The sequence below is a fragment of the Clarias gariepinus genome, chromosome 4, assembly GCF_024256425.1.
Source record: "Clarias gariepinus isolate MV-2021 ecotype Netherlands chromosome 4, CGAR_prim_01v2, whole genome shotgun sequence".
NCBI lineage: Eukaryota > Metazoa > Chordata > Actinopteri > Siluriformes > Clariidae > Clarias > Clarias gariepinus.
Window position 1 is genome coordinate 15,064,824 of NC_071103.1, and position 539,052 is coordinate 15,603,875.

General features: G+C 38.9%; 22 protein-coding genes and 1 long non-coding RNA gene across 39 annotated transcripts; 7 read left to right on the forward strand and 16 right to left on the reverse strand.

Annotated features, from left to right (window-relative positions):
- Positions 1-20,588: 20,588 nt before the first annotated feature.
- On the reverse strand, positions 20,589-56,560 carry ankib1b (ankyrin repeat and IBR domain containing 1b). Of its 2 annotated transcripts, XM_053494182.1 has the most exons (21): positions 56,388-56,560; positions 45,058-45,323; positions 40,285-40,585; positions 39,587-39,769; positions 39,306-39,423; positions 37,187-37,395; positions 34,642-34,730; positions 34,298-34,442; positions 33,260-33,426; positions 32,434-32,522; positions 31,924-32,054; positions 30,696-30,830; positions 30,447-30,533; positions 30,301-30,367; positions 30,055-30,200; positions 27,897-28,075; positions 27,390-27,441; positions 26,462-26,536; positions 24,604-24,715; positions 24,277-24,320; positions 20,589-24,189 (listed from the first exon to the last, which is right to left on the reverse strand). In XM_053494182.1, the coding sequence occupies exons 2-21, from the start codon at positions 45,243-45,245 to the stop codon at positions 23,410-23,412; spliced, it is 3,297 nt and encodes a 1,098-aa protein (XP_053350157.1). In that variant the 5' UTR covers positions 45,246-45,323; positions 56,388-56,560; the 3' UTR covers positions 20,589-23,409. The 2 variants fall into 2 exon arrangements, with proteins under 2 accessions (XP_053350157.1, XP_053350158.1); XM_053494183.1 differs by lacking the exon at positions 26,462-26,536.
- Positions 56,561-68,166: 11,606 nt separating this feature from the next.
- Positions 68,167-69,456, reverse strand: fabp4b (fatty acid binding protein 4b). The gene is made up of 4 exons (XM_053494543.1): positions 69,256-69,456; positions 68,867-69,042; positions 68,600-68,701; positions 68,167-68,504 (listed from the first exon to the last, which is right to left on the reverse strand). The coding sequence occupies exons 1-4, from the start codon at positions 69,323-69,325 to the stop codon at positions 68,451-68,453; spliced, it is 402 nt and encodes a 133-aa protein (XP_053350518.1). The 5' UTR covers positions 69,326-69,456; the 3' UTR covers positions 68,167-68,450.
- Positions 69,457-82,019: 12,563 nt separating this feature from the next.
- stmn2a (stathmin 2a) lies at positions 82,020-87,569 on the reverse strand. Of its 2 annotated transcripts, none has more exons than XM_053494341.1 (5): positions 87,428-87,569; positions 85,273-85,368; positions 84,695-84,894; positions 84,229-84,420; positions 82,020-83,226 (listed from the first exon to the last, which is right to left on the reverse strand). In XM_053494341.1, the coding sequence occupies exons 1-5, from the start codon at positions 87,444-87,446 to the stop codon at positions 83,167-83,169; spliced, it is 567 nt and encodes a 188-aa protein (XP_053350316.1). In that variant the 5' UTR covers positions 87,447-87,569; the 3' UTR covers positions 82,020-83,166. The 2 variants fall into 2 exon arrangements, with proteins under 2 accessions (XP_053350316.1, XP_053350317.1); XM_053494342.1 differs by having other exon boundaries at positions 84,695-84,870; positions 87,428-87,567.
- A 3,343-nt stretch (positions 87,570-90,912) lies between these two features.
- Positions 90,913-94,163, forward strand: mrps2 (mitochondrial ribosomal protein S2). Its single transcript, XM_053494340.1, has 4 exons — positions 90,913-90,984; positions 91,457-91,567; positions 92,950-93,079; positions 93,250-94,163. The coding sequence occupies exons 1-4, from the start codon at positions 90,960-90,962 to the stop codon at positions 93,761-93,763; spliced, it is 780 nt and encodes a 259-aa protein (XP_053350315.1). The 5' UTR covers positions 90,913-90,959; the 3' UTR covers positions 93,764-94,163.
- Positions 94,164-95,481: 1,318 nt separating this feature from the next.
- On the reverse strand, positions 95,482-99,803 carry upp1 (uridine phosphorylase 1). Of its 2 annotated transcripts, XM_053494339.1 has the most exons (9): positions 99,646-99,790; positions 99,420-99,488; positions 99,233-99,291; positions 98,321-98,432; positions 98,005-98,163; positions 97,748-97,862; positions 97,322-97,531; positions 97,085-97,231; positions 95,482-95,875 (listed from the first exon to the last, which is right to left on the reverse strand). In XM_053494339.1, exons 3-9 carry the CDS (start codon positions 99,241-99,243, stop codon positions 95,727-95,729), a joined length of 903 nt encoding a protein of 300 aa, XP_053350314.1. In that variant the 5' UTR covers positions 99,244-99,291; positions 99,420-99,488; positions 99,646-99,790; the 3' UTR covers positions 95,482-95,726. The 2 variants fall into 2 exon arrangements, with proteins under 2 accessions (XP_053350314.1, XP_053350312.1); XM_053494337.1 differs by lacking the exon at positions 99,233-99,291 and having other exon boundaries at positions 99,646-99,803.
- Positions 99,804-103,893: 4,090 nt separating this feature from the next.
- On the reverse strand, positions 103,894-110,964 carry gra (granulito). 4 transcript variants are annotated; one of them, XM_053495099.1, is made up of 7 exons: positions 110,813-110,964; positions 108,181-108,257; positions 108,021-108,085; positions 107,839-107,908; positions 107,056-107,162; positions 106,352-106,416; positions 103,894-104,005 (listed from the first exon to the last, which is right to left on the reverse strand). In XM_053495099.1, exons 2-7 carry the CDS (start codon positions 108,254-108,256, stop codon positions 103,993-103,995), a joined length of 396 nt encoding a protein of 131 aa, XP_053351074.1. In that variant the 5' UTR covers position 108,257; positions 110,813-110,964; the 3' UTR covers positions 103,894-103,992. The 4 variants fall into 4 exon arrangements, with proteins under 4 accessions (XP_053351074.1, XP_053351077.1, XP_053351075.1 ...); XM_053495102.1 differs by having other exon boundaries at positions 106,336-106,416; positions 110,813-110,960; XM_053495100.1 differs by lacking the exon at positions 110,813-110,964 and adding an exon at positions 110,261-110,473.
- Positions 110,965-112,151: 1,187 nt separating this feature from the next.
- Positions 112,152-119,021, reverse strand: rbm12bb (RNA binding motif protein 12Bb). 3 transcript variants are annotated; one of them, XR_008357932.1, is made up of 2 exons: positions 118,215-118,672; positions 112,152-112,622 (listed from the first exon to the last, which is right to left on the reverse strand). XR_008357932.1 is itself a non-coding variant. In XM_053494616.1 (2 exons), exon 2 carries the CDS (start codon positions 115,602-115,604, stop codon positions 113,754-113,756), a length of 1,851 nt encoding a protein of 616 aa, XP_053350591.1. In that variant the 5' UTR covers positions 115,605-115,624; positions 118,680-119,021; the 3' UTR covers positions 113,398-113,753. The 3 variants fall into 3 exon arrangements, 2 of the variants coding, with proteins under 2 accessions (XP_053350591.1, XP_053350590.1); XM_053494616.1 differs by lacking the exons at positions 112,152-112,622; positions 118,215-118,672 and adding exons at positions 113,398-115,624; positions 118,680-119,021; XM_053494615.1 differs by lacking the exon at positions 112,152-112,622 and adding an exon at positions 113,398-115,624 and having other exon boundaries at positions 118,215-118,663.
- A 948-nt stretch (positions 119,022-119,969) lies between these two features.
- On the reverse strand, positions 119,970-125,898 carry LOC128519966 (tubulin delta chain-like). Its single transcript, XM_053493963.1, has 10 exons — positions 125,505-125,898; positions 124,766-124,861; positions 124,631-124,692; positions 124,017-124,154; positions 123,687-123,828; positions 123,422-123,613; positions 122,415-122,507; positions 122,204-122,279; positions 121,375-121,510; positions 119,970-121,233 (listed from the first exon to the last, which is right to left on the reverse strand). The coding sequence occupies exons 1-10, from the start codon at positions 125,600-125,602 to the stop codon at positions 121,007-121,009; spliced, it is 1,260 nt and encodes a 419-aa protein (XP_053349938.1). The 5' UTR covers positions 125,603-125,898; the 3' UTR covers positions 119,970-121,006.
- A 111-nt stretch (positions 125,899-126,009) lies between these two features.
- setd2 (SET domain containing 2, histone lysine methyltransferase) lies at positions 126,010-151,682 on the forward strand. Of its 2 annotated transcripts, XM_053493961.1 has the most exons (23): positions 126,010-126,406; positions 127,803-127,925; positions 132,259-132,315; positions 133,571-133,592; positions 133,728-137,794; positions 139,819-139,950; positions 140,059-140,187; positions 140,264-140,387; positions 140,485-140,562; positions 140,735-140,832; positions 140,958-141,102; positions 141,560-141,694; positions 141,802-141,930; positions 143,009-144,163; positions 144,289-144,337; positions 144,469-144,700; positions 144,792-145,575; positions 145,759-145,884; positions 146,206-146,342; positions 147,603-147,714; positions 148,980-149,054; positions 149,135-149,236; positions 149,948-151,682. In XM_053493961.1, exons 2-23 carry the CDS (start codon positions 127,897-127,899, stop codon positions 150,107-150,109), a joined length of 8,079 nt encoding a protein of 2,692 aa, XP_053349936.1. In that variant the 5' UTR covers positions 126,010-126,406; positions 127,803-127,896; the 3' UTR covers positions 150,110-151,682. The 2 variants fall into 2 exon arrangements, with proteins under 2 accessions (XP_053349936.1, XP_053349937.1); XM_053493962.1 differs by lacking the exon at positions 132,259-132,315 and having other exon boundaries at positions 126,011-126,406.
- Positions 151,683-155,659: 3,977 nt separating this feature from the next.
- On the reverse strand, positions 155,660-165,604 carry nradd (neurotrophin receptor associated death domain). Its single transcript, XM_053493917.1, has 6 exons — positions 165,358-165,604; positions 160,452-160,584; positions 159,257-159,625; positions 157,196-157,412; positions 156,876-157,018; positions 155,660-156,783 (listed from the first exon to the last, which is right to left on the reverse strand). Exons 1-6 carry the CDS (start codon positions 165,409-165,411, stop codon positions 156,473-156,475), a joined length of 1,227 nt encoding a protein of 408 aa, XP_053349892.1. The 5' UTR covers positions 165,412-165,604; the 3' UTR covers positions 155,660-156,472.
- A 4,645-nt stretch (positions 165,605-170,249) lies between these two features.
- Positions 170,250-218,805, reverse strand: nbeal2 (neurobeachin-like 2). 3 transcript variants are annotated; one of them, XM_053494237.1, is made up of 52 exons: positions 218,722-218,805; positions 218,273-218,385; positions 217,928-218,010; positions 216,948-217,033; positions 216,533-216,839; positions 213,715-213,821; positions 212,957-213,043; positions 209,939-210,022; positions 209,371-209,469; positions 208,592-209,226; positions 208,230-208,362; positions 208,022-208,141; positions 207,595-207,919; positions 207,161-207,243; positions 206,377-206,469; positions 206,076-206,247; positions 205,716-205,849; positions 203,712-203,871; positions 203,397-203,499; positions 203,137-203,290; positions 199,150-199,296; positions 198,888-199,047; positions 198,701-198,789; positions 196,519-197,220; positions 195,944-196,119; positions 193,267-193,423; positions 192,783-192,926; positions 190,801-191,130; positions 189,759-189,908; positions 189,444-189,601; positions 189,041-189,165; positions 187,566-187,686; positions 187,276-187,436; positions 185,800-185,933; positions 185,577-185,684; positions 184,674-184,769; positions 184,436-184,560; positions 183,462-183,602; positions 182,103-182,233; positions 181,388-181,497; positions 181,034-181,151; positions 179,706-179,803; positions 179,127-179,240; positions 178,945-179,031; positions 178,593-178,702; positions 176,596-176,768; positions 176,162-176,256; positions 175,147-175,263; positions 174,873-175,034; positions 174,634-174,782; positions 174,230-174,365; positions 170,250-172,562 (listed from the first exon to the last, which is right to left on the reverse strand). In XM_053494237.1, exons 1-52 carry the CDS (start codon positions 218,797-218,799, stop codon positions 172,455-172,457), a joined length of 8,088 nt encoding a protein of 2,695 aa, XP_053350212.1. In that variant the 5' UTR covers positions 218,800-218,805; the 3' UTR covers positions 170,250-172,454. The 3 variants fall into 3 exon arrangements, with proteins under 3 accessions (XP_053350212.1, XP_053350211.1, XP_053350214.1); XM_053494236.1 differs by having other exon boundaries at positions 195,944-196,122; XM_053494239.1 differs by lacking the exon at positions 212,957-213,043 and having other exon boundaries at positions 195,944-196,122.
- Positions 218,806-219,061: 256 nt separating this feature from the next.
- Positions 219,062-222,882, reverse strand: LOC128520059 (neurobeachin-like protein 2). The gene is made up of 4 exons (XM_053494076.1): positions 222,657-222,882; positions 219,940-220,022; positions 219,183-219,344; positions 219,062-219,092 (listed from the first exon to the last, which is right to left on the reverse strand). The coding sequence occupies exons 1-4, from the start codon at positions 222,684-222,686 to the stop codon at positions 219,062-219,064; spliced, it is 306 nt and encodes a 101-aa protein (XP_053350051.1). The 5' UTR covers positions 222,687-222,882.
- Positions 222,883-241,765: 18,883 nt separating this feature from the next.
- ccdc12 (coiled-coil domain containing 12) lies at positions 241,766-259,243 on the forward strand. Its single transcript, XM_053495526.1, has 7 exons — positions 241,766-241,894; positions 253,354-253,424; positions 256,524-256,603; positions 256,840-256,901; positions 257,924-257,958; positions 258,044-258,120; positions 258,922-259,243. Exons 1-7 carry the CDS (start codon positions 241,808-241,810, stop codon positions 258,999-259,001), a joined length of 492 nt encoding a protein of 163 aa, XP_053351501.1. The 5' UTR covers positions 241,766-241,807; the 3' UTR covers positions 259,002-259,243.
- A 216-nt stretch (positions 259,244-259,459) lies between these two features.
- On the reverse strand, positions 259,460-280,953 carry si:ch211-257p13.3 (kinesin-like protein KIFC3). The gene is made up of 20 exons (XM_053493699.1): positions 280,474-280,953; positions 280,044-280,225; positions 279,521-279,617; positions 278,981-279,147; positions 278,521-278,773; positions 275,426-275,577; positions 275,080-275,145; positions 274,829-274,966; positions 274,315-274,512; positions 272,854-273,027; positions 272,617-272,764; positions 272,388-272,518; positions 270,865-270,976; positions 270,579-270,760; positions 269,151-269,255; positions 268,747-268,877; positions 268,145-268,265; positions 267,924-268,053; positions 265,189-265,418; positions 259,460-261,054 (listed from the first exon to the last, which is right to left on the reverse strand). The coding sequence occupies exons 2-20, from the start codon at positions 280,140-280,142 to the stop codon at positions 260,929-260,931; spliced, it is 2,760 nt and encodes a 919-aa protein (XP_053349674.1). The 5' UTR covers positions 280,143-280,225; positions 280,474-280,953; the 3' UTR covers positions 259,460-260,928.
- A 1,470-nt stretch (positions 280,954-282,423) lies between these two features.
- Positions 282,424-287,069, reverse strand: LOC128520540 (uncharacterized). Its single transcript, XR_008357944.1, has 3 exons — positions 286,931-287,069; positions 284,921-285,014; positions 282,424-284,316 (listed from the first exon to the last, which is right to left on the reverse strand). It is a non-coding gene; the product is annotated as an uncharacterized LOC128520540 (long non-coding RNA).
- A 1,985-nt stretch (positions 287,070-289,054) lies between these two features.
- On the reverse strand, positions 289,055-297,031 carry LOC128520708 (steroid 21-hydroxylase). Its single transcript, XM_053495065.1, has 12 exons — positions 296,869-297,031; positions 294,514-294,690; positions 294,314-294,403; positions 294,050-294,204; positions 293,116-293,211; positions 292,897-293,007; positions 292,718-292,804; positions 292,543-292,626; positions 291,476-291,589; positions 291,214-291,380; positions 289,584-289,687; positions 289,055-289,490 (listed from the first exon to the last, which is right to left on the reverse strand). Exons 1-12 carry the CDS (start codon positions 296,996-296,998, stop codon positions 289,249-289,251), a joined length of 1,557 nt encoding a protein of 518 aa, XP_053351040.1. The 5' UTR covers positions 296,999-297,031; the 3' UTR covers positions 289,055-289,248.
- A 1,620-nt stretch (positions 297,032-298,651) lies between these two features.
- On the reverse strand, positions 298,652-310,839 carry tnxba (tenascin XBa). The gene is made up of 15 exons (XM_053494949.1): positions 310,757-310,839; positions 309,408-310,026; positions 308,841-308,951; positions 306,704-308,761; positions 306,128-306,250; positions 305,885-306,028; positions 304,665-304,784; positions 304,410-304,565; positions 304,038-304,162; positions 303,538-303,676; positions 303,287-303,438; positions 303,078-303,174; positions 302,845-303,006; positions 302,601-302,764; positions 298,652-299,092 (listed from the first exon to the last, which is right to left on the reverse strand). The coding sequence occupies exons 2-15, from the start codon at positions 309,895-309,897 to the stop codon at positions 298,985-298,987; spliced, it is 4,149 nt and encodes a 1,382-aa protein (XP_053350924.1). The 5' UTR covers positions 309,898-310,026; positions 310,757-310,839; the 3' UTR covers positions 298,652-298,984.
- Positions 310,840-312,695: 1,856 nt separating this feature from the next.
- Positions 312,696-337,880, reverse strand: c4b (complement 4B (Chido blood group)). The gene is made up of 41 exons (XM_053494209.1): positions 337,745-337,880; positions 334,683-334,872; positions 333,161-333,335; positions 332,954-333,024; positions 332,743-332,831; positions 332,543-332,625; positions 332,026-332,113; positions 331,252-331,372; positions 331,035-331,170; positions 330,336-330,448; positions 330,100-330,261; positions 329,754-329,918; positions 329,066-329,248; positions 328,753-328,920; positions 327,884-328,013; positions 327,679-327,750; positions 326,639-326,842; positions 325,286-325,397; positions 325,133-325,203; positions 324,876-325,015; positions 323,694-323,909; positions 323,566-323,617; positions 323,265-323,351; positions 322,963-323,169; positions 319,382-319,457; positions 319,040-319,220; positions 318,814-318,915; positions 318,420-318,582; positions 318,120-318,334; positions 317,841-317,999; positions 317,573-317,632; positions 317,390-317,480; positions 317,049-317,217; positions 316,840-316,930; positions 316,653-316,727; positions 316,470-316,572; positions 315,952-316,041; positions 315,258-315,353; positions 314,407-314,490; positions 314,176-314,308; positions 312,696-314,065 (listed from the first exon to the last, which is right to left on the reverse strand). Exons 1-41 carry the CDS (start codon positions 337,807-337,809, stop codon positions 313,924-313,926), a joined length of 5,130 nt encoding a protein of 1,709 aa, XP_053350184.1. The 5' UTR covers positions 337,810-337,880; the 3' UTR covers positions 312,696-313,923.
- Positions 337,881-346,345: 8,465 nt separating this feature from the next.
- On the forward strand, positions 346,346-357,492 carry rxrbb (retinoid x receptor, beta b). Of its 3 annotated transcripts, none has more exons than XM_053494372.1 (11): positions 346,346-346,524; positions 347,459-347,654; positions 347,822-347,963; positions 348,216-348,395; positions 349,200-349,357; positions 351,205-351,334; positions 351,616-351,712; positions 353,253-353,294; positions 353,421-353,512; positions 354,412-354,517; positions 355,599-357,492. In XM_053494372.1, exons 2-11 carry the CDS (start codon positions 347,508-347,510, stop codon positions 355,735-355,737), a joined length of 1,233 nt encoding a protein of 410 aa, XP_053350347.1. In that variant the 5' UTR covers positions 346,346-346,524; positions 347,459-347,507; the 3' UTR covers positions 355,738-357,492. The 3 variants fall into 3 exon arrangements, with proteins under 3 accessions (XP_053350347.1, XP_053350348.1, XP_053350349.1); XM_053494373.1 differs by having other exon boundaries at positions 347,462-347,654; XM_053494374.1 differs by lacking the exon at positions 346,346-346,524 and adding an exon at positions 346,579-346,780.
- Positions 357,493-375,436: 17,944 nt separating this feature from the next.
- fhod3b (formin homology 2 domain containing 3b) lies at positions 375,437-499,449 on the reverse strand. Of its 4 annotated transcripts, XM_053494384.1 has the most exons (29): positions 498,932-499,449; positions 487,985-488,091; positions 481,765-481,829; positions 422,113-422,180; positions 419,584-419,689; positions 402,880-402,974; positions 400,155-400,266; positions 399,798-399,892; positions 399,489-399,632; positions 399,057-399,298; positions 396,399-396,470; positions 395,818-396,225; positions 394,607-394,678; positions 393,686-393,805; positions 393,358-393,492; positions 392,535-392,585; positions 391,227-391,411; positions 389,069-389,566; positions 388,071-388,957; positions 386,539-386,697; positions 384,938-385,120; positions 384,684-384,803; positions 383,916-384,077; positions 382,571-382,761; positions 381,817-382,009; positions 380,911-380,931; positions 380,028-380,208; positions 379,215-379,376; positions 375,437-377,359 (listed from the first exon to the last, which is right to left on the reverse strand). In XM_053494384.1, exons 1-29 carry the CDS (start codon positions 499,094-499,096, stop codon positions 377,277-377,279), a joined length of 5,082 nt encoding a protein of 1,693 aa, XP_053350359.1. In that variant the 5' UTR covers positions 499,097-499,449; the 3' UTR covers positions 375,437-377,276. The 4 variants fall into 4 exon arrangements, with proteins under 4 accessions (XP_053350359.1, XP_053350360.1, XP_053350361.1 ...); XM_053494385.1 differs by lacking the exon at positions 395,818-396,225 and having other exon boundaries at positions 375,439-377,359; XM_053494386.1 differs by lacking the exons at positions 395,818-396,225; positions 396,399-396,470 and having other exon boundaries at positions 375,439-377,359.
- Positions 499,450-508,214: 8,765 nt separating this feature from the next.
- slc6a19b (solute carrier family 6 member 19b) lies at positions 508,215-518,439 on the forward strand. Its single transcript, XM_053495326.1, has 12 exons — positions 508,215-508,583; positions 512,058-512,198; positions 512,333-512,470; positions 512,692-512,873; positions 513,656-513,766; positions 513,912-514,024; positions 514,120-514,248; positions 514,340-514,496; positions 514,591-514,795; positions 514,908-515,067; positions 515,293-515,455; positions 515,727-518,439. The coding sequence occupies exons 1-12, from the start codon at positions 508,385-508,387 to the stop codon at positions 515,871-515,873; spliced, it is 1,845 nt and encodes a 614-aa protein (XP_053351301.1). The 5' UTR covers positions 508,215-508,384; the 3' UTR covers positions 515,874-518,439.
- Positions 518,440-518,915: 476 nt separating this feature from the next.
- LOC128520697 (sodium-dependent neutral amino acid transporter B(0)AT3-like) lies at positions 518,916-527,489 on the forward strand. Its single transcript, XM_053495053.1, has 12 exons — positions 518,916-519,214; positions 520,844-520,984; positions 521,171-521,308; positions 522,414-522,595; positions 522,686-522,796; positions 523,193-523,305; positions 523,595-523,723; positions 523,811-523,967; positions 525,852-526,056; positions 526,197-526,356; positions 526,695-526,857; positions 527,055-527,489. The coding sequence occupies exons 1-12, from the start codon at positions 519,034-519,036 to the stop codon at positions 527,247-527,249; spliced, it is 1,875 nt and encodes a 624-aa protein (XP_053351028.1). The 5' UTR covers positions 518,916-519,033; the 3' UTR covers positions 527,250-527,489.
- Positions 527,490-529,569: 2,080 nt separating this feature from the next.
- si:ch211-254p10.2 (solute carrier family 40 member 1) lies at positions 529,570-536,063 on the forward strand. Its single transcript, XM_053494080.1, has 9 exons — positions 529,570-529,578; positions 530,444-530,528; positions 531,165-531,232; positions 531,334-531,493; positions 532,604-532,719; positions 532,863-532,989; positions 533,459-533,713; positions 533,898-534,563; positions 535,804-536,063. Exons 1-9 carry the CDS (start codon positions 529,570-529,572, stop codon positions 536,061-536,063), a joined length of 1,746 nt encoding a protein of 581 aa, XP_053350055.1.
- Positions 536,064-539,052: the final 2,989 nt, after the last annotated feature.

Genomic DNA, 539,052 nt, shown 5'->3' on the forward strand with positions numbered 1-539,052 from the left:
CAAACAATTCATGCATATTATTTAGGTATCCTTCTTAACTGGAATGCTAACATTCTTAAAATAAAAACCTGATATCAGAATTCAAATTTTCCACATTAAGGTAAGCAGTCCTCAGAAATGATTAGATCATGTCTTTGCTTTTTGGGATTATGCATTACATGTTAAGTCTAAGAAGCCCCAGCTGAGTTCGTACACACACTGAAGATTCAATATTCCAGATATGTTTGGGAAAAGTCAAATGGTACCAATGCAATCATCAGTTTCTTCAAACCATATGTTTATTTAAGCTTTGCCTTTCCTGGCCACCATTTTTTTAAAGATGTCATTGGATTACACTCTATGATGTTCCTCTGGGTAAGAGTTTGTCATTGTTATGAAAACTTTGAATTATTTTGTTTGTTTTGACATGACTAATGACAAAGCCTGAGGATCAGGAGGTGACACAACCAGTGTGTTAACAATTTGGAACTGTTCTTCATTGATTTTAATAAATTATTATTAGTTATAAGTTAGAATGTGTTAAATGTAAGAAAAAATTGCACATTTAAGTGCCTCGCATAAATTGTTTACAAATTACTCCTGGAAGATTTTAGAGATTTTACATTGATTTAAGCCTACATATAATAGTTCATGATAAATTTGAGATAAATCTGTGTTATCTAATATAGCAAGTGCAGTTTTTCTTTTACTGTCACATGAACTTCACTCTCGTTGTTGCTTAGCAAAGAAAATCGTGTCTATGATTAAATGTGACACTTACGCAACGATTTTCTTCCTTTCGTTCCAGAATGTTTAGCCAAACCAACCACAATGGCATCTTAGTAAAGATCCCCTAAGGGTTATTGTTTTCCCTCAGTTTGATCACTTGTTAATGTTCTGATCTATTAGTCCACAGAAAGTGCAGAGTCAGAGAGCTTGACAATAACATGATGTAAGGTCATTCTTACACCCTGATAATATTCCCAAGCTGTGGAGTTCCTAGCTGTCCAATCCAAGCTTTCTCTCTCCTTGTTTTTTCTCCACTCCTTATCACCTGTATCACATCAACCATAACACAGTAACATCAACATTTCTCGTTGATTTTGCAACATTTAATCATATCATTAACTTCCTAGGACAGAACGCCTGCTGCTTTGATTTCAATATGGATAGGATGCAGAACAGCACATTTGGCATTCAGCACAATTCTGTCAGAAAGCGTGTGTCAGGTGAAGGCCTAGATCCTCAGAGCAAACTCTAGTACACAGTCAGAACATGGACTGAGCAAGCACAACAACTCGTACAGCAGTCAAAAGTCAAAAGTTTGTACACACCTTCTAATTTTATTCATTTATTTTATTATAATTTTTTTTTTTTTTTTTTGCTTTGTGATTTATTTTTGTACATTCTAGAACAAAGCCGGAGATGCCAAAGCTGTGAAATAGCACATATGGAATTAGGTCATATGAAACAACAGCAACAGTCAAGTACTTCTGTCTTGTCAGAATTAAGCAGAAAGAAATTCATTTGCATCTAGTGTGTAATGCCTTTTCGACATTCTTCCACTTTATTCAGCTGGTGTTTCCTATCTCCCTTGCTAAGCCATATAACTGTGAGTCATCAGCATAACACTGGAAACTAATTCTATGCTTACAAATTATGTTGACCAGGGGAAGCATGTAAAGAGAAAATAGCAGTGGACCTAAAACCGAACCTTGTGGAACACAAACCTTCACTTTATTGCACATTGAACATCTAAAAATTGAAAACAAGTAGTCAAATAAGACCTGAGCCAAGAGAGGACTGTTCCCTTAACGTCTACAACATTTTCTAATCTTTTTCACATTATTCAAACTCATTTCCATATTTTTTATTGTTCTGTAAATCTGGCTATTGTTAAAAGCGCTACATAAATCAAACTGAATAAAAAAAGAGTCAGCTGTTCTGAAATTGTTCTTGCAAGAACAGCATTGTCAAGTTTATTTCCAAAACCCAGCAAGCACTATGATGAAACTGGCTCTCATGAAGACCTAAGTTTTTAGAAGTCTAAAACTTATCTTTGCTGCAGGGAAGAAGTTCATTTAGACTTACCAACCTCAAAAATCACTGATTAACAGCACCTCAGATTAAAGCCATATACTGTACACATATATTAGGCAGTAAAGCAGGTCTAGGTGGCCCAGTGTTTAGAAACACGTCTGTTGTGAAACTGAAATTCATATTATGAGATCAGTGCCGTGATGAAAGCCTGGGCTGAGGATACTAAAAAGAGGGACATGATGTCTTACATCTAAACCAAACAACTGTTTTATTATGGACTGATCATGCTGTGCGTTCACAACCCAAGAATTAAAACAAAACATTGCAACAGCCAGTGATTTTTATGAAATTTATTGTTTTCCTTTTTTTCTGAAGTTCTGGTTATTGTGTTCATAGAGAGGTTAATAATAAGTCATATTGTAATTCCAATATCTTCCTGTCTTTGGACAATATTATGACGCAGTAAAAAGATTCTATAAGAGCACTATCATGAGACTGAGCTAAAAAACTTCAAATATTTGTTGTTTGTTTATTTATTTGTTTATACCTTCATGGACGAGGACATAGAATAAGTAACCTTTATTTATCATATATACATTACAGTACAGTATCATTCTTTTTGCGTATCCCAGCTTGTTAGGAAATTGGTATCAGAGTGAAGAGTTTATGCATGATGCAGCAGCCCTTGAGCAGAGAGGATGCCCAACAGAGGAAGCTTAGTATTGGTGGAGCTTAAACCCCCAAACTTTTGATTAAAACAAATTGTAGTTTCTCTGTATCATTTATATTTGTCAGAAGAAATATTCCAAGGAATTTCCATTCGGTCCCAAGTTTCCCAAAGATAGAATATAATAAGCCCAAACTATTTATATTCCTTAGTACTTGACCGGATTCATCATTCATTGTGAAACCTGCAGACAGAATATGGATACATTATTAGAGATGAACACCTACCACCTGGCCAAAAAAAGAAAAGTTGCACACTCTAATATTTCATTTGACTTCCTTTAACTTGATGACAGCGTACAATGTGGTGGCCAAGGCATGTGTAAAAATGATTCCTCATGTTCCCTCTTTCACAGTTTGAATCCTGGAATATGCCGTGCCATCAGAAAAGAAAGAAATACATAAATATGATACCCAGACCTGACCAACTGAGGCAGCCCCAAATCATAATACTGCCTTGAAAAGCATGTACAGTGGCCGCATGGTCAGCATGTCGGGGCACATCGTTTCACATGCTTCACACACCTTTGGCATAGAGAAAATAAGGACTTATCAGACCTAGTGTTTCCAGGGGCATAGCAATCATATTTGGATTTTACAAAATAATAATTGATTATTTACTTAGTATAGATTTTTCAGTTATATGTCACGGTCTCCTCAGTTATAATTCCATATACCAATACATGGTTATGGATGTTTTTTTTGGTTTGTTTTTTTTAATCACAGAATAAATATACACACACTGGTCAGGATCCAGTTACAGATCCACTCTTTGCATACACTTCTATTTCTGATATACTGGAGCAAAATAATAATAATAATAATTTGTTTTTTAAAGTTTACAATTTTCTCTCTAAATCAGTTATAACTAGAAATTCTTTGAGATAATTGAATAACATGGAATTCAAACGTCAGCTCTGGATGAGACCAGATTAGAACAGAGGGAGGCCCTCATTTGTAATAATTCTACAAAAACTCCTCACCAGTAGGTTAATTAGCTGGAAGGTGCATAAGATGGATAAAGACATGCTGTTGCCCAGGCAGAAATAGCAGTTTATGATAAGTCAGGTCCTGGAAAGGGAGGAGACTTAATGAACTTGTCCACATGGTTTGGAGAGAGCAAAACATTGCCAGCAGCCATTAAACTCACAGTCCAAGTGTATACCTGGTGTTTTATCTACAGCCAAGGAAGAAATATAATACAGATACTACAGTATGTCTGTGCAGCCCCTTAGTCTAAACAACACTAAAATATTTCACAGTGTAAAATGCCTAATGTGCCTAGCATAATACTATGTGGCTTAGTGACAAGGAGGAGAGAGTAATTGGTATCTTGGGTATATTGTTTTGTAATGAGTAGGATGATTGTTGTGACTGTTGTGAATTCTTTGGGTTATTTTTTTCTCAGTAAATAGAGGGCATGTTTTGGGTTTCACCCTTTTTTTAGTTTTTCAAAGCAAATAAGAGTCACTAACATAGGGTAGCACAAAGTGCGCTATCATTGCAGGCACAAATTTTAAACCCTCTTTTATAATAATAATAAGAAAAAGAAATATTATTATTATTATTATTATTATTATTATAGCATGGTGATGTAGGGGTTAGCACTGTGGTCTCGCACCTGCAGGGTCAGGATTTGAGTCCAGCATTTCCAAATTGAGTATGAGTGTGTGTGTTTGTGTGCCCTGCAATTGGCACCCCATCCAGGGTGAACCCCGCCTCTTGCCTGAGTCCATTGGGATAGGCCTTAGGCCTCCTGCGGCCATGTACGAGATAAGCAGTGTAAAGTTTGGGTGGAAAATAATAATTGATCCATCCATTTAACCTCTGTAATAGGAAACAAGGAGGCCAAGGGTGACCTTTGGATTTATTGCCATGTTTACAACTTTGGTAGGACCTCAGTTCAACAATCACACACGCATTCACCCACTACAGGCAACTTAGGAACGCCATTTAGCCTATTCTGAATGTCTTTGGACTGTGGAAGAAAAACCGGAGTACCCAGCGGAAACCCACCAAGCACAGGAAGAACATGCAAACTCCATGCATACAGACCCTGAGGTGGGAATCGACCCGGACCCTGAAGGTGCAAGGCAACAGTGCTTACCACTAAGCCACCGTGCTGACATAATAATAATAATAATAATAATAATAATAATAATATAGATAATTTAAATAACCTTGATCACATCCTAGTAAACTGGTCTTATTAAAGGCATGTGGCGCTAATAGTTCATGTTTGATTCATGTATGTTCTGACCCCTGTCCACTGCAGGGATGAAATTGGCAAAAACCTCATGATGAGTTTTTTTTTTTCCCTAGGAATCTTGATGGGCAATCCACCCATAGAGCTGGAATTACAATTAAATGTCGAGAAGCAAAGAAATAAGAGAGGATTTATGGTGTGCACAGTTTCCATACCCCAGACATACGTGAAATGAATGAATATGAATATAGAACTGTACCTATGGAATGCGCCAAGGTCTAGCTTTTTTAAAAACACTAGGAATGGATCTTATACTGCAGGGATCTAGCTTCCAAGGATTAGAGGATAATCTGAAGATAAATTACTATTGGAGTTTGGGGAATTACAGTTCCTCAGTCCCTCCTACAGTATAAGTTATTTTCCTAACTTAAAGTACCTTCAGAACAATAGTTTTAGTCAAATTGACTATACAAACATAAACTAGTACTTGGATCATTGATTTTAGTCATGTAACATGTATTATGTGGTATTAAACCTAAATAGTATTAAAATTAAAATAAAAAGACCATAAAATGACTTCATGTTGAATGTGTCCCCTGTGACTTTTAAAATGTCTTATCCATTTTTATTGAATCAACATATATATAGAAAGAACAATTCATTGCATATTTCTTAATGTAAATAAGGTCCAAGAACAACATGTATGCAATGAATCACATATTTGCTTTTCCTACAATTTTAAAAGGATGTTTTTAAAACAATAGGCAAGACCTCTGCCAAATCTGGTTTTAAAAGAAAATATAAGAGAATAATGTAAATATAAAAGCTTCCAAATGGGTACTTCTAGAAAAAAAAAATTGTAAAAAAGAAAAAATGAATTTTTAAAAAACGGAAGTGAAATTGCAAACCAAGCTGTCTTTTTGAGCAGGTGATGATTTTCAGTCTTCATTTATCTTGTATTAAAATAATATTACAGTACATTTGGGCTTATGAGGAGATATCCTTTTTATTGACATGCGGCTTTGGCTGAATTTGGAGAATGAAATCGTCATCATCCGTCTCTCTCTGTCTCTCTCTGTCTCTCTCTTGTTGAATTGCAGCCTGACAGCTTATCCTTGGGTGTTGTAAAAAAATATATATATATTAATCATTTTTTTGAACAGCTGCTAAATACACTTTCTATTTTAGTCTATATATATATATATATATATATATAATATCATCTAATCTTGGTTTTACCCGTAACTAATTTTAGTAGTTTGGGGGCTTGAATGTATTCCACTATTCTATCTGCAATATCTTTATATCTAATGCCTGATTTATTTATATATGTGTTTTATTTGCTGACATTTTGCTTCTATAGCCAACCTGCAATTCGGTGTCTCTCCATTCAATATTTCAAACCAAACAAACAACAAGAATACTAGGGATTTATTCTGGCACACTCTTGTACTAGGTGTCTTTTGTCACTACAACAGTGAAATATTATACAAGGTTCTGCATACAGAGAGGGTTTATTGTGGTCTTTGTTTTTATGCCCAGTTTGTCATTTGATCAGTAAAACTGGACTCTTAGGGAACCAGACAGTGTAATGGGTCCGGCTAAACTCAGCCCTTTTTGTAAGCAGTCAGATTTTTCTGCAGTGGAAGGAGGTCCAATGGGAGCACTTGCCGGCCCTTTTCCAAGTCTCTGACACTGATCAAGCTTGGAGAACTGTAAGATGCAAAGCTTTTAGGATGGAGAAAGACAAGATATTGACCCAAATCTTATTATATTAAAGGAACGTTCAAACGAACGCTGCTGATTTATTCCTGGATAAATAATCCGCTGGATAATCCGCGTTCATTAAGTTGTCCTTTTCCAAAAAAATCTAATTATTGAATCATTTTCAAAACCAATAAAATCATCAAGAAACAATGTACAGAATACTCACAGCCTGGATTTTTACATTTAAGAATTATATATAATTAATATGTATGATGATGTTCAGTTTATTTGATCCATTAGAGCTGTGTTTACTAAGCTTTCCCATTATCCAGACACACTTGAAACACTTTTCATTTGTTTGCTTTATTCTGAGAAATTGCCAATTTTCATATTGGCACATTGCAGAGCATCATTTTACCATCAAGGAAAGCCTTGATCTCCAAAAGCCTTGTATTATAATGCAAAATTTTGGTTTTTTTGATTATTTATTTAAAACAAACAACATTACATTCAGGAACTGCATGACAACATGCTCAGCAACCTACTGTATGTTACATTAAACAGCTCCCCCCCTAACATTTCATCACCTTGTTTCACAACTTTTCAGACAAAAGTGCCGGAGAAATAATTACACTGACAAATAAGTTGTGTAAGCCTCAAAATTGGTTAGAAACAAACCATCATCCAAAACAAGAGAAAACACTTGGGTTTTAGAACAGTCAAGTTAAAAAATGAAAAAAAAAAATGGAACAAACCCATGTTGAGCAACTAGGAAACACATACACAGCAACACCCATGAGTACACCCACTCTTCTACGCAGAAAACGCACAAAATTGCACTTTTACACACACCCTCATAAGTGTGCAGCGTTTCCAAAACAACGGTCGCGTTCCACTTTTACAAACACTGAACAGCATCAGAGGAATAGGAGTACTTAGTTCCTGAAATGGATCAGCCCATGAGCCGAATTCCTGCCAGAAAAATGTCATTTCGTTCTGACCACCTACCAATGGTTTCTCTCCCACAAGATGGGTTGTAGTTGGGATTGATGGGGGTTGCACATTTTTTTAAGTTTCCTGGAAGCTCATCCCTTTTCATGCACAAGAACAAGAACAATTCAGCTGGCACACCAGAAGATGAACTTATTTCATTTCAAGCTTTACAAATTAATAAATACCAAATTAAATCCAGGCTCTGATTTTGACTTTGACACAAACAAGAAATGCCTGCACTACCTTCCCCTCTTGAGTGCTGAATCTTCCCCGAATGACATACTGTATGATCTTATAACCAAATACTGATAATACACTAACAAACAGCATGTACACTTTTTTTTTTTTGAAAACTTCAGCATTATATCTACAATTTTGCATAGTTATTTATATTTAAACCACCAGTAGCATGCTTTGTTGTTGTTTCGGTGGTACACCATTTTAGACACCAGCTAAGCATGCAATTCTGGATCCTGTTAGGGCCTTAATTAATGAGTGCTCAGCAGTCCTACTGGTTAGCCGCACAACTTAATTTTAATGTCTGCTGACATGTTAGTACTTTCAAATTGGATCAAGAACATTTTGAACATTTTTTTAATTTCACATTGCTCGTTAGTTGAGGAGCCTGAGTTTTACCCACAGCGGAGAGCGACCAGCTTGTGGTTTTTGGCAGTGGAGGTTAGTGGCAGTACTTTTAGGTGTTACACAATCCAGGCCCTTTTAGAAAAGGAAAATCTCTAGTAAGATCTGTGTTCACAGTAATGACGCTAGAAAGAAAGAACATTCGATCAAACATCTCAGTACTTTCTTTATTTCCAAGGATATTTGTCCAAAAAATCTTTTTGTCCAAATCTACAAATATTTATCCCCAAAATATTTTACATATGTAAAACTATATGTATATATATATATTACTATATACAGTATGACCATTTTATGTGGATACCGGTTGTGTTACAGTTTCTTTGTGCTGTTAATTCCTGTGTGCTGGGGGTATGATGCAAGAATAATGTCTGGTTCTGTTTAGTGCCCCAACTATTCATGTCTGTACATGAATTTTAACTTGAAGCAGGAATGTCCTAAACCGGAACAATTGTTGTTGTTTAAATAATACAATCTGTCAATATTTCATCAATGCATTTTATTTGGTCTTATCTAAAGATGCGGTTTATGGAAATCCTGTGCATGTGCATGCCTGTGATATTTTTAGTTGGTTCTATTCTTTAAAAATGTAAACCATGTAACAGCCCTGTGACCCGGCAGTCATTACGTAAAGACATATAAACACTTTTGTCCTCTTGCCCTGTGTAATTTATTCATATCTACATTGTATTCCTTTAGCACACATTAAAAGCCACTAATGTATTTATATTTGGTTACATCAATAGTGTGTACTGACCTTGAGCATGATCTTATCCTAATTAGCAGGTACATAATATGGCCCAAAGTATGTGGACACCTGAACATCACACCCATATATGTATGCCCTACTGAAACTGTTGTCATAAATTTGGAAGTACACATCACTGATGGGAAAAGAGTTTGTAGAAATAGGTTGATTAGCTTTAATGTAATGGTGCGGATATTTATTTACAGTGAGCAAGTAGTTTATTGAAAGCTTTTTTAAGTTGATTAAATTGATTCCAGCAAATAACTGTTCATAACTTTACTCAATATTTTAATTTTATTTATAGTGCAGGTTAAATGTCAGGCAAATACTAAAGCCAGTCTTGTGTGATGCCGTGACAAGGTCTGGCTGGACAGACAAACAGGCAGAAACTTTTCTGAGACTCGTTTGAGGTATGTAAGGAAGATAAAGGTATCATTGAAAGAGGTAGTTCTGACCAATGTACAGACAAAAGTTTTTTTATTTATATAGGATGTCTTTGTTGGCTGTAGCATTACAATTACCTTCAACTGGAACCAAGAGGCCCTGAAGACATGAAGACATGGGTTAAAAGGGAGTGGAAGAACTCGAGTGGCCTGAACAACCTACCTGAACACCTTTGGCATGAACCGGACCCCAACAGTGGTCGTGGTCTCCTCAGCTGACATTAGCGCTCACCTCACTAATGCACTTATGGTTTAAGGAGAAAAATCTACATCGGGACTGGGATGTCCAGTAAGCACATACAGTATAAGAGATAATGTCGTTTATTCAACTAAAATTAATGACATTTTTTTTTCCTTACATGATAATGGCCTGTCTAGCAGTTTAAGCATGTTAAAGTGGTTACCTTACGCATTCAAAGCAATATTCAAATTTGTTAAATCATACAGTAAGTTATTAGTTATTATCATGATCTTCAGCCTGGTATGATTACACCAGCATCCTCCAGTCCAATCCAATGTCAAATGTCAAAGTCTAATTCATTCCCACTTATATACCATGTGCAACATTCATGATGAATGTATCAGCTCGTATTGACTACCTTTACAGACATATGAAATAAGGAGTCATGTTTCAGTTTAAAACTAATGCCACTAAAGCTGATAATTTACTAATAATTAACACAAAAATATATATATAGCTTAAACTGTCTTTAAACATGTCCTGACAGCACTTCCAACTATACTAGTTATTATGGGACTTTTAAAGATTAGTGACATTATTAAAATAATATCAACCATAACACAATACAATATCAACTCCAAAAAAAAGTTTATTGTATCATTATTATTATTATTATTATTATTATTATTTAACAAATGTCTCTTTATAGTCTAATGTCAAAGAATAAACATTGTCTTCTCCACTTAAAAGGTGAAAATGTTTGTTTTTAGCACCCTGGTCGTATCTGCTTTTCAGAGGGAGGTCAGATAGAGGACAGTAGGATCTATTACTCTAACCTTGTCTCTTTAACTCTGCCTAAGCAGTGTGTTTATGAGCTTTGGAATCCCGTTCACATCCACAGTCTCACTGCGTAAAGGATCACATCTCGTACAGTATATCATAGCTCAGAGAAAACCACAGTTTGGATAACTGGAATCCCCTGAGCCTGACTCTTAGAGATGAAAAGATCTACTCGGTACAGTGGCTCAATTATTTAGACTGACTGAAATGATTAACCACAGAGTTTACATCACTCTCGCCTTGGAATTCTACTAGATAATTCGAGACAACGTGAATGACAGAATGCTTTTCATTATTATTTTACTGAAGCAGCGTAAAAGAGTGAGTCAGCAACCGTGTGTGAGCCTGCAGAGAATCCGCTGATGGATGGGAATGAATGGAACTGAAGGAAGCTGTGCATCAATGATCAAAGCACACATGCCTAGAAGGTGATATTAGTCATGAATAATAAAGGAAGTGTTTATCATCACTTTTAAACACGCCTGGTGTTTGTCATTCCATCCCTATCTTTAACTATGTCTGGGAATGGGAAAAGAAAACAGATACATTGGGCTTCAAAAAGTCTAAGACCATGTTGAAATTGTGTGGGTTTAAATTTTATGTTTTTCTTTTTTCTTTATCTTAACTTGAAATAAAGTTCAAGATTCTGCATGAGTTTTGGTCACTGTATAAATGTAAGCAAATTTGTGACATTTGTGACTCCTTTGTGAAAAAGGACAGAAATCCTTTGAGATTTATCCCTTCAACTGAAAAACATGTCCAGACAACACTCCCAATGGCTTTGATGTTAATGGGAGTCATCAGTTTGTAGACAAACTTCGAGTCCATGCCAGACCAAGTACAAAAAAAAAAGAGACATACCAAATATTTTTTTAATTCATGTCAATTTTACTTTGCATTCCGTTTATTACTGATATTAACATTTCAACATTACGTTTGTAAATCACTCTAAATAAGAAATATATATTTCTACCCTCCGGACCTGTCGGGCTCATGTGGTCTGCTTGGGATGCGTGTGGTAACTGGGGACCATGAAGACATTCCTGGCCTTGGCTGATGCAGACAGGTGTCCTTTGATGACTTGTGACTGCAGTCGCTCAATAATTCTGGACTGGAATTTCCTACGGTCAACCTGAACCTCTAATAGCAAACTGGACTTAATATTAATTTAAACACATCTCCTGGTATATTAAAGTTCCAGCTGCCTAACACACAGTATAACTGCAAAGCAATCCCTGCTGTCCATGATCACATAAGACGAACAAGACTCTAAAGGGAATCCATGCTCATTTAAGGTTTCTTCCTATTGAGTTTTCAGGGAGTTTTTCCTTGCCACCATTGCCCTCGGCTCGCTCATCAGGGACATTTTGATTGATACATATCTTTTCACACATTTCACCCTGATTTCCTTCATTTTCTATTGGTTCTGTAAAGTTGCTTTGTGACAATGCTATGCAACATTTTGTTGAATTGACATTTTCTTTAGTGGTTTTAGACTTTTGGATAGCATTGCACACCCTGAGACTACAAGGACCTAGTGGTGGCAGAGGTGAAACCTTACAATAACTTTTAAGACAGGATAAAGACAAGGAGCATTTGTCAAAGCAAAGCCACAAGTTTGCTATTCTGAATCCCTGTGTGTGAGGAACCCCCTCAGGTGTCAGGTATGATTAAATGATGATTCACAGATTATTTACTTTCACACAAGACTGTAACGCCTACAACTCTGCTGAGTCATACGTGGGAAAAAGTGCATTGATTGCTTTAACATGCTTTAAATGTAAATTGCATGAGGCCGATCAGTAGTTATAATTATGTAACATTTATGCAAATTTAGATTTTATTAAATGGTAAAATTGGTCATATTTAATTGTCTAATAATTTTTACCCAGTTGTACTGCAGGCTAAGTGCTTAATCTTACATGCTTTGATGAAGGTTCAAACAAGTTGTCAAGCCAACCTTCCTACCAACCTTCACCTAAATACATACTTCATTAATTATATGCCTTCACATTTTTTCTTCAAAGTTTTTAGTATGTCAAAGATTAGTCACAGTCACCACACAGTTTATTAAAAGCATTATACTAATACCAGGTAGAGCCCCTTGGCATGAATTCCACAAGATGCTGGAAACCTTCCCTTCGAATTCCGGTCCATGTTGTTATGATTGCATCATGCGATTCCTGCAAATTTTTCAGGTACACTTTCATGGCATAATATCATAACCACCAACAGGTAAACATTATCTTGCTACATCGGAAGCTGTCAGGAGGGGAACATTTACTTGACCAAGATGACAGGAAAATGGGGAAAAAAATGAAAGGGAAAGTATAAGTATCCGAGAGAATTTCACAAGAGCGAAATTCTGATGTTCATATGACTGGTTCAAAGTATCGCCAAAATGCCAGCTCATGTGGGGTGTGGCTGATAGGCAAAGGTGAGCTCCTATTAAATGTCGGTCCACAGAGGACAGCTATAAACCGACAGAGGAGGCAGTCTTTCCAAGGCTCTGGTACAGGACCATTGCAAATGTAACCAGGATAAAACACTAACTCAATATAAACAAATATAAGATGTGGCAAACAAGTTTAAAAGACTGCATAGACCATGTGGAAATCATCTCCATCTCACCTGATACAGGATGTATAAATCAAACTTCATTCAGTCATGCTGAGCTTGTGATTTCAGAAAAATTAAAATGAAAAGTCAGATATTAATGACAACTGTGTCAAAAGCTTTGAAGAGATCAAAAGGATAAGGATCAGTCAATCTGATCGAGCATGAGCAGTTGGAGTTTATGCAAGGCTTTTTGGCATCCAAGAGCTATTTCGCAGTAGAAATATTGTTTAGAAGCTGCTATCGTCAGACTGGTTCAGTGTAGTAATATCGTTTGGGGAGCGAAAGAGGAGAGGCACTGTGAATAATCTGGTGGATTTAAAAAGACACACACACACTTAACTTGAACCTTTTCTTCGAACAGGGTGGCAGAAATTAGATGGTATGTGTGTGTGTGTCCCAACGCTTATGTCCAAAAGGCATTTGAGCCCAAAACAATGGTTTAAATCAGGGTTTGATCATTTTGTTCAAAGATTTGTTTTGAAGTTTAATATAATAAAATTTCACAGTTTTCATGCACGGACTGGCTGTGATGCAGTCTATCCCATCAGAGCCTTCCTTGCAACTTGCTAAGAACGTTACAATAGAGCACACAAGTGGAAGTTTAGCTGTTTTACAGTTGTTTATCCAGCTGTTAGTATCACGTGGCAAAACTTCCCCAGACAAAGTGTTTGTCTCTGGCAGGGGTAACCTGTCCTCCTAGACCAATCATTTTTTTTGGCACTATCAATGATCAAACAGGGTTTCTTCATGGGTTATGTGCAGTTATGATATATTCATCTTTACCAGGAAATTTATATTTACTGAAATTAGCTACACAACTCTCAAACTCATGTTTAACACTACTTTGCCCAGATGGACACTACAGTACTCCTTTTAGCATTGGTCCAACTTGATGCTTCTTGCTGGCTTCAAGCTCTCGATGAAGGGGGGCTTACAGAGTCCTTATTGTCCACATTGTGTGTCAGAGCAGTGCCTGTGAGAACCCTCTGACGGAAGCTGGAAGCAGAGCATGTTCGGTAAGCGACATTGAACAGAAAATCATGTCCCCCAGCTGTTTGGAAAGCCACAGTCAAACAGCACACCCAGGGAGTCATCTTTCCTTGAAAGGGCTCAGCAAACTAAAGTGAATTTCAATTCTGTGAATACATGGCTGACTCATACATCGACATACAGATGTTTGCAAATGTTTTGGTGATTTGTTCCGAAGGTTCATTCCAGCACGCAGATGAAAATGTTGTGGAGAGAAAGAATAGTTCTCATTTCTGTGCATGCAGAATGAAGGGAGCTGTGATGGAGCTGCTTGAAACAAGCTGTAGTCAGACTGAAGGGGGAACACAACAGATATCATCTGCTGTAACAAAAGATGATTAAAGGATGTTACAGGGTAGTCCAGAAACCACACAAGAGTATTAAGAAAAGAATGGGGGGGGGGGGGGGGGATGACATCTACATTGCATTCAACACTGAACCACTGTACTGTACATCATGAGATGCACTCCGTCTTCTAATCAGACATGGCATGTAATAGAAATTGAATGAAAGGTATAGCCTATTCCAAACACAGCACATCATTATGTCCAGCTGGAAAACATGGATTACATCGTGCATGGCCAGTACATACTTAAATCATTTAGCAGTACAACATGGTACACCAGTGCCAGTCTGATAGTGAGCATTGCCAATGTATGCAATCTTAGTGCAGTTATTTCTTTGTGAAGAAACATAGGACATTAATTTATGCTCATGCACAAGCTGGAAGCTCTGACTTTGCATTCCGATTAAATCTGACATTCGACCAATGCTCTACAAGGCCAACAACCACAGTACGAGAGGGGGGAAAGAGATTTTATCAACCATAACCAAATTCTCAGGAACTCTTATAAAAGCATACAATCTTAATCTAATGTACGTGGTTCTCCTACATATTGCCATAAACCTGTGCACGGATTCCTTTTTGTTCCTCATCACTGCATGTGGTCGTCAGTAAGACTGCCCTACTTTCGCCAACCAACAGTGTGTCTCTGTAGTAAGCGCTGTGAGAAAGCATGGAGAGAAGCTATCACTGTGCCTTTATCACAACCACATGGGCTTGTAGCTGCCCCATATGGCCAGAGTTAAGGAGCAAAGGGGAAGACTCCCAGCTAGTTTACATACACTATTTAGCTTCTCCCTGCAAAGAATGATCTACTGGTAGCAGTAGATGGATCCCAGGGGAATTTATTCCGGTGATAAGCCAGTATCCTTTGAAATGGGACCGTTTCCGAATTGAAATCCCTCTATTTTCGTGAAAAGTGTAGGAGAGAACCAATTAAGATCTACATCTTGGGGAGACAGGAAAAAGTTCCAAGCACTGGAAGAAGACGGGTGAAGTCTGTTCTTCACCACAGCTAGGTATCACGTTGTAATGGTGCCCGGTGTTCATTACATACAAGGCGTTTGAGCTACTGTGCCCAAGCACGTTCTTTGTGTGGTAATCGTGTTGTCACTGTGCAACTGTAATCCAACACTTGCCCTCATCCAGGCCGGCATCTGAGGCTACCTCTCGAGGGGTTCAGTATTACCTGCGGGCCTCTCAGTTTGTGTCTAAGAGGAGCGCACTGTTTGTTCCCACAAACTCTATTACTTATTACTTCTATTACTTTTTTGTACCAGGGGAAATTTAAGAGCCAGGGAACCAAAGTGGCATTTAAGCACCAGGGAAGGGGGCAGGCGGGGCAGTGGCGGGGGCTCACTGAAGTCCTCATAAACCATTCACTTCAGTTAAGACAAGGTGAACCTACAGGTGGGGATAATGAATTGCAGACAGAAGGACTTCCTGATGAGGATTTGGAAAATATTACGGAATCTGACCTACTGATTTCGAGAAAATGAAGCAACTTAACAAATCTCTCTTAAAACTTGCTTCATTCATAGCACAAGCAAACAAGTTTAATAGCATGTTGTGTTAATTACACACATAAAAATGAACACCTATTCAGCAGTTTCAATATTTGCCTTGCATAGTGCATAGTTAAAGGTACTTAGATACTTGGGACCCTTTATAAAAGAGAAACATAGTAACTTTCTCATATTCATTTCCCCAACTGTACATCACTTTTATTTTATTTGTAACTGTTTGAGAATGAACACATTGCCTCACATACAAGGTGGTATTAAGAGAGGTTTTGTAACACAGAAAGAGATGGCAACACAATGCTGCATGCACAGTCACAGGGATCACCAACCTTCATAAGCCAGTTTGCCAAAAGAACATCATGTGTACATCAGGAGCTGTGCAACAAGTGCTATCCTGACCATGTGTGTTACCACATCACGTCGCTGTTTCATCCTGGACAGCAAGTTAGAACAAAGAGTGATAGTACAATTCCATATGAAACCAATCAAATCTGCCAGAGAGACATTTGACATGATGTGGCAAGTTTATGGTGATGCCGCTATGAGTTATTTGAGGTGCTCTCATGGCACGCATGCTTCAAGAGCGGAAGAACATCACCAGAAGATGATGAGAGATCAATGATCTTCAACGAGCTCAACCTATTTAGCAACTTGTGCATGATGATCGTCAGAGAACAATCCACAACATTGCCGCCAGTATCATACGGAACAGTCCAGGCAATCCTCACGTGTGATTTGAACGTGCGCCGTGTTGCTGCCAAGTTCGTCCCCAGGCTGCTGACTCAGGAGCAGAAGGAACATCTTGTCAAAGTCTGCCAAGAACTCAGTCAACGTTCCTGGATGACCCGTCCTTCATGCCGAGGATCATTACTGGTGACGAAACTTGGGTGTACGGGTAGGACTCTGAGACAAAACAAAGCCACAGTGGAAGAGCCCATCATCTCCATGACCGAGAAAGGCGCGGCAGGTTCACAGGTCGACCTAGTGCATGTTCATCGTCTTTTTTCGAGATGTGTAGAACTGTCCAGCATTGTGCAGCATTGTGCATTGAGAATTCTTTCTCAGGAGCCAGATCGTCAATAGTGAATTCTACCATCATGTCTTAAAGCATCTGAGGGAGGACATGAGGCGAAAAAAATGCTTGTAAACAAAGCTAATTTCGAAACTTTTTGATACCCCCTCATATAATCCATATACTACATTTGACAGAAAAAATGGAATAGCCAGTATTTAATTCCAGTTTTAAAGGGAAAATGGTGGCATTTATTCTGAAGCATGTTATGCCTTTTTACAATACATTTAGCACCACATTTTCATTATTTAAGAAGATTTATCCGGTCAGACCTCACATAAAAGCTAATTCAGCACAAACTGGCGAAAAAAAGTCAACAGCAGCCACAACAGAAAGGAAACAAAATACTCAGTACACCACAGTTGGCTGCGGCTTAGAAGGCAAGGAGGTCAATGTTGTTGACCCAGCCTCCAGATTCTCCAGATCCCAATCCGATCATGTGTTCATGGGACGCACCAGACAAACCAGTCTGATCGATGGAGGCCCCACCTCGCAGCTCCAAGCACCCAAAGGATCCCCCGCTAACATCCCAGTGCCAGACGCTACAGCACGCGCCTAGAGGTTCTGTGGAGCCATGCCCCAAGGCTTAACTAATATCTGTTTAGTTGCTGTCCAAAGTTCACATGAAGGCGAATGAGGTTCTGTGTGCTACAAAGAAAAACATCTAATTAGGAGTGGCTGTAAAACCACACAGGCCAATTTAAAGCAATAAGGAAAGTAAACTAATGACCAAAATCCTGGTATTAGAATGAAAACCACCCATGTGTATGTGTGTGGCAGCAAAGGACTGCCAGAGAGCTCGAACACGGAGTTTTACATCAACATCATACAGAGTGAGAAGATCTCTTCCAAACTATGCAGACACTTCAGAATTAAGCAAGGAATCATGTTTTTTTTTCCTTTTTCTGAAATCGGATGTAAAGCTCGAGGTGATGTGGTGTTTATTATAAATAAAGCTATAGCAGACCCAAAGGGCCTTGTTCACACAGAAGGAAGTCTTGGCAAACGCATACTGTATGTGTGGTTTGTAACGGCAGTTACAAATGCACACAATTCAGCAAATTGGGAATGTAATTACAGGATATGGGCCTAAGTGTGCTGTTCAGATGTCAGAGTGAATTCAACTGGCCTAGACTAACCCCATTCAAGACAAGTAGATTTTAAAGAAATCTCAACATATACAGGTACAAAGGGATGAAATATTGTACCTTAAGGAAGAAGATGGGACACAAAAAAGGACTAAAGTGATTATGGTACATAAGAACACAGAACAAAAAGTTGGAACCCACCAACCTGCTATTAATACCACTTATCCGCTTTAGGCCTGAAGCCTACCTAAGGAACTCGGGGCATAAAACAAGATGGGTTTCCTTCAGCCTGCACTGAATGTCTTTGGATGATTAGAGTACAAGGGGAAACCCACCCACAAACCATGGGAAGAACATGGAAACCCCATGCACAGAGAGCAGAGGCGAAATTCGCACCTCTAACCCTGGAGCTGCAAGACGACAGTGCTAAGCCTTAACAACAACAACCAATGCCCTTTTAAACCATCCTTTTTGTTCCCAACACTGAAGGATACCTTCTATTCATTTCATTTTCTATACTTATTACTTCTCATTAGATTGTTTTCTAATTGTTCTCCTAAAACAACTGCCTTAAATGTGTAACCTTACATACAGTTCTGTGCAAACATCTCAGTCAGCCTTTTTTAATTATTATATATGCTTTATTTATGACATCTGGATTGCTAAGGAAGTGGCATTGTGGTAAGCACTCAGACCTCCAGGGTCAAGGGTTCAAGTCCCACCTTTAAGTCTGTGTGCTTGGTGGGACATAGGTAAAGACTAGATGTAATATGTCTAATGTAGATTAGGTTAACTGGTGTTTCCGAAAGGCCCACAAAAGTGCGAGTATACTGTATGTGTTCTTGTCCCCTGCAATGAATTGGCACCCCATCCAGGGTGTACCCCGCCTCATACCCAAAGTCCCCTGGGATAGGCTCCAGGTTTCTCATGAATGTTTGGGATAACAGTACTCAAGTACTACACTGAGTAAGTAAGTAAATAAATTACCAGGTCAACAAATAACATTCTAGAACATTCAGATTCCCCTGGGCTTAGAAAATGCTCATTAAAACCGAAAAAAATAAATAAATAAATACAAAGTCTACCTGAGACTGCTGATACACTTTTAAACCTAAACGGTTATATCACCGAATATGGACTTTGCTTCATTAATTTTTAAAGAAAACACACATTTGAGGACTTTTGCACAGTACTGTACATTCTACTGTAACAAAACCCACTATTGTGCCCCGCTGGAAAAATAACCAAATAAATTTTGTACAGTATCTCGTAGGAACTTGTGATAGATAGACTGTGGGAATATTGAGCCGGATGTCGACATACTTTAATGATCACCAGAGGAACCTTTTGGTTCTTCCTCTCCAAATCACGTATGGGGAGGAGCATGCCAGGAGGGTCTGCCAGCAACACACACACACACACACACAGCTGCCAGAATAAGTAGCGGAATAGATAGACTCATTCTGTGGGAGCTTAGTACACTCTACTGGAATCTTAAGAGTATAACAGCCATCTGCTCTCATTTTCACACACACTTAAGTTGTGAAAATCTGGAGATGAAGTCATTATTAGTTATAGGCTGTTTTCGGGCATAAATGTATACTTAATGTTTTTATTTATATATATATATATTTTTTTATCAAACCAAACCCAGTTGCAAGATTGCTGTTCTTCGATTGCACAAGCTACAGGTTTCATCTAGTGTTTAAGAATAAGCAATCCTTAACAAGCCTGATAAGAATCTTTACTTCTTCTAGTAAGTGAATAATGGTTTCCATCCTTGGTGCTGCATGACCTCTGCTCCACCACCCCCATGCTGACGTGCTGGACCACCATATAAAAGTTTCTCTGTACCGTCATTTAATCTGACATTTAACCTTAATAAGCTCCCTTCCTAATCCCTCCTGAGTTTCAAAGACTATTACACTCATGCTTTGACCCACGTTTCTGTTGGCGCTGTGGGACTGTCAAGACAGCATTTTAATCACGTTGACCAAGGTCCGCCATGTTTAATATCTTAAAATCAACTCCGCTGCTAAACCGTAAATCCCTGACCCCCAACAAATGAGAAGGATTTAGCACAACCTCATAAATTTTCCAGCTAACGATGCAAAATGAAACATGCTTGAGCTCTGGCAGCGCAACGCCTGGAAAGCATCATACTCGCAATCATCTATGGAGACATAATAAAGTAGGGTAGCATTTCTTTTGTTTTATACACAAACATTTGGATGTGTTCAACTGAACTCCCTGTTTGCATTATAATGGTTTCAAGCTGAAATGTAAAAGCCAAACATAAAAAATGTGATACAGTTAAGTTAATGCTAGCTTTGTGATTAAGGGTGTAATGATCTGATGATTTTGGATCAATGCATAACAGTTAAAAGTAATTAAGGGAAAAATCATAAATTGTTTATTATCCATTATAATTTAATATAAAAGTTAAAATTTGTTAAACTAGTTTCTAACAAGATGACACAACAGTCGCGATAGTGACTTACAATAGTCTCTTAACATTATGGTTGTTTATTTATCAATTAACAGCAAGCCCACATTAGATTCTGAATGAATTGGCTTGGAAGAAAGCTTCCAATCCCATCACGCACAAGCAAACTGAAAACATATTGCATCATGTACAAGTCTGAGGTGTACACCTCTACTTGCTGTCACATACTACACATCAGGAAATGTATATTCCACACCATTATCACCACATTTTTTAAGGGTTTTCCATGTTCCACTGCTCCACAGGAAACCTGTGCAAATCAGATGATAGAAAGTATTACCAAAAACACAATGCACCCAGTGCTTGGACTGAGGACTACACTTATTTATAGATGGTACAATAATTTCAAGTGGAAAGCACAGATTTTTTTTGGAGGGGGGGAGGGGGGTGTAATAACTTTATTGAGTTTCATACTCAGTTCAGTCAAATGTATTGGCCAAACATCAACCATTTATATAATTTATTTTCCATATAAACTGGGAATGTATCAAGTATAGACTATGAAAGTGCAAATAACATTTCAAGGATTAGTCACTTAACAATATAAATTTTTTAATGGGTTACAAAATGTGCTTGCCTTTTTTTTCTCCCCAATTGCCACTCAGATAATATTTTTGCTCCAAGAAAATAAAACGTGTGTTTTGATTTAATGCACAGCATACTGTCATGTAAAGTATGTGTCACTTCACATCTAAACATGTGGGGAAAAGAAGGAAAGGAAAAAAAAAAAAAAAAAAACTTACTGAGTGCTTTACTATGTTAGCTTCATCACTTTGGCAACATACATTACTGCTGACTGAAGAAATACTGCAGGTTCCTTAATCGATTCTATATTTAGGTATGAAAAGACAATAAAAACCCTTTAAAGCATTTTATACTATATGCGTGTACAAACTACATAAGACGATGTCACGTGTACAGACGTACAGTATTTCAGTTATTCTTCTATCACTACTTAGGACAGGTTTGAGTTTTTTTTTTCCCCCCGACTATGGACTTAAATTTTGATTGACATTACAGCAATACAGCAATGTTTCTTCAGCATTAATCTGCATTAATATATACCTTTACAAATTGGGGTTTCCTTCCTTTTTTTCTTTTTTTTTTTTTATTATTTAAGTGCAAAAAAAAAAAAAACACAAACTCTGTCATTCAGGATGAATAAATCAGCAGTTAAGATAAAGATTTTGGCCAGGAGAGGGTTAAATAGAAATATATACCCATACCAAAATATCTTGCTTTTTTGTTTGTCGAAAAGAAAAGAAACTAAAGAAATCACCTCAGTAGTAACAATTAATTAGTTTAAAGCGCAATATTTAAAAGTGGCACTGTAAAAGGACCTTGTTTTTGTTTAGTTTTTTGACACATGGATAAACATTGGCTTTCATTTATTTTTTGAACATTATCTGTTATTTCTTTTTTTTTATGAAAGACATTAAATTTCAAATAAATAGAAAATCAATTTCGCAATATATTAGGTCTGGCGCTTTACAGTATGGATTAAGCACAATGGCGTCATGTACTATACACACATCATCTCGAACTCATTTTACCACCACTAAAACTGGTTTGGATAAGAGATACAAAAAAAAAAGAAATTCAGTGATCCCACACAAGCCTGCGTTGTTAACGGTTTTATAAAAAGCTCTGGAAAAGCAGCCCAGAGACTAACTAAAGAGTGATCGAGGATATAGAAAAATGTTAATACAAATGCTAAATCTGGTGAATTGTTACTCCCAGTGCTGTTGAAAATTAGAGCGACGCGCAGTTTTAGGTAGCGCATGTCGTCCGGTGAGCACTCGAGAGATGTGGCAATAAATAAGAGGGAAGGTTCAGGGACAAGGCACTGTAATAAGTTGTGTAGTGTAACCATTGCAGTGTTCCTGCACAGGACAAACTCAACCGTTTTTTTTTTTTTTTTTTTAAATACCAGTAGCATATATTACAGTGATCAGGTTTGACCAAAGAAATGAAGAGTTAACCACAACAACTGCGCTTTCCTTCACCATGATCACCACCCCAGAGTTGCCCAGCTCTTCGAAGGAAGCTGCTAGAGTTAATTTCTCCAATACTATACACTGGATTTAAAGGAAGGGTTGTGTTTAGAAAGGGGCTCTTCAGCCCCCAGCAGCAGGCACAGTCAACACACCGTCCACTGCGTGCGTGAACTCTGCATGTGCTGACCCGTGTTTATGGCACCTACAGTAACACCTAGCACTAAGATGGCAGGTCTTTCTAAAAAAAGAGAAAAAAAAAACAAAACAACACAACCTGCTCAGGTTGCATAGGACATTCACACAAACCAGACCGAGTAGTCCTGTTCCTTACAGTAGACCTTTTTCTGTGAAAGAGATCTGACAGGTCTATAATGAAGCTCACTACTCTAATTATTCCCTGCCACAGACTACAGACGGGCGTATTTTGTTCTCCTCGCGGTTTCTGGTTCGACTGCTTTCCTTTTCATAATTGTTCACTTCTTCAAGACTGTGAAACTCTGCTTTTTGTCTGCTTCTAATTAGAAAATTACACATCATGTCCTCAAAGCACAAAACACAGGCCTGCAGCAAGAGACACCAGACACATTTCAAGACAATTTCAGTGTTCTTAAAATAGGGTTTCGGCTGATTTCGAATCACGTCAGTATACGAATGAATCTCTTCTCACGATTGATGTCTTCGTCAGCTCGTTCACATCAAAAGTGGTTATGAAGGAGGAGGCTTGATTTCATACAAGGTGCACTTGACCCTCCCACTCAGAAGAGCTGCTGCTCGGCTGTTCAGGGTCCGAGTCACATTTCAGAGTGTCACCGTGGTGGCTTGGTTGAGAGGCGCCAACGGTTTCGCTCATCTGGGGCACAAGAGTGGCTGCAGACGGCACATCTACGCTCACCAGGTCCAGCTGAGTGGGTCGAACGGGCTCCCTCTCTAGCGTGCTGCTGTACTCACAATCCTCTTGCTCGCTCTCTGCTGTCCACTGCTGAAAGGGTTTTTCCGTCATCTGCTCGGAGCCGAGCTGCGCTCCAAACTCTGGGTCTAAAGGTGTGGCCGAAGGAACCAGACTGATGTTTTGAGGGTTCATGTCATGGAACCAAGCCATGATGTTGCCCAGAAGATTAGCATTGTCAGCTGAGTCCAATTCACTAGAGTCCGCATGTCCGGAGTGAGGTGGAAAAGGGCCTCCAGTAGGCTCATGGCTGGGATTGCCCACAATGTTAAAGCGCGGTGGAACGTTCTGCCCACTCATGTTACCCAGCTTCTTTAGACTGTCTCCGAGCTCCAGAAGTTCAGAACTGCTCAGAGCAGCACGGGGAACATCCACGCCATGGAGCAACGGGTCCAGTCTGGAGGGAAGAGAAGTGCCGATGGCCCCCAGAGATGCCTCGTGAGCCAGCAGTTCCTGGGTGTCTACAGCACCTACGTCCCCCATGGCCATCCCAGACTCCTGCAGAGAAAGCTGGATGGCTAGCAGGATGTTGGGATCGTCTTCATCCATGGAACTGTGGGGCTGCAGTATTAAAGAAAAGGAGGAATTACTACATTTTTTTTTTCTTTTCTTTACGGAAGGTATGATTTAAAAAGTAGCAAAACTTACCATAGGTAATCCTTGCCTCTGACTACAACCAACTTGTTCTGAGTCTAAGAGATTGGGCAGGGGGAAGGGAAAAAAAAAAACATTAAACATCAACTTACGAAAAACATTTTTCTCTTCTTAATCGAAGCATAATTCCTAACACTATTAAGCTTTTATTTACAATTACAGCACAGCCATATAGAGTAACATGAGTAACACTAAAGCACCTTATCCTGGTAAGGGATTTGCGCTATCACAAGTCGTTTCCTGTAAGTCAGCAGAAGCTAGGCTGAGCATTACAAAAAAAAAAGGATTACCGCAGTGTTCTGGGTCTGGAAGTTACAGTACCTAAATTGCTGGGGTTGGGCTCCTCGGAGTCCGGGGTGTTGCTGCGCAGACTAGTCATGTCTCCACGCCTCCGCTGTCTGTGTCTGCGTCTATACTGGAACTCTGCATACTCCTACAATGGAACACAACAAGACACAAGGCACTCAACCACTTCAGAGGAGCTGTTGAGCCCATGCACAGAAGACTCCCCCCCTACCCTGCTGAAGAAGAGCCTGTTAAAAACATGTTCATGGGAAACCTCAAAGCAACCTCGACAAAACTGAGACACAAATCCAGACCTGTATGACCACAGCACATCTAGCAGGCTAGTCAAAAAGAATAGAAATAAATAAATACATACATAAATAAATAAATAAATAAATAAATAAATAAACTGTACTGTGGCTTTCCAAGACTGGACTTGTGGAAAGTGTTTAGTATGTAGTAATTAACTGTTTTGTAAAGCCATCAAAAACAAGGGTATTAACTTATAGCAATCAGATAACAGTAGTTGTTTCAATTATAGAAGTAGGACGAGCAACTTGCATAAAGAAAAGTTACCTTTAAAATATAATAATAACAGAAAAATAACCAAGATTTTGACAAACTGCTAAAAATCTATTTTAGCCATCATTTGTCATTTGAACACAATATTTACTAGATGAAACTAGATTAAAACTGAATGCACTCAAAGCTGCATGCAAAAGAAAGGTCTAGGCTTAAAGAATTATTCTAAAGAAAACATACTACATTGCGTGAATCATGATTAGGAAGTAGTCCTTTCTTCTATCTTGCTTTTATCTCATTCTTACTAAGTGTATATAGCTTTAGGTGCTGGAAATATTAGCAGTGTAACGGTACGCAAAATTCATGGCTCGGTACAGACTTTGGTTTGGAAGTTACAGTTCGATACGTTTACAGTAAAGCGCAATTACATTAAAAAATTACAATTCATTTTCATTCATGAACATTAACTTAACAGAACACAGCTTTGTACTAACTGGTGAACATTGCCAGACTGGCCATAATTTCCTAAAAACATATTCAATGGACATAAAAATGTACATGGTTATTTTTTACTTTTTTTTTTAAACACTATTAAAAAAAAAAGGAGGTTATTAAAAAAAACTAACCTGGCATTAAGGCTTATGGGTAAAGTGAATACAAGTAGGTTGTGTTTTAAATTATTTAATTCACTTACATATGAAGACTCAATCCAAACCTCCATTTATTCGGTGAAAAAACAGAAGCAGACAGATGTCATGCTCAGCTAAACAGTTATGAAAACTTCAGAAATACATGTTTTCAGAAGGAAAAAAAAATGCTTTGTTGCATTTTCATTTGTATTAGTTAGCTAACATTCCCTTTATTCGCTGTTTTAGTCGACTCTCCATCAGAGATAAACAGTTAAAAACCCAGAACCGAGCTTCCTGTACCGAACGCGTACCGTTACACCCATACAAAACATAAAAAGCAAAACACCCCAGGTATTACACCACAGTTTCAATCTTACCATGTCATACTCTGGGAGCCACAATATTCTAAAATAAAGTATGTACATGGCTGTTTCATGTACATGCTTGCAAGGGAATGGAGCAGGTTTTCAACAATACCAAACCAAAGCTGGTTTTCTTTTTTAAGGGGCTCCCTAAGAGATGCAACTCCACAACAAACAAAAAGTAATATTCTCTCAGGCATGAGATAGTTTTTAAGTCAACTGCAGAGAACACAACCGAAAAAAAAGAAAAGGAGCATGCTGCCAAATAAAAGAGCGAACAATGAAAAGACTGATGGAGTGCAGATGACAGGTGCCATTCCGTTGCTGATGCTGCCATCCCTAAAATGGAAGAATATTGGGGGGAATGGGGTTCAGTAATACCTGCCGCTGGCCTCCTGCATTTTGAATGTGGACTCTCGGATCAATTCCTCCGAGAATTGCCTGACTCTCCTGGATCTTTGGATTGGAACAGAATAGCAGTGGAATACCATTCAGCTGTGCATGAACATAACTCAGACATCCAAATAGTGTTGAACCTCAAATCTCAGCATGCTTGGTTTGATCTACAGTCCGTTATGTACTAGTAAAACTTTATGCAAGCAAATACAAGTAAACAATATAACTCAATTATTTCTGATATAGAAGCTACTTCATTACCTAGCACTCTGAAAGGTTAACAGTACCCTAAATCAATTATCCACAACCAAAAGCAGGTTTTGCACAAATAATACACAAAGGGAAGTATTATTCTAAATACTTTATGGCAGACATCTTTAGCACGCCCTCCCACATTCTGGCAAGATAAAAGATTCTCTTTAAAGAATATCTTGCAAAAAGCCTGTAGTTTTATTAAATATACTAAATCCAAGCTTTGAATATAAATCAAATAGATAAATAGTAATAAAATGCATACATAAAATGTACTTCAGCATCATTTATATATTGCTTTGAATATTGCTATAAGAGAAATGTTTCCAAAACTATTATATATATAACTTTTATAACTAAAGCTACTTTTACTACTCCAAGTCTACTCAAAACTGGTTTAGGACTGTTGAACAACTAAGTGAGGTATTAGTACATCATCATTATCAGAATAATCAGAATAAGCATACTAATTATAATAATGATGCACTGCTATTATGATACAAAATAGAGAATGCAAATTTAACAACATAATTAAACCAGATGTTATTCTGGTAGTTAAGAAAGAAATAAAACATTTCCCTTTAAGTGTATTATTTTCACTAGGCCAACGTGCAAATACCATTTATTTAACATGATTCAACAACAACAAAAAATATATTACCTCTGGAGATGCAAATCCCAGGTACTCCCAGTCCCAAGTGCCCCCAGCAAAACTGTGAAAATGGAAGAAATGATTAACATGCAATACTACAATCTACATGACCACATGTCAGTTTCCACATTTAAGACCTATACAACAGTTTGTTTTTTTTTCTTCCTGGAAAGCAATTAACTTATGGTTCATCTCTAAGCTGAAACAGATCATCATATGTAACAGTGAAACATCAGAAGATTGTCAGAAAAATCTATCTATATAATAAATAGACTGCTTGCCAATACCAGAATATAGGGCAGAAGGAACTGAAGTCACATCTGAAACGTCTCAGATACAGATGTGGATAATGTTACATATTAATTAGGATCCTTATACCACATCTTCTTAAAGCTTATTGTTAAACTGCTGACTGAAAACTGCTGCATTTCCTAAGCTAACCTACATGGGAAAAATCTAGGTGACATACATAAATCTGTGCAGCGGAGATAAAATAAGAAAGAGAGGTTTTCAAACCTGCGTCGTGGGGCTTCTGGGGAGTCGTTTGGTGCCACGCCTCGAGCCACAGAGGCCAGGAACTCCTGCCTCTTCTGTTGCACCAGGCAGGCGGCACGGATTATCTTATGGCGAGGGGTACGGAGGTAGGGCCTGTTCACTTTTTGGGCAAGGTCCTCCGTTACCATCTCTAAATCAGTCTGAGGAGCGCAACAAGACTGTATTCATAAAGACTGCACTTTTCTACCCTGCTGTCCAGCACAATGACTAAATAGTAGAAGGACTTATTACACGAAATTCACTTTTTAGTATTTTTTTTTTTTTAGTATTTTTTAACATTCATATTGGTCTCCACTGTGTTAACTCTCTAATTTTAGCCATTTTATAATTCTGTGCTTCCAAGGGCATAAACAAGGCAATTTTAATTTTCCTCCTATTGTGACCTCATATAAGAAGTACCTCTCGCCCAGCTTGTTGATCAGCTCATTTGGTGGAGTGAAATAAAGGGATTTAGACGTATACAAATCTGAGGTGCTTTAACAGAGACATGCATACTGTAGGGTTGAAACCAGATTTTGGTGCCACACTTTGGTGCCTACCATCGGTAAAGGGTTTTGGTGCCACTTAAATGCCTGAGCGATCGATTGAAATACTAGTTGCTAAACAGCTGTTAGGAAATAATTTTTTACGGGTGGTGAGTGAAAAAATACGTGAAATACGTGAAAAGCTCTAATAATACAAATCCAGCTACTGTTTGTAGTAACTTGAGAGTCCATGTTGTTTTCAGAATTGCAACTTAAAAGCACAACTCAGGAAATTAGACTATCCTTAATAGCTTGCGGACATTAGCTGGCAGGGTGGGCGTCCCCGGCCCAAAGTAAGGAGTGTCGTATTTTGCCAGATAAGATGCTCTGGCAAAATAAAGGTCATATTTCTGCAAAGGGTTTGCTGAAATTTGAAGCTGGTTTGTAGCACATCAAGTATACTAACCATGTCGTTGCAACTGGTGTTAAATTACACTCACCTAAAGGATTATTAGGAACACCTGTTCAATTTCTCATTAATGCAATAATCAACCAATCACATGGCAGTTGCTTCAATGCATTTAGGGGTGTGGTCCTGGTCAAGACAATCTCCTGAACTCCAAACTGAATGACAGAATGGGTTAGAAAGGTGATTTACACAATTTTGAGCGTGGCATGGTTGTTGGTGCCAGACGGGCCGGTCTGAGTATTTTACAATCTGCTCAGTTACTGGGATTTTCATGCACAACCATTTCTAGGGTTTACAAAGAATGGTGTGAAAAGGGTCAAACATCCAGTATGCGGCAGTCCTGTGGGCGAAAATGCCTTGTTGGTGCTAGAGGTCAGAGGAGATGTTTTCTTGGCACACTTTAGGCTCCTTAGTGCCAATTGGGCATCGTTTAAATGCCACGGGCTACCTAAGCATTGTTTCTGACCATGTCCATCCCTTTATGACCACCATGTACCCATCCTCTGATGGCTACTTCCAGTAGGATAATGCACCATGTCACAAAGCTCGAATCATTTCAAATTGGTTTCTTGAACATGACAATGAGTTCACTGTACTAAAATGGCCCCCACAGTCACCAGATCTCAACCCAATAGAGCATCTTTGGGATGTGGTGGAACGGGAGCTTCGTGCCCTGGATGTGCATCCCACAAATCTCCATCAACTGCAAGATGCTATCCTATCAATATGGGCCAACATATCTAAAGAATGCCTTCAGCACCTTGTTAAATCAATGGCACGTAGAATTAAGACAGTTCTCAAGGCGAAAGGGGGTCAAACACCGTATTAGTATGGTGTTCCTAATAATCCTTTAGGTAAGTGTATTGTAGTTATTTTAGGGAGTCTGTAAATTGGTTATGTTTTGTATTCACTTATATTAATAATTACTTAAAACTTTTAATATATTGTTTATGTTTTATTTAGTTTTTTTAAATAAAAAGATGTTCTTTAATCCTATCCACCATTTGTTGTGGAATGGCACCATTTAAGCACTGGTACCGTTTCAAAAGTATCGATTTGGCACCGTAAAAACCCAAACAATGCACAACCTTACACACACACACACTGAGAGGGACTCCAAGTCCTGTGCTAACGAAATAGTAAAATATGGGACCTTTAAGACAAGTGGAAATGGATGGGGCCTTACCTGCATAAGTTCAAAGATCTCTTTCTTAGTGCTTTTGGGCTCCAAAAAGAAACCATAAGGGTAAGAGCACTTGAGGATACGACGAGTCTTAAGAAGTTCATGGACTGCATCTTCAATGAAAGTAGTGTCTGGAGCACCTCCTTCCCCTGCAAGAGCAAGGTAAAGTGTTTCATTCTGTCTCTCTAATGCTCAGAGACCTACCGCTCAGACCAGAGGCAATTGTGTGAAACAAATACACAGCCTTACTTCCACTCAGGACTTTGCTCAACTGCTCCATCTTGTCTTTGGCCGTTTTCAGGAGACGCTCTTCCAGCTAAATGAAATGGTTAGAGGGAACATTAGGACCGTGTGAACCCTACTACAGTGAAAAACTGTATAAAGCAATCCCTTACCTGGTAGCTGTGCTCATGATTTTTGAAGCGTGTATAGTAGTGCATAAAGCGATCAAGTTCCTGGTAGCTCTTGTGCTTCTTCTCGGCCTGCATATTTAAATAAAATCAGACAAACTTTTACAATAATCAGAGCAGATAACTGAGATAAAGAAAGGTTTTGATTAATATTCTTTCCTTAGACTAAAATGAATAATTCACACATTCTATAGCTATACACAAAATGTGTATGAAGAATAGAAATGCATCTACCTCCACAGTCATTTCTTTAGACTGTTCTTCCACCTGCTGGATAACTTCATAGCGAGTGCAGCGGTAATATCCTCCTGTGGATGAGCTGTGCTTCTTCCACTCCTCCAAACAGATCCAGCAAAAATCATACTTACACTGTGAAGACACAAGGGCAGCATATGATCGCTTTGGACTATACACTATGACAATGCTTATTAAAATGTATAAAAAGCCTACTGTGATAAATTAATAAATCATTTAGCTCCGTTTAATGCATTTTGCCATGAAACAACTGGCACCAAATATTCCTTCAAAAATGTGAAATAAATGTCTACTTACAGAATTCACATCATCAACCATTTTCCTTTGCTTAAATTAATTTGTTTTTCCATACATCATTACCGTTAGATTATGTAGCTTAATAACAATATAATTTATGAAGATGTGTGCCAATTCACGTATTATCACATCGACTCCAAAAAACTCCTGTTTCTAAATGATTTATTACATGAACAATCAAGATCCACTTGGTGGTCAACAAGTGGCCAGAATCTTCTGGTTTTCAGTTTGATCAGCCATGACCGATCAGCCTTGGCTATATCCGTTTATGTGCAGAGTGCACAAGCTTCTTAGGGGTGCAACAGAAACGCATTTTAATGTCATTACTTTATGAAAGGTTTTTTGTGTTAAAAAGCCTCCAATGGGCCTGAAACCCAGACATTGCACACATTTAAACCAATCTCAAAACATCCAGTACAAAATATTTTCGGAACACACACGCACCCACATGCTCACAATACACAGACTTTGGAGGCATTTGAAGAAGAAAAAAAACAGTTTCTTTATAATCCTAAAGGTAGCAGACTCTGAACTATTCCCATATGGCAACCTGCGTAGTAGGAGTGAATTATTTTCCATGTTTGTAAATTATTTGCTAAGAAATAACTATTGTAGCAAAGACATAACAGACATGTGCTGCAGCAAAATGTAGCTTTTTGTTTCCGTTAGTTTAACTCTTATATTTAAAATTTGTTTGTATTGTTTAAATCAGGATATTTATAAAATTGTGATTTTATATATATTTATTAGTTTATGTCCAACATCAGAATACACAATGCAGATATAAATAAGCACAGCTCATATTATCATTTTAGCCTTGCAGAGAGAAAAGGAGGGGGGGTGGTATTAAGGTCATGAGTATGGTTTGATATTTATGCCCTGGCACCTCAGAGCAAAAACTAAAGAGCACCTTGGCACACTGCATGTGGTTGCAGCCTTCATTCTTCTGAATGGGAGACTTGCAGTTGGCGCAGGGTTTGGAGTTGGTGAGTAACCACAGACAGTTGGCAGCATCCTCATACGCCTCACTTACACCTGCCACTGCAGGGGAAAGAGACAAAAATAGATATTTGTCTTGTTTCAAGCACAGACAACAAAAAAGCTAACTTATTTACAATAATATATAATTAGAAACAATTTTTTTTGTGCGTGTGTTTCATGAGACATTGTTGGCACAAATTTCAATCCAATTCAAGAAAATTCCAGTTGTTAATCCAATATGGGAGAAAAACACTAAAAAGATTAAACATTATATCTTGCTATCTGACAAACTTCTGTTCTACAGTTCTGATATACAGAATCCAAGCATGAAGGCAAATGTGTGGCAATACATTAAAACAGCTCCAATACTGCACATTAAAACTCCGGTTAGTACCCGTTACGCACTTGTTGTTCATATGTACCGCGTAGCCATACTCACATTCTTCTGGCTTCATGTCAGTGACTTTCTGCAGCCACATTTTCCATGTTTGGCAGTCACAGGGTTCATGAGCCTCCCCCTGGCACTCCCTGCAGAGTCAAACGCAAAAACACTGAGACTGCAAAACGGGGTGAAGGATGTGCATAGTGGAGCAGTTAAAAAAAATAAAAATAAAAAAAAGGCACTCATCATTATTTAACTTGTCACAGACTGTCAAAAAAGGCCATATAACTGAAATAACCATCTAAGTTTGGAATCCCACCACAAGTACAATAATTATTCTGAACTGGTATACTAGTGAGAACATCTGAGAATGTACTGATGCCAAAAGCCGAGATCTTTAACTGAAGAGTGGTAATTAATTGTTTGTGAGAGGGACTGTTAAGAAAATGAAGTAATATGAGAGACAGCAGAGCTATGTTCCTGTCATACTTACTGTAGATAAACAGAGCTATGAGCGAATGTCCACATGCCATATGGTGGAATGGAGACAAAAGTGCACTGAGGTAAGTGTAATGAAACCTGGCACAATCAGTACTAGACGCATAACTGAAGACTGTGCATGTGTGCAGTTGGAACAGAAGGGATAAAGCCACAAGAGATGATCAGTGATTTGTAATGCCATGAAAGCAAATTATATACCACACATCATAAGATGCAGATGCATGTAAACATAGTTTTTAAAAAGGCACAAATCTGTAACACTTAAGTCAATAATTTTTTTGTCAAAAGCCATAAAGAAGTAACTTGTAACTCTGCTCTTAGTGTAGCAGTGTGGTAGTTTTAGGACTCTAATTTTGGCACTGTGGCAGGAATCAGCACTGACCAGCAGAAAAGATGGCCTTTGCCGCAGTCCACAGCCGGGGCCTGGAGCAGAGGAAAGCTGAGCGGGTCGGAGGCGCTGGCACCAGGCCCCTGCCTCGCTAAGCGTACCGCTCTCTCACAGCCTGCCCGCGGACACCACCGGATGGCAGGGTTGTTCTCCACAAAGGCCTGGCACAGAACATATGATGGGGGGGAGAGAGAAAGAGAGGAAGACAGGAAGAAAGAAAAGAGAGAAGGACATAAATAAATATTGACCAAGTAAACCCAGCACTCTTATTATTATTTTCATAAGCAGCATAAAAAAAAACAAATCCTATTTTTACATTAGCTTAGCAACTGTGTTTTACAATGTGTAGTAACGCGTCACCTAATCATAATTAATACGTAAACTGCGAATTATTGGATAGCACAATGTAAATAATCTTTATTATACATAATATTATTATTGTCCACAATTATTCTTTATTATAATACAGTTGTGCTTAGAATTAAAGTAAAGATGGGGTTAATTTTATACTAGCAGTTCAAGACAGTCATCGTGTCCGTTAGTAACCTCTACCCTGACCAGCATTACGGCAGAACTAAAGCATCCCAGGAAAAGATTCAGAGTTGTTATGGCAACATAATGAATAGTTATTGGGTACACAGCATGAGACGCATCATTCCAAGACATGTTCAGATTGCAGGGGCAGTGGATCATTACTGTGGTTTTCTCCCTATAGCTCACATTTAGGGTTAATGCTAGCTGTCTTAGCCAAATGTCACATTACGCATCGAAGTTCCTTTAGGAGAACGTAACGGGAATGTTACTGAGCAGTGACAAATTAACAGCTAGCGATTAAATTAAAAATGTCAGTGGTGGAGCAACAGATGATTCATTTCATATCTCGAGGACAAATTTAGATTGAAACAAAACATCAAGTGCAAATAAGTCTTAGGCTTAGTCTTGCAAGGTGTCATATTGCATTCTCAAAGGACAAACAACCGATTATAAAATGTAGCATACAATATATTATTGTCTCCCATAGTAAGGTTTTACCTTAATGTCAAACTGCAGGTACCGCTTGTCCATCTCCCTGGACACGACACTTTCTATGACCTCCACAGGAACCAGCTGGAAGCAGTCATAGGCTGGGCAGAAGATGTTATGAGCCTCTCCCTCCTGGATCTTCAAATTCAAAAAGCTGCCAAGTATGACACTTTACTAAACAAATGAGTCTAGACTTCACTGGACATGTTGGTCCAAGTGGTGGAGGATAATAGAACAGCTGTCACAAGGTAGCATATGGTACGCATCGTGCATCTAATTAGGTTTAAAAGCCCAATTTAATTTTAGTAGTGACTGAGGACCTGTGGAACAACAGGGATAAAAACAACTCTCACCTTTCCCAGCATGATCTGCAGAACACGTGTCCACAAGGAATATCGACAGGCTCTTCGAACATGGAGGAGGCACACATGCATATACCGCACTGAAAGAATAAACACAAGGCAACAATCAAAGTGAGAGGCTTTCAGGATGTTTTGAGGTGAAACACTTTCATACCAGGACCAGGTCAAGTGGGGGAGGAGGAGCAGGAGGGGCGGAATAAGGAAAAATAAAAAAAATCTAAAAAGTGCTGCAGATATGAATAGACACAATATTTATGTCTGAAGTGTCAGAGCATCTGAAACATCACACACGATTCCTTAATTTCATAGCCACAGATTCCCGACTGAACAGAGTAAGGACAACTCGCTGCACAGTCCCGCGTGCTTCAGTGACAAGAGTTTCTCAGTCTGCAAGTTGTCACACAAGTTGTCACATATTTTCGAACATTTGATGATCCTGAACACAATTTGTGCAGTGTGAATACCAATAAGTTTGACAGGGAAAATGAATTCATCTAAAGCACAATAACATGATGTCATTATTTAAAAACACAGACAAGCAGACAATGAGCCATTTAAAAAAATAAAAATAAAAAATAAATTAAAAGGTTTTACCCTACTATACTCCTGGTTCTCTGTGAAGAACACACAGGTTTCACTGCTTGTGTCCAACAAACCAAACATTCCTCCACATATTTCTCTTTATGTTTTCCATGAAAATAAATAAATAAATAAATAAAAAGCTCAGAACCATCAAAGCCCAAGTCACAGGATACATAGCTTTTGTGGTTATTTTTTTTAAGAAAGCACAATATACTTCGTTAAGGATCTCTGAGTGAAGATCTGTGTTTTAATCACATTATCACATTGCGATTATTTTGACACATTGTGATTACGATTTTAACTGCGATATGTAACTATTAATGAAACCATTTTTAATATTCAAAAGTATTTATTTAGGCTAACAGCAAACAATTAGACAAATGATCTTATATCTCAGAGGATGTTTGCCAATAATTACTTATCACGTAAGAAGTATTAAAAAAAAAAAACAATTACTTAAATTATAGACAAACTATTTAAATTTTCAACTACAGTATGTGTATATTACCTGTAAAAAATTGCAGCCTTTTGCGATTACATAATTGCACTGGTCCACATTGTGTTTTTTATTTATTTTATTTATTTATACAGAATATTATTTTTATTAATTGATTTGATTAATTGTACAACACTATTTGTAGAAGAACCTTGCTTACAATAGCGTGAGTAGTGTGCACACTGCTATATTTAAGAAAAAAACTGATTTAAACCATATAGCGTGAGCGGTTCTAAGTTTCTGAGACAGCTCAGCTTTTCTCAGCTTTATGTGACTTAACACTTGAAGGAAACAGCATATTTGACATGTCAAACATTATTTTATCCATTCCGTCATCGACTAAAAATCTCCTCCATCTTCAAGACTGGTGGTTTTACAGTAGACTCTGGCAGCTGTGAAAAGGCCATTGTTTGACTACAGTGTGCGCATTGACACATTCACAGACTGACTGTGTTCAAGTTACTGTCCCTCTTATAGAAAAGGCTCATTTGAAGGCTCAAGTTATAAAGTGCTAACTGAGGACGCTGTTGTCTATAAAGCTGATCAGGTTTATTTAAAAAAATAGAGACAAACACTTAATCCAAAAGGACAAATTCGAAAATTGTTTATCTGCTAAATCTGTGCATATAAACGGACCTAAAGTGTATAACAGGCCTCACTGTGACAGAGTTAAAACAGCAGTACAGTGATGTAGACTATAGTGGGCTGTAAAATATAAAATATAATTCTTGAATTGAGATCACAATTCTCTTACACAATTATCATTTGTTTCAACAACATTCAAACATTTATTGCATTCAAGTAAAAAAAAAGGGCTGAAAAAGTGCTTTACACAGGAAATTCAACTTTAGAAACAAAAAAAAATGACTTTTTCTTATTGTAGAAACCTTAAAATGATTAAGCTTTTGAACATAAACAGGGTTATAACAGTTGTTAAATAAAACAACTATTAATCATCACCTTTCGCATGCGTTAATTTATGTTATTATTTTTATCAGCATAATGTAAATGTCGTGGGGTTTGTTAATAAATACAGATTTTGTATTTTCGTATTAAGTGTTAATTAACTGGTACAGTAAGTTATATTCCAATTAGAGCTGCGCATGCCGGTCTCTGATCAGACTGTATATATTTGTGTTTTTAATCTGTGAGTGACATTTTACTTATTCTGATAAAAATAAAACTAACACATTTGACGAGCAAGTAATAATACGTATACTTGCTGCTAAAAACATGAACAGAAGAAAACTTTGACATCAAATGGAGCCAATCAGAAACCGGTCGTCGGAATGTACCCCCTTCCAGATTCAGGGAAATACACGCGAATCACCATTATTCAGAACTGATCTGAATGTAGCCTTAATGAAGACTTCCACACAAAAAATTATTTATGTATACTTATGAATACATAAATACATTATTTAACATATATTTATGTATAAGTTTCTGTATTCTTACCAGGGAGCGGTCGTCGTCTGCGGGGGAAAGACTGATTTCGTCGGGTGATGTGATGGAGGAGCGAGTGGTGCGTGGCGTACGGGGTGAGGGTAGAGTATCCCAGGCGTTGTAGCCTTTGGGTGGAGGAGTGGGCATCAGAACCCCAGACCGTTGGCAGCAGTCCTCAGCATTAGACATCCATGCCTCTAGAAGCTTCTCTCGGTCCCAGTCTGTGTAGAAGTAGAAGAGTGTGTAACAAACAAGTATATCATATCACTGCAATGTATGATAAGTCAATATACAGTATGATGATAATACAAGACTTCGATTCAGAATTCAATTTAAGCACCGAGTCATGTTATTTTATTTTATGTGTAAAGAATACTGTCCTAGGAAACCTTTAGTTTCGGATGAACTTACAAATATAATTTGACATCAAATACTTGGACATCTCTGGTGCACAGAATATTCAAACAAAAGTGTTTTTATATGGCCCATACTAGTAAACTAAAGCAGGTCACACACACACATCACAAGGAACAATGAGGATCTGCTTAATGCACATGATTTAACTGGGGAAGCACAAAGTCCAGTCATCTAACTTTGTGACCGTGCTGTTATGCAAAACCTGCTCATTCATCCTCGTCAAGCTGAACAACTAACACAGCGCTGTAGTGTACTCGAGTCCGTACTCTCACATCACTTTCCCATGAGGGAATCCCCACAGCTAACATAAGGCCTGAGCCAAAACATCTAAACCAAAGTGGTGCATGCTGTTAGCTGAAGCACTAAGTAAGAGACTCACACAGACTGCAGGTACAGTGCAGCCTCAGTAGTCTTTAATAATTGGATGATGACCGTCCTGATGATAATACCACTAACAAAATTACAACTCAGGTTTAAAATTTAAGAGTAAGAAGAGGAAAGGTAGGGAGACGCTACATTTATCTCTTGTCATTATATTTTCCTAGTTACTCGTTTACTAACAAAGTTACTTATTATAAAGCAGGCTGATCTTAAATAAATAACATATTAAAACTAATATAAATCACTGACATCCAAACCTCAGAAACCACTAAAAAGAAAAATACTGTTTCAGCACACACACAGACAGACCCACGGACATGCGCACGGACACCAACCCAACACACATATACACACACACACACGCAGACAGACCCGCAGACAGACCCGCAGACAGACCCGCAGACAGACCCGCAGACAGACCCGCAGACAGACCCGCAGACAGACCCGCAGACAGACCCGCAGACAGACCCGCAGACAGACCCGCAGACACCCACGCACATACACAGGCACTCCTTCTCTTGTTCTCACACACACAGTGCAACAACTAATCACTTGGTAATCTGTCCAAAGCAAACATACATAATCAGAATTTACATTAGAAAATGTTAATGATAAGTTTCATGGAATTTCAGCCATGGAATATTATATATAGTTTATGCTATATAACATAAATATTACAGTAATGATAAATCATGTTAAATCAAAAATATTTGGAAGTTTGACAAAACAAATAAAGACAAATGAATTATCAGATTTTTTTTTTGCAAAATAACCTGTAATTACTAACTAACACTGTCGTCACTTTGAAGTTAATTTTTGTTTTCGTTCCTAGTTTAAATAAACAAATTTTAAGGAGGAGAGGCCCCATATTTTAGCCTGCGCTAGCAAAATCCAAAGAGGACAAACTTGTAATAATAGCAAGCATGGTGAAACAGAAGTCTGCCAGTTTTCCCCATGGGTGCAACTCATCTAGAACTAGGCCTGCCAAAGGCCTGAACACATAATTGGAGATAATTAAAGCAAGCAAGAAAGCATAAATTTAACTGTGAGTGTAGCAACAGGGAGCGTTTATCTTGTAGCCATTAATTCCATTTGTTACAACATGCAATAGCGAATGCAGGAGATGGACCAGTCCTTCATGCACATCACATGTCAAAGAAATTCAAGAAGATTTCATGGAAAATCAAGGTTCAAATTTTATTAGTGTGATTATTAGAATAGGCAGATTTAACATGTTCAATATTATTGTGTTTAAACAATTAATATTTTTTTAACTTTGCCAAATAAAGAAGGTCCGAACAGAGATATATTAGTGTGAGTATGGCCGGCGTACCGTGTGCCCTGAGGAGAGCCTCTGCAGTGAAGAGAGGCGCCTGCAGCATGTCTGCTGTCTCCACGATCAACATGTCCTTTAGCCTTCTTAGGTCTTGGACCCGCAAGCCCTCGTAAAACTGAGACACAATGAGAGAGAGAGAGAAATTCATTCATCCGCGTATTCTGCATCCTAAATGAACACCCCCACTAAACACAGCCTTCTAATCAAAAGTGTGGTAAGTATGATTTTAAAACTACAACAGCTGGACATCATTTCACAAAGGCTATTATGCTGCTCACCTCCCTGCGGTCAAGGGCAGCATACTCGGCTTCGATGTCCTCAGCATTGGGGTCTGTTGAAAAGACCATCTGAGACTCCAGACTTAGTGCCAGCTCTTTATGATGCTGCTTCTCTGCACAGTCGCATGGTGTCTCCTTATTGTCGTTCTCAGCGAACAGGTCAGCATCACGCTTTACCAGGAACTGTGTGGAGCAAAAATTGACAGAACACAAACACACTGAGGGTTAGTTACACACTCGCTTATCGTCTATACCACTTTATCCTGTATAGAAGGGTCGCGTGGGGCCTGAAGCCCATCCCAGGAGACTTGGGGCACGAGGCGGGGTACAGCCTTAACAGGGAGCCAAACCATCATAGGGCACTTACACATACACACATACTCAAGTAATTTGGGAAGGGCCGTTAGCCTTATCTGCAGGTCTTTGTACTGTGGGCGGTAACCGGAGCACACAAAGGAAATCCATCAAGCAAACATGCAAATTCCATGCACATAGACCCCGAGGCAGGATTCGAACCTGGACACTGGAGGTGCAAGGCAACAGTGCTAACCACTAAGCCACCATGCTGCCCCATATAAGTGTTAGTACAGGTATATTCACATTACAACTCACGTCGTTCAATTCCGATTTTTTGATCAGATCAGATTTAGAAAGTAAAATAGCTGAAACTGTAAAAGTTCACTGAAAAGCCTGCCCACCTCCACACACGTCTTCATCCCTGAGGCAGCGGCATAGTGCAGTGGCGTGTTTTTCTTGTTGTCAGTGGCACTGACGTCAGCACTCTCGTACTCGCCGCGGTCCAGCTTGGCACCGGTCCACTTGAGGATCATCTGGAGGCAGTCGGCACGCCGCCGCTCATCCTCGTAGGGCCGTGCCAGGCGCGGCTGCAACGTCCCCTCTGCCAGCAAGATGTGCGGTCCCATGCACAGCACGTGCAGCGCCGTCTCGTTGTGCACGTTGCGCTTGTTGGGGTTGCCATCCTTGCTGAAAAGGAAGGACCTGAGTGGAAAAGAACAGAGGGGAAAAAAAGAGAAAAAAAGAGCCCAGTTACATTTTAGGTAAAATAAACATGAATAAAGTTAAACTTTATTTTGTGTTAACATGATTACCCATTAAAAATGTACATGATCATACCAATAAAATCTTGTCCCAATTTTCAAACAGACTAGTGAAGAACATGTGTTCTCCATGTCAGATTATACGATGAAGCTCCTCTAAATATAGGACCGTGATTAAAGAAAATAACTATGCTCTGCTTACTGAATCAACCAGAATGATTTCCGGGTTTGTGCAGAAAATGAGGTCACATAAACAGATGCATTTTTTAAACCGAGCTTTTAAAAAATGCTGCCCACAGAAGTCAAGACACGAACACAACTCCACTAATTTGGTCACTGGGGGGTATGTCACAGTACGTGGTCTAAAACCACTGATCTCAACTGACAAGCAAAAAAACTCAACGGCGTGCATTTTGTTTTTTGCGCCACTGAAACAGGTTAGAAAATCCTAACAAACAGCCAGTTTATTGTTTTATAGACCGTTTAAATAACATTTATAAATAAAAACATGCTAAGAAAATAAATAAAGGACAACTCTCCTTAAAATTTAAAAAAGAAAATAAAAAAGAAAGAAAGAATACACTTGTACAAATCAGGATATGGACAGTCAAATCTGTTAAAGTAAAGTTTTGAGCAACAACATGAATGTATACTTACCACTCAAAAAAAAAAAAAACACAAAAAAAATCATCACACTAACATTTCATTTAACTGTGGCCAATTCATGTGTAAAAATAAATCCCCATGTTTCAGAATGTCCCTCTTAGATTTTGAGTCTTGGAATACGTCTGCGCCTTTAGGAGAGAAAAACTCAGCTGATGTGATAACCTGGTCAATAAGTACATCCAAATCATTACTTTATTGCCACCTAACGCTGCTGAGCCTAGACCTGACCATCCCCACATCATAGCACCTTCAGAGACTTGTACAGTGCATGACGGGTGAAATGCTCCATGTGCTTCCCTTCTGACCCTGATGCACCCATCACTCTGGAAGAGGGTCAGTCTGAACTGCCCTTTGTTGTAAGGGCTGATTATCTTTCCAATGTCATTCTGTCAATCATGTGGTTGCTAAATGCTAGGAAAACAGGTTTCTGAGGCATAGTTTTATCCGTGTGTTCTATTTTAACCCACACATAAATCTGGAAGACACACCATTTGCGCAGACGCACAGAATCCTTTTTCCATCCCTTTGTCTAAATGTTTTTCATTTGCACATATTGGTGAAGGCTAAACTCTACTGGACCATCAAATCACACTCCCACTCTTGGTAAAATATATTGAAATCAGTTTTCAAATGCTATGACTACAGGTTGTCCTTTAGATCATTGCTGCTCATAATACTGGGGTCTGTTTACTATTCCACTGTAATTACAGCTTGTTCAACTGTGTCGTTTTTCTTCACGGGACAAACAGTACCAAACGCCACCGCTTCGTGAAATGGACAAAAGGTCGTTTTCACTAAGTTTGCTTACAGGGCACATCCTGTGTGAATTTGTTTTATGAGGTTTATTTTAATTTCACGCAGCACACAAATATAATTCAAGTGAAACGTCCCAGATCTTCACCGAGAGACAGAATAAGCTCAGGGTACCTTTACAGTGAAGGAAAAAAATTTGAGATGAAATACAAAACAATGTAATAAATATATTCTTTATCAAAGAGTCACAAACTGGACTTGAACACAAGCATCAGATATCAACAGATTTCAGATGCACCAATACAGTACTGTCCAACTCCTAACACTTAACAAAAGAAACAGAGGGCTTCTTGGAATAAAACTTCATTTCAATATTTCAGAAGGCTTCCTATGTGACCATTTTAGGTGAAAACATTTGGACAAGCGATTATCCTGTTGAAGGGGCAGAGTTGCATATTTCGCATTGCAAAAACATCCTGTGACACACAGACATGGACGTATCTCCCCTGCGGATGATCAGTCAGGCTTGCACTACGCTCATCATTACATCCTGCTACTTGGGCCGCCCGAGGCAGATGGTCAGTCGAGAACTCTCCACTTTTCCCCTCTAGGCTGATGAGGTCATGGCCAAAAATAATGTAAGGAATTTGTTAGTGAAAAGAAACAGACATTTCCTTATTTTATTTTTTTAAGCCCCATTCTCACTGATGAGACATAAACTAAGCTTTACAGGCGGGCAAGAGCACTGTGAATCCCCAAACTTTACCGCTAAGTAGGTCTGTAACTAACTGCTATTTTGATAATTGACTCATCTAACAATTATTGAATTAATTCATCGATTAATCAGATAACAAATGGCGCATTCACTCAATAGCTCTTATTTAGCAATGAGCTTTTACATTTAGCCTGTTTTGTGCATGTGGTAACTAACATTCAAGATAAAGATGAAAACATGTAAAAAAAAAAAAAAAAAAAAAAAGGTTAATGTTTTTTATTGAACTTTCCTGATGAAACAAACTCTGAAACAAAAACAAAAAAGCAGCTACAGTAAAATATAACTATTGATTAAAGCTTAAAGATGGAAATTGTGGGAGTTTATTTGAAATGGTTAAAATAAAGAACTGAGTTTAAGTGTGTGGTGAAGAGCTTGAGAGTAAGGTAAGTGGGAAAAGGGGACACACACATTAAAAGAATATGGCTAATTAGCACACAAGAATTAAAGAATTTCACTGTGAAGTACTGTATGTATACAGTGAGGCAAAAATGTATTTTGTTAGCCACCAATTGTGCAAGTTCTCCCACTAAAAAAGATAAGAGAGGCCTGTAATTTTTATCATATGTATACCTCAACTATGAGAGACAAAATAAGAAAAAAAGAAAGAAAAAAAAAAATCAGAAAAGCACATTGTAGGATTTTTTATTAAATTATTTGCAAATTATGGTGGAAAATAAGTATTTGGTCAATAACAAAATTACATCTTAATACTTATTATTGTTATATACCCTATGTTGTGTCTTTACAAGGATTTCACACACTGCTGCTGGTATTTTTTGACCCATTCCTCCATGTAGATCTCCTCTAGAGCAGTGATGTTTTAGAGCTGTCGCTGGGCAACACGTACTTTCAATTCCCTCCAAAGATTTTCTCTGGGGTTGAGATCTGGAGACTGGCTAGGCCACTCCAGGACCTTGAAATGCTTCTGTTTGGGATCATTGCCATGCAACGTTTCATTTTCAATGCCCTAGCTGATAAAAGGAGGTTTTCAGACAAAATCTCATGATACATGACCCCATTCATTCTTCTCTTTACATGGATCAGTCGTCCTGGTCCCTTTGCAGATAAACAGCCCCAAAGCATGATGTTTCCACCCCCATGCTTCACAGTAGGTATGGTGTTCTTTGGAAGCAACTCAGCATTTTTTCTCCTCCAAACACGAAGTTCTATTTTGGTTTCATCTGACCATTCTCTCAATCCTCTTGTGGATCATCCAAAAGCTCTCTAGCAAACTTTAGATAGTACTGGCTTAAGCAGGGGGACATCTCGGCACTGCAGGATTTGACTCCCCGGTGGCGCAGTGCATTACTGATGGTAGCCTTTGTTACTTTGGTCTCAGCTCTCTGCAGGTCATTCACAGAAGTCACAGATTTTCTGGATTTTTTTCTTATTTTGTCTCTCATAGTTGAGGTATACCTATGATGAAAATTACAGGCCTCTCTCATCTTTTTAAGTGGGAGAACTTGCACAACTGGTGGCTGACTAAATACTTCTTTGCCTCACTGTATATGATGCTGTACTTAAATGCAATTAGCTATAAACTAGCCATAAGCTAAAGCTATATTCAAACAATAATTATGGTTTAAGTCACCAGCACCCAAAAGTGGGCAAAGTACACAAATCCTGTAGTTGAATAAAATATTTTTCCTAGAGATTCCCTGGGGCAAACATTACAAAAATAGAGCCATTTACTTGGGTACTTACGTAAAAGTATACAAGTACTCAACTTCAGATTTACTTAAGTATCAAACTTACAAAATAATTCCCGCTTCAAATATTACACATCACTGTCGTTGGGTAACATGACACCATGGAAAAATAAAGTTAAGTAAACATACAGATATTTGCTGTACTTTAGAATCAAGTAAAAGGAAAAAGTATCCTTTAACAAAACTACTCAAGTAGAGTACAGACAAATATTACTCAAGTAAAAGTCACCCAAATCCATGTGTACCTGTGTAAAAATACAAAAGTAATCAACTTTAGATTAATTTAAACTAGACTAACTTAAACTTTAGATTAATTTAAATCAAAACTATACTTTTAATCGCTTAAACATTTACATTGTGACGCATACTGTAGCCAAGCATCTAAAAGTACTCACGTGAGCCTGTACATTTTAATACTTCTCATATACGCACAAATATTCCTGCCCAAAAGCATTACTGTCACCATTAAGTACTAGCATCTAACCTTGAGGCGAAGCGATATTGTTTTACCTGAGTATCCGTGTCATTGCATGCCTAGCAGCATAGTGGAGCGGGGTGTTATGTTGATAAGGCTCCCCATATGAGGTGTTGGGATCCAGTGACTCTTTAAACTGCGGGTTGCCCTCGTAGAGCTGGTAGGCGAGCACCTCATCTCCGTTAATCAGTGCCTTTCGAAACTTGGTCGCTATATTCCCCATCGTTGAGCTCCCAGCTCCTGGCTCTTAGCTCTCTCCACTCAGCACTACTTAGGCTGTAGATCTGGCATTGCGTGTCTCCTGGCAACATCAGAAAGACAAAAATGATCCTGTTATTCAATTCAGTTCAGTTCGTTTTCATTCATAGGGCACTTTTACAATGGATATTGACACAAAGCAGCCTAAGGGAAAAATACAAATTCCAGATATAAATATTTTCCCGAAAAGAGAATGGGGCAAAGAGAACTTCCTTGAGGCGACACGAGGACGAGAGGAACCAGAATCAAAAGGGAACCAGGCTTCATCTGCATGACATGGTGCATGTGATTAAAAATAATTCTTTTTCTATAACTGTGTGCTACAGGCCAGCTTTACATTATACACATTTCAAGAGGGCAAACAACAGCAACAGTCTAGTGTCCGTTTTTTTTTTTTTTTAACCTAGCCTCCACTTTCAAGCTCTTACAAAATGGTCATCAGCCAAATGCTTACCAGAGAAGGAGGAGTCTAATCTGAATCAAGGTTTCCTTTTTAGTTTCTCATGAACTATATTCCAGCGAACTATCTGAGCAAACAAGGCTTAATGTGTCCACGCAGACATTGCTTCTATTCTCTGCTACAGAATGAAGAGTTAGTTCTCCCCACCGGGGCCCAGCAGTATTCACAAAAACAAAAGTCACATGCTCGGCCTCACGAGGGGCCTGACAGGAGCAGATGCTGAGCATGTCCTACTTGATGCATTTTTCTCAACTCACAGGACAGGAGTGACTTTAACATTTAACACACCAGGATCCTTTTTATTATGCTGATCTGCACTTTCAGATCATTACATTCGCCATGTGTTTTAATACCAGTTGTTTTGTGTGAACATCAAAATAATCGACTCGCATGACAGCATGCTAGCACCCCACTGACAAAGCAGGATGCCAAAGGAACAAAGTACAAAGCATATGGACATGATTCAGTCAAGTAACCGGTTTTCCCTGCTGTGATCTACAGTTAACTGTTTGTAACAATTAGGGAGGCAACTGTGTGCTAAGAATGAAAATTGATGGATAAACAAGGCTTCAGAGGATTAGACATGGAAAAAAAATATTTGTCTTTGCAAACCAGCATGCCGTACTAGTGCTGTTTAATAGTCTTGTGAAGATCGTATAATGTAACATAATGAAGGAAATCTGGTTCTACTGCTATAGTGATAACATTCTGTGAATAGAGTTGCATAGTGCCTCACAAAGACTAGTGACACAATGCATGACTTCAGCCCCGGAGTCCAACTAATTTAACAACTCACTCTCCCACAAAGAGTGCTCATGCAGAGAGGCTTTCTGGAGTCTGTCAGCGATTCCAGAGGCTCATGTTTTCAAGCTTGTTTGATTCTCTAGACAATGAAGACTGATGTGTCTAGTAGCCTGAAAAATAGCACTAAGTTCAAAAAAAAAATTAATAAATAAAAATGAAAAAAAGAGAGAGCGAGAGAGATAATAAGAGCCCAAGAGAACCTCAACTCAATTCATCTACTGGGACCATAAAGACCAAATATAAGCATAATAAAGAGTTGTGGATTGGTCATGTTATACCCGAATGATTGTTGGGAACAGCTTAACAATAAATAATAAAAACCTAGGGTTGCGACCTAAACCATAGTTAACAATCAATAATAACTTATTCTCTACAACATTTATTTTGTACAGTGTCACAGGAGGTGTGAAACCTAACGCAAGAGGCTTGGGGCGGTAGACGGGATACACCCTGGATAGGGTGCCAGTTCATCACAGGGCGCACACACACACACTATATGTATATACAATGTAGGAAGTGCTAATAAGCCTAATTTGCATGTTTTCTGATTGTGGGAGGAAACCAAAGTATCCCACCAAAGTCCTAGGAGAACATGCAAACTCAACACAGAGACTTGAAATCAGTATTTAAACCCTGGACCCTGAAGGAGCCAGACCACAGTGCTAACCACTACGCCACCGTGCCGCCCTATTAATAATCAATTAATCATTAATAATTAATGATCAACCAGATGCACATTTCCCTCTCAGGTTAAGTTCTAGCTGCACAATCCAGTGTCTCCCTCATATTGACTTATGATGGCTTTCCACAGTACCAACATTGACCTCCACATATTATTTCATTAATTTTGGTACTATTTAAAAATGGATAAAATCATATTTAACCATGCATATTGAACCAGACATTGCGTTGATTCGCGATGTCTGTAAATAGCCCTGTTCCTCTCTGCGCACACATTGGCTTGGCATCGTAATCATATGACAGTTGTGCTGTTAAACAGTTGAAAATAGTAGTGATGTGAAACGAAATGTATTGGTTAATAAATTTGTAATTAGTTAAAGTCCTTTTGACAATTAATAATTAATCATTAACATCTCTAAAACAAACATGAATCCTGGTGACGTACAGTATAACGAAAAGGTTCGACAGGTACTCGTGGCAATCCTTACTGCCTGTTTTCTCCACTTTTATTCTTTCTCCATGTCTTCTCTTACACATGTTACACAGCTTTTGCATGAATGCATGATTTAGGATTCAGACACACTTCGTTTAGAATTTCTCCATTTAAAAGATTATGTATTATGGACGCTTCTAAATCAACCGATCATCAAAACTTCTTGTTGCGCGAGTCCTGTAGTGCTGTGTGCGTGTTTGGCTTAAACCAATTAAAAATGAAGGATAGCGATTTAAGACCCCATGCTTCAGCGGCAAAAGGTAGTGCCACCTCCACTGGCCCTCTGAATCCTGCATCACAGGAGCCAATGAGACGAGACACACTTTTCCTTCAGGAGCTCCAGGGGCTTCCGGCTCCCTCTGCCAACTGCCTTCAACCTACTGGGAGCAGGTTCTGTTAGACGGGCAGGATTCAGCACAACTATAGTTATACCCCTACTCTACCATCTGTCCACACAGGCACCCGAAGTGACCAGTCAGCTGATGCTCTGGTTTGCTTTTAGCCCGAGAAGTTACACTGTACACACACACACATATATACACACACACACACACACACACACACACACACACACACACACACACACACACACACACACACGACCAACCAATACCATTTTTGGACACATATAAAGTCTGTGTTTCCTAGCTGCTATTTGCAAAAAGGAAATTCCAGATTCATGCACTCGTAAAAGTGGAACTAAATAACTTACAAATTGCACTGATTAAGCGTGTAGTAAAATCATTTCGCTTGTATTTTCTGTAAGCCTCAAAGGAACACAGACACAAAAACACATGCTTTCCCTTCGCAGGAATCGCAGCAAATTAAATCCCATTTGAAATTAATGTTGTGAGAGAAAACATGCTTTCAAAAAGCTAAGAAGTTTAGACTGGAAATCAGGAAGATTAACATACACATTTTAAATGCAGCTTGTCTTAACTGAAGACGTATGTTTTTAAATATTTTTCTTTTACCAAATAAGCAAAAAAGCTTTATGCCTGTGAGCACAGTACAAACTCCTTCATCAATATAAACTGATAAACAAGGCAAATATAGAAGTGTTAAATTATTGTGCTGCATCTCGCAAATAAAACAACCGATAAGATTTTAAATTCCTGGAACTGGTTTAAGAATCCTTCAACACATGATCAAAACCTGGAAGAGTGGTGCTAAACTGTCAAAGTTGAGAAAAAAATGTGGTTGGAAAAAAAGATTTTCCTTTAAACACTTGATGTTGCATGGTGAAATAAAATCAACAGCAAAAAATTATAGCCCTGTATAATAGTGAAAGTAAAAGAATTTTCATACACCCACAATGTGATGAGAAGTCAGCGGACTGGGACCAAACAGCTGTGTGGCCATAAGAAAACCACTTGTTAATGAAGGACATCAGGGGGGGAAAAGGCTTCAATTTGAGCATAAAGATTTGGAGCATTGGAAAAAGGTGATGTGATCTGATGAGTCCAAACTCCCACTAATCCAGAGTTAAGAGTGAGTCCAATCATGCATAGTGTCCACTGTTCAAGCTTTGGAGGCAGTGTTATGGTCTGTGGTTGGTCAGGTCTAGGCTCAGGGAAAAAAAAAACAAAAAAAAAACAGGGGGTTCAACTGATGACCTGAATGTAATTGAATGACCAGGTTATGACATCAATGGAGTTTTTCTTCCCTGACTGCACAGGTATGATCCAGGATTCAAATTGTGAAAGAGTGGTTCTAAAAGCATGAGGAATCATTTTTACACATGAACTGGACACCACATTGTGTGCTGTAATCAAAGCAAAACTTTTTTTTTGGCCAGACAGTGTATTTCCTCACTAATATAACTTATTAACGGTATTTTTAATAATATCAATGGGTCATGATTTTAACTTTGCTGCAAAAGTTTACTACTTATTAGTATTGGCCACAAGATCTACAACCTGACAGTGTATTTATTTTGTATCACAAATAGCATTAGTACTTTAAAAACCTTCATAAATTTTACTCTACGGGGAAGCAGAGAGGAATGTGCTGACTGAAACGCCAGACTCTATTTTACTTATGTTTATAATTCATTTATTAACAACGTTTAGATTAAACATTACGCGAAGAAACAACAGTTAAAAGATCCTAAGCCAACCTCTCGGAAAAGTGAGTACCACCGGGCAGAGATAATTTAAATGATGAATAAAGTCACACTAATATGAAAGAAGTGCATCAGGCTCAGGAGAGCCGCTGGGGTTTTTAGGCACTTACACTTACTGGCTGCTTTATTGCACATTAATGGTAGAGAAACAGTTAGAGACTGTAAATCAATGGGTGTGTTTGTGACTACTTTTGCCCAGTGAACTTTTTTTTTGCCAGCAGTAGAACTTGGGTTTAAGGTTTTAAAACCTTAACAAAGGCCCTTCCTGACACACCCACGTACATCTCATCAGGCCAATGACATTGTCAGTGCTGTACTGAAAATGGTCACAAACCTAAATAACATTTGGGGCATCAGTAAGGTTGCACATTTAAATAAATAAGTAAATAAAAACAGTCTAACTGGTGATTATTAAACATAGGGCAATAAATAGAAAATTAATCAAAACAGACCCTCAGAACTTCTAATCGATAAAATCCCACCCACGCCAATTATACGTTTTTTATTATTTGTTTATTCTGTTAATTTTTTCTCTATTGTGTGTGTGTGTTCATGTACTGTCCGTTTAAAAACATGCCACCACGTGTGTAGTCACATGACTCCACCCAGTCCAGTCTACAGCATGGGAGTAGCATGGATAAGTCTTTCCCAGCTACTACATTTGAGCATATTTACAGTACAAAACCTTATCAGTGAACTATGAAGGCAATAAATATATATAAATGAATAAAACATTTGCTCATCAATCATATTCAACTGTTTGGTTAATCATGATTGTTGATTTGAGATTATGTCGCCCAGCACGAGTTGACCAGTGATCCATTAGATCTCTCTTCGCTGTTTGGTACTTTGCATCTGAACCATAGAAATTGCAAAGTTTTATTATCATAGCTTGAAATACAGTTTTGCTGCTGCTGTATATTATTATATTAAACCTCTGTTGTTCTGCATTCACACAAGTTCTATTTTTTCACGCGGTCAAACTCTTGTGCATGCACGCTCACCTGCCCTGTGCTCATCTGGGTTGCAAGATAAAAAAAAAACATTTAAATTAAATAATTAGCTCAAAAATAACAAGACCTCATAATGTAGCTCAACTTTTTAGCCCCATACACATTATTTCACTAAAAAATGCTTAATCTTAATTACCAGCCGAGCCTCAATGCTGCTATTGTCTCTGTCCTCATTTAAAATTGAGGCTGCTTAAAAAAAATACAAATGTCAAACATTGATTAATGTAAAACATTGAGCAAGCAAACACTACTCAAGTGCAGTTATTGTGTGTGTGTGTGTGAGAGAGAGAGAGAGAGAGAGAGCTACAGAGCATTATTACGCCAAACATTAGAGATTTAGAAAGGGTCCAGTTTAATGTTTATCTTTTTTTACACTGCAATCTGAGGTACTACACAACTGTCGCGAAGCAACAATCATGGGATAACTATAACAACCTTAACAACGTATAGCTAAAGGAAACATACGCGTTTCCTTGCTTATCTAAAGCCACTCCAGGCATAGAGGTGTCAGACAAACAGTGATGCAATTATAACTGATCAGACCCAGTGCAAATCAAGGCGAGCAACAACTCTCTCTCCCACTCACACAACCGGATTGTGTGTCGGCCACAAGTGATCACTGTGAGAAAGAGAAACGCTGCTAAATATGAGGACTGGAGTGTTTCTGGTAATCCAGGGTGTTACAGTACTGTAAAGATACAATCTTCGTCAGCTAGCAACAATCCCAAGTAACTAACACACACATACAACCCAAGCTGTCACGATGTCATGACTAGTCATAGTGTACGTTTACATAGGTGACCTCAAGGCTGATTTTTTTTTTTTGAAACACTGATAAAATGAAACTGCATTCCTGTTTACTTATCGCATCCGTCATGTGTCCTGCTGTGACCCCTGAAAAACTTCCCGTAAATCAGACTCAAGTGAACTCATTTTTTTCCCCAGGGAGGATGCAGAATATACAATGTAATCACCTACTGTCTGAAGCATGCTGCGTTGGTACATGTTGTTGCGGTATTAGCATGTCTGTAAGTCATGCTAGTATCTCACACACCTATATAGGAGAATGTGATACCGCTGACCAGAACTAGCTATTATCGGGTTAAACAGCACTGCCATGCTAGCTAGATGTGCTTTTTCAGGGACTCAGAGCTCCAACATTCCTCACAGCCAATCCCTTTTTCAGCTTACTACAACAAGATTACAAATACTGAGTAGAAGTGACTTCCAGAGAAAAAGTCTTCTCAGAAATATCATTTTTGTGTCATGTTTAGACTAGGTTACTACAGTATAAAAAGCAGCCCTTTAGAAAATGCATGCTTGGTCTGACCAGATATCATCAGCCAAAACACACACTGAGTTGGTCAAGCTGATAGCGTATTACTGCCAGCTAAACACAGGGCGTTCCAGAAGTCTCCATTCACAGGTGTGATTAACACTTTTAAGCAAAAAATTATTCGAGAAATTTTATTTTATTATTACATTCTACAACCTGTAGATTAACACATTTCTGATATTTTCTAATATTTGAGATTTTTATTATCTCTGTTATATTCTTTACAAAACAAATGATTAAGATGTTGCGTTTTTGTCATATGTAATTTAGAAACAGCCTTCTCCGTTAATCAGCTTGGCCTGTGTTTAGGCAGCTGGTGGCTGGATTTTTGCTCAGCGTTCCCTGCGCATACAGTCGTGGTCAGAAGTTTACATACGCTCATCATGAACATGAAGGTCATGCTGAGATTGGGCTTGAAGTTACAATTTTTAACTGGTCTTTTTCTGCACCAAAAATATTGTGAATGTGAAGCACAAGTTTAAATTTATTTGGGGATTTCAGAAATTAAAACAAGTTCACAAACATACATACAGCACACTTAATATTCAGTTCATATAATTAATTTAAAAAATAAAAATAAACTGGTTTAGTGATGTATCGTAATTCTTTTGTGTGGCAATTCATGTATCGCCACACTTACTTCAAGAAAATGTATATAGATGTTTGCATTTGAGGTGGTAAATTGTGAAGCTCCTTTGTATTCCTGTAGGTGCACTCTAAACTATTCACACCATGGCAGTCATATATTAGGCAAAATTATTTAATAAGTTTGTTTAAAAAAAATATAAAAATCATCGCAAATCAGTATATGAATAAAATTCTGATACTTATAGAATCGCAATACAGATCAAATAAGCACCTAGGTATCAAGATATCAGATTTGCTTGTCCCTGGTGCTTCCCGTCTATTATATTTAGTGAATGACATTTACCAAGTCTGACCTTTAACAGCCGTTTTGGAAGCCATGAACAAGCTTCAGGAAGAATTCTAGTTGGATATTTGTCCACTGTTGCTGAGAGAACTGAAAGGGCTCAATCAGATCTGTTCAATCCTGCCCACAGATTTTCTAATAGGGTTGAGCCTCCAAAAGCTTAAAGTTTGCCTGCTTTTTCCCAATCAGTTTAAAGGTTGTTGGAACACTCATTTTGTTTGAAATAAAACTTTCAACAGTCCAGTTGATGATTTAAGGTTATGTTCAAGAATTCTATGGGTGTTTCTTCTTTTTCTTCATTATTCCATGCACTTTCTGCAGTGTTCTTAGGGTTGAATGCATCACCTTGCAAGCACATCTTTGGGAAAAAACATTCCCCCTGAAGACTTCTATGTGGTCATGGAGCCAAGGCTGCAAATTTCAGTCAAACATGAAGGTGCTGATTTTCTTTGTGTTACCCGGCTGTGTGCAATAAAGGCACGTTTAATGTGGATAATATAATGATATAATGCTCAAGCTACATTCAAGGGGAACTATTTTTTACAAAAATACATTAAATGTTGTTGGTTTTTCAGCTGCTACCGGCAAGGGGTCGCCACAGCAAAATACCCAGTCCGCACTACAATTTTTTTTTTTATCCTTCCTGACACAACCCTCACACACTGCATCCAGTGGCTAGGGTTTGGGCACTGGCTGGGAATCGAACCCGGGCCTTCCGCATGACAGGCGAAACACCTACCACTGAGCCACTATATTACTGGATATCAGTAAGTAACCATAACTACCCCTGTGTAACAGCACATCTAATCGATGACAAATGGCAACAGCACTCATTCTCTTTGAGTGTGTTCAAAACAGAAGTAAGACATTTTGCAGAAGCATGTGCTAGTCAAGTTGAAAAGGAGATAGCAGACATGGTCAACACTATAGGAACAGACAGGGCTCACAATATGATTGCTGCTGCAAGTTGTTCACCTTGAATCAAAATCTACCATTTGGGAGATTTTAATTCATTATTTGTTAAATGTAAATGTACAAGATATAACTTTATAACTGCATAATGCTTCCTCTAACCAGTTTGTCATGTGATTCATAAGTCCAACGTTACACGTAAAATTGTGATTAAGCTCACTTAATAACTGTAACTAATTAACTAGATTAACTTTCCTAATCGAGTGACAGCACTTTACACTCTCCTATACAGCAGGTGGCAGTATGCACCTACTCAGTGTTCTGTATGCTATGCTGATCTTATGCTTTAGTAGGCATAGCTGATATTATTGATATTTCAGAAAAAAATTAACTGAGCAATAAAAATGCGAAAGAGCAACTCTTTTGTGTGCCTTTCCACTTCATCAGCTATGACTGCGTAGGTCAGAGGATGAGATTGGCATGTGCTACGTGCATGTGCACGAGATCCGTGCCTGAGTACACTGTGTCGGTCTTGAGACCACCTTTTCCAGCAAACAGAGGCACGGTTCCCAGACCTAAAATGACTGTGTTCACACTGATCACAAAAATGACCAATGCGTTTGGGTCGAGTGTTCTCATTCCAGGGGCCTAATGTGAAAACACTTTCTGGTGTTGCAACAGGTTTCAGGTAATGACAGCCTGTACAGCCTGATGGTTACAGTGTTGTTTCAAAACCTTTTTTTTTTTTTTTTTTTTTTAAGAATGGCATTTTGGGTCTTCTTCCAGATCTTGGGAAAGTGCCTACACCTCCCAATAACTTTTTTCCTGTACTGATCTTTGGAATCTTCAGCTGTTTAGAAATCGTCCCCAAGAGACATTCCTTATTTCTGTCAATCTACCATCCTCTTTTACAGATCTGCACTGAGCTCCTTGGACGTTCCCATCTCAGGTCAATAAGCACTTATAAACAAACCAGGTTTGTTAAATGTCAGCAGAGAGAAGCGACCATCTGGAGTCAATCATATATACTAATTTGAGGTTGGATTTGACAAATCCATAGACATTTTGTCACTTTTAGCACCACTTGAAAATAATCAGGGTGGTTGTGTGAATATTTTTTAACGGACATCATTATGACACTGTTGAGATCTGAAAACTATTGGGGCTTTTTGTTTGTTTGTTTAAGCTGCATGTTGTATGATCATCCTGAGCCGGAAAAAGACAATCCCACTTGTATGCAAATTTCTGACCACAACTGTAACTAACAGTAATGCAAATCATTTACATCCAATAATGATGATATTTTTAATAGAGAGATCTGCAGCTAAGTAAGATGTAGAATGAAGGCCATGTAGTTCTCCACCTCTGTTTAGAAATAACCTGGATTAAATTTCCTAGAAGAGTCATGGCTGTGTGTGTGTGTGTGTGTGTCAGTCAGTGTGTACATGCTCTGCTTTCTAACAGAGACATGCCAGGGAAGAATACCTTGTTGAGCAACCACACCTTATTCCCAACACACACACACAACCGAGCTTCACTATACACACACACACACACGTAGCATTATCCTCCAGAGCACAAGACTAATGTGACATCCATCCATTTTTTGTAAAAAAAAAAAAAAAAAAAAGAAGAAAGAAAGAAAAGCAGTGACAGACTTTTCGTGTTATTTCTCTATTTGGCTCTACCCACAGTAGCAATGCCTCGTCGTGTAACTTGTATTTAGCTATGTTCACTTTATCCTCACACAGCTCCAGCTGCATAGTAACCTATATTACACTTAACCTATCTGTCTGTCTAACTTACCGAGCGAACAAACACGAAGATGTAATCTGGCAGACGCAGGAAGACAGCTAGTTAAGGCGCCCTGACACCGGCCTATGTGTCGGTACAGCAGCTAGCTAGCGTTACTAAGCAAAACAAACACTAACTTGCTCCAGACATTTTCTCCGCTTTATATAACGGAGCCAGGCTCGTATATCTGTCGGGCCAATAAACCAACCCTGTCGTTACTCTTACTTCACAGCGGTGACATATCTATCTAGTAAAGCAAAAATAAATAATATTAATAATAATAATACAATAATGAGGTTAGCTTGTGATAACGAGCAGTTCGGTTGGACGTTACACCTGGCTATGCTAGCACGCCGCGGTGTTAGCTAGCAAGGCGGCTTGTTTACTAACATTACCGAGTGTTACTGGAAGTAGCGCTCGTTTGGGTTGTCTCTCTCTCTCTCTCACACACACACACACTATCTTTGTCGTTTTATTAGAAACCCACACGTACGGAACTCATAAGCGTAAGACAACCGGTCATGAGTCTAACTTAAGGAGAAGGAGAAACCTGTTTACCCGATGATCAGGAACAATCGCTGTGCCTCCGCTCGTCCTGCCGAAAACTGGGCAAACTCGGGTAATGTTTCAGTCATCAACCCGATCTGAGCTACTTTCACTCCACAGATCGCCTCCCTTCTCTGCCTCTTTGTTGTAAACGAGCTCAAACGAGCGTGAAGCAAAAAACAAGCAGCCAGCTCCTCTCTCTCACTGTTTAACCTTCCACCAAAATACAAGTCCCTGCAGAGCTCTACACACACTCCCTCTCTCTCTCTCTCTCTGCCCTGATTCCTTGTTTTGCACATTTAGTATTTTAGTTTTCGAACATGGTTAATATTCTCTGTCAAGTTTGCATGTTGCCCATGCTTGGTGGGTTTCCTCCGGGTACTCCGGTTCCTCCCACAGACATGCACATTAGGTTTATTGTTTTTGTGTGTGTGCCGTGCAATGGATTGGCACCCTGTCCAGGGTGAACCCCACTTCGTGCCTAAGGTTTCCTGGGATAGGCTCCAGGCTTCCTTTAACCCTGTGTAAGGTTAGCAATAGAGTAACTCCTCAACATTTGAACAAGTTCCATTACAAGAGCTTATCTGTAAGTCCAATTTGTTCATAAATCCAACAAACATTGTCTTGGTATTACAATACTAACATAATTGGCTATACACAGTATAAAACGAACATATTCCATGATCTGGTCCTTGTTCTTGTTCAAATGTTGCACGTTTATCATGTCTGCCCTTAAACATTTCCAAATATAACTTAAAGATGAATAAATAAATAACGTTACAGAATATTTGCATGCCTGTAATTAAAGCAACATATTACATAACAGACCGGTTTTAAGAAAAAAAAAAACAATACTAATGTAGGCTTTCTGGATTTTGTATAAAAATAGAAAGAAGCAAATATAACAAAGTTACCAGAGGAACCCTAGCACATTCTCTGTAATACCTAACAGCTGTTCTACTTATAAAATCTGTATCTAACACTACTGATTATTTTTAGGCAAAGAGTGTTCACACCAGATATTGTCTGTGTTTATTTTATTACTCTTTATAAAAGTTTCTTCTATGTAGAAATGTTTTCAAATGCTTCTTTGCTTATGACATGTGCCAAAAAGTTCTGCACAGTACTGTAAGTACTGTTGTTAGAGAGCATGCTAGAGAATATGATAACTTTGCCACACTTGGTCCTTTCTGATTTCATGCAAAACTCAGGTTCTATTATATATGATAAACATATACAACAACATTTGCACTAAAGATACCACCCACCTAATTCAAAACTGCGATGCCCTGTCTTCTGACACTTTTCTATCATAACAAGCATTAACATTTTCAGCAATTTAAGCTACAGTCACTCTTCAGTTGAATTAGACTACACGGGCCAGCCTTCGATCCCCACATGCATCAATGAGCCATGACACTCATTGACAATGTCACTGACTCGACAGTTTTCCTTTCTTGGACCACTTTTGTTAGGCTTTGAACATCTTACAAGAGCTGCAGGTTTGAAGGAAAGTTTTGAGGAAGCCATTCTTCACTAAAAGGCACATGACAGACTTCTGGGAGTTTACAAAAAGCCCCTTATGGACTCTCAGACCATGAGAAACAAAATCCTTTAGCCTGATGACATGCTTATTGGAATCAGGAAATACACTGCATTACAGCATTGGGCTTTAACCAAGTACTAAGTGATGGGTCTCAGTGCTTATATAAATGGATATTTCTTTTTCTTTTTTTTTTTTCCAAATAAATAAATCACTCAAAACATTTATACCCCCACCCCTTGAAAGGTGTCATTATATCAGGATAATTACTTTTATTTATGTCACATGCACTGGTATTAAATGACATAGCTCATTGGAGTCGTTGAACTTGGGGTAGATGAAACATTTGTCCAATCCTTGTTAACAAAATTAGCACTTCTGTGTACTGATGCTGCTTGTGAATAAGTGCACTGACGCTGGTTTTTTTTTATACTTATTTGTTTGGTTAGCTGGATATGGATATATTTGGTTAGCTCTAAACTACTTGTCTATTTTCATTTCAATTACTGGACTGATTATTCCAGACAACTTTGACTCCAGTTGATGTTTGGTGACATCAGAAGCCTGGTCTTTCACTTAATTTTTTTACCATCACTTTGTATGGTTAATGGCTGTTCAATAAGGACATAAAAGATCATCACTTTATTTTTTATCTTAGAAAGATTGTGTTTATTTATGTCTGTAACTTTGTTGGAAATTAGATCAATTTTTCAGGACAGAAATCCAAGAAATTGCAAATTGTTCAAATAGCGTAAAATGGACTTCATCACTCTACAAACAATATTTTATAATGACTTGTTTTGTAAAAACAAGACTTTTGTCAATTTATATAAAAGAAAGCCTGAATATACCATATATAAACAAACACTTTGTTGTGACACTTACAGTTGAACTCTGGTGCATCTTTTTCCTCCCAGTTGTCTTTGGAATGTGGCTGAAAATTGATTGGAGTCCGTCTGTGTCTAATTCAATTCACCGGACATTATTCAAAAAGGTACAAACCTGTTTATATAAAGTATCACCAAAAAAGATTCATGGCAAAGTGACATGAAGGTATGAAAAGGTCAAAAGAAATATCTGTAGAACTGCAAAGGCACAAGGCACAGATCTGGCGAGGATACAAGAAAATGTCAGCGGCATTGAAAGTGCCTAAAAGCCTCCACCATTATAAAATGGAAAGGATTTGGAACAGCCAATATTCTTCCAAGATTTGGCCACCAAGCCAGACTGCGTAATCGGGGACAAAGGGCCTTCATTAGATAGTTAATCAAGAACCAAAGGGTCACTACAAAGGAGATACTGAGTCAAGACGTACAGAAGGACAACCATCATTGCAGACTGACAAAAAGCAAATATATATATATATATATATATATATATATAGTATTCAGTACTTTTAATTTTAAAATGGCAAAGCCTTTGCAATAATTGTAAAAATCAAGTGTATGATGTGTTCGTGCGCAAAGTGCACACCAGGTGGCAGTATTGTGATGTTTAAAACCAATTCCTAACCCATTCATTTCATCAGCGAGCCCACTGCCAAAAAAGGAAGCTGCTGATGTACTGTAAAGCAAATTCCTTTCAAAAAGAATATTTATATCAGCACATTCAAAGTTAAAGTCGTGTCTATATTTGCAGGACATTGTGCTCACTACAGTGTTTATAAAGGTCACTGGCTCTTGCTAACATTTTCTGCTATTTGTTGAAAACTGAAACAGTAATGTTAGATGGTACAAGGTTGATAAGTGAATTAGGATGTTTATGTGGAAACAATCAATGCACACAGACATTATAGATACACTTGGCAGTTCAGTTCATTACTTTTAAATGGATTGTTTCTAGGGATTTCACAACACTAATGCTTTTTTTTTTTTTTTTTGCTTATGTTTCTCTGTTAAATTGATTGTCATTTGGTGGTACAGTATGGAGGTATAATGGTTAGCACTGTGGGCTCCAGGGTCAAGGGTTTGGGACCCAGGCCTCCTACGGCCCTGTAAAGGATATAGAGTACGAGTGAGTGAGTGATAACACTGCACAACAATTTTTTTTGTGAAAAAAAAGTTTTGCTTCCTGATTGTGATAGGCACCTTATGGCTAAACACAAATATATATATGTATATATATATATATAGTTTTGGTTTGGCTGCATCATGTATAGATTTTGAAAAATAGACAGTTATTAGTTTATTGGCAAATAATGTATTCAATCGTATTTATGTTTCTCATATGACAACGATGAAACATACTGACCAAAGTCCTGTAAAAAGTCTACAGCCTCTAGCATACTTGCTGCATAGGTACTGAGACAATGCTATATTTAAAAACAATATGTGCACACTATAACGCCTACGTTATCACAATGAATAGCATACATGTACGCAAGGCCAGACATGACCAGACTGCAAACAACCAGTAAACAGCAAGCCAACCTGCCCTCATTCTGAAGCTGGGCACGCCCAGGGTGCAAATAACATTGTTGATAGGGTTATCACAGAAACTGTAGTAAAATGTAAGTAAAAATTGCTGTAGTAAGATGATAGGAGGGAGGGGGCTACTGTGTAGAGCAACTCTCTCCCTTCCTCCCTTCTTCCCGCCCCTGGGGCTACTTTGTAGAACATCTATTACACGCAACAACGGAAACACTACTCTGGTGGAATACTCTTTAACAAGGAACCTCTCTGACACTCAGAATAACGGAATCACTGCTTTCTGACAGAGAGAGACTCTGGATCCTTATAAAGGAACCTCTCTAATGACACTTGCTTTTGCTTTATACTCGCACGCACACATGGTCACAATGTTATAATAAACATGTGCACGGATGTTGACTATACGAGTGACACTGTGTGAAGGAGACAATTACCCATAATCCTGCAGCACGCGAGAGAGAAGAAAGGTTGGCTCAGTTGTGATCACGTGACGGCAGACAAAGTGTATGAGTACTACTCATATATCAAGCCCTTGCTCATTTATAAAGTTCAAAATTTGTCTTGTTTTACAAAGTAATGGCTGTCATGATTTATGCCCTGTCTGCCTCGTATTCCTTTTTTTCTCCACGCTGTCACCTTACCCACGTGCCCATGTTTTCCCCCAGCCTGTCATGCATTCTTTCCCACGCCCCCGTTTCCGCCCCGTCCACACACCTGTTTCTCATCTCCTCCGCTGATTATCCCAGTGATTTAAGCACGCGCTGCGCGCTGCTCAGATCGCTGGATTATTGTGTGTTTATACCTCGATTCTCTCGTGTTTTCTTTCATCGTCTTTCACGTTACGACCTCGCTTTGTTTTCTCTCGGTTTTGATTTTTTTGCCTGCCGATTTTGATTGTTCGCCTGCCTTTTGCTCTCCCGGTTTCGACTCACGCTTCCCCCTTTGATTTACGGCTCCTGTCTCTCGTCCTTTTGGTTTCGCTTTGCCTCGCTGCTTGTCTTCCCGGTTTTGACCTCGCGCTTTCCTTTTGACTACGGCTCTCGCTTTGTGTTTTGTTTTTGACGCTTCGCTGACGGACTCACGGCATTCGACCCTCGCTCACGCCTCCGACCACGCCCCCCCACATCTCGATACAGTCATTATCCGCGCTTGGATTCATATCGTTCTGCCATTTCCTGCGTGACAGAATAATCCAGCCAGCTATGGATCCAGCGGCTTCTGACCGTATGAGAGCGGCATTGGAGAGTCAAGGTGCTTTGCTTGGAACTCATCAACAGGAACTGCTCAGCACAAAGCAGACTCTCGCTGACGTCACGTCCCAGCTCCAGAGGCTCCAACTCTCCCTACCGCAAGGAGCCAACCCCCACGTGCAGCAGGAGCCACGCCTCCCCGCCCCGCCCACCTACGAGGGAGATCCAGGCACCTGCCGCTCCTTTCTATCTCAGTGTTCCCTGATCTTCAAACTCCAAGCCTCCGCCTTCTCAACCGAACGATCCAAGGTGGCCTACGTCATCACGCTCCTGTCAGGACGTGCCCGGGAATGGAGCACCGCGCTTTGGGATGCCCACGACCCCTGCTGCTCCAATTACGAGGACTTCACCAGAGAAATGAAGAGGGTGTTCGACCGCTCATGCCACGGCAGAGAGGCAGGCCGAAGACTGCTGAAACTCCGCCAAGGCTCGCGCTCGGCCTATGATTATGCCATTGAGTTCCAGACCCTGGCCCTCTCCAGCGGCTGGAACAACCGAGCGCTATGTGACGTATTTATGGAGGGGCTGACAGAGAAGCTCCAAGATGAGCTAATATCACGAGAGCTCCCCTCGTCTCTCCAAGAGCTTATGGATCTGGCCGGCCGAGTAGATGCACGCCTCCGTCTTCGTAGGCCGGTCCGGTTTTCTCCACCCAGGACTCTGCCGCGACCTCCACCTTTACGAGTTGAACCCCAGGAGGAACCCATGCAACTGGGCAGAACCCGCATCACCCAAGAAGAGCGTCTCCGCCGCCGAGTGGAAGGGGCCTGCTTTTACTGTGGGAAACCAGGACACCTACTCAGGAACTGTCCAGCAAAAGGGGGCGCCCTCTAGTTCAGCTGGGAGCACTAGAGGGCGGGACTCCAAGGAGACTCCCAGAGCAACGTCACCTGCTTCCCATCCTTCTCATCCATGAGCGACAGACCCACCTTGTGCAGGCCCTGGTTGACTCAGGTTCAGATCGTAACCTGCTGAATGCGGCTTCAGCCAAAACCCTGGGTATTCCCGCGCTGCCCTTGGAGAACCATCTCAAGGTCCAGGCCCTCGACGGGAGTTCGCTCCCATCTATCACCCACAGAACCCCTCTCATTGGTCTAAGGGTCTCTGGCAACCACTTGGAACAGACGTCGCTGTTCATCATGGAGGGGTCACATGCCACGGTCGTCCTAGGCCTCCCCTGGTTAACCCAACACAACCCGCACATTGATTGGGTCAGGAACTCGATCGTAGCCTGGAACCCATCTTGTTCCACGTCATGTTTACGCGCCGCCACCACGCCATGCCTCGACCCTGTTCCCACAGAGGAGTCACCGGACCTCACCCGTGTCCCCCCAGAATACCATGACCTCAGGATCGTGTTTAGCAAATCTCGTGCTGTCTCTCTTCCCCCTCACCGACCATACGACTGCGCCATTGACCTTCTCCCAGGCACCACCCCCCCCAAGGGCCGTCTTTACTCTCTGTCACCCAAAGAGCGCCAAGCCATGGATCAGTACATCACGGAATCCCTCGCTGCAGGAATCATCCGCCCTTCTTCTTCTCCGGCAGGAGCCGGATTCTTCTTCGTAGGCAAGAAAGATGGTTCCCTTCGCCCGTGCATTGATTATAGGGGTCTCAACGACATCACAATAAAGAACCGGTACCCCCTTCCTCTAATGTCTACTGCCTTCGAACTCCTCCAAGGGGCCAGCATCTTCACCAAGCTCGATCTGCGCAACGCCTATCACCTTGTCCGCATTCGGGAAGGGGATGAATGGAAAACAGCCTTCAATACACCAACTGGACATTATGAATATCTGGTGGTCCCCTTTGGACTTACTAATGCCCCTGGAGTTTTTCAGGCCTTAATCAATGACGTTCTCAGAGATTTTCTCAATTCTTTTGTATTCGTCTATCTGGATGATATCCTGATCTTCTCTCAGAACCCAGAAGAACACCAACATCACATCAGGCAGGTGCTGCAGAGGCTGCTGGAGAACAACTTGTTCATCAAGGCTGAGAAGTGCGAGTTTCACACCACGTCTACCACGTTCCTCGGGTTCACCATCGGCCCCAAAGGCATCGAGATGGAACCTGCTAAGGTCCAAGCTGTCACTAGGTGGCCCACCCCTACCTCACGGCAAGAACTTCAGAGGTTCTTAGGCTTCGCTAACTTTTATCGACGGTTTATCCGAGGCTACAGCTCCATCGCCGCCCCTCTAACAGCCCTCACGTCTACTAAGACCCATTTCTGCTGGAACCCGGAATCTGAGAAAGCCTTCAGCGAACTTAAGAAGCGGTTCACCTCCGCCCCGATCCTCACCATCCCAGACCCGTCACGTCAGTTTATCGTGGAGGTCGACGCCTCCAGCACTGGAGTAGGAGGAATCCTCTCACAAAGATCCAACCTGGATAATAAACTGCACCCATGCTCCTTCTTCTCCCACCGCCTAACTCCTGCTGAAAGTAATTACGGCATCGGAGACCGTGAACTCTTAGCCATCAAGTTAGCCCTGGAGGAATGGAGACACTGGCTAAAGGGAACAGAGGTCCCATTCCTAGTTTGGACCGACCACAGGAACCTCGAGTACCTACGGAGCGCCAAGAGGCTCAATTCTCACCAGGCCCGTTGGTCCCTCTTCTTCGCAAGGTTCAACTTTTCCCTCTCCCACCGACCAGGGTCTAAGAACACCAAGCCGGACGCCCTTTCGAGACTATTTACGACCACCCAAGACCCTGCCACAGGTAAAACTATTTTGCCACCCCCCTGCCTACTCGCCGTGGCCGAGCTCGACATCGAAACCAGTGTCAAGCAAGCCCTATCTCATGAACCAAGCCCAAGCAACGTGCCCCCTAACTGTCTCTTCGTTCCCCTTGCTCTGCGCTCTCAAGTCCTGGAGTGGGCCCACAGCTCTAAACTCTCGTGCCACCCAGGCTCCGCCAGAACCCTGGCACTAGCCCAGCAGCGGTTTTGGTGGCCCACCCTCAAGCAGGACGTCTCTAGCTTTGTTTCGGCGTGCAATATCTGCATAAGATCCAAGCATGTCAACACGGCCCCAGCTGGCTTCCTCAGACCTCTGCCCATCCCTCATCGCCCCTGGTCCAACATTGCCCTGGACTTCGTCACTGGGCTACCCCCCTCCGCCGGCCACACCTGCATTATGACCGTGGTTGATCGGTTCTCTAAAGCTGCTCACTTTATCCCCCTACCAAAACTTCCGTCCGCCAAGGAGACTGCTGAGCTCATGATTAGCCACGTGTTCAAGCTCCACGGTCTGCCTATGGACATTGTCTCAGATCGGGGCCCACAGTTCACCTCTCGATTCTGGAAAGCGTTCTGTAAGCTGATTGGGGCCACTCCCAGCTTGTCCTCTGGTTTCCACCCCCAATCTAACGGCCAGACGGAGAGAAAGAACCAGTCCCTCGAAATTGCCCTGAGGTGTATGGCTGCTCGAGATGTTACCTCCTGGAGCCGTTTCCTACCTTGGGTTGAGTACGCCCATAACTCCCAACCCTCATCATCCACCGGTCTGTCTCCCTTCCAGTGCTGCCTGGGCTATCAACCGCCACTATTCCCGTCTCAGGAGGAGGAGGTCAGCGTCCCATCTGCCCAAGCTTTTGTCAGGCGCTGCAAAAAGACCTGGCTGCAAGCGAGGAGAACGCTGTTACGGGTCGGCAAGAGATACAAGACACAGGCCGACCGCAGACGCTCTCAGGCTCCCAAGTACAGGGTGGGACAGAGAGTCATGCTCGCTGCCAGAGATATCCCCCTAAAGACCACCTGCCGCAAGCTCTCCCCTCGTTACCTCGGCCCCTTCACCATCACCAAGATAGTCAACCCCTGCGCTGTTAAACTCTTGCTCCCCTCAACTATGCGGCGAATTAATCCTACATTCCACGTGTCCCAGCTGCGCCGTCTCGCCTCATGCCCATGCCCAATTCAGTGTTTCACTGTACAATAATTACAGAAGATGATTTTTTAAACGGTGAGAAAAATGTGGTCAAGATCAGAAACAAGTCGGGGTTTCAGTGAACAGTGTCAGCAGGGGCAAAGATGAAAAAAAAATCAGAGAAACAAATTAACAATAATTAAAACCTTAAGATTAACCTAGGATAAAAAGACTCAGTATTGTCACTATGAGCAAGACTGTGCAAAGACTGAGTGTGCAGTGAACATGAGGATAGGGGTTGGTCATGTGCCAGCAGACCTTAAGGCTCATGAAAGTTGAAGTTGAACAAGAAATTCTTTTGCTGTGGAAGATTTTGTGCAATGGAGTTACCCATGGAAACATATAAAGACATGACAAGTACTCTGAGTCTCTAGTTTTCGTTAATCTATGGTACTAGTCAAATGTTTGGACACACCTTCTAATTGCATGGGCTTTGCTGATTTATATATATATATTTACATTGTAAAACAATGCTGATGGTGTAAAAATATGCAATAATCTCCTTCGATATTGAGATGTTGTTAAAGTAACAATTGACTGTTGTTGTGGTTGTTATGTAATTACCTAATGCAATGTGTGTTGCTGCCATACAGTATGTGTTACTTAATTACCTAATGCCATACTGTATGTGTTATTTCATAGTTTTCTAAAAAAAAAAATAAAAATAAAAAGTGGCTAAAGTGGAAGTAAACACAAACAGTATTGAAAACTTGAAAAAAACTTAGAAAAAAAAAAAGTTTTAGAAACTTTTAGAAACTTTTTAGAAAGTTAATAAAATGACTGCAAGAAAGATAGTATGTACATCCTTGAGAGAAGAAATCTACAAAGCATTCCCTGTTGCCTATTCTTAACTGGGTCAAATCAATATTAATCCACGGGTATTAAGGATTTTTAATTTAATGAGCCATTCAGAAAAAGTCTGCTAAAGATTAAGACATCACATGCCTAGATGGGAAAGGGTACTTATTGGTCAGATGACTTTTTTTTGATGAGGAAACCACAAAAATTTTGCCCCTGAAAGTTCTCGGCCTCAAAATAAAAGTTTAGTGAAATGTAGATCGGCAAAACACATTTGTAGCAATCAGAAATTAAGATACTATATAATAAATGAGTATCTATAAGTAAACCGTATAATCAATGTTCAGTAATAAGCAGATTTAGTAATATTAACCTACATATAACAGGTAATTTTTTATTGTTTTATATTTATACTACAGAACTGTTGAATTATCGAACCTGATTGGTCAGAAGATTGATTATATTTGTTATTGTTTTTTGTAACAGCTGTCAATGGCTTTGACTGTATGTCAAATCATAGTTTTAAATAAATGTGCATGTTCTCATGTGTTATCATTTCTATGGCAACAGCTTGTTCAGATGGACTTTTATAAAAGGAGCTCTGCTGAAGTGACATGTTGTCATTTAATAAAGAAAAGTGTGTAATCATTAAGGGACAAAGGATCTGGTGCATTCTGCTTACTCACAAACATGACAAGCTGCATTTATTGTTATTGACTTTAGGGGAAAGATAAGTAAGTCAGAACAGAACTAGCTTGTCTTGTGGATGTTCCACCAGATCACTGTAACTAAACAGGGTTAAAGAGAAGATTTAGTTTGGTATTCATAAAATCTACAGTAACTTGTAATACTTGCAAACATAATTTATATAAAACACATTACGGGGAAAAACACATTGGGACATGATGTTCTTTCAAATACAACTTTTATAGATTTTAATGGTGCTTTATTCTTTGCATATGCAAGGGATATACTAAAAGTAATGCACAAAGGGAAGGAACCTTTTTAATAACAAACATAGGTACCGTGATTGAAATTGCAAATGTTGGTAGAGTAATTTTTCATCTGTACAAAAGTACTACTCAACATAGTCTTCATCGCAAGTGATGCATTTGTGCCATCATTGAACCTAACTCTATATTCCCCTTTGAAAATCCCCTTGGTTGCAGGTCATGGTCGCCCTGTGCGCTTTACGGAGGTGACAAGAAATCTGCACAGATGGATGAAGTATAAAGATTGAGAAGCCAACACCAAAGTCAAACCATGCAGTTTCTTAAAAGAGGATACAAGAGTTGGTGCAAATGATCCAACATGTGCAATTTAAACAACCTATGTCAGTTAATAAAACATTATGCCCACTGGTTTTTTTATGTTTGTTTGTTTGTTTTTTTGCAGCACTTTTGGTATAGCCCTCATACTCTACTACAGTTTAGTCATTATAGTGTTAATATTTGCCCTGTGTAGTGATGTGCATTTCCATTTAAGCCTCATTGTTTTAATGGTTTGTTCTTTGTATTGTTCAATGAAGACCTTTCTAAGGTTGGCTTCATGCTGTCCCGTTCTTCTCAAAACAAGTCATTGGTCTCCTGCCCTTACCCCTACAGTTTCTATATGAAGACCTACTCATATATATGTTTCTCTCCCTGTATCATGGATTGCTGATCATTGCTAATACTCCCAATCCAGGTTGCTGCAAAGTATAAAAAAGTGATATATAATTTACGTCTGTACTAAAGTGATGAGAACGTTTCACTTTCATTTGACCTTATATGAACTTTATTATTATTTTTTTTTTAATTATGCGCAGAAACAGTTTCAATGTGCACTTTAAACAAACAAAGGTTTCTGGAAATCTTTTATTCGAATATAATCAAACAACATGCTCACTTTTTACATTTTTTATTGAGACCTTTCATGCTTTTATATCACTGAGATCACTGTTGTGATTGAAAAAATATAAAACAAGTTCTTAACAGTGTAGCTGACTTTTTTCACTGATCCCAGTTGGCTCCCTCCTGGACCTTGAGTGTTTGGTATGGAGTCATTATATCACACTCGCATTTGTTTGGATTATGCAGCCATTTAAGATCCAGCTTTTGTCCTTTCAGCAGGCTTGTAAAGGCGCGTCATTCATCTCTTTCATACGTCCTCATAGACACCACATCATCCATGATGCATTTCTTTAGAAAAGACACACACACACTTCTGTATTATTTTGGTAAAAGGGGGCATGTGACAGAAAAGGAAGTATCGACCTTACATCCGCCCTACTCACCAGTATCAACTTGCCACCCTGTACTTCTCTTTCAAGCGTTGTGCTTTTGCCTTCCCAGGTCTGTGTTTGAATGAGTTTCCCATCCACCAGTCTTATAAGAGTCTGAAACAAGATGTGTATCAGGGAAGATACATTAATAACTGTAGTTTCAAGATGCATGTATTGATAGATATGTCAAATCAGTTCTATAACTCACTCTGAATAAGCAATTGCCACAAATATAATTGTTTTAAAAAAAAGTTTTCAAAAGTGTTTTATCGAATCTACCTTGGCCTGCCTGTCATCTGGAGTGAGCTCGTCAAATTCCTCATCCAACCGGAAATGTATTTCCGCTGTCTTGAATGTGGTTATGGATTTCATTGATATGACCCCCTGATCATCAGTGCTGAACACCAAGTTTGGCTTGGCCAAATTAGCGATCTGCCTGGATGCAAAACCAATTCCTGCAAATCCAAAAAAGTTATTATGGCGAAGGTGCAGGCGTTGCAGTAGAAGATCTACCAGTGCAAGCCAAAAAAAGAAGAAAAAAAATCCAAAACCTGGACAATACAGACAAGTGCTAACCTGCTTATACGGATTTGTGATCATAGTAGAAAATGTGCTGAACATCCAGCTGTGTTTAATTAAGTATGTAGTCATTTAAAGGAAAAACTTACCTACAGCCTTCATGTATTCGTCAAAATTCTCGCTTGCAGTTAATTTCCATTTACCCATGAACTGTTCCATTTTCACAGTGCTTTATAAATATGAGTAAAACACTTCCTTCCGTGTAGTGTAGTCTAAAAGTCTAATACTGATTTGAACACTGGGGAGTCTATATGAGAGGATTCAAAGAGAGAGACGCAGAAGCAGGCCAATACACAGAGGTAGAACATTTTCATTGGGTAAAGGTTTTTAAGAAGGGTTGGGTAGCATTGTGTGTGTGTGTGTGTGTGTGTGTGTGTGTGGTGTGTGTGTGTGTGTGTGTGTGTGTGTGTGCGTGTGGTGTGTGTGTATGTGTGTGTGTGTGTGTACAGTATGTGCGTGTGTGTGTTTGTGTGTGTGCATGTGCGTGCATGTGCATAAACGGAACTGTGCAAAAGTATTGAGCAACCCCTCATTTCTTCATATTTTGCTTTCAAAGAGTTTTTTTATTTTTTTTTTATGTAGTCTTGGATAATCATTTTCCAGGGTTCCCGAAGGACTTTTTTGACCTCATTTTCAGTCAAGTCCCTGTACCTGGTCAGTTTAAGTGGAATATTTTTGTTGGTTAAGCATTGCATTCAAAATCCACCTAACTTTAGGCATGAACCAGTGAGAAACAGATGCAGATGATGACAGATGATTGTCCGGATGATGATTAGTGTACTGGTGATGCCGAATGCTGAGTGCTTGGAACAGACGAGAGGGGAAATGAGGTTGCCGCTGATGTTGTTACATAAACAACCATTTTTTTAAATTGCATCATCAGGAACTTTGCAGCATGTCACAGTAAAGCTTTTGTTCCTCTTTTTTCATTTAATCTACATCATTTAATGTAATATGAAGAAACGAAGATTGGCGCAACACTCAACAGTATTTTAGAGTACTGAAAAAATAGAGTTGAGTTGGCATACAGTTAAATGCATGTACTCACACTTCTCTTAGCTAATCTGCATCTTTATCGGTGGGAGGAAGACAATATAACCTGGAAGAAACTCACATGTGAAAACATGCATAGAAATTCCATGACCTGGAGTTAGTGTTTTATTGGTGTCTTATTACATTTCCCCTAGATGGTGTTCAAATTTCCAGGCTTCCCTCCCGCTTCCTTACTTTTTATATGGCAATACCTGTGGTTCATCTGTCACCTGATGTCTGTAACTGATATCCACAATTTCCCTGGATTTCACTAGCTTATTTTAAGAGGTTTACATCACCCCTATCTTATCCACACTGCATTGGCTCCCTGTGAAATTTTACATCCATTTTCCATACAAATGTTTCAATTTTAAAATACTACTTTTGAAGTATAAAGCATTAAATGGTCTCGCGCAGATCTTTACTTCACCCTACTTCCATCAAAGGATGCAGGCTGCTTGTCAGTACCAAGTATTATGAAAAATACAGCTGGGGGCGGAGCTTTTTCTTACAAAGCGCCAAAGTTATGGAATAGTCTTCCAAATAGTGTTCGGGACTCAGACACAGTCTCAGTGTTTAAGTCCAGGCTAAAAGCCTATTTTTTTAGCCAAGCATTTTTATAAATAGATTTGCCTTGGGTAAAGGAGCAGATCTGGGGGACTCATGGACGTAGAGTATTACGGTGAACGTCGGTATGTTTGGATGCTGTCTTCCTCACTCTCACTGATCACTGAGGCTTGTTGACGGTGAAGTGATTGATCGCTTTACATCTCAGGAAGCCCTCATGTTTGTGTTTTCTTCTGGCTCTCTCTTTTAGTTATGCTGTCATAGTTAGTCCTGATGGACTTCTTGCTTGCACTCTGCACTAAATATACATTCACATTATACATTGTGTGACTGTAACCATATCTAACTGTTATCTCTCTTACACTTCTGCTCTCTCCTCTTTTGTCTCTTCTCCTCTCTTCTCTCTCTCTCTCTCTCTCTCTCTCCCTCTCTCTTTTCCTCTCCCTGTCTCTCTGTCGAGCTATACATATTGCTCCTGAGCTGCCAGTGATCCAGACCACCTCTGCTCTCTAGACCTGTCTGACTCATCCTGGTGTCCTGCTTCTGGTTGGAGATCTCGTCGCATGGATGCCCCGTGTGTTCTGCCTGGGATTCGTGTGGTGACTGGGGACGGTTTTGCTTTACCATGAAGACGGGCCTATCCTCGACTGATGCAAACAGCTGTTCTATGAGGACTTGTGACTGCAGTCACTCGATACAGTAGATCAGGACTAAACTTTTCTACAGTCTACCTGAGCCTCCAATGATGAACTTGGCCAAAATATGCAATGATCTTCTCTGAACAGTGATATTGATATTATGATGTGTCTGCTGCTCATGCTCAATAAAGCCTATCTGAGGTTGGTTTTTCTGCAGCAGTTTTGGTCTTGCCTTCCTATAGGATGGTCTTTGTGAGAGCCAGTTTCATCATGGTTCTTGATGGGTTTTGCAAATGAACTTGACAATACTGTTCATGCCTTTGTGTCTTAAAATATTGACCGACTGTTGTTGTTGTTGTTATTGTTGTTGTTACTTAATGACCTAATTCCATACAGATTTGTATGTGTCATATTAATAGTTTTGACAAAAAAATTGCATTATTGTTCTAGAATGTAGAAAATAAATCACTAAACAAAAAAACATTGAATTATAAGGTGTGTTCCATCTTTTGATTGGTACTGGAACATTAAAGGCTGATTGTTAAAACACGGAGGCACAGAAGTAGTGACACACACCGCACAGCTGTCATGCTTTGAGCCAGCTCTAATCTTGATTAGAGGAGGTTTATTAAGCATGCCGGATAAATATTTCAGACTGAAAACCTCGCTTTTATAAGATTAATACATTTAATAAAACTGCATTTTTCCCATATGGACAAAAGAATTATTGATAATATTTTGGCGCAAGACATACACACATATATGCAAATGAGGCTTTAGAGATTAAACCTTTGTACCTACAATATAATGGTCAAAGATCTTGTATTCCAAATGGATTGTTAATAATGCTGAAGTGCTGTTATATATGATTAGAGTGGTTGGGAAGAGGGGGATGTGATTATCTGACTGTTGCAACTGTGAACAGAGACAGAGACAGCAATTGTTCATACTGTGATTGCTGTACCAGTGTACTGAAATAGCACACTGGGGTGTTAAGTGGATAGCCTGCGGACATACTTCTAGGCCAACTAGACACAAGAGCTTTTATTCCAGTTAGTTCATTATTTAGATATCTTAAAGCAATTCGTCTTCATGCAAATTCTCCCTATTGTTAACATTGGAACCACTGTAGTCTGTACTTTTTTCCTGTTCTATTTATTGCTATTATTTATAACTGTTAATATCAATCGTTTTAGTTCCATTCATTTTGGGCTTGCTTATATTTTCTAGGGTTTTTTTTTTCAATATAATTTAATTGGATTACATTGGATATTTGTGTAGTGTAGGATGTGTAGTGTGTGTGTGTGTGTGTGTGTGTGTGTGTGTGTGTGTGTGTGTGTGTGTGTGTGTGTCTTTTTAAAGGTCTTAGCGTGCTCTAAAGGCACACGGATTGTGTGGTGCACCCGGGTGGTGAAAGCTTTCTGGAGGTTTTAACATCTTGAACTTGAACTTGAACATGCTGGCAAAGGCACAAGTGCTTGGGCCCGCTCATCAGGGCTCCCTTGCCAGGAGCAGCTGAAAGACCAACAACAACATTCGGTATTTTGGATTTTTCAGGTAAGGTTAAAAAAAAAGTAAGCATTTCATTGTGTGGACCCATTGCTCATATGACAATACATTTCCTTTAATTAGTTCTTGATACTATAGGATAATTTTTTACTACATGCAGACTTGCCAATAATGCTACTATGAAAATGCTAATAAACTGAATTAAATTGTAATTAAATTGTTTATGTATTTGCAATAATGATAAATGTACAATATGGCTGGACGTAGAGTAGTTATAAATTTTACTATGTAGCCAAAACGCAAGAAAAATAATTGAGGGTTGAATCATAAAAAGAATAATATGGAACGCTAGTGCACTATATAGGGTGTAGAATCCCTTGTTCCACACATCAAGTAGTGCCCTTTTTCAGGGGTTTAAGAGGTAATTGGGGTTCAGCTTTGTTTTAGAAACTAATTATCTTTGTAAGGTAGGCCATGAACCTGTCAGTGCACTGGTGTAATGTCACAATAACTTGCCATGAAAAAATATCGAAACACAACACAGACCATTCAGACGGAATTCAGAACAACTTATAAATAATTACTAAGGAGACAAGGTGTTGTTTAAGACAACAGACTGTGTTTTCTTGCTAAAAGTGCTCCTGTGACTGGTTTTAACAGGTAGCTGCTCTCTCTTCTCTTTCCAGTAGCACATTTTAGTGAGTCGTACTGGATCAAACCGTCCTACTTTCACACATGGGTATGCCTAGAACCTCTGATGAGTACTTGGATTTTGTCCTGGATAAACATATCATTAAGAAAAAAATTGAAAATCAGCTTAGATATTTGCACATCCTGTGTATTTCAGGTATGACTTATTTCATGGGATATGCATGTGTTTACAAAAACAAAACACCACATGATATATTGTATTTGCCCAGAAAGACATTGTACTAATCACGACTTTCTCCCTTAGTTTATGTGATATAAGTGATATGAAAGCCACCAGAAGATTTCACACAATGTAAAAATGATGCATAAAGTAGATGTGTGGGTTTGTGTGAAAGAATAGGAACACTGCCCTGCTATGTGAGCGCCTACAAACAAAGAAATGTTTTTTTTTTTTTATTGGTCAAATATACTGCCTTACTCAATAAATGTTGTATTATTTCACTAGATTATTTTTAGCTTTCATTACAGCATGAATTTAATGGGGCAGAGTTGAACCACTCCACTTTTTTTCCAGCACGAGTACTTTAAATATGTATTAAATATGTATTAAATATGTAATAGGATTCCGCTCTGTGTGCATGGAGGTTGCATGTTCATGGTTGGTGGGTTTCCTCTGGGTACTCTGGTTTCCTCCCATGGTCCAAAGACATTCCCAAATTGCCTGTAGTCTATGAATGAGCATGTGAGTGTGTGTGTGTGCCCTGTGGTGGATTGGCAATCCGTCAAGGGTGTACCCCGCCTCATGCCCTACTGTAAGTCTCCTGGAATAGGCTCCAGGCTCCCCCACGAGAGTGCGAGTGAGAACATAAATGTGATTACTACTGGTATGATCTTACAATGAAACTTCACCGAGTGTTGATATGTAATCTCTAACTAGAGTCATTCATGTTTCCTCTGACCATGACTTCTGCCACAAAATTAACAGTTCAGCAATACTGTATCGTTTTAATAATGTGTTTAATAGTTTCCAACCCAATTTAAACAGGGTTGGCAAGCTCCTTAGTTGTTTTCCCTGCTGGCTACAGGCCAATATTTTGACCCTTTAGAAAGACAGTAACATATTTTTTTACGATTATGGGATGCATTTTCCAATACGATTATGAGAAGCTACTCACTGCATCAATTATCCAATCAACGACTCTTAAGTAGCTTATTCAAATGCAAATACAGTAGTGATTTTTTTGCCTAGGAGTGTATGATTAATAGTAAAAAGTCATCCCAAAACACTGGGTTCAAAGCAGGAGATATCACCCCCGATGGGTCTCCACTTGCATATTTTTGGACAGTGGGAGTAAACTACAGGATGCAGAGGAAGCTCCGGATTTAATCATGGACTCACGGAACTGTCAGTCACCCTACCCCCAATATACATTTATTACTTTTAATAGGCAGACTCTCAGCCCACTACTTATTTCAGGCTGTAAATTGGTCTACTGAATCAATAGCACCAAGTTAAAGTTATGGATCTCCATGAGTCAAACACATCTGCACAGGACAAATCAGCAAAAAATCTAGAACAGTGTGTCTTATTAAATCCTCCAGCATCTAAATATTAGACTTTTAAAATTTTATTTAAAATTTGTTTTTTTTTAAAACAAATACATACTGTATGTACTGTATTCTGTGATTTGTGACAACTAAATGCTAAATTGCTGTGTGTCCAGCAGGGGGCACCACTCCTACACAACAGATATCCTTTCCCCTCCTCTATGAGCACATTTAGCCTTTATTTATCACACATACATTACTGCACAGTGAAATTCTTTATTCTTTGCATATTCCAGCTTTTTGTTAGTAGCCTGGAGTAAGAGTGTAGAGTCAGCCATTATACAGCACCTGGAGTAGACAGGGTTAAGGGCTTTGCTCAACAGCAGCAACCTGACAGAGGTGGGGCTCAAACCGCTGACCTTCCACCAGTAACTCCTCCCTTTACTCTGACTGTAACACACCTGACCAGATCAAGATTGTTCTGGCTTGAGGAAACACTTTTTTGTGGTCTGATAAAAAAAAATGCTGACGGCCGTAGGACTTAAAACTCCCCCATTACCCACATGTTAGCATTAGTAAATAGTGCACGGCATTATGAATTTTCTATCAGTTTATATATACTGTATATAAACCATAAATCATTTGTATATGATTTATGGTTTATGCTTCATTGCACCTGATACTATACATGTGCTTCATGTTGTTAATCCACGTGCTGGATTAAAAAAGGTGGTGGATTAAGTTGTACATCACACACACACACTGATCCATATGCTGAAGCACATAGTGAGCTGAGTTGTACAGGTGATGGGCCGTGAATGATTGATGATGTCAGCAGGATCAGCTGAAGCTTCAAAAATGATTTCCAGTGGTCTTGCACTTCCATTTCTTCTTACAGGGAGAACACGATTCACCTGCTTGATGACTTCAACCTTATAATATTCTTGCAAGGTTCTAGATTAAAGCCCCCAGGTTATGCGTGGTTATAGGAAAATAGTCAGCATGGTGCTTTGATGTTCCTTTTATTACCCTGGAGTTGATTATTTTTTTAATAACTGGACACCCCAGAGTCCTTTATTGTAGAAAATTGCCAGGATAATCCAGAGTGGAAAGCGTGCACCTCGCTCTCTCTCTCTCTCTCTCTCTCTCTCTCTCTCTGATTTACAGCAGTTTCAGGGCAGTGCTTTGCACACAGGCAGGTATGAGTATTGTACATACTGTATGCTTCCTGTTGTATAAAGTGAAGTAAAGAGCTGAGCACCATCAGGCTGGCAGAAACATTACAACACTGAGTGGACTGATTAAGTGGATCACTCAAACATTTCAACCTAATTAATAATGCAAGGTACTGTACAGTAGTTTAATGGTACAACTCTACAATCCATCCTCAGGATGTGAGTAGAATTAGCGATTAATATTTGATGATAAACAAAAGGCTAGACGATATTTTATGAGGCTCTGTATTTATAGGTATGCAGCCTTTTAAATGTGCCTGAGATTCTGGGTATGTGCATGTACTGTATATGAGACTTGTGCATGTGCAGATGGTAGGCTTCATGCCAAAAATCTTGGTAGCACTTCTCATACAGCAGCAGTCTGATGAAATGTTGAGACTGGGGTGAAATATGAATAATAAGCTAGTGAACCACATGGAATGGGAAAATAACCAAATTTATTAACTGGTATTCGAGATTGCAGATGAATATTTCAGTTCCGGATCAGCTAACGATAATTACATATTTCATTCCTAGAAAAATACTGATCGATTCATGACATTAAATTTTTTTATTTATTGATAGATAGAGTCTAACATTGTGGTGATATACAGTTTTTTTTTATAGTGATAAACCATTTTACAACTGAAAATCCAGAACATAATCTGGATAAAAAATATTATCACCACAGTTAAATTTGTATTGCAAAAGTATTGGCACCCTTTTAAGCCTACAAATACCCAAGTGTGAGTGTCAGACATATTTAAATGTAAAACAAGTTACAGTAGATGTGTGTTAATGAAGAATTCCTTGATTTATCTTTTTTTATAATTTATCACAGTACAACCTCGACAACTCATTTTACTGCTAACGATATGGAATTAGATACGTATCATTTTAATTATTAGCTTATGGTCCATGAAGCTTTGTTCTCTATTCAACCTGAGTCTCCCTTTTGTACTAACTGGTCTATTTGATTACAAAACTTCTTTTTTTTTTCTTGTTTATGAAAAAACATCTATACTTAGTCTGTCTCGATCTCACAACTACACATTCATCTTCTGGCCTTCACATTAATGGCACTGATATAGTTCCCAAATATTTGTGAAGCATGAATCACAAGCTCGTACGAGGCTCTTTTGGAGACATCTGCAGAAGTGTAAATTGTAGATTGGATTCACTTTTTTTCATGCTTCCGTTAACAAGCACCGAAAATCCCGCTAGGGTTTTTAGGGAGAATAATTGCTTTGTCCAGGAGGATAAAAAATGAACCATTATCTACACAACACACCTGCAGACACGTCACCACCCCCATCCCAAACACACACACACATACTGTACACACACACACACACACACACACACACCCTTACATACACATAAGCAGATTAAACCTGGAGTGAATTCTATTACACAAATACACACACATATGTTGAGTGACATGCATGGAATATGAGCGTAAGAGGGATAGAGAGATGTCTTAGCCTTGGGTACTATCCTAAACTGATCCGATCATTTAGCATACACACACTCATAAACACACACAATATGTGACTGTTGGATACGAAAATAGAAGAAATGCCTGAAGAAATGTTGAGATCTTAAACCAAAGTCCTGTCTTGCATGATGCAGTATTTGGAACAAACACTGTCATCGTGCAGCCATCTGTTCCTGGAACCATCTCATTGAGCGGGCGATGGTTCCAAATGAAAAGAAACCCTGGCGGTTATCCAGCACTCATAGACCTACTGTTGCTTGTGTCCTCCGTATCTCAGCACACACTCCTAACTGCCAGGAATGCTATAATGCACCTGAATAATGTATGCAAAATATTTCATGTGAAACGGGACATTTAGGTTCATTAAGTCTACCCAGAAAGGTTGCACTCACACTACTGTACTCCATTGTACAGTATAGAACATGGAAAAGGAACTACACACAGCCCAGGTGTCTTAGAGTGCAAATCAGGGGCGATTCTGGGATCACACCTTTAGGGTGGCTCAGCCCCTAATTAAAATGTACAGTACATCCCTCTCAGGCTCATATTCCATGCATGCGACTCAACATATGTGTGTGTTTGTGTAATAGAATTCACTCTAGATTGCTGTATGGAATTTATTTTAGTCTGCTTATATGTATATAAGGATGTGTCTGTGTGTGTTTGTGTGTGTGTCACTTTTAAACCATGGAAAAGTGATCATTTTAGACTTATCTTTACCTTTACCTTTTGACTTTCATACCACTACTATTTGATTAACTGAATAGAAAGGCGGCAAAAAATCTGAGAAAACTTTAATACTGATCCACCAAGTTAATAAGCTATGCAAGTTACTGGTTGCAACTTGGTTAGTTGCAAACCAGACAGCGCTATTACACAAAATATAAAACGCTATGTAGCAATTTAATGTTAAAAATTTTAAAGATTACTAAGCTTGTATGCTAAATTAACATTTAATCAGTGCCGATCATTATCAAACCTTGCATACACCGGAACAAGAGTGGTAGAATATACTCTCACCAGCTCTAAAATACGCCATTCATTATATATGCTAAAACTAACTATGCTGCCACCTATTAATCAATGTGTAATGTGACTCCATCAGCACTACTGACAATACTTTAACTTATCCTGCAATTGTTAGTCATGTCTCCAATCAGATTAATTTGCAACGGTAGAGTTCCTAAAATATTTTATAAAATGTTACTGCATTATTATTAGAATTCTCTTTAGGGTTGCTACGAATAAATTTAGGGGTGCTTGAGCATCCCTAAAAAACTATGGTGCAAAAGCTGTACTAGGAGAAGGCCCACTAGGAGAAGATGTGCCGATTCAGTGTTTAGGCCATGATGATGTCTAGGAACTCCCAGTGTAGTTCATTGTGGCAGATAAACAGTAGGTCTGACAATTGAACGTCCCACCATCCAATCTGAATAGTGCCAAAGGGTGCATACCTTAAGCTTTAAGCTTTTAAAAAGCCTTTAACACTCTTTTACTGCAAAGACTGATTGAGTTAATATGAGAGTTCCATATTTATGAAAATATCCTCATCCTCATGGACATGCTTTCCGTGTCTAAAGTCTAAAGCCTGAATCATGATTATAATAATGGGGTGTCATGGGGATCTCTCATGCCCCATCTACGATCCTGGGTACAAGGCTTTATTTATTTAAGGCTCAATCGAAGCCAGTGGAACTTTGGGGTATCTAGCTTATTTGCCAGGGTGTGGTGATTTCAGGGTGCCACATGGTCAGCCCGTCTGGCTGTGATGGTTTTTAATTTATGTAACAATTGCCCTTATCTTTCTGCTATCCAAGCACAGGCCCAAAGATTCACTCTGTTGCATAGGGTAGGCTACGCAGTGATTTAGATGGTAGGGATTAGTTGGGTCAGAGACATAACACATACACAGCTAATGCACTCAACTTGAGATCATAACTTGTAATGCCCAAGCACTGAGCAGGAAAAGCCATAGAAAATGCTCCATCGAATTGAAAACTTCTATTCATAAACGGACAGCATTGTCTTAACTAGGAGTTCCTACCAGTTCAGGAAGCGATGTCAAATCAAAATGGGTGCACATAGCAACAGAAGTAAATAAAGTAGCACATACCTTTACTTTCTAGATTATTTCAACATGTGTGAATGTACATTTGATAAATCTATAATATTTATTATACAGTTCATTGTTTAAGGAGGAAAATCTACTCATTCTAGTTATCTGGCTAGCTCGTTGCTAAACAAAAGAAGGTATAGAGATGCCCAAGGTATAAACAGTTTGCCTTAAGTGGTTATCTGATGATATCACATTGCACATTGTGTGTATGAGGCCGGGGAAAGAAAGTAAACATTGGCTATGTGACAATCATTTTTATGTCACATACAACCTCAGATGATTACTTGGGTAATTTATTGTCAGTCTACTGACAAGTATCTTGTTGTTGAGAGCACCAGTTGTTCCACCTTCCCTCATGATCAAAATTTCCTTTGCATCACACGTCACATTGAGCATTAAAAGAGCCAGTACCAAAGACATGAAAACTACATCAGAATTTTCTTTAATTAATTACATCATCAGGAGTATTTAAGATGGTTTGCAAAAGAACAAACTGCATTTACATTCTGTTCTTTACGTTTTCTTCCTTTTTCCCATCATTTAAATAATAAGATAATTACATGATATGACAATGAAAATTAGAACATGTCTCATTATTCTGGTAGAGACATGTGCAACGGTTTAATAATTACATGTCTAATAAACATGTTTAGTTTGATGACCACATGTATAACATTTTAAAACTTTACTTAAAAAAATCATTATAAAATGGTTTAGAACTGTTTTACTCTACGATTATTACCTTTATGCCATGGTATATTTTACATGAAGTCTGTATTATAGGAACAGAGCTCTGCTTCTTGCTTATATTAATCAAAGGTCGGGGAGCTGCACCTTTAAGTAAATGTCACGAGTCTGTTCATTTATTCATTAACACACACACATGTTGCTAATTACATATGAACAATGTCTGGAAAGTATGTTAGGTCTTTTTGGTAAGTTAAATCACAGTCAGCTTAGTACCAGGTTCAGGTGCCATGAACTGAAAATACTCTTGTATCACGAATGTGGATTATTAGGCATGCCTGTATAGCTATAAGTACGGTATTAGGGGATTAAGCCTTAAATGTCTCGTGACCATAGTAGCACTGTCTCTGCCACCAGAATGCAGCTGTGACACAGGCATCAGTGCAAGCTGATGTAAATAGGTGATTGGTTCATTATCCATCACAGCAGGCAGATTGCATGCCATGGCTCTGGTAAACTGAAGTCTACTAAGTAGAAGTGAAGAGAGTAAATCTTTTAGGTATTCTTATTTGTCTTAATCTGTCATAAAGGACTGGATATATAAATTTACAGACATGCAGAAGACTAAGATTGAGATTTTTTTAAATGTATTTTTGCTTTTTTTTATTTGTTTGCCTGAGTGGCTGGCCTTGTGATAAAATTTCTTATGAAAGAGGATGTACTGTAAAACTGATTATCATTTAAGAAAGACTTCAAACACAGAGATAGCTGCAGCAAAACATCTGAATGATGCAAACATTTTGCAGAAGGCCATACTTCTGTAAATGATAACCCCGGCCGGGGTGGATCAAAGCCCCTGTGTCGTTCCCGTGAACATTCAGCGAATGGAACACCTAATCCTTGAAAAACTGATGGATAGCTTGTCACCAACATGTGGAAGAGTACACAATCCTTCACCAACACCAGTTTTGCTTGCTACAGGAACTTGCCTGGGAGTCTGATCATAGCGCTCGGATAAATGCAATAGTGTAGCAGGTGATTATAGAGAAATACAGGTAGTGGTTACTCTTATAACTGTGTATATATGTAGATATATATCACTAACATCTGTAGCCATTATGTACAATACCACAGTGCCAGTGTGTGCTATAGTGGTGTTTGCAATCCCTCTTGGCATGTTCCAGTACTTTATTATCTTTAAAAAAAAGGGTGTAAGATGCCTCAGTGGGTGCAAGGAGCAATGGGTTAATGGTTTTATGTGACTCTGTTACAGTACATGCAGGCTACATACAGTAACAGCTGATATTTTGACTGCATAAAGACTATGTAACTTATTTACTTGTTTTCCTTTAAAAAAAAAACTACCCACAAAAATGACACCCACAGTAATATGTTCACAGAATCCCAAATCTTTATTCACCAAATTATGCACACAGAGAAATGAGGGAAAAACACAGTTTACGCAGCAGAAGATGCAGGCAGGCATATTTCGAGAGGAAACCATGAAAATAAATTAAGTTAAAAAAGAGAGAGAGAGAGAGAGAAAAAAAAACATTCAATGCATATTCTGTTTCCATCTCATACATTTCTTCCAAAGAGAACGGTCACAGAAGCTTAGCCACCGTACCATCAACACACACACACACACACACACACATACACGCACACACAAACAAACACTCATTCGGATTCACACAACCAATTAGCCATTCCTCCTCAATGGCCGAAGTTAGGAGGATGAGATTTGACCAGACAAAGGTTTTAACATTAGTGAATAGCAGAATATATGGCGGAACAATGGCGGCATTTGAGATGATGAAGTGTACTGTCGGAAAATTCGTTCAGAAAATGGTAGCCTGTGCCAACATTAGTTAAAGTCAAAGCGAGCGAGAAAAAACATGCTCTGATGAGGAATATAAAAAGGGCACGACTACAGATTTAACTCCAGAGGTTGGCTCAGAGTGTCAATGTGCTGCTGAAGAATGTGTTAAGCTTGAACAAGATGGTTTCATTCAGTAGATGGAAGAAGTGCAATGTCATGATTATATTGTATATAAGCATAAATACACTGTAAGGTTTGTCGTATATCTGTGTGTGTGTGTGTGTGTGTGTGTGTGTGTGTGTGTGTGTGTGTATGTGTGTGTGTGTATGCTGGGAGTGTCCCAGCGTTCCATTCCTCACAATGACATTTTTATTCCAGAACCTTGCAAACAAATAAATAAACACATGATAACTCTAATCCAAAAAAACAATTAGAGTTAAAAAAAAAAAAGAATCAGATACATAAATTAATAGCGATACTGTGTCGTGATAAGTTTGATACATTTGACTTGTGTTGTTGCTTAATCTAAAAGTTTCTATGATATATTTACAAAATAATCTGTCATAATCTATGAAATCAAGCAAGACCATTTAAACGGTATAGGAGAGTGTTACTTGCTAGATAAGTATTGACTGTGTGCGTGTTTGTGTGTGTGTGTGTGTGTAAGAGGAGGATAAGTGAGCTGATGAGCAGTGTGAGGAAAATTGAAAATTGGTCTTTATGCTGTGAGCTCCTCTCTCAGCTCCTTGTTTCTGCGGACCACAGCAGCATGTTCATCCTGGAAGAAACACAACAAAATGACAAGTCACGTAACGCCAGCAATAATAATAAAAAAAAAACCCTTCTTACATTATCTATATCTATATAATATTTATATCTGTATCTGTATTATGATTTAAACATGAAGTGGGCGTGTCCACCAGCAAAGATTGTTTTATTCTTATTAAATAGAGCAATTTATGGGACGGCTCATGTGATTATTATTTTGCACCTACCTATGACATTTATTTACATATGACAAATTAAGTTTGGTATAACATATAAACCTGCTAATAATTCCAATCACCTCTACTCTGACTAATGAGAACTGAATGCTCTAAAGCGTTATTATTTAAATTGAACAGGATCTTTTTCTTTTTTTTTCTTTGGCCGCTATTAGAAAACCTCAGCTTGACTTTTTATTTGCATTCTTTGGCACGCCAGTCCTTGTGCACACCTCTAGTCTCAACCAGATGGCATTTGATAAATTTTACTGGCAAGCTTCCTTAAAAGTGTGTGTCTGCTTCAATCACATTCTCTGTTCATTCCAAATAATCTATCCGTGTGCATGTGATCCAAAAGAGACAGACTTAATTAATGTCCTTGGCATTTGCAGGATTCCATGGATGACTAAGAGCTTTCTACCTGTACACTCTCTTTTACACCTTGAGGCAATTTACAGTCACGCTGAAGACTTTAAAATATAGCTATACTTAGATTCTGAGAATACTGTATTGCGGCATTAAACCAACTCAACTCTAAGGAGTGATTACGACCTGATGTAGATTTTACGGTACATATTGCTATAATGTCCATGCAGGCTGCAATAAATCGACATACTGTATGGCTATATAACATGAAACTACCATTAATTAAATATTTACTTTTATTGATCTTGAATAATTTACTCAAATTAAAATTAGACCCCCAACACTTTAATTGTGTTGCACTATGAATTATTTGTTTCAACATACAAAACATCTAAGAATATCTAAGCAAAACCTAGGATATCAGGTTCTACCTTCTCATGCAGGCGCTCCAACATGGCCGCCAGGTAAGCCCTGCGGTTCTCCGTGTTTTGCTCCATTTTCAAAATAAGCTTTTCTTCAGCCATCCTGCTGAAGTTGTTGTTCTCCTCCATGGCTTTAAACAGCACCTCCCGCTCGTGCTCCCGTTTCTGAGCCAGAGCTTTCAGTACCTGGGCCTCTTGAGACTGTAGAAAGTGAGATGCCAACTAGAATCAAGCATGCTATTACCAGGGCAAATAAATGATAAGCCATTGAGCGCTTGATGTTAATAAATAGCAAATGGTTTGGCAAATTCATGACACTTCTTTCTAATCCAAATGTATTTGCCTACAGCGAGAAAGCAATTTGGGTTCTGATTCCACACCAGAATGCAATGCGTAAACTCATCTCTTCATCAATAGTCATGTCAATAAGCGAATGCTACCATGTTAGTGTTGACACCGAGTAGCAGACACTCACTTTCCTGCGGTCTTCAGCAGCCTCGAGTTTCTTCTGAATGTCATCCAGAGAGATGTCCCTTTTCTTGGCGAGGGATCCGATACTTTGTGCCACATCTGACACTGGAGTGGGGGGCTTCAGGATCACCTCAAACGCCTGACCCGAGGCCCGTTTGTTTATGGGCTTTACTTCCATGTCTGCATGACAATCACGGGACATGACTGAAAAGAAGCATTCTCTGCAGTTTAAAGTCTTAATTGTGTCTTAATTGGTTCGCATAATTAATAATAATAATAATAATAATAATAATAATAATGCAAACTGAATAAGTTACCTTATGATGTCAAGTTAAAATTATATTAACTATGAATGATCATGAATTATCTCATTCAAGTCAAGTTAATTACTGTAATTAATCTTAAGCCAGTCTAAGATGTCCTGTATAGGAAGTATGTTAGTAATTTGTAATAAGGATTTGTAATTGTATTGTGTTGATGTGGTTATTTGCGAACATGCAGATGTAAATGTACAAGATGTAGCAAATGTACCAAGGCAAAGAAATTTCACTTGAACTGAATCTTGAATCTTAAGTATCTTACACTCTTTCTTGGCGTCCAGGTTTTTCTGTGCCCGTGGGTTAAAACAGGAGCATATGAATGAGAGCACGGGCAGCTCCTTCATCTTTTCTTTGTATGCTGTTTGAAAAAAGAGCAATTAAATATACATCCATAAGTGCAAAGTGTCACATTCAAATACTTTATCAAATGAGTGTTTTAATTGTGTATATTTCATTATTGCATTATTAAATGACAATCATGTACAGTATATCAGTGAGCTCATTTGTTATGGGGTGGTAATCATTACAACCATAATTCGTACATTACGATCCACAATTCTGAAGTACAGGCCCTTAGTTTTATAGTGCAGTATTTCAGCGATGTTCCCGCACACCACCCGATACATTCCAGTTGGTCTAGTTAATTCAATTAATTTCAAAAGGAAATATGAAGCTTTGACCAAGCGCAAAGTGCATGTTCCTTTGCCGAGTGCACATTTCAATCTTTGCAAGGCCGTAAAGCACAGGTGGCTCAGCTACGAACGGATTATGAACATTTTGAGGCTGGAGCTCACAGTCTCATGAAATATGCAGGAGAGACTAATGATGCTGGTCATTTCCTGTCATCTGTAGAGTTTTACAGATTGCAGGCACATCCTCCAAAATCCATTATCCAGGGGGAACAGAACAAAGCTAAAACATTTCACACAGCAATAAGACTTGAGGCAAGAACAAACTGGAGATAGTCTGTGGTTTCTGATCTGACATCAGCTGTCCCACCCCAAAGCTGGTCTTTTCTTTTAATGATCAATCCCAGCACACACCCCGAACAAGACAAAGGAGCAGACGCACGGTCCCCTGTGCACTAGTGGATGTCCACTAGTGTCCACCGAGCGTAGATAATGATTTGCATGGAGCAGCAAAGGCCACCATGTGCAGTGCCCCGTTGCTGCAGGGCTGGCCAGCCTCCCAATCTGTGGCTCCTTTCGGCCTGCTGTTACTCCTCAGCAATTCTCCTCAATGTACAATACAGGAAAAAAAAATAAAATCACGCCCAAGCCTTTATAAGTACATGTAGTGAATGAGATCGTTATCCATATTAAATACGGAGATATAACAGCATGTTTATCAGTGATGTTGAGGGCTCGTGCTGCTGCTGTCTGGGTCGTAAAACAGTCACACCCATCGGTTTCTAGCCAAGCTTTCAGTAAAACCTGATGCTCAACCCATTGATGAAATAGAATAATGTTAGTGTTTTAAAATGATTATTTATGGGAATGGTGTTCTTTTGCAGTTGTCAAATTGAAGAATTATAAATGTAACTGGTTTGATTCATCAATATGTATTAATCACAGGACATAAACAGTACACAAACCCATTCTCCAATTCTACTGCATTTCAGTAAATCTTCTGTCTAATTCATGAATCGATACATCTCAAAGGAAAAAATCTTTCTTCGAACCTTTGATCTTGACAGGGCGTATGATCTGATTAACAGCCATCGCCAAATATCTAAGAGATGAAAGCTATGAAAGGCCATGGAGCGCACACAATGCCAGGCGCACACAATCTGTCAGTACGCATTATGAAAAGCCTAGAAAGCTCACGTCGGCGGTGAAAATGCTCTTAAAACGTCTGTGGATGGATGATTAAGCTAAATCTGTGTGTGTGTGTGTGTGTGTGTGTGTGTGTGTTTTGTGCAGGATTGTGTGCAGTGGATGGAGAGGAGAAGATGCCGGGTGACTTGGGTGGGGTCTTTCTGCATTATGCTGGGGAAGGAGCTGAAGCAGGTGCGCCATTCCTCACGCAGAAAAGGAGAAAAATCTATATTCAGATTAGTTTTATCATTAGTGCACCAATCCGGATTAAATCCTATTTCCAAATATATATATTTTTTTTCATGTTTGTGGATGATGGGAGACGCTATTTAATCCTACACAGTGCCGTGGAGTAAGAAATCGAATTTACGCAGTGAAAATGATCTAAATGACAATCCGTGTTCTTCTTATTTCTGTCTATCTTTTTTTTTTTTTTTTTTTTTAATGATTTGGATTTGGATTTATCTGCGTTGCCGTGAATAATCAGTCATCTCGATCAGCGTCGAAAAAAATGCAACCCGTATAATATCTTAACTCTAAACAGATTATGATTTAAAAATATATATATATGATGTTAAAATAATAAGGGAGAGGACTTACCGACGGCGATCTTGTCCATTGTGGTGATTGGGGTGAAGGGTTCAGGCGGTGCGGTTTGTGCCGGTGGCGTTGAGGAGCGATGCGTAAGGCACTGAATCAGCAGAGCACAATGCGATCCGGCAGACAGGGAGCACTAATAAGCACTAGGAGCGGTTCAGTGATCAGCATCTCCACACGAGAGCAGATTGGCCATCGCTGCTTTACGTAAAGAGAAGGCAGGGGTTTAAGCGAATAGCTTACAAAGCTCGAAGAAATTATCTTACAGATGTTTTCTTCCAGCTGTTGCCACCAACCAGTGTAAACCAGCATGCCAGGAATGGAAGGCTGACTCAATGCCTACATGATCTTTATCATTTTTGGGTTTTTTTTATTAGTAATATTATTTTACCTTTATCATTTTTTAATAAACAGGCCTTTGAAATCAATGTGTATCTGATAGATATGATAGAATGATTGATAAATAACTTATAATTTAGGCATTTATTCGATTTATTGATTCATTCATTCCTTTACTCATATTCAGTATGCTATAACAGCATTATATGAGACTAAAGTCACCAAAACCTAACCTATGCACACACAGTGCACAAAGGACACACCCTGAAATTAACGCCGGTCTATCTCAGAGAAGGGGCAGGAGTGGCTTGGTGGTTAAAGTGATGGGCTGCTGATCAGGAGGTTCGCGGTTCGAGCCCAGACACCGCCATGATCCCGCTGTTGGACCCTTGTGGTCCAAGTTCCTTCACCCCCCAAGTGCTCAGATACAATCAAGATGGCAACTCGACCTTGTGAGTACCAGTCACAGTACCAATCACAGATAGATATCCTCAGGGTGGGGAGTATCCATCGCCGGATGGCACGTGGACAGATACGATTCCCTTTCTCTATCTCAGAGAACCATGCACACACATTCACACCCTAAGCGACAATCATATTGTCATGTCTTCAATCATATTTGCAATATTCCAGTGTAGCTGCAGGTTGTCACTCCCACCAGGCACTTGGTCTCATTTGTTCAGATCCAGGAACCAGTATGAACAACGGAGCTTTGCAGTACAGTCAATAACATGTTGAAAGGAAACCATAGAACATGGAGAAAAACACAGTAAATTTTTGGAGGACATGAGAAATTTCACATAGATAATCAGAGAGCTTCACCCAAAATAAGGATCCAGTCAATGACCCTGGATATGTGTATATATTGCACCACCATGCTACCCTTATTTACTCTAACTCACTTGTAGTAACTGTGTGTCCTGGTCAGGCCTGCAGGGCAACCAACAATTTAAGAGTAAGGTAACCCCCAATCGGACACCATTCGTTAGATAAATTAGATGGCAAATCTAACAAACCCACTTTTCAGTGTGTGTGCTTACAGACATATGAAATCAGATGCTCTCTAATGTAGTTGATAAATCTCCCTCCCGTTAGTGATGTTGCATCATGGAGTGAGTCATCTATATGTCATGATCAGTTTGCCAGTAACCAGTAAACAGGCCAACTAAAATTGTCTTCATACACAGATACATAATCATATTTACACTTTGGATTATAAATCATATTACTGTGTAGTATGATCTATGAATAGAAAATAAAATAAAGTAGAAACTATACTGCTGTGTCATGGTACAGATATAGTGAAGCAGTAAAGGATTGCTCATGAAGAGAGTAATACAGCTGCTTTAAGATTAATTCTATTTTGACCTATTTTATTTTATTCAGTGCAGTATATATAGATCTATATCTATCTATCTATCTATCTATCTATCTCTCTCTCTCTCTCTCTCTCTCTCTCTATATATATATATATATATATATATATATATATATATATATATATATATATATATATATATAATGATTAGAACTTACTGCAATAATCACCCATTTGGTGGATCTTGATGCACTGACTCCAGCCTCACTCAACTCCTTGTGAAGCTCTCCCAAGTTCTAACATTAACTTTGGTCGTCTTGTCAGCAGTCCTCCTGATTATTGTAATGATTTACTTAAGCCCAAAATGAAATATTTTATTATTTTGAGATACTGGATTTTCATGAGCTATAAGCCGTAATCATCAAAATTAAAACAAAAAACGACTTGAGAGACTTGGAGATTCACTTTATGAATTCAATTACTTTAGTTTAATTAATAAATTACTAAATATTTTGTTTTTAAATGCACTATATATTATATTTTACTTTATTCTTTACTAATATTTTCTCTTCTATTCTGTACCAATCCCTTCCCTGCTCTTCTCTTATCTTTTTATTCTATTCTACTCTATTCTACTCTTTTTCTGTTTAGTTTTATTCTAGTATAATTTTATGTAATCTCATCTCTTTTATCCCTATTTATTCTACTCAGTTTTATTTTATTCCATTTAATTGTAATTCCATTTTTTATTCTACTTTATCCCATTCTTCTATGTTCAATTGTACTCTATTCTATTCTAGTATATTCTCTCTCACTCATTATCTATACCGCTTATCTGAGGCCTCAGGGAACTCCCAGGGGCCAATCCATCACAGGGCACATACTTTCGCACACACAGAGTACTTTTAGGAAACCCACCATGCATGAGGAGAACATGCAAAGTCCACACACACAGTATCAAGACAGGAATTAAACCCTTGACCCTAGAGGTGCGAGACCATAGTGCTAACCTTTATGCAACTGTGCCGCCCTAATATGTTCTGTTATATTATATTCTTTTTTGTTTTATTTTATTTCGTTCTAATTCTATTTTTCTGTTTTATTACATTGTATTCTATTATATTCTACTTTTGTCTTTCATTTGTTCAACTTCTACACCACTTTGTCCTGTGAGGCATGGCACATTCTGGACAAGGTGCCAAGGTGCCAATCCATTGCAAAATATACACACACAAAACAGGTAATTTGTGAACATAAATTAACCAATTGCAGGTCCTTGGAGTATGTGAGAAGTGCCTAGAGGAAACTCTCCAAGCACGGGGGGAACATGCAAACTGCACGTTTGCAAACATGCAAACTGCACGTTTTTTTGAAAAATAAAAAAAAAAAAATATATATATATATATATATACGTATATATATATATATATATATATATATATATATATATATTTTTTTTTTTTTTTTTTTAATTATTCCTTTGTATTATATTCGGTCCAAACCTCATCTGTTTTATTTTGTTTTAATTATGTTAAATTCTGTTCTAATTCTATATCTATTATTATTTTTTATGTATATATTTGTTGTTTTGCTTCTATCTCTTCTGATTTCATGCAATCTAGTCTATTCTATTTCATTCTAGTCTTAGTTTCTTATACTACACTCATCTCCTTTCTTATATCCTCCTGTATTCTGCCTTCAAGTAGACTACACTATTATTCATTTCCGCCAGCACACTTCTGGTGCAGTGGGCTCTGGGAATATTCCTGAAGATGTGTTGTGTATGCATTCCTTGTAGTCCAAAATGACATCATTACCCAGAATCCCACTCGGTTGACCTTCCTTCGGTAGGAGGAGTCACGGGGGGAAACCGTCAGCATGGCAGCGGGGATGCTAACCAAAGGTGAAACGTTAAGTCAAATTTATGTCTTATGTCTTAGAGATATATAATCTGAAAATGAGCCGGCAAATGAGTTTTGGAAAAATTATGTATGCATATTGATGTTTAAAATGTGTAAAAATTTATATTCTCGCTAGAGTAATGTATCCTAGCTAATGACCGGCTAGCGGCTAGGTGTGCTAACTGATTGCTAGTCAGAGACTCAGCACAGTAACACATGAGTGAATGGATATACGAGGAACTTCATTAGGGGACAGTAGGGACAGGGACTGAATCTGTCATTCAGTAGCACAGCTTTTAGCCCATATGTCTCATTTCCATAAGTTCCATATATTCCTTATTCAGTGTGTTGAGTCCTGTATATTATAATACATGTTACTGATGATCACATGGTAGTTTATGTTGCTTGCTTCCTTCCTTCCTTCATACATGTTATTTTGACCTGCTCTGTCCTCGTTGTGTTGTGTGTGCCCAGTGGTCCACGGGGTGAGGAGTGCTCGGCTGGTGGGAGCTGTGTTTTCCTGCAGCAGCCGCACCTTCAGCACTGCTGCCAGACCCACACCTGCGGTTCACCACCAGGATGCTGGTATGGAGCTCAATCCATGTGTATTACATCATTTCTGGTCAATACCAAGACAAAAAATGCGATCAGTAAGGAAGATGACATAAATGGGCGTGGTGGTGTAGGATAATCTACTCAGTGTTTTGTGTGTTGACACACTACCACCCCATCTTTAATCACTTATCTGAACAAATCTGGGGAAGTTTACAGAAAACTTTCTGCTGCTTTGAAGGTCCCAATGAGCACAGTGGCCTCCATCATCCGTAAGAGGAAGAAGTTCAAAACCACCAGGACTCTTCCTAGACCTGGCCGGCCTGCTCTAAACTGAGCGATCAGGGGAGAAGGGCCTTAGTCAGGGAGGTGACCAAGAACCCGAAGGTCACTCTGTCAGAGATCCAGAGGTCCTCTGTGAGGAGAGGAGAACCTTCCAGAAGGACAACCATCTCTGCAGCAATCCACCAATCAGGCCTATATGATAGAGTGGCCAGGCGGAAGCCCCTCCTTAGTAAAAAGCACATGGCAGCCCGTCTGGAGTTTGCCAAAAAGGCATCTGAAGGACTCTCAGACCATAAGAAACAAAATTCTCAGATCTGATGAGACTCTCTGGCCACTCTACCATATTGGCCTGATTGGTGAAGAGATGGTTGTCCTTCTGGTTCTCCGCTCTCCACAGAGGACCTCTGGAGATCTGACAGAGTGACCATCGGGTTCTTGGTCACCTCACTGACTAAGACGCTTCTCCCTCGATCGCTCAGTTTAGATGGCTGGCCAGCTCTAGGAAGAGTCCTGGTGGTTTCTAAACTTCTTCCACTTACGGAGGCCACTATGGAGGCCACTGTGCTCTTTGGGACCTTCAAAGCAGCTGAAATTTTTATGTAACCTTCCCCAGTTTTGTGCCTCAAGACAATCCTGTCTTAGAGGTCTACAGACAATTCCTTGGACTTCATGCTTGGTTTATGCTCTGACATGAACTGTCAACCGTGGGACCTTATATAGACAGGTGTGTGCCTTTCCAAGTCATGTCCAAGCAACTGCATTTACCACAGGTGGACTTCAATTAAGCTGCAGAAACATCTCAAGGATGATCAGGGGAAACAGGATGCGCTGTGAACACTGTGAATACTTATGTACATGTGCTTTCTCAATTTTTTTATTTTTAATAAATTTGCAAAAATCTCAAGTAAACGTTTTTCATGTTGTCATTATGGGGTGTTGTGTGTAGAATAAATAAAAAAGGAAAAAAATGAATTTAATCCATTTTAGAATAAGGCTGTGACATAACAAAATGTTGAAAAAGTGATGCGCTGTGAATACTTTCCGGATACACTGTATGTATTAATACAAGAATGTCAGGCAGTTATTGTTTTGTTTATATGCTTACCCTTGTCCATGATTTATTCTCGCAGATGTAAACGATAAGATTGTGAACTTTCCTCTGACCCAGCCGGACTTTTTCAGCGTGTCTGAGCTCTTTACTATAAAGGACCTGTTTGAGGCACGAATCCACCTTGGCCACAAAAAAGGCTGCAGGCACCGGTAGAGCAACATTCTTCATATTATATAATCATTTTAATTAAGTTTAATAACATCCACTACATAGCTGTTCTTGTCAGCTAACTCACCATGCACACACCACCACCTATGTCATACTCTTTGCATCTCCATCTGTTCCTTATTAAATCGTCTCTTTCTGTTCCTCTTTGAAGACTCATGGAGCCATATCTGTTTGGTACACGCCTGGACATGGACATCATTGACCTGGAGCAGACGGCATCCCACCTTCAGAAGGCTCTGAACTTCACAGCACACGTGGCATACCGCGGCGGTATCGTGCTCTTTGTAAGCCGCCGGCGCCAGTTCGCGCACCTGATCGAAACAACGGCGCAACAATGTGGCGAATACGCTCATGCGCGCTACTGGCAAGGAGGTGTTCTTACCAATGCCAGTACCACAGGAGTGCGCCTACCAGACCTCATCGTCTTCCTCTGTACACAAAACAGCGTTTTCCAGGCGCACACGGGCATACGGGATGCCGCCAAGGTCAACATTCCTACAGTGGGCATCATCGATTCGGACTGCGACCCGAGCCTCATCACGTATCCAGTGCCAGGCAACGATGACACACCAGCCGCCGTGGAGCTCTACTGTCGTCTGTTCAGGGTGGCGATCAACAGGGCAAAGGACAAGAGAAGGCAAATGGAGCTACTCAAGGGGATATAAACAAAAAAAAGGGGGAGAGAGTTCCAGTCTAGAGACACACGTATGATCATATTACTGCAAGTTCTATATGTCTGTTGTTGTTTTTTTTGTTACACTGTGATTATAATTCAGAACTAGTTGTTCATCTTCTAGTTCTTGGTCCTTGTTGATATTTTTTGTCCCCTCATCCTCAAACAAGCCAGTAATCAATACTGTAAGGTAATTATTAAACCAAACACCATCTCTGGGTGTGGCCATGCATGGATTCAGTAAAATGTGGAGTGTATAGTGCTTTCGGATTTGGGTTGAAAATCCACTCTATCAACAGATTGAGTAGTCAAGGATACTAAAAGCCTCTAAGATGTTTGTGTATCATGTGGAGATTTGCTGACCCTAACCCTATTAAACATTTGGGTTTAAATATGGTTTCTGTGTAAATTGTAGGTCAAAAGTTCTCAAAATTGCTCCTTTAAGATGACTTAAGATGCCACTTAGGTAATATGGAAGAGGATAAGACAACCATAAAAGTTTATTTGAGTTGTCATGTATTTCCAGCTCAAACACACCCTTTCCAGTGCAGGAAGGAATAAGGTGTGTCAGAAGCCTGCAACCTGCGTATAACACAATAATGTGCTCACTTAATGGCTTTGCGCTTCTCAGGGTCACTGTAGACCCAGAGTGGGAACACTGGACACAAGGTGCGAGACGGCAACTCCAGTTCAACACAAGGCACTCTTCACTCACTCGCACACACAGACATACTTTCACACACTCCTTTCTTGCATCTAAGAGATTGGAAAACCTGGTGGATTCACCTAAACCTCCAATAACCTGAGCTCTCCTTCATCCTTCAACATATAATACAACGATTGAGATTGGTATTGTACAAGCATATTAAAGACAACTAACTTGTACTACTGACACTAAAGGCTTTATCCATGGCCTCCATAATTTCAGAGCAATATCCAGTAAAAAAAAAATTTAACCGGATTTAAAGTTTTTAGTCAGATCCAGCAGGGGTCACTATTAGACCTGGTGAACCATTTTAAACTATGCGTTAAAGAGTAAATTTGGGCGGCACGGTGGTGTAGTGGTTAGCACTGTCGCCTTGCACCTCCTGGGTCCGGGTTGGATTTCTGGCCAGGTTCGATTCCTGTCTCTGTGTGCATGGAGAGTTTGTATGTTCTCCCCGTGCTTGGTGGGTTTCCTCCTGGTAATCAGTTTCCTCCCACAGTCCAGAGACGTGCAGATTAGGCTAATTGGTGTTCCCAAATTGCCCATGGTGTGTGAATAAATGTATAAGTGTATTTATGTTCCCTGCAATGGATTGGAATCGGCACCCTGTCCAGGGTGTACCCTGCCTTGTGCCCTAAGTCTCCTGGGATAGGCTCCAGGCTCCCATGGCCCTGACTAACTAATAAAGCGCCATAGACAATGGGTGATTGAGAGTAAACTTACTCGAATCCACTGGCACCACTCACAAAGCAGTGACCAGAATGACAAACCCAAGCATGAGACATGAAGAGAATAAACATGCATTCATGGGCAGTTTTCAGAGAATAACAACAATAGTTGGTCGGCACACTGAGCATTGGTATGGATGTTTGCCGATGTCTGCCAAATGCCTAAATGAATGTGTTTGAGCCACGCAGAGGATTATTCCCACTGGGTGCTGTGGAATATTTATCACTGTATTGGCATCTGTGTGCAAAAATGTAACTCATTAAACAACCAAATGGTTTAATCTTTATATTACTGTGGTGCATTTTATTATATAAATTCTCTTAAACAGCAGATAGCAACAAGCAAATAAAACATGTCATAAAACTATAAAGTACTTAAATATATTCGCTTGCATAAGCAGTGTTAGGTTGTGACTACTAACAAAAATAAGTCTGAAATTTCTATAAAATGAAACCGAGTGCACAGAGATAAAATGTCTATAAAACTTGTTTTTTTAATCTGGTGCTCTAAATGTAAAAGCTCAATTTCTCTTCAAGGCATCAAGCTTCTTTTTGATGTAATAGCCAACAAGGGTCTGTGGCCTTTGTTGGTAGCTGTGCAGGATGTCATGGGAACTGGTCAGCTGGTCGCCTTTCTGCCGGTCCAAGAGCGTCACGCACACCACAGCCGCTGGGAAAGAAGTGGAAATGAGATTTTTACATCTATGCAACATTGTGTCTTTGAAATAATCAAAGGTTCCTAGGCTACTGTCACACCCAGAGCATTTCAATATTAGGCTCATTATTAAAATATGTACAGTACTGTTTTTTTGTTTGTTTGTTTTTGTTTTTAGCATACTGGACCATTCTTACTCCTTTCCACTGTGATTTATTTTTTTACATTCTGCAAAAATACTGAATTTTTTTCAAAACTATGAAATAACATGGCGGCACAGTGGTGCAGTGGTTAGAACTGTCGCCTTGCACCTCCAGGGTCCAGGTTTGATTCCCGTCTCTGTGTGGATGGAGTTTGCATGTTCTCCCTGTACTTGGTGGGTTTCCTTCCACAGTCCAAAGATATGCAGGTTAAGCTAATTGGCGTTCCCAAATTGCCCGTAGTGTGTGCCCTGTGATGGATTGGCACCCTATTCAGGGTGTACCTTGCCTCATTTGTTAATGTGTGTTATGTCCTGTAACCCACTTTATGAACCACTGTTTTAAACAACAAAAAAAACAGAATGTGTTAAAAATAAAGCTTCTAACTGTTTAAACAGCTGCAGCTGGAACCACAGAACCACCTCAAAGGATCCTTATAGACCCAGATTTATAGAGCGTTTTTGTTCATTCAGATTTCATTGTTTTTTCATTTCTCTTTTTCCACATTTTTCTATCATCTTCTAAATTTAAAATTACTTTCAGCCACAGCAAGAATGATTCCTTTTAGCTGACATTCCCATCAGAGCGAAGCAATCTAGGGGACCTGTTATGCAAAAATCACTTTAGTCAATTTCCTGTGTGTGTGTGTGTGTGTACAAAACCTTTTTTCATTTTTGGATCAGCTAGAGCTTAAACAAGCTAATTATACCCTCATACCCCCCCAACCCCTGTTGTGACCATTCATATAAGAAGACACCTTCCTCCAGCTTGTTGCTCAGCTCCACTATTCTCTGGTGAGGTGTGGCTCAGCAGTAGCTTATTTAAATAGAAACTGAAACAGCACATGTGGAGGAGGAGTAAAATAAAAAAATAAAAGGAGATTTAGGCCTAAACAAATGGATTATTTGAGGAGTATTTCAGCTGGACAAATTAACAAACCCACTTAGAACTTAAGAATTCTGAGGCCTGAGTCAACTTGTTAAATATCCAGTAAAACAAGGGACCTTTAATAGAAATGCTGTACCTCGTATGTTACTGAGTTTGCACATGGCAGCAAAAACAGAAGATTCCATCTCAATGTTGCGGACTCCTGCTGCGTACGCCTCGGACAGGTAGTTTTGTTTCTCCTCTTCAGTGTATGAACAGAAAGCGCCGTCCAAACGAGCCTGACCTGCATCAACACCAGCAATGCAGGGTGTAAAACTAACATAATGAATGCATATGTTGCTCACTACTGCATCTGCAGAACGCACAAAGTTACCTTCATAAAAGTCCAGAGTGCACATGGTGTTCCCGCTAACTGTCTGAAACTCTGCCAGCTCTTTGCCGCACTGTAGCAGCTCCTCCGCCAGCTCAACGTCCAGTTCTGTGTTCCTCACTACAGTCTTTCCCAGGACCAGCTGCTCAAAACGAGGCAGGAACAAGGAATCCACTGACTGCCTGGTGACCACCACTGTGCCTGGCTGCAGACCTGAAAACAAGAAAACATCATGAAGGACAGATTCTACTATATTCATTATCACTCACCCTAGATTTAAAGCCCTGCTGGTTCCTTTAATGTTACATACTGTAAGTTAGTAATAATGTTACTCTTAATGCATAAATCTAGTATTAGTAAAGTATAATACATGAAAATTACAGGAGATTTTGATCAGAGTAGAAGAGCTGATGTGTTATAAAAGTGTACCTATTCCACCAGAGGTCCCAATGCGCATGATAGTGACATCAGTGCAGCGGGCATGATGGAGCAGTTTGATTAGCTCGTGCAACATTATTGAGATCGAGGGAATGCCCATGCCATGCTAAAACACAGAGACATTAAACTCTACAATGGAGGACAAATTAGATTGCATTGATATTAGAAAACACACACACACACAGTATAGTGTTAAAACAACTCAACAAGCATAAAATGTTTTTCTCCTTTGACATTCGATGACTTACACTAACAGACAGCACAGGTCCGACTTTATACATGGCATAACGATCTGTTCCCTCACAGATGTTTGGGTACTCTCCATTGGGATCTGCCATGCCCAGTTCCTTAGCAATGTACTCAGTAAAGGCCTTCATTCGCCATGGACTGCCCCCAACACACACAAACTGCAAGAGAAGAAAATGCAGTTTGGTTATGATGAAATACCTTGATTAAGTAATTTCAGTTTTTAAAAAATAAAAAAGGAAGGTTAAACCTGGGTCACGTCCTGAACAATAAAGCAATACTACAGCATATTGCAATACAATCTGATTATTAACTTACTTTAACATCCCCAAACTCTTTAGGCAAGTCGTGAGACGATGTATCCAAGTTGAGATGGTACAGTATGTCTTCTTTCATGGAGTCCAAATAAGGATTGTTAACACATATGGACCTAATAATACATTATTAAATAAATATATAAATAAATGGAAATTCATTAAGTAAATAGGCAATGTAACTGCATTAAAGGAAAAATAATCCACCCTGAAGCACATGAAATCTGTTTTTGTTGAAATATTTGTGACTCAACTCTTGGTGGTTGTATCTCATGCTGATATCACACGGGTTGTCTCATTAGCTATGAGCTCGACCTGCCCCACCCGGTTGTGCATCTGTTACAATGCCTGTGACACGCTCACAGTACGATTTAAAGGCTGATGTTGACGCTGAGTATTGTTACAGTCAGCAAGGAACGCGCGTATGTGACACATCTACAACGGAACGCCGACCGCCCACCGCTTTCATCGTCAATGCCGCTACCTACGAGGATGCTGCCTACCATTAAGCGAGGAACAATGCGGTGTTCTGTGTCCACAGTGTGACAAAATGGACCTGTGATACATTTGTGACGTACCTACCTGCGCAAACCCACAATCATGATTTCAGTTTTTTACATCTATATAAAACGTAAAAATGTTAAACAGCATTTCGGTTTTATTCAGCTCTGAGCAATGTAGTGAATCACATTAGGATATGATGTCACAATAGGGGGAAAACCTGATTTGCTTATTTAAGCTTCTGCTAATATTACAGCAGGAAATATTGTCCTCACACAAACTAGTGACCCATTTGAAATGTCTAAAAAATATATATATAAAAAGTGTATTTTGCATAATAGCTTCCCTTTAAAGATGTATAATCATTCTGCTTCAGAGAGAAAAAAAAGTTTTTTTTTATGAGGCCCATTATTACCATAATGCCATTGGTGTTAATGATGAGTGTGTGTGCAACCTGTAAGCAGCTACACATTTCTAAAAAAAAAAAAAAAAAAAAAAAATTATATATATATACTGTATATATAAGAATTAACCAGTTATGAGTTTTTTCTTATTGAAACAGAATAAGAAGTGTTAGAATAGTGTGTGACATGAGTGCTTACCTTTTGCACTGCTCTGCGTTTCTCTGGTCACCAAAACCAAAAGGCATTTTGCGGTTTGCGGTTTGTCCTCTAAAAAGCCACACAAGGACAGAAGGGGGGCAGGGGGACAATCAACAGTGCGGTCAATTTAGGAGCAATTAAATGATTCCTCACACCATCTCTCTCTCTCTCTCTCTCTCTCTTTTAATAAACTGGTGAATAAATGGATATCACCTTAAACCCGTACCTTTGTCAATATGACAGCTGGAATAGTGTCTCAGGCTGGACGCGAGTTCCTTCACAAATGATGCTCTTGTCCTCTCGGAGTGTCTCTGTCCTCCCACACACCGGTCAGCATGAATATGAGACGCGCTTTCGGTTTTTTCCGATGTTACACCTATAGTTTGGAGCTGGTTCCTACACGCCTCCTTATTGTACAAGTAGTGCGCTAGATAGGGTGCAGGAATGAATTGTTTGATACGCTGTGCAGTAGACGTGTACAGGGTGGAGTGTGATGATGTAGATCGAGCCCATTAACATCCGCCTGTAATAAGTGGTCTACGTGACTTTACGCTTCGGCCTACAGTGACGAAATGTTGTGCTCAAAACGCCACTCGACACGCAGCGGCGGACTAGTGACATTGCAGCCAGACACCGATAAAATGAAAACGAATGTTAACGAGCTTTGCAGTTAGACAGAAAAGCACTCAGACAAATTCTTTCTATTATGATTTGTCAATTTATTACTATACAAGTGTTGAGTCATACAGTAACAATAGCTATACATTTACAAAACGTCCTGAAAAAAGGTGGAGTTTGGCATTTGCGTGGGTGCCAACATTTTTAAGCGGCACACCTTCCCACTACTGTATGGCTTGTTACTGCCTGACTAAAAGCCTGACATAGTTCATGTGTCGAAAATGATTGCTCGCAGAATGAATGCTGTTTCCCAATTAGAGTCCTGGAATAAGCCTATTTCATCAGGGAAGAAAAACTCCTTAGATGTGAAACTCTGGTCATTCAGTACATTCAAGTACTTGTTTTATTTTATTGCCTCATAACGTTGCTAAGCCTAGACTTGAGCAACTGAATCTCCAGAGGCGTGTACAGTGCACTCTATGTATGATGGGTGCATCTGCTCTTACCCTGACAGACCCATCACTCTGTCTGGTCTGACAGTCTCTCATCAGACCAGATGGCCTTTTTTTATTGCTACAAATTTTTTTATAGCTGTTTTCTGATTACATTTACTAACAAATGGTCTTCTTATAGCCACCCTTACTTTTACTATTAAACATACTGTAGCTATGGGTTTTAGTGTTGATTTTTTTACCATGCAACTTCAAGTAATCTCCATTCTAGTGATGTGAGGGTTGGATAATTTTAGTGACTCGGTTTTTTGAGTCTCGTTCATTAACTCATCATCTTTTTTTAAATCATTTAGTTCATTTTGGATTTTTTCCCGATTTTCTCCCTAATTTAGTCATATCCAATTCCTCCCCGTCACTGGGGGGCTCCCACATTAAGGCTACTACTACTACAACTCGGTCAGGAGGGCTGAAGAATATCACATGTTCCCTCTGAACCACGTGACGCCAGCCAACCGCATCTTTTCGAACTGCTCGGTCACGCACCGTTGGGGGCGGCGTAACACACTCGGAGGACAGCGCTATCCGCTCGTTCCGCTTACGTGAGCTCACAGACGCCCCTGATTGGCTGTAGAGCCGTGATTAATGTAGAAGCATAAAGTACCTCTCATCCCTTCCCTCTTGAGAGCTCGGCCAATCAGGTCTTTCTAGATTACAACATCACCCGGGACTTGATCAGACTCTTTTGTTCAGAAATATTTATTTTTTTATTTTTTTAAAAAACAGACCCCCAAAATGTCTACATACAAAAATTTTGGCTATACATAATTCCAGTAATAAAAATATTACTATGCAGCTTAGGACATTATAATAAACAGAATGAGCAGCTCTCATATCTTCTGGTCTGAATGGGTCGTTCTTTTGTCACGTGACACTTATAGACTCTGGAAGTCACGTGACAAAAAACCAAAAGAGCTGATCCACTCATTTTGCGATGCTTTGCACTTTCAGTAGAAAATAAACGAATCACTCTCTGAGACTCATCGTTCTTGTGAGTCACATTCAAGACTCGTTCAAAAACAACGAAACGTTCATGAACGACCCATCGGTACTTTATTCTTTTTTTTTTTTTCAGAACAATTTTTTTTCACAAATATTTCAGATTTTGATCATGTGTTAAAGGGTTCTTAACCTAGGTCCAGCAATTTCAAATCTCATTAGTTCCTTTCTCTGCTTGATGCAGCCCAATAATTTGATCCTTCTCAAATGATAATGGCACGGTGGCTTGGTGGTTAGCACAGTCACCTTGCACCTCCAGGGTTCGGTCAATTTCAGCCTCTGTGTGCTTGGTGGGTTTTCTCTGGGTATTCTGGTTTCCTTCGACACTCTAAAGACTGATTAGGCTAATTGGTGTTCCTAAATTGACAATAGTGTGTGAGTGAGTGTGTATATGTACGTGTGCCCTGTGATAGATTGGCATCGTGTACAGGGTGTACCCTGCCTCGAGCCCTCAACTCTCAGGGATAGGCTCCAGGGCCCCGCAACGCTGCATACTGGATAAAGCAGTATAGACGATGATAACGGGGACAAGCTTGACATAAAGCTGAAAAACACAGCGAGTCAAAGAAAGGTCTGATCACTCTGTCCTATACTTATGGACAAAGGAAACACTGCACATCTACATTTCTAACAAAATGTAATTCTGTCTAACAGATAAGAATGGTAAATGGTACGGAGAGCATCCCTAGTGTGCTTAATTGTATTTATTTTAGACTCAATGTAGTGCCATGCCAATGGTTCTCCTACCTCCTTGGCTTTGTAAAAAAACCCAAAGTAAGTTATTTAAAAAAAAAAAAGAAGGTTAAAGACATATGTTATTTATTATAGTATTTGCAACGAACTTACAGAAATGTGGTTGGTATGACAATGCTAGCAGCTGCAAAAAATCTGTTATTTTGCAATAGTTCCAAGTTAAAGCATTAGTTTTTATATTTCAAAATAATACAAACTGACAAACTGAAGAAAAAAAAACACACTTTATTAGAAACTTAAATTTAAATATGATCCAGATATACATTATAGGGCCAAAGGCTAGTAGAGATGATCACACTCATATATGCTTGTTAAACAGATCATTCCAGATGAACAGATCATCCTCCCCAAAACTGTTTTATACAGCAAGCAGCACTAACACACTCAAGGTTACACTGTTATACAGAATAGCAACATAGCTGTGATGCTTTCAGCACAAGGCCACATCGCTATCGCATCAATGTTCAATTCAATACCGCTCCCTCTCGGGTAGCATTGCTTAACTAATAATGTCCATTCTTCTGAGAAGGTTTTACATTACCCTGTAAAGCGTCACTGCGTGCAAATCTGGACTCGGGCAACCACAAGAGAATTTAACATCTTTCACTCCAACCTCAGCACACAATGTCTTCATGAAGCTTGCTTTGTGCACAGGGCGCCATCATGCTTAACAGGTCTGGTCCTCTTAGTTCCAGAGAAATCTTAATGTTTCCTTGTTTGTTAGTTTTTTTAATAAAAACTTTGTTATACATTTTTTCCGACTTCATTTTTAAGTGAACACAACATTTCTGATTTGCAAACTTTTAATTTTAGGGGAAAATAACTTTATTTACATATTATGTAAAAGGTCACTTTTCAGGGAGGAAAAAATGCATGGGAAAAAAAAGAAACAGCTGTGACAAAGTATCCTCAGAAGGACTATGGCTACATATGACTATAATTTCCCTATAAAACTGCACAAATTGTACCCAAGACTATATTTAAATCAAATGGTCATCATCCCAATTATTGACTTTGTTTCATTACTGCTTTTTATTAAATTTTATGAATTTAAAATTAACAGCAGTTATTGCATATGCCTAAGACTTTTGCACAGTACTATACATTCTGCACTGAATAATGTGCATTTCTAACTTGGGTTTGGGGAAGAACCATATATATAGGTTGGGTGTGCACAAACATTTGGCCAAAGAATGTATTAATCAAACAAGAAAGGTATTTTCTGTTCCTGAAAGGGTTTAAGAATAAATTTTTCACTTTTATAAAATGGATATTTCCTTGACCAAAGGCAAAACAGCTTTTAACTATGGTAAATTAAAATCATGACTAAGGGTGCATGCCTCACCGAGGGACTCACTGTAGGAAGTGCTAGGTTTCACGATTTAGAATAAGGATCTTGAATGAAACCTTTATTTAACCCCAGACCTCCCTCCTCCTCCCTGACATGTCAGCTATATTTATTTTTCTTTCTAACAGGAAACAACTGAATAATTTCACAACTAAAAGCTTTCTTGCATAAGACTTAAAGTATATATTTTTCAGGATTATAATAAAGTTGTGGAATCAATTTCAACAAAACACACAAAAGCAGTTGCTAATGACCAATATTTACAGATTTATTATTTTTAGATATCACTTCTAAACAAAAAGTAAAACAAAGTAAAACACGAATCAGTTGAAACTCCACACTCGCATTATGCAGGAACCCTAGAAAAAAGACAAACAAATTTATCAGCTTATTTTTTTGTCTCTGTGCTAATTCTTGACAAAAGAGAGACAAAAACAATTTATGAATAAATATCAATTGCCATTAAAATCAATAAATTAATCAATAAAAAAACAACAAACAAAAAAGATTTTGAATGGTATAATAGGGAGTCAAACCTCTCACAGCCTTTTTTTTAGAAAATTGTAAAATGTAAAAAAAAAAAAAAAATTGGAATGTAATCCAACTATTCTAAATACACAGCAACCATTTTTACTTGTTAGAGCTAATGAGCTTTCATTCCTAAATTTTACATTGACAGATATAACAAAAGCTAAGCGAATATTATTTCATGTTTTTAATTAAACAATTATTGTTTTAAAATAAAAAAATATATATATTTTTATAAGACAAGACTATAATGAGACAAGACAAAGGCAGCATTTAAATGTAATCAACTAGTAACTATAAGCTAAGAGCTCAAGAATAAATCTGACAGTGGGTTGTCCTTTTTGAAAAAAAAAGAAAAAGAAACAAACAAACAAAAAAAGCAACTACCAGAAAGAGAACCTGTGCTGTATCTGATCTAGCTGATCAAAATAGCTGCAAATGAGGAGCTAAATTTTTTATGAGAAAATTTACATCAAGGCTGGCATGAAATGTAGTGCTCCAGGCCTGAGAATGTCTGTTCCGAAATAAATCCTAACACTATAGTATATAATATATTACAGTTTTAAAGAAGAGAAATAATTTAAATTGCATTAACCAGTGTCACTATGATGAGGATATGTTTCTGTTTGAGTCAGGGAGTTTTTATTTGACTCCTCTTGCCTCTGGCTGGCTCAGTAGGCATACAGTTATATCTTTTTTTTTTTTTTTTAAGTTGCTTGAAGACACTGTCCATCAATAAATGAGTTCTACAAATAATATTGAATTGAATTAAAGTTTCAGGTATGAAGGGCCATGACAACTCTTTCCCCAGCATCACAAAAGTGGGGACAGTAACATGACAGAGTGAAAGAATTAGCAGTTACTGTTAGACAGGGTCTCTGAACACAACCACTTCACAAATTATACTGAACTCTAGGCCCCAAGTCCAAGGGAAAAAAACTTACAGGACAACTAAGTAAGGAAAACAACAGCATATTTATAGTTTCTCACTTGTTTTACAAAAGAGACAAACACCATAAAGTACATTTCAGCATTAGAGACAGATGCTGAAATGAAATAAGGCATCATGGAGGAACTTTAAAGACTCTGATGAACCATCTTAGTTTCTAATGCAGCTTTTAAAACAATTATTATGCCATTTAATAGTAATAGTCTTCAAAAAATAGGTTAGAATGTTTATTCTTGAGTAAGGTTTTTTGGGGGGGGATTTTGAATATCATACCTGATCAATATGTTTATAAATGCACTAATACAATCATGCAGCTATTGACCACAACTTTAGGCATTAGGTCATTAGGTTTCTGCACTCTTGATGTAAAGACCTGGATGTCGGCGAAGCTCTTTTGTAGCTGAGCAAAAACAAAGAAATTATCCGCAGAAAACTTTTTTTCAAACTTTGCAACCTTTTAACTTAGAGCTCTCATATAAACCTGCCTCTACCTGTTTTATCAGAAGTCTTGCTTTTTTTTTTTTTTTAGCTCAGAAACATCTCATAAATTAAACACAAGAAAAACTACTCATGCTTTAATTTCCCAGAGGCTAGATTTCTGCAATCCTCTTTTCTTAGATATCTTAAGTTCAAATTGGACTTGCTTATTGAAATGAATTTTCTCTTAACGTCTCAGCAGCAGAGTCACTCGTTTATTCATTAATTACCTTCCTTTAATAATTCACCTAAATAAGTAATCTATTTTTGTGTCTATGCTTATTTTCTATTTAGTACATGTTTGATTTTATTTATTCCAGTGGGCTTATTTATTTATATACTGTTTGTGCATAGTGATTAACAGTGTTATATAGGAGACATATGTGGGTTTATTTTAATAAGTAGTATTAATAATACTGTGTTGCTGTAAGTGGGAAGTTTGAGAATTCCTGCAGTGTTTGGATTTACATTCACTCATTCATTAACCTTCAATAAGCAGTTCAGGATGGAAGACCAGTCCATCATAGCCCACCAGGCACTAATACAGGCACACCTAAGGGCTAATCAATACATCTACCAGCAGATTTTTGGGAGGTAACACATAAACTGAGGAGTCCAGAGAAAGCCCACATGGACCAGTGGCGAATGTGAAAACTCCATATAAATAGTAACCCAAGCGCTTGGGATTGAACCAGAGACCCCATAGCTAGAGAAAGCATATACATGCTTACTTACATGTGTTTATACATACATGTCCATGTCCGCTCTCTTCTTATTGTGGTCGCTGTCAAACATAATGTCCGTGTTTAGTTCCCTCTGTGAACAAATGAAATGGCAAACAATGGAATTCAAAGACACTCCATACAGTAATATCCCTAGAGTGACCGAAATCTGTATGTGTGTACACTACAGATGTGCAATTACATCGATTTTTCAATTTAATTGATGTTTGATTAGTCAACTTCATTATTTGGATCAATGCACCAGCGTTTGATTCAAAATCTATTTACATTTTTTTGTAATTACTTAGATAAACTTCAATGTCTTAAAAAATACAGCTTTGCTTTAGCACAAAATGCAAACCATACACCCATATTTTGTGTGAATATTTTCCATTTGTTTTTCTTTTGAGTTTATAGCCAGTTGGTGTATTACCGCCACCTACTGTACTAAAATGTGAAGCAACAGATTGGCAGGAAAAAAAATGTAATGCTTTGTATGAGACATGACAATCAATGAATAAGGTGAGTTACACAACATTTTAGTGTTTATTAAAAAATTTGGTAGTTTTTAATACTTCAAAACCTGTATGATATATAGCTGCCTGAAAGGAATTAAACAATGTGAGCACTATTAAAAACAAATCGAAAATCGAAATGCCCAGATATGGGCATTGCATACATGCTCTAACGTACATAGGTACATACACATTATAAGTCATAAAAATCAACCTACCCCCTTTTCCAGAACTATAGGGTGAATGGGCAAGAAGTCAGGTTTTCTTTTGGCTAGCGGAGAATTGGCCAGCTCCATCAACATTTCCCGGCTGTAAGAAATTCTTTCTATCGAGAACAAAAAAGTTTAGCTTTACTCTCAACACAAGTATCACATTGCCATTCTGACACTATGCTGAATGTTATTCAGTGTTAAAATACAAACCAAGCTAAGGTCACTCACCTGTCACAGTTGGACAACCTTATGTTATACAGTACTTCCATTGTCCTTATACCTTGAATTTCATTATACCACAGCGCTGCTTAATTCTCCAAACTGATTGTTCAGAAGTTGTTTGTTAACTTTCTATAACAGCAGCTCTAACTATAGCAAATGGTTTTATTAATGTATTGATTGAACAAGCTAATTCTGTAATAGATTGGGACTTGTCTTAATCGAGAAGTCTCGGATATTAGTCTGTCTTAACAGGATGTTTTTCCTGTCATCATGTTTAAGATCGAGGACTTTGTGCCTGAGCTGTTTTTTCTGGTCTTATTGACCTCAAAGTCTAGTGAGAAGACGACTGTTTAAAGTTGCTATAACATAGCAAGTCTCACAGAACATTCCAGAATTATAGAAGTATAGAAAATACAAGTTCATTGATAAATAAAAAATTGTTAGCATTTGTATATCACTGTGGTATAAAAACATTAAAACACACTTGTACTCCACTTCAGTGTAGCTTATTCTTTGATAACAGCTTGTCCTGTGTTTTAATAACATAAGAATGACTAAGACTCCTGCCTTTTTTTTCAGGTCTGTGACTGTGCAGCTTGAGAATTTCGTAAACTTGCTGTACTGTTATCACACTTATCTGAAACAAAAGGAACGGGTTCTGTGTTGTTAGGCATCCCATATGCAAATGTGAAGAAAACAATCGACTTCATGAGCTTTTTACAGTGCGATATAGAAAAACACAGGCTTACTTCTGCTGGCTTCTTGTCGGGCTCAGCCACCACACCTGTCTGGACCACTGCACCTGTCTGGACCACTACACGTAAACAATACACATATTGGAATAAAGGCATACAAATAAAAAAAAAATTAATAAAAAAGTCCAAATCAATAAAAATACTCAGTTGTTACCCGGATCTTTATTTAGCCTGCGCAGTGGCCTTGCAGGCTCCAAATTCCTCATTCTCCTCATTGAGACCTCCATCATTCTGATGAAAGAAAATATTCTCTTTAGGAAGAGCATGATTTAAGATTTGTATCCTTTCTTTCTCATGTCTAAAAGTGTGATCATTTAACAATATTATTAATTTGAATAACTTAATTCATCAAGTCAAACTGAACTGCTATGGTATTGTTTTTTACGTAAAGAAGAAAACATGCATTTTGTAGCATCATAATCCACAAAAGTGTGGCGTGATGCGGCCTAGGAGCACATATTCCTTTTGTTTCCTTACCAATGACATCATCCTTTACTGTCGATTTATAGTAATCTTTTATATTATAAAAAGTTTTCATTATGGCAAAAAACCTAAAGACTATAGCTATGTGCTTCTTGCGACATAGAAAATTGCATTTTTATTAAGAAAAAAAAATCTAAGTAATAATTAAAAGTTATTTTGCAAGCATCTCTCCACATCATAAGGTAACTATAAACTGATTAATCCTTTTTGCTGTCTTATTAGTGGCATTTAAATCAAACCAGGACTTTTGATTTATCAAAATAAAAGAAAACAGTTAAACTTTATTTCTCAATAGGATCTCCTGCTACAATAATGCATTTATCTCAGCATTTCACTAGTGCTTGAATACCTTCATGATAGAAAGTTTTCTCATTACACTGGAGCCATGATATCTGTTGATTTTCAAAATATCAGGCATTGCTGAACATTAATGAGGATGACTGCATTGGGCTCTGAGCTACCTCGGCCGGGATTGTCGTTGAAGGATGTGGTCTTGTTTTTAAAACATTGCACCACTCAAATGTTTTACTGCGGCTAAAAGTCTCATCACAGTACTGTGCTTGAAGTGTTCTGTAAATCGGTTTCACACTTTCGTACACATAAAAAATAAATAAGTTAGATTGACTTGGAACAATTTTAGTAGGAAAGCCCAGTTACACAAACATGGAATTCTATGTCGCAGATTAATAGCATTCTGTTTCCACTTAGAAACACAGGTGTAAGTGTAACTGTTTTACATTAAATTTGGCTATGTTTAGAAAAATCAGTCCATGTCCATTTCTATATGTTGGCACTTGAGATGGTAAAACATTGCTCTTCCTCGATGGTCCTGCAGGTGGTGCAGTGTAAACAAGTTACACATTGACAGGCAGCTCAGCATCCCTTGTAGCAGGAGTAAATTATTTGCTAAGTTTGTTTAGAATTGTAATGAAAATATGGGGGGAAAATAATATTGAAGTGGGATATTTATACTAATATTTGCTATCCAGAATGAATATGAACCTAATTATCGTCATAATATTGTATCATTTCCCTCCCTACTGTACGCAATCCCTCCCTAAAATCTAAAAGTTCTAAGCACACATCTCGCTTATCTTGTACAGGGGGACTTGAGGCACTATGCGGGGTACACCCTAGACAGGGTGCCAATCCATCGCAGCACACTCAGTGTCTCACACAATGTGCAAACTGGAAATGCTAATAACCCGCATGTCTGCAGGACTGTGGTAGGAAACTGGAATACCCAGAGGAAACTATACACACACAGACCTAAGGTAGGAATCAAACCCTCAATCCTGGAGGTCCGAGGCCACAGTGCTGTCCACTACACCAGCGTCCCACCCTCTCATACAACAGTATACAGTTTCCCTTTACTGGAACTAAGACAGTCATAGTTTTAGGAAGTGTGTCCCTGTCCACAAAGCTAGCATCATGAGGATGTGGCTCATAATGCAGTAGAAGAACTCTAGCTCACTAAAGATTTACAGGTGGTGGTGATGCAACCTACTGGTAATGTAACCTACTGGAGTCCAACCACCTTTAAACGACAAAGAAGAAGAAGGAGAGAGAGAGAGATGGCCAAGCACCTTGGCCTTGTCCAGTGCGTTAAGAATAAGGAGAAAAAGTGTGAGAGAGACGGAGGGATTAAGAAATGTACCTTACCCGACCTCTTTGGTGTAGTTTTGTTAGTTTGTTTAATGAAAATACCGAGACCTGGCAACCTTGGTCAGAAATCAAATTAGGGTGCAAACCTTTGCTGGTCTGAACAGGTACTGTAGATGACGAACGTTGCACTTTTGCCCCGAACAATTGTTTGTCAAAGACACAATACTGCAATAATTAATCAATATACAATTAAATAACTGTGAACGCAAGCTTTAAAAAGTTACTTTAAATAAAAAATCATTTGTCTGGGGATTTTTTCCACACCGTCATGAAAGAAATACTAAGCAACTAGATGCTGACTAACGGCCACTTCTGTCCCCGGATGCAGGCGGTTGGACGCTCGGGACATCACTGACTGATAGGAGCTTCTCACAACTGCCATTTTAAAAATCTATACACATATTCATTCTTAAAAAATGTACTTTATGCAGAGATTAAAACCAAAAAACACTCGTGGGAGAGATAAAAAACAAAGCAGAAACCATACCTGTGCCCAATGATAACACAGTGATACAGATAACTTACCAGCAGTGCGTGTTGGACCAACCGGCTAGCATTCAAAATTAGTGTTAACAAAGTTTTTATTAATTTTGCATTTTAATTATCTTTACTTTTCTTAGTTATCAAACAATACTTACTGTAAAAAGTTGAGCTAAATGAACTGGTACCGCTGTCTTGCGTGATGCTTCTCAAACGCCAGAAAGAATCAGTGCTCTTTACTACCGTACTACACACTACCGTTCTACATAGTATATTTATTCAAGCAGTATGATACACACCCGTCCTGTATTTCTAACACCCTATGTAGTACGGTAGTGCGCCACTCTGGGATAATCAGCTCTAGGTTTGGCGTTTTAGTGCACTACGAAGGGTGTTCTGCCAATCATTCGAACACACTACCTAGGGAGAAGGGGTGCTATTTAGGATATAGCCCCGAAAAAAAAAAAAACATGAGCTCTGACCACATAAATCCCTCAACATATCAATAATGCTTAATAATAACAATAATAATAATAATAATAATAATATATTTTTTATGCTTTAATAAAAAAAATTATCTTTTATGCAAAGCGTGCGTCAAAACACAACTATTTGCTTCACCGCTACTGCATATATTTTCACACATAACTATAGGCTTAGTTGTCCGTAATATTTCGTTGTGTGTGTTTGTGTGTGTGTGTGTTTTTTTTTATTGGATTTAGGGTACTCCTACGAATAAATACGTTTAAAACCACAGGATTAGTTGCAACAGCTAAATAGTAATCCCCAAATATTCCATGCTCCCTACACAAGCGCACAATCACTAAGGACTCCGGAACATGACGTCATCACCCAGTCGTGTGGGAATGATCCGCCATTTTGGGTAATAAGCAGTCTGGTCAGATAGCAATCCAAACTAGCAGACCTGTTTACATATGGAGTGTGTGTCATTGTGGCAGAAGCACATACAACTGTGTTTAAAAATTATATATATATATATATATATATATAGCCTATATATATATGATCAAATGAGCTTATATACACACTTATTTAAACTGTCAATAGCACAATATAGCAAACGGTCTGGAAAACTGGAGTGTTATGTTAGCTGCACATTGGTTCATTCCCATGTGTTTTAACAAGAGCTCTAAGAGACTTTATTTTTAATTTGTCAAAATAATTGGGATTTAGTGCATTGGTGGGTTTAAAGGCCGGTTTAAGACCCAATGCCCAAAGCCCAGCCCCTGGATGCAGTGTCAGTCCCAAGCACAGACAAAATGGAAGTGTTACGTGAGGAAGGGCATCCTTGTGTATGCCACGTTGTGTGCAGATTGGCATGGCCTGCTGTGGTGACTCCTCATTGAGAGCAGCCAAAAGACTAACATCATCAAAAGTATTGACAATATGCTACACACTGAATATAAAACATTGTCTGGAAATATAATTAACATACTGATCATCAAAAAGATCATATTTACCCATTCTATTTTAATTATTTGCACACAAACACTTCATGCATTTTAATAACACTGAGCTTTGGTAATAAGAACGGTAGTATTATTGTTGTAAAACATTGTTGATCGTTGTCATCTATTAATTTCAATAAAAATGAACATAAAAAAAGATTTGTGTCAACCACAGCAAAAGAGGGCGTTAACAACATTAGGAATTCAATAGACCAAAGAAGTTCTCCATTTTTCTCATGTTAAATTAAAATGTAACTTGATCCATTATAACAAATGCATATATAAAAGTCATGCATATTGTGTAAAAATAATATTTTAAAAAAACATATCTTATAGACACCATTGCTTAACGCCTTTTTTCTGTAGCAGGGCCTGATGAAGCTGCCAGGTCACATCATCATCTGGTGGAATTCAGGACATCCCAGGTACTCAGGATGGGTAGCTGTCGTTTGGGTGAAACCTCATACAGTCTGGAAACATGTTGTATGCTTCTGTGAGTCTGAGCAAAGTTGAAAAACCAATAAAAGGACAACGCATAAAATCATACAGGTCAAGAGCTTCTGTTAAAGGTCAAATCAAATAATTGGGTAGGGGGTTGTTTATTGCAGAAAAATCTCCTGGGATTTTTTATGCACCATGGCGCACCAAACTGGGTGGAGAATAAATGAAAAAGCATAACCTGGTCTTTTCCTAATTCTCAACTCTCTAGTTTCAGTGAAACTGTGTCGACGATAGCCTCAGATTCCTGGAAATGCTTTTCTGCTCACCATGGTTTCAGAATGCTTATTAGATTTAAAGTGTGTCAGATAGAGCTTTGTAACATTCCAGTCAAATCAAACTAGTCTTGTCATCCTTTTTTGACCTCTCTCACCACAACATTTTCATCTGCAGAACTGAAACTCTCTGGATGCGTCTTTGCACAATTCTGAGTAAACTCATGCGATTGTTGTGTGTGAAAATCCCACAAAGATGATCAGTTTCTGAAACACTCGATTAAATTCGGGTGTTCACATCAGTTAGTGATGTGAGCATTAACTGATGCGCTTGTAACAAAAATTTTATCTGTTGCATCACTACCAGATGACTTGCACTGCATGTCCATTGAAGTATGATATTAAGAATATTAAACCTTGATGAGTAGGGTCAGTGAATTTCACTGAACAGCTGAACATTTTGATTTTTCCTCCAAACTTCACAGAAGTTAAGAGAGGTACATTTTGTTTCATTACACCTTGTGTTGTACAAGACTTCAAATAAATTTACCATCTCCAGCATAATGAACACAAGCTTTTATGTCAGTATATACTGTAGCATAAAAATCAGGTGATTACAAAAGGTAGCATGTAGACATCCTTCCCAAATCAATAATACAGTGACTTCAAAATCAGCACTATTACCACACATTTACTTGAGAACAAGAAGGAAAGCAAATAGATTTTAAACACAGATTATTGTAGAATAGTAACATATTATAACATTACAACAAGAAAAAAAAATGTACATCACAAAAGAACAATTAAAATTAATAAAGATCAATTAATCTTTCATGCATTCTTCTTTATGAGGCAGGAAAAAAGGGGTCAAGTCATAATAAAGAGATGTCTACAGAAATGCCCAAAAGTCTCTTACTCTACACAAACACAACATTAATTTTCCTCGTACCAATGGGTCTTCCATTTAATTCCTGGACAGCAGTGAATGCCTCACTGTGGCTTTCAAACACAACAGTTGCGGTGCCTGTAGGTGCTCCACTTCTACTGTACTGCAATGAGACTGATCCAGGAATTACTCTGTACCCATAACAGAAGTCATAGATTTCATCAACCATTATCTTAGAGGGCAAATTGAGCAACCTGACGCACGTCGGACGATTAAAATGTTGGTCAGATGGTCCACACTGACGAGACTGCGGTCCACTTGGTCCCTGTCCATAACCATCAGGGTTTTCAAACTGATCCAATGGACCGCTGTTTCCAGAACCATAACGAGAAGCATCTGGAATTGAGTCAAATTTTTCCTGATACATCCTGTCATTAAGGAAATTTGGCGAGTTCCTTTGAAGGTTCCTCTCAGGCATGCTGCTCCTGTCAATACCAAATTCTTGCATCTGAGCCCAGGTGATGCATTTAAGCATGACCTCGGATCCAAGAAATCTTTGCCCGTTCAGAGACTGTGCCATCATTGCCTCTTTTTCTGTCTGAAAAACCACTAAAGCCTCACCAAGCCCAGCTCCTCTGTCATCATGGAGCAGGATTATCCTGTCCTCTGAAAGCTGGAATCCATGGAAGAAGTCCATGATCTCTACTTTACGCACATCAAAAGGCAGGTTGCGAACATATATGCACTGTTTCTCCGAGTCCAAAGCACTCTTCTGCGAACGTTCAGACGATCTGCTGGATCGTCCATGGTCTTCTCTTAGGTTACAAGCAGATTCTAGTATAGTGGCGATCTTTTCTTTGGAGACTGGAGACACATAAACAATGCTGTGCAGAAATGTTTCTTTGTGGTGAGCCAGGCCAGAACAATAGTCCTTTAGATTTCTGAACACCACAATAGCGGATTTGCTCCTGCCACTATTGTCATCAAGAAAAATACTGATCTGGTCGTCTGTCACGGACACCGGATAGAGTAAAGCTTTTATGTCTCGCTTTTCAACTGAATACGGAAGGTTTTCATACAACACACCAAACTCTTCATTGGAAGGAGAACGCGACCGTTGGCGAATGGGAGAGCGAGATCTTCTCTGACTTGCACCTTCTGGTTGAACCAAACCCCCCGACTTGCTCCACTGATGCTCAGAGGCTGGCATTACTCTGATGTAACGTGGCCCAATGTATTTTCGATCTCTCCTCAGACCTTGAGTGGCATCCTCTCTGGTTCTAAATTTAACCAAACCACATCCACTGAACATTCCAAATTTGTTTCGCATGAAAATTAGGTCATCAATTTGTATTCCCTCAAAAAAGACACGGACATCCTCTTTCGTTGCTGAGAATGGCATTCCGGACAAATACACATAAAGGCAATCATTAACCCCGGATTTATTCTGAGCTCTTGAGTCATTAGAAGAAGCTACAGGTGGTCTGTTTCCCATGTTCTGATTATCTCCTCTTCGGATATCTACTTTCATGCCCTCTAACAGTGACGTAGGTCTCCCTTCAACTACTGTTTTTTTGACAACCTCCTTGTAATGCCTCCTGTTCACCGCTTCTGGTTTCCTTGTGCTTTCCTCAAGAACCTTCTGCATCTCTGACTTGCTACTCAAAAGCAAGTTGACTGGAGCGCCTTTAATGCATCCTCCTGAGCGAGTGATTGCTCGTCTAGCATCTTCATCGGACGCGAAAATTATGAATGCTTCCTCAAGCTCTCCGCCAATTATATGAACCCCACCATCGGGTATTCTGAGGCCAGTGAAGAACCTGCGAATGTCCTCAGAACCAGCTGTGATTCTAAGTCCCTGTAAGCGGATGACCACCGCCATGATTGCGCACACAACAGCACCTGCAGACAAAAGTACACATTATAGTGTTATCTCCATCTTGGACAATGCTCCACCATGTCACAATATTCAAAGTCTTCCATTTTCCAAAACCAATGCTTAATAATGGACCGCAAAGCACTTATCATAAATACAGAAGATAATTATGAGACGCCATCCGCATGTAACTCAACAACTGATTTCCTGTTTTCAGTAACACGGTTATTTGATCCTCTGTCTTGTCCTCCACAATAACAGCACTCCAGGTCTCAAGAACAAAATAAAAAAACAAACATGCATCATGAGCAATCCAACATTCGTTCCGTACAATTTTCTCATGATCGAAGCGTGACCTGTTATCTCTGACGATGCGGAAATTGAAAGACTGTTCATTTAACACAACCAGGATAAACAAATCCACTTGAATGACAGTTCGCATCACAATAAGATCAACAAAAAAATGGATTCACAGACTGAGTAACCTGACCAGTTCCATCATGTCTGAGACTTCATCCAAAATCACTTTTCTGTTTCAAAGCACATCGACGTTCAATTCCGATTGAAGAATTAGCCCGTCTGGAACCCTATCACTGGATGACCGTTGTAATATAGTAGTTGTTACGACACTGTGATGACATTCACAGTCGGGAAAACATTGTTTTTGAAAGGTAAAATGACATTGATGAAATGACGTTGAACAACCTTTATATAGAGCATCTATGCTGATTGAAGTGCATTTGCACAATGACTGTTAACATCCATGGTCCCTTAAGTTACTAACAGGATTTAGACTCCACAGGTGTCTCACGTCATGCATCTCTCGATATTCCAGTGTTAGCTTTCTGTTTATTCTTCTGGGAAATCTTATCCCCAAATCTTATTGCTCCCAAATTACTGCACTGTAATACCAAGCAAACAGCACTCCCATTACCATGCTCAGAGTTTGAGTCACGCATAAAACAACATTTTGGTGTTAATTTGGTTTTAAAGTTGTTTTTGCTACATTGTGTGTTAGAGGCATTTGTTTTTCCATCATCATGTAGTCAACATTGTTCCCACATCATTTCATCAAAGTAAAACTAACTTTCAAAATGAACCTGTTGAACAATGTTGCCGTTGCTCTGATGCTTTGCCAAATTACCATTGGGTTAATTTAGTTTTGACAACTAAAAACAAAAAACCCTACTGGAAAGTCACAAAACTATTTTAGTCAGACTTAACTTTGAATTTAAAACAGCTTAATACTCTACTTTTCATTTTACATAAGCATGCAATCCCATGGCCTGAGACATCATCTGGTGCAATATGAACAGCTGCTTTTGTAACAGCCAAAAAGGTCATTTTTTGGCACGTCCTTATGAGAGACACACAAAGACAACAACTTTATCCTGGTCAGAGCTGAGGTGAATCCGGAGTAACAAAGATGAAGCTGTAATACAGCATGGATGGAACACTTGTCCATGGCAAGGGCGTTACGTACACATACACACATATAAGGGCAGATTAGTGAAGCCAATCCATATACTAGCATGCTTTCAGGAGGTAGGAAGTAACCAGAGATCCGGAGGAAACCAGTATGGACATGTGACACTCTGCATGAACAGCAACGCAAGCCGGTAGAAACCCAGGGAAGAAAAAAATGGGAAGTATTCAAGCATGGAATTGAAAACCATCCAGGTCAACAAACATGATGCTTAATTTTCCCAGTCCACAAATTTCCACAGAACACAGTCACCACTGCGACCAAACCAGCTTCCACATACACCCACACCAAAACCTACCTGAAGGACCAAAAGGATGAATTTTGCTTATCTTATTTTACTCCTTTCTTTTTACTTTTCTTTTTTACCTCATACCAGTAAACATATAATTATGTAATGGGTTTAACTAAATGGATTATAGTTATAGAATATTTTTTATAACATGAGAAATCTTGAAGCATTAGCCATGACTATTCAATAATAATAATAATAATAATAATGTCTTAACACCTTTATTTTGGAAGAATTCATAATATTATAGATATTATTAGTAGTAGTAGTATGCATTATTAAGAAATAATGTCTTTCTGTTATTATTTTTCGGACACGCAAATCTTAACGAAATAGCCACGACTATCCGACAGGGCGGCGCTATTAGTTAAATCCTATCCATGCGTTCTCGAAGCGGCAGTTTGAAAAGTGCCATCACGTGATTGAACTCGCATAGCACATGTTTGCATAAACTAATATTCGGCAACACTTCCGCTTTCGTTCAATGCGCATTTTAAAACAAACAAACAAACAAACAAAAAGAATTAGACTACAGAGTCCCGAGAGCGTATCGTGCCGTATCGTATACACGTGAAAATCTTAAAATAATAGAAAAAATATTCCATAAGATAAGCCAAATACATCTTTAAAAAGTCAGGAAAAGTAGTTTCGTGGTGGAAAAGAGAACACCGCGACAGGACACGGTGGAAAACAGGAAGATAAACCCAAACACCTGGAAAACCACAAACACAGAGCAGTGTCGTGTGCTAAGCCGGACCGCGCGCGCTACAGCCGCCATGATGACGCACTTCACAAATCAAGACGTAGATGAGTAACGTTAGCGCAAGACCGGATCACTTACACAAGCTGCCCCGGACCGGCACCTTGTCTAGCTTATAACCCTCTGCTCTGCTTGTTTACCAGCAGGTCGCTGAGTTTCTGCTGTTATTTGGTCTTCTTTTAACAAGAAAACGTGTCGGTAAATCGTCCGGCCCTGCAGAGAGCCAGCTGGAGCGCCCGAGTTCTCTTATTCTGCGCTGGTTACAAACACAGAGCTGCAGCTCACACCGCCATCTACAGCACTGAGGGCAATTACACATGGTGGCGGGAGAGTGAAGACACATAAGGCGTTTACCTCAAAGAACCACAACAAATGTTCATGCATTTATCTTCTATACTGCTTTATCCTGTGTAAAAAAGACGCGGTGGAGTGTATCCCAGGGGGCTTAGAGCACAAGGCGAGGTACACCCTGGACTGGGTGCATTTGGCTGAACCTGCATGTTTTTGGATCGTGGGAGGAAACCTTAGTACCCAGAGGAAACTCACCAAACACAGGGAGAGCATGCAAACTCTATTCACACAGACCCGAGGCTGGAATCGAACCCAAACCCCAGAGGTGCAATCCACAGTGATAACCAGTATGCCACTGTGCCGCCCCAAATGATTAAAAAATTATTTAAGGAAAAAAAACTTGTATACTATAACCGCCATGCCAGAATACATAAGGACTTTGTTTTAATATGCAAATTTTACTCGTCCTCAGAACATTTGCAAAAGGCGTACTTGGTCATGTGACAAGGGATCGTGATGATATACAGTATGAGCAAAACATTGTTGACAGAGTTGAAATAAAAACCCTAACAAGATATGATAAATCTCATTTAAATGATTGTACAAATATTATCCAGTCAAATATATATTTTTAAAGATTTATAAAGAGAATATTAACACCAGTTGCTCTTTCTGTAACTCTGCTCTTCAAACCATCGAGCATTTGTCTTAGACCTGAGATTTTACAGAAAGATTTTGTTAGATATTCATATTTTTATCCAAAGGTTTTTTTTCCCTGTCTTTTTTTAAAGACTATTTTTTGTTTCTTTAAAAAGAAGGAAGAGGACAAATGTTCTATAATACATTTACTATAATTCTATAATACACAAGTTTTTTTATTCATGAGTGTAAATTTAATAAAAAGGACACCCCTCTTGTTAGGAAGTTGTTACAAAGTTGTTAGAATTTTACATTTATGTGAGTTATATGAAATGGATTTTTAGTTTCTACTTTTGATACTCCATTACAGTTTTTCTTAATCTGAATACATTGTTGAGAAAATATGCAGGTGAAGTGCTACAGGTGCTGTCAGATTAAAATATATATATATATAATAAATGAATAGGGCAAAATGTATTTACGTCTCTTGGGTTACTAACACTCACAAAATCACTGTCCATAATCAGCTGATTCTCAAAACTATTTAACATTTCAGACTAATAATACATTTGTCCTAAGTGTTTAATAAATTGCATGTGAAAAACCTATATAGTTTACAGGATGTTACTCACGTTAGCTGCATTTTGTTGTTCTAATGTTAAACTTATGCAATAACATTTATCCAGCATTTATGAATGAAAATAACAACTGCAATTGGCAGCAACCTGCATTGAAACGTACCCTATCTTTTAAAAACTGCAGCAAGCATCACTATAAATGGCATTTGTTTTTACACCATTAAAACGCATTTCTTCATGAACAGAAGCCTCATACACAATGTCAAGCATAAACAGTGCTTGCTGTCAGAACAATACTGTAAACAAAAAGCATGGTTAAATTTTCACATAAAGTTGTATTTGGTTTATTGTAACACAATGCATATAAATGGAAGAACTTTTATACAGTAGCTTTACCATGCAAAGTACCAGTGTTTTTTCTGTGTATTCATCCACAAGCCATATTGTATAGTATTTTTATACATTCTTTTATTTTAGGTTTTTATTAAAGAAGAAATTTTTTTTTTTAATTACTAGTTTGTCCTTTTGGGATCAGATAGTGTTTATGACAAGGTAAGGGTGTAGATTTGCAGTTCTGTTAACAGCTCTACATACAGTATGTATCAATAATACTAGGACTAATAATCAGATTTTAAAATGGATCGTTGTTTGACAGTCATTCTTATAGTTGTTGTGGGGAAGTTGTGGAAGAAATCACAGCTGTAGGTACTCTTGGTCACGGTATGGCTTTCTGATTTCTTCCAGAAAAAGAACAGAAAGCATTTGTATGTGCAAGAGAGCGAGAAAGTGTGTGTGTGTGTGTGTGTGTGTGAGAGAGTGGGAGAGAGAGGTTGATTAGGGGCTGTTTAGGGAATGACTGTTTATTGCAGCTATAACATATAACTGACAACAGGAGATAACCTGACTCTTAGACAAAGTTTTTGTGGGGGTGGAAGGTTTGAAGTTGTTTTGTAGCATTTCACCCCCACCTCATGCCACATTAAACCCCACCATATAATCCCTGAACCCCCACCACGCTTCCTACATTTTTCTCCACTTCAAGCTTTTATAACTTCATTCATTCTGGCAAAACATCAACTTAGACACAAAGTTCTGTATTTTGTTTGTTTGTTTAGTTAAAATTGTGTTTTACGAATGGTTTAAAACAACAGGAGATAAATTTCATTTATTAGCAAATTTCACAGTAGATTTTTCCCCTGGAGTAGACGTAGCAATAGATAAATATTTTAAGCCTTTGACCTTTGAAAATGCTGCATGAAGAGTTTTTAAAATGCCAAGTACAAAACTAGGAATCAAAAAACCATCCACGTTTATATTTATAGATATCACATGAATGCATTCATGACTGTCTAACACTTCTACGCATTACTGAGACTCATACTCCTCGATAATACTGGACAGCGTATTGATTCCCTGTTGAAACTCTTCTGTTTCGACACCATAACGTTCGTACCAGTGTAGATATGCTCGTGCGCTTAACATCTCAGTGGCACGTTGAGTTACGTGGCCTATCAGTCTTGTGACACTGCTGTGGTTGGAACACACAGTGAGCGTGCGGACCGACGAGGAGACGCTAGCTTCATTTCGGGGATCTGGAAAAGAAGAAAAAAGATGTTACGCATGTTAAGCATGGCTCTGCACCATTTCACATACTAGCATTCTACCAAAAAAAAAAAGTGTCATAGGATTCCTTTATGCAAAACTGAGCAAACGATGTGGAAAATGGAACTCACCCGTCCAGTGGTCAACAGGAAAAGGATTCCAGTCGACACACCTATGTGCTTGCCGCAACTTCTGCAGGACATTCGAAGCGATGAACGAGTTGTCCTGGTCGCCACGTGCAACCGCTAGCACTGCACGACTAGAATACTGCATTCAGCTTTAAGGAGTAACCAGGATGTATTTATGTAAAAGTGTCATTTTAGACAGTAACCCTGCAACATCTGGAACAGGAATTTCAACTGCAGTTCTGGTTAGAGAATACTGAATTTAAAAAATATATTTTAAAAAAGTGTGATGAGAAAGGAGGTGACAACACTTTTGTGTATCAGCAGGGCATATAGTAAGAGCTAAAATAACAAGACAAGCTTGTGCTGAGAGGTTGTGATTTGATGTACGACAATAAAATGATTTTATTCCTGTAACACTGATTTTTTAATACTTCTGCCACACCCCTAACTGCATACTACCATGTAAAATAATATGTCACTACATTAAAGGGTTAATTATTAATAATTACATATAATCTTTTCTTATGCACAGTCTTAAGTTCCACTGAAATCACTGATGCACATAAACAAAAGCACAGCACAATTTACAAAAAAAAAAAAAAAGAAAAAAATTCTGTAAGTAGCTTAAACTGTTTTAAATTCTCACAGCGTTAAAAATTTTTATCAAATTCTTTTTATGGTCTATCTGTAACACTTAAGTACTGTACTGTAAGGAAGTCTCTACGATCTAGAATACATTTTTATGAGTACTACATGAGGCTTGAAACTAAGCTCTGCGACTTCACCAAACATGCAAATTATCCTTATTTACATAGTGCTTATTTAAGGATACAGGTTTTACATCAGGTGAAAGCTGGGGTAGATTCCTAAGTGTTTCACTCACTAAAGTGTCCCAGTGTGACACTGCACTAGAGACAAACATTAAAAGTTATTAGCAGGGTACAAATGAACTATCCATTAATATGCATCAGTAAAATATATGAAGTCACAAAAAGAAATAAAATATATTAACACTTTTTCAGCAACTTTTGATTGCAACTTACCTAGCAGACGCCTGAGTGGTGTAGAGTAGTTTGGCTGTAGGAACTGGGCACACAGATCTCATCAACTCCCATGGTTCAGCTCCCAAACTGAAACTTTATAGAAATCATTAATTACACAAAAAACATGAGATGAATAAACGAACACCAGACCATTACAGCTATAGTGCGTGTTGAACAACATCTCAGATTTTGCCCCTGCTTTGCTATTATTATAACTTCCACTCTTCTACAAAGGCTTTCTACTAAATTAGGGTGTCATCCGGACCCTGATGCTTTTCTGATCAATGAGAATAATTAATAAACCAGTAATCTAGCAAAGATGAATATACAGATCAACACATATTTAATCTTCCTCCGGGAAGTTTAAAAGAAGTTTGTCTTCTGCAGTCTGAAACCGTTTAAGACGAAAACTCGTCTTAAAGGAAATTTAATGACCGGACCTTAAATTTGAATTTAGAACCCCTGCACATGGTTGTGAAGCGTGCCTGTGGTGATTTTGCCCTTCAGCCATAAGATCATTAGTGAGGTCAGCCTCTGTTGTCGGGTGAGGTGGCCTGGAGTGCAGTCATTGTTCTGGTTCATCTCAAAAGCATGTAGTGGGGTTGAGGTCAGGGCTCTGTGTCACCACTAGAGGTCTTCCACTTCAAACTTGTCAAACAATATCTTCACAGAACTTACTTTGTGCGCAGTGACATTGTCATGCTAGAACAGGTTTGGGCCTCTTATTTCCAGTGAAAGAAAACTGTAATGCTGCAGCACACAAATAGATTCTATAAAGCTGAGTGCTTTTGGTAAGTAAAAAATGTTTGTATTGTGGTTAGATTTGTGCGATGGTTATATTTTTGGCTATATGTTGTATTAATAAACACTATGAAAAATACTGAATTAAAAAAAATAAAGCATCATCTCATAGGCCTAAAATGAAGTAATATTAAAAGTTAGTTTAAAAATATTACATTAATAAAGTCACACTCAAGAGCAAAGTTTTTACACAGAATCAAATTTACCTTCTTGTAGTAAGGGTGTTCACAGGCAGCAGGAGTCCAGCCATGCATGAGGTTATATGTGCATTCATTGCAGAGAGAGTGCTTTGTGAAAAACCACAGGAGACAGCTTCATGCCCTGTGTGGGATTTCTGCTGAAATCCAGCGCGACTTAATACATGGTCATTATGAAACAGGAGTATGCCGTCAGCTGACCTGCGAGGGAGAACTTGGTCACACAGAGCTGTGGAAAATACTTTGTATACAGATCAAGGTATTATTTGTGAACCTGTGCAGTGCTGCTAGACTTAGTAAAGTGTTGTAGTGCTGGAGTGGGCTCTCTCCGCTTTGATGAGGGACCACGGACACGGTCAGGATATGACCCGCGGGAAACGCCTCACGAATTTCCTCACATAGTCGTGAACCAAGACCTGCTCGCCCATAAAAGTGAAAACAAACACAAAGTATCAAAGTAAAAAAAAAAGGGATTAAATAATTTTATCTTCTATTTTTTGTCTTCTTTACTGGATTAATGTCCTTTCCACATTGAAGGCTCCGAGTTCACGTTTTTGATGGAGTAATTAAATATTGACATTGACTGCAGGGTCATAGTGCTCACCAGAGCCTGTGCCTCCACTCAGACTGTGTAGGGCAACAATTCCACCATAGTAATCTTGTCTCTCCGCCTCTCGACGCAACGCCTCCATTGTACGCTGGAGTAAGCCATTTTCAGCCTCACCTTGGCCTCCATGGTAACCTGTTTTACAGCAGCTCCGGTTACATTGGTTTGCAGAACCACAATGAAAATACCACAACAAATATTGCAGCATTGCACCATGCAGTCATAAACATTGTTTTACTTGAGCAAATGACTGACCTCATATGTCTGTTACAGTTAATTGTTATTGTCTTTAAAAACATTGCTTGTATGTATCTTGCGTAAAATACTGAGTCATTTATGTATTCTTGTTGTTTCTTAAACATTAAGAAAAAAAAGCAACTTAAATTTAATCGTCAGATATTTGTATGTTTTATTATTTTGTAACAACTGTAAGCTAACTTTTTTAAGTACAATTGAAGTATACATAGGGCTTACATCATGTATATTTAATATTTTTATGGTCACCAAGTAGATGTAGTTGTTAGCACTTTGGCCTCCCACTATCTATCTGTTTATCTATCCATAGTATCTATGGTATCTATCTAATCATTAATCATGCCTGTGGTACTGACCATATGCCCAGTTTCCTCCACGTCCTCCTTTCCCCTCAATAATGTTGGATGGATGGATTTCCCTGGATGACAGAAATAAAACTGAAATTTCTTAAATGATAAGTGGGATTATTGGGATAATTTTTTTGGACTTACTTGGTTTTGACAAACTCATGCGCTTTTCTTAGGACTTTGGGCTCAGTGTCAACACATACTGCTGCTAGGTGACCATTTCTGGAGCTAAATGGACACCTAAAAATGAACAAAAGTGGATGATTTTATATATATATATATATATATATATATATATATATATATATATAAAAAATCACATTATATGGACAAAAGTATTTGGCCAAACCTGCAATGACATTTCATCCAAATACATATACTTCAATATGGAGTTGGTCCCCCTGTGGCAGCTATTACAGCTTCCACGCTTCTTGGCTGTCTACTAGATTTTGAAGTGTTTTTGTGGGAATTCGTGCCCGTTCATTGGATCAGGCAGTGATGTTAGACGAGAAGGCCTGGCTCAGAATCTCTGTTCCAGTTCATCCCAAAGGTGCTCAATGGAGTTGAGGTCAGAGCTCTGTGAGGGCCAAGTTCTTCCACAACGAGCTCATTAAACCATGTCTTTATAGTCCTTGTTTTGGGCACAGCGGAGCACAGTCATGCTGGAATAGAAAGAGCCTTTCCCAAACTGTTGCCACAAAGTTGGAAGCAAACTATGATCCAAGATGTCTTGGTATGCTAAAGCATTAAGATTGCAATTCACTGGGGATAAGGGCACTGATGAACACATATGCCAAATACTTTTGCCCTTATAGTGTGCGTCTATATAAAGTTGAATAATTTTTGCTTGGTTTAATAGTAAGTAAGTATAAAGGTAAGTTACCTTTTCTTTTGCTGTTTTGACTTTTTAGTTAAGAGCTTCCACCAGTCCAGGCCCAGCTGATTTCCACACTGTCCAACTTGCAGCACTACAGCAGACATGTTTTTAAGACTGCAGGGAAACTTTACATTGTTATTTCACGCCGAATCAATGACGTAATGTTCGATATTCTAAACGGAAAAAAAAACTAAACTACAAACAATGGTAACAGCTACATAGCTGCCATCCTAATCCCGAGTCCTAAATAGTGCCCAAGTGCTGTGAGCTCTCAGAGCAATACCGTGCAACAAACGCACGAATAGTCGACAACTCCGACACTAACATGTAGTAGCCGTATCGACCTGGCCTAGTTTGCGCGGTTATAAGCGGTATTGGGGAGCTCATTGCACGCCGAAGTTTGCTTATCAGTGTCGTCTTCGCTTTGAACGCTGTTGAAGAGGAGGAGGAGGAGGAGGAGGAGTCGAAACCGGTGCATTGTATCGAGTCAGGATAGCGCGAGCCTGCTCTCTCCGGCCGTCTTCACCAGACCATGAAGCAGAAAGGAGGCTGCTTTCCACGACATGCGCTACGACGGTGCTGAGAGTGCACCAAACAAACCCCGGCACTATTCCATGGACTCCACTGGATTAACCCGCACCTACATTTAATTTATTAAAACTATTTAACTCTAAACGCGACCCACCTCATACCGAGGCACGACTTGTTTTTGAGGGCAGTTAGCCAGCCAGCTAGCTAGTTAGCTAGCTATCTAGCTAGCTGCGCGAGCGCTCAGCGAAGGTTAGCTGGCTCTCCTCTCCCGGGTGGAATTGACGTTTCTCGGTGGATGTTTTATCAAACACCCGAAGGAGATTGCTACTCTTGGTGTCGACGATGGAGGATTTACTTGAACTAGACCAGAATCCGAAGTGAGTATAAATATATTTATTTTGCCGTGTTTACATTGTTGTTTTTTTAAACAATTTAGTTAACTTATGCACAGAACACAAACATCCACTCGAAATGTTGTCTTGCTAGCTTACAGGCTAATGAGCTAACTAGTTCTCGTTATCCGGCTGGTTTATCACGATGAATATGTATCCAAGCTCATGAAACCCTCTTGACTAGGACATGGCACTTTTCCACACTTCATCTTAGACCAAATTATTATTACTAATAGTAAGATAGAAAGTAAAACAAACAGCTAGCTCCCAGGTGTGAACTAGCCTAGTTTTGCTTCTTTTTTTTAGCATACGTTAACCTCAGGTGTATGGTCTGGTTAATCGCACTGTATTTACTTAACCAAGTATGTAAGACAAACCTCTTTCAGATCACCTTATTGACACAGGACAACACCACTAAGGATTTAAACGTCACCACGGATCAGACATAGCATCGCTAACACCGCCGGACGGATAGAGAGGGAGAGATAGACAGGCAGGCCTAGCCGTTAGGCCTCTGGTCCGCGGTGTAGATTTCACAACCCCCATATCTCCTTCCTGTGTTTCTGTTTATTGGGGTTATTCTAATGCACACCCTAGTTTTAAATCAAGCACTTGTCTTGCTCTTTGTACCTCGTTGTCCTGCTCTCAACACCCCATCAAAAAACACAGCAGCCTAGCACGAGTTAAATGTCAATTATTTACCCTCTTGGGATGGTGTTTATGCATTGGATTTCTGTAAATTCACTAGGGATCAAAACCGTGCATGCATCCGTGACATGCATGAGCAAGAGCACATTTTGTTCGCATCGATCAAGTGTGAATAGTGTTGAAGGTCTGCCATGGTTTTCTGCAAGGCTTTTGCTCTCTGAAACAAAAGGTAGCCTCTGTGACCAAGGACAGTTAAAATACTGATTGCACGGATATGCATCCCAGCTTGTGTGGTGCTCGAAACCTTTCCAGATGTCCACACTAACATTTCCCTCCAGACCCAATCTTATTGTCATGTCAAAGATGATATGTGCATATTAGTTTGCTGAGAGATTTTCCTCCAGCGTCACATTGCTTTACATCTTTCTATTAACTCTTAACAGCTTCATCCCCCCCCCCCCCCTTTTTAAGTGTCACAGTTGTTCTCCTCATGACCCCGGTATATGACGCACGGTCTAGATAAGCTAACTTTTGCCACAGGTTAATTACACCAACAGCGGGACTCACTGGCGTGAGAAAGAACTTTTCTGTGTGAACGTACATTTTTGTAAACACAAAGATGTAACGCAAACAAATAAGTTTTTGCCGTTTAAGCAAGACAAGGTGACGTCGGTGTAGGAATGAAAAAGGCATATGAGAAAGTCATATCTGTGTTGTCTGTGATCATCTTCAGGTTTTGCATTACATCAGAGAGCGTGCTCGTCTGAGCTGCTTTATCCCAGTGAGGGAGCTTCCATCAAGGTGCTCCTCGCTCGGCCTGCCTCAAAATGGATGCACTGCTGAATCCTGAACTCAGGTAAGTGCCACACGTGTCACTAAGCAACTACGAACAAGGATGGAGTTAAACGTCGCTTCTGACCAGAAGCGTTTTTATTCTGTATAATAATCTTTTTGATAATACAGAGCCATTCCTATTACATTTCCTCACTGTAGGTCATAATAATAAAACAATGATGAACAGGTTATCATTATCACAGGCTTGTCCTAATATAGTGGTTCTAATGGCCCCGGGATTGTTTCTGAGAACGCTTGACCCCAAAGTCTGCTTCATTTTAATTAAAGAAATTGTTCTGCGTTTGGGAACCGTTCTGGAGTCCGCTAGATAAGGTGGTCTCGAGAACGATACAGCGTACCCGGGCATGGATTTAATCAGATATGGAAGTGAATCGTAACTGATTACGGAGTAGATCGCTATTTAGATGCAGCGTCATCCGTGCCGTTGGTCTTCTTCAAAATCTCAGTGTGCGTGTAGCCTATGCCAGTCCCGTCCTTTAACATACACAGCCACAAGTGATAAAGGAGGATGCGCACATTTTCAACAATTAGCCCGGGATATAAAAATATTAGGCATAGCTGGAAGGTAAACATTCTTGTTCTCTTTTTCTCTTGCGGCTCACAAACCAAGCAGGTGCATACTGCGGCGATCAAAAAAAGGTGTGAAGGCGTCTTGATTATCAGGCTGTGCTAGAAGGTAGTTATAATCTTGGTCCTGGTCAGTTCTTTAGGAGAGTATGATGCCTGGACAGTTGAGGGTAAATAATGTAATACTAAACCACATTGTTTTGTACTGTCAGCTTACTTTCAGCCTTAACAAATATATTTTTTGGAAGGGAATGTCACCAGTTTTCAGAAGCAAAGTAATTCTTAGGAGGATTTTGTTCCAATGTCATGCTGCCATTTTTTGATATTTAATTTCTTTTTTTTTTTACACACAACTTCAAAGGAAGTCTGGTTTTGTTGTCTCTTTCAAAGATTTATTGTTGATTCATTGTTTTGATAATAGGCTTTATATATTCTTATGCTGACACACCTCTCTGTTCTACATTTCCCTTTTGTACTGGTTCCAGTTTGAGTCACGCATTAATCCCAGTGTTACTTGATATACTTTGATGCACAACCATCACAGATGCATACAACAAGTAGTTGTGTTTTTGGAGCTGTGACTTCTGCACCTCTGAGGGCTTCATTTATAAATGTAACTCCTTTTTTATGACCATGCAAAATTACATTATGGTATAAATAGAGTATAATTTGTAAATATAACCCTTAATGGTGCTTTTGAATATGAGGTCTTTAAATCATTGTGAATTAATTTGCTTTCAGTATACGGTTTAGAGTTAAAATACTGCGATTGGATTTGGCTCACGCTTTTAATAATTGAATTGTATGTGGTAACAAATTGACATCACAGTAATGTATGTTCATTTGTATTGACTTTGTTTTCTGCACTAGGCTTGTGTGATTCAACATTACCAGTCCTGTACAAGATTACGTTGCAATAAGACGACGTTTATCAAAGATATAATAGAATATATTAGATTACAAGATCTGCTAACTGAGCTCAACAAACCCACAGGCGTACACTTATATTAGTTTTCACTCAAAACTACTTTAAAAGAGAGTTATTTCTCTTCCAAATGCAATGGAAGATGAGCCAATGAATGAGGAAATCTGGAGTGATTTGTGTAGGTGTGAACTGGCACTTACTGTAAGCACACTTTCCCTCAATCCCAAAATCTCTTTACTCACATCGCGTCCTTGCGTCATATATCTTTAACATCAGTTTATGTTCATTATATTATTATCAAAATTGCACTTTTTTTATACACCTGATAGAGGAACAAAATTGGGTTTTATCCCCAAAAGATTAAAATCTATTTGACAAATCAGATTACAAATAATAGTAATGGTGATACTGTTGCAATAATTCACTGGTAGGTTTTTGTGGTTGTTAGGTTTTTTATTGTCAGTAGGTTCTCTCTTTTGCATAATTTTGACTAGCATAAACAATGAAAATGTCAGACATGAGGACATTAAACAACCTGTTTGTTTAAGGCTTATGTGCTATTTATGTGTGTTTTATATATACACACCAGTCAACAGTGTGGAAGCACCTTCTAATTCATTATTTTCAGATTTTGTAAAACAGTGCCAGAGGCATCCAAAATATGCAACAATCTAAAAACAGTTGATATGGAGATGTATCTGCTACTCATGATCTGTAAAGCCTTCCTAGCGGCTCTAATCTGAGGTGATGTTAATCTGTGTTTTTTGAGGCTGGTAACTCAGTTTTGGTCTTGCTTCTCTGCGATGGTCTTCATGAGAACCAGTTTCATCATGGTAATTGATAGGTTTTGTAAATGCACTTGACAATACTGTTCTTGCAGGAACGGTTTAAAGAACAGCTTTGTGTCTTAAAATAACAACTGACTGTTGTATGTTACCTAATTTTCTAATGCCATAGGTGTAATCTCTAGTTTTGTTCTAGAATGTATAGCAAAAAAAATAAATCGTGTGTGTAGTGCTGCCTGTCGAAATTGCAATATGAACCCGTGCAAGTATCTAATTGCACAGAGGTGCACTTTATTGTTTGTGTGTTGTAATAAATAATTTGCAGTTTTTTAAATATTAATATAAATAATTAATATGAAGCTCGCCAAATAAGAAAACATTACACACGAGAAATGTGGGGTTAAATGTACAGGTGCTGAAACAAATTACTTGGCCATGTTGTAAAAGAGGGATTTCAGAAATATAATTTCACGCCTTCATGCAACTACTTCTAGTGCCACTATTTGTCTATATAATTATGTTTAAATACTAAATGTTACATTTAATAGTTAAATATTCATTTGTAAATTGTGTATTTTTTTGTGTATACCGCCTATGTCATTTATATAAAACATTACATTTCTGCACAATCAAGTCTGCTTATCAGCTGCAGACTGCACATCTGGTAATATTATGACATTTTTCTTCTTCTTCTTCTTCTTCTTCTTCTTTTTTCCAAACTAATAGTTTTAAACAATTAAATAGCAATTAGCGAAAAGTATAAACCTCCATGTTTAATCCCTGTCCTATAGAACATGTGAACACTGGACCTTCCCAAATGTTTCTGAGGTTTGTGTACTGCACTACAGTGGCGAACTGTAAAGCGTGGGTGGCTCATGTATTATACTGTTATAAAGTGTTTATTTATAAGGAAAACATTGAAAGTACTTTTGCAACTGTCATTGTGAAGGTCACAGGAAAAAAAAAATCTCAGAGGATCATGTAACCTAGTTTTTGCCTTAGATCCTTATTTAGTTCCTAATGAGAAGCGATATTCTTTTTTTTTTTTTTTTTTTTTTTTGTCAGGTTGAAACGTACATGTGTGTGTATTAACCAGAGCGTTGGACAAGAGGAATGTTTTCCACGGATCTAAAGGGGGTGGGGGGTTGGCTCTATTGGCTGTTGGGGTTAGTTCAAGTCCAAGCATGTTTTATATTTTAGATTGATATTTTATGCCGGGATGTGAAAACGAATAAATTAGCTAGCTCCAATGGGTGTGATGTTTCAGTTGCTTGGCAACCTACAGGATGAAATAATTTAATTCCAGTATACGATGAGCTGGTTATGTCAGGTCAACCTATTAATGCAAACTGATACATTGCTAGGCTGTGGGTGCATTTCCCATCACAACTGTAAGAAATTTTCATCATGATTTCTTCATTTAAATTAGGACTAGACCTTATATATATATATATATATATATATAACCTAAAGGATTATTAGGAACACCATACTACTATGGTGTTTGACCCCCTTTCGCCTTTAGAACTGCCTTAATTCTACGTGGCATTGATTTAACAAGGTGCTGAAGGCATTCTTTAGAAATGTTGGCCCATATTGATAGGATAGCATCTTGCAGTTGATGGAGATTTGTGGGATGCACATCCAGGGCACGAAGCTCCCGTTCCACCACATCCCAAAGATGCTCTATTGGTTTGAGGTCTGGTGACTGTGGGGGCCATTTTAGTACAGTGAACTCATTGTCATGTTCAAGAAACCAATTTGAAATGATTCAAGCTTTGTGACATGGTCCATTGTTCTGCTGGAGGTAGCCATCGAGAGGATGGGTACATGGTGGTCATAAAGGGATGGACATGGTCAGAAACAATGCTCAGGTAGCCCGTGGCATTTAAACGATGCCCAATTGGCACTAAGGGGCCTAAAGTGTACCAAGTAAACATCCCCCACACCATTACACCACCACCACCAGCCTGCACAGTGGTAACAAAGCATGATGTATTCATGTTCTCATTCTGTTTACGCCAAATTCTGACTCTACCATTTGAATGTCTCAACAGAAATCGAGACTCATCAGACCAGGCAACTTTTTTCCAGTCTTCAACAGTCCAATTTTGGTGAGCTTGTGCAAATTGTAGCCTCTTTTTCCTATTTGTAGTGGAGATGAGTGGTACTTGGTGGGGTTTTCTGCTGTTGTAGCCCATCCGCCTCAAGGTTGTGCGTGTTGTGGCTTCACAAATGCTTTGCTGCATACCTCGCTTGTAACGAGTGGTTATTTTAGTCAAAGTTGCTCTTCTATCAGTTTGAATCAGTCGGCCCATTCTCCTCTGACCTCTAGCACTAACAAGGCATTTTCGCCCACAGGACTGCCGCATACTGGATGTTTTTACATTTTCACACCATTCTTTGTAAACCCTAGAAATGGTTGTGTGTGAAAATCCCAGTAACTGAGCAGATTGTGAAATACTCAGGCCGGACCGTCGGGCACCAACATCCATGCCACGCTCAAAATTGCTTAAATCACCTTTCTTTTCCATTCTGACATTCAGTTTGGAGTTCAGGAGATTGTCTTGACCAGGACCACACCCCTAAATGCATTGAAGCAACTGCCATGTGATTGGTTGATTAGATAATTACGATAATGAGAAATTGAACAGGTGTTCCTAATAATCCTTTAGGTGAGTGTTCTTTTGATATTTGTCACAAAACGATATAAAGAGGCTATCGGGCATTGCTGTAGCTATAGATGTATATTATAAAAACAACTTATCAATACGAATTGCTGTTATTTATCAATAACATTCTGTTTAAAAACTATTTAGGTGTAAACATCGGTTTGGTAGAATAGTTGACTTGGTCATTTTATAAGCAACATCATTTCAGAAGTCTGTCCTCTGGGGTATTTTTTAGGTATTTGCTGGACTTTGCTTTGTGCTCTGCCATCGTCAGAAATGAGCAGAAAATAAGAGTTGATTGCGAATGCATTACATTTCTGGTTGTTTCTGTATAATATAACCTTAGTAGTTAGCAATCAAACTTGTATTTAGTAATTAACATCCGGTCTTCCTCTTTTTCGACCCCAATACCTACCTGACTTCATGTCACTGCCTGATTGACAATGACACCTGTTCGGTTTTATGAGTATAATATATATATATAATTTTTTAATCTTAAACAAATTACATTTAAACAGTTGTTTATAGGCCAGGTACAAAAAATATCACCCATGTGTAGAATCATTGATTATTGTTCTACTAGTTTTGCCTTTTTAATAATTTCACATTGGTTTTAGTCTCTTTTATTTCGCTGCAAAATATTAATTTAAAATTTCCCTTTTTTTTTTCTTTACTTGCTGCTGCTGATTAACTTCAGGGAAAAGACGCTCGATGGTTCGGTATGCAAGCTTCTTTCCTAATTTTTTATTCCTATGATCACTGTTTATTGCATTGAAGTTTGGCTAAATATGATGACTAAATGTTTTCCTGATCACAGAATACATTTACATTCCTTTTATTTTCTTTCCATCCAGATCAAGGTTGAAAACACAGCAAAACAAGTCATATTTAAGGGCCTTGCTCCCAGAGTTGTTTTAACAAACCATCTCTTGGCTAAAGGACCAAAGACTAAAGTGAACCTTGAGGAACAGGGTCGACCGAAGGTCTCTTTCAGCTTCACGTCTAAAAATCCTCGCCCGAGAAAACCCGCGGTTTTTGTTCCACCCTGTCCGGAGAAAGCTGCAAGCGAAGTTCCTCCTGCAGTGCAGTCTACATGTTTGCCCTCCGCAGACCTGACTGGGCAGAAAACTGAAAGCAAAAATGAGCAAGTTTGTACCTCTATTGTGGCCATGGTTGTGGCAGAGTCCCAAGGAACACCGGCCCCGGTACCCCTCACCTCCAAGTTGAAACACGACAAGATGCATTTTAAAAAACAGATTTTGAGTGCGTCTGTTGTTGAACATCCCACTGTCAGTACTGTTTTAAATGATACCACCGCAGAGGCCGAGGTTTTAATTAGATCTTCAGCAAGAATAGAAAGTGAATCCTCTGCGGCTCTATTCCAACACAAGTCTGTCACTGACTGTTCTGAAAAAGGTAGCAGTGAGGAAAGCACTCAGGAGAAATCGGAAACTCGCCTTAAAGGACCAACGGATTACTCCCATATTGGGAAAGAGAGTGAGGATAGTATTTCTGAGCCTGAACACAGCAAAAGTGTCCAGAAGACGGAGAATACTCTGCCTGGCTCCGACTGTGATGGTGAGTCTGTCCGGGTAGCTTCTAACCAAAAGTCTAGTGACTCCAAGAATATGGCAAAGTGTGATAGTCAGAATGCTGTTGTTAAGAAGTCATTAAGCTCCAAAAGTGAAGTCTCAGACAAACCCAGATCTGATAAGAGAGAGGAGAAGGATGAAAAAGGGTCTAGTCGAAGCAAATCAGAAAGAGATAGTAGATATGCATCCTCACGATCTTCTCGTTCTGACCGAAGGAGGACCAAGAGTCGGTCACGGTCTAGATCGCGAAGTTCTCGAACAAGTTCTTCCTACGCCAGATCAGATAGATCAAGAAATGAAAGACAGTCGAGATCAGATCGGTCACACTACCACGATTCTGAAAGGAGATTGCACAGAAGTTCACATGAACGGAGGAGGTCCCGCTCCCGAGGTGACGGCAGATCTCGGGACAGCTCAGACTCCGAAGATGACCTCAGGAAGCCCAGGACTCGAGGCAGCGATTCGAGCCGATCCTCCACATATTCTAGCTCGCAAAGAGATTCAAAAACGTCCTCTCATTCGAAATCCTACAGAGACTCAAAATCTGACTCAAAATCTTCTCCTCATTCGTCAGAATCAGACAAAAGAACACAATACTCAAGAACAGAGAGGTTTGTTAGAACTAGCGGCTCTGAAAGTAGTAAAAGGAACTCTCCAGAGACCGAAGCTAGTCATAAAAAGTCCAGTTCCTATTCAAAATCAGAGGTACATAGTAAAACCTCAAATTCGAATAGCAGTTCAAGATCTGAAAAAAAGGTCCAAAAAAACAGTGGGAGTTCTGACTCTGACGACGAGCACAAAGCAAAAACTCGAATTCAAGGCTCAGACCGGTCTACTAGGTCGTCTGTTAAAAAATCTAATAATCCAGAGACAAAATCAAATAGTACTACTGGAACAGATGGACACTTAGAAGCAAAAGTAAATATTAATTCTAAACTTCCTCATTTGGGTTCTGACAAAGTCAGGTCTCACGGAGAATTCACCAAGCTGGCTGTTTGTTCCGAACATGAAGAAAGCATGCAGTCTAAACTAACAGATACTTCTTCCCAACAAAAGCAGCAAGTTATCCTAAACGACAATTTAAAAAATTACATCGAAGATCAAGTTGTAAGCAAAGAATCTGCTGTTACAGAAACGTGTCTGAACGTCAGTGAATTGCATATTAATAAATGTCACATTACTCTGAATGACATTTCTTTAGAGGACGATCCGCTAGGAAGACCGACAGACATTCTAATTCAAAATAAATTACAAATCTTGAAAGAGGCGCAGGATAATTTAGCAAATGTTGGTACCCTTTTAAAAATGAACGATTCTTCTATCTTGAATGAGCCGCCCTACCTAGGCTACACCGCCAGTCAGGATTCATTAGGTTCATTAGCAGACACTCTTTCTGTGAAAGAATTACCACCTGGAGAATGCTTGAAACCTAACACTAAATTTGTTTCCCAGGCTCTTCTCAGTAACGACGTCGGTAGCCTATCTGTGAATATCGAAACCCCTCAAAATGTTACTGAGCAGTCAGACCTGAAACCTGAAGAGACTAATGCTGCAGTTATAAAACAAAAGGCACATGCTAAAAGGTCACGGTGGGACATTGTTGGTCAGGACACTTCAGAAAATCTGACCCCACAAAAACCGGTAACTATTGACACAACTTCTGTGAAAAAAGTAATTTCAGTTAAGAAAATAGAATTAAACAGTGAAGAAAAATGCTCAAAGAAAGAGGAATCTATGGTGTGTTTACTTCAGCCTGAGAAGGACATGCAGACAGACAAGGCAACAACAGATTCCGAGAAAGCAATCAAGCAAGATCCTAAACAGCAGTTTCCTGCTGAGGCACAGAAAAGCAATGTTGAATGTAGTGATCTTAAAGCTGACAAGTCCCTCGCGACCGAAGTTCATCTGAAACCTAATTGCACTCCCGATGCTGTTATTCATATCGATCAGAAATATGCAAACCCTGAAAAATCGAACATTTACAAGCCTTCGATTCAAGAGTCTGTGCCGTTTAACTGTGACGGTAAAAGCCACAGTGAGGAAAGTGAATCGGACGACTCTGACTCCGATTCAGATGATGGACGAGTCTCCTTGAAGAGGCTTCACTCTGTGGTGGTTGTGCCAAAGAATTCTACTATTATCCTCGAGACAACTGAACTGCCAGCCCCACCAGCAAGCCCATCGGTTCCCAGTGCGCAGCTAACGTATCAGGCAGAAGAATCGAGTCTAAGCATTAACAGTGAAATTCTTAATAATCTCAATGCTCCAATGATACCTGTGAAAAGTTCACCAGAAGGTGGCGAACACGATCTCTTGGCAGTTGGTGAGAATAAATGTATGCCTTCTGTACGAACGCCCTACCAGTCCCAGAGCGACTTGGTTGATAGCACTAGCCAGTCTGAGGCAACCACAACACTGGCTCACGCAGACCAGAACTGCACTGTCAAAGAACGGCTGAAGACTCGTGGCTCTAATGAACAAGTTTCTACCTATGCTCAGAGGGAGGCTGAATCAGGTTGTTATCAATATCATGACAATCCAGACAGCTGGTTCGGAAGAAAGGGAGAAAGAAAGGAATTCGGGGAATTTAGTTGCCCGGATAATCTCAGACCACAGAACAGTTTGAACCGGGTTTGTGAAGTCACCGAAACAGAGCAGCCCAGCAGCACATTTCAGCAGCCAGACAGCAGTCACAGCACTCAACGGCCATTCCAGGTAGAACGACCATTTCCCAGGCAAGATATTGGCTACTGGACTCAGACGACAGTCTCTGATGAGAGCATGCCAGTCAATACACCTGTGCCTTCTCTTTGTCACGAGTCAGTGTACCAGATTCACCCCGACTCTTTAACTAATGACCATGAAGAATATTATGAGGGAAAAGCATACGAAAGGCATGCCGGTGAGATTCTGCCATTTAGGAAACCTCCAGCATCATCTGCATTCGTCCAAACAAATGAGATAAGCAGCAATTGCAGCCTTGTAACTGCCACTACTGAGAGTCATATCATCTTCGAGCCTCCAAGGGAAAGCAGCCAAAAGCCTCATAGAGGAAGAGGTCCACCCAAGAAAAGACGTCCAGAGCTCGAGTCAGAATCAGACAACGAGGCAGAGGCTGGCCTTGCTTGTAAGCGAGAATGCATAGAGGAGCGTGAGCGGTGCAAAGACGCGAAAGAAACTAAGATATCTTCACAGCAAGACGAACAACGCTTGCCACTGCTTAGTCTGAAAGACTTCGTTGACCCTGCTGTCTGGAGGGAAAAATCTAAGCATAAGAAAATGCCTCCTTATTTTGATCTTATTGAGGAAAACCTCTACTTGACAGAACGGTCAGTATCTTTTCTTTTGCTAATGTATAACATTTGTTAAACGTTCTTTACACCCATCTTAGCACATACACTGGGAAATCAGAAAATAACAAAATGTTATTTTATAACAATTATCATTCGTTACATCAAGCTATGTTTTGCAAACAGACTAGTTACAGTACATAGCTTTATGTTATGTCTAAAATCATGAGTGGAATGATCAGTTTTCCTTTTCTCTCATCCTTTTAAAAAAATATTTAAATTGTAAAATCTGAAGGTATTATTTGTGAATGTATTTACTATCCTTTCAATGCATGTAAGCAAAAGTGGGTCACACTAAATAATCTTTTATATTTGTATTTGCGAGGGTAAGTCAAAAATTATTCGCACTCTGGCTGTGGAATTGGCTGTTTAAATTCACTTTTAGAAAAGACAAGTGCATAATTTTTCTTCTTGCTTTTCAATACACTTTGTCCACCTGTCAAGAAGCTTTTGTATTCCTCACCCTATCGTCCAAGCACTTGCCCTATCATCCGGAGATCACGAGTTCGATTCCCGAGTGATGCTGTAATCTCGCGCAGCCGGAGGCCTAGAGAGAGCTGATTGGCCGAGCTCTCTCAGATGGGAGGGATGAGAGGTACTTTGTGCTCCCACATTAATCACGGCTCTACAGCCAATCAGGGGCGTCTGTGAGCTCACGCAAGCAGAAGGACCGGATAGCGCTGTCCTCAAAGTGTTACTCCGCCCCAACGGTGTGTGAGCGAGTAGTTCTAAAAAGATGTAGTCGGCTGACATCACGTGGTTCAAAGGAAACACGTGATGGTTTTCGGCCCTCCCGACTGAGTGGTAGTAGTATCCTTAATGTGGAAGCCCCCTAGTGATGGGGAGGAATTGCACACGATTAAATTAGGGGGAAAATCGGGAAAAAAATAAATAATAATAATGTTTTCGGCACAACTGCAAGTCACAAATGCACCGCTGTCTTCACTTCTTCATCAGAAGTGGATCTCGTAGATCCTTGTAGGGCTGCTTTCAGGGGACCAAAACAGGCAATGGTTGATTAAGCAAGATCAGGACTACAGGAAAGATACTTAAACATCTCAAAACAAAGTTTTGTCAACGGTAGAAATGGAAAACACCTGTCATTTCCCGATATAACACGATCACGTTTCTTGTGTGCCGATATGATTCGAATCTATGAATATTTTTATATTACATTTTTTTAATATCCTGATTCGTTATTACATTTTCACCTGATTTTATTAAAATTTTAAACATTTACTAATTAATTAAACATAGACCGTTCTTTAGAACATCAGTTTTTTCACTGAGAGCAGCATTTAAACAAAAACTAAATCAAATACAAGATTTTAACATTTAATTGTGCAGTCTCTACTAGAAACCTAATAGGTTTTAAAAAATTGATTTTGTCATCATTATGAACACAAAAGAATCCCCCTCCCCCCATCTCTAGTCAACATTGTTGGCACCAATGTGCAGACGTGCAAGTGATGATGTTTCCATCACTTACTCTGCTGTTTACTCTCGGCCTTGTGGTAATGAATCCATGTCTCGTCACTAGTAATGATTCTCTCTAAGAAACTTTAACCTCTGGCCCCAAATTTGTTTGCAGATATCTAAATGCCTCTGTTTATGCTCATCCGTGAGTTGTTTTGGCGCCAGATACACCCTCAGACCACAAAAACCTAACCACTGCTCGCTGCTCTGTATTTTGTGCAAATCACAAGTGGGACATCTATGTTTCCTTGCACCACAGTTACAAATAAATGTGTGTAGTATAACCGGAGTGCGGATAATTTTTGACGTGTGTGCGTACCAATTTTTTGCACGCTTGCATTTGAATGGGAAAATAATTTTGGTAATTATTTATTGTTGTTTTACTAGCTTGTTCAAGAAATGTTCCTATATTCCTAAAATACAGCATTTGGTATCAAATATGTGAAGCAATCAATGTCTTTTAAAAAAATTTCCAGTGTTTTAAAGATAGTAAATGACTGACAACCCAATCAATCTTTTAAAAACAGTAAGAAGAATAAGTCTCATCGGGATATTAAGCGAATGCAGTGCGAGTGTGCTGTGCTTTCGAGAGAGGAGCGGGCACGGGGCGTTATGGCTTGTGGAGAAGATTGTTTGAACCGCCTGCTGATGATTGAATGGTATGTAACCTCATACTGTTTTGGTTATGTGATGTACATCCTTGTTTTATTACTCACTGAAATGTATGTGGGGGAAAAATATTGAGGAGTGTTTGTTTTTCTCATAAGCTCGTCGCGGTGCTTAAATGGCGTCTACTGCTCAAATCGGCGCTTTCAAATGAAGCAGCATGCAGATTTTGAAGTAATCCTCACTGAGAGCAAAGGCTGGGGTTTGCGGGCTGCGAAAGACTTACAGCCGTAAGTACCGAGTGCAAAAGAGAATGACATATCGTAAAATTTGATGCAGAATGTAATTTAAGTCAATTTAATCCAGGAACACGTTTGTTTTGGAGTATTGCGGTGAGGTTCTGGATCACAGGGAGTTCAAGTCGCGGGTGAAAGAGTATGCTCGCAGCAAGAATGTCCACTACTACTTCATGGCCTTAAAGAATAACGAGGTGAACAACAGATTTGCTATTACTCACACTTGCTTTTAGCATTTCCTCTTCTTTTATTTATAACTTGTACTGGATATCTGTCGTTTCATCCTTACAGATCATTGATGCTACACTGAAAGGCAACTGCTCACGATTTATGAACCACAGCTGTGAGCCCAACTGTGAAACTCAGAAGGTCAGTGCTGTACTTGTTTTAAAATAGTTTAAAAGTCAAATTTATTTCTTAGCGGCCGTGTAAAGTCTTTCATTCAGCCATGTGGCCTTAGGTTGAATTTCTATGGCGTCTGGAAGATTTAGCTTTTTAGACAAGACCTAGTTTAATCAGTTTAATCTGCTGTCTTGCACAGTGGACGGTGAACGGTCAGCTAAGAGTTGGCTTCTTTACAACCAAAGCTGTGAAAGCGGGGACAGAGCTCACATTTGATTACCAGTTCCAAAGATACGGGTAACTTTGTTTCATTTTTATCGCTTCTATAAGTTCAGAAAAGCTGCTAAACTATTCAGATAATTTGTAAATTAAAACAGGCTTAATTTTATATCATCTTAAAATTTTCTGTCTTTCTCCCACAGGAAAGAGGCACAAAAGTGTTACTGTGGAGCACCGAGTTGCCGGGGCTTCCTGGGCGGAGAGAATCGTGTCAGCGTACGGGCAGCAGTGGGCAAGAAGCAAAGGGAGCGCCCTCGAAAGAAAGACGCTGTCAGCGCCTTGACTACAGTAAGTGGGTTTAAATAGCGTACAGCCTATTAAGGAGAAGTAAAAAGGTAAACCAGACAGATCAACATCATGGCAGGGGTAGAGCTCTGTTTGGTGTAGCACGATCAAATCAAAATACTAATTTGTCTGGGTAATTGCCACACTGATCTGAGGAAACGATACTGGCCTGATTTGGGTCAAATGTGACCCATGGAACATGTTAATTGCTCTGAGACTACAAGTGCCTCTTTTGTTCCATAAATACTGTTCCTGAAATTACTGGAGAAACGCATGAATCTCACCGCTATGGTGAAAGTTAGATCTTTGGTTCGACATTTGGGTTCTTCTATTTTTACAAAATGCTGTTGCTTATGTAACACCTTTAAAAAAATTACCTTAGATCAAAGCTGCTTTTAATGGCATTTTATTGTGTTGGCCCTTAGTACTCATGTTTTATGTGTTAATCTCAATATCACAGGTGGATGAAGAGCTGGAGGCTCTGCTAGAAAACGGGGAAGGTCTGAGTGATGAGAAACAAGTTATTTCACTCTGCAGATTAATGGTGCGTGTGGAGACGATGGAGCAGAGACTCACTTGTTTGAAACTTATCCAGGTGACCAAAATATTGACTGGTTGTGATACCTACAAGTTGATGATGATGATGATGATGATAAGTAATTGTTTAATTTCTTTCTGATTTTCTATGTTTCGTATGTGTAGAATACTCCAAATCCTTCATGCCTCAAGCAGTTTTTGGATCATCACGGCCTCTCGTTGTTGTGGATATTCATGGTTGATCTCTCTGAAGCCAAAAGCAACTCTGTTAATAACATCAAACTACAGATGGAGGTAAATGTGCATTGAGGACTCAAACTTTTCCAAAATTATTTTCTTTTTCCGTTATATTGATTTGATTTGTAATGGGTGTGTTTGTTTTTTTGTTGTTTTTTTTTTGGTGCATAATATCTCAAACTTGGACAAGAGAAATACCGCACTTTGCATATATCCTAAGACAGATAATCCACTACTTAGGAACATTGAAGCTACGAATTTCTGCAGATATAAACGGACCGGAGTTCCAGTTCAATCACAGAAGTAGCTCACGTGATATTGTTAAAAAATATATATATAAATAAATAGACAGTGCAGTGCACCGCATATCAAAATGAACAATTATATGTTTGTAAGTGAATGTATAAAATGTCTAATGTCCGGTATAGTGTCTGGTATATGTTTGTGTTAGGGTGAGGAAGAAATAAGTCGGCCTCACTGGCTTTAATAAATCAGTCTGGAAGCACTATGATGATAAATGGCTGTCCTGATGGTGAATAATCCTAATTCTATAAAATCCTCAAAAAAAAAGTGTTCATAGTCCAATACAGTTGAAAACAGCTTTAGACAAAATGGCATCTGGGATTCCCCTAGCAATGTAAAGGCCCACAGACAACACTTCTTTTCGGTTACAGATTTAGTCAAGCGGACTGGTATGCTTTACATTGTATATAAGTGTCAAAGGTCAGACTTGAAAACAGAAAAGGTGCGTTTAGTGTATGATGTTTGTGTAGTGTTCTGCTTTGTGTACCGCATATGCAAAACCTGAAATCCAGCTGGAGAACCTGGAAATGGCATAGACAAGAAAACAATAATTAATAGCAAAACTGAGCTTTTTACAAATCACTGTTCAAAGTTTTGATGCCTTTCCAATATTCGAACCGTTCATATTGGGAGGGGGAACATTTTAAAAATAAATATATACAGATTTTATATCTAAGCATGTCTTATAATAAAAAATAAAAAAAAAATCAATATTCAGTACAGGAACACAAGATTTTACTCTGTCTACAACTACAACACTCCTTTATGTTTATTTTTTTTTCCCCTGAAGAAACACTAAAACGTTTCTTTTGTGCCGTCATGCTCTGCACAGATAATGAAGGCATTGGCAGTTCTGCCCATTTCTACTAAGAATATGCTGGAAGAGAGCCGTGTGCTGCAGTACATCCAGCGCTGGGCACAGAGCCATCCACTTGGCCAGCCTACAGAGCAAGACGGTTACTCCAGCGAGAGCACCTCCCGAGCCCACACACCTCTCAACACACCAGACGGTCCCCCTGCCAAAATGGCCCCAGAGCTGGATGGAGACACACCAAAACGTGCAGTCTACCGCAGGCTGAAGATCATCAGTGAGAACAGCCTGGATAGTGCCCTCTCAGACGGAAGCAAAGTCTCTGACGGTAAAGAGGAAGAAGACGAAGAAGAGGAGGAGGTGGAGGTTGAGCCCCCGCAGGAGGTCACAGTGGAAATGGCAGAGAAAAGTGAGACCAGTGAGGAAATCAGTGTGACCCCAGAGACAGTAGTAAAACAAGAGGCTTCAGACGCTATGGAGAGTAGTCAGGAAAAAGAGGAGGTAAAGGAGGGGGACGTTGAACAGGAGAAAACAGTAGCACAGGAAACTGATGAGAAGCCAACAAGCAAGACCGATGAGAACATTCCTGCTGTCATGGAGGAGAGCTGTCAGTCTGAGCCTGCAGAAATAGAAAATCAAATGCAGACACCTGCTGTAGATCAACCTGATAATGCTCCCAGTGTCAAAGCTGACGAAGACGCTAATCCTCCTGTGTATCCCACCGAGGAGAGCACTCCCAGTTCAGAGTCTTCTTCAGAGAATGACCACGCAGAGTCTTCAATCACAAACGTCACTGGTCCTACCGCCATCAGCGGTACGCCTGCAGAATCCCTAGATGTCAATGTGTCTTCAGAGTCTGCAATAAACCCAGAAGCTTCACCTCTCAACTTGGACAGCATTCCAGCTAGTTCTGCTACCAGCTCTTCAGAGAAAACATCAGCTGAAGTCAGTGCTGTTACTGTGGAGAGCAACGCTTCGGCTTCAGCTGTCAGCACAGCAGAGGTGCTGCCGCTGGGGGTAGTTCCGACAGAGGGCACAGTGGTAGGCACACCTTCACAGGATGAGGAGGAGGCTGTGTCTGATGTGGAAAGTGAGAGAAGCCAAGAACCTCAGATTGGAGCAGCTGATATCAGTGAGATGGCTGCCCGCCTACTCGACAGCTGGAAAGACTTGAAGGCAAGATTGAAAATAATAGCAGTTAACTAGTAAATTTCTTTTAATGGTAATCTTTAGTGTTTTAGGTGTTGGAAAGAGAATGGCGCACATTTTTGCGATTGTAATTATGTTCATCAATTAAACAGGAGGTGTACAGGATCCCAAAGAAGAGCCAGGTAGAAAAAGAGTCAAATGGTAGGTCTGAAATTCTTTAAGGGCTTAACTGTATAATAAAATTATTATATCAGTTGTTTTGTATGCTGTGTTCATAATTTAACTTCTAATTTAATTTGTAATTTAAATTGCTCTTGTTTTTTGAAAATCAGACCGCAGTCGAGACAGGGAGGCAATGCTGACACCCCGCACATCCTCCAGCAGCCGTGAGAGAGAGCGAGAGAGGGAAAGAGAGCGGGACTGGGACCGAGAACGAGACTGGGACAGGGAGAAAGACTCTGACAGGTCGTTGCTACGTAGCGCCGAAAGGCGGCGTAGGCGAGGCTCCGCCTCTCCCCCGTACCCATCTCCCTATGAAAGGAGCAGCCGTAGGAATGAAGACCGGTGAGGCGCTTCGTAAAAACTTTAACGCTCTGTCTTAATACCGTCTTGTTCCTTGTAACCTGTGACCGTTTATGTGTGGCTTTTTCCTTAGCTATGATTCCGCCAGCAGTAGTAAGAAACCTCGAACCAAGGAGGTTCGTACCAAGCTTTCTACAGAGGAGCGACGGAAGCTCTTTGAGCAGGAGGTGGCTCAGCGAGAAGCCCAGAAACAACAACAGCAGCAGCAGCAGCAACAACAACAACAACAACAGCAACAACAGCAGCAACAGCAACAACAGCAGCAGCAGCTACAGAGACTAGCGTTCAATCCTCTTGTGTATCCCTCAAGCCCTAGTTTTATGGCCTATCCACCTGGGTACCCTATTCAGACATATGTGGACCCAACTAACCCCAATGCGGGCAAGGTGCTATTACCTACGCCGCCCATCGATCCTATGTGTGTGACTCAAGCCAGCACGGTTCCCTTTGATCAGACTACTCAGCAGCCACTCATTTCTGACCTGACTTTGGCAGCTCAGTCCCCCAACAACACTCAGGCCAGCTCAGCCACAAGTCTGGCACATGTGCCTGCTACACTGGAGCTGACAGCTTCTGCTCAGCCGCAGCAGTTTGTCCAGCCAGCCGCGCCAGCTCAGGACGCTGGCGTCACTGTCCTGTCGGTTCCTGCTCAGACGGCTGGTGCCCAAGTGCAGGGTCAGCAGGGTTATGCAACACTTTGGGATCCCAATACACAACAGGCAGTAACAGTGCAGCCTGCTCAGCAGTACACAAACACAGCCCAGCCTCAGACTGCCATCTATTACCAAGGCCAGCCATGCCAGACAATCTACAGCATTCCCACAGGTTATCCTCAGACCAACACTCCCGTCATTCAGGTAGGAGACTTGACACACAACCAACACGCAACTTATTGATCCAGGAACTCCTGGCATGCAAAGTATAAATAGAATTTGCCCTTGCGAAATTGAATAAAAACTGATAACTACTGTACCAGAGTGCAAAGTAAAATATCTTACTACTTCTGCTGCTTCCTGTCTTGTGTGTGTGTGTTAATGCAGACATACACTGAGCCAGCTGCTGGCTATCTACATGGGCAGCAGGTCTATGCTGGTCACCAGCAGGGAGTCGTGGTCCAGCAAGGTGGCACAGTAACCACCATAGTCACATCTCAAACTGTCCAGCAGGTAAACAATAAAGATGAATGGAGAGGGCGCCACAAGAGGGCGCTGTTGAGCCTCTGCCTACTTATTTGTCTATCCAGACGACAAAAACAGATCAAATTCTGGAACCCAGAACGTGATTATTTCTTAAAAAATTTGTGTGTAGATGTAGTGTAAGCAATGTACTGTTCCTTAGCTAACTTTGTTCTAGGAAATTTTCATCATACTGGAACATGCAAATATATTGATGGTAATATTTTAAGTAGAATTTGCAGTTAAGGAACTTAAAATTCTGAGATTTCAGATTATTTATTTTAACTTCACTTCTAACCCCCTTATGTGCAGGAAATGATTGTGCCCAACAGTATCATGGACCTGCCGCCTCCTTCACCTCCAAAACCTAAAACCATTGTCCTGCCCCCTGGCTGGAAGGTAGCACGCGATCCTGAGGGCAAGATCTACTACTATCATATAGTCACCAGGTATAAAATTCCACCACTGAGGTGTACAGATCATTCAGATCCTGTCTGAGTTGGTCTTACCCATGTAAAATAGTATTTTTTATTTTTTTGGGTTGTTTAGTTTTTTAGTCAAGCTTTCTGAAGAGTCAGCATATTTTCCCTGACTTCACGCAGCAAAGAAATTGTACTCCTAGGCTGAATGCCTTGCAACATGGCTTATTTTATTAGTTAGTAGGCACTCATATGTCCACTACCTAATTTAATCATTTGAACTGATTTAATAATAATTATTAAATAATAATTGCCCATTCGGAAAAAAATGCCCTAAGGGGCAATAACAGACTGTGTTTTTTGTAGTTTTGTAGTACTGTCATTGTTTTTCATTATTCAAAATGTGCAAATCTAGTAGAATGAATAGGGTTACCTTAACCTCATGTTTTAAGTTTTTAATAGTGTTGGGGGACGTTACTTTTTAAAGTAACTAATTGCATTACAAAAGTACCGTCATTAAAATGTTATCAGTTCCTTAGAGCGTTACTAGAAGGTGAGATATGGGTATAACAGCAGGAATAACGGGGTGGGTGATCGGGGTGGGGCTTGTAGGATGAATTTCTCACACACACACAAACACACACACACACACAATAACGGATTGGGAGTGACTGCCATCTGGCTCACGGATTGCATAAATTGTCTGAATAACGGATTAAATTTTCGTAGCTAAATAACTGAGTACTTAAATGGCGGACCTAACGCGTTAGATTACTCGTTACATCAAAAAGGTAATCCAAGTACTCTAACGCGTTACTTTGTAACCTGTTACACCCAACACTGTTTATTAAAGAGAAAATAAGCAACTCTTGAAGTTTCAAAATTTCTAAATAGTTGATCTGCAGGTCACTGTGATGATTCCATAAAGGTTCTGCAAGCATTCAGCTACTACTTCTTAAGATACCATAATCAGAATTAATTAAAGATTTTCACATGTTTACCAGTTTAAATGTCATTTACTAATGCTTAAAGTCTGGCTTGTGAGTCGATGCCTTGAGTAGACCACACATTTTCCAATGTAATTTTTTTTTCCCCCTTGAATGTATAAATATTATGAAAATTCAAGCAGTATTTGTTCTCAAAATTTACATCATGATAAAATTACAAGTGGTATTGTTTTAATAGTGGTAATCATGGTCATTTAAATAGTGAGCTTTCTGTAATAGTTCATATGCACTATCTATTTTTCCACTGCATATCCACTGAATGTTTCTTTAATGTGTGTCTCAGGCAAACCCAGTGGGATCCTCCTAGCTGGGACGGAGTTGGGGAAGAGGCCAGTGTAGAGCACGAGGCTGAAATGGACTTGGGAACACCAACTTATGATGAAAATCCCTCTAAGGTATTTATTATGAGAGGAGCCCTACTTATGACCATTATTGCAATTTTTTGCAATATTGCAATGGTTTACTATTGTCTTTTTTAAGGAATCGGACTCACAGTTTTCCCAAAATGCCCATTATTCAAATTTAGGACTGGGCAGCTGTATCTTCCTCATGTGGCAACCATCCCCCCCCCAAACACACACACACAACTGTGAGTCATTTGGACCTGTGCCACTTCCCTTTTGCTTTTCTGGGTCCTAGCTTCTTCTTTTTGTGGTTTGATCAGAGTATGAGACATGTCCCTTCTACCACTTTTCAAACTGAAATGTTAATTCAAAATAAATAGCCCTTTTTAATCCGTGCTTAAAATTCCATTGAAATCTCTATTGGAAATGGTTGTGATTTTAAAAACTACATCTGTCCCCTCTCACTCATTCTCCCTCAATTTTGCACGTACCCCACAAAACCCAAATAACAACCTTAGGGCAGGTCTTCTGACACTTTTCCCTTTCAAATGCAAAAGATCAGATTACATTTGACTCTGTGCAAGTCAGCCATGCAGTGAGAACTGTTGCTAAGACAACCTTGCCAAACCACCCCGCCCCTCGATTTTCATCATCACACGTGCACTCAGAAATGGTGAATGGCCAGATCTCAGGAACCCTTTGGAATAGAAAGAAGCCTTTTTCACAGTTTTCACAGAAATGTTAATGCAACCACAATTTCTCCAGGAATTGATATCTAAAAATCTTAAATCTTGTGCTTCTCGTAGGGTATATGTTTTTATTTAAGTCCTTTATTTCTAAATAGTAAAATTTTAAAAAAGGTTCAGGGTTTGAGGTTTGCCTGGGCTCTCTGCTAAATTGAAGATACAGCACAACATAATGGACAGCAGCTGGGACTTGTGTTAGAAGGACATGTGTGTTTTAAATGCTCTACTTTGCCCCAAGCTTAAAGGAAGGCACTGGTTTTGCTTTACACTGTACATCTTTTGTTAGCATTCATAAACCCTTTTAGGAGTTATTTCTGAAGGGCACTGGGGGTTGTCGTACCACATCTATCATAACCCTGTCCTTATTCGACTGCCGTGCAGTGAAGATGAAACTTGTTTGCTCCTTCTGGCTCTACTTATTGTATTAGATCTTCTTCCCAGAAAAGCTTTATTTTAGTTGTTTGAAACTTGATTTAAATAGAAACCGGCCTCATTTGACTCCAGTTTTTAAGTGTTTGCCATGAAGAAAATAATCCGTCATAAATATAACGCCTCAATATATGTTCGTAGTTCTCCACCAAGACAGCTGAGGCAGACACCTCCAGTGAGCTTGCGAAGAAAAGCAAAGAGGTCTTCCGCAAAGAGGTATACCACTTACTCAGGCTTACTGTAGTAGGTTGTAGGTGTTGTTTTTCCCTGTCCTAAACTTTTTCTTGTATATGTAGATGTCACAGTTTATTGTACAATGCCTTAATCCATACCGAAAGCCTGACTGCAAACTGGGTCGCATTAGCAACACTGAAGATTTCAAACACCTCGCCAGGAAGGTAAGCCTTGTCATGTTTTATAATTTTTTTTCTCCATATTTTCTTGATCACATTCTACATTTAGCAGTTGTGCGGATGTCTATCAAAACACATTATGACCACTTCATTCCAACTGATAGCTAAAGATACTTGTCATTTTCGTCTTAATGTGATGTTATGCTGTTTTGTTTGTTTTTCCTAAGCATATTTATCAACACTGCTACTTAAGAAATCCTGATTTTAACTAGACAGACATCTGTTTCCCCTTTGGTGACATTGTTTTCTTACACAAGAAGACTTCTTTTTTTTTTTCACACAATAATATTGGTTGTAATTAGAAAGTCATAGGAAACATAGACCTTTGATCAGTAAAATGTTTATTTTATTTAACAGTCCAGTCATGTTTTTGAACACGCACTACTGAAAAAGCTACAAGTGGAATATGTTGAATGAGGAACTCTTATTATTCATAACCAGGTGTTTTGGGTGTGCACGTTGAGGCCATGTATAATTATACACACTGGCCTAAGCAATAATTTTAATAAATTCTATATTTTGCATTAAAAAGTTTATAGAGACTGGCTATTAATGAGGTGGTGCACATGGTTGTAAGATTACACTATTGTCTATAGCCGTTTAACATTTAGATTCTAACTGTTTCTACATTGTTTGTTTTGAAAACTTGGTTTCATGAGCAGACCTGTTTGTGTGTGTCTGTGTGTGTGTTTACAGTTGACTCACGGAGTGATGAACAAAGAGCTTAAATCCTGCAAAAACCCAGAGGACCTGGAGTGCAACGAGAACGTTAAACACAAGACAAAGGAATACATTAAGAAATACATGCAGAAGTTCGGAGCTGTTTACCGGCCCAAAGAGGACACCGAGATAGACTAGTAGCCTCCTTCCTCTTAGTACCGCAGGTAGCGGGCAGCAAAACTACCCAGCGAATCTCCGGGGGCCTCTCAGTCTATCTGTTTTTTTTTTTTTGTTTTTTTTTTTATACTGACTCTTTGACCACGTCCTTACTGCTGCTCTGAACGTCCCGGCCCTGCACGGAGAGACAAGATAATCATGTGAAAAAGAAAGGAAGAAAAAAACCTTGCAGCCAGCAAGCAGAGAAATCGTGCAGAAAAAACGCACAAATAGGGTGCTACTCAGACTTTTCCACCCAAGTATCGTTCATGCTTTTAGCCTTTTCCACCATGACCCCTCTGCACTACGGTCTGAGCATCACGTTCCCTCACAGTACCCGACCCGCCTGCGGCTCATTCATCAGATGCCTGGTGAGAACATGGAAACTGGGAGCTCATTCCATTTCCTGTGTTATCAGCTCACATGCATTACCAGTTGCACTAGTTCCTTTTCTGAATTGTCTCGGACAGTGGCGGCTTCTCTAAGCGGTCCTTATTGAAGGAGACGGGTGTTTCCTTACCAGCCGATAATCAAGACAACCAGACGAAGTAGAAGCCTAGCCTGTCACGCTGAGACAAATTTTTTTCTTTTTTCTTTTTTTTCCGGATTTTATTATTTGGTCTTTTTCCCGGGATCAATTGCAGTCTCAGGCTCTCCGAGGTTTTTGCCGCCCATGTTCACTTAAAGCATCAAGCTTCAAAGCTCAACTCACCAGTCCCCCGCAGCACATAAAAGGATCTTGGGACATTCCGTTTAGCTGCATTTTTAATAACTTTTAATTAATGAATTGAAGTGTGAAGGATGTTCGTTAATGTCCCTATTCACTCTAAGCCACTCTTGGCCACTTTTACTCTTCTCACAGCAGAGGCGTGTAGCATTTGTTGTTTTATCAACTTGTTCCTCGCTGTTTTACATTAATTCCCATTTAATGATTTGCTCTTTTTACTAAGCTTCAGAAAGGTAAATGTGAAGCCCTTCAAGGCATCTTGCAATTTTTTTTGTTCTTTTTTTTTTTTTCCCCACCATCAGGGTTCTTGTACAATAATGACATCCTAAACTTGTCCCATGTCGTTTTAAGTTGCATTAATCCCACCCCTCTCACAAAAACATGTATTATATTGCTTTATATGTGAATATATTGAGAGATAGTTTTTTGAAATCCTTTAAATAAGCAGAGACGTTGTAAACGGACTGTGGAGATTATGTGGTTTATTGTGTAAATATGTGAATACCAAACTAACAGATAAGGTCAGTCCTCAGTCCAGCCAGCAGCTCTAGTGCTCCCATAGCAACCAGGATTTTTTCCCACAGCTATATGTTGGGTTTCAGGGGGTGTGTGGGTGGTGTATTGCTTTTTTTCCCCCTCTCTCTCTCTCGGTTGTTGTTGTTGTCATTTATCCCCCCCCCCCCTTTTTATTTTATTTTTTTCTTTCTCTATTGAAAGACATTTTTTTATGTATAAAATGGAGTCCCACTCCACTGTAAGTACTGTGCAAGCACATTGTCATACTGAGTGTAAAGAACATTTTAAAATAAACCGTTTTTGTAAAAACAAGTCACATGTGCTTGTGGTCTTCAGCTTTAGAGTTGCTTTGAACGTGCTTCACGTGTCATGCCATTACTGTCCTTTGGGTTTAATACAAACGTTTAGAGCAGTACCGCATTGCTGAGAAACATCAGAGCACTTTGAAGCCTGTGCTGTTACTCGCTTCCTAAAGCAGCGTTCTAGGGTGAGCGACAGGAACACATCAGCTTGCAGGAACACAGCAGATGTCTGGCTCCAGTAATAGCAGAATCAAAGTGATTCACTGTTTTCATCAACGACTCTATGAGGCTAGGTTCGAATATAGCTCAGAATTTACTTTGGTGCCTTCATAGCAGCAAACTACGCCCCCCAACACACACACACACACACACACACACACACATACAAACCACCACCCTTTTCTTTCCTCTTCGTTTCTCCTTTTTCTCCTCCAGTGCCGGGCATTCCAGCAGCACTGCTCCAGACCGCAGTTAAGCAGCTCCATCTGGAAAATGTGTAGGCATGCGAAGGCGCCCAGAGCTCAAGCACTTCTCACATCCTGCTTAACAGAGCAGTCTAAGAAATCATTAACAGATTTGAGAAGGAGAAAAGGTGCTAGGATCTAAAATACTGCAAAAAAGTACCAGCTTCTCAGCACCAGCTGGGCCTGCAGCTCTCACGCTCTGTCTTTTAGGGAGCGGGTTTTTCATTTTGTGTATGCACGATAGTGTGCATACAATGTAGTGTGTATACAACCTGTTGAACACTGGTAGAGCATATTACAGTAATACAAAAATAATGACAAAAGTCATATGCAGGGTTAAAGAAGCATGATTACCAATGTCGTTGGTCAGGACTTGTCCTGTTGCATGAGTGGTGGACGGTGCTATCTTGTATTGTCTTACTGATTCGCACAATAAAAAAAAAAAAAATGCAAATTCAAACAAAATGGAGAATTCACAAAAGGTTAACACATTATGAAATACAGTGGATATAAAAACCAATATAAAATTCCCAAGATAAGGAAACCGTGGTAAAATCTTCATAAGATTTTATTTTATTTTTTTTACTTTCAGGATTGTGTAATTTTTCTTTATCTTCAGTTATCGGAGGTCTGCAGATTTTGTGCCAAAATGCATTATGCTGCATGATTCCATGATTCCCTAGATCTTGACTAAAGTATTAGTACCAGCTGATGAGACACAGCCCAATAGCATAATGCTGCTAGTTAGATTAGTGTGATTTAAAATCACTTATTTTTTCACCAAGCCGAGATTTAAGACTTATGTCGAAAAGGTTCTACTTTGGTTCCCTTAAAACTCATTTTGCTGTGTGCTTTGGGGCGACCTAAGCCCTTTTCACATATGCATGCACACCTTTCCATAAATTTTACTGAAATATTTAACAGGTCTGCTTCCTGTCTGAATGTGCTTCAACAGTGGCAGTTCATGTGTGTGTGTGGGGGGGGGGGGCGCCCTAGGTGAAAACCCCCTCCTAATTAAACATTAAGGTTTATGTTTTGTAGCCTAAGCAAGCAGTACAGGTTAACAAACATGCGTGTTACCCTAGCCTATAATATTATAGTCATGAAGTGATGACATTGCTGCATACAAGGCTTTTTTTTATTTTTTCTGATTTTCTAAATAGTCAATAGTTTAAAGTGCTCCACCTGCAGGATTATAGAGGAACTGCAACATTTTTCTACCTCAAATCTTCTATTGTGATTTTATTACGTATAATCTGTAAAGTTGGCGTCAGATCTATTTGCGTAAAATCATTGGGGGGGGGGGGGGACGTAAGATGAGTAATAGAACACATTAAGATGGTTTTGGGAATATTTGTCTGTCCGTCTGTGAAATCAAGTACAAACTACAGAACAAATTGTAATGGGTGTATTTGCCCCAGCTTGAGGTAACGCATAGGCTTTGTTTCATCGCTAGCGGCTCACAGGAGGAGATGCAAATTTTAAAATTTAAATAAAAAACAGTCTTTAGACAGATGTTGTTTTACATTTTTTTTTTTTAGTTTCGTTTGAAATCTCACACCCTTATTCCGCGCACTTTACATTAACACATTTAGTTAATTCCGAAATTCAACAGATTTAAAATTTAAATTTGTTTTTGAAAATCTATTTCAGAGTCACTGGGCTTCACAATTTATTCAGAACATTTTTGAAATCCTTTAGTACTGATTGAGACCCCAAAGCTTTGGAGATCAGATCCATCTTCTATTATATTAGAAGAATATTTGGGTGCAAAATCTTTGCTGGTAAAGTTTGCCTGACTGTGGACCCCATGGGCATCACCACATGCTGCGTTTTCCACCTTTTGCCAGGCCTTTACTGCAGCTTCCATTAGTGGCTGTTTGCTCGTGGGTGTTTCTGCCTTCTGTTTTCTCTTCAGTACGTCAAAGGCTCGGTGGGGTTGAACCGACTCAACCCTTTAAGAACATTATATGTTGCTTTTTGAAGACCTTGTGTTGCTTTTTCGGTGTACAGTATTTTATGTCATTAATTATGCATACGATAATGAAGTGCTGCACTACTGATTATATAGCATTTGACTGAACCTGAGCAGTAAGTAGAGCTTTAAAGACTTTGGTATTTCTTATGCTATTTCTATCAGCAGTCTAATCATCATCAATACTGATCACCAATGAGAAACTCCATTGGCAGCTACACATGTCCATGTTATAACCCTGCCTCCAACATGTGACAGACGATGTGGTTCATGATATATGGAACATGAGTCCTTCCTTTCCTTCTACATATTCTTTTCACGTGATCATTCTGGTTATTCTTTAAGAATTTTTTTTAGTAGAGTCTCGCCCTCTTGATTTTAGACTTGCTGTGATTGTTCACACCTTCATGGACGGAATTCTGAAAACATTCACTTTAATTGTCTTCTAAGCTCTTTTGAATGTTGCTGACCCCACATTTCTTTTTTTTAAACTGTACAAAATTGTTGATTGTATGATTTCTCATAGGGCTTTTTAAAAAAAATTTATACAGCCTAATGATTACCTCCACTTGCACCTCTAGGGTCGAGGCTTTGATTCCTGTCTGTGTGTCTGGAGTTTGCATGTTCTCCCCGTGCTTGGTGGGTTTCCTCCCACAGTCCAAGGACATTCAGATTAGACTAATTGGTGTTCCCAAGTTGCCTGTAGTGTGTGAATGAGTGTGTGGTGTGCACCATGTGTCTGAAGTTTCCTGGGGTTGGCTCCAGACTTCCTGCGACCAAGTATGGGATAAGCAGAATAGAAGATGAATAAATGATTTGCATTTATTGAATTGCATTGGCACCCATATTCTCTCTGTGACAGAGAGGTTCCATAAACAGCTGAAAAAAGCTTGCTTTTGAACCTGTGAAAATTAAAGGACTTTGTAATAAATAGCTTAATTTTCTAATCCTTTGTTAAACTCCTTAAACTTGCTTCATGTTGGTTTAATTGTGTGATGTAACGAAGCAAATCTATTAAAAATACTCGTGAACTTTTAGGTGGTTTAGTGGTTGTCGCCTTGCACCTCCAGGGTCTGGGTTTGATTCCCGGCCAGGCTTGATTCCCATCTCTGCGTGCATGGAGTTTGATGTTCTCCCCGTGCTTGGTGGGATTCCTCCTCGTACACTGGTTTCCTCCCACAGTCCAAAAACATGTAGGTTAGGTTGATTGGCGTTTCCAAATTGCCTGTAATGTGTGAGTGTGTGTGCCCTGCGATGGATTGGCACCCTGTCCAGGGTGTATCCTGCTTTGTGCCCTAAGCCTCCTGTGATAGGCTCGACCCATCCCCCCCCCCATTACCCTGAATACCCTGATAAAGACCCTGATAAAGCGGTATAGAAGATGAGTGAGTGAGACGTCCTTGTCCAAATACTTATGGAGATGTGCTTATAACTGTAATAAGACCATCCTGCCTGAGGAACTCTTAGGTTTTCACAATCGATTTATTAAAAATGCTCACACAGGTTGTTATTATTATTATTTTTTTTATTAAAAGACAAAGAAGACACAAATGTATTTCATAACTAACGGGACAAACATGGTCACATGGTGCTGCTCCCTATCACTGATACTCTTCTAGTTGTATAATTTGATTAATTGTTCACACGCACATAAGGAAACAGTGCTTCATGATTGATTGCGCTTTAGCATTTGCTAAACATACACCAAATAGTTTGCCCATAAAACAGGCATTGCTTCCTTTTTTTCATTTACAGCATGTGTGTAGTTTTGTGTCTGTTTTGGGGAAAACACTGAAGGCTGTGCTCGGGTTCAAAGAGTCCAAATGTTTGCATCAGTACGACAAAGCATTTTTTTCGCATGGATAATAACTCATCCAGAAGAAGACGACCCTCCTCCTCCTGCACGAGTGTGAGTGCGGAAAACAGCACCGAAACATGTCCTCTGGCTTTTGATGCAACCTGCAAGACGGTAACCAAATCCTTCTGAACCACTCAGAAGACAACATTTATTATAATGCATTATGAAGAACAAAGGGCTAGGATTTTTTCTTATTACAAAGCCAGTATTATGTTTTGCTCTGGCTTGTCAAGACTCTGAAAAGGAAGTCTGTCCTCTTCGCATAAATACTGAAACAGTCTTGAACGGATGACTGGAATGGAGCATCCGTTCTCGATGGAAAGCGCTGCAAAAACGAGCAAAAAGGCACTTAAGATTGATACGAAACAAAAGCAGGATTACAGTTCTTTTCCTCACGTTTGGAGTAGAAAGTCTCTTCCCTGTCATGCAGAAACGAGTGCTGTGCTCTTTCCCTCTTTAGGATCCATTGTTTTCCATCTTTCAGGCCACTGAAGGGACCGGATTCAGACCATGGTAATACCTTGATTGGGAGAACCGAGTGCTTTGGCTACATCGTGTCGCTCGATGTTGCTCAGTGCGGTGGACAGGAGCTCGACCGTCGAGCTGTCTTGCTGCGCCCAGTCGGTCAGCAGCGTGTGGACGGGGTCTTCGCCACGGCCAAACATGTCCACTCGGTCCTGCTCGTAACCCAAGACGGTGGCCAGCTGCCTCCAGCTCCGACTTCCACCCTCGGCCAAAAGCTTCTCCACCTCCTCCTGCCTGTGAGGGGGCAGCGTAAGGTAGCGAGAGTCCTGCTTGGTGTCCTGCTTAATGCCTGCAAAAAAAGGGTTGGCTCAGTGTTTCGTATCCTGCCTGGACATATCAGTGGTAACAGTGTAATGCAGGAAGTAGTGATCTGACTTTTACCTTTACCCGTGTGACCCTCCTGCAGGCTGTGAGAGTCGAGGAACACGCCGCTGTCGCTGTGCAGCTTCTCGCCCTCTACCACGTTGTTCAATTCTGCAGCCCGAGCTTTTCCCAGCGCCGCCTTCTGCTGGAATGATTTCCAGCTAAAACACGCAGACATATTTAATTACTTATTACACACTCAGCCAGTTGGGTTCAGATAAAACGACTGCCTGTGAATAAATCAACAGCCACTGGCTGCTTCTCTATAAATGTAATCATGCTATTAGCTTTACTTCTCATCTTCAATGTTAATCCACGTGTTATTTTTGAGTCCTCACCACTTGTAGGCGACGTAGATCAGGAGTCCCAGCACCACGGCTGCCAGCACAGACACATAGATCAGGATGTTGTTGCCTCCCTGACTGTCCTGAGAGCTAAGGTCCGGAGCTTCGGACCCATGCACCATTCTATTCTTCTTCTCGCGCTCCTCTTCAGAAGGGATGAGTCGGCGCGGAAACTCGGTACCATTCCTCGAAAAGATGTGCAGGTCTCGATCTGCACAAAGAAGTTATTTCCAACACAGGAATTCATAACGAGTAAAATTTCTACCCCTCTGTCAGGATTAGTGTCATGGCAAATAAATCTGTTTTTTGTTTATCGTTTTTTCACGAATGTCACGACTTGTTGGTTTTCTTTCTATCCCGAAAAAAAAATAAAGAAATCATCACAGCATGCCGCTGTTTTAAAAGCTTAATAAGATGTTTATTAATAGTGATGGGAACAACATCTGGTCTCAAGCAAGGATGGAAGATATAAAGAACTCCAACAGCCACATTGAGGCGAAACAAGCTGACACTTTTGTCACACACACACACACACACACCAGATAGGAATCTGAGCAACACATGGCCAGAGACCGCCTGCGTGCCAGGCAAGACTGGAGTACCAGGTCGTAAGCTGAAATGCAAGGAGGGAACAGGCACGCAAATATCAATCAGCAAGACTTCATAGCTCCGCCATAGCGGAAAAACCCTCCACCAAAAAAAAAGAATACTTCTCACACACACACACACACTCTTTGTGGGCTAACTCAATGCAGATCAAACATAGTTAAGTTGCATGTCTTGTCCCATGCTGTGCCTCAGGTTGTGTGTTTGTGTGTGTGTGAGATAAGTGCAGCCCTTCAGCACTTAACATGGGTCATGACCCACTATCCAGCTGCCTCAAAACCTGTTCATCAACTTAACACACCTCACACGTTTCACACTGGAGCAGTTGGTGTCAATGTCAGCTCTGAGGCACAAACTAGTTCGGATGAACATGAAGATGAAGTTACTGCATCAAGGTGACAGTTTTATTAACTCTGTGAGAAACCTTCACACGCAAACCCTGCTGTTGTGCATGACTACAGCTATCTCAGTCTCTTCATCGTAACTTAATTTACGTTAAGTAATCGTAGCTTGAGTGATACGAGGCCGCTAATGAAAAGTGCTGCAAAAGAGCATAAAATGTATAACAAATGTTGGTAGACTAACTCGCCCTCTGTACAACGTTACTACTCAACACTGGGGTATTTGCGCCGCTGTTGAAGCCAACTTTCGAATCCTCTTCGCAGTTGATGGTCTCCCACTGCATAGAGAATGTTTATGGAGACGACACGACTGACAAATGCAATGTGCACAGATGGGTGAAGAAGTTTAAAGAAAGGGAAGCCAGCATTAAAGCTGCACCATCAGCTGAGACGAAGGGGATTTCAAACTGGATCCGACAGCTGGGTTCAGTGGCGGAGCAAATGCATGGCTTGTGGTGGAGAATATGTTGAGGAGAACCTTAACTCCACCAACATGTGCAATTTGAACCACCTAAAAAATATGTATATATATATTAATGTTATGCCCACTTGCGCATTACTTTCGATATGCCATACATCTTTTTCATTTACGTTTCGTGTTTTATTTACAGCCCGTGTAGCTGACTCCACATGTGAATGGGTGTGTTCTTTGGAATCAAAACAATGAAAAAATGTTTAAAAAAACAAACAAACTGGACATAAAAATGGAATGGTTGGTTATTCTATAAAGTTATTTTATAAAGCTTGATTTATCCACAAAACCACATGTGTGGACCAGACAGAGATCCATGCTGCTGTCGTTTAATTAACGATACATATTTTGTTCATATCTTATGTAATATGCATTTGGTGTGCTAAAAAATAAAACATATAAGCGGCAAAACTGACGGAAATGGAAAAAGAATTTGCTGCGGATTGGCTGTGAATGCCTTGTGTCATGCTCACAGATTACTTTTGCTATATTATATTGTTTTGCATTGTTATTCTAATCTTTATTAAAAACAGTGCAATAAAAATTAAAATTGAAGTCTCAAAACCATGTACACACCCATGCAGAGTGTGTCCGACTTGGGCTGGCAGGGCCGGATCTCGACCTCGTCCTTGCTGCACTGGGAGCACGGCGTACAGGTCTGGCTGGAGCTTTTTTCCTCTGAAAAGGTGCCCGGGCCGCATGGTTGGCACACGGTGTTTCCCGTAGGCCCACACGCCCGAACTACGCCCTCCCCCCTGTTGCACATAGCACACGGGGCACAGACGGCGTCGGTTTCGTTCGGCCGCTTCCACAGGAAGTAGCCTTTGCCACAGTCGCAGAGGGTGTCCTGGGTGATGGTGCAGTGCGCCAGCTGGGGGACTCCAAAAGGGCATCGTGAACACGGCTGGCACCTGGACAATCCCTCAGATCCTGAGAACGTCACACCTGTGGTGAGGGAGAAGGAATTTTCTGCTATTATAGACGCATTCATGACATAGGTGGGGCGTTCAAGTCAAACCGGGATTTGTGGTGAAAATGAAGGTGGAAACAGATCGAAGCCCAGTACCATGATCAGACTCTTAGCCGCGGTAAAACATTTATGAATGGTGCAAACGGTTAAAAAACAAGGCTGTACATCCGTGAATAAACCACTCGTTCCCGTGAACACTTAGTAAGTGGAACAAGTATTTGTCTCTGGGAACTGTACACACGATCATTCACAAACACCGCTTGCACATTTCAGGAACTCGTCTTTTAAGTTATTGCCACGTCCCCCGTACTGCCCTGATCTCGCTCCGGGAGGAGTTCCTGGGAGGCCAGAGTTTCAGCCGTGAAGCAGACCAGTCCAATCTTGTCTTCTGCATCCTGAGAAAAGCTTGGATAGTTTCCACAGACTAGACAAACACTGGGAGACGTGAATCAGTGTAGCGGGGGATTATATCGAGAAATAAAGATCATGAATGCATTCTGTTATTCTGCACGATCAAAAGTCCCGGTTTACCTCGAACGCCCCTAGTTTAAAGAACGTCTTAAACACTCACGCACACTAGATTAATGTGTTGTGAGAGTTCAGAATAAATGCTTAAATATTCATAATGTATAGGTGTATTAGGCATGTCAGAACACACTTCAAGCTGATATGTATTCAAAGGCAACTCAAATAGTTTTAGGCTGAAAGAATGAAAGGAAGAAAGAAAGAAAGATGAATGTCTGGGAAAACCCTGTGGCTGAATTTTAGCAAACCCTATTTCAGATCGGTATCAACACTCACCGTCTTGGCACGGCTGACATTTGGTGTCGTCTTGTTCACAACTGGATGCCACTCCTGTGCCCGCAGGACACAGACTGCAACACTCACCCGACGACGTGAACTTCCCGCTAGCGCACACATCACCTGCCACCACCTGCACATATGAAAAACATACACACACAACTACAGGTCAATGAGCAATCCTATGTGTTTTAATACTACACGAGACAGCTAACAACAGCTCTACACACAGACATACTCATCTAAGTAGTTTAGGAGGGTGCTAATATAATAAAAATGTTTCTCTCCCTCTCTGGCACAAGCATATCAAAGGGTTTGAGGGGTTAAAGGGGCCATGTTGAGAACAATCAGCCATTAGCAATGCAAACGAGCGGCTCAATGGCCTCTTCTGAAGACAGATGAAGACGACACTAGAGATCAGATAACCTTTTGGTTTCACCAGAACTTCTTCGCATTCTTCACACTCATCTGTCATACTGGGAGTCGTGTAGCTGGATGTAAATCAGCTCACACTCTAAATACACTTCACTGTCAGAACATAGAAAACCCAAAGCACATAATACAAGCTCAGTAACACTTCATAGAGAGAAAGAGAGAGAGAGAGAGAGAGAGAGAGAGAGAGAGAGCTGTGTTAGCCATCAGACTTCCAGACAACCAATAAAAAGCCTTCGAGCATCGGCATCAGGCTTCATCGGCCCAGGTTACTGCCTGTAAGCCACTTCGGATAAAAGTATCTGTCGAGTGTCTAACTGTAAATATAAATGCACTGTATCTAATCCTGCCTAAGTGTCGGCCCCGGTCTTTAGCGACTGGCGACAGAACCCGTGTCTGCGCGGTCCTGAACCCTCTGGTATGTCTCCAGTATGTCTTACTGTCTAACAGCTGTGACTGGCTTTAATCAAACCCAGCCACACACAATGGAAAGAAGATATTAAAACAGCAGAGAGGGGGAGACAGGGAGGTATGAAGAGAGTTTCTCAGAGGAGGGTAAGGCCGCCCTGGAACTCGGGGACATTACACACGCACGCGTGGGCGCAGATGCGAAAAGCGACGAAAGGTCCTGAGAGAGCCGTCCAGTCTCAAATCCCAGGAAAACGGCAAGACAAGGATGAGTGCGCAGGCCGTGGGTATGAAGCCGAAATACCACAGCTGTCCACGCATGTGCTCCGAGGGAAGGAGCGACCGAGGGGTGGGGACGTAGTTGCAGTCCCGAGGACAGGGTGCGGACAGATGCATGTGAATGTATGCGCAGACCTTTGATGTGTCCCCGTTGCAGCTTTGCAGATGTGTGAGAAAAGGTCAGCGTGGCGGTGTTCGAAACGTGTACCGGGTTTAAGGTAGGCTGGCCCTTTTCCCCTCCAGGGAGCTGACAAGAGCAAACAGATGTCTAACAACCAACCTCCTGCAAAGCGGGGGAAAAGTAAAACCTCAACAACCTCTCTGATGTCTTTCTCTCTGATCTCTGGGCAGCGTGTGCTGACCTGTCGTGAGCGAACACACACTCACAGCGCTGTACCCGCAGGCTAAAACATGTTCTAGTCGACTGGTTTGGCCGCACATTCCACAATCATCATGGCAGACTTTAATAAGCTGGTGTTACGCTTAGAAATGATGCGGTCCTGATTAAACGTGGTTTAGGGAATGAGCACAATAAGAACAGGATCTGGACCGGGTATGATCTAGACGTGCTCTTAGAATAAATACTTAAACCTCTGTTTCGCGCTGTTTAAACACAATATCAAAAACAGAAATATATATTTAGGCATACTTATATTGATATACTTTATATTTAGGTACACACGCTGCACACTCCTTAACTTGATCTAAAACTAAAGCATGTGAGAGAAGTGTAAGAAAAACACATCATGCTGTTTAAGGTCACTCTGAATGCCATATTTGGGAATTAGGTACATTTCCCCTTTTTAATTTCCTAATATGGGACCAAACGTTGCCTACACTATAAACTATGCTGGCACTAACACTCTTTTAAACACTGCAAACTTAAATCAAACACCAGACGGTTAAACATCATCGGAATGACCGCAGGGCCTGCGAGTGGACTCGGCCAGGCGGAGACGACGCATGCGAAACAAGTCAGTTAGCATGAAACAGCCTCGTGCCTTTGATCCTAAGGTCTCTCAACAAAGATTTTATCCTGTGGTCTGAGGCACTGAGGTTCGGGTCCCCTAGGGAAGGCACAGTTGTTCAGCACTAGCTAAAGAGGTTCCTGTTTCCAACAGTTTGCCAGCAAAGGACCACCAATGTTTAGCGAGGGATTCAAAGAGGAGCTCCGGTTTACGGCTGTCCTGGTCACTCACACGCTCACACACACACATGCTGCTGACTGAACTTGATGTATGAGCGCATGTGGAGTGCGTAAGGGGTTCACAATGGGCCTGAAAGTCATACACATGAAAGACCACATGAGGCTGGAGCTCATGAGTCAGGAGACAACCTCACACCCGGTTGCCTGTCGCGAACCATCAACTGCAGATCAGCAGCAGGAAGAAAGTGGGCAGGTTGCCATTTTTTTTATAGCTTATAATACATTGTGGAACAATTACCAATACCTGGAACTTGAGGAGTTTCTGTATATATATATATATATAGTGATCAAATAACTTTAGTATTTTAACAGGTATATGTTAGTTTACATGCTTTAAACAAAATCATTTCTCATTGTGTAGAGCTTAGCATTAAAAAAAATACATTCCGCATCACAGAGAACTGGACAATGTATTTTTTTTTATGTAAATGTAATGACTACATTTTAAAGATCGTATTTTCACAATCAGACATGTGTAGCGTGCCAATTAAGGGAATGCATGACTGCTATTTCCAAAAGCATTTCTTACAATTCTTGCAAAGATCCCTTTAATTGGGGGCATTAAACAGCTTGCTAATCAATCTCTCCCTCTCTTCTCAATCAACCCACCCACCCACCCACGCACACACACACACACACACACATACCAAAACCATGCAGCAAAACGGAAAGTCAAATTACTGAACTGCAAAGTCTCCCCCCTCGCCGTCCGCAGACCAGGAGAAAATGAGGATAATTACTACACTCTGCATACACACGGCCCCAGCGATACTTAAGCTGTGGTTGCCTTTTCACCGAGAGCCGACATGAGGGACAGATGTGGCATTCTCCTCATCCTTCCACACTCTTTCCATGCACTGAATGACCCGTATCTGCCTTGCACTGATTTTCTACACAAAAGCTAGCATGAGCACAAAGAGAGAAAAAAAAGACTTCGTTTGAAGATAGAGAGCATAACAACCCGATTAGATCATAGCTTTTTGGGTTTTTTTTCCTAAGGTCTGCAGAATGCCATGTTTTGATACAGAGAATAAAGAGAGTGTTTTTTGTGGGAATGATTTGTTTAAGACGAGTGCTGGGACATCTGGCTTGTCCAAGCCTTAGCAAAACTCATGAACTCTTATTATGACATGAATCTCTAGAGGATATCAGCACTTTAGAAGAGATTAGATGTGTGAAAGGAACAAAGACAAGAGTAAAGGCACTTTTTAACTCAATATAAACAGTTTGTATTAGTTCCCTAGCCAAAATTAGGATCTTTGGGCATGTATGTTTCCCCTTTTTTATGGTTTAAGAAAGTAACATTTGAAATGTTGGGGCTGTGCATGTCCTGTGTTGACTCAAAGGTTAGGTCCCATGAGCATTTTTTCCTTATAAAAACTTATAATTGATCTTTTTAATTTAAGACTTAATATAAGATGTAACAGAACCACACCTATCACACATTGGCTTCTGTCGTTGGACAGATCTGAAGTCAAAAGTTAATCGGCCCGGAACAATCGCTGCACTAAAGAAGAAAATCATTGAACATTAGGTCTAAATAGATACATTTTAAATCCAAACATGTAAAAGTAATTATTGGATTCTATAGTTTCAAACATTTGGGCCACTAAAAAAATGAAAAAGGGGTCATACACAAATCTATTAAATACAGTCACACACACATATACACACTGATTTGTTTTACAAATGAATAAAAAAAAATGTGTACAGGTTTTTTTTCATACATGTGCTTTTTATTGCTGTGACAAAAATGTTAAAAAAAAAAAAGAAAGGAATATCTCCTGTTTTTTTTTTACAAAAACTTTGAGAAACTTCGACACTTTTCGTAAACACAAGACAAGATCAAAACAAAGCCGTGTAACGAAAAAAGAAAAAATATTCAGGGTGTGAGATCAGGAATTTATAAATGTACTTTAAAGTGCAATACTCAGTAAAATCCAGTTTCACTAAAGTTTATTATGATTATTTTATTATATATTAATATTACTACAGATTACTATGATCAGTCTTTTTTAATCATTGTGTCATCATACTGTTCTTTAACATCAGCATCATCATCACCTTTATCCTTAACATTATAAATCCTGATCTCAAGCCCTGATTATTCTGCTTGTCAGTTACAACTACATACTGATCTCTCTTTCGAGTGATAAAATAGTGTAAAATGTTCTCAAGTTTCTTTAAAAACACCCAGAATTTCTCTTTACTTTTAAAACATTTTTGTTCCAACAAGGAGAAAAACATTTTTGAAAATGGATATAGATCTGTTTTTTTATTGTAGTTTTATTACTTTTATAATGTACACATTTGTTAAGTAAATTCGTAATGAAATTATTCTTTTTTTAACAGAGTTACGGTTTAACGGTTAAATACGTGTTACGGTTAAATCCCTGACTTTAAAAAAAAAAAAAAAAAAAAAAGTTTACAGAGATCAGATATCTTCTAACAGAACACATATTTATAATCATCAACTGAAAAGTGATAGGGAGTAAATTTTAGAGAAGATAAAGAATATGAGAGACATGTTTAAGGCGTTTAGAAAGCTCGTGCAGGTCCCGCGCGCGCGGCTGAACTCACCTTGAGGGCGGTGATGTGGAGGCAGAGCGCGAGCACCGCGGCCGCGCACTTCATCTCTCACTGCTGCAGCTTCACCCAGCGACTTACAAAGCTACTGGCACACCACCGAGTGTCAAGACTATTTCTAAAAACACTCTGCTCTATAAACACGGATATGCGAATAAGATGTAATCCTAGTTTCGTTTCCTGTTGCCGGGATTTAATTTGTTTCCGTGACACACACACAACTTAAATCCGCTCCGCTGCTCGCGCGCTCCCATCACAACACTGAAATCTGTCGCGCGCCGCTTATGAACCTCTTCTGCCTGCCGGCGTGACGTCACTGCTTCCCTTGTCCGTGATTGGGCAGGGGGAAGAAGATGGGAAGAGCAACGATGCACATGTCTTAGGGAGCGTGAAAGGAGATGGATCGATGGATAGATGGATAAAGAAATGAAGAAATAGATACATTGGGAAAGATGGATCAGTAGCTTAACTGAGAAGAGGATGGATGGAGGAAAGTATGGAGGCATGGAAAGATAGATAAACTGGAAAGGATGGATTACTGGCTGAATGCAGAAAAGGATAGAAGGATCAACAGACAGATAGTGGTGGATGGATGGAAAAATAGATGGTTGAACGAACTGGTGGAAAAATAGGTGGACGGACGGATGGAAAAAATAGCAGATGTATAAAAAGATAAAGGATGCATGGAGAAACTGGATGGATGAACTGAAATTAGTGTGTCTCTGTATAAGTGATATTGATGAAAAATAGTTGGAGAAATAATTAGTTCTTCTTTCTATTATTATTATTATTCATATATTCATTAATTCATGTATATAATCAAGTCACATGACATCACCACACCTCACTTGTGATTTTTCACACATGATACAGAAAGATATTTTTTCCTTCCTTCCTTAGTATATAGGGTGAATAGTGGTAAACTGGGACAATGGGTAAAGTTGGGGGACAGTTAAGCTTAATAATTTATATCTTTGCATGGATATGTTTTTATTACTAAAAATTAACAATGAGTTCATCATTAGCAAGTATGTGATAAAAATTGTTTTTTAAAAAATCGGTGGCTATGACATCACTTCCGGGGTGTGGCACATCATATTTAACAACCATTTTCAGAAAGTGTCCCACTTTACCACTATTCACCCTATATATATTTTTTATTTGGTTTTCTCACTTGAAAAAGTTATTTCTTCATATATATATGCCATTTTGTTCACACATGCTTATTTAAGACATTATTTTCACACTAATTTCTTTCAAAATGCTTATGTTTACCTGTAAAATGTGTGACCTTTCCATAAATGAGGCTGTGGTGAATCTGGAGCTGAACCTAAGAAACCCTGGATATGAGGTGGGACTACATCCTAGATTGGATGTCAGTCTTTCACAGCGTTTATGACTATTAAAGTCAAAGTCATCATATTCATTATAGTGTAAAAACCTGTCCACACCTGCATGCTCTTCTTTTCTTGAGATGGATAGTCCAGACTTTTTTTTTTTTTTTAATCAGAGGGACTGAAGGTCTTCTAGATAAACAAGTGATCAGTGGCAGCAGTCGTAAAGCCACAGGGATGCACCGCATGAGGTCTGGATACTTCAGAGGACAACAAATGGAGACAGCCCCCAAAATACAATGAGAGGAGAGCTTCAAAGAGACACAGAAGACAAGTATGCAACTACTGAGGAAAAGAGAAGAGTATAAAACAGATATGTGTCTCAGCATCCGCTGAGAGTCAGACTCAGTTAAGTAAAGCACAGCTGATGCTTTACAAGCGCTCTATATCAGGCCGCACAGTATGAACCTTAAGACAAGTCTGATTTGTGTGGATTTACACACACATAAGAAAAATGCCTTTCTAACTAAATTTTTTTATTTTACATTCGTGTTTATAAGTATTCCTTTCATTGTATCAGCATTAAAATATTTTAATAAATACAATTTTAGAAATAAGGTTTTTTGACACAACTGTGTGTAATTGATGTTTGTGTTATATACGTATTTATGCCCACATTGTAAGAAGAAAATAGAGATTTGCCTACATTTATGATTATTTCATAAAATGTAAACATTAACAGTTTTTTTTAAATGTATTAAGCAATTACCCATTTAACCACCTATGATTCAATCTTTTTATTGATTTTTTCCCCTTTATGCTCTGTTTAATATTAAATTTAATATTACATTTAAAATAGCTGGATATGTGTGAACATCATTGCTTTTTGTGGATTGATTTTTGTGTCATGAGGCTGTCCTTTTAATTTTTTTATTTTGTTATTGTTGATCTTCACCATAAGATATGTTTCTCATTATCAGCAAATCATAATACATTTGCATTGATTCATTTGAATGAAGGTGATCAGATAGCAGCACTTCCCAGAGCCTGTTTTCATCAGGGCCAAATCAACAACCAGACTACACTGCCCTATTGTCAGGGTAACGGTCTGCTTTTTCAGTTAAAACCCAGCCGTCGATGTGTATTTGGTTTGTCAAAGTTGTCTTGCTGTTTGCCCAGTGTCATCTATGCTGACTGAAAATAAGCAGGACAAACCTTATCTTGAGGTGACTGGTTAGGGGGAAAAAACATGAAAACTATAATGGCTTGGAGTTAATAATGGAGTAATATAATAGAAGTAATACTATGAAGTCATGACTGTTTTAATTGATTGTAAATTGAGAAAATGTCTCCATGGGTGTACAGAAAGTACATTTCTACAATTCATCAGGATATGTAAAAATTAAACCAGCCTCCTGGATTTACTGTAACATTGATATAAGTGCAAATGATTTAGTAAAAGACGAAGTTTATGTGAAAAAAAAAACAATATTTCTCGTTTACATTCCGCTGATGTAGGCTGTACATTGACATTGTACTATATCTTATTTAATTTATTTAGATTTCAATTTCTTAATTCCAAACCATTTCCTTTACAATACCGTCAGTGATTGCAGCATTACGGCATTTACATTGCAAGTCCAAACCCATAATCAGATACACAGGGATTGTCATACTGGGGTAAGAAGATAGTGACCACTAAGAAGAAAGCTGCAATAAAAAACAGAGGCAGTTCATCCTGTAGATCTCCAGAGGCTAACAACTAGGTGGTCAGCAGTGAATCTGGGAGGGGTGGAGAGGATTTGCGGTTGTTCACAAGTGCTTGTGGTTCTAACAGTAAGCACTCAGACAACAAGTAATTGTCAGGGGCTTTCCATTTCTCTTCCTCCTTCCCCCTGCCTCAGGACTGGGAAGGAGATACCTGCTTTTATGGAGAGCGAGGTGTCGAGCCCTCCTCCCATTGTCAGCCTGGCAGATCAGAGACGGAATAGTGACCATAATAGTGGTGTCCCCACTACACCCCCCCCCCCCTTGTTCCTCTCTCATTCTGTCTCTCTCTGAGCGTGCTCTGGCTTGGTCTCCCTCCAACCCCCCCGGCTCTATTGTCCCCCTTGGGGTGTTTATGAGTTGAACTACAGGATGTTCGGCCTACAAGCGCATCAAAGGATTCCTCTGCCAGATAAACGTAGGGTAACTGTGACCTTTTCAACCCTGATTGGGTTGACACGTCAGGACAGGAGGAGGGAGGCACGGAGTGGTATGTTTCCAAAGAGAGAGAGAGAGAGAGAGAGAGCTGTTTTGAGACGAGATGTTGGGCCTTGAGTTAGAGGAAGTTTAAAATCAACCATTAAAGAGAAATCGTTCAAGCATGGCCCTGACTCTAAACGAGGTTGTACATTATTGTTTGCATGTTCAATATAGTTACAGGTAACATTTTAGGTCATGAGGTTGAATAGTAAATATTTGCAGACATACAGTGGTTATTTGTAATTATTAGTGTTTTAATTTTTTTAAGATTCTAAATTATAAATGCTACCTGCTTCTAAATTTAAAATACTTGCCAGTTATCATCATCTACAGTAACTGCTTTCTTTTAGTAAGGAATGTACTGACTTAGAGGTCCATCCTAAAGAAATTCTATACCGATCGTAGAGCATTTTAAACAATCTTGCATTAAAAAAAAAAATTCACTTAAATAAACTTGTTTACATCAAATCTGCTTGACATTTTGGCAATGTGTTATACAAAGATGTTCAAGTCAAAACGGGACTTTTTTTTCGCCGCAGAATAAGTTTATTTTTCAATATAATCCCCTGCTACACTAATGCACTTATCTGTGCATGGATAACATCAAGATAGAAAGTTTTCTCAGAATGCCTGCTTCTAAAATACTGGCCTCCCAAGAATTCCTTTAATGGCCCAAACATGTGGAAATGGCTTAGAGCAAAGTCAGGACTGTACTAGGGATGTGGCGATAACTCCCAGCTTAGTTCCTGTATTATGCAAATCGTGTTTGTGAATGACGGTGAAAAGTCATTCATTGATTTTCAAGGATCGGGCGTTGTTCCACTTGCTGAGTGTTTATCTGAATGACTACAGTGGGATCTAAACCACCTCGGCTGGGATCATCATTCACAGATGTACAGCCTTCTTCAGATGTTTAACTGCAGCTAGGAGTCTCATCACTGTACTGTGCTTGTGTATAGATCAATCAGTTTTACTTGTTTATTCAGAAGACATTTTATCACAAGTGCTGCTTTGACTTGAACGCCCCTCATATTAAGAGTCTCTTTGTACTTAACTACCCTGTATATTAGAGTTGGGAGTAGTCATTAATTGACATTAAAGACTTTAATCGACAACTAAAGCAAATTCTTTTACAAATCATTAATTAGGTTTTTAATTTACAGAAACAGTGCATATTAATCTAAAACACAGAACAATATAAAATAAAAATCTTACAAGCTGCTTACATAGACTTATTAAGTATCATAAAGTGTTGATGTACTGCATTTCGTGAACTAAAAATGAATAAACGACAGAAGCTCACAATTCTAAAGTGGAAAGTTGTATTTCTTTTTGGTTACATTCTGTGGAGAAAGAATTCATCTTCCAGACTAATAAACAATGCCCTTGGACCTGGTGCCTTAGTCTGGTACACAAATTGCATGTTTATAAACATCATCACATAAAATCAAAACAAAAGTGCTGCACAACTTTAAACCTGTCAATAGAAGGCTTGCACTTCATCCCACCCTGGGGAAATTAGGATACTGAATATTATAGGAGCAGAATAAACCATAAACCCAAACCTTATCCCCAGGTATTATTCCTTCTTTTACTACATATCATTGTCTAAAACGAGATCTTTAGTTCAAGTTCAATACAAAATGAGGCAACAGGACAATTAAGGAAACATTATGTATTTTATCTCAATACACACCCACTTATATACATACCAAAAAAAAAAAAGAACAAATTCAAAGAGACAGACTGTAATGTGTCCCTGGACTACGGTTCGGAAGATCCCAGGTTCAAACCCCACAACCACCAAGTTGCCGCTGTTTCTGGATAAGAGCGTCTGCCAAATGCCTAAATGTAAATGTAAATGTGTGTGGTGGTTAATAAACACCAGCCAGCTACAAGACTGATCTCAGCAATATGAATTGGTGTAAAGACAAATCTCCCAACAGCGTGCGTGCCAGAGCCCACCGCAGGGCATCTCCTCACATCACTTATTCCCAACGTGTTTATGCGGAGTGCAGGGCATGAATAGAAGACAGGCAGTGGTGCAAACATGAAAAGACTCATTCACTCTGCACAGCAGTGTTGACTTGAAAGACAAACTAGAGGACATTGCTTCAGCGTGATGAGCAAATTGTAGTACGCTGGAATAGGAAAAGTGTATGCATGTGTGCTGAGGTGTGTACAATCAAACAAAACAGCATTCGTGAGCGTTTAAAAGGCACCAAATATCGATCATGTGACGTGAACAGCAGTAGAAAAAGTGAGCTGGGAAAGCTGGGTGGTAAAGAGTCTACATGGCTGGGGCGTGGAGGAGAGGGGCGGGGGGGTTTGATATTGCAGCTTGAGCCCAGCATGGCTGCATTCCCATGTGTTCCACAGACACCCAACACTCTTCAAAGGATTCAGTGTTTCACCAAAAAAAAAAAAAAGAAAAAAGAAAAACATACCAGTGCAGGCGACTCGAAATGGCTGGCATTCTGCCTAACGCCAAGACTTGTGTAAAAGTCCATATGACCAGTGTAAAAGCCATTTCATGTATTGCTAAGGCTCATACGGTTTGAATGATTTTAGGTGTCGAGGCACTTTAAGAGAAATCAGTGCAGGAACAAAGAGAAGAGAAAAGACAGAAGGAGGGCTGACTCATAAGAATTAAAGAAAGTATACATTCAGAAAGGCACTTTCATATGACAGGAAATAGAAAAAAAAACTGGAACCAGTGCACAAGACCTCTATTTAAAAAAAAAAAAAAAACACACACACAAGCAACCATCATGAGTGAAACATAAAAATGTGATTACAAATATAGAATTGTGTAACAGTGTCGTACAATATAAACACTAGACAGAATTTTTAAGGCACACGTTTTTAAAAACTCCAGAGTGCATTAAGAGCATAACATCAAGCAAAAGTAAAAGGACTAAACATAATCTGTGCATTGATTATTGCTTTAAGCAACAGTGTGTAAGCACAGGATATTCACACGCACTCGTTCAAAAACATAAATGAATGCTCTTTCTTCCTCTCTCTCGGTCTCTCCCACACTGACAAGTGGTGTTGATAACATATCAGCTTGCAGGAATGTCCGAATTAAAGTTTTGCACAGTCGCAGGAGCGATTGTCACAGATGATACACTCCGGTCATGTCCAGCAGTTTGAGTGCGTGCGTGTGTGTGTCCTCAGCTTTGTGCCCAGAGTAAAAAGCGTCTGTTATTCCAGAATCTCCAGCTCTGAGATTGACTCGACTCTCACATCCCAGTTCATGTGATTCTAAGTCTCTCTCTGACTTTCAATCTTTGGAATGACTTGCTAAAAAAAAAAATGCAAGACAATAAAATAGAAATGTTTCTTTGTTTTCTAAAGTGCAGCTATGGACAACTCTGCTTTATTCCAAAAAACCAGAGCAGCAGCCCCAAGTATGTAGACCTGTGCTGAGGGTCAGCATCTTAGGGATGTGGGTGTGTGTGTGTGACAAAAAGCCTATTGAAGGCTGGTCTGAAGGGGACATGATGCTCATTTCCCAGCATTCTCAGTAGGGTTGTACTCAGTCTCTCCTGCAGACACCTGAGAGATTCTGCGTGTATATCCGAAGATCCGCCGAGATAAATGACTTGAACGCACCTGAATGAACACACACGCAGAGAACATGTTGCTTTATGATTCTGAAAATAAGAAATATACATATGCATGTAGATACAAAAACACTTGGTTAAGGAAACTGTACTGTTAGATCTCTCTGTGTGGCGATCTGGAAAAAAATCTACTACTCTATAAAGTTTTGAAGATTACAAGCTTTCGCAAACTAAAATGTTGTAAAATGGTGCATACTGACCAGATTTAATCAAAGTGGCAACTTTTGCTTTGTGACATGGTGCATAATTATGTTGGAAATACACTATATGAACAAAAGTATTTGGCCAAATCTGTTAATTATTGAATTTATGTATTTCAATAATCGCCAGTGAAGGACAATCTTAATGCCCTAGCATACCATCTTGGATGATGCTATGCTTTAAACTTTGTGGCAACAATTTGGAAAAACCCCTTTTCTATTCCAAAATGACCAGTGCACAAAGCAAGGACTATAAAGACATGAGTTTGGTGTGACTGGCCCGCACAGAGCCCTAACCTCAACCCTATCAAGCCGCTTTGGGATGAACTAGAACGGAGATTGCAAGCCAGGCCTTCTCAATGAACATCAGTGCCTGACCTTATAAATGCTCTACAGAATGAGATTGGGCATGAATTCCCACAGAAACTCTCAAAAATCTTGTATGTATGTGTATGTATTTGGATTAAATGTCATTGCAGGTTTGGCCAAATACTTTCGTCCATATAGTGTATTAGAAGTTATAATGTAAATTGTTGGAAGTCAATGTTCCCTACACCATTACAGCACCTCCACCAGCTTGGACTGTTAACACAAGGTAGGTTGGGTCCATGGATTTATGCTGTTGGTGCCAAAATCTGACCCTACCATCTATGTGCCTTGGCAGAAATGGACATTTATCAGCCCAGGCTACATTTTCCCAATCTTCACCAGCTCATTTTGGTGAGCCTGTGCAACCTCAGCTTTCTGCTCCTCACTGAGAGATGTGGAACCCAACATGGCTTTCTCTTGTTGTAGCAGCCTTAAGGTTCAACATGTTGCGCATACTGTGATTCTCTTCTACTCACTAGTATTGTACAGAGTGGTTCTCTGAAGCACTTCCTGTCAGCTTGAAGCAATCTGGCTGTGTTCTATGTTAACCTCCTTCATCAACAAGGAGATTCCGTTGACAGAACTTTACTCACTGGATGTTTTATCTTTATTGCACCATTCTGGGTAAGCGCTACAGACGGTTTCACACTTTGTGTAAAAAATCCCAGGAGATCAGCAGTTATAAATGTACTCAAACCAGGCCTTCTGGCACCAGCGATCATGCCACGGGAAATATCACAAAGATAATATTTGTTTCTCATTTTGAGGTTGATGTGAACAATACTGAAAGCTAATGGTTGACAACTGAGTGAGGATACAATCAAGAAGGAGGTTTAAATCCCTATTGCTGAGATTTGAACTCACAACATTCTGCTCAGTGTCTCATGACACATTCATGACATTACTGAGTCAGTACTTGCTTTGATTGGTGCATCATTAGTGAAATCAAGGGAAAATCTCCATGGTGACGCAACACCATTGGTGACGCAACACCATTGGTGACCAAGTCTAATTATTAAAGTGGTATAAAGGCACCACTCTAAAGTTATAATAAAAGTATAAATAAATTTTAAAAACACCCAGTTACCTCCTCTGGTTTCCCCGCTCCCACAACGATGAGTTTGCCATCCTCTAATCCCACCAGAATGTGACTGCTCTCCTTGGTGACTGATACACTGCAAATAGGGAGCTTCAGTGCCAAGGGTTTAGCAGCCTGCTCCATGCTGCAACACACACACACACATACACACACAAAATAGTCAATAAGAATATATTCAGTTGAATTTAAATATTTCAATTGAATATTCAATATACGAGTCTTATATTTTTCGTGTTTTGCAGAAACATGTGAAGTCCATAGTTCTCACTCAAGTTATTGCTGATAAAACAGTCAGTCATTAAAAGGTGTGTTAATTTTAAAAAAGAAAGGCAAATAGAAGCAATAATGGTCACAGATTTCTGGATGATACTGTAGGGACAGAGACTCATTACCTAAACAGGTCTTTAATGTGCAGGTTGCCCTGTAGTGTGCCCAGTATGAGGTAGTCAGAAACCAAACAGAGTGCTGACACTGGTTCCTCCAGCACCGCAGACGCCATCAGCGTGCCGTTCACAGAGTACACATACAGTCCGCACTTCTCCTAGAAGACAATGTGCACAAATCAATAAATATACAAACTGCATACAAATAAAAAATAAAGCAGGACGGAAAACTAAATGAGATGACTTGCCTTCCCTGCAGCACAGCCCTCCAGGATGGTCTGTACCACCATGTGGCCCTCCATTCCCACCTGCAGCTGGTTAACCCGGACCGAAATGCAGCTCTCATAGGGAGGATGCAGCGTGCGTAGATACTGACCTCGTCGGATGCTGTGCACGATCACGGTCCCGTCCTAAGAGAGACATAGAAAGTGAAAACACTCAATGTTTTGTGGCAACAAGGGTAACAAAATACTGACTACTTTGTTGGTAACAAAATACTGACTAGCTTTAAGGATGACTAACCTTTGATCCTGAAACAGCCATGTCCAGCTCAGTGCTGATGGCGACACAGGTGACCTCTGCATCATGACCACACAGCACCTGCACTGGTCGTGGAGACAGACCACAGGAGAAACCACCCTACATAAGCGAGAGAGAGACAGAAGGAGATATAAAAGGACAGTTATGAAAAATAAATGCTTGTTTTCTAAGGTTCCTTAAGTTCATAAGCTTATTATTTCATAACTGCATGTAAACTGCCTCGTCCAAAAAAGATGCCAAAACCATCAACTTTATAAAAGAAATGTGGTAAAAATTGGGACGCTTAATCACTTGGTGAAGTTGTGTTGCAAAAAAATTTTGAGATCACGAATCACAGATCTGTTTAACATGTAAAGTGAGAGCATTTCCACATGCACACAATGTGACAAAAACTGACAGGATTGGGACTAAACAGCTGTGTAGTCATAACAAAATCACTACAAAACATATATATTCATTTGATGGAAGTGGCTTAGCCATTGCTTGGTGGGTTTCCTCCAGGTACTCCGGTTTCCTCCCACAGTCCAAAGACATGTAGATTAGGCTTATTGGCGTTCCCAAATTCCTGGTACTATATGTATTTGTGTGAGTATATGTGTGTGTGTGCCCCGCAATAGATTGACACCCTGTCCAGGGTGTACCCTGCCTCATGCCCTAAATCTCCTGGTATAGTTTATATACCCGTGACCCTGTATACAGGATAAAGCGGCATAAACAAAGATCTATTTGCTGGTAACAGCTCATTTACAGGAACACTAGTTTTCTAACATGGGGAAGACTTCAGGTCAAAGTTTCCGCTTGTTTTTTTTTGTCACATGACAAGTTTCATTTTTGCTTTATTGACTTCCGGAGAGGAAACAGTAGATGCTGGTTGGTAATGCTTGTTTACAGATTTTCCACAGCATTAAACGTGACTATAAATAACTACAAAACTGACATGATGTTCACTACTATATGAAATCCTCATAAAGTATGAGATTATTAAATGTGTTCGGACCTGCTGGAGAACCTGCCACACCATGCAGGTGGTGTCACGAGAGCCTGAGATGAGGTAGATACCGCACAGGTCCAAAGCCAGACACGTCACCACGTCTAAAACACACAGTGTCAGAACAAAACGTAATAATCACTTGAGATTAAGAAACCTATTAGTGTATTATTATTAAATTCTAAGCAAGACCAGTTAAACAATGTCCTGGCCTGTTAACAATTAATTATATTCAGGATTAATTGTATTTATATATGCCTAAATTCGGATTCAGAATAAGAAATATTTTTAAGGTCTTGTGGTTTAACAGCCAAACATTCATGTCCATTTAGTGAGACATTCTCTTTGCCACCATTCATCTATAATTCAGCTAAATTAATATTTCAAGGGACATTTATCACTGATTGTATATCTAAATGTCAGGTTGGGTTATCATGTCTTACCTACGTGACGGCAGATTCTGCCCACTAGTTTGGCCTTGGTCAGTGTGGTGACACGTAGGCTGCAGTCCCAGTGTCCCCCGCTGAACAGCAGGCGGGCGTCACTAGACACCACCAGCACCTGGGCCCCAATGTCCACCCCTGGGGAGAACGGACCACTCAGGAACCGGTGTGTTCTAAAGGTCACACACATAAATTGTTAAACATTACTGAAACAAATCCAGAAATATTGGCACCCAGCAAGACAATAAGCAGTGGCAAAATAAGAAAAACGAAAACTTTTTAGCATTTTATATTCCTCTGTTAAAAACCTCACTGAAACCCTGTGGCATACATAATAACGGAAGTTCATATGCATAAAAATAAGAATATAAAGAAAATTGAAATATTCTGCCTATTGAAGAGGCCCAAGATCACTCTGCATAAAGCCCTCATATTTTCGTATTTTGCTTCCCAAGAGCCAGACTTCTATTTCTTCTATTGTATGTTTTAATTTAGTCTTGAGAAATAGTTCTTCAGGCCTCCTTAACCACTTTATCGCCTCTCATTTTGTATGTTTTTGGCCCTCATTTTTGGTCCAGTCCCTGTACCTGACCCATTTCACTGGAATGCTTTTTTGTTGGTTAAGCCACACAGTGTGCTATAAATAAATCAATCATAAAATCATCTAACTTGATTTTATGACTTTAGACATAAATCAGTGAGAAACAGATACAGATGATGACAGATGATCAGGCTGGTGATAAGTATACCGATGATGCTGAATGCTGAGTGCTTGGAACAGACGAGGGGAGAAATGAGGTTGCTCCTGAGGTTGTTACATAAACAATCCACTTTATAAAATAACCCTGTGGGCACTTTGCTGCCTGTCACAGTAAAATATGTGTTCTTCAATTTAAACTGCATGATTTAATTTAATTTAATATGAAGATATGAAGACGATTGGTGCACAAAACTGAATTAACTTAAATTTGGTACTGTAGATACGCAATAAGTCCAAAAATATGTGTACACTTAACCTTGTGAAACTGTTGCCACGAAGTCTGGAGCAAACAACTATAAAGTAATTTATTTGTTTACTGTAACATCAAGAACTTCCCTTAACCAGAAATAAGCATTCCAAACATGTCTCAGCATAGCAATGTCCTGTCCACAAAGCTACTTTAGGTCCATAGAAACATGGTTTGACAAGTCATCAAGTGACCTGACTTCACTAATGTTCCTATGGTTTAATGAGCTCAAATCCCGGAAGCCATTCTCCAAACTAAGCCTTTTAAGAAGAGTAGATGTTATAGCAGGTCTGTAATGGGATGTACAACAAGAACATACGAATCTAATGATTAGACATCCACATACTTTTGGACATACTGTATAATGTATAATGTCTATGCTGTTTTTAAAAAATATATATTTCTTATTAGTGACTAGCATTAGTACCCGTCGTCGGGAAAAGAGTTTGTAGAAATATTGAAAAGGTTAAAACTAAAAATAAGCTGATCAGCTTTAATGTAATCAGTGATATTATCACTTCAGCCAAATACACTCCCTCATTGGTAATCGGAGAGTGAATCACAAATGAGAAATCAAAAAAGTAGATCGGAAAAAGATGAAGTTTTGTCTTAAAACGACTCCAGAGTGTCAAAATTCACTTATACCACTTGAGCGCTGTTATTTCAGCAGTGTAAATATTACGTAATGGTGCAGGTGTTTATTTACATTGAACAGGTAGAATATTGGTAAATTATTTTAACGTGAATTATTAAATCCTGCATATAACTGCTAATAACATTACTTTTACTCAACATTTTGTTTTCACTTATGGTCCAGGTAAATTAAATTCTATCCAGCCAGTTTTTCTGTTATGAAACATAAAGATATAATTTAAAGAGCGAGTTCTGACCAATGTACATACCAAACCTCTCTTTTATTTATATAGATTACTGGAGCATGTCAAATTTGCTTCTGTGTGTGTGTGTGTGTGTGTGTGTGTGCACGCTTACTTTGGATTGCTCATTGTAGGATCCTTAGTAAAGGTAAAATAATTGGCGATGTTCTTGTCATAGGGCAGCCAGCTGTGTGTTCCTATCTGTCCTTTAGCACTCACAGTCACCTGGTTCAACAAAGACATAAGACAGACTTTCAGAATGGAAACACCACTTATGTATATATATATATATATATTGGGATATGATTGAAGGATCTAAATCAGTTAGTTAAGAAAAAAAAAGGTCAAACCTATTTTGCGTCATTTCTAGATAATTATATTATATGATTGCATTTAACTGTCGTTAAGGTCCAGGCCTGGATCTGTGTATGTGTGCTCGTAAGTGTAACAAGATTCTCATGTCTCACCAGGACATCAGACCCAGGGATAATGAAGGAGCGGGTCTGATTTCTTGGCACCATCGCCTGCACTAGTGGCACACCATCGTGCACCGCCTGCAGACACACAGTAACAGACAAACACACATTTTTATTTATATAATGAGAGAAGCCCAGTGTTTGAAGTGTCTCCACTATAAGTGAGGCCTGACCTCGACGAATGGTCTCAGTTTGTCCAGGTGCTCGAAGATGTTGAGAGGCAGTGTGTCGAAACGTGCCTGACGTCTGGACGTGTTCTCTGCTGACATACGGGGAGGATGGGGCTCCTGAAGAACAACCATAGTTAACAGAGATAAGTTAGAAAAAAAACTCGATTCAGTTACGAATGATGACTATTTTGTGTGGCCATTTTTATAACGCTACAATGACTCCAAAATCCATTTTTAAAATATTATTTAATGTACGTATATATGTTTGCCTTTGAGGTGTAAAATATGTTGTAGTTCTGCTATGAGTCTACAGGTGGCAGACTCTAAAAAAAAATCTAACATTGGCAGGTAGCATAGCATTGTGTATGGTAGGAGCAAATTATTTGGCAAGTTTGTTTAGAATTGTAACAAAACATTTCTAAACAGTTAAGTAACATACTCTAGACTACTGTATTAAAACTTGCAATAGAAATAGGGTATTATATTTCATGCACACAGACGACAGAAGTCAAATAGAACATTTCTATGCAAGTTTCATGAACTAATGCTGATGCGGTGCTTGATATGTTTTTAAGGTTCTACCTTGAGAAGCTGACATGGTGTTTGCCCAAAGTTGCTGATGATGCCCTCCAGAGCCTTGCGTTCAGTCTCGTTGGCTATGGCGTCCAGATCCACAGCACCTGAAAAGCCATAACACACCATCCTTCACTGTATTTTTGTTTTAAATTCCTTATATGGTGGTTCTATACTTGTTAGTTCTATACAAACTAGCTACTCGGGCAGCTAGTTTGTCAGATTTGCTTTGTGTTGTTTTTTGTGAAAGTTGTTTATTATTCCTGTTGAATGAGCACGTGAAGATCCATCCTATCCCAAACCAACATTCACTGTAACATGCATATTTTTGTCTTTTTTTTTATGTCATCTTTAAAAAGCTCCTACGGTTTTATGATGATGTTTCAGAATCATAAGTCAGCCATATACACACAAACGACAAAAAAAACAAAACAAAATGGTGTCTATTCCCAAGTCTGGTATATGAAACAGATCCAACTGATGAAATACAGTAAAAAAAAAAATGCATAAAATCTACATAAACTCAAACAAATAAAATGCTCAAGCTCATTCAACCTCTGACTGTGGCTACAACTTTTTAAGTTTCTTGAAAAAATAAGTCAAAGTTAAAAAAACGTTTATACCAAAATGCTTCTGAATTCTTGAATCTGATTGGTCAAAATGGTAAAATTTTGTTTGGGTTTAGGTAATTTTAGTAATATAGTATAACAGTAATTTGAATAAAATTTTTACTACTGCAGTCATTCTGATATGTTACCATGATCATACCTAAATCATGCTGCTGTTTTACAGAGAAAATATAAACTTTTTTTGTAAGGATTTTTCTTTCAGGGTTATCAAAGGAGCCTCCAGTGTCAGCACTTTGTAACAGTTTTCACCACAGAAAGGGGAGGACCTTGTCCTTTGCAGTTCCTTATTACCATGACATGTACAGGGTCACAGGAGGCCTGAAAACTTGGGGCACAGGACCGGGTACACCCTGCATTAGGTCTCAATACATCACAGAGTTCACAAGCATGCACTCACACCCTATGGGAAATGTGCAAATGTCAGTTAGCGTACACTGCATACCCTTGGACTGCAGGACGCAACCAGAGCACCTGGAGGAAACCCAGCAAGCATGGGGAAAACACGACCCTGGACGCAGTTCTAAACACTACGCCACCGTGCTGCTCTAAGTAGTTCATCCTTTCACTAATTAGACTGCTTATACCAAACAGCTGTGATAAGACTTTCATCTTCATATTTAAATACTGAAAAAAGATTATGATGAAAAAAAATGTGAGTGAACACTGGTGAGTGATGCAAACTGCAGCTAGGGAGCCTGAGTGTCTTACCTTCATACGTGCAGTAGTAGAACACATTGAGCGCCTCCACAGCAGCGGGCCCACGCTGTTTATAGCCAAATATCAGATCAATCCACTCATGCAGGTGGGCAGACACATGCTCACTCTCCTGCAAACACAACCACAATGCAAGATGTGTGAGTGCGTGCATATGTGTGCGTGCATGTGTGTGTGTGTGTGTGTAAATATACAGACAAGGTACACATGTGTGAATGCTACTTAAGTGCCAGACATTGTGGTTTCTGTTTGTATTTGTGTGATCTCATGCTGATGTGCTTGATTGTGTGTGTGTATGTGTATATATGTGTGTGTGTGTATATATACAAGTCAGCATGTGCAAATTACCAGCGCCTGGCGATGTTTTCTGATGAAATCTTCTCTGGAAGAGGCCCAGCGCGGCAGTACAACATCATTGACATGGTCCTGATTTACTTGAAGACAGCCCAAATTAAAAGCTGTAGGATGGAATAGAGAATATAAGTTAAAAATGTATATTACAGTACAATGGAGATGTTTTTTCTGACAAAGCTTACAGTGGTTTATAGCGAGGAAAGACAAAATTCTCGTTTTTTAGTACAATGAAAGTACTGACACCTTGTGTTGCTTTTCTTTGCCATCAAAATTAAACTAATTGTCTCGACTTAATAGGAACCCAAAGTAAACCAATACTGACCAAAAAAAAAAAAAAAAACATTATGGCATTGGACAGAAGTCAAATCCAGTGATAATAAATGCAAACTTTAAATAGAATGATAAGTAGATATGAGCAAGAGTTGCACGATATACAGTACAGTGCAAAGGTTTTGACCTTTCATTCATGGGTCACAGTGTGGCTTAACAAGCATAAAAGCCAAAGTCTCATCAAAAATGTCCTTCAGGAAGCCTGGAGAACTATTCCTCAAGTATACATTCAAATACAAGAAAGTCTGGCTCTTTGGAAGGAAAATATGAATGATGATGGCTCAAGACTTTTACACAGTACTGTAAGTCAGAAGAAACCAATTGTCCAGAGGAACGTTTATTATAGATTAAAGAGATATCTGATATTGCTGATATTTACTATTCATGTTCTGCAGGAATTCTGGGAAGTAGAAGAACTCAGGGATGAGCTCTTTCACATCAGCGGGGCTCTCCATCCGAGCCTGCCATGCTGCTGCTACTGAGTGGAACTGTCTGTCTGCACAGTCAAACCTGCAAATACACCACAAACACACGCAGACACAGAACTAAATGCATCAGAAGGTTTTTCATCCATTCATAGGCATACCTAGCCACAAATACAGCTTAGTATGAACATTAAATCGACATTAAATTTATTGTAAACAATGTGATTAAAGATATACTGTGACAAACATTATCATGCTAATGAAAAATGAACTGTTAGTTTTTATTAGCTCTTTCAACACATCATGAAACAAATCCAAGTCTAGGCAATGCACTAGGAGAAAGCAACCTGCTCATGTGCAATACTGCCATCTAGTGGCCATACCATATTAATAGTAAAGCTCCTCGGCTTTAAAGCAAGAATTTTATGTTTTAAAAAAGCAGTGAACAGTGAACATGTTTTCTTATCTTTCATTATATCATGTAATGAAGCATAAAAACTGTAGCAAACTTACAGCTGTGATTACAGCTGGTTGCAGCAACCAGAAAATTAATTAAGCAATTTTTGACAAAAACCTTTTTTTTTTTAAAAAAAAAAAGAAAAAAAAAAGAAAAAAAAAGTAGTCACAGGATCGCAGTTTAGGTAACTTAAATGAACATTTTTAAGTATTGAGATTATATTAATCCTAGTCCTAGATTTTATTACTTCTATTCTTTCAAATAATTCTGATTTATATTTTATAGATATTGTACTCTTTTTCTTAGGTCTGGTATCATTTAAAGAGCGAAAATTCCAGAGATGATCTGATACCCAGGTTTAGTATCAGGTCAATACTGGCAAAAAAAAAAAAAAAAAAAAAGTGCATTGGATATTGGAAGAAAAAATAGCAAATAAGATCCAATCACGTGATTTGTAAATACAAATTTTTTCGTGGTCTTGATTTTATTATGTGAGGGTTGTTCAAGTCAAACCGGGACATGTGACATTTACAGAAGACTTTAAGCACAGTACTGTAATTACTGTATATTTAAGTTTAACTAGATAGAAAAGCTGCTTTTCTTAAGGTGTGGTTTTAACATCCTTGCATTTTTCCATAACATTTAGAGAAATTATAATCATTTAAAGCTTTGCCGTTTCAAAGCAAAGTAAAGATTGGATGGGTAACAGTTTGACTGATACTCGGGGTTTCAGTATCAGGCAAGAAGAAACTGTGATGCCATTCGAATGCATACAGCAATGTACTGTATACGGTCATCCATGATTTATATCTCTGTTAGGTGTTAGGTGTGCCGTCAGTGTGATGTGCGTCCCTACTTGCCGCTCTGCAGCTGAATGTGCAGACTGGTGAAAGGCTCCATGCGGATCATGTAGTGCATGACGCCTGCTGCGTTGGAGTAGTGTGTGCCGTAGTGAAACTTATCAACGGTTCCTGCGGGGTCTTCAAAGCTCTCATACCTGCACACACACATAGACACACACTTTACATGCAGTTAAACTAACTCCCAGCAGCAATCACAATGTGCAGACTTACATTCTTTTATAAGTGCATACCTTTTCGTGATAGGTTCACTGCTATTACCGAATATGTCATTAGTTATAAAATAACATGCCTTTGGGTAAATTACTGAATAATGAGCTAAGACTTATCAGTTTAATCCATGTTAAACAAATCGGTCTGCGTTATACAGAATTAGATTTTTTTTTTTCTGTGCTCAAGTGGATCAAATATCAGCAAAACTTGAGTGGCTTGCTAAATAAGCTGTGGTGACCAAAAGTATTTAGACAAACGTGAAAATCAATATTTTAATGACAGTCTTAAGTTGTTTGTATAATGACAAACAAGATAATATAGTATAATAATGATAATTAGTAATTTTATGGAATGAACAATAATTAATTTTTATACTGCATCTGGACCTGCTGGATCCGGCTAGGCATGAAGTCAAAATGACGCCTGGAGTACTCTGGTGTCACTCAGTCTATGCCGGCTAAATTGCTTTCTAAACATCATGTACACCAGATGGTTTCTTAACTGCAGCTGCTTTCTTTATCATCGTTCAACTGTTTTCTATTGGGTTTAGGTCTGGAGATGACACAGGCTGTGGCTCCAAAAGCTGAATACCATTCTCACATACCCAGTTTTTTACTAGTTTATCAGTTAATTTAACAAGATAGACTTAAAATAAATACTGAAATTATCTTTTTCGGACAAAGAGAACTATAATACATGGCATTTGTTGTCTTAATACTTTTGACCACCACTGTACAATAACAATAAGCTAGCTCACTTCTCTCGGACATCTTGGGCATGGCGAGGGTTCACCACTCCGATGGGCTTAGACAGATCTCTGAATACAGCCGGATCTTCTAAGTCTAGTACACTAGATGTGTAGTCACACAGCACCCAAGGGAACTAAAACATACACACACACAGTGGTTCTGCATGAAGTAAAGCAAATTCAATGAAACCCATGTTAAAGGTTAAAAAAACATTTGAAAGGGAGTTTTGATGAAACAGAGTTTTACCACAGGGTACTGCGACAGATCGTTGTAGGTGCGACCGGCAATAGTGTTGAGCTGCATGAGATACTCAAAGTTTGAGATCTCTCTGCACACCCATTTCTGCAGGACACAAACACAATAGACAGCTGTATAAAAGCACAATAACAAAAAGTTTGCCTTCTTTGCTTTAAAAAAAAACATCTGCACAAAGAATACACATTACATTTTAAAAACATAAATATTTTACCATCATATTAATGGAATTCAGAATATTACACCGATCAGGCAAAAAAACATCAGAACCTGCAAATAGGTAAAAGCCTTCCATGGATAATTACTGCCCTGTTTAATACAGTATGGTTCAGCTGCAACTACTTATTTAACCCTAACTGATGCAGTGAGTGGCTTTTCAATTCTTAAACAACCATTTCAGAAGTCATATCCTGTGGTCCTGGCAAAGATCGTACTCCGTTTCAAAAAGGCCAAATTATTTACCTGTATCAAGCAAAGAAAACAACTAATGAGATCGCTGAAATCCAATGTTTAAAAACAACAACAGATGGTGGTGCCAGGATTCATCAGGGCTCAAACTGTTGTTAAGAAGCACGAGTCATTATTTATACACATATGGATTGGCCAGACTCATCGAGAACCTTTGAGATGTTACCTAGCGGTCTGACCCTTCCATCATCAATACAAAATCTTGAAGAGAAATGAATGCGCCTCGGGATGGAAATAAATGTTGTGTCATAGCAAATGCTTATCAAAACAATGTCATTGCAAACGAGTGCTATAATCAAAGCAAAAAGCGGTCCAATAAAATATATTAGAGAGTGTGACTTTTTTTTGGCCGGTCAGTATAGTTTGCATTTCATGTGTCTAAAAAAGATAAACGCAAAATGTTTACAACTAAGGTAAGAATCATACCTGAGTGAGATTGGAGGCTTTGAGGAGTTCCTGAGGGGAGCGGGAACCAAAGTAAAAGAGGTTCGGTGGTCGAAGGCCGAGAATCCTGGAATAGACTTTGTTCCGCACCTGTGGTGGTCAGAAAGAGCATCCGAGCATACACATGATCAGACGAGTGTACATGATTCATTCAGGAATACCCTGCATGCTGGGTGTAAAATGATTACTAACAGATTGAGATCACCTTTTTCCTGAAGTTGATGAAATAGTGAGATTGGTCGATAAAGAAAAGCTCAAGAGCTGATCGGCGCAGGTTATAGCGCCTCAGATGGACCTCTCTCAGCTGACTCAGTGGCCGCTTGAAATCGAAGCCTATCCCTGGACCAAAACACATCAACATTTAACTCTAACAGACACACTCTGTTTGATAGCATGTTTGTGTTGTCTGTATATGGTCAATTCAACAAAGCAGGGTGTAAAATTCAAGTAAAAGTTTGATTGAAAACAAAAATCAACATGGTGTTTATAGTTTAATTCTTGTTGCTTTTTATATGATAATATAACACATGGCAATAAGATAATGCAAGCAACACCTCAAGTTCTTCAGACAGAAAAACCCTTCTTGACTCCTCCGCTGCATTTTGAGCACAAACTGTGTAAAAAATTTATTTAAAAAAAACTATTTCTGACTCACTTTATTAAAGTGTTACTCTATCTGTAAATATTTTTCATTTTATTTGGAATTTTATAACACAACAACGATGAGGGGCCTAGGGGGAAAACATTAAGAAAATTGCAAATAAAAACTCAAGTGTTAGCAAACAAAATTGTTAGCAAACCCCTGTGTAAGGTTAAGAAATCCCGCCTTCTGCGTTACTATTGGTTGAAAGAATTCAGCCTCTTCTATGATTAGTTAAAACGTAAAGCATGAAGTCAGGACTCACATTTATGCAAAATGAGAAGATTTAAACCTAATAATGATGATTAATAAAATAATTAAAGAAAAAAGCTTTAACAAACTTAAATTATGTTTTCAAGTGCAGTTTAAAAGATTTTTAAGTATTTGAAAAGTCATTAGTCACAAGTTTTTTCTTACATGTCCCTTTAAGGGTTCCCTGAATTATTTACTCAAGTAATAGTACAGTATACTTGATCTTCTTTTATAATAAAAGTTATCTAAAAATTTTGTAAAGTTCCAGTGGAAAACTTGAACTAAAATATAAATTGAATGATAATTGTTATTGACAGTCAATAAATGCTGCTTTCAGCAAAGAACATTAAAATGTGAGAAAATAATATTTGCTAAGGCTACCTGAACCCATTGAACCATTGAATCTCATTAACATTAGCTAGCATGCTAACAACTTAAACTAGCTGTATGCTAGTGTTTCAGGTGTACATGTCAGTGTTCAGCCCTGCAGTGCTAAGCAACTGGTTAGATTTTATATTTCTTAGTAATTTAGATGCTTTTAACTAAAACTATGTAAATGCCATATTAAAATAATGACAGCATAACTTTCCTTGAGGAAATGTGAACAAAAAGCTATGAAGTAATTTAAATAAAGGTGTTACTGCCTAGCTAACTGAAAGACACCCCGCTAGCTTACTACACTGGTATATAATATACATGGCATATTCCTCAGAGGAAAAGAGCTCTGTTTTTCTTAAACACATATATAGTATACATATATGTAAGTAAATATTACAGTCCCATCCACACCTTCCTCAGTCTCCTCCTTCTCACTGCTGGCATCATAAAAGTAGATGTGATGTGTGGTGACCTCGAGGCGACCCGTTACAACAGCCACTATGGTGATGAGCTCACAGTCCTCAGAAAGCACAAGCTTCTCCTGTTGGCTCTCTTCCTCCACCTCCTCCGCCCTGACACGCACAAACACACACACACAGTCACATTAGACATCTCCGACACTTACACCCACAGTTGTTATCTAATTATTTTGCACTTTTACTTTGCATAAGTGTATAGTATGTGATAGTAGGGCTGCATACTGGCTGTTGATGAAGCAAAGGTCTTCTTCCTCCAGCTGATCGTCTTCCATGTCACTCACTTTTGCTTCCTTAGCCACAGCTAATGGTAGAGTCTCCGCGGAACTGCGAGGGCTCTCGGCTCCTACAATGCAGAGAGAATGGATTCATATACTGATCCCATGCACACAGGTGACATTATTACAAAGAGCTCAAAACATCATGACTGTTCACCACTGGGTCAACATTCGAGTTTAAAATATTGTACAATGAAATAAAAACATTGATTAAGCTTCCACTATAAGCATAGAGAACACTGACACAACTCACACTCACAACACTCAAGAGCATAAACTTAAGGGAAATCTCATAAGCTTTGTACGGCATCTGTAAGTAACTACAATATATATGATATTATAATTTAAAACATTTAGGCATGTAAGCAATGTGAGCATAAGCAGAGTTATTCAGAAATTAGAAATACCTTCATAATGCACTTTATTAGTAACACCTATGTACCTGCTCCTTCATGCAATTATTTCACGATACAATCATACGGCAAACAATTACACAGAAATATAATAAGAGCTTTAATTAATGTTCATATCAAATATCAAAAAAGCAAAAAGTGGCTAATTTAAAAAACTGCACATTTCCCAAGATTTTCATATACAATAGTCTGAAGAATAGAATGAAATGAAACAAAAAAAACTTTTCTCCCACTTTAATGTGATCATCAACTAAAGCTCTTGCATGATTTTTGCATTGTTATGTAATTGGCTGACTGAATAAAAGCTTGATCAATCCTTAAAAGAAGCAGGCATCGTAAACATCATTAATTTTACTCCTTCTTATTTCCAAGAACCCTCACCTGCAGGAGCCCTTCTTATAATTCTTAAGCACCTTTTTTTTTTTCATTTTACACAAAGCTAATTGTTTACCTATATGATTATTATTTTGCTGTATATAAATGTATTGAATTCACAGTATCATATTCAATACTGTGCAAAAGTCTTAAAGACCCTGTGTTGTTGTTGTTTTGGAACTATTATACATGCTCATTTTATGACTTAAATGTTAAATAAATACAAAAACATTTCTGATTTTCAAACATTACTATTCCAGCAAAAACGTTTAATCTTATGGTAAAATATCTGTAGGCCATAAAAAATACCAGCAAGTTATGTAAAAGACTACTTTTCAGACAAAAACAGGAAAAAGAAGGAAATGTTGCTGTTTCTGCAAAATGTTCAGTAAAATTAAGAAGTTAATTTCCTTCTAAAACTGCACAAATTATACCTGAGATTATGTTTAAGCATGTTCTTTCACTAATTATTGTTTTATAATATTATTTAGAATTTAGAAACGTTTTTGAAGACATTCTTGCTCTACAGCAGTTTCCCCAATGTGCCCAAGACCTTTGCACAGTACTGCATAACACTACTACAATTGAGCTACATCATTATTAAAGAAAAATATACTTGGAATATAAGACACACCCATGTTATCCCGGAGTGCACTGGCCTCGCAGTGGGAATCAAAGTTGTAGTTGGGCACAAGCTTCAAACGCATCTTGGAGTATGTCTCCGCACTAGACAGCTTCCACTTCACTTTTGTCTGATCTCTAAAATATAAACACATCAAAGGTAATTAAACCTGCCCTTTGAAAGATCTTTCTTCTTCACTCTAGAATATAAATTTGATAAAGATGATGATGATTATTATTATTATTATTATTACTACTACTGTCCCTACACATTACTGAAGCACTTGTTCAAAATTGAGTTTTCCTTAATCCCATGAATCAGGCAACCCAACAATCTTATACCTTGTACCCAATAATCAGGCACAGTGAGAATGAATGTAGAATACTTTAAGAATATAACATACACACAGACAGACCTGTTTGCCCAAGTTCCTCTCTCACTGGTGAGCAGCCTGCGCAGGGATCTCCAGTGCTTCCACACCAGTTCTTGCTGGCTGTTATTCAGCTTTTGTGCACTAAAATAGCGACTGTTCTCAATGCGTACACGCTTCAGGTATGGGTCTACAATCGACTCCTGAACACACACACACACACACACACACACACACAATTATCATTAATGAAGAGGAGTTCGTACAGGATGGTACTTCAACCTGTGTTTTCTTTATTAACACAAGGCACATGATTTAGTGACTCATTTGACTCCAGACAGGAAAGGACTGAACAGAGACCTGGAACTTGGCTTTGAAATCTGCTTTGTCCTTGTGCTTCTTATCAGCGGTGCTCATTAGGTCATCAAAACACGAGTTCCAAAAGTTGGACAATAAGTCATGACTTTTCCCAAAAGTGTCTACCTCATATTGTTGCATGGTGGGTCGGACCTAAAAAAAAAGAGAGAAATTTTATATATATATATGTAGTTCATTTAAATCATTTACGCATAGAACATTGTAAATATAACCATACACTGTGTACATGCAAAGAGTTGAACAGTGCAATATATTTGATCATTAGCTACACAAAGCAGAATACACCCTACCCCAAACCACAGACACACACACATATGGAATGCTAATATAATGTGTGATTTGTATATACAAACAGAGTGGATTAATGACCGTGTTGTCATATTCTGCTCCATAAAGCCTTGACTAGAGCCAGTGAGCTAGACATCTGTTTAATCTAAATCCAAGATTTATTTTCCAGCTGGGAGATGCTGCAAATAAATCACGCTTTTTTTCAGTCTTGCTTTGGCAGCGCAGACTGCTTTTATCCTGAGCTGGTCTAAATATTGGCTCTGTTCCTACAGCACTCATGCACATGCAGGATCCTCATCTTAAAACCATTCCCCTGCTTAACTTATTTGCCCAGGTAAATCAGGCAGAGCTTCTTATTACGTTAAAAACTGTAAAAATGAGTAAAGATTAACTTCTTCTTCGTGAACTGAAGATAATTTAGGACTGACGCTAACTCTTAAACAAACATGAAAATAATATATGAATCTTTACAAAACAAAAAAGTGTAATTAAAATGTATTAAACTTACAGCTTTTTGTTCCCTAATTTGTTAGTTAGTCACAGTTCAATTCCAATAATATATTGTATACCTAATTAGACCAACTCTAAAATCTGAATAATCAAATAATAGTTAAATCGTATTTATGAGCACATGGTGGATGATCCTGTCTAAGCCTAACACTAAATGAATTACTAAATGCTCTGTTATTTAACTAGGGTTAAATAAGTTTTCTAACACATTTGAACTTGTGCTTACATGGTTGCAGTAGAAAAGCTGCCACTCAGCGGTATTACAGTAGGTCAGCAGGTCCTGGGCGAAGGTGGCGCTGCCATTGGTGGGAGGAAGGCTGGGCAGAAGCTGCTGCAGCTTGGTGGGGTCGGCGTGCTGGTCCAGGAGTGTGCGCACCACTGGCACCAGGGGCCTCAACACTGCCTCTATGCCCGCTGTACCAATTGTCAGAGACATGCCTTCTTCAGGCCACAGAGTTGATCCGAGACGGCCCAACAGGAAACACACCTCCTCCCATGACAGACATAAAACAGTCTGGAGCAGACTGTGCAGCTTCACACATGCCATCTCACACACCTGTACACACAAACAGAATAAACATTCAGATTACATAAAAAACATACCCAGTCACATATAGGCAAGGCAAGTTTATTTGTAAAGCGTAATCTAACTCTTTAGACCCTCGGCCAAAACAGTCACACAGAACTAGTGTGATTATATTTTTATATGTTATACATATAATACAGAAAATGTGTGCGCCAAAGAAGCTATTCTGAAGCTATGTAACATGGATGTGACCAATCTTGCTGCCCCAAAAACTTCAAATTGTTACCTTAAGTCATTTGGAGTGATGATTTTATATGTGCCACAAAAATGAATTTTTTTTAGCATTATACTGTCTTGCTTCAAACAATAATAATTAAAAAGGAAAATTATTTATATTTCTTTATGAGTATTCATAATAAAATCGGTGTAAGCTTTTAAAAGTATATAACCTGTAAAAATTGTTGCTTAAATTGGTTTTTAGAAAAAGCTTAAAAAGCTAAAAATCTGTAGTGTCCATAACCACGTTAAATTCAAGTTGCAATATCTTAACAGTTTATCATTTTTACAATAATACACTTTTTCAGGTTTATGTCTTTTAATGTGAAATCTAAATTGGCCAAGTTTTATCTAAAAGACAATTAAGATCATTAGAAGATTTGAATTCAAAAACGTTACGGACACTACATAAAAGAGCATGAAATCGTATTTAGCAAATGCGTTTCTGATGAAAATATAGATGTTTATGCATATTTAAAAAAAACAAAGCATGGATTGGGAGATAAGAAGCAATAAGTATTATGTAACATTTACTTTTTTTTTTTTCCCTAAGTTAAAAAAATTTTAAAAAAAATTCCCATAAGTATTATGATAAATAGTGTAAAAATCTTTTTTTTACCTAGATGAGACACATTTTAGCACTAATACCATGTTTTGCCCGACTATATGTCCAAAGGATTATGGACTCACGATCATTATGTTTGCACGTAGTTCCTTTCCAAATTGTTGCCATAAAGTTGGAAGGATGTTATACATGTCCCAGTGCTTGTGGAATGCCTGTTGTCCAATCAGATTACTCGGTTGGAAGTAATAATATTAAATAGCATTCGAATAATCACTATGTAGTATTAACTTTGATAAATGGTAATGCATGCCTAATTATAATCATTCCTCAAGACTGTTTTTTTTAATAGAACATAGCTAGTCAGTGAAGGAGTGAGTAATAATGGGAGTAGCATATAAAACCAAATATGGCTATTCACTACTTGAATAAGCTAAACTATTTTCATTTTTGGGAAACAACTGGAAAGACTGCGTTAAATGCAATTACAGGAAATAGCTGACTTTGACATAAGGTCATTCTGTACTTGTGACTAAAGTGTGTATATACGAACAGTATGAAATTCTCTGAAAAGGCTTAAAGTATGCCATGAGAATGAAAGGTTGGCAAAGATGGTAGTTATTAAAGACAAAAAGGCTGATGGCTTTGTGATAACACAGAGGGGCAGAATGATGACATTAACATTTGTTTGGCACAGCTTTTAGTTTGGCTAATGGCTCTCCACTCATCCTGCAAAAACAATCTTCTTCCCAAAGGTCAAATATGAACAGCTTTTTCAGGCCGTCTGAGAAACTTCACAGTGATTAAGGGCTTGAGTGCATGAGTCTGTGTAGTCATCGAGTACCTGCGAGTTCTGCTGCTGTATGTATCCAGTAATGATCCACAGGCCGATCTGTGCCATGCGTTTGAGCTCTGTAGCTCCTGCTGTTGCAGAAGTGGTGTGCCACGCCTGCAGCCTGTCGAGCAGATTCACCACTCCTTCAAAGATCTAAAAACACATAAACAAGCATGCACACACCACAATGAGAACACATACAGACCGAGGTGACACGTTACTCATTAACAGTTCATGACTGTGGAAATGTGCTCTACAGTCTGCAACAACAGGAAATAACAGCTTTCTGTCAGTGTCTGCACCATGACATCCATAATATATATAACGCTAAGTGTGTGTGCATGTATAAAACTGTACAATAACAGCTTGCAGCTATGAAGATAGAGTATTGCTCTTGTGCTGACACTTTCTGACAGGGACAAATTCTGAATATGTAGCATTTATATGGAAACTCCTTATTCCTTAAGGGAACACGAATACTTGTATCCTGTACCTTTTCGCTCCACAGTGATTGATTGTCAGTGCCCTCGGCAAACAGAAAATCCTGAAGCAGTCTGAGGAGGCGAAGCAAGGAGGGAATATGAGGCAATGACATGCCCTGAGAGTCCCGCAGGTCTGAAAGAGATGACTCCAGCATCATCTCCAAAAGACTGGAACACAAACATATAAATAGAGCACATAAGCAAAAGTAATTTATTTTCTATAACAACAGCTCTGACATTAGTCGTGTAAGTACAGTTTATGATATGTATCATGGAAAAGTTAACTTGTATATATTGTGGAAAAGAATATTGTGGAAAAGTTATGTATTTTTCATAATTTAGCTCTCATTTATTCTAGATTCATAACACTTAATGTGAAATATTTCAAGCCTTTTTGTTTTTATATTGATTATAGCTCATACCTAAAAAATCTAGGATCTCAAAATATTAGAATATTTCATTCTGCGTTTGAGTAAATTACTACTTTTACTGTAGAAAATACAGTGTATCTCTCAGTCTAGTAAGTACACACAACCACAATCATGAGGAAGACTGCTGACTTGACAGTTCTTCAGAAGACGATCATCAACACCCTGCACAAGGAGGGAAAGCCACAGAATATTATCGCTGAAAGGGATGACTGTGCTGTATTGAAGCATATTCAGAGAAGATCTTCTGGAGGGAAAAGGTGCACAAGCAACAGGGATAAACACATGCTTAAGAAGACTGTCAAGCAAAGTTGATCCAATACTTTGGGATAGGAGTGGAGTGAGGCTGGAGTCAGTGCATCCAGAGCCACTATGAACAGAAGTCTTCAAGAAATGGGCTACAAGTGTTGCGTCCTTGGTATTAAGCCACTCCTAAAGCCGAGACAATGCCAGAAGTGTTTAATCTTGGTTAAGGAGAAAAAGAACTGGAGCGTTGCTTAGTGGACCAAAGTCCTCTTTTCAAATGAAACTAAATTTAGCATTTCATTAGGAAATCAAGGTCCCAGAGTCTGGAGGAAAAGTGGAGAAGAACAGAATCCAAGTTGTCTTAAGTGCAGCGTTAAGTTTCCACATTCCGAGCAGATCTGAGTGACTCATGGATGTAGACTCATGTTGCACGTCAGTATGTTTAGATGCTGTCTTCCCCACTCTTACTGATCACTTAGACTTGCTAACGGTAAAGTGATTGGTTGCACACATGGATGCCCCGTGTGTTCTGCCTGGGATGCGTGTGGTGACTGGGTACGGTTCCACTTTTCCACAAAGACAGTCCTGTCCTCGGCTGATGCAGTCAGCTGTTCTCTGAGGACTTGTGTCTTCAGTCGCTCGATAGTTCTGGACTCGAGTTTTCTACAGTCTACCTGAGTACTCCTACTGGACTTTATATTTAACACATCTCCTGTCATACTTAATTTCCAGTCTCACACAGTATGATGCAGATCAATCCCTGCTATCAGTTATTACCCAAATGAGGGTAAGTTCCCTGTTGAGTCTGGTTCCTCTCAAGGTTTCTTCCTATTACCATCTTAGGGAGTTTTTCCTTGCCACTGTCACCATCATTCTCGGCTTGCTCATCAAGGGACAGTCTTATCATTTTGATTCATAAACATTTACATTTCATACAAACTTAAATAATTGGCTTAATAAATAAACTGCTTGGCAACAATGTCAATTGTTAAAACGCTATAGAAATAAAATTGAATTGAATTGAATTCAATTTGGGGTGCTATGTTATTTGCTGGTGTTGGTCCACTGTGTTTTATCAAGTCCAAAGTCAACACAGCCATCCACCAGGATATTTTAAAGCACTTCATCCATCCGTCTGATGACAAGATTTATGAAGATGCTGATTTCCTTTTCCAGATGGATTTGGCACCAGTCCATAGTGCCAAAATGAAAACTAAATGGTTTGATAATAATGATATAAATGTGCTTGGCCAGCTAACTTGCCTGACCTCAACCCCACAGAGAATCTATGCGAAATTGTCAAGAGTAAGATGAGGAACCCTTGAACCAATAATACAGAAGCGCTGAAGGCTGCTATCAAAGCAACCTGGTCTTCAACAACACCTCAAGAGTGCCACAGTCTGATCGCAGTCATTTGTGCTAAAGGAACCAATTATTGAATGCGTAAAACAACATGCTTTTACATCTATGTCTTTTTTTAACTGATCTGAGGAAATATTTTGATATTTTGAAAAACTGGATATTTTTTATAAGTTGTAAGTGGATTCTTTAAAATAAAAAAGGCTTGATTTATTTCACGTTTGTGTAATTTATCTAGAATAAGTAGAGAGTTTAACTTTTTTACATTAGATTACAAAAAAAAACATGATTGTCCAATTATTTGAGATTCACTGTATCAAATTGCTTGTTCTAATATGGTTTCATCTTACACACAGTCTTCTGTGGTAGATGCACAACATAAACAGATATAAACAGATTTAGGTTTTCATGGGGATCCATTACATTTGACCTTGAGAACTTATTGCCTTTTTTAACCTTCCAGCTGCAACAGTTGATGTGTATGACTAGTTACAGAACAAGGACCAAGCAACAGATGTTTCTTATCCATCTGGGCTGTGAGATACCCTGTGGTTGGTATTTCTTATCTTTTTTGAGTATTTTAGGCATTGCACACAGGACACACCCCAGTGGTGTGCTAGTAGTTTGACATAGATGAAATAAATGCGTTTCTCACTTGCGCTTGATATCATCTGGGGGGCGCACAAGCTGCCAGGAGGAGCCGAGTTTGGTGAGAGCAGAGAAAACCTGCCCTCTCTCTCGCCACACTGCATCTTCCGTGCCCTCTGTGCCGGTCCACAGCACTCGGAACACAATGTTAGTCAGCAAGTTGCACAACTCCTCATCTGGGGGCTGCTGAAAAGAGAAAAAGAGAAAAAAAAGAGAATAAAAAAAAAAGTTTAGTGCTTAACGATTAAATATAAAGTCTAGTTTGTTTACTCAGATATACAGGTATGTTTCAATTGTTTTTAAACTGATGTAACATAAAAACGTATATCATGGATATAGTTGGTGTGTGCATGACCAAAAAACAAGTTACTGGTAAAGGTTTTAGATATAAGATTTTATTTTAAACTGACAAGCATGGACCAATAAAATGGACTTTCTTTAGACTATGAGATGTATTGTGATAACAGGAGCATCTATATGTGAAAAAAAAATCATTCTATAATAAGCAAAATTGGTTCAGGTTACATGTGTTGCTGTTTTGTAAAATAAACAAAAAAAATCTGTATTCTTGTCTTGCAGTACCTGTGGGTTGGAGTTGTTAGAAACGGTGTCGGCTGTTGGAGGCTCAGTGCAGTAGCTGGTGTCATCCAATACATTAGACAAGCTGGAGCTCTTGCGCACCCTGAGCCCAATAAAGGGCTTGTTAGGTTCTAGAGGAGATGGTGTTTCTGGAGTCTGTAATCCTCTGTGCACTCCCAGCTCCGGGTCAAGAGGCGACGTACCAAAGGGTGAGTTCAGCTGATAGGGACTTGTTTCATCTTCCTCCGGGAGCTGCGATGTGGATGGCACCTCCACCGTGTTGGACAGGGATGACGAACGGCTGCCCTGTTCCACCGAATCCACCGAGTCGAAAGACTTAAAGTTCATCGTGTCACCGAAGCTCTTCAGCGGACCTCCTGGAGGAGGAGAATGAGACAGTTCAATATAACTCTCGGGAATATCCTGAGACGGTTCTTCCACTTCATCATCCTCGTCCTCTGCTCCCTCAAGCCGGGAAGTGTAGGGGATGAAGACGTCAGAGCGAGGGCCATCCAGCATGCTGTCATCCCTTCGGAGGAGGGGCCTGGAGGGAATAGGCTCCAGTGAGGGGTGAGGGCTGGATAGGCTGGTAGTACGAGACTCATAGGACTCTTTGACGTAGAGTTTAGTGAGAATGTCCTGCCACCCAGGCTGCCGGGCCAGCTGCTTTATGTAGTCCTCGTTGGAGTAGATCAGGTAGAAAAGCTGCAAGCGGATTCAGATGGGCAGAAAAACATCACATCGCATCTTTATTACGTATTTATTTAGTGTACACTGTACTCTCATTTCATTACTTTTACAAGAATTCTCCAGCACTTTATAATGAAATCTCTATTTAATGCATTCTTGAATTTATGATTACCATGGACATTCTCATAAATTTCCCTCCACTAAGAAAGGAATGGCAAACATGTTTCTTTGACACTTAGGTATAAGGGCATTTTTGGTGATTCTTGGGAAAACATTAATGCAAAATTCATAATATTACATAATTCCTAAATCCGAAGATGAGACTGCTTTATCTTAGGGAAGAGTATGCAGTTATATCTTACTGTAGCAAAATAAATCCAGTAATCGCTGTCAATGTTCCAAGCAAGGGTAGAACAACAAACAGACAATCTTAAACATGGTAAATCCTTAGTCACTAAAGCATGGCAATACTTAGACAACGTAAAACAGAAAAAGTGCAGTTTAAACAAACTATGAGGGATGTTAAAGACAAACCAGGATATGTGATAAAATGTCCCAGGAATGAAGGTGTAAAATTGATTGACATTTACAGAAGATTTAAAGCATTATGGTAAGGAGACTCTTAGCTGCAGTAAACATTTAAATAGGACAAACATTTTAAACGAGGCTGACGATCGCAGATGTGGTGGCTCAGAGCCCACTGCAGTCGTTCCTGTTAACATTCCGCGAGTGAAGCACCTGATCACCTAAATTTAACTGGTTGCCAACTTGCAGAAGAGAAGCGTCTGTCTTTGAGAACTGTACACACAATAATTCGCGAAAACCACCTGCACGTTACAGGAACTCATCTGGAGGTTATTGCCACATCCCCTGTCGCTCCAAGCCATTTCCTCATGTTTTGGACATTAAAGGAATTCCTGTGTAATGAGAAAACTTTCTACCTTGAGGGTACCCAGGCACTAGTGAAACTCTAGGATAGTTACATTAGTGCAGGATGAGATTATATACAGAAAAAAAGTTAGTTTTTACTTTCAGAACTGTGTTCTGTTATTCTGAGAAATTACAAGTCCTGGTTTGACTTGAACAAAAACAAATGTCATGGTCTCAAAACACAACATGAAGTGTTTCTCAAGGCTGCACCAAGTGCGGAGAGGTGCTGCTTCTTTGTTCAGCTTACACCCAATAGATGACTGATTTGTCTAAACAGGTTTTTCATTCTTTTTTCATCACAGGGATCCATGTCAAAATACTTATTCTTGGGAACCACCCACACACACCAGGTAAAGATGATAAGGTTGATAACATGATGTATTTCCTTTTGGGTTTTTTTTTAAAGCTAATTTTATATAGTTAAACTATATAATGACCCTTAGTACTGGCAGAAAAAAAGCATGCTATAGTAAATCAATGACTGTGGATTTTCCTTAAGCATCGTAATCCATAACTCAAGCAGGACTGATATTTGTACTTTGGACCGAAGTGAAAGAAATGTTACCTTGCGGCATATATCCAGTCGGACAGTGAGATCTGCCCTGTGGGACAGGTACACAACTGCCAAAAGGTCTCTGAAGCTGGGTGAGGGATCTGTAACACACACACACACACACACACACACAGACCCATATGAAAATCAGTTCTTAATCATGTCCAACTGTCTGGAGTCCCACTGCTGAGGTGTTTACCTGTTGCCAGCACCTGCTCATACAGGCAGCGGATTATTGTCATTGAGACTGGGAACTCCTCCAGGAAGCAGACCAGGCCCATATAGGTGGGCTCTCGCAGCTTGACCCGATGTTTGTTGCGCTCGGTGACTCGCTCACTCTTCAGCAGTTTGTACATGATCTGCAGAACAGCATGCAGGACACATCAGTATGCAGTTGTGGATATGGACTATAGACTGGCTATAAAGGCACACAGAAAAATAACAGGGCTGGATGGGCTCACCCTGAACACTCTTTCATGTACTTCATCATTGAAGTTGGGCTTCAGCAGCAGACAGAAGAGCTGCTCCACCCCCCACTCCAGCAGCACAGACAGAGCCTGGGGACTGTTCCTTAGCACAGCGTACAAAACATCCAGCAGCATGATCGCCTGCAGATAGGCGGAGAGAGAAAGAGAGAGATTATAATTAAACAAACAGTATGTCTTGTGGCTAAACAAAACGGAAGTGGTTTAGTGTGTGTGTGTGTGTGTGTGTGTGAGAGATAGAGAAAGAGAAAGACAGAGAAAGAGCGGGAGAGATCTAATAAATAAATAAACTCTTTATGGCTATTTATTTGCATCATGTACTGTAGCTTCCAAGAACAAAGTGATTAAAACCCAAGTGACACAAATCTGTGCCGGTAACACAGCATAGGCCAATAATGATAAAAAAATATATGAGCTCACAAGGAAGCCTTGCCCGTGTGTGTTAACAGGGAGGCTTTAGATATCAAACTGTGGGTTTTTCGGATATGTCAGGTAGAACAAAAGTCATCATTACTTTAATGACATGTACATTTTACTACTTCCAGAATATGGGAATCGGGTCGCAAAAATGTAGAAATTAGCATTATTGGAAATTAGCATTATTATTATCTTTTTTTGGGGGGCATAGAAACAATCAAAAACAATCAGAAAAACACATGATCATGTGTATCTGTGTTATTTCTTTGCTTATGTGAGCCGTTTTTTTTTTTTTTTTTTCATTGGTTAAAATGAAATAAAAGTCAGTTCATCGTATTGCCTAGTTTGTGCTAAAAAGGGTTTGTCTCTCTGTACTGCACATTCCTGAGCCCTATACTGTATATGTTTATTAAAAAACAGCCAAACAAAAAATGGCTTAAATGCTTTAGAGCATTTTTAAGGCCTAGTTTTGAAGCTATGATATATAAATGTCATTAAAGGAGAATGCATTATAATATAAAATGTATTTACGCAGATCTACTCCAGTATGAAACTATAACATCTTTAAAGTGGCTAATATCAAACAAATCGAACCATTTTTATATACTTGGGTATACGAAAATAGAAAATGGTAGAATTAAACAGAATAGATAGAAATGAGTGGATAAGAGTAGAACAGTATAGTAGAATAAACGACTAGACGGAACTGTAGAATGAAACACAGTAAGTCCTCAACTTAAAAACGAGTTCCGTTCCAGGAGAGCGTTTGTATGTCAGATTTGTTCGTAAATTTGAAAAAAATTTGGAGTCTTATACACCTTTGACACAAATACTGTATACAATGTAAAGCTTAAAAAAATTAAACACACAGGTTTGTTGTTTTGGTTCCGCATTATACTTTCGTGAGACTGCCCCTTAAATCGCGAGGGGAAGACAACGCTACATGGTGTTTATTTCGCACATGAACAGGTGCCATTTTGTTTTAGAGATGTTTTGGACTATGAACTCTTTCTTGTTGAGGATTTTTTTTTTTATTACCATTATTCACCATCGGTAGAGCTTTACAGCACAGCCTGATAAGGCAGACTAATTTCATTGGTACCCTCACATGACACACATTACATTCACTTACACACTGGATATATTGTATATAATTGTAAATACTGGTATCTGGTGCACTGCAGTGTCTATTTTTTGTACAAAACACATTAATCATGGCTCTACGCCATTCGGGGCATCGGTGAGCTCATGCACGCGGAGGGAGCGGATAGCACTGTCCTCCGAGTGTGTTACGCTGCCCCCAACGATGCGTGAGCAAGCAGTTCGAAAAAAAGAGGTTGGCTGGTGTCACGTGGTTCGGAGGAAACATGGGGCTAAAAAAAGCCCCCCAAAAAAACATTTAACACAAGAACAAAAACTAAATGAAGTAGAAAATAAGAGAATCCGACGGAATAGACTAGGGTAAACCAGCATAGAATAGAATAGAATAAAATACTATAGTGTGTCCCAAAAGAGTCCATATTTGTGAAGAAGAAACGCTACTCTCACTACTCTACATTCAGCTACACTCGACTCATTACTTTTCTAATTATTTATTCTACTTTAGATATTCTTAGTTTTTGCCAGGGGAATGCAGCCGATGGATCTACCAGTTGACTGTTTCACCAATCAGATGTAACAACAATAATCACACGACTCCCGTTGACCGATCAGCCGCAAAACCAATAACCGCATGGAGTCAAATGACCACACAGAAGGGGGTCGGGGGAGGGGTGTCTTTAGAAATGGTAGACAGTGAAGCAAACATGTCATGGTTAGTTTAGTTGTTTTATCTAACGTTGGAATCTTAACATATATAATTAGCAAATATACTAGAGGCTAAAAAATATAAGTTTCTTACATTTGTTCTGCTGGATACAGTTTATGGTCAAGTGAGACCTCTTGTACACATGTTCGAATTTTGTCTAAATCTTCTGAGTCATTTGCAGGACAACTGAATATACAGTATATCTTACACCAGGAATACTTTACACTGTTTAAACATACATATGTTACCTACAGTAGGTGTTTATTTCAAACGCTTTATATTGTGAAAATAGAGAGATTAGGAAATTTGTGTTTCTCGTTTGCTATTTTGTAAAGATATTTAATTTTATTAATTTATTTTATTCCATTAATTTCATTTACTTTATTATTTGAAAATGTCACAATTTGTACATTATTTTATAATTTTGTCTGACTGTTTACATAATTTCTAAAAAAACAAAAAACAAATCAGACATTATGATGAAACAGTTACTCAGTAATTGAGTATCTTTTCAACCAATACTTTTTACTCTTACTTGTGTAATATTTTGGATGACTACTTTTTACTTCTACTTGAGAAATATTATTTTGAAGTACAGCTACTCTTAAGTACATTTTTTGGCTACTCTACCCAACTGGGGGGCAATTAATTACTCTTAGCTGTCACGGATGTTGTGGGGTTGCAGGCGAGGCATAAGTTGAGGTTAAGATTTCAAATAGTATTTTAATAATATAAACTAAACCAACTTTTAATCAAGATCAAACTAAACCATGAACCAAACCAAATGTCAACACAGGAGTATAACAAAACAGATGCAAGACAAAGTCAACTCAAAATCCCGGCTTCTTATAGCCACACTAATTAGTCACCTCAGTTCAGGTGAGTGCTCCCATCACCTGATGGAGGTGCACTCTGGGACATGGAGTCCAAAAAAAGAGTCTTAGGGCGCAAGGCGCCCTCTAGGGGTTAACCCTGACATTAGCGAAATGTATTTCAGAATATTTTATATGTAGTTTATATCATACAGCACTGTGCAAAAGCCTTGAGCCACCCATCATCAAAGAGCCGCTCATCAAAGAGAAAAGTACTTTTAAGGAATAGTCCTAAGGGGATCATGAAGGACGTTTTTGAATCTTATTTCTTGTTCAGTCCCTGTACCTGACCCATTTTAGATGAATGGTTTTTGTTTTGTTAAGCCACACAGTGACCTATAAATCATTTAAGCATTAAAAATATTTAACTTAAGGCATAAACCAGTGAGAAACAGGTGCAGATGATGACAGATGATCAGGCCGGTGATTAGTACTGTATACTGGTGATGCTTGATTTTGGGGGTTTAAGACTTTTTGCACAGAACTGTATATTTATTTCAGATAGCCTTTAGGAATGCTATTGACAAAACATTCTGAAATAGTTTTAAAGGCTCATGACAAAGATCATAAAGGAACGCATTTGAAGTGCAACTACAATCATAACACCAGAAGCGCTGACACGTGTTCATTAGGAGTGTGTGGGATGACTATGTGTGTTAGCAAAGAAATAGCAATCACACAGGCAATCATGGTAATTGCAGTTATGCTAAAGATGGTTACTTCCTCTTTGTACGCAGAAGAGAACAGAATGTAACAGAAAAGAGGACAGCGGCAGATGTTCTCATTTCAGGACTTTTCTGAAGTCTAAACATTATGACTTGAGAGACTTCCAAGGAAATGCAGAGAGCTGAGGAAGCGGTGTGTTACCTGCTGCTGGTCCTGCACTACTGCAGTGTAAGCCAGAACACTGTGCAGCTCCTTTGTAGTGGAAGACTTCAACAGGAAATCTTTCAGTAGATCAAAGAGAGACGTCTGCACTGTCTTCCTCTCATCTGACAAAGCACTGCCATCCTTCTCCACACTGTACACAGACACACACACACACACACACACACACATACAGTTTGTAAGTCCTCTTTTAGTAAACAGCTTGTGTAACGGGGCTGTCTTGAGTTTGCTGTTATTACCTGTAGTGTGAGCGAATGGAGTCCAGGATGTACTGAACACCATACTTCTTGCGTGTTTTCTGTTTGCCCTCTTTCAATACAGAGGACAGATACTGCATGTGACCTGCACATACACACACACACAAACACTTTATGGCTCATGGCCCTCCCCTTAACATTTAAACTAATTTTTTTGAGGTTTTACACTCAGAACCTGAAACAGTGCATTTTACAGTGCAGTCTACAAGAGCATTTTACTTAAAGTCCAACGAGACTTTATAGAAGAATATTAATATGAAAGTCATTAATGCAATGGGCTGGATCGGGAGCATTTACCGAGGCAGACTGCAAAGTGGCAGTGGCTCCAGATACGGAAATCAAACAGGAGATGCTGGTAGAGCTGAGACAGCAGAGTGCTGTTGCCATCACTGGAGACCTGCTCCAGCAGCAGCTGGCATGCCATCAACACACTCATATCCATCATCGTGCTGGGCACCTGACAGAGAGAAAGTGAGAGTGAGACAGAAACAAAGCAAAGGTAATGCACATGAGTCTGGCAGAAAATGAAACCTGTTTGTTGTGGCATGGTTACGGAAATGGAAGCTTTTAAGACATCAATGAAGATGAGGTGTATTCAAGCCACAGACCTTAACACCATCCGATCCACAGTATTTGTCACTGGATGTGAGTACGCAAACAAGTAGGGGTGTGTGCAGTCCTAGATGCACCTTATTACCATGTACGGTGCACTGGTGGGCTTGGACAGCATGGCAGGGTGATATCATTAATAAATACATTTTTCGTTCATTTTTGGTTTGTCAAGAAATATTTGAGATGGCATTATTTTATTAAAAAACTCCAATATGTATGAGAGGCATTCAAGAGAAAAAGAGAGATTTTGATTGTTAAAAAGGCTACTGTGAGCTAATAAAAGCCTTTGATACTTAAGTAAATTCAAATTTACAAAAGGAAGTACTTTTGTGCTTTAACTTACTTGCTGTAAGTAAAAATATAAATGAAAAGCTTCTCCTTTTACTTGAGTAATATTTGCCCAAGCGAGTCTCTGCTTTTACTTAAGTACAAGATTTGTATAATCTGTCCATCTCTGGTTTACGTTCGGGCCATTAAAAGAGTTTGTACTGGCTTCGGCATACAGAAAACCTTTGATGGTATCCAAGCGCTGGTGAAACACTGGGATAAGTGCATAGGTTTTTTCTTCTTCTGCACAATCAAAAGTCCCGGTCTAAATTGAATACCTCCTTGTATTATATTTAAACGTTTAAACTGTTAACAATAACAGTGTCAACCATTTTTTGCTCTAATGTGGTTGAATCCTTCAAATCCACGTGCCTTTGTAAATGTACGAGAATCCAAAAGTGAGCGGTTAGTACTTTTCCGAGAGTTACAGACAATTAAGTTTCCTTATAAAATTGCTTTTCTGTATTATGGACTACATTGTAATGATAAAACATGTTCGAACAGTTTACTCTGCAATCTGTGTGTCTGGTGTCATAAGGTTTAAAAACATATACTTTATTACTAAAACTTACACAAAAACATGGTAGAATCCTCAAATTCAAGTGGTCAGAGGATTGGTAATTCTCATTTAATGTATGGCTTAGACAGAAATTCTAAGTGGTATCATAAATTATTGGTTTACATGAATACACCCATTCACAAGTTGTACGGTCGACCCTTTACATAACGTAAGCCTAATCCTAAACAGGTTAACCAAAAAAATAGACATATACTAGGTCATGTTGTGAAGTTGTTGTTTTTTTTAGACATTTATGTAACATCTCTAGTGTCAGAGAGTCTTGCAAATGCAAAGTGCTTTGTATGGTTTCCTTGCAGATTATGCAAATGTCTTACAGCATGGTCTAAGAAAGGCATTCTTAAACCTTAACATGAAGTACAGTATAGACGCAAAGTTCTAATTTGTACTTTCAGTTATGAGTCTAAAGAGAAGTTGTGGTTATCAACTACCAAACCTTCTCAACATACTGCAGTATCAAAGGCTATAGGTATACATAGTGCAGGATCATAGTGCATTTTATTGTAACAGTATGTTGTTTATATCTTTATATGTTTATATCTTTCTGCTCATATATAAAATAATAATCTATTACAGACAACATTACTGTCATCGTAGTGCTGTTAAAGAAAATTACTAAAATAACTTTTTCTTCTATTTAGGATATAATTGAGAATTTATCAGTGCTGTGGTAGAAATAACTGCACATGTACACTAAGAAAATGTTTTTTACCTGCTGTGGTAATATATTTATCTATATTGTAATATATTTATAATAAATAATATATTTCGCCAGTGTGTGTTACCTTGCCGAGCATGGCTCCTATGATGGCTGGTCCATGGCACTGAAGGATACTCTCTTGATTGACTGGATGATTACGCAGCATGTTCCTAACCATGAGGAGAAATGCAGCTACGCTGTTCCTTTCCAAGCGGCCCTCTGATGAAAAAAAACATTTAGAGTTGGAAGAATACTCCATCTAAATTTAACATCATATCAGTTTATAAAAAAATACTTTAGGCATGAATATCATGCATTTATGAAGTGCTAGTTTTACATAAGTAACATGATGTTAGAATTATGACCTTGCGGGTAACTGATTTGCACACTGTTTAGTCATTCATCAGTGTGTCCAGAATTTGGCGTCTGGACTATTCTTACTAACCACAGGATTTTCCCAGGGGGAGCAGCATCCCTGCAGGACTCCTGGGGGAGGGGAGATCTGCTCCCAGTAGGTCAGAGGTGTCCTGCGCCGCGGTCTCACCCTGCTCCAGCACGCAAACCTGCTCAAGCAGGGGCAGCAGAGCCCCCATTCCACCCACACAGTTCAGTACGTCCTACACAGACAAACACAACCAGGGGCAGGGTTAGAGAAATGAGAGATAATGATGCACTTCATCATGTTTTGCTTAATGTTGACAAATTATTACACAGCCCCTGGTAAATTAACGGTAAAGCATTCGGACCTTGACATCCCAGTTGGCAACCCTGTGTCCGGTTAGTCTGCCGTCATACATGTGGTTGGGAGACAGATCCAGACAGATCTGGTTTTTAAACGCCTGGAGGAGACAAAACAGAGAGACTCATTTCATAGTCAATCACAGGTTCGCTGGATTTTCTTTATTTAACTGGTCACAAGATGTTGATTAATTATCTTTAACAGATTTTTCCCCCGATTTTCTCCCTAATTTAGTCGTGTTCAATTCCTCCCCGATTCTGATTGGCTGTAGAGCCGTGATTAATTTGGGAGCACTAAGTACAGTACTTCTCACCCCTCCCCTCTGAGAGAGCTCAGCAAATCAGCTTCACAGCATCACCCGGGAATCAGACTAGCGATCTCCGGATGATAGGATGAGCACTTTACCAGGTTAGGTAAGTTTTTCACATTTTGGGAAACTCTCCATGCCTATTTTTCAGGATCATGTCAAGCTTTGCTTATTAAATAAAGAGAGACAAAAGCATGTCTGGTGTTGTAGCTGTTCTAAAAAAAGTGATAGAAGGGGCTAACTTGCTTTCTGGATGTTGCACAACAGAAAATATTACTATAAACTGATAAATAGTATCAAAATCATTTTCTAAGTCATAATTATTATAGTATAAGACGAATAAACCAGTTTAGGATGTAATCCATTTATTATAACCGTATAATATAATAGGTGCTATATGCATGCACAAGCTGTGACTACGCTGTGAGACAATCTTTTGCTGTTAGGAAAGAGGACAGAGGTTGAGAAATGAAACCGTTCCAACCTGAGGTGTGTAGTACAACAGGAGTTTACTGCAGAGCTCAGAGAGTTCTCCATCTGCTTTAAATAGTGACACGCAATTGGGACCTGCAGTCAGAAAAACAGAGAGCTGATTCATACACCACTGAACTTAAATCAGTTTATTGAATCTGGTGCATTAAGTTCCACATTTATATGGTTTATCTTGTTTATAATGTAGTGTGCTGTGGTGGTGCCATTTGTTTCAGTCTAATTTGCATTGTATTGAGCAATGAATATGTGTATGCACAGTATGTATATGTGTGTACTGTAAGAATGTCATGTTTATGTGAATGTGTGGGTGTGTCATATCATTTCCTTACAAGAAATGTTTTGCATGTGTGCTAAGCACTTTATTACATCGCTGTTGTTCACAGGTGTGGAAATTTGTGTGTGTGTGTGTACGTGTGTGACTCTCACCAGCCTTATAGAGTGCAAGTGTCTGTGTAGGTTGCAGTGCTTCGTGGCAAATGAAGGCGGTGCCCAGCAGGCCATCCAGCGATGATGGTGAGCCCCACTCTGTGTCTTGTAGTCCTGCGGGAATGGTGTAGACTGGGACCTCCCTGCCCATACCCCAGCGTCCTCCCCCGCCTGCAGAAAACGAGGCTGGGAAAGACTGAGAGCGTATGAGAGCTGGAGGACCGAAGGACAGCTCGGATGAGTGGACTGGGGAAGACAGAGTCGGGGAGGTGGTGGTAGTGGTGGTGCGGTGACCCGCCGAACCAATACAGCAGGATGTAAAAGGCTAGAAGATGGAGTTAGATCTTAGTTTTGCATCAGGTTTAAGACAATTCATTAACTAGTATGCTCCTGGATTCTACACCCTACTGAATTTCGTCCTGCTTACCTCACTGAGTGTAGGGAAACGCAGCTGTGCTGTCTTACATGGGTTTCCATCGATATAGATAGTGACCAGGTTTTGTCCGAACGGCCTTCGACCTGCGACGTGCACTATAGCTAGGGAGTGCTGAGGAAAAAAGGGATAGCATATTTATAGCTCTGCATTAGTCATTCATATTCGCGCGTGTGTATGTAGTCTTGTGTGTTTCACCTACCCAGACACCATCGTTGAGGGGAATCTCAGGCAGTGAAACAGCCATGTACTCTTTCTTGGTGCACACAGCCACCACCAGCACTCCCTCCATGGTAAAGAAAGCCTCTAACCCTGTCCCACTCGCCGTGAAGAAGCTAGAGGAGTTCATTAGAAATTGTCTAAGGATCATTACATGTACAGACAAGAGACTCTGGCTTAGCAAGATATTGATAAATATTCAAAAAATAAATTAGTATTCGGAAATAAAAAGTAATATCCAGCAGGTAAAAATGTACCTAAGCATACGACAGTTCATCACAGATAGGATTAAAGACATAACAATAATTGTTAAGGTAAGATATTTACACGCAACAACAAACCGACCTGTAGAGCTGTTTGCGACGAGGGCCCTTGGTCATGCGGAGTGTATTGTCAGGGGCGGTGACATGAGACTCAGAATGATGTTGCTGCACTGGTGGAGGGAAGTTGGTGTTAAGGCACAGCCAGGCATGAAAGGCAAAGCCGTTACCTGGCCAACGGTGGATAGCGGGCACCATGATGCCAGCCATGGGTGGACTGAGGTCAAAGTACTGCAGAGCACTACTGCCTGTGTGGGCGTGGGCGGCCATTGCAGCTAGTGCCCGTACGGTGCAAGTGCAGTAAGGGTGAGGTGGTGAGCCCGGGTTTGTGCGAAGCAGGCTCAGGAGGGTCTTCAGATGATGAGGACGTAGCGAGAGAGAGCCAAGCTCCTGCACCAGGCCCAGTAGAGCTTCGGCACACTGACGTTCAAGCCGCTCGGGACCCTGCTTCAGCACATCCAGCACGGCGTCCACCAAGCCAGCTTCTACAGCCACGGAGCGACACGCCAAAGAACCACGACACACGGCCAACAACCATTCGCACACCAGCAGCTGCAGAGAGCGAGAACCTAGCTCGGGAAGCCACTGCAGAAGCAGGAGCAGGGGCTGCTCGTTACTGATTCCCAGCGGGACAGCCTGGCAGTGCTCTCCTTCTACTGCCTGCAGATGTGCATTGCGGACAAGAGAGAAGGAGATATGGACAGACAATGTGAGAAGAAAAAAAGGATGTGAGACAACTTGTGTTCATATTCATAGCAAGGTCACATTCGAAATTTTGTCTGAACTACATGGGAGCTCATGTACCATGTTCATGAGTTCCTGGAGGAGCCTTTTGGTCGGCTGCCCTTGACTTTTTAAAACATCAAAGAGCTGGGAGTATCCAATGCGCTCCTTAAAGACCTCCTGCAAAGTAAATCCAATAGAAAAAAACACACTTACGTATAACTTTAAGTTATAACTTACATAACTTCTTCATAACACATAATACAGGGATACTGTGATTTTTCAAAAGCGCTCATGTACATGTATGCATCTGTTTAATTTAACTTCACTACACTTCACAAATATAACACTAATACTGGTAAAAAGTGCACTCGAAAGTGATTACAAGTGTAATAGATAAAGATAAAAAAAATACTTCATGGGGTCACTGCGGTTTTATATCAGGCGTTTAAACAAAGTACATAAGATAAACTAAAGCCATTTCTCCTCTGTATGTTAACTAAGCTTTCAAAACCACAAAAATATCAGCACGAACAGTCAGCGAGCTAAATGACTAGAAGGGTTACACAACTTCAAAGGCAAGAAAAGGTGGATGTAGGCATGAAGATGCATGCTAGTGTGTGTATGTAAAACTCATGAGCACACATACCTTGGCAGATGGTGAGCTGCTCATGATGGCGGTAAGGACTCCAATAGCATGTACTGTAATACCGTCAGACCCTTTTTCCCAAACCTACAAACACACAGATGAGCAACTTATAACCAAATTACTACCATCTCCTTGTCACCACTCAGTGTTATACTCTCCCCTGATGGACACCCTGGTACATTTATGATGCATGTATGTTCATCTAGCACTGCAACTGTAACTACATTGTATATGTACAACACTAGTTTTTTTCCCACTAGGTAGTTTCTACTAATACTAATACTAATACTACTACTACTACTACTAATAATAATAACTTGAGACAATTCCTGGAGAAACTGTAAAGTAGAGGCATGCTCAGGGTCAGTGGTAGCTCAGTGGTTAGGGCATTGGACTACAGTTCGGAAGGTCCCAGGACCACCTGTTGGGCCCTTGAGTAAGGCCCTTAACCCTCAACTGCTCGTCTGCAAAAGGGCATCCAAATGATTAAATGTAAACGCATTTGAATGCATCAGTATCTTGAACAAAATGGTGAAAACTGTTTGTTTGTGGCTAATACTGGTCCTTCGCTGATCCTGAGTGTGTGAGGGGGTGTGGTTTAAACCATTAGTCTTAGCAAAGACCATTGGGTCACAGCTGACTGACACACTGACAAGTTTTTTGATCACTAGAAAGTGTCTGTGCTCATTTTTTCGCTGTATATCTTGTGAACCGTTAGTCCTAGGGCATTTATTCCTTTTTCCAAATTGGAGGCTTTGCAGGATAAGTTGTGTGCATCTTTTAAAAACTAGGGTCAGAATGGTAGTTTTTCTCAAGTGGTTTAGCAGGTGTTTTTTGTGTGAGTGTAAAATGAATGGATTCCTTCGGGAAAGTCTTTTTTTTGTTGTTGTTGTCAGGTACCAAAGAACCCATCATAACTCCCAAACGGTTTGACCAATGTTCTCCATTTAAAATTTGAACAAGTCTTAAAGATTTGTTGCTTTCTACAAAATACATGCAGAAGCAGGGCGGAGATTTTACAGTGGTAGATTTTAGCTTATTCACTACCTTTCCATTGTAGAATGCAAATTCATTCCCTATGAGCAAGGTTGGAGCAAGTTAGAGGCCATATTTAAATAAAAATTATCTTTGATTGACGTGATAAAAAAAAAATAGTACACATATTTGAGTGTTTGACTTGACATGTCTCGTTTTATGATTTAACAAAAAAACGAGCGAGCTAGTGGTTACAGGAACAAAGAGGCCCAACCTAATCTACATGCCAATGTTTTTTGTTTCAAAAAAAGTGAAATGATTTCACTCATTTATCAATCTTTGTGTTAACTAGCATGTAAATGTTTTAATAGCCCTAACCGAAGTACAATTTTTACATTCTGATGATAATTCTGATTATGTTTCTTTTTCATGTTAATAAAACATAAAGAAGCGCATTCATACAGTAACACATCAGATTTGAATTTAGTAACGTCTACAGACATTATAAAAGGGAAAGCTTACAGAGAGCTGAAGACAACCGAATGACAAATAAAATGTTAAAGAGCAGCTACAGCAATGCAGCTGCTGTGCATCAACTCTGTTTTTCTGACTAATAGATGAGTCTACTTTGTATCAGTTCACACCGCTCAGCATTTCTTGTCATCTCTGATACTTTTGCCACTCTTAGTCCACAATTTCCAACTGATCCGATGTATATCATGTTATGCAATTGCACATTATGATTATTAACGTACGGCCATTAAAGAAATTAATTTATTATTAAGTTATTGTTTATCACCCAAATGAGGCTGGTTTCTCCCAAGGTTTCTTTCTCACGTAATCTCAGTGTGTTTTCCTTGCTACTCTATCCTCCGGATCATTTATCAGCGATAAATCTATAAAGGTGGAATGTCGGGTTTCAAGTGTGCTTCTCAAAAATTGAGCATAAGATGGGAGTTTTTCCGAAGTGGTCCAAAACGTGTAAAATGAATGGATTCTCAAGACAAAGTCTGTTTTTTTTTTTGGCAAGTCCTAAACAATGTTTCATAATAGTTTGGCCAATCGATGGTTAGCAAACATGGCAGGAGTTTTGTGTGGGTGTGTGGTGAGGGCGCCCTACTAATAAAACCTTGTTTAATTAAATTAATTATTAACCGATCTCTATCCATGTCATGTAGAACATTTCCTACTTTATTTACTTAGCTGTATTATATGTCTTTTATTTCTTCGTTCTATTTTATGTTGCTTCTTTCTTTGTAAAGCACCTTGATCTGCCGGTGTATAAAATGTCTTATATAAATAAACCTGCCTCTCCTCAGCATGCCTTTACTTTATGTTTTGAAGCTAGTTAATCAAGGCTCTTGTGGCAATTCTATACTAACTAGATTTTCAGGACTCATATCCGGTTTCACAAATGAAGCCTGGTGTCAAACTTATCATATATTCCTTTTAACATTGCGATTCTGTTCCCCATTTAGAGCTAAACACATGAACATACATGCATGCACACACACATAGACATAAAAAAAAAAATATGTCCAAATAATTCACTTGCCAAAACCTTATGCATATCTATCAAAATAAAATCACCAATGCATGATTACCCAGAACTCCAAAAGTAACCAGCCATCACCAAACTCTACGTGAAACTCTCTATGTGAAACCCATTACATAAGACAGCACATGCAACAAACCCATGACCCATTACAGAAAAACATGAAGGTTGACACAACAACACAAAAATCTCTAGCTAACACATACACAGACACGTTCACGCCAAATGTAAACCCCCATGCACCCAAGCACACGAAACGCTCGCCAACAACAAACTCTCCCTCCATATCAGTATAAGGGCTGAAAACAAGACTCCATTTCTTGTTTTTCTTGTGTGCATGTTTGCAGGTCTCTGTGTGCAGCAGGACTGCACGCACACAGATATTTGTTGATAAGAAAAAAATAAGTGTGTGTGTGTGTGTCTGATTCCGTGTGTGTATATAAGGAGGAGGGTGAGTTTCCTGTGGACGGGTGCTCAGGGGAAAGTACCTGCTCCACTTCGGCTTCTGTGAGCAAACGCATGGTGAGGTCACACTGAGCCTCATACTCTGATCTACCCCTGCTGCTTTGATAGAGCTGCAGTGAGCGTACATACAAACACACAGACACACATAAACACATACAGATATGAAAAACACGCGATAACTATAGACAGTCAGAAAATGTTCAGCAGTTTCTTTTAATGAATCGAAGAAAACAGCAGGGTCCAAATGAGAGAAAAGAAGAAAAGCACATATAAGAATAGAACATAAATTCTTCCTAAACCTGAGCTTACAGTCTTACCACACGACTACCAAAGTTTCAAAAGCATACTGTCGAAATACTTAACCGAACCTACAACATACTCGCTTTCAATCCAACACCTCACTACAGTACTTGGCTATATTTTAATTCTTATATACATGGACATTTAATCCATCTGTACATATTGTATAAGACACACAGGTCTCTGTCAAATCTCATTTACTTTCTGGCCTGTATTTTGTTCTAGTGGCAGACAAACCTTTGCTCTTGACTAGAAACAGACAGATAGACAGACAGACCAACAGACAGACGACGGTTTGATACAAGCAGATGTACCTAATGTATTGGCAACTTGGTGAAGTCATATAAATTTTCCAATCTTATTTCACTATGGTGGATTTTTGTTCTAGTCCCAGATCACGTGATCGGACACGAGTGCCGAGCACATGGCAGAGACTCCTTACTCACAGCGAGCACATCGGAGTATGATTGCGTACACTGACCTTGCTGTTTTGGATGAGCCGGAGAATGTGCTCGAAACAGTTATTGTTCAGAAAAATGGCCTGCAGGACGGGCCGGTCAGGACACTGCAGGATCTCCGGGATGGCATCTAAAGAAGAACACATTTACGTTTTAATCTTTAGGGTCATGCACTACAATGATCTTGCACTAAAGATCACTGAGTGAGCAATTTTGGTTAGAATGTTAGCTAAGGCTTTCTGTTTTGAAACTCATTAAAATGTAACCAAATACAGCCCTTCCTTTCAAGGTTCACTGCAAGGTCTCCAAAACACAAATCTTTGTCTAGACACAACGGTGAGACAGAAAGCTTTCCAGAAAACACTTATGATCCTGATGGGGTCTACACACTCTCCTTTAAATATTGTAGGTTATAAATCCTTTCAGATCTTTTTCCACCTTTAATGTGATATAACAACTGATAAGAATTCAAGTGAAGAAAAACTTTAGAAATGACTTTATAGTGAGGCATGTGACTCACCAATCACATTCAAACCCCAATTTAAAATGAGCTGCTTTTATAAGAACATCTCCACATCTTCTAAAGTTCATCTGATTGTTGAGGTCATGGTCCATAAAGAGCTTGCAAAAGTATTGATCAGTATTGATATTTTTTCCAAAACATGACGTGTAATATGAAACACAATGAAGGCATAACCAAGGACAGAACGTCACTCCAAAATAGACAAAAGGACAAAAGGATAACTTATCAGGGAGGCTGCCAAGAGACACAAGGCAACATTACAGGAGCAGCAGGAATAGCTGGAAAGTGCTGGTTATTTCCTGTATGTGACAACATCTTATATTAGTCACATGTCAGGTGATAGAAAGAACTTTCTCACACACAAAAAAAAAAAAAATTATTATTAATATACCCATAATAAGGTATGCTTATAATAATTATTATATAATTATTATAAGCATACCTTAATTAAGCTGAACCACTTGATAAATTGTATATTGGTACAATATATCTTGGGCACAAAAAACAACATCACAAGCTTGAGGTGATAAAAAAAAAACCATAAGGTGGTTCCCCCAAAGACCACCATATGAACTATGGTGGTGACAAGCATGGTGGTGACAACATCATGCTATGGGGCATGACCTCCTGTCAGCTGGGACTGGGGTTCTAGCAAGGGCAATGTCTGGTTCTGTGAAATAAGCCCAAGTGCCAAAATATGCAGTTCCTCAAATGACCACTAGACTCCAAAAATGAGTCAGCCCACTTTGACCAACTTTACTGTACAACAAAAATGAACATGTTTGCAGCCTGGTCCAAAAAAAAAAAAAAATTGTTCTCCATAGCTAGATTCATGACAACTGTTTAGAGTAATTCTTCATTAAACTCATCAGTTAAAATTACATTAAGCCATAAAATTATGTATAATTATGGGCATGTCCGATCTGAGTGACAGCTGCAGGGCAGGTGTCAAACGGAATAGCTGTCTGCTATGCATCACCTTAGCTGGATGATGGATGAGTTCAATCAAATGCAAAATAACGTTGGAATGTAAATTAATGTTAGCCACCTTAGCATTTTAGTTAAGCCAAAGCTAACCTAGCTAGCTTGTGGTAACTGTAGGTAGGCAGGTTCCAACAAGCGTCCAGGCTCCATTTATGGATTAATCAGGGTTTCTGCAGCTCCTGCCGAGATGGTGATGACAAGAGCCCCCACAGTTAAGCTTCAAAACCGCTCTTTAGAAAACTTATTGGTGACTTCACATAGGTTTGTCCGGGTCTTTTTATACAGTCTATTGGCACTAGTCGCGATTAATGCAGTGATGGATAGATTCCAATTCATTTTGCCACAAAGCATGAAGGCCTCTGTTAGAGAATTATAGATGAAGAGAAGCCTTCCCATTTCAGCACGATAACAACCCAAAGCATTAACACATGTCAAGAAAGGAATGGCTTCAAAAGAAGAAGCTTAATGTTTTTTTTTTGTTTTTTTTTCTTTAATGGCCCAATCACAGCCCAGATCGAAATCCTAGCAAAAACCAACAACTGTGGAATGACTTTAACTGGATTGTGCACTGGAGATCCCGTTGCAGTTTGATAAATCTAACAAAGGTCTGCATTTGCTAAATCCAGATGTGATCTGATGGCAGCCTCCAATCCAAAAAGAATGAGTGCTGTATTGCAAGCAAAAAGTGCTCTAACAATGTATTAGTTACGATGGTACCGCTTACACAACCAAGTCATTATAATTATTTTCTTTATATTTGTTTTCACTTGAATATTGCTGGCTGGCATATCACACGAAAGGCAATTTAATTTCAAATAAATCAAAAATAATAATGAAAAAATTTATATAGGTTTTTATTTCACAAAAACCTGCAATTTCAACAGTGGTGTGTAGACTTTATTTTGTAATTTTAGAAATGAGAACAGTGATAATATTAAAATCCCTTCAAATCTGTTCTTACATTATGTCACTGTACAGTGATAAACAGGAAATAACGTGTAGTGCCGCTAGAGAAGTGATCAGATTCAAAGGCGGACAAAAGAACATATCTGTATAAAGTCACTTCTCTGTTTCTCCACATAAAGAAGCTGACCATGAATTACAGCACAAGAGGATCAGTGGATCACTACGTGGTTGCGTTTTTAGTCGAGGCAGTTTTGAAGTGAGTCAGCAGGGTGGGACAACCCTGAACAGAGTGAAAAATTTGACCATGCAAATGGTTCTCTCACACCCACACACAAATCCTGTATTACACTGAGGTTAAGGATGAAACTGACAGTATAATTATAATGCAAGATGAATGGATAAGCTCTGACATGAGATGCATCTCTTACTGAGCATGTGTGTCTGCAGGGTGATGATGCTTTCCTCCCAGACGAGGCCATCTCCCTGCTCGTTCACTGGTGGTCTGCTCCAGTTGAGCAGCTGGAAATAGTTGTTGAGCACGGTCTTAATCTCCACCTGCCTTTCGGCAGGACTGCTGCCGTGCAGCAGATGGATCATGGCCGTCAGGCAGCGCAGAGTAACCCGCAACACTTGTGGGTCTTTGGTCTCATCTTGCGCAGGACGGAGGCACCACGAGCGCAGCACAGACATAAGATCCTCCACTGCATAGGGGGTGATGGAGAGCAGGCCATTCTTCTACACTCACACATACACACAGAAACACACAGTATCATGCACAATCACTGATTTCACTCAAACATAAAGCCGTCTGACAAAGGAAGTATGTATAGCGTAGTGATTTACCTTGCACCCGCTGATGATCGCACCCTGTAGATGCACCAGCCGAATGAGTAGAGGTTCGGGAATCCGCTCACTCTCCTGCAGACAGTCTGCACACACAGCCAAGGCAGAATATGCACACAATGTAAAATGATAGCAAAAGTTTTTTTAGGATTTAAATATAATGGCTGACTCATATTCTTTCCAGTAGCAACCTTTTACTTTTATGACAACTTTGCAAACTCTTCCCATTCTCTCTGTCACCCTAATGAGGTAGTGACCATGAAGGCCTGACTCATGCAGTCTCCTCTGAACAGTGGGTGTTGAAATATGTCTGCTGTTTGAAATCAGAGAAGCATTCACGTGTGCTCCAATCTGTCCATTCTAATAAACATATCCTCTGCAGCAGAGGTAGCTCTCGGTATTTTTTTTTTTGGGACATTTCTCATGAAAGCCAGTTTCATCATAGCGTTTAATGGTTTTAAGGGACTGCACTTGGGGATATATTTCCAAATTTCCTGAGATTTTTTGGTATGGATTTGTACGGTAATTTTAGTAGCAATAATAGGGCTGCTGACTCTGTACCCACCCTCCATCTGCACAAGACACAAGTACAAGCACATCAAGAAGGCAATAAATGTCATAGATATACTCTTGACAAGACACACCTGTGAACTGAAAACCCTTTTATGTGACTAGCTCATGAATCTGATGAGAGATGTGTCAAGCTGTCTTCAAAGCTACAATATCAAACATATTCTTAATAATTGCTTACTACATAATTCCATACATATTCTACATTCAATGTCTTTAGCGTTAATGTACAATATAAAAAAAAAACACTGAAAGAGAAGGTGTGTCCAAACCTTAAACTAGTAGTAAATAATAAATAACAAATATATACAGTAGGTGATGATCACGGAGATGTGGTATCGTGACTATAGGGAATGTGTGTGTGTGTGTGTTTAAACATTGACAGAAATAAGTAGGGCCGCTTAGTGTACCATGAAAGAATGCAGGTAGCTCCTCTGGCAGGGTGAGAGAGGAGAATTTATATTTGCTCCTTTCCAGCATGCTGACCTCCTCCCTGCAACAGACACAATAATGTGATTTACACACCCATCCACATACTGTATCAAGTGTATATTTACATGTGTTGTTGGACATCTCGTGAGCATAGTGGCAGCATGCACATGGATCTGGGTGATGATGCATGTGTATGTGGGTGTGTGTTTAATATAAGAGTCTCACGAAGGGGTGTCTTCATCTCCCCCACATTCCTGACATTGGCTAAAACCCTGCCCCTTTCACACACGCGCACACACACACACATGCTCAAACACACTCACCCTGCCTGCCGTCTTCGCCATGTCTGATAAGGGTCAAAGAGGTTTTCACAGAGCAGCAGGCAGTGCTGTACCACTGATTGCAGAGTGCTTTGCTCCTCAGGCTTCTTCTTTATCTGGAACACACCCAAACACACCACACCCACATTCCATGCCTTTTAAACACAGATTTACATGAGTTTTGTAAATGGCTTGAGTGTCACAAAAATAGCAAGCACAAAGCTGTAAAGGATTAACTCATTTTTTACTTTTGTTCACAAAGTAAAAAAAGGAAAAGAAGGAATTGAGTGCGTTTTTATATTAACATATGCTGATTTATTTTGTTAAACACAAGCTTAATGCACACACAAACATATACAGTATATACTGTATATGAATAAAATGTGTGTGTGTGAATGCATAAAAGAATATCAATCAATATCAATATCAATTTTAATATCATAAATGCACACCTGATTCAGACAGTAGTTCAAGAGCTTGATGGTTTCTAGCACAAAGCCAGGAGTTTTATCAGGGTCGATATTCTCCATGTTCCTGCAAGTTCATTCACAGTTAGTTCAAAGACAAATACACTGCTCCCACCCACTGTTGACACTATGCTTGTTAAACTAGTTTGAAGAACAAAGCACAAGCCAGCACAAGATAATTCAGCAGCAAGTAAAACATAAAAAAAAACTACAAAAGCATTCAAGGGAATGTCACTATTGTGTCACTATTGTGTCACTATTGTCTAAATTTCACATTTGGTGCTGCATTTAACTTAACATTTAAGTGTGACTCATCGAACATTGATTAAAGGAACCGGTGTCTGCGTAATTCTGAACTAGACAAAAAAAAGGTCAATCACTAGAGGAACAATGAAGTCCAGGAGAAACAGCAAAAAGCAGTAAATGTAATCCTAGTGAGTTCTTGCCTGCAGGTGATGATGAAGAACTTGATGAGGAGCAGTGGGTGAGGCGTGCTGTTGCTTTGCGCCTGACCGGACAGGTGCAGGACGCTGTGCCATAGCTGCGTTCCCAGGAAGACGAGAAAATCTCGCGGCACGACAGGCACCTCAGCATTCCACTCCTCCAGACTGCAGACATACAGTATGGACAGGTGTTACGGTATGAGCTAAGATATATAACATATGTAACATAATAAGAAAAGTAGAAATGAAGATATATGAGGAGCGTTCAAGTCGAACAGGGATTTGTGATTCAAGTTCTTAAGAATGAAGATATAAAACTTTTATTTTATTTATAGACTTCCAAAAAAGTATGGTGATGAGATTCTTAGTTGCAGGAAACGATTTGAATGGGGTAAACATTTTAAATAAGGCCTATGTCTGTGAACGATGATCCTGGTGCCCACTGCAGTCGCACAGTTTTTTGTGGTCACTAACAGGACTAGCATGAAACAGTATTAACAAAGGCAGAAAGTTACATAATGGAAGAGCTCTCTATCTGGGTAGGAGATTTTATGTAAAACACCAAAGATCGACGCCCAGCAAAGTTTTCCATGAGAGTTGCTAAAGTTTCTTGGTACAACTCTTTTAAAACACTTAATTAAAAAGACAAATCTGGTTGTCTTTCCGGTTGCATCTGGCACATATTCCATTGAGAATCTAACAATGGTTGTTTACAAGGTCTTGTACGAGCTTTCTATTTGTCACTGTGTGACTGTCTCACCGGCGTGGCTCCAGGGACTGTACATCGATGATCTTCTCAAAGGACGCCACAAAAGCTTCCAGACATGGCTGCAGGTCTTTCTGCTGAACACAGGAAGAAAGAATTGACACAAATTACCATAATATCATTTTGACTGTGATTACAATATCAAGTACTACAGTGCCAGATAACAGATTATTTCAACAGCCGAAGAAAGTACTTTTCTTTTTGGACTCTTGACATCTTAGCAGTTCAAAATTTTGAGAATGACAAAAATATTAATTTTCCAAAGTCTGCTGCTCCAGTGTCTTTAGATCTTTTCGTCAGATGTTACTATGGTATACTGAAGAATAATTAGAAGTATTGTAATTAAGTGTCAAAGGCTTTTATTGACAATGATATTAAGTTTATGCAACGAGTTAATGTTTACAGTGTCGACCCTTATTTTGCAAGACCTCTGCAATTCGCTCTGCCATGTTGTTAATCAACGTCTGGGCCACATTCTAACTGATTGCAGTCCATTCTTGCGAAATCAATGTTTATCAGAATTTAAGGGCTTTTGTTTGTCCACCCGCCTCTTGAGAATTGACCACAAGTTCTCAGTGGAATTAAGATCTGGGGCTATGGACCCCAAATTTTCATGTTTTGTTCGCTGAGCCACTTTAACCTCATGGCAAGGTGCGCCATCGTGCGCCATCATGCTGGAAAAAGCATTGTTTATTGGCCAACTGTTTTTGGATGGTTGGGAGAAGTTGCTCACAAAGGATGTACTATTCTCTATTCATGGCTGTGTTCCCACTCTCAAGAAGCAATGGGCATAACACAGGACTGATGGTGGTGCTCACCTTCATACAATTTAAGTAGGGCAGCAAAAAAGACACTTTTTTTCGGGAAAAATATCAGATACAGACTAATATTCTGCAAAAAACAAACAAACAAAAAAAAAAAAAAAAAACTGAGATTGGACTGCTAAAGACTGGGGTAGAGTAATTTTCTCTGACTAATCTCCATTCCAATTGTTTGGGGCATCTGGAAAAAAAGGTTGTCCGGAGAACAAAGATGAAAGCTACCATCAGTTCTGTCTCTGTAAATTTTGGCAGACAATTTTGCCAAATTTGACAATCTTTCAATAAATAAATTGCTAAAAAAATGATCCTTTTTTTCTTTTTTGCAGTGTACCGTGTAAGACATCATGTAAAATTGGGTTGCATGAAAATGAGGAAGTGTCAGGAATCCCCCTTTATCAGTGTACAATGAGTGCAGTTTACTGATATTTTGTTTCAAATTCTAAGCTGTTACTCGTTAATCAGCCTGATGTATTCACCTGCTCTTTCTATCGTCTTTGATTAGGTTCTCTACGTGTACTGAAACACACAACCAAACTAGAACACAAATCTAGAATGCTGATAGTTTTTTTTGGTGGGGGGGCTCTTCAATGTTTCTGAACACAACAACGGTTCCAGAAGGAACTACTTCAAGAAGCGAAGGGCACAAGAATCCACATAACCATTCTGATGATCATTTAAGTGCAGTGTTACTTAAAAAGTAAAGAATTAGAACTTTGCCACACAGCACTAAACCCTTAACACATTAGTGTAACATTAGTAATGTAAAGACAAAAAGTGCTAAAAGTGTGGGTGAAGACATTCTTCACATAAGATAGGATCTTCCCTGACCTTTTTTTCTTACAAGAGCAGCGTGGATGTTTGTGTAGTAAGTTGTGAAGCCACAATGTGTGGTGTTTCACACTGTATGTTATCGCCCGTTTGCTACTGCTGTTTGCTGGCGAAACAGGATGTTGCAGTGGGTGCTTCCGTGTGATGTCACTGGGAGAATATTGCAAGACACAAACCACATGTTTGATTGGTTCTGCCCAACGTGAGAACCTAGATTTCTCTTAAATGGTTCAGGACAACGGTCAAGCCTTTACACCATCACCCGCTTGCACAACTTACAAACTTGTGCAAAAGCATCACAGAGGGAAGTTTAATAGTCTCGGTGAAAGAGATGAAGATGTGATGTGCGATTACATGTGACGAAGTTCAGAGTTCATTATTATCCTTATGTTATTAAATAACAGAGTAAGAGAAAGAGCATATTACCACAAGATTTAATAACAACAACACAACCAGACTTCTAAGTTCATGGTCATCTAATGTTGTTTACCTGTTAGCTCCAATATGAAACCCACAAAAAGTAATCCACAGGTTTGAATTATCTTATGTTTCCATGCCAATTTACAGCATTCCTTATAAAATGATGACTCAAAAACCATTTTGCATGCAGTATCTTATCTCCTTCTTAAATACAGACTGTAATCAAATCCATTACTAATTGTAGTAATTCACAATATCCAAAGGTATTTATTTTTGCTTTTGCCAAACTAGAAGCCACCAGCACCATTCATCTCTGGAGATGGCAAGATGTCAACAGCCTACTCAAAATCTTCCTCCAAAGTGTAGAACTGAGTCATAGCACAAGAACACCCTGTAAAAAGCCTCTAATGTGTATGATGCGTGCTGGAAAACTAGCTATGCGTAAACCCTGTGATAGACTGATAGAGCTTGATCAGTGTATAGAGGAAGTTGGCTCATCATGAACCTCACCACAAACAAGCCATGCACTTGAGATACACAAGACGCTACAAGCCTTTTGAAAAGCAAGATGCTGCGCTATGTTAAAAACACTCGGTCGTGGCTATTTTGCATGCTTAGGAAAAGCAGATGGTTGAGGTTTACCGGTTGGCGTTCTGTTAGGGTCCAGTCCATGTCTCATGGCAGTTGAGGGAAGATGAAGCGGGGCACTGGAACCCCAGTCTCTTCAGAGGCACCACGGCTACAACTCTCAGGAACATTTACTCTTACTCATGTCTTCCGGCACATACTTCTGTTCCACCTCACACAAACTTACACTCCCTCACTCTCTCTCTCGCTCTCTTGCTCAATCCCTCTGTCGCTCTCTGACTTTTTGTCTTGTCTCTCCGCAACCAGGAAATGCCAAGTCACTTTAAGCGAAGCACATTTCCTCTCATCACTGCTTCCGTTTCTGCCACTGTCGCTGTCTTATTTCTTATTGGTTGACTTCCAGCAGCTTCTGCGCTTCTCCCTCAATAGGTTATTTTATAGGAGCGCAAGACAGAAAAGTGCAAAGAAGAATAACTTTAGACATTCTAACTTTAACTCAAAGAATGACTAGCTTATTTATAACATTTCATTGCATTATTAAGCAACTAAAGATAACACTACAACTTTATAAGGATGCTTTTCACAAGTCCCATCCTTCCTGCCAGACACAGGAGCAGTTAAATGTTCTCTCCAGGCTCTTCTTCTTTCCACATGAATCAATTAGTGTGTAAGGGAAAAGCTTGAGCAGCAATATAAGGCAGAACTAACTAAGAGGTGTAAATGGACATGCAGTGATTGGTGACAAGTAACTCTTCCTCCACCATAATTACTTCCCCAAGAGAGGCAGACTGCTGAGCGAGAACACATGTATGTGCGCCAGAACTTTTTAATGTCAGTCCCATGCGGAACGGTGAAGCTCCATGGGCTTAGCAGGTGCAAGTGAGAGAAATCAACCTTAATGAATTTTCCATTTTAACAAAGCCACTTCTATATAAAGCTGAGTCAGCTGGTTTATATGAACACTGCCTTCTAGATTGCTGACAGGACAGCACACATACAACGAGGCGGCAAGTATTCTGGGTCACTAGACCTTCAAATACTGCACTAACCAAAACTGAAGGCACGAAATATCTTTGTCACAATGCTTAAGCAAAGTGGAGCATGTCAATCTATGATGTAAACCCACTGAATGCAGAAGTCGTCCCGAATTTCCCCAAATCCAAACTAGCTGCCACGGTGTAGGAAAGCACAAACTCGACAATAGTAGGAAATGAAAATGTCATATTCATTTATCAGAAGTGAAACCCAAAGAAATAACGGTACCTTCCATTGTAAACATCGATTTATTTATTCTCACTGGCACCTGCTGATAGGGGAAACTAAAATTGCAAAACAAACTGAGCAGTGACATACTGACAGTGACTGCCTCGAGAGCACAACCGTTTGAAATTCGAATGAAATGCAGAAGCAATGATTTTTTGTGTAATGGCAGACTTTGAGTCTAGATAGAAATATGGCTGAATAAGCAGCTGTCCTCTGTGTTTGGCATTCTGAGCGACTCCGACTCCAGCAACAGCTGAGCAGACACAAAGACTGTTTCTCTAAGGATCCCAGGGCATCTTTCTGGGAGCAAACACACAGCCGGAGCGTGGCCACTTAAAACCGTATTAGGAGCGAGTATTCACAGAGGATTAGAGATTATCGTATACAGTAGTGTGTGTGTGGTTTGAGCATTGGAAAATATACATCAATACAAATACATTTATTTATTTTAAGCATATTATTCAGTAATTACAATAAAACACTGAGGAACTACAATGAAATTAATAAGAAATTAGAATGTTGATAGCAGATCGAGAAATGTTTGAGTAAGAACACTTAGAACACTCTTCTCTCACTGGGGAGTTTATAGGGTCGGATGCTGAAACTAGAACATTCATTCTATGTAAGTTTTGTAGGTCAGCAGCTTAAAAGGTTAGGGGAAGGTTGGTTGAAGAGCATTTTTGAGATTTAGGTGAAGTAGGATCAAAAAATATACTTCTATCATTCACTTACATAACACATGATACAGTTTGTCAACATATAAGCCAATTTTATGAACAAAAAGAAATAGAATATAAAAACAAAGGCTTGCAGAGAGCTGATTTCATTTAAAAACTTATGATGCTCATGACCAGAAAAGCATACAAAAGATAACAGTTGTCTTTCAATCCATCTGTTGGGGATAAAACTGTAAAAGATATACTGTATATTAATGATCAAACCAACTTGAATTAAACTGCATCATGTAAACATCTCACCTGGAACAGCCCAGATCCGATTCAGCTATGAAAGGGGTGGTATAAACCATAGATAAACTTTGATAGTCTATTCAATAAGTAAATGTTAGCCATTTAGCATAGTCTCTCTCTTGTGGGAGTAAATATATTCTTTCTAGACATGTTTGCCTAACATGGGAGTAACATAAAATAAGTTTCGTCAGGAGGAATTTTTACTTTCTCTCTGAGAAAACTCTCTAAAACTGTCTAGAACAACTCTCTCACCAGTCTTTATTTTGAACTATTATGAACTGGATGCAGGGGGGCAGCACAGTAACTTAGTGGTTAGCACTGTCGCCTTGCACCTCTAGGGTCTGGGTTTGATTCCTGCCTCAGGGTCATTTCCTTCAGGTACTTGGGTATATTCCCAAAGTCCAAAGACATTTAGGTTAGGCTAAATGGCACTCCTAAATTGTCTGAAGTGTGGGATTGTGTATGCACAATGCAATGGATTGGCACCCCATCCTGGGTGTACCCAGCCTTGTTCCCTTAGTCTCCTAGGACAGGCTCCAGGCCACCCGCAACCCTGTATACAGGATAAAGCGGTATAGACAATGAGTGAGAGACAAACTGGATGGCCTTGCACTAACCTGTCATGGATAAGATTGATGTTTCGTAACCATAACACATAACGGGGCGTTAATCGGGAAAGATGTGGAACCTGAAATACTTTTTATTAATATTATGTCAAAAACGTTTCTGATTAAATGCCTTAATCATGCAAGCATTATGCACATCTTATTACTACTGATAAGAATGATTTTAGTCAAATTGAAGAAATATTATCCATGTAAATGTAACTACAGTGACTGGGAATCTAGGCCTACAGATGAGTTCCTACTGGACTCAGTTTCCACCCCAATCCAATTTATATCTGCTCTGGTTGAATGGTTTAGTTCATCAGCTTTGTAAGATTGGGAATGAAACCAAACAGTGATTACTACTTTAAACCCTTAAACTCAAGCGGCACAGATCTGTGCCGGCAACACAGCACAGGTCAATGACAATTAAAAAAAAAGTGCTTATATGGAAGCCTCATACAAAAGACAGCACTTCAGGTCTATATGTATCCCAGGCAGCATGTTGGATAGTGCAAGCATAATGCCTCAGCAACATTAAGGGAACAGAGTGCTAGCTTAGAATTTTTGCAACAGGGAGCTGCTATGTCTTTAACTTGATTATCCTTCACAGAGCTAATTGTCTGGAATAATTAAAGCAGCTTCCTCAGCTGCAGTCTCTGCTGCCAAACCACAGTTGCTTTTGCTAAAATAACTTCCTTTTAAATTAAAAAAAAAAAAAGATTAGCCAGCAATGCTAACAATGATATCTGATACAGTATGTGATGAACTAAAACCACATACTCATGTGTTTAACACTAAAATAAGTTGGCAAGAAAAATAAGGTCACAGAAATGAATGCAGATTAACATTGCTTTAGGGGAAACAGAGGATAATTAGCTGCAAACAATCGATAGAGCCATTTAGATTCATTTTAGTGCATCATACTGTATGTTAAGCAGCCAAACATCTGATAATAAACACAGATGAAGCAGAGATCACAGATTGTGGCACTACAATAAACATCTACAGTTTAGCCTTGCTTAGGAGAACAAAAAACAGTGATACTAAACGGGTTAAAGAGAGCTAAATATAGCTAAATCATAGTCTCAAGAGGGAGGCGGAAAGTACTGGAGCTGATCAGCAGCAGCAGGCCTGAGCACGTCCCTCTGAAACTGATTTAACAGTCCTTCTTGGTGGAAATGTCCCTGAAAAACATGTGGATTTCCCTGCTATTTAAAACTTACCCTTTGCTATGGTGTGCACTGCGTATAGGCCATCATTTAAATCTGAGTATAGGCCATAATTTTATAATTTCATAAATTTCACTTCATAATTTAAATAATTTTAGCTCTTATACTGGTCCTCTGAAGCAGGTAACAAAGTCAGGCAATAGATCACAAACGACACTTAATGGCTACTGTAATGATTTCTATTTCTAAAAGCTTTCCAAAGGACGTTCTGTGTTATTGAATACTTTCACAGGCAGGTGCAGACATGTAAACCAATTGGTACATGAAACCCTTGCACAACAGAAACACGTAAACACAAGTCAAGTTCTTACTATCCAGATGCTTTAAAGATACCAAGATGGGAGTCAAGCCCAGGTGCCCTCTAGGTAAGAGAGGTACCATAAAGTTATGGTTTGTGCAAAACCTAAAAGGGCTGTACTACAAGACTGCATGTACATTTAGGAAGCTAAGGCTATGTTCACATTGCTCAATTCTGTTTATTATTCAGACTGGATTTGTGTGTCATGATGGTTCACATTCATAATTATAAAGTGATCGATACGTCTTTGCTCTCGTCACATGTTACAGTACCGTGCAAAAGTATTCATACAGGAAGCAGTCCAGGAGAAGGAAGAGCCAGACCCCTCACTTTAGCTGTTTTATTAGCTATTCCTAGCATTGCTTTGAAATCCCTGTGCTGCTGGTGCTAACTAGTGACATCAGTGCCCTACACATGTTCAGAGGCAAAAAGTCACATGAAATCCGATCTGCCTGTTCTAATTCAAGTCACATGACCACATATCGGACATGTATCCAATCTAGGACAACATACGAAAGTGAAAAAGATCAGATTTGTGCGCTCAGACAGTCCTGAAGAAAAACAGGTCTGTGCCACATTAGGGTAATAAATTTTAGTCCCTTCGGGCTGGTAATGTAAACCTAGCCTGTAGCTATAATGTGACAATTCAAAAATGTTTAAAACTTTTCACATATCACATCAGCACATTGTACAATATGAGGGTAACGCACCATAACGTGCCAGTGCAAATAATTATCAATAGAGCAATATGGTATTAACAAGTTCCAGAATCCTTTAACATGTAATTATCTGGTTCTTTTGTATATGGGCCAAAAGCATACAGGTTAACAAAAATTCCTCAAAAAAGAATACATCAGCAGCAGTTACAGACTGTACAAACTCTCTTGTTAAATGATAAGTCGCTGTGTTGGTATATGTAAATAAATTCAGGAACAACATTATGTCTGATTCAGCTGTACACAAGAATCTGAATTTAACAGAAGTGATTATTAGATTGTAGATTTAAGTCCACTACTTATGTTACCTAATCAGCCATAAGAATAAAACCACATGCCTAATCTTGTGTAGTTTACCCATTAGAAACCCCATAGCTGCAATCATCACTCCATCATGTTCCCCAAACCATTTCTAAACAATATTTGCACATTCGTTTGTATTATAACCAGTATGCAGCAAAGCAGCTCCAGATAGAGATTGGGATGCACTATGTATTGTGACACATTTATATTATAACCAGCAGTAAGTTTTTCAGCAGTTTTGGTTACAGTATCTTTTTTATGGGATCGAGTCGGCAGGCCAGCGTTCGCTCACCACACTCGCTGCTTCACCAATTGTCTTTCCTTGGACTACTTTTGGTAGGTACTAACCACTGTTGCATACTGGGAACACCCCATTCCTTTTATTTTGGAGAAACTGTGAACCACTTGTCTAGTCATCACAATTTGGGCCTAATTAAAGTCTGATGCATTGTACGAAGATAATCAATGTTAATCACTTCACCTGTCAGTGGTTATAATGCTATCCCTGATTGGTGCATGTGAAGCAAGAGGAAATAAGAAAGTGCATGTTTAAACTGGTCTGTTTTTGAACATTCATTATATCATCATTAAACATTCATATATATTCAGTATATTCAGTATATCATATTCTATTCCTGTACAGGGTCACTTATCCCAAGAGACGTCAGTCCATCGCAACACACACACTATGGGAAATTTTAGAACACCAATTAGCCAAATCCGCAAGGGTTTGACCTGCGGTAGGAAACCCACCAAGCATGGGGAGAACATGCAAACTCCACACGCACAGACCCTAGGCAGGAATCAAACCCTCAACCCTGGAGTGCTAACCACTATACCACAATGCAGCTCTATTTTTAAGCTTTATATATATATATAAAATTGTCAGAGGATTGTAAGCTTAAAACCTGATGATGCTAAAGCCCTATGTGGTGAAGAACAAAATAGTCTGTGCTGTCTTGGAGGAAACATATTTTAGCTTCCACCCTACCTGGTTGTTGATGAAGGAGGGCTGGCTGTTTCCTACATAACTGACATCTCTTTAACTGCTTATCTTTCGAGAAAGTGGCAAAATAAGATATACTCTGTGCTTACTGGTGGATGGTCAGCTATTCATCAAATCTCCATATAACCCAAATACACAAATCCATACATCAGACCTCTCCAGGAAGTTCAGGGACTCTTGCCTATAATGGCAATGAAACAACCCCAGGTTTGCTTTTTTCGCTTATGATTGGTTTAAATAACTGTAATAGATATGTTGAAATGTGTTAAACCTTGTCATTTTCTCATTAATTGAACTAACAGGCTAGTTGCTGCTCTTTATTGAGGCCCTATGTGATGACATCAAACTTCCTGTATACTTAAAATAATCTTATCTAGTGTAATTTAAAGTAATCTAATCTAAGATAATATAATAATATTTTATATAATATAATCATAATATAACAGCTTGTTTTTCATGTTACATGTTCATGCACACGCCTTGTGCTTTTATTTCTTTTAGGAACCAGGAAAAATATTAGGGCAGACAATCACAAGGTAACAGGGGAACTGCAACAAGCGCTAATAAGGGATCATTGGAGCAGGAAACTATATATATATATATATATACATTTTTTATTGTGATATTGTTATATCGTTATATATATTGTTAGGCTAACACCAAATAATGGCGCTAATGATCTCATCAAGAGGATGATTGCTAATAATTATTTAGCACCTCAAAAGTGTTAAAAGAATACTAAAATTATTGACAAACTCTACATAAATTCAAGTATATTTTTATTTAACATGTAACAAATTGCAGGCTTTTGCGATTAAATGATTGCACATGTCCATACTGTGATTTAGATATTTATGCAATTAATTATGCAGCACTTCTAGAGAAGGATCTCTGGACTTTCCCCTAAAATGCCAGCTGCAACTCCTGGCCACAATTAACCACTTTCCCCAGTGCAAAACCAAAATTTAAACCCTCCACAAACATCATTTTTGTGCCAACATGCCATTTAGGGCATTCTGAACCGAACACTGAAATAAATGAATCTTTGGGCAGCTTCCTCAGCACTTTATTAATCTTGCATTTTATGGAGACTGCAGTGAAACCAATGCCAGAGGTGCTTTACTTGATATATTTAGGTTTCATTTTAACATTTTTGACTCAAAGTAAAAATTCTATGCAAATCGCTCTGAGTATGATTATGACTATAATGATGATGATGATGATTATTTCCCACCACCGATTCCCTCCCACCAGCCAGTTCTCCCCATCACATTACAGCCACCAACTTGGAAGAAAAGTCAAATTAACCAATTAAGACAAATTAAGTCAGCCAACTGGCCACAGATGGTTGTGGCATCATTGCTATTTAAATAACTTTCAAACTATAGCAAACATTTCTGCTGCGCCACTCAGCAGCCCCAAACAATTACACTTTTTATTTATTAACCAATGATACACAGTCCTTTTCTCCTGAAACTGAGAATGTCCTGAAGTCCTACCCCATTAAAAAGGAAGAGCATTTCATTAATGCAATAAAACTAGCTGTTATTTGGAAAATACATAAAATACATCTCATTAAATAAATATGTTGTTAAATAAATATCTCACTGCAGAAAGGAATGTATATGTGTTTTTGTTGTTAGGCTTAAAATTTGTGTGTGAGTTCTTACTACTGTATAGAAACACTTACATGTGTTTTACACTACATTACTTGTATTACTAAGAACAAGTGCATTAACAAGTGCACATTAATTCCTTCAAACCAGTGTGTGCAACATGGTGGCACAGTGGTTAGCACTGTGGCCTCACACCTCCCGGGTCGAGGGTTCGAGTCCTGCCTCAGGTCTGTTTGCGTGGAGTTTGCATGTTCTCCCTGTGCTTGGCGTATATTGGACAAGTGGTACAGAAGATGAATGAAGAATTATATTTAATTCAAAATTAGTAATGATAATTTACAAGATATTTAATTTACCTAAAATTCTTATTTATAAATTTAACTTATTTTTGTCTCCCACCTCCGTAGGCAAATCTCAAGTTTTTTTTAAAAATTTTTATTAATGAATTAACTTTTTCTTTATCTCATGTTCATTTCGTGCACAGACTAAACCTCAATTAATGGATGCCAGTAAGCAACCAGCGCAAAACCAGGATTTAAACACTCCACAAACATCATTTAGGGCATTCTGAACTGAACTCTGAAATCAATTCATCTTATTTTTGTCTCCCAGCTCTGTAGGCAAATCTCAAGGTTTTTTTTATTATTATTATTATTATTAATGAAGTAACTTTTTCTTTATCTCATGTTCATTTCACAGACTAAACCTCAATTAATGGATGCCAGTAAGCAACCAGCACACAAAACATCCCACAAATACAGTCAAATAAAGACAAAATTTTCTGCTGAATGGAATGTTCAGTTTGACTCTAAAGAGAAGTCAAAACTAGAGGCCCAGTTTGCATTTGTGTAGGTGGAATGTAAAAATCAAGACATCATTAAAATGCCACTCAAAAGAAAGATATGTTGACTGACACACTCTGAACTGCTGAAATGGAAATAAAACAATGACAGCCAGTGTTACAATGCTGTAATAACACCAAGCTGCTCTTATGGGAAATTAATTGACACCTTCTGAACAGGTTTCTAAATTAATCAGCACTGTGGTATAATGCATTATGAAAGTTTGATTGGGATATAAGTGTAAACAAATGCTTAGTGTCTTACAAATAAAATTGCAAAGCTAAAGTATGGGGAGAATCGATTGAGTTACATACTGTGATTTTTTTTTATGTGTGGGCGATTTAGAAATCCAGACTTACTCCAAAATGTATTATCTTTTATACACTTTTAATTTCTTTGTAATCATATAGGCAGAACACTCTAAACAATTTACATCGCCAGGCAGTACAGCATCCTGTGTGGTAGAAGCGAATTATTTTATAAGTTTGTTTAGAAGTGCATCAGAATGTTAAAAAAATTATTTCATTTTATATTGAATCATGTGTTTGATATAAGTATATTCTGTGTAAATATATTGTATATTTATAAAATCTTACTAACAAATCGAATCAGCACCTGGGTATTGCGATAGTATCGTATTGGCTAGTCCATGATGATTCTTATCCCTAATAAGAAAGCTAACTTCAACACATAATGAATACTGTATGTGTATTAAAAACCTGACATGACTAACAGGTGTATTCTGAATAACCTGAATTCCTAGTTAACTTGGAATGCCAAAAACAGGATAATTAACACTGTAGCTGGAAGATGTCACAAAGGTCTCCTTGAAAACATGGCCAATTTAGCTCCCTAGGACTCCTGACAATCATAAATAGGTTTAATATACTGATAATAAAGGAAAGCTAATTTTTTATTACATAAAACTTGCACTACACTTCCTATTCTCCTCCTGGAAATAATCTTCATCTTTTTGTTAGCAGCTGTTAAGAACAAATGGGAAAAACACACAATAGCTGCTAGAAGACAATAAAATGAGTTTAAAATGTTACACTGCTTTGATGTCTAATATTCAATCTGATCTTTGCTAATCTATGAATATCTTTATATGAAGCTTTATTACTGTGCAAAACAACATTTAACATATATATATAAAATCATCTGCTTTGTGTGTATGTTTCTTAGTTATCCACAGAAATGTATTCCCAAACAATACATTTAGCAACAACTTTACCATACAACAGGCCCTCCCTCATTTGTTCCAGTCCTAAATTTTTAAACACATTCTGACATGCCTTTGACACTCACGCAGTAACAGGTCGTTTTGAGAGGTTACCAATGATAGCAGACATGACAGGAAGTGGGTTTTATCACATCACAGAAGTCCTCACTGCAGCACAGGCAGGAGGAAGTGGTCTGACAGAGGCATCTCTCTGCTGTTACAGGTTCGAGACATTCTGGCACAGAAAAAGCTCAGTCTATGGGTTACCTCGGAGACATGCCGTACTTAGCCATGCATGCCGATTCTAATTATAGTGGCACAGTATAGAAAAACTTTCATCTGTATATAGGATAAATTCATAAAACATCTATAGTGTCTATTCAGTTGAACTAGCTCAAATTAGTATCACAATTGTGCTCCTAATAATACCCTTAATAATAATATCCTGCTTTCTTCCTGACAGTGAGACAACTCGTAGTTACAAAGGGCTTGAAAATACTAATGTTTTCTCTGGTTGTGCCTTATATCATGGGGTTAGGGCTCATTTAACTGAGACTAATATGCTGATACTAGAGAAGTATTACAAAAGGAAAAGAGAGATAAAGTGGTGAAAATGTATTAAGCATTTATTATATACAGATGGCATTAAACCATTGTCAATACTTACAATTTTTTACAGTCTAAAGTAATAACGCAGAAGACGGACAATTGCAGGCCAGGCATTTTTTTTTTTTTGGCATCTGTGACATTTAATACTTTAGGAATGTTCAAACACAAAATACCAGCCAACTGATACAAACAAAGAAAGTGTTTAGTGTTCAAGAGCTTATACATACATTGTACACTCAAGCATGCATTCAAAGAAAGACAAAGGGCTTGAATGATATGATGATTTCTTGGTATGATACAGCCAACCCTGCTCGTCCCAGAAAACCTAATGCATCTTCTCCCAACATTATTTTCTAACAGGATGTGAATAAACGACATTAAATCAGATTTGTTATAAGGCTCTTTCTTATCTTGTTTTTGTCTGTCAGTTATTTATCAAAACAAAATAGCACAGTTCTCAGTGATTTAATTTGCCATGCACGTACACACACACAGGACACACACAGACACACACAGAAATTAATTAACTCATCTTCAGTAATAGCTTTGTCCTGTTTGAGATCATGGTGGATCCGGAGAACACTAGGTGCATGGTGATAGATTTCACCAGGCCATTATGTTCACACTGACTCACACCTAGAGGCAATTTAATGTCGCATAGCAATGTCTTGGGAAGGTGAATGGAAACCACACAGACATGTGGAGAACATGCAAAACTCCACATACAGTAGTGTAGGGTATTAGACAGTAACCCAAGTTTAAGATCAAACTGTTGACCCAGAAGCTGTAAAGTGGCATTGACATTGCACCACAGGGCTTATTTATCGACTATACTCACTCACTCATCGTCTATACCGCCTTATCCTGTATACATGGTCGCTGAGGGCCCAGTGTATCGCAGGAGACTTAGGGCACGAGGAAGGGCACACACGTACACACTTATTTACACACTATGGGCAATTTGGAAATGCCAATTAGTCTAATCTGCATGTCTTTGGACTGTGGGAGGAGACTTATCAAGCATATGAGAAGAACATGTAAACTCCATCCACACTGAGCTGACACGGGAATCAAACCTAGAGGTGCAAAGCGACAGCGCTAACCACTAAGCCACCGTTACGCCCTCATATTTTTTTTTAAAAACACTGCTACGTGGCATGGTATTGGAACCAAAAGCTAGTGAGCAATGCATATAATCCAGAAAAGCATATTAAATTAAGCTTTATGCGTGACAAATAAAAAAGTAGCAAAGTATAGACAGAATTAAGAGGGGGCAAAAAACTTGACCATGAGAGATTACTTGTTCCTAATCAGTGAATTCTGCTGACATTGTGTACTGTATATGTACTTTTGCTTAACCACACACATTAGCAGCATTAGCAATATCATTAGAAACCTCAGTATTAGCAGCAGGCGCTAGTGCGTGAATGCTAGCTAGCATCCTGCACCTGCTCGCTCTCTCTCCGTTTCTATGGCAACCATTCATATCGAGCGTTCACTGAAGCACACAGATCAGATTACACTAAACAGGAAACACACGTCAAATAAATAGCTTTACCCAATGATACTTAAAAATATATATAATTTGAACACTTTTATATACTACAGTTTTTGTTTAATTATTATTATTATTATTATTATATGCTTTGAATAATTATACGTGTCACATGAACATGGACCACTAGAGGGGGTGCCACAGGGAAACCACCAATCAGCGCGCCTTTTTATTTAGCAGCGTTTCCCAAGAAGTATAACTTAGTCATAAAAAAATAAATAAATACAGATTAGTTAAATATAGTGTTAGGCGGTGTTTATTAAAAGAAATGGTTTCTGGGATTTTTTTAAATTGACGCAGCACCAAACTGTGAGCACTCAAATAATTCAGAACTCAGATATTTAATATTAAACAAAAAGAAAGAAAGAAAGAAAATAGTTATAACTGCAAACACATTATAGTGAAATAAATACAATTATACTATATACTAAATTATAAATAGTAGCAAAGAGTGTTTAAATATACATTAATGAAACAATGTAACCTTGCTGTTAAGTTAAAGAATGTTTTTTTTTTTTTTACATACATATGTTCCATTTGTTACACACATATGTTTCTGGCTTTGTTTGTCCTTTTAACTCTTTTATTGGCGGTTATCGGGTTACATTGAGCAATGAAGGAAGGAATAAGGAAGTAGATAGACTGACCACAGCCTACCTGACTCTCAGGTAACAACACTGTGACAGATCTGGCTGCTTTAAACCGTAAAAAATACTGTGTAGTTCTATAGTTCTACTTTAATATGACAAGACGTTGCGTTAAATGATTTGACACCAAGCAGATCTCGCTAGTCCAAATATTTGGACAAACACTCCGATGCTGTCCAGACTGACAGTTAACAGGGTCCGTGTACACTTCCTGATTCTGCTGTTGTTTTGGTTACGGGTGCAAAACTAGAACGCGATTCATAACGCAAGAACAACAACAACAACAAATGATTGCTGTTGTTCTTGTTGTTGTTATTTGCGACTATACAATTATGCTGCATTCTCCTTAACACTGTGGCTGCTTTCGAGCCAAACTCCAAGCCAACAACAGGTGCCGTGCTGTGTGTGTGTGTGTGTGTGTGTGTTAGTGCCGCTCACCTTGGTATATAACATCCAGAGCTCACTCGAAGCCATTCTCCTGCCGCCCTGCTGCTCCGGCTTCCTCAGGACGACATTAAACCATTGAACTTTTTCCGCGCCTTGTCGTTACATGCGAAGTGTGCGCTACGGTCTCGCATGCTCCTCTGCTCAGCGGGAGGCTACCTGCTCGGCAAGCTCTCCCAAAGTTACGCGGCTTTCATCGCGCATGCCTTGGTGTGAGAAAGCCCATACCCAGCCGGCCAGAGCGCGAGATCTCAGCGGAGAACCAGACGAGGAAAAGCGCTAGTGTGAACACGCATCCCGATCCGGAAGATCCGTGCAAACTTCTTCCAGCAAACCGCAAGGTTGACTTTCCGCCCAAGACGCACTCACTCACACACACACACACGCACACACACCTCCAAAATGTGTCACCTTCTCCAGCATGACAGTAGAGAGCGCTAGTGATGGGTTTGAGTCATTTCAAACGAATCGCTTTATGTGAATCGAATTATTATTTCATATTATTATTCCTCAGAACCCACATTGACTCTTTCCTCTAATGTTTCACACTGTTGCGTGGACTATACAAAAAACCTTTAAAGCTTGTCGATGTGACGTCAGACACGACATGACAAACGATTTTTTTTTAATCTGCAAAACAATAATGATGTTTTACAATGCCGAAACAAAAAAAATATGGAATTTTTGGTCTTCATAAATGTGAGGATAATCCTGTTCAAAGATGAGTGACTGTCAGTCATTGGCACATGTGCGGTGACCATTTTTATCCCAGGTAATATCATTATATATCATAATTCAGGGGGGGAGTTTAGGGCACGAGCCAGGGTACCAGTCTTTCGCAGGGCACACACAAACACACTACATGCAATTTGGCAATGCCAGTTAACCTGACCTGCATGTCTTTGGATTGTGGGAGGAAACCAGTGTACCCAGAAGAAACCCAAAAAACCTAAGGCGGGAATCGAACCTTCAACTCTATAGGCGCAAGGCCACTATGCCATCATGTCACCTCCTGTAAATTTAACATAATAATTATTTAATAAACATGATGGACTTACTTCTGGCATTACTTTTGCGAATTTGGAAGACATGCAGGGATTCAATTTTAAAAGCGTTATTAAGCCTCATCATTCGTTATATTTTTTATCCAAAATAATTGTTTCCTTATAGCTTAAATTTATTAGGTTTTTAATGGTGCCACTTTTATTGTTTGTTTCAAATGGCTAAGTACACCTGTGCTACAGTAGCTCTCTCACACACACACACATACACAGACCTCATTCACTTGAGAGACAGTACAGATAGCAGAGCGACAGGTGCATGTGGAAACAAATAGGTCAGAAACTGACATGTTTAATAATAAAATATAAACTTATTGCTAATAATCTGCTATAATGTATTTCGGTTTAACTAAATGGTAGTTTAACATTAAAATTTTAAACCTGATAAGATATCAATTTTCTCCATTTGATGTCTACCTTTTTCTTTTTTTGTGTTGTGCTGTTTTGTCTTGTCATTTGTTTTGTTCTGGAAGCTCTACTTGACAATAAAACTCTTTCTGATTCTGATTCTGATATCAGTACAGTGTCCTTAAAAGTGTTTGATGGAATAGATGAAGCTTGATAATATTCAATGACTTACATTTTTTCACTTACAGTACCAATTAAACATTTAGACACACCTAATTCAATGTCTTTTGTTTAGTGATTTATTGTCTACATTATAGAACAATGCTGAAGATTTCAAAACTATGAAGTAACAAAAATGGCATTGGGTTATTAGGTAAGCAACAACAACAAGAGCAACAGTCAGTTGTTATTTTAAGAAATGAAGGTCAGCGCTTCTCTACAGTTCTTGTAAGAACAGTATTGTCAAGGGCATTTGCAAAACTCATCAAGCACCATGATGAAACTGGCTCTCTTGATGACTATCACAGGAAAGCAAGTCCAAAACTTGCCTCTGCTGCAGAGGAAAAGTTTATTTAGAGTTACCAGCCTCAAAAATCACCAATTAACAGCACCCCAGGTTAGAGCTGTTATCAAGGCTTTACAAATAAGAGTAGCAGATACATCTCAATATCAACTGTTTAAAGGAGATTATTGTATATTTGGAATGCCTTCAGCATCGTTTTACAGTGTAGAAAGAATTAAAACCAGACCATAGAATTAAAAAGTGTGTCCAAACCTTTAATTCGAACTGTACACCATTGTACACCTGTTGTCTTATAATGTCTTCAGTAACTTCCCTGCGGCAGACATGATTGACAGCCAGAATAGGGAATATTTTGATTGGGGATCACATGACTGCAATTAGCACAAACAATAATTAGCCTATAGTGGCCTCAATTATTATTGGCACCCCTTGCAAAGCTTAATCTAAAAACTCCCAAGTGAAGTAGCTTCATCTACTAGAAAAACCCAACCTTTAATTAAAATGAATTTAATCCAAGAAAAACAAATTTCTCATTTTTCCAAACAAACATGTGCCATGATTGTTGCCATTTTATACTGTACTTTGCACAAAACCCCTTTCCAATGAAACACTGAGTCTTTTCCCATAACATTTAGGGCAGTGGTGGCTCAGTCGGTTAAGGCTGTGGGTTACTGGGTTACTGATCGGAAGGTCGGGGGTTCAAACCCCAGCATCGCCACTGTTGAGCCCTTGAGCAAGGCCCTTAACCCTATGTGCTCCAGGGGCGCTGTAAAACTGGCTGACCCTGCGCTCTGACCCCAGTTTCCTAATTGGGATATGTGAAAATTGAGCAATTTCCCTCTGGGATTAATAAAGTTCTAATTATTATTATTAATTATTTATAATGTTTATCCAGCATCTAACATCCTCACTTGTGCACTCTTCTCTTCAGCCAGCCTACAGCACCTATGGTACATAAGTTTTTTCACTTCCAGGCAATTTTAAATTTGTGTTGTGCGTGATGTGCTGGCTGTGTTTTCTGATATAGGGTATCTCAACCATGCAAAACCTTCAAATTTTAGCTAATGTAAAGGATCATCTCAAGTACATACAGTAGTTAATTGTGTTTTCATAATATTGTGTTGCTATACTCAGCCCAGTTATTTAATCTCTCCTCCCTGAGCGAAAAGTGTAGCCTATGTGCCAGTGCAGGTAAAAACATGTACATGTTTACCACAAGTGCACTGAGTAATGCATTTTAGGTTCACTGAATTCATGGCACTGATTTGCTCTATCAAACCATTTAAAAGACTTAAAAAGGGCTGGTCAAATCATCACACAGCCACATTACAAACAAGCCCATCCTTAGAAGGTCATGGTAATATAAACATCTACTGGAAAACCATTCCTCTAAGCAGTGTAAACATGTTTATGTACATTTTTTAAAAGTGTAATTATAACTTAGTTATTACAATGCATTTTGACTCTTATTTGTATTTAAATAATAAGTTAGTACCCTGCTGTCACTCTCTGTCATACTATACCATAACGCAGGTATAGACTACCTGATAGTCAGCATATTTATGTATAGACTGCATTTCATTGGCATTGACATTTTTAAGCTCGCGGCAAATTTTGCATGTAAATTACATTCCGCTTTCACAACCAACCACTGAGATGTGTTAATGCTTTTTAGTCTATGCAAACAAAATGCAAATGAAAAGTGACAGAGCTGAACTCAATGATGTCACTTGAAAAAGCTTCTGCTGATTCAGCATTTCAAGAAATGTAACCATAAAAACAATTTATCCGAAATAGACATTGCATACTTTATTTTTTTTCATAGCCAAGTGCAGAGACTAGAATGGATTTGCTATAGACTGCTTGCATTAATATTTTTTATTGTCTATGTCCTTTTGCACTTCATTTCTATCTGATTGACATACATTATGACTGTTTTCTGGGTAGCCTACTTGTCTGCATTATTACCAATTCTGTTAATCAATTCCGCATTATTATAAATAATGTTGAAACAAATATAATCCCTGATGGGCAAAAAAACCTTCACATTAATTAAAAACTTTTAGATGTGTTTAACTATCTAAATAACACATGATTTATGCACTCTTTAAACTGCTGTTTCCCCATGAAACAAAAAATTTTGTACCAGATCTGAATGGCACATGCTGCCTATGACCCTGAGTATCTCTTCCATGTTGGTTAGCCTATTCTTTCATTATTAGAATATTTTATTATTATACAATTATTTGTTAAGTAAAACAAAGCTGAGACGTTTCTTATCTAAATTGTCGAAATTGTTTGTATGTGTGGGTGGGTGGTGTTTGTAACGGTAGGCAGTGGGCAGCATCAACTTTTTTGTCATATTGGCGTTGTGTGTCACAGGTGTTCCTCGCCGACTGTAACAGTAGCCAGTGTTGTCTACAGCGAAAATGGGCATGTCAGGGCGATCTCCTAATTACTAAAATTTGGATCAAATCAGATCAGACTGTGGAACATTGCCAGCGTATATGACAGGCAGAAGTAGGGGCTGCCGAAACGTTAGAGCCATATGGGGAACAGCAGTGAGTTCCTCAATAAATGTAATGGTAGTCTTCCTCTTTTTATTTTTCTTTGTTGTTTAACAGTGGTTGGAATCCAGTATGTTGTTTACAATATTGCTAACTGTAGGTTTTCACTCTCCCTCATCTTTTCGGCCTCTTAAAACGTCTAGTGTAACCTTCCCTCATCTTGTCTTGAATTGTTCTATGTTTTGAATTCTTCTTCTGCTTTATCAGGCATTTTCGCACGTACATTTTCTTCTCTTCACATTACCCTCTTAGTACCACTCAGCTCAGTTGCATCACCACCACCTATAGATCTCACTCCTCAGCTTCCCTGTTCTTGAAAGCCGACTTTACAGTCCAATCTTCATCAAAAACAACATTAAGGGCTTTTTTTCCTGATCAGTGACTCCCTATTTTTAACGATTTTTACCATTGCCTTACATTCCTCCTAGCTCTTGGAGCTGATCTAGCCTCAGATCTAGCCTCAGCCTCAGATTGGAGCTAACGACACACGAATATATTTCCAGTGTTGTCTATGGTAAAAATGGGTACAACAGGCCAAGCTTTTAGCTACTAAAACCCTGTATTGGACTGCTGAGTGTCTACATCCGACAGTGCATATGACAGGCTGATATAACATTGTGAGGAGTGGCAGCGAGATGACTTACACATCAGGTGTGTCACAGCCATTAATCATGTTATGACATACTTAGACGAATCAGTGTGCAGCATCATCATTAACTTGTGTCATACAGAATGTAACCGTAGCAAAATCAGGCCGAGCTTGTAGTTAAAGCATTTTATAGGTTGGTGTAACCAAAATGTGAAGTAAGGGGGAAAAATGTAAGAGTAACGAAAAACAAGTATGAACCCCTGAATCAGATGTGCCTACAGCGACATATAGAAGTAATTGCTGCCAAAATATTGAAGCAGCATGAGGAGCAGCAGTGAGTTGATCGCACGCTCCATTCACAAGTAATGGTAGCGTGCAGGCGTCAGGATCTGTACGCAGACAGAGCCACGGGTACCCTTGTGTTTTATATAGAGAGTCCAGTGTTTAGAGTCAAGTGAACAGTTGGTAGTGTGTGTACACCACAACTGAAGTCTGCTAACTTTATATTATTCATGGGATCAGTTATCTAAGAAGAAAACGATCGAAAGCTGTCGCTTTGGTTCACTATATTATACTATTTATATATATATTCTTTTTTTATATATTATAATATTACTATATTATTCTCAATCACACTTACACACACTCTGTGGCCTAGACATACAGTTTGTATGACATCATGCTCGGTACACCACATTAACTGCAAGGAACATAGTTGAACAATCGATGATTTCTGCTTTCTGTTAGATGCCCCTGGCAGGACAGACAATCGATATCAGATAGACATCATCATGGAGCAGGAGCCTGTGAGCGCCTTACAAGCGCAAGCTCTGAAAAGGAAAGAAAAGTTAAAAGCCCTAAGAGAACGACAGCTTCAAGTGAGTTCAGTAAAAAACACAAGCAAAACATTTATCATATTACACAAGAAGGATTTTTTAAATAGTGTTTAATACCGTGCCACAGGTTATTCAATGCTAGCTGGCTAGCGAAGTAGCAAACAAACGGTGTGACCTACATTGTACAGTAGTCAATGCTTATTACTAAATTGCTCGCAGTTAACTAGCAAGATAAGTAGTTAATTATTCGTTTTATTTATTCATTTATTAATGTTTGGATGAAGTTTAGTGTATTTGGGGAGAAGAGTAGCAAACACGTTTTGTTTAGCTTGTGAGCTAGCTAGCTAGTTGGCTGTGTGATATCTGAGTAATGTCATGCATGGCGTTCTTAGACTTTATATTACCATGAAATAAACCCCATGGATATGTTTATTTAAATTAAATATTGTTTAAATGCGCAATAAATGTATGTTGTAACCTCTTTTCAGGGGAAAGTGATTAGTGCCAGATGACGTAGTTGACCAATTAGCACAATCATGTGCAAATCGAAACTTTACATGTAGAAAATAATATTTCTGAAGACACATAATAGCATAGGATAAAATACAGAATTAATGGTATGTATTAATATGTATAGTTAGCACTGTGGCCTCGCACCTTTATGATCAGGGTTTCGTCTGTGTGCATGGAGTTTGCATGTTCTCCCTGTGCTTGGTGGGTTTTCTCCGGCTACTCTGGTTTCCTCCCAAATTCCAAAGAAATGTAGATTAGATTAATTGGTGTCCCAAAATTGCCTGTAGCCTGTGTGTTGGTGTGAACATATGTGCCCTGAAATGGATTGGCACCCTGTCCAGGTGCTCCAGGCTTTCTGCAACCCTGTATAGCAGGCAACACTAAATGGCGTACTGGACTGTGTTACAGTCCCTGATGCTTTTCTGAGAAATGAAAATAAAACGTATTCCAGGAATATAGCCCAAGTGGGTCGTGTTATTCTTGTCACGCAACAGAGCCAATTAATGCGATAGTTTACCGTGTATAGACAGTGTGTGCAGAAGAAACATGAATGGAATGAAAGCGAGAGACAGCATCTTTTTTTACTAAAAAAAGAACATAGACTATTACAACTTAACTGTCAAAGATGAATGGTCAGATCAATACATGTTTATTTTTAATGTGAGACCAGTACCAACTGAAGTAATGATAAAATGCAGTCATTTGAAGCTCCACTATGAAATAAAACACAGAATGTAAGAACACTGAACTCAGTCCTGTTCATGTTTGAGACGACTTTGACTCTGTGATATGGTGCATTATAATGCTAGAAGTACCCATTAGAAAATCCTTCATTGTGCCCATGGAGAGATTCACACAGTCAGCACTAGTACTCAAATATACTGTACTGTGGTATTTAAGTGGTAATTGATTAGATTAGATTAGATCTGATTCAACTTTGTCAAGTAGCCGGAAATGTATCTAACCAGAAATGCATAAGTGGCATATTTACAATAAATAACAATGTGGTGAATGAGGTTATAGGTTCAGATGTACAGATCTGAGAGTAATTAACCTACAGAAGGTACAGTAGGTAAAAAGTATTATATATAGTAAAAAAAAAACAGCATAGCTGTGCAAATATTGTGCAGTGAAAAAGACATGTCAATAAGATAACTTGCTCAACACTATGTACATTTACATTTACATTTGGGCATTTTGATATCGATAATTATTGATATTTTTATGACTCATTTAAAATAAGGACCAGGAGAAAAATATATTATATTTAAACATTTTTATTTTAAACTTAACCTTCCTCTGATCATAGTTATTCTTCAGTTATTAAGACAGAAATGTCAATAACCATGGAAAACTCAAATAATTAAAATGTAAAGTCTAAAGTCACAATGAACACTTAACAATTATCTCTGAACATTTAAGGTGCAAAATGAAAGAAAATGTAAGAAATGCTTAATAAAGTGTAATAAAATAAGTGCATTTTCTGCTTTTGAAGAGGAATCCAGCAGACCAGCATGAGACAACGACTTGGCGCAACCAAACGTTATACTGTTACATGATTGACGTTAGTGTATCACTCCCTATGTTGTTAGGTTACCAGAGAGCGAGTGCCTTTTTGAATGCAACTGTCACGGGCAACCGGAAGCGGACCAGAAGACTAGCACTTAGCCCTTGTAGCGTGGACGGTAAATCCAAACGCGGAAATAGCGCGAACAGGCAGGATAACCACGCGAGTCATTGTAAGAACTCTCTCACGCCGAGAGCAAGAGTTTACACAATTATACCCACTGTTGTGGGAGAGAGGTTGATTTTACGGCAGCTGTTTACAGGAGTGTAGTCCAGTGCAGGCAATGCTTTGTGGGTAATGCAGTCCAATGTTCGTGAACGCGGAAATGTGAGATGAGCTGGAATATAGAGCCTGAACCTGTTTTCTTTTAGTAGTTTTTGGTTTTATTTAAGTACGGAATCCACCCGGAAGTTTGTAATATCGCCTGACAAAGCAGAAAATAAAAAAATGGACATGCATCGACACATTTGTCTTTCCCATCGCTGCATGGGCATAAATTAACGGGCTGTTGCGCTGCCGCGAGAAACGACAAAATAAAGCGGAGAAGCTAACACCGTGTTCTAGCAACACACACTCAATCAGGAATTGGACCGAAAATCACAAGATTGGCATGGGCAGACTCAATGACTGAGCAATGTGAAGTGCCATCTTGTCTCCTTTTATAGTTCCTGAATCGCGACCACCGGAGCGAGTGCGCATGACAGCAACCAAACTAGCTTTGCGACCTTTGTTTTCTTCCGACAAAGAATAAAAATTATCAAACGTTTTATTGAACACATTTTTTATTGATATCGATCACGTGTCTTTCGCGATACATATCATTATCGTTTTATCGCCCAGCGCTAGCCTATGTTCACTGCAGCATCAGCTTTATGTTCTTGGCAGTTGATAACATTGTACTCAAATAGTTGCTTTGTTTGTTACTAGGGCGGTCTGAAAAGTATTTAAATATAGAATGAAAGTTGTAGTTGCCATAGAGTTTCCTATTCCGGACATTTTGCTCTAAGGTGGAAGTTGACATTTTTAAAATTACATTAAAATGTAACTTGGATAACGTGTTTTTAACACAAGTAGTAATTTAAAATATTTGGTCCCCTAGTTGAGCTTCTCTGGATCCCTTAAGGCCTCCCCTTGCTAACTGTAAGTGGCAAATGATGGGAAAGATTGTTTGATGTGATTTGCAAGATGTGATTGAGCAATGTGGTCTCGTAGTCGTCAGCTACTGTGAGTTCGGCACGGTGCTTTGGTTCATACTTCATATAAACAGGAGGTTAGAAGGGCCCGCTCCTTTCAAGCAGCAGGTCAAGGCCATTTATCATAATATGGACCATTTATTTTCCCTTCCCAAAAGTTGTTGGCTACAAGTAAATTGAGCTACGTAATTACTTTAGTTAGTTGCTTGAGTGTACCACCCCTATATCCCAGATGCATATCTGCAGGATGTCTGAGGTGAAGTTTCATGCCTTTTGTCTCCTGGAGACCCGCCTCATACCAAATAGCTCCAGTGCCCTAAAGCAGTTTTACAGTCTTCACAATGTCACTCTGATTTTAACAAGATTTGATTTCATCCATAGCCCTATTTTAAAGGACATCAATTTATAGTCCAAAGAATACACTTAGCACACCACAACCCCATCACACTCAGCCCTTTCTACACTGCCTGACAAAAAAAGTTATGGACACAATTTTGTTTGACCACATTTATCTCTGATTAGTCTCACTATCAAGCGGTTTCTGTAAAGCTACACAGATGTTTAGCCCCAATCCTGTGAGTTCTGGTCCCACAGTGTTTATGGAAATGCTCTTACGGTTACTATTTAACACTACAGTCATTGCAACTTTGTTAAAAGGCGTTTAAGTGGTCTTTAAGTAATCGTTAATGATTTATTTTGACCACATGACTTTCATGAGGTTGATGGGTCAGCACGATCCACTATTAGGTTTTATTAATATATTGGTGTTGGGTGGTTCTTAACCCATTTCTAGTCATTCTGTTGTTTTTGTTTATGGGGAGGCAGTGCAGTGTACCAACTCATTGTGATGTGACATGATAAGACCATTAAGACATCTTAATTCCCTCATGTCCCCTATGGATGAGGGGCCACAAACCACTATGGGGAAACTATAAAGATTTCAAATTTTATTTGTCACATACGCAGTCATACACAGTACGAAATGTAGTGAAATGCTTACACGACCGCCAGTGACCTTAAAAAGAGAATTAAAGCTTATATAAGTAATAAATATGAATAAAAGAAATATGATAGAAAAATTAAATGAAAATAAAATTTAACTAGTAAAAGTCAAACTAAAAATAGAAACTGAAAATAGAAATATACTGTACAAATAGAAAATAGAATGGTGTGCAAATAAGCATAGAAAAAGTGTCTTTGTGCAATGGTTATTAAAGTGTCTTTTTGCAATGGTCCAGAATGTAAACGTAAACATGTAGTGTAGATGTGAAGGTAGATGTGCATTGAATTGTCCATAGTGTTCATGGATGTATAAAGATTGATTGATTGATTGTAAAAAGATTGTGTTATTTTTGCATAGTGGTGTGGTTGAGAGACCTTATCGCCTGCGGGAAGAAGCTCCTCCTCAGTCTCTCTGTGTTGGCTCTTAGGGAGCGTAATCGCTTCCCAGACCGCAACAGAGTAAACAGTCCATTGTTGGGGTGGCTGAGGTCCTTCACGACCTTCCTGGCCTTGGTCCAGCACCGCTTGGTGTAGATTGAGTGCAGGTCAGGGAGCTCGGTGCGGATGATGCGCTCAGCTGATCGCACCACCCTCTGTAGAGCTCGTCTGTCCTGCATGGTGCTGTTCCCGAACCAGGTCGTGATGTTTCCTGTCAGGATGCTCTCTATGGTGCAGGAGTAGAAATTCCTGAGCACCTTGGAGGGCAGTCTAAAGTCTCTCAAGCGTCTGAGGTGGTAGAGACGCTGCCGGGCCTTTTTTACCACTGTGTTGATGTAACAGGACCATGCCAGGTCCTGCGTGATGTGAACACCGAGGTATCTGAAGCTGTCCACTCTCTCCACTGGGCTCCTGTTGATGATGGGGGTCTGGTAGTTCCTCACCTGCTTTGCACTGCAGTCCACTATCAGCTCCTTTGTCTTGCTGAACTTCAGGATGAGATTGTTTCTCTGGCACCAGTTCTCCAGATTTCCAACCTCCTCCAGGTAGGCCGTCTCATCATTGTTCATGATCAGGCCCACCACGACGTGTCGTCAGCAAACTTGATGACGGTGGTGGAGTCGGTAGTGGCCACGCAGTCATAGGTGTACGGAGAGTACAGCAGGGGGCTCAGAACACAACCCTGGGGGGCTCCTGTGCTGAGAGTGATGGAAGCTGAGACGTGTCCGCCCATCCTTACTGCCTGTGGTCTGCCAGTCAGAAAATTGGAGATCCACTGAAACATGGATGAGCTGAGTCCCAGGTGCTCCAGCTTGGTGGTAAGTGTGGAGGGGAATTATGATATTAAATGCAGAGCTGTAGTCGATGAAGAGCATTTTCACATAATTCCATCTCCGAGTGTCCAGGTAAGTGAGAGATGTATGGAGGAGATGTGAGATTGCATCATCCGTGGAACGGTTTGGACGGTATGCAAACTGTAGTGGGTCCAGTGTGTCTGGTAGTGAAGAAATGATGAAGTCTCTGACCAGGCGTTCAAAGCACTTCATCACTACTGAGGTGAGGGCTACAGGGCGATAATCATTGAGGGAAGCAGGATGAGGTTTCTTTAGAACGGGAACAATGATGGACTCTTTGAAGCATGTGGGGATCACCGACTGAGATAAAGAGATGTTAAATATCTCAGTGAACACAGGTGCTAGCTGGTCTGCGCAGAAAGATTTTTTTTTTTTTATAGTAGTAGTAGTAAAATCACACTGTGGTAAATGACAGCTCAAATACCTACATCTATCCAGTACATGGGTTTGCAATTGATTTGACTGTGACTTGACCTTGCTCTGCTATGTTAAGTATGGGACCTCCCCTTGGTTATAACTTTTACAGAATCAGATATTAAACGAAGAGTGTGAAGATGGCAGCATAAAGCGGCACAGCTATGCAAGACTATCAGTAGCTAAATGTTGTGGCATTGCTAAGCTCCTGTTCAACATTTCTTTAGTTTTAATTGGTGTAGGCCTGCCTGAAATTGCAACTTTTATGAATTTTAACATGGCAGTGAAAACCAGAGACGCATTGAAAAATTGGCAAATCAAGGACAAACTCAGCAGAAAATTAGAGAAAGTTGGAGACAATTTCTTTCAAATCTCCACTAAATACACCAGCAAAAACGGCTTTTGGGGCATTCCGTGTAAGATAAAAGGAAAAAGAAGCAGACGACAAATATAGCATGTCAAACGTTAAGGTACATTACATCCATCAAAACATGAAATATTAAAAAGCTAGCAGAGACTTAATAAAGATGTCTCATGATACTGCTAGTGGCCCAAACAAAATCACGACCAGTTTAAAAAAAACTCACTCACTCTCTATACCGCTTAGCCTGTCAAGGGTGGAGGCTATCTTAGGAGACTCAAGGAACGAGGTATGGTACACCCTGAGTTGGATAACAATCTATCGCAAGGCACACAAGCGCACACTATGGGGAATTTTCTAATTGGAAGTTAACCTACCCGGCATGGCTTTGGACTGTGGGCTGAAACTGGAATACCTGGAGGAAACCCGTCAAACATAGGGAGGACATGTATACTCCACAAACCCGAGGTGGGACTAGAGCCCTTGACCCTGGAAGTGTGAGCCCACAATGCTAACCACTTTGCCACCATGCTGCTAGTTTAGAAAATACCTCCAGCATGTATTGTGCACTTCTAAAATCTTTTTATCCTCCTTGCTATGAGCAGTTATCCTACACATTCCTGAACCAGGCAAGGACTATGATGAGTCCAAAAGGTACACCTTGTAAACTTTTTGACTTTGTAAAACCTTAAAGAGGATGGTTGATAATCGTCATGTCTGGAAGCTGGAAGCCAACAATCAAATAAGTAGACTGCAGTAGCTTTAGACTGTGTAGGCGTGTACTAGATCTCCCTGTTAGACTGGAATCCTATGTATGTGACACCTTTTGTTGAAGTGGTGACCTAGAGAAAGCTTATGATATAAAATGAAATTTAGGTAGGATCTACCTTGTCAGGCTTACACACTTTGGTGTATTTTGCTGTTTGATTGCAACATCATGGAATCTGCATTCTAGGACAAAAATCTGTCTTTACAGCTGAGCCCTCCATTTTTCTTTTAACTTCGTATGCATTTTCAATGTATTTCTGTCACAATGTTTCCAATTGTGCAGACTTGATTCAAATCCAACTTAAAAGCCCTTGAATCGATGAAACAGATCACCCATTTATAGTCTTACAAAACGTGATCTGCTGCTGGGTACTGGGTCATTGTGGTTTCTTTGGTCTTTATCAGGCAGACAGTGCTGGTAATAATGATCTTGGAATGAGAACCAGCAAGTCCCTTATCTCACCATTAGACCTCTGACTGGCCTTGAACTCTTGAGTCTAGAAAATGGCAAGTAAAATAGGCCAAAAATGAGACTAAGGTAGTTAGTAAGGTTTCAGTGTGGTCTTTTAAGAAGATCTTTAAAGATGCTATTTTATGTGCAGCTGTTCTTATGTTTATTTTTGCATGTATTTATTCAAATATTTTGATATATTTATTTATAACCTTGTTCCTGCCATGAAAAAAGCACCCAAACCTGGCATAAAAATTTTTAAAAGTATATCCTATTGCTTTCTTTGACCATATCTATATAAATAAAAGTTTTGTTTGTACATTGGTTAGAACTCTTTCAATGATATCTTTTTGTAAATTGGAGGACCCAAAACCAGTCTCTGAAAAAAAAATAATGTGTCTGTTTGTATGTCTTTATATCTGTACAGTATGTCTATCCAGATGATTTTGTGACAGCAACATGCAAAACCGTCTGAACAGAATTTGAGACTTGCGCCAGAAACTAAAGCAAAATATTGAGTCAAAGGGACGTCACAGCATCTAGCTGGTTTATTTCTACCCTTGGAGGGTGGCCGTGGTTATATGGTGTAATACTAGAAGACACAGTAATTGCCATAATGCACCTACAAATCTCGCACGCACGAGCGACAGCGTGACTCATCACAGCTTACTCCAAAGCATACTCTGAAGTTGGTGTGTACAGTATAAAAACTGAACCTTGTGCCATAAATTTTATCAAAAAGTTAAGTAGAAAGGATGTTATGAGCAGTCACTTGCCACATTAGATTACAGCATCTAGCAGGTTTCATTCATTCACTGCATTTTCCTTAGAGGTGGGCGTGGTTATACGTGGCACTCAGAGCCAATCAGTGCGTTAATTTACTTTGCATACATACAGAGAATGCGGAAGACACAGGCCGTAATGCTTCCACAAAGCCGGCACAATCCTCAATACACAGAAACGACAGCGTGCCTCATCATCGATTATATAAAAAAAAAGGGTTCTTACTACTTCTGTCTAAATAAATGGTTTTGTCTGTACACTTGAAATGTTTCTAAAAACTCTGTAACTGTCGGCAACGAGTACTAACGCCAGTAAACAATAAATAAATAGTCACATGTATTGCTGATTAACAAAGGAGAAGGACAGTACGGAACAGTAAAGCATGAGCTCTATTGTTTACTAGAACATTGACAAACAGATTGCTTGCTTTCAATAACGTATCAAAACAAAACCAGTTAATGAAATCAGTTATCTAAACAATTTATCTTTCTATTTATCTCTCTTGTGTCTCAGCTGCTTCTGGTTTGCCATTGGTTGTTAAACTTCTCACAGTGTAAAAAGTACTGAGCTCTTTTTCTTGCCTAGTGATCTTTGAGTCTTTAGATCTGTCCTTTCCTGGCTGTGCATACAGGTACTTCGATAGTATCTCAGAGTACTCACTTCAACTGTTCTGGTTGGTATGTGCACTTCAAGAACTCAATTAACCTGTTTAAAGTAAACATGACTAACAAATCTTTGGTATTTAATCTTGTCATTTAGACATTGTGGAACAAATTGGTGTTGGTGTTTCGGGTGAAATGGGAGTATTTGGTACTTGACTGACAGCTGACTGATCTGCTAGAATGAGTGCAAGCATGTCTGACATCATTATGTTGGTCAGATTTCATTCGGTAACAAAATGAGAATGTTGTATGCACAGTTGGATGTTATGACTTATGATTATCATGTCACTGTATACACTTTTAGACAGGTTCATAAGATAGTCATTAGGCTGCAATTTCAACTTTTAGTCGTACCAGTGATTACAGTGATGCATCTATGTGTCTATTAAACACCAATCAGGCATTTCAGCACAAAACATGTTGTGTAGATTCTGGGGGTGTGCTGTGCTTTCTGACACCAGGATGTTGGCAGCGGATCCTTTGGATGCTGTGGGTTGCTAGGTGGGGACTCAGTGGATCAGACTTATTTGTTCATTGCATTCTATGCACAACTGAATTGGAAACTGGAGAGTTTGGGGGGGATGGGACAGATCGGCAGCCCTGAGGTCTTTGCCTCCTGGGCCCTGTGTGCTGTGTCCTGTCTGTTCTTTCTTTCAGGGCTAGCATTAAGTTTTTATGGTAATTTGTGCTGCTTTGGCTTTCCTGCGGGATTGGACTGTACAGGCTAGAATTTGGTCCCCACTTGTGTGTCCATGATCCTCCAATACAATGTCATCACCAATATTTGATGAAAAATTGCAAATTCTACAAGTATCACGATTTAATAAATATCCAGATTCTATATTACATTTCCCCCCAGTTTTGTTCAATTTTTAAACTTAAAAAAAAAGAAGTTATGAATAAGTTAATGACGAATTAAATGTAGCCTATTCCTTATAACATTAGTTTACATAAGTAAACAAACTAACTTAAAATACAAGAATTTTACCCTTTAACTTCAAATTAGTAACGTAAAGTAAAACAAGCTACATTGTTACTGAGCAGCACGTATCTCTGTCATTTGATGTCATAACTTCTATCACACAGGATGCCAATATATGAATAGTTTAATAGTTAATAGTTCAGTAAAACTGTAACGTTTTACTGCCTCAAATCCCTCCAAAGTCTCAAAAGGCAGATCTGAGGTTTTAATGCACACAATTTTTTTAAATAATGTAACACCATAAAAATGTGTTTTTGTTGTGCCATTTAGAAGCTTCTGCGCCTTGTACAGAATCGTTTATATATCTGAGGCCAATTAAACTGAAAACCAGCCAGTTCTGTTTACTGGCCGATCAACTGGTTCATCTCTATTATAAATGTAAAAATAGTTTTGATTTAGAAGTCAATTTGGCGATATGTGAATCGCCACACAAAAGAATTACAATCCTACAAGCAAGAGGGTTGAAATAAGTGCTACGTCCTCAGTAAATGAAGTAGATTGAGAGTTTTTAAAATGAATGGTACTCAGTAGTTTGTAGGAGCCTTTTTCCTGCAGAGTACATTAGAAACGAATCTCATGAGGGTTGAGATTACAACTGGACTTATGCCAGCTTTTCAAACATAATGAACGGAACCGCCCATGTAATCTCATTCGTGCACCGTGAAATTTGCAGTCAAACTTTTAAGTAGAGTGTAATTGGGCTGATTTTCGTGGCTGGTTAGATTGTTGTGCCAATTGCTCAAGGTAGCTGGATATTATGCCGGTTTTAAATGAGTAAATTGTTCAGAATATTCCGTGATGTGGGGGTTTATAAAATCCAGTCTTTAATCACAATTAAGTTAAAATTTTACAACTTCTCTAAATTGTCTATTTACAATAATAAGCTTTTTTACTGCCCTTTTTCTTTGTTTAGATCATTGACAGAATCATTTGTGATTGTTATCGACAAAAAAAAAAGGTCAAGAGTAAACAAGTCTTACAATCTTTCTCCTGTTTATTTAATTCTGCTAAAACATTAAATATGTCAATTTAACTGAGTTGTAACTATGGAAACAATAACCAAGTAGAAGGTTTAAATTTGCATAAATCATTTTAATTGCAGCCATCATTGCAGTCATTATTAATCAATGCCTTCATCAGTACTGTGGTATCAGTACCGATATGATCTGTGGCCACATCTGAAACTGATTTAGAAATGTCCGTGGAACACAAGATAGTTTTTGTTTTAAAGAATCACGTACATTAAAGAGTGGAATGTGTTGTTGTTTACTTTGTGTCTGGTGTGCGAAGCCAGCTCACTCTACAGCGCAATATTTCCAAACCCATAATCATTGAGTAAGTCAAATTATCTGGGGCCTATCAAGATTAATTTGGTGGACATAATCATTCTAGCTTCCTGACCATCCTAAACAATGGTTTTTGCATTTTTACAGTTCTCACTAATTGTGGGTGGCTCCTTTCAGATATAATGACACTCAATTTGCAGTCACACTAATCCAGTTTTTCTTCATAGGGACGGGAACCAGCAGAGGGAGAACCTGATTGCAAGAGAGCAGCAGAAGTAGAAACAGAAGAAAGACACAGGTAAAAGCACACATCCTGTTTTTGCACAAAATACATTTCAGTTAGTTCCTAAATCCACATGTTTTTTAGTGCCAAGTTCTGCTTCCAACCCCGAGTCTTCATGCTCCTGGTCTTGTCACACTCTGTGCTGTGCCTAAGAGTATGTGGCTTGCCCATTACAAGGCTGCGTCCAGTGTTTACATGAGCTAGTGCTGTGGGTCGCCAGTTTCTCTCAACTCTATTTCAGGCAAGGCTTTCAATGGAGATTTTCCATTGTTTATACTCATTGTTTATACTGGATAGAACCTTGTTCCTCTCTCTTGAGAGTTAAGGTACTGTTTTCAGTCTACTTAGTATTCTTGTTTTTAGCATTTACTTGTATAGAAATGATTAATCTTGCGAAGGCCACGTTTGACTGAGGCGTTCATGAAAGTAAATGGTATTTTGTTGCAACTGCATCCACAAAATTTTTTTTCAAAAAACGCACAACACAAGACATCCTATTGGCATTCAGAATTGAGGCGTTATCTTTGCTGGAAAGTTTAAAGGCGTGTCTCTTGTGACTAAGCATGCATCATTAAAATTGCAACGGAGCTCCGATTGCAAAACAATAGTCCCGCAGACGGGTGACGAGCACCTCCCAGCCTATACCTCTTGGCTGCTTTGTTTTCTAAAAACTGCACCACTGCCCTGATAGAATGTGGGCGTAATCAGAGAGTTGAGACATCTTTAATTGTAGGTTTACGGATGCGCTTCATTTCGTTTATTTGGCATTAAAGGTCATATTGAGTTAAAAAAAATAAATAGGATTGTTCTATGCTTGGTTTAGTTTTTGTAAAATATTTATTTAATCAAATTAAAAAAAGATGAGCTAGTGGCTGTCTTAACCAAAAAAAATTATTAATTATTAAACGGAACATATTACATAATTTTTGTCCAGACGAGTTTTGAAAAGAATCTAGCAGTCAACCCATTTAGTGACTACCTTCCCAAAATAAATAAAAATAAATGGCTTCTATTTACAAAACTACAGTAACCCTATATGTCTTTTTGCTCTCTATATATTATAAGTATTCAGATAATAAACACATTTTTAATGATGTCAGGAGAAATTTCTGTTCTTTGGGTTTTTTTTTTGAGTGTATCCAAGCTTTCAATTTGACTTAACATTTCTATAATAAACAATAACTTTGCTCAGATGCATCATGGTCTATAAAAATCTAAAACAATACATTAAACCTTTGTTGCTGGACGTCCGGCACACACTGTATATGCGCTGTGTAAGTTCAAACCGCAGAAGATACCACTGTATTTTCCTGTCATACTATGCTGCTCAGCTCAGTTTAATCTATTTACGATTACTTTCTTATGCAAGTGTGTTTCCCAACATACTAAGTATGACAGTGTGTGACTGTGGCATGTGTGTAATTGTACTGCGTTTTTGTGTAGGCTGCCAAAAGAGCAGGGCGAGGCAATAGGTAAGGCTCATGACATTATTGAACTCTCAACTACTGCAGTGCTAAAGTTACAGATTTTTATTATGCAAGAAGACAGGGTTTTAATCCTCCATGAATGAAAGGAGTAGTCCTTCACCCGTCGTTCATACATGCAACACGCGCCTATACAGCTCTATTGAGAGAACCAGAACGTATGATTCTTAGACCCCTGTGTGAACATGCTGTAAAGTGTAATACAGGCGTGTGTTAATTGTGAGCTGTCGACATAATAGTCGATATCAGCTTACTTTTATTTTTGGTGTGATGTTACTCTGTTGGAAAACCATCAGTATCAGATAAAGTGTTGTGCTAAAGACTAGAATTGTGCAGCAGCTCTAGTTCTGGAGAAAGTGCTGAACAAACGACTGTTGACATTCAAGTAGCACCGTGCTGTACGGCCGACCCACCGTACGTGAAGAATGGCGGCAGAGCGGTATTGTTCTAGCAGGTGGTCAGGAAGTATCACCAGGAAACTTGGAAGTGGGAGGGGTTCCTAGTCCTTTGTCTATGTTTCTGATTTAACTGATTTTTCTTTCAGTGCTGGGTGATGTTTCACTTGAAAAATAGCTTTTTATGTTTTGTGAAAAATCGGCTTTTATTTTGATGGCTGTTCATGCCAGCGTTCGTATTTTGGTCTCAGAGGTTTACCATAAAAGGCCCTCTGCCAGTGACTGTGCTCACAATGTGTGGGTTGATGAATGCCGGCCCAGTCGAAGACCCGACCTACAACACACACACTCCACCCCCCACCCCCTGATTAATCAGCACTGAACTGGCACACATCACTGGAGACTCGCTGCTCCGAAATTGCAGAAAATAAACTTTGAATCCCCTGAAGTACGAGTTGAAACAAAGCGGCATGTCTGTCTCGTGCGCTCACTCAATAAAGCCCTCGTATGATTACCAGAAGATTTAGCAAATAGCTGTAATTTGTGAAGAGGTAAGAGATGACATAATTGGGCATGTATTGACTCGGTCTCAGCTGGGAAACTGCACTCCCCAGATGCAGCCCACAAAACAGGTGTTACATGCTAATTAGCTGGTGTGAAGAACATGAAGGAAGCCATTGTGTACGTGTATGGGTTCGATTACCCAGATTGCACCAGTAGCTTGTCCCAGAATAGAACCAATCAGGATGTTGGCCTGCACTGCTCCCTACTGGTCATGGGCTGTGTTGGGGGAAATGCACTTGAGCATATTATGCGCCACACTAGTATTGTAACAGTTTTGTATTGATGAACAAGTCCTGCAAGATTTCAGATATCAATCTGTAGTGCTTGGGTGTAACTCCTGTGTGTGTTACACCTATGTGTAGTATGTAGATAGTGCCTACTCTGTATAGGTAAATAATAGAGAAAACACACCTTTTAAAACAAGAAACTGTTAGCTGGAATATCCATTTCGTTCTTTAAGAGGAAGGACTTTAAAGAACTTCTCCAGAACTTCTTAGTCAATGTAACTGAAAAAACTAAAAATAGTGCTGCATTTATATTTTATTATTAAGTGAGCTAACAAAATCGCTGCATTTATATATTAGATCTGGACACTGCTTTATCCTGTATTTAGGGTTGTGGGGGCCTGGACCCTATCCCAGGGTGCTAATGTTGTTTGTGTGTTTATACAGAGACCTGAAGCTGAGAAACTACACTCCAGAAGATGAAGAGCTAAAAGAAAGGCAGGTGCCCAAAGCTAAACCTGCATCAGGTGAGAATTAGCACATGCTCAGTGCTTCTTATACAATTATTCTTATTTTTGGTAGAACTACAGAAACTTGAGCATTGGTAACTGATCTCCTGAATGTTCATTGTACTACAGTCCAAGTTCTTGGTTTAGTACATGTTACCAGCACTGAGTAATGGGTGTTTAAAGAAGCTTGTCTAGGAAGTGCTCAAGGTCAGAATGCATGCAGTCTGACCTGTTCTGCTTTTGTATCTCTGCAGTGGAAGATAAAGTTAAAGACCAGCTGGAAGCTGCAAACCCAGAACCCATTATAGAGGAAGTGGTGAGTGGTATTACACCTACAAAAGTCAGCTCTTTGTTGTTAATGTAGAACAAAAGCGCTTCTTCAGTCAACACCATTGCTCAAACTACAAAAGATAATTGTGTCCAACTGCCTAGCATGAACAGAAACTAAAATATACTAGAAACTAGAATACTAACTAAAATTCAAAAAAGCGATTTTAAATTAAACCAAAACTAGCTTATTTAATAGTATGCACTTCTCATGAGGGCACTAGGCTGAAAAATAACCATTGTTAGACTAATTAAGTAAATAGGAAGATAAACTGCCTAGCCAAAACAAGTCCGTGTTTCAGAGGGGTTCAAGTAAATAAAACTTTCAAATTAGTGGAATTGTGTTGAGCACCGTTCTACCCATCCGTTTTAGTGCACTTAAAAGTGATAGTAGAACTCGCATGCTTAATAATGAAAGTAAGTGCTTTTCCATGCACACAGTGTGACTAGAACTCTCAGGATTGGAATTAGAGAGCTAAGAGTTTGCAATTTGGAGCAAGAAAGGGACCGCATGGAATGATGCACCTATCATGCATAGTGGCCACTGAGCAAGCCCCTGGAAGCAGTGTTATTATCTTGGGTTGCTTCAGTTGGTCAAGTCTAGACTGTTATGTGGCAATAATCATGGTAGATTATTACATCAATAGAGTTTTTCTTCCCTTATGGCACAGGCATATCCCAGGACTCAGATTGTGTCTTGGATCATTTTCGAGCATCATCTGGCCACCATGTTGCATGTCGTAATCAAAGCTAATAGGGATTCATTAAATCTTGATGAGTAAATTTGTTTTTTGGCTAGGCATTGTCATTGGAATTAATCCTAAATGGAAGATGAAAATTTTTTATTGACCCACCTGTCTATCCTATCTTTGTATGCATTTTACCTAAGTACAATGTAGTCTGCTTGGTTGCTGAAAACAATGCTGCTATGGGGGGGTTATTGTAATTTAATGAGTTTAATAAAAGTTTAATATGTATTACTGATGTGTGCCCCTCCCCCCTAACCCACAGGATCTGGCCAATTTAGCTCCAAGAAAACCAGACTGGTAAGGCGTTAAAACATGCTCTATGTATTTTCATGTACAGTGTATGCTTAGTACATCATTATCACGAACCCTTGTTTTTTGGAAGGGACCTAAAGCGGGATGTTGCAAAGAAGCTGGAAAAACTTGAGAAAAGAACCCAGAAAGCCATTGCTGAACTCATCAGTGAGTATGATATAAAATTTTCTGATTGATGTGGTAAAACTTTGAGTCACTTTAGTCACAGTAGTAAGATAAGCACATTCTGTACTGGTTGTCATGCTTTAAATGTAATTGCTGTGTGGTTTTTGACATCATGCATGTGGTTTCCCTCTTTCAGTGCTGTACACTGTACGTGTTTTTCATCTGCCCACCACATTGTTTTTTTAATCAATGTTATTTTTCAAGCATGTTCTCTTACACAATGTTGACCAGGAATAAAAAAACACAAGTGTAAGAGCACTACTAAAAATAACTCCCGGGTCATGGCTGACATCTTTTTAAAACAAGGACACACTCTTTCACTCCCTCTATACCACTTATCCTGTTCAGGGTCACAGGAGGCCTGGAGCCTATCACAGGGACTCGGGGCATTAGGCGGGATACATCCTGGACAGGGTGCCAATCACATGGTCGGAATATGATGTTCACATAAGCACACGCACACACTATGGGGAGTTTGGTTAGCCTAACTTGGATAACGCAGGAAAACAAAAATCCATGCACTCAGACCAGAGGCAGGAATCTTGAACCCGTGACAATGTAGGTGCGAGGCAACAAGGCTAACTGCAACGACACTGTGCTGACAAAACAAGGACAGTACATGGGAAATGTATTTTTAAATTTGTTTGATTTTGTCCCGTACTGCTTGCCCAAGAGTAAATATTATGTTTCAGCCTGCTAAAAACTTATTTACCTTTTATTGACTCCACTGACCCTCATAGCTTTTGTGAGCTATTTTCTCAGGTGTGTGTTTTATGTGTTCAGGGGAGAGGTTGAAGGGGAGTGAAACTGAGCTGGCTGATGCTGTTGGAGCAGTCGGTGTAGAAGAGGCAGATTCGGACTGAACACATATGGAGGTGCACATTCTGGGTCCTGAAGACGAGTGTAGCTCTCGAATTTAGCCTGTGACATGAACTGGTTCAAAGTGTTCAAGTTCAAATGTGGCCAATTCAGGAGTGACAGTATGGCGGATGTGTGTGTGAGTGAGAGAGAGAGAGAAAAAGAGAGTGATGTACAAAGTTTTGTATTCATCCTGAAATATCCTAGGTTTCTGTTCATTTGTACTTAAATAAATGTTTTTTTTCTACTTTTTTACTCTTGTTCTCTTTGTCCAAATTGAAATTAGATTAAATTGCTGGGTAGTTTCTTATTACACGTTACACATAGAGCAAGTTTAGCCGGTATGACAGATAAAGCCAAATCTAACACTCAGCTAATTATTCTTTAGATTTTTATTCCAAAGTCGACTCCAAGAGTTGAAAGGTTATAAATAAAGGAGCCAAGAGACATTGTTAGATTTTATTTCTCTCTGGTGTCACTGATAAACAAGTAATCAGGAAAGTTTTAAAGCCCAAAGTCAGTGTGTCGAAATCTGTAAGAATGCCAAGGACAGTCCTTGTGTTTATAAGAAAAACACTGCTTCTGTATTTGGCTTTATTAATGAGCAAACATATATTTACCTTCATAATCCAAAATAAAAATTCCAGGATGGAAACTGAATTAAAGTATTTTTTGATTGAGATAAATCAGAATGTAGTGGTTATATAGGTTGTGTTCACCTTCCATTAATGATTCCACAAATTCTCATAAATTCTTAGCCCCATGTGATGTTAAATAAATTAAATAAATATGAATCTATCTACATTAACTTTTGTATAAATATGAATGTATATATTAACAGAAAATGGCACAGGCAAAACTAAATACAAAATATATATCCCCTAGTTCTATGGACAAAGCACCTAGTTTTATAATAAAGTAAATTCCTAATTTTTCTTCTTTTTTTGTCTACAGTAAAAATAATGGCTAATAAAACATCTGCTCAGGCAATATTAATTACTATTATTACTCCTTTATGAGCCTCCCACAAACATTGCACTATTGAGAATAATCAACATGACCTGATTATATACTATTATTAAAAAGAAATGCGAGGTTAAATGAGTATTAAGAAAACCACTATTTTTACCACACGTACTGTAAATATGATAAGATCTGGCTTTCATTGGTGTGGCAGCTTCGGAAAACTCTTAACCTGGTTAACTTTTGGAGTTAACTTCCAACCAGAAAGCCTTGACAAAAAAAAAGAAAATCCAATAAAGTTTCCACATTATTTTGGTGGAATATATTTAGGAATTGTAAAAACATGAAGTACCGTTTCTGCAGGAAAAATATTAAAGCCAAATTCGTCCTTTTTTTCCTGTGTTCTGCCACATCAATGCCTAAGGATAAAGATATAAGTGAACACAAAACATAGCATCATACAGTTACATAATCACAAACACACATTCACCACCTCAGTGCAGATCAGCGGCTGTCACACATCATAGTGTTAACCTGAAAACTTCTACATGTGCATCGAATGACTGAGGAAGCGATGGTAGACACCTGGAAAGTGATGATACGGTGGTTAGAGTGGATAAACTTGTCTTGACCTTTTATTTTTTAATGCACCAAAGTCTGATCGATGAAATGTGCTTATTCACCGATAAGTAGTTGATGGCCAGTAAGATGATGTTTTCTAGAATGTAGTAAAAGTGCAGTGAGGAAATCTACACGCATTGCACTTGGACATGCCGCTCAGCCTGTAGAAAGAAGCCAAGCCAATTTTTGTACTATCGGGTATTAACCATGGCTCTTAAGAATAGATGCTACTTATGTGGCTTCCTGAACCATAGCCCTTAATTAAACATGAAAGTCTTTTTTACACAAAAATTGAGACAAAAACATTCCTGGATTTCTAGTTTCAAAAGTGTGCAGTGGGAGTTCTTTTTAGTTATCACAGTGGCCCCCACTTTCAATCTTGCGTGCAGCAGGGCCAAGCTCCACTTTACACACACGCTGTGCAAACTTGAGCGAGCACAGCGTCTCGTCGACATTCTTCTCCAGTGAGGAAATCTGAAAAAGATTACGAAAAAGCAAAAATGGTCAGAGAGGTGAATTTGCTGTCCTCCATTTGTCTGCAAATGCAAAATGGTTTGGTCATGTAGAACTTTGGGATTTGGATAATACAATTAAACAATTTGTGTTTGAAAATCTGATACATTTATGTAGTATTCAAATATGTTACAAATATAAATTTTGTGGCATGACCTTAAGCAGGCTGTTTATGCTCGTTAACCCTCCAATGCAGCTGACTTCAAACAATTCTGCAAAGAAGAGTGGACCAAAATTCCACCACAGTGATGTGAAAAACTTATTGCCAGTTATAACAAATGCCTTATTGCATTTGTTGCGGCCTAGGGTGAGACAACCAGTTATTTAGGTTTAGGAAGCAATTACTTTTTCACTTTAGGCCAAGCAGGTTTGGACAGCATTTTTCCCTTAATAAACGAAATCATCATTTACTCTGGTTATCTTTGTAATTGCCCCCTGAACCTAATAACTGGTCGGGCCACCCTTAGCAGCAATAACTGCAATCAAGCGTTTGCGATAACTTGCAATGAGTCTTTTACAGCGCTCTGGAGGAATTTTGGCCCACTCATCTTTGCAGAATTGTTGTGATTCAGCTTTATTTGAGGGTTTTCTAGTATTCAGGTCAGGACTTTGACTAGGCCACTCCAAAGTCTTCATTTTGTTTTTCTTCAGCCATTCAGAGGTGGATTTGCTGGTGTGTTTTGGGTCATTGTCCTGCTGCAGCACCCAAGATCGCTTCAGCTTGAGTTGACGAACAGATGGCCGGACATTCTCCTTCAGGATTTTTTGGTAGACAGTAGAATTCATGGTTCCATCTATCACAGCAAGCCTTCCAGGTCCTAAAGCAGCAAAACAACCCCAGACCATCACACTATCACCACCATATTTTACTGTTGGTATGATGTTCTTTTTCTGAAATGCTGTGTTACTTTTATGCCAGATGTAACGGGACACGCACCTTCCAAAAAGTTCAACTTTAGTCTTGTCGGTCCACAAGGTATTTTCCCAAAAGTCTTGGCAATCATTGAGATGTTTTTAAGCAAAATTGAGACGAGCCTTAATGTTCTTTTTGCTTAAAAGTGGTTTGCGCCTTGTAAATCTGCCATGCAGGCCGTTTTTGCCCAGTCTCTTTCTTATGGTGAAGTCGTGAACACTGACCTTAATTGAGGCAAGTGAGGCCTGCAGTTCTTTAGATGTTGTCCTGGGGTCTTTTGTGGCCTCTCGGATGAGTTGTCTCTGCGCTCTTGGGGTAAATTTGGTCGGCCGGTCCTGGGAAGGTTCACCACTGTTCCATGTTTTTGCCATTTGTGGATAATGACTCTCACTGTGGTTCGCTGGAGTCCCAAAGCTTTAGAAATGGCTTTATAACCTTTTTTTTTTTTTTTTGAATATTATATTTTTATTTTTTAATCACAAATTAAACACAGAACAATACAAAAAAGCAACAACAACTATAAAGACAAAGAAGGAAAGACAAAAAAAAAAAAAAAAAGGATTTTAAAACCATTGTTACATCAGTTCCTCCAGCTTTATACATAGGTTAACAATGTTATGCATATATTTCTGGGCCAGTGGGCACGGGCAATTAAATGATCTTACATACCATGAAAAGGTCATAACTTCAAACTACTATCCTTGACACTTGACAGGTAACTGAAAAAGGGTTCCCAGGTGGATTCGAAGTCAGCAATGCTATCAGAAAGATTGTGTCTAAGTCTCTCTAAATGCAAAGTGCTAGAGAGTTCAGAAAGCCAGGATTTAAAGAGTGGTTTTGATGCCTTTTTCCATAAACAAAGAATAATTTTTTTAGCTACCACCATTCCATATTGGACAGCTTTTTTAATTTGATGACTGAACCCACGAAGTGAGTCAGACCAACCAAAAACAGCAATTGCTGGATCAGGGGCAAGAGTACAAGAATAAGCCTTAGAGTAGAATCTGAAAATTTCGCTCCAAAACTCATAAAGTTTTGGGCATGACCAAAAAAGATGTCCCAAGGATCCCTCTGCAGATTCACATTTGTTACAGTTAGAGGAGATGGAGGGGTAGAATTTGTTAAGCTTAACCCGAGAATAATGAAGCCGATGTACTACTTTATATTGGATAAGTTGGTGTCTTGAGTTAATAGAGCATTTATTTATGACCTTAATAGACTTTTTCCAATCCTCATTAGTAATTTGAATACCTAAATCCTTTTCCCAGGAATCTTTCAAATACAGGTAGATATGTCTAACTGACCAGTAAAAACATCCATAAGATGAGAAATCAAATTAGAGGCATCAGGGGAGGCAGAAAGTAATTTATATATATCATGTTCGTCTGCTAATTGTTTAAAGTGGGGGATAGATGTACGGACATAGTTTCTCAGCTGTAGATATCTAAAAAAATGTGATGGTGAAAGATCAAATTTCTGTTTCAGCTGAGAGAATGTAGCAAATTTACCATCCATGTACAAGTCTTTTACAGTGACCATTCCTTTGCTGGACCAAATCGAAAACGTGGAGTCAATGAGTGATGGCTTAAAGGCGTGGTTATACAGTAGGCAATGGGGGTGGACAATGAGGTTGATGGCAACTTAAATACCTTCCGGACCTGACACCATATTTTGAGAGAGCTGCTTACTATAAAGTTTGTGTTGACCACTTTTATGGATGATACAGGCGCCGCAAAAAGCAGAGAGGAAAGAGAGTAATTTGTAGCACTCTGTTCGATGGCGAGCCAAGAAGGGATGTCACCTGAAGACCCCGCTGGATAAGATTTTTTCCAATATGATAAGGCTCTGCAGTTTGCAGCCCAATAATAATACTGGAAGTTTGGCAGGCCAAGTCCACCCTGCGACCTTGGTTTACACACATGTAGTTTAGAGATACGGTGCGCTTTAAAGCCCCACACAAATGGTAACACGATTGAATCCAGAGTTTGAAAAAAATTTTTGGGCAAAAAGATTGGCAGGTTTTGAAAAAGATATAGAAATCTTGGCAGTGTCACCATCTTGATTGCATTCACGCGCCCTACCATAGACAGCGGAAAGGTCCTCCAACTTTCTATATTAAGCTTTAAGCTCTCTAACATGGCTAAATAATTTAATTTATAAATATCCTTTGTATTTTTTGGAATGGTAACCCCCAAGTATTTTAAACTATCTGTTGCAATTTTAAAAGGTAGGTTTTGTATAAAGCTTGGGTCAGTCTTATTAGTCACAAGCATGAGTTCACTCTTTTGCCAATTTACACAGTAACCAGAGAGCTTTCCAAAAGTCTTCAGTAAATCTAATAGGGGTGGGATGGATCGTTCTGGATCGAGTAGGTGGAGAATAATATCGTCGGCGTAGAGAGATATGTGGTGGTCTAATTGGCCTATCTTGGGTGAAAAAATAAGTGGGTTATTTCTAATAGCAGTCGCAAGTGGTTCTATAGCTATGGCAAAAAGCAGGGGTGAGAGTGGGCACCCCTGTCTAGTGCCCCTATGTAATGCGAATTGTGAAGACTTGTCAAAATTGGTAAGCACCGAAGCCTTAGGTTTGGCAGAAATGGCTTTATAACCTTTACCAGACTGATAGATCTCAATTACTTTTGTTTTCATTTGTTCCTGAATTTCTTTGGATCTTGGCATGATGTCTAGCTTTTGGTCTACTTCTCTGTGTCAGGTAGCTCCTATTTAAGTGATTTCTTGATTGAAACAGGTGTGGCAGTAATCAGGCCTGGGGGTGACTACAGAAATTGAACTCAGGTGTGATAAACCACAGTTAATTTATTTTTTAACAAGAGGGGCAATCACTTTTTCACACAGGGCCATGTAGATTTGGAGTTTTTTTTCTCTCTTAATAACGTAAACCTTCATTTAAAAACTGCATTTTGTGTTCAATTATGTTATCTTTGACTAATAGTTAACGGTTTTTGATGAGCAGAAACATTTAAGTGTGACAAACATGCAAAAGAATAAGAAATCAGGAAAGGGGCAAATAGTTTTTCACACCACTGTAAGTGTGACAAGTATGAAACAGGAAAGGGCACTAATTTTATATATGATTACATAGGATTTTTAACAGTCTTAGATGATGATATGGATGTTACTGTCATGATTTACTGCATGACTTAATAGAGTAATGTGCTATACCTGCACCACCATGGCTGTTTTGTTGCCCTTGCCCAGTGAGTCCTGCAGCAGGTACGTGAGGCGTGAGTTCCTGAAGGGGATGTGGGTCTGGCGGCCCCTCAGGGCCTGGATCACGTCCCCAAGTGCCAGCAATGAGCGATTGATGTTCTGGGCCTCCTTTAGCCTCTCGCCCTCTGCCCCTGACTTGGACACACGCTCCGAACCAGCCAGGTCCACCAGATTCAGCTTACCTGGAGCAGGGATGAACAGGGTGATTGGACTTAACAGAAAAAAGGCTATTAATTCTACAGTAGAATCAGAATTTAAAAGAGTTTTATTGCCAAGTACGCTTACACGTACAAGGAATTTGTTTTAGTGACAGAGCTTTCTGAACAAAAGACAAATGACAAGACAAAATAGCATGACAAAAAAAAAGGTTGACATCAAATGGAATAGGCTTATACTTTTAAATAAGTTACCTAAATATCTGAAATTTGTGGTATTATACAGTATATTGCACATATATTTATTGACATATTTATCGCATATTGCAATATATATATTGCACATATATTTATTGACAGTTAGAATACTGTTTAACTGTTCATGAGGTAGATTGCCTGGGGGAAAAAAAACTGTTTTTGTGCCTGACTGTCCTAGTGTTAGGTGCTCTATAGCGTCGACCCGACGGCAAAAGTTCAAATAGAAGGTGGCTTGGGTGTGAGGGGTCCAAAGTGATATTCCGAGCTCTTTTTCTCACTCTGGATGTATACAGTTCTTGCAGTGTGGGCAGAGCAGTGCCAATGATTCTTTCAGCAGTCCGAACCGTCCTTTGTAGTCTTCTGATGTCTGTTTTCGCAGCTGAGCCAAACCAGACAGTTATTGAAGTGCACAGGACGGATTCAATGACGGCTGAGTAGAACTGTGTAAGCAGCTTCTGTGGCAGGTTGAATTTCTTCAGCTGGCAAAGAAAAATACAACCTCTGGTGGGCCTTTTTAACAATGGAGTCAATGTGAATGTCCCACTTCAGGTCCTGAGAGATGGTCGTGCCCAGGAACCGGAATGTCTCCATTGCTGTCACAGTGCTGTTCACGATGGTGAGTGGGGAAAGTGCAGGTGGGTTCCTTCTGAAGTCCACAATTATCTCCACTGTTTTGAGCGTGTTCAGCTCCAGCTTGTTGTGATTGCTCCAGACAGCCAGCTGCTCGACTTGACTTCTGTATGCAGACTCGTCACCGTCCTGAATGAGGCCGATGATTGTAGCGTCGTCTGCAAATTTCAGGAGCTTGACAGTGGGGTCTGTAGAGGTGCAGTCGTTGGTGTAGAGGGAGAAGAGCAGTGGGGAGAGAACGCATCCCTGAGGGGCTCCAGTATTGGTGGTGTGGCTGTTGGACATGAATTTCTCCAGTCTCACTAGCTGCTGCCTGTCTGTCAGAAAGCTGGTGATCCAGTGACAGATAGAGCTAGGAACAGAGAGCTGGTTTAGTTTGGTCTGAAGCAGTGCTGGGATGATTGTATTAAAAGCTGATGAAGAGTCTATAAACAAGACCCTTGCATAAGCCTCTGGTTTGTCCAGATGTTGAAGGATAAAGTGCAGTCCCATGTTGACTGCATCATCAACAGACCTGTTTGCTCTATAAGCAAACTGCAAGGGGGTCCAGTAAGGGTCCTGTGATGTCCCTCAGATAGGCCAAAACCAGATAATGACACAAATATTTAGCATACATCGGGCCTTGTGTTTAATTCCAGACCTAAAGAAGTAAGCAGTGTCTGCAGCTCTTCAGTCACTCAGGTCATTTTTAATTGTGTAATGTGGCAACTAAAGGCAAATCTTGGGCAGACATTTGTATTTTTAATACTGCTTCCTTTATGTATTAAATATTGTTCTATTTTAAGGCTGATGTGTTTGTTCTGCTTTGGTTCTGGAAAAAAAAGAAAGCGGTATGCAGGCTCTTATAAAAAATTCATTGAATGATTTGTGCAAGAAGTGCATGTTTTATCTTGTTTACTAATTCAGTTAATATTTTTAGTCCATGACTCAGCTTAGGTTTCTAAGCTTTCCCTTGGGAAAATGGCACATTCTCTGAAGTATATAATATGTAGTATATAATGCTTGTGCTTGGTAGAGGTGTAATGTTAGTTCTGTTAAACTACTTTCCAGCACACACATTAAATAAAGAACATGTTGTGCTTTGCATAAGTATCCCCTCGACGTTTTTGCACTCTTGTAGTGTTATAACCTGGAACTGAAGTGGATTTAATATTGGGGGATTTTCAATATACTTGTCAGGAAGTCAGGGAAATACACTATACAGTATACATTAGTATACAAAATAATACCATAATAAACCATGTGAAATTGTGATTGCATAATTATTCATTGTCATTGCAACAGAAATTAGATCTGGTGCAACCAGTTACTGACAGGCCTTATATAAATAGTTGAATGCAGTTGACCTTTGTGTAATTAAAGAGCATTGTGATGTTAACATAATTAGACCTGTAAAAAAAAAAGCACAACTGGGAGAGGAGACTGCTTATCAAAAGTAATTGATTGGGCATGGAGAGAATTAATCAGAACAAGCAACAATTAACTAGAAATATTTTTTGTGAACTGTATTGAACTACAATCTGCATGTTGAGTTATGTAGGTTGATATGTCCATATTACGTTTAAGTTATCAATATGGAGAAGTTCAATAGGGTGAATACTTATGTAAGGCACTGTACGTATATATTTTGACGATGAAGCTGACCAGTGGTTTTGGTGCCGGACGCGAGGTCTGTTCCTTGCACTGAGACGGTGAGCAGAGCGTGGGAACGAGAACTGTGCTGGTTCATTTGCGTTCCGAATGTTATCCTGTTTCTGCGTGCTGTTGCCAGGATCTGCAGAAACACACAATAAGAACCAGGATAATCCATAAATGAGTTGTTTATCCTTCCAGCATGGTTGATTCAACTATACTAAGAGACTTACTTTTTTGATATGCTGAAAGTTTTTGACTTCTTTAATCCTGAGACCAGGCACGTGTAGCTGACCTGTGCCATCAGGATTGATTTTGATGTCCAGCTTCTCTCCATCTTTACTTAGCAGATCTCTGAGATGAAGAGGAGAACGAGAATACTTTATTAATTAATATATGTAATATCTTTATCGTAATTGGTTTGTTAATACTCAATGCACAATGCACAATTTGAATCAGTTAGATTAAAATATATATATATTTTTTAAGATTTATAGACAGGAAATAAGGTGGCATGGTGGTCAGTGGGGCTTCGTGGTTAGCACTGTCGCCTTGCACCTCCAGGGTCCGGGTTTGATACCTGCCTCTGTGTGCATGGAGTTTGCATGTTCTCCCTGTGCTTGGTGGGTTTCCTCTGGGTACAGATTAGGCTAATTGCCGTTCCCAAATTGCCTGTAGTGTGTGAATGAGTGTAAGGGTGTGTATGTGTGTGCCCTGCAATGGACTGGCATCAGGGTGTACCTTGTGCCCTTAGTCTCCTGGGATACGCTCCAGGCCCCCTGCACACAGGAGTAAGCGGTATAGATGAATGAGTGAGTGAGACAGGAAACGATACCTGAGAACTTCATTGTAGATTTCCACTGAACTGACAGTGACAGTATAGGTCCACATGTCCTTCCTTTCCTCGATCTCATTGAAAAGATGCTTTAGAGCTCGCTGGTTAATGCCTGGGTTCTCCACTGGACCCTGTAGAGTACACGTTTTATTATTCATACATCTGTGTGTATCTAAAAACACATCCAGTAATTTGTAACCAGTTAAGTTTTGTTGTGCATCATTTCAACTTGTGCATGAACTCCAGAGGTTTGGTTCTGAATAGCAAAGCTATATGTTGAAAATCATAGTAATTAAGGATAAAGTATTATGATAACGCATGGGTCCCAATGATCGATCCATCTCATGAACATCTACTGGCTTGCATTTTTCTTTATCCTCATTTGGTTGCCTTGGTGATCGTACCTCCATGGTGTAGGTCTTCCCTGAGCCTGTCTGGCCGTAAGCAAAGATGCAGACATGATATCCATCAATGCAGGAGGTAATCAGGGGCTCGATTTCTTGAAACACCTGATGGTTGGAGGAAATTGGTTTTCAGGAATTGTTTACATGTTTACAAAAAGTTACCAAGTTTATCTTTCTTATAAGTTTAAGTTTAGTTTTAGAGTTTTAGAATGCGTCTTATTTGTCTCATTGTGTTATCAAGATTATACACACCCCTGTGGTTATCCTGAAATGAAACCTGACAAGTGCGTGTTTCCCTTTTGTTCTTGATGATAAAAATAAATAAATAAATAAATCTACATAGTACTGATAGTGTTATTAGTTCCTCTGTCACCACTTTAGTTCCTCTTCCTGTATTTATCAAGTTAGCTTACTTTTGACCTTTGCCTGTTTTGGTTTCAATTAAACTGAAGCTAACTTTAATAAACATATTAAAGCCAGTGTGATGTCTTACAGCCTCTGGTTGACCGGTTTGATCCTGAGCTGGGTGGACTAGCTAGACTAGCTTTGTAGATAAGAATGAGTGTGTGTGTGTGTGTGTGTGTGCATGGTGCCCTGAACTAGACTGAGGACTCAACGAGTGTATTCATGCCTCTGACAGTGTGTTCATAGTGTGTTCAACCCTGAGTTGTAATAATTAAATAAATAAACAACTGCTTGTGGTACAGTATGTCAGACATTCACAAATGCTTCATGTGACAGGATAATTAAAACCACTTCTCATGTGTTAAACTAGTTTTGCATCTAGTTCATGACCTGGGTATCACCATTATAATTTCTCCTGTGTACATACTTACACTGCCTGGCCAAGTCACACACATTGCATTGACACCCTTTAGCTTACAGTGCACAGTGTGGTGCTGAATTCACATGTTAAAATGATTTTTATTCACCTGGAACCACACTTTAACAATCTGAAGCCTGTGCCATTAGAAAAAAAAAAAAGTTATAAGATAACCTGGTCATTTAGATATTGAGGTCATTAGCTGACTAATAGCTGATTTCATTGCCACATTACACCGCTGAGTCTAGACCTGACCAACGGAAGCAACCCCAGATCATAACACTTGTACAATGGACACTATGCATGATGAGTGCATTGTACCATGAGCTTCCCTCCAACCCTGTTGCACCCACAGCTCTAAAATTAGTGTCAATAACAAGTAGTTTTCCTATGTCCTGTACAATTGTTTCGTCACAAAGGTCCAGCACAGTCCTTACTGGTTTTAATGATGTGCTGGGCAGTTCTTAACCTAATTCCAGTCATTTCAAATATCCTTAATTGAATTTGGTGCTCGATGCACGCCAAAAACTTTCTCAAAAGGTGACCTTTTTTTGGTCAGGTAGTGTGTAAAGCATTGTCAAAAATATGATAAAAATGATGCTTACCTCCTCTTGAGTAGCCTGAGGGTGAAAGACTTTGTCCAGCTCAAAGGTCTTTGCTTTGCCCTTACTCAGGACAGTGAGTGCAGATTCATTGTGAGGGTCTGTGGTCACAGCGACAGCCTGGCATTCGTCATGCTGGTCCTCTGTTAGGACTGGTTTCACACGGCACAGGACACGGATGTTGCCTGATAGAAGAGACACCTAATGTATTGCTTTCTTAAATTTGACGAAACAGTCCTTTTATCATAAAGAATAAGAAATATTCGATATTATTAGAAGGACATGCTACCTTTTAGCTCTACCAACTGCTCATGGTATTTCCTGCGAAGAGCAACCTCTTTCCTGTATTTCTCCAGAAGATCCTTATTGGCCTCGGACATTTCTGTTATTGCTGCTGAAATCTGAGAAGAGGTCGACACAGGACATATTATAGAGGACAATCACTATGGTACTGAGCAGAGAAAACATGTTCAGTTCATACTGTTTGTCATGTGTGCATTGATGAATAATTTAGACAGACATGTTTATCATTAGATGACCCAGCCCAGTTTTTAGCATCGCCTAATACACGGACTTTATCTAATTTAAATTAAAATTAAAATTTTATTTGTCACATACACAGTACAATATGCAGTGAAACGCGTATACAACCACCTGTAACCTTAAATAAAAAAAACAACAACAATTAACTAGAAATAAGAAAGAGAAATAGAAAAAGCATCTATGTGCTTATATTAAGAGCTTTATACATTCCAAGTATACTGGAATTTAACTGTCAACTTTGAGCAAGATTAGTACGATTGTTACTACAGATTAGTAATCAATATTACTAAGATTCGTATCATTTAAAATAAAATCTTAGGTGTGAAAATGATTCCTTATGCTCCCAGAACAACCTTTCACAATGTGAGTCCTGGAATATGGCTCTGCCATCAAGAGAAAAAACGATAGATTTGACAACCTGTTATTCAGTACAGTCAGGGCATCATCTGCCTTTATATTATTGCCACATAACGTCTAGACTTGAGCAACTGAAGGAATGCCAGATCATAACACTGCCTTCAGAGGCTTGTACAGTGGAACCTATGCATGATGAGTCAATCACTCCATTCTTACCCTGACACAACCTCCACTCTGGACTAGGGTCGGTCTGGACTCATCAGACCGGATTATAAAGATTTATTTTATAAAGACTTATAAAGTCCAATCTTTATCATTTCTAGTAAACTGAAGCCTTTTTTCCCTGATTATTCCCTTTAACAAGTGGTTTTCTTATGGCCACGCAGCTGTTCAGGCCCAATCCTACGTCAGTTCCAGTCAGGCACAAGAGGAGTTTTTTCCCCCAGGCAATTCACCTCATGAACAGTTAAACATTCTTCTTATTGTGCAATAAATATATGTGCAATACCACAGATATTTATTTAACTTATTTGATAGACCACACCCCACTTTATTTGTTGTTAACCTTTTTTTCTTTTTTTTTTTTTGTCGGGTTCCTTGCAACCTCACACACACTATGGACAATTGTGGAACACCAATTAGCCTAATCTACATTTCTTGGACTGGAATACCCTGAGGGAACCCACCAAGCATGGGGATCACATGCAAACTTCACACACATGGACCCAACCCTGGAGGTGCAAGGCCACATTGCTAACCACTATGCCACCATGCTGCCTCCGCTTATATCAGTTGCAGTATAAACTTTCTTCCAATGTGAAAAAAGTCCCATGGCAACAAGAATCAAGTCTTATTTATAGATATAATTAAATCATATTTGAGACTTTTTTAATACATATAATTTCCGCTTGCCTGTTTCTTGGCCTCTTTGATGGCTGATCCATAAAAATCAGCAAAATTGCGGACCTGAGTACGCAGACTGGCATAGTCTGTCTTCATGGATCGCAGGGTGGGAGGGAGAGCGTTCAGACGCTGCTGTAGCGCTGATAACACACACACACACACACACACACACACACAGTGAGACTGTTAGGTAAACATGATACAAAGCATGTATGTTATACGGTAAGTGCCGACTTACTCATGAATTGATCCTGCAGGCTCTGAACCTGCTCCTGTGAACAGTTTGCAGCTGCCTTAACAGCTGCTTCTTTTTTTTCCTCCAGATGCACAATCTCTTTCATCAGCTCTGCCTGCAGTGTCCCAATCTCTCTCTCATATGCTGCAATCTGGGGTTGGGGGCGTGTGTTAAATAAGACCATAACTGTAACTGTAAACTGATTGGATGTAAACTTTTTGATGAAATTGCTAATATTACCTTATGCTGAAGATTACAGCTAACTTCATCAGAGCGTCTGATTTTCTCCTCCAGCTGTTTGCACCTTTCTTTTTGGCTCGACAACCTCTGTTTCAGTTGGTCGTTTTTCTCTCTAGTCTCAGTGAGTTGCCTCACTGTTGATGGCGACTCTACCTCTACCGTCTGAGTGACATACTGTAAGAAAGCAAATCCTACTATCAGACAACTTTCTGTATAAGTAAGGATCACATGTTTCATATGTTTGTTCGTGCTCCTCTGGGTAAATAGGAGGTAAAATTTAATTATATGGCTTACTTACACAGCACATACACAGCATACATGTACACGGTATACCACAAAAATATCAAGTGAATTTAACAATAAACTGAAACATAAAATTTATGCAAAAATTTTGTTGTTGTTGGTCTTTCGGCTGCTCCCGGCAAGGGGTCGCCACAGCGGAATACCCAGTCCGCACTACAACTGACGCAACCCTCCCATTTTATCCGGGCTTGGGACCGGCACTGCATCCAGCGGCTGGGGTTTGGGCACTGGCTCGGAATCAAAACCGGGCCTTCCGCATGGCAGGAAACACCTACCACTGAGCCACCAGTGCCCAAAATTCATATAAATACATTTGCTAAAATCAGTGTAAACAGTGAACATGCAAAAATTAAACAGATAATCTAAGTATATAAGCTATTTAATTATAATTAGAATGCTATTATTGCCATTATATTGTGCAAAATACATCGAGGTGCTTCAGCAGACATACGGCACACACAATTTGAACCATAAAACATACAGCATAAAGCTATACACATAGAAAAGTGATTTATAAAATGAAGGAAAAAGAATTACTTAAAAGTCCATCTTATTACGTAAATTATAAAATAATAATTACTTTACTAATAATAATAGTAGTAGTAATATATTATAATATAATAATAATATTACTAATTATGTAATTAGAAGTGTGCCAATTGATTTCAAACCATTACAAATGAGCTATCTAACTATAATAATTATATCTGAATTAATTATATACAATTTCCAATTTGTTGCAAAAATGTATTTGGACGAATCACCTATCTTGACCCCTTAACCTCCAACTCTATTATTATTATTGTTATTATTATTATTATTATTATTATTCAGTTATTAATTGTATTTTTAATCTCATTGTTCAGTAACTGCTGTGAATTAAAGAAAAGATAATAATCATTAGCTAATGTAGAGGGTGAGCACATTATCCTTCCCAGATTTTTTAATTATATCCATTCTATTACACAACAGTTACTTTTGCTTTGCAAGTTGCGTGCATATCAGCATGGCTGTGATGCGGTTGTGCTGATGTTCAGTACAACAGCACTCCCTCTTGTGTCATATCGCTTAATTATTCGTACTCATATTTTTTTGCATCTTTTCTATCCATAGACACCAAATCAAAGTTATAGACAGTACAGTATAAAGTGCTGTTACTTTGACTATAGGCTCCTTGCTGCGTTCCTTGTCCAGCTCGAGCTGAAGCTCCTTCACTCTCTCGTCTCGTCTCCTGAGCTCCTCTCCCCGACGCCACTGGTCCTGCTCGCTCTGGCGCTCCAGACGTGAGAGCTGCTCAGCCCGCTGCTGCAGAGTGCTTTCCAGCTGCAGCACACGGCTACGCAGGTTCTCGTTCTCCTGCGCAGTAACAGCAAAGTGCATCGACAGTGAAACTGCAGCATTCAGACTGCTGACCAGCAAAAGCTGAACTGTGAATTCTTGGTTTCTACAAAGATTATAGGTCTCTTCATGGTGAAGCCTGTTTAGCCATTATAGTAATATAATTGATCATTTGTTCTAGAATCTTTATTACATCATGATCTATTTCCAGATGCTTACTTATGTTTATATTTTATTGGCTTTTACTTATGATGATCGTCACCTTTCTTTCTCCTGTAGCATAAAATTCATTCATGCTTAGAGAAGGATGATGCAGATCTTAAATAAGTCTCACCTTAATAATCAGGGAGCTGGACTGAGATGGGATGATGGACAGCTGCTGCAGGAGGCCCTGAGTCACTGACAGGCTCTGTTTCAGACTCTCATTCTCAGCTGACAAGCACACTATACGCTTTTCCGAGTCTGTTGCTCCCTAAGAATAAACCAAAGCACAAAAGCCCCAGATCAATGCTCGACTCTGACATGCGGCCTGATTCTACTTCTATCATGTCGCTGGGTGAATGTGTGGCAGGGAAGAGGGCCTACAGATGCACTGCGGAGCTTGGACAGCTCTTCTTCTCGCTCCTCAATGCAACTCTTCAGCTCATCAATCTATGCAGGAGAAAGAGGATAATTTTTGGAACATTTAAGGCAGGAAAGTTGCAATGATAGAGTGTACAAATGAAAGAAATACAAATAAATGTGGATGTAAGGATGGCATTTTGGATGAACTGAAATAAAAATAAAAGCAGTACCTGCTATTAGAAAGCCTGGAATCAGGGGCATGCAGGGTAGGATGATGACCTAGAAATGGCATGAGTGAAAGATGGATGAAATGATGTGTGTATAAATGAGAGAGAGAGAGCGAGATGGTAGATGGTTTTAGTATTACCTGCTGTTGGAAGGCTTGTACTTTGCAGTGGCGGTCCTGCTCTCTCTGCTCCAGCTGTGAGTGGAGAAGACGCAGCTCGCCCCGCAGCAAACTCCTCTCCCCCTGTAGGCCACAAAGGGACTGCACCAACTTATGCAGGCCTGGAGACCCTGCTACACACACACACACACACACACACACACACATATATGAGTGCATGTGAAGGCTACCATGTGCTGGCTGTTGTAAGTGCACTGTCTAATTTAAGATAAGATAAAATGAACATGTTTTATTTAACTAGTGAGTCCCTGCCGAAGTTGTGATCCACACAGGGCTTTTACCCCAGAAACTTTCATACATAGTTGCCGGTGTTGGTGCCATGTGAGAGTTCTAATTTATAATGTGTCATTTCCTCTGACAGTGTCGAAATGACTACATTAGAGCATTATAGAGATACTGGTAGTGTATTCAAAAAGATCCTCACGAAAACATTAACACATGTCATCATGTCTGGCTCATTTACAACAGCTAGGTCTAGAAGTTTTTATTACTTATTTCTAGCATATTTTCCCCCCCATGCATCCCCACTCACCACTAAGTGAGTAAATGAATAATTCATCCTTTGCTCTGGCTTGGCTTGACTGCTTTTTCGCATTTCAGCACAAAGTCCATCCAAAAACTGACTTTGCAGCATGTGCCCTTAAAATCACCCTGATCTTTATAGATCTTTCAGGATTCATTTGAGTGCACAGACCAGGCGGTGATATTAAATCTGTCACTGAAAGCTTTATGCAAGAGAAAGGAGCTGCATATCTCATTAATTAAATGTGAGGTTAAAAGTAATGAACATTCAGAAAGGAGTGTGTCTTGTGTGTACTTGGTGTTTCTTATTTTAATATTAATTTGTGATTCAGAAGTACAGAAATATGTTACAAGTAGGAAGAGCTGCTTACTGAATGTAAAGTTGTGAAAAAAAGTGTGTTTTTTTAAATTTTATTTATAATACATTAGGAAAGGGTTTGTGGGAGTCAGTAGGCTGTATCAATACCATTTGCAGTTTTATACTACGTAACTATTAATTTTAGTGTTTTTTTTAAATATTATATAGAAAATATATATTTTTTCAGATTTTTTTCATATGTGCAGAATCTCAGTTTTAAAGTGATACTGATCTTGATTAAACAATTTATTGTTCAAATTTTTTTTAAATCTTCAGCAAATTACATTATTTTTTTTTTTTTTAACTCATTGATGCTAACCTAACTGATGTTTTTACTTCTTACGTGTGGTTATGTCTATCTTACACAGCCCTGACTAGGGGGAACTGCATGGCCCTATCCCCAGTGCCTATGATTTACATTTCTATTCACTTAATAGGTTTAGGTGCCTTTTCTGTTGCCTAAAGGTAGTTTTCTGTCAACCTACCATGTCATGAAAATGACATGGTAGGTATCAAGATATCAGATATCAGATATCAAGTTGCATTTTGGGTGATTTGAGTCATGCATATTTGCCTGGTTCAGTAAGCTCCAATTTTACACACCAGGTTTATTACTGTATCATGTCCGGTTGCTGACATAAGGCCAGTGTGAGTTTGTTTACAAGGATGGTGTTGGAAAATTCCTTTGAAATCCTATTTTAAGAATATATATTAATGAGGATTCTGTAAGATATTAAGAAAAAGGTAACCCTCAACCATGCAAACTTGCTTAAATACAAGGGTGAAGATAAAAACTTTCTGAACTTTGTTGAAGGATGAAGAAAAAAAAAGTTATTTTCAACCGGTTCATGCCAAAATTGAAGATTTAACTAATTTCACCTACTGCAATCTATTGACTGTGGGACAAAACTAACCTGTGAAACTTTAACACCTGAACTAAAAAGACAGGTCATAAAAAATTATCCAAAACTCATATTTAAAAATAATGGCATCAAAACACGTGTCAGCAAGTGTACGACTTTATTCACCAGAATCCTGTGACTATTTTCAATTAGCTACATTAATATATTACATCATTTCAGATGGAATGTCCATGATTTCCCTTGTATAGTACTTTAAAGCTAAACTAAACCCAATATGGCCCCCCACTGGCCATGTAGTAAAACATTATCCCAGCAAACATCCCAAGACCTACAGTACATACATGGCTACAGAACACAACCATCACAGCCTCTCTCACATTCACCTTCACTCAACTACTGGTCACATGCTCCAGGACTCAATCAATACCACACAGTATATAGTATATAGGACTCTATACTGAGTATAGTCTCTCCGGTTTTGATCCTTCTCCTGCTTTTCTCCATTCATGCTAGCCTGCCATAGTCCATGCTATTTGTACTGTAGATCACCTGACCGTTGCCTGTTTATTGACCTTGATGAAGCAAGAGGAGGACGAGGAGTAATAATGTGATAACCAGAGTTATTAAGTGAAACAGGAAGACTTGGTAAATATTGCTGGTTTGAATATTAAGAACTGTTAGGGAGTCTAAAGTAGTGCAGAAACACTGCACTTTAGAGGCATAAAGTAATTAGTTCTGTGATGTCGAATGATTACATGCACTGTAGATCCTGTTAAAGCCATTAACGCATAGGTGTAGCCACATTATGGCATATTATAAGGATGTGTAGTGCCATTGAGCCTCACTCAAGTACAATCAGGGGGTTTGATTGTAAATCTGGCCACACTGTTGAAAAAGATCTATTGTCAATTGGTCAATGTACTGATTTTATGTCTTATGTTCTTATGTAAGAATACACAATATATATATACGTACATATATATAGTTTTTTTTCCATTAAAATTGCTTGCGTTACATCCTCCAAGGTTCTTCCCTCACCCCTCCACCTCTCACCCTCTACTGCCATTCCAAAACCACTCCCTCTTCCCATAATTCTCAGCATACTGTATATCAGCTAGCAATAACTCACCATGGTAAATGCCAGATGGTCAAAGCACAAAAAACCCAGACATGTTACTCAATTCTGACATTCTACAGACTTCAGCAGGCAACATTCAAAGTGAAAGAATATTTATGGCTGGAAGTTTACCATACTTTATCCACCTCTCCTGTTCTTTATCAATAAAAAAAAAAAAAGCCACACATATCCTTACTGTCATTGTCAGGTGAAGGGGTGTGCTGCTGAGCAATGGCCTCTTCTAGGCTGTGGATGACGCTGCTCTTGTCACGGAGGCGCTGCCTGTAGGAGCTGCGCAGGGCTTTCATCTTTCGCCGGTGCTGCACGCGGTGTCTGCGCAGCTGCATGCGGTACTGCTCGGCCTGCTGCTGCAGCTGTTGCAGGTGTGAGTACTGCTCCAGAAAGCTCAGCAGATGGGACATGACGGCCACCAGAGGAGACTCGAACACCTTTAGACCAATATTTGAGACATTGCAGCTGTGATAATATGTACATGTAATAAATGAAAAAATATATATACAGTAAATATATATATATATATATATATATATATATATATATATATATATATATATATATATATATATATACTTATTATTGTATGCCATTAATGCTGTAAGTTGCAGCTTTTGCAGCCTTGAGATCTGGCTCTTCACCTTTTCCCCTGTCTCGGTTTGGACAGTGGAAACTCTTCTCCTTTCTGTTTCCTGCTTGAAGGACAGGAAGGCTGCCAGAGGTGTTTTGGCTGGGATTGCATAACTGTCATTGATTTCACTATCTTCATCACTGAGAGACGGGTCATCGCTGTCACTGCTGCTGCTGCCTGAGATATACAGTACGAGTCTCATCAGGATTATGTAAATATGATGGATTTCATTTTTTTAAATAATGCCACCCCAGACATGATAACGTGTTCTCTTTTTTCGATATCAATCTTGAAACCTTGAGTATCAGCCCATAATAATACCCATTCCACAATTTACTTTTTAACTGAAACATTACAAGGAAAAAAAACACAACATTTACTTACATTGCTAATATTCTAACTATAAATAAAGCATACTTGTAAACACAATAAAAAAATATTTTCTCTTCGTTACAAGATTTTTCTCTGATATCTGAACCACTGTTTTTTTTTTTTTTTTGTTATTGACCCTAGGTATCGGATCAGCGCCATCTCTAATTATAACACTTACTTGACTCACTGATTCTGTCACACTGCCTTTTACCCAACCTGGGGGTGTGGCCACCTTTCCTCCTGCTCCCTGTTTCCATGGAAACATGACCAGGCTCCTATAGTGGATGTGCATACGTGAGAAGAATGTGGTGTCAGAGTCAAACTCCATCAGTATTAACAGAAATCTCTGCTTGAGAAATTTGCGTCTGAGCATGTGGCTTCAAGCCTTGTTTAATGTTTGTTTAATCAGCAATGCCTTAACCCACATGGAGGATTTCTGTTAATGAATGGAAAAAGCAGCTAGAGCATGCTGTAGGATTATATCTGTCATCAGTCTTTTAAAGATAGAGGCTCACTGTATAGAATTAGGTTGACTTCCTGCTTGGTTAAAAAACCTACCTGCAGTCACAATAGTACTTTGCACATAAGACTGGCACTATATAAACATTACCTTTTCAGTGATTTTTAATGACAATCATGCACAAAACATTTGCACAATGCTGAAGTTATAGATGGGTATGTTTTGTTTCGGTATACTGTACCTCCGTAGTCTCTCCGCATGCCCCTTCTAGTGCGGTCTCCTCGTCCTTCTTAAAGACAGTGTAGAAGATGTAAACCAGCAGAGAGTAGAAGGCATACATCTTTCCCGAGGTACGCTTTACTCACTGTCAGCTGGAGGAACTCACACTGCGGCGCCTTTAGAACATCCCCCACTCTGCTTGTGCTGCAGCACACACAAAGACACACAGATAAACAATACCAGGCCAAACATCAGTATCTTTATCCCGCAGTAATCACATCCATGTCATATCCACATTGAACAGCAGATCAACTCGTCCGCTGGAAAAGACATATCTCTACTGATTAAGGGTTGCAGCTGCGCTCCTGCTCACTCAGCAGACAGAGGACATGTTATTGCTGCTCTTTGTCCTTGCAGTGGAATGATTTCCCCAACGTTGCGCATAGACTTACCCATACATCAAGCAGGACCGGCAGCAGCATTTTTCTCTTCATACATTCCTCTAAGCCCAGATTGTAGCTCTCTGTGGTGCTGATGATCCAAGCTCATCTACCACTACGCTTCCTTCTACTCCTCCCCCTCCACCTCCAGCACGGACACTGGAGCCTATCCCAGAAGACTTAGGGCATGAGGGTGCCTGGATTGTCCCTTGTTGAAAAATTCAATTCTACAACGTTATCTCTGACTGTTACTAAGCACTGACACTAGAGACTAGTATAGTCTCTAATCTATTATAATAGTAATTAAGCATGTCCTCACAATATTAACAAATAATAGCCTTTTAGTAAATAGCACATATGATGTATAATTATTAGGTTTTGGTCCCAAGCCTGGGTAAAAAAGGTTGCATCAGGAAAAGAATACTGCAAAAATGTACTTGTGGGACCATGCTGACATAGGGGCAGTGGTGGCTCAAATGGTTAAAACTCTGGGTTACTCTGGTTGGCGCTATGGAGCACCGAACACCAGGACAGCCATGCACAAGCACTGTTTCTTCCCCCAGGCAATCTACGTCATGATCAGTTAAATGTGTTAAATAAAAAACCCACTGTGCAATTAAAAAGTGCAATGCCACTTATAATTATTTTATAATACCTTGATAATCTTATTCAATTTCTAGTTAACTGTATTCATTTTTCTTTCTCTAGTGTTGTGAGTGTTGTTGTCATCTTTGGATGATCCTTACTGTATATCACCAAAACAAATACCTCGTATGTGCTTATATATTTGGCAAATAAGCTCTTTCTGAATCTGATTTATCATTACACTGATTCTAAAGTCAGAGGTTTAAGCTCCAGCACTGCCACGTTGCCACAGTTAACCCCATCCTCCAGGGCCCCTGTATCTGGCTGACCCTGAACTCGGACCCCAACTTTCTAACTGGAATATGTGAAAAAATAATTTTGTTGTTCTGTAACAAATAATGGATCTTTAATCGTATATGGAAAACCAATCAGATTTAATAATTCAACAGTGCTATTTAAAGTTCTGTTATCACACATTTCCCCGTAAATGCACATCATAGCATCTGCACTGGAAGGGACCTTTTCAGTATGGCCATGTTATGGTCTTTGTTCTTTGTAGTCTTTGTTCAGAAAATGAAATAACCCCCTGCAAGGAGTGGTTATCTTCCAGTAGTACAATGATGTACAGTGACTTTAACCAGATGTGCCCAGATGTGTCCAGCTCTGTGTGGTGACGTTACCCTGTCCCTCATTAGTGCTCTAAGTGCTCCTCCTCCATGTTCTCTGTTTAATCTTAGTGGTACCTCAGACACACCAGAACATTTACTTAAGAACAACTCATCCTAACCAGGTGCCAGCTAAATTTAGATTTATAAGAGAGACTTATAATCAAACATTTTGCAAATGCAGACTTCTAAAAACCATCCATAAAATGAACCTTTATAATTGATTATGTTGCTTGTGTGTGTAGATGTAAGTAGATGAAACCATTTATGGTGCTAAGGCATTTGCCAGGTTATAATTAATAGTACCTAAATGGCTGCTGTTAAAATACTGATGTGTAAGGTTTACAGTTTGTTCAGGACAAGAAAAAAGCACTGTCAGTACCAAGGGCGACGAAAATCCCTAGTGTGCATTTCACAACATTTTATTTGGAGCAGTGCTTTCCATTGTACACTGCTATAACTACAACACACTGCGATCAAGGAAGGTACACAGATTAGGAAATAATAAAAAGAAAAATAATTTATCTATAATTTTATTTATTTATTATTATTATTATTATTATTATTATTACAAGTGACCATGTTAGTGCTTAAGGATTCCTCAAGACTGTTAACATAATTATCTCAAACACTTCATTATGTCAATATAATTACAAACCAGACGTCACTGAGAAAAAAGCAACAGCATTGTTTCTTTGCATTTTTTCCACTTAATAATACCAACAGCCAGTTTCTTTTTCATTATGTCAGTATAGGCCTCTTCCAAACGGTTGAGATGTCACTTTGTGATAAAAGAATGTGCAAGACAAACACAGTTGCTATATTTTTGTTTCAGGTCAACTCTATCTCTTGTGCTATTCTAAAAAGGCAATTGAAAGGGCATGCTATTTAAAGACACAGTGACATCTAGTGGATTTCTCTTAGCCTAGAATGTCTCTGGTGAATTTTAGAAATACTGTAGCTCAATCAGGTTGCACACATTTTTCTATTCGATATACAGTAGTGGCTCTACCAAAATGTTAAGAAGAATGTTAATGGGTTAAAGTTGTGAAGTTTGTAAAGAATACATACAATCAGTAATAAGGTCCAGTTAAAATCCTGTAACAGTAATTTGCCTTAGTATGTCATGGAGTCAAGATTTGTGGGAAATTTGCATATATCAGGCATTGTGAAATCATACTAAAGTATCAGTTACTGACAGGAGGCACAAGCAACCTGGGGCAACAGAGTAAGAGACTGAGGAAATAAACAAACATTAATTTAAATGGACTGATGACGGATGATGATCAGCTGATTTATTTTTGTGGTGGAAGTTGCTGAGCTAGAGAACACAGGAGAACGGAATATATGGCATGCTAATAATACTGTATGTCTGGGCACAACCTCAAATAGCATTGTGTACACTATTTATGCTGACTCATGAAGTACACAAAGACCCGATTAGACCCGACTTAGTGAAATACAACACAATATACTGTATGATTCTTCCTTGGAAAAACTGTGTATAGTGTTTATTTAATGTGTAAATCTGTAGGCTTACATATAAAAAAAATTTTAAGGCACATTTAAAAATAAATAAAAAGTTTAAATAGAAAAGTAAAATGTGAAAAGTTAATTATGCTATAATGAATTATATATAATTCAGGAATTTAGAGAAATTTGTAAGTTTAACATAAGGTGATAAAAAAATAATGTTAAATTAATGTCACCCATCTGAATAAATAAATAAGAAAATGTTAATGTAATATTTCTTAGTCCCAGTGAACAGCTGAGGTCTTATTATGAAGGCTAATATGGAGAAATAAATAAGATAGGTAGCAGGTACCTAAATATGGCTTTGGTAGGTTACAGTTTCTTGTTTACAAAGTTTACGCTCCAAATTGTTAGTCATTTGAGGAAAGAAGTACATCTGAATTTGTTTGAGTCACTCATGACCATCATTACTGCGGGCGAGCAAATTGGCTGTGTCCTATGAGGTATACAGCAACAGCAGCACACTGTGGAGTCTCACTGTAACGTAACAGAAAATCAGTTCATGAGCTTCAAGTAGCATTTTACTGGTTGTGGTAACACACAGGGTTCAGTCCCAGCTCTTCAAATTCTTGAGGAATGTATCTAAAGCTGTCTTCATTGTCCAGCACCCTACCGCCATGATGACTTTCAGACTCCATGCCAATAACACTTCAGTGCCCTGTGAAGATATCAGAGAGACCATGCTGCCACCTCTGACCCCGGGTGCCACAAGTGCAGGAAGGCTGAGGGCCACACTTGCCAGCACACCAGTCCCACTGGTAGCAAACAGGCACACTGTCAGAGCACATGAAAGTGCTGACAAGGACACACAACGCGTTAATATCACCAAACCGTCCTCCGACAGCCAATCAGAGAGCATCGGAAGAAGTGCTGAACCAGTCAGGAGTACATGGGCAGTCCAGCGATCTTCACTGAGCCACAAAAAGCCAAAGGCAGAAAGAGAGGGGCCCAGTATCTCGCCTGCCCATTCTAGATCTTTCTGGAACTGTGACAGAGATGGGGGCAGAGGGATAACTGCCAGAAATGATGAGCAGGCGATGAAGAAAAAACCCACCGATGGAGCTCGGTGGTCCTGCAGAGAGAGAGAGAGAGAGAGAGAGAGAGAGAGAGAGAGAGAGAGAGAGAGAGAGAGAAAGAGTTTAAGGATTATTTAAAAGGCTATTTGTAATTTTCCCATTTTAATAATAAATGGACACACCTACATATCTTCTACAGACTAAGTCCTGATACTGACTCATAAATATTACATTACTTAGTATACTGTTGTTGCCAGCATGACTATGGTACTATATACCGACTACTGATATTTGCGGCTTTTAAACATGTATACACATGCTCACTATTTTTCATCATTTCAACACTAATCGTTTCCAAAGTGTTGACATAGAATGAGAAGTCTAAGAGATAGGCCGGGTGTCTCTATATATACCTATACACAAACCAGGTCAATACAGAACCAAGAAGTATGTCTAATCAGTTTGAAGAGTAGTATTTTTCTTGGATTTCAGTTGTTTCTGGATAAAAGGCCAGTCAAATAAGCAAACCACATGCAAGATGGTCAGTCAGTAAGACACACAGAGTTAGAGTTTTGTGAAGCACACCTTACGTCTGACTTAAAAGTCAAATGTGAAAGCAGTTAGTAAATCAGGCAGCTGAATAAGGCCTAAGTATTTTACCCTGAACAGATGAAAAGCAGCAGACAGAGCTGAGAGGGACAGAACGATATTCGCAGACACTGGGATCAACTCCTGTACAATGTCCATCAGTGCCCTGTGGAGTAGAAAATGTGCTCTTGGTAAACAAAATCTCAACATAAATATTACATCATCGGCCGCAACAAGGAGGATTCTAAGGTCCAGACATGCACATATGCTTATGCTCATTTGTTTTATTTTAAATATAGACACTAGACATTTACCTGTACACTAGATACGTATTAACAAAATTATGTGTTATATAAGAGTAAAATATATTCTAATTACTAGAAATGGGGGAGGGATCTACAACGATTCTTTTCTGTGGGAATTCATATATTGTCACACTTACTCCAAAATTTATACTTTTGCATTTAAGGTGGTAAAATGTTGCCATTCCTACAGGTGGTGCTCTAAACTATTCACACATACTGTAGGCAGGCAGCCCAGCATCCTGTGTCATAGGAGCAAATTATTTGCTAAGATTGCTTAGAATTGTAACAGAATCTAAAAGAACATTATTAGCGAATCTGGATACTTATAAAATCATGATGCTAAAAGAATATATACATATATACAGATTAAATTGACACCTAAATATTGTGATATTGTGGTATAGTGTGGTCCCTGGTAATTCCCATCCCTACTAATTACACTATAAATACAACCTGTAAAACTGTCCCCGGATCATTTAACTGAGGTTGAAATATTGCTATATTTTCTGACAAATTAAGGAGATTAAATCTAGGAGTTGATTCCAAGTGTGAATTTTAATTAGGTGGCTGTTCCAAATTTTTTTATTATGCCATCAAAAGAGGTGCCGACGCAAGCAAAGGAAGCAATCATTTTGCTAAAGAAAACAAAACAGACCCATCAGAGAGACAGCAGAAACTTTAGAAGTGGCCAAATTAACATCATCCTTGTCTTTATCCATTATCCTGGGCCTGGATCCTATCCCAGCAGACTAAGGGCACAGACAGACAGACACACACTAATTTACACACTGTGGACAGTTTTGGAATGCCTAAAAACCTAACGTGCTTGTCTTTGGACTGGGGAGAACATGCAAACTCCATGCACACAGACCCGAGGCAGGAATCGAACTCAGTCCCTGAAGGGGCAAGGCAACAGTGCTAACCACTAAGCCACTGTACAGGTACCACCAGCCAAATAAACACTTCGGTAAGCTTTTTTTTAATGAAAGAATGAACTGCTAAGATCAGCATTACTTAAACGCCTGGGAAAAAAGCAACTAAAGTGGATGACTGCAGAATTTATTCCTTGGTGAAGAAAAAACCCATAACATCTACCCAAGTCAAGAACACGGCGGTGTTCACCATGTTTGACAGATGATTTGGTGTAATTTAGAACATTAGGCCTTCCTTTCCTTCTACATATTCTTCTCATCCAGCTTGTAGAAGGAATAGAAGGGATCATGTTCCAAATCATATCACATGGTCTGTTAAACATGGAGGAGGCAGTGTTATAGATAGATAATGATCCAAAACATACCGAACCACAAAAACAACTGAACCTAAATCTCAATTTCTTATAAGATAACTTACAATACAGTTTCTTTGCGTAGTAAACTAATATGTTTTAGTCTTACTCTGGTAGAACAGCCTGAACATTAAAAAATTGAAAGTCATTCATGCATTCAAAGCAACTAGAGATCTAATCAACCAGGAGAAAAGAAATAAACTGCAAAACAAAAACAGTTACAGAACTTGTCAGCAATGTCAACGTCTAAAGTTAACCATCTGCTCTGTAAGGCTGTGTCCTGTTCTCACACTGCAGCTAAACGTCTGGAACTCACCAACCGGAAACAGTGTCACAGGAAAAACAGAACGTTTATAAACCGCCTATAACACTAACGTCACAAAAATAAGTAAAAGAAAAAATATATTTAAGGTATAATTACGCATATTATAACCTACTATTTGGACAAGCAGCTTGTATTAAGTTATGCCATACAGTGAGTTCACTACTTACAGACAACTGTTAAATCCCAAATGGCTTTCTGTTTTTATATAACACTACACAGCGCCAATAAACATAATTATTGTAGTGGACATGCCGCCTGTACGAGCCCGTATTATTATTATTATTATTAGTTTGTTCTTCTTCCTTGTAGTTGTTTTGGCGGCTGGCAGTCAACTTAAAGGCACATTACCACCACCTGCTGGACTGGAGCGTGGAGCGGCAGAACGTCAAAACAAACTAACTAAATAAAACTTAAACGGAATGAAAAAAGATCTACTAAGCCAGTTTCATTTAAGGAAATAGTATAATATAATTAATTAGTCTACTGTATATTTTTTAGATCACCTTCCTTAGGATGTTTTTTTATTGTTATTTCTAGACCTGTATGATTTTTCTGAGATCCCGTCTTTCTATTTATTAGTCGTTTCTCCATCAAGACCACGTTATATACTCAGCAAAAAAAAGAAACGTCCTCTGACTTTCACCTGTTTTTACTTTCAGTAAACTTAATGTGTAAATATTTGTATGAACACTAAAAGAGTCAACACCATAAGACATAAAGTACCAGTCAGTATCTGGTGTGGCCACCAGCTGCTTGAAGTACTGCAGTGCATCTCCTCCTCATGGACTGCCTATTGCGGACAGTCTGAGCACTGATGGAGGGATTGTGTGTTCCTGGTGTGACTCGGGCAGTTGTTGTGGCCATCCTGTACCTGTCACGCAGGTGTGATATTCGGATGTACCGATCCTGTGCAGGTGTTGTTACACGTGGTCTTCCACTGCGAGGATGATCAGCTGTCCTTCCTGTCTCCCTGTAGCGCCGTCTTAGGCGTCTCACAGTGCGGACATGGCGATTTATTGCCCTAGACGCATCAGCAGTCCTCATGCCTCCCTGCAGCATGCCTAATGCACGTTCACGCAGATGAACAGGGACCCTGGGCATCTTTCTTTGGGTGTTTTTCACAGTCGGTAGACAAGTCTCTTTAGTGTCCTGCGTTTTTAGAACTGTGACCTTAAATGCCTACTTTCTGTAAGCTGTTAAGGTCTTAACGACCATTCCACAGGTGCATGTTAATTAATTGATTATGGTTAATTGAACATGCATGCAAAACATTGTTTAAACCCTTTACAATGAAGATCTGTAAAGTTATTTAAATTTTTACGACATTATTGTTGAAATACACAGTCCTGAAAAAGGGACGTTTCTTTTTTTTGCTGAGTATATATAAAGCTGAGAGACCCTTAAAATTCGAATACGGTACATATGCGTGAGTTGTATTGGTGTGGTGACCAATCTGTGCTTTCATAATAACCTCCCAGTCATTTCTGTAAACTTGGACTGATAGAATTCCTGTCTCTCTCAGGTGGAGCGTACATCAGCCGTGATATAGCATAAGTGACAGTGACGCTTATGTTTAGACTTGGAATACTTACTCTCATACAGTATTAGAATATCGTTGCACAGTTGTGTGATTGTCAGCTAAAAAGTAATAAGTCTGTATTTAAAATGGAGGGAGCAAAATGTTTTTCACATACAGAAAATACTCTAATAAGGAACTGATACATAAAATACTTAAGTATACTAAGAGAGTAGGCAGCATGGTGGCTTAGAAGTTAGCACTGGGTGTACCCCGCCTCATGCCCTAGGTCTCCTGAGATTTCTCCACTATGAGACTTGAGCATAGTTGCTGTTAAGTTTAAACATTAGAACCCTGAATACAGGATAAAGCAGTATATAAAGATGGTAATGCTGCCTTTAATTGACAGCATTACCATCTTTATATACCGTTTTATCCTGTATTCAGGGTCGCGGGGACCCAGAGCCTATCCCAGGAGGCTTAGGGCATGAGGCAGGGTACACCCTGGACAGGATGCCAATCCATCACAGAGCACACACACATACACACACTCACACACCCATTCACACACTATGGGCAATTTGGAAACGTACAGGGACAACCACCATTTTAAATTAAGAAATCATGGTAAATTGAAAGTACAGTATATTTATTTCTTTATTAGAACTTTGAACATGTCACTATCATTCACATTTCTTGAAAATGTAGAATGTAGAAGCTGTCATTCTGCACCAGCTTTAAAGTTAACTTTTATGAGTAAAAATACAAGCCTAAACTCAAATCAGTTTTAACATCACTTACAATAAAGGTTTCGGCAGAAAAATCTCCTCGTCATGAACTTGGAGCAATACATTTATTTTGAGATAATCAAGTAATATATTCTATAAACATATACTGTTTACCTACTGATAACAAATTTGGGCTACATAACTTCTAAAGCAAACACAAAAGATTTACTACCGTGATTTATTAGGCCCTAGGACACGCTATAACTCTGTATGGCTTGACTTTAAGAACCACACTGGCCATGCCACGTAGGTCAGGCAAAGGCTCCTCGGGACTGGCAGGAAGAAACTGAAAGTCGCGTAGCAGATAGCCGGTGAAGAGGAACATCTCCATTTTAGCTACAGACTCCCCGAGGCATAGCCGAGCTCCCCCTCCAAAAGGCACTAGAGACCGGAGACAGCTTCCGTCTTCTTCCAAAAAGCGCTCTGAAATAAAGAATGTGTCCTATCACCATTATTAAGCTTTGGTTTATGCATTTTTGAGGTCTAACATATCATTAGATTTAACAGTTAATATACCTGGTCTGAAGCTGTGTGGGTCAGCCCAAATTGCTGGATCATGGTGAGCTCCAAATAAATTGGGGATAATGATGGTGTTCTTGGGAATGAAATATCCTGCAATACTAAAGAAACAATCATGCCTCATCAACATCCAATGCAACATTGCACTCATACCTCTCAAATGTACAGTATATACCATTCATTAAAAAAAAAAAAAAAAAAAAATTAGGACCTGTGTGAAAAAGACAAGTGCTTGTTCATGTGTTAATTTTGGAATCTAAGTGTTATCAGGTGTAGCCCCTGGCTATGGAAGTCCTAGTTATAGTTCTTGAGTCTTGAAAACTATGACACTTTACTATGACAATAGATAATGTCAAATAAGCTGACAAAAGAAAACCTGGTATTTTATTTTTTTTTAAATAGACTGATGCAATGCCAATTCACATTGACTATATTCTGTCAGCCCACCAACTCTAATTGGTCTGTTGTCAAGCCTTTCTTAATCTGTCTGTATAACCAAATACTTCTGACACCTGTATGGCCAAATAGTTTTTTAAGCTTTGTTTACAAGCTCTGTTTTTTCGCCTTATGTCCTCATAAAGTAGAATTCGCTAGTGATGGTCTGGCCCCTGGGGATGAATTCTCTTTGCACAATGCTGTGATGTCTAAAAGACGATGAGCACGCACTTGGTCGAGCTGCTTTGCCTTTTTCGGTCGTAGGGACATTTCTAATGTGAAGACTGTTGCTTGTCTCAGGGTTGTACCTATACACCCATGTTTTATGATCCTCAACATGAAGGACGGGTCATCCATGACACACTGATGGAGTTCTTGGTAGATTTTGACGCAATGTTCCTTCTGATCCTGGGTCAGCAGCCTGGAATAGGGATGAAACTGGCAGCAACATGGTACATTGGCCCATGCTCAAATCACATTGCCTGCAATGAGCCGTATGACACACTGACAATAGCCACAATTGTGGTTGGTTCTCCAAGGTAAAATTTCTATAAAAAGGCTTTCCACTAGATTTCTGATTGTGACTGTGAGATTTTTCAATTCAGCCACAAGGGCAGAAGTAGTCCAGGGGCACAGTCAGTGATCCAGTTCGTCCCAAAGGTGTTTAGTGGAGCAGAGGTCAGGCTTTGCACTAGTCACTTAAATTCTTCCACTTTTCCCTTGACTAATCATGTCTTCATTGACCTCGATTTGTGCACAGGGGCATTATCATTCTTCTACATACTTGGACTTAACCTCATAATTTTAATGAAAAATTATGTTAATGGGGACCATTTGACCAATTTAAGTGAGATGTCATGTTCTTTGTGTTCTCTAATTTTATGTGCAGCCATAGACATTTATTCATTCTCCAAGCCTGGACCCCATCTCAGGGAACTGTTGGCGAAAAGCAGGGTCTGGATGGGGTGCCAACCCAGTGCAGGGCACAAGCACACTCACTATGAAAATGCCTACATACAGTACCGCATGACCAGAAGTGACGTTAGAACCCCCAACCCTGGAGGTGTTAAGCACTGTTATCGCTACACCAGTGTCAGTTCCTCTAATATGAGTCAGATACAAACAAATCCAAATTGTCAGCTATAGTTAAATTCTCTGATGGTATATTTTACTGTAGAGAAGGTGCAGATACCTGCTGTCTCTGATAGCTTTATGTGGCACAGCAAGTGGAGCCACAGGTCTCAATCTCAGCACCTCATTAATCACTGCACTCAGATAGGGCAGCCTGTGTCTGTCACTGTAGCGAGGATACTGGCCCTTCAGCACACTCTTTAACTCCTCATACACGCTAGTCTGAACCTGTAGTGAAATCAAAAGCATGCAGTGTAAAAAGGTGAAAAGGCACTGAGAGCACTAGGCAAAGAATGATTTCTTTCAGTATTTTGTATGAACACCTCTGGCCTATGTAAGAGAAAGGCAATGGTCCAGCTGAGCCAGGCAGCAGTCGTCTCCGTCCCCCCTATGAGCAGGTCCACTGTAGTCATGTGTATATGGCTGTCTGTCAAAGTCTACAGTATAAGAGAGGAAACAGTATGTTTTCTTTTTTTTAGAACAAAATTGCAAGTAATTTATTAGAGAGTGTAAAAGCACATACAGTAGGATAATACCTATTCATTTTTTATTGTGGAACCACACTAACATATCAAACATCATTTTAGAAAATATACATTGCCCATTATTTATTGTATTATGACTGGGTGTATTAGTGTTTATTAGGTTGGTAACTATCAGAGAGTTCCTGCCATGCTGGAAGAAGCTCCAGGCCCCCATATCCATACACACGATAAGCCATATAGACAATAAATACTGTAATGTTTGTTTTTAACTGTAAAAAAAACTAGTTAGAACATACCCAAATTTCCATTTAAATAAGTTTATGTAATTGTCATTGAAAACATAAATATTGTATATGCAGCCGTGAAATTTATTCAAATGTAGGAATTTATTCTACAATGACCAGACATAATGTTAAAATGTAAAACATTAAGCCTAGTATTGCTTAGATTCCCCTAGTGCCACACAGGCAGAGTGCTGTGGTGTCCTGAACCTGGACATTAGCGGCTTTCCATGTATGCTTGATCGGATTGATATCCGGGGAGTATGGAGGCTGGATCAACAAATTTAAACACTTAACCTGCTAACCCTCATACACAGCAAGCTGTGGTGCTCTGGGTGCTCTGATTCCTTTCTGTCATGGCCAGCACTGACTTTTTTCAACATTTTGTGCTGCACTGACTTTTCTGTGGGATCGTACCAGACAGGCTAGACTTTGATCTCAACAGGCATAGATGAGCTTTGGGTGCCCATGATCCAGTCACTAATAACCGATTTACATATTGTCATATGTTTAAAACTAACACACGCTTTACTCAGAGCAGTGCAATGACTATCATAAATGATATAAAGCCTGGTTGATGTCCTTTGATGAAGTATTCACCCACAGTATATCATACTTGCTTACCATCGTTTGGACTCCCTTTGGTGATTGAAGGTGCTGTAGAAGGGGTGCAGCAAAGTCTTGACCTTCTTTACTATCTTTCTTTTGCTGAAAAAAAAGTAGATAAGACATAATTATATCATATTCACTGCACATATTTGCAGTACAAAATACTGTTTCCTTAACACTGTATTTGTACCTTGAACTCATCTAAGTGTCCTCCAATTAGTTCATCTCTTCTGGCAACCTCTCTCATTAGACGGGTAAAGGGAACATTTGGCAACTTCTGAAAGGATGTAATTGGTGAATAAGATCAGACTTGTAGCTGTCACCAGGGAAAATATGATGTTTAGGGATTTAATGAGAAGTTGTGTTTACTCTGAGCAGAGGGAAATAGTCCAGAGCTGAGATCCATGGTGAACCCCACAGAGACACAATCTTATTCAGACAGTCATGAATCTCCTCAAGATGTGCTGAGTTCTTCTCATACTGAGGGAAGAAAGAGACTCTGTGAATGATAAGGACTGATATAGAGGCTGTAATTAGTGTTGATGAGAGAGCATGGTACGGCAGGAAAGGTGGTGAACTGTCACTAACTGATTTTCCAAAGGCTAGCATTGTAATGATGTTGCTGGTTGCTACAGTGAAATCTTCAGACAGATCCATAGGCTTCTTGTTATAATCCAGTAACACCTGTTGACGGATGAAAAACACATTTGTGTTTTGTTGAAGTTCTAATCTAATTGCTTATCTAATTACCTATATAGATAGAAATAGACACACTTTATTAAATAGCTAGTATCTAGAGTAGTATCTCGAGTAAGTTGACAGTATCTTATTGTTTATTAAGTTATTATTGTATTGTTTATTTGTTTTTCCTTCATCCAAGATAATGAAATATTAATGCTTTTTTTTGCATATAAAATAATAAGTATGATTGAAGGGTTCGGGTTTGATTTCCGGCCAGGCTCGATTCCCGTCTCTGTGCTTGGAGGGTTTCCTTCGGGTACTCTGGTTTCCTCCCACAGTCCAAAGATATGCAGGTTAGGCTAAGTGCTGTTTCCAAATTGCCCGTAGTGTGTGAGAGTAAGTGAGTGAGTATGGTAGAATGTCCCCCAAGTAAGTTTCCTTAAATATTCAAATATATTCAGCATCAAGCATAATGATCTTATCAAATCTCTTTCAAATATCATATTAGAACATAAATTTACAAGTTTTTGGTTTATAAATTAGATAAAACGAATTTTATTATAAAATAAGCAATATGAAAAAATATACATGAGGTGGGTATATATATGAATGGACTGGTGTGCTGTTCATTGTGTACCCTGACTTGTGCCCTGAGTGCCCTGAAATAGGCTCCAGGTTCCTCGCAACCCTGTACAGGATAAGCGGTATAGACAATAAGTGAGAGATTAATTAATTAATTTATTCATTCATGATTTTGATTTACACAAATTTAACCAAAAAAAATTGTACTCTACTATCTGCACTTCATTTAAAACCACAAAGACATACTTGCTATCTGTACCTGTTTGAGGTGAAGCGCTTGCTCTTCAATTAGAGAGTGGAGAGACTCAACAACACAATGCTGTAAAGCACTATGGACCAGGCGCCTGTGGGACTTCCACTCCGTGCTGTAATCCCCCAGAGAGATGGAGTAGTTCCCACCTGACACTTTATCAGCTGACCAAGAGCCAATAAAGCGAGAGAAGGTATAGAAAGTGTTTAGTTGATTTTAACAAACTTACAGCAATCTTAAAAGTATAACTGAATATATACTGTAAGTCTTTACCTGTGTATGATTGCGGTCTTCCTGCAAAGTCAGACCACTTTTTAACCAGAGCCTCACGAATAACCTCACTACTGTTCAGAACTACCATTGCTGCACAAGACATACAGGGAAAAAAATATTTAACCACCACCAATGTCAGTTTTAAATACTTACAAGTAGTTACAGCATAAAGCTGAAATTGTGAACTCTGATTTATTTACTGGTGCTTCCACAGTGGAGACGGTAGATACTCCCATAACGACGAGCCAGTCCAGTCAGGTATAAGGGCAAATGGTCTTGGCTAAGTTCAAGCATGTTTCCAAGGAAGGGAAGAGAGGGCGGTCCGGGCAGTGAGGGAACAAGCAGAGAGAGGCCATGCAGAGGTTTGGACACAGTGGCTGGAGAAAAGAAAGATGAAAAACTGTTATGGCGCTTGGTCATTTTAAATTGATCTACTGATCAGAAAGTCTACAGGACCACTGATTTTGGATAGTAATGAGTAGCAAAATTTAATGATTAACTAGGTCATTCACTTGGGACTCTTATGCAGCACAGGGACAAACAGGTACTTTTGATTGTGCAGAATACAGTTGTGAGAGTAAAAACCCTTTTCATTTTTCTATATAATCCCCTGATACACTAATGCACTAACAGTATCTTTCAAAAGTTTAGTCACACCTTCTAATTCAATATTTTTTTTCTATACCGCTTTATCCTGCATTCAGGATCACGGGGACCATGAGCCTATCATAGGAGGCTTAGAGCACAAGGCAGGGTACACCCTGGACAGGGTGCCAATCCATCGCAGGGCACACACATACATACACACACTCACACACTCATTCACAAACTACGGGCAATTTTGAGAGATGGGGAGGAAACCGACCATGCATGGGGAGAACATGCAAACTCCATGCACACAGAGACAGGAATCGAGCCTGGCTGGGAGCATAACTGTGCATTTATAAGTGCATTTGCAAAACCCATCAAGCACCATGATGAAATCTGCTCCCATGAAGACCATCCCAGGAAAGCAAGACCAAAATTTACCTCTGCTGCATAGAAGTTTTTGACCTGCCTCAAAAATGACCAATTAACAAAAAACACTTCAGTTTAGAGCCGTTATGAAGGCTTTACAGAAAATATGTAAGAATCACATCTCAGTATCAACTATTCAAATAAACATATAGTGCAAATATTTCAAATTATGGAAGCATTCAGCATTGTTTTACAATGTAGAAGGAATTAAAAAATTACGAAAGAACATGGAATTAGAAGGTATGTCCAAACTTTTGACTGGCAGTGTATCTCAGCATTTCACTAGTGCTCGCATACCATGATTTTCAAAAGGCATGATCAGACTGCCTGCTTCATGTCTGAAACACTGGCCTCCGAGGAGCTTCTTTAATAACCCAAATGTGGAAATTATTTGGTATGTCAATAAGTTTTGTGCCTAAACTGTATATTATTAGTGTATATTATATATATTTGCTTTTTAGCAAACTTCAGACAGGCCTGGACACGTACTGGCTTAAGGAGGGGGAGACGTCTGGCACTGCAGGATTTGAGTCCCTGGCGGCGCAGTGTGTTACTGATGGTAGCCTTTGTTGCTTTGGTCCCAGCTCTCTGCAGGTCATTCACAAGGTCCCCCGTGTGGTTCTGGGATTTCTGCTTACAATTCTTGTGATCTTTTTGTCCCCACCGGGTGAGATCTTGTGTGGAGCCCCAGATCGAGGGAGATTATCAGTGGTCTTGTATGTCTTCCATTCCATCAGTCTTCCTAGCCTGGTACAGGTCTACAATTTTGTTTCTGGTGTCCTTTGACAGCTCTTTGGTCTTGGCCATAGTGGAGTTTGGAGTGTGACTGTTTGAGGTTATATACAGGTGTCCTTTATACTGATAACAGATGCCATTAATACAGATAACGAGTGGAGGACAGAAGAAGAAGTTACAGGTCTGTGAGAGACTGAAATCTTGCTTGTTTGTAGGTGACCAAATACTTATTTTTCACCATAATTTGCAAATAAATTCTTTAAAAATCCTACAATGTGATTTTCTGGATTTTTTTATTTTATTTTGTCTCATAGTTGAGGTATATCTATGATGAAAATTACAAGCCTCTCTCATCTTTTTAAGTGGGGGAACTTGCACAATTGGTGACTGACTAAATATTTTTTGCCCCACTGTATATATATATATATATATATATATATATATATATATATATATATATATATATAGCCTCTTGAGTGAGTCTACATGAAAAAAAAAAAAAAACGAAAGCCTGTTACAAAATTCAACCAGTTTACAATAACTGACCTGACCTTATTGAGGGCTACTTAATTGAGTTTTGTTCTGTATATATTTAATGCATTGTATCAAAAAATATATACAGTTAAATATTACCTGAATGGTATAATATTATATCTCTAATATTTTGTTATTGACCAATTTCTGTATTTGATCATTTTTAAATAATGCTTTTATTTTCATTATCCTTGGTGGCAACGTTAATTTAAACTTCTTCATAAAGTCATGCAACAGCAAAACACAAACGACTTGCAAAATGTCCTTACCTTTAGAGTAAAGCCCTCTTTTATCATCTTCATGACTGTGTAGATTTCTCTGCCTTAAAAAATGGCAGCCTAACACAGAGAGAATTAACAGCAATGCAGCTGCCCCTACACCTACTGCTATTGAGTACATGGAGAGACGATTATGTGTCTTTGTGTTTGCGGTCCAAACCCCTGCTCCTTTAATCATTTTCTTCTCCATTTTTTTCCCCACTCATGGCTTTCTGTCAAGTCAAGGATACGTAAATATTGGTTTGACCTTCAGTTCAATGTCAGGCAAAATAAGGGAAATGAATGACTCCCTGTGTTGTTTGATTCATGTGGGTAATGATATTTAATGCTTTATTTGAAATCAAGTCAACTAAATGTTAAAGGAGGCCTATCACAGTGCACTCATAATTAGTGCTTGTAGAGTATGAATGAACAGTGAGTCTTCAAAGAGAACACTGTATAACATTAACAGCCAAACTTTATCCTGACATATTAGCTCAGGGGATCCTGGCAAAGAAAAAAAAAGTCATTCATATTAAATGAAAAGTAATTCAACATCTATATAAAAAGAATGCAGTGTGGCATAGTTTTCTTTCTTTTTTTATTTTTTTTTAAATGAAAAAAAAAAAAATCAAAGGTGTGCAGTGTGGCTGTGGATTCCTGTTTATAGCCAAATGGAAAGCTGAGCTTGAATCCACTGCGGTTAAACCAGACTGGCCAAAGTGGTGTATTAGTAAACTGCTATACTGAAAATGGCTTCTTTGTTCAGCCAACATGAGTGAACACATAGTGCCTGTGTGAGCATTTCACCACCTTAGTTCTGTGCTGTACTTTTCAAATATTTTCTACTAACATATGTAGTGTTTAGTATTTTATATAGTGTGCTGTAAAAGTACCAAAAATATACAGTCATTTACTGCCAGCAGTATATTAAATGTAGTGATCGAATAGAGTAAAGTACTGTGATACATTTCGATGTAATATTAGTAATAAAACATACCACAATAATGTAAATCAAAATTTAACACTTGGCCATTTCACAAAACAATGTAGAACTGAGAAAGTATATTATAGCAGTTAAAGGTCTTACTCATGTCTTTTGGTGGTTTTGTGGTGCTAAGGTTGATTCATGACCATGTAGGTGCAAGACTGCTAGCTCCCAATGATTCTCATGCACTTATTTTCCATACTGCTTATCCTGTTCAGGGTCATGAGAGGCCTGGAGCATACTGCATCCCAGAGGACTCAGGGCACAAGGAAAACCCACAATGCATGGGGAGAGCATGCATCCTTAAACCTGGAGATGCAAGAATGCAGTGCTAATCACTATGCCACCATCCTGCCATTTCCCACCAGTTAAAACAATTTTAATGTTCAAGGAATCTTCTACTTAAAGCCAAATCTTATTACTTTACTAGACCAAACGTTTTATTTTACTAGCATAAAAACTTCACAAAAGAGAGTTTGTGTTCACCTAAAATGTTAACTAAAATAAAGGGCATTAAATCCATCCATCAATTTGCAGACTGCCTAGAAGCTTGGATATCCAAATATGTATTGCCATCCTCTTATATGACTGTAAACCTGTATATTCCTTTAACTGCCCAATTATTTACATTTAAATTCTATAAAACAAACAAAAAAGTTAAATGTAAAAGAAATACTGCACATTTACAGCAAGTTTGTACAGTGTTTGTGCTGTTATTAGACAAAAAGAAATCTTTCATATGCCATTTTGCTGATATTTGCAATTTATTTTTTATTTCTACAAAACAAGAACAAAAAAAACAAAACATTAGTCTGTAACCTTTACATCCAACAGAAATGTAACAGTGCATTCATTTCAGTAGCGGTGTGAGTCAAAAACAGTGTAAAGAACCCTCTGAATGATTTAATAGCACATAGTCCTTACTATACAGTCATATAAAAGTAGATAATGTGACACATAGGATGTATACTTTTAATATATTTATAGAATACTAGAACTTTATCATAGTATGGGGAATAATAACTGCAAATAAGTAGATATACATTTTACATAAAGTTATGTACAGTGTTGGTGTAGAATGTAAAGTTTTAAAGGTTGTACAGTGTATCTGCATGCGTGGGCTGTTCTTCACTTGATGTTTTAGCCTTGGGTGGTCTGAGTCATGTGGCTCAGCGAGGCAGGACGCAGCTTCATCTCAGTAAATGAGAGAGAGATATCCTTGCCCTTCCAGTCAATCCACACCACTCCCTGGTAAATATACAAAAACAGGGTCACACAATAGACACACAGGGTCATCTTTCTTCTTAACCCTAAACAGACCTGGCATTTCACAAAGGTTCAGCATATGGAACATTTATTGCATGTAAAGGTACTGATTGAAAGTTTTGTACTGAACACAAACATTTCAAATCTTATTTTAAATTATTGTATACTTAGTAAGCGTTTGGATGGTGCTTTAAGCTAAAGGAAACCCTGGTTCGATGACTGACTTTAGAGCGATAACATGCACACTGTTACAAGGGGGTGCTTATGTATGGCACCACCAAGTATGTTGTTAAGTGGCAGGACTTAGAGGGGGGGCACTGAGACATTTATTTTGGCCAAGGATGATTGGCTCGCGTGAGCACCACGCAGCGCAAGGTAAGGGTGCTTATACAGTACACCGCTCTAATTAACTCTCTTCTTTTTAAAAAGGGGTTTGTTACTATTAAGAGAGGTGCGCTTATGTCTGCTGTTTTCCTGTCTTCTTAGGTCTCTCTTTTTATTTTCACTTTTACTATCTTTTCACCTCTCTCTCCTTTCTTTCTCTTTTCGTTCACCATTCACTTTTATTCCTCTTTTCCCCTATACCAGAGCACCACTCTAATACCTGCTATGTAATGTTCGCACATAGTGGGTTGTTTTCTGGATGTTTAAATAACCTGCCGGACAGGTGTAGCATGTCTTCTCTGATTCTCTGATCGACAACATGTCGAGGTTGCCAAGCAACAATGGCCGCCCGCTGCTCTGTATGTCCATAAATCTGCCTAGTTGTCTGCAGATGTGCCCTTCACGTGGGTGGCCGTGTTACACACATGGTCTCCTTTGAAGCAATTTTAAATTTGAAAATGCATCAATCATTCAGAACCATTCATTTTAGAAGCGTTCGGTACATAGCGTGTTATAATTGGCATTACTTTATTTTTCTTACTTACTTTTACACATGTATACATTTTTCTTTTAGCATCTTAATCATTTTAGTAATAACTTTATATCATTAACTGCTTTCCTGTTCTTAGTTGTTTTTGGAAATATTTTTAGCACTTTTTTTTAGCACTTTGTCTTATAGACAAATCTATCATTTTACAGCTTGCTGTGTGAATTAAAATGCTAGCGATTATTGAAAAATACTGAATTACTGATGAAATATGTAACTGATAAATTAAACACTAGTGCTTAAAAATATAAAATATATAAATTATATTGATCATTAAGCAATATCACATGAGAGGGAGTGCTGAATATCAGCATGGCTGTGATGCGGTCGTAGCACAAAAGCATAGCCCAAATGTTGAAGATATCACAGCTGTGCTGATATTCAGTACATCAGTAGGTATGTGGAAAGCTTGTGTTTGATTCCCAGCCAGTGGCCAAACCCAAGCCAATGAATGCAGTGCCAGTCCCATGAGTGGATAAAATGGAAGGGTTTGCGCCAATAAGTTCGTCCGGTCTAAAACCTGTGCCAACTCACTCATGAGTACACTCCTCTAATTTCAGCAAACATGTTTGTATATCTTCTCAAAGGAAGATACTATAGAAAATAAATTTGAATATATTTTAGCATTGTGCAGCTTGTATAACAGTATAAATTAACTGTGCCCTGAAAAGAACTCAACATACAGCCATTATTGACAAAATAGCCTGAAAAAAACGTGAGTACACCCTAAGTGATAACAGCTGTACATTTTTAACCATGCAAACCATGTCCAAATTAACATGTTCATGTGTTCTTTTGGATTTTTTCAGAATTTTCTCCCTAATTTAGTCGTGTCCAATTTCTCTCCATTACTAGGGGGCTCCCACATTAAGGCTATTACGACCACTCAGTTGGGAGGGCCGAAGACTATCACGTGTTTCCTCCAAGCCCTGATTCCTAGAGGTGAAGTGAGACCACGTGCCTGAGGCAGCCCACTAGAGCGACGGTCCGTTCTTGGGACTTAACGATCGTGCTCGAAGGTCTGATTGACACCCCTTTCGAACCACTAGAGTCAGCGCCTGTCAGGTTTCTGGCCCTTAAGATGGATTTTCTTATGGCCATTACTTCTTTGCTGAGAATTGGAAATCTGCAAAGCTATTCTGCATCCTCACCCAAACTATCTTCCGAAAGTTCCATTCTCGACCATGCACCCAGTTTTTCTCGAAGCCTTCTGTCCTCCGCGTTTTACAGCGCCGGAGCAGGGAAGGTTTCTGTGTTTCTGTTACTGTGTCCAGTACGAGTTCTTTAGATTTACGTCCACTACACTAGTCAGTGGCGCAAGTCAGAGCAGCTTTTTATATCTTATGGGGCCGCAATCATGGGGTGGTCGTCACCAGACAAACGCTGTCACATTGGGTGAGAGATGCTATTGCCTTAGCCTACAAGGCGCGTGGTCTCACATCGCCTCTAGGAATCAGGGCTCATCTGACCAGGGGAATTGCCTCGTCAATTGCACTGGCAAGAGGTGTCCCTTGCAGCAAGTGTGTGATGCGGCAGGTTGGTCCTCTCCGCACACATTTGTCAGATTTTATAGTTTGGATATCCATGCCACTCCGGGCTCACGGGTCCTCGAGTCAGCATCCCAAAGTCATGTCTTAGACTTCCTTGGCTATTGTGCACACATGCAACACAACCCTGGAGGTCCAGACACTTTCTGTGTGGCGGCGCTGGTATTCTTGTTTCCATAGCGTTTTCACGCGGCATCGAGTGTAGCTTTTGAAAGGGAACAATGGTGCTCACACAAAATATTGACACTTTGGACACAGTTGGACATGTTTACTTAGCGTGTACTCATTTTCATTGCCAGTTATTTAGACAATATAGTCTGCATGTTGAGATATTGTTAGAGTACAGTAAATCTGCACTGTTATAAAGCTGCACATATCTGCACGTATCTCATTATATTTTCAGTTTGAGTTAAGTTAGAATCTCTTGTTACACACACCAATTAGTTCCCTTGATTGTGGATTAGAGAAGGATCTCTCAGCCTTGTGTTAGAAGCTAGTTAGCTTTGTAGCTTGCATTAGCCATGAACACAACCACACATATACTACAGAGGCAAGTCGAAATGATTTAGGAGGCAGATGCTCCTCCCTCTTTCCAGTATTGTGGACCGTACTGACCTCACCCATACTGGCGACTGACAGTTATTGTGATTTACGGTTATTATAACATCTGTGACTCTGGGCAAAACATGTAGTTAAGCATATAGTAAAACATAGCAACAAGTGTTGTTATGACCGAAATCACCACTTTTGGAATGCCTCTCGTCCAATCAAATTACTTTGACTCGACGAGAACTAACTGTCAGAACTAACTGTTGGTCAGAACTAACTGTTAACTGTTGAGTTAATGACATTTGTTTCTTGATCATACTATACAGTAGTCAACATTGTGATCATTTATTTATGTAAAATAAATAATCTGAGGCTTGTTAGCATATCAGTATATCAGTGTGATATCAGTATACCATTATACTAAGCTAATAGGGTGATTTGAATCAGGATATGTGGTTTATACCTGGTCCTTCGAGAAGGTTGCGTAATGACCGTTGAGATTGGCTTTGTAGCAGTTCTTGTACCACCAGCCTCCCATGTAGTTATTTGCACAAGTGGTACTATTCGTGCTGGATCCCTTGTCCTTAGTTGAGAAAGGACAACCATTGTGGTATCTCATAGAGTCCCCTGCAAACAGTTTTAAACCATAAATTACACTAATCCCCTTTCTTTCCACGTGTATATCACATTCTTGATACTTTTCTTACCAGCTGTGCCTGAGTATCCAGATAGATCAATAGCATAGTGATTCCCCTCCGACCCCACAGAGAAGTTGGAGTAGTGAGCATAGGCCGTGTCGTTTCCTAAACGCAGATCTACACGTAGACTCATTGGTTCCATGCTAGTCAGAGCATGAAGGATGTCATTCCCTGGTATAAGACAAAGATGGTTAGAAAAGCTAATAGGGAGATGATATAGCAGCATAAGCACAGCAGCTTACCAAGCCAAAAATTGGCACTTATTTCTCCAAAGCCTTTGCTATAATCTTTCCATTCTCTGTAGAAATCAGTAGATCCATCAACTCTTCTCTGGAATACCTAGCAAACAAAAATACATATGTTTTTTAAATATTAACTTTTGAATCTGAAACATGGTAAAGAAGGCAATTCTTTTCAGCAAATTAAGCAAAACTGCTTAGTTAAAACCTACTGTCCAGCCTCCTCCATCAGTCTCCATATCACAGTAGACCGACACCAACTTTCCATCTTTACCCTCAGGGTAAATCTCAGCCACTCCTGACTCCTTCATGCCATTCAGCTGCACTTGGGAGCATTCAGCTGGGTGTGGGTAAGGCAAGTGTGCTGTAAATGAAGAAAAAGAAGAAGAAGGAAGAGAGCATTGCGGACTTAGAGGAACGATACAGGAAGCCAGGTTTTACAGGAACAGGTACAGGAACTCACCTGTTGTAAATGAGGTGGAAACAACACTAATGTATTGCCCCTCACTTTCTCCATCCACTTTTACAGTATAGTAAGAAGATGCGACCAGATCAGTTAACTTGTACTGTGAGACAGTTGGATTTAGGATCACTTCCTTTTCCTGTAAGAAAGACAAGTTGTAACTAATATGATTATGTTGCAACATACAATTTAGAGTAAAAAAAAGAAGAAAAAAAAAGAAGAGCTATGGTAAAAATACTATATTGCCAAATAACTGTAGAAACGTGAACATCATACTCATATGTAGGGCTTTCTGAAACTGTTACCAAAAAGTTGGAAGCCTGATTTCCTAAATGCTCTTGTGGATAAATTAACACTATGAATACATGAAATCTAGTGGAAAAACTGTAGTGGAAGTTAATACAGGTTGACAAATCTGGAATGGAATTTCAACAACCAAATATTTCAACAACCAAAGTTTAATGGTCAGGCTATTTATATTATATTTTCAATATGCCTACCTTCTTCTCTTCTCCACCTTGGTATGTTAGCCTATAGCTTTTGAAAGATAGATGAGGGGTCTTCCATGAAATCAAAGCTGAATTCCAGGTGACTTCACCTGGTGTCACTACTTGAAGCTTTATTCCTAAAAAACATTCAAATTCATTATAAGGTGCGACTCCACCATCAGGAGAAAATAATTCTCCTCTTACTTCAAAGCCAATTAAAACAAAGCAATGTTCTAAGCGTCACATTTTTAGAAAGAGTGCTTTGTTCAATAACTAATGTACTTACTCCTCACTTACTGTTAAAATCTGGTTTCAACATAGACTGATGGTTCCCAAAAATAATTTTTAATGCTCTGACAATGATGGCTAGACATTCTGACCTACCACTTTTTGTTGTGAAGGTTGTGGAAACAGAGCTACTCTGGAGACTGTTGATTTGACTGATGATCTTTACTGAATACAGGGTAGATCTGTGTAGACCTCTGAGCTGGTGCGCCACAGAAGTGCCAGACAACATCACTGTCACTGTCACGTTAGGCGCTATAAAGGTAGAAATATACTTCATTTGATGAGGAATAAAAAAAATATATAAGAGTTCATTATCTGATAACTTGAACACCAATGATAAACCTGACTTACATCTTGTAGATCCATAACTGAGAATATAATAGTCGACTTTAGCTTGAGCATGTTTCCATGTCAACAGTGCTTTACTGTCTGTGACATCCACAGCCTGGAGGTCGGTGGGGGAGTCGGGTACTAGAAAGAACAAATGGAAGATTACAAATGCCCTCCTAAAACAATAGGTATGCTAGTGCAGAGAGGCAAAAACGTATTTAGTCAGCCACCAATTGTGCAAGGACTCCCACTTAAAAAGATGAGAGAGGCCTGTGGGAGCAATTTAAAAAAAAATGGAAGACATACAAGACCACTGATAATCTCCCTCGATCCAGGGCTCCACACAAGATCCCAGATCTGATTAAAGATCACAAGAATTGTGAGCAGAAATCCCAGAACCACACGGGGGACCTAGTGAATAACCTGCAGAGAGCTGGGACCAAAGTAACAAAGGCTACCATCAGTAACACACTGCGCCGCCAGGGACTCAAATCCTGCAGTGCCAGACATGTCCCCCTGGTTAAGCCAGTACATGTCCAGGCCCATCTGAAGTTTGCTAAAAAGCATTTGGATGATCCAGGAGAGGATTGGGAGAATGTCATATGGTCAGATAAAACCAAAATAGAACTTTTTGGTAAAACTCAACTTGTCGTGTTTGGAGGAGAAAGTATGCTGAGTGGCATCCAAAGAACACCATACCTACTGTGAAGCATGGGGGTGAAAACATCATGCTTTGGGGCTGTTTTTCTGCAAAGGGACCAGGACGACTGATACGTATAAATGAAAGAATGAATGGGGCCACGTATCGTGAGATTTTGAGCCCATAAGAAGCATTTCAAGGTTCTGGAGTGGCCTAGCCAGTCTCCAGATCTCAACCCCATAGAAAATCTTTAAAAGTTTGTGTTGCCCAGCGACAGCCCCAAAACATCACTGCTCTAGAGGAGATCTGCATGGAGGAATGGGTCAAAATACCAGCAACAGTGTGTGAAAACTTTGTGAAGACTTAGAGAAAACGTTCAACCTCTGTCATTGCCAACAAAGGGTATATAACAAAGAATTGAGATTAAATTTTGTTATTGACCAAATACTTATTTTCCACCATAATTTAAAAAATAAATTCTTTAAAAATCCTACAATGTGATTTTCTGGATTTTTTTTTTCTCAGGACTTGCACAATTGGTGGCTGACTAAATACTTTTTTGCCCCACTGTATTTAAGCTACTGACATATTACGTGTATACCTGTAACAATCGAGGCTGTGGTTGCTTCACTCTCTATAGCTCCCATAACTGCCCTGACATTTATTTCATACCGGGAACCAACAGAGAGTTTTGAAATGAAAACATGGGACAACTGTGAGTCAACAGAGATGGATCCCGTCACCCCTGAAAAAAGTAAAAGGACAGTATACTCCATGTCACAAATATATAATTATAATCATTTATGATCCTAGTACAGGGTAAATGTTATAACCCTTTTAATACCGCTTGCTGAGTTGGTGTATGTAACTTTAAATCCTGTTACTATGCTTTTGGGTTTGGTCCAAAACACGGTAAGAGATGTTTCCGTAATGTTGCTGAACAGCAGTTCTGTTGGAGGTTCAGGTCCTGAGAAAAGACACAGAAGAATGACGCGGTGGGGATCTTTATAATCATTAGGAAATATAAATTTAACAGCAGTGCTTTAAAAACCTTATTCTTTGTTCATGTTCAATCATACGTGATGTTTAATTTGATACCCAGTATGACCAATTCATTTGTTTGTTTGTTTGTTCATTTGTCAATTTATTCATTTACTGTTCCATACAATGGAACACCCACCCTGAAATCCAATGGTCAGATGATCTCCAAAGAAATAAAATAGTATGCAAGCATGGAAAATTAATAATAATAATGATAATAATAATACTTGTTTATTTATTTAATTGCTTGTACTAATCGTTATATATAACAGTCTAACACACTAATTTGAGGACCATTAAAAAGATTTTGAGATTCAGTAGAACTTAAATCTTCATCTGCCTTGATCTGTAGTGCAGAAGTGAAAGTATGATGATTTACCTGTGGAGACAATCAGACGGTGAACTTTGGATCTTTCATGAGGCCCGGTGCCGAACAAGGACACAGAGTACTTCCTCTGTGGGCGAAGATTCTTGAAATGATGGGAGCGAGCACTTCCAGCAAGAATCTGTGAGACCTTCACATCACTCCCTGCGTCAGCTTTTCCACTATAGACTTTAGTTGAAGTTCCGTTTGAACTATATACCTCATCTGCTTTTATCTCACCACCTTGGTTTTTCTCAGCTTCCTCTGCATCCTCCTCATAGCTTCTTCCTGACCAAACCTCCCTCCTTGTTATTGTGAAATTCTTGAATGATCCTTGAGGTTTCCATGTGATAACAAACCCAGTAGCAGTTATGTTGTGAACCTCAACTGGTCCGATGTCTTTCAATTTTGTTGTCCTGTTAACATGAATTTTAGAAATTGTGATGTTTTTCAAATCAATGTTTACTTGTTTTTTTTTGGATGCATCTTCTTTGAGACTGTGGTGCAAACTCTCGTCTTTTTCACTGGTGGTAGTTGCATTTACATCTTTCACTTCCGTTTGTTGAATTGTTGTCTCATCACCTTGTAGAAACTTTGTGCCTTTCTCATTGGATTTTTTTACATGTACATTGTCAACCTTCCCCTTGGGTGATGATCCTGCTTTAATAAGTGTACTATTGCTCTTGTGGTGCTTGGTGTCCTTTTCAGTGAAAGTAGTCACATTTAGAATTTTTTCCACTCTTTTCTTTTCAAATGTAACATCTTTAAGAACTTTTGTCTCATTGTTTTGTAGTATGTTTCTGTCCTTCTCAGTGGATGTTGTTGTCTTGTCTAACAACTTTGGCGTTCTAGGCAATTCCTCTTTAGAATGCGTAACATTGCCTCGGTGTTGCTTATTGTCCTTTACATAGGACAAAGTTATATTTACATGTCTCTGTGCTGTTTTCCTTCCTAGTGTATCCTTAAGAACTTTTGTCTCATTCCCTGATAACTTCTTCCTTTTCTCACTGGAATTTGTAATATTTCTCATGTCAGATATTTTTTCTTTAAGCGGTGAGACACTGCTTTGATTCTTCCTGTCTTTTTCAGTAGAGTTAGTTATATTTTGACGCTTGTCCACTTTTGTCTTTTCGACCGATGCTTCTTTAAGAGGTGTGACATTGCCCTGGTTTAGCCTCTTCTCCTTGATGGTGGAATCTGTCACATTTACATGTGTTTCCCCTTTCTTGCTTCCTGATGTTGCTTTTTGTTTAGCTTTTGTCCCATCATCTGGTACTAACTTTTTGTCAGCACCAGTGACTACTTTTCTCTTTTCTAATGATCCCTCCTTAGGTAGGTTGTTACTTTGCCTTAACCTTCCTTCTTTTTTAATGGCAGGAGAAACAGACTGTTGTTCTACTTGTTTCTTATCAGATGATCCTTCTTTAGGTTTTGTGACATTGCCCTGGCTTGGCTTTTTGTCTTTTTCAATAGAAGTACCATGAATCTGTATTTCCACCAGTTTTTTCACATCTGATCCTTCCTTAACACTGTCTGGACCTGGTTTCTTCTCCTTTTCAGTGGAAGTAGTAATGTTTAAATTCTTTCCACCTGATTTCTTTTCAGCTGATCCTTCAGCCGATCCAGCTGAACTATCATTAATATCTTTTTTGCCTTTTAACTTTTCTGTTGCATTTATATGCTTTTCTCCCTTTTTCACCACAGATGCTCCACCTTTGGGAATAATGCTGTCTGGGGATGAATTTTTGTCATTTTCAGTAGAGGTTACATCAGACAAAGACATCTTCCCTTTTTCTGAACTTGTTTTAACAGACTCTGTGCCTTTTGTCAATTTGATTAAACCTTTTAACGTTCCGTTAGATTGTTTCTCAGTGCTTTGAGTAACATTATGATTCAGAGGCAAATCTTTGTGCAGGTAAATTCTTTGGACTGTTACTGAACCTCTTGCTTGATTTGGATGACTTTCCTCACTGACCTTTTTAGTGCCTATTGTAGTGTTTGTCTTTGATTGTTCCTGGGTTGATGTTTCTTGCTTTGCAGTACCTTCAGATGACACCTTTTCCTTGTTAGCAACTGTAAAAATAAAAATTGTATTTGCCATCAAAAGTGTATGACTTTCTAGAAAGTCTGTTTAATCACCATGAGGACCTACCTCTGCTGCAGTCGACACCAGTGAAATCAGCCTGACACACACACTTTCCACTGACACATTTTCCATTTTTGTTGCAGTTATTTGGGCAGTGTGATCCAGAGCAGTTGGTGCCTGTATACAGGGGCAAACAATGTGTGATTTTATAGGTGCAACAGATTTTAAGCATCAATGGAGTATTCATGTGGTGATATTTAACAGACATTTTTTTCAAGGCACTTTATAAAGCTCATCTGGATTTTTACCATTTTAATATATATCTTTCTATAACAGCACCTTATCAATAATCAACTTAGGTGTCCTGTTAATACTGTAATTAGAAATGTAATATTTTTTGTTGATATTAGTGAAGAGGTTATCCCACTGACTTTAATCCAAACCTGAGCTATAAAAAATAGGATTATTATTATTATTATTATTATTATTATTATTATTATTAATAATAATAATAATAATAATAATAATAGAACTTGTGCTTGGACCATGAAGACCTAATCCTATTTTGCACAGGAACATTTGATACATTTATTCAGTAAAAAGGGTGACACCTATGCATCTAAGACATCTTACATTTTTTCTTTAAAGCTGACATTTCCTTTTCCAAGATCGCTACTCTGTCCTTTAGTGCAGTCATCTCAGCCTCACAGCCCCCAGTACAAGAGCCTGGCACTAGGCTGATGTGGTGCGTCATCACCAAAGGAGATCCTGGCTTCAGGCTCAGCTCTGTTTCCTGCGGTTTACTGGCATCAACCTTATCTTTCTGAGGCTCCGTCTGAACGCAGCCTTCAGTGATGACAACTTTGATGGGCGGACTTGAGGAAGGCTTGTCTTTGGTTTTCTTAATGCTAGGAGTTTCAGGAGGCATTGGTGTAGAGAACAGGGTCTGACTAACATTACTGGATTTTGAGGCAGGAGAAACAGTTGGAGTTTTTTGTTTGGTGTTCAGCAGCGTAGTGATAGTATGAGGTGCTATTTTAGTGGAATTTTTCCTTTCACCTACTGAGGCTTGAAAAGTCGGGAAAGGGGTTAGTAAGAAGAGGAAAGCCAGGAAGAGGAGCATAATGACTGGACGTCAGGGAAACAGCCACTGCTTTGGGTGGATGTTGGTAATCTACTCTGATAGTTCAGTTTTAGAAGAATTAACTCTTGGTACTAGTTTAGATATTTCTGTCAAAATCATATGTATTATCTGAAAAAGAAAGAAAAGACATCTTAGAACATACAAGTAACAGTGATTTATCTATATTATTACCATAAAACATATAAAATTTCCTTTAAATTGGCTTCCATGTAGATTTAGGAAGAAATATGAAGAAGAAAATGGATAATTGTACAGTTTTCTCCTTAAATGTAATACAGAGGCTTAAATGTAAAAATGTGCTCTAAAAAAAGTTCTATGTGTACAGAAGAGAGGAACAAGTTTAATATGAAATATTTGAAAATGCCAGCAGTACTGCATTTAACAGAGGTACACTATGTACTCAGGCTCTGTAGGACTTTGGCTTCACTCTTACATAAAAAGATCCCAAGTGCAATTTCTTTAAGAGTTAACTCTTATTCCCCCAAAACTAAAGGAAACAGTATTTAAAATAGCCAAGCTTCTAAAAAAAATGGACTCTGGTAATAAATAATGGCAAATTTCCCACGTTACCCTTTAATAATATCCCATAGTTTTTTACACTTTCTGTCAAGTACATTTTGCCAGCAGTTTGCTCAGAGAATAGCAAATTTAGTTTAAATACAGAAAGTCAAATGTGGATGTCTATAATAAACAATGTTTTACTTCTTTATACATTCATTCATAAACCTTCAATGTATCAATTTTCCATCTTGTTAAACATTTTAATCCATTAAAGCAGCATCACAATGAACATACATGAAAGATTCGCTCATTAGGATTGTATTGGACAGACACTCACTTGGGCTTGGTCTTGAAATGCTGTTTGGAGCTGCTATTGTTTGGCTTCCTCCATCTGCTTTGAGACTCTCCAGTAGACTCACTGAGGAAGCTAGAAGGAAAAACGTTTGTATGAGGTACACTGATACCTGAGGAGGGAGGCAACCAAACCTATGCACTTAAATGTAACATTCAGATTCCCCGCCTCCCAGCTGATTTACGGTAAGTATATGACAAGATCTAGTTTATTTCCTCTACAATAAGGAAGCTTAAGTTTAAGCACATTCCAATATCTATCTATCTATCTATCTATCTATCTATCTATCTATCTATCTATCTATCTATCTATCTATCTATCTATCTATCTATTTGTGCATGTATCTTCTTCTTATATATACAGTATGTTAAGTATACAAAATATATGTTATAGAGAACATAATCTGGCATCCACTTTAGGTAACTGGTTTTTATTCATTTTCTAACAACAGATTAAATACATTCTTTTTTGTGATACAGATATTAAGCACAACAAATAAGCATGCAGTTAAGCATAGACCTATATCAACACAGGTTAATACTTAATCATATATGCTTATTTGTTTTACTGCATTTATATAAATCTTAGTGATGCCATATAGGATATATAGAGTACCTTTTCTCCTGTATGCCAGAATGTTAGTCTTGGGATTTTTCCTATTTCCGCTGAAACATAACGAGGGCTTGTCACCAGCCCCCCAGCTGTATCATTATGGGTGGTCTGTTCTTCCTACCAGGGCCTACTTCACAGAATGCTACATTAGATCCACATTAGTTTTGCAGTGTGTCTGAACTGACCTTTGCAAGACCTGACATTCAGTGGAGCTAATGTCAGGTCTTGATTGTCAGCAACTATCAATGAAAAACAGTCAAACTCACACAGGCAAGCTCATCAGCAACTGTGATTTTATAAATTATTGGTGTAGAAAAAAAGCTACATTAACCAAGAAATTTTTAGATATTTTTATAAAATAATAAGTAAGACCACAAACTGGGTTTATTTATTCAGGAGCAGGTTTTTACATCGCTGATGGCCTGGCTAATTGTAAGCTACTCTGCTGAGTATTGGGAGAAACATTTACATTTATGTATATTTTTATGTATGTTTGTAAGTACGTATATGCATTTATGTATGTTTGTATGTATGTACACTACCGCTCAAATGTTTGTGACCACGTTCAAATTTCTTTGTTTTTGTTTGGTGATTTATTTTCTACATTCTACAACAATACTAGGGATTTAAAAAGTATGAAATAACACATATGGAATTAGGTAATTGTGTAACAACAATAAAAGCAACAACAGACATGGAGGTCAGCTTTTCTGGAATTTTTGCAAGATCAGTATTGTCGAGTGCATTTGCAAAACCCATCAAGCACTATGATGAAACTGGCTCTCATGAAGACCTTCCCAGGAAAGCAAGACCAAAACTTATCTCTACTGCAGAGGAGAAGTTCGTTTAGAGTTACCAGCCTCAAAAATCAACAATTAACAACACCTCAGATTAGAGCCGTTAAGAGAGCTTAACAGATCATGAGTAGCAGATACTCATGCAGATCTCAACATCAACTGTTTAAAGGAAATTATTTCATATTTTGGACGCCTTCAGCATTATTTTACAATGTATAAAGAAATAAAATCAGGAATGACCATGGAGTTAGAAAGTGATCCCAAACTTTTGAGTGGTAGAGTATGTATTTATTTTGTATAAAGTTGGTCACTTATAACTGCACATAAGAAAAAGAACAAATGCATATCCGCGTTACATTTGTTTTTTACCACACACAGCTTGTCACATAAAAAATCATATAAAAAGATTTCCTTTGTTTAACTGAAAATATATGCATTTTAAAACATTCATATTTGCATTTATTGGTGCTACAGTAAAGTAATGAGAAGGTTAACGGTGATAGAAAGACAAGGCAGCCATTCACCTGGTCCTGACTAAAGTGATGGCCAAAGTCCCCAGGTTGCTTATATTGGCCTGGCCTTCAGAGATTAAAATAATATTAGTGCATGAAGTTATATTTTGTTCCAGTTCCCCTTTAGACCTCAGCCTTCACCTCAATCTCTTGACCCCCACCCATTACCTTCCTAACCTTTTCCTTCCTGATTCCTGATTCTCTTCCTCCCTTACTGCTCTTTATACTTTTTGCCACCTCCTAAAGCCATTTTCTCTCTCGCCTTTTACAACAGATTAAATTCAACATTTTATTTAAGCAATCTATTTTTATTACACAATTTTAAAAGTGTCTTAAGAATAGGTATTTCCAGTTCTTGAATGTAGCTCTGTCCTGCCCTTTTCATACATACAGACAGTTTTGCATTCACCTGAACACAAAGGCTCCTCTCACACACCTCACCCCATGGTGAGGGTAGAGTGTGGGCAACTTTAACTAAATAAACAGAAGCATTGGCAGGAAAACTGAATCACCCCATTTTGAACCGCTGAGTGAGACTAGATCACTGTACAAGGTTGAAATGGAAGGATTTGTACAGGTGAAAGAGCTGGCCAAATGAATAAGTGTGTGGATATGCTAACGTAAGCACATGCTATTATGTGGTCACCTGTGTGTGGTCAGTGGCTCATGACTTCTGGTTTTCTTGTCTTGAAACATTTTACTGTTCTGCTTTACAGTCATGTTATGTTGACATACACATCATTCTTTTATTTGTTTTTCTTTAATCAATATATGACCAGTTGCAAAAAACCATCAACATTGCAAGCAGCAAAGAAGGTAAAATAACAAGATGACATTTACTATATGGGATCTAGCAAATAGTGCATTACACAACATCAGTTGAGTTAAGTAGTATATAAGTTTGCCTGAAGGAAGCATGAGAATAATTAGGCATATTTGGTGATCATTTTTGCTGTCAAGTGGAGAAAATAATTGAGTTTTATGCACATGTAACACTACAAGTCTTCCCTGATTATAACTAATGCAGTAAAAATGTATAGCAGTCAAACTAGCCGTGGCAGAATTTTATGCTAGCGTTTTTTATCAAATGAGTGTGTGGTCACTTTTGGATAGGGCAGCAGATTCTCAAAGACAGAAACAAATTGGTCCCCATAATGCAATTAACTTGTACAGCTATAACTCCAGTCTGCCCCACTTATTGTACCACAACTTTGAAAATTGATTGACTGAATTACTGGGAGCAGCCGTTAACTTGGTATTGTCTTCGGAATTCTTTAAGACCCTTGCAGTATTCGCGCAAATTTGTTGATGAGCATTTCTCCTTGGTAAGCTTCTGCTCTACCCATGTATTTGAATCCAAAAGGTACACCATTCTGAAAAAGAATGCAAACGTGTCAGTGATTTATAATTTCCATTTAGGACAAGGAGCAAAGCATTTGACACCACACATTAAGTCAACACAAAAGTGCAAGATAACACTCACTGTCCTTTGAGGTCTGTAGTAGAGCCATCCTTGCCCATGATAAGGTATGTCTGTCCTACTTTCAGCTTATTCTTACAGTGTTTCCTCTTAGCAAAAACTCGTGATGCATCTTCAGTCACAAAGACATCTTTATCTACAAGTCAGAATGGCAGACTTTACACATGCAGTGGATGACCCAAATTCCTGCCAGACAGACATCATGTGCACATTAAATCAGTTCCAAACACTTACTGAATTTGAGGACCTCAATCACTTTGGTGTGGTAAAAGTCAAAGGTTCTCTTATCTTCCACAGATTCCACGTTCACCATGAAGCCTACAAGACAACCCAATCCCAATTACAAAAGACAAAGCAGGGACAATTTAGCTGGTCCTTAAAAAACACAGGCATTGATTGATGGCATTCTTTCTTATACAGTTCATGGAAATAGTTTAAAAGGCTAGATTACAAGTTTGCACAGAAGACCTGAAAGAACTTCTCCTATTTTAAGATTTTTAAAAGCAGTAAAGAAGGTTTCTAAAATAAATCTAAAAATACAAATATTGAAATATTTTAAAGTATTTAAAATGTGCAAATCTAAATTATTTTGCGTTTATCTGAAATTGTAAGTGATGTTTTTGTAATTGAAGCACAAACTCCAGTTGCATTCCCTGGTTTTAAATTAGTTTTTATAGTAATCAGGTGCGGAAAATTCTAAATCAGTTTTGTTGCCATTATCCATTTCAAATACAGTACTTGTTGAAATCATTCGGGTAAAGCCATCATCCAGTTAGATTATTTAGTGAATTGTTGTGAAAATCTGAATTTGACTTAAATCGTAGCACCAAAAAACAATTTTTATTTTATTTTATACACATTAACAAATGGTTCGTGTAAAATCAGCTTTAATATTATTTAATTCAGCAAGTAAAACTTCACTTACATAAATTTAAAATAAAGATATAAAATATCATAAACATCCATTTTTAATTCAGAAGCAGACACAGTTCTAAAACTAATGTATTTAAATTGTTGGATTATTTTTCCCTTACCAGAAGACAACGGAATAAGTGCTTTATAAGGTTTCAAATTTAAGTACGAACCATAATCTGCTACAGGCTCATAACAGGCATGTCTGAAGCGGTCTTCCTTTGAAATACGGGATAATTCTGAGGATTGCTTTTCTTTAAAACAGGGATCTGAAAACAAACAAGTTATTCATCACCAGTGTGCATGTTGACTTTTCCTTAAATTTGAGTTTCATTGCACAAACAAGACCATGCACATGGATATAAAGGCACAGTGATGGTATGGTTAGCACTAAGCAATGCCTTTCCCATCATGCTTCACTTTGCATAATAGGAGGGTCCTTGAAGTCAACCTGGAATTTTTAATTGTGCAGAATAACAGACAACAGTTATGAGAGTAAAACCTACCTTCCCTATATAATACCCTGCTATACAAATGCCCTTATCTCACTACTTCCCTCACTAGTGCTTGACTGCAGTAGCCACTGCGCCACCACAGCCGGGATTGTCATTGGTCTGCTTTAAAACATTTGCAAAATTCAAATGTTTTACTGAGACTAAGAGTCTCGTCACCGTACAGAGCTTGAAGTCCTATGTATATGTCATTCGATTTTACGCCTTCATTAATAAGAAATTTTAGCACAATTTCCAGTTTGACTTGATTAGATTAGATTTTAATTCATGTTTGTAAAAAACAATGTAATTTAAGGTAGACTTACAGATATAAGCATATATTGTTTTAATAATAAAAAACAAGTTTAAGGCCTACTTTCAGCACACTGGCATACTTCATCAGAGCAGAGAGCAGAAATCATCTTGCTCCTGTTTGGTGCAGCATAGAACACAGTGCATCTTCTTTCTGTTGAATTGAGCAAGAGTAAAAGTTTACATAAAACACAACACAAACTTACAGTGTAAAACCCTGACCCGTAGGTACTAGACAAATATTTCAAATCTGTTAGTTATTTTTTCCACTGGTGTCAAATGGACTCAGTGGAGATGTTAGACTAACTAGATTCAATAAAAGTAAGAAGTAAGGATCCATCCACATGCCATAGGGCACAACACGCGCTGAATACACTTGATTCCTAAAGAAGTATCCATTGTTTCAGTTTCCTACAAGTTTGGGCTACCAGCCCAACACCTGAAGTGTTAGCGCTCAAAAGTGATAGCTCCATGATGCTGGGGCTTGGACCAGAAACCTTCTGATCAACAGTCTAACACCATAACCACTGATCTGCCCCTAGATTGAGTACTATAAAAATAGCAAAAGAGGTATTTTCCTACCTGGTTCATAATAATCATAGAATGTAGCAGGAGCAGGCTGCAGCAAACCTATTGGCACTCCTTGTACAGCTTCAAATGCAATACATTCCTGACCATTATATATCTGTAGATAAAGGGCACAGTGTTACTGCTATCTTTGCATATGTGTGTGTGTGTGTGTGTGTTTGATTTTATTTGTCTTACCTCATTAAAATATAACAGGACCCTTCCATTTGCAACCTCATAGTGAGAGATGTATGAAGCTTCTGTATCCTTCAGCTGTTAAAATAGTAAATATAATGTTTGGTAAATATAGTATTTAAAAATATATATTATACTGTCTCTTTGTGCATGTAAACCAAGGAATGCCATATAGTTCAAAACCACTGACCGAATCTAGATCATCAGTATTAGGCTCAAAGCCACTGAGCAATGTGATATCAGCAATAGCCATGCCTGTAAGGTTCCTCTCTAAGGAGTGACTGCGGTTAAAGGAACACACTGGAACTGTTAGCATGTTAACACATCTTTTTACATGCATTAGCGCTACAAATCCTTTATTTGAGCTTTTTTTCATGTTGAGTATTATGTTTTCCTCACCTGACGCACACTTGGTACATGACTTTGTTATCAGAGTTCTGGTTCTGCTCAGTGTCACGTCTGCGTCTGGTGCGAGCATCGAACCACTCAATGGCTGAGCGAGGGAAGTCTTCCACCTCATCCTTTTCATCATAATTGTATGCGTAGTCATAGTTTTCTTCTATCGGATCTGTAAAATAGACTATTTGTTTACTTTCTAAAAAGCTTTCATCGATTATTTCATCACCAGCAATGCTTTGTTTTTGGTTAATACGTTAAAATGTTTGTGGGTAAAATGACATTAAATCATGGATGAGGAGGAAGAAGAAGAAACCCCAAATTGTAATTGTATTTTTCCTTACCAGTGTAGTCTACTTTCCCAATCATTGTTACATTTATCGACAATTGGGTACAATGGCTGGAACTGTCTGGGATGTAATATGCCTTTACCACCTTTAAAGAGCAATAAAAATATCAGACCTGTTCATATCTGACACCGACCTAGAATTTCATAAACAGGAAATATTAGTTAATTTATGCAATACCTTTACTTTTGCTTGGCCTTTCCCTGAAATCTTTGCAGTGATTTCACTTCCTAGCAGCCTCTAAAACATAGAGGAGAAAACTGATAGAAAAAACAAACTGACTCTAAACAGCTCTAAATGGACATTGGGATTATGTTTTTTAATGGATGATCATCAGTTTGATGTGTAGCTTAACATAGCCAAAATCTGCAATGTGATCCCTTTTATCAGATTTGCTGTTTCTGCTGAATAAATTATCTAGCAGTCCACAGAGAACAATTTAGTATACCTTTAAATCCGTCTCCACTTTCTCGCCTCTCTTGGTCAAGGACAGAGACTCTTTTTCATTCCTTATTTGACTGGTGAACTGCACATTGAAATTATTTAATGGCACTGGGGGTAAACGCAATGCATACTCTGAGAGTGCTTCCAAAGCTGTAATTGTATCCTAAAACAAAATGATAACATTAGTTGTAAATGAGTCTTTAATATGATGCCTTTTATTCCTACTGTCAAACAATATAAAGGGGAAAAGCCAGAAATAATGATCTTCTTGATGCTGACTCACCTGTGTAGATTTGAACCCGCCTCCATAGTTCTCTTTGGAGGACAGGAAGCAGACAGCCATTTTCGCCTCTTCAAAATCTTCATGTTCTAATGCAGCAAGAAGAGCATATGCTGTGGTCTCTATTGTAAGAGCCACTGATGAGGGAACCAAGTTTTGTTTCTTCTCATCAAGCAATCTCATGTCCTCAGTATCCTGCCACACCTTACAATCACCCTCTGAATGGTGTAAGAAAGCAGAAAAAGTTTTTTTTTTTCCAGATCAGATCATAGGTACGTCCCAGCAACTGAGTGAATGTATTACCTTTTACTGCTTTATGTTTAAGTATCTCCCAAGCTGACAAAGCCACTGTTTTGTCTTTAGGGAGAGTGGATAAGAAGTAGGTCGTAATAGCCAAAGAATATGGCCTCTGCAGTTCACCAACACGATCGCGGAGATATGTGGCGGCTTTAGAGATGCTACCGCGCTAAAAATCACAAAGGGCAAAAATGAGTAATCATTTACCATGCTACTTTACTATTTAGCAATTTTAAAATTGAGAAACCTTTATGAAAAACTTTAGAGAAAAATTGTACTAAATGTTACATATTACATGGAAAAATGCAGTGTTACTACTTTTACGGTATGATCCGCCTGCATACACTGATACAACATACACCGTGATATTTACTGATACTGCATAGACAGTGCTATTTACCACAGACTCTGTTTCCTGCTCCAAGAAAGGAAGGGAGCGATTAAGAGCAATGGCTATAAACGCAGTAAGGGAGACATCTTGTTCAACACCTCCAATTCCACCCTGAAAGAAAAACAGGATAGACACAGCATAAAGTCAATATCAATGTACCCTATGTTTTTTCCCTATATAATGTAATAAGAAAAGTAATATAATTGAAAAAAGTAAAGGCAAAGAATTTTCTGACCTGCATTTCTCTATGAATGACTGGATTGGGATCGCTGAACGACCCATCATCGTGCTGCTGTTCAATAAGATAATTGACTGATTTCCGAATTTCGAGCTGTGAGACGATCTCTCTGTTTTCAGAAGTTGCTAACTGACATTCGGACACCAGAGATAACACCTTCACTACCAGGGCAGTTAGCCTAGTGAGAAGCAGTAGAAGATAAAATTTTATGCCACACCATGATCTTAAGCCTTTTTAGGAACACTACTTATGGGTCTGTATGCTGCAGTGCAGTTTATCAAAATAAACTAGCGTTTACAAAGACTGATGTTTCTGCAACCTGCTTGGAGAAGCCCTTACCAGTTACTGGTGGGATAGTTCATCCATGCTCCATATGATCCATCAGGCTTTCTGTATGACAAAATCCTGTCATAGGCTATAAAATGATCAGCAGTTAGAAACACACAGTGCTAAAGTACATTCGTCTGTCTCTGGGCCCTATTTGACTTACATGTTAATGATTTTGTTTTTGATGTACAGGACATACGTGACAGATCACCTGGCCAAAAGGTTTAAATATGCTCTCTTTCCTCATAATAAACAGAGAACTTCAGATACACACATCATGTGTGCCTGTATGTTTGTCCCTCTCTCCTGGTTCCGAGCCGGCCGTTAAGCGTATCAAGGCATAGTGGATACATCAGACAATAGTTACTTTATTAATTTTAAACTTAACACATTGTTAAACTGCTCCAATCCCAAATTGTCGTTATTACACTGTTACAATTTTAAAGCAATTCTGCTACACCTGTTATAGTGCCAAAGCCCTACTGTTACACTGTCACAATTTAACACACCGCTGTTACACAAATCTGTTACACTGTTACAATCCCAGTTTAACAAAACTGCTAAACTGTTAGAATATCAGACAACACTGTTATGATTCCAAAGCAAAACTATTACACTGTTACAGTGTCAAACCATCACAAATCGAGTACACTGTTAAAATGTCAAAGTAGCAGCGCACACTATTGATGGATAACAAAAAAGGTTTACTTGAAAAATACTTCCCTCTTGTGGTGAATCAAGAAACTCTATGGTAGTAAGGTACTATATTGTATACTCAGACTTTCTCACTCATTCTTTATTCTTTTTACTAGGAACAAGGTCTATCTCTGTACAGCGCCGTGAGAGACCTGGAGACCAGGGGAATCAAGGTACAACACAGAGTACACTCTGGAAGGGGTGCCAATCAACTGCAGGGCCTACGTGCACACACAATCACACCCTGCGGGCAACTTGGAAATGCCAATTTTCTTACCCTGTGTGGGGAAAGCAAGCAAACTCCATGAACACAGACCCGAAAGCCGGACTTGAAGTCCTGGAGATGCGAGTACAAAGTGCTAGTCTTTATCCCACTAGGCTAAGCTGCCTTATATTATATACTAGGAATGTTTAATGAATAAAGGGAGTGTACAGTACATCCCACTATACAGTATACTGGTAAGGCTGCTGGGCTCCTAATTCACCACAGTTACACAGCACATCACTATTTCTAATTAATATCTATCTATAATCTATCTTAAAATAAGCTACTAATAAGCTCCTCCCGCATGAAAAAAATACACTTTTGTTTATTAGAAATATATTAAAATGTTCTATAGTATATTGAATATATTGATATACTAATAAAAAATGTACCATAAGTTAATACATAAAAAAAGTATACTAACACTATGCTTTTACATTAACCTTGAAACATATTTAAAAATAATTGTATTACAGTACACTTTTTAAAAATATGTTATCGGAAAATATACTTATACAGTACTTAAGTAATTTCCAAAGCACATTTATTTAAACTTGTTTTTCAATTTATTTTTTTATCGTTAAAAGCATACATTAGAACACAAATTTTAATATACGGTAGTCCCAGTATATTTTCAGTTAAATTTAAATATACTTATATTTAGTGCACTGCTCTCTCTCTCGTGCATACTCAAACTCGTTTTTGTGGACTGAACCTCACTTTCGCGCATTCCAGCTCATTTTTGTGTTTGAACTTTGTCTCCTTAGTATGCTCAATGTCATAAACCTACACCTGTTCGAACTGCAGCAGCGTTAGAACACTTTCACTATTCCAGCCAACCAGAGACTAGAGTAAGGGCAATACCAGCTAATCAGAAACTGAATTCCCGGCTCGAAGCTGCATCATTGCATGCGTTAGTGCTTATCGTTATTACACTTAACAAAAATATAAACGCAACACCTTTGTTTCTGCTCCGATTTTTCATGAGATGGACTTAAAGATCTAAAATTCATTCCAGATACACAATATTACCATTTCTCTCAAACATTGTTCACAAATCAGTCTAAATGTGTGATAGTGAGCACTTCTGCTTTGCTGAGATAATTCATCCCACCTCACAGGTGTGCCACATCAAGATGCTGATCTGACATCATGAGTTGTGCACAGGTGTACCTTATACTGCCCACAATAAAAGGCCACCCTGGAATGTGCAGTTTTTTGCTTTATTGGGGGTCTGGGGACTCAGAACCGGTCAGTATCTGGTGTGACCACCATTTGCCTTATGCAGTGCAACACATCTTCTTCGCATAGAGTTTATCAGATTGTCAATTGTGGCCTGTGGAATGTTGGTCCACTCCTCTTCAATGGCTGTGCGAAGTTGTTGGATATTAGTGGGAACTGGTACACGCTGTCGTATATGCCGGTCAAGCACATCCCAAAACATGCTTAACGGGTGACATGATGACAATATGAGTACAACTTGAGTGAAAAAGGCATGAGATACTCTTACAAAAATTGTACTTTTTGTAAGGGATCTCCACTAGAGGTCACTGTTTTGTTTGTAGTTTCTGTTTGCAGACTCAGTTTCCCAGAAGGCATCTCGGTCAGGTGATGTGGGAGCTCACCTGATCTGAGGCAGGTCATTAAAATCTTCTATAAATAGCTGGTTAGTCTGGGAAACTGGGTCGAGCGATGTTGGTTTGTAATTACTGTCATGTATCTGGGCATTTTGTTTGGGGTTTTTTGTTATTCTTTTCTTTGTATTTTCATCTATGTCTGAATTTAAGTTCTGTTCATCCTTTAGTCAGATAAGGCTCGAGTGTGGTTAATGCTAGATGTTTGTTGTGTTGTCAGTGTGTGTGGAGATGATTTGGTGTCGTGTCATGTTGTGTTTTGTGTTAGAATTTAGGTAAGTAGTGAACCTCTCAGTGACCCTGGCCTCTCAGTGTCCCTGGCCTCTCAGTGTCCCTGGCCTCTCAGCGTCCCTGGCCTCTCAGCGTCCCTGGCCTCTCAGTGTCCCTGGCCTCTGAGCTTCTGTGTCCCGGGTCTCTGTGTCCCGAGTCTTTCTAAGTCTTTTGGTCCCTCCGTATCCCTCATCTTGTCTTGTCCCGTTTCAGCTCCATGCTTAAGTTTTTGTGTATTTTGTGTATTCATATTACTGCTTTTTATTACAAGAATTAACATGCATTCAGCTGTAGAGGTTTAGTTTTCATAGTCTGCTTTCCTTTCTTTTTGGCTTAAGACATTTGCACAGTACTGGACTATCTATCAGTACTAACAGGTGGCACTGTTCCACATTTGAAAAAATGTGATGCTGTCTGTTGTGGTTAAATGTTGGATGGATTTTGCATTACCTTTTCTCCATAAATATAAGTACCTGCACTTAAAGTATTTTAGGATTATGAAGAATGATACTGTATTTTTTTGTACACATGATAATTTTAATGGAGACGTTTCATTAGAAAAACTGCATATATTAAGCATTTTATCATATTTTATCATATAACTAGGAAAGGTAATTAGTGAAAGGCAAACATTCTAAACTCAAATGGTTTTTGTCTTTAAGTTCTTTAAGTCTGTCTTAAAAAAAATGCTTTCTAAAATATGTAGTGATTGGTGCATTGACTCTTACCTTGCTCAATGAAGCCCAGTGCTTTGTCTCTCATTTCAGGTTCCAGTTCTAGCCATTGGTTGTTTGTGTCCAGGTAACGGATGGCCAGAGCTGTTGGGGACATCCTGATCATAGTTTGTTCTGCACAGCCATGAGGGGCTTTGATCAGCTGCTGCACATTGGTTGGTGTAAGTAGGGGTGTGGCAGCTGCTATACCAAATACCTCATCTGTTCATGACAAGGAGGGTAATTACAACAAACTGTAATTTTAATTGAAACTGTAAATATTTTTTTTATGATAAAATGGTTATGCTAAACCATACCTTCAACTTTGACAAAGATATTGCCATCTGAGTCTGGAATTGTACCATTTGGGAACACCCCATCAATGTTAAAAGATGTGCTTCTCCCTAGATACATAAAGTTTTCAATTAATCTTCTTTGCTTATGTAAAATGTGCTATGCATAAAACTTGTAATTTGAGCATGCTGTCTAAATCAAAATATAAATTAATTGGAACACAATCCAAGTTCATTTTCATGCCTTTAAAAAATGTTCATGCAATTAACAATAGTACATGATGATATTAGTATAAAATCTGTAAAAGAAAGCATTAAGATTTACCATCCAAGTTAATTAATTTACATTCTTCTTCTTGGGTACGGACCCCCTCAGTCTGCAATGTGAAGAAAGAAATTTCTCTCACATCATTACAGAAAATCAATTTACTGAACATCTAAACCAAGTCTTACCATCACCAACAGTGTTTTCTGAATCGCATCCACTTCCGTGTCAAAGTCCCTGTCATAAAGTTGGATAGTGATAGGGATTTCACACTCCTTCAGAGGAACAGCGGTAAAGGTCACTGTCTCAGAGCTATCACCAGCCACAGTGATGTTGACATAGGACTTACTGGATGAACTCCCAGGTGAACACAGGCCATCCACTTGCTTCATTTTAATAGAAAGCTGTATAAGAAAAGGATTAGGTTAAGAACTGTCCAAAACATTATTAAAACCTCTTAGAATGGCTGAATCTTTAACTTTGTAAAATAAATGTGGTCAGAAAAAAATCACAGTGGCAGTGTTATGATGTGAGGTTGCTTTAGTTGGGCACTGAATGACGCTTCCTGAATATCACATCTATGGAGTTTTTCCTCCCTGATAACACTGGCATATTCTAGGACTTCAGGCATATTCCATATTTCAAGATGACACTTTTGAGTATGTGATTTTTTTTTTTGGCCAGGCAGTGTAGGTCATTTGTTAAAAACTGGTGTCACGTTGTACTGTATACTGGCTATTTTTAAAGTATATGCTTAGAAAAAAATCTTTGCTCTTATTGGGCTAAATCTAGAGATGGTTATGTAATATTTTCAGACAATTTAATGTAACCATGTAAATATTAGTGACATTTTCACTATTCATGTGAAATGCATATCAAATGCACAGTCTTTACTTCATAAACAGACTAAAACTACAGAAACACAGGCTGATTTTGGATATGTCCTCAATAAATTGTAATAAATATGTACTAAATTTATTTTATACTATTATATAGCTATGCACTCAATAATGTTGGATAAAGGACGGTGAGAATACAAATTTATCATCATTATCATCATTTAAGGAACAAGTTACCATCAAACAATCTCACTGTATGTTAATAATGGTCATAATGACTTTCATGACAGCTCCAATGAAAGTGATTAATACATGGAAATTTCATTTTATCTATCGTTTCTTTTCTGTTTGTTTCTTTTCTGCTTTGTTTAGGAAAACGTCTAGCAGCTATTAATGAACAATATCTATGTACCACAAATATGTACCACTGTACAAATAAATTTGACATTGTGTAACACAGCTCAAGGTTAAATATGTAAGTTGTCAGTGTAAAAACTGATGTAACATTGTGCTACACTGCTTTAAACACACCTCTCTTTTCTTCTTGGCATAATTGTAGACCACCGCCACAATGGCTATTTGTTCATTCTTCCTGACAGAGTGGGGAAGGCGCAAAGAGATAAACACCTCCTTAAATACACGTATGTCAAGCGGCTTTGCCACACAAATACCTGTAAAGAATAAGTACATGTAACATTGCTAAACATCTCTGAGGATCTATCTATCTAAAAAAAGTTATTAAAGGAATCAGTGAATCAGTTACAAGCCAGGGGGAAAAAAAATGTTACCATGGGAGGGGGATACACTGACAGCCTGAATCTCCCAGGTGGTGATGGAATCAGGGAGAATGATTTGTTTTCTGAAACAAACATCAAAATTGGAAAGTAGAAAGGTAGGTGAAACAGCGTGAGACTGTGAAAGTGTATTAGTGGCCTACTTACATAGTTCTGCCATTCACACGTGTAACTTCGAATGAAAAGCTGGGAGGGAAACTTCGCCGAATGTACTGGACATCGTTATCAAAAAAGTTTTCAATGTCACTGGAACCAGAAGCTGGTTGATTGAGGTTAAGGATAGTGGGAAGGGAATAGACCACAGTTAAATCATCAATGGGCATGTTTATATCATGATATACTACATCAACAATAAAACAACAAGAACATTATAACAGCCAACACCAAACACCTAATCCCAAAGTGAACAGATTTTGTATAAACAGCACTGTTCCTGCTTTTATTAAAATTGAATTTACAGTTTAGTTAAGGGATTATAATTCACTTTGCTAATCAGCTTTGTTAATAAGTTTCTGAGCTTTACATGATCCTCCTGTATTTGTCCTCCGGTATTTGTGTTTTGTGACTTTGTAGACTTTTATGTTGACACCCATCGGTACATTGTTTAGTTAATTAGTCTGTCTACAGTATATTCTGGCCTCGTTTTTGGTTCCTTGTTCTTGAGTTCACTGTTTTGTATCTTGTTGGTTAGCATTAGCCTTAAGCAATGGTTCCTGTATTTACAGTATGTACATGTCTGTTCTGTTTAATCATGGTTAAACTCCACATTAATAAACCACCATCTTGCCTCTCCTCTGCAAGTGAAAACTTAATTCAAAATAGTTTGATGTCAAAGGTTTCATACAGGACACTGGCTCAGAGCAGCTGAGGTGCAAGGCGATCACGGTGCCTTGCACCTAGCGAGAATGCTAATCACTAGGCCACCGTGCTGCCTAAATTCTAAGCTAGTAACTCTAAATAACCTTCTCTGCAGCAGAGGTAAGTTTTGGTCTTGCTTTCCTGCGAAGATCTTCCTGAGGGCCAATTTCATCATTGTGCTTGAAGTGTTTTGCAAATGCAATCGGGCAATTCTGTTCTTAGAACTGTTCAATATGTTGTTGTTATTTAATTATTGAATCCCATATGTTATAAAAATTTCATTTAAAACATTATAGTTTTAAAACCTTCAGTATTTTTTTTTTATTTAGAAAATAAATCACAAACCAAAAAATGTTGAATTATAAAGTAGGCCTATACTTTTGACAGGTACTGTATGGTTATAGATGATTTTTGCACCACCATGATACTGTGAATCATACTTTCCATAAATATATATATATATATATATATATATATATATATATATATTTTTTTTTTAAGCAATTTGGATCAACCAACACATCTTGTAGAAGCAGCACGAGATTACTACAGACCTACAATTTAATTTATAGGTGTGTGTGTGTGTGTGTGTGTGTGTTTTTGCCTGCTGTAATTAGGCCGTAGGCTATTAGAAATACTTACTTCTGCCATGGCCACTCCTTCGTTCCTCCTTTCTCTTCTTTTCCCTCAGCTTGGTAGCAAAGTTGCAGCACTTCAGGAAAGCCTCCTCACATTCACTACTTGCACTCATCCTTTTTTTTCGTTCTTCACAGCTCAACTTCATTGGGAGCACTATCAGGCCATTACGACAGCACTTCTTCAATACTGCATCTGGAAACTCAGTTTCTTTTTGGAGACAAAAGGAGGCAGTTATGTGAGTTAATACAAACACTGAGCACTTTATTTACAGGAACACCTCCACACAGAACTGGCAACTCTTATGCACTGAGCATGAGACTCAAGCAATCACTCATCTTCTCACACTCTCACACCACACTTACAATTTCTTATGCTTTTATATTCAAGAAAATTGCAACATCACTGAGCTCCAGCCTCTGTCTGATGAATCAGCTATATACAGATTGTACTTTGAATTTAATCCCCTACATCATTCCTATGCATATGTACTGCATCTGGAATGCACTGAGACTCTTTCAAGAAGAAGAGTAATAATATTTGAGGAAGCCATTTGAAATTAAGATTCATTTACAGCCGCATGATGGGCAGGAAATAGTATATTTTTTACCTTTATTATTATTATTATTATTATTATTATTATTATTATTATTATTGCCATCTTCGTTTTCCTCCTTTTTCATCACTAGTTCAGTAGTTTTCATCACTAGTGTCACCTTATTTGTGACTGCACAGTTAAATGTGTATGTTTATGTGTGTCTACCACTTTAGTATATTTTTCTATTCTACAATTTATAATATCTCTATTCCTCTTTATATTTGTATCTGCATGGCCTAAATTTTCTCTCCCTTCTAATACAAATATTAAAATTTTCTGAATACTGTACATTCAAATGGGCCTCGGATTTGCACAAATTTGACAAAATGTAGCAGATTTTTTATTGTTGGTTTAGAAATCGAAATGTCTTTTTAAGAGCCATGGTAATTTAAATGTGCGTCAGATGATACTAATGTATAGTAACAAGCACTTCCAAACAATACTGCACCTTTTTGCGCCAATTCTTTCTGCAGATCTATTGAACGTCGTTGCCTCCTGAAACCAGATTCACAGCCAAATTCTACAAAAAAATTTGGACAAAATGGTAATGAATGTGACATGTATTACTGCTTTATAAAGTTCCCCAAAACACTGAGAACAAGAAGTTATTTTAATAGCCTTATTGAGAATTCCCAATTATTACTCCTATATACCTTTCCTCATCCTTGACTTGACTTGAGAGTGAGAGATGAAATTTAATCCAGCATCATTAAATACTGCAGCAGTGTCCACACCTCCACCATATGAACATCCAAGATCATAAGACTGCATAGAGGAGAACACCTGCACCAAAACCAAATAATTTAGGTTAAAGGGTGTTACTGGTTCAGAGCAATCTATTCATATGTTCATAAGTAATATTTTTGTGTTATATGCTGAAAAAACAGGTTTCCACAGTTGAGAGTGTATTTGGAGTATAATATGTTTCATCTATGTTCAGGAAACATCATTCAAATCTGTTTCAAATATACAAAACAAATACACAGTATATACAAACAAATATACAAGTCAATGCATTTTTTTCTTTAAATCTTCACTTCCTCTATCTTCAAATCTTAGACTGTTCATATTTACTGCACAAATGACAATGTAATGGCAAAATCATAAATTTAACTAAATGTAAAGTTTACAATAAACCAAATATAGGATTGTTACACCTGTCACTATTTAACTGGCATATAATGTTGCTTCTTTATGATATTATGTCAAGCATGGAATGATAAAAGACTGAAAATAAGTATAATGAACTTACATTTGGTTTGTTGTAAGGGTATAATAGACAATAAATGCTACGCTTGACTGTATTCAATATATTTTTGTGTTAAGTTGTTTTGCACTACTGCCTTAATAATAAATTTAAACATAGTGTGTACACAATTTCTGCCTTTACTAATGTTAATGTAAATAAATTGCCAGTGTAATGTTTAAAATACATAATGAGATTAAAAAATAAGAATGTGTGTATACAAATAACAGTAAATATCATATAAACATCTTTATATTAAACATCAGAATTTTGTACCTGTTTTGGTGTGAGTTTGTTTTGGGCATTCAGGGCATAGATGGCTTTGTCCACAGCCAGTAAAGCCACTTGTGCATTGGCTTGATCTTCCACATCAATGTTAAGATCAACCATTTGTGCTGGTTCATAATAATTGTTACTATTTGGTTCCTTTTCTGTTACCTTAAGCTATGCAGAACACATAAAAAGAGCTGCATGAACTAGGGAAGAGTTAAATTTTCTACGTTAAGAGTTGCTTTGACAATCCCATATTTATCCACAGCATAATTTAACTAGAGAAACTATTAAAAACACAAAGTGAAATTTTGCTTACGTTTCCCTCACATTGATCCTTGACATCTACCCAGATCGAGTCCGCTATAATTTCATTATTGTCATAATAATATCCAACGAGGCGGAAGGATGGCATCATGTCAGGGCTGAGGATGAGGCTCAAAGTGGCTGTATGCCCTATTTGAACAGAACCTTCCTTCCTGAGCACACCTTTGCTGAGGACCTGAACAGAATTTTGGAATTGTAAGTAATGTCCACTCTTCATGTTCCCTAGGAAATCCTTTACCAAGCACTGTATTTTTTTGACCCAGGCCAATAATTCGACCCTTCTGAAGCACAATAGCATATTTTCTGTGACTAAATATATACTCAACATTATTGTTAAAGAAATGAGAAACTGCTCATTGCATCAGTTAGGGTTAAAAGAATTGTTTTCTGATAAGACATATTAATGACTGCAATAATTATCTAAATCTAAACAGTGCCTTTTTTGGCCAGACAGTACAATATATAACATTCTATATCCTGTATTAATTAAAAAATATATATATTTAATTGACATAAATATTTGCCATTTTCAGCTATTAAGAATAATGCATGCAGCAGACCTTTATTCTATCAGGGCTTATAAAAACCTATTGGCATTTAAAGGTATGTTACATTTGCAATTTAAATTTTAAATAACTTCTGTCATGTTCATTTTACATTGTGCAATCTATTCTTCTTACCAAGTAATAAATGTATCCACGAGATGGCACGCCATTGACAGCATTAAACGTAACACTCAACTGTTCTCCATGTGACAAAACCCTATTGCTCACACTGATATGCAAGAACTTGTTGTTTGAGGCAACGGCCACATTTTTTGTTGATCTAAATCCATCGACTGTTGCCTGTCAGATAGGAGCACAATATAAGCACTGTAAAAATCTTTTTTTTTTTTTTTTTTTAAGATTTCAGCATATTAATATAAACTAGACTAATATTGGACTTCCTAATTATGAAAAAAGATTAACTATATGTCTGTGAAAGAACAAACATGGTGCTGGGGAAAAAATCTTCTAAAAATCTTACCTCAACAGAAATGGATTGTGGTGATTCTACAAGATTGAAAACAGAAAATGCTACTCCCTCATCATCTGTATTTACAGTGTTGGAGATCTCTTTGGTGTGTGATGCTTCTATTGTCACCGGGACACCTTTAGCTGGCATACCATTTGGAGTACGCACCACTACCTAGTAAAGGAAATACACTACCTTAAAACTATTATTTGACTAAAGCAAATAAGACTTACAAGGAAAAATCTTACCTTAATCTCAAAAGGCACTTTGGGAATATAGTATGATCTGGTTCTCTCCAGGTCCACTTTGTATCTCTGTGACACAATGGGAAGTAATATTTCTGTTTCTTGTACCTCACCACCTAACAGGAACATGAAGTCATTACATTCCTCATTTACATTAACAAATTTATTTAAAAGTCATCCTGCCTTAAATAAATAGATGTTTTAAAACAATGTACATGTCCATTTTTTATGTACATAATTTTTTTAAGTGCAACATGATAAAATATTGCCTTGATCCATTTAGTTTCAGTTATGCAGAGATCCACCCACATTTAGGCAATTAGTCAATAGATTAATCGGAATTAGTCTAATTAATGATATTAGCTCTATTATGTGTACCTTGCAGATTATACAATTTAAAAAAAGGTTTGCTGTATCAAGCACAGTTCAACACAAGTGCATATAAAACCACCCAGCTGCTGGACTGTTTGCCAGATGTTGCCGATTTTGTGAAAACTATAAAGAAACTATAAAAATTGCTAGATAGTACAGTAGTCTATAGCATAAGTCAAGTGTAAAATCCTCTTTAATTCATTTAGTTTGTGGCTATATCGTTATTACTGTCATTGTGCCTCACAAAAATCTGTAATCATAAGTCTATTAAATATCTATTAAAATGATTATTAAATGACAAACAATCATAAAATGTCTCCATGTATTTACTTAATGTATCTGTGACGGTAACAGCAATGTAGAACAGTACATGTCCATCCTGCGCTAAATCTTCCAGCTTTAAGTTTTTCAGTTTCTCCTGGATGTCAGTGATTTTTAAAATGATATTAGCTACACCATCTTTTACCTAAAAGAAAGAAACATTGGTCAATAATAAATATTATGTGTGTACGCTCCTTCTTCTTTTCTTTTTCACATTTTCACTTACTGGTCCAGTTTTTTCAAGCCCCTTAATGAATTTGATATCATTTGGCCCATCTTTTCTGTTCTCATCCCTCAACCCAAAGCGACAATGAAATCCACCATTGATCTTCTTTCCATAGGAATATCTATTGAGTGAATGTATTGTATTGTTTAACAACAAGTATTTAACTTTTTTACATACTGTAGAAGACACATTTACAGTTAGTCAGTGCAGTATTTCTACTGAAAAGTCTTTATTCTGCTTTTTACATTAGACATTTTAAATATAACCTGTGGAAGTGAGGCAGATGGAAAGCAGGTAAGTGCACATTGTTGTCAAGAATTTATTTTTTTTATTATTTGCTTAATTAACCAGAAAGAAAAATTGTGGAGCAAGTGAGAGAAACACAAAATGGAAGACAGAGTCAATAGAGACAAATGGTTAATATTTCCACTTAAATAAATTATTCTGGCCTTCTGTAGTTTTTAAATATTTATATTAATATTCTAATTTACCCCCCCCCCCAAAAAAAAATGTAATGCACTTAATTCTGTTTAATTAACTTAATTTAAACATGCAAATATTAATGTTATAATTCCTATATCAGCAGCTTATCAGTGGGTGCATGGTACACCTACAAATTGTGAGAAACAAAAACAGATTTTTAGACAAAAGAGGTAATTCCACAGTCAATTTGTGATGCTACAAATAAAGTCCAGTGTGATCCATTGAATGATCCATTAAATCTTAAAAAATTAAGAAGAAATGTAAAAAAAAAAAAAAGTAACTGACACTTACTTCACATCAATGAGAAATGTAAAGCTTTCTGCATTCACGAGGAGATGATCAGTTTGAGGCTTGATGGTTACACCAAAACTAGGAAGGACTAAACAAATGCATTTTGTTTAATTTGAACATCTTAAATTCAGTTCGAGAAAATGGTGAACAATTTAACACTTTAATTTTTTTTATAAGTGTCTAAAAATTATCTAGCAGAAAAATATAATAATAATAATAATAATAATAATAATAATAATAATAATAAAAATAATATACAGTATAATAGTATGAGTGATTAAAAGGGCCTGAGGCAGAATTACATAAAAAATTTTTTTAATAATTTAGGTTGTATAAACTGAAATTGATTAAAATGAAACTGTATTAATATAGACATTAGATTGTATTAAGCAGTGATATGTTAGACTATAGTACCTGCATTCTAAAAAAAAAAAACATAAATATAAATCAGTTTTATTAAGAAAAATATAAACTATAAAAAAACTAAACCAACAAAACATATATATTTTTTGCATACCAAACTTTTGAACTTTGAATTCTCGAATAGTTCCATTCTTATCATCACCCTCATAGTGAGCTTTGATCTTCCACACACCTGGCCTAAAAAAAAAAATAATGATGAAGAACCTTTGGGCTTTTATATGTTTTATTAAATATAGATATATATTTGATTGAAGGCATAAGCAGTAGTCACTAATGCAATGGATATAAACATACTTTGAAACATCAGGAATGTGAAAGTCCTTGGCATAAATGCCTGCTTCAGCATTAACCAAAATTCTTTTGATCGTGTTCCCGTCTGCATTCTGCAATTGATATCACAGTTAAATGGAGGTTAAGGGCAATGATGGGGCAGAGTTGTTGGTACTTTTATTTATTTATTTTAATCTAAGTTAGGTATTGAATTTAGAACTGTTGAAGCACTTACAATTATGTACACAAACATCCTCTGGGTTACTGGACGCATAGCATGATCCAGAGTAAAGATTCTGTACCGCACTGAAATTAAAATATGACATATTGTGAATGTTGGATTTACAACATATTGTAAAATATTGTAAATATGTTTATAAATATGTATGTAAATTTGCTACAGTGTACTGTTTAGTTCTAGTTTGAGTCATTAATGTTGTACCTATCTGTGTGGGGTTGTACATGGGCTGGTCTGTCTGAATGAAGATGTAGCCTCTGTGCTGGGACACCAACACTCGAGTTATCTTTCTTTCATTGTTGCCAACCTTGCACACCAGATTGAGGTATGGGGGCTGTGCACCGTCTGATGGTAAGTTTGCAATTTGGTCTGGTAATATCTTTAATGAGAGTATAATTATAATATGATGAAAGTATATCGGCAGCTCTTAAATACAATAAAATAACATGGTTAAGAAGTTCATCTTGAAGAAATTATATATTTACAATGTGAAATCTTCAATGCCAAAAAAATCTGAAGTACTATTAATTCAAACAGATGTAATACGTACTAGAAGAAATGATAAATAATAATGTATATTTTATTGTCTTAAAGTTCCAGGCCAGACAGATACCACCCCTGCAGAAAGGCTTAGGGAATTGGGTAATATTTCTAACAACATTCATTAATATAACTTATTAAACAGTAATTAATTAGTAACAGTAATTGCTTAGTCAGGACAGTCGTGGATCCAGGGCCTATCTAAGGAACAGGAAGCAGCAATAAACAATAGACGTCCCAGTGTTCTTGGGATAGGCTCCAGAGCCACCTTCTATCCTGACTGGTATGAAATGGTTATTGAGGTTGAATTGATGAGCATTTTACAGTCAAGAGAGAAAGAATGTATACCCTTCTTGATCTTTTTGTTCATAATAATTGTGAGGTCTTCACCAACTTTTACAAGCAAACAAATATCGTCAAGATCCTCATTACAACAAAAAACACAACAGATTTCAATATGTAGCCTATTGTAATCCCAAAACTTAACCAACATTTATAACCTAGGTGAGAAGAGTATTCTTTTCCTACTTCCACAGTGACTAAAAGAGAGAGGTTTTACAAGTAGTTTTACAGACTCTGTAAAAGCAGAATTTTAGGCTGTTGCTGGTCTGGAGCACCCAGGTGCATGTCTACATCTTTCCAAAAACAAAGATGCACCTTTCCAAGTTTTTTCGTCTATCTAGAAAAGTGATAAATTTCCCAGGAGTGGGGATCTCTGCAACCTCATTTGGAGCATTTATTGCAAAAGGCATACAAGTTATGACTTTCATGGAAGGGTGCCTAGAAACAAAAGAATTATCCAAAAAAAGTATGGTACTAAAATATAGGTTTGCTTGTGAACAAACTACAAAAGTTCTGGTTGAATGTCCTTTGAAGTGATGAGACTGATTTGGAGATGTTAGGTAATCATGCACAGCACCATGTTTGGAGAAATCCAAACATACCATATCGCCAGAAAAACCTTGTATCCTTTGTCAAGCATGATGGTGGAAGGGTGATTACTTGGTGATTTGGATTGCTTTGTAGCCACAGGACCTGGGAAACTTGCAGTCATTGAAATAACGATGTGAGACAATTGTGAAGCAATCTGTTATATGCTGGGCCAAAACTCAAGTCATACAAGTCATACAACTGGACAATAATCTTAAACACAACAGCAAATCAACATCTAAATTTGGAGCTTTACCTGAAGATCTATTGTTTTAACTTCTCCTTCCTGTGAGATACTTATAGTTTCCTCATTTGACATACGAATAGGTTTCACCTCCCGCTCTAGGTAACAGATCACAGGTTGGTTCAGCAGTCCCTGCCCGACCTGGACTGACACCCTTTCTTTCACGCCAACATGAAAAACGCTGGGAGCTGTCACCAGGAATCTAATAGATTCAAAAGAATTCTCAATCATAGAAGAATCACAGAATAGAGTATGTGTTTTTAAATCCAGGCTATTTAGAAGTGATGTGGTTTTATAATCATTCATTAAAAAATTTCTAATACCAAAAGCTTAAATTGTATTTGATTTTATATGTAAAAATATGACCAATATCTTTTTGGTGAAATAAAGGTTAAATGTTTTAGTGTGTTGCAAAATCATTTATAATATAAAAAAACTGTCTAAATTAAACTGAATAACTTTTTACTTTTTCAAGCATTTTCCAGTCTCTAATAGCACTTTGTCTGGCCAAAAAGAGTCTTTGACTGGAAATGACTGCGGTGATTAGTTCATTTCAGTAGGCAACAATTCTTTTAACCCTAACCAATGCAGTGAGCACCTTTTTTTTTAACCAATTGTGTTAAAAGGTGTATATGCCATGGTTGTAAAAAAGATTTTACCATGCTAAGAAGGGTTATGATCAGTGCAATGAATTATTAAAAACCTGGAATGATAGTCCTGAACCGTCAACTTCACAGAGGGAATCTGAATGATCATTATCGTTGATCACTGACATGATTGGTAAAGTTACATCATAAAAAAAATAGTCTGAAGAAGCCGCAGCTATGTTTAATAGTAAAAGTAAGAGCATTTTCATATAGCCAATGTGACAGAGAGATAAAGGATAGATTTTCCCTTGATGGCATGGGCATATTCCAGGCAATCAAAGATTCAATGCCAAGATTTAAACTGTGAAAGAGTAGTTCTGGAACCCCGAAAAATCATTTTAAATCATAAAGTGGCCTCCTGACCATAACCCCGTTGAAAGTCTTTGGGATATGCTAACGACTGAAGAAAAATTAATATTGTAATGTTGTGATAAAGGTTGTTGAAACAATACAATAGCAAACGGGTGCACTAATTGAATAATTAATCTTAATTTAACGGTGGCCCAACATTTTTTTGGATTGTATTAGAAATTAAAAGACTTGTAAATTGTAAATACTTTGTGAGATACTGATACAGAACAAAAGTAATCAAAACAAAACAAGATTGTTGTTAATGTGAATATGGTGTCCCGACATTAAGAATTTCAGGGTCCTCAGGAGGGGCGTTGATAACCCTGGGCTATCTTAGATAATTTAAAAGCATGAAATATGTTTTCATACCAAACATGATGGTCATTTGATAGGAAAATACACACACACACACACACACACATATATATATATATATATATATATATATAAACATACATATGTCCTTAAAATTACAATGGAAAACTCCAGACCTACACTACCGCTCAAAAGTTTGGGATCACTTGCAAATGTCTTTGTTCTTGTTTAGTGATTTATAAGTTAAAATAGACAGTTGTTATTTTAAGACTTGGAAGTTGGCTTTTCTGGAATAGTTCTTGCAAGAACAGTATTGTCAAGTGCTTTTGTAAAACCCATCAAGCACCATGATGAAACTGGCTCTCATGAAGACCTTCCCAGGAAAACAAGACCAAAACTTATCTCTACTGCAGAGGAGAATTTCATCAGCCTCAAAAATCACCAGTTTACAGCAACTCGGATTAGAACCATTATGTAGGCTTAACAGATCATGAGTAGCAGACACATCTCAATATTAACTTCTCACCTGTGCAGATTATTGCATATTTTGATGCCTTCAGCATCACTGTAAACCCTAATGTTGTCTTTACTTATACAATCAAGTAATGTTGACTAAACATTACTTAAAATTTTGCATTTTGGACCCATCACTTAAAAATATAAGTTCATTTAACTTATTTACCATCAAAATGCATAAACTTAAGATTTCAAGTGTTGTGAGCTCAAAATCATGATTAATCCTTTGGGGGAAAAAACATTTTCAAAAGGTCAATTTTCACAAATGTGAATGTGGCGTGGGCGGGGCGGCGGCTGACGACCAGCATGCTTTGCGGGGATGTCGGTGTGTTCACCATGTTGGGGAAGGGTGTTTGGGTTAGTGGCTTCGGCCCTGTTTGTGTGTGTGGGTAAGGGGTGACGTGTGAAATGTTCTACGGTTCATGCTGAGGCTGAATTGTATGGTGATTCCTGTGTGAATGTGCTGCTCATGCCGTAAGTGCTGTGTGCCTAATAAAGTACTGTCCAACATTCTTACCGGTGGAAAATTGTGGTATTTTGTCAATAAAAAAAAATCTAAGCTTAAAAATGCTGTTCATTATTTCATTTCAGTTCGGTGTGCACAAAGCTTGCAGTCAAATATAAGAACGTTGTTTAACAGGTTTAAGTTAAATTTTCATGTTGAGTTGACTTAAATAGATAAGTACACTTAAAAAAAAATTATACCAAGTGAACGCAATTTTTTAAGTACATTAAATAAGTGCTAAGTTTGTTGAACTGAATGATTTAAGTACAGTCTACAAAACCGCCAAGTTAAATAAACTTAAATATGCAAGTTTTGGAGGATTCCATTACTCAATTAAATTGAGGCAACGAGTTTACTTAATCAATTTAGTCCAATTAACTTATTAGGGTTTTCAGTGATTGTTTTACAATGTAGAAAGAAATAAAAATTAGGAACGACCATGCAGTTAGAAAGTGATGCCAAACCTTTGAGCAGTATCGTACATTTGGAGTTAAAGGTCTTGCTCAAGGACGCAGCAGTGGCAGCTTGGCTACAAATCAGTACCAGGCTTCAAATTTACAACCTTTTTCGCCAAAAGCCCAGATTGCTAACTGTCGAATCACCACTGCCCTGAGCATTAAGTGATGTCACTCTTACTGCAATAAGTCACTGATAAGTTTTGCTTCATCAGAAAATAACTCAGTAGCTCAAATGACCAGCAGCGAAGAAACTAAGCCACAATTCACACACTGCATACTTACGTCTCTGCGGAGACCAGCTGTGCAATATAACCCGAGCAGAGCAGCAAATACAGAAGAGAGCCCATGTTCACACTGTCTCTGTAGGTTCAGAGATGGTGTGTGTGTGCTCTGAGTGAGGGTCAGTGGTCAATGTGCGGCTTTTGCCTTATCAAACTGTTTTTATCTGGTGAAAGGAGGATCCAAAATAACTGCACTTGGACATCAGGTTGCACAATTTGGCATACACATTGGGTAAGTGGTTTTTTGAAAGTCATGTGATTTCACGGAAAACATAACACAATTTGCCAAAAAATCTGTTTATTTCACTTTTACAGTTTTTTTGCACATATAAAATTAGTATTGTAATTCTGCACTGCTAATATTATATCAGATGATTATGATGATTTTAATTGTTGTTGTTGTCTCATCATCAAATTGCAGTGCATTATGCCAAGATCCGGAAAATCTGAAAATCAGAAATCAGAACACTTCTCACTGCGTTTTGTCCATCATTAATTTAAATGCAAAGAAGCTTTCAAAACTGTCTTTTATGACAAAATCCCTTCAATAATAAACTATAAAAGACATTGTAAAAAAAAAAAGTGAATGCAACATTTGAGAATGTTTAGATCATTGATTATATGTTCAAATCTGGCATCTATTAGTTAAAGTATACTTTTTTTATTTTTGCATTTGTTTCTGTGTGTGTGTGTGTGTGTGTGTGTGTGTGTGTGTGTGTGTGTGTGTGTGTGTGTGTGTGTGTGTTTGTTTGTTTGTGTGTGTGTGTGTGTGTGTGTGTGTGTGTGTGTGTGTGTGTCATTGAACCTGGTCAGTGGGTATGTTGTTCTTGCCAGTAATATTACAAGTTTTATTTGTCCTCTTTTCAAACACCTCTCATTACTTGCTGAAGGTAGCAGCTAGTCAGAAGTATGATGTCCATCCACAACTCCTGCTCAGTGATCAGACAGATGCAAGAATTGCGTTTGGACAATCAGCCTCTGACAGCCAAATGAAAATGGGAAAATCAATGAAAATGAAGCTCCAGAACGTGTCCAGGTGCATAAGGTCCATTCGTTGAAGCTAGATTGAGAAAATTTTTTACACATAGTACAGGAAAATTTCTGGAAATGTGCAAAAGACCAAAACAGAAAAGTTGTGAGGCTTCACATTCAACAAAATTCATTGTAGATCTCTTACATTCTGGAATTATACAGCCATACATCACAATGTGCTATGAAAGATTTTGCTTATGTTTCAAAAAAGTAATCATGACATTTCTAAAAAAAAAAAAAAAAAACATACACGGTTTAATCCATTTAATTAGTTAAATTAAGTAGTTTTAATGTGCCTTACCTATGTTCCTTATCCAACCCAGAGCCAGGTTTCTACCTTTTCATCTGGCTGATACAGTACAGACAGATTTACACCACAAAACATTATTCAGTCCATTTTTCTCCTTGAATCTAGATTAGTCGACCAAACGCTATACATTTATCTCAATCTACTTAATCTGTTACCTTTGAATCTGCTACTGTGATGGATCACTTGTAAACCAGCAAAAGCCCAAACTGGGAATTCCATTTCGGCGTGTTCAGGTTTGCGGCTGACTACGTCTGCGTCTTGCTCCATCTCTCCCTGTCGGTATCTTTGTGTGTGTCTCTCTCTCTCTCTCTCGCTCTCATTCTATCCATCTCATTACATGCAGCACTGGGGTTACCTAAGAGACTGGGCCTCAAAAGAGAAAATCTCTCCAGCCACAATAAATGGTGAAAGTGACAGAGGGCAAGGAGGGAGGGGACCAGGGGCAGAGAGAGAGAGAGAGAGAGAAAGAGAGGGACAGAGGGAGAGAGAGAGAGAGAGAGAGATGGCAGATGACAGGTGGATAGAGCAGAAATTAATAAGGGCCTGGGTTTGTGTGATGGTGCTTCAGATGGTCAAAAGTGTGTCTTAGACACTTGAACCTGGCTGATAAAGTGTTGCTTAAGCTGTGTAAAGCAAACATGATTTCCTCTACTCTGTTTCCCTTGATGGCGTGATATAAACTTATAATAATCTATAATTGACTAGAGGAAATATTTACATAAAAAAGCAACTGAGCCTGAATTAAAAAAGAAAGAAAGAAAAAAACTCTAAAAAAGAAAGCACTATTTTTTCCCCTGAATTAATCAACATCAAGGTATAAGTTTGTCAAGTAACTCTTCTTTTTCTCATTATCAGAATACTTCTCTAACATTTTTTCTCCATTTGCTTGTTGTGCAAAAGTGGGGGCCAGAGCAGCTTAGCACCAGAATAAATCAGATGACTTCCTTTATGCCTTTTGCTTAGAGAGCATATATTATCACTGACCATTGTGTTGCCATGGCAAGCTCTGCACAAAAGGGTGTGGTGTGGGAACTGCTCACCGGGGTCAGGAGTGAGAGCCAAAAGGGGAAAGGTCACCAGCAGCTGGACAGTGGAGAGCAGAAGACAGAAGACCAGAGGCTGAGAAAGGGCCATGGGGGAGGACACCACCAGTGAGTTAGTGGCCACAACAGGGTATTAACATTGAACTGTTTTGTGAAAAAGTGGTGTTGATGAGGGTTCACCAAAAATCACGCTGACCAGAGTGTTTCGATGACAAAAACTACATTACTGAAGACCTGCTAACGTCTACAGTCCATGGTGAAAGACATAACTATTCATAATGACTGCTCAAAGGCTCAGATGGCACAGTTACCACTGTAGACACTGTAACTTCACATGTCATAGGAGAAGGAACTGAGTTAAGAAACCTAATACATTAAGCAAGAAATCTAAAAAGTTTTAACCTAAAAGTATTTTTTGACTACAAAAAGTCCAAAATAAAGTAACCAGGGTGGTCCCCGCAAAAGACACACTGATCTTTCTTTGTTAAAACATGAAAGAACCTGTAGGTCTTAATCTCCATAATCCACACATAAAATGGTCTCTCTGTTGGAAGTCTAATTCTGATCCCTGGTTGATAAAATACCATAAATATAATTGTTCTGGTGAATATAAAGTAATTCTTTCACATATATTACCTTACATTTTACATATTTTTTTTTATCCATACATGAAATGAAATAAAACAAACAAACCTATTTTGACCCATTTATATTTTAACACTTTTGCTTAACCTTACTTGTAAGAAAACATTTTTAAAACACGTATTATCAAAAGTGATAAGATTATACCCGCCCCCCCAGGCAGCCTTTTAAATTAACACCTTTGCCAAAGTGTCAACTGTATTACAATTGTATTATGTAACAAACCATGATGTTCCTTTAAACTGAAAGAAAACTCCAGTTCTTAGAAAAAGTCATTAAAACTTAATTGGACTTCTGTCAAAACCAAATGTAAAGTGCAGATCCAGTCAGTCTTCTCTTTGCAATGATATTAGTGCTTATATAATGTTTGGAAAACTTGACGGAAATAACAAGTTTACAAACTTAAAAGTTTTATTGAATAATTATTTAAAATTGAATTGAAAAACTTTTTAAAAAATTTTAACTAAATATTTTTATTTAGTTGCCTATTGACTATGTAACAGTATAACTTTAGCAAGTGCAATAATAAAAATCAAGTTTTAATACCTACGCACCTTTCTGAAACTACTAAGTCTACTTTTTTCATTATTATCTCCGTTCATCTCTATAATAATAAATGCTGTCGTTCTGTTCTGTGGTTCATGAGAGTTGTTTTTTTTCACCAGTGAAGTGAAGGTGAGGTCAAGCAGGTGGAGCCTGGGTTGGCATTTTGGGGGTAGCTCCCTGGAGGTCAAGGGGAGACAGCTAAAGAGCAAATAGGGGACAATGTCGATATGCAAATAGTGTCAGTTAGGTCCATGGCCTATTTGGCTGCAAATTTAGATTCCCATATGTTCCTCACGAGCCTTTGCATTGTTCAACAGCAAGTGACTTTCTATGAGAAATATACATATGCACTGTTGCGTGATTCCATGAATTAGATCTGTGAATTCTCTAGCAGCTTTTTTTCACCAGAATTAGCCAATTTCACCAGAAGTAGAAAAAAATCACTGGTTGCCTAATCAACCTTCACCCCCTACTGGATACCTTCCAACGATTTGCAGTTAAATTTGCTTTCATACACTGGTCGTTCCCTGAAAGACTGAGTGAAACCTTCACTGGCCCTGAAGATTATCCAGAGTCTATTAGAAACATAGCTACATACATTCACTGAGCACTTTATTAGGAACACTTGCACATCTACTTGTTCATGTAATATTCTATCCAGGCAATAATGTTGGCGCGGTGCATTAAATAAAATCATGCAGATGCGGGATAAGCAGTTTTAGATAATGTTCCCATCATTTAACAGAATGCAGTTTTTGATTGTGGCATAATTGTTGGCACCATATGGGCTGATATTACTGCTGGTCTCTTGGGATTTTCACACACAACCGTCTCTAGGGTTTACTTGGTTTAGAGTGGTGCAATAAAGAAAAGAAACATCCAGTGAGCAGCAGTTCTGTGGACGGAAATGCCTTATTGATGAGGGAGGACAGCAGAGACTGGCCAGACTGCTTCCCACTGACAAAAAGGCTACAGTTACTCAGACATCTGCTCTGTACAGTTGTAGTGAGCCAAAAAAGCATCTCAGAATGCACAACATGTTAAAACTTAAGGCAGATGTTCTACAACAGCAAAAAATCTTTGGTTCCACTTCTGTCAGCCAGGAGCAAAATGATGACACTGCAGTGTGAACAGGCTCACTCAAACTGGAGAGCTGAAGACTGGAATAATGTAGTCTGCTCTGATTAATCTTAATTTCAGCTGAGACACATGAGGACAGAACTTGGCAAGTAGCGTGAACATGAAACAACCTGCCTTGTGTCAGCAGTCCAAATTGGTGGAGGTGGTGTAATGATGTTTTTTGGCATGATGTTAATCAATCATCACATAAATGCCATAGCCTAGTAGGGTATTGTTGCTAATCATGAAACTTGCTTTTCAATTTGTGGTGCAGGGACGAACCACAAACATTTATGGTGCATTCAGAGTTTTTGTCTAGGAGAGGAAGACAAAGGGTAAGAGTGCACATAAGACTTATATTAAGGCATTTCTAATTAACAGGGCAGTAGTGGATGTGAACCCAGGAAAACACACACACACACACACACACACACACACACACACACACACACACACACACACACATACTTATTTGAACAGATTTAGACATTTAGGTAAGTGCATTTATTCTTCAATCTCCTTTGCAATATATTATTCTGTAAAAGACAATAATCTCCAATGACAAAGTAATTTCTTTGTTGCATGTAAATGAACAGTAACATGCACTTACTGTCTGATTAACTGACTGTTTTCACATTTTACCCATATAATATTATCCACTTTATTGACTATCAAGCATGGTTTTATACAGTAGTTGTCAGCACTGTGGGATTGCACCATCTCTGTGCATGGAGTTTGTATGTTTCCCTTGTGCTTGGCGGGTTTCCTCCCACAGACCAAAGACATGCAGATTAGGCTAATTGGCGTTTCCAAATTTCCTGTTGTGTTTGTGTGCTTTTGCGCCCTACAATAGATTGGCACACTGTTCTCTGGGATAGGCTCTGGCCTTCTTGAGACTTTGTACATGATAAATGCTATAGAGCATGAGTGAGTAAGTAAGTGATATATTTATAATTATGTACTATAATGTAATAACAGAAACATATATAGATAAAATACTCTTTACTAGACCTTTAATGAAACAATAGGAAATATTCTCTTTTATATATTCTTCCTTCAGGTAGTCCGGTTTTCCCGAACACAGCTAATGCTCCAGTGTTGAATTAACCCCCTACAGTGTTATAATGATTTATATATATTTCCTCACACTTTTAATCTTATTTACCTAATTTTTTTTGGGATTCTGTCAAGTTGCTTTGTAACAATAACCATTGTTTAAAGCACTATAAAAGTAAAACTGAATTGAATTGAAAATGTATAGTATTTTGCTGTGCATAGTCCAAGACATGCATTTTAAAGACATCTCAACTTTTCCATGGTGTATGGTTGTGAGCGTGTGTATGTGCCAATGCCATGTGATGGGATGGCATCCCATCCAGTGTGTTACCTGGCTTGTGCCCTGAGCTCATTGGGAAAGAGTACCCCCGAGGCTCCAGGCTCCCCAAAATCTTACACGGATAGGAGATAAGCAATATGATTTTTTTTTTATTTATTTTATTTTTATTTTTTTTATTGAAACCAATTTCAGGATTAATTGTTTTGTAATTACATAGGTAAGTACAGGTACAACTTCATTGACAAATACATACTCATAAACAAAATACAGTTAAGTATTTATCAGAAGGGCAAATGGAAGTGTATGTACATTATATCAAATATAGGTATTGTACTGTGCAAATTATAAGGCGCAGGTTAAATAATTAGATGATATATACTCAGCAAAAAAAGAAACGTCCTCTGACTTTCAACTGTTTTTACTTTCAGTAAACTTAATGTGTAAATATTTGTATGAACACTAAAAGAGTCAACACCATAAGACATAAACTAAAAATGTTTTAAAATGTCTCCCTGAATGAAGGGAGGCTCAAAATCAAAAGTACCAGTCAGTATCTGGTGTGGCCACCAGCTGCTTGAAGTACTGCAGTGCATCTCCTCCTCATGGACTGCCTATTGCGGACAGTCTGAGCACTGATGGAGGGATTGTGTGTTTCTGGTGTGACCCGGGCAGTTGTTGTGGCCATTCTGTACCTGTCACGCAGATGAGATATTCGGATGTACCGATCCTGATGATGCTTAATGGTTGTTGCGAATGCACTTGACAGTACTGTTCTTTTGAGAACTGTTCCAGAAAGACTGATCTTTGTGTCTTTATATATATATATATATAGAGAGAGAGAGAGAGAGAGATTTGCAATTTTTTTTTTTTTTTAAAAAGCACATGTACATACAGTAAGTATTCACAGACTTTGCAAAACTGAGCTCAGGCGCATCCTGTTTCCCCTGATCATCCTTGAAATGTTTCTGCAGCTTAATTGGAGTCCATTAGAGTAAATTCAGTTGATTGGACATGATTTGGAAAGGCACACACCTGTCTATATAAGGTCCCACAGTTGACAGTTCATGGCAGAGCATAAACCAAGCATAAATTTTTTATACATTTGCAAAAACCTCAAGTAAACTTTTATCATGTTGTCATTATGGGGTGTTGTGTGTAGAATTCTGAGAAAAAAATGAATTTAATCCATTTTAAAATAAGGCTGTGACATAAAAGTGGAAAAAGTGATGTGGATACTTTCAAAACAATTTTAACAGTTGTCCAATAGGGCTGTCGGCTGTGTAGTACTCTGACTTCTGCACAACACAACTGATGGTCCCAACCCCATTGATAAAGCAGGAAATTCCACTAATTCTAATAAAGCACACCTGTGAAGTGAAACCCATTTCAGGTGACTACCTCTTGAAGCTCATCGAGAGAATGGCAAGAGTGTGCAAAGCAGTAATCCGAGCAAAGGGTGGCTATTTTGAAGAAACTAGAATATAAAACATGATTTCAGTTATTTCACCTTTTTTTTTGTTAAGTACATAACTCCACATGTGTTCATTCATAGATTTAATGCCTTCAGTGAGAATCTACCAATGTAAATGGTCATAAAAATAAAGAAAACGCATTTAATGAGAAGGTGTGTCCAAACTTTTGGCCTGTACTGTATGTATGTATGCATGTGTGTGTGTGTATATATATATATATATATATATATATATATATATATATATATATATATATATATATATATAAATTAGTCAGAACTCTGTCTGTCTTTTCTGTCTGTCCAGCCAGATTTGTCACTTTGGCTGGCCAGAATTTAATGAAACTTGGGAAGTACTTTTGTACAGTATTTGCCTGATGTTAAATCCGAGGCCATAAATGATAAATAAAATCTAATTGTTAAGTAGAAGGGAAGTTATAAGCAGTTATGTGCCAGATTATAAACCACAATTTTTGAATTTTTGAAAATGCTGGACAGAATTTTATTGCACTTTTGTAGTACTTGGATATCTGAAATAACAACTTTGAAGTGGTATAAGCGCTATAATATTTATTTTACTTAGAGTAAACAAGGTGTAAGATACTCAACCTTACATATATGTGGGTTTCAACCTGAAATAATAATATCACTGATTACACTTAGCGTATTTTATCATTCATTACATTTAGCAGCTTATTTTAAGCTTTAAAACCTTTTACCTGTTTCGACAAACTCTACCTGTATATTATATTATATTATATTATATTATATTATATTATATTATATTATATTATATGTGAACAATAGGGGAAATAGTAGAGAGTAATACATTATTGAGATGTATTACAAGTTAGTGGTTTAACTGTGTAGTGTAGAGTTTAGCGGTGTTATGGTTGTGGGAAAGCACTAAGAATTATTTGCCATAACTTAAATAACTCTGTCTTGTCACTTAAAACATATTTATAAACATAAAACTTGTAAATGAATGCTTCCTCGTAATTATTCCTAGTAATAACCCTGTGGAGAGAATTGCTTTATTGTTTGCGGGGTTTTTTTTATTTTTTTATTAGAGGGCAAAATGCGCTCTCTGTCCACTAGGCGGCTCTCTAACGAGGCACTTTCCTGGATTCAAAACATTCGCTTCATATTGCGTGTTTGGTAAAATAATTATTTTATCTGTAAATTATTTATAGATCAATAAAATTTTGTATCGTAATCGCGGAACGCCCCTTATGCGGTTTATAGCCAGAGGGCAAATGCAAATGCTTGCATAACTTAACAGGTAAGTAAATAGTTGTGCTAAGCTCGTTTGGTCGGCTCGCTAGCTTGCTAGCATACACGCAGTGCTCGGTTGCTAGGGAGTTTGAAGCTGTTGGTGGCGTTTGCGTTCAATAGCAAGCCAGCGTCGTCATATAATTTGTTTTTTATTTTTAATTAATATTTGTTTAATACAATGGCTTGTAATGAAAAGGCTGTCGGAACAGGACAGCATTCACAAAACTGAAGTGTATCGTGCGTCCTTTTTTTTTTTTAATCGGGTGAGATTGCGATAGCGCTAGCTGCGTTTGCTAGCTAAGTTAGCTGTATGGTCGCTAGTTAAGCTAGCGAAGTTAGTTGTCTGAACTGACTGAGGAGTAACGTGCCATGTAATTTAGCTACACTTAAATAAGGTTGAAAAACCGTTAATTGTTTTTCTAAATTAATTTTACTTTGCTTGGAACCAGAACTGAAAAAAAAAAAAAAACTGAGAAAATCCGAGCTAGCTAGCACTGGGCGCTGTTTGGACGCGCAGGCCTCTTCGGCCATTTTTGTTGACATTCCTGCTCTCCTTTTATCTCGCACGTAGTTAGCTATCCCGAAAAGTTTTTGATATTATACTCGACAAAATGTAAACGTTTGCGAACGTTTTAGGCTAAGCACGACTTTTTAAATGACTATTACTCGATGCTAAACAATCTTTTCAGCGTTTGCTAACTGTAATACTCAGGCAATAGTGCATGTAAACTCAGTGCAGAGAGAACTTAGCTGTAGCTCAGTAACGTAGCTAGCTATCATTGTGGGGTTTACAGGGTTGTGAACTTCAAGTAGTCTGTTAAATTGAAGTAGCCATACAGCAATGTTTTAATTTAACAACCCACTTTTTAATTAGTTATAGACTGCTTGTCTCAAGTACTGTTATTCATATTCATATTCTTATTCTTTCTCTCTCTTTTTAGTAGTGAATACCAGTAGTCTCATCTAAATTGGCCAGTTTGGCTTGCATCGATGAACTCGCTGGTGCCCACCACCTCGGCCGTCAGTAGCCCTGTTAGTTCCCTGGACTCCCCCCTCTCTGTCATCAGTTCATCCACTGGCTCTCCGGGTGTGCCAGTGACCCCTTCGGTGGGTTACGGACCCATCAGTAACCCACAGGTGGGCCACAGTTAATTGGACAACAACAATTATGGGCAAACATAACTATACACTGATAACTTCGTCCAGAATGAGTTCTATTAATATTTCACATATTGTTTGTTGGGTGCCCTGCTATAACTCCCCTCATAATTTTTTTCCTTTTTCTTTTTAATCCTTATACTTAGATTAACTCTACAATGTCTGAGCTGCACACTGTCAGCAGCTCTGATGATGTGAAGCCATCCTTTGTTCTGAAGTCACCAGGAGGCACTGGGCCAATGCTGTCCCAAAAAAGACTCTGTGCCATCTGCGGAGATCGCTCCTCCGGTGAGAAGAAAGGGCAAACTGGTTTTGCAGAAGCTTTAATAATATATACATTTCCTATACTCAAGTAGATAATTTAAGCTCTGGAGTTGTACACTGTAAACAGCTTGGATTTACAACTGAGCTGGGCTAATATATACCAAAATCTTAATACTGATACTGGATCAGTGCTAATCCAAGGTGCTTAGTAAAATGTAATTTAGTAACTGTGCCTCAGTAATTATTTGCTTGCTAAATTTCTGGTTTCCTCTTCAGGAAAGCACTATGGGGTGTACAGCTGCGAAGGCTGTAAAGGCTTCTTTAAGCGCACAGTGAGGAAGGACCTGAGCTATATCTGCAGAGACAGCAAAGAGTGTCTTGTGGACAAGCGCCAGCGTAATCGTTGCCAGTACTGCCGTTACCAGAAGTGCCTAGCCATGGGCATGAAGAGAGAGGGTGTGTATTTTTGTCATGCTTTCATCGCCCTGTCACAATGTACCATTGCTTGTACTTGTATTGGTTTGGTGTTTTTGGCTCTGTTCAGGCTTGGCCTTAAGATTCAGATAAGAAGTGCCTGGTGAACATGTGCATGTGTGTGAAACAGGGTCAAATGTGTTTTACGATCCTGCCTCTTGGAATAAATTCAGCATGTGGCCGGATTACATTTGTAGTGTCCCCGACAACAGAAATAAATGGCCAGTGACCAGTGTTGCTAGGGCTGCAGTTTTACCATGGACTAATTCTATTTCTGAACTGCCTATGCTGTTAAAGCATGTAATTATTTGATGGCTTTTATTTATTTATTTTTTTGTAAATGAGCATTTTAGACATTATCTCTATTAGTGAAAGTTTTAGGTCTCCTCTTATATGTGTTCCTTGTTACTGCTTTTAAATCAATTCTGCTTGATGCTGTTTGAATGTGTGCCAGCGAGTTGGTCCTCATTCTCATAATTATTCTATATCACTTTGTTGAAATATTTTATTTATTTATTTATTTATAAAATATCAGCTCCAATGCTGTTAAGAACAAGCAGTATGACCCGATATGACCACAAACCCAGCAGTTTCTGAATAATTTACCTTCCTGCTCAAAATCTGCAATGAAATGCAATTCAGTTTTTCTCAAGAAATAAAAACAGGACAATACCTCCTTAAATACATGATAAATGAAAACACAGGGAGAGCTTTAGACACTTCCCTACAGTTAATATAGTTTTTTTAAATCTGGTTTATGAAAATCTTTATTCCTTACACCGACAGCTGTTCAAGAGGAGCGGCAGAGGAATAAGGAGCGTGATGGAGATTATGACTGTAATAGTGCAGCCAATGAAGAGATGCCTGTGGAGAAGATCCTGGAAGCTGAGACAGCTGTGGATCATAAGACAGAATTGCACTCTGCTAGCAGCTCTACTGGTGCTGTGAGTGTTTGTACACTTTTTATTTATTTTTTATATTTATTTAATAATAAGCTCTTCAGGAAATTTGAATGTTGTGGTCTTATTTTCCACACACCAAAAAGGTTCTACACATTGTAGCGGGTTATTAAAACAAACAAGCAAAAAAACAAAAAAAGGCCCACAAATTTTACATAATGTTAGTATTGCTCTTTAATGTGATGTTGCCTCAGTTAGACAGATTATTAACAAATTGTTTATATAATAATAATAGTGTTTGCATTCTGTGCAAACACTATTATCACATAATAGTTTGCTCTGATAAACAGAATATTGTTTTATATTCATAATTTAAGCCCTGATGTTTTGTAAGCACATTCCAAGTGTGGAATGTTATAATGCCGTTATCTGTTTGGCATAGATGAGTAAGTAAAAGGCAAGACGAATTAAGGACAGTTGTTTTACTGCTCTGCTTTAAAGCAAGACAATGTAATTAAGGCTGATAAGGTTTATAAAGATAAAAAATGGGATTAAAGGAAATGCACATGGTTTATTTCTGTTGTTCTTGAAAGCTGTAGATACCATGACTTAATAGCATCAAAAAAGTTATTTGAAAAATCGGTCTTCTCAAGCATAGTGTCTTTATCCCTATTAAAACTGACAAGAGGCAGTTTTTTTCTTAAATAGCCATCTAAGAGTAACAGAATAATTTTTGCTATATTCTAAGCTTTCTGAAGTCATAATATTAAAAATATGTATATTCAGAAGGGGTGTTCAAGTCAAGCTGGGACTTTTGATTGGGCAGAATAACAGAACTCTGTAAAAAGGTAGTCAGAGAGTTAAACTACCTTTATTCATTTATATAATCCCCTGCTACACTAATGCATTCATTCCAGTGTTTCGCTAGTTCCCACTGACATACATTTCTTCTGCAAGTTAATGACAAGTTATCCATCGATTTTCAAGGATCAGCCTTTCCACTTACTGGATGTTCACTGGAACGACTGCAGTTGCCAGTCTGCAAATCATTCAAGTGTTTTACTGCCGCTAAGAGTCTCATCACTCCGCTGTGTTTGATGATTTCTGTAAATGCTGATCAGAGATCATGGAAATTTTGAGGTCGACAGCATAAAGTTGGCGTGTTTGACATTCATGTTTACAAAGTCAATATCGAGAGAATAAGCCTCTGTTATTGATCACAGCTTGACAGGCAAGGTTTTCTGTACAAATTCTCAGCTGATGCCATAGAATTAGTCTGTCTTGTCTTAATTAGTCTGTCCTTTCCTTGGCGCTGTTACTCTTGGCCTTCCAGACCTAGAGCGATCAGCAATGGAATAAGTTGTTTGGAATCTCTTCTGTAGCTACATTCCTGGCAACTCCAAACTGTTTGGTGATCCCTGCTTGTGATGCACTAAGTTGAAGCATTCTTATGGCCCTCTCTCTGCTAGCATTGTCTAAACTGGGCATGATCTTGTGCAGACACATTTGTGCAGTTAGACTGTTTTAATACCAAGTCATGTCAACTCTGCATAAGTTACATGGTACATTTTCTACATGTGCACAGCGCACAAGCAGATGTAAGTTAGGTTATCCATGATAAAGTAACATCCTACTGAGCATAGTGGTAATTTTACCTGACCTGTGTTCTTAACGTAACCAGGCAAACATAATGTGGATTAAACTTAAGGGTTTTATATACATTTTTAAGTCTTTTATTTATAATATACGCAATTATTATACTTTGTATGTATATTAAGAAGTAAAGTGTTTTGTTGTAAAATTAGGCGTTTTATATGATTATTCGTGTCATTATCACAGTATAAAGTTCTAAGGAAAACCATTCTTTAACTTTTCCCCTTCCTGTCCTTTAGGCCATCGACCCAGTGACTAACATCTGCCAAGCAGCAGATAAACAGCTGTTTGGCCTGGTGGAGTGGGCCAAGCGGATCCCACATTTCTCTGACCTGCCTCTGGACGACCAGGTCATTCTGCTACGTGCAGGTAGAAGCATTCACTTTCAACATATACAAACCACTCTATAACTTTTAAGCCAGGTCCTTTAGTCAAAGGAGCCAGGATATGCTTGTTTGTAAATAATAAATAGTGCAACAAATGACTATGTTCAAAAATGTTAAAAATAAGCTTGATTTTTGTAAAGAAGAAAAAAAAAAACCCTTTATTAATGACATGTTTTGTTTAGTGTGTTGGATTGACTTTTAAAACGAGGCTAAATCGTGTTAGAAGTAAATGAACTTTTATTTCCCATTGTATCTATACTTCAGGGTGGAATGAGCTGCTTATTGCCTCGCTTTCTCACCGCTCGATTGGGGTGGAGGATGGACTTTTGCTGACTACGGGCTTGCATGTGCTCAGAGACAGGTGACACCTCACTACAGCTACTTATTGTTAAGTAACTTAGGAATTTGTTTAAAAAGCTGCGTAAATGCATTGCGATTATGTGTACTGTAAATGTTTTATTTTATTTAATGCACTGATTACAAAATTCTTGGCCAGTACCACTGTTTAAACATTAAATTGCCAGATACTGGTGTTTCTGTCCATTTGTTTATGCTCTCTCTTATGCCAAGAAAGCAAAGAAAGCTTTATTATAATAATAACTTAATTGTTTTATCATCTTTAAATCCCTAGGCATATATGAGCATACAACCTTTTTACATGAAAGGTACTTTTTTTGTAAACAATAATTGTTTTAAAAGCCTTTCTAAAATTTCTAGCATACATGTATATAAAAAAAAGCATTCAGTATTTTCCTAGCCCGAGAGAAGTAATTTTTGTAAAATATAAATGTAATGCCTAGTACTTCAAGTGCATTTAAATAAAATGATTACAAACTTTTCCTTCCTATATAAAAAGAATAAGATAAAGTCATACATGTTTGTCTGAGCAACAATATGAAGGTTCAATAATTGTGAGCAATAAAATATTAAAATAAGAATATGTCTTGAAGTGAGGAACAGTAATGCTTTGTTGGATTTGTTTGATGCAGACAAACGTATTTTGAGTCAGACAGCACAATGTTTATTTTTGCTATAATCATATTCCCCTTCTCGGATTGCTTATTATTTTGCTGCTTTCACCACCGTCATTGTTTTCCATTTTTTGTTTGTCTGATGCCAGCTCTTCGCTTGGCAAAAAACATTCTGCCCCTCTGCTATGTGAAGACATACGAATGTTGTTTTTTTAAATAGTATATAAAACTTTTTTGTACTGCCAGTTAGCACGATTCAGGTCAGATGTAAATAGCTTTTAAAAAAGCTTTCTTTTGCAAGCATGCTACTGCTTGCGGATGTTTTGTTCCATACGCAGCACTCACTCATCGGTGTTGTTCGCTTGTGACTAGCAGGGCTCCTCTACAGGCAGTTTACATACCTGTCATTTTAAAGGTGGTTTGTTAGTACCACGTGAACTTTTTTCTTTAAAATATTTAGAAACATTCACACTTTGTGTCACATTTTTCTGTTGTAGCCCCGCCCCCCTACATTTCAGTGAGCCTTTTTTGCACTTCTCAAATTAAGTATTTTTCCTCACTGTGATATTAGCTGTGCCTGCTAATTAATGGGTATTATAGCAAATGAAACAAGACATACAAAGTTAGCCCAGATAATGTAGTGAACTTGTAATGTAGCCTTCATAATTAGTTCGAAAGCCTTTGTTCTGGTTTTCTGCAACCATGTAAAAATGTGTTAGAAATAAAATCACAAAACTGAAAAAATTACTCTCAGTACACTACTTCATATTGCATTGAAAAAACCTTACGTAAAAATTAGTTGTTGATTGCTTTTAACAAGCTTTTTTTGTGTTGAAACATATTATTAAGATGTGTTGTATCTTTCAGTAAATATAAGAGAAATGCATTTTAACTAGTACTATTGCTTTACATCTGTTTCTGTCTCCACAGAGAAAGTGCACGCAGCCCTGAGGTGGGGGCTATATTTGACAGGTACATGAATATCAGGCTTTTTATTTCTTAGTTCAGTTCAGTAAGGCTAATAACTTGTAAGCTGTTATTAAGTCACTGTTGTTTATTCCTCCCTTATCATTTTCTTTCTTACCTTCCCAACTCTAGAGTGCTTACTGAGTTGGTAAATAAAATGCGAGATATGCAGATGGACAAGACTGAGCTTGGATGTCTGCGAGCCATCATCCTCTTTAACCCAGGTGCAGTTATCAGATCTTACTGGTTACAGCCTTTTGGGACAAATATCTAATTTGCAGACATTCTTTCAGTAGCTTCTGCGATCTCTAGTAGAAAAATGTTATGATAAGCTATGCTTTGTAACACGGTTTGCAGAGAACCGATTAATCTGATGGCTTTTGCGGCAAATCAGTACATGTCCAGGAAGAACTCAGGGCTGTTAGGGACTAGCAATAGTGTTAGCATGTCTCAATAAAAACAAGCACTTAGAACCTCTCACTTTCACCTCTTATCAAGTGTGTTATGAGGTGTGTAGTACAAAAACATTCCTGTTGGTCTCTATAAGATTCTCAAGCTGTTCGGTAGCTGGGTAATGGTATAAATGCTGTAACTAGAATAAATTATTTGACCTATCGTTTACTAGCTTCTTACCTGGAGAGAAAAGTATTCCTTGTGTGAGTGCCCCCCCCCCTTTTTTTTTTACAGTATTATATTTTAGACACTTCCTCTAGTTTATATCTCAGCATTTCATGTATCTGAGCAGCCCTATGACGTATAAACATAAATTTGCTGCTAACTGGGAGACATTTATAGTAATGATAATTCCACTCGGGCATTTCTGCACTTAGAGAAACTGTTCTTTATTTGATTTGTACAACATATAGATATGCAAAATATCAAAATGATCCTCTCCAGCTGGTCTGTACTGCACATGTTTTATGGTATTGGCTGATACATCAACTGCGGTTAAATGTAAAGTAAATAATTTTTATGCGCTGGTGTAAAATGGCATTATTTTCTCAAGAGAAAGTCTCCATTTTGATTAAGATATCAACCATTCCTTTAAGGTTTGTGCAGTAACTCGTGTCTAGTAGCTTTGAATCTTGTAAAGTGCTATTTTTTTCCCCTCTGTATTGTTTAGATGCCAAAGGTCTTAGCAACACAAGTGAGGTGGAACTCCTGCGAGAGAGAGTGTATGCATCCTTAGAGGCTTACTGCAGGCAGAAATACCCTGAGCAGCAGGGAAGGTATGCTAATTCTTTCTTACCAATTCTCTTTACAATTTTTGCAGCATAAGCTGCTGTTACTCCATGCTAAGCCTCAAAAACCTATTGGAACATGCCGAAGCAGTTTTTTTTTTTAAAGGACAAGTAAGGCAACAAGCGTACAGATCTTTGAGGCTGGCAGAAGGCATGACATTCCTACAACCTGTTGTTATCATCAAATAAACAACCATACACTATCAGCCAATGTAACAAGCCCATAAGCCACATCATTAATGTATTATTACATTTGAATTTGACAATTGGTGCCAATATTTCAATAAAGGTTTTAGACAAATATACTTCTTTTTTTTTTATGTTTGTTTAAAAATGCTTTTGAATTTTTTGGATGATGGCCCAGCAGCAGAACAAGTATATACTAGTGTAAATTGCTGATGAAATAATCACCACTGTCGTCACAATAAGTTTGGATCAAGTGTCTTGTCCTTCCTGTTTTTACAGTAATCTGTTGCTAACTAGCTGATAATGAGATTCAACACTCACGCATCTTACTTTGAGTTACCCAATACCCAAGCAAAACATTCTGACAGCATTCTGTTAGACCTGCATCAAGTTATTCTGTTATAAAGCTGTTGTAAAGTAATCTAAATCTGTTGATCTTAACCCCCTCTGTAGGATAACGCTTGTCATAACATACTTGCGGAAGAATGTTTTGTAACATGGATTAGGCTGCAGCACCTTCCAAAACAAATCATTCTCACACATTAAGCACACCTTGAGAGATCTCTGAGCTGTAGTGGACTAGTGTTCGCAAGAAAAACCTCAAGGAAAAATAGTAATTGTGAAACTTTTAAAATCTTTTTGTTTTGAATTTGAAGCATTTTATGCATTAGAAATGAACACCTGAGGTTTCTCTGGTGCAACTGGACTATAACACTAGGACAGTGTTAATTTTTTATAAATCTACACAGGATTCGTCTCGTAATCTCTGTTAATGTTTATATTAGCATGGGAGGAAAAACCTGAGGTCGCCAGAATTCCTTGATGTTAGGCACTCCCCATCACCCCCACCCCCGCTCATCCTTTTCTCACTTTCCTCATCTAGGTTTGCCAAGCTCCTGCTCAGGCTGCCTGCGCTGCGCTCGATTGGGCTCAAGTGTCTGGAGCACCTTTTTTTCTTCAAGTTGATCGGAGACACGCCCATTGAGACGTTCCTGATGGAGATGCTGGAGGCTCCCCACTAGCTTTGCCCTGAGGGAGGCTGGGAGATGACATCACTGTGACTGCACTTTTCAATCTCAGGGGAACTTGAGCAATTGGCCAGCCTCCAGTCTGCGATACACTTGTTGCTAGGGTTGTCTCATTGTAAGTGCAAAACAGAGTCTAAGACTTGCCATGAACTTAGAGTATGTTGGTGCTATATTTCAGTCTTGAATTCTTGTGGATTAAAAAAAAAAAAGATTGGAACCTTCAGTTCCCTTCCCTTGCTTATAGGGGATTTACATTTTGATAAAACCATTTAAGGCTTTTAAACTTGTGGATGTTGAGCTTTATTTGTCTGTAAGTGTGCTCCATCATCTCGTCAGTGTAGTTTCTTTTATTTCTTAAGGGACTAATTTATTCAGCTCAGACCTTAAAGGACTGGCGATACGAACAACTGAAAGAACAGTTAGGAATAACTGTTTAAAAATCTATAAGCTGACATCGCTCTCCCAGTTAAGCTAGCCTGGCCAAACATGTATGCAATGAAACTTACAGAAGTCTGGAGAAAAGCTCATTATGATGTGCAATTTGCAAAATGATGTTAGTCAAATATTTAGGAGTTGATTCCAGGGAAGCGAGGTCTTACCATGCGCTCATCGATGTTGATCATGGGTGCTTGACTGATCTTTTATGCTTGATACATCGTACTGTTTTTTTTTTTTTTTTTTTCTTCTTTTTTTTTTTCCTTCTTCTTTATTGTTCTGTTTGCAGTTTTGGTGAAAAACTGAAAAAATAACTAGGATATTCAGTTCACTAAATTAGCCATGCATTGCTTTATTACTGCAGTGTTCCGGGCTGTAAAGTCGGTAAAATTGCTTGCAACATTGCTTTTTCTCTCAGTTATTCTTTTCGTAGTACACGCTTGTTTTATCACATATCACGTAACCTTGTAACTTGAGTTATGATTCCTTATGTAAACTGCACTATACCAGTTCAAATATCAAATATTTGACCAAAAAGGGGTCATATTTGTGTATGCTTTGGTGCTTTAAAAAAAGAGAAAAAAAGAAAAAAAAAAGAAAGCTGTTTTGATGTTACATCCCTGAAAACGCACATAGAAAGTTGTAAGCAGGAAACGGTTATATTTTAACAAAATTGAATCTGAGCAATAGTAAATTTAAAATGCAAATGTGTATCCTCTTCTCACTATGGAGTGAAAAATTGCTAATTTCTAGTACTGTGCAAACGTTTGTTCAGGGACAGTGAAACGTGATTGCTACAAAAGCGCAGAAATCCACAAACATTAATATTCCAATAATTTTATCATTGATTTTAGTTGATTTGTACATCTAAAATACAAAAAGACCTTAGTTTGCACTGTATTTCCTGTGAATCCCAGTTTTCTGACTGTCTTTGCTCTTTTTCTTAGTGATATGTTTTTCAATTAGATTTGTAATCTTGCTGGTTTTTGTAAAATCTTTGCTTTGCTGTTGTATTTTTGTGTCCATGCCAACAGCTTTGGGGACGAAGACCACAGAGACTTTGAAATGCAAGTTCCCTATTGGCAGAATTGTTTACTACACCTTCGGGTTGTTTTGTATGGTCCTGTACAACCACCATCTTAACTGCATTAGACATGTTTGTGTCTGCCATTGCACTAAATTTGTCATACAATGATGATTGTAATGATCCTCCATCAGGTTCTCCATCGTTAGAGCTCAATTTAGAGGAGCTTGATGGGCACTGCAAGTGAACCATATGGACACGACCCTAAATAAAAGCTGGTGACATCAGGATTCGTGTAGCGTTTCGTCTGTCATTAAACAGATGAGGACAATTGATTGAGCACTGCTAGAGGAGTACAAAAAAATTGCACCTGATTCAACAAATTGCCTCATTTGTTATTTATTTATATGTCCGGTTCTATGTTTATTAGGCATTAGATGAGAGCAATTTCCAGCTTAGTAAAATCTTCAAGATGTGCCATTCCACTACCATGGACTATCTTACATTTAAACATAAATCAAACATAACATAAATCAAATTTAACGTTTAACGTTATTTAACGTAGGTGGTGGAGACATGTTTTCCAGTTGTTGTTTATTTGTATATACATGTAGGGTTCTTGTTATTGAAATGGCTTAGGAAGTGGTTGAAGTGATAGTGGTCATCTCAATATTAGAATATTGTAAAAGTTTTTTTTTCATGTCGGTTCAAAATTTTAAACTTAGATTTATTGTGTAAAAATTAAATATATATTTTAAGCATTTTAAAAACATATATATATATATATATATATATATATATATATATGTTTATAACGCACAAAAAACATTTTTAAGTTTTCATTTTTAATTTTGAGTTTTATTCAAATGCTATTCATACAATATAAATACTATATATCTCTAAGTCTCATTCAGTGGGATTTAGGAGAAAGAAAGTTGACTTGACAGTTGTCCAGAAATGATCAACATCGTCCACATGGAGGGTAAGCAATCATGGTAAGGTCTTCATTGAAAGGGCTGGCTGTATGCAGAGTGCTATCAAAACATATTCATAGAAGGTTGACTGGATGGAAAAAAATGTGTTCGGAAAAGGTGCACAAGCAACAGGTATGACCGCAGCCTTAAGAAGATTGTCAAGCAAGAGTGGAGTGAGGCTGGAGTCAGTGCAGCAAGAGCCAGCACACACAGCCACCTTTAGGAAATGGGCTCCACCTGTTGCATTCCTAGTATAAAGCCACTCCTGAAGAAGAGGCAACGTTAGCAGTGTCTTACCTGGGCTAAGTCGAAAAGAACCAGACCATTGCTCAGTGGTTCAAAGTAATTTTTTCGGACTATGGTAAATTTTGCATTTCATTTGGAAATCAAGGTCTTTGATCAGTGACTATTGAGACAGGCTATGGGTGGTCAGCAGGTGCTTTTAGCTGACTGGACAACTACAGCCAATGTGATCAGGGGAACAGGTAGGAGGGTACTTGGTGTATCATCAGGTAAGGCAAAAGTGGACAAGGAGACTTGGTGGTGGAACGAGGAAGTCCAGGAGTGTATACGGGGAAAGAGGCTAGCTAAAAAGAAATGGGACTCAGGGAGATGCAGCGTAAGGTGAAGGGAGAGGTGGCAAAGGCCAAACAAAGAGCATATGAGGACTTGTATGCTAGGCTAGACAGTAAGGAGCGAGAGGTGGATCTGTACAGGTTGGCAAGGCAGTGAGATGGAGATGGGAAGGATGTGCAGCGGGTTAGAGTGATTAAAGATAGAGATGGAAATGTACTGACAGATGCCATGAGGGTGATGGGAAGATGGAAGGAGTACTTTAAAGAGTTGATGAATGAGGAAAACAAAAGAGAACAACGAGTAGAAGAGGTGACTTGTGGAGCAGGAAGTAGCAAATATTAGTAAAATTGAGGTGAGAAGGGTGTTAAAGAGGATGAAGACTGGAAAGGCTGTTGGTCCTGGTGACATACCTGTGGAGGTATGGAAGTGCTTAGGAGAGGTGGCAGTTGAGTTTTTGACAAGTTTGTTTAACAAGATCTTGGAGAGTGAGAGGATTCCAGAGGAATGGAGGAGAAGTGTATTGGTGCCAATTTTTAAGAACAAGGGAGATGTGCAGAGCTGTGGCAATTATAGAGGTATAAAGCTAATGAGCCAGACAATGAAGCTGTGGGAAAGAGTAGTGGAAGCTAGGTTAAGGGCAGAGGTGAGCATTTGTGAGCAGCAATATGGTTTTATGCCTAGAAAGAGTACATCAGATGCAGTTTTTGCTTTGCGGATGCTGATGGAGAAGAACAGAGAAGGTAATAAAGAGTTGCATTGTGTCTTTGTAGATTTAGAGAAACTGTACGGCAGGGTGCCGAGAGAGGAGCTGTGGTGTTGTATGAGGAAGTCTGGAGTGGCAGAGAAGTATGTTAGAGTGGTGCAGGACATAATAATTCATAATTAGAACTGTGCGTGCGCATTTTTGTTTCAGTTTAGTCTTACTCGCTCCGTGTCCATAGAATCGACATACTCCGTTTTCTTTTCTGATATCGTCCTTTAATCTTCACTTTCAAGATACATACAATAAATAAACAAAATAAAATAAATATAATCTCAAAATGCAAATAATCACGGATGCGGTAAAGAAAACTGTGTGACTCCGCTGCTTTCCCAAGCACGCACAACACTTTCTCCCCCACGTGATTCTTAAAGAGCCAGTACACAATTTTAACTTTATACCTATTATCAATGCAAAATGTACAAATATTTATCCAAATGGCCCATATGAATAATGTGTGTTTCCAACTGCAAACAATTCAAAACAAAAACATTTAAACTGAAATGCACCAAACCATATAACACTGGTTACTGAGTCAAACAAAATAGGCTCCTACATTTCCACCCCCTAATTGTTCTCAAACTCTTTGAAACAATTATTTAAATTTAAACACAAGGAGCCTTATTACTTTAATTCTTAACAAATTATTATTTTTTTTTTGCGTTTAAAGCAACTCAAACTTAGGTTCATGAAGACCTATTGCTTTACTATACTTATTCTGCCTCCTGCAACAGGCAAAGCTTTGTTATGGGTCTTACTAAAATGTTTGTTCTTGTCTTAATGCGGACTTGTCGGACAAGACCTTTCTTGTCAGAAATGGTTTCAATGACTCTTGCTAATGTAATGGCTACAAGATGTTTATGTATGGATGGATATATTAGTGGTTTGGATTTCATGAGACCAGTGTGTGAATGTAAATGGTGTGGATGTGAAGGGAGGAGTACACGGGAGAAGCGGGGGCGCGCTGCTCAGAAATACACAGACTCGTTGTGAAGCAGCAGCTCCGTGTGTTGTGTATTGCTTTTAACAATAATATCTCCCCTCATCAGGTATGGACTAAAATAATATCACATTAACCCATTTCTGAGATGTTAGAGAATGAGGTAGAAAAAAGTTATTGCTATATTGTGATTAATTTATTGTTGTTAAGTAATTGAAAGTTTAACCTGTTCAACCTGTATATTGTCTATGCTCAACATGTGCTCTGGGCTAATGAATAATGTCACACAGTCTCAGAAGTAACATGTATATGTACATGAATGTTGTGGTGTTTAACTGTGTAAGTTACAGATCTCACTAGTCACTTTATGCTCAAGAGAAATTCATAGTAAAGTTGCAAGTACGACCATATGAGTCGAATATGCACATTAAGTATGTGTATCTGTCTGTGCTACATTTTCAGTGGTTATTCTTGGCTAACATCCTGTTAAGCATGATGAAGACAGTTATGTTTACATGTAGTGTAATATGTTTCCTGGAGATGTAGGTGATTATCATTTAATGTAATGTAATTATGTAAGTTACCTTTTTTTTTCTTTCTTTGCAATATAAGTTGACCGATGATGCTAAAGCAATGTTTTGTCACTTCAAGTTGAGTTCGATTAATCTGTGTGACATATGTACATATATACACATGACATTATTTGAACTGTTTACATTGATGTCCGTTTTATTGATTCAATAGAGAAATACACAGACTCGTTGTGAAGCAGCAGCTCCGTGTGTTGTGTATTGCTTTTAACAATAATATCTCCCCTCATCAGGCGGTGAGGGTGCTACACTAACATCCATGAATTTCTAGGGGCAGAGTCATCTACTACCAGAACAATGTCTCCAACTGAGAAATTTCTTGTTGTGTTGTTCCACTTTTGTCTCTGTTGCAATTGTGGCAAGTATTCTCGACACCAACGCTTCCAGAACAAATCAGAAATGTACTGCACCTGTTTCCATCTGCGTCTAGAATACAGGTCTTCTTGGTCAAACAGTCCTGGAGGCAATGATGGCTTTGTCTTGAGTAACAACAGGTGATTCGGAGTTAGAGCTTCTAGATCATTTATGTCACTCGATGCTGCTGTGATTGGTCGACTGTTAATTATAGCCTCTGCCTCACAGAAAACGGTTTGAAAGCATTCCTCATCAAGAACTTGTTCTCTAACTGTAGCATTAAGGATTTTTCTTATTGAGCGTATCAGCCTCTCCCATGCCCCGCCATGATGAGACCCAGTGGGAGGATTGAAAATCCACTTTATTCCTTGTTGACTGAGGTGGTCCTGAATCTTCTGGTTGTTCCATTGTTTGATGGATTGTCTTAACTCACGCTCAGTAGCTACGAAATTAGTCCCATTGTCTGACCTAAGAACTTTCACTTGTCCCCTCCTGGCTACAAATCGACGTATAGCATTTAGACAGGAATCAGTGTCCAATGAAGAAGCAATTTCAATGTGCACTGCACGAATAGCTAAGCAAGTAAAGATGACTCCATATCTCTTGACAAGGCTTCTTCCACGTTTAACCATGAATGGTCCAAAGTAATCTACACCTACTCTTGTAAAAGGGGGATCATCTGGTGTTACCCTGTCTGATGGTAAATCTGCCATCATTTGTTTTCCTGTGGAGCTATGTAAACGACGACAAGTAACACATCGTGCAAGCATTGTTCTGATTGCAGATTTCACACCTGGTATCCAGTATTTCTGTTGCAATGTAGAAATCATGTGATTTCTACCACCATGTCCTGTTTTTTCATGAATGTTCTGTAGAATCAAGTTAGTGACATGAAGATCCTTTGAAATAATCATAGGCTGCTTGACTTCTTCTGGCATAGCAGCATTGCTGAGTCGCCCATCAATATGCAAAACTTCATTGTGCATCCGAGGGTTTAACCTGTAGATCGAACTGCCTCTTTTTATGGCTTGGCCATTTTGCAAAGCCGATATCCCCTCAGCAAACTTTTCTCGCTGACAGAACTTCACTATTTCGTGCTCAGCCGCCTTCAAATCATCAACTGAAATGTTAGTTCCTTTCCATTTCGCCTTGATGTCCCTCATCCTTTTGTCCACTCTAGTTGAGTTAGCTAGGGTTTCTGCAGTAAAAATCTTTCTCATTTGCACAAGTTCCAACAGCATAGATTTAAACTTTAACATCCACGCCACGATGCGCTGAAGCTTTATCCAAGAGAAAAAATGATTCATCAGTTGTCTAACTGAATTATTGCCGTGTTGGGTCTGTATTGAATTGATCAGCACTGACCTCTTGATCTCTGGATCATCTGCAGATATAATCATTTGGTCCATGTTATTTGGCCACTCGTCTGGGGAATGGTAAAGAAATTCTGGGCCTGAGATCCATTTTTCATTTTGTAGGAATGTGTTGACCTTTTGCCCTCGTGAGGCACAGTCTGCTGGATTTAAAGCTGTATGAACGTAGTTCCACTGTTCAATGTTCGAGCTCTTTAGAATTGTTGTGACTCTGTTCGCCACAAATGTCCTGAATCTGGTGCTTTCATTTCTGAGGTATTTAAGAACAGTTGTGCTGTCTGTCCAGTAGACTGAAGGTTTAGGTTCCAGCTGTAGTTCTCTTTTTAACATCAGATCCATTTTTGTGGCCACTGTCGCAGCTGTAAGTTCCATTCGTGGAATTGTAGGCCTTTTTAGCGGGGCGACTCTGGCCTTCCCCATAATCAATGCACAGTGCACCTGATCATGTTGATTACGTAGAAGAAGATAGCTTGCTGTACCATATGCGTTTTCACCCGCATCTGCGAAGTGATGTAATTGGGCCATCACAACTTCTCCGAAATCCACTGGTTTAATGCATCTTCTCACCTTGAAATCCTCAAGCTGATGAAGTCCATTGAGCCAATCTGTCCACCTTTGTTTTACTTGTTCTGGCAGATCATTATCCCATCCTATTTTCTGTCGACATAAATCTTGCAGGATCATCTTTGCTGGTAGTACTACAGGTGCAAGAAAACCCATTGGGTCATAAATCGAACTGACAATTGAGAGCAGTCCCCTTCGCGTAAGTGGACGATCTTTAATGACTATTTTGAATTGAAATTTGTCTGACTCAACATCCCAGTGGATACCCAATGCTCTTTCCATTGGCAGTAATTCTTGATCAAGATCCATGTTTTTCACTCTATCAGCCCGTTCGTTCTCAGGGATAGCTGCCAGCACAGCACGACTGTTACTAGTCCACTTGACCAGGCGAAATCCTCCTTTGGAACATATTGCTCGTAGACCTCGATACAGCTCTATCGCCTGTGTCTCAGTGGCTGTGGACTTTAACCAGTCATCTACGTAAAAATTTCGAAGAACAGCATCAACAACGTCAGGTTTAAATAATGTCCCATAATCCTCAGCACACTTTGTTAATGCATAACTGGCACAGCTAGGCGAAGAAGTAGCACCAAAAAGGTGGACAACCATTTTATGTTCTACCAAGTTCAATTCAATTCAATTCAATTCAATTTTATTTGTATAGCGCTTTTAGCAATTTTCATTGCCGCAAAGCAGCTTTACATAGTCAAAAGAATTATTTAAGTTTGTATGAAATGTGAATTTGTATGAATCAAAATGGTCAGTTTGTCCCTGGTGAGCAAGCCGAGGGCGACAGTGGCAAGGAAAAACTCCCTGAGATGGTAATAGGAAGAAACCTTGAGAGGAACCAGACTCAACAGGGAACCCATCCTCATTTGGGTGAAACAGAAAGCAGTAAATGATCTGCATTTATACATTGTGTAGGGTGGGAGGCAGTTCAGCTATAATAGCTGATGTTAATTGATGTTAATATGGAGTCCAGGTAGTTATTGAAGACCCAGGTAGACTTGTAAGAAGTTCCAGTCATGAACTATCGAACTGTCAAGTCCCCAGAGAAACAGTTGCCAACACCAGTCAAGGCCAGAACCATTTTCTAGGTAGAGAGAATCATTCCCAGACACCAGACGCATCCCAGAGAGACACACGGGGCATTCATGTGACGAGATCTTCAGCCAGAAGCGGGGCACCAGGATGGGTCAGACAGGTCCGGAGGGCAGAGGGAGTCTGGATCACTGGCAGCTCAGGAACGACATGTGTAGCTCGACAGAGAGAGAGAGAAAGAGTGAAAGGGGGGGACAGGGGGAGAGAGGAAAAAGAAAGAGAGGGGGAAAGAGAAGAAGAGGAGAGATGGCAGTTAGGTATGGTCACAGTCACACAATGTATAATGTGAATGTATATTAACTGTAGAGTGCAAGCAGAGACTCCGGCAGGACTAACTATGACAGCATAACTAAAAGAGAGAGCCAGAAGGAAACACAAACATGAGGGCTTCCTGACATGTAAAGCAAACAATCACCTCACCGTCAGCAAACCTGAGTGATCAATGAGAGTGAGGAAGACAGCATCCAAACATACCAGTTTACCATAATACTCTACGTCCATGAGTCCCCCAGATCTGCTCCTTTACCTATGGCAAATCTATTTATAAAAATGCTTGGCTAAATAAATAGGTTTTTAGCCTGGACTTAAACACTGAGACTGTGTCTGAGTCCCGAACACTATTTGGAAGACTGTTCCATAACTTTGGGTTTTGTAAGAAAAAGCTCTGCCCCCAGCTGTATTTTTCATAATACGCGGTACTGACAAGCAGCCTGCATCCTTTGATCGAAGTAGGCATGGCGGATCGTAAGATGGCGCCGGTGAGGTCGGCTGCCGTCACGACTGCTCCGACCACCTTTTCTTTGTTTTTGTTCTTTAAGTTAGTTTACAGCGTTTTAAAACCGGCAAAATTACCACCATGGGGTACATTAGTTATGATAGAGACACTATTGTTTCTATTGGTGTACAATGTACTCACAATTCGACGTTTTTAACTCCGGATCCGAGCTGGCCGAGTGAGATCCTGAGGGACAACAAAGGATGCGACACGAAGCGGCGGCCCCGAGGGAAACGAGCCGGCGTCAGGAACAGGCTGAGAGCCCGTGCACACCGCACACCTCTGCCTAGCATCCTGCTCGCCAACGTCCAGTCACTGGAAAACAAGCTCGATGACCTCAGGGCCAGGATAAAGTTCCAGAGAGACATTCGGGACTGCAATCTCCTCTGCTTCACCGAGACATGGCTGAACCCAGCGGTGCCGGACCACGCCATCCAGCCGGCCGAGTTCTTCTCGGTTCACCGCATGGACAGGACGCGGGACTCGGGGAAGTCAAGGGGAGGCGGCGTGTGTTTAATGGTGAACAGCAGCTGGTGCAACAGCGCGAGCGTTGTTCCTCTCACACGCTCCTGCACACCAAACCTGGAACTACTGTCCATCATGTGTCGTCCTTTTTACCTTCCTCGGGAGTTTACATCGGTCATAATCAGTGCCGTTTATATTCCACCACAAGCGGACACGGACACTGCCTTATGCGAGCTGCATGAGGCACTCACACAGCACCAAACAGAACACCGGGACGCTGCGCTTATTGTGGTGGGGGACTTTAACAGTGCCAACCTCAAACGCGCAGCGCCGAACTTTTATCAGCACATCACCTGCCCCACCAGGGGCGAAAGGACACTGGATCATTGCTACACCACAGTCAAGGACGGGTACAAGGCACAATCTTGTCCACCGTTTGGTAAATCCGACCATGCCGCCATCTTCCTCATGCCAAAATACAAACAAAGGCTGAAACAGGAAGTTCCGGTTCAGAGGGAGGTCGCGCGCTGGACGGACCAATCGGTGGCCGCGTTACAGGACGCACTCGATGACGCAGACTGGGACATGTTCAGAAACAGCTCCGATGGTGACGTCAGCGTGTTTACGGAAGCGGTTGTGGGATTCATCGGGAAATTAGCGGACGATACCGTAGAGAAAAAGACTATTAAAACGTTTCCCAACCAGAAGCCGTGGGTGGATAAAACCATCCGCGACGCTCTGAGATCTCGCACCGCTGCCTACAACACGGGACTCGCGTCGGGGGACATGGAACCGTACAAGGCTGCGTCATACAGCGTCCGGAAGGCGGTGAAAGAGGCGAAGCAGCGCTACGGGAGGAAACTAGAGTCACAACTCCAACAGAGTGACTCTAGGAGCCTGTGGCAGGGATTAAGGACAATTACGGATTATAAAGCACCAACATCCGGTATGATAAACGCAGACGTGTCTCTGGCAGACGAGTTGAACACTTTCTATGCTCGCTTTGAGGCTGCAGCTAAAGACGCTAGCGATGCTAATGCTAGCGGCGCTAACGGCTGCAGACAGGAAGTCACTGCCAGCACCGGAAGCGCGTTCATCATCACTGAGCATGACGTGAGGAGAGCCTTCAAGAGAGTGAACACCAGGAAAGCAGCAGGACCAGACGGCATCTCAGGCCGTATTCTCAGAGCCTGCGCAGACCAGCTAGCACCTGTGTTCACTGAGATATTTAACATCTCTTTATCTCAGTCGGTGATCCCCACATGCTTCAAAGAGTCCATTATTGTTCCTGTCCCAAAGAAACCTCATCCTGCTTCCCTCAATGATTATCGCCCTGTAGCCCTCACTTCAGTAGTGATGAAGTGCTTTGAACGCCTGGTCAGAGACTTCATCATCTCTTCACTACCAGACACACTCGACCCACTACAGTTTGCTTATCGTCCAAACCGTTCCACGGACGATGCAATCTCTCATCTCCTCCATACATCTCTCACTCACCTGGACACTCGGAGGGGGAATTATGTGAAAATGCTCTTCATCGACTACAGTTCTGCATTTAATACCATAATTCCCTCCACACTTACCACCAAGCTGGAGCACCTGGGACTCAGCTCATCTATGTGTCAGTGGATCTCCAACTTCCTAACTGGCAGACCACAGGCAGTAAGGATGGGCGGACATGTCTCAGCCTCCCTCACTCTCAGCACTGGAGCCCCCCAGGGTTGTGTTCTGAGCCCCCTGCTGTACTCTCTGTACACCCACGACTGCGTGGCCACTACCAGCTCCACCACCATCATCAAGTTTGCTGACGACACTGTTGTGGTGGGCCTGATCACGAACAACGATGAGACGGCCTACCTGGAGGAGGTTGGAAATCTGGAGAACTGGTGCCAGAGAAACAATCTCCTCCTGAACGTCAGTAAGACAAAGGAGCTGATAGTGGACTTTAGTACAAAGCAGGTGAGGAACTACCAGACCCCCGTCATCAACAGGAGCCCAGTGGAGAGAGTGGACAGCTTCAGATACCTCGGTGTTCACATCACGCAGGACCTGGCATGGTCCTGTCACATCAACACCGTGGTAAAAAAGGCCCGACAGCGTCTCTACCACCTCAGACGCTTGAGAGACTTTAGACTGCCCTCCAAGGTGCTCAGGAATTTCTACTCCTGCACCATCGAGAGCATCCTGACGGGAAATATCACGACCTGGTTCGGGAACAGCACCATGCAGGACAGACGAGCTCTACAGAGGGTGGTGCGATCAGCTGAGCGCATCATCCGCATCGAGCTCCCTGACCTGCAATCGATTTACAGCAAGCGGTGCTTGACCAAGGCCAGGAAGATCGTGAAGGACCTCAGCCACCCCAATAACGGACTGTTTACTCTGTTGCGGTCTGGGAAGCGATTCCGCTCCTTGAAGGCCAACAGAGAGAGACTGAGGAGGAGCTTCTTTCCGCAGGCGATAAGGTCTCTCAACCACAACCACACCACTATGCAGAACTACACAATATTTTCATAATTGGTCAAATCTATCAATCTTCTTACATCCATGAACACTATGGACAATTACACGCTCACCTTCCTTCATATATACACTACATGTCGTACGTTACATCCTGGACCATTGCACAAAGACACTTTAATAACCTTGCACACCTACCTTCACAACTACACTACATTTTACAGTTTTACGTTTACATCCTGGACCAGTGCACAAAGACACTTTAATAACCTCTGCACTAAGACACTTTGCTCTATGCATATTTGCACACACCGTACAGTATATTTCAATTTGCACAGTATATTTCTATTTTGTACATCATATTTCTATTTTTATTTTTAGTTCTATTTTTTTTTTCCTAGCACATTTCTATTTTTATTTTTAGTTCTATTTTTCCTAGTTTAATTAAATTTTTTAATTTAATTTCTATCGTATTTCTTTTATTCATATTTATTTCTTATTTGTAAAATTTAACTCTCTTTTAGGGTCAATGGCAGGCGTATAATGCATTTCACTACATTTCGTACTGTGTATGTTTGTGTATGTGACAAATAAAATTTGAATTTGAATTTTGAATTTGTAAGACACTAGCAGTTCGCTCAGGTACTGCGGCGCGAGACCATTTAATGCTTTATATGTCAAGAGTAGTATTTTAAAATCAATGCGAAATTTCACAGGGAGCCAATGGAGTGAAGATAAGATAGGGGTGATGTGCTCATATCTTCTGGTTCTGGTGAGGACTCTCGCTGCTGCATTCTGGACTAGCTGAAGCTTATTTATGCATCTAGCTGAACAACCAGACAGTAAGGCATTACAATAGTCCAACCTAGAGGTGATAAAAGCATGAACTAGTTTTTCTGCGTCGTTTAGCGACAATAAATTTCTTATTCTGGCAATATTTCTGAGGTGAAAGAATGCTATCCTGGTAATATTATCTACATGTGCTTCAAATGAAAGGCTGGAATCAATAATCACACCAAGGTCTTTCACTGTTGCATTTGATGGAACAGAAAGACCATCTAAAGTTACGGTGTGATCTAAAATTTTACTCCTAGCTGTATGCGGTCCTATGACTAGAACTTCTGTCTTATCCGGATTTAGCAGAAGGAAGTTAATTAGCATCCAATTTCTTATGTCCTGCACACATTGCTCAATTTTAGTAAGCTGTTTTTTTTCATCAGGTTTTGCTGAGACATATAACTGTGTATCGTCAGCATAACAATGAAAACTAATACCATGCTTACGGATTATGTTGCCCAGAGGAAGCATGTAAAGGGAAAAAAGCAGTGGACCTAAAACTGAACCCTGCGGAACGCCAAACTCCACTAGAGAACATGCAGAATAATCACCATTTAAGTCTACATACTGATAACGATGGGTCAGATAGGATCTGAGCCAGGAGAGGGCTGTACCCTTAATTCCTACTACATTTTCTAATCTGTGAAGAAGAATAGCGTGATCAACAGTGTCAAAAGCTGCACTGAGGTCAAGTAATACAAGCATAGTTACACAACCCTGATCAGAGGCCAATAGAATGTCATTTACTACTTTAACGAGCGCTGTCTCTGTACTGTGATGAGGCCTAAATCCTGACTGATACAGTTCATGTATGCCATTTCTATGTATATATGAGCATAGCTGCTCCGCTACTATCTTTTCCAGGATCTTAAAGATAAAGGGGAGGTTTGATATTGGTCTGTAACTGGACAGCTGACAGGGGTCGAGGTCAGGTTTCTTAATTATTGGTTTGATAACTGCTAATTTAAAAGATTTTGGAACATATCCAATGCTGAGTGAAGACTCTATTATAATCTCCGTCAGGCCACCAAAGGAATCTAAGAAAATCGGAATCCTCCTCATGAACACGAACTTGATGGAACATAGCTTCTATATCTGCCATCAAGGCGATTTCTTCTTGTCTGAATCTTGCAATGACACCGACAAGACTACTTGTGAGGTTGGGTCCTTGTAATAGTTGATGGTTTAATGACATCCCTTGGTAAGATGCCCCGCAATCAAAGACAACTCTAAGTTTATGTTTGACAGGATGGTACACCCCATGGTGAGGCAGGTACCATATCTTGCCATCTGTATGTTTGTCATTGTTTTCTGTCAGCTCAACAGCATAGTCATTTCGGATGAGATTGTTCATGAATGACATATAGTCGGTATGGAAATCTGGATTTCTAATTAATTTCCTTTTTAAATTCAGAGCCCGTTGCTCAGCCACCACACGGTTGTTTGGCATCTGAATAGCCTTGTTCTTTAGAGGCAGCCACAAGCTGTAATGACCATCCACTAGTTTAGCTGACTCAGACATCATTTTCATGAACTGGTGGTCTTCTTTGGACATTTCAGTTTGATCATCCACCTTTCCTGCTTCAGGGAAATCCTGCTTGAATTGCTGTTGCCACAAGTCTTCCAATCTGGCTACTGATATGCGATTCACGGACACCGGAACACTCCTTCCCTTTCTTGTGACATCATTACTGTTCCTAAGCGGTCCATTGACTGTCCAGCCCAACTTAGTTCTTACAGCAAAAGGTCCATTGTCTTTACTTCTAATAACTTGCCAAGGCTCCATGACTTCAGGCACATTCGCTCCTATGAGCAATCCGATTTCTGCCTCAATGCTAGGAAGACAAATATCCTTAAGATACGGCCATCTCTCCAAGTCTTTTTGCTGTGGAATATTGCCCTTGTGAACTGGGATAGCTCTTTGTGTGAAGACATCAGGAAGTTTGATGAACTGATCACCATCTAGTTTACTAATCTCCAATCCAGACACTATGTGAGTTTTGACTTGTTTTTCTTCTCCCATTGTTCTCAGAAGTATATTAGTCTTTCTTCCATTCACTTTCAGTTCAGACGTCAATGCTTCTGTACAGAAAGTGTCTGAACTACCAGGGTCAAGAAAGGCATAAGTTTTGACCAAATGTGTACCTTTCGTAGTCTTGACTTGAACGGGAACTATTGACAAAGTACATTCATTTTCACGGGTATCCTTGTATCCACTCGTGTCTTTTTCTGCATAGACTAGCGCACTTGTAACAGATTGTCTGTCACAGATATCTGTTTTGTCTTCTGGAAGACAAGCAGTCTCCTTAGGCCTCATATGCAGCAAAGTTGGATGAGGCAAAGAGCATTCACTACAGCTCATTCTGTTCTTACATTGTTTGCTCATGTGACCGTGTTTTAGACAGCCAAAACACAAGCCTTTGCTACGTAAAAAGTCAATTTTCTCCTTATGCATCTTACTCCTTAGCCTTTTGCATGACTCCAAGTTGTGTTGTGGTACTTTACAAAAGATGCATGGTTTCCCTTGGCTGTCGACATGTGCATTTTGCACTCTTTGAACTGAAAGTTTGTCATTGTCTTCAGCCCTTTTGTCAATCGGTACAGCACTAGTTGTGAAGACCCCTTTTGTTACAGCCTTTTTATAAGTGCTTGATTCTGTATGCAACTTGGCTTGTCCTTTAGAACTTTCCTTTATGTCTCCGAACACTGGATGCAGAGAAATCTTTGCTTGCTTATTAATGAAGTTAACTAAATCTTTGAATTTCACTCTAGCACTTTGCTTCTCTTGAATTTCACATGCCACCGATCGCCATTTTTCTCTTAATTTGTATGGTAGTTTCGCTGCAAGGGCTTTTAAATTTGCTGCAGTATCCATCTCGTCCATGTAACTTACATCTGACATTGCATTGCAGCATCCTGAAAGAAACAATGAAAAGGAGTGAAGTGCTTCCCCATCTTCTGTTCGGATAGAGGGCCAGTGTAGAGCTTTGTTCATGTATGCGACTGCTATCTGATACTCATTTCCGAAATGCTCTCTCAGAAGCTGCTTTGCCTTATGATAGCCTTCTGCTGGGTTCATATGCAGACAGCTACGAACTAGTTCCTTAGGCTTTCCAGTTGTGTACTGTTCCATAAAGTACAAACGGTCTTTATCATTATCAGTACGATCTTCAACTCCATGTTCGAAGGCCCGAATGAACAGCTTATAATCAAGAGGATCTCCTTTAAAAATGGGTATGTCAATTGAAGGAAGCATGGACATTTTCTGATGCTTCACTAGGCATTCCGCAATATTGGCTTGTCGCTCCACAGCATCACGTAAAGTATCAACTACGTTTCCCTCTCTACCAGCATAAGACACATTTGTAAATGGGTTATTAATTGACTGTGACCCAAGTGGTTGAAACGCATCTTCACATGGTGTTATGATACCTGACCCCTGATCCTTTTCTTTGTGGCTAACTTCTGAAGATCGACAGCTCTCATACTGCTTTATAACTTTAATCTTTGCATCTGACACTGCTAGAGCAACCTCTAGCTCAAATTCTTCTCTTTTAGCCTTCAGTTCAGCCTCTTGCCTTTCAATATCTTGTCTTTTCTTCAGTGCAGCATGTTTAACAAGTAGTGCAGCTCTTTCTGCTTCAGCAGATATACGTGCAGAAGAAGTTGTAGAAGCTGTAGACCTGCCATCTACTGAACCATATTTCTTAAGCTTCTTACTTGAAGTTACTGACGCAGAAGAAATGCTGTCATCAGGATTTATTTCCAAATCACAAAGTACTGCTTGCTCAGCATTTTCTGCAACTTGTTTCATCCACTGGTTGACTTCAGTGATGAACTTCTCACATGAGCAGGCTCTAGGTTCGAACCACATATGTTGGTCCTTTGCATAATCATCTTCAATCATAAACTCCTCAATAGCATGATTGTGCTGACAAAAGTCTTTATACAGTCCTTTATATTCTGTTTCTAATTTTGTTCGAACAGTGTCAACATGCGCAGCATCATCCATAAGTTGTTGAATTTCCTTAGATTTGCTTGTGAGCTGAGCCAGTTTAGCTTTCCTTGACTGCATAAGCCTGTGTAATTTTTCTTCCTTTGCCTTCTCTGTCATTTTTACTGGCCTTTTAGTACTAAAGCAATCCTCAGTTGTTTTTGTGTTGTCATCCATTTGTTAATTTAAAGCATCAAACAAGTGTATCAGTATTTGTAACTGAATTGTGCAAGTCAGGTTTAATTTTTACCTTAGAAATCTCCAAAGAAACTGCGCCGTTATATCGCATGTAGATGATGCCGCATGTCCGAAATTAGAGCATAATTCTCCAAAGCAATTTCACATGGCAAGGTTAATCGTTCCTCAAAACATCCATAAATCTTCGTGTTAAACACATCCTTATCCGTCTGGAGTTAGTTTTCTTTACTAATGTGCGTGCGCATTTTTTTTTTTCAGTTTAGTCTTACTCGCTCCGTGTCCATAGAATCGACATACTCCGTTTTCTTTTCTGATATCGTCCTTTAACCTTCACTTCAAGATACATACAATAAATAAACAAAATAAAATAAAATAAATATAATCTCAAAATGCAAATAATCACGGATGCGGTAAAGAAAACTGTGTGACTCCGCTGCTTTCCCAAGCACGCACAACACTTTCTCCCCCACGTGATTCTTAAAGAGCCAGTACACAATTTTACCTTTCAATGCAAAATGTACAAATATTTATCCAAATGGCCCATATGAATAATGTGTGTTTCCAACTGCAAACAATTCAAAACAAAAATATTCAAACTGAAATGCACCAAACCATATAACACTGGTTACTGAGTCAAACAAAATAGGCTCCTACAAGAACTTTATTAATCCCAGAGGGAAATTGCTTCTTCGCATATCCCAGCGTAACTGGGGTCAGAGCGCAGGGTCAGCCATGATAAGGCACCCCTGGTGCGGTTAGGGTTAAGGACCTTGCTCAAGGGTCCAACAGTGGCAACCTGGTGGAGCTGGGGATCGAACCGCCGATCTTCTGATCAGTAACTCAGTGCCTAGGGATTGGCATTAAGGATCGGCTCTAAGCTCCTTTTTGTTTGTTCTGGTGATGGACAGGATGACCGATGAGGTAAGACAGGAGTCTCCATGGACTATGATTTTGCAGATGACATTGTGCTTTGTAGCGAGAGCAGGGAACAGGTGGAAGAAAATTTGAGAGGTGGGGGTATGCTCTGGAAAGCAGAGGAATGAAGGTTAGCCGCAGTAAGATGGAATACATGTGTGTAAATGAGAGGAACCCAAGAGGAACAGTGAGGCTACAGGGAGCAGAGGTAAAGAAGGTGCAGGATTTTAAGTACTTAGTGTCAATAGTCCAAAACAACGGAGAGTGTGAAAAGGAGGTGAAGAGGCGGGTACAGGCAGGCTGGAATGGGTGGAGAAAAGTGTCAGGTGTGTTGTGCGATAAAAGAGTATCAGCGAGAATGAAAGAAAAGATGTACAGGACAGTGGTACTGAAGAAAAGAGAGGAGGCAGAGTTGGAGATAGCAGAGCTGAAGATACTAAGGTTCTCCTTGGGAGTGACAAGGATGGATAGGATCAAGAATAAGTTCACTAGAGGGACAACCCATGTTAGATGTTTTAGAGATAAAGTCAGAGAGGCCAGATTGAGGTGGTTTGGACATGTTCAGAGGAGAGGTGGTGAATTTTATCAGTAGAAAGATGCTGAGGTTTGAGCTGCCAGGCAGGAGGTCTAGAGGAAGACCAAAGAGGAGATTTATGGATGCAGTGAGAGAGGACATGAAGTTGGTTGGTGTGAGAGAAGAGGATGCAGAGGATAGGGTTAGATGGAGGCAGTTGATTCGCTGTGGCGACCCCTGAAAGGGAACAGCCGAAAGACAAAGAAGATTTGGAAATCAAGGTCCTGGAGTCTGAAGAAATAGTGGGGAGAAACAGAATTCAAGTTGCTCAAACACCACTGGGATGTTTCTAGAGACAGTAATACCTTGGGATGCCAAGTCACCTGCTGATGTGGGTACATTGTTTTATCACAGGTCCTGGATCAGCACATCCATCTACCAGAAAGTTTTAGAGCACTCCATGCCTCCTTCTGCTGTCCAGCTTTATGGAGATGCTGATTTCATTTTCCACCATGGCTTGGCACCTACCCACACTGCCAAAAGTATTAATATATGGTTTAAGGACCAGGGTATTCCTGTGCTTGGTTGGCCAGCAAAAAAAAAGAATCTTTGGGGTATTGTGAAGAGGAAGATGTGACACCAGCCCCAACAACGTGAAAGAGCTGAAGGCAGCTATTAAAACCAACCTTGGCTTCCATAAGACCCCATCAGTGCCATAGACTGACTGCCTCCATGCCATGCCACATTGCTGCAAATGGACCCCCACCAAGTACTGGATGCTGTACATGTTCATACTTTTCAGTAGTCCAACAGTTCTGTGTTCTGTTCTTTTTTAATTGGTCTTAAGTAATAACTTTTTAATTTCTGAGATACTGAATTATGGGTGTTCATTAGCTGCTGTAATCTTTCGTTGCATGATCTGCATAAAAAACACTCAACACCAGCATTTCTCTGGATGCTTCATAAAAGCTATTTATTGCAAGATTTGTATACAGTATATACTTTTTCGCTGTGAGTATTAACAAGGTAAATTCACATTCTTGGTACCCTTATTCAATACCCACTTTTTATGGCACTTGCAGCAAAAAAGATTGGACATAACTCAATTTGATTGTACCGAAGTGCAATGAACTGGAAAGACTTTTGAGCAGGAGTTGAGGTTGGGTGGGTGAGTGAGTGGGATTTACAAAGACCAAACAAATTTCAAGTTTGTGCAAAAAGGAAGGAAAGAAAAAAAAATACAAATTACAAAAGCAAACATCGCTGAGCATCAAACTGACATCACAGACGCTCCCTTTGACTCAACTCTCTTGCTTTCCTGTAGTTTTTAACAATGGCTTGCTTACTTTTCTTAAATTATAATTAACACAGAATAACACTGCTTCTGACCTATAATACACTATTCTATACAAATACAAATGCAACAGATGCAAAAATAAAAACAAAAGATTTACACAATTATACAGCATTTGTCTTCTTAGGGACCATTTAGATTCTACATTAGATTTCTAGTTCATTTTCATTTTACAGTACTCGGTTATCTGAGAAGAAGACATCAGACAAAAAAAAAAAAAAAAAAACAAAGCAAAACAAAAAACAGATACTTCTTCTTGTTAATACTTGACATTGCTTTAAAATGACATGGTACAATGTAATAAGGTGCTGGGATGTACTACCGGGTCGTGTAGTACGGCTGTGTGGATTGTCAGAATAACATTTTGGGCTTCACGCTGGAGAATGGACATTTGGTGATTTTTTTCTGTAAGCGAATCACATTACATGCTCCTTCGAAAAAAAAAAAAACAAACAAAAAAAACCATAGTGCTGCTGTGCTGAAGAGACCACATCCCTCTGTTTCCAAAGACACACGTCATTACCGAATGCCACGAGTATAGTTGTCATGCATCTCAATAATGATTTAAAAGTGAATTTATAACAGTGAACATCAAGGCAGCATTGAGGTTCTTCTTGGGCTAAGACTAAGGTTGAGTTTTGTCTGGAAATGGACTCTCCTTGACCACTTTTAGCAGATGGACTACAGTACAAATGGCAGAAGGTGCTGTAGGTCAGACGTGTTGTTGCATATTGCTGATCGTATTTCATCTCAGGCTCAATCTAAAATCCGTATTAAAAAAATATTGAAAAAAAGAAACGTGCAAAAAAAAAAAAAAAAAACCTCATACCACAGCAGTGCAGAGAAAATCACCCCTTACGACATCTATGTCAGCGATTTCTAGAAATCTGTGCTCTGCAGTTTCCACTGGACATGAATGCTGAGTGTGCTACTAACCGAAGCAGGCAAGATTTCACCAAACAGCTAATATTTGATAACCAGAGTGCAAGAGATCAGCCTTGTTAAAAGCACTAATCTTCGGGTTCACACTCAAGGCCACAGTGGTAAGAAACACTAGTACTGTACCTTTGTCTCTAAAGAGAACTTGGTTCTTTACTAACAGGGCTACAAGAGTGTGTGAGTGTGTGTAAATATTAGAGGTTTGTGTAATAGAATTGAAAGTTGAACGGTGGCTAATACTGTGCTTGTCTTTTAAAAATGCAGTAAAAGTGGTAGGTGTCAAGAAATATGTCTTTCAATCAGCATGCTTAGGTTGCAGTGTCCAGGATCAGTTGTATCGAGTGTGTCTGTGTGTGTCTTTAGACCCTGAGCTGCTTGAATCTATTCTGCGTCACACTTGCATCTCAGAGCCGCTGGCTAATCCCAGTGCCTGTGCCTCCTCTGGGGTGAGCCCGTTCTTCAGTGTTCTTCTTACTGCAAGAAAAACAGACACATGCGTTACTTGATTAGTCAATTATCTCAAATAATCCAAATTTTGCCAAAAAATACTTGGGTTTAAATAAGCAAATACTTAAAAGGCTTTAATTGGATAATTACTGCAGTGATTAACATGTTTCAGCTGGGAACAATTCTTTCAGTCCTAACTGATGCAGTGGAAAGATTTATCCCACTAAAGATTTTTTGGAAGGGTCGAATTATCGGCCTGCATCAAGCAAAGCAAACAACTAAGGAGACTGCTGAAATTATGGGAACTGGATTGGAAACTGGTATTAAAACCTGGAAGGGTAGTGTTAAAACACCAACTTCACAGAAGAACTGTGGTCGGGAAGAATCAACAACAACTGTCGGATCGATATAATGTCCAATTATAAAAGAAAAAATTCAACAGCAGAAATAAGAGCTGTATTAAATAGTGAAAGTAGGAGCACCTCCATATACACAGACAAAAACGCACAGGATTGGGACTAAACAGTATTGTGGCCATAAGAAAACCATTTGTTATTGAAAAAGGAGCACTAGAAAAAGGTCACAGGTTATCACATCAATGCATTTTTTTTTTTATCTCTGATGGCAGGCCATATTCCAGGATAACAATGGCAAGATTCATTAAACTCAACTAATTGAAAGAGTGGTCCTGGGAAAATAAAGATTCATTTTCATGAAGAGACTCATGATCTTAAAAAATATTTAGGATGTCCTTTTTTAAACAGTGGTTTGACTCTTCCATCATTAATACTAAATCTGTGCCAAAAATGATTGCAACTCTGGTCAGAAATAAATGCTGTAATGTTACAGTACATGAAGTTCTTGAAATAGTGAGAGACTTTTTTTTTTCTAAATTCATGAATCTCTTCTAGTCCACACACACACACACACACACACACACACGCACAAAAATAAAACAAATCTGTGGGCTGGCGTACAACCAGAGTTTATGTTTAATTGAGAAACATATGCTTCCTATGGCTGTTAAGCAATAATTTGATACTTGGTACTAAAGTCTCAGCACTAAAGTAAAAAAAAAAATGTACTTAGTTAAAGATATGCACCAGATTGTTTTTTATTTATTTTTAAAATCCCATTTCTGCCCACTCTTGAGAGACTTCTGACGAATTCTCAACAATCCCATCGATCCTCTTGATCAACCCTTTGGCCTAATCCCCCACTCCTGTAGAAGATTTAACCTCTCTTAATTTCTGGTGCAGTAAATATGACCAATCCAGGATCCTCATGCAAAGCCTTTAACCAATCCCACATGCTCCTGCAGAAAGTTTGACTAATTCCTACCATGTCTGAGATATTCCACTGCTACTGGGCCAATGCCTCCTGTCCTTTCCTGCAGAAAGTTTGACCAGTTCTCCACAATCATGCCAAAAATTTGCACTCAGTCTATAGAAACTGTATGCAAGCTGAACTTCAACAGAAACCTTGACCATTCTCTCTCAGACCTCTGCAGAATTTAAATGAACATGGTCTTTATTTCTTTTGTGAGCTTCACATCTTATTGCCCTTCCATCTGTTAGATAGACTGACCTATTTGGTAGGCCCAAAGGATCTCACTTCCAATGCACAAAGCAAATGGCAGTACATGCTAGAAACATTTTACAAGCAAAAGGTAAATATTTATGCACATACAAGTATTTTGATTAAACTTTAGTATATATATTTTTTTAAATCAGAAATCAGAGACTGAGAAACCATGCAGTGATTCATCATTTCTGTGCTGTGTAATACAAGACATTACTATTCTACAAGATCATGCTGCACACGCACACACACACACACAGGTATTCATGTCCTGTATTGTAAATGTCATGCAGTGACTTACAGGACTTGCGGTTAGCTCTTGAGCGTCTCCTCTCGCGAGGCTGACTACGCTGACTGGGGCCCTGAGTTGCAGATTTTACTATGCGCTCCATGATCTCATCTGCTGTGTCTTCCATGCAATTAGACGTGTCTTCATTGGCAGAAGACCACAGTCCCATGCGTCCTATATGAGCACAGAAAGCACAGGTATTTTTTTTTCCTGAATATGGTTTTGAAGAGAATTTTTTGGTTACATAGCAGTGATGGGAAGTTTGAATCATTATAGTGACTCGGTTGTTTGAACCTTGTTCATCAAAATAAACAAATCTTTTATAGAAATGCATCATTTAGTTTATTTCGTTCTTTTAATCAGAAATAAAGTTAAACGTTACACTTTCAATAAACAGACCTCCAACATGTCTACATATACACATTTTGTCTATAGTTCCAGGAATGAAAATATTACAATGCAGCTAAGGACATCATTATGATAAACAGAATGAGCAGCTCACCTCTCATATCTTCTGGTCTGAATCGTTTGTTCTCTTGTCATGTGACTCTCATAGACACTAGAATACTGTGACGAAAGAACGAACGATTCGGACTAGAAGACTCATTAGATGAACCGCTCATTTCTGTTTCCTGTACATAACCCCCAGAGGTTTAGCGACGCTTTGTGCACCCAGTGGAAGATGAATTAATCACTCTCTGAGACTACTTGTTCTTCTGAGTCACATTAAAGACTCAATTAAAAAGATTGAATCGTTTATGAACGACGCATCACTATTACTATACTCTATTTATAGCAAGGGGGTGACTATAGGTTTGTAGGTACCTCGGCCAGCTCTGGTGCGGGTGCGCAGCCCAGGCAGGACTGATGGGGTGGTGTCTCCGAGCTGCAGGCTGTTCCGTAGTACTGCGGTCATCTGTTCGTGCTCTGCTGCCTTCTCAGCATAGTCGAGTCCCTGACCTGGAGTGTCCTGTCCTTCTGCTGAAGCGCCTGCAAACTTACCACTCTGTAAAGAAAAGAAACAGAAAAAACAGCAGATAAACCTCGCTGTCCGGCTTCTGCGTCGCACTCCTTTTTCTTTTGAGTCTTTTGGCTTGCATGTTGGCAATTTGAAATTCTCCAGGGATGCATTTGTTAAAAACAATCCATACCAACTCCTAGCATGCACCACAGAACACCAAAGTGCACACTGAGTTTAGTATCGTTAGTCTCTTGCCTTGTCGTTAGTGGTTTGATGATTTCCAGGACAAGGCTGCACCAAATGAATCGGTGAAAAATGTCTATTATAAACGCTAATCTACTGTCAGTTGTTTATTTTAATGATCTCATCGTCACTACGATCCAAATATACACGTTTAACATGTTGCTTATAGGTTCCACATGGTGACCCTGCTCCCTTCCTTCTCTTCCTATTCTCACAGCTTGTGTAATGGGAGCACAAACATACAATACTGCATCTCGACAGGCCCTTTAACACCAGCCCCACATGCTCACTGAGTGTGTGTGTGTGTGTGTGTATGTGTGTGTAGGGCTGGTATAGATTTAAAACACCTCCATCATGATCAGCATGATGTGATGTAATCCCTGATGGGACTTGTCTTCGTTAGTCTCAGGCCACTTCATGTAAAAAAGTTAATGAAATGTTGACATGCACTTAAAGGAGGCTTGTTGTGCACACATAAACACGACCGCACACAGCCATGCATACCTCATCTTCTTCTTCCTCACTCTAGAAATGACGAACAGAGACATGATGAATGAAAGAGAGAACGAAATACAAGAGAAACTACTGTATAGTAAAAAGGTAGTAGAGATAGAGAACAAAAAGCAATATACACTATGTGGGATTTGCTATGTGACTATACTGGGCTTATGAAAATTGTGACATGAAGTAAGAACGCTTCGATAGTATACATATTAAATAAATAGTATAGGTCGTGGTGTTTTACGCAATACTGTATATTATTATTTCTTTGAAATCAGAAAGCTTTACTGACGTCCCATACATTTCCCACTTGCACCGTTCCATTTTAAGCTCTTCCAGACCGCCTGACGCACCAGTCTCAGTGCTTACAAATGTCTTCGTTCTACAGGCTCATGAAAAGAGTTGGATTTTCAAGCTGAGATTAGCTTTTATACCAAAGTATTCCTTGCCAAACTAAACAAACTACGTAGAGGCCTCTCCTAACTGGGACTCCCCCACAGAGACAGGCTTTAGCAGGTCACGTTTGAGGGATCAGGGGTAGCCCCAGGCACTGCTACAGTACCACTGATATTAATTACGCAGGTTAGTGAGCGCTCTACTGCTGCTCGGCAACAGGAATGGATCAGGTTTATTAAATTCGCTGGGTATTTATGACTCCCCACAGGCTCAACACTATTTAACCAGTAACTTTTAGATGCATTTTAATTGCCAGTCCATCAGCCGTTTACGAATATAGCACGCGTTTAAAACATTCAAAGTAGTTAAAGTAACAAGTGTTTAATTGCAATATAACTTATAAGAATTCAACGTCAGAATCCTGTTTGTTTAGTGGTGAAGTGCTCCATCTAGTGTCAGACGTGTCGAAGTGGACAGTGCACTATGAGGAATGCCAAGAGAGGGCGCACTCACGTCAGTGATCATTTTGCCCCGGGTCTTGTTCCTCTCCCGGTGGTTAGCTCTCTTCTGCTTCTGCTGCAGCACCCTCTCCCTGGTGGTGCGATACTCCAGAGCAAACTCGCTTAGGATCTTACAAAAGCGGTGGATGCTGACTTCCTTTACTGCGTATGCTGGGTGGCCCAGGAACAGCAGAAAGGCATGGAACCTGAAGAACGTGCACAGAAGATTACACATCATACAGAGGACATTTAAACTGCCGTGCTTTATTCATTATCTCTTGGAATTGCATTACAGCATGTAAAAGAAGCGAGCAGTGATGAAGTACAGGGTTGGTTGTGGGGCTCAAGTGTGATGTAGAAGTGATGCTACTGTATGTGTGTTATCTGGATTTATTGTAATTGTATGAAGCTGTAAGACTTGAATGCAGGACAAATTTCTGAGCAATTAGACATTAATTATATTGCATTAGAGCAGGACAGGGCTTGAAACCTTCTTATGCATCAGGGAATGTATATGAGTGCAGTAAAGAAAATTGCCAAATACAGCAGGTTTAGATCCTGACTATCTTAGGTCTAACTTTAACACCTTAAAAACGTTCTTTCTTCATAAATCATTTCTTAACTTCCCAGGAAAATGCCCATGAAGCCTTAAACCGCCAAGGAGATCGCTTGACCTACAAGGGCACATGCATTCTGTCCTCTCTTTTGTGCTGCAAGTAGACACTCGAAAAGAGTGTAGGAAAACGAAAGCTTAAATGAAAGTTTACCGATTGATGATGCGCCTGTGGACGATGGTGAGGATGATGATCCTCTCAGCGCAGTCTTTCAGGAAGTCAGACATACGCTGCTTTAGTGCCGGTTTCATCTCATGCTTGGCAATGACCTTCAGGTGGTCCCAGGAAGCCTTGCATCGCCGCTCCATCTGGGCCAGGTTGTCCTGCAGCTGGTCGAAGTCCACCTGAGAAAAGCAGGATGCTTATAAATACAGTTTGAAAAAAAAAAAAAAAAACATGCTTTCTTATGCACCTTAACCACCTCTCTGATGTAGACTAATATACACGTACAGGAGTTACTACATTTATGCTACTGCTCAGATCTTTTAAAGTTGTGTTTAAAACAAAGCAAAAAAAAAAAAAAAACTTGATGGTACGACTTTTTATTTTGCGAGGGAGCATAAATTCAGAGTTCAGATTGAGCCTATTCCTGAGCAGTGAGTGCATCAGGGTGAGAAGGGAAGCACATAAGGTCGATGCACCCATCATGCACACTACCCAAGTGTTATGATCTGAGGTTGCTTCAGTTAGTTAGGTCTAGGCTCAGCAATGTCATGTGGCACTAAAATGAAGTCAGCTGGTGAGCTGAATGACCAGATTATCACATCTACTGTATGGAACTTTTCTTTCCAGATGGCACAGGCATATTCCAGGACTCAAAGTGTAAAAGAGTAGCATTTCACTGGATATCATACTGTGTGGTTGTGTAGTGTATGTGACAAATAACATATGAGTTTGAATTGGTTCTGGGAGTATAAGGAATCATTGTCACACATAAACTGACAGCCATATTTCGTATCGTAATCAAAGTTGTGGTTGAGCAAAAAAAAAAAAAAAAAGGTTATTATTTATTGGCTGGGTAGTGAACCTATACAAGAAAAAGTACATTTTGGCAGAAATCATGCTTTTTATCTTATTATTTTAAAACAGCAACATTTCTATAATTGTCTATAATTGTATAATTCATAATTACTATGGAGCTTTATAAATACACAAAAATATGAGGATCCAGATGTGAAAAGCTAAAAGTGAAAGTTTCATAATTGCAGTCAAAAGTTTAGTTTTAGTTTGCAATATTTATGCAAACATTAAATAACGGTATTGTTTAATTAACTTATTTGTCACCATGAAAACACCCCCAGGAGCTTCAAATGTAAGACATATTGTGTAAATGAAATGGTAACTATCCCAATTAAGAGCATTTTTAGTTCCTGGTTATATCACTGGAAGGCACGGGAATGTTCAGTGAGACTGAATACTTACGCAAGACACTATATGTTCTTTAATAGAACTTGAACATGTTTGAACTGCTTTTTGAGCGTAACAATTGGAGCAGTACCTTAGCAGAGCGTGTTATCTCGCCGATCTCAGAGTACAGGTCGGAACTTTCGGCAAACTTCTCGACTACGATGGAGCAGACGTGGTGAAGCAGAGACTGCTTATGCACAGTGTCTTTCACTTCTGGAACCTTCTCAAGGTAACTTAGCTCAAAGCCTTTAGCCTGCGCACACACACACACACACACACACACACACACACAATATTAGAATGGACAATATGAGTGAAACTTTCCTGTAAGCGAGTAAATTGACGCTGTAAATACATCCACCTTGAACAAATGGGTCACTCTGGATCTCATCCAGGGAATGATTTCTATAAATGGTTTCTAATCATAGGCCATTTCCACTATTTACAGACATTACTCTGCTATAGCTGAGTAGATTATCATCAGTTCCATTAAGCAATAATACAGAATGCTTTGAAAAGCAAGGTAGGTCAGTAGTCTGATCTTTTGCATGTTCACATGAATGCTCCATTGACTTGTAAATAGCTGAATCTCAAGCAAATGTGGTAAAGTACAGGAAGTCAATAGCCTACACCCGGGTCAGCCTTGCAGTACTGAAGACCCAGCCGAAATAAAAAACGGAAAAATATCCCAAACGACATGACACGAATTCGACTTGCTTTGTTCTCTTGCCCACACTCAATGGTTTACTGTAAATGTGCTTTCAATCTTTTATAACTTCTTTAGCATTTTTTTTTCCAGGCCTCAAAGGGAAACTGGAAGCGAGGAGGGGAGAAGGCCGTGAGCAGAGGCATAACTCACATTTGATCCATTAAGGAAATTGCCGATAGCGAGTAGCGTGGACAGAATGAGGCGCAGTGTCTTGTTCTTCTCCAGCTGACTCATGCCCTCCTTCAGGTCCTGTAAGGGCTCTGCCACTTCCTGGCAAAAAAGGGAAATCAGAGACTAATTTATGCAAGCTGTAAACATGACTACTATTGCATTATTGCACATGCACTCTATGTGTGCTGCTTGGTCTAACAGCTCAGCCTTTGAATCGTGTCCAAAGTCCTGACCTTCTCTAGCACTTCGTAGTCCATCTTAAAAGCCCAAAGATGCAGGCGAGCAGACAGCTCACTGATGGAAGAGAGTGTGAGGAGGAACTGTTCAGCACTGCCCAGAGGAATATCAGGGTTCGCCAGCTGTGCTTCCTGTATCTTTTGTTTCTCCTCTTCTGTGGGAATCATTGTTAGGATTTTCTAAACAAAAAGACAAAAAGCAATGTTCAAATACGGTGCATAGCCGAAGGGTCAAATGATTGGGCTGCATCAAGCAAAGAAAACAACGAAAGAGATTAAGAGTTAAGAATCCTTCAACACATTGTCAAACCTGGAGGGATAGTGCTAAACTGTCAAATTCGTGAAAGGAATGTCGTCAGAAAAAAAAAAAATCATGAATGGAGATCACTTAAACACTTGATGAAGATGCATGGTAAAAAAAATAAACAGTAAAAAACCATAGCGAAAGTAAGAGCATTTCCATAAACACACACAATGAGATAAGAGAACTCGTAAGTTAACCACTTGTTAGTGAGACTAATCAGAAAAACTTGCTATGGAGCATAAAGATTTGACTTTGGATCAATGGAAAAAGGCCACATGGTATTTTTTTTTACATTAAAACAAATTTGATTGACTCTTGAAAGCAATATGTGCACAAGCCTAGGTGTATGCTCTAACTGCATTATACTTTAACGATCAAATATAAGATGCATTTAGTCTAGGACAACTTTACTAAAAGGAGCTTAAATCTTAAATGATGACATCAGATTTTTGTGCTCCTATACATTACAAGTACATTCACTTAGGGAAAATGTCTGTATGCAGGCAGATGCACAAATGAGAGCGAGTCAGTAAGAGAGATCGGACCTAAGGGAAGTGCGTGAATCACTGTCCAGTGTCATGAATTTATGTAGTTACAAAACTAGTTTATAATTCCCCTAATGAATCCCTAACAGACTGATAAATAATAACATCTGGAGAAAATTGTCAATACATAAATAAAAGGTCATCATTTCACCGAATAGAATGATTTCATCTGTGCTACGGCTGTCCGGTAGTTTATTTCTTTTGAATAATTGTATGAGATTTTGCTCATGAGAAGGGATGAATGGCTGTGTTAAGAAAAAAAAAAAAGATCCTATAATAAGACGTAAAAAGATCCTGTCATAGAAAAATGATAGCCGGATTTTTTACATTCCTTTTGTTTATATTGTGGTGGCACTTTGGGCAATGAGTCATCTTATTGATTCATAAATTCATTTTAGTACAAAATGGCTTAGGAACTGTAGATGATTTACACTAACAGTAACATGTTATATTTAACAGCACTTTTTGAGTTAATGCCGTTGTTCTGCCAACTCAGCAAAAGTCAATATTGTGAGTAAAGTTACAGAGAGCCATCAATCACTGGAGATACAGAAATACGCCTTTGTGTGGTAGGCTTTTACGATATAATGCCTGAGAAGGAGCATTTGAATGGCTGAGAAAAATATAAGTTTTTAGAATAAAAATGTAATATTAAGTGCATATGTTGAGTTTTACTATGGTGTTACAGCTGCTTTTTCCCTTCAGTGGAATAACAGAAGTAAAATGATAGCAATGTGAACTGATGTTACCTCTATACCCTCTTTGTTCAGAGCATACTCGTCGAAGTTGAGGATGGCTGTTTTGATGGTGCGTGGTGGTGGGAGAACAGTCAGGCCAATGTTGATGGCGTTGCTTCTTTTGGAGTCCAGTACAATAATCTCCTGCCGTTTCCCATCCGCTGCTGTTTTCTAAAGTCAGCAAAACATTCAGCAGAAAAACTCATACGTTCAGGCTTGCATTAGACGCATTCAATTTCATTTCATTTTTCACCTTGTTTCTTGTGTTAAGTAATGTGTGGTGAGAATCAGCGTGAGCAGTTTGCGATGTGCCTGCCCACCTCCGGTTGCTATTATGGTAAAATGCGTTCTATTTCGGACCATAACTGAGCTAAACTGTCACCATCAAAAACATATGTCAGGGCAACAGTCACCCATCTGGTCTAATACTTCACTTGGTTCTCATTATGAGTTCGCACGACCGCTCTCTCGCTCGCTCGCTCGTCGGCTAACCGTTGTGATATCCATCTACCGTCCCCAACGCGAGATTAAAAAAAAAGAAAGGGGAAAAAAAAAGGCTTTTTGAAGACTACCTTAAAATGAATTGGAACGGAATTTCTTTAATGTGGGTGATTAAGAAAAGGAAGGCTTTCCAAGATATGAATGCCAGTGGGATCTACGCTAAGTGCAACTCGCTTCGAAAACACGCAAGCACCTGAGGGCTATTTTGGGACTTTGATGGAGAATATTTTTGGACTAGTGAGAGGCAAGAGGGTTCGGCTTTCACTGCCAAACAAAGGGAGGAAAGAAAAGGAGAGAAGAAACAGAGAGGGAAAGAAGGAAGTTAGGAATGGGCCAAAATGAGAAGCAGCTGCTTTGGGCTAGGCGAGGAGAGAACCCCTGACCGGCAAAGACACACTCAGAAAGACATCCATCACAACAGAATTCCCTAAAATTATTCCAAAAAATATCCTCTTCAGTACCTCCTGATACCAGTGTTATAATATAGCTTTGGAAAAAGGAAGAGTTAGATTGGAATGCCTTTCATAGTATCATTGATTAATGGTGACGTAAATCAAACAAATCATATAGTTTCCGGAAAAGCATCTATCATCTCAGGCCTATACAGATTACAGTAAAAACGCGGAAACGTCAGTGTAAGGCATTCTTGGAGCTGCAGCTTGGTTACATTTACAGTGGCAGATCTGAGGAAGCCTTAAGATAATAAGGGACATCCATCAAAACCAATTCAATCAGTGTTGAAGCGGGCCGAATGAGATTTCCCCGGTCTGTTTCAAATCTGTTGCGCTTGTCCGAAACAGACTGTGGTGACACTGAGGCAATGAGATACGCCATAATCCTCACCATGTGTTTCCTACAAAACGTCTTTGCCAAAGAATTTTCGTGCTACATTGTGGCAAAGAAGTTTTGAGATACAGCTACAAACATACATTAAACAATTTTTGTTGCCAAAGACGAAACAAAATAATAAAAAAAGAAGAAGAATGAGAAATTCATTACTGAGAGCAAGAAAAATATATTACAAGTAACACGATCTTGTTTACCTTTGTCACAGGAAGTTCTTTGGACTTGGTCTCAAAGAGGAGCTCTAACTTGGCTGTGTCCAACTTTACCGGGTCCAGTTTGGACCACAGTGACTCCTTGCAGCGTTTGTCACTGCCGTATTGCCAGTCTGTGGGTCTCACCTCGTTCCAGAACAGTCTGATGGTCTTCTTCTTCTTCTGAAAGAGTGGTGGCTCTCCTCGACTATGTTGCGGAGAACCGATATGCGAGGGAGACACTGACGTTATAGAAGGTGGTGGAGGAGGTAATATCCCTCCTGGGACCGGTGGAGGGGGCGGGCACCCGAAAAGGGGGGGTGGGGGCGGGAGGTTTGGTACACAAGGAGGTGGAGGGGGGGGTGTCATGTGGTCACCTGAATTGATCATATTTCCGACATCCAAAATGTCTACGTCATCCTCCTCCAAAAGGTCAGTAAAGTCCATCTCTTTGATGCGAAGTTCTCGAGGCGTGGCCATCAGCTGGTCCCAGATGTGATCCGACTCCTTTTTAGGTGGCGTAGGTGAAGGTGCCTTCTCCTTCCCGGCAAGCTCGTCATGTGGAGAGACCAGCCCCTTCACCAAGTCGCCGAATTTCTCTGCCACAATCCGCACGTTGCCGTGGTTGTCCAGGTGCTGCACCTCCATTTTCTTTACGTTGTCCTCGGACGCCTGCTGCCGGGCCTCCAGAGTTGAGATGCGAGTTGCAAGACTGTTTACTGATGAGTCCGGGCCTCCTGGGCCTTCTCTCTCTTTCTCATTCTCCTTCTCTTCATCCTCAGCAGGCTTCTTATTTTGTGCATAAAGCATGTCCAGCATGAAGCGCTTGTTATTGAGGACTTTGCCACACTGTTCGTTGATATCCGCCGACTTAATGCATTCTGTCCACTGGCCTGATGGAAAATGGGAGAAAAACTTTGTTAACATGGATGGTTACTGAGCTGCAGCATCTAATGGTCATTTAAAAGACTTAAGCAGAACTGAAGCCTTGTTCTTTTACTTGCCTGAGTCATTATCACATATGAGCTTCTCCTCTCTCTCTTCTCTCTCCAGAGTACTGCTGGCTGAGGAGATGCTGGAAGCTGAGCAATTGTCCTTCTCGTTCAATTCCTCATTCTGCCTCTCTTTCTCACTCAGGGTTGTGCTATCCTCTGTGTCTCTTTCCACTATCTGCTCTTTTTCACATTCCTCTTCTACCTCTAATTCAGTCCCTGCCTCATCTGCTACCTCTGCCTCCGTGCACACCTTTTCCCTCTCCTTCTTCTTCAATTCCTCATCTTCATCTTTCTTGACCTCCTCTATTTGTCTTTCATGCTCATCTTTACTTAACGTCCGTTTCCCCGTTTTGTCCGAGTCATCTGGCTCCGTATGTAGCACAGACAACTTTACGTCCTTCTCATCCACAGGCATTTGCTCCTCCTCTGTCTCTGAGGACCACTGTAGGCCAGATACAGTGGGAGACACTGAGGGAGATTCCACAGGGCTTGCTTCTGGCTCAGCTTCTGAACATTAAAAACAAACAAACAAATATACACTTAGTGCTTTCAAAAAGAGCCATATTTTAATTTACTCGGATATCTCAAATAAATATCTCAATAGACTATGAAGACTTTGAAGCCTTGTAAGCCTCAGGAATCACATCCTGCTTTTTTACGGCAATCGGCTGCAAAAGTAAGATTTTTTATTACTCCTGCAAGGTGCTTGGCCTATGGTGGGTTTTTGCTACATGATCACTCTACATGGCTCCTCAGAACGCCCTTGCCCTCTGCAAGCCGTTATATCTTCACAGCCCATTCCTCCAACCTCTGTTACCGTAAGCCTCACGCCCTTCCTACAGTTGCAGCTCCATATTTGGATGAGCAAAGGAATAACTGGAAAACAATCCCGCAGAATCATGTGGGATGACAAAACAGGGCAGACGATAGAGCGCCTCACATCCTTCAGGCCATATGTGTTCAGGCAAATGCATGGGCACAATAAGCATAAAGCGTTAGTCATAGTCGAGACAAGTCATATTGGTACGTGTGCTGTCAGAGCCAATTTCTCGTTCTCTCCATTTGAAGGCGCACTGAAAAAGGCTTCAGTCATTTCTGCAAACTAAAAGGATTGGCACGTGATCTGAACAGGACAATCAGGGTACTGCATGTCTGCACTTGAAATAATGCGATTTTCTTTAGACATGCTCCTCAGTTTTTACCATGCAGAGCACTCACTACACTCGCCAGCCGGAGTCCCACATTTACTCTATTGCGGATAAAAACGGATGAAGCAGTCGGTTCAGGATGAACAGATTCTTGGCTAGAATCCAGCACTATCCCATTACACATGCATGGCCTTGTTTGACCAGGAGCTCTGCTCTACATGGATTTAAAGCTCAGTCCTTCATCTTACACCAATTCAGAACTTAAATGTCCTTGATTTTGTCTTTCATTCCTCTAAGGTTCAATACCATTCATCTTTACTACAGACTGCCTAGTCACCCAGTCTGGCAGCCAACGTAGGCTCAAGGCAATGGCGGCTCACCAGGACCAGATCAACTGATTATTATCTCAAACGTGTGAAGTTCAAGCCAAGTGCTAACTCCACACACAGCGATACTCAGATATGGACATGGATCCAGTATAGATGATTGATATCTTAAGAGGCCAGGTCTAGGCATGATTGATCATATAAGGTAATGATTCAGTGAAACAAAAAAAGATTTAAGGTTGTTCTGATGGAATTTTAGCAGATTTGTTCAGATGTGTAAAAGGTTTGCAAGTCTTATCTACTTCTATCCTCATCCTTTGTGGAATCTAGTAACAACGTTAAAAATGGCACATGACTTTTTAATTAAAGTGTCAGGATTTAGATTTTTCTAATTTGGTCAATGAGAAATCCACCCACTTCTATTGACCCAGGAATGGGCCACCCAGTTCTATGCTATCACACACCGTGCTCTGAGACAAGTGAAACAAGCATTGTATTTTTTCGAACCACTTCTCATACAAAAGTAAAAAAAAAACAATCACTGGGCATCCTAATATGCTGTATTTGGCCGGTGCTATTCTGTTTCACATGGGATGATTATGCTCTATTGGACTTATGCTGTCTTTATGGCTGGGCTCTGTGCTATTGTTGGAATCAGAAGATAGTATACAAGAATGCATGTTACTGTGTTACCTTGTGCAGTGTGAGTGTGAGGACGTTTTTTCTCCTGAGACTCAGTGGAGGACGGGATTGAAGGGCGTGAGTTGCAAGAACTGCGTGGACTCAGATTAAGTGTGATTTCTGTGCGACCTCTTGGCGCTGATGTCACATGTTCCCTCTCATACTCCTCCGCTGCCAGACGCTCCACTTGTTTATACCTAAAGCCATGAATAAAAGGTGTATATTAATTAAACAGCTTCATCACCTTAACTGCTAAAGCGATCCTGTTTGTTTGGCTGTCCTAACTATAGTTAACTATTCTAGTCCTGGGTATGGCCACACTTTTCTCTCAACTATTGATGGAATAGCTTCCAGAGGATGCTAAAAACAATCCTTTGAGATAATGGTCCTTGTTCACATTTCAGATACACTCACATGCAGTGAAACTCCTGTTTTGCCATGTCCCAAAGGTGTTCTACTGCATGATCCATTAACTGACCGCCACTGAAGAACACTGATCTCATTGTCATGTTCATGTCAGTTTGTGAAAACATTCGCATTGTAACATGTTGCATTATCATACTGGAAGGAATAGAATAGAATAGAATAGAATAGAATAAAATAGAATAGAATAGAAGAGAAGCACATGGTCAGCAACAATACTCAAATAGGCTGTGGCATTAAAGTGATGATTGAGTGGTATTAATGGACCTAAAATGTACCAAGAAAACATTCCCACACCACTGCACCACCTCCAACACCTGGCCAGTCTCCTTGACCTCTACTTGACCTTGACCTCTTTCATCAGCATAGAGTGCGACCGTCCCAGAACATTAGCAGTTCTAGACAAACTCAAACCAGCCTGTCTGGCAAAAGTCATGCCATGGTCAAATGAGTTACATTTTTTCCTCATGATGTAAACATTACCCACAGCTGCTGGCTTGTGTCAGCATGATTTAATGCACTGAACTGCTGCCACATGATTACCTGATTAGATAATTGCATGAATGATTAGTTATACATGTGTCTCTAATAAATTACTTTGTGTGCATGAACCTGTTTTTTATTTATTTTTAACACAAAACATTTTTTCCAATCATGTTTAGCTTACGCAACAAGTTCTTAATAAGTTCTAGTGAAAAAAAGATATGATAAAAGGAACCAGTGGCTTTGCTGCCTTTCCATGTGTCTGTATTCAAGGTGTCTTGCTAAGGATATGTGACTAAGTGATATTAGACATGTCTCAAGATTTTGGAGCATAATGGGTTTGGACAGCAATATTTTTTCCAGTGTTAATAAAGGAAAAGTAAGAAAAAAGTGATATAGACGGTTGTTCTGTACCTTTCTTCACGAGCATGTATGGCCTCTTCTCTCCTTTGCACATAGTCTCGACTGAAAAAGAGGAAGTAACCGTGAGCAAACATCTGCAAAAAGCTACATGAAAATTTTTGGTAAAAGTATACAAAAACTTTAATTAATTATTGATTTAAGTAAAGGCGGGGCTGTTATGGCTATTATGTCAAACTCTTACTTTATTGAAATTAGAAATATGAGTCAAAATATCTACTTGAGTAAAAGAAAAAAGTATGTACATATAAATATGCTTAAGTGTACGCAGACATTTTTTAAAATATAAATTCATTTATCATGTTAAATGCTTATTGAACATTCTGAATCATACAGTAATAAAATTTGGCCTTTGTAGAATTCATGCTAGAACAGTATAAGCAACACACCCCAAAATAACTAAAAGAATTACCATTTAAAATTAAACTTCATTTAATTTAATTTTAATTTAATTTCTGGCATCAAATAATTGATATAAATATTACTGATCAGGTTTTTATAAACCACTGGCAGACTAAAGGAACTAAGTGCCAAAAATGGATTGTCTGACTGGCCCTGCCACAGCTAACAACTGGATTTTCACAGTGACTCAGTAATGACCATAACAAAATCAGATGCCTCAAAGAATTTGGAAAACAACTGTGGGAGTTTCTGATAAGACAGAACTCTGCCCTTGACTGCCGGGCTGAATATTGTGTTAGAGACATCCTGGCAGAATGACCTTGTTAAGCAGCTAAATTTAAGTCTTCTTCTTGTCTCAATTGCACTGAAAACCCATTCCAGTTGTCCTATGGACAAATTGGGAAAGGGCACGAACCTGAAACGACTTCTCTCCTCCCGTTCAATCCTGTGCAGTCTCTCTTCTCTCTCAAGACGCCTCCGTTCCCGCTCTGCAGCCAGAGTCTCCTGGTGCTGCCTGTACGATGATGCCAGTAAACCTCCCAGAGCCGGCCTGCCACATAGCAGAGACAACATGTTCAAAATTATTTTAAAAAAATTTAATAATATTATAAAATAATCACAAGGAAGAGTTTTATGATTTATTTTACACTTAAAATCCGTTATTTCTAAAATGTTAATTGTGCTCATATGCCTGTAAGTCTTCAATATACAAAGTTAAAATAAAAAAAAATCCAGCATGTAACCTGTCAGGTTTGCTGTCTGTAGGTGACCCTCCTGTTGAGGCAAATCGGTTGAAAGGGGTAGAAGAGACACTGGATGCACCTGATGATCGGCCAGGATATGTTCCAGCATAGCCATTTGTTCTATTGAAGGAAAATGAAGCAATTAAGCTCTTTTCAATGAAAATTCACGCCAATTCCATCTAAAGCTCACTAACTCTGTTCATGTTAACAATGTGCGATAGTCAAACAAAAATGCCGCAGAGGATAATCAAATAGCACCCGAGATAGTTCTCATTATTCGCCTTTAGTCTGGAGATGCGCTGAAAACATTCCATCAGTTTTATGTTGCAACAAAAACCTGTCACGTCTCCTGTCACAAAAAACGCACAGGAATTCTGCTATTGTGCCTAAATCTCTTTCTCAGAGAGAAATTCAGTTGCTCAGGCTATAACCATATGAAACTGTGCTACAAGACAATTACAGAAGCAATACAAAAAGTAACAAAAACCAAAAAGGCTCAGGAGGATCAGGTTTATAAAAATCAAAGAAAAACTAAGCCTGCTACACTGAAAGAAGTGTTGCTTTGTACCGGGAAAAGTCTTCTTTAGCTGGTCTATACTACATAGATTATATATCCGGTTATAGGATTATAGGATTTTATCTAGTGTATAATTTAGACCTGATTGAGTTAAGTGACAGCAGAAGAAACCAACTGATTCTGTTATCATATCGCCCCTGAACGACATGATTTGCCCCTGATGAGATCAACCTATGCTTGGACATTTTTTCTCATCGTTCCTAAACTTTCATTAAAAATTATAGACACAGGTATAGGTGGGATCCAGCAGAATGCACAAAATTTTACCTAATTTTTAAGTGTGTGTACCGACTCTATACATAGCCCTATCCATTTTGTAGTTTGAGCCCCGTGAGAGCGCTTACCTGGCAACACTAGGAGTGGCTCTGGGAGCAAATGTTGAACAGGGTGTGTGTAAGTATCTAATATCTGAAAGACTATGCAGAGAACAGAACACGAGAAGAAAAGGTCAGGTTAAATTACATGCAGTAAGGATGTATATTAGTCAATGGTTTACTGGTGTATAAAACCAGTGAGAGAATGCGGGTCTTTTACGGGGGGCACGGTAGAGGGAAAGGAGCACAAAAGCAAGAGGAAGGTGAGCGACTGTAAAGTGAATCAAAGCATGACAGAATTCGAATGAAAAAGTAAACATTATTTAAAAGATGGTCAGCACAAGTTAAAAAATCACTAGATATGTGCTACAAGGTATTATTTTATCATTGACTTTTGTGGAATAGATTAAATAAGCATGTCACAGTGGCACTAAAACATTGTAATTAAGCATTTTATAAAAGCTTCCAGCACACGAGGGCTTTTGTATCCTTGATTCACTTCATTTGGCAGTGTAACTGAGGACGTAATGGGGAAAACATGCTGAAGCTATCCCACAAAGCATTCTCATTGTCAGATGCTTGTAGGTCTTGTAGACACCATCAAGCTCATTTCCTTTTGGATTTGGTTTCATTTATAGTCTTGTCGCAGCTTGAGTTGTACGATACAACAATAAAAGGCAGATGAGTAGTAAATGTCAGGAAAGGTTAATATCCCACTGACAGCACCCTGTTTTACATCAAGGAAAAGTGAGATTTGGGTTTAAAACATTTTGAACAGTTGCGCTCGATAATCAATGTGTGTTGGATGTGTGAGAACGTCTCATTTTAAATGACACCAATACAATGAATATGCACTTTACATGGGTAGAGAAGACCGAAGGAAGTTTGCCAATGATGTCTTGAAGCAAAAACTGAAAAAGCTGATGAAGCGCTCAGTGACAGGAGAAAAACCCTCGCCTTTCACAAGACATCCAAAGATCAAGAAAAATCACAGATCTAGAAAGTCTGAGGAAATTCTGCTCTAGTGGATACCTATAAGCTTGAATACAATTTTTGGCCCTAGTCTGAGGTATAGCCACAAGTAGGACATTTGTGCATTTGTTACTTGAACCATGACTAATCATGTACATCTAATTAGCATACTGATGTCTGATCCAAACATGCAGGTCTATCATGTCTGTGAAAATCTTATGGGCTTTACACTGTGACTGGAGAGGGTTTGATACACGTATCCGCACTACCTGGAGCGCTTTTCTGTGTCTTGGCACCTCTGGCCTCGTGGGGTCCTCAAAGGCACCTCGTCCGAGTCTGACAGGTAAGAGGAGAGAAGGGAGGGAGAAGGGAGGGGGAGGGAAATTTGCTGCTCCTCACTGGGGGATGTGGAGGCAGATGAGGTGACGGATGAACCCCGGGAGGGCACAGCTCCCAGAGACCTTACGGAGGCCCAAGAAGACAGACCGCAGGGGCCACAATCTGGAATAACAGGAGGTGAGGCCACTGGCGCTCTGCGGATGACCTTGGTCCCAGAACAGCCCCTGGTGCTCTCTTGTGCCTCTGAATCAGCAGTGCTGGGGATGAGGTTGACCATGCATTTAAAGGGCAAACACAAGCTAGAAGCCTCCTCTTTCGCTACAGTTGGAGCCATCCAGCTATAAGATGACAGAACAGCTCAGCATAGGGTTGGGCAAAAGGTTGTGGCACCATGATAAAATGTGTTAGGGCAATCACTGGATGTTAGTGAGCCTAACAGCACAGGAGCACAATTCTACATTCTAGCTGCCATTTCTAAAGCACTGAACTCTGAGAACCTGTTCTCGAGTACCTGGCAGATCCCTCAGCAGAGATTTCTGCTTTCTGTGGTTCCTCATCTTGCTCCTCCTCCTCTACCTCCTCTCTGTAGTGAAAAGGAGGAATTGAGGGACGGATGGAGTTATGAAAGAAGGAGAAAAAGGGATTGTAGGGCAGGAGAAGAGAAGAAATGTTGCACATAGATAACGTGACAGCAGACATTACAAAATGCACTGACAGCAGACAAAACAAAGGAAACGGTGGTACAAACAAGAGAGAGACAACACTGAGTTAGTTTAGAAGTATGCAAACATGTTTAAAAAAAACTTGCATTAAAATATTAACAATATCACTTAAAGCTGATCAATTAACCTGAGATTTCACTAATATAAAGTCTCTAAGAACAACCTTGACACAAGTCCACAACTAAGCCGTATCAACCAATCAAGAAACTTCTCTACATGGGGACAGTCCTCTCTGACTGTCAATCATCTTACTGTATACATGCACAGTAAAGAACTGGCTTGATGACGTAGATAATGCCTAGACTTACAGAGGAGTTATTAATATAACTTATAGTGAGCTGCAATTCAGATTTTGGTTCCTTTATCACCACTAATGTCTTACACAATAACAGCTTACAGGATTGAGATCAAGCAAGTGGGAAGACAAGTGAACATTAATGTGTCTTTTAATCACTGGAGAGATGTGGGAGAATCAGGGGTAGCTAGACAAAAACAACATGCCTTTGGAGGGAAGATTGCAGAGACGTTTGGATAAAGGACTAAAATGAGGGGGTGGAGTCCTGTCTACTTGGCATCTGGTGGAAGTTAGCAAGACAGAGCTAACACTGCACTCATTGCTTGCAGCAGATACAGCACATATGAAACCATCAACAAACTATAAAAGCTATAGCTCTAGTAGAATTATAGCTTTAGCCAATCTATAACTGACTTTGCATGTTCTGCAAATTCATGACATGCGGAAAGAATTTCATAAACGATTTGCAATCTTATACCAGTGCTAAAAAAAGTAGCAAAATAGCACAGCTAGTAACAGCTATTGAAGTCAACTTTACTGATGGTATCTCCTTCATAGATTTAATCAGCAAAATCCTACTTTCTCTTTATACAGCTGCGGTTGATTGAAACTGACAGATAAAACTCAAAACCTATCCATAACTCACCTAGTGTTGGTTTACCCTCATTACAGCCGCACTGACAGAGTGGAGCGCTACTCAGGACCGAGTCCTGGAGCGCACCGCCGCAAGGTTCACTTCCCTTCTCAGTGGGCTGCTATTTATTACTAATATGAAAAACATAGCACTTCAAAGGTCCGTCCAATTTCCTGTGGTTGGCCAAATAACAGACCTCGAGATCAGATGTCTAACTAAGATGAATTCAACTATTTGCCAGTACTGGTTTAGAAAAAAAAACTCTCCATCCTTCCTTCACGATGAAGTCTTCCTTCAATGATTAGTTATGAGCTGGTGTGGGCTGGTTGACAGAACTTAAGGGAGAAAATAAGGAGATGGCAGAGAAACAAGAGGATGAGATAAAGATAGGAATAAACTATCGACTGGCAGGCAGCAGAGAGCTGGAGAGGATTTTGAAAGAGTACTCATCTCAGGCTACAAAATTAGCAGCTGGTACGTTATGACCATTGAGACACACTCTACCTACATTCCAATCATCCAAGATCCACAGCTGGCTTACATGATAATAATCTGGAGAGAATGTTGCTCCTCTGTGACTCACTTAGTGCTGCTTGTTACTGTTACAAACTGAAATAGTACCACTGTACATGGTATATGGGATCACTCTGGATAGTCTGCCATCGCACTTTAAACTGCACGGTGGATATTAGTGACATCAGTGGAGAATAAAAACAAAAAACAAACAATAAAAATGCCAGAAAAGTGAGCTATGGCACTAAACATAGCTGACAGTGAGATACAGGGCTGAAAAAAACACGGCACATATCTTTATATTTCAGACTTCCTGCATGTACTTTGTTGCTGTTTCCTATGACTTCCTTAATGTGCGTGTGATTAATTGGAACGTCACTCTGCAGTAGCAGGAGCACTTTGTCTTTTCCTTGGAGTCTTATTAAATTCTCTATTTCCATCCGGATTTTGCTAACTCTCATGTCAAAGCAACATGATGAAACACCCAATATAAATGTACTTCCTTTCCATAAGGTCGAACACACCAAAGCATTTTCTTGTGCTTTCCTGACACCTCACTTTAAAGGGCCTTGAGAGACAGAGAAATAAGCTGTTAAGAGACATTCCAAAAAGCTGAATTGAGGAATTTAAAATTCTAATGACAGCAGCTGCTTTATTGTGGCATTACAGAGCCGTCCTGAGCCATATACCTGTATATGTGTTGCAAAAGACTTGCCACATCAGATACAACTAATTTAAAGAGCACTAACGATACTAACGATACTAACGATACTAACGATACCAGTTGCTGGAATCGGGTTCTGCGACCTTTTGGCTAGGGCTCGAACCCGGGCCTTTCACATGAACCTACCACTGAGCCACCAATGCCCGTGTATACACAACAATAGTACCATCAGTAAGACTGCAAGTTAAAGGTTATACTGTAAATGGACTAAAAATTTAATAGATGGAAGCTGTTTTAATATAGCATCTCGCTTTCACTAGATGCCTCCAAGATTTCCTCACCTCTCAGTGACATCCTCAATCCTTTGGCCATTAAAAGGTGAGAAGTTGGGGTTATGGCTGTGACAAGGGGAGGCGGGTGCGGACGCATGGCCTTTGCCATTCTGCAGAGAATGTCTTCGGCTGCGTCTGCGTTCCAGGCCCCGTCTTTCGAGTGTGCCTCCTACACTCGCACGACGTCTGTCTTTGCGCCCCACCGGAGGTGGCGATGACTCATCGTCGCCATCCTCATGCCGAAGAGTCATCTAAATGATCAGAGTCAATTCACTACTCTATTCACTTATAAAATAATGGGTTCAACCAGTCATACAGTATAATGCGCCTATAAACCTTATCGTATATATATATCGTCCTGTATCATGCATTCAGCCTGGACTTGGGAGATGATCACAGACACAGACTAATTAAAATCTATGTTCCTGTACTTCAGCTAACCTCATATATGTTGAACTGTTCCAGCAGGTCTAGGTCAGTGCCCTTTCTGCCAAGGTGCCTCTGGGCAATGTTTTCGATGCCTTGTTCCTCCAGAAAGTCCACCACGTCATAGAACGAATCCTGGTCTGGAAGGCCTGCAAGTGTCTGTAGAAGAAGAAGAAGAAGAAGAAGAAGAAGACAGATATAATATAAAGAACCCAGTTTTCCACAGCATAAAAAGTGAAGCTTTGCAGTGGACCGTTACACAAATATCACTCAGCCAAGTCTTAACCACATCTCATTCAGAGCAGTCATAACTCCCATGCCTACCTTATTGATGAGGGTCATGACATAAACCAGCAACTCAGTGTCCACGCCATCTTTCTCATCCAAGATTTCCATGGCATTAGACCACGGCTTACAACCTGCCGACAGATTTACATCAGAGTCAGCAGTGCCAAGTGCACGCTGATGAATGCATGTGTAGAAATCATTCAACCCGAGAAATGATGACAAAACATTTTTGTCCAATATATAAATATTACACATAATTTACATTTCCCTCTAACAAAACTATTTACCTTTACTCTTAAGAATCATTAAACTTATTTTTTGAAACATTAAATCCCATCAAAAACACTACAGACAAATGTGTGCGTTGCCTCTTTGTGTGTGTGTGTGTGTTACCTCGTTTATTGTCCACAGCGTTGACAGCTTGGATGAGTAGTGCAGCATTGGCTTCGGTGTATTCCACAAACACTAGCAGGAGCTTCAGAGCAGTTTTAACCACCAGACGGAACTACACACACACACACACACGCGCACACACACATAGAGGATATACTCTTACTGTAATCTCATTCACACAGACTAGTCCTGCGGTACACTGCTACAATATCTTTCAGAAGCAATGATGCAAAAGAGTGGCACGATGTCCAATCTTTCATCGTCTCTTATTTATTCAAGTCTGAAAGAACCCAGAAGCCTGCTGAACTCAAAAATTCTCTTCTTGCCCTGGCTGCCACGGAAGGCCCTGATAACAGTGGTGCTACAGAAGGAACAGACGAGTGCCTCCTTTTTCAATGCCCCACGACAGACTGTTTGTGATTGCTGTTCCAGAGACTTCTACGGTGGTTTTTCATGAGTGGCGAAGGAACAGCACTGTCAGTGAGATGATGGGAAAGCCAGAAGAAAGAGCAGCGGGTAATTTATAAAGCTGTCGGTTTCGGATCCCCTGTGAGAAGAATATGCACGAGGAAGCTACTGTCCAACAACAATATACAAGCGTTCTCTAGAGCCCAAGATCGAGCTATCAAAGAAAAAAAACAGCAAAGTCAGAAAGATAGATGAGATGCAAGGAAAGGCAGAGAGAGAGAGAGAGAAAGAGCGAGAGAGAGATGGGTCTGTGTTTAATAATATGAATTCAGTTTAGTCTTGATGAAAACCATGCTGCATATTTTGCCCTTCTCATGAAAAGAGATTGCAACTGGAAGTGGACTCGTGCTCAACCGCTCCTGCCTACACAAGGGAGACATACAGTAAGGTCCAAAAGTCTATGTTCATTACGACATCCTAATACACAAGAAAATAATTCGAATTGCATGGAATTTATTACTTGGTTCAGAGTTAAAATCTTTGCACAGATGGGAGACTTTCTGAAGTTAAACTTGTAACGAGGTCGCCAAAGATATTAATGTCGGATTTCTGTAGTTTAAAAGGTTACATATTTCAAAGTTTCTTCCTTCAAGACACAGAAGCTGAGTTAAAAAGTTATTCATTAACACACACACTATTTCAAAAAACATCTCTCAGCATCTGTTCCTCGCTGCTTCATTCGAAAACCTTCATTCCAAACCATTCCAAAACAATTTCTATTTCACGGTTATACAACAATCAGACAGAATATAATCATCATCATCTATAATGCGTTATACTGTATTCAGGTTTGCGGGGGGCCTGAAGCCTATCCCAGGAGACTTAAGGCAGGGTTGGCAATTTATCGCAGGGTACACACATACACTACCAGCAATTTGGGAACACCAATTAGTCTAACAGGTCTTTGGATTGAGGGAGGAAACCCATCAAGCATGGGGAGAACATGCAAACTCCAAGCACACAGCATTCAGGGAATCGACCCTGGATGGGAATCAAACCCGGACCCTGGAGGTGCAAGGCGAGAGTCCAAAGCACAACATTAAGCCCAATATTGTGTTGGTCCCCCGTAGGCAGCTCTCGTCCATGGGCATGACATTCGCTTTACACATTGTTAATAGGCTCAGAGCTTTTTGACCAAGCTGGATAATTTCAGCAGAAATGTGCAGACTAACAAAACAATCACACTTCTGTCTCACTCACTCTCTCTCACCCACAAACACGAGGTATGTTTCCATCCACATGTTTGTGTGATATCCTTTTTATGGATAAACCTTTCAGGCTGATGAACTGTTACTCATGATTAGTCACTTACTGGTCACACACACACACACACACACACACACACTAGACTTTTTACAGTACATGCCAGTAGACAACCAGTGTGCTACTGATAATAAACGTAAAAATGATTTGTATGATTACAAAGGATGTCAATTTTATGGAAAGGTCATGGAAAAAAAAAGTCCAATCATGAGAACAACAGCCAAATGCAAATGCAAACTGTTCCAGGAAAAAATAAATTAGCATAAAAATTTCTGGTGTTTCCATTCAGGTTTTCTTATATGCAAATTTTAATTATTAGTATAAGAAGAGATGGAAAAAGTAATCGAGATACACTATAAGACCAAAAATGTGAACAACTGATCAATCATACAAATAAGCACTTTTAGACATCCCTGTCCAGATTTAGTTCCCCTTTGCTGATTTAATGAGTTCTTCTCAAAGTTCTTCTGAAAAGGCTTTTCAAGTAGATACTGAAACGTGGTTATGGGATTTTTATGCATTCAGCTACTAAAGCATTGATTTGGTCTAGCACTGATGTTGGGCAACGAAGTCTGATGCATGGCCAGCGGTCCAGCTCGTCCTCAAATCGATCAATGGAATTGAAGACCGGGCTTGGTGCAGGCCATGGCAAACCACATCTTTATAGACAAAACGTACTGTACTGGTATGCTGGAGAGAGTTTGGGGCTATTAGTTACACTAAAGGAGAACTGTAATGCCACAGCACACAAATAAATTCCAGACGATTGTGTGCTTTTAATATTGAGGCAACACTTTGGGAAGAATACATACATATATATAGATGTGATGTTTAGGTGTCCACATATTTTGGCTATACAGAGTGCACATGAGATACGGACTGTACTACTAGAGCTGTGCAAAAGAGTAAAATCAGTGAGGGGTGCTAGTGTCTAGTGTGATAGGCAAAGAGAATTGATTCACATTCATACAGTAGATTATGTTGATCTTTTTACCTTTGATCCAACCAGTGTGTAGAGCCACTGGACTGTTTCATTGTGTCCAATCAGGCCATTCATCCCATCCACATAAAGCATGATCTGCCCAAGAGCTAAGAGAGAGAAAGAGAGAGGTTAGTTGTTTGATTGATGATCAACTATGACTGGTACACACATCAAGCACGGAATGAGGGATGTGTTGAACTCTATGTGGGTGCACAAACTATAATACAAACCCTGTGCCCATCTCCACAACATAACTGTGGCCACCAGATTAAAGAATAGCATAAAAATAAGAGACAATTGCTGCTTTTCCCAACACTATACACACGCATACTCAGACACACTCTCAAAAAACAATGCTCTGCTCAGGCTCAGGAAACAGTCTGTAACACTAGAACCAACACACGTAGGTACATTTCTTTAAAGACTTTGGAACAAACCCTGCTTCTTAAGCCTGAGCCGTCTTAGCCAGTCCAGCCGCACAGCAGGAAAAATATTTGAGCGGCCCAGAGCACTGGAGCGTAAACCGTGACTGCCATTTGTAACAGGACACATAAAGAGGGTCATAACAAGAACTCGGGGAGCACAGGAGGGAGCCACTAAAACGCACGGCTTCCGTTTGACAGCCGGGACAGGGGGTTCAAATAAAAACCTGATGGAGGCAAAGGACAGTTCAAGGTCAACATGACATGTTTGGAGAATTGTAGTCTAGAGGATGAAAAAAAAAAAAAATCACTGCCCCCCCCAACCCACCAGACTAATTAAAAAAACAGCATGTACGGTCAGCAATACAAGCTGTTTGGATCTGTTCTCTCAAATTCAAGGGGCATAAGAGGCTTGTGCCTAATGATTTAATTGCCTTAAAATAACAAGCACTCAGGCAGTGACCCACGATGGACACGTTCTCTTGCTGCTGGACATCTGTGAGAAAGACAAGGTCTGGGAGAAGCTCACACAATAAGGCTGTCTGATAAGGAACATGCCTAAAGCCTTACTGAATGCATACAGACTGTGGTGATAGGTGCCTAGAGACGGGGAATGACTTCAGCATTCAGCAAGTTCAAGACCCGAATTCAGCTGTGGAGTCAATGATATGACAGCTTACACACATCTTCACGACTCGATATATGCTTATAGGGTAATTCCTAGACTAAGCAGATGTTTTGAAACGATAAAGACTGAACTGAAACAGTCGCAACAGTAATCCAACTACCTGAAATATTAATAGCTGTTTTGATGAGGTAGCCTTGAGGGTAACTGGAAAAATCATTAATATCTCCTGACCTAGGAATGACACTAAAACCCATTTAGCGAGGCTCTAAAACTCCCAATTCTGTCTGCACACGGCTCCTTTATCGCATGCTGGCACTCACCACGACTCCACTTTCAGTTTTTACCTGAAACAATCCCTTTTATCTGGAGCGGGGTCTGCTGAGGAGCTGGGTGCCAGGTTCCCATGCAGCAGAGAGAGAAGGAAGGAGAGAGAGAGAGAGAGAGAGAGAGAGAGAGTAGGGTTAAAGCTAATGTCAGGCTCCTTGCTTTGTCTTTCACTTTTCCCCTCATCCCATTCTGTCCTTCTCTCCTCGGCATGGGGGAACAAGGAGTTATGAATGCGCTGTACATGCGCCAAGATTCCCAGGTGCAGCCCTATGTGCAAGGGTGTGTGTGTGTGTGTGTGTGTGGTTATGTGTGTGTGTATGTGTTTGCGTGTGACTGGCTGTGGGGTGACTCTTCTTCTCTTATCAATCGAGGCAAATTACTCAAAAGCTTGACGACAGCATTCCATGCATTATTCCACCCGTGGTGTACGTACGCAGCTTTGCGAAGTCCAATGACAGATGAGTAGACAGACTGTCTCTCTCTCTATCTCTCGTTCTCGCTCACACGCGGTGTCATAGAGCCGTGAAAACAAACCACAGTAAAGCACTGATTAACACCGCAGCGTTTGAGTGATGCTTCTGTAAGTCCACTCCTCGCTCCCGACAGGTGAGTAATGTAATGAGTCGTTACTCACACACTCCAGAAGCCTCCCTAACGGAGCTCTGCGGCTCAGCCGACACTCCACTGCACCCGCAGGTATATGCCGGGTCACAACCCAAGCTGCTCATCGCTAATCCAGGTTTTAAAGTAGCAAATCAACGTGGAGCATTTTTCAGCCGTGAAACACTACCTAGTGGGAGACACGCTTTCTTGTTCTGTTTTGGCTAGACATGAAGAGAAAATGATAAAGAAATAAAACACTGAATCACTTGATAAATAAGGAACATGTTTTTTTTTCTGGGATTCTCTTTATACAGTAATTGAGGCATGTTTGAGTTGTGCCACACTGTCCTCAGGTTGATCCTGAGCTCGGGTTACTCAGAGTTTCACATGTTCTCACCACGTATCGTGTCCTCCACCCCCCAAAATCAAGCCAGCAACTGGAAGTAGTTCTAAGCTGTTATTGTTATATAGTTGCAGGGTCACAGGGAGGGTGTGGAGCCTCTCCGAGCAAACTTAATGCACAATGTACACCCTGGATTTGGTGCTACCCTATTGCAGGGTAAATGTACACAAACTCACACCCCAATTCATACAATATTATGCAATTTGGAAACAAAGATCAGCCTACACTGCATGTCTTTGGACTGGAGGCGGAAACTGGTGTACCTGAAGGAAACCTATCAAGCATTGGGAGAACATGCAATATCCAGAAGTGGAAGCAATAGAATTCTTAATATCATCGATTGTTGGAATTCCACTCCATACATCTAATTTATAAAGAGTGCTGATAAATTTAAACTTACTTACTTATTTTTTTATTGTTACTAATGCCATGGCGGCACAGTGGTGTAATGGTTAGAACCGTAGGCTCGGGATCTGGGTATGGAGTTTGCATGTTCTCCCTGTGATTGGTGGGTTTCCGCCCACAGTCCAAAGACAGGTAGATTAGGCTAACTGGTATCCCCAAATTCTTGGGAGTGTGTGCCCTGTGATGGATTGGCATTGGAAGCGGTATAGAAGATGAATGAATGAACTGATGCTATACCTGTAGACTTTTTTTTTTTTTTTAAGAAGAAACACCTGTACTCCCTTATTTAACCTGCATCTCATCCAACCATCAGTGACAACAGCTATTACTGCAGACGGCACTTGACTCCTTTTTAAGTCCAAACACAGCTCTTTTCACATCAGCCGTCAGCGGACTGACACCGCACCTGTGGCCGGCTCTAAGGGGGTACAGTAGAGTCAGAGCAGGAATGTGTGTAAGTTACAAGAGACTGATGGGTAATTAAGGAGCACAGCTTGAGTAATTGCTGCTAAGTCAACTCCTCCTACTGACAGAGCTCCAGCCTCTCAGGCAGCAGCTAAGCCAACAAGCAATCTGGGAACTTGGGATTTGGGGTTGGTTGAGCAACACCATGCTAAATTACAATATTATTCTATTCATACACCCATGCTGCAATGAAATACTTTATTGTACAAAATGCCTTAGGCACCCTTTCTATTTAATTTTCAAATTGTACTAGATGTTTATTTTAATCATGTGCGCTGGTATGTATAGTAGAAACTATCACATTTTATATATCCAAATAGTAAAGTAGTAGTAAATCATTTTTCAGATTAAAGGCAATTGAGGCTGTTGGGTATTACCAAGAGACACATAACCACATAAGGGGGGTGTAACACTGTGGAACAGGGTGCAAGACAGAACTACATCCTTGATAGGATACCAAATAATTACAGGAGACTTACACTGACTTTAGAGAATCCAGAGGTAACCCAGACGGACACAAACAGAAAAAGCGCAGGACCAGGGTGCTATGAGTACAGAACAATACTTGTATTTGCTGTGCCACCATGCCACCCCTATATTATTTTTCTTTCCAGATTTCTTTTGCACATTTTTGAGACGTTTGCATGTTTTTCGCTATCAGATTTATGTCTGACATTGTCGTGGCTTATAATGCATAATTATTATAATTATCCGGCTCCTGGAGTAAAAGTAAATAGTTTTGACCAGTATCTCAAACATGGCAGAGCAAAAACAAGCTCACAAGACCCTTCCATTTCTCAAGTACTCTCTGCCCAAAAAGAATAATGAGGCACTGGCAGCCCAGCATCCGCTCTCAAAACACAGTGGCTTAAGAATGAACGAAAACGGATACAGAAAAAAAAAAAAAAAAAGAAACATCTTCTGCCCCTCTTAGAGAGTCTGTAAGTGTTTAATAAGCTCCCTGGCACTCAGCACTCGCTCTTGCACTGTGTAAACGGCCTGCTCTCCAACTTCTCCGGCTTTTGGCACGGATGTTTGCATTTCTCTACAATGTGCACAAAGACCTCGGACGGGCGACTGTAGACCGTGTGAACCAGCGCTGCGGCTGTCCTGTGGAGCCAAACGGAAAGGCTGGCAAAGGATTGCGGGAAGGCTGGTCTAGAGGCCTCTCCCTCCTCTCGACCACAGCAATCACTCAGTCACGGCAGCAGGAATGCACGACGAGACCCTCACTACAGTCAGCCAAAGGCATGAACCCGCTCATCAGACTCGAAACATGACGGAAACCCCAGAAGAGAGATCACACAGACTCGACATTACAATAGAGTCCCATTCAACGAGCACATACAGCCAAAATAACAAAGTTTTTTTTTTTCCCCACTCTTCATTCTTTCTTGCATGATTCACTCTGCTGTATTATTTTCTCTGCTTTCCCACACGTGTTTCATTTTTATTTCAAATTTTCCTCAGAACTGGGTCAGCCAAGCTTGGTGCACATGCTCCTATGAGCATGCTACATTTGAGCATGCTACATTTATTTTCAGAGGGATTTTGAGGCAATGGACCAAGCAATCTCCTCTACCACAGCTAGCTTTTTCTTCTACCATGGTTTTGCTGTGCACTTAATGTCTGCTGTTTCCTTAAAAGAAAGATATCTTTTCACATTCCAGAATGTGGACAGGTTATTATAAATAGAGATTAAGCACAAAAATAGAGATCAAGCACAAACATAAATATCTGACATCCTCGTTAAGTGGACATTAACAGTGTTCTAAATATTTGATGGGTTTTCCTGTAAATTCTGTGCAATCCCTTGACCCTGTCTCAACTGACTGCGATTTGATACGGCTCCTCATTCCACCATCGCTTTTTAATTTATTACTTTCGTATTAAAATTTTATTAGTATTGGGCCCGCACATTGTATATTCAGCAGGAGATCATCATTTGACTATCAGCCAGTCCCTATTCGAATCGCTCTCAGCACATCACCTCCCAGGCTGCGTCTGACTGGCGTCCAATCATACACGCTACTTCAGCTATCACACAGTTGATTTGAGAGACTTAAGCTCTTGGAAGTATTTCATTTAAAATAAGCAGAGCATAATGATGCACAATCACAGCCAAAATGTACATTGCCAGCAAAATGGCCGCAACTACTGCAATGACCTGCCCGGCCCAGTTGGAGTCTCAGTAGAAATCGATGTTTTGACAATAGAATGTTAAGGTTAAAGTTCTGTTGTATCAGCTGTGAAATGATGTTGTAGGTAGACTTCCTATTGGTGCCTAAGCCATTCTATGATTTTGCACCAATTTTACATATTATTTCCTGTATTAATTGTATGTTATACAGTATATTGTAAGTAATAACACACAGTAATTATAAGAAAATAATCAACAACAGAATGGTGTGTTGCTGTTTTCACACCCGAAGCTAAAAGATTTTCCAAAATGATCCTCTTAAACCACAAATAATTACAATATTTAATTTATGAACAAACATGCCAGTATTTTTAACCCTTTATAGTTCTTCTTGATGTTGTAGATTTTCTAATTTCATTCCAATTTGTTATGTTGGAGCTTTCTAAAGGCACACATTTTTCCAGTTTCCCGAGCTTACCAGTGGCCAAGATGTTTCCTGCCGTGGGAAGTCTCTAAAACAAAGGAGTTTGCACTCTCTCTGGAACATGACTATTTGCATTTTTTTGTAATTAATTTTGAAGAGAATAAGAAAGAGAGACAGAGAGAGAGAAAGAGAGAGAGAGAGAGAGAACATTATTAATGAGGTGACTGTTCATGACTGCTGTAATATACACCACCAGTGAAAAGTTTGGACACACCACCTAATTCAATAGTCTTTTCTTTATTTCTTCCTATGTTGCAGAACAATGCTGAAGGGATCCAATGTGAAATAACATTACACTGGTGTTTTTTCATATTGTTGATCTTCTTTGTTGAATCAACACTAGGGACGAATGTTTGAATTTAGAATGCATTGGGGTGTTTAAGTAAAACTGGGACTGGTGGTGAAATTTCTGAGAACATTTCCTACATTGATGGTATCCAAGCACTAGTGAAACTCAGGGATACATGCTTTTGTGTAGCAGAGGGATATATAAAGAATTAAAAAGTTTAAATTTTACTCTCATACCTGTTCTGTTATTCTGCACACAAATAACAATGAACTGAATTAACTTGTCTTGCAGAGTTTCTGTGAAATTAAAATGTAACAATGAACTGTTGAGATTTGACAAAAAGTGTCATTCATAAATAAATAAGAAATTGCACCTGTTGTTGAACTACTTTTGATCAGGCCACATCACACAACCCCACTGTAAATAATTTCCCTATAACAGCACTACACAATACAGTTTATATTTTAACCTAACACCTTCTGACCAATCCAGGACATCTTCTTATACAGTGGGGTAAAAAACTATTTAGTCAGCCACCAATTGTGCAAGTCCTCCCACTTAAAAAGATGAGAGAGGCCTGTAATTTTCATCATACAGTAGGTATACCTCAACTATGAGGGACAAAATAAGAAAGTCCAGAAAATCACATTGTAGGATTTTTATGAATTAATTGGTAAATTCATTGGTAAAATAAGTATTTGGTCACCTATAAACAAGCAAGATTTCTGTCTCTCACAGACCTTTAACTTCTTCATTAAGAGGCTCGTCTGTCCTCCACTCGTTACCTGTATTAATGGCATCTGTTTGAATTCATTATCAGTATAAAAGACACCTGTCCACAACCTCAAACAGTCACACTCCAAACTCCACTATGGCCAAGACCAAAGAGCTGACGAAGGGCACCAGAAACAAAACTGTAGACCTGCACCAGGGTGGGAAGACTGAATCTGCAATAGGTAAGCAGCTTGGTGTGAAGAAATCAACTGTGGGAGCAATTATTAGAAAATGGAAGACATACTGTACAAGATCACTGATAATCTCCCTCGATCTGGGGGCTCCACAAAAGATCTCACCCCATGTGGTCTATACTTTTTTGCCACACTGTACCTGTGGTATAAAATTATTCAGAAATAGTTTTAGAAAAATTACTTTTTTTTGTTTTCCAATGCATCCTGGGTCACCATACCTGTCAGTCAATTCCACTCCACCAATATGACAAAAGAAAACAATAAATGAAACATTCAGTAAGGTGCATTTTGTGAGAGGTGTGTGATAAATATGCTTTAGAAAACTGAACACATGCCCTCTCACTTGGCCTTGTACAAAAACACATAGAGCTCGGCGAGTGTAGCAATATAACTCATGATCATAAAATACGTTAAAGGATGAACTGTGGTGAATCGTTATGGCACTACAGAGGACACTTGTGCTGTTTTTTGAATGGCCTGCCATATGTCAAAATCATACTCAGTCAAGGCTCATAGCAACTATTAGTCATTACCTATACGACGATGTGTTAACATGCTCAACTCAGATGACCTGCAGTCATAAATTTACTTTAATTTCATGTCCTGGATTATTCCACTCAACAGGGTGAATGTCTACAGTACAGATCAGACTTCCATATGAATTCTTTGTCTTCAGTAGTCTCACACTCTTGATTCGCCATGTGCTCCGAATGATTACTCGGAAACTGAAACAATTTAATTATTTGCAATGGAGAATATATCAATGCTAAACATAGAGGGTGGAGATGAAGAAACAGCTGAAGAGAACTAAAGAACTGCTGTCTTTGCAGAAAGCACTGAAAACCAGAGGGAGGCATCCAAAGGCACTCGGAAACACCCAGAGTCCTCTTGCCAAACCATCTGCACCTGACAATTACCTGAATAAATCTAAGAAAGTGCATGTGTCTCTAGATATACGACCTACTATGTATCATTTCACACATTTTGCCTTGACAAACTGATATATAGCCATAGCAAAGGCCTTCTATATATCATCCATATGGTGTTCCGCATTCCCAGGGAGGTCTAAGCCAAAGGCATGTGCTGCTTTGGGTGCCTTTACTTTTGATTTCATACCTTGCTCTCTGAGCTATGGCTGTCAAGAAGTCATCACACAGCACGATTTGTACGTCTAGCCAATGTGCCACTACTACAAATGGAAATCCTAATCAGTGGAAAGCTGATGAATGTATTTCCTCCTGCAAAATCAACCAGGAATCATCTCTTAACAAAACTGTATTTTACCTTCATAACTGTGAAATAACCTCCAATATATATAAATAAAAATATATAAATATTTAAATATATAACGTTATAGGAAAATAACGACCTGAACGACGCCAAAGTTGATAAAGGTTTGATGCTGAGTTCTGGGAAAAACACAAAACTAATGCAAGTGAGGTTACGGTAGGTTGTATATGAGCATGTTTTCTCACCCATTATCTTGTCACACCAGAGATTTAAGCTTAGATCAGAGTAGCATGTGGAAAAAAAATGTGGTCTGTCTGTAAAAGTCAAAGAGGAGCCATGGAGAAAGAAATACTGTACATCTGTGCTCGTGATTAATCACTGGAAAGCAGCATATGTCAACTTGCACAGCTGAGACAAACAATCATCTTGAGCAGTGCAAAGGTTAAGGGGACGTAATGCATAAGAGCCAGGCAACATATGTGTGTCTGTGTGTGTGAATGTAGGTCAGCCAGGTGGGCCTGGACCACAGTCAGCTGGAGGTGCTAGGCAAGGTGATCTCAAAAGACTCAGTGACTTCTCACAGCTACATCGTGCACAAACATTTCCAGAGCCACAAAGTCCCCAGTGCTACGTCTAAATAGGCAAACAAATGGTAACATATTTTTCCAGTGGCCCTAAAGCCACACAAAAGCCATGCCACAGATAGCATTCCATCCCGACCGGTGGTTTCAATCACCATGCTCTCTTTAATCAAATCAGGAAGCTAATGGCTTTGGAGGTTAGCGGATCATTAGGGGGAAAGTCTTGTTGAAGGAAAACAAAAGGATAAGAGAAAAGGATTGTGTTATTTGCACTGATGGGACAAGTGTTTTTTGTTTTCGCTCTCTCGTATTTGGCAAGGCGATGCACGCATTTACGTCTAATGGTAAAAATAGAAGGCACTTCTGGTAAACAATTGAAAATTGAAATGAACACTAAACCTTTCATTTGAACAATAAACATGGCAAGGAAATGCTTTGTTACTTATGGCCGCCTTGGCCATTTTTACTTTTTTGCCCCTTTAATGCCAGTTCAATCAGCGGTGATGACTAAGATTCCTGAAAGAACAGTTTTCAGTGGAAGCAAGTCCAGACCATTTGAAAATGGTTTGGGCGGACGCTTTGTTGACCGGTTTAACGAGAGTCTGGAATGTGTTTTTAACCTTGATGTAGCCGACTGTGTCGGCCACGTGTGTTGTGGTTTGCTGAGGGCTTGCTGCGCTCTGCTGTGTTTGGGTAAAGACCCGACAGGTCCTGTTTCGTCTCTGTCTTGGCCTTCGAGGAGGGAAGCCCTGCCCTGGTGCTCCGAGGAGGCCCTCTGAGTATACGCTGCCTCGGTGAGGTAATCCTTCCAAGGAAAAAGCATGTAAGTTCCAGAGAGGCAAGGACAGAAGTTTCAGTGCGAAAGTAATATTTTGCGAAATTACTGTGGCCATAAAGAAATAACAAGAGACGTCACACCTCTTGTACAGTCACCATAAGCCACATTTTATTATCTTGCCTTAAGACGAGCAGGAAAACAAAAAGACTCATCAAAAAGAAGGATGTATGACCACAAAAGACGCTGAAGACCGTGGGTGGGAAGCCGTAACCAGGACTCACCATCCCCAATGAGCGTATCATGTGTTTGTGGTGTTGAATTCTGTGAGCACAGCAGGACACTGTGGAATCAGACGTGGTGTATTTCATGCAAAACAATCCACTCAATCCAACAACAGGGACAAAAAAAAAAGTGTAAAAGAGATGCTGGCTGTATATAAATTTTATGTGTCTTCGGGACAGCTCTGTCTTGTCCCATACACACACATACACAATGGTCTACTGGGGCCCAGCAGGATGAAAATGTCGTCACAGGTAGTGGAGTTGGCCAGTCAGCCAGTAGCCGACAGCCAGGCAGCACACAAACACACACACACACAAAACACGCGCACACACACTAAGTTTTCAAACAGAATCTCCAGCGCTACTGGTAACCAAACAATGCCTGGCCTTTCACTTAAGAGTCATTGCGCACTGGGAGGAGAAAGAGTAGTGGAATTTCTACAACCTCAAGGACAACACAAACAAAAATAGCACAGACAGGACAGGAAACTCAGTAAATCTTTCTGAAAACGATGAAAAGTGTTAAAGATCTGAACAAGCTTAAACACTTACAAACACCTCACTGGATTTTAAACCAGACCAGTTTCAATAGGCTTAACTTCTAAAATCCAAAAATCCTCCTCAAAGCCGTCAAGCTCCACACACTGGCACTAATTACGTAGCTATACAGTAGGAGGGTCTGTGATGGAGAACAGGAGGATGGAGGAAACCTGAATGAATTATGACCAACTTTACGGATCTTACAGAAACAGCCACAGCTATGCTAATGACCCTTCTTTACTCCGTTCATCATAGTCTCCCATGGCCCTGAGCTACTCCAGCAGGAGTGTTAGTCAGAGCTAAGCTGTTTCCCAGCAGAGGACACACTTTCATACAGTAAGGAGACAGTGTTGAGCTAATGAGTTTGGAAGATTCTCTGAAAAAGGAGGTGTTCGCATGTGATATGGTGTTGGATTTCAAAGCCTATGGAGGGCTAAAGGAAATCTTTGAAATCACTGCCAAAACTAGGGTCTATGCTCTTATAAAAGCAAACACACAATGATACTGCTGAGTCATTAGCATCTGGACTCTTTCTATAAAGCAGATTCACATGCAGACAGATCGGCTCAGGATCTGTCTACGAGTTTTCTCATCTAGCTTTGTAAATATTTGACATTTGGTTGAACTGAGTTGACCTGCTTCTCTGGTCATGCTGAGGTTTAGTTGATGATGGAAGACTTAGGACCTGTAATAAGCTTATAGGGGAAATGCATGCTTGAGTGTGTTGAAAAACTGAGCAACTCTCAAACTCAGGCAGTGAGGATGCAAGACCCGTAGGAGGATATTAACTTTAAATAAAACTCTGTATGTATCATTGAGAGGATACCAAAACAACAGGAATCACAGGAAAATGACTTTTTAATGAAAAGATTTACTTTTCCTAAAAGGTACTGTTACAATAAGGAGTATGTGTAGGCATAACATTAAGTACGGTATCTATAGAAGGTGTTTAAAAATGATGGAATTCAAAAAAAGAAGAAGTATAAGGACCTTTAAGGATCTTCAAGTCAAAGCCAAAAACTTGCAACTTGTAAATGTACTGAGAAAGTATTTAAAAGTAAAAACATTATTAAAAAAAAAATGTAAGTGTTGTAAAAAGTAAGTTTTAATATCTAACACTGTTAAAATCATTTTAAATCAACTATTGTCTAACCTGGCATTAGGGATCCATATTTTATGGAACCCTAATTATATTTTCCATCTATTTATTTATCGTTACCACAGGACTCAGATCTCCCCCATAGTCTGTCTGTTGAAGTGTGTGTAACTGAAATACTCTTTTTTATATCTCCTTTTATTTCCTCTTCCAAACACACCATTTCAGTGTCTATGTCTATGTATATATTATATGAGGTCACATTAGGGGAATCTAAATTTTTTTTTAAACCTAATCCTAATACAGAGCCTATCTACATGTCTATAAATGACTATAATAGATCCCATTTACATATATCCAATTAACACGATCAATTCCATGGATCAAACCTAGGGGTTATGAGCAGCCACACTGGTAAGGTTTAGACATATTACATCATCAGCGAGGAAGATGCTTGATCAGGAAGCATTGTAAAATTATGCACTTGCTCTATTTATTGGCAAACACACACTTATAGAACAAACACTAGGTTTGGCGGTTAGCCACAGAACTGGCTCAGTGAGAGAAAAGCAGCAGGGGCTTTATCAGCCAGGATTTGCAGCAAACACACACAAAGCGCGTTCAATAAACTCATCAAAGCACTATACTCTTAGCAAAGCGTTATGGTGTTAAATTAAAGGCCTTGACCATCACATTAACTGATTGTCATTTGGCTTATTAAACTTGCCAATTCTATAATACATAGGACTTGAATATCTAATTTATTTAAAAATACTGCATTACCCAGAATGTTCACATGATATTTCCGCTAACAAGACAGGTGACAAATAGAAGGAAATCTTTGGGACTCTGTTATTTCACGAGTGATCCTCTTTATTTCGAACTGAAATATTTCTATTTTGTTGTGAGTGGACTCATCTAACAACAGTTTGATTAGATTTTTGTTCTTTTTGTTTAACTATTAATGTGAACTAATACATTTCTATCTGTATCAGGGACTGATGGATGGTCTTAGAGTGTTATAGAAAAAGAAAGGAACTTTAAAAGTATTTATTAAAATATGTTTTTATTTTCATGTAAAAGTAAAAATCTATTGAGATGTGTTTTAAAGGAACATCTCCACAAGTGAAAGATCCAATGGTATCTCTTCTCCATGTATTTTGCCTGTATTCCCTGTCGATCCTTTTTACAGACAGGTAGTATAGTATGATGAACGTCTGCTCCTCTCTGCTCTCAGCTGGCCCAAACCCAGCAAGAAACTCCTGAGGGACACAAAATGGAGGGAGACGTGGAAGCAGCACCTGGAGTTCGACCCCCCAACTGCGTCCTGTGGCTCAGATGCTGCTCCTGCCTCTGTTGTGCTTGGCAGGGGGGCCTGCGCTGGGGTCTCAGGCTTCTCGTTTTACCAGGCGAGATCTCACAGACGAGCAAACTTTTCCAGCAGACCAGCAGTAAAGCAGGCATATCTAAACATGACATGTAGCATTCTCCCTAGAGAGTGTGTGAGGTCTCTGCAAGTGTGTGAGAGGGGATGTGTGGTTTTTGTGTACCTTCTGACATTCCGCTTCTTGGAGGATATGGACTGTTGTAAATCTTAAGCTCCTTGTGTGTATGTGTGTGTCTGTGTGTCTGTGTGTGTGAGTGCATGAACATGCACTCTGTATTTCAGTTAGCGTGCACTTAGGTGTAGATGTGTAGGCATATGTGTGTGAGGAAACAAAGCACATGGGACAGAAATTGATCTATGTTGTGCTTTTCCTCTTAGCTGGTCAAAAGAAGCTTGAATAGCAGTGAGCCTGGATTCTGTATCAGCAGCCTGTTCCAACCACTGAGCCAAAATTAGTAAACACACACACACACACACACACACACACACACACACACACACAAATCTGCAAGTGTTAAAGAAGAACACCGAGTTTTACACATGCAAACCTTTAGTAAATCAGAGGATTTTAGATTAGACCAGGAAAAAGTGCAAGCTAATTGACTAACAGATCCAGTGGAGGACTGTTTTTACACCTTAATGAATATGCAATTTGAAATGTTTCTCGCTTAAAGATGCAGAGTACAGGGTGGAGTCAATGCAAATTGATTACATTTGCACATGCTATTTGATTTACTAAGCCTAAGGGTCATTTAATTTTCTCACCCTGCAAGTATTAAATGTGAGGAAGCCAGATTTTCTCCCTAATGTACTGTAGTTTTAGCCGAGTCCCAACTATCACCTTGTTAGTGCATCTCCCATCAAGGTGACACCTACCGACCTTCATGTGCTTCCTCCGAGACATGTGATGCCAGCTGATGCTTCCATCTGATACAGCTGAAGTTGCAACCACAATCTTGGGGATGGCATAACATAAAGTACAGCAGAAAGTGCTATGAAGTCACTTTCCCCCTGGTAGAGTGAGAGCTGTGAGATGCTGTCTATACTCTATATGCTCTATATACTCTATACGCAATGGATGATTGTAGAATCATCAGATGATAGGGAGAAAACTTTTCCATTGCTTGCGAGTTATTCAAGTAGGATTCTTGTTAGATATTAGATAGAGCTTATTAAACGGAAACTTGTAACCAGAAAATGTCTTTCACATATAACAATTGAGGTGGCATGGTGGATTATAGCGTTGCCTCGCACCTCCAAGGTGGAGGGTTTGAATCTCACCTCTAGTCTGTGTGGATGAGGTTTACATGTTCTCCCTGTTCTTGGCAGATTTCCTTCAGGTATCTTCAGGTTTTCCACCACAGTCCGAGGACATGTGGTGTGCTTGTGCCCTGGGATAGGTTGCCACCTCATCTAGGGTGTACCCTGGATATAATTTCTGAACAAATCACATACCTCTAAACATGTCCACACTTGTTTAGGATCACATAATATTGTAAACAGATTTCCGAGGCCTCTCAGTGCCTTTAATCAAGAATAGAGTCTTGAGTCTCAGTTTCATTTTTCCAGAAGTCTTGCTATGCTCCAATGCAAAAATAATTTACATATTACTTCCATCCGTTTTTTGCATATGACATTCATTCAGTTCATTTTTTTTTTATTTATGAAAAAGCCATAACATGTGCACAATGTATTCCACATTGCATGCATATTAGTACTGTATTTGCTATTTCAGGTCTTAGCAAATTAAGGTCATAGGGTACCCAATGGCTGGGTAAATCCAGACTGGAATTGTTTAAGCAGTGCCCTGATTTACACTGTACTGCAGACTAATCATCTTGTGGTAAAGTCTGGTTTATCTTCATTCCTCTCCTCAGATTTAGCGGTCGAAGGCCTAATCAGCCTGGAGTGTGTGTCAGTCAAACCTAAAACTAGTGCACACTGATTGCACATAAACATGCTGTGGTCAGTGGCTTCATCAGCTCCACTTACACACTTCCAGCACCTGGGTTATAACAGCCACATGGAGCCGGCTTTATCGCATTTAGCGTTTGAGGAATTCATAAGCCCTGCTTGTCTTTTTAATTGTTTAAGTATATCAATTTTACAAACCGACAATGTGCCGTTAATATCTATCAAAACATGGCACTAACTAGAGTAATGCTCATTATTGTATTGACTAATTATTTCTTTAGTAAAATCTATAGTATTTCCACTTACAAGTAATATGACAAGTACCCACTGCGAATTGCATTTGCTCTGCAACTCAGAGCTCATTCTGCGATTTAAAAAATTCTGTAATTCCGTGACTTCCTAGTTATTATTCTAAGGTAAACAGGCTTAAATGCAATTTTCGTTATTTAAAAAAAAATAGTTTTATATTTAAAGAGCACCTGGATACTTGTGAAAGCCTGTTTATACAAAGCTTTTATGCTTTTTTAAATTCTATATTTGGTCCAGTTTTGGGGAATTTAAAGACCCATAATATTAAAAAACTGAAACAATAAATGTTGAATTTAAAACAAGACACTATCTCATCATAAAAGTGTGCTTGGATGTATAGTCCAAAATGGCATTGCAGTCAGATAACTGGAGTGTGCAGACTTTCACTGCGAAACTGCGTGTAAAAATGTGTATCGCAAATTTCCTCATCTTACAAATTGGAAAGCTGGATGTTTTCCAATCTCCAATTTTACACATTGGTTATGCAAAAGTAGAAGTGTGCAAAAGTTTGCTTCTAATGGAACCATAAATTACAAATGGTTAGTGGGGTTAGGGGTTAGATTAATAATCCTCAACATCCTATCAAGCTTTTTATTGGCTCCTTAAGTGTGTGAGACCTGACATCTGTAAGTGGCCTGTGAAATGATGTTGACCTTGTACTGTAGTGGTGTTTCCTACTCATCCTGCAAACTCGGAATACCATCATTCCCAATCACATGGGGTCTAGTAAACTCTTCCAAGATGTTAAGTGGTACCTTAGTTAAGTTAAGTGTACCTTTCTGTCTTCTTTGTATGTGTGTGTTTTGACACATGTTGTTATATGTATTGTATAGTGGAGCACTTCTGGAGTGTTAAAGGTTGAGACAGCAATGCTCTTGCCATAATTTACCACCACAGGCGTAAAGCTTCCCAGCACACCCCACTTCAGCCACTTCCAAACAAAAATATATAATATATATTCACACACAACACACACTCCCTGATATCACAGCCAGTATAAGAACTCACATCTTTGTAACTGTATGAGCTACAACAAGCCCTACTTTACAATATACTACTCAATCTAGTCAATCTTTAGGTGTATTTTAAATTCTTGAGCCATAAAATTTTGATCCCAGGCAAGGTCAATTAAAAGTTGTGTACGAATGCACAATATACAGTATATCAGGCACATTAACAGTGTTTGGTAGTTTTAAATGCAAGAGCAGGACTACTCATTGTGGGAAAAGTCTCTAGGTGTGTTAGTGCATTCTCACACAGTATTATTGTAGGTCCAGGATTATCGATCTGCTGGAATATGTCAATGTAACTTGGATATGTCTGTGTAATTGTGGAAGTGAAAACCTTGTTTATTTACAGTTTCTTCATTTGGCCAACCTTTTTATGACAACTTTAATGTCGGTACAATCCAAGCCCCTGATAGGGGAGCTGTCAATAGTGAATGAACAAGACTTTTTGTAAAGTACCTCTGAGGATGTAGTTCTGGTAATTTTGGTCAGCCTCTGCTCCCACTTTAATAAGACAGATGAGTCCTTCAGCCACCACAAACTCGTGCACCAGGTCCTTATCATCCTGTAACATCAGAGCAGAAGAGAATGCCTCATCAGAAACACCAATCAATTAAATAGCAATCTGCATAATTCTTTTTTTTTAACAACAGACATGATACGCTTTGTTGGGTTTGTTGTGATTACGCAGGTTCACACAGGTTGTGAGAGTTACTGTGATTCATTAGCTATATGGTATACGATTCCCACTCAGAGTCCAAAGTGCACATTCTGCTCCGCACTTCATTTCCTCTGACCATGGTAACCCTGTGTGTTTGGGGCTAGAGGACTGCTGGTTGCTAAGCGTGGCTCGGCTCCTTTGCCAGCCCCAAGAGCTCATTAAATTCACTGTATAAGATGTGGGAAGAGCGCTTTCAGTGTTAGCTTGATTTACACACAGACACCAGCAGACCCACAGTCTGAGCAGACTTTGATAAATCTTTGATTACACCACTTTCTTCTTGTCTCGTTGAGGCAGAGGTTACCAATATCCAGGATTTCACCAGTCTTTGACGTTTTTGAGGACATGCCCAATCACTGATGTAAAAATGATTAGAGGGTTGGTCTTTTAAACCTCACTAACCAAAAAGCCTATAATGACAGAGAATTCCTGTGTATATGTCTGGATAAATGTGAATGCTTCTTTGTGCTTGTCTGTAAATAAAATGCATCTGAAAGTTTTTCTTAAACAACATAGTGTTAACTGTGTGTATAAACAGTGTGTATAAACAGTTATAGCTTTAGAGAAGCTGTCTCTTTCGCACATCCACCTGATGTCAAATATACCTCGAGCCTTCAATCCTGTCAACAGCTATGTAACTGAAAACTTCCAGACATCCAGCTCTTACTACACACCCAACCACACTTGCTCAAACACACACACACACACACACACACACACACACACACCCACACACACACACACACACACACACACACACACAAACATTTGTCCTACTGACCATGTGAGGAACTTCTCGTGATAATTATTAATGTGGCTAACTGAAGGTATCCCTACATCTGAATCTAAACTGAACCATAACATCGGTAACCCAAAGGAAACATTTTGGCCTCTATTATTCTATAAACTTATTATGTAAATAAAAGCTTCAGTTTTTCTACCTAAAAAAAATGAACTTTTAAAAAGCAATTTTATGTGTTGGGACCAGCCAAATGTCCCACTAAGTTTATACCTGTTAAATATGCCTATAATTGTGGACATTTTGTCACACAAGATATTCAAAAATGCCCTTAGTAACCTATATAAAATGTTCAGGTTCTTTAACACTTTAACATTCTGCTCAACCTTTTGGTAGAGCAAGTTGTGAAAACCTATATCTTATTGAAAAATGTGCTGAATATATCCTGATCGGGCCATCTCTACCACATGGTTGAGGTATGCTACGCTAAAAGAATCGACTAGATTCACTGCTATCTCATGCTATCTTTTCAGTTGTTTTGAAGCATGCCACAACAGATACTGTACAGTATAAAAAACATCTGTGCTCTTGCATCACCACACAAAAAAGCTAGCATCGTCTGTGAGCTTTTCTGTTTATTTATTTATTAAATTTACTGATACTTTTACCATGAAGTGACATCTCAACCATTTGGAAGGGGCCTATAACCATTCTTGTTCAATCTAAAAGCTTTAAATTAACATTTAAACTATACTAAAGGATGAATATCATGATTATAACATATATTTCAACAGCCGGTGTTTTGATGATGGTGGTGAAGAATGCATGCTGGTCTGAAATCTGGTCTAACATGCCGGTGTAAAATCTCCCACAGGTGTTCAGCTGGGTTGAAATCAGATGACTGTGAAGTCTAACAAAACATTTGCATCATTTGAATACTTCAATCAATTTTGAACCCTGGTACCATGCGGTGCTTATCACTAAGAGGTTTGCAATAAAATGCTGAGGTACTGTTTCCTTTTTATTTTGTGACCTGCTTGGATTTAACATGGAGGAATGTACAGAACAGTACTGTGCAAAAGTCTTTTAACTGGGACATGCAAATAACTACAAAGGCAATTCTACACTGAATAAACAAACTATAAAAAGCAGTAATAAGTAATTAATGAAAATTCCTTTGCTTAGTTTTACTGAACAGTCGTAGTAATTCTGAGGACTTCGTCGCACCTGCTTCTTTTGTACTGCATGCAAAGCCCAGAAGCTTCCCTTTTTTCTTTCTTTCTTTTTTCGTCTAAAAAGCCGTCTTTTACATAATATGCTGATTTCTTTTCTGGCCTACAGATATTTTCCTGTAAGATTAAAAGATCAGATTTTTTTGTACTGACTTCATAACGAGGTTATAAAATAAACATGTATAACAAAATCTGCACTTAAAAACACAGCGAGCTTGAGACCTGTGCACAGTACTGCATATTCATGCGCCCACTTTAAATTTGGACAACAAGGGAAAACAGAACGAATGGCTTACCTGAAAAATCTGCTTGAGAGAGAACAGTGCTCTTCTCAGATCTCTTCCTTCCGAGTTATAGAGTTTCTCTGCAACAGAAAGGCAGTGGATTACTTACATACGATTCATGTATAGCATGTCTAATCCAACATGTCCTATAGGCTCTGCGAAACCTCATGTACCGCCGGCAGTAACAACCTGTCAGTATGTGTTCACATGACAAAGAATCTGTTCTTGTTCTGGTTTGAACTAGAACTGCAAACTGCCACTATGCCCGATTATCCTGAATAAAACTGTGGTTCCTGATCCCAGGGCTGGGATGCAGAGCTCTGTTCTTTATCTGCGTGTAACCACTCGAAATCATACAAGTTTAATTCTAGTGTGAAAGGAATCAAAAAGGCTTTGCTGGTTTATTCTCCTTTGGCTGTGGGCAATATGTTTTTCCCGCAGGAACTTTAAGTGCAGTTCTTCCGTTTGCCAGAAAGTGGCAGGGTTGAGATCGTAGCTGCTTGTTTGTGCTTGTGCGGTGCATCTGACCTTCAGCATTTCTGACTCAGCGTTTGCTGTCTCATCAATAATTACACATATGATGTTAATACAACGATTATAAATTCCCTGTCAAATCATGCATTAAAGGCGATCATGGTAAAAGTTAACACTCTTTTAAGACAGCAGCAGGCTGTGATAGTTGCCTTACATTTAGAGAAGTGTGGGTGTATGCTTTTTGGAATCATAAAGATACTAATTCTAATCAAACAGCTGGTTTTATTTATCATGGAAATGCAAGACAAAAACTTTTACTTCACTCAGTATCACTATTACGATAAATTATGACACAATATGCATTTTTGAAATATTTCCACATTTTCTCCCCATCATAATTACACAGTATGATTGAAAGCAGCAGACTCTGAACTTGGTTAGGGGGCAGGGATCATAATCACAGGTTTGACTTCACACACAAGATGGCTAGCAATTTTAGATGTTGCATTTGTGTACTCAGGTTTGCAAATTGCAGCCACTAGATTCATCTCTTTACTGCTTTTTTATGTGTTTCCTTTGGTACCAAGACTCAAGAGGTAAGGAGCAGTACTGTATGTTTGGCTTTGCAGGAATGCCTGCAAATATCGATCAGATATTTAGGCCAGCATGAGACAGTTTTAACCCCCAGTGCAAGCATTCACGCAACTAAAATGAACTAAATAATTACGCTCCAGACCTAAGAATGATGTATGGATATATCCGAAGAGACATTACATGGCATGCGTCACTGAGTGCTGATGGCTTCCGCGTCTGATGTAGAGCATGCTGTGCTTCATGCTGTGCTTCAGCTAACCCCAGATGAGTGTTTTTGCGAAAGAGACCAGGGATCAGATCTTTGAACCACTCTCAGGTTTTCCACACTTACTGAAGTTCTGTCACATTGCTGATGTATTATATTTTGAGCGGGAAATAATAAGTGTATCATTAATCTTTAGTGTCAAACCTTCACCATATAATGTGCCAAGTGCTATGATCGGCCTTTTCTTTTAAAGTTCTTAAAAAAAAAAAGAAAAGAAAAGAAAAACGTTTACTTAACTTCCCATAAGCAGGTCTAAATAATTTTTGCAATGCATATTTTGGTCGTTCAAGTACGCTAGGCGTTTCTGAGCGCTGCTTTCACCAATAACTGCATCGGTCTTATCCTTCTGACATCATGTCTCAGTGGAGTCAAAGAATAGACTAAAACCATTTAACCTTTCAAAAGCAGCATAGAAAACATTTTAAAGTTCGAAACCTAAGGTGAAGCTTCTATACTTACAATGCATATAATGTCATACTCTTAAAAAACACTTTACTTCCACATTACTACATTACTTCTTAGGCCACATGTGCATGTGGCCAAACTGGGAAGTGTTTTTTTTTCCCTAGACAGGCTTTGGAATTGGCCAAGGCATGTTTCCTGGCCTTATTTCTCTTGTACCGCACAGAATAGAACTGTGTCCGCGTGATTTATCTCAGGTTCTACTGTGAAGCCGTGCAAATCACACTATTGTAAAGCATGCTGTGGGTGCCAGGACGCCAGGGCTCTTACTTTTCAACCACCATTAATTACATTTGTGACGTGAGTCACTTGTAAAATGAGCTCAGCTCTGTAAAGAGAGCGAAAGCCAGAGATAGAGATATAGATAGATACAGAAAGAGAAAGTGCGAGAGAGAGAGTGAAAGAGAGAAGAAGGAAGGAAAAGAAGCCCAGACTAGCAGGAAAAAAATATTATTTTATCTAAGACATAACTACAGTACATTAGAGTCTTTTCTGAAAGAAAGAAAAAAAAAATAACAGGAAAATATATGAACTACTTTACCTGATAAAGTTAATATGTTAGCATATGTCTTCATTAAATATCACTGTCTAGCCACAACCTAGTCAAACTGCTGATAAAAGAAAGCTCTCCCTCTTATATAAAAGCTGATAATTTCATGGTACACTCATGGTAGTACTGTAGATGTAGAAGAATCAGCACTTTGGGACAGACGTGAACTTTCTGAGACCTGGAAGAGATTGGGTCCAGTCAACCCTCCATCCCTCTATCCCTCTATCCCCGTGCAGATCTGCTCTGTGGCCAGAAGCCCAGCTCTACAGCTCTGGCTCATCAGACGGCTATCAGCCTTGGCCAGCTGGACACGTGCCTCCATTCCCACATTCCCAGCACCTCTCACTTTCGTCCTGTTTCTGAACCTTCATCAGTCTCGTTCTTCTTTTCCTTCATTTTCTTGCCCATATTGCAAATTTATTACGTATTACTTCAGGTCTTATTTTACTGTAGCAAGCCATCACCTACATATTTTTTACATTGGCATCTTTGACAGGCTGACCACTGTCACGTTTTATTTTTTTCTTTTTCATTACATCTTACTGTGGTGCCCTGAATAACACTCCTCCATAACACACAATGGAACACACTTTTCTCTGATGGGCCTCTTCGAACAGTTACACCCCTCTTGTCCTGTCTCTTCGTTGCTGTGTGAATCAAAACACATAAAAGCAAATCAGCAGGCGACTCGTCTCATCCTATTCTCACCTGCATCATGCAGAATGAGGGTGAGGACCTGGCTGTAGTGACAATGTCTTGATGTGTTTTTGTGTCAGTGCATTTGCTGTGGAACGTAGGTTCAAAGCAAGTCTAATGTCTGTAATGAACCTGTTACATAGTTACACAGTCCAGGCTGACACACGCACACACAAAAAGGAAAAAAAGAGGCTCATATTTAATGAGAACTATTTCAGCACTGATTAGTTCCATACCAACTGGCAAAGATAAGTGGCCACACAATACTGCCCTCTCGCTCTCTGCTCATGTCTACGATGAACAAATAATCATAACGGAGTGTAGGAGAAATAAAAGTAGAGAAAAAAGGTACTAGCAGCAGGAAATGTGGTATTTAAGTATTTAAGATTTTTTTGGTCTGTTATTACATATGTTCCTTTCAATGCACTGCTACATATGTCTCTTGTAGAGCAGATGTCCAGAGCTGGACAATAAAGAGCAAACCTATATCTGTGCATAGAAACTAGCTTTCATCTTTCATTTATTCATTCATTCTCCTCTTTATCCTGGACAGGGCTGTTGCCTGTCGTAGGAATACTGCGCATTAATTAAGAACACCAGTCCACTCTCACACCTAGGGGGATTATACGGGGATTGTCCCAGTCAAACCAGGACATGTGATGAAACCAATTGACATCTACAGGAGACTTTAAGCACAGTATGACAATAAGACTCTTAACAACTGGAATGTCTGATCCTTGAAAACTGAAATTTGTCGTCAATTTGCAGAAAAGACACCTCTGTCTGACCTTCCTCCAAGCCATTTCCACAAGTTGGGGCAATTGAAGGAGTTCCTGGGAGGCCAGCGTTTCAGAGGTGAAGCACCTTGATGGTATCCAAGCATGCTGGGGAAAGTGTTATGGTGTTGCATCAGATTATATAAAGAAATAAAGAGAGTTTTTACTCTCATAACTGTGTTCTGTTATTCTGTCCAATCATTACATAGAAATTCCACCCTCGGAAAGTGAAAGGGTACCAAAGAACTTGGAGGAAAGCCATGCAATAACCATGCCACTCTGTTTTTAAGCATGGATGTCAAAAATCTGGGATCCAGTTGCATTTAAAGTGGGTCGGATTATCATTAAGAGGTCACAGAGAGGAATGGACGGGAATCTACAGTATAAGCTCTTCACAGACACACAGATGGCTAATCTGCCTGGGTATTACCGCCCGGCACCACCCGGTGTGCATGCATAAATGTATGCATGTCTGTGTGTTTCTGTTTTCGTTTTTGTGTGTTCTTTAGAGTGAAGCAAGTTACTCTACCAGGCAAAGGGATTTGGGGGATATCTGGCATTGTTTGAGCATGTTTACTAACAACAGATGGAGTAGCTCAGTGAACTTCATATACTGTAGCTTGGGGCATCCCACTCCAGACACCAGTCACATAATCAAAAGCAGCCACTGATAGCAATGCTAAAAATATCCAAATTTCAGTACTGTACAGCAAATTTGTAAAGGCAAGATGACAGGTGGATAAGTGAACAGGACTGGAACGAATACTCCGCTGGAGATGCCTTAAATATTCATCAAGGGATTTTAAGGAGAGATTTAATCTGATCAACACAACCGTCGTAATACGGCCATGAAAAAAAGGAAATACAGCTTCCTCCGACTCTTTGTTCGTCAGTGCCGTCAGTGTGTGGTCCTCACTAACTTCCACAAATGTCCCTAGTGATAATAAACAACAACACCAACAAATGATTTCAATATGCAGCTGAACGAACATTTAGAAACAAAGTGGGGAAAAAAGACTACGAGGTTACTGCTTTCCATAAGAGTCTAATATGCTCTCCAAACTTCTCCACCTTGGTCTCATCAGTCTAAAGATATTGTTCCTGTGAACTCTTGCTGCCATATTTTTGTTGAAGTTTCAATAGAAATTCCACGTTCGGGAGGTGGAAGGGTACCAAAGAACTCGGAGGCACAATTAGAAATGCAATTAGAAAAAGATTGAACCATACATGTTGAGTCTTTTTCTAATTGTGCTATCATGAACTTAAACATTTTACATTCTTACAGAAGACTGCTGGTGACATGATGTAGCCCTTGGTTTTTTTTTTTTCTTTTTACTTAGCTTTAAACAGCTTTAAACAAGGGCTATATCATGTGACCAGATGCATGTTGTCTAAAATTCTTCTCAAATTCATGATTGTTCGGGTATGGCCTCACTGTATAACCCTTGCTGAATTGATGAACAGCTGAAATCGTTTTTTCTTGTCATGATCTAGACACACACCCGACTGCCAAACCCTTCTGGTGATAGTCACACTTCTTGGATAATTAATAAATCTTCTGTCTTTTATTAGTAATACCCAAATCTCTTATTCTTACTGTACTTATTTCCCCACATGGATTCTTGGTAACAACTGACTACTTATTGAAAGTCCAAAAAATGTACCCACAAAAGAAAAATATATATGCCTCTCTTCAGACGGTCACATGATAGCGTCAACGATGGTGTGACTACTGAAATCCAATCCTACGCATCGCTACCATAATACGATTCCAGTTTTGAAAAAGGCCATAGATAACTGTTGAGGTGTGTATGCATTTTCTGCACCACTCTGTGTGTTGTATTTTTCATGGGTGCTGTCACCTGAGGTCACTTTTTTTTATAGTCGTTGGACCACCCAGTGGTTACTAAGACCTCGATAAATAAAAACACAGTGCACTTTCTTTTTCCATGATTGTAATGTGTAACATATGAATGAAAAAACGACCAATACCAAAGTCTTGAACAGTCGACATCCTGTAATGGAAGTTGTGGTTTACTCCATCTGCTCTCTTTCATGTAAAGACGATGCAATACTACTGTAAAACCTCGAAGTCTGACACGAGCATATAATAATGTACAACATGTCAAACCTTGTTGAGATGGGCTAGCACTGTAGAAGACCACACTGATCAACTATAAACCGGAACTTGTGGTGAGCCTTGGGTCACTGTAGTCTCAGATTTCTGGCGGGAGAGGATCCCAGCGTTCTCTTGTGCTGTTGTAGTTCATCCACCCCAAGGTTCAACATGTTGTGCATGCTTTTCTGCTCACCGTGGTGGTCGGGAATAGTTCCACTTTCTGTCTGTCTTCCGAGGGAACAAGGTTAATGTCCTTATCTATAAACACTGAAGTGAAATCTCTCCCCCACCCCCCTCATCACAATCACACCTGCTGTGATGTCTACTCACAATGGCTGCGATATTTCACCACCGTAATCCCGACTGCGCCACATGCCTTTCCTCATTTCCTCAAATGTTTTACGTTGCTATCGAAACGTTTTGACACAGAGGGAATAAACACCCAGTAAACTGTCAGAACTGTACCATTGCTCCAGTGCACCTGGCGAAAACCTACAGGACCTCCATATGGACACGGTCTCTCTCTCTCTCTCTCTCTCTCTCTGTCAGACCCTTCATAACTGCCTCACTGTAGTTCCGCTCCTCTAATTCACTTGTTCTGGTCCTAATTTTTAGAGAGAAAACAGGAGTAATTAGAGAAAGACCTCCCAACACGAGCCCAGGCTCGTAACCTGCTATTTTACAGACTTTGATCCGCCGGTCCTCTGCCCAAACATCAAGCGTCCGCTTGCGTAATAAATGCGGATAAACGGCAGGTGGAAGACATTATGAGGAATGAAACGATGAGACTGTTTTATAGTGGACAGAACAGAATTATTCCTCAGGCTTCAGTGATTCAAAAGGGAAGTGGTGTACATGTGTGTGTGTGTGTGTGTGTGTGTGTGTGTGTGTGCAACTATATAAGTATGAGAGAGTGTGAATGTTAGTGTTTATGCGCACGCATCTGTAAGCACACTTGCCAGATCTCCCACACAACCAGGGCGGAAGAGCAGCAGTGTTTAATGAATTGATTCCTTCACTTGCTCGTTTTTTTTTCATGCGGGTACAGTCAAATGATGATTGCCAGATGCAGATCTCCACCAAAGGCGATGATTACGATTCATAGGCTGAGAACATCGTAATGTGCTACAGCTCTCACAAAATGCACCAGCGCTTACCCAGAGGTTGTTCTGCTCTCCTTCCACACATGAGGATACGATAGAGATGAAGTCTGGATAGGATCAGCTTGGCTAGTTATTTCCGTCAGGATTTGCATGGGAACAATTTGACTGAAACAGCGACACTCAAGTCATTGGCTGATGTTCCCTGCTGCTACTGTGCCTTTTTATTTCACTCATAATAAAAATCGAAACCATAAATCCTACAAAATCAAACGGTGTGACAATTTGACAGCTTATAAAACAAGTGAACCGGAGCCAGGAGCAAATTCTCAAAGCCGCAAAAATGTGATTTTATTAGGGCCTATAGTGAGCACGAGTCATACCCTGGCCTGGCATGATGCTTTAAAAGCATTAACACCATCTTGTGCATCAGCTGGCTTATCTTGTTTTTACGTCAGTATCAATTAGACTCTGCATTTAGCTTGAACAGTTGTGTCCTACAAGCCAGGCATCAAATCCTGTTCTGTCTTTAGAGCAATTAACACAGATAAGAAACAGGCCTCAGCAGAAAGAGAGAGGAGAGGTTACAGTCATATCAGTGTACCATGCACAGACACGTTCTCTTTACAATACACACAGAAAACAAAGCACAAAACCTCACAACTGAGACAGCGGTGTAACTGAAATACTGATATGAACAGGCCATAGCAGAAGGTGTTCTAGTTGGATATCAAAATCCTGAGATAATGGCACGTATTTTGGGCAGATTTCCATCTTGGAGCCTCAATGCATGATTGTATTGTCCCCTGGATAAGTCTTAAAACCTGAGAGAGAGCTTTAGGTACAGTAGGTGTTTACATGTGGGCTGTTTTGTAAATGTTCAGCTCCAGGGTTGTCGTTTGAATAGCATTAAAAGTAACCTTTAATACCTACAGAGAAAGCAGGGGGATTGCTACTGGGTCATGCAATAAAGTGCTTGTGATAAAAGGGTATACGTTTCCTGGATAAGTGCTTTTTATAGTCCTTGTGTTTTGGAAACTTTTGCAGCCTTATCAGTCAGTCTCGCTCCCACATGCCTAAAAGCACCGAATCCATACCAAAAATCTACCAAATATTTTCACATTTTCTCCATGTCATTTTAAAGCAACACTTCATATTTTTTACATCTTTGCTTTAGAATACACATTCGAAGATTTATTCAGTTAGTTTTGTCTTAATTGTTAAACAATGCATATACAAAGTGGTTTAGTTAATCAATCACAGACGCACAGCTGCATGAAAGAAAGTTAATTCATGTCACTCTCAGGTCAAAAATCTGGCAGATCAGTGTAAGGGCTTTGGAGCACCACCACTTGTCACCACATAAAGCAGGGTTTATTGCTCTGCCAGATTCTTCAAGCATTTGATTTTAATGCACTGTCATATGTGTCAGGCTCCTGCACATGCTCAATACTGTTCACTTATGCACTGGCTGTGCGCACAGGGCAAGTGCTCTTCATAACCATGCACTGTGTATTTAGCTTGAACATACACTCTCTAAAACATATCTCCTTGTTGCAGTGGTGACAGTGACTGGCTGCTGGTCTCGGATTGACGTGATTGAAGTGAAATGAGCCGCAGTGATCACTATCAGAAACCAGTCCACCAGCAGGAAGAATCGGAACGCGCTCTCTTCATTGGAAAACAGATGGGAAGTCGCTTGTATACAGGCAAACACAAATGCATACACATTGAGACCAGCCACCTGGGGACGCAGGAAACATGTCCAAAAGCTTGCTCAAGATTTCCAGTCTGTAACTACCTGGCAGTGTGATTTGCACATGTGGACATCATCTAGTCACTTACTGAACAGCAAATGTTTGTGCCTACTGCTCTAAACATATCACATTTTTAAAGAAGGACTTTTCTGATAAAAATCATGAAAATGCTTCATATCTTATATCACCAGGTTTACTTTTTATGAGATCACCTGTACCCTAGTGCTGACTACGTGGATATGTGGATCATCTAGTTACAAAAGAAGCTGTGAACCATCGTCCTAAAAGACATTTGCTTTAATGAGTACAATTTAATAGATCCGGTCACATGACATGGACTGCTTCATTTAATCTTCATCCCCTTTAATAATAGCCGTAGTCTGTCATCAGGCGATGGTATTTTCTCAAAGAGACCTGAGCTAATGTCTTCATCCTGCCAGCCAGCCTCCTTGGCTTCAGGCCACACTGAGTCTCGAACTGCTGGAAGAAGGACAGCAGGAGGAGTCCTATTTGAAGCTTTTCATTTTTCAGCTCGGCTTCCAAGACCAGTTCTTTATCAAAACCATCCTTGGCATAGTTTTGCCCCAACGCTTGTGGCTATCAAAAGAAGGAACTCATAAATTACTCAATTACATGATTTAATTGGGGGGGGGGGTGTTTTGGGGGGGGGGGGGGGGGATAGGTCTCTAGCAGGAGACAGCAGGTCGTGTCCAGGTGAGCATGTGAAGCAGAAGTGAAAGCAGAGGGAGCAAAAATCATAGAGCTCCATGTTGTCCTGTCTGCATATGAGAGGAAAATTGCCACCTGTCAATAGCTGAAGCCTCTTTTCCAAGTTTCCAGATGAGGTCTAGAGGCATGAGAGGAAAAAAATGTATGTGGAAAAAGGGGGGTGGGGCAGAAACTGAGCGAGGGAAAAAAAGTGAAAGTTTGTGTGAGACCGAGAGAGAGAGAAAAAAAGAGAGTAATTTAAATGGAGAAAAAGAAGAAAAACATCTCCCTTATTTCACTTAATCTCCAATATTAAGCTATTCAGTGCCAACATTGTGCCAGATTTCACTAATTAGCCTTTACTACATACGTTCTGCAGTCTGAACTAATTTGAGATTAGTCTTTCTAATATAGTAATTGAGAAAAGTTGGGATTACGTTGGGTCTACAGTTTTTGGCAAAATGATATTGTCAAGAAGGAATTGGATCAATGTGTTAATGTTAGATTCTCCACCCAATGTGTCGCCAGGGACGTCGCAGAGGACACATATGACTAACTGTTTTTACAATTTTCGTGCCAGATTTGTGACAAATGAGGCAAGGCTCAGAATACTGTAAATCTGCCACAGATGAGAAACAATATGTGATCTTACAAGGCCCTGGATCAGCGAACCAACAACACATCTGCAGCTTTCATAAAACTGAGCTGTCTCTTCTTCATGACGTCATGGATTCAAGTTATGAAGAAAATAGACAGGGCCGATTGGATGGCAGCAAAGATTTCCAATAGAACATATATATGGACGTCATCGGAAAGATGAAAGCATTCTTCTACTGACCTGTTATGGCCATGTGATACATCAGGGGTCATCATTTTAAAGATTGCACTCTGGATGCAGACACAGTACACAGACACACACTGGACCAAACCATGTGCTTGAAAAAACTGCAGAAAAGCTGATAAACCAGCTATATCTTAGTGACTCTAAACATGACCTGGCAGATCCTTCTGCTTCTGTAACAGACCCTCTGTTATGGCAAGTCATGTCCATTTATGTAAGTTATTTAGCTGAAGGCAGCTTATTGAAGCTAAAGGTCAGGGAGCGGAGAATTTTTAAAGACTTACAAACAGATTTGAGCCCTTTCTGGTATGATTAGTGATGTGAAGACAAAGTTTATATATATATATATATATATATATATATATATATATATATATATATATATATACAGTATATATATATATATATATATATATATATATAAAATAGGAACAAAAAAACCTTAACATGCACATAAAAAATAGTAGCCGAGTTTAAATGGACAAAATTTTTAATAATTCTGATTAGAGATTCCTCACATGGACGCTGATCTGATAAGAAGTGCATTTACATGCTCGAAGCATTGCACAGAATATTCCTTTTTTTTGACAAGTTATTATACCTGGTGTGAAGCATTTAATATGCAGGAAATATAACAGAAATCATTTTATAAGATGTTTTAACAAAACAACAACAACAACAACAATAATAATAATGTGCTTTATTTATGGGTGCCTTTTAAAGCCCTTAAGAACACTTCATTAAAAATAATATAAAGCAACCAAGCACTATAAAATATACTTAACTATATATTATAGTTATATTATATTTTGACTTACATACTTATAAGTATATATTCTACATGTAACGATATATTCAGGTAATTATAAAATACATTCGTAAGAAAGCAGTAAAATATGATAAAACATAAATTGACTTGTTAGCTTAAAGAAATGCGTTTAAGACAAGATTAAAATCTGTGGAATTGTGAACATAGGGTTTTTTTGGTGAACTAATATGTTTGGACAAAGATTAAATGACTGGTTTCCTTACTTTCCAGTAAGTCCTTATGTCTAGTTATGTGATCCTAGTCCCTGCTGGAGTCCCTGCTTGCATGCTACACAATATTTGTATCGCACAATGTGGAAACATTCACCTTCCACATTATGTGGCTGTTAGCATACCTAACCTCTCTGTCCCTCTATCTCTATCTCTTTCTGTCGGGCTACATATTGCACTCCTGAGTTGACAGCGATCCTGACCCCTTCTGCCCTCTTGACCTGTCTGACACGTCCTGTGCACGCTTCTGGTTGAAGTTCTTGTCACATGCAGGCCTCTGGTTGCTGCCTGAGGACGGCTCCTTATGTTCTGCTTGGGGATGCATGTGGTGACTGAGGACTCAATGACCATGAAGGTAGCCTTGGACTGGGTAGATGTGGGCAGTTGTTATGTGATGGATCATCACTGACGTCGCTCAGTAATTTAGGACCGAAATTCCAGTGAACAAATTCCCTCCTGAGTCGCCAATAATGAAAGGGGTTCATTTATATTAACTTAAATAATTTTACAGTTATACTGAACTTTTAGCACACAATATAATCGCAAATCAATCCGTATCTGATATCAGCCTAATGAGATCTTAAGATTTCTTCCTATTGTATTCTCAGGGAGTTTTTCCTTGTCACTGTCGCCCTGGCTTGCTCATCAGGGACAATCTGATAATTATAATTTATACTTTTTTTCCTTTATATTTTTCTAATTTATTTCCATATTTTTCAGTATTCTAAAAAACTACTTTGCAACAATGACTATATATAAATAAAATAGAATTTAATTAAAAGATGGAAAGAGATTTACTATATTGTGGTCATGAGTTAAAGAATTCCAGAGGCAGGGAGCAGAATGGCTAAAGGCTCTAGACCTCATTGTGGTTAAACAGACGGTGGGTGTAATGAGTTGAATAGCAGAAGAACATCTACAGTAAGAGGGTGAGAAATTCTAAAGATTCTGATACAAGCCGATCGGTGCTGATCAGAGCTGATTCGACTAACAAAGCAACGGTGCCAGAGGATGAACTTTCAAAGTAAAAAGTGGTTAGAGAGAGTTGTTCTTACTGACCTTACTGATCAGGAATGAAAGCAAAATTTCCCCTAATGGAAATTGATCCCACCACCTGAAGCTACCCCCATGTAATCATGCCCAGTCAATAAATCATTTATTACAAAAAGGGAAGCGAGAAATTATTTGACTTCGTGTTTACGTGGCTAAAATTCTCCTGTTGAATGGATTGTCAAAGGTTTATCCCATCCCTCATTCCGACTGAAAACTCATTCTGATTGCTCCGGATCAGACTGTTCCGATTAAGGTGTTTACATGATGTGTTTGTACCCTGATTGGTCTATTATTCCCATTATTAGTGCAATATTAGGGCCTGTGTAAACACAGCTAATGTTTAATAAAGAACAGAGAGTGATCCCTCCACATCTAGTTTAAAGAATGATGTAGCATCTGTTTAGACTGCAGTCAAAAGCAGTAAAATAGAGTACATAATCGCTTCAAACTATCTTGATTATAGCCATAAACTGATCACCGGTGGTTGCACAATAAAAAGTGCTGGTTCTTACCACTCACTCACATTAGTTGCTTACACAGATCTTTATAATCAAGGAATTTGTAACTGGAGCTTTAGACCATTTCGCTGAATACTACTTTGCTACGCTATCACTGGAGTCTGTAATTCTAATTATGGTAGCCTGGCGGAATGAGCCCTATACAGTGTGTTGAAGGACAGCACTGCTGACAGCTGCTCAAAGGGCTGACTCAGGTGCTTTTTTAGGCAGCTTATGTGATGCGCAGCACCCAGTCTTACTCTGGACATTTCATACTGATTGCATCAAGACATCTATTCGCACAGGGCTGATGAAAATACAAATGAAATCAGAACTGCAAAAGGCAATGTGCATGGAGTGTGCTGCAATATAATTAGCAAGGGGGGAGGGGAGGTAGTTTGGGATTTGTGGCCTGTGGACCACGTTAGTTATACTGAATGGGCATTAAAGTGAATGATGACTTGCTTCACCAAATATGTGATTACTGCATCATATTGAAGTAAACTGTAATACTGGAATTACAGAAATTATGATCTTTGTTGTTTTTTGTAAAGAAAGGTCTTTATTTCCCAAACAATTGCTGAGTTTTCTATAATGAAAGCCTTCACTGTAGTCCACCTCCAGGTCCACCACCAGTTTTTGAACTCCATATATTTGAGCAGTTTTGTTTAAGTGACATCATTTTAAATAATTTGAGATGTGAAAATTAAACCAAGGAATAAGTATAATTAAACTATTATGTTGGAACAATGCTTCTTTACTGTAATTAGGCACAATTAGCAGCACACCATATGTAAGGGTTTACAGTTAACACTAGCAATTGCTATGGTTCTTTTATCTAAAGCCTTAAGACATTCTTACTCCAATTTGTCATTCATCTATTGTGAATAAAGCACTCTTAGCTTAGAGTCGCATCAGAATCTAAAAAAAAAAACAGGTTAAAAGAGTTTTTAGCTCCATTATTTAATTCTCATCACTCACTCACTCATTGTCTATACCGCTTTATCCTTTATTCAGGGTCGAGGAGGGGCCCTTAAGCGTATCCCAGGAGACTTAGGGCACAAGGTGGGTACACCCTGGACAGGGTGCCAATCCATTGCAGAGCACTCAAAAACACATACACTTATTTACACACTATGGGCAATTTGGGCATGCCAGTTAGCCTAATCTGCATGTCTTTGGACTGTGGGAGGAAACCAGAGTACCTGGAGAAAACCCACCAAGCACAGGGAGAAGATGCAAACTCAGAGATGTGAATCGACCCTGGCCAGAAATTGAACCCAGACCCTGGAGGTGCAAGGGGACAGTGTTAACCACTTAAACATTTGAAGGCCAGTGCATGATAAGCTCCCCCTCCATGTGCCTATTCACACTGGGTAACAAATACCTCCCACTACTGGAGAGATTACAAGGCGAGAGATTACAAGGGCAAGTCGGCCAAATTGTATCTGAGCAGTTGAAGGTGAAGGACTTAAGTGTCCAACAGTCGGTGATGCTGGGTGACCCCTGTCCACTATAAGTTATTACAAAAACCAGTAGCTACACTTATATGGTTTATATTTCTTCAATCCAACAGAAATTACAAATTGAATGCTGATTTAATAAATCGTGAATTTTAGCATTTAAACAGAATATAACTGCGCAAAGTGGTTTTTGGCATTGGGAAATATAACAGAAAAAGTAGTATTCCTCTCCAACTTTGAGGTTAGGTTAGATATCATATATATTTTTCAACAACAAATCCCACCTTCTGTGTTATGATCAGTATTTTCTCTCATCTACATGACAGGAGGAACAAAAGCAAAATTTTATTCCAGAAGATTTAACCCCCTATGGCAAACATGAAATATATACAGAGATATAGATAGATATAGATATATATTCATTCCAACAAGAGAGAATCAATACACTTTTACATATTGTAGTGGTTATCAATGGTTTACCCACACCTATGTCATTTCAAATAATAATTAATTCCCATCAGGCTGGATTGGAGCAGTTTATCTGTTGCATTTTTATTTCTATTGGGAGTTTGTTTCGATTAATCATGGAATATTAGAGTTGGCTCTTTTTAAAACTACATTTTCAAATTTTCAATATTAAAAATGTTTCCAGAAAAACATAAAGCTAAAAAAGTACATATATGTATAACATTTTGCAAGAGTGTGTGTTTATTTCCCCCCAAAAAACACCTTTATATCAAAATTGCACTGAATTAACACTGAATTGGTAATTGAGGTGTTAATAGTTTCAGAAATGAAAGGTATCACTGAAATGACCATAATCTGTCCCTGGCTAAGATGCAAGCTGAACACTTTAAGGCCCGTATCCTCCCTGGAGACAGCATTTTTGCTCAGTTGGAACTGAACGAACACTGCAGCTCCCTGCTTTCTTTTTTAGATTCTTACTTGCACACACTTCACTGTAGCACCTCCTATGAGAACTATGCCCCAGAAATCAGAATGATCCTGAATCCAGATGTGTTGCTCTTATGTCCTAATGTTTGGTCACTGCATTTAGTTAAAGCACACTTAATGCCTCTCTTTGTATGAGTCACCTGAAGGCGAGAATTTCAACACCCATAATCCTGAAAAGAAAAGCTTTGCTCAGATCAGAGATCACACTTGCCGACTATTGCATGACATATCAAGCACAGCTCTGGGTAATCGCAACAACCTTTTTAAGCATGTTTAGCACACTTCTCAAATCTAGTGCCGAATCCACCACCCCATTCCCAGTTTGTTGCAAACCTTTTTTTTGTTTTTAAAGACACTTAATCACATCGTCTGCCGTGAGGCTTGTGAATACGCCAACAACGCATATCCCTTGCTAAAAGACTGACTGCATTTGGTGTACATGGACCAGAAAGATAACAGCGTACAGACTGTATACAGTAGGTTTTACTTTTTGACTCATTCACCAGCTGACAAAATAGCTTACACCGCTCTTACTTTGTGTATTTAATACTAAGTTCTTAAAAAAGTGACAAATAAGCTTTTTAAAAATATACAATGCACAATTAATTTGTGAGGGTTTTTTTTCTGGACATTGAATCCCTGCCCATGTAACATGGAGAAAAAAAGTAGGAAGAGAAACAAACGGAAGGGTAAGTGTACACATGATGAGAAGCAAGAGTTAAAAAGAATAATAAACCCAAATAAAAGGGTGAATTAAGATCTACTGCTGGATCCATTACTTAGCTGTGAGATTATGTCAATATCCTCCTTAGCCATTTAGGATATTTACACACTGTTATCGAAACCAATCACGGTATTTATAGACTGTTAATGAAACTATGGAGAAATTTACACTCTGTACTATTAATTACTACATAAGCAAAGGCCTTTCTCATCACTTAGTAAGCTGTTGTATATTATTATAAGGACAAATGGTTCATCCGGCACATCCCAACCCTGACATGCGAACTAATGGCCATCAGTAACGTGCAATCTCATTTAAAGCTTGTATAGGGCACAAGGATGCACCAAGACAACAGATTGTACAGTCAAAGCTCGTGGAACTGCACGGGCTAACAGATGTGGTAGTTTTGAAACAGTGGGACAAAGAGATAAAGCAAACGAGTCTGGTGGGGGTGAAAGGGGGGTGGGGGGTTGGAGGAGGCTGAGGTTGATGCTGTGAGCTCCAAAACCGAGCTGCGGCTTTCCGTTTATTTGTCTTGAAGCTGGATAAACACGGGGCCAGGAGAGATCTCCAAACCCTCAGCACCAGACCGGCTGTGATGAAGAGCAGTGGGCCTGCACCCGACGACGTGTCAGGCATTCATCAATTTCTGCATAACCTTGTAAGACAGCTGACTGCCAGGTATTCGATGCCAGTGACATTACTTACTGTGAATGAATGAATGAAAATGAAATCCCACACACTTTGTGTGTCCATCTAATACCTCAAAGATGATGAGCTTGCCTGCTAGTGAAAAATGATTATTTTCTTCTCCCGATCACAATAACCCAGTTTTGGCTGTCCAGCATGCAGCATGTTCTTCCAGCATAAATAGATATATGACAACATAATAGATATATCTTCAAAAATGGCCAAAGCTCCTTTCACATTACACTTGACAACAGATCCCATGAGATTAATAAATTTAGTCAAATCTCTTTTAAATACAAACAAGTAACTGTATTCTTTTAACTGGGTTAGATCCACATGAGTGGATTACAAGTAAAAATCTCTAACAAATCTCCATCATGACATCATGACACTGGAGCTTATCTGTTTTTCTGTTATTAATAACTTTAATATAATATGCCTCTTGTTTTGAGGATATTATGACACTGAGGGAGCGTACTCCACTTTTCATACATTCCTGAGATATATTTTACAGCAGGTTTCAAACACAAAACACCTTTCAATCAACAGACCCCTACAACAATTTCCGTTACAAAGAAGCAGAGCATTTTCCCATGCAATGCTAATGCAAGAGCTACAAGACCATCCAGACTTGTTCTAGGGCCATTGATATGACACACAGTTTCAATCATCAAAGCTATGGAACTCACACACACTTTCATAATATTTATCCTATTTTTCTTAATTATTAAATCGTTCATTATTGTGTCAGGACGATAATTGACTAGGCTTTACAATGGCACTGTTAAACAGCTTCACACTTATTTTATGTATGGAACTGTTAGATAAGACAAACGTTATTTAATACATTTAACTGACATTAATACACTAAAAATGAACCATCTCCATTTACCTTGATAGAAAGTGAGGAAAATCAAGCTGGGATGCAAAATTGAACCAAAAGATACACATGCTGTCAATCATTCCATTTTTCAATATTGCTTGGCTCAGACACCAATCGGCCATGACAAAACCATTTCATTTAAAAATCACCTAAGTTTTAGTTTCACCTTGCGCCACCAAAAAAGCTCTGGCTCTGACCCCTCAAGGCAAGGACTTCACAAGACTTCTGAAGGTGTGCTGTGGTGTCTGGCACCAGGATGTTAGCAACCGATCCTTTAAGTGCTATAACTTGCAAGGTGGGGCCTCCATGGATCAGACTTGTTTGTCCAGCAAATCGCATGGATGCTCAGTCAGATTGAGATCTGGGGAGTTTGGAGGCCAAGCTTGAACTCTTTGCCTGCTAAGCCTCATACTGTACACAGCAAGCTGTAGTGCACTGAGTATTCTTGTATTTTTTATCATTGTCAGCATTTTTAACAATGTGTCAAAAATTCTAAAAATCCTAATTAAAAAACACATTAACAATTGTAGAAACTGCTTACTGTTGATTAAACAAACGGGACATTCAATAAATTCATAAAGGACCTTCAACATGAAAGATATTTCTATGAGATGCTCAATAGATGTTACACATATCCACCTATTGCTGTTATTCTGTAACATATTATTAAGACCTCACTAAACATAAATTGAGGGGGTAACAGTATTTTTAGCCTGGTGTTGTATACAAAATGTTTTATATTTTACAATATAAATTAACTAATTAAATAATTAAATAATTAGTTTTTAATTAATCATTTTTGATGGTGCATACTGTCTTTAGTTTCCTATCAAATTTATTACTCACACAAACTATTTAATTACGCAGTGAAGGAATGGACAAGAGGTAAAATATCAGTCTACTTCAATTTTTCTGATGCTTGTAGTTGGTTGAATACTGGCGATGTTCTTAATTAATTGTCAAAATCAACACTGTAATTTGTCAATCTTTTAAATCCAATGGGATAACTCATAGTTAGATCCTAAATTTAAGCTCCATCGTCGTCAAAGCACAGCAACGTATGCACTTTTGGTGCCAAGAGAAACAACATATATGGCATGTGGAATCACTCATCTCTTCATGCACATGAAAGTGTCATTTCATTTTCCATCACTGTCTGGTTTGGCTTTGTAAATTAGGCCATTAAAATCCAGAGCCTCATAAGGATACCCAAAAAATTATTAGCTAGGAGCAAGATCAACCACACCGCCTGTCACCCGGGATGTCACCTTCCACATATATACGGAGCTGGAACTTTTCTATTCCTCTACAACCGCACTATAATTTTGCACAATAAGCTATGAAATTTACCTTGTGTCTCTTTTATTCACCATTTACTTTATGTAATGAACTACTCAGTACTACTAAAGTCCCTTAATGCTATTGTTCTACAGCATTATTTTATTTTTGGATCATCCATTAAACGTTATCCCAGCATCATTTTTAACAAAATAAATAACTTTTGAGCACAATCCAATACCAACAGTATTCCAACATCTGTAATGTAATTCTGGACTGTTATTGAAAGGGAATCTACTTTAGAGTAATAGCTGACCCTGCTACACATCATGCTTCACTGCATCATCTGGTCTTTGATTATTTTTCTATAACAGTTCGGCCTGAGGTGTTTTGCTTACACAAAGTATTTTGTGAATATGTTAGTATTTCATCTGTCTGTATCTAGTGATAAAGTGAAACAGCAACAAATCATGTTATGTCAAGTCAAATGCCAGTATGGCATGCAGACTGATGACTAAACTTCATACTGTAAAATAACCAACAAAGTTTCCAACAGTGAAAATCAAGAATGAAGTTTTGATTCACTTCAGTGAAGAAAAAATTGTGCATGACCTGCAAAACATACAATATAAATTGTTGTGGCTTGGATTATTTGGATTGTTTCCTTAACCTGATGACAAATGACTGGCTTTTTCATGGGGAATAAGTGATACAGTAGTCATCACAAAAACAAAACAAACAAACAAACAAACAAACAAACAAACAAACAAACAAACAAAAATGAATAACATCCTGTATAAGAAACAGTTATTTAACACTACACATATGAAGCTGGATGACTATAGGCGACACAGTGGTTTTCCTGGTTTAAAACAAAAAAAAATTAGAATATACAGAAGATGTGTTTTATTAGGTTTTACAATAGATTTTTTTTAAACTAATGAAATGGAAGTAATGTCACTATAATACAAAATAAAAGAAAAACTGAATAACTGGAATTATACAGTATAATCGGTATATAGTGCTGTACAAATAATAGCATAGTAAACAAAATTACAGGTAATGTATGCTTGGTCAGTAATTCATGTGGAGTTTTGCCTGAAGTATACTGATCATGACCTATAGACTCAGAGACTTATGCAAAAATCATGTCATATCAAAAGCCTTATTCGTCAGTTTGTTTTAAACCATTTTTAAATTAAAAAAATTATTCAGTTCTTATGTTTTTTGAGGAAAATATAACAAATAAAAACATTTAATTGACTGATGGGCGGCTTGACGGATTAGCACTGTTGCCTTGCACCTCCAGGGTCTGGGTTCGTTTCCCGGCTCATGGTTTATGTGCATGGGGTTTGCACGCTCTCCCCGAGCTTGATGGGTTTCCTCTGGGTACTCTGATTTCCTCCCTAATTATTTAAAATAAATAATTAAAACCAGTGGTAACCACTGGCCTCCACTGTCCCCAGTTGGATTTAAGAGGTTCCTAAATAGATGGATGGAATTAACTGATGTAACAGTAGTAAAGTGATGCAATAACATGATGCAATGCAATTTTGTACTGTTGCATTACAGACAAAAAAGAACGTTCCTGAAGATTTGTTTGCGAATACTTCAAAATAGCAACAAAATAAAAAGATTAAGCTGCAGCCCTGCTTTATCTAAAAGACATATCTTCAAGCTCAATCTGCTCGCTATTATTTCAGTCTTAGAGGCAGAATTCGACCTCATAAAAGTGCCAAACGTGAGGAGAGACAGGGTTACAATCAAGCAGTTCTGTTTTATAGCCGGACTGCAACAAACACCGAATTCCTGAACGAAGCATCTGGCCCACATCTAACACTTTCAGCTGGTGTGTTACGGCATTATCACAGCCGCCCATGCTTTAGGTTGACGGAGAGTCGTATCTGTACAGTGTCAAATACAAAGCAGTTTGTTCTGTATCAGTGAGGTGTCGAACATGGAGAAGAAATAACCTACATCCTCCAAATAAACAGCTTATCTGTCCTTTGATGCATGGTAATATGAGTAAGTGCAATAAGAGTGCAATAATGTTTTGAAATATGTTTTGAAATAATAATGTCAAGATCTCATTATTCCCCAAAAAGGCAACAACAGACAAAAGGATGAGCCATGTATCAAAAACACACACAAAACTCCTGCCAGGATGATAAAATATATAAAGAGAAAAAGAAAAATGAGTTCAGAACATACGCCAGACCTGGCAAGGAACATTGACTCTCTCCATCGCCTTTTTGAGGTAACAGAACCTTCACATCACTTTCAATCACATCCTTTCCTTCCAGATTCTTCTTCTTTTTCATGACTCAGCCTCCATAAAGACCACTTGGACTTTGATGCACTCAGGCTTAGCATGATTTATGGCCCATCCATGTCTCCTCCTAATACAAAATGTGCCTATTTTCCTTTCTTTGTTTCTTTTTATTTTTTATGTCTCTATGCATGTGGGTCGAGATCAGCATGGCAGGTAGAACTGCCTGTCAGAGTTGATATGCTGATTTACGGTTCAGCGAGGAATGGTTTTTTTTTTGCAACCTATTCACATGCTGATAAATAAATCAGTCAGAACTACAGATACACTGTATAGAGCAGATGCAGAGTGCTAGTAGTTGGTGTAAATCCTGCACTTCGCCCCTAGGGGTCGGAGGGCAAAGCTGGCCAGTGGCCAGAGAAGTTGTGAGGAGTGACTGTCAACACATCTGACACAGATCTCAGACCAGGTGAAGAATGAAACCTGCGATATTAAATACAGTTTCGGTTGATACAGAAGCACAGTAATAACTAACCAGCCTCAAGCTTTGAATGGTTGTGTTAATTAATAACTTGACTGAAGTCTTTTTTTTTTTCACTACGTAGTCATTATGCCCTGCCTGCAAAAAAACCTGAAAGCTAGCCCTCAGCAGGGGGTCAAGTCAATAAGCAACCTCAGTGTGTGCATGTGTCGAAACAATTTATGTTTTAGGAAACGGCGAAACGTCTTCGACTCGGTATTGACGTTCCATCGCACAACCCCGTTATTAAATAAAATCCCGTTGAAGAATGAACGACTCGAGCGAGCCCTCGCCAGACGCTGAGACAGACTGGAGTTTGCTTTGGCGCTCTGAAAGGTAAAGACCCCGTCTCACTCCTGCAGCGCCAGAGAGGAAAGAACTGATCTGTTTTCAAGAGACAGAAAAGGAAAGAAGGAGAGAGGTAGCTGTGTGAGGTTATCACAATATTCAGCCAGGGCCCTCTCTTTGTGTGTGTGTGTGTGTGTGAGTGTGTTACATAAGCATTGAGAGAATCCCAGCAGTGGTACAACTTACTGCTTCACCTGCAATCTCACTAAATAAACCGACTGCAAAAAAAAAGGCCAAATTCTTAAATCTAGCCAAATGTATCTATGATTTCTTAAAATAAGAATGCAACAAACCAAATATAAGATTATTTATAACTTATTATTTCTAGTCAAATTCTATTCAAATTGCAGGCAAACATTTCTTATTTTGCTTCTTTTAAAAAAATAACCTCCTAAAACTAGCAAAATCCACTGGCAATTAAAAATTTTAAAAAATTTCGTACATTTGAGCAGAAATAAGCTTAAAAATAATCTTATTTTTGATTTTTTTGTAATCTTATTTTAAGAAGTACAGATAAATGTAACCACATTCAAGATATTTTCACTGGCTTAAATATTTTTTTTTAAAATACACACATGACGACAAATACAGTGTTCCGAGTGTTTGAGTAAACATTAATCATCCTGTGGTTCGTAGTGTTGGTTTCATGGGAAGTTTTTGCGCACATAAATAAATACTCACTCTCACTCACTCTCTATAGAGCTTATTCTGTACAGGGTTACAGGAGGCCTGGAGCCTATCCAAGGGGCACTAGACGGGGTGCACCCTGCACGGGGTGCCAATCCATGGCAGGGCACACGAGCAAGCACACACTCACAGACTACAAGCAATTTGGAATTGCCAATTAGCCAAACCTGCATGTCCTCGGAATGTGGGAGGAAACCGATCGAGCCCTGGGAGCACATGCAAACTCCCGAAGTGGGAATCAAAGCCTTGACCCTGGAAGTGTGAGGTCACCTTACACACCACGACGCCATCATAAATAAATGCATTCGAAATATTTCTTCATAAATAAGTGTTTTTTTTCCGCCGGTCTGTCAATATCATTACATACAGCTGTTTCAACTCTTTTTGACTCTTTGGTATCCAGTCATTTAAACACTGGACCGGGCAGAACCATATGCAAGAAAAAAACAACACTGAAACATTCACCCTGAGCTGGATTGCTGCATGCCCGTATCTTCAAAAATGCAAATTAAAAACACAGCCCTGGAGAAAAAGACCTCACGTCTACGTTTTTCACAAAACACTTTCCAGGAGTATATGAACTCACCACAGCATTGTCTGCATTTAGATGTTTACTGAACTGCACCGTTCTTTTCGTTTGATGTCTCTCGTAGGCACGCCGTCTGTTTTCCTGCCTGTTGGCCCCCGTCCTCCCCCTGACCTTGTGTCTTTCGGGCTGTTGGCCCTGCAGCACACCTGCTAATGGTTAAACCTAATCACGGCACCATGTCCAACTGCAAGCACAAATCCTAGCCGCTGTACTGCCATTCATGGCACCTCCATACTTCGTATCTGTTCTACAGGTTCCCACTTGGGATTTGGGAAGTAATCCTATAATTACAGGGTGCAACTGTGTGAATAGCAGCAGTTGAAAAGAATGTGATATTAGTTAGATAGCCTGTGTTGAAAAAAAAAATGGAAACGAGGCATCAGTGAGACTATACTCATCCTCAAAGGGTATAATACTTAAATAGCAGAAGGCCTTAAAGGGGAGATTTGATGTTATCCATGTTGAAATCCTGCCTATCATCAATATGGCAGGCTTCTACTGGAGCCAAATGCCACGGCTCTTTTCTGAAAGCGTCGTAAGCGCTTGATTGATACCCACCCCACGTTCCTGGGCCAACCTACAGGTTTAGCTCTCTTAAGTGTAGGCGTTTTTAGCCAGCTGCTAAATCAAAGGCTCAGGGTAGGTTGTAATTGTGCTGATTCGTAACACGTTTCATGCCTGAGTGCCCTCAGAAAAGGTTCACGTAAGAACAGCGAGCTCACTGCCGCCCACTTCAACACATATCCTTCTGTGTAGAACAATCCGTCATGAAGAAACTAATGCCTTCTGTTATCACAGTTCACACTGACGGGGCTCTTAGGCAGAAAAGTCCTCATTCATCTACAGGCAGGATTAATTTCTCTTTGAATCGACTATAACTTGGCCTTTGTATCTTTGCCAACCCAGCTGCAACATAAATGCACAGAGATTTTTAACACTTACAGTAAGTACTCCAGCACTTTGCTTCCAAAGTTTCTCTTATTCTGAAGTTTGCACAACTGAAGAGTTGCTCCATGGTTGCACCATATAGTGCATGACTGCAGCTGGAATCCATAAAAGGCCTCGAAGGGGGGGACAGTCTTTTCCGAAAGCCATGGGATTTACAGTGCCGACTGCTCAACCTCTACACCCTCCAAATATTACATGATTAAAAACAAAGGAGGCTGCCTGGGCAGGCCAGAGTAAACTGCACAATTAGAGGTCTGTGTGATGGGAGCTGTTTTTGGCTGGAGAACAGTGGCCATCTGTGAGCGAAACATATGATTTGCATATTATTGAAGCCGGAGCAAGGCGGAAGAGGAGAGGGCGTCTAGCTAATGAGTAAAACAAACAGCATGGCTGGGCTACGAGGAAGATGCATTTGTTTGGGAATACAAATTGATGGCTGAGCGATCACTTTACCTAGACATCTGGACCATTCCGATTAAGCACAGAAATGCATGAAATATTAAAAAAGCAGTTTTTAAATGTGCTGCGTTTATCTACGATTATCTCTGATAGACACAATATATACACAAGAAGAAGGAGCTAAATATTTAAGCCCTAAATGTAAACACTGACTTGGCAATGTGCAGTCAAGAGCAAAAAGTTTGCGTACCCTAGGGTTATCCTGGAAAAACAGGATAGTCCATTTAGCCACAAGAATTTCAAGCTGTTATGCTAAACTGCCTAAATTGTGAATGAGTGTGTGAATGAGTATGTGCATGGTACCCGGTGATGGACTAGTGTTTTGTACAGGGGCCTCATGCCTAGTTTAGCTCTGGAGTCACTGCAACCCTGACCAAAATAAAGCAGTTACTTAGGATGAATGAATGAATGAGTGATTGAATAAGTGCACTCGACGAAGGAGCGAGTGCACACGACTGTATCTGACCTTGCATTACGACCCAACCGGCGAAACAATGAGTAGCAATGTAATTATGTGATATAAACAAATGTTCGTTCCGATTATGAAAAGCAACAAGCCACTAAGAGAAAAATGCTGGATGAAACATGAATGACTGACATCCGTTTATCTTTACACAAGTGTTTTTTATTACAAAAATCATTCTCCATCTTCTTAAGAGTGCTGTTCCTAAGACAGGGCCAAAGTGCTTCTCGAGCTTGAGAACGTTTGATGATAATTCAAGCGGTTTCTTCTTTCCAACTGACATGGCCTCCTTATGGCCTTCAAAACGTAATCAGATCATTTGGGAAATTCGGCCAAATAACCAAACATGACTTTAACCTTTGCATTTGAAAGCACTCAGTCACAACAGCCATCACCAGAACCGATAAAACACTTCAAATGTCTCAACGGCCTGCCAAACAGGGAGATAGACACGAAAGAAATCCCTAATCAACACCATCTCACAGCATCTGGTCCTCATCTGATGAGCCATGAGCGCAAATAAGGAAAAATAGGCTAATGTATTTGCCCTCAGAAGCACGGTCCATATCACTGCAGCCATCTTCAAACAGCATGACCTGTGACCCCTAACGTGCTTAATCAGAGGCCGATTGTTCCCCGGCAGAGTGCGGATAGAGGCGGAGGAATAAGCCGCGTCCCGGGAGCTCCTCTGGACGGTTCCCCCCTTCACTGAAAACAGGCTCAGGTGATATTTCCCTCGACTCCATTCAGCAGCTCTACAGTGGAAACTCTGGTAAGACGGCTTTGATCAGACTGGTGTTGAAGGCTAGGAGTTTCCCTTGGATCCCATATCGGACAAACAGATCTGTATGGAACCCCCCCTTGTTCAGAATACTCATGCCACTCTACACCATCCAGCACAAACCTCACACTTGCAAATGTGAAAATAAAACCACAGATGAATAAAAGGGTTCAAAATGTTTCACCAGAACACACCATTATTTTCTCTGTGTAGACATCCTCGTGAAGTTCACAGGACGAGCCAAAGGCATCAGAGAAGTGATAGAAAAGTAAAAAAATAAATAAAAATCACAGCATTACACCTACAGTACAAAGGTTAACAGAAAATAGAGAGGTGGTCATATTGCTACTAAGAAAAACAGGCCCAGTGCTTGAGTGCTATATATATATATTGTGGCAAGCAGCAACAGAGAGAAACATGTGTTGTGATGGTACTGCTACTTTATAATGATCACCTCCTCCATTATTTTACTCCCACATGCTTACACTGGTTTTATAATGACTCCCATGACTGATGGGTTTCTAAATTCATGGGTCAAAGTTCACCTAGATAAAATCAGCATAAAGTGAAAGTAGCTGCGTTCCTGTCTTTCATCCTTTTTCATCCTTTTGCTTTTCCACCTGGCAAACCTTATACATGTTTGGTCTGACTGCAACAGACCACATCAAACCAAAACTGAATGCCATTCTTTTATATGGACTTAAGTGATTATCACTAACTATAATGATTATTTGTTTAGCAGGATTTATTTTTCTACAGAATAAAATAACTGCAGCACATTACATTTATTCAATTCAATTTAGTATTCAGCATTCGGAAATCAATTTCTTGTCCACAAAGGCATAACTGGCACTACTGATATTTACATAAGACTTCAAGCACAATACGGTGATAAGACTCTTATCCGCAGTAAAATATTTGACCGATGCAAAAGTTTTAAAGAAGGCTGTAAGTCCGTGGCTTGGTGGCTTGGAGCCCACTGCAGTTGTTCCCGTGAACTTTCAGCAAGGAAAACTTGATCCTTGGAAATCAACTTGCAAAAGAGACGCATCTGTCTGTCGGAACTGAACACACAATCATACACCAACACCACTTGCACATTACAGGAATTCAGCTTGGAGTTATTGCTACATCCTCCATACAGTCCTGACCTCGCTTCAAGCCCTTTCCATATGTCTGGGCTGTTAAAGGAGATCCTAGGAAGACAGTGTTTCTGAAGTGAAGCAGACAGTCCGATCAAAGCAAAGGAAAGGAAACTTTCCCTCTTGTATTATACATATTACAGTCTCAGTTACTGAATTGCATTCAATTTATGTTAAAAAGAAAACTTGCACTAATTTGGACTAAATGGAAAGACCCTGATCCACCAACATTTAGCCACTGGATAAGGATAGTGATGTACTGGAGAAAATTAGGTATACAGTTAGAGGGTCTACTGGTACATTTTATAGTATTTGGCAGCCTTTCTTAACTTTTGCTGACGGCATGAACGCAGATAATATTGTACTGTAAAGAAAGTGTGTGTGTGAAGATTGCTTATTATTATTTTATTTTATTTAAGTTTTTTATGGACATCTGATTGTTATGGCATCCTTGTGTTTGTCTGGTGTTGGGGGGGATGGGGGCGTTTGGTTTTGTGTTCTCTTTTGTTGTGTTTTCTTGTGATTTTTCTGTAAAGTTAGAAAAAAAAAACTTTGATAAAAAAAGAAAACTTGCACAAAGAATTATTTTTATTTCACAGATCAAAATGTGAATCTGTTTTCCATTTATATGAGAATCTAACTTCACAGAGGTGAATTTATTTTTATTTTTTTTACACACTCTTGAGTCATTGTTACTTAACTTATGTGTGTGTAAAGGTTAATAACCCAATCACTATCATAATGAGAGACATAATTTCATTCCATTACACATTATGACTAACAATATAATCATGATGACTAATAATGACTGATGACAGAAAAAAACCCTACTGATTATACACAAAAGTGTCTTATAATTCTCAACTGCATCTGGTTCTGTCATCTTTTACACAGCATGTGGCAAATGTTCTTAATCATCATTGTGCATAGTGCTGTCTTCTGCAAATGACCAGATACACTGAGAACACTGTGCTGTCTTTAAATTGACAGCCCTGTCTCCACATGTTGAAAAGGCTTTTGGCTTTACAATCTCTTTCCAGCTGCTTTACATCTGTGCAGGCTTTTTAAACACTATGCACACTTACCTCATTCAAATCTGTATCTGTGTAAAATAACAGACTCTTGCTGCATGTGTTAAACCTGCCAATCTCTAACATGCATCCATGTCGTCGCATATGGATACTGAACCTGACGCAGCCCTGGTTGCGCAACCGCAGTGTCTCCCTAAACTTCCCATACACACCCCGCTTTCCATGCACAAGCACTGGCATTTCAGCACCGAACGCTATCGTCAGTGATTTTGTGGCAGGACAGCCTGTAGTTAGAGTGTCATTTTTAGCCTCAGGTTTAATGTGTTCCATGTCTGTGGTGTGTGCGGCGCTGGGCAGCACAGGCGTCCTGTTGGGTGGCTGCGTCACTGGACCTTCGCACCGCGCACCAATCAAGCTTTGTACTTAAATGGCTCCGTTTCAGGGCTTTTGTCTGGTTTGAACTGGCTTACACACACTGGCATTTCCCAGTGTATTTTAAGTGCGATATAAAAAATGAACAGGAGGATGAATCCCTGAATAAGCAAATGTCTGGTAGCTGAATCATTTTAACAAAGACCTTGGTTTAAAGTGTGTACATGTGTGCAGCAAATTAATTGCTTTTTATATTCACTGTGTTAAGCCATCCTGTCAACGTTAAGCTCCTTGTGATGACTTTGAATCCTGCTAGTCCTCTGTTTATCCCCGCAGAGCAGTCAGACCTGTCCTTGGAGGAACAAGTAGCCAACAAAGTAGCAGCGAATAAACTACACAGATTCATGTCACATGGCTGAATGATGCTATCATTTATTTTAGCAAAAAAGACAATTCTTCTCTAGCCGACAAAATAAAAAAAACTGCTATGAAGCCCTTTGTATTGATATTGATATACAGAGTGATACCACAACAAGCATAAATAAAACTGAACATCAGTGCAGGCTTACAAAAAAAAAATCTCACTAAACAGCATACAATGTTGTCCTGACCAGCAGTCTCGGGTCATTAAAGCATGCCTGAGGAAGCTCACGTTCACCATGCTGATGGCATCTTTATAAGAGCAGAGATGCTTCTCTCCTGGCAGGGAGATGATTATGATCCCCGCTGCCAGCCCTGATAGAAGCCAGCACTCAAATGAGAGCACTTAAAATTTCAACGAGGGATTTACGTTCAAAACAACGCTTTTGAAACGTTGCCGAAGATTCGGGAGGGCAACTAAGCAGGAATGCCGATGTGAGATCTGTTGTTCTGAGACTAACAACGTTTAACTTTGAGATTTCCAAGAAAGAAGAGAAATCAGATCCAAGACCAGCACTTCTGTCAGGTGCTTTGAAAACAGCCCTGAATTCCAGGTGATAAACCATCACAGGGATATAATGATCTAATGATTGGAAGCCCTTTTTTTTTGTCATTTTGGTTTTAATTTTTCTCTTGTGAATGAGTCACTGATTAAAAAATACTGATTGAAAAATGGAATTCCAATTGGAAAAACTTTGCTTGGTCTTTTTCCAATCTTCAGCTATCCAGTTAGGTGAGACTGTGCTCACGGTAGTCTCAGACTCTTGGCAGACATGAGTGGAACCTGATGTGATCATCTGCCGTTGTAGCATCTGGCACAGACAACCATCGTAGTCAAAGTTACTGAAATCACATTTTTTCCCCTTATTTGATGGAACATTAACTCAAGCTCTTGATGTTATTTGCTTGATTGTGTGTATTTATTGCACTCCTGCCCTATGATCCACTGATTGGATAATTGCATTGCAATGTCCAGGTGTTCAGGTCTGGTTAGTGTATCCACATTCATTAAATGGCTTTCAGGCCACAATAAGCTGGTCACAACTAGTGGGGTAAAATATACCGGGGAAAAATACATTTATTTATTTATTTTTTATATAAAAAATTCACTGAATTTTTTCATTTTTATAAGGGTAATCTAAAGCAATCAGTGCAAAAGTGGATTAGTAGGCCACAACAGAGTCATCATATACATATCACATAAATCTGAAATGGCCGAAATGAAACCAGTGATTGAACTTTTGGGCCAGAATTCGCAGAGCAGTGATCATACAGAAGTGTGTTTGCTCCACAGAAATACTGTAAGTGGGACAGTGCCATCCTTCTGTCAGTACTTACAAGTTAGAAGAAAGATCAGTTTATTGGAATGCAATTGGCCAGGCCTGGTTTAGTTAATTAAAATTTCATACTACAAAAGCTTGCTTAAGGGAAAGGATATCTGGTCAGTCATATAGGTCGGGAAAGAATTTTACAAAAGACATAGATTCCGATCAGTCCCATGTGACCTTCTTATTTAAATGCAAGTGAGCGAGCTGATTGTTTCCTCTATTCTTTTCATTTAGCTTCCAGCAAGAGAACTGGTTACCAAGTCCCTGCACTCGGCTCTCATTCAGAACGCAACCTTTGTTATCATGTTGTTAGAAACAGGGCTGTAGTGGTAAAGAAAAGAAAAAAAGTGGATAAACTATGAGAGTGAATGAGAATTTCTCTCTCTCTCTCTCTCTCTCTCTCTCTCTCTCTCTCTCTATATATATATATATATATATATATATATATATATAGTGTATAGTTGAATATATATGTACACAAACACTCAGCGTCAGTATTTGGAGAGACAATACTTTGAGTACCTTTTGGCTTCAGGTACAATTTGTGGAGTTTTATAAGGAAATTAGCTACTAAGTTTTACTGAGCATCCTGCAGAACCAACCACACACACACACACACAGTTCTTCTTCTGAATGTTGCACCTGCTTCTTTTTTGCATGTGAGCCCTAGTTGTCACTTGTACAATATGCTGCTATCTTTTCTCTTAATTTTTTAGTGAAGTACAGACGTTGGAATTTACAAATATTGAGTTAGTACAAAAATATTTGTAAATTATTCATTCATACTGTACATATATATGTGTGTATATTTTTCATAATGTCTTTATTACTGAGTTATATACTGTACTTGTGAATTTCAAACATCACAAATATTGTTAATGAATGAATCAAAATAAAAGGAATAAATATTGCTGTAATAATCAGAGTCAGAATCAGAGTATAAAAACAATGAATAACAGTATAAAACTTTTTTGTAATATTAGCCACCATTTAAAGAACCGAAAAGTCCATCATGCTTAAAAAAAGCCGAATAATATAAACTATAAATCACATCACTACCTAGCTAGATGTATAGTTATATAAAAGAATATTCACAACATGGTTTTATGTTGTTTTTTACTTTGTGTCTGAGGTCTTTTGCTGGGATCTTCAGGAGGCAGCTTCAAGGATTGTATATCCATGTTGCTTAACTTTAACTGATCAACATTCTGACACAAGTGACCATGTGTTTGGTCACAGTAGACAGTCAAGGTACTGTAAAAGCTGATTAATCTGATATACTACGGTTTGATCTGCCAAAATGACATGAATAACCCAAGGTGTTGAAAGGCTGTTCTAGGAATAGCTTTAACAAATTTTAAAGCTGCATTAACACTACTCAGAGATTGGTAAGCGATATTTAAAAAATTTAGGAGGTGCGTAAACGCTGTTTATATGGTTTTAGTCTCCACAACAGCCCTGGTTAGGAATCAAGGGCACTAATAGCAAGTCTCAAGTAAACACTTTAAAACAGGGCAGACACACCACACCATAAAAGTGACAACCACTATAAGACTTCATACAGCTTTTATGATTAAAATAATGCAGAATGGATGTGCACGTCTATACTTAAAATAAGTCAGGTTTGCCATCTCAGCCATTCAATTTCTCATTTACAACTGGTGACTTTTTAACTGCAGGTTGTGTAAAACTCATCAGTATGGGCTGTATAGTTTAGCTGATCTCTCCAAGCCAGCAGCCTGTGTACCTCAGACTGACAGCTTAACTGCAAGAAAAAAAATGTAAAAAAGCTAAACTGTATGATTCATTAGTCAGGCATAAGGCCTGAGATAATAACTTGTGCACATGTGCAGCAGGATATAACACTGCTACGCCACGGTGGTCAAATGAGGGCTTGCCATACAGTAACAATTCTTCTCCATGCCTTTATCCTCTTTTTTTGTCCTCACATTTTTACAAAAGACGAGCAGTTCATCATCTAAATCATATCTATAATGAAGGTTTTTAATCTGCTATTAGGATTACATACACATGGCTCTATAAAACTATACAAGGTGTTTTCCCAGCAGAGGTTGTATCAAGTCTCCACTAGTCAAGTTACTAACAAATCCTGCTCTACCGAACAGTGTTAAAAACTTTACTCTAGCACAAAGTGCACTAAGGATCTGGAATTAAACTCGGGGTCATTGAGAAATTCACAAGATTGGGATGCCAGTCCATTGCAAGCCACAATGCACAAACACATTCATACCTTAATGCACCTACTGTACATACCCGAATTGTGTTTTTGGACAGTGGGAGCAAAACCGGTGACATGAAGGAATCTCACATACAGTATATGCAAAGTACTTAAACACTAAAACTCTAGATAGACAGTAACTTGGACTCAGTATTAACACCAAGAGTCATGCAAGTTATAAATTCAACAACGTATTAAAAAATATTCAGATGAACAAATATCAGGATCCTTGCTGCTTGACATCTGTGACCCAAATACAAGTACTAAGCAAGTAAACATAAATAAATACTGTTAGTAGGACATGCCACCATCTGGCTTAGCCCAAAAGGATTTAGAATAGACAGCAGATGGAACTGTTAGTATTTATACCATCAACTCAAATGACCCGATGACACAAATGAGTAGAAGGCACAGAACTACTGTACTGTGGCTCGGTTAAAAATGGGCAAGGCAGAAAATAATCCCTATCTATTACAGTCCCTGTCAGTAATAGAGGTGACAAGGAATTGAGTTAAGGTAATTATATTTCGAACTGCGTGTACAGTAGCCTGAGGCAGATATTTTAGACTGCACATGATAAAAAGGGCAACAGAGCAGCTGTTTGAAAAGCGGGGCTGAATCATCGTTTGGGAAAGAAATCCCAAATGCAAACTGGTGCATCTGAAATTAACCTGCTATCTGCAGTATTATCTATACTTTTAAGGCAATAATAAAGTAATTTTTATTTGCAAGTTGGGAAAAAAAAAATTATATATGTGTCTTGAATTTGCAGCATGTCTGTATTATGGAAAATAAGTACTCTTGAATGACATAAAAGCTTTGTATGCAGCAATTATACTAGATGCAAATAATTAACCAGGTTTATGAAGCTTTTAAATTTGAATCAACCCAACAGGGAAAGAAAACACAGCATTAGAGGTTAGCTGTTCACTGAGTCACTACATCTACAGTACGTTTACGAAATCAGATATTTTTTACCCTAGTGTGACATAGATCTGATGTTTTATGGCTGTCTGAAGGCACAAATCGGATGTTTTTGCCAATCAGATCCGAGTTATTTTCGTATATGGTCCTAGATCGGATATATATGGTCATGTAACTGAGGTGAGAATGGGCAGATCGGAATTCTTGCGACTTTTTGTCTCTGTGCATGCGTGGGGCACTAGTTGATGTCAGTCAGCACCGGCAGTGTGGGGATTTCATAGCAGCTCTAGTAATAGCTGATAAAACAGCTAAAACAACGCGCCTGGCTTTCTTCCGCAACAAATAGAGCCGACTGACTGCTTGCCGTCCTTCAGAGCAAAATCCCAGGCATGTTTTTGCTAATATCGCATACATAGTTTGAAATGAATGAGTGATTGCACAAATATGAGTTGTTAATCCCAGAAGGATTGAACAAAGATGTATTTTAGGTGCACATGCATGCCGTTTCGGAGAACAGACAGGTCCACATTTGAGTGATATAAAAGTCAGTTCTAATTATGAATGTGGACATGTAAATCCGACGTGGTCTGCAATGTGAACATGGCCTAATTGCCACTCCTATGCCATAAATTTATCACCAAGACTTGTAATCTGATTTATTTTCACCCCATAAAGATGGGATCATTCCTACCTGCTGAGCTCATGAGGAGCTGTGAAAAAAAGCCCACAACTGTTAAGAATGGTGGATCCTGATTGGAAGCCTTCTGTACTGCGGAGTGGTACTGTCCATGGTAAATCTGGTCAAGCTGCGATTCTGTCCCTTGCCTGCATCCTCTGCCAGAACATTCTGTTAGCCAGGCCAGGAAACATCACGCTGTTACAAAGAAATGGATGGCCATACAACTTTCCATTTCACCCGCGTGCTAATTTGTCATGCCCCATAAAACGCGCTAAAACTTAAAAAAAAAAAAACATAAAAAAACACATGGACAAGCCAACCTCTAGGGTCCTTCAGTCCGGATAACCGGGTGTAATAAAACACTACTCATAGATGAAAACGAATGGGGATGAATTCCTGAATTAAACTTGACGGAGGCCTTCACGGCAGGCTGTTGGACTTCATTCAGCTCCCATGACACCGCGAAGACGATCCTTACTCTTTGGCTTTCTTTCCCTGCCTGAATAGAACACACTGTCTGCGAATGTAAAGGAAGATCTTGAGTCAGTGTGGCGTCCTTGCACAATGAGCCTCTGCCATGTTTGGTGATCGTCTGTTTGGATAAGAAATCTGTGATCCCATAGGCTTAGAGGCAGAAAAAAACTATAAAAACGCAAGTGCTTTCAGGCTATAAAAAAACGTCCTTGTGTAAAGTGCACATTGTGGCTAGACACATACACCTGAAACAACTGGCAAATATACAAACACAAAAAAATTACATTTTTGCTTAAAATTAACACGAGAATTTAGTTTCTTGTGCCTAGATGTGGTCTTTGTTTTGATGTGTCCTACTAATTTTTCCTCTCTCTCTCTCTCTCTCTCTCTCTCTCTCATTCTCTCATTCCCTCAGAATTCTCTGCTGTGGAGAACAGGAAACACAGCTGTAACACTAACTCTGAATGTGTTCTTTCCGAGCAGAAGGTCTGTCTTGTCAACACTTTCCAAAGATAACACTGTGGACCTCTGTGCCAGACTGAAGCGCTGCCGCACAACTGCCTCTAACTCATGGTTCCTTTAAGGAAAAAAAAAAAAACAGTCAAAAGAAAGAAGGGATGGACATTATTAGACTTTTAATACACTAAATATTTCTGAGGTCACTGGTCATTATGGAGCCCTCTCCAAAGGTTTAATTATGTCCTAACTCACAAAACAGGATACGTCACCTAGGGAGAATAGTTGAGGGAAAAAATTAAACATTAAGCCATACAAACATACTCTTACTGTTTACATATCTTCATCTAAATACCATTTCTGGATGTAAAAGTAATGAATGTGATTCAACAAGTATGAGTGCTCTAAGCTTTTTTAAGAAGTATTAGCCGGATCAAAAGTATTAAAACATCAAACTGACTGATGGTTACGCTTTGGCTGAAATTACGGCCCTAAAGACAGATCATCTCTCTGGTTGTGCTCGAAAAAAGGTAAACTGAGACTTCCTGGAAGCAAAGACAGGGGGAAAAACAGCATTCAGGGAAGTAATGAGAAACCTGCCATGGAAGTATGCACAGTCACACGCACACACACCGCATGATGTCTGAGCCAGAGAGCATTCCTCTTCTTCTCTCTTTCTTCTCCTAACTCTAATTCAAACCCACCCCTTCCACCCGGTGAAAAGGAGGGCATGAAAATAGGTTCAAGGTCATTAGACTTTAGTGGAAGTGGGAGAGACGGTACAGTGGAGCTCTGGGAGTATGGCTTGTCTGTCACACTGCATGACAGATGAAAAATAAATTTGCCAACTTTTCACATGATGAAGGAAATTATAGTTTAAAGTTCTTGCTCCTGTGTGCCACAAACCTACCTTCCACAACAACGCCATATCGCTGATAAATTAAAATATTTTAAGGATCCCATTCCCCGGTTTATGTGCTTATCAGGATATCATATATACTCACCAGCTACTTCATTAGGTACACCTGTTCAACTGCTTGTTAACACAAATATATAATCAGCCAATCACAAGCCGGCATGGTCAAGATGATCTGCTGAAGTTCAAACTGAGCATCAGAATGGTTAAGAAAGTGACTTTGAAAGTGGCATGGTTGTTGGTGCCAAACAGGCTGGTCAGGGTATTTCTGAAACTGCTGATTCTACAGGGATTTTCATGCACAGCCATCTTTAAGGTTTACAGAAAATGGTCTGAAAAAAAGTTCAGTTCTCTAAGCTAAAAATGCCTTGTTGATGCGCCAGAGGTCTGAGAAGAATGGCCAGACTGGCTCGAGCTGAATATGCACCAATAACTCAAAAAACATCTTGTTATAACCTTAAAGCAGATGTGTTACAGCAGCACAAGACTACACCAGGTGACACTCAAACCGAGGCTACAATTCACATGGGCTTACCAAAATCGGACAATAGAAGACTGGAAAAACATTTCCCGGTCTGATGTTTAAATTTTTGTTGCAACATTTGCATGGTAGGCACAGAATTTGCCATAAACAACACGAAGGCAGGGATTCATCCTGTTTTATCAATGGTTCAGGCTGGTGGTGATGGTGGTGTACTGTAATGGTTCGGGGATATTTTCTTGATACACTTTGAGTCCCTTAGTACCATGTTGCAGAACACATCCATCCCTTCAAGACCACAGTGTACCACCTTGCCACAAACCTACAGTACAATCATTTTAACCCATTTTCAACTGCATCATGCATGTGCAGATAGCACATCTGCAGCAACTGCGTGATGCTAATACGGATCAAAATCTCTTAGAAATGTTTCCAGCACCTTGTTAAATCTAATGCAAATGCGGTCCAACTCAGTACTAGCAAGGTGTACCTTTAACTGAAATCCTTATACTGGATGACTAATCAATCCATTTGATAAATTATTTTTTCTGCAGGCCTTGTAAGCTGGCAGCTTTGGGCCAACAATAAGGTTTTACCTAATAGGAACAAATTTCACATCTGCTCCCTAAAAGCACATATATCGAATAACCAGTGAAGAAGCAGCCATGTTGAGGCGAAGGTTTTGAAGAATGCTATAAATGGAGTGTTAAAAAATAAAGTCAACATTTTCAGCTTGTTTCAGAATGTGCTGCTTTCACAGAAGAACTGGCTCGGCTTTCAGTAGCTCGCTAAAAATAATCAAAGCTCCTTTTCATCGGGATTGATGTCGTTGGCGGCTGGCTTAGTTCTGTGCTCCTCCTCCTGGCCTGTCTCTTGCTTCACAATGGCCAGTTCTTTGGCAACAGCTCTCATTCAACATGAGCGCTCCTTTTGACAGAGGCTCAAACTTTGCTTCTGCTTGGACTTCAAAATCAAGAGAAAGTGAAAGAGAAAGATGAACAGAGAGAAAGAGCAAAGAAGAAAGGCGCCATGTGTCCACAGGAGATGCGATTGTGTCTTCGCCCTATCAATCAGGGAGCTGACAGGAGGTGGCCGACCCCCTACCCAGTGTTTCTCGGATGGAAGGGATTCGGTTAGGGTCAGTGTGGAGTGACAGCGCCTCTTTGCTGGTCACTGGCACAATGGAGGGAGCACCCTACTCCCAGAATACTGAGAGGGAGAAGTGCACAGCAAAAGTCTTTCATGAGCTGAACCATGGCCTGTGCTCCCTCAGCCCTAGAAAAAGCCTCAATGACCCTTGGGCCATGCTCCAGCACCCCTAGTGTGAGTCTGTGACAGTAAGACAGATTCTGACACGAAGTGCAGAGATAGAGTTTATGCTCTGTTGTGAAGTACTGCAAATATGGGGATGAAACTGAAGGGAAACTTAAATGAAAGAATATCAGCAACCTCAACACACAGGTACAGCAGATCGGCACTTTGGTTTAAAACACACACCAACTCAAAATGGCTGTATAGGCTGCATAATGATTGAATATTGAGGCTCTAAAAGTATTGTTTTCAGGTTTTAGTGATTCAGTGTGTGGGTGTGTGGATGTGTGTCCTATCACTTTTAGTAAGCAGTCCTTTGAGGTCACCAGGTGGCACTCTTGGGTGAAAGGTTTTAACCTCCTCTGAACCTGCCTGTCAGAATGAAATGCTCCACCTGTAGCTAACGGAAGAAAACAATCAGATCCATCAATCATTCAATTTGCTAATGCAACCCCAACGGTCAAGCTAAGACCTTTCCCAGAGAAGCCCATATCACTCACAGAGCTAAGACCACTCGAACAGAGTCTAAAAACATTCTAAATGTACAATAATGCTAAAGTATTTCCACATAAAACTCTTTGTTAAGGTGAAACTTATAATAAAATTGACAGGATGTTTATCCTACATTCTTATTCAAGAGCAAAGCGAAAAAAAAACAAACAAAAAAAAACTTACTGCCCAGTAGAGGAAGGAGGCACAGAGCCATGAGCACCATGACATGAGCCAGGACAGTTCAAAGGTGCTATTTTAGTACGGTTTTATTTGAGTCCTGCAGCTCCTAAAGCAGCTGACACCGAGAAAAAGGTCACCGGTTCTCTTTCCTTCATTCCTTCCCTCCTTAAATCTTGACCTTGCTTTTTGCTGGCTCTGAACCCCTAGCTTCTTTAATCTTTTTTTTACAGAGCAGAAACAGTAAAGACATTCAGTCTTGCTCCCCAATCAGCTGCATAAATCATAGTTTGTTTCTTTTTTTTTTTTACAGTTCCCTGCAGCTTAAAAAAAGAAAAGAAAGAAAAAAAAAAAAAAAAAAAAATATATATATATATATATATATATATATATATATACATACAATGTTTCTCATTTTAAAGAAAACTCTTTTGTTCTATTGGGAGGTCATTTTGCTTCTTTTTAGAAACAAAGGCATAAAACTAACAAAATTATCAGCCAGTAGAACATGAAATGTAAAGTCTTGGGAAAAGTCTTAACATTTAGAAATTCTGCAATTTCAAGTATGTCAATGAGTGGCCTATAAAGGATTAAGAATTTTTTTGGGAACTCCAGGTTAGATAAAATGGCTCTCTTAAATTTCCAAAATTTCCCAAAGCGTGTGAGTGCCTGTACTGTATACTGTATGTGTGTGTGTGTATGTGTGTGTGTGTGCCCTGCGATGGATTGTCTCCAGGCCTCCTGTGATAAAGCGATATACAAGATGAGTGAGAGTGAGTGACTAGATTGAACACATTTTTACTTTTTGCAGTCTGGAAATCTGTGAGTACTGAAAAACTCAACAACACATAGACTTTACAAAGCACAATCTGTGATGTTGTTTTTCAACTATTTTATTAATGATTTAGAAGTATATCTGCCATAACCTCTCTCACTCACTCATCTTCTATACCGCTTTATCCTGTATTCAGTGTTTCGGGGGGCCTGGAGCCTATCCCAGGGCACGAGGTGGGATACACCATGGACAGGGTGCCAATCCATCGCAGGGCACACAAACATACACACACTCACACTCACACACTCATTCACACACTACGGCCAATTTGATGACACCAATTAGCCTAACCTGCAGGTCTGTGGACCGTGGGAGGAAATCGGAGTACCTGCCATAACCTCTTAATGTATATATCAAGACCTACCCTCCTGGTGAGAGCAACCAGATTATTTAACTTAACAAACCAAATATATGATTATTAAGCTTATTTCTAAAATTGCAAGTAAAAATGGCTGCAACTGTTGGCAAAGAATTTAGCTAGTTTTTTGAATTTTATTTCTTGAAAGAAGCAAAATTCTCTGCCAAAAGAACAAGATTTTTTTCACCTTGGAGTTTTAGTAACATGTAACTAAAAATAAGCTTAATAATCTATCTTATATTTGGTATGTTGTCATCTTATTTTAATAAATTATAGACACATTTGAATAGAATTGAGAATACTGTCCTTCACTTTCTAAGATGACATTTTTGCAGTGTAATTCTATCAATCTTTATAAGAGCATCGAGAATATCAGCTTGTGTCATGAAATGCAAACACTTGATTTCTTAATGGATTATTATTACTATTGGTAATTAGTAATCAATAGTACACAAGTATTTAAATAAATAAATAAAAAATCAAAGATGCACTTTATGCACTTATAGGGCACGGGCTATTGACTGTCGATCACTGACTGAACCGTGACCAAAGCACACTCTAGGCAAAGTAGTTCCCTCATGGTGAAGAGAATCGAAACATTTGTCATGATGGGAAGCAGCCAGGGCCGGAAGACAGCAGATGAGGCCAGAGGCTTTTACTCTCTCAGAATCTTGGGAACATCTTGTCAGGAAACAAGAGATATGGGTCAAATAGTTCACATTAGTGAATCGAACAGGGATTTGGCACCGCACGTAAAACACATGACCCTCACTTTTAGGCCAAAGGGTGAGCTGGTATAGCAGTCCAGGGTACATGCACCAGTTTAACAATGATATGGATATGTTTTTGTGTCTATGTGAGACCATAAGCGTGTGTAACCAGAATCCGGCACTGGCAGCCATCACAGCCTCGGTGCCTGAAGAAATAATAGCCAGAGCAACAGAGAGCAGACACAGGTTGGCTTAAGACAGATGCAGTACAGATCCTGTCCCACTGCTTCTTGGCCGCTTCTATCCCCTCATCCCAATCAGCATCAAAGAGGAGAAGAAAGGCAAGAACAGTCCGAGTTAATAGCCATCATAAACGTTCCTGGCTTTGATACATTCACCACTTTCCTTTTTCAGACTTTGATAAAAGGCTAGTGCTGATGTTCCAGATGCTCTGCAAAGCATTTAAACAGAAATTAGTCTTCAAAAAAAAGTAATTAAATGCTTATAGAGTACAGGCATGGACTCATTCATTCAGCTGTTCATATAAAATGCTCTTGTGTTCAATCTGCACTGGAACAAATATTCAAGTCACATAAAACTGGACTCGAAAACAATAGGGTCAAAACACAGACACTTTGTACTTAATGTGGCTTTGAGATCAAAACAATATAAATCAGTAATTGAGCTGAGTTATACAATAACACAAAAGAGGTTCTTGTTTAGAAGCTATGTTTGTTGATCTCTTACCAATGTTTGTAAGGCACTGAGGCAGGCCATGAAATTTTCTTACTGAAGCCCATTTTAATGAAAAGCATTTCATTTTCAAATTTTTTACAAATGACTAAATAAATTGATCTCATGTAAAAAGAAAAAGTCCTAGAAATGTATACTTGCAAAAGTGTGGATAATTGCTTTCGGAGTTGCCATGTTATCTGCCCAAAAGTGACAGCACAGATATGTGTTTCAAATTAAATAATTACAGCAACGTGGGACAATTCTCATTTCTATGCTTTCTCAATGAGGAACAAATAACAAAGCTTAGGTGTGGATTTGCTCCCTCTGTGTGACTCAGATCCTCAAGCTGCAAGTGTACTGTAACATTAAAAAATAAATATTTTACAGTAAACATTATAAAATAAATATAGTGTTACTACTAACAGTTATATGTCTATGCGAGGCGAGAATCTGTGCAACCCAATTTCATGTGCTTTTAGCAGCAACACATTGTTTGAGTATATAAAAGTGTTATTTTTAGGAGGATATCCACAATTTTAACCTCTTTAGCAATAATTATTTAAAATATGACTACACAATATCTCCACTCCATCTGTTTCTTAAGAGATAAAGATGGGTAGATCACAGACTAGCCACTGATGGCTAAACTAGCCTTTTTCAGCTCTTAATTGTGTTTTTACTTTTATACAGTATATTACAATAGTATTTTAACAGTATATTGCTGTTCCCTGAGGACTGAATTGTGTATAAAAACTCTTAAATGTCCACAGTAAATCAACGATACCAAAAAACTTTCTTTTCGCTGCTTTCGTTTTGTTTGCCAGAAATGCAGGTTGGAAAAGCTGCTTAAACTAATGCAAAATGCCTAATAATAAACCAGACTTAGGCAAGTTAAAAAAGGGCGATTAAATCCCAGCCTTCTGGTCTCTTTGTTCTGAATGGCTAGGAAAATACCCATTCAAAAAGGGGGCGTTTGAGGGCAGTTCATTTAAAGTTATAGACACTGAAACAGCATGTTTGAAACATGAATGAGACAGAAGGAAATTAAGGCATGCCTTGCAATGCATGATCTAAGATATATTTCAGCTGGAAAATTAACAGACGTCATTTGGAGACTCTCTTTAACTTGATTTTTACCTAGGTTAAAAAAGTGAATAAATATAATGTAATGTACTAACCCTAACCCTAAGTTTTTAAGTCTAAATAATTTTTCCATGTTTATTTTTTATTTGGTTCATACATAAGGCAGGAACCATGGTCGAGGGTTCGATTCTGGCCTTGGCTTCTGTGTGCGTGGAGTTTGCACATTCTCCTTGTATTTGTTGGGTTTCCTCTGGGTCCTCTGGGTGCTCCGGCTTCCTCCCACAGTCCAAAGACATGCAGATTAGGCATATATATAGTTTGTTAATGCTGAAACTAGCTAAAGAAGGGCCCAGATTTATATTAGACTTATATAATATAATTATATAAATACCATTATGTTCTTATTACAACAACTGTAGCTAGTTAGCTATCGTTATGTTCAATGTCAGATTCTTGTTTTACGCTGTTTTAATTGTAACATACAATTTAAATGTCAGTAATATTTTTTTCCTTTGCGGAATTTGCAGTATATTTGTAATTTGTAATTCCTTCTGGTTCTTTTAAAAAGCTCAAACATTGTATTTCAAGTAAAGCACATTTTAAACCTGTAAACACGCGAGAAAATATTTAAAATTAGCTTCTATTCAAAAATACTTGCAAGTTTATATCCCAGTATCTCTCTCTTTCTTGTAAGTCCATATTCTGATCCACTCAAAAGCTAAACATGCGTTCAGTTACTCGTGACATGTTAGACAACAGAAATAACCCAGTAAACAAACTACTTACTGGATAGAAGTGGGCAAGAATGTTGTATAGTGAAATGTCTTCCAGATACTTTACAATGCCATTGTTAAAACAGCCTGAAACCATTGGTCTATTTTACCATTGTTTACTGTCCAAAGCACAAACTGTTTGTGTGAATGGATAAAAAGCATTTGCCATAAAAAAAAAAAAAAAAGATGTTTAAGCAATCCTCAGTCACGACATGAACAGTACGACACGACACAATGCCACAGATGTGTGAAGCGATTGCTAAAACACTCCATGATGTGTTAGCCTAGCAGTGAGGTTTGCTATCGCCTTGAAGACGTAGCTGGGAACTGTAACACAGGGCTCTTTTACATTTCCGAGCTTTGATGTGCACAAAAAGCCTTGTGTATGTGGCTGTCTTTGAAACATGAACATGTAAATGATGACAGTAAACACAATGCCTAATTGGCTCACTGTGAGATGGAGTTGGGCCACTTCACTCACTCTTCAAGCTGTGGGGTGGGAAAAAATAAGCTATAGACTCAACAGGAGGCTGACACCTTCACCGCTGTTGAGGCTGGCCAGCAAAAAACAAAGTGATACATGCACAATGGGCAAGCAGATTAAGCGTGTCTCTTGGATGTCGTTCTCACAGACAAGTGGGGCCACGTATCCGTTTAGCGCCACCGTCCTTTTCTTCTGCCCGGCAAAAAGTAACAAAGGTTTCTCAATCTTCTCCCACTCACTCTCAATACTGAGATTCTCTTTAAATGCTCGGGAGGGTTATAAAGGGCCTGGACTCCACAGAGCTAGCCTTTATACTCATCACATTCCCTATTAACTAAGAAAGAGGAGAGAAACACTATTTCAACTTCAATTGCACACAAATCCTAAAGGCAATGAGGGGCAAAAGAAGACATCTTTGTCTGATTACACAGGGAGTCACTTACTATTCGTTCACAAACCACTGTCACATCCGGCATACTGTATAAGAGCTTGTTTGGCTATGGTTTTAATCATCAAAATCTCTTAGTCTATTGCTTCCACAAACCATCCTAAGGGGCAGGTTACATTCGAGGTTCTGCTCTTGACCTATTCATCTGTACAGTACTTTCTGTTTATGTGGACAATTTAAACCAACATTCACTAAATCATACAAAGGGCCTTCAAACCAAACCGGGACATGGGTTGAAATTTCTTGTAAATAAGGGGATAAAGCTGATTGACATTTACACAAGCACAGTGATGACAGTGAGATTCTCAGCCGCAGTAAAACATCTGAACAGTACAATTGTTTTGAAGAATGCCAACTCCTCAATATGCAGTTAATGTGCAGTGCCAGTCTATTTTCTCCATGTTCCAGGCCACATCTTCTTTTCACCACCTCAGTCATTGAGTCTAGCACACCTGTTGGCGCTTTGGTCTACATTATTTCCCCTATATAACATGCTCCAGATTACTGTGTGCCTTTCAAGCCCAGTATTCTCACATTTATTTGGAAACTCCTCGTTGCGATCCTGGCTTTGCTTCTGTCTCACGTTTTGTATTTGTTGTTGCACTTTACCGGCTCTGACTTCTGTGATCATTTATTGACAAGGAGACTACATGCCATTTGAATTATTACATGTTTGGATTTACTGGCTCTGACTTCTGTGTTCACTTACCGACTAGGAGAGTGTTTGCCCCAGTGGATTACTACTGTTTGACTACCGCATTCTTTCTTCAACTACAAGACTGACATCCTGAACTGTCACCACGTTTGGGCTTATCAGCATCCAGACTCATGTAATTTTACTGACAATGCGACTATCTGCTGTACTGCCTTGATGGAGCTACCCTGTCTGACTTTTTAAATAATTTATATTACTGTAATTCATATTACTGCATTACCAACAAAGGTGTAAATGCTCTCCTTCTTATGTAAGCACCACACTACTGTAATTCAAAAGCTATGATCCTCTCTCTCTCTCTCTCTCTCTCTCTCTCTCACTGTGGCCCTACCATTGCCCATGACAGAGTGGAATGCATGAGACTTGAAAACCAGAGGATCACTTGTCACCAACTTGCGAAAGAGATAAATCTGTTTGTGGGAACTGTACACACAAACATTCATGAACACCACTTGCATTTACAGGAACTCAGCTGTGAGTTATTGCCACGTCCCCTGTACAGTCCTGACTGCACTCCAAGCCAATTCCACATGTTTGGGTCATTACAGGAGTTCCTGGGAGGCCAGAGTTTCAGGGGTAAATCATGGCAAACTAAGAAAACTTGCCTAAACGTAATCTTTCTATCCACACACAAGTAAAATGCTGGGATAACTGGATTAATATAGCAGGAGATTATACAGAGAAATAAAGGTAGTTTTACAGTATATACAGTAACTGTGTTCTGTTGTTATTATGAACAATCATACAGTAAGTCCCGGCTTGACTTAAATGCTCACTGTACATCGGATACCTAACATTATTATGTTACAAGTTTCCTTATTAACCTCTAAAATGTTTACTGATTTCATGCCAACCATTCTGGGGCACATACTTGACTCTGTGTGGCTAAACAAAACTGTCAAGCTCTATTCGAAACTGTCATCGTTGTAATTGTTGTTATGAGCCGCAGTTCAAATTGATAACTCTGACCTTACATTTAAAAAATATTTACTAATCAAGAAGATGCAGAATACTGGTAACAGGCTTTTGATTGAATGCTATGTCAAACTCTGACTCCAGTTGTGAATACAATTATTGTTAATGCTTAGAAACTGTCTAGAACATAAGCTTAAGCATGCATAAGCACATACATAAGCATGCTATTTGGGACACATCTCTAATGTGTCCAGTCTGTTGAAGACATCACGTCATTGTGTTATACTGCCCCCATTATTTCAAATGGGATTGCAACATGCACGGTAACTGGTTTAATCTTTTCAGATGTGCACAAATGACATACATATTGAACAAATCCATCTTGTGTATGCGTAGTTAAGGGGAAGTATAAACACAAACAGAAAGAATTAAGGAAACTCATGTGCTTGACCAAGTCAGAGGATATTAGGTCTTACTCGGGCCATGTTGTATAATGTCCCTAATCCCAAACTTAAAGGCTCATTACGTAGATCCTAGAAAAAATAGCATGGCCTTTAACATGACAGCTTGTGTGTGTGCGTTTTTCCAGTGTCGACCATCAGCCACCAGCACTGCAACCTTCACCTCAGCTTCTGTCATTGTACTAAATGTCTCATATTAGCTTAAGTAATAAATTTATTAGCTTAAGTATTAAATCACTCACTTTCAGGTTAAGATATCTGTCTGATTTGTTAACTATCTGTATAGTTTTTTTTCTAGCTGCTACAGTTCATACCTCAGGCTCATATCTCAGTAAGATTTGTACAAGCAGAAGATGAGTGAAGGACAAACATATGTGGAACTAAAACACATGCAAGACATTGTTGCCTGCACTAGTTTTGTTCAGCTCTGCACAAAAGTCTCCATCTAAGACAGATAACAAAGTTTCTTATACAGTACCAAGTGACTTTATGGCGGAAACATATCCCAACTTCAATGCTAGAGGTTACATTCAGTCATTTCACCATAAGAGCTTCAGAACTTCCAATGAATCCAGAAATCCAGACATCCATACTATCCATACTGCTTATGTAGGGTTGTGTGTGTCTTGTATCCAATCCACAACCATGCACTCAAACTGGATGCAAGATTCGAACCCCCAACACAGGAAGTATAAAGTGACAATGCTAATCACAAAGCCATGCCATGTCAGGAGACTTGGGGCATGAGGCAGGGTACACCCTGGACAAGGTGTCAATCCATCACAGGGCACACATACATACATTACACACTCTCACATGCACACTACAGGCAATTTGGGAACGTCACTTAACCAAATCTGCATGCCTTTGGACAGTAAGAATACAGTCCTGGAGTACTGGAGCACCCCAAGGGAACCCACCAAGCATGATGAGAACATGCAAACTTAAGACCCAAGGTGGTAAAACCCTGACCCTGGAGGTGCAAGGCCACAGTGCTAACCAGCAAGTTACTGTGCCGCCATATTTTACATTTTTCTTAGTGCAATTTTGCCTATAGTGGTAACTCTTTCTATCTTTCTATTCAAACAGTCATATAAGTATTTCACTGCATATCATACTGTGTGGGCGAATGCTTTAAAACACCTGATCAACAGTGCCTCTTAAGGTTTATAAGTACATAAGGTTTTTTCTTTTCTATTTAGCATGGTGGCAGTGTGAAGCCGTATTGTAGTTTGAGTAGCCATTTTCTCAGACTACACATTTTGATGATTGTGGTATAACTCTGAAATTTAGGCAGATTTGGCTCAATTACAGGACTGACAGTCATACTGTAAAATGCTGGGAAACTATTAAAAAATTCATCTGAACAGGCTGTATAAAGCCAGCAACTAAGCAGACTAAGAATATGAACTGTCTGTAGACGAGGTCAAAGTCATCTTTTTTTTTTTTGCTTGCCTCCAAAATTGGCTTTGCTTTGGATTTTTTGTGCTTGCAAATATGCTCAGATAGAGCTGATTCTGGGTGTTAATTACAGAGGGGTTTTTGGGTTTAAGACGGAATGACCGTCTACTTCTAATGCACTCAAAGAAAGTAAAGACGTTGGGGAAAATGTTGAGGATAATCTTAAAATTATACACAGGAATTGATTTTAAAAGTAATCACTAGAATATTTTCCTACAGACGTGTCAGAATGATAAATCGTTCAAATACTCCCAAAAAAAGCATGCAATTTCATTAGTTTCTTTAATTTAGTGATTACTTCACTGCAGGAAAACTAACTGGGAAAATATATACTGTAACTTTCTTGATTATGTATTTGGAACCATGTAATCTGCAATTTGAAGTCATGTGTCACACCAGCCATATTTCCTCTACTAAGAACTATAAGTTAACATCATTATAAGGGAAAAATTCTCAAAACTCTTGTCATCAGAAAAGGGAAGAACGCTGCTTGTTACTAAATTTGTACATTTATATACCTGGAGTACAAAACATCCAAGTGCACCGATTCCTTAAAAAACAAAGCAATTTATTTCTGAGCTGAAAGAGCAAGAGATTCCTGCTGCTCGCACATCCCCTCCCAACTGAGCCAATGCCAAAGAGGCTCAGCACTGACTTGAGCAGGCTAAGCGCTGACATCAAAGCCAGAGTAGAGGTGGAGGAAATCAGCATGGAAGCGATGGACTCTGGCTCTGCTCCAGGAGAGCCACCGCGGGACGTCGAGAGGCCAGAAGGCCATGGAGCCTAGACCACATGGACGTGGCTCTCTCTTTGTCCCACATGGCATACACATGCCCCTTCTAGCACCACATCCAGGGAGTGAGCCCTGTTTTCATAACTGCTCCAACCACGAGGGAGACTTTGCAGAACTACTGGTTTTTTTCTGAAGTGTCGGAAGCCTTTGTGCACCACTGTTTTATTCTCCCTCAGAAGCATTTAGGAAGAAATGAATGTGTTTCAGTCTTTTAATCCCGAGAAAGGTCTTGCCCATACATGAGCATGAAAGAGAGCGAGAGAGAGAGAGAGAGAGAGAGAGAGAGATCTAAAATATTCACCATTATCATATTACTTCACTTTACCCTTTTTTTTTCATTTGTTTTTTTTTTTAACCGGATTAGTATAGCATTATGTCTTCCATCATGTAATTATGCAAAATTCAATTCTGGATTGCAGTAAACAATAAACAATACAAGTTTATTCATATCCAAGATTTCCACTGGATGTACATGCTAAAAAAATGAGTCATAATCACTCGTACAAAAAAATGAAAATCATTTCCATCATTCTGTTCGAGAAATCTTGTGGACATTCAGTACAGACGTGCAAAAGAACTAGCCACTTATATATACATATAAGAAATGATTTACACTATGTTTTAAATGGACTGCATCAGCTGTTAATGGTTTGAAAGAAGTCTGTAGACCACATGCACTGTTACAGGAGACTATTTTTGTCAGCATGTTGGACACCTCTACTCCTGGGAAGTGAAAAACAGTGACTGCGCAACAGTCGTCAAGGTTTATTTTCAAGTCAAGGCCTGCTGCTCATACCCTTATAAAATAATATAAAAAAGTAATATAAAAAGTAATGTTATTATCGTCAAGTTTGGTCACCTTATGTATGTCCCCAATTTTTAACAATTAATTAAGTAATTGAGCTATGTTCAAATATGTATAAAATGCATTAAGATGTGAACCTTATTTGCACTCAACAGATTGAAGTGCAATTTGTAACCATACAATACCACTCGAACGTTCGGACACAAGTTGGGATTTATTTTTTTTAATTCTAGACTACATAAATATATAAAATAACACATTATCCATTTGGTAATTAAGCAACAAGAACAACAACAGTCAGTTGTTATTTTAAGACACGAAGGTCAGCTGCTCTGAAATAGTTCTTGCACGATCAGTATTGTCAAATGCATTTGCGAAACCCATCAAGCACCATGATGAAGCTCTCATTACTTCTGCTGCAGGGGAGAAGCTCACTTAGAGTTACCTATATGAACTGTTCAAAGCAATTATGGCATATTTTGAATTTGTTTTACAATGTAGAAAGAAATATAAATCAGCAAAGCCCATGCAATTAGAAGGTGTGTCCGAACATGTGACTGGCAGGATAGTGTTGTTAAACTTGAAATACATTATAAATATTCTATTGAATGTTATACTTCAGTTCTACCTATAGCTTTTAGTAATATACTAAGCTTAGTATGAATGCCATCCGAGCTCTGCTTTATTGTCTTGAATAATACCAACAGTAACTTATACTGCTGTGATGTGCATCTCAATATGTCTTAAAATTGTCTGTTTAAACCATTCACTTGTGTTGGCATGACAGTTAAATATCCCTTAATATGAGCATACTTAATTACATAACATTTAATTTTATTAACTTTATTGGTAAAGTACACACACACAGCTTGGTTTTCCTAACTTAAGCTAAAGCTGAGCAAATGTAGAATTTCTGTGTGTGCTCCAAACCAAGCTAATCTTCAAACTGGATTGTTGTTAAGGGGTGAGAACGTGAAGACCAGTACCCTGGAAAATCACAAGATGAAATTCTGCCCCTTCTGCAGGCTGCTATTATTAGATGCTTATTAGACACTTTTCATTCCCAAATGCCTGGGAAACAGTCAGTGAAGGCGTAATTGAAAAGACATCAGCGCCTCATTGTGCCCTCCTATAAGACTCTCCGTGCTCTCCTCTTTGGATTAGGGATTAAGTTTGAATTGGAGCACTACCTTGGTTTCCATTGTCTTTTTTTAGGTCAGGGTTGACCAAACAGGAATGACAATTAGTGCGGCGAGATTGGAGAGACTAACGAAGGATGTGCAGGGCCCCAAGATCGAGTTACTGCTGAGCGACCTGATAAAAATACCTCATTGAATGAACGTGTAGACGGTTAAAATTTTTTCCCCCTTAAAGCGGCAAGGAACCCGGCAGCAGGCACAATGGGAACCAGATGGTTTGAGAGAAACCTTGTGTGTCTCTGTCTATGTGTGTTTTTTTTGGTGTGTGTATGTGAAAAAGAGAGAATCTGACAGGCCATATACCACTGCCATGTGCCTGTTGGCGTTTAGCAGTTTGTCATGCTCAACAAGAGACGGCACAATTTCGACAATGTTACAACAAGGCAGTAAATCTAACAAGGAAGTTCAGGCAGATCTCTATGTGCTGTGGCTCATTGTGAATAATGCAAATGTGTTCCTATGTTTAGAACGTTATCAGGTATCACCCTGGACACTTTTTCAAGAGGTATGTCTATGCAGATACTGACATGTCACAGCAGAAAGCAGTGTGAAAAACAGGAAAACATGACTTCTCATGGCATATGTACTGTACTGCATGAAGATGAGCTTTCCAGACTTTGCCACTCTGGACTAATGCCTACTGTCTGACCTTCACATATGGCAGCAAGAGTGAGCTCCAGATTAATAGATATGAGGGTTTTGTGAGGGATGAGAATGTCAGTAATTTGGGTCAACAAACAAGAGGGGAGCATCTGCAGAAGGAATTCCTTATCATCACTGTCATCCAGCATGGTCAAGTCATCTCAGGGCCCTTGCTGGCAGAGATAGCACAGCAGGCTTGGTAAACATCAGCCCACATCACTGTATCTGGGTCTCTGAATATATGCCAATGGTGGTATTGATTGAAAAAAAAAAAAAAGCAGGAAATGTCAGAAGTTGAGAGCAAAACATTGTGATTTACATGTTTCTATACTGTACATCTGTTCAACAGGCCTTTTAAGTGGTTTAGACTCGAAATGAAAACAAGCTGTTTTGGAGAAAGTTTTTTTCCTTCCTCGAAATCTTATCTGTGACATTGGAAGATGTAAGCCCTTATGTGTCTGGGACTGTCAGGGCAGGGAAAACCAACTGAGGAGGAGATAGCATCATCTCACCACCATACCCGTGTGGTGTGGTGCTGAGGAGTACTGACCCCCTTCTCAGAACACTCTGTTGTGTTTGGGTTGGTGTTTCGTCTGGCTGTCAGAGGTAACTCTAAATCTGTTAGATTGAGGAAGCAAAGGGAATAAAAGAATGGCATATGAGCATGCTGACTGCACTTTGTCTTTTTTAATCTCCTTTAGGGGCAAAGCTGCAGGACTGGCAGCAGACATGAAGATCCTGACTTTCACAGAAATTTCACGGAAACATCAGAGGAAATATTTTAATCATGACTAAAATACACATTTGCTGTGTAACTTTTATAATGAAAAACGCCATTGATGTTCCCATATATTACTCAGGTATAAACAATGTTGGCTTGTTTATAAGGGCAGCTGGGATAGAAATCCACTATGATTTAAAAAAAAAATGTCTGCTTCAGCAGCATGATTTTTGCTTAGTGCAGGTCTTATTTTGATCACTAAATGTAACAATATTTGTTCTGTTCCATTTAAAGCTATTGCAATGGATACCTAAACATCAAGCACATACTGTACATATACAGGGGTACTGTAATATTGAAAATTGTTAATATTGGTAATATTTCTGGGCGGCTGGAATGGATTATCTGCATTTACAGTATTTTCTTTGGGGAAAATGCATTCTGCAATACAAAATTTCGCTTTAAGATCTCACCTTTGGAATGGATTAAATTCGCATAACGAGGTACCGTTGTACACACAAACTACGGTTGGGTTTAAAGCCATTCTCTGATCAACCTGTTTGGATTTTCATATGAAATGTTAGAAATTGGTATACTGTAAAAAGCAGGTGAACAGAAACCCCAACTACTGCAGCGCTGGCAGAGACATGGAGCTACTGTGAAGACCTACTGTAAACCACTACTACACAAGCTGTCGTGTGATAACTCATTGTGATGCCCTCCAGGGCAGACCTTCTACAATACTGTAGCTAAGTCTGAGATGTTTCTCATGGTTAAGGAATAGCTGGTAGCTAATAAGAGCCTTGGCGCAGATTTTGGAAAAGAGATATTCCGCAGGTGCTCATGTGAAACTCACGTCACTGTGCCGGGATGATAAACTCAAGGATGGACATATAAATATCCCATCATCCAATAAAATACAAAAAAAAAAAAAAAGAGAACATCATGCTGGAAAATGTGCTCTCATAACTGAGACTGGCTGTTGTTTTTTTCAGTCGCTCATACAAATGCACAAGTGTATAGGGCATAAAGAAAAAAAAAAACAGTGGGGAAAATCCATAACAGTATATGATAATTCAGTGGAAAACCCTGAAATGCTAAGGATAGTTTTGAAAAAGTTGAAACCTGGTTTGGCACAGAGTCTGAACAGCTGCAATCATGCTTATTTTAAGTACAGATATCTTGGTGTCATTTTTTTTCTACTGTAATATTGTTTACAGCTTGGAATAGTTGAAAGAATTATGGAGAATTTACATCTCCAAAAGTCCCACGTGTACACATGCTTCTTTGGGGAAACGCTGTCATCCACGACGCCAGAAACGCCTAATTCAGCTGTGTAAGACGTTAGAGCGTATATAAATCACCATTCAAACGCGTTTCTAAATCACACTAGGTCAAGTGGAAGTGGCCCAGAGAACTTTTTCTATAATGGCTCAGTATGAAAGCAACACAAGACTTAAGCCTCGTTCTGGAGTACCCCTGTGTCCTGTACAGTTCAGTGTTTAACACGCTCACTTTAGCTATAAAAGAGCTGTTAGTAGGACTAGGTTGAATCTGATGTGTTACAGCAGAAAGAAAAAAAACACAGAAATGTGCAGAACAAAGCTTGGGAACCAGCTGATGTACACTGCCACTGTTCATGATAAAAAAATAAATAAATAAACAGTGTTTAATTGCTAGCTAAAAGACGACACTTTAGCCTACATATACTTTACCTAGCTACACAGGATAAGCAAAATTACCCAAATCGTAACAGAGAGCAATAGGAAATTAGACTGTGTCTGAATTTAAGAATCATGCTCTAGACTGGAAAAAGTGAAACATCATTTTATAAACACTCATTTTGCTGCTCATACTCTTTCTACTACTCTATGCCGACCTCTTAAAGCAGTAGGCCTCATTTTTATAGAGCGAGTTTAATTGGAAAAAAAATTCACTGACAAGCAAAGTCAAAGATCAGTTAATTAGAAAAGTGTGTCAACTTCACAGAATATTATATGCCTTTAAATGGTCTGCTTAATTGAATAGTGAAAAAATAGCACTGCTTCTGCGGCATTTATATACAGTATGGAGCTCTAGCGCACGGTTCACGCTATGCCAAGCCAAACTCCATCACTTTAGATCCCTATTATTGGGCAAGAACTACAATGTCCTTTTAACTATCAACCAAGAGGAGGTCTGCATTAAATAGAGCCACAGGGTGGGATCATTACGGACGTTCAGAGCTTTTGCTTCACAAACAAAACAGATGCATTTATAGGCCTGCTCATTCCCAGAGCTCAAACTATGGCACAGTTTCCACATAGGAGCTCACTTTTAAAATACATAGTCTCTCTGTTGGTTGGTAGACATTGTCTGGGTTTAATACCGCCAAGCTTTGCCCTTACCCAAATTAAATACAGGTCTGGCCCTGTTTAGACAAAGTGCACCCCAATCATCATGCCCTGATCATAACAAAACACAGCGTCAAGACCCACACTGGCACAGTGGACCTCAGCAAACCATTAGCTCATCCGGTAAACACTTTCACTCTCACGGGAGCCACGAAAGCCAGTTCTCCCCACACACTGAGGATTTAGTCCACAGCCAAATATTCACATGAGCCAATGTCTATCATTATAGTGCCACAATTTACCTCCTCCTGAGGCAGTGTGGAGGCCTGTGGGCTTGGAGAATTAGCCACTTGATTATGATTGTTGCTTTTCACTAGGAGTAAAGAAACCATAAGCTGCGTTATGTACATTACTGTTCCAGCCAGATCTCACTGCTTTAGTCTGTTGAGGTTCCCCACAAGCGTGCGAAATGACAGAGATTACTCACGAAAGGCTGCGTGGCTCATCAGCCATGTTTACCATGCCCTAAAATAAACAACATGTTTCTATGCCGCCTGGTCTGTGATGCTCAACACTTGGACCGTTAAACCACAGCGTTGTGGAAGTGCTGGTTATATTTGCCTATTTGGATGATCACAGGTTTTTTGATGAAAAGAGTAAACAGAGCGCAGAGTGAAACCTCAGCATTCTCACGAACATATCAATAAAATACACTAAAAGAGAAACAGGCTTAAAACGCTTATAATGCATTATCATGATGAGAACCGGGCATTTATAGAACTGTGAGGTAGACTGAGGTAAGGTGGGCATGGACGAGTAGACTTGACGTTTTCTGCTGCAGATGAAAAAAAATAATTCCAGTGAAAGCTGGAAGTTTAAAATCATTCACAGTACCTGTTGTGATGGAGATTCAAAGCTTGGCAGCTTTGAACTCCAGAGTGCAGAGGGACACCATCAGAAGAAGCAGTGCTGGATTCCTACATTATTAAGTATTTGTAAATATTTGATGAATATCAAATATGCTACAAATGACTGCACTTTATTGGAACAACCTACTGTAGATGTAACCTGATATAACCTAATCAAAACTACATGGAGCACACTATGTAGGTATGGTTTACAACATACCAGGACTGTTAATGAGCCTGATGTAACCTCTCACAGCCGGAGGTCTAGAGAGAGTGGACTGGCCAAGCTCTCTCAGAGGGGAGGGATGAGAGGTACTTAATGCTCCTACATTAATCACGGCTCTACAGCCAATCAGGGGCGTCTGTGAGCTCGCGCATGCGGAAAGAGCGGATAGCACTGTCCTCCGAGTGTGTTACACCGGCCCCAACTGTGCGTGAGTGAGCAGTTTAAAAAGATGCGGTCGGCTGGCGTCACGTAGCTTAATGTGGGAGCCCCCTAGCGACGGGGAGGAATTGGACAAGACTAAATAAGGGAGAAAATCGAGGAAAATCCAAATAAAATTAAAAAAAAAGACTGTTAATGAGCCTTTAATGTATAAGCTTAACAGCTTTCAAGTGCATATGCTTTTAATAAAGGACTCATTATGAGTCAATTTAGAGTTTGTAAATGAGCAGTTACTAAATTATATAAAGTTTTAGGTGTAATTGATACCTTCTCTATCTAGTTAAAATAATTAACGTGGTTATCTGATCACTTCCAAAAAAAAAAAGGGTTTAATTAAAAAAAAAAAAGTTTTTCAGTTAATACTAAAGCCTCCGAGTAAAAATTTCCTTTTAACATTTCCTCATTAAGTTTGCAACCATCATCCAAAGGTGCACAGTAAAAGTTACTGCCCTAACACATTAACAATACATTTTATACTTCGTAAACATAAGAGTGGGAGCTAAATCGGATGTCATTAAACCACTGCATATGTCAAAGCTGATTTCATAGACATAGCACTAAATAAATGACTACAATCATGTATGTTTAAATGTGTGTAGATGTCTTTGATTACAGTGCCTCACTGTCGGACAATCACAGTTTACCTCGTGAGGCAGTGTGCAGGCTTGTGGGCTCTAAGAATTAACCATCTGATGAGGACTGGCGCTTTCTCTAGAGCCAAAGAACCCATGTTGTGTACAGAACATTACAGATCTCACTTCTTTATCCCATAAAGGGTTCCCCACAACGATTTAAATGACAGAGAATGCTCATGAAAGGCTGTGTTATGTTTACCAAGTTCCCAAATTAACCAAATGATTACAAACAGCGATCTCTAACACATCAACTGTTTAACCAGTACAGTACATTGGGGAGACACTAGTTAACTTTAACTGTCTGCATCAAACATTCTCCATGAAACCGCTTTCTCTTCCAAAGAAATTAAATAGTGATTCAATTGGTACATTCACACAGCAATGGTAAATTAAAGGCTATGGAGTGTTACAAAGTAGTCATGAAGTGCTGAAAAATATTTCACATCACTACGTGTCATCATCCTTACCCTGCCCTGACCTGCTGACATTCCACTTTCATGCCCTGAGTTATACGGCTGCAGCACTGTGGCATGACTACGAATACCATAATACCTGCAAATGCATTCCTTTCATCACGTCCAAGAACAGTGTGACACGAAACAGATGAAAATAGGTTACACAGTGAGTACTACAGTTACTATATTCTATATAGCGTTAGATTAAAATAGTAAGGAATTGTCTTAGTTAAAAGGTTATCAACCTCTTGAACAAGCCCCAGCTGTTTCGTTCTACTTGCCCCTACACTAAGCCTCGAACCAACACCATGGAGAACTTTCTTTACCCACTAAAGGTATGTTTCTTTTTCAGACAGATCTCCAAAGACACACAAGCATGCATCCGGTCATAAATAGTGATCCTTTCATTGCATTCAGGAATGGTGTCAAGACGAGGAACGGAATGCTAACTGAAGCAACATATTTATAATATTTGGGATTGTAATTGTACTTTCAAAGGGTACAGATGAGTTGACAAATGAAATGAGACGGGACAGAACAAGCTACAGTCATTTTGTGTCCAGACTAAAAGTTTCCTATAATTCCTATGTTTACCCACTGGACAAAGTTATGGAATAGCCTTCCAATTAATGTTTGGAACTCAGACACAGTCTCAGTGTTTAAGTCTAGGCTGAAAACCTATTTATTTAGCCAAGCATTCTGTAAATAGGTTAGTCTTAGGTAAAGGTGCAGATGGTCGTAGAGTATTATGGTGGACTGGGTTGCTTCCCAATCTTGTTGATCACTCAGTTTTGTTGAAGGTTAAGTGACTGGTCGCTTTACGTGAAGGTTCACTTTATCATAAAGATGGTCTTGGGCTCGGTTGATGCAGACAGCTGTTCTCTGATTGACTATTGCCCTCTCAGGGAGTTTTTCCTTGCCACTGTCGCCCTCAGCTTACTCATCAGGAACTATCTGATAATTCTGGTTCATACATACTCCCTCACACATTTCATCAATTTTTTTGATCATGTAAAGCTGCTTCGTGACAAAGACCATGGCTAAAAGCGCTATATAAATGTAACAGAATTCAGTTGAATTAACAAAAAAAATCTCATTTCATATTGAATCTATTTTCAATAAACAAACATTTAATACAACGGCTGTATTTATAGTTATATGAGCCATCAAAAGACTTAAACATGAATAAATGTTTTTTGGTGCAATGTGCAAAAAGAAAACAGATATAGCTGAATGATTCATATGTACTAAAACAACATGGAAGGATCATCTTTAATTCTACTTCTTCCCATAGTTTGTATTAATAACCTAAAACATCGTTGCATATATATTATTATATTATGTTAGCTAATGCTTTTAGACTAGAGAGTTTCTGGAAAACTAACACATAGGACTGGCCTGGCTACAGTAAATGTATCTACACCTGTTCTGACATTGAAAAGAATGAATATGAAATCTAAATGCACAGCAGGTTTAGAAAAGATTCTGCAGGTCGTAAGCAAAAAGAAACAGCATTAAGCTCTAGCTATCTTTCATCAGCAAATTAGCTTCCAGGAGAGGAGCAGAAAAAAAAAACAAAAAAAAAACGAAGAGGAAACTGGGGCAGGTGCCTAAGCAGGCCTGGTTCATAGCAGTTCTCCAGTCTGATCCTTAGGCCTTGCCAACAGCTCAGACAGCCTTCGCTACTGGACAGGAAAAAAAAAATCTCCGGCAAATAGTTTTAGACTTCCCTAAAGTTTCCACAGGTGGTTTTTGCATGCAGAATCAGTAAAAAGAATCAGTAGAGGAATGACGGAGAGAGATAACTCAGCTTCAATCTCCGGGTGATTTCTCTCGTCTGTGCCCTTAAATAACACATTTGCACAAGTACAAATTAAAATCTGACAGCTCTCGAACTTAATGGGTTTCGCAGACCAAGGGTTAGATTTTTTTCCCTCTTACTATAGCGAACGGAGACTTTGTGAGCCACGTGTGCTTGGCTGCTCTGCACCGCGCTGCTGGGAATGTGCCACTGCCTACAAGCCGACATCTGTCTTAAACACTGGCTACAAGATCCTGTACACAGACAACAGCTGAATCCAGACTAAATAATTACAGGACTCTTCCAAGATGGAGACGGTCATAACAACGTCCGTCCGCATACACTGGAGTCTAATAACCAGCTAAATACAAGAAAATATACTAGAAGGTACTATATTTGGCGCGACTATATCTACACTACTGTATAAGACCGTAATATTAGCTTTTATTGCATCAGTGTATGCTCAAGAGAGAGAGAGAGAGAGAGAGAAATTCTCAAGACATTGACAGCCAGTTTAAGATATGAACCATTATGCCACTGCTGGGGTGAAGGGGGGCTGTGCAGAACCTTCAGGTGGTCTGCAAATGAAATGCAGGCTGGTATGACCTTTCAGCAGGGCCGCTAACACGCCCCATATGTTTCATTGTGGCTGTGTTGGAACCGTGGGGGGTTGACCAGAAGATTTATGAGATATAACTACACAGCCCACTAGCCAGGCCCATAACAATCAAGGCTGAAGCAGTGACGTGATTTAAACATGTTCAGAAGCTAATTAACCTGTAGACAATTAAAACAGGTAAGACAGTGGGGTTGCACACTACTCCTGCCATGCTTCTGTTAGAATCATCTATAGTTGGTATACAAGTTTTCAACCAGATGGAAGATGGAAGGGGCAAAACCGATCCATCCAGCCTCAACCGCATTCTGCAATTACAGTTGATTTATAAATACATGTATTAATGGCAAAGCAATTAGAATGCATTAAAGCTATAAACCGTAATATGATTGGCATATGGTGGCTGCAAGTGAGTATAAGCATATCTGTGTGTGTGTGTGTGTGTGTGTTTGTGTGTTTGTGTGTGTGTGTGTGTCTATGGAAGAGAGAGTGAAAGAGAGAAAAAAAAGAGAGAGAGAGAGAATAATAGGCAGCATATTACTTTTTTTCATTATCCCAAAAAAACATAACAAGACTTTAGTCTAAAAAAAAAAAAAAACTTAATCTATCCACGGAGCAACTTTGCCACAAATTCTCATCATATGAAATCCACAAGAAATGAGAACATGACAGAAGTCTTGCAACCACATCCAAGTCCCATTACAACTCACACATACCTTACTGCAATCGTTTTAAGCAATATACTGCATTTAAACGGAAATTTTTATGAGAAACAGCCCTCAATCTGATAGTTTTGCCAGCGTTTCACATCATGGCTAGGCCTTGTGAGTGCTATAAAAAGTTTTAAGATAGCTTATGACCTTGCGTAGCCATTATAGTAGCAATCGGAGCACCATATTACTCACCTATGCATGCATGGACCCTTACTGAGAGTTGTGTCCGTAGGATTATACTGTGCTTTTTGCCTCTCCTGAAAAAGAAGACACATTTTGATTATACAGAACAAACAACAGACTGTATAATTTTAAAAATACAAAATGAAAGTTTTAAGCACTTTATACACTTTATACAGCACTTTATACAGTTTATGCACTTAAACCTAAAGCTTTTCTCCAGACTTCTTAGGATGTTGAAGTACTTTACCCTTTTTTTTTATTCATACAAAATTTAATATTTTCCCACAATCTTATGAACTGCAAAGATGGTTCAAATTATATAATATGATGATGCATTATCACTGCATTAGTACTGTGCTCTTAGAACTCCCACCATAATTCTACTACCTGCTTCCTGTTTGATCCATCATTAGTGTTTGTATATCTACTTCCTAGTTTATCTTTTTCATTTAGTTTATTTTTTGCATTAGAGTCCTATGTCTTTTCATTCACTTAGGTATTTGTTATAAGATACCCGTTTAATGTTCCTACAGTATGTATCCCTCTTCTGTAATTAATGTGGATCCTGGAGAAATAATAATAATGATAATAATAATTATCTCTTGAATCAACCAACGAACAACAAAACAAACAGTCCTGTGCCAGGCAAATGACAATAACATCTCTGTCTAGTTCAGGATACCTGATTCCTTTTGTTACGACTGGTCTTATATTAGGGTCAGGTCTGGCGGAGCTCCTCGCCTTGGGGGAATGTACCCATGTGTGGGCTTGAGTGTCAAATTCATGACCTTATGACAGTCTGGACCCTGCTGATTTCCTATGACTTCTTTATTGCCGCTAAAAGAGGCTCGGAGGGAAGCCCGGCAGTCTGGGAAATACTGAAGAAAGCTTTGACACTTGTGAAAACTAATATATATACAAACTGTGCTTTACTATACATAGAAGTTAGTGGGGAAAAAAACAGGAAACAATTACATTTCACAGATATGAAGAGTTACAATTTTTCTGGCACATAAAGCTCACTCTATTCATTTCTAAACTGGAATCGTATCGAATTGAATTTAATATGGAACTTGTTATTGCAGGGGGCTGCATCAAAATCATCTCAAATGAAGCTTCCATAAATCAGTCCATGGATAATAAAAAAAAGGAAGTATACAAGAAATGTGATACTTGCACGAACGAAACAGGATATTATAAATCATTACAATACGCATATCAAGAAACATTCAGCTTCGCCACTAAAGCTTTACTGATCGGACCACTGGGGTTTTGCAAAATTGCTGTATTAAACAAGCTGTACGCCACAAAAAATGTCTTCTTGAGCATCACTTGATTACAAAGAATCCAGGACCACTCTCATCATTATATTACATCCCTACACACAGAGACAGAGACAGAGAAATTGGCTAAAGGTCCAAAAAGAAAAACACAACTGAATCTTGTGTAAATGCGCAAGCACAGGCAGGGTATATAAGCGTGGCCTTTCCTAAAGCAACATGGCACCAGTGTGCAATTTAATCCCTGTGCTGTTGCAGCTAATCAGTAACTTGATCTATTTGGTAATGAACTTTGTGCTACCCCATGCTTGCAACATTATCCCAGCTACTAACCAAAACCTGGGTCCTCACTGCCCAGCACAGTCATTATCAAATTAAACAGTGGGGTTTACAATATGCATGAGCCACCCCAAAGAAACCATTATCATAACTCAATGTTTAGAGCAAAAAATGAAATGAATATGAGCTATGATTATTAAGTAACTTGGAGATATAGAGCTAACAGAAGGCCTCCAACAAAGCCTTAATCTTCTGCAATGTTATCCAAAACCATTGCCATTTCATCTTTAAATTGGATGAAGAGATACAGTATAGTACGATCTTTGGGATATACAGTACCCGAACAATTCCAGTGTATGATGGAAATGGTTAACAAAGTGTGATAAACAGGGCATCATCTGCAGCCTTCCTTGCTTGTGGTTTAGTTGGACTAAATTTCCTACCCTTAGCCAGATGACTCAGGATTTTTCCATTCTTTTAGCGCATGCTTGTGCGAGTCGAATAACGCAGACATGCTTACTCTGTTCTGTGCAAACCAAGCGCTCCTCTGACCTGAAATCTGTTTATGGCAAAGAGGAAAAAGTGCTTTGTTGTGAGGAGAACAAGATCAGTCCTGTTTATCCTTATCATCCAAAGATATTTCCTACTCGACGCACAGAAAGGACTCAAGTGTGCTACTTTTAATCTAGCTCTATCATGCATTAAATGTAAATGTATGAATGTAAAGAACATAAATTTGCACTATATCTATCATATCATCATTACGTGCTTGATGGAGCAGAGACTTGCTCCTGTATTGGACATGACGCCAAAAAAAAAAAAAATCTGCGGTGAGGAAAGAGCAGAGGCAAGCAGCAGCCTGTTGCCCCCGAGATAGCCACACACTACTTTTTATTTATACTCATAAACCTCTCTGGCTTAATCCAGGCCCCGTGCGGTCTCTCCTGGTGTGTGTGGAGACTTGCCAGACAGCCTCTCTGGCCTGCCCTTTTTTTTCCCCACTTTTTTTTTTGACTAAGCATTGCTCACCTATCCAGCTTAATTGATAAAAAGGTGAGATGTTTAGTTGACCAGCTTTCAGAATTTGGCGTGCATTCAAAACCAACCATTTCCTGGCAATTCATGGTGGCCATTTTCAGTCCTGGAGGGCCAATTTTGGGGGTCTATATGATTCAAAAACACCTGATTCAGTTCACTAGTGTTTGAGACAGTAGATTTAGCAGATCTGTTCGAGCAGACTGGGCTGGACTAATCACGCCTGCACTAGTTTAATAAACCAAGATGTGTCATGAAACAGACCTGACTCAGCAGGGATCATATACTATACTCACACTGACATGTTTGCTTTGCTCTACAATGCAATGGTTATTACTATATTTAAACTTATGCTTGCTTAAGCAAAGTCAGCACTACTTCCGTCACTAAACTTATCAATATACAATCTATATGGATTCTGTGTTTCATCAAGTGAATGTGGTTATACTGTACATTAAATATCAAACTAAATTACGAGAATATACCGTAATATTTTTTAACAAATGTTTTATTCACATGGCAACACTAATCCAATTGTGTATAGTCTACTGACTCCATGTGAACAACTGATAATAATCTTGAAGCATCAGTGCCAACACGAATAAAAGGCCAATACTGACACTCGGGCTGTATAATATTGAAAGCGTTCTAGGCTGAGTTTCCCGACCACAGCATGAAGAGATTGTTTCACGGTAGAATAAGAATCACATTGTACACTATGCCATCTCTTCCAGATAAAATGTTAAGATGATCTTAACTTTATGATATGTTAGAGAGACTGGGCGCTGTTACCCATAATCAACTTTGTCATAGGTATTTTGTTCAGCTACAGTGGCAAGTTGATTCTAATCCTAACGTTGCGCTCTATGGATCTGGCAAACACTGTATAAGTTCATCTCTAAGAGTCAAAATTTGGATGTGACTGGGGGAAAATATATTCACAAGGGGGTATGGTGTTATTGTATTCTGTATAATAGATTTCTCTCTCCTAGTTTGCTAGTTTTCATTCCATAAGCAATCAATCCTTGGTCCCCAAGGTCTCTGAGGACAGATCATAGCAATCGCATGGATAAACAGTACTCACAACCTCATTGTTCCCAAATGTGCATCTATTGCACCTTTGCCTGCCGTTTTCTACAGCAAAACGGATGAATCCACTACCCCAGCTCAGCTCTGAGCACCGTTCTACCCCTCTATCCATGTAATCCACAGAAATATTCAAAGCTTTCCCATTAAAGGAACTAGGCATCTCTCCAGGGCCAGAGGCTAACCGATCCCGACGACAGCTACTCCAGCAAACCAGCCAGGAAAAAAATAGCAGTGATTTGAGAGAGAAAGAAAAAGAAAGGAAAGGGAAGAGTAATAGAGAGATTCTGCTATTATTCATTAATTTCTAGACTTTTATCTCAGGAGAAACGGAGACAGAGTGATTTTTTGGAATGTGCTGAAGCTTTGCCAATAGGGTCGACATTAACAACAACGTAGAATTGGAGATGGGGCCCTGAGTCACGGTTGCTGATAGATTTCCTCCACAACGCTATGGTGTGGTAGTGATTATGGCCGCTAACCCGCTACGACATGGATATATCCACCTTGCAGAATGAGGCGTCAGAGGATCTTTTCTTAATCAGGTCCCAAAATGACTACATATGACTGACCCGCCTGTGGAATGCAAACTGCAATCTGTATCTGTTACCCATGATCCCTGAAAAAAGGGCCCTAGTTTCTCAGGAAAACAGATTAAGCTTGGGATTTACAAAAAAAAAATATATATTTATGAAAAATCTCCATTGTCTTTAAGCAGGAAGATGTTTTTTTTTTTCTTCTGCGTAGCACTTTTACTACTGAAATACTGCAATTCGGAAACGAATCGCATGAGATAGCAACTGGAAGACGGAAAAGGTCAAAGTGGTCTGATTTAACTGCATAGTTCATCCATATTTTAGACTCCGTAATCATAGAACACAACAGCAGTAAATGGTGGGGGCTGTAAACTTGAGCTTATCCAGGCCATAAAAGCAAAGTGTGCTGAATTACCCTGTTATTAACAGTAATGCAGTACTCCTCTCCTTCTCTACAGCCCACTCAGACACTCTGCATGGGTCTAGAGAGCGGTGGAATAAGCGGGATGTAAAAGGAAGAGAAAAAGAGGGAGAGAGAGAGAGAGAAGAGAAAAGTTGGCACTGCACTACCTCGGCTAAAAGAGTCCAGAGGTGGGTAAAAATCTGCCTCCAGTACTTCCCTTTACTCTCCATGCCTTTGGTTCCAATCGACAAACTGACATTGAGTCCGGTCCAATGAAAACACGATGGCAATGGACAGGCCTGGCCTCTACGTTTACATAAATATATCTACAAATACCTGCGGTCTTGTTGAATAATGGGCTCACTTGCCAACACTGAGTCTGACATCGACAGGAGTGGACGGATCCTGGGGGCTGTGTCAACTCGGTGGTTAGAAAAGATAACTGGAAGCATCTAATAAAATGCTTCAAAGACTGCATTTTCACTCTATATGCTCTAATGTTGATTTATTCTTCTGTCCAGTGCCAGACAGTCCAGATAAGTCTTGCCTATAATTCTTCTGCCCAGATAATAGTTGCCTATTATCTATATGTGCACCGTATACTGTATACACATGCAAATCTGTGGCTTTACTTCAAGGGTTTAATTGACCATTCATGACATGAAGGTGCCTTGAGATTGTTAGGTCTTTGTGATAGCATTTGTAGAAATGTTTCATAATGTCTCTAGAGAGCATTGGACAGGAGTGTTTTAGCAGTTGCGCTTAATGTAAGCCACAAGTACGGAATGTGTCATCTGTAACCTGTCATGTACATGCTACAGAAAGAAATCTGGCACTAAATGTTTAAAATAGAGTAAAGGTCAAGAAACATTATTACTCCCGTCACTTGACATGAATCAGGTCGGCTATCATTAATGATCTTAATCATTTTTAATAGAATCGTATTAGCCAGTGAAATACAGCAAGCAGAAAATGAATACAGATCCTTGTGGCTAGGGATTTGATAATCCTGCTGAAAAACAATGATCGCATTGTCGTGACCCGGTCCCAGGATCCATGTATACCTCAGAGTCTTCGCATACAATCAGAGATCTGATTACCTTACTGTAACGGCCCGCAGATCAGACCAAAATTCTTGAGTGATTTGTTACAGAGCTGCGAATAAATACCTCATGCTTAACATCTACTGTAATATTAAACCCAATGTAATAACGTGTAAAACCCAACTCGAGTTTACTATGGGTGTCTTCCAAGGAATATTTTTCATGAATAGCTGATACAATGTTGGGATGTGAGGAATGCTATTTAACAGTTTGGAACTCATTATGAGCTCTAACTTGTAATGAAAAGGCTTTGTGTGCATTAACATGCAACAACTTAGACACTGCTGTAAAGCCTAATGAATTGTTCAATACTTAAATAGACTTCATTATAAAACAAACTGCACACTCCTGGAAACATTTTGCTGGCCCATGATTACCCTAGCCCGAGAAGGGAATCAAAATAGGAATGCAAAATATTACAACTTAGGTCCCCCCAAACAGATGCTATAAATTATAGAATATGCTATAGACAACTTGGTCAGAACAAAACAGGACCCCAGTGCTTACCCTCCATCCTCCTGGAAACCCTCCAGCTCATCTTTCTGCTCTGCTAGAGTAGAATCCAGATCCAGGTAGCTTCCATTATGAGACAGCTGCAGAGCACAGTCGTCGGGCTGCAGGAAGGAAAAATGCACATGCATTCCATAAGATTTTTCCACAAGCCGTTTTCTGAACAAGATCTTGCTCAAATATGTGCCTTTAAAGAAGCAAAAGATTTATTTTACAGCTTAAGAAATGCAAAACCCTGTGTAGCTGGACAAGATTAAAAGATCTTTTCAGCTGTTTTTATAAGCATGTAATTAATGTAAAACATATTTATGACAAAACAGTGATATTTGCTTTATAAGTGGAGTCCCTTCATGGTGTGGGTCATATTTCACCTGAATTGCATGCTGTCAGTGATTGGACAATATGTACTGTATGTTGCCTCATGTGTCAACAGTCAGATCTCTAGGAACTCTACAGCTAATTCACCACTCCACATTTGCACACATACAGCATTTGTGCCGCTCTAACTCTAATCTAGCATCGTTAGTGTAATGTGTATTTGCTGTTGTTTTTGCTCACTGGACCCAAAAATAATTAGGTTTTTTTTTTGGCATTGTTACATTGTTACATTTTAGTTAATAATAATAATAATAATAATAATGAGAAAACTTATTATTATTATTATAAGTTTCCCCTTTGTTTTTTTTCCCTCTAGTCATCATGAAACACCTTTTGTAAAACGTTTGCCATCTTGTGAGTACAGCATTTAAAGATGTACAAGTAAAAAAGAAGATTCCGGTAATAACTAAATACACTGACAGTTATAGGATTTGAACAAATTCTTTTTATAGTTGAAGTTTTTATATGACACATAAAGTTATGATGTTCAAGCAACCCGTCATATCAGATCAGGTATTAAATCGCACACTATATTCCAGTTGAGATAGAAAAACATGCATTTTTTCCCCATAAATCCAGGCTGCAGGTAAAGTTTTTTTTAGGTGTAGCGGGAAAATCCTGGTGTTGAAATAAGGCTGAGAGTTTTTTCTTTGTTACTACGACGCACAATCCTCATTAAAATATTCTAACAGGATATCTATGTTCTGTATTTAAGTTTTCTGTGGCCCCCTTATTAACAAACTCACATTGTCCATATCTCAGCAACTGGACATGATACGGTGATATAAAGCTGGAGCTTACTAAACCAGAAATCTGTAACTCAAGCGACTCAATACGACTGGATACCTGATTTAATGGGAGGGGTCACATATATAAATCTAATAAATATAAGTGCACTAGTTTAACTTAATTGCTAAATGAATGAGGTAAACCCCTGATTGGTTAAATAGTTAATGTGAGTCATTAACTAGTTAGAGGCATTAACTAGTTCGGCTCCAAATTAAATATATACAAATACTTGACACATTTTATTTGTACCAACTGTAGGACAAATATATGTTGTCTGCTCATTAAAGCATTTTAATAATGCCTTATTAAATAAATGTAATAAATCCAACTGTATTAAACAAAATAAAATAAAATGTTTCAAACATTTATCAATTTGACATATACTTGTTTTCTTTCTAGACTACATTTTTCATTTCTTGCATATTAATAATTAATTTTCAAAACTCGTGACTAGCAATGCATCTCCTGCAGTTGTCACACTAACCTCCCTCAGCAAATCTTTAGATATCCTAGTTGCCAAGCTGTCACCACTTGGCATGCTTCAAAGTGCTCCTTTAACTATCTGAACCCAATGTGCTAGTGAACTGAGTCATCACATCTGATGGCAGTGTTGTGAGACATCGAGGCAGGTTTGCTCTCCTGAGGTCCGCTCTTAATCTGTCCCAGGCCCCTGCTGGAGGTAGGCCTGTTTGTTGACCCACAATTACATCCCAGTGATAGGATTTAAAGCCTCCCTGGAGGCTGAGTTAGAGTGCAGTGTGATCTGTCAATCAACAAGTCAACCAGGTCAGCGCCAATTTTAAACATGCTAATTATACACACACATGCACAGTTCCAGCCCCAACCTCCCTTGGACTGAACAAGCCTGCTGGTTGTCCGAGCAAAGCCCAGCCCCTGGGACGGCAATGAATATCCTCAACATGCTGGTAATATGTGGAGTTTATTTAAGCTAACATGTCTAGAATACCTCAAAGGTCATCTCTCGAAGGTCCAGTTCCTGACCTATATTCAGCCTTTAATTCTGGTGCATCATGATTAAAAAAAAATGCACGTTTTTTGACTTCGCGTTTGAGCTGTTATTACAAAGTGACCTTATGCCAACCTTATCTACAGTTCAGTTCACTTTCCAGGTGACCTTTTAATCAGACAATGGAATGTCTGGATATTAGGAGATAGAAAGTGCAGTCTGGGGCATCTCCCATAACACAAACTCATTAGAGCAGGTTCAGGATCAGTTTACATTAAACTATAACACTAAATGACAATAACAATTTGGAGAAAAATGTCCAAGATTGACATCAGGCCAGCTCTTTGGAAGTACACGCTTTACTGTGTGTCTGTCCATAAAGCACTAAAGGAAAAATCTTTTTAAAAAATCTTAAGAAAAAGTAAAAGATCCTTATGATAATAATAATGATAAACAGATGTATTCCTCAGGGCACTGGCCAAAGCCTTGTAACTGTTAGGCAAATCAACAATAAATTAACTTCAATATAAATTGTATATTTTACATTATATAAATAAATTCAATATTATATTTTCATTATGTATTACAATTCTTTCGTGTTGCAATTCATGCATCCATGCAAAATAAATACTTCATATGTATGTGTGTGTGTGTGTGTGTGTGTGTGTGTGTGTGTGTGTGTGTGTGTGTGTGTGTTTGTGTGTGTGTGTGTTTGTGTGTGTGTGTGTGTGTGTGTTTGTGTGTGTGTGTGTGTTTGAATTGGAGGTGAATGAAATGTTGCCATTTCTCTATAATTCTGCAGTCTTTGTGCTTTAAACTATTCACACATTAACAGGCAGGTACAAGCAAATCATGATACAGAAACGCAGTTCATAATCAAATCTCCATTTGCATCAAAATGCATCAAATCTCCAGATTTCCATCCTTAACACATATATCTAGTATAATACCATATGTACTGTAACAATTTAAAGCAATTATTTTAGCATTTTAATTACAGTATTTTCAGTTTATTATACCAGAGCAGTTGCATTGTTGCAGTTGCCATGGCTTACTGGTTAGCACTGTTGCCTTACACGTCCATGGTTGCGGCTTCGACCCGCTGCTCTGTGTGCACAGTTCAAAGACACATGTATGTGCGTACTTGTGCCCTGCAATTTGTTGCCATCCTGACCTAACTGGTCAGGAGGCAATGATGAATTTACTATTATTATTTATTTATTTGTGTCTCTATTTCTTCAGCTCAATAGTCACAACAGTCCTGACTGTACAGTAATTTAAATAACAGGCTTATATTTTAACGTACTTTAATGTATCATTTTAATTGTTTCAGGAAAGTAAAATGAAAAGTATAGGGCAGATATACCATATAAGTGACTCAGGTTAATAATGAACATTTATATGAATGTATTTTTAATAAAGAAAATCATTCTTACAATATTTGATATGTTACAGCTTTGAGTAAGGTGATGTCTACTGTATTTTTTCAGGACAGATGGCTTTTTGCTTTCTTACTTCTTGGTAACAAGAAAAACATAACATGGGAAACACAGGAAAAAAATTATACACCGCTGAGGAAATGACTGCTTATAGTTGTTATAATTTAAGTGATAACAGGGACTAACTTGTCTTGCAGACATTCCACAAGATTAAATGTAATTATAAATGCACAATATCATTCTTTATTAAACACAAAGAGTTGTTATAGCAGTATATAATGAATGAAATAGGCTGATATTGGAAAATAATCAACCAGCACCCCTATATTTGGCAGGATTTCTTTCCCCATGAAAGGTGTTAGGGTGTTACTTTCTTATTTAAATGTAGAATATTTTGGCAGGCAAAGTCATTAAGACAAACCAATGTAAAACAAGCCTTAACCTCAGCTGCCTTACGGCTGCTCTGATGTGGTTCAGCATCCTGCTGCACAAATTACTGTAACTTACTTTAAAGCAGAGGAGGGAGGATGCTAACTGCTAAAGCTATTAAACAGCTTTGATCCCTACCGCCACGAGGTCTAGCCCTATGAACTCGGTTGAGCTGAGACTCTAGATGTAGAACATCTGAGCATGACAGTGGTTTACTGTCTTTTTTTTCTTTTAGATTAAAGAAGAGCCAGTGTCCTTTATCAGCACTCATAAGCTCCCATTCTACAGTTGCCCGAAAGGTTACAGATGGAGGACAGAGAGGTGAAAGCATTGACCAGAACGAAGACTCCGGACCAAATTACAGTACAGATCCCGAAACGACAGGAAATCCAGACGTGTAAGCCAAAGTAAGTCCGACTATATTTAAACGCCCATGAACGGGCATGCCTGAAAGAGGTAGGGAAAGGGTGTGGCATAAAAATAAGCATTTAAGGAGAAGAAGCAGAAACAAATGGTAATCTCATTCACCCCATCCCTCTGCTCAGTAGTCTCTGAGGACTTGTTTACCTTTTAGACTTAAGCAACTAATCTTGGAACCGTTTGTTAATTCGACACCTATGTATTTTACTTAAGGAATAGAATTCATAGAAAAGCAACAACAGCCTTGGAAAAGCCAGAATGGACAATAAATTCAGCGACAGATGTAAAAAGGATCTGTTAACAGTTCTGACAAGAAGCCGAATACTAATGTATGTGTTACTCAGCTTATGAGGCCCTTACATTCGGTCCTTAGACTGAAGTGTTGCACTTCTTTCTCCTGCCAAGACACCCATGCTTGTATTTACAACTTCATGACTCAAAAAAAAAAAAAAAAAAAACCTGGCTGCTTCCTCATGACTTGGCAACGTAATTTAGTAGGGAAAAAACCCAGCCACCTAATCTTTTTTTTTTTTTTCCCTCCCGGAGAATCCAGCTGTGCTCCTTCGGTCGCAGACTGACCCAAATATTTCAGGGATGGAAACCCGACGCAGGTAGTTTAGATTACTAAACAGGCCTGGAACAAACAAGGAAAAGTGATAAGCATCAGCGTGTGAGTCAGTCATGGAGTTTTACACTGCTACTACAACTGAGGTTTAGCTCTGCTTGATCGGTCAGGACGGTGTTAGAAGTCTTAACCAGATGCTCCATAGACAGAGCGACTGACAGAAAAGCTAAAGGCAAGATCTGTATTTTGTGTAAAACAACTCTTTCACTTGTTTTCTATCTTTCAACTTTCACTTGTTCAACTTGTACTTTGCTTTCTTTGGATGGTGTTTATCTTAATCTTTTGAAAAGATTGTGGAAGATTTGTCCGGTTCAATTTAACCACTTTAAATAATGATATGATTTAATCAGAATTCATTCACTGCTGTTCACAATGACGCATCATGCACTTTTAGATCTGGAGATATTCCATAGTCTTGAAAGAATTAAAAAGAAATGCTAACACATTAATCACTAAACAAACAGCAGAAAGTGCAGTGCATACAATTAAAAAATACCCATTAACACAACGCCTGTGGGAGTTCTGTGGGAATATACAGTTTCCTGGTCAAAGCCACCAGTCAGTGGTAGACCAGTGATACAGTAGGTGTGATACAGTAACTCTGTTTTTCCCCTGCCTGTGATTTCACAGATATGAATTTGGTTACATCTAAAATATTATTCCTACACTAACACTTCTCATCACACATTACTAGAGACATATAAATCAGTAAAATAGCTGTTAATGTCAGTACCTGGACACATGGAGGCGACGATGTGTCCCCTCCCGGATTGTGACCTGGTAACCTTGTGGCTAGGAGACAGAAGCTGAAGGCCAGACCTGGCCTTTCCCTCCAACCACAAAGCAGAGCCTGAGGTCGGGACACACTAAAAATAAAAAGCTCACTGGGAACCGAGACTACCCTCCAAATCCACACGCTCAATCTCATCCTCGATTTAATCTCCAAGCAGGGCTTTTGCAGACATGAAGGCGAAATAAACCACAGCATGCATTTAAAAGTATACTGTATAATTTCTTTTTTTTCCCCCTACTTTAAGGTACTTGTGTATTTTATTTTATATTATGTTAGTAGCCATCTTTTCTGTCAGTCGACTGCACCATAACACTCGAGTCCTTCTTGGTTAAAGGTCAGCTGTAACTCTCGTGTTGGATTCGGAGCAACCACCTGTAGACACAAAAGTCGTGCCGACAAATATAAATATAATCACTGTCCTTACATTTTTCAGCTCCAAAAATATTGACGCGTGACTTGACATCAAAAGCGGGGCTAAACATAAAGGATATTTTGTAGCAGAAATAGTCATCTGTGCGTGCATGCTAACAAAAAAGACAAGCTCGTCTGTTGTTCACTGCCTACAATAGCGCCTGCGGTGTCCATCCAAACATAAAGTGCACAATTAGCAAGCTCATTAAAATGCACAAGTGGTGTGGAAGGGACCACAAGGGCAATCTTCCGTCTCTTAAAGGGACATGCTACGGAAGGGCCTGTGCATGATGCCCTGCGAGCTCTCAATATTGATGTTTTTCTGCAGACAGCGGCGAAAAAGCGTAGCGAAAAATGCTGCAGGGCTGTAAAACCTCAACTCTACATAACAATGTCTAAGGCTAATCCAGACTGCAGCCACAGACATGAAGGCCTAGCCTATATTTTACAGCATTTAACATAACTTCTCATTACTGCACTCTGTAATTTCGGCAAAATTCATGTGCAGACAGAAAAGGCTTCCTGAAACGAAAAAAAAAAGCCTCAGTGAAAGGCTGTATTCAATAAAAAAGATTCTATGTGTGTGCATATGTGTTAAGTCTCACATGTGGAAAAATATAATACGCTGTGCTGAAAAAGACAATTATTATTAACCTGATTATAGCAATTACCTTATTACAACGGGCTGAATAGGAGGCCACTTGTGAGGTTGGTTTCGGTTTAACAAGCCAATTAATGTTGCTCCCAGACCTCGTCAGTTCATTAACTGACCGAAGCAGTTCCGCAGCCCATGTTGTAGCTATATGGGTGAGTTCATTCTAGCAGCTTACAATTTACGATCCTTCCTCTCACCTCACAGTAACACAGTATAAGGAAGCAATAGGGCTAGAATTTAACAAACAATGTCCAAGCAGCTTTTCTTTTAGTACCTTTTTTACGCAAATCACCTGCACTGGGAAGCAGTTCACAATCTTTACACTTTGAATAGAAGCATTCAGTTAAGCTAATCTTTTGTTCCCCCGACCCTTTTCACACACCCTTAAAGCTTTAGCATATAGTAGGCCAGCGCGGTCTGAATGCGTCAGCCAAGGAGTGGGCTTTTTCATAAAAACACCACCTGGGACAACCCCGACTTTGACCAGGATGCTAACCTCTCTGATTACAAGAGAGCCTCTCTCGTTACAAGGTATGTTTTGGTCTGCGCTATTTAGGAAGCAGTTTTTTTTTCCAAAATCCAAAATGATTTATAAATAAATGTACAGCTCTACCTATAGCAAAATAGGTCAACATTTTAAAGCCATAAGAAACCTTTTGTGTGTCATTGAAAATAGTGAATAATCAATTCTGCTATGTATCAATTGACCCTTCAAAGATTCAAGATTCAAAGAACATTATTAAGAGAAGACAACCAATGGACATGGTAACTTTAGATTGTTTTCAGATCGACAAGGTCAGCTGGTTCACTGACAGGCAGATGCTAAACGCTTGGCTATCATGTGAGCTCATCGCATCGGCCTGCCTGGGCACCACAGACCTTTTTCCTTTGCGCTGCTCTGCTTCGTGTTAGCTGCATGATTCTCTATGCTGAGTGCTGAATTGCAGAAAGTCAAGGATAGAGAATCGGTTCTTTTACCATGTTTGGTTTGGGATGGTGCATTCCTAGCTGGTGCCAGCCTCTCATCTCTAACAATTAGGAGAAGAAATGTTGAATAAGGAGACTACTAGGCAGCCAAATGAGTTAGATCCTGCTTGTGGTCGGTAATTATAGAAAAGGATTAAGAAGGCAGCAAATGGTCTTTGGGTAACAGGATAAATAGATCCTGTATAATCAGGTTTGCTCCAACATCTTAGGTAAACTTGGCAAGTGTACAATCAAGATTAAAGATTTAATACTTATTTGTTAAGCAAGTACTTTAAACTTCCAAGAAGATGTCTATAGGTTTTAAGTGAAAATATAGCATCTAGAACACAGTCGGACAGTGATGCCTTAATTCTTAAGACCAAAGCCAAACCAAGATGACAGGGGATATGATTGGCTTTGGAAAGCGCTGAAATGAACACAGGGCCCAAGCAGAACTGAACATTTTCTCTCAGCAGCTCTGGAAGCTGGAGATAAATGGACACAGGTGCTTGGCATGGATGTGTAAAATATAAACATATCAGCTATGTGGAGCATGCAAAGTCCCATAATCAAATACTCCTCTAGTGATATACTGTACTTAGACTTTTTTCTCGAAGCCATTTATAAAGTTGTTAACACTGTGCTTGCCTCAGAAATGAAGAATTAGGCTACAAATGGGTGATGATTACAAATTGGTTTAAGGACATAAACTATGCAAACTTTTAAAGAATTACATCATAACCCCGAGGCATCCTATAAACCAATCAGCCGTAACATTAACAACACATAACATTAACACATTACCTTTGATTATCAATTGTATACTAGTAAACTGTTGACAGGATAATGGCCAACCAAGGCTCATTCATACCTGTGGGGAATAAATGCAGTTTAACTTGCCAAAAAAGTTAGTGCTGGCCATGATAGAAAGGCACCAGAACACATAGTGCACCACAGCCCACCGTACACAAGGCCTAGCAAGCGAAAGCCCAGGGCAGCTGACACAGCATTCAAACCCCTCACATCTTACTGTAAATCACTTGAGCACCTAGGGATATGCCAGACAAACAAGTACAATCCATGAAGGTCCCACCAAACAACCCACAGCACTCAAATGATCCACTGTCAATGTCCTGGTTACAAACATCACAACGCACTTCAAGAGGTCCTGTGGAGTCACGCTCCAAGGGTGTCGGACCTGCCCAGTTGGCAACAAGGGGGATCTACACAATACGTTTGTGTTGGTTTTGCATTGTAATGTTATGGTTGATTGGTGTAAACTATTACAGTAGGGACATTTTGCCAAGTCTCTGCATTTTAATGCAGACAACCAAGGCATATTTGATTCATCATCCTAGCTGATTCATGTCTGCTTTATTATTATGTGTCAATTTGGGTTTCCTTTAAGTTTTCCAGTTTTCTTCACCCCCTAAAAATGCGAGTGAGAAAATCTGGCAAACTTAATTGCCCTGATGTGCTGGCATCCCATATTGGGCGTATACAAGCCTAAGAAACATAATTGAGTTTGGCTCTTTAATTCAGGAAATCTATCTGATCAAAGCATCATTATTTAGACATTTTCATTAGACATCCTGTGAAAGTAATCTTTATAAATGTTTCAAGAACAATTAAACAAGCAGCATGTAAAAAGGTACATGCATGACCACGCCAATTGTCTTACATTACAAGACAAAAAGCATTCTTACGAACCTTGGTAATGTTGCAGTAGTGAATGACTTGATACACTACTTCTGGAAAATATAGTGTTGCACCATAGCTCAGGTTGGAACACTAACAAAGGAATGCAAATCTTTTCCACAGCACAGCGACTGTGTGTGTGTGTGTGCGTGTGTGTGTGCATGTTAGATGGATATGCCATGAAACTTATGCTACTTTTATTTAGAAAATGCTGTTTGCATAATAGGAAGTGTTTTATTATGGTGTATGTCAAACTCACAGCATGTATCTTTTAACTATTTAGTTAGAGGAAAGGGCAAGAACTTCCCATTCAAATGCAGACCCAAAGTGATGCTCTATAATGATTGTAAACAGCTGAGTTGTACTTGTGTGCACGTCATGCTCCTAGTAAGGTCTGTCTACCAACCTGGACAGCATTAATAGAGACAATGACAGCTGAAGATTCCTAAACGTGCGGACATCACATACTTCTACCACCCAAGCATGGCCCTCAGCTGCCGAGCATTCCACATGGCCACAACAGCACCACTCCTAAACCCGGCTCACGAAATAATTCTTTGTTTATGTGCTGAAAATGGTCTAGAATGGGGCTGCAGTCAGAGAGTGCAGAGAGTGGTTTGGATACGAGTAGAGGTATTCTCTTCTGTGTGCTGAAACCTTGGGCTATTTCGATATTTTTATTTCAGGTTGCACAGCCTAAAAAGACAATAGAATGCTACAGAACGAATATCTAAAAAAAGAGATTTCCCAAATTAAAATGGAAAAAATTTCTAATGGGGTTATAATTGGTAATTTGATATGGGTAGGAGCATTTCAGCAATAAATGGTGTGAGACCATAACTTATGCACAACACCTGGTAATGCATGAGAGCTGCACAATATATAGTTAATAAATAATCCCTAGATAATGTACAGTAATATAGGTAGGCGACACTGATGGTCACCATGAAATATGCCTGTAAGTCTATGAACAAAACACATCACGATGAAAAGTATTTCTGTAGGTGTTTTGATGACTCATGGCATCCAAAATAAATAAATAAATAAATAAATAAATAAATCCAAAATAAAAAAGACATGGAAACAATTTTAGCCTAAATCTTAAACCCTGTCTCATAAAGGGTGTTGTGGTAATATAGAAATTACAATGCATATAGTAAAATATATATCTATGTGGCACTGTGATGATATCCAGGATGAAGTCAGACTGCAGCATCTGCAGTGCCCCCCCCCCCCCCACCTTTCAGCACCTTCAGCTCTACATACATCATATTCTTTCTCCCATCTTATCTCCAGACGCTTTTAGTTTCTATTCTGAGATTATTCTCAAGACGAGAGCAAACAGATTCTCTGATGCTCCGTGCGTGCGATTACCTTCTGCGGCGCTTTCAGGAGTCGGTGCACTCCGGCGAGCTGGTTGATGAGCGGTATGTCCTCTCTGAAGGTGAACAGCGGTGGACGGGTAGGCTCCGGGAAATTGGTGCTGTTAAACGGATCGGTGTCGTCTAGAAACTGCACCCTGCACACAAACGTAGCCATAGTAGCCTACATCCATGCAAGGAGGCTTAGGAGTAAGTCCGCAAGTCTAGGGAGGGAGGGAGAGGGGGAGAAGTCTTCCTCGCAGTGCGCCTTTACAGCGGCTCGCAATAGGAAAGCATGAGTCAGTCAGGCGCGCGCTGCTGTCAGTTCGCCGCGAGCTCCGCGCGCCGTCCCGTCATATACGCGCCGCAGGGATGGAACCCGTTTAAAAAAAAAAAAAAAAAAAGTCAATACACAAAGCTAAACATTTAAAAACGCATATATATCACGACCCTCTGTGCTCCCTGTTGGGTCTCAATGAGCGGTTTAGTGTCCCGCAAGAAGCGGGGTGTCTGAGCACATAGCGTTGAGACGAGCTGCGGAGAACTGCTGCTGGAGTTTCTGACTCCGTCCGGCTCAGGCCATCCAGCGCACGCACTCATAGCACTACACTGACTGAGCATGCGCGTCCCCTTGTGGCGGTGCAGGATTTATTTTTTTTTTTCAGCAAGTCAGTAGCAGCATCAATCTCTGTTTGGGATTTCGTAATGAATTTAAAACTAATGGTTTGGTCCTGTAGATCACATTGTTTTTTTTCTCCTTTTTTTGTCAGAAGAAGACGGAATACGGAATACGGGCTAAATGCTTTTATGGCGTGAGCAGTTTTGAGGAAAAGTCTCATATAAATTACCTCCAGATCATTTAAATACATTATTATGCTGGTTGCTCTCCAGCTGTTTGTCAGTATCAGGGTACGAGGAAGCTTGTAGATGTCTTAATGCACAAAAGCCCAAACTAAATACATACTTTGGACCCATTTCTTTCTTTCTTTATTTGCTACCTTGTTTGTTTGTTGGATGTAAATGTATTAATATTGCCCAAATCATAATAAAAAAGCATATTCATGAAAAGATGTTCAGTTTACACAGTTCTATCATTTTGATCATTAGAACGCAAGTTTATTATTTTGTTTCTATGCACACTGAAAGTTTTTTTTATGCAATGTTATATCCCTTTCTCATTACATGGATAATTTAAGTTTTAATGTACGTGGCTTTTTACATAAAAATAATGTACAATAGTAATATAACATGCAATTGAAAAAAATGAAACCATGTGCTCTAAATGTGAAAAATAAAAATTAGTGTCCTATAGTACAAAGGTTTAATGAAGCCCCCGTAATACCGACAGCTGCACGGGTTTGAATAGCGCCGCCTGTTGCCCAACATCCAGTTATGAACAGTTGAAGCATGAAAAAGCATCGCCTTTAAAGGATATTCAGTTTACACATTGCCTGTAACCAAAGAAACAATGCATATTTGATATATATGAACCAATTTAAAATACGCTTTCTAAAATGCAGTCTCACTCTTTGTTTTTTTTTTTAATTTAATTTAAAAGTGTTTTTTTTATTTTGACTATTATGGCTTACAGCTTATGAAATAAAATCTAGTATCTTAGAATTTTAAAATATGTTAGAATATTTCATTTTCAGTTTGAGGTAATTACTATTCATACATTACCTATTCATCCATCTAGGGACCTCCCATTAACACTTACCCACACGTTCACACACTATGGGCAATTTAGGAATGCCAATTAGCCTAATCCGCATGTCCCTGGATTAATGAAGGAAACCAGAGCACCCAGAGGAAACCCACCAAGCATGGGGAGAACATCCAAACTTCATGTACACAAACCTTATGTGGGATCTGGAGGTGACAGTGGTGACAGTGCAAACCATTAAGCCACTATTCCGCCATTCATACATACTATGTACAGTGAAACCTCGGATTGCGAGTACCGTGGTTTTGCAAGACAAGCAAAGATTTTTAATACATTTTGACTTGGAAAGCGAACAAGTCTTGGTTTACGAGTACCGAGTATCATTTATCACGCATGCCCTTCTTGTTTTGACGCTGAGCACAACTAAACCAACTTTTTTTTCTCTCTTGTGCTGTGGGTAATCATCTCCCCTGCTGGGTCTTAGTGCGCATCTCTTACTGGTATAATCAACATCTGTGCAGGTGTGTACTGTTTACTATAACACTGTGATCACGTGTGTGCATGTAAAACATATTTCATGTTGTGTCTGTATGTGTGCGTACAGCGCACGTGTAAAGCAAAAGCAAGTCTCATTAGAGAGGTTAAAAATCCATTTTGTCTCTGCTCAAGGCTTAGCCTGCTCTTTGCCTGCCACACACACACACACAGACACACACACACACACAGACCCCTCCTACTTTTGCTTTCACAGACACACAGACACACACACTTTAGACTTACACACACACACACACACACACACACATGGAAACACTTATCTGACAGGATTTATTTTATCTTTTTTTAAAAGTAAAGTGCAGGTTAATTTGGTATATCTTTACTTAATATTTTGTGTTAATTATTTTTATGTATTAATTTTTTTGGACTGTGGAACGAATAATTTTCATTTCCATTATTTCTTATGGAAAAATTTTTGGTTTACGAGTGTTTTGGAATACAAACCCGCTTCGGAAGCGAATTATGCTCATAATCCAAGGTTCCACTGTATTTCTCTTGTTCAGTACATGCACAGGGAGTACTGCTGCCTTAACAGCTGTCCAGAACAGGAGTTTTCAACCCTCTTCAATGCACATTTTAATGTTTTCTCTGCCACACACACAATTGTTTCTATTTCGTAAAGTATGTTAATTAACCAATTACAGTGGAACCTTGGATTGCGAGTAACTTGGTCGGCGATCGTTTTGCAAGATGATCAAAAATCAACTTTAACTTAATAAACGAGCAAGGCCAATGACTATCACGTGTTTTCTCCGAACCAGCCGACCGCATCTTTTAGAACTGTTCACTCACACACGCACTGTTGGGGGCGGCGTAACACACTCGGAGGACAGTGCTATCCGCTCCTTCCGCTTGTGTGAGCTCACAGATGCCCCTGATTGGCTGTAGAGTCGTGATTAATGTGGGAGCACAAGTACCTCTCATCCCGCCCCTCTGAGAAAGCTCGGCCCATCAGCTCTCTCTAGACCAAACCTCTAGACCTGTGAGAGGTTACAGCATCACCCAGGAATCGAACTTGCGATCTCTGGATGATAGGGTGACCACTGTACCACTCGGAGGCCCAAGTGCAGGATAATTTGTTTTATTTTTACTTTTACTTTTTATTTTGTATACATTTTTTATATGAATATTTTTGAGTTGTGGAACAAATCAGTTTTGAAAGTTTTAAGTCATTATTTCTCGTGGGGAAATTCGCTTTGATAAACGGGTGCTTTAATGTACAACCACGGTTCCGTAAAGAATTATGCTCGCAATCCAAAGTTTAACTGTACTTAAATCAGGTGTGCTGAGCATTTGGAACCATTGCTACAGAAGATGATTACTGACACCATTCACCAGGAGAGTAGCTAGAGGAAATCAGCATTTATGGGGTGACTGTTCAAAGTGTTATATCGAAGCATATTCATGGAAAGATTCCTGTAAAGAAAATCTGTGGTGAAAAATGGTGCACAGGCAACAGGGATTTAAAAAAATATATTGTGTGTGAAAATAAATTAAGACTACTTATTTATTCTAAAGTGCTTTTTATGAGATAAAAATATTCTCTTTAACATTAATATAATTATTAGATACGAGTTACCCTTTAAAAAGGTAAACAACAAGAAATACACCAATCTAACTGTCAGATTCCATAACATGTAAATTAAATGATCTCACCTGTTAAAATTACACATGTACAAATGCGCGGGATTCTTTTTAAGCGGTCAACAACAAATCCGGCCACTAGGCGGCGACGTCGTGCAGGCAATCAAGTGAAATGAGCCGCACCTGTTCGAGACTCTTTATAAGCTTCTCTGCTAGCACTGTGCAGGGTGTGAGAGCGACTACACGCGCCTCCGGAAGCCGCAGGAAATGTTTGAGAAGAAAATATTTTGAGAAGGAAAAAAGTTTGAAGAGATAAAATACAAAGAAATGTTTGAAAAGATATTTGAACCGAGAGTCGATAGTTGGTAATGAAGATATATTTGAAAAGTTGCAGCAAAGAATTTCTTTTTTTTTTTTTTTACAGGACTAGGCTGATAGCCTGACCCTCCTTCATTGTAATGTAGACTTTGGAACTGGCCACAGCAGAGTAATTCTGTATGGAGCATGGGTTTAAGTGCCTCAACAGGGGCAGCATAATTGTGGGGCTTGAACCCCCAACTCTCTGGTTAGCAACCTAGAGCCTCACCCACCTGAGCCACAACTGTCCTCTCAGCACCATTGTCTTATAAATACTAAACTCGTCCTACCTTGGGGGGGGGGTCTTCCCCTGGTCTCAGAAATTATCCCGTTGCTCTCTGTTGAGTGTATGCATGCCTTTCACTTTAAATCAGCGTTCAATTCCTATAACTAGTGATGGTTAGATAAATCTTTATAAATCTCTGAAGGCTTCCAGCCAATTGGTTCACAAAAGGGTTCATTTCTCGAGGCTTCATTTGCACACAGACCCCCCCTACTGGCCAAAGAATGTAAGACGAGCTGATGTGTTCGTAGTCATTTTACCAGTACTGTATGTGAGCCTCTCAAAGCTGTCTTGCCCTACTGTAGGTATAATATAATAGCCCATTTAAACAATCTGTTGTTGTCGCTTCTATTATAGTGCTTGTTTGTAAATAGTGTGTAAGATTTTCGTGCCCGTTACATTCTGATCAATGTTTTATGGTACCTAAGTAACCCTCCTCCATTACATTAATATTTCATAATTTCTGTCATATGAGACAAATTGACAGTGATGTTTTCCAACTGGGGCAATTTTACTAATGAAAGATGAAATAATAATAATAATAAGACATTATAGGTGCTTAGTAGATGTGAGTCTGGCAGGATGTGATTAACTCTTTTCAAACTGTGGCAGTGTAACTGTGCTTGTGCAACTGGTGGTCGTGGTGGTGGGGGCACTTATTATATTCATTATACTGTATATTTAAAAACAATGTTACCCATGAATTGGGCATAGATTCCTTGCGTTTATATAAATAAAAAAATGTTTTTCGCACAGATACAAAACAAGACAGGAAACACAAACAACACAGCAATTCGTCTTCCAAAATCCTCGTAAGAATCTTCTCCATTCCTTTCAGGAACGAACAGACCTTGCTTAGTGTTGTATTAACAGCGATAAGTTTAGCAATGGAGCAGAGCCCCCAAACCCCTCCCCCAAGTCCTTCATGGGAAGTCTATTAATGAGAGACTTCTCATTAATGTTTAGGACTTGGCCTGTATCTCTAGGCTATGTCTAGGTTGGAAACCTATTTGTTTAGTCATGCATTGTTTTCATCAGCTTCACTCATGGGTCAAGATACTGATCTGTGGTTGCCATGTGTGGCTTTGTAAGCCTCTACCCGGTATACACTTTCTACCAACAATGCTGTCATCATCTAAAATAAATAAATAAAGTCCTCATTCATCCAGTACTCTGACTCACAGTATGTTCATGTCAGACATTTGGTGTCTTTAATTTCCGTACTACTTTCCCGCCATATGACTGTATTTTGTGATCATCCATCGAGTATAACTTAAAAGAAAATGATTCCCTATTCAGTCTGTTTCTTTTTTTATATACTTATGTACAATGCTTAGAAAATGTACTTTAATAGAGTTATATATAAAATTTAATTTTTTAATAATGATTTATATCATACACATTAGTGCTGTTGTCAACACTATTACTCTTGTCACTTCTTAAATAATAATGTTAGAACCAAATAAAAAAAAAAGTGGGAATTTTTAGACTGATGCGTAAGGGGTTACAAATTGGAAAAAAATGAGGAAATAATTGTAATTATTCCCACACTATTTTAAGGTAGTCAACATGTTTTTCTCAACAAGTAGACTTGTAATGGTGCACAATTACCCATATGTGGCATTTAAGTTGCAATGTAAGTAACTAAAGAATACTGAATTTATTGAATAACAAAAAGAAATGAAAGAAATGCATTCAGAATATGTAACTTAAACCATGAACCATAAAAAGAGGGACTGGTAAAAGTGGGAAATGGTGTTTAAATGTCAGTGCGTGAGAGGATGTGCTGTGGTATGTGGCCTCAAAATGTCTGTGACATTATATAAACGTGTGATTTTAATAATGAACAAGTTGACAAAGCAGAGAAAACTTACCCTTATCCCACCAACTTAATTTACGACTTTTACTGTTTACCTTGTCTGATTTAAACACACAGCTGGGTGTGTGTGTGTGGTCCCCGTTCACATGGCCCATGGCAGGCTACATCACTTCAGCTCACAGCCACCACAGCTGTTTGCAGGTTTAATCTTTTGTCTTTTGTCTCTGTTGCTTTGACTCCCAACATAAATGACCCAAAGCAGGAAAAGGGTGATTTTTATAATGGGGGCCTTTAATGCAAACATTGACTTGGATAGGATCCGGTTTGAAGTCCTTTGAGTGCTGCCAGAGTAGTAGATTACAGTGCCTCCAGCTGATACTTCACCTGTGAACCATTTTATGGCATTGCATAAAAAAGAAATCATAAACAAAAGTAATTAAGCTTAACAATCCAACATTTGACAATAATATTAATCTGCTGCGATGTGAAACATTTTCATGTAATAGCCTGTGATGAACACGTGACCAACAATGTTTAGAATCTTTAATTAAAAAAATATTTTTAAATGTATGCACACATCAGTGTTAATATTTTTAGACAAAAGTATGTTTAAAACACCAATCTATCACTTGCAGAAAAGTTTTATAATTAATTTAAATCTAAAGAATCATTAGTTACAGTATAGTAACTTATGAATGTAATGTAAAATAATCCATTATTTATTGCTTTTATATATTTTTGTGACATTTTGTTATAATTTAAGGAAGTAGGAAGGACATGTTTCTGATTTTTTTTTTTTTTTTCATGAAACCAGTATAATACTCTGACTCTGATAATGTACTGCTAAAATTCTTCTTTGGAAGGTCTGCCAAGTTGTAATATCGTACTGATAACTAGATGACTGGAACTGGAGCCATATAAATTATGGGTGTGGAAATGCATTTCGGGGACATTAGAATGTACATTCTAATAAACATTGATAAACAAGAACAAGGTTAAATATAGAAAATCTATTGAACATTTTTTGTCTGGACAAACTTGCTTAGGACATTTATAAACCCACATATTTAGAGCCATCTCACCTATGTTATCAACATTTTCATCAAGTTTCCAGTAGACTTGTATGACGACATGCTACTAACCTTTAGACACTGTGATAAAATCTCGCAATATCTTCCCAATCTGATTGGTCCTCTTGATTATCAGTAAAGCTATCATAACTGATAAAGAACAGCATGATCATAGTATAGTTAATACGATATGTTGAACTATATGGTTTTGGATTGTACCAGCCCTGTACAATGTTCCATTTTTACCATTTTTAATGCAAGACATAACTGTACTGTATATTTCAATTCCTATTAGTTTCAGTGTAATTCTTGAATAAGCTTTTAAATGTGTTTTAGCTAAAACCACTGACATGCTAATAAGTGTTATGAATTGTGCATACTGAATATGGTGGTGTATGTTTTTATGATTTGCAAAAGCATAATGTAAATGTCCTTAAATGTCCATGAACTCTGAGGATCTAATAATTAAAACTGCACATCTTGACAAATCTGCAGTTAGTTTACTGATTTGAGATTCTTGTCCTTACTTGTCTTTATGAACTCCTTTATCTTCAGTAGGTACTTTATCTAGGGAACCTAATCTCAGGATCAAACCAAGGACCCTGGAGTTATGAATTGTCAAGGCTACCTGTGGTAAAATCTCCCACCCTATCTATGCAGTCTGTGATGGAAATACGTACGTACGTATATAGTAATACATTTGTATCATCTGTTGGTGCTTTAATGCAACAAACTAAAAATTTAGTAAATAAAACCAGATGTCTGTCATGGCAAAACTTTTTTGTTAGTCCTTTTTTTCCCTTATTACCCACATATCAATAGAGCAGCTTTTATAATACTGTATATACCATAAGGAAAATATGAAAACATAAACTGATCTCCATATGTGCTTGTTAAATGTCCATGATTCTTTATTTCAATTTTTAGTCCCATTTGCTATTATAATAACCTCCACTTATTTGGGAAGGCTTTCCACTAGACATTGGACGTGCCAGTGGGATTTGTGTTTATTCAGCCACATGAGCATGAATGAGGTCAGACACTGGTGTTGGGTGAGTAGGCCTGGAGCACAGTCAGCATTCCCAAAGGTGTTGAGGTCAAGACAATGTCTTCATGGACTTCCGATTTTATGGCACCAATTGGTGAAGACTTAGTTATGGTGTGGTGTTAAGGTGTCCACAAACTTTGGTATAAGTGCAAATCTTCCAAATTTTGTTGTAAATTAAAGCAAAATGGGAAATAATAAGGGGACCATACCATTTCTCTGTTAGCAATTATAGAAAACACAAAGCAGTTTTTAAAATAATCTTTTTCTTATTAAAAAACATTTTATGTCAAAATTAAGCAATTCTTATAATTATAACTTGGCAAAAAAAATGCTAAAGTGTGAGGAATCCTTATTGTTTCCAACACCAAATAAAACCTGTAGACTGTGGGCCTAAACCAATGCCTGATATAAAGAGTTGGATTGCAAGCAGCACACAGGTAATGTTTGTTCTTCCTTTTCAAACAGAATACTGTCATTCTGGATAGTTAATGCTGTTCTCTTTATTTTCTCCTTTCTATCATGTGCCTCATTCACATGAGTAATATGGACATCAAATCACAAATCCCATTCAAAGTTAGCTGAAATGACATAAGGAGTATTATGCTTATTAACAATTTGTGATATGTGTGTGTGAGTGTGTGTGTGTGTGTGTGTGTGTGTGTGTGTCATCATAAGTGCATAAAGTGTCCTCACAAATGGCTTGGATGTCAGACCTTGTTAAGGGTTGCTCCTCAATGGATATAAAGATTCATATCTTCATTTGTTAACCATTTGAACCATTAAGTAGGTGTGTGCAAAAGTGTGTGTGCAGGTGTGTATGACATTAATAATTGTCATACATCAGGCTCAGTCAGGTGTTTTTTTTTTTTTTCTTCTTACTCTTATCTAGCTGACACGACTCTTTCCCATTATGCTGGTAACATACACGTGCCCTGGGCTGATGCTAAAGTTCACCATATAAATTCAGCTTTCTCAAAGAAGACTGCCCTATTACTTGTAGTCCCCCATAGCACTATTTTATATTCATACCAGCTACCAGCCAGAAATTAATGAAAACCAGGATCTATATTGAGTCACCTGGACCATGAAGCTGAAGATCCCTAACCCGGGCCTGGATGATCGGATCCTGAGCCACGAGCAACTGGAGCTGCTGGAAGTCGAGGAAGCAGGGGATAGGCCTAAATGGGACAACAAAGCCCAGTATATGCTAACATGTGTGGGTTTCTGCGTGGGGCTCGGAAACGTCTGGCGCTTCCCCTACCTGTGTCAGAGCCATGGGGGAGGTGAGGAAATACCTGTTAACCTTTTTAACATTAATGATTTTAATGAGCTTAATTGGAATGGGCATTCTAGTGGAAACAATTCTGAGGTATAGATAAACAGACCTTTTTGTTATATTTGACTTGTGGTACTGTAAGACAAGCAAAGTATTTTACTTCAGTAGCTTGTCACATCTTTAGTTGTACAGGGCGTTCTAATCCAGTTTGTTTTACAGTAAATTGAATACTCCACTTGATTGTGGTTATTTAAATTTCATAATAGTTACTACATGTAGTCTGATTAAACCTTTTCATTTTTGACTGAGTTTGGTCACTTTTTTCTCTAGTCTCTTTAAAACACTATAGTATGTTCAGATTATTAAGAAGGGTCAGAGCGTCTTTGGGGTGTTCTGAAAGATGAACATGTTCAGGTCAATCTATCACATATCTCGCATTTCTCTTTGGCTGCGTCTTCTGACTTTTTGTACTTTAATAGTACAACTGTAATGAGACAGAGTCAAAGATAAGGAACACATAGGTATTTATAATGAGAAGGTTTTTTTTTTTCATATTCACAAAATCCTCAAAGATTCAACAGGGCTAATAAAAAAAGATTTGATTATTGTGTTCTTTTACTACAAGAAAGATACTTACATTAAAAGGCATATGCTAAAAATATTCCTTTAACTAGATGTGCCCACGACTTTGTTCATGTGAATTTTAATTGCACAAACAAGCGCGTTTTCAAAAATGTAAAATGCTATCTGTTGAATTTTGATTTCATAATTTTTTCAAGGTCAATTTGTTGATAAGGTTTATAAGGTTAAGATAGGGTTTTCCATTTAAATTTTAAATGAGCGTACCTTCTCTTTCTGTGGGCCAATTGCGATGAAACAAAACCTAGCTCGGACAAATACACCTGTGAAAACCCAATTTTTTTCACAATCAGACCTTGATGTCTTTTTAATGTAAAGATACACCAACTTTACAGTTTTATTATATTAATAGATGACAAAGGCTCAATGGCATAAAAAACCTTTTCCCAATGATCCCAATTTTACTGCTATGCAAATAAAAGTCAGATAAGACCGCTAACTGCTCTTGGTGAAGGAGATTTATTTGCGAGACAATCATGGAAAAAGAAAAAAACACAAAAACACTGCTGATGTGTTTTTTTGGGCAGTAAAATTTGCTTTAGGTATTTTGTTGTAATTATGAAGAAATTCAAATGTATGCTACCAGAAGAAAAGCTTTCAGTTGGTTTCTAGTGAGAAGTAGTAGTTCAGCACCGGCACCATCAGTAATACAGAGATTTTTAGACCAACTGATTCTCACTGGTCTTGACTTTAAATAGTGACAGACCAAAAAACACCTCCTACCCTGCTCTGTCTATAAGATATTTCAAAGTTTAACCGATGTTTTGCTTTGATTATTAAATATGCTGAGTTTTACATGGTTACATCCCTCAAACATTAAGCACAAAAAAAGTTAATGCATCACGCTTTCTACAATTGAGAAATTGCCAAAATGCATTGCAGATAAATGATTAATTTTCCTGAGAGTGACACATTTTGTGTGTGTGTGTGTGTGTGTGTGATGTGAATTGATCAAAAATCCATATACCCTGCTACCCTGTTTGCCCAACCATACAGTATGTGGGCAACTTCCCTTTTCACCAAAATGTCAAAACATGTCAGTGGCCCTGCGCCCAAAGTGATCTATAAAGACATGCTTTGCCAAGTTTGGTGTAAGAATACTTAAGTGTCCCCAATCTTAACCTCTTTGATCACTTTTAGGATAAACTTGAATACTTGGTGCATAAAAAAAAACCTATAGCCACTTTCCAAATTCTAGTGGAAGGCCTTTGCAGAAGAGTGGAGGTTAGTATAAACAAAATGAGATATTCAAGCACATATAGGTTTGGTCATGTGCCTACATACATTTGCTCATATAATGTTTTGTCAATGATTTACATCTGTAAGAAATTGTCTAGCACTACTTTACTAGCTCAGCTGCTTTCCTTATATTTTTTACATACCTGATAGGTGCCAGAAGTTACACCCACTTTTAAAGCTTGCTTTTGTGCTTTCTCTTAACCATTAGCCAAGAGTGTTTTAAATCTTCCTGGTACTCGTTCCTTTTATGTAAGATGTACCCCAGCAGTAGCAGGTGGTCTATAAGACTCATTTCTAACTATTGTGTCTAAAAGGTCACAGTAGCCGACTTCTTCATATGTATTAACTGAACTATTATAAAAGATGTGAGAAATGAGTGTCAAGACAAAAGCAACATTGATATATATATATATATATATATATATATATATATATATATATATATATATATATATATATATATATATATATATATATATATATAATATCATGCATTAATATGTTGCTTAAGGTAAATCTGCTTCTCTTTAGTCTGTCATCTAAACATCTTCATAAAACCACACCGCAGTATTGGAGAGAAACACCTTCTCATGTTTCTAAGTGTATGAAACCTTAGTGCCAGATTGTACTGGCTCTGCTTTGTTGTGTTCAGTTTGTTACAGAGTGTGTTGAAAAGGCTGATAAAATGCAATCTCATCTCATAACTTTTCCTTTGACAAAAGAACTCACTCCCACAGCACAGTGTGTAGTCACATGTACTGAATTTGCAACATTGTGGAATTTTGTATTGTCCCTACTTGTGAAATTACACATCAAAAGATATGCAACAGAACACAAATATGGAACAAACAGATTGTGATACAGTGTATCTTCATTAAATATGGAAGGAGTTGGTGGCTCTGTGGCCTGTCAAGTGGAAAACCCAGGGTCGTGTCCCAGCCAGTGCCCTGTGCCCCCTGTGTACCAGCCACTGGGGTCACAGGTCAAGCTTAAAATGGAAGCGTTGAGTTAGGAAGTGGATCAGGAATAAAATGTGTCAAAATTAAATTCATCATGTACTCTACTGCAAATAATCGTTCTCTTTTATTTCTGAGAGCAGGAAAATATGATTCCTTAACATAAATATAATTGATGGGTTTATTGGTATGCATTTATGACATTAATTTTTACTAACTGCCTGGTCATAGTGCTGTGTTTTTATTTATTTATTTATTTATTTATTTATTTATTTATTTTTAACAACATTAGGGTGCTAGTTGGTTTAGGTTTAATTAGAAAGCCCTAATTAAAGCTAAATTCATTAAAAATGTCACAGGCAGGTACATACACAACTTTTTACTTTTGCACTTTGCTGTTTAAATTCAAATGCAGCTACAGATACAAATATTTAGATAATCTAAAAAGAAGTGGCATTGAGCTATACCCCTACCCAGCACCCCACCTAAAAATGCTTGACAAAACTACAGGTATCCATGCCTGGTAATCTTCTTCTTAATGTTAATGTTAACAAGTTAACATGTTTTCAGCTTTTATGTTACATCAGAATAAACACTATTTTAAGTAGTGGCCTTCCTTAGAGCTTTATTCATTTGTCCTCCTTCAGGAGCCTTTATGATTCCCTTCCTGATCCTGCTGGTGTTTGAGGGAGTTCCTCTTCTCCATCTGGAGTTTGCTATTGGACAGCGCCTGAGGAAGGGCAGTGTGGGGGTGTGGAAGACCATTTCCCCTTACATGATAGGAGTAGGTGAGGTGAAATCCATTACCACCTAAAACAACTAACTAAAATCTTTAAATCTTTATCTCACTTCAGAAAAGTTCTCATGTTCTGTCCAGTGGTTGGAAAACTAAATGTAATACAATATGAACTTATTTCCACAGGAATTGCATCCATGTGTGTGTCTCTGTTGGTCAGCCTCTACTACAACACCATAATAGCCTGGGTCATGTGGTACTTCTTTAACTCATTCCAGGACCCGCTACCTTGGGCCAAGTGCCCTATCAATGCAAACAGAACAGGTACCCTAGCCACAAGGCACAAAAAAAAAAAAAATTATAAGTCTGAGTAAAGCAACAAACATTTTTGGTGTGTATGCATGGATATGGATTGCATAAAAACGAAATGTTCTTCATAATGTTCTTCTACATTTGTCAATAGTGCAGTAATATGGCAACCAATATGCTATACTCCAAGCTTGTGCAAGCAAAAGTCACTTACTGTAAACTGAAAACATTGACAGGTTTGGTGTCAGAATGTGAGAAGAGCTCCCCTGTGGATTATTTCTGGTACAGGAAGACACTGGACACAACTGCATCCATAGAGGAAGCCGGAGGCCTGCACTGGTGGATGGTGCTGTGTTTAATTTCAGCCTGGGCTGTACTTTATGTCTGCTGTGTCCGTGGAATAGAGACCACTGGCAAGGTATTATCTTTTTTACGTAACCTGTTGAAGCACAGGATGTACTGATAAGTGCTGGGTGAAAGCTTCAGCAAAATTCTTGTGCCAGAGTAGAGCTGGTAGACCTAACAGCACCCGCTGTTTGTCATATGAGCAGTTATCAGCTGTATCAGTAGCTTTAAAAACAGCCCTGATACAGTGCTATAAAGGTTAAGTGTTGAAGTCTATTCATAAATATAGATTTGTTTGAACATTTAGATCTTATCATGTTTAAGCAAATAAGTATAAACTCATAATAAAGCTCTTATATACTTCAGAAATTCCTTCTATTAAAGAATGTTAAATGGAACAACAAGTTTTTTTTAATTCTTTTAAGTTCTTTTAACTTACTGCATACCATAAAATGTTGCAAGGTTATTATGTAAGAATAATCACTCATAAAGATTTACTACATTCATTCTTTCAAGTTTTTATAGCAGCTAAATCAGAGATGGTAACCTGTTAAATAAATGGAGTCATTTAAATGCATGTAATAAAGCTGCAGATAATAAAGTCATGACTAATAAATGATTATTGCATAATTAACTGACACAATTGTTTTTTTCCCATTTAAATTACACGTCATTATAACCAATCCAAAAATTGTTATACTGCTTTTCTTTTATTCTATGCTTACAAATGCTCCAAATGTAGGGTTCTAGTGGTGAATTGTACTGTACACCATTAGCATAGTTCACAGTGACACTACTTTTATATCTGATATTACTGGAACCTAAACAGGAACCTTTTTTTTTTCTCCTCCAAAGGCAGTATATGTGACCTCCACGTTACCATATGTAGTTCTCACCATTTTCCTTATCAGAGGACTGACTCTGAAAGGCTCCGTTGAGGGAATTAAATTTCTTTTTACACCAGATGTAAGTATAAATTCATAAATAATCATTTAAAATTTACCTTTACAGTCCTGAAGGGCAATTCAACAAATGTTGCAATCACCATGATTTACTGTTCTGCTACATACTATAGTCATGTATACATAATTTAAGTAAACTTTCTGTGTAGCTTAATGAGTTAGCAAACCCATCAACCTGGCTGGATGCAGGTGCTCAAGTATTTTATTCCTTCTCGCTGGCATTTGGTGGCCTCATCTCCTTCTCCAGCTACAACTCAGTACAGTAAGTACAAAAATCATAGCAACTCAGCATATGGTAAATATTAATGACTACCCAGTATTTTGTCCTAAAGCACACAATGTCTGTCTTTCCTTTAGTAACAACTGTGAGCAGGATGCTGTGATCATCTCCACCATTAATGCCTTTACCTCAATTTTTGCTGCAACTGTAATTTACACCATTATTGGTTTCAGAGCTACGGAGAGATTTGACGACTGTATGGCAACGTACGTATTCATGACTTTTTTACTCCTAAAAGCAGGCATCTGTAGATCTATAATTAATTATCTAATGATATATTCTGCATCTGTCCCGCAGAAACATTCTGACTTTACTGAACACATTTGAACTGCCAGAAGCAAACATCACTGAAAGTAACTACGATCAAGTTTTGAAAGAACTTAACACCACATACCCTGATGTCATTCACAATCTAAATCTTGGGACATGTGACTTGAACACATTCCTTAGTGAGGTGAAGCCTTCTCTTCTTTTATATAAAAATAAAATACATTTGTGAATTGCACCTTGATATGACATTTTTCATGCTCTGCTCAATGATTAAACAGGGTGTTGAGGGCACAGGCCTGGCCTTCATTGTCTTCACTGAGGCCATAACTAAGATGCCCTTATCTCCACTGTGGTCCGTCCTTTTCTTTGTCATGCTCTTTTGCCTCGGCCTGTCCTCCATGTTTGGAAATATTGAAGGAGTCCTGGTGCCTTTGCAGGACTTAAATGTCTTCCCTAAACACTGGCCTAAAGAAGTAATCTCAGGTACAGTGTTCAGAAAGATTGAAATGAAAAGATTGTAATGTTTTTTTTTTTTTTGGTAAATGTTATTAGGCCACACATTGGACTGTTTTTTTTTCTTCTTTTGCTGTTTCAGGATTGACTTGTCTGGTGTGTTGTTTTATTGCATTAATATTCGTCCAAGGGTCAGGGAATTACTGGCTGGCACTCTTTGACAATTTCGCTGGTTCCATCCCTCTACTCATTATTGCCTTCTGTGAGATGGTTGGAGTGGTGTATATTTATGGAATCGATAGGTAAGTGAAAGTCACTGATTTTCTCTGACAAAAACAGCTTTTCCATGCCTTTCTTGGACACCATAATTACATACGTTATGATCTTCCATGTCTTGGTATAATGGCTATTGTAATACCTCTGAAATTGTAGCTGTGGGGTAATCAGAGATAAGAACCGTGGTGTGAAAATGACAGTCTTCTTTGGTTAACATTGGTGTATATTGAAGAACACTGCTCTCCCAACAGGTTTAATGAAGACCTGGTCTTCATGATCGGCCACAAACCCAATATTTTCTGGCAGGCCACATGGAGATTTATCAGCCCTCTAATTATGCTCTTCATCTTCCTCTTCTATTTTGTTACCACCATCTCCAAGGAGCTCTTCTACATCGCTTGGGACCCTGACTCGGTAAGGGTATTCAGGAGGCCACATGTGCTAACAGCTGAAAGTATAGCATGATCCAAATTAACATGCATTTGTAAGTTAAATTAACATTCACATGCGAGATAATTCCATGAGCAGCTCTGTAAACATTGTCTACGTTTAAAATTAGTCACTTAACATACATTTTTCAAGAGGGATTTACATGATTTATATTTCTCTTATCAGGAAAGTAATGTTTCGTATACAGCAGTTACTGTAGACTGATTAATCTCTGCTTATCTGTTTTGTCTTGCAGGAAAAATTTCCAACTTTGGAAAAGAAGCCCTACCCTCCATGGATCTATGTAATAATCTTCATATTGGCTGGGATTCCTAGTCTTGCTGTACCTGTCGCTGCTATTATCAGTGCTATACGCAGACGCTGTTGTAAAGTGGATGAATGACTAAATACAGTAAAGGGAAAAACTCATAATATATAATTTAATATAATATTTACAGTTCATTTTGAAATATCAGCATATTGTAAAAAAAAAAGTAAATTTTCTTTTACAAATTACAAATTGACACTGCTCATATATTCTAGATTTATTACATGTAAAGTAAAATATTTCAAGCCTTTTAATTCCAATGATTACACCTTACTGCTCATGAAAACTAGAATTAGAATATTTAGTTTATACATTTTATAATATTCATGCATTATAAATAGCGTGTATCTCTCTAGTTCAGCACACACACAAGAAAGACTGACTTGACAGTTTTCCTAAAGTTGATTATCAACACCGTCCACAAGGAGGGTAAACTACAGAAGGCCCTGTATTGAAACATATTCATGGAAAGTTGACTGGGGGTGGGGGGGGGGGGGGGGGAGTGTGGTAGGAAAATATGCACAAACAACAGGCATGACTGCAAGCTTATGGTAATTATTAAGCAATGTAAATCAAGACCTTGGCGGAACTTCACAATAAGTGGCTGAGGCTAGAGTCAGTGCATCACAAGCCAACATGTACAGCTGTCTACAGAAAAATGGAATACAACTGTTGCGTTCCTATCATCAAGCCACTCATGAACCAGAGATTTCCTAAATGTCAGAAGCGTCTAACATGGACTAAGAAGAAAAAAATATATTTGCATTTCATTTGGAGTACAGAGGACAAATTCAGAGGCAGATAATTAAATTTGCTTGAGAACTAAATTTGAGTGAAGTTTCCACAGTCAGTGATGATTTGGTGTGCCATGTCATCTGCTGGTGTTGCTCCACTGTGTTTTAACAACACCAAAGTCAATGAAACCATCTACCAGGAGATTTGAGAGCACTTCATGCTTCATGCGTCTACAGTACTTACAAGACTGACATGAAGATGCAGATTCCATTTGCAGCAGGAGAGCACCTGGCCCAGTGCCTAAACTACCACGAACTGGTTTGCTGACCATGACTGGGCTTCACTGGCTAGCCAACTCACCTGTCCTGAAGCCCATGGAAAGTCTATGGGATATTGTCAAGAGGAAGTTGAGAAACCTCTGATCCAAGAATACAGACGATTAACCTGGTTTTAGCACTGGCACTCTGCATTGCCTTGTTGCATTGATACAGTAATTCATGCTAAAGTAATCCCTTCCAAGTACAGAGTGCATAAATAAACAACTTTCTGTATTGAATTTTTTTAAGGATCGTGGGAAGTATACTAATATTTTGAGTTGGATTTGGGATTTTTCAGGAGCAATAAGGCATAGTCATTAAAATGAAAACAAAAAGGGTTGAAATGTTTAACTTCACATATGACTATCTAGAACAGGGGTCTCCAAATCTAGTCCTAGAGGGCCAGTGTCCAACACAGTTTGGTGATTCTTCCTCTCAAACACAGCTAATTTAACTAATCTGTTAATTACTACAGTAGGTTCAGTGGGAGTGTTTGGGTGTTGGTGAATTACAAACTGTGCTGGTCACTGGGCCTCCAGGACAGGATTTGGAGACCCCTGAAATAGAATATGAGAGTTATATACAGATCAGCCATAAGATTACAGCACAAAACATTATTCCCAGTATTGGGTAGCTTCCCCTTGTGCTGACTCCACAAGACCTCTGGGGGTGTGCTGTGGTGTCTGGCACCAGGATACTGGCAGCAGATCCTTTGGGTGCTGTGGGTTGTGGGGTGGTTCCTTCATGAATCTGACTGTATTTTGTGTGGTGCATCCTATGGGTGTTCAAATCGATTAGGATATGGGGAGGTTGGAGGCTGGGTTGAAAGGCCTGGACCTTGTGCACATTGACATTTTTGCCAATTTGTGCGGGTCAAAAGTTTGGGCACGCATCTACAGTAATTCCTTCTTTTGTGATTTTTCGTCTACATTCTAGAACAATACTGGAGATTTCGAAAAATATAAAATAACACATATGGCATTAGGTAATAACTAACAGCAACAACAGTCAGCCATTATTTTAAGACACGAAGGTCAGCTGTTCTGAAAATAGTTTTTGCAAGAACAGTATTGTCAAGTGCATTTGCAAAATCCATCAAGCACCAGAATGAAACCGGCTCTCATAAAGACCTTCATAGTAAACCAAGACCAAAACTTACCTCTGCTGCAGAGGAAAAGTAAATTTGGAGTTACCAGCCTCAAAAATCACCAATTAACACCACCTCAGATGCCGTTATGAGGTCTTTACAGAGCATAAGTAGAATACACATCTCAATATCAACTGTTTAAAGAAGATTATTGCATATTTTGTATGGTCTGGAGAAATAAAAAATAGGAAAGACAATGGAATTAGACGTGTGTCCAAACTTTTGACTAGCAGTGTATACAGTATATGAAATATGGTAGGCGTGATTTCCTTTTAAATATAATTATTATTGTAAGAATAATAATCCTGTATCTAGCCATTGTATTAAAATATATTTCCCTGTTTGCAATATTTAAATGAATTAATTACATTTGTAGTCCTTTGTGGTATCATATATATCAGAAGACCTTATTTATTTTTTAACAAACATTTTCCATGTATTATATTTGCATTATGACAATTGTAGTTTTGTTAATTGACATGCTAAGTCATTTTATTTTAATCAACCAATACTTGTTTAAAGCACTTTACATTTATAATTGTATATTGGTGCTGCTTTTTCCCAAATAAGAAAGAATTACTTCTTAAATGGCAATAAATTCTTACTTTTGATATATTTCTGGTACTGAGTAATCAATTTAGTGCTAAGTGTTCTGGTCTGGTTTAAAGGAAAAAAGGCCATAGTTAACATCCCTTGATTCTGAAGTCATGGCAATGAGTAATCTGTTAACCTTTAGATTAGATGCTCTGTACAACCACAGTTTGATCAAATAAACAACTAGGAAGGAGTGTTTTGCTACGGTAACTGTATGTGCTTCCTGACATATCTCAGCAACACTGGAAATGTGCCAGAAACCAAAGGAGTACTATGCTACATAATATGGGACTGAGCAAAAGTAGCAAAGCTCCTCCCCTTCTTCTTAGGAAAAAAACCCCCAGAAATTGTCAAGGTAAAAAGAAGCGAGAGCTGGTGTAAAGAGGAAATGACAGTCAGATCTGGCCTCTCAAGTCATCTGTGAAGTGAAGTGAAGTGAAAGATGGATGGAGCTCAGAGTGGCAAAGACATCGAGCTGAACCAAGCTCAAGGGGAGGCCGGTCAGACTGATGAACGCCCCAAATGGGACAATAAGGTTCAGTACTTGCTGACATGCATCGGATTTGCTGTTGGCTTGGGCAATGTATGGAGGTTCCCTTATTTGTGTCAGGTATATGGGGGAGGTAAGAGACTTTTGGACGTTTATTATATACAAAGCTGGGTTCAATTTAATGCTTGTTGTAATTTGACTTATTGTTCTTTATTGCTGAAAAAAACATGTTAGAAGGTTTCTTATTCTTGAAACTTGCAAAAGGTTTGTTAATGCTCATGGTAAAAACATTTATCCTTGAACATAACCATAACCATCAGTCATAAGTAATGCCATTTCATTTTAGAAACCCACGTTAGATATAATTCATTTTGCTGATGATACACATTTTTAAAAATATTCAATCAAGTTGTATAAAATTAAATAAATTTCTCTTTTTCTGGATATTATTATAAAATAAATCAATATCTAGACAATTTTGAAAATTTAAATCGGTCTTAATAACTCTAATTAGGAGTTCGGTTTAATAGTTGATCTTTTTTTTATTCAGAGATCCACATGAAGGCATTCTTAAGTCCATGCCGTTTCAGCGTCATAATATATAATACAGAGGCAGCTCATGCTAAGCATAAAGTCAGCCATGATGCATAGTAGTCACACATTGTGCTGTGCTGAGAGGAAATTGTGGTTAGCAACACAGCTATTAAAATCATCAAAACGCATTTCAGACATTCTGCACTTGCTACTGAGAAGCTGATAAAACACTTACTTCGAAGAAATATAACTTTTTTTTTAAGAATCACACAGTCCATTCAAATAAATATAAATGGACTTACAGTAAAGGAGCATTCAATGTATATCTGACAAATCTACCCTTTTTTGTAATAAATAAAAGAAACAAAAACAGTATATAGTATTTAAAAGCAAAGTAACACTGATAGCAACTCCATATTTGCTTGCGTGAGGAATAAAACTGTTAATGTACTTGTCATATCATCATTTATCATTTTTATATTAAAGAAGAGTGTAGCTAAGGGGAAAAAATCTAAAAGGCTTTAATGCTGCCACCCATGTGATCTATTTATACGTAACATACAGAACTATGGAGGAAACACTCACATACGCACACTAACACACAAAAACCTCAAAGGTTTTTTTCGGCATACTTTTTAATGTACAAAAGATATCACTATCCGAACCCTTTATATGAAGAGATATGGCTTTAATGCATGTGATGTTTGCACTTCCATGACCTTTCATACAGTGAATAACAGCTTTTTGTTGAGATTAAATATAAGTACAGTGTGTTTATATATATACAGTAGGTAAAGATAGAGACCAGGTTTACCCATGGCACTGTACAGTACATCAGAACATGACAAAACCTTTATTACTGGATCCATGCATACTGCACTATACTGTATTTATTATACTGAAGTCCAGTCAGTTACTTAGTGAACGTGCTCGGAGTTAAAATTGGCATAAAATGAATGTAGCCTTTAAACAGAAAAAGCTTTCATTCCAATGGTTTATGCCACCAAGAGTTAAAAATCAACTCAGTAAGACTACAGGTTTTCAGAGACATGAGATCTTCCAAGAACAAAAGCGCACCGCATATCATGCTCAGTTAGACGAAAACAAGGATAACATTAAAAAAAAAGTCAAGGTTAGCATGATAACTAAAAGCATGATCACTAAAAATCTTCTGGTTTGCCATTGTATAAAGTCCATGAAAAAATTCAGTGTTGTATTTTCTATTTAGGGGCGTTTCTGATCCCGTACCTCATAGCGCTGGTGTTTGAGGGGCTTCCACTTCTTCATATGGAGCTAGCTATTGGTCAGAGGCTCCGCATGGGCAGCATAGGAGTTTGGAACTCAATCTCACCTTATCTAGGAGGAGTAGGTGGGTACTCTTTGTCTTATGAAAGGACTGTGTGCACAGTGGTCATGGACTTACGGTATGAGTACTGTAACTGAGTGATTTTGTCATCAGTGTGTGGAATCCAGTAATTATTCATGTTTGTGTGATTGTGTCTGTTTAATGATGTTGTAATTAACTGATTTAGTGTGTGTGTGTGTGTGTGTGCAGGTGTGGCTTCTATGACTGTATCATTTTTGATCGGTTTGTTTTACAACACTATACTGGCCTGGGTTTTGTGGTATTTCTTCCATTCATTCCAGAACCCACTGCCATGGGAGTCATGCCCAGTCTACAACAATAACACTGGTAAGACATACTGTAACAGTATCACAGCAGTACACTTAAGCAAGGGAAACAGTTTTCATCTAGTTCTCAAAGTGGGGTCGTTGCTGAATAGGCTGGGAATCTATCATTTTTAAAACTATTTAAAACTATTATCAAAGCTATTCTATTAATTATCATACAATTAAAACGATTAGTCAAATATTTTAATAATTGGATTATATATATATATATATATATATATAAAATAAAGTGTTTTTAAGATGGCATCAAAACTTTTAGCAGTACGTCGATTAAAGTCACTGAAGTGCAGGATCACATACATCAATCTGTATTGTTGATGACATACAGTACATTATATGGCCAAAAGTATGTGGACACCCAGCATTCCCCCCCCATAAAGAAGCCTTCCATAAATCTTTACATGCCACAAATTCAGAACCATGTGATTATACTATATAGAGCACTTTGAAAGCTGTAGCATTTGAGGTTTGCCTTCAGTGACATTAAAGGGCCCAAACCTGTTTCAGTATGACAATGTTTAGTACCTGTGCACGAGGAGATATTTTAAAATACATGGTTTGTCAAGGTTGGTGTGGAAAAACTTTAGTGGTCTGACTAAACCACAACCACATCTTTAGTATAAACTGTATTACTGACTGCATTTGGCCTACTCGACTGACAATAGTGCCTAACCTTGCTAACGTTCTTGTGGCTGAATGAACACAAATCCCTACAGCCATGCTTCAAAATCTTGTGAAAAGCCTCCTTGAATGAGGTTGCTATAATAGCATACAGATCAATTGAATTTTTACATACGTATTATGAATGCACAGATGTTATATTGTGTAATTTATGTAGACATTCAGTAGCACGTTTAAATATGTGAACTATAACCTGAACCTGGATATACAGTAGGAATATAGAAATATTTAAAAAAGAAAAAGTAACAAGGAACAATTATAGTAGAGATTGCTTTAAATACGATTAAAAGAAACTTACAATACAAAAAATATCTATTTTATCTTACATGTTTCTTGTGAGTTAAATTGTTCGAAACTTTTAAACCCATGATTTAATTTCTGTCTAATGAGAGTGCTATATTTATAAATGTTTCATGTTCTTGCAGACATCGTAGAAGAATGTAAGAAGAGCACTCCAGTGAACTACTTCTGGTACAGAGAGACACTAAATATCACTTCAAGCATTTCGGTTAATGGGGGCCTTCAATGGTGGCTAGTGGTGTGTCTGGCTTCAGCTTGGTGTATTGTCTATATCTGCTTCATTCGAGGCATCGAGACCATTGGCAAGGTGGAGACCTTTATCTTAATTGCATTATTCAATTAATCATTTACATGTTTGTTAATCGAACTTTAAATTGACCTGTCATTCTGGGTGCAGGCTGTGTATGTCACAGCTACCTTCCCATATCTTGTACTCACCATCTTTCTGGTCCGGGCATTGACTCTGCCTGGAGCTACTATTGGATTGCGTCACCTCTTTACACCCAAAGTAAGTTATGCATTTTTCTTAGCTATTACACACTTTTGCTAGGGACTAGCTAGTTAGTGCCATGTAAATTAAGCTAGCTCACGCCTTTGCCATGAAAGTAGATTTGGTAATAGTATTTACCCATTTAATCAATAGTCCAGACCCATACCCACTGAGCGTAGTGTAGATCAGCTTATCTGGATCCCTGGCAAAGAATTATATGACATACCATATATTAAAATTTTCTAGACATTGAGTTTCCTGATGTTGCTCATGTTAAAAAAGTAGAGGAGAACTCTTAATTGCTCTGAAAGTGGGTTATAACCACATGTGCAACCACTGTGCATAAATAAAATCTTTCATGTATGTATGTCTGTTTCTGACCTTTCAGTGCTTTTTTTTTTTTTCTTCTGACAGTGGGAAACACTAAAAAACCCAAATGTGTGGTTGGATGCAGCAACCCAAATATTCTTCTCTCTGTCTCTTGCATGTGGAGGTCTCATTGCATTTTCCAGCTATAACCCGCAAAAGTAAGCTATACCACACAAGAAAGTATACACTTTACATACAGTACTCTCTTATATGTTGCTTACATAATTTATAACATATGCACTGTAATGCTGTAATACACTTCATGTCATTGAAATAAACAGATTAGCAGACATTATTATCTGCAGAGACAAAAATGTAAAGAAAATGAGAAAAACAGGAGTTTAATCATTTACCACTGCAAGGTCAAATGGTAAAACAACAGTAACAACTTACTATTAGCAAATTAAATTAAATGAGTAATTACTTTATTTATTTATTTATTTTCAGAAACAACTGTGAACGAGATGCTCTTATTGTTGGCTGCATCAACAGTGCTACCTCAATTTTTGCATCAATCCCCATTTTTTCTATCCTTGGTTTTAAAGCATTGTCAAGCTATAATGAGTGTGTGCAAAGGTAAGTGATGCACAATGTCATCAGGGATAAAGTTAAAAACATTTTTTTGTAAACAGTTTTGCATTTCCTTGTTTCTTGTTTACACAGTAATATCATGGATTTGAAAAATGCTTTTGATATTCCGGATATGAATATAACAGAAGCAAATTATGAGGAGTGGCTTACAAAACTTAATGCTACAAATACACAAGCGGTGCACATGCTAAATCTGACGACTTGCAATCTCCAAACGTTGCTTGATCAGGTATTATTACACGCATCAAAATAATGAGTTCATCCTGGATAGCAATTAAATGCCAATATGTAAATAAAGTACAGTGAAACCTTGGATTGCGAGTAACACAGTTTGTGAGTGTTCCGCATGACAAGCAAAGTTTTTTTTTCTTTGACTCGAAAAACAAACAAGTCTTGGTTTACGAGTACCTAGTACTATGTATCACAAATGCACTTCTTGTTTTGACGCTGATCGCCACGTGATCACAACTGAGCCAATGTTTTTTCTCTCTCTTGCGCTGCAGAATTGTTTGTAATCGTCTCCCCTGCTGGGTCTTAGTGCACATCTCTCACTGGTATAATCAACATGCGTGTATGCGTGTACTGTTTACTATAACACTATGGCCACGTGTGTGTGCGTAAAACATCTTTTATTTTGTGTTTGTATGCGTGTGTGTACAGCGTGTGTACTGTTTATTATAACACGTGTGTGCGCCTGCGTAACGCAAAAAAAAAGTCTCATTAGAAAGGTCTTTGTTAGTGTGCGTGAAACTCAAATAAGAGACGAGAAAGTGTTTATACTTACCCCCAGAAAACTGTGTGCAACTGTGTAAGAGAGAAGAGGGGGGGGTCTGATTCCTCCTCTCTTCTTACTTTAGCTTCACACACAAACACACACACACACACACACACACACATACACACAGACAGCATCTGCGCACATAAACAGAAACACTATCTATCAGGATTTATTTGTACTTTTTTAAAGGTAAAGTGCAGGTTAATTTGTTTTATTTTTACTTTATATTTTATTAATTTATTTGTTATTAGTTACTTTTATGTATTTATTTTTTTGGGCTGTGAAACAAATAATTTGAGTTTCCATTATTTCTTATGGGGGAATTCGCTTTTATGTATGAGTGTTTTGATGTACGCACCTACTTCCAGAACAAATTATGCTCATAATTCAAGGTTCCACTGTAGTGTAATATGCCCTAATACAAAGCAAATAAAATTCCCCTAGCAGTAGGCTCTAATGATTTTTATATGATTTATTCCACAGCAAATTACCAACGACATCTTTTAATGTATTAATGAATGAAATATTATGCTTTTAACCATTAATTGTTAAACTTAATATTACGATTATTTTTATATATTATTATTTAATATTACATTAGGCTGGCAGTTAGCAGGATAGAATATCAATCTTGTAGGAAAGGCTGTTTCCTCAGCTTTTTGCCATGTAGTTGCTTTTATTTTGCAAAATATTGAGGATTTCAAAGGGAATTAACAATCTTACACATTTTCCTGTTTTTTTGTTTATCAAAAATGCAGGTGGAAAAAGCCTAATAAGGGTTAGAATTCCATGATACGGCCCAAAACATGGACATTTCCAGTCTCTATATTCTGATTGGCTGGGAAAATACACTTTCCCTAAGGGGTTCATTGTTTAGCTACAGACAATAAAATAGTGAGTTTGGGAAATAAATGAAATAGAAAACCTTCATGACTTGTAAAAAAAAGAGTAATAGGTTAATTAATGTCTGCCCAATTAGATTTAAGAATTCTACAAAGCTGTAGTATTACTGTATATATTTTAGCAGTTTCTTAAAAAGAAAACTCCTACTTTCACAAATCTGGCCTTTATGGAAGAGTGGCAAAGAGAAAGCCATAAGAAGTCTAATTTGTAGTCGCACATGACTTGTTGCTGTATTTATAATAAGATTAAAACTACACACAGGTGGACTCAATTTACTGATTAGGTGACTTCTGAAGGCAATTGGATTTTAATAAGGGGTATTAGAATAAAGGGGGCTGAATACAAATGCATGACACACTTTTCAGATATTTTTTTGTAAAAGAAGTTGAAAAATTTTACCAAGATGTTTTTCTTATGTTTGTTGTCCCTTAGAGTGCCTCGGGCACAGGGTTGGCTTTCATTGTGTTTACAGAGGCAGTAATAAAGATGCCAGGTTCCCAGGTGTGGGCCGTGCTCTTCTTTATTATGCTCTTCAGTCTTGGCCTTTCGTCAATGTTTGGCAATCTGGAGGGCGTTTTGACCCCTCTGCTGGACCTGCATCTTATACCGAAGTGCATTCCTAAGGAGATATTCACAGGTAAATAGAAAGCCAGGGGCCCCATAAAGTGGATAATCATTTTACCTAAAATGTTCAGAAAAATTCTGAACGGTTAGGTTAGCAGTTGATGTAATCATGAAAATGTTTTGTCTACAAACTAAATCGTGATCTCTTTGTAGGTGTAATATGCATGGTTTCATTTTTGGTGGCACTTATATTCGCGATGGGATCAGGAAATTACTGGCTGGCCATCTTTAATAACTACGTAGGTTCCTTGCCTCTGCTAGTCATCGCATTTTTCGAGATCACAGCCGTGATCTACATCTATGGTGCAAACAGGTGCTTGTTAAATTATTCATTAATTAATTGTATTCAGAGTAAGTCCATACTAGGATGTGCTTTTATTTCACTATACACATCATGTACGTAACATTTTTTGTAAAATTATATCCTGCCAAGACCACATACACTACAGTCAGTTTATTTGTATGAAAATGCCATTATTGAATAAAATCACAGAATATTAAAATATTAAAATATATTTATTATTAAACAATAATTTCTATGGTGTATTAATCATAATAAAATGTTTATAAATGATATTAACTAATTCTATAGAAAGAATAGAAGAATAAAAGAATAATCATCTGCTTTACTTTATGTTTTCACCTTCTCAGGTTCAGTGATGATATAGAGTGGATGACAGGGCGAAGACCCAACCTGTACTGGCAAGCTACATGGAGGGTAATCAGTCCTTTGATGCTGCTGGTGGTCTTCCTGGCTTATGTGGTGGTACAGGCACAAGAAAACCCCACTTATGAAGCATGGAATCCATCTTATGTAAGAATACTCTTAATACACAGCTAACATGGAGATAATAAATGCCATTAATCTTTCAGCACATAGACATAAATTAAACAGTGCAATAATGTCTAAAAAATTTGGAGTGGTGCTGTCAATATGTATGTGACATGAATTACAAATATTAAGATTTTTGATTCTCATATTAATGATGTATTTTTTTTTTACTCTCCCAGGAGAAATTTCCTGCTCCACAAATCCTGGAATATCCTGGCTGGGTCTACACCATTTGCATTCTCTTGGCTGCTATTCCCTCCTTACTTATTCCACTTTGGGCATTCTATCAGTTAATAAAATGGTTAAATAAGTATCTTTCAGACATACAAACTAAAACATGTTATAATAATGAAGGGTATGAGGTGGAAACATAAGCATTCTAATTGAATTTAACTTTTTAAAACGCACATTATTTCTTCCTAAAGGAAAACTTACCAGTTGAGAAATCTTCAAAAAGGATATCCTGACACCAAAATACTATAACCAATTGTATCTATTGTTTTTGAATTCAACACATATTTGATGTTTATGAAATAACGTAAATGGACCATTCTATGTAAAATATTTTTTTAAATTCTAGAGGTTACTGTGCAATAAAAACCTGGATGTTGCAACATGCTTTGTAAATGTTTATTGTAACAGATTTAAGGTGTTTTATAATATTTCTGTATGTGTTTAAAAAATACAAGAGATTTGAGTTGCTCACACAGGTTTGCTTTAAAAGAGTAATAAAATATTTGGTCGCTGAATGAACTTGTCCTGGTGTACTTCCGTGTCTGATAAGACAGATCTGTTTGTTCTGGTTATGATGCAAGCTATGATTGCTATGATACAAGGAAAAGGTACTGTATTTCCTAAATGATACCATTAGAGAAAATCCATGTTGTGGAAAGTTTTCTCAAAACTTTAATACATCACTCTACATGGTATTCACTTCAGATGACTCATTGAAACCACTTAAATTTGGGGTTAAGTATAACCCTCTTAAATAATTTAAACCTATAAAACTCCATTTTGTTTCAAAATATTAAAATGAATTAAGTTCAGGCCAGAAAGGAGAAAAAACAGGATGTGGGATATCACCGTATGTTGACGAGACTACCGATATATCAGTAGTACAGAAGAGATGTGAGTAAGAGCTTATGGAAACGCTATCTATTTGCTGTGTTGCTGATAATTTAGATAACAGCATTCATTAAACAGTAGAGCAGTTGAGCTGTATTATTACTCTCTGTGTTATCTATTAGTCTTGGTCAAAGAGAGATTAAAACAAGCACCATGAGTTTAACTTAAATTAATGATAAGCCATAGCAGACAAAAACTAGCTTAAAAAATTAAATTAAAACCTACTGCAAAGTAACAAAAAGTTGCAAAATATAACTATTTCACAATCTTTCCAAACGTGTGTGTGTGAGTTACTTGAATTAGTAGCAGACACTTAAGTGCAAGAAGAGGAAATAGGGGTATAAATCATAATACAATAAATAGGGATAATAATAATAATAATAATAATACAATTTATTAAAAAAAAAGACAGTAATATCCCAAGCAGTTGTTGCAAGGCAGAAAAAAAATAACTGTTTTATAGATACCGCCTAAAGTGGAAGCTCATTAAATCTCTATAGAAGGAATAAAGACACAAGGGGACTCTCATTCCACTGCTTGTTTGTAATGCTCAGGGGTTGTCAGTGACATTGTCTCTTCTGATGTCACATGCTCTGGAATATGCTGCCTTTGTCAGACTGGATGCCCTGTTTTGCTTTTCTGGCACTTTTTTATACAATGATGTCCTCATACACTGTTATGTTAGCAGTACTACTATGACTGCATGTTCACAGGTCTGTGTCCACATCCATGTAGCGGGAACACATGGCAAAGACACTATACACTTGACCCAGGACTTGGATGTAAAGCAGAAACAAGTTTGAGCACTCTCATATTCAAAAAGGTGACTTGCCCGAACTTCAAGGATTGTTCTTTGGCTTTTTATGCTTGAGGTAAATTATGAAATTAAGCTGTTTTATTTATTTATTTATTATTAACAATGTACATCACATAACTATCCTTAAAGAATATTATTATCATATGATTTAACATATGTACGGTATGTATGATATGCATGTAACATAAAAACGTAACAAAGAAAGGTAAGCATGTATAGCTTGCCATCTACATCAAATAATACTTATTTAACGTTAATTTAAAATATATATAAAGAAACAAACAAACTAATAAAAAAAATGGGAAAAGTTTATAATTGACACTTTCTCCCGTTTCCAAGTGTTTTTGTCTTTTATCAGTAAACCACTGTAAAAATGTACATTAAGATGTTTCCACTGTGGCCAATGTTACTCATTTTACTTAATGATGATATTAACTTATTTCATGCAAGTCTTGATTAATTATTATATATATTTTTTTTAGAAAAAACTCATTATACTGTACATATTACATTATTTAATGTTTTTACAAACATATTTACTGTTAAACTGGTAGGCAGGTGGTTTTTTTGTCACGAGTGTGTGGTTGAATTGTGTGTTGTATACACCAATTAGCAATAAATTGAACAAAAAAAAAATACCTGCCTACCATTGTGTAGTTCACAGTTGGGCCTACTGAACTCCACAATCCCTCTGAAGGTGTGCTGTGGTATCTAGCTCCAGAAAATCCCTTAAGTTGCATGATTAGGCCTCCATGGATCAGGTTTGTTTCTCCAGCAAAATTCAGGAAAATTTACCTTAGGGTGCTTTAATCCTGCTAAAAGGGGTTTGTCATTAGAGAACATCTTTGCCATAAATGGGTCCATCTGGTCTGCAATAATATGTAGGTAGGTGTTATTCACCAAAGTAACATCTACACCTACACCTAAGAATTCCCAGCAGAACATTGCCCAAAACATCACATTGTATCTGCTGTCTTGCTTTCCTCCCATAGTGCATCCTAATGCCATTTTAATGCCATCTTTTCCCCAGGAAAATGCACCTAGCCATCGTCATGATGTAAAATAAAATATGATTCAGTACACCAGGCCACCTTATTTTATTGCTCCATGGCTTACATGCTTACCATAGGGTATTTTGGTGGTGGTCAGGGGTCAGTATGGGCACTCTAACCAACCTGCAGCCACACAGGCCCATACACTGCACACAGCCATGCACTGGGTGTTCTGACACCATCTAATTGTCAGCATGAACTTCAGAAATGTGTGCTACAGTAGCACTGGGATCAGACAAGACTTGCTAGCCTTTGCTCGTCATGTACATCAATGAGCCTTGAGTGCTCCATTGCCCTGTTTTCGATTGTCTCTCCTTGGGACCACTGCATACTGGGAACACCCACAAGACTTGCCGTTTGTTTATGTTCTGAACCCGTCATCCAGCCATCACAATGTGGTCATTGTTAAAGTCGCACAGATTCATACGCTTGCCTATTTGTGCTGCTTTCCACAGATCAACTCTGTGTGTGTGTGTGTGTGTGTGTGTGTGTGTGTGTGTGTGTGTGTTACATCTGTCCGGAGTTTATGCCATGGCAGGTTGAAAGCTGTATATATATTTGTATTTGAAACCAGATTTACCTGTGTGATGGTGTAATGATGGAGAACGAGAACAGTGACCTCAAAGTAGCACAAGAAAAGAAGAGTATGTGTAAGTCAGGTAAGACATTTCAACCAGCCAAACACAAGTACTGTAGACAGTAGCATTCATTAAATGTCAATATTACTTAGCGTTTTATGTGTCTATTGCATGGGTTTCCTCTGGATCCTCCACCTTTTTTTTACAACTTAAAAACATGCTTATAGGATTACTCTAAACGGACTACTCTAAATCTCAAATCTGTGGTACAGTATATTCCTCCCCTGAGGCCATTTTTACCAGGCTTCTGTTCCAATGAGACCTTCCTGAGTATTGATAAAATGAATGTAATGACATACTTTTCCAGGTAGGGTAATGAAGAATAATATTTGATATGAATAAATAAATAGCAAAGACTGTAATAAAAAAAAATGTGACCCATTATATCAAGTTAAGTATTAAGTCACACATTATAGTTTTGTGCTATATATGGCCAATAGAGTGGAGTAGGCCCTCCTTGTAAACAAATTGCCCTGGCCATAACTCAGCAACTTGGCATGAGACCACAATAAACATGGTAGCAAAATAGAGCTTACTGACCAGGAATCTGAAAATGTTAATTTAAATCACCTTAAATGTGACTTAACACATGATTTGGTGTGTGAGGTCATAAATAATAAAAAACAACCAAACAAACCCAAACTCTCTGACTCTCAGGATCTGCACTCAGCTACCTCAAAGGTCCCAAGTTCCTTATTTATGTCAGTGGAGCTTTGAAAACGTGGGTAAGAAGTCACTTTGAAATTGAATATTCCTTGTTTATTCTCTGCTTTATTTGTTATTACTCTCTGCTGTATTTATTTTCTGGGCTGTCTCTCTCTGCCAGGGTGATCGTATGTGGCACTTTGCCATTTCTGTCTTTCTGATTGAGCTGTATGGACATAACTTACTGTTAACTGCTATCTTCGGGCTGGTGGTGGCTGGTTCTGTCCTTTTATTGGGTGCTCTAATTGGGGACTGGGTGGACCGTAATCCAAGAAACAAAGGTATTATTTTGGTTAAATTTGACCTCTGTCATTATAGCTTGCATTTGAGTCTAAATCTTTCTGTTATCAAATTGATGTGCAATGCCTTGCAAAAGTATTCCCCTGCTTAAATCAGTTGCCATCAGAATCAATTAACAGTCAGTAAACAGTGAAAGAAGACATTAGTCAGCAACAAAGAAGTGGGGTAACGGAAAAAGCTGGATAGATCCATAAGATGTATGTGATCGTAGCACAGAGACTTTTAAAAAAAATGGGCTTTACTGGGTATGGTAAGATTTAAATAATCGTTAGTTGCAGCCCCACTCTCCTTTGATGACACCAAAACTTTTTGGCCTTGTTACAAAGCAATACCACACAGTGAAGCGTAGTATTGGTAACAAGAAGCTGTGGGGGATGTATTTCTTTAGCAGACCCTGAAAAACTGTAAAGAGGTGGGCCATTTCCCAAAAAGAATGTACCAAAAATATCAGGATATACAGTAGATATGGAAAGCTGGTAAGGACATATACTTTTGGAGTTTCAATTGCAGTCTAAGGGCCCTATTACAACTCCAACAAAGACATGAAGTTCCCACAGTGTCCTAAAAATATTAAAGAGAGCAGCAGGAGTCTAAATGTAAAATATGCAAGTATGAAGTAGCCATGTCCCTGTCAGGTTCTCAATCCCGCTATCACATTGTCACCAATTTCCTATCACGAATTCATATTATTTATTACAATAAATATTAACATTTATGATATTATTATTAAATACTAAATTCTTTAAACATTACATAGACAAGTCGATAACCTGTTGCATGTGCACCGTAAATGTGGTAAGCACCAGAAGAAATAGTAATATAAACTTAATGTGTTCTTCTACAATGTACCATGGATCTACCATAGTCATTGCGCAAGCCTGGAGTTCTTACTGCTTTCGCCCAATGCTTTTGTGGACGTACAGTAGTGTAAATGTGGGACAGTGTGAAGGGGGCAAGGTTATTCTACAGTAACTGAGGGGGTGAATACTTATGCAACCAACCAATTTTTGCTTTTTTGCTTCATTAATGATTGCTTGACATTTGCTTGTTTTTTTAAGCACTAAAACAATTCTCTGTGTTCTTCACTGCAGTGGCACATGCATCTTTGTTCATTCAAAACATCTCAGTGACAATCTGTAGTATCGTGCTTATGTTGGTATTCTCATACAAAAAGTGGATTGAACAGGTCTGGTATGGTTGGTTAACTGTGAGTAACTATTGCTGTTTCTTTATATACTGTATTTATCTACTCTATGTGTTAATAATGATGTATTTTCTATTGAATCAGTACTGTTAATAAGATTTGCAGTTGCTTTAATGCTGCATGTGTTGTAACATGACTCACACAAGGTGGTTTGTTATATGGTGGTGATCGTCCTGGCAGATGTGGCAAACCTTGCCAGCACAGCCCTCAACATTTCCATCCAGAGAGACTGGATAGTGGTCATAACCGGCGATAACCGTGGCCATCTAGCTGGTAAGATTAGTATCCTAATGTATTCGAACTGTTTTGATAAAAACATATATACAGTACTTTGTAACAACCTAATATGCTGTGTGTTAGTGGTAGTTGCCTTGCACCTCCAGGGACCAGGTCCAGTTCCCGCCTTGGGTCTGTGTGCATGGAGTTTGCATGTTCTCCCCATGCATGGTGGGTTTCCTCCGGGTACTCCAGTTTCCTCCCACAGTCCAAGGACACGTAGGTTAGGCTTATTGGCATTCCCAAATTGCCCATATTGTGAGAATGAGCGTGTGTTTGTGTGCCCTGTGATGGATTGGCAATCCAGTCCACGGTGTACCCTGCCTTGCGCCCTAAGTCTCCTGGGATAGGCTCCAAGTCCCCTACGACCCTGTATACAAGAAAAAAGGGTATAGACAATGAGTGAGAATATGAGCTTTTTTTGAACATATACTATATAAATTAAATTGCTCTAATGCCACTGTAGGGATGAACGCCACAATGCGACGGATTGACCAAGTGACCAACATTTTGGCTCCGCTGACTGTGGGTCAGGTCATGACCCTGGCATCCAATGTGGTGGGTTGTGGCTTCATTTTAGGCTGGAATCTGGTCTCCTTGATTGTGGAGTTTGTCTTCCTCTCTAGAGTCTATCATACTGTACCAGCACTTTCAGTCAAACTCCCTGTAGAAGAGGAGCAGTGCTATCTGGAGAGGAGGAAGGAAAGGAAGAATTCACCAGGTAAGGAGTTCATCCACATTAACATGATGATACATTACGAAGACTTGCTCTCTGTTCTCAAACAGACAAGGTAAATTAAGTCAGAGGCATTGTTTGAACAGTGTAAAAAAGATTATTTTTAAGGATTTGTAACCTCACAGCATTTTTATGAGAGTAGTGACTGTTTTTCTTCTTCATCCTGCAGGTGAGAGTTCAATAAGGCGAACAGAATCCTTGGCTAGGAAAAGCATGGGTGTGCATTTGAGAGAAAGTACCAGCCTGCCACCATGTCTGCCACACCTGCAGAGACTCCTTGGCACCTGCAGGAAAGGCTGGAGAGCTTATTACCGGCAGTCTGTGTTCCTGGCAGGTCTGGGCCTGGCCTTTCTTTACACCACTGTGCTGGGCTTTGACTGCATCACCACAGGTTATGCATATACGCAAGGTATCAGTGGATCCCTTCTCAGCTTGCTCATGGGTGTTTCGGCCATGGCTGGCCTACTGGGTACGGTTCTGTTCACCAATCTTCGCAGGGCCTATGGCCTGGTCAAAACGGGCTTGATTTCCAGCTGCCTCCATCTGTCCTGCCTGCTGTTATGCGTGTGCTCTGTGTTTGCCCCTGGCAGCCCTATGGATCTTAGCATGCTAAAAGAGTCTAATGGTTCATACATAGGAGGGATGAATGGAAGAGGACACAGCAGACATGGATACATGCTGCTGTGGGGCAAAAGCCTGCCTCTGGTGCCTGACCGCTCCTCAATTCACTGGACCAACAATACAGTTCTGTTTGAAAGTGCACCAACAGGGCCAGAACCTGAGTCTTATGTGTCCATCTCTCTTTTGTTCCTTGGAGTCATCACAGCCCGAATTGGTGAGAAAACTGGTTGTTTGGAGCATCCACTTTAAGCTTACGCCTTGACCACTTTGCATTTGGTGCTGATAGTGCCAAGAACTGAGATGTTTGTCATTTGTAAACATACAGACAGAACTGGTGCATTGGCATCTTTTGTGCAGAAGCTATTTGAGTTGGTGAAAACAAGAAAGATAAGAATAATAAAAGTAAAACTAACAGAAAATAACAGTAGAAGAAAGCTTTCAGACAATACACACTCTTACCATTATCCATCACTTTAATCTACCTATTGTATTTTTAAATAATAACCCAAAAATAAAGTCCCACAGTGACATTAAAAAGAACAAGAGGTACCCTCCAAAGCTCACAAAAGATCAAGACATAAACCAGATAGGCCTCCAAGCGACATGCGGCTAAATTAGTTCAAGGACTACCTGTAAAGACCTGGTCACTTCCTGCATATGTCGACAATTCCTTGTATTGTTCACACATGTAGGCTATGGGGTAGGGGAGAAAGATAAAAAGCTATCTCAGTTCATATGAAAAAACAAACAAACATATACTGTAAGCCCACCTAACCATGTGTATAAATGTGTGATTAGACAAGGGTAGTGCCTTTTAAGCATAATTCTTAAAGTACAGTATACATCTATAAATGTATATCAACTTATCACATAAGGAAACCACACCCATAGTGAAGCATGGTGGTAGAAGCATCATCTTTAGTCAATACAGAGAAAATCATAGATCACCAGATCTATTTTGGCACAGAATCTGCATCTGTTAAACAATTTACAGTAAGATGAAAAAAGTCACCCTTCAACCTGATGATGATTTAAAGCACAAACAAGGGTTAACAAAGGAAAGGATTCAGAAAAAGAAAAATATAACAAACATTTTGTAAAGTCTCATGCAGATATAATAATAATAATAATAATAATAATAATAATAATAATAATAATAATAATAAATACTGTATTACCTTTAATGAGCAAGCCTAAGATAACAGATGTAATCATTTTAATAAGTGCAGACTAGGATAAATGTACAGTATACAGGATAAAGCAGTATAGATGGTAAGTGAGAGAGCGAGTTATATGCTAAATTAGGAGGCTCTTCCTCAAAAACCTAAGTACTTTAATACCTAAATGCACTCAGTTATTAAACCTAGAGGTAATCTTTGCCATTGCATTGTTTTGCGCTTTTTACGTGGTCTATGACATGTTTATAACCGTATCTCTTGCTCTTCTCTTTATAGGCCTGTGGTCATTTGACCTAACCGTTACTCAGCTGCTGCAGGAAACCATCTATGAATCTAAGCGTGGTATTGTAAACGGAGTCCAGAGCTCTATGAACTACATGATGGATCTGCTCCATTTTCTCATGGTGATCTCTGCACCACAGCCGCAACACTTTGGTATTCTTGTGATCATCTCTGTGATGTTCATTACTGTAGGCCACGTCATGTACTTCTTGTATGCCCGGAAGGCTAAGAGGAAACAGTGGCTTGATACATAAACCGACACAAAGGTGCAGAACCTGAAATTAATGTGTATCATGCATGCTGCAGTAAAAATTTAACTACTACAGTTGCCTCAAAGACAATTAGTTTCACATCTGCCTCTTCAGCTGCCTGTCTTTAGGTGTTTAGCCACAGCTCCCCAGCTTTGGTGATTTTAGAATAGGAAACACTACCACCTCCTGGATGTTGATGGAAAATCCTGTAACTTTGTAAAGTGTTCTGAGTACTACTGTGTTTTTAAAGGGCCAATGGTGTTTTCTGAATTTAAATGCCACACCTTCACACTGTCATATAATCTCAGGATAAATGGTTGGATTCTACAGTAATCCTCAGTGGATGAATAGAATATGATACTTAATGCATTTGTGACTCAACCTCAAGTGTTTGATGTTAAATATCACGGGTCGATAAAATGAAAAGCTGCACTGTACATACGGTATCATGTGACAAGGATTTCTTACCTGTATAGCAACATATCAACAATAAATGCAGACCTTGATCTTTTTTACCAGCTCTTTGTATTACAGTACATATGCTTTATTGTCATAAAGCAGGTTTGTATAGTTCTGTGGAAAAAAACAACAACAACAGTGTTTACCAAACAGTCTATTCATCTCACTTAAAGTGATGTGTTTCTTTGAAGTTCTACTTGATTAAGATTGAATAATCCCTCAGCACATGTTTATGTTTAGGACACATATATACGTTTTGGTGTTTGCTTAGTTATTTTGTGTTCCAGTCATTTGCAGTATATAAACCTCATGTTTGAAATATATAAAGATATTGTACAAGGACACGTTATTAATATCTAGTAAGGATGTTATTACTATTTCCTTTTTTGATGTTTTGGAATATAGTAAGTCTTTTCAGTCCTAGATAGTTCCTTACTACTATTATTAACAAAAATCATTTGCATACAATTTTATTACACAGTCCCTTTATCCTTGGATTTCTTTACAATAGCTGGATAACACCCTCCAACAATACTCTAAGAAATATCCTCTCTAATGCCTTTACATCATTGCGAGAGGCAAAATTAATCTTATATATTCCGGTAATGATCCATATAACACGCCTCCAAATAAAGCCAATGCAGATAGACAGTTTAATTGTTGAAGCCAGACAAATCAGTTGTAGAAGAATGACTGGTGGTGAGGGATGTCACGGGTCATACCATCCTGTTTCCGACGGTGCTTCAACTCTTTACACCATTTCAGTGTTGGATTTATGTACTCTATAGTTTGTATGCTGCAGCATTGCTGTAATGGATGAGATTCTCTCAGCGAGGGAACTTGATGAGAAACAATATTTGTTCATGTTTGGTAATTGTTGTATGGTGAGATGCTTGTGACACTGTCAGAAGCACCACTGAGGCTAGTCTAAGGGCTGTAAACAGGCAGCTCATAAATTTTAGTCATGGAAAATGCTGTCTTGGGCCTTTTCTAGGATGTGGGTACTCAACTGCTTACCATAAGGCCATACGAGTCTGATGAAAGCACTAGTGATACTACAAAATTATTAACGGCAGACATACTGTATGTCCAAAGCATCCTGTTCATGCTTCATCATATTATTTATAACACTTGACACAAATACTTAGCATGGGTTAGTTGGGGATTGCCTAAATCCTCCAGTAAAGCTGTCAGTCAAGTCTTTGCATCATGGCATATAAAACCCTGCAGTCACAGGTGCAGTACAGAGAAGTGCATAGATGTGGGTTTGGGTGCCTGACCCAAGCCACAGAAATCTTTTGGAAGTTGATGTCACAGCTTGTTTTAACCTTCTTGATTTTTTGTCATAAACCATATTGCATTCCCAGATGCTGCCAAGATGGGTGGGGTTGTGGTTGGTAGAATGATGATGCCCCAAGTTGCACAGTGACAGCTTAGTGATTATTGATTTGGAGCTAAGATATGTTTGCAGACAGGTTATTGTAGTATTTATAGTTTGTTACCAGGTATGGATGTTTTTCTTGGGCCAAATCCTGATGTAAGCTAGGGTTCAAACTTGTCAGCTGAGCATGTGTGTTGGCACTGGGATCACTGAACCGTCAACCCACAAGATATCAGAATTATTCTAGATGATCAATGCTTTGGCAGTGGCCACAAAATCCACAGAATTGTGCTGTTTAAGGAGAAATTCAATCCCAAATGCAGAAAAGCAGGTATTTCTTTGAAGGGAATTTCCTCAACAAAATAACCTGCAAGTTAACATAAACATACGACTCAGCAGTTTGAAATACTGCATATGTGAAACGGTTGAAATGGCCTGTATATCTATATATGTCCACAAGAGCCTAAGAGGGTCTTGTACATCACTAGAGGCAATTAGAATAAGTAAAATACAAATAAGTATCATTTAATCTTATGCAAAACCTGGAGTAGCTAAGCAGCATTTTTAATGACCTTACGATTTAAAAATTACAGCTGAATCAGTCATACTGTACATTCAGATTTTTTCACCCTTTATTACATATTTATTAAAATCTTTATTGAAATATACAGGTAGAAAGTGATAGTCATAGCCCCCTTTACCATGCCCCCAAGCTTGATACCGAACTGCTATGATTTTAGGAGTAAGATTTTGAGAAATTTGTCAAAGTTTGATATGGCTTGTTGTGGTTCACAAGAAATTGTAGATGTTAAAATAGTTTTTGACCATGGCAGGTTCATAGTTTCCAAAACATGGGTATGCAAGTTCTTGTTGACAGGTGAGAAACTGTAGTTGTTCTTAACAAGTCCTGAAAATTAATAGCAAATCTTGAGGTGTCAAAGGTACTTGTAAATCACAGACAACTGCACAATTTCATAGACAGTTTGGGTGGTTTGCCATGAGATTGCCATAGTCTGCAGTGGAATTGTAGGTGATACCTGTATCTCTTTATTGTAAGTACATCATAAGCACATTGTACTGTTTCATAGCTAATGTAGATACAAGAAGTAGGTGATTATTTCATGTGACATCACAGAGTCAAGTGACGAAGAT

Excerpts from the sequence above, each read along its gene's own strand:
- ankib1b (XM_053494182.1), bottom strand. The coding sequence starts at position 45,245 with ATGGGGAATATAGCGACCAAGTTTCGAAAGGCACTGATTAACGGAGAT. Across the intron at positions 26,537-27,389 it reads TGGGATTTGCATCTCCAGAG|ATCCAGGAGAGTCAGGCAAT; the intron begins GTAATATATTTT and ends TCCAATCCAAAG. Across the intron at positions 24,321-24,603 it reads GCCCAACCCCAGCAATTTAG|ACTCAGAACAAGTTGGTTGT; the intron begins GTACTGTAACTT and ends CCAATCTCTTAG.
- fabp4b (XM_053494543.1), bottom strand. The coding sequence starts at position 69,325 with ATGGAACAGTTCATGGGTAAATGGAAATTAACTGCAAGCGAGAATTTT. Across the intron at positions 69,043-69,255 it reads CGAATACATGAAGGCTGTAG|GAATTGGTTTTGCATCCAGG; the intron begins GTAAGTTTTTCC and ends TTGGATTTGCAG. Across the intron at positions 68,702-68,866 it reads CAGATGACAGGCAGGCCAAG|ACTCTTATAAGACTGGTGGA; the intron begins GTAGATTCGATA and ends ATCTTGTTTCAG.
- stmn2a (XM_053494341.1), bottom strand. Across the intron at positions 84,895-85,272 it reads CCTGGACGCCAAGAAAGAGT|TCATGTCCCGTGATTGTCAT; the intron begins GTAAGATACTTA and ends GCTTCTTTTCAG. Across the intron at positions 84,421-84,694 it reads CTGCTGAAGACCGCAGGAAA|TCTCAAGAGGCCCAGGTACT; the intron begins GTGAGTGTCTGC and ends CACTTTCTACAG.
- mrps2 (XM_053494340.1), top strand. The coding sequence starts at position 90,960 with ATGGCAGCGGGGATGCTAACCAAAG. Across the intron at positions 90,985-91,456 it reads AGCGGGGATGCTAACCAAAG|TGGTCCACGGGGTGAGGAGT; the intron begins GTGAAACGTTAA and ends GTGTGTGCCCAG. Across the intron at positions 91,568-92,949 it reads GGTTCACCACCAGGATGCTG|ATGTAAACGATAAGATTGTG; the intron begins GTATGGAGCTCA and ends TTATTCTCGCAG.
- upp1 (XM_053494337.1), bottom strand. The coding sequence starts at position 99,466 with ATGCCTTTTGGTTTTGGTGACCAGAGAAACGCAGAGCAGTGCAAAAG. Across the intron at positions 97,232-97,321 it reads CACTCTGGACTTTTATGAAG|GTCAGGCTCGTTTGGACGGC; the intron begins GTAACTTTGTGC and ends GTGTTGATGCAG. Across the intron at positions 95,876-97,084 it reads CAAACTCAGTAACATACGAG|CGGCTGTGGTGTGCGTGACG; the intron begins GTACAGCATTTC and ends CTTCTTTCCCAG.
- gra (XM_053495099.1), bottom strand. The coding sequence starts at position 108,256 with ATGATGGAGGTCTCAATGAGGAGAATGAGGAATTTGGAGCCTGCAAGG. Across the intron at positions 108,086-108,180 it reads CAGGCTAAATAAAGATCCGG|TGGTCCAGACAGGTGCAGTG; the intron begins GTAACAACTGAG and ends GTTTACGTGTAG. Across the intron at positions 107,163-107,838 it reads TCACAGACCTGAAAAAAAAG|AAAGAATTTCTTACAGCCGG; the intron begins GCAGGAGTCTTA and ends TGTTCTCGATAG.
- rbm12bb (XM_053494616.1), bottom strand. The coding sequence starts at position 115,604 with ATGGCGGTGGTCATCCGCTTACAGGGACTTAGAATCACAGCTGGTTCT.
- LOC128519966 (XM_053493963.1), bottom strand. The coding sequence starts at position 125,602 with ATGTCTGCTGTAGTGCTGCAAGTTGGACAGTGTGGAAATCAGCTGGGC. Across the intron at positions 124,155-124,630 it reads TGGAGGAAACTGGGCATATG|GTTACCATGGAGGCCAAGGT; the intron begins GTCAGTACCACA and ends GCTGTAAAACAG. Across the intron at positions 121,511-122,203 it reads TTTCACCTGATGTAAAACCT|TATTCTAGTCGTGCAGTGCT; the intron begins GTATCCTTAAAT and ends AGCTGAATGCAG.
- setd2 (XM_053493961.1), top strand. The coding sequence starts at position 127,897 with ATGGATGCACTGCTGAATCCTGAACTCAG. Across the intron at positions 141,695-141,801 it reads CTTGTTTGAAACTTATCCAG|AATACTCCAAATCCTTCATG; the intron begins GTGACCAAAATA and ends TCGTATGTGTAG. Across the intron at positions 149,055-149,134 it reads AAGAGGTCTTCCGCAAAGAG|ATGTCACAGTTTATTGTACA; the intron begins GTATACCACTTA and ends TTGTATATGTAG.
- nradd (XM_053493917.1), bottom strand. The coding sequence starts at position 165,411 with ATGAAGTGCGCGGCCGCGGTGCTCGCGCTCTGCCTCCACATCACCGCC. Across the intron at positions 160,585-165,357 it reads TCCACATCACCGCCCTCAAG|GTGGTGGCAGGTGATGTGTG; the intron begins GTGAGTTCAGCC and ends TCATATGTGCAG. Across the intron at positions 157,019-157,195 it reads ATCTACGTCGCCTACAAGTG|CTGGAAATCATTCCAGCAGA; the intron begins GTGAGGACTCAA and ends TGCGTGTTTTAG.
- nbeal2 (XM_053494236.1), bottom strand. The coding sequence starts at position 218,799 with ATGGAGAATATCGACCCTGATAAAACTCCTGGCTTTGTGCTAGAAACC. Across the intron at positions 209,470-209,938 it reads GCAGCTCACCATCTGCCAAG|GAGGTCTTTAAGGAGCGCAT; the intron begins GTATGTGTGCTC and ends TTTACTTTGCAG. Across the intron at positions 185,685-185,799 it reads TCATCAACTTCAGGAAAAAG|GTGCGGAACAAAGTCTATTC; the intron begins GTGATCTCAATC and ends TGACCACCACAG.
- LOC128520059 (XM_053494076.1), bottom strand. The coding sequence starts at position 222,686 with ATGGACTGGACCCTAACAGAACGCCAACCG. Across the intron at positions 220,023-222,656 it reads CCCTAACAGAACGCCAACCG|CAGAAAGACCTGCAGCCATG; the intron begins GTAAACCTCAAC and ends TCCTGTGTTCAG. Across the intron at positions 219,093-219,182 it reads TTCTTCATCATCACCTGCAG|TTCAGAATTACGCAGACACC; the intron begins GCAAGAACTCAC and ends TTTTTTGTCTAG.
- ccdc12 (XM_053495526.1), top strand. The coding sequence starts at position 241,808 with ATGGAGCAGGAGCCTGTGAGCGCCTTACAAGCGCAAGCTCTGAAAAGG. Across the intron at positions 253,425-256,523 it reads GAAACAGAAGAAAGACACAG|AGACCTGAAGCTGAGAAACT; the intron begins GTAAAAGCACAC and ends GTGTTTATACAG. Across the intron at positions 257,959-258,043 it reads GCTCCAAGAAAACCAGACTG|GGACCTAAAGCGGGATGTTG; the intron begins GTAAGGCGTTAA and ends GTTTTTTGGAAG.
- si:ch211-257p13.3 (XM_053493699.1), bottom strand. The coding sequence starts at position 280,142 with ATGTATGCCTTCTACTCTCTGCTGGTTTACATCTTCTACACTGTCTTT. Across the intron at positions 274,513-274,828 it reads CCAGCTCCCTGATTATTAAG|GAGAACGAGAACCTGCGTAG; the intron begins GTGAGACTTATT and ends GTTACTGCGCAG. Across the intron at positions 268,054-268,144 it reads ACTTTCAGCATATCAAAAAA|ATCCTGGCAACAGCACGCAG; the intron begins GTAAGTCTCTTA and ends GTGTTTCTGCAG.
- LOC128520708 (XM_053495065.1), bottom strand. The coding sequence starts at position 296,998 with ATGTACTCAATAGCAGTAGGTGTAGGGGCAGCTGCATTGCTGTTAATT. Across the intron at positions 291,381-291,475 it reads TTCTCTTACATAGGCCAGAG|GTTCAGACTAGCGTGTATGA; the intron begins GTGTTCATACAA and ends ATTTCACTACAG. Across the intron at positions 289,688-291,213 it reads AAAGCTATCAGAGACAGCAG|TATTGCAGGATATTTCATTC; the intron begins GTATCTGCACCT and ends TTGTTTCTTTAG.
- tnxba (XM_053494949.1), bottom strand. The coding sequence starts at position 309,897 with ATGCTCCTCTTCCTGGCTTTCCTCTTCTTACTAACCCCTTTCCCGACT. Across the intron at positions 308,762-308,840 it reads TGGTGTCGACTGCAGCAGAG|TTGCTAACAAGGAAAAGGTG; the intron begins GTAGGTCCTCAT and ends TTATTTTTACAG. Across the intron at positions 303,175-303,286 it reads CTGATGGAGGAGGCTGGACA|GTATTCCAGAGAAGAGTTGA; the intron begins GTAGGTTTTAAC and ends TTTGTTTGCTAG.
- c4b (XM_053494209.1), bottom strand. The coding sequence starts at position 337,809 with ATGGGCTCTCTTCTGTATTTGCTGCTCTGCTCGGGTTATATTGCACAG. Across the intron at positions 333,336-334,682 it reads TTAAAACAATAGATCTTCAG|ATATTACCAGACCAAATTGC; the intron begins GTAAAGCTCCAA and ends CTCTCATTAAAG. Across the intron at positions 314,066-314,175 it reads ACTACAGACCTCAAAGGACA|AATGGTGTACCTTTTGGATT; the intron begins GTGAGTGTTATC and ends ATTCTTTTTCAG.
- rxrbb (XM_053494372.1), top strand. The coding sequence starts at position 347,508 with ATGAACTCGCTGGTGCCCACCACCTCGGCCGTCAGTAGCCCTGTTAGT. Across the intron at positions 348,396-349,199 it reads CATGGGCATGAAGAGAGAGG|CTGTTCAAGAGGAGCGGCAG; the intron begins GTGTGTATTTTT and ends TTACACCGACAG. Across the intron at positions 353,295-353,420 it reads GTGGGGGCTATATTTGACAG|AGTGCTTACTGAGTTGGTAA; the intron begins GTACATGAATAT and ends TCCCAACTCTAG.
- fhod3b (XM_053494384.1), bottom strand. The coding sequence starts at position 499,096 with ATGGCTACGTTTGTGTGCAGGGTGCAGTTTCTAGACGACACCGATCCG. Across the intron at positions 396,226-396,398 it reads TCTGCTGAGGGATCTGCCAG|CTGGATGGCTCCAACTGTAG; the intron begins GTACTCGAGAAC and ends GTCATCTTATAG. Across the intron at positions 382,762-383,915 it reads AGATAACACGCTCTGCTAAG|GTGGACTTCGACCAGCTGCA; the intron begins GTACTGCTCCAA and ends TGCTTTTCTCAG.
- slc6a19b (XM_053495326.1), top strand. The coding sequence starts at position 508,385 with ATGAAGCTGAAGATCCCTAACCCGGGCCTGGATGATCGGATCCTGAGC. Across the intron at positions 514,249-514,339 it reads TTTGACGACTGTATGGCAAC|AAACATTCTGACTTTACTGA; the intron begins GTACGTATTCAT and ends TCTGTCCCGCAG. Across the intron at positions 514,796-514,907 it reads GCCTAAAGAAGTAATCTCAG|GATTGACTTGTCTGGTGTGT; the intron begins GTACAGTGTTCA and ends TTGCTGTTTCAG.
- LOC128520697 (XM_053495053.1), top strand. The coding sequence starts at position 519,034 with ATGGATGGAGCTCAGAGTGGCAAAGACATCGAGCTGAACCAAGCTCAA. Across the intron at positions 521,309-522,413 it reads AGTCTACAACAATAACACTG|ACATCGTAGAAGAATGTAAG; the intron begins GTAAGACATACT and ends ATGTTCTTGCAG. Across the intron at positions 523,724-523,810 it reads TATAATGAGTGTGTGCAAAG|TAATATCATGGATTTGAAAA; the intron begins GTAAGTGATGCA and ends TTGTTTACACAG.
- si:ch211-254p10.2 (XM_053494080.1), top strand. Across the intron at positions 532,720-532,862 it reads TCTGGTATGGTTGGTTAACT|GTGGTTTGTTATATGGTGGT; the intron begins GTGAGTAACTAT and ends GACTCACACAAG. Across the intron at positions 534,564-535,803 it reads AGTCATCACAGCCCGAATTG|GCCTGTGGTCATTTGACCTA; the intron begins GTGAGAAAACTG and ends TTCTCTTTATAG.